This window comes from Alligator mississippiensis, chromosome 5, assembly GCF_030867095.1.
Source record: "Alligator mississippiensis isolate rAllMis1 chromosome 5, rAllMis1, whole genome shotgun sequence".
NCBI classification, from domain to species: domain Eukaryota; kingdom Metazoa; phylum Chordata; order Crocodylia; family Alligatoridae; genus Alligator; species Alligator mississippiensis.
Window position 1 is genome coordinate 601,045 of NC_081828.1, and position 482,659 is coordinate 1,083,703.

At 54.7% G+C, this 482,659-nt stretch overlaps 2 protein-coding genes across 8 annotated transcripts; both read left to right on the forward strand.

Moving 5' to 3' along the window:
• Positions 1–28,755: 28,755 nt before the first annotated feature.
• PTPRF (protein tyrosine phosphatase receptor type F) lies at positions 28,756–438,368 on the forward strand. Of its 7 annotated transcripts, none has more exons than XM_059727694.1 (34): positions 28,756–28,911; positions 144,214–144,294; positions 194,359–194,517; positions 246,670–246,815; positions 250,046–250,187; positions 339,765–339,953; positions 355,966–356,076; positions 371,493–371,762; positions 373,735–374,316; positions 374,871–375,004; positions 376,622–376,766; positions 379,849–380,154; positions 382,625–382,818; positions 389,039–389,065; positions 391,428–391,545; positions 393,585–394,163; positions 394,713–394,810; positions 400,538–400,791; positions 401,417–401,507; positions 405,330–405,542; positions 408,568–408,722; positions 412,234–412,349; positions 417,279–417,376; positions 422,510–422,633; positions 424,341–424,516; positions 428,255–428,374; positions 428,952–429,106; positions 430,846–431,131; positions 433,499–433,677; positions 434,974–435,100; positions 435,302–435,427; positions 435,648–435,802; positions 436,227–436,362; positions 436,805–438,368. In XM_059727694.1, the coding sequence occupies exons 3-34, from the start codon at positions 194,385–194,387 to the stop codon at positions 436,871–436,873; spliced, it is 5,754 nt and encodes a 1,917-aa protein (XP_059583677.1). In that variant the 5' UTR covers positions 28,756–28,911; positions 144,214–144,294; positions 194,359–194,384; the 3' UTR covers positions 436,874–438,368. The 7 variants fall into 7 exon arrangements, with proteins under 7 accessions (XP_059583677.1, XP_059583682.1, XP_059583683.1 ...); XM_059727695.1 differs by lacking the exon at positions 28,756–28,911 and adding an exon at positions 95,061–95,280; XM_059727699.1 differs by lacking the exon at positions 389,039–389,065.
• A 9,728-nt stretch (positions 438,369–448,096) lies between these two features.
• Positions 448,097–479,536, forward strand: KDM4A (lysine demethylase 4A). The gene is made up of 21 exons (XM_006274286.4): positions 448,097–448,297; positions 449,196–449,371; positions 451,364–451,478; positions 452,451–452,644; positions 453,474–453,523; positions 454,470–454,573; positions 455,329–455,466; positions 457,274–457,524; positions 458,522–458,712; positions 459,641–460,026; positions 462,648–462,768; positions 463,506–463,684; positions 465,793–465,997; positions 466,278–466,354; positions 468,182–468,237; positions 469,251–469,359; positions 471,651–471,839; positions 472,598–472,768; positions 473,699–473,818; positions 474,989–475,081; positions 476,013–479,536. The coding sequence occupies exons 1-21, from the start codon at positions 448,145–448,147 to the stop codon at positions 476,151–476,153; spliced, it is 3,219 nt and encodes a 1,072-aa protein (XP_006274348.4). The 5' UTR covers positions 448,097–448,144; the 3' UTR covers positions 476,154–479,536.
• The last annotated feature ends 3,123 nt before the right edge of the window (positions 479,537–482,659 follow it).

Here is a 482,659-nt window from a genome sequence, read left to right on the forward strand (position 1 = left end):
TTGCCCCCCATGTAGCCTAACCCACAATCCTTCTACTTCCTCAGCCTCGGATTCTGTCTTGATGAGGGTTGATGTATATTGCTCCCTGACATAAAGTGCAACCCCCCCCCCCCCTTTCTTCCCCGACCTGTCCTTTCTGTACAATCTATAGCCCTCAATATGTACCACCCAGTCGTGGGATGAATCCCACCAGGTCTCTGTTAGCCCCACTAAGTCATAGGTGTTTAGTGCAAGCAGGAGCGCTAGTTCATCCTGCTTGTTCCCCATGCTCCTAGCATTAGTGTATAGGCACTTGAGTCCTGCAACTGGTGCCTTTGCTGTCCCCCCGCTCCCAGTCCCAAGGGGCTCCTTATTGCTTACCTTCTCATTGCTTACCTGTGCTGTGGTGCTGGCCGCCCACAGGTTCCCAATGCTCGCTTTCTTCAGGCTGGGCTGTCCTTGTGGGTGCCACATTTTGAAGTGTTGGATGCCTCCCTGCCCTTTCCCCAGTGCTCCTCCCGGTCTCAGGACCGAGCAGGACGAAGGGCAAGGTAGGGTTCGGGACGATTTCCCCTGTTCTTCTCTTCCCTCCCTTGTCCTTGTCCTTGCCCGACTTCCTCGACTCTGGAGACCCGGCAGGAGGAGGAAAGGAGCCTCAAACACGGGTGCTCTGGAAAGTCAGAGGAAAAAGTAAATGAGAACCAAAGGAAAGACTACCGGGCAATCACGATCTTCACCTCAGTCAGGGGCAAAATGAAAAAGGGGGAGAGGAAAAGGAAAACCTGACATTGGGAAAATGAAAAATTTAAAAATAATGGGAAACTTGGTCCCATTTCGACCTTTGCTAAATGAAATCTGGCGTGAAGCTTTCCATGAAACCACTTTTCCATTTTTTTCAATTGGCTCTTGTCTGAAGGGTAGAAGTGAGGAACGCCAGCAGACTTGTCCTGCGAGAGCATCCTGGGTCCAGGCGGCGTGCAAAGAGGCATCTCGCTTCGCTGGAAAAGTCCTACGGGCAGCCCCAGCGCCGGGCAGCTTCTGACCAGGGCTCGAGTGCCACGAGGGCAGCGGTGCGTTCCAGCACTGCACGGCAGCAAACCGGAGGGTCTGCCCCGGGCCTGGGGGCGACTCCACGCGACTAGCACAGGGAACGCGGAGACAGAAGGAAGGAGGGAGCGAGCAAACCTCTGCACCGGCGCTGAAAATGAGGAGAACGAGCAGGAAGAAGGAGAGGTTCTCATGCATGAAGACATTTGTGATTTAGCTGGCAATGCAGGGCCCGGGCAGGATGACACGTGACTGGACTGCCAACGGGGAAGTGCCTCAGCAGGGGAATAAAGGATGGAGCGCCAGGTATCACAGACATGCACAGCCGCCCTGAGGCACAGACGTGCCGGGGAGGTGGAAACAGAGGAACCCCGCAGACGACAATAAAGGGAGCCGAGACCGCGGTGCAGGGCGTTCAGTCCCTTTGAGTTGCCAGTAAGGGAGAGACCCTGCAAAGGAGAAGCTGTGGCGCAAGCATGGGAGGGACTGCCAGTGTGTGTGCTGAGCCCCTGCCCAGGCCCGACGCCCAGGGCCAGGGCCAGGGCCAGTGCCGGCAAGAAGCGCTAGGCTTTCTTTCCTTCCTGGCGTGACTCCTGAGCAGTCTCTACATTTCAGATGGGACCAGGAGCAATACTGATCCATAGCTGAAGATTAAACGTGATTGTGAAACTTTTTCATTGCTCCAGGGTGTGTGAAGAAAGCTGGGATGTAGAGCAGACACAGAGGCAGCAGTGACACCATGCCACGTCTGCGGGGTGGTGGCAAAGGTTGGGGTTCAAACCCTGCTAGGGGAATAATCAGCATTGCAGCGTTCGGTACTTGATGCAGATCGTGGGGATATATGAGAGATTCTCCAACTCCAGAAAAAGAAGTGTTATTTAGAAGAGAGGCTCATTTTTATTCATAATTAATGGCAACGCAAATCAGTTGATGCACGTGCGACTGACTTAAGTCTTAAGCTCAAACATAGGATTTTTGGAAACGAAGTGATTCAGTAATAACAGACAGGCTCTTATGCAGAATATAATTAAGCAAATGAGGCACAGAATGCTGTGAGAAAGTGACATAACCTGAGCCCGAGCCAGAGGCGTCTGGGGTGAAACGCAGCCCGCTCGCCGGGGCAGGCACCCCTCCAGTCCCTAGGAAGGGGGGTAGATCTGCCAGAGCACTACCCCGTCACCATGTGCTGAAAGCAGCTAGTGTGTATCGCATCCTCTCAAAGAGCAAAGTAAGAAGAGAAGGAAATATAAGTAGAATAAGACATTTTCCATGGTTGCTAGGTCTCACTGGGAACGCTAGCCAAGAAATTCCTCTGTATTTAGTCAATTCTGGGATAAATGCAAGGGAAGATTGTTTTCGATGGTGTGAGCCATAGCTGTCCCCTGGCGGGGGAACAGCGACAGAGGCATCTTTGCACGTGGAGGGAGAGACACGGCTTCAGCGGGCAAGCACGCCATCCATCGCTAAATACGACTAGCCGGGAGACTTCAAAGGTGCAAAGACGCGGTCTGCATGGAAGTCAACAGCGCTGCCAGCCCAGAGCACCGAGAAGCAGTGAGTCCCCTCCTCCACCCCAGTCATCTGATTTTATCAATAAAATGGGGGTTTTTGCATTCTGGCTTTTGCACTGGGGGTGGGCAGTGGATCACGTTTTGAAGCTGTTCTCTGAAATTCTGAGGGTTAAAAAATGCGCTCTATTTTTCCAAAAGTAAAATCAAAATTAATAGATGTTTTTGACAACATAGGTTTAAACTACATATTCTGAAGTGGAAGCCATAGCACAATGCAATATTACCATACACAAAGGAAAAGGTAGAAGAATACTGTAGGTGAGGACGCTATTCAGAAACCCAAAGTAAGACTATTTCATACTTAGGACATAAAAATCCCAGTACGATGACAAACAACTATCCAGATCTGTGTAAAACCAGACTCATGTAACAACAGTTCAAATAATAAATCCAGATGCACCGCCCGAATGAGGACTATAAAACTCTCCCGGCCGTGGAATTAAAAGCCCTGCTCCAGATCTACGAAACAGCGAAGTCTCTCTCCAGCCCGGCTGCGGTGGCAAATGCTTTATCTACATTAGCAACCTCAATGCCTATTTTTTCAGCACTCGTGGAGCTGCAAAGCAGGCGCAACATTTGCTGTCGTGGGCTCGGCTCGGCGAATTCTCAGATGTCTGATAAAGCAGAGGTTGTCTGGAAAGAGAATAGCACATTAAGATACACCAATCCGTTACTCCAGGGATGCATCCACAAAGGCAATTTCCATTAGCCTGAATGTATACAGTAAAAAGGTAACATAATATAGAAAATCTGGGAGTTACTGAAACAGTATAGGAACTTGAAAATGGAGTCAACGCTATACTCATTAGGCAGGAAAATAGTTGGATTGACATTATTTAAATAAAGCTATAAAATATGAACACTATCTTATGGAAACTTCTGAAGTGTCAGCTTAGCTTTCAGGGGAAAAAACCCCAAATTCAGTGTTAAATGAAAAATATCTATTGGGCAAGTAAGCTGCAATGAAACTTGCTCAAAGCTAGCTCCTACAATATCTGTAATATGTCATTTGGTTCTTATAAGTGTAAGCGAGCGCCCTTTGGTATTAGTCTTCCTCCCAAGGTATTTCAAACAGTAATTGAGCAGATCTCTGATGGTCAAGGAATTGAAGTTTTGATAGCTGTTATTTTAAATTGGGCGAAGGCGTTTAAAAAACCAATTGACAACTTAGGTAAGTTTTGCAGATAGCAAGAAAGACACTTCAGAATAAACTTTAAAAGATCAAAATTCGTTCTAGCTGAAATTATCTGTATTGTCTCTAAATTGAGCTAAGATGGCTTCAATACCAATTCAGATTTAAAAAAAAGCAGCAGCAAGGGCTGGAGCGCCTGGGCTATTGGATGAGGCAGACCTCCAGAGACGTACGGGGCTGATGAACTGCTTGGCAAAATCCACTCCAAACGTCAGTATTCCCACAGGAGAGAATTTCGGGAAACCAAAATTGCCTAGCAATAAGCAGATAGAAACCCACTGGAAGGGTTAAAGCCCTAATCGCTAGAGACCCTGTATCCATGCCGGCAGGATCCTTGGACCAAAGGCTGACAAATCCCTGCAGGACCGGGATGCACGCACGTTCTCACAAGCCTGGAGTGAGCTGTTAGCAGCTTTGTCCTGAGAAAACCCATCAGGCGCAGAGCACTGAGATAGATTACACCTGAGTAATTTGAGCCTTTCAGATACGCCGCAAAATCTATTGGCTAGCTTCAGGACGCATCGTGCTTTCTCAATGAGAAATCTTTTGCCCTTACCTTGGCCTCGCTGCAGTCAATGGGGCCAGCATTTCAGCCGTGGTGGTTTAACTAGGAACAGTGGCTGCGGCTGAGAACAGATTATTACGTCTGAACATCAATGTTTGTACAGGGCTTACCCAATTTAAGGGGCTCTGCATATTAACATCACCAGATAAGAAATAATAACAAGCTGTGGGTTACTTACTGAAGAGAATCCCCTGCGTTGTTTAAGATCGCTCACGCAGGTCAAAGCACCTGCTAACGTCCCCCGGAAGCACAGCACGAGAGAGCCAGACCCGTCTCCTCTCTTTCATACAGCCTGGTGAGGAAACGTGCTGGGGTAGCCTCCAGCTGCGATTTTCCGTGTCTCACTTTTGTGCCACCGAAGCACGCTGGACAAGCGTGTGATCGGCACGGCTCTCGTAACGGGCTCAGCCCTGCGAGTGGCCGATCCCGGCGTGTCGGCCGCGTGCTCCGCGTTCTCGACGCTTGCTAAACGTGAGAGCTTTGCTCCATCAGGGCTGGCTGCTTGGCACTTGGCAGAATCAACCCCACAATGATCCGTAGTAAGTAGCTAATAATGGTAAACGTCCACAGCGCCCTGAGACTCCACAGAAACCACCAGCTGGAGTGAATTACGGCAAGGATTTCTGGCCTCTCTTCGGCCTTCATTTTAGCCTGACTTTGCCTGCAGCAGCAGGAAGGCGGCAGTGCCACCAGGTAGTATTTGGAGGGTTCTCTGTGTACGCAGAAGCTTACCCAAGATGGAGATATTGCAGGCACCAACAGTGCTAGTGCAACGGAGCTGGGAAGCCAGTCTGCCCCTTCGAGCTCCCCAGGCAGGCTCCTCACACCGTGAGACGCGGCGTTACGCACGTAGTCCTAGGACGATGCTCTCGCCTACACGCCGTCGTATAAGCGGTGCGTTCCTTGGCGCGTGTCCAGAGCTTGCGAGCAGTTTCCGTAACAGAGGGGAATTTACAGTATCAGGAGGCTTTGATCAAGGCCAGCATGCAAGCCCTTTGGCTATTCAAGACATTTTTCTTGTACTGCTAATTGGCACAAGGCAGAGCTCCTATGTGAGGCGCTGCTCTGAGCTCACACGCCGGCCATGCGGTATCTCCGGTACGAAAGCACCTCTCATACTGCGCAGCGGTCAGGCCGGCACGGCTCGCAGGAGGGGCTGGCTCTTGGCAGTTTTTGCCATTATTTTGTGAACGGGAACACCGCCAGCGGACTTTAGCTGTAGGGCACCGCCACGCGAGTGCTCAGCCAGAGCCTTCCCCGGGCAGGTGTGCCCGCCCGTCTACTGGAGCGGTGCCACCTGCCTCCACCCCGCCGCCACGCCGGCCCGGGACAGCGAGTGGGTGCGAGGACTGCTGTCCAGTGTCCCTTCAGGGATGACTACCTGCGGGCCAGTTCTTTGTCGCTCGTCTCTAGCTGACTAAAGCCAATGTGTAACAGGACGGCTCTGCACCCCGGGCAGCAGTGACAGCAGCTGCCGTTCTTGCACTCCCTTTAAGCTGGTGCCTGGGGCTGGTGTCCTGGCTGCCCGCCCCGCGTTATGCTACTGCACTACGGAGACGGATAACGGGTCCCACCGTGCTGTACAGGGTGGCAGGGTTGCTAGCCGGCACAGTTTCCCTGCCCCACCGTGTAGGAAGGAAGACAAGAAATGCAGCCAAAAACACACAAAGAACCCCAAATGAAACGACCAGAATCACAGGACATAAGGAAATCGTCCATAAAGACAAGTAGAGCCGTGCCTTATTCATTAATGTGCCAAGAACGAAAGGGCGCACGCAGGATTCACACCGAGATCAGCAGGTGACAATCTAACGATGCCCTCGTGTAATACACAGTCGTGCCCATTACATGCTCCGATTGTGTTCTTTAAACAGTCCTCACTTGGACAGCTCTGCTCCTGCTGCAATGTTTATTTGTCTAACAAATTAAGATTTTGACTTAAAAGCAGGAGGAAAAGAGCTGGGGAAAGGATGAGCACGCTGCACAGAAGAGGGCTGAGCTGGGGAGGGCTCTGGAATGACGGCGGTTCGGAGAATTAGTTTTGCTCACTTTTCAGTGATGATAATGAGAAGATCAGGGAAGGCTGTACAGGAAGCACAGAATTTATTGGAGAGCAGCTGGAGAGGCCAAGAGCATAGGATAAACACAGAAATGGTAAAAGAGTATCTGACAAAACTAAGCCTATATATTGTAAATCTGCAGGTCCAGATGCAGCGTGCCTATGAATTTTAAAAGAAATCACTGAAGAGAAGCTGTGAAAAATAATCTTCCATTTATCATGAGCCTCAGGAGAGGCACCCAGGACCTGGGAAAGGCCAGATATGGCTCCAGGGCACCACAGGAGGCTAGTCGCTCCTCTGCACACCTCTTTGGCAAGCACACTCTTCAGCCACTCCTCTCTCTTTCTTGTCTCCTCTCTCCCTTCCCTCCTTGTTACTCCATTATTGATCCGGCAGGCATCTGCCCAGGGACTCACTAAACTGCAGCAATAAACATACACAGAGGTAAGCTAGCTCACTTGCCGAACTAATTCCCCACCTCCGCCCATATACATTCACCCGTGCCTTTGATTTAATCCTTTCAGTGCATCAGGAATGAAGCCTTTGTCCTTGCGTCAGGCCTCGTGTCCCGAAGTAGAGGGAGTTGCAAGGGGTGGTGGTGAGGAAGGGGGAAGGGGACCTCAGTACACATCGAGTGCTGGCCCAAGCGCGTGGGGAAACAACGGCCTCCTCCGGGTCACTGTGACCAGGACACCGAGATGTGGACCCTTCCTGCTCAGAGGAACATGCAGCAGGCCATGTAGTTGTAAAAACCCACCACCCTTGACCTGCCCCTTCCCTTCTTGATGGCAACAACTCTTCTCCCTGTTTTTTAAACGACTGTTCACTAAGCAACTGGCTTATTAGTCCGCTGTGCAGCTAGTCGTCAGTTGCTTTTTGTCACTGTGTCACATAATATATATATTTTTTAAATGGATAAGCCCTCTCTAGGTACAAATGTTTTCGCGTGGGCAAGAAATTGTTTGAAGTGTTGAAATCAGAGAGTAACCATTAATGGCAAGACCTCCAAATTGGAAAGAGCTTCAAATAGGTTACCGCAGGAGTAAGTATTGGCACATGTATTTAAAGTTTCATTAAGGAGAGAAAGAAGTAATATCACCCATGATCAATTTTACCCAGAGGGGCAGCAAATACACAGCAGGATGCATCCAAAGTGACCCGGCGACATTAGGGCAACAAGCTGCGTGCAACTAGATGAGATTCAGTGCTAATAAATATAAATCCATAACCCAAGGGAGAAGAAATAAATAGGTTGGATACTTGGAAACCAGTGAGTCTGGGACTGAGGCTAATAAGGATAGCAAAGTTAATACTGTACGATCCTGCAGTATGATACACTTATGAACAAGGGCAAGGCTAGTCTCATTGTATACCTGGTGGGGAATCACGTGGTAAAGTAACGGAGTAATACGTGCCCTTGTGTGACCCCCGTTGAGGGCCAGGTGTGCTTCTGGTTTATTGTATTTGGGGACTGGGCCTGGCCTCATCCTAGCGTCTGAGCACCTTCCCGTTGTGCGTTAAGCACCGTGACTAACCTCTGTCATGCGAGGCTTGTTCTTGCTCTTATCCTCTCTGCGGGGGGCAATTGCACAGACAGCGGACAGTTCTGCTTTGGCAGGCTTTTACCTTTCTTTTTTTTAACGTACATGCCACTGTGGTTATGTTAGGAAAGGTCCAAAAGTTTTGGAAAGTTACAAACAATGAAGAGAACAAAATAATACAAGGCTTAAAACATATGGTTGAGAGACTGAAGGAGCTAAAGTTTTAGAATTTAGCGAAGGGAAGAGTCGGGGGAACAGGATCTCTGTCTATAAATACCTTCAAGGTAACAATGTAAATGAAGGAAGGGAATTAATTCACAGTCTCAGAAGACAGTAGGACAAGGAACCGCAGCCTGAAGTTAACGAGGAAAGGATTAGGCTAGGGATGAGAACGAGCTCTGAGCAGCTCCAGGAGCTGGGCACCGAGCCGCGTTTTGCTGCAGGTGGGGAGAGCCCCCAGCCACCGAGACCTGGCATTGCCAAGACTCCCGCAAAGACGAGCGCTGCAGGTCGCTAACCAGGCGGGTGCCCGCAGCTCGCACCACGCGCTGCGGCAGCGGCAGGAGGCAGGGAGGAGACACCTGAAGTTCTGCCCTGCCAGCAAGCTGAGCGTGCAGAGCTGCGATCCCCGGCTCAGAAACGCTGTTGTGAGCTGAAGGATGTGTTTGCTGACTGCTACCGACTTTGCATCCCTCTTCTCCACCCCTCCAGAAGCAGCCCACCATGGGAAGCATCAGTAACACAGGCTTCCCCGTGCTGCCGCTAAGGACGAGAAAATCCAGTCTCTGGGGACATTTGCACTGCAGCCTCTTCACAGAAACTGCCAGGATAGCTGCTAATCTGTTCCAGCAGCAGTGGTGGCATCGTCTCTGGGGACAGCTGTGCTCTGGGAACAAGGCTAAATCTACCTAGGTAAATACTTTCATTCGTTGCCAAACACGGCTGGATTACAACGGTGCCCTGGAGGCCCTGGATCCCACTACCTGTCCCTTGAGCCATATGGCGCCCTGACAGTGCGTTCGGCCACTCGCCTGCCAGCGAGGACCGTTCCGGTATCCAGTGCTGCCACACAGTGGAGACGTGCTCCTGCAGAAGGCAGGATCTCTAAAGCCTCCTATTCTTACAACTTTGGTGGGAGCCCAGGACAGCAGAGGAGAGCTGAGCCCTGCGTGGACCCCACGGGGTGGCCGGCCACGGCGCTGGCAGGAACGAGGGGGCACGAACGCCCACTGAGCATGGACGAAGGAAACCTTGTGGACGAGCACGCTGACTCCCAGCCAGCGCATGGCTCTCTCTGCAGTATGCTCCACAACGCTGTCCCCAGCTGAGCTCCCACCGATCCCTTTGGGAGAGCAGTGCAGAGCTGAACAACTTCCACTAATGAGAAACCTTCCCTACTAATAGTCAGAATTGCCCTCCACTTCATTTCACGCTACTGCTGCTGATTGCATCTCCTTGGATCACCCCAAATTGACTCCCAGCTGGGGAGTCACACCCCTCAGACACTTGCAGGCAAATAGTGTATCCTACTCGGGGCCCATAATCCCACAAAATGGTGCTCCACCCGTGCAGGGTTTCACCCGTGTGCATCTGGCTGCAGTCTCAGAACCTTAAAGCTAGATTTTTGAAGGGACCGAAGGATGTAAAGGTGCCTTGGGGGATTTTAAAAGCCCCTATGTGCCCAACACCCTTAGGAGTCTGCACACTTCAAATACACATCCACTGCACGTGCTTGTGTGTCTTTACAACTACTGCTCCTCCCTGGAGAGTCCCACAGACCCTTTGGATGGCTCTGACCCTAACTCGATTCAGGTGCAACTAACTGTTTCTAAGCATTTGGAGGAGAAGAAGGTGATTAGGAACAGTCCACATGGGTTCACCAGGGGCAAGTCATGCCTGACCGACCTGATGCCTTCTGCGATGAGGTGACTGGATCTGTGGATCGGGGAAGATTAGTGGACGTGGTGTATCTTGAGTTTAGCAAGGCTTTTGATACGGGCTCCCACAGCATTCTCGCAGGCAAGCTAAGGAAGTACGGGCTGGATGAATGGACCCTAAGGTGGATAGAAACCTGGCTGGATTGTGGGGCTCGGAGGGTAGTAATCAATGGCTCAATGTCTAGTTGGCAGCTGGTATCAAGTGCAGTGCCCCAGGAGTCGGTCCTGGGATTAGTTTTGTTCAATGTCTTCATCATCGACCTGGAAGGTGGGGTGGAGCGCACCCTCAGCACGTCTGCAATGACACCCAGCTGGGGGGAGTAGTAGATACGCTGGAGGGTCGGGCTAGGATTCAGAGAGACCTTGATGAATTGGAGGACTGGATCAAGAGAAATCTCCTGAGGTTCAACAAGGACAAGTGCAAAGTCCTGCACCGAGGAGGGAGCGATCCCCTGCACCGGGGCAGGCTGGGGGTGACGGGCTGGGCAGCAGCTCTGCAGACAAGGACCTGGGGGGACAGGGGGCAAGAAGCTGGACAGGAGCCAGCAGTGTGCCCTTGGTGCCAGGAAGGCGACCGGCGTCCTGGGCTGCATTGGGAGGAGTGTTGCAGCAGATGGAGGGCAGTGATTCCTCGCCTCTGCTCAGCACTGGGGAGGTCACGGCTGGAGGCCTGTGTCCAGCTGTGGCCCCCACTGCAGGAAGGATGTGGACACGTTGGACAGAGTCCACTGGAGGGCAACAAAAATGGTTGTGGGGCTGGGGGACAGGACTGGTGAGGAGAGGCTGAGGGAAATGGGCTGATTGAGTCTGCAGAAGAGAAGACCGAGGGGGATTGAATAGCAGTCTTCACCTCCCTGCCGGGGGGCTGCAAAGAGGATGGAGCTGGGCTGGTCTCAGTGGGGCAGACGACAGGACAAGGAGCAATGGGCTCAAGCTGCAGCAAGGGAAGTTTAGCTTGGATATTAGGAAGAATTTTCTCATTAGGAGGGTGTAAAACATGGGATCAGGTTACTCAGAGGGGTTGGGTAACCTCTGTCCTTGTAAGTTTTTAAGGCCCGGTTCAACAAAGCCTTGTCTGGGATGATGCAGTTGGGGTGGTCCTGCTCTGAGCAGGGGCTGTGACTCCTGGTCTCCCTTCCACCCTCGTTTGTATGACTGTGACTCTAAGCGCTCTCAGCTGGCTGGGCAAAGCCTCCTCCCAGGAGTGCCGTGGGGACGTGTTGGGAAGGTCTCCATAGCAAGCACCTCGTTGTGGCTTGCGTGACCGCCCCGTGGTACGTGGACTGCACTTTGCCAGGCTGTGGCTCAGCTCAGCGTCTGATTTCCTGGGGAGACTCCTGCTGCATGGAGCCCTCTGACCAGGCTGATAATAGTCCGTGGCAGGTGTTTAATAAAGATGTTAGCTAATACTATGCCTAAGTGTTATCCCTGTAGTGCCCTGCTTTGGTATGCTGAAGTTTACCGTTCCCCATAGCTCAGCCAGCTTCCAGCCCATTCGCCTCTCATCCAAGTCAATTTGAGGTAAGCTTTCAGGTGACATTCATTATATTCCTTGTATCCACCAACTATGAAATTTGATTAAAGAAAAGTGATAAAATATATTCATAGATGTATAGATTATAAGGCTGAAAGGGACCACCGTGAGTATCAGTTCTGACTTCCCACGTAACACAGGCAATACGACTTCCATGGATTAATTTCTTGCTGACATAAAGCAAGTATTTTAGAAAACCATCTGATCCTTGTTTAAAAACTGCCCAGCACGAAGAATTCACCACGATGGTTTTCATCTTGTACCAAAGATTAAATGGCCTCGCAGTTAAAAACGCATCCCCTATCACGGGTCTGAATTTGTCCAGCCATGGGATAGCGTCACCCTTTGCATGCGGGAGGAAGAGCCTCTCTCATCAATTTTCTGCTTCCCTCGCAGACTGTGATCAAGTCAGTCCTTAAGCTTTTCTTTCTAGCTACACAGATTGAGCGCCCTGATTTTATCATGGTAAGGCATGATTCCCGTCCTCTGATCATTCTCATGGCTCTCTCCTATTTGCAATTGCATTTTGAGACCTGTCAGGTTTGAATCTATTTAATAGGTCCCGTGTTAATTTGTATTGTTCACGTTTCTGAGTCAAAATGTTGTGAGACACCATGTCAAATGCCTCACAGATAGCTAAGTAGATTACATCAATACCATTAATTACATCAACCAAATTTGTTATCTAACAGAGGAAGAAGGTATCATGTTAATTCGACAGGATCTGTTTTACATAAAGGGAGGTTGCCGCGCATTAATTACGTTGCCCTCCTTCAATTCTTTATTGAGTCCCAGATCAGTCATTTCATCATTTTACCTAGGTTTGCTGTCAGGGTGATAGGCCCATAGTTACTCAGATTGTTCTTTATATCCTTTTTCAATATTGGCATATATTTGTTTTCTTCCGGCCCCCTGCAACTTCTCCAGTAGTCCAAAACTGATTGAAAATCAACATTAACAGTTCAGAAGACTTCTTAGCCAGCTCTTTTAAAACTCTCTGATGCAACTGATCCAGACCTGCTGATTTTACAATGACTTTAATTACTGCTGAAAGGAAAATCATCTGGCCATCATCATTTGGTATCATTACTACAACATCTAGCCTTTTCCTAAATAAAAAACATGAATGGACTACTTCTGGTTTTTTATGTATCGCTACTGGCAGTGTCACCGTTCCCATCGAGTAACGAGCTAATATCATTAGTCAGTGAGAACTCCTTTTGTCCCGAATGTGCTTAGAAAAAGCCTTCCTTCCTACCCTGCTTAGCGCTGCTGTCCCACAGATTTGCCTTGCGTTCTGATTCAGTGCGTGGCTTGTTATCTATAACACACCCGTGATGTTTAGCGCTCGCAGCTTTGTCATGTTCTGTATCTGCCGTCCTCAGACTTATACAGACGGGAGCCTCCTTTCAGTAACACACATTACTTCATGATCACAGTGACATTTGATTATCTGAAATAAATACAAAGCTGGTGAATACTTCTGCCCCGCTGAATGAGTCTTGTCGCTTCAGTTGTGACACCGCGTCTGTGAAACACTGATCGAGCCGCACAGAGGTTTTTTGCACTAGAGGGGAAGCTGGAGATACCAGTCACTCATTACCAGCATCACTCCTCTGTCCAATTCTGAGGCCTGGCACTGAGCTTGCTTTGCTCCATTTTCCTCTGACCTCCTTCATCTATCTTGTTAAAAATAACAGCCTGTGATTTGGTAATATCATTAGCTAAGGGAATTAGTTTGGAGGAGGAGGTTAGACTCAAACAGGCCTTGTGGAAGGGATGGACTATATGTCTGTGGACGTTTTGCCCGGGAAGGCAGAAACCAAAGGTCTGTTATGGCTCGAGGCAGGTGAGTCTTCCTTTGCAGAGAACCAGAAGCCAGCCCAAGGGCGAGGACAAATAGACAAATAGTCTAGTGGCGGTGAGTGCAGGTAGAAGAAATACGTAGGGACCTGCAAGTCACCTACAAGACTGGGAAACAGCTGGCGGGCACGGGATTAGCTGGGACGAGGGATGCGGGTGGGACAAAAGGCTGCGGCCCGGGGCCTTGGGGAGCAGGGGCAGGCAGGTGCCCGAGGAAGTCACTAGTGCCATGCTGGCGGCTCTCCCTGTAGTGGGTCTTTTTCCTTACAGCGTTGGCTCTTGGAGACATTATTGTAAGAGAGTCGAAACGTGATTTTCGTCACACTCTTCCGCTTCCCGTTGCCCGTAACATTGTCAGACAGGTTTCTTAGCCCATCTTAGCCCAGATGTTATTTTTAAACATTTCAACAAATCCATTCTGCCATTTTGAATTCTGCTTTTCTGTACGAAATGTGACAAGCATGTCATATGACTTCCAATCATACATTTAGCATTCGAAACGGCTTCGTTCAAAATTGGACTTGGTTTTACATCTCAACGTGATCTATCGAACAAGGTACGTTTGAAGGGAATTCAGTACTTGGGGAAGTCAAAACAAGCCAATACTTATGCACCGAAGCCCACCAGAGCCTGAGCCTGGATATTTTTTGGCAGCACTGTGAGACCTGCTTTAGCAAACAAAGCCGGGCGGGGATAGCGTTCAGAGGGCTTTCTGTTTTCACTCGACTTGCTTCTTAAAGTTGTTTTGTTCTCCTATTTTTATAAGTTATGTTGTTCTCTTATTAGAAATCATTCTGAGCCTTTGTTGGGAAGGGCAGCGTAATTTGAGGATATCAGTTATATCAAGTACATACGAGTTGGAGATAATCAGTCTTAAGGTTGCGTTAATGGAAGCATTAATTTTCTTTTGCGTGAAGTTAGTATGTTAAATAACATTGATCTTCTCACTTCTCCAGAAAACTGATGAAATCATGGCTTCATCAAACTCCATGGGAACCATGCCATTACCTTCAAAAGGCCAGGGGTGTTAGCCACAGCAATTAGTGGGCTAATTCCCCTGTAGGACACGGCTCCCCGGAGCCCTGCAGAGCCGAGCATCGGTGCAGCGGATTGTGGAGCCGTGCTGGCAGGACGTGCAACGCAGAAAGGCAAGCATTCGGCCTTTTACTATTTTAATTTAAAATAGGATGTTTTTACGGTAAGGGAAGCACATTTCAATGAATAAATACTATTTATAAATATCTAAATTATTAATGACAAAATCCAGAACTTATTAAAGAAAATGGCAAGCTTAGGGGTTTATCTTTATAGTCATAATATTAGTTTCTTAAATCTATAGAGCTTCAATTAAAGCAAAACGGGGGGAAATAGAGCTAAGGCTGCCACCACCACCCATAAATCTTCCCAGACCGTCCCTTGTCTTTTTCCTAAAAGGAGACAGACTCCTGTGAGTTAAGGATGGAGTCAGTCTTAAATTTGAATGTGCTTTACTTGTGCCAGTATATTAGGGAACAGACATTATTTCAAGAGTTGTTGTCAAGGTCACAAAGCCCCAGATTTGCTGCACGTCCCTGCTGGCTGTTTGCGAAGTTTTTAGATTTCTTAATATTTGCTTTTTTTCCTCACAGACGCGTCAGCGCTTTTAGTTCTTAAATGAACTGAAACCAGTGTTTCTCCTCCGCTCCAGCAGTCGCCGGTACCCTGCCGTGGCACCCGGCCCGTGGGCGCTGCCCGCCTTCAGCAGTGATCTGGTACGCGCACCTCAAGGCACGCAACAGCGCCAAGCCACGGCGCCCGGGTGTCCTACCACGTGGCACAGACGAGCAGCCCCACCACCCAGGAATAGCCTCATCCTTGTGGGGATTTACAAACCTTTCTGAAGCACCAAACCAAGAGGTGCGTGCAGGCTGGGAGGTGGGGAGGACAGCTGGTCTATGCTGTTTGATAGGACATGATCAAGGCCTGCCTTTTCATTTTTAAGGTGAAACAAGCGTTTCAAACATCTCACCAGGTGCATAAAAAGCAAGGTCTCTACCCTGAGGAGCTTGAACTAAACAACGTTTTCTACAAACTGTCATAACAAGGTGAAAGCAATTAAAAATCCTTTGATAATGTCCCTTAGAAGATCACGATGTGATATTCTTACTGGATTTGTTTGAATGGTCATAAAATGTGCACTTGGTTTAGGTCTTTTGGAAAATGCAAGAGCAGGCAGATTTGTGAAACGTGTGTGCGCGCCAAGGTGACTGTAATGGCTCCGTCTGTCAGGTAAACACATAATTAGGATGTTTCCAAATAAATATATTACGCACATGATTGAAGCCAATCCAGACTGCAGTATAAATATTATGCTTTTTAAAAAGTTGCATAATTATATCCCTACCCATGAAGCCTTTTCCCTGATAGGTATCTATTTATGCAACACCATACTGTGCAGTGTGCATGTGCTCTTCCACAGGTGCAGTGGCAGAGCCTTGCTGCATATGCAGTGTGGCTGATTTTTAAACTGAAATATCTTAGCTGCCTCTCAGAGTACCAACTCTGCTTCCACCTCTTTGCCTAATTGCTTCTTAGATTTATTGTTTAATTAAAAGTGTTCCTGGGTTATACCAGCAACAAATCCTATTAATGTTTGTTTGTTTGTTTTACATATGAATATGGGGGGCTGAATCTCTTGATTTTAAAATAATTGCTTGCTCCTGGGATGCTGTTTGCCAGATTTCATCTTGGGATAAATGCCGGAATTTGAAATGTATAATGGTAGCAATGACAAAGCTTCCTCCGCAGCGTTGCAAATAGCAGTACTAAACACCATTTTTAAAGACCAATGCAGGAGACATTTTAAACCAATGCTATTCAGCCTATTCTTTATTATACAGTGTCCTCCGTATGGAGTGATTCGGAAGGCTTCAGAAAGAATTCATCATGAGACAGAAAGAGAAAAAGTTTAGGATGGCACCTGGAGAGAGGGAGCGACTTGGTGAGACTTAGCTGGGGAGCACGGGATGCAGGTAGAGAGGAAAGACCCGCCTCACCTCAGAAAAGCCCCAAGCAGAGGACAGAAAGGAGCCGTCTGAGCGTGAAAGCCGAGAGATGGGCAGGGTGGAGCTATCGCTGGAGCCTGCAATACCGGTTAAACTGTCTGTCCATTGAAGCAGGCTTCTCTCCTTACCTCTCAGGCCAGCCGAGAGCCCTTGCAGGTTGGAGTCAGAGACATCTTCCAGAAGTGGGCCCCACACATGCTACACATGGCACCTAACCACCCTGAGCCTGCAGACTGTTTGGGTGAGGATCTTTGACTCCAGCTTCCTGGACCTGCTCGTGGTAAAAGTCTGGATTCCAGATCAGAAGGTTTTATTTGGGCTCTTTGCTAAGGAAACACCGGAAATCTGGGAAAAGGTGCAAAGAGCTGGAATTTTAGAGACCCCCAGGTTCAAGAGAATCTAGCTCTTGCCGTGACGCGAGACATCTTATGCCAGTGTCTAGTACTAAAAGGATCTTTGAACGAGCAGACGAAGGAATAACAACCCCCAGTGGATGAAAATCAAAACCAGATGAATTCAAACGGGAAGGGGGGCTAGCCATTAGGAATGGGGTGGGGGGATTCTCCATCACGTGTAGCCCTTAAATCGCTGTCAGCGGTCTTTCTCAGGTTATGTTCTAGCTCAGCCGCAAGCTACGGAATGGAATTACTGGGTGAAATTCTCTCATCTGTACACGCGAGAGGTCGCACTAGCTGGTCATAGTGGTCATTTTTGGGTTGAGAAGCCATAAATCTATTACATTAGCTGAAAATCAAACTGTTGAGTCTTGCTATTAAAATACACAAGGGTTTGCAGGACATTCAAAGCACAATTTACTTCAAATACACTTGTTCATAAACAGGGCACGCTCACGCTGTGAACCTGGTGGGCATTTGGTGGAGACAGGAAGGCGTGTGGGGGAAAGTGCCATTCCTTGGAGCGGATCTTCCTCTGCTCCCTTCCTCCAGCGTGACATACAAAAAGAAAAGAATGGACTAGTTAAAAATAGACCCTCCGGATTCACTCATGCACTTTGGCAGCTTTATGCCACAATGTAAAAGCAGCGCTAAATCCAGCTAAGATAAACTGGATTTACAGCTGCTTTGCATCCTCAAAGCCCCATAGACCAGGCAGTGTGTCTGTACCAACTCGTCTGGCCTGTACCGCGAACGTATCTGGGTTGAAAGGGTAAATGTGCTGTTTACTCTGGAAACCTCTGGATTCCAGGCGGTGCCCCTGCACGCGCACGCACGTCCCTCCCCGTCGCAGCCGGCGGGCTGCAGCGCCTGCCTCTGCGGTGGGGAGCTGCGTGGGGATGGGGAACCACCTCGTCCCCCTTCCCGCCACGGCACAGCGAGGCAGCCCGGCCCCGGCGTTGTGTCTCACTCTCGGCAGTTTCAGCTCGTATCGGTTCAGATTGTTCTAAATTGACTCTCAAGACTACGTGAGGACATGTGATGAGCTGTAGAAATGCCTTGCACTCAGAAGAGCATATTTGTATTATTTTTTAAAGATTACTTAGTATTTCATTAGAGTGAAATTTTGGGTGAAGGCTTGTTTCTCACCATCCAAGACAACCCGATTAATGCAGGCTTCTTTTCTCTGTTTTCTGAGTCCCCTCCCCCCATTCTTTTTTGTGTGTCTATGTCCTCATACCTCCTTTAAGAAACTTAATTGTGCCTTTTCTTTTCAACTGAGGACTAATGGGGAGGGGAAGGGGGAATCCACTGCTTAAAGTTTCAGAACCAATGTTGTCTCTGATAGTTGCCTTATTTTCCTTCAGTATCTTTTACATAGTAGCATTCTGAATGTAATTAAAAGCACAAAGCATAAATGAGAAGAGCCCCAAGAAGCTGTCTCTCTGAAAATAGCTAGTGTAATAAACTGTGGAAAGAAAAATAAAGAGAAAATGTAGGAGAGTATTTTTCTGCTTTTGTGAGGCTACGGGAAGAGACGGACCGGATCAGGAGCGGTGTCTAGCTAGTCCAGTGTCCTGTCTCCGACAGCGGTCACCATCATCAGATGCTGCAGCGGGAGACATTAGCCCCACATTTAGTCTGATCTTGAGTGAGACGGATTCGTACACACCCTGGACCAGGAAGCTCCATTTCCCCTCCCGAACGCTTGCCCCCAGACAGCTGCTAGGCACCACTCTCAACGCACGGCTGGAGGGCGCTCGGATGTCCTGGGCACGAGGAGGCCTGCACAAGAACCTACAAAGATCAGATTTGGCACTGCTGAAGAAGCAGCAAGAGGAGACTTGAAGGCCAGGAAGTGTGGGAAGGTTGAGGTGACTCCAAGATTTCTGGTTTTGAGCAGTCTGCAATAGATATGCTATACTGAAAGAACAACTGAGTCCCAGGTGGGTGACTTCAGTCCTCAAAGCACTTGGGGTTGGGGAGTGGGGGCGAGCTAGGCAGGTCAGAGAGCCCGTGAGCTGGGGCCCAGGATCCGCCCGGAAGAGGCAGCTACGGCTGAAAGAGACTCTCCAGCCTGAGAGCGCGGCTGATGTTGGAGCCGTTGCAGCTCTCCGTGGGGGAAGTGGCCAGGGGAGATAAAGGACTAAGGAGTGCTCAGCCAGCCGGATGATTTCATTTGTTGAACGTGCCCAGCCTTTCAGTGTTGGAGAGATGCCACCGCAAGTTGCTTATGTGAGCAGAGCCAAACATCACTCTCCCGGCACTGGTTGCAGAGCACTCATTGCTACGGCATGTGGGAGCCATCTCTCTCCACTTCAATCATACCTTCCAGCCTCTTACTCTCAAGTTTGACTAAAGTTTGCCTCTCAGTTATTGCCTATCCCCTGCCTCCTTTCTGGGTCTTATGTCTTTCATTTCATGGTGGGTAGCCTTCTAAGGCTCTGAAATACATTTTAAGTGGTTTCCATGATGATGTATAGCACCCTGAGTATCTTGGCAGTGGCGATATTTATAAATAACAAGATTATTGTCACCATTAGCAGCTGTTATTACATTCACAGGACCATACCACCCCACTTGAATTGAGATGGGAGGTTTGTTTAGACAAAATGGATTTTATGAAATTTTGTTTCACTTGATAGCTTTCATAGCAAACTTATAACCTCCCACGCACAGTCCTGACACTTATATAGAAGCATTTGTGCCCTTGCAGCTGATGTCTGAAGTGCTCTGAAGGCTGCACCTGTTATTCCAACAGAGGTGACCTCAGAAACAAGAACACTATTCTGTGTAAACACCGAGTGAAGTAACTTTCCCAGTGTCTCTTCAAATAATACCCAAATATCTTTCCTTGTCAAAACCATGCACTCATCCTGTAGCAAATACAGTAAATCATGACAACCGGTGACTTATTTGAAGGCTGGAGCCCAAAGCAAGAGGTGTGGGTGCTGAAAGGGCTCTAACCAGTCATCAGCCTCTAAAATATTAAGCCATGAAATATATATCTGCTATTACAAAAGCATTTTTAAAGACCTGTCAAGACAGCTGTTTCCTCTTGCTCAAGAGGGGTGAATTAAAGGCACGCACCTCAGTGGGGGATTGTTTCACCCTATTCCCAAGCACGCCGTTCCCATGGAGTGAAACGTACCCCATGCCAAAGGCCAGTAAAAGCCCTATGCCCCTCAGATGTCCCACTCAGATGCATAGCCATTCAGTCATCCCTAGTTCTGGCCCTGTCCTCGGCCAGGTGAGAGTCTCGTCCACTGAGCCTAGCATGAGTTATGTGCCAGACCAGAAGAGGAAAATTACCCGGTGTTGGATTAATATTAAGGCAGAGATACCAAGCTTAGGTTACATACCATAATGGTTTTCCACTGAAACAGTGACCTAGCCATGCTGCGCACCTGCATTAGCCACCACACCCAAGTCTTTGCAGACCACCTGGGTAAATGAGCTGCGCCTGGGGAAAACACAGTCGATCGCAGCGGGGTGCAGTTCTGCTACTCGCATGATTGGAACAAGGCATGCAGACATGCTGCAGTCTTGAGGCTACGGCAGCATTCACGGCCAACTGTGGCACCTATAACGTGGGTTGTGACCAGTGGAACCACAGCTCCGTGTCTCCTAGACAGAGCCCACCTCCTTCCTCGCAGGACTCATGGCAGATTGTGCCTCTCTCTCTAGATCTGTCCATGGTGTGCGGGGGGTTCCCGCACCTCCCGGGCCCAGACAGCGCTCCAACAACTCTTCTCCGCGCAGAAAAAATGCAATACACTTATACAGGCAACCCCCCGCTTAGCGCTCTTAATTGATTCCTGAAAAAATGAGCCTTAAGTGAAATGGAAAGTATTTGACGACCCAAGATGGCAACCGCGATTGTTTTTAATGACCCGAGATGGCGACCGCGAGCGTTATAACGAAACCTTCTGAGTGCTAAGTGAAATCAGGCATCAATTTAAAATGAGCGTTATAGCGAAATAGCGTCCAGCGGGGGATGCCTGTAGACGAGGTCTGCGGCTGGCTGCTGTGCAAACAATACATTACTTTCCTCACCTTCTCAGAACAAAGCATCCTGAACTCAGCATCACAATGAAGATACTTATTGTGCCTTAGAAATGTCAGGATCAAATTTACTCTGTTTAAAAATTAAAGAAAAGTGGCTGGTAAATAGCAGCCTTGAAAACTCCTTCTGGGGTCTTTTCTGTTTGTGTGTCATTCCCGTGGGCACAGCCAGGATTTCTTAAAGGGGGTTTGGGGGCAGCAACTTGTGCTGCAGGGGTGGCTATGCACCCACTCCCAGGATCCCCCTCCCTGGGGCAGGCAGACCACACTGCAGCAGCAGCAGCCAGGGACTTCTTAAACCCTCGATCAGGTAAGAATCTTGCCCCTGCCCTGCTCTTGGCACCCCTCCCTCCCCCCAATTCCTCCCTCTTGCCCTCTCCACTTACACCTGTCGGTGCAGGAAGAGGAGACCTGCCCCGCGTTGCCGCTGTCCCAGTCGCTCTTGCCCTGCTCCAGCTGGGGCTGCTTGAGGAGCTGAGGCCAGTGTGCGGCAGTGGCAGCAGTGGTGGGCAGGTTCCCACTCCCCCCGCCCCCGAGTCTGCTCCTGGGCTGGTGGGGAACACTTTGGGGGCGCTGCTACCACTGTCCCCAGCTGATCCCAGCACCCTACCCTACACAGCCCAACCCGAGCAGGGCGGGAGCAGCTCTGGGGTCCGCATCTTCACATCAGCTGGGGACAGCAGCAGGTGAGGAAGGAGAGATGGGAAGGGAGGGGACGTGGGGCTGAGAGCTGGGGAGCAGACTCTTACCTGCTTTGGGGTAAGACTTAACAACAAGTCCCCGAGCGCTGCTGCGAGGGGGGTGCAATGGTCCGCCCCGGGCATTCTCCGAAGGAGGAGGCTGTGGCGCACTTGCCTTTCCCAGTCACCTCTGTGCAATCCCCAGCCTTCAAATTATCTTTTGAGTTCTACCTCTGCTCTCAATAGGTCTGCATATGTGTAAGTGAGGACAAGACTTGGCTGTACAATCAGGACTTGGATGATGATGAACACAAAAAGAATGGAATTAGCTCTGCAATGCTAAAAGGGCTACAGCGCATAAAATGTGATGGAAGTGGAGAATGAGTAGCTGCTATTTTCACAGAATCATTTTTCATAGCAGAAGTACACTTCAAGATACTTTTCTTGAATTATTCTTTTTTATTATTGCTTCTGCTATATTGGACACAAGCTGAAAATCTGAGGCTTTTGAATGCAGGAAGAGGGTGCTGAGAGACTAAAAGTTTCAACCTCTGTAGCTGGGTCTACAAATCTGCTGCAAGGGTAAGGCGTGCCACTCCCTCTTCCATCTAAATGCTCATCAGGAGGAACACCTAATAAAAAAGCCACACCTGTACCTAATACTGTAGAACAGAGGATTCAAATAGTTCAAGTTTGCAGTTTTGTGGCACAATGTTTCTAAAGCATTTGAAAACAGAAAAGTCTGCATCCTTTCTATGACTGTTCAGGACCATTTTTAAAATGTTTTAAAATATCTTCTGGTAACTTAGAAAAAGCCAAGTCAGACTAATACGAGTTTCCAGGAAATATTGCTTGCATTCGTGTGAGTCCAAGCAGAACGATCTTTGAGCCCAAAAGACAATGTCTTTGACAAAGTTTAAATGAGTTGAAAATATGAGTGTTGGTGGAATAATGGAGAAAAACTTCTTCATACTGAGATATATTCACTGGTGGAAAAGGTACCTCGTCTTCAGAGGCAGGTATCAAAAGCCCCATTGCCTTCCCATCTTCTCCTGTCTGGCTCAGGTCAATGATGCCAGTTCCTCCTCCCTGGGTTGAGACGACCTGTAAGTGTGCAGTTTTCCCCTGCAAAGTGCTAGGGAAGTCACTGGGGATGAAGAAAGTTCAGCACCCCTCAGAAAATATTTAGAGAAGTGTCTGGTCACACAGTTCAGTCACTAGAGAAGCAGTTTGGCCCCTGGGTTCAGTCCTCTATTCTGCACAGCCTCCCTTGACCTCATGCTCCAATTAGCCTTTCTGCATCTCAGCTTCATAGCTTAAAAACATGCCTACTTCACACAAGTGTTGTGAAGCGTGCAGATGCTCTAGCGATGGGATCTTTATACATTCCTGAGATAGATAGCATCTCACTGACGGGAAGCCAAGTGCCCACTGGATTGTAAAGAGCCAGTACTGAAGGACTTGTAGATGGGCCAGTGTTGCGCTCATCCACAAGAAGGGCAGGAGGGAGGACCTGGGTAACGATAGGCCAGTCAGCCTTACTTCCATCCTAGGGAAAATCCTAGAAAAGTTCATCCAGGAGTCTATCTGCAATAAAGCTTGCAGAAGGTAAGATCCTGAATGACAGCCAGCATGGCTGCGTCACAGGCAGGTCTTGCCTTACCAACCTCATCTCCTTCTATGACCAGGTCGCTCGCCACCTGGACACGAGACAGCAGGTTGACATTGTATACCTAGACTTCCAAAAGGCCTTTGAGCTAGTATCCCACGATGTCCTCGCAAGAAAATTGGAGGATTGTGGGCTTAACTCTGAGACAATCAGGTGGGTGAGAAACTGGCTGCAGGACAGGACCCAGAGAGTCATAGCGAATGGGTCTGTGTCATCCTGGCAAGAAGTGGACAGCAGTGTCCCGCAGGGGTTGGTGCTTGGTCCAGTACTTTTCAACAATTTGGATGTGGGGGTGGAGAGATCACTGGCCACGTTCACGGACAACACCGAGTTGTGGGGGAGCGTGATCACGCTTAAAGACAGGCTATAATTACAGGTGGACCTAGACAGGCTAGCAAATTGAGCGGATCAGAATCTGATGAAGTTCAGCGTTGAGAAATGTAAAGTGGTCCACCTCGGGACCAGCAACCCCCAACGCCCCTACAGGCTTGGCGGCACCAAACTGACCGGCACCACGAATGGAAGGGACCTGGGGGTAATAAGACACCACAGTGTGAACATGAGTCAACAGCGCGATGCTGTATCCAGTAGGACAAACAACACCCTGGCGTGCATCAATCAGTGCATCTCCAGCAAAGCCAAGGAGGGGATTCTTCTGCTCTACTCCGCGCTGGTGAGACCGCAGCTGGAGCACCGCGTCCGGTTCTGGGCACCGCACTTCACCAAGGACGTGAATAAGCTTGAGAGTGTCCAAAGAAGAGCCACCCATATGATCACAGTTTTGCTAGGGGAGTACATCAAGGGCTCGGTGAGCAACTGTTCACCAGGGTACCCGAGGGGAAAACCAGGAGCAATGGTCACAAACTCCTGAGACCGATTCAGGGTGTCCAGACTGTGGAATAAGCTCCCTCCATGGGTGGTGCAATCACCTACCCTGGAAATCTTCAAAAGGAGACTAGACAGTCACCTCGTTGGGGTCAGCTGACCCCGTTACGTTTCCTGCTTGGTGCAGGGGGCTGGACCCGGTGATCTTCCGAGGTCCCTTCCGGCCCCTTGCCATCTGACTCCAAAAGAAATACCAGATAGCTCTTTTTGGCTGTGAATAGAGGGCATGATGAAGAAAGCAGGAACAATGCAGAGATCTTCAAAGAGCCAACAGAAAATGTGAAGGTACACTGGGAAGTAACTGAATGTCTGCAGGCCACGCGGAGCAAGGAGAGACCCCGTAACTAATATGATTTGTAGAAGGCCAGCTTGCTGGGTTTTGTAAGAGGTTTTTCTTAAATCACCATGGGGGTCAAGCCCTTTTCTGATTTATATTGCTCTTTGAATTTATTTTTGGTGGGTGAAAGGCAATGGATTCACTGTACTGTGGCCTGGTGGCCTCATTTGTCCACAGAACAGCTGCAGCACAGGCAGTGACAAGAAATAATTACTCACCTGTATTTCTGCTTTTCTGAAGAGAGCACCTGACTGCATTCCCACTTTGGGGCGGCAGCTGTCTAGCACGAGGCAGGCCAGCACTCCCATAGCTCTCGGATTTTGGACCTTTGAAGAAGTGCCAGCTCCACCTGCTGCCAATACCAGCTGTCCGTGCTCCAGCGCCCCTCTTTACCACATCCTGTTGCAGCAGGAAGCAGAGCGCTCGTACCCATTAACAGATGCCCACGGGATATTTACATGCCAGGAAGAGACTATCAGGGAAAAATGTTTCCAACCGTACCCCATCCTAGCTTCGTGCCAGGTGAGTGGGAGTTCATAGCTAGGCTTACTATTTATTTTTCTGATTGTGTCTTCAGGCATAAATCAAGATCATAGACCCATTGTGCTTGGTGCTGCCCAAAAACATAGAAAAAGAGAGTCCCTGTTCCACAAAATGTACTAGCTAAACAGATGAGACAGACAAAAGGTGGTGGGGAAAAGGAGGATTTCTTGTGCCTATTTTACAGAGGGAGCCGAGGGGTTGAGAGATTAACCGAGTTGGCTAAGGTCACAAAGAGAGTCTGTGGCTGAGCGAGGTGTCCCAAGTTTCACACTCGTACTGTGATCATCAATTTTCCTTTCTCCAGTCAAGCAATATCTTCAGAGAAGCAGACTCATGGGTGAGTAATTATCCCTTGTCACAGATAACACAGGCTGGACTCCTACTCTTGGAGACTAAAATGCTTCAGGGACCTCTCTCCAAATCCATAGCTCCTCCAGTCACAAAAAAACCTTTGCAAGTTTATTTTTATACGCAGGAGTATTACAGAGACTTCCCATAACACTGTCTACAACAGGAAGTGAGTGTTGGGGGAAATATTAAAAAGATGGTGAGCAGTCAGAGTCAAGATCACATCTTCAAGGTGTGCTGCAAGGGAGATCTACAGATGGAAAATATTTCTTTGCAGTTGCTCACAGTCAAGCATCAGACCAGATATTACCGGACATCATAAGCAGTGGCAGGAAACAGTAGTTTGCAAGAAGACCCTCCTCATGAAAAATCATTTCTGGAAAGGAAGTGCCTCGGATGGATAATGTCCGTTAAACACATAGTGCAATCTCCCAGACTTCAGTAGGTCAGTCCCATAGAAACAACTTAGTGACCTATGTGGTATTAAAAAGCTAGTGACCTGATCCCTTGACATTACAGTATTCCAATATATTAACTGTAAACAAGACTCGTTCACAAATACATATACACCAGCCACTCCTCACCCTCCAGACAAAACAAGACAGGAATAAAGGAGGGCTTTATAGTAATCATTTTTAATAGCATCAAGCAGCTCAGCAGAGATCTGGCCCCAACTATGCCAGGTTTTGTACATCTGCACAGTCAGACGGACTGTCTCAGAAAACTTGCAATCTTAACAGACAGAGCAGACCAAGTGCATGGCAAACAAGGATGCAGAAAGGCAAGTGACCGGGCACTGTACGTAGGAGGCCAAGTGAAGAAAGACCCAAACCGACAGAATCCACCTGAGACTGTCCTATGTCTCTGCATGTGCAGCACCTAGCATGCTGCACCTCCACCCCAGGACAGAAATGTGCCTGAGGACCCTGTGTCCGTCCTGACCCTTCTGCTGACCCTGACGAACTCGGCTGTCGGTCTGCCTTGCATCGAAGGGCGCCCTGCACTGAGATGACATACACCTCAAGGATCTGAAGGGTTGACAAGCTGGCACGTCCTACACCATCGGATAATGATCTAGTCATGGAGCACCAAAGAACAATTCCTGGTTGACCCTACGTTCTTCAAATCCTCCAAGTACCGACCGCTCTGCTTCATGCAGCCAGATGCACCAAAACACCACATCTGGAGGCAGCTGTACTGTATACTGAGGCTTCTTGCTTCAGAAGGCAAAACCTTGCTGGGTTGCTTCCATGGGACAGCTGTGTGCCTGGAACCGATGTATAGGGTCTGTAGCATGACTTAGTAGAGGCTTAGGGCACCAGAAGTTTATGCGCCAGGTACGATGAACCACAGTCACTGAAGGCCAGAATTTTAAGATATTTAAACACCTACAGGTCTCTTCAAATAGCTGGCCCACAGCAAAATTTCAGCGTCTCAACCAGCAAGCTTCCAAAACAGAGGAACATTTGGAAGTGGACTGATGTCATCATCTTTAACTCAGCAGTATTGACACCATCTTCGCTGAGGTCGAGTCCAACACGTGGATCACGTATTACTGTGAATTTCTGGGACGCAGGGAAGTCCTGATAACCTGCCTCCCGCTTTGCAGTTTTGCAGCAGTATGCGGACCGCCAGTTTGGGGAAAAAGATCTCAAACCTCAAGGCCTTTCTGAATCAAAGTCTCTCTCTCCAGGAGGCAGAAATACAAGACTAGGTCAGGTGCTTGTTGCAAGGTAGAGGCCAGACTGAACATGGATCAAATTATTCTCAGCTGGAAATTTGAGACGTTATTCCTTCAAAAACTTGGGGCAACGACTCTGGGATGGAGAAAATGCTACGCCTCCCCTAAAGACTCTTCACCTTCTAATATCACTTTGGTTCAATCCGGAAAAGAACGAGAAAAAGACAGCACCTCTGTGCATCAGACAGATGTACTGGCACCCGAAACTCTGACGGGAAGCTCGATGCCGCAGGAGGCGCTGAGATGTCCAGGCCGTGCACAGGACGCCAGCTCTGCTCACGCCTCGCGCACCAAAGCAGTATCCACACCTGAGGCACGTGAAGCAATAACCCACCGAGCACAAAAATAATTAATGCACTTAATCTACAGCAGCCAAGAAATTCTGCTCATCTCAAAGGCATGCAGATAACTTAGACAACTTCAGCCATGCAGATTAAAGCATCAAAAGAGCTACCAGCGATGCAAGAAACTGCTTCTTGGTCCAGGGACTAGAGGGGAACCAGAACAAAGAGATAAGAGGATACGGAAAGGGCACAGATCTGAAGGCTGGAATAAGCCTTGACAGACACAGGCCCGTAGTCGATCACGGTTGAAATGGGCCTGAAACAGCAGCTGATCTGCTCGTCCGAGAGCGCCTCAAAGGGCCCAACGTACAGCGTGCCGGGCCCTCTGGCCTGCGTGTGGAGAGCGGGGAGACCCAGGGACGGAAGTGGTCCGATCGCTGCCGTACTTTTACAGGACGTACACTTGCTACGGCCACGTGCCTCGAGCTCGGCCCGCGGGAGCTAGTCCTCGCAGCCGGCTCCGCTACGACGGTCAGGTCCAGTCGCGAGATGGACGTTCCCCCGCGACGCGCTCGACGAACCCGCCAACTCGTTTCTCGCGGCCTGCGCGTGGCAGGCTGCCCGCCCTGCGGGATCGCCCCGGGTCACGCGTCCCTCATCCACCCCCGCGAGACGCGGGCCGCCCAGCAGATAAATGACAGGGCATTCGTCGCGTCGAGTCTGATTTACACGGTAGTCGCGTGGGCTTTTAACAGGTAACAGTCACGAGCGTTCTCCTTCCTGACGTCGCACCTGCGCTTCGCGGCGTGCAACCGGTGCAGGCGAGCACGCCCGCACGCGTGCCAGGAGCTGCCCCGGTCCGTCGGCGAACGGCGGCCGCGGTCGCTGCGCCCGGCCGGGTTCGAGCCGCTCCTCGGAGCCACGCCGCCTCCGTGACCGGTGTCCCCACAGCCAGGCCAGCACCCGGCACGCCCCGGCGCTACGTTGCAGCGCCTCCAGGACACGCGTGGGATTGACATGTTTGGTAACACGCGGACAAATCGTGCGGCTCCACGCGGCCAGGCCGACCTCGAGGGGCCGCGAGCCACGGGACAGCGCTCCCCCCGGCCGGCCGGCCCTCGCGCGTGGGGGGGGGATCTTCTCTGTGGGCCCCCGCCGCCCTGCGGACCCGGCCCGCCCCCCCCGGGGTCCCGCGGCAGCGCCCCACGCGGCTGCTTCGGCGGGGACCCGCGGGGCGGGGCAGGGCAGGGCACGACCCGAGTGGGGCCGCGGGGGAGCTCGGCACCGGCATGGCGGGCAGAGGGGCCTGGCCCTGCCCGGCCCGGGCCCGCGCGGGGGAGCGGCGCAGCCGGGAGGGGTCGGGGTGTGAGGGGCGAGGCCGGGGCCGCGGGAGCCGGTGAGGCGGGGCGGGCGGGTGCGGGTGCGCGGGCGCGCGCGGCCCCGGCAGGGGCGGTCCGGCGGGCGGGCGCGCGCAGTGCGCGGCCCCGCGGCGGCGGCAGGAGGAGCGGCGCGGCGCGGCTCGGCTCGGACCGGAGCGGAGCGGAGAGAAGCGAAGCAGACAGAAGCGGCTCGGCTCGGCTCGGCGCCCGGAGCCTGGAGGCAGCATGCGGCCCCCCGCCCGCCCCGCCGCGGTGAGTGAGTGAGTGCCCGCCCGCCCGGCCGGCCGGCCGGGAGCGCTCCGCCGCCGCCGCCTGTTGAGCCGGGGGAGCCCGTGGCCGGGGCGGCAGGTGCCCTCCCGTCCTCGCGGGGCCGTGCGCGGCGTGTGGCGGGCGGGCGGGCCGTGTCGGTGTCGGTGTCGGGGCGGGCGGGGGGCCTCACCTGGGCGCGGCGCGGCGCGGCGCGGCGCGGGAGGCGCCATGGCCGCGGGCCGGGGGCGCCGCTCCCCCCGGCCGGCCCGGCGCAGCCCCCGCGGGTGCGGTGCGGGGCGGTGCGGGGCGATGCGGCGGGCAGTCGGGGCGTCCCCTCCACCTGTTGGCGGCGGGGCCGAGCCCCCGGCGGAGTTTGCAGCGGGCCGCGTGTCGGTGCGGGGCTGGTGGAGCCGGGCGCGGCGGCGGCGGCGCTGGAGGAGCCGAGCCGAGCCGAGCCGCGACCCGAGTTGTGCTGAGCACTTGCTGTTTGGAAATGTCGGGAGGCGGCTCCCGGGAGCAGGACGACGAGAACGCGGCCTCTCCGTAACCTAACCACCTTTGTTCGTTTCTCAAAGTACGCGTTAGCGAGGTGACCAACTTAATCCGGATTACCCGGCGCCTGGCCTGTGGGCGACGCGTCGCTGGGGCAGGCGGGCGAAGGCTGCCGACGCGGGTTTCTAAGTGAAGTGTGCGGCCCTCCCTACGGTCGCGTGGAAAACGCCTGGCTCACGAGAGCGGTTTGACGGTGGGAGGCCGTGTAGTTTAATCCAGGTTTTATTACTTCTGCCGTGGCGCTTGGCTGCGGGTCTGAGACCTCGCCGTGATTTATCCCCGTGCGCTCGGCAAGCTGAACTCGGTACGCCAGAAGTACGCGCTGTGTTACGCCGGCCGGACCCGTCGTGCGAGGTGTGGGAGGGAGGGAGGGAGGTGGTCGGTCGCCTCGCCTCGCCTCGCGCTGCGCTTCTGGTCGGGTGCCTTTCGCTCGCCGACTCGACTGGACTCGACCGGGCTCCGGGGAGCCGTGTTCGGGCATGCAGCCCGAGGCTGGAGTGTGATGCACCATGAACATACATGCAGGGGGTTAAAACCACGTATGTGTGAAGAGTCCGCGCACCACTTATGCTCGGCAGGCTTTTATAATTCAGCTGAGTTACCAATATTGCCATCTGCCCTTCCCTCTACGCGCCTGGCCGTAAATGTGTCTTGGAAAGACGTGGCTCTGAGCAAAGTAGTAGAAACCATGGCTGTGTTGTCTTATTCTCGTGCTTGCTGCGAGTGAAAATGTCAGTTGTTAGGGAATCAAAGGAGAAACCTTCCTGTGCCGGTCTCGTTGTGCGACTGGCTTGAGAGGCGTACAGGTATTTTTAATTTCTTTCTTGCTCATCACACTGCTTTTGGGAAAATGTGAGTAGCTCCTGTGCTGCTGCCAATGACGGTTATCTGAGCTGGTGATTAGAAAGGAGAAGGATCTAAGCTTGTGGGTAACGGAGAAGAAATGTTTTCCTCTTTGAGTCCACATAATGCAGGGCTGTGGGAAGAGATGCTTAATGAGGATGATTATTGCTGTGGCTGTGGCTTTCTATAAATCCACTTGTAATGGAGGCTTTGTACAGTTGCGTCTGAATCTGTACATTTAAAAACTGCAAATAGCGATAATGGAGTTGGCTAATAGCAGACTGTCAAGTAAGTGCAATCCTTGTGATAACGTTCAGCCATAGATCTCAATTTAAGTATTACTTCTACCACAAAACGTTTCTTATAGAAGTCACTGTATAAATAGTCTAAAAAAATGCTGCTGCCTGTTTGTTCCTTATGCTCTTGAATCCTAAGTGAGGAACTTCCTAATTAAGGGTGGGTTCCCCACTCGGATCAGGGGGCTGTAGAGCCCCTCCGACTGGTGCGTAGCTGGTTCAGAAGACCTCGGTTCTGTAGAGACGTTATTTGATGGTTAGAGACTACAGGCAGCTGATAGGAAGAAGCATAGTAACCGGCTTAAACAAAAGCATTATTGTTTATCAAATTGCCAAACCTGGCCTGGCATGCATGAGAACAAAAAAAGTTTAGACTTGTGTCTTATAATAGGATTGTAAACTTACAAACCCATGAAGCTTTCTTTTTTCGCTTTCTTTTTCTTTTGGATCAGCTAAATGCCACCAGGCAGCAGTTTTTATCCGGCCTTGCTAGTACGTTATTAAGGACAAACCTCTGCATTACAATTTCACAGTGGTTTGGTTTTTTTTTTTTAAGTGCCTTTTAGAATCCAGGGCTAAGAGTTAAACTACTTATTTCCATTATGCAACTTAAAAAGGCTGGTTCAAAGATGGTAAGGGAAATGCTGATATGTAGCATGTAGCAGACTAAAATTACTCATCTACTTGGCCTAAAACACGGTCATTACATCCCTCCGCATTCAGTAATTTGTGTGGTAGTTTATACATTACAATATGCTTTACACACAGCTTCAGGAGGTACCGTATAGTTAGCTCATTCTTGACGATCTGGGGACATTTCCCTGCGAGAACTTAGCTGTGATACTGTTCAGTCCATTACTTTATGTACACCTTTAATGTGGTCTGTGGGGACTTCTTAAACACATTGCATTTTGCTCAGATTAGCCAGTTTTGCCTATGGAAGCACATTTCACATCCACAAACTTTTGTGTTCAATTCCAGACTATACACTTACTTTCCAGTAGAAACTTGTAATTTTGTGGGAAGGTAGCTAACTAGGATTTCCTCTCTTGGAAAGAACTGCAGCATTTTTGTGAGAAAAGTGTCAGGAAGCACACACACCGCAAGGCCTAAAACTTAAGGATCAACCGTTACATCAAAATTGAGCTATACACATGCTTTAAATTGCATATTTTCTTTGTCAGTAGACGTGTTTTCTGTGGCATCGAAATGTATCTCTGTAAATCTTTTTCTTTTTTATTTGGCGTACTAACCAAGATAATAAGCTCAGGCATCTACAGTCTTTGTGACTCGAGTCGTCACCAAAATGAATGTCTGATGCCGTGCAACAGGAGAAGGCTGTAATAACTGTGGATGAAAGGAGAGAGAACTCTTCTCCATTGGAGGAGGTTTTATTCTCCTAGTTCCCGTTGATTTATTTCTAGTGCTCATCCTGTTTTAATGGCAGTTCTGCTGACATATAGTGGAATTAACCCCAAAACAGTGAGAAGAGGAGGAATCGGTTATATGTGTATATTTTTTCTAAAAATAGGCTCAGAAAAAAGACCTAGCAGTGGTGCTTGGAGGGAGGGCAGCTTGGATGAGAGGTTGCCGTGCAGTGTGGAAGACTGACTTCAGGCTACGGGTGGAGAGGCAGCGAGTGTTGCATTTGTAAGGTGGTGGGTGGCCCTCCCCCATACATAGCTCTGCTGAGATCACACGTAAATGTGCAAACCTTATACGCCTGCAGTAGGTTCTAGCCAGAAACCGGATTACCGGCCCTGAGGCCAGAAGGAAAGACTGATGGCAAGCAGTAGCGTCCCTCTGAGAATCCCAGGCAGGCTGCGTGTGCCTGTGCTTCTCAGCAGCGCTTCCATTAGAGCCGTTGGGAGGTCTGGCCAAATGGGCGGACATTAGCAAGCTCCGAGCTCCCCCTTCTCTTCCACGCTGTCCTGGGACATCCCACCCTCCTTCCCATCCTTTCTTCACTCCATTGCCATCTTCTCAGCCCCGTTCTGGGGCGTGTAGAAGGCATTGGCACCAGTCCCTGCCTCCCACTGCAGCGTGGCCAATTCCAGCAAATTCTGCTGTGTTCTCGGAGCGACTGGAGATTGTTTTCCTGTGACTTCTTGAAGCCTGGGGAGTGGAGGAGTGTTTGCCTCTGCGTAACGTTTGTGTACAGCCCCTGGATGCACACCCGGCTTTAGAGAGAGAACGAAGGCAGTCTGCGCCCACTGACACAGCTTGCAGCCTAGGGACTTTCTCTTCGGTAGAGGAGAGAGTTGAATTGTGGAGATGTTGGGTTATGGGCTGTGAAACTGTCATCTTTGCTGTCATTATCCACTCAAAAACAATGAACAGAGGCATTGAAACCCTGGTTGAGGGCAGAACTGGTGAAGTAGTACAAGCAGGAACTAGTACTACCTGATTTCTCCACTTAGGAGAACTTTTACAGTCTTTGCATTCCCCTGTCCCTGAAGAAGGGCATGTGTGCCCGAAAGCTTGCAAATAAAGACCTTTTTTTTGGAGATACCTAGTTGGTCTAACAAAAGATATCGCCTCTACCACGAGTTCTGATTCCTGCTAGCAGGAGCAGCCTTCTTCTGGTATTTTTGTTCAGGGCAGCTCTTCATGCAGCAGAAGCATGGATGGAGAGAGCCTCTGGGAGGGGACAGGGTGGTCTTGTTCTGGCTCTTGGTCTCCAAAAAACAGCCATATAAACCTCTCGAGTATGATCTGTCAGAAAGATCTCTTGGCTAAAACCTCTGAGTTGCAGCTGGTAAGTCAGCAAGCCTTACTAAGGAGGAGAGGAATTCTTTTGTCTGGTGTAGGGGCCATAGTTTGGAGGAGTTGGATTAAACTGAGCAGAGGAAAAAGCGTACGGTTGGAGATGTGGCGGGCGGCATTTTTGCATCACTTGTTTATGGCTAATTTAATCAAAACACAGAAGTACTCGCTGAAAGGAAGAACCTTGTCCTCATGCAACAGTCCTCTTTCCATCCCCTGCCTTGTAAGAGGAGGGTTCAGCGCTGAGCTGCTTGGGTTTCCTTACGTGCACGTCCAAGGGATAAAATTCAGCTCCATCTCTGCTTTGTAGGACCGAGCTAGTGCAGCTGCTTGTGTCTTGTCTCACTACTCCCTCAGTAGTGCCTCAGCTGGGATCACTGAGCTCGCACCTCTGTGGCAGGAAGTTATTGATGGAGGACACTTGATTTTTGAGTGCGCTTTCCTCCCGTTTGGCCTGTGCGAGCCAACGTTACGTTTAGGAGCATTCTGTCCATTAACACAGGAGTTTGTGGGGTTAAGGTGGGAAGTGTCTTGTTATGTGAGAAAGTTTGAAGGGGCTTTTGTGTGTGGGAGGGGGTGGGGGTGAGGGGCTGACTCTGGGATTTGTCAGTTTTGTCAGATGTAGTATTTTTTTAAGTTTTGGATGAGCCTGGAGAAAGTTTGTAGATTTATTGTAATCTGACAGTAAGTAGACCTGGGAGGTATTCAGTGAAAGGATAACCTAGTGCCTGTCTCTTATGATGTATGCTTTAATACGTAGTGGGTAGAGAGCTCTGGGGCCTTTTTGTGCTGAAGACAGACAAAGAGCGGTGGTGGTTGTACGACCCGGTCGGTGTTAAACCTTTCTGGTGAAATGCGATGCAAAGATGCGTTTGTCAAGTGGTTGGGGTTTGTGTGTTTATTTTGTGTTCCTCTTGCACTCGTTAAGACCTGGGTTATTGCCATAGGGGGAACTGGATTTTGGTCTACTGAGAACATTTCTTTCCTTGGCACAATGCCTATAACTTCAATTGTGAAATAGTTGCATTTTCTCAGTTTTTTTCCCAGTAGGTTCGATGTGGCACAAAGGGTACATTTTTCAGAATCCAAAAACAACGTAAGTGTTCTTTATTTTAAAAAAAAGCAAAGGGAAAGTTTTTAAAATCTAAATACATTTACATTGTAGTGTTTGTAATGGATAAAGGCAGGAACAGATATGCAGAGTGGCATTGACCAGAGGCTGGTGGGGAACAGACCTGAACTGGGGGAGGCTATTTGTGTTATCTAAGCTGAGTTTAATGCAAAAGGTAAAAAAGAATGAAAGGCAAAAAATAGATCCTTAACACTGCAAGCATGTAGAGAGGGAAATAATGTAATGCGTATAGATGGTCCCCTTGGGTGTATTGGGGCTACTCAAGATGTCCAGATGCTTCCAGGTCAGTAAATTAAATTACATTTTTAAAAAATATATTGCCAGTATAAGGTGACCCATTGTTTAATTTCTTTTTAAGTCAAGATTGAAGCAATGCATTTTTGAACACCTGTTTAGATTCAGAAGGTGACTTCGTTAAATATTGGTGGTTGACTTGAGACATGTATCTTCCTGTAAAGCATGTTCATTTTTCTCCCTCTGTGGAGAATTTGATTGCTGAGCTTCGGTTCCCTTGCTCTAATCTCGTTCATGGATAGCTTTCAATTACTGCAGGTTAGATACAAAGAATTAAACCCAAGGAAACAAGCATTTCCAGAGATTGTACGGGTATGGATTTAGATTTCCTATATCTCTTGTGTAAGGGTATGGATTTAGATTTCCTATATCTCTTGCTGTTAAGATAAAAGCTGTAAACTTTTGGAAAAAACCCGACTGTCCCTTCCCTAGGCCTGTTCAGGAGACTGAATTCTGCTTCTAAAATGGTTGCTCTTCTGACCTGTTTTTATTCATTGGCTGTGATGCTTGCTCTATTACCTTTGAGGCAAACTCTTCCTGGTGTGAAGGCTGATAACCCAAACGCAGGGATCAGTCCAGGCTATTAATTTAAAGCAATCTAGCAGATTTAAGATACGGTGTTACAGAGTGGAGGTAGCTGCTTCCTGCTTACAGCTGAAGCCAGAGCAGGCCGTCCAGGCAGACATGCAGCTATGGCGGTGTGTCCATGGGGGCCTGTGGTGTATGGATCAGGTATCGGAGCAGGGGTGAAAAGCATCGTCTTTCTGTCCCGACCGCCGGCTGAAGCAAACTTGAACTTTCTGTTGCAGCAGGTATTTTGGACCACGCTGAAGCAAGCCTTGGTCCTGACTTCCTTCGTGTGGGCGAGAGCTGGAGTCATGCTCTGCATGGAGATGTAGACATCCTGCCCGGTTGATATCCTCGTTGTTTCTGCTTCTCTTGTCTCCGGCTCACTCATCTTTGTCGCCAAGGGCTACCGCTAGGCCACGCTTGTGGAGCGTTTTTCACCTTTGTCCAATCCATATACATGAGGGCACGACACATGCTTTGGTGATAACGTTATTAAATCGTTATCGGTACAAAGTGTTATTCTTAGTAGTTCGGTTGGGCTGTTGCTACCCTGTGCAGTTCAAGCTTTTAGTTTGTTACGTTTGGCTTCCATAGTGTTTATAACCTTGCCTAATACTGCTGCAGCCATTAGGGAGTGAGGTTAAGTTTGGATGGCTGCAATAAGAGCAAGCTCCAGTGTAATGTGGTAATAAGCACCGGTCTGCCGGAGTTGCCTGTTGATGTTCTGATGTTTGGTGCCTTTCTAAAGCCATAGGGTTTTTTCCTAAACACTGTTTATTGTGTTCCACAGCTGCTATGAAGAACCTAGACGGACTGTTTAAAAATAGCCTGGTCCTGGGCATGGAGACCAGTGCTTTGCTAACAGGGAGGATGAATGTGAGAGCTTTCAGATACCTGGCAAAGACGCTGTTCTTCCTGCTTGCTCGTGTCACAAGCTGTTCAGGGCAGGTGGAAGTACAGGTCATCGGTGCTGTACGCGGGACTGAGCACGTGCCAGGGTGCTGGAAAGTAACAGACAACTTGTGCCAGCGGTCAAAGTAGGGGCAATGTTTGTAACTACCGATCTGAATGGTAGGTGGGTTTTCTCATCGAATGGGTTCTTGTCACTGATATATGCATGCTTCCTGTAGCGAGCAGGTCGGAGCTATGCCGCTCTGCCCTGCGTTTTTCTTCTTCATATTTCTCTGCATCACTGAAGAGTCTCGTGTCTTGTGCAGAGGCGATCGGAAATGCACACTTCTCGGCTGGGCTGCTTGTCACGACCCCTTGATGCTAGCGCTGGCCAGCAGAAGTGTAACGGTGGAGGGGCGACCGTTCTGGTTGGCGCTTGTTGTTGTGAAATTATTGGTTTTCTGTGCGATCGCCCGTTGGATTCTAATTGCACAGTGTAATTAAAATAAACACTATAATGCTAATCACTGATGTATTTTGCCTTTGGCTGGAGTTTTAAATTAGAAGCAGCTATACTTTTGGTGGAAGTGTTTTGTATTATTATTATAATGCATGTTTCCAGTCCGGCAATATTTCTGTAAGAGTGGATAAAATATTGCTAGACAGTCTCGTTTTTGTTTTTCATTACCTAATTGTATATTCCGGTAATAATGTAATTATTGCTTTTAACAAAAACTGCCTGACTTGAGTGTTTAATTCCATCAGACTCAAGCAGTCATTGATGAGGTGATAAATGACAGGTTATGCATAGAAGTGAATTTGCAATTATTTGCTTCTTCGGGAGAAAAATAATGATGTTTTGTTTCTGTCCAATGACTAATGTTGAAAATCAAAGCAGCCTACCAGATGTTTTTCCTAATGACTGCAGTTCAAGGTCTTTTTCTGTGTGGAGGAGGGCTTGAATGGAGTTCAGCTCCTGTCTTTGTAGTTTCTCTTGCTTGTTAGGGCAGCACTTCTCTAACTCTTCTCTTCTGCGACCGCTTCATGAGAGAGTTGTGTGGACTGACTCCTCTGCCGGTTCCCTGCTGCTTCTGAAAGTGCCTGGCTCTGTGGGCTGCTGGGGAGGGCTCCCTTGACTGCGGAGGGGTCATGGCTCAGAGCTGGAGAGCTGCTGCTAAGTGTTATATTTATTTCGTCGGATTGAACTGCGTACGGGTTGTCATAAACTGTTGGGCGATATTGATGTCCGAGTCGGAACTCGCGGAAGTGCCTGAACAGCTAGAGCTGCTAAAGCTTTGCTCCGTTCCTGACCGCTGGGAGCCTTGCTGTCCGTCTTCGCCTTGTCCCGAGAGAAAACCCTGGCTGCTCTGGCTCAAATACAGCAGTGTTCAAGCATCCTAGCACATCGTTCCTGAAAGGTGCAGGTAAGCATTTTTTTAATAGCACAGTTGGAAAAGTCCGTTTTCCAGGAAAAAATGCTATAGGGCTGAGATGTTGGTAGCCTGCCATGTTTCCAGGTCTAAGGCTGAGTGTTACTGGCAGTCACTGTAACATGAGCAAACTAGTCTGACACCTCAAAACAAATCTAATTTATACCACAATCAGGTTCTGAATTCAGGTGTGAAGAGCTAAGTATGTTAGCCCACTCCACCATCTACCCTTCAGCAGCTAGAATGGGAGCAGTGAGGCCGACTAGTTTTGATGTACAGCCGATTTGTCCGTGTCTCGCATTAGCTCCAGGCTCTTTGTTCTTGTGGGTGCAGACAGAAGTTGCATTTTTTGTGTGATTGGGCCCCTGAAAGTGCCCTACAGCCATGCCATGACACATGTGCACAGCTGCAGAGCACTTTTAAAATGGCTGGTTGTGCAAAAATTTAACCCTCCTTACCTGAGGTATTAGATGAAGGTGCTTTGTCTTGGAGCGCCTTAGGGAACTTGTGTTCCCTAGTGTTAATTCTTCGCAGGATCGGGGCTGGGCTGATACAGCCCAGCCCCTGGGACTGCCGTCATCAGGCAGGGAAGGGGGAGGAGGGAGGGGCAAGACGACAGCAGTGAGTTGCTCCTTTCGTGAGCTGCTGACTTGTCTGGCCTGAAAGGGGGTGCTGGATCAGAGCTCCCTCAGCTCCCCAGCTGGAGTACTGGGTGGGGGCGGGGCTCCGATCCACCCCCCAGTTCAAGCCGGCAGCTCGTGAAAGGAGCAGCTAGCTGCTGCTGGCTTGGCCATCCCTCCTCCCCCCCTCCCACCCTGCTGACAGCCCCAGAGATGGAGGGGGGTGCAGGGCTGGGGCAGGGGCAGCTCCTCGGCTCACGAGGCAGCTTCATTTTTCCCCTGCCCCCCAACAGGCAAACATCTGTTGGTTTGGGGGAGTGCCCTAACTCATGGCGCTTTACGTAAAGCACCACGAGTTGGAGTGGGAGCCTGAACATCTATACGTTTTCTGCGACATTTTTAAGCAATTGAGAAAATCTTTGTGTTTATAGGAGTTCACATTTCACCTGATTTTCTGGCCCCCAAAAAGTTTTGTGAACATAACTGCTCTTCTTTTTTGTGCTGCTTACAAAAAGGACTCCCTTTTCTGTTGAATCAGATTGTCATTCTAAGGTCTCCAAGTGATATAAAAAGGTAAAATAAGCTCCCTTCAGGAATCTATTAAAAATTACCTGGTTCAGTGAACATTCAGTGCAAGTTCATTCTTGGAATCCATTGCATGCCTTTAGAAAAAGATTTTAAAAAGCCCAACAACCTTGGTCAGAGTTTTGTCTGTTTGGCGTTTGGGCATGAGGGAATTTCATAGTTTTATTTTTAAAACAAAATTGTGCAGAATTAATATTGATTTATGATAGCAGCTCACAAGCAGCACTCTAACTAAGGGTCACTTGTCAGTTCTGCCATTATCATAGTGCTTCTGCATACCCCTTCAGTAAGATGTGCTGTCGCAGGTATGGGGAGTAATGGGGATGTGTATTATTTTTAAAAATGAATTTTTGAAGGCTTTATTACCGGACTTAAGTTCTTATCAGGCTGAAACTCAGCACATACATTCTTGGGGAATAGACACAAACAATATTAGAAATGGGTTAAATTAAGCTCTGTTTTAATCCTAGATTTATGTTCATTTCCATTTTCACACACTTTTTAAAAACCAATTTCTACAGACATGTAGTTGTAGTGTAGACTGGTATGTTTTTATTCAAGTAATTTTAAATGATTAGCTTTCTTAAGTGCAAATACCAGCTATTGTCCATTTGCATTTCCTTTATCATGCGCATTTAGGTCCCACAGCAAGGATTCTATGGAAAGTTCCATGACTTCAGTTACATTTCCCAGGGTTTGGTGTAAATATTGTTGATACTCAATAGTATCTCAGTGTGTAGTATTTTATTTCATGCTGGAAATGGTTCGTTCATATCAGTATAAAGCAAAATGATGATTTTTTTTCCCCTAACACTGCTGGTTAAAAGTATGGATGTGAGGCATGATCACATTTTTGTTGGTTTGTATGTGAATAATCACATTTCCTCAAACTTGAATCAATTCAAATACTGATCCATGGAAAAAGGGTAAATAAGGAACAGTCCCTTGGAGATGTGGCAGTTAACCTGATTGTTCACAAGTGCTGCAGTTCAGGTGGGTAAATGCAGTATTTGGACAATCACCCTTGCAATGCAGTGAGCCATGCTTGATTTGGCAGGAGGGCTTAGTTTTGAACGGTTTTTTGCCAAATGCTACTGTGATCATGAGCTCTTGTCTTGTTTTGAACACCCAGACTGGAACTGCGCGTTGCGCTATCGGAGCAAAATCACAGATATCGCTGGGAGATGACCGAAGGAGTATTACTATTCATTCCATCCAGGGAGAGCACACACCAACTGCAGAGACTTCCTCAGCCTGACTAAGGGGTTTTGAACCTGAAAGCTTGCTAAGAATTTTTCCCCAACTATTTAAGTTGGTCTAATAAAAGATATCAGATTCACCCAAAGAACCTTGTCTGCCTTGGGTTATTACCATCACCTTTTCAGTTATTATAGTCAGCAAAGTAAAAGCCGAGCCATTAGACTTTGTGCCTAGGCTGACAAATTGTCTTAAATTTGCAAAACTGGTCTGAGATATTTTAAAAAGCCAGTGCGGGCAAACAGATTATTCAACCATAATGGTACAAACTAGTGATTCCCAATCAAAGTGCCATGGCACCCTGGGGTGCCCTGAGATCTTTTCAAGGGTGCTGCAGGGTGCCACACAATGTTAATACTGTTAGGCATACAAATATGTTTCACAGGATGAACCCAGAGATTTCAAATTAGAAAACTGTAGTTTTAAAAGCATTCTGACCTGTTTTGGTCTTTCTGAGTTTTTTTCCCATGGAAGAATTGTCCAATTGTTTTTCTGCAGTCAAAAAAACTAGTAAAAACTAAGAGTTTGGCGTTTTCTGAAGAGTGCCTTGAGTCGAAAATGGTTGAGAACCATTGATAGAAACTAAGTGAGGTTCTAACTTGTCACTTTTAGCAATTGCAAAGAAGGCTTTTTCATTGAATCAAACTGAATGACTATTCTGAAGCTACATAATCCCATGGCCAACATGTCTTACTGAATGGCCATTCTTGTTGCCAGCACGTTAATGTTTTAAAAAGTCTGTTTGGTTTTATTGGCCACCAGACTGCTGAAATCTTTAGCAGACCTGCCCTTCTTCTTTAAGCTGCGTTTTGTAACGGGCAGTGGAATGAGCTGGAAAGTTGTTGGCCACCTTTAGCACTCAACTTGTGGCCCAATCGCAGTATCAGCTGTAAGAAGGCAGAAGTCCATGCTTCATACGATCCCGTTTTAGTTCTGAGAGATCACTCTTCAGAAACCATCAGTATTTTGATACAAATGCTGATAATATGTGTTTCAGTAAAAGAAATTGTGTGGCCGTACCATGACAAATTCATGTTTTCTCCCCTCACAAGCCATAACCCTGAAACATCCTGAAATCTCATTGCTGCATGTTCCTAAGCACTGTCAAACCCAGAGTTTGCCTATATCTCTGTTGTTGGCAGTGCAGTGCTATGTACCTGCCAAATATTGTTACTGTGGTCTCTCGTGGCATTCGTTATTTGTCAACTACCAACAGGAAACTGTACAGTGAGTTAAAAGGGGTGTTTGTGCAGCATCAAGGTTTTCAAGCATCAATTATTCTCTTACCCCTTCTTTTGAATTATTGCAATAACTTGTCATATCATGCCTACATAATGATGCTGCACTCTGTTAATGACACAGTTTAAAGGAGGGCGTGTAGCAGTTTTCAACTATCTGAAAGGCTGCCATCAAGCAAAAAGGAGAACAACTTTTCTCCCTAGCTGCAGATGGCAAGGCAAAGAAGACATGACTTCAGGAAGAAGCAAAATCGATTTAGGTCTCAGGAAGATCTTCCTTACTGTTTGATCAGTGAGGCGGTGGCACCGAGTGCCTAGGGACGTGGTGGAATCAACTTTATTGAAGGTTTTCAAGAACAGGTTAGATCAACACTGGCCAGGTGATCCTCGCGGCCCTTTCCAACCCTACGATTCTGAGACTCGAGGGGCATGCCTACACATCCCAAATACTGCTAAAGTTGAGTCGTTTTACAAACTTCTTTTGAGCTGGGGGCGGAGGGGGTACAGAAGATGATAATTTTATAACTAAGTTCCAGAACTACATTTTATCCGATGTTTGTTTCCAGATTGCGCGCTAGATTTTTTTTCCATCCTGTCCTCCTCCCTTAAATTTCATGTGGTTGCTGCCACCATTTGAAAATACTTTTGTAGATGAGCTAGGGACAGAAATTACACAAAACCGGTATAAGCGATTGGAAACCAGTGCAAATTTGTAAGGCAACAGAAGTTTAGTGCACATAAACCACTTTTGAAATGACCGAAACCAGTTTAAGATAAACCTGGGTCAGACTGAACTGATTTGGGTAGAGATGCACCTATGTATTGGTTGCATATCGGATTGGCACTGATAAAAGGAAAATATACATTATGGGCTATTGGTGTTTTTTGGCCAGTGTAGCCAATAATGTCACCAATGAATATAATGTGGCTTCTGAACAGGGCCTCTGGACTCCGTGTGCATGCGCAATGCGGCACGCATGCATGTGGTCAGGAACGCAGCTGGGCAACATGGAGAGCAGTGCCCTGCAGGTAAGTATGTGCAGGGGAAGAGGCATGGGGGGGTCGGGGGTCGGTCCAGATCGAGGTACCCACGGTGAGGGCAAGGGTTAGGGGCGCTGCCCAGCCAGGGCAGTGAGTGGGACTCTGGGTCCAGGGCCGGCTCATCCAGGGGATCAGTGTCCTGGCACTTAAGAATGGCAGCCAGGCTGCTTGAACTAAAACTCGTCAAATGAGCTTCATTTCAAGTGTCGCACCACCATTTTTAAGCGTGGGGACACTTTTTAGGAGTGGAACTGAGCAGGGCAAGGGCAGAGGCTCTCCGCCCTGCTGCCTTTGCCCTGGGAGTTGTGTGCTGGCCCCACGTCCCCTGCCCGCCCGTGAGAGTGGGGGCAGCAAGTTGTGCCTCCCGCTGCTGAGCGGGCAGGGGTGTGCAGCCAGTGTGCGGCTCCCAGGGCAAAGGCAGCAGGGCGGAAAGACTCGAACCCACGGTGGGCAGTCCGCCTCCACCCTTGCTCCGCTCAGTTCTGTTCCTAAAAGGGTCCCCGTGCTTAAAAATGGTGGTGGTGGCACTTTGAACTAAAGCTCATTTGATGAGTTTTAGTTTAAGCACCCCAGAAGCGAGCCTGGCAGCTGCACCCCTCCAACCCTGCTGCGTACCCAGGAGCGTCTGACCTGTGGGTCATATTTTCCCACCCCTGTTCTAGACTTGCGTGTAGTATTCTGGAAGTACACCGTTGTAGAGGTGTCTGTTGGAGAGACTGTAGCCAGCATTTCAGCGTCTTGGAATCCACATATATGCTGGAACGTCGACTGAGCACAAGTGGCACTTGGCGTGGCACGCTCTGCTCATCTCACCGAGGTGAAATGGTGTGCGTGCGTGTTTGGGACGGGCGCGGAGTAGACAGCTGTGGGGCAGATATGGAGAACTTGCTCAAACCGGATTTTGCAGTCTCTTGCTCATGTTTAACACTAATTACTCTTCTGAGTAATTCCACTGGATTAGTTGGATTATAGAGTAGGGATAGCATAAGCACATTCTCGGCATTAACGTAAGCAAATTATTGCCTGCTTCAAGGACTGAGCCAGAAAGTAAGTTAAAGACCATGCTATTTGGTTGCAAGCTTGTGTGATATAGTTGAGCTTTTATGCCAATAAAATCAGGAAATTCAAAGCAGTTATTCTCACAGCAATCATGACTTGACAATGAGGGCCATATGAGTACTTAGAGAGAGCAATGCACGTTTTATGGCGCACTTGAGGGTAGAAAAGTCATGCGATGTGTGCAGTGTGGGTAGTACAATATGTGACTGTTGTGTCCACTGGAGGAGGGAGTCACTGCCTGGAGGAACAACTGTCCTCTTGCAAACAACTGCACACAGTCCAGAAGAGAAACTTGGAGGGGTTTTCTGTGCATGTCACCTTGATTTACAGTAGGCAGCACTTCAAAAGTGGGTTTTAAAAGGGACTTAAATATAGATGAGTAGGGACTTGCATTAGGTTTCACTTACATTAATGTCGTTTTCATTTAGCTTTCTTTAATAGCTGGGAAATGATCAAACATAGGAGTAAATGTATAATATTCATTTATATGAACATGTATAAATATGCTTTGGCAAGCATTTATTTTTACTATAAAACTATTTTCAGCTAATGATTTCTTTGAACATTTTATTTGTAGATAGCTTAACTTTGACTTCAGTGAAGAAATGGTGCTTTTAATTTATGATACAAAAAAGCTGAAAAGCTATTGAAGAAATAATCTTAAAAAAATCCATTTCCTGGTGACTCAAGAGGTTGACATAAATTACCAGCAATGAGAAATATATTATAACAGCACGTATACCACACTTCTGAATGAGACTTGAATCGGCATAATATCAGGTAAAAGTGTCTCTAAAGTCTTCTAACTTTAGGATGGCAGTGCAGTGGGAGCCTTGCGTCTACAGGATGGCCATCTCGAATTAAAAGACCTCTGAACCATAGCGTCCATGCTGTAATGCTTGTAATGGAGTTTGCTGCAAAACTTGTTTTCTGTCTGTGTTTAAAATTTGAGGAAAAATTGCAGTTTTCTTTGCCTTGTCTTTTCACCTAGCCACTTTGCACAATTCTGTATAATCTTGTTAATTAAATTAAACTGGTTCTGCATGATTGCTAAGGCATCTCTGAATGGGTAATAAATGTTTTTTATGGGCCAGCAGATTTAGGTGATTCACTGCCTGAAATACAAGCCTCTAAAATGGAGAAGCTGACAATTACAGATGAAGCGTTTGAGCACAATATGCATGCCATGGTGTCTGTAAATGTTGATTCAGTGAGAGGAGGACAGCCATGTGTTGCTGTGCGCTGATTTGGAGAGAACGGATTATCTTGGGAATTAGAAAGGGAAATAAAAATAGTTGTGACTGGTTGAAATAGGCAACATTTTAGTTGCTTTGTCTAATGTATTGGTACATGAGAGAGAGTGCGTTTTTCCTGGATTGTAACGCGTGGTTTTTGACACAGCACTGAGCTAATGTTTACGTGTCTGACATGGTGGTTGGGTTTGAACGGGGAAACGGCTGTCCTCGTTAGCCGAGGAGCTGAGACTGGCTTTGCTTGGGTCCGAATCGGTCATTGCCGCAGGCAAGACCCTCTCGACTCTTCGGCCACTTGTCATATCTCTTGCAGATTCTGTGGTTCCCAGGCTTTTGCAAAAGGGTTGTCTCACTTCAGCCAACCTGCAGCTAACCGGGAAGGAAGACATTCCTGGGAGGGGTGCTGTAAAAGCAGGCGTCCCCATGGAAGTAGCTGCAGGAAGCCAGCCCAGCCTGGTGGCTCTGGGCTCCGGTTTCAGAGCTGCTCATGTGACCTTGGCCGGCCGTGCCCAGGAGAGCCAGGTGCGGGGCCAGGGGTGCGTGCCTGGCCCTGGGCGCTTGCAGCCAGCCCCGCTGCGGGTGATGGGGGGCTTTGCAGGGGGAGGCGCTGGGTTCCAGCTACCGCGTTTTTCAGATTCTTTATTTGAAAGTGTTTTAAACAAGGGACATCAGAGGCTCAGATACAAAGGAACCTTTTGAAGTTGAAAGTGGGTCTGCATGAAAATGAACTGCTTGTCTGTAAAAAGAGTCAAGTGTGAAAGAACAGGATAGTTTCACTAAATGAATTTGATAGTCTGAATAACACGCTGGAGCAAGGCAGAGAGGAGAATTTGTAAAGGTCAGAACTGATCACATGATCTCAGGCGAGGCAGGGAAAGACATGAAAGGAACTGAGTGGAAAAGCTTCAGTTTACATTTTTCGCTTGGAAGTGATTTATATTTTTGGGTCATAAAGAGAGAATTTTAGAAATTCACTGAAAGAGGCAGGGAATCCGATTCCTCTGGGATCTTGTCTCTTTCTTATTCATTTTTTTGGTGGTTTCAAATCTTTGAGAGATGAGAGACCAGAACTGCTTCTTATTACATGCACTCTCCCATTAGAAAGACTTATTCCACCTTACGTGTTTGGTTCAGTTTTATTCACTATTGCCTTTTTGTGATCAACATAATTTGCAGGTTCTCACGTCATAAACATTTAAAACAAAATGAAATAATTTGCGATTGCAAAATACCTTCTGAATACTTGACGCTGCATAAAGCGGTACCTACGGGGTAGGGCTGTGGTACAGAAGTGACGGTTTCGTTGTCTTGTCACAAGCCGCTGCAATCGATTGCTGACGGCTTTGCAGAGTCCTCAAGGAGGTCGGGCTGGAGCCGGGCAGGACCTCCGTGGTGGCGAATCCTCAGCTGGAGAGCGGCTTTGTGCGTGCAGGCAGCAGCTCACCGGCGCTGAATGCAGGTGAGAGGCGCAATAATGGTGGGCAGAGGAAAGGTTGTGACCAAGCGTACGTTGTTACAGTTGTGTGAGGACGTCCGCTTTGCAGTGACTGGCAAGGTTTTCTGAACTCTTTGGCGCTCCTGGACACGGAGGTGGCTCTAGTTACGAGCCATGCCCCCTGGGCTGGCTGAAGAGTGCCTCCCTGTTGAGCGTCGGTGGGAGCTAGTTATTGCAGTGTTTGCCACGTCAGGTGTTCTGCGCCTGCTGCTGCAAGCGAACGCTGCGAAGGCGCTGTAGATGGTGTGACTCGCAGTACGGCGTCCTTCGAATTTCAGGTCTGTGTCTTGAGCGTCAAGGTAGCGGGTGGACTAGATCGTAGCTTCTCTGAACGACAGCTTTTTTCATGCCTCTGACTTGTCTGCCTTGTTACACTTCTCCGGGACGGGTTGTGGGGTGGGTAGCGTGTCTTGTGCGTGAGCACAGCGCTCCTTTCCACAAGCGGGGGCTCCTCGCGCGCTACCTAAGCGTGGAAGCAGCGTCGTTAACTGCAGTGGTACTCGGCGTGGGCTGAAGTGGTCTCCTGATCGGGGCCAAGTATGGAAGTAGCAATTAAGTGGTGTATTTGGGGGGCTGTCTGCATCCTGGGGAGTTCTCAGCAGTGCCTGCCTGGTTCACCGTTATTGCCTGCAACGACTTGTATAACCTGTGACTTCCTTTTCCCTCCCCTGCCCCACAGAAGCCATTTCCTGTTCAAAGACAAAAATCCCAAACAAACCTGCTGCCCATCTCTCCATTTTCTGAGCACGCGCACGTTTTGTGACAGACGCAGTAGGGGGAATGTATCCCAAAAGGCCGCCCTTTGGGAAAGTTCAGGTGGAGTGGCATTTGTAGCTGGAATTAAACTTCCCTTTCGGTTGCGGTGTAGGTGGGCGAGTGGAAGGATGGTGACCCCAGCTACGGGTGGGCAATCTGGAAGTCTTTTGTTTGTGTTTGGGAGGGCTAGCTGTCAGTAGCTTGTTAAAAGAAAGGTTTTTATGTACGAAATGAGCTGCTTGAGATTCTGAACCATTAACCATGTGTGAATCTGTCCAAAATCTGCAAATAAGCATATTTGCATTTGAAATAGTGCTGCAAAGCCAAATCATTTTCTCTTTTATGTACTTTCCAGGCTCTTGACTTTGTGGCTCTTGTTTCTCCTGACAGCAGACCCTTCATACGCTCTGAGTGGCAGCGGCCTACCATTTATTTGGTAAGCACGAGCAAATTCCACAGTGGAAGGTGAGAGAGGGGATATGTCCTTAGCCCCGAGAAGCTTGCTTTGTAAATGCTGAATGCATATCTGAGATGCCTGCCTGGAGGACCTGGGAGTGGTCTTTCTCAAGTGTTCAGCTCTTGTAGAAGAAACCTCACACTTGGATCTTGGCAGAAAAAATACTTTTCTATTTACCCGTAAAGGGTATTAGAATATTAAGGCTGTCACAATATTTTGTTAATCAAATAAGATGTGACAGTTTTCTTGCCTTATATGTTTTAAAATGCGCTTTGGTTCACCCTTAAGATTTAATACTCCAAATGAGCCTGGCAAAACTCTGCCTGCCTGCTAGTCTGCAACCAGTCACTTTTTGGACAGACTGGTAAAAAGTAAAATGTCATTTAGATTTTTCACCATCATCTCGGGAAGGGCAGGTGAATAGATCTTGCTTCAGGGTTGGTAAATTTTCGTGATTTTTCAGGGCTGTGTTAATGATATTTTTATTTTTATGGGCATTTATATGGCCTAATTTTGAACTGTTATATAGTGTTTGGACTCTTACAAATTTAGCTTTTATTTTTCAGAGAGCTTTGAAATTCTTCTTTAAAGTGTAGTTAAATCAATTTGTCTTACTAGCTACAGAACATTTTAACAGCTTATGTTCAACTAAGTTTATGAAGTAAGGTTTGATTTCATTGCAACTGAATGGAAAGCAGAGAGACTACAAGAACAGTCTAGAAACGTTTATTCCTCAGCAATGCTATGAGCTACCTAACTTTTCTCCAGTTTTCTGCCTCGTAGCCTAGTCTGACTTCACCTTCAGTGAACAACATTATTTGAATTCCAAGTCTTACTTGTTTAGAATTTTTCCTTGGACGTACTCCATTATTATGTCATTTATAGGGAAAAAAATGACTATTGAGTAGAACATATACAATTTGTGATTTTTATTTTTTTTTTTAGGAAAATGGTGAATTTTAAAGCAGCAGTGAGGACATCAGGTGCTATAACACTTGTCAGGACAATGTTTGGTTACATTAAAATGTCTGTATTTCATAGATTTCTAGAGTCGGAAGGGACCTGGTAGGTCATCGGGTCCGACCCCTGCTCCAGGCAGGAAAGAGCGCTGGGGTTAGGTAACCCCAGCCAGATGCCTGTCTAATCTCCTCTTGAATACCTCCAGCGTAGGGGAGAGCACCACCTCCCTTGGAAGCCCATTCTGTATTTTGGCAACCCTCATCGTAAAGAATTTCTTCCTTATGTCCAATCTAAATCTGTTCACCTTCAGTTTGTGGCCATTATTTCTGGTAACCCTGAGGGGCGCCCTGGTAAGCAGTGTCCCCTATTCCTTGTTGGCCCCCCCTTGATGAGTTTGTAGGCAGCCTGCTCTTGTGGAGCCTGCTCTTGGGGAGGCTGCAGAGACCTGAGATTCAGGTCCCTCAGTCTGTCTTCATAGGATCTTACCTGCAGGCCCTCAGTCATATCAGTAACCCTCCTGTGAACCCTTTCCAGGTTATCCACGTCCCTCTTGAAGTGCGGACCCCAAAACTGGACGCAGTACTGCAGCTGCGGCCTCACCGATGCTGCATAGAGGGGAAGTATCATTTCCCTAGACTTGCTCCTGATGCTCCCGCTGCTGCAAGAGAGAGTGCGGTTAGCCGTGCTTATTACCTTGTCGCACTGCACCTCTTGTTCATTTTTGCATCTGCCAGGTCTCCGAGATCTCTTTCCACTGCCGTGGTACTCGGAGTGGTGCCCCCAGTCTATAGGTGTGTTGGAGAGTCTTTCTCCCCAGGTGCAGCACCTTGCATGTATCCTTGTTGAATTGCATCCTATTTTGATCTGCCCACTTCCCCAGTCTGTCCAAAATGCCTGAATTCGCTCCCTGCCCTCCAGTGTCTTCACTGTGCCCCACAGTTTAGTGTCATCAGTGAATTTGGACAAGGTGCTTTCAACACCTTCATGCAAACCACTGCTGAAGATATTAAGCAGCACCGGTCCAAGGACAGAGCCTTGGGGGACCCCACTGCCCACATCCCTCCAGGGAGAAACCGCCCCATCCATCACCACTCTGGGTGTGTCCCACAAGCCAGTTTTTCACCCACCTTACTATGAAAAAATCCACATCGCAGCTACTCAGTTTGCTCGTAAGAATTGGGTGCGACACTGTGTCAAAAGCCTTTTTAAAATCCAGGTAAATAATATCTACTTCTTCCCCTGCATCTAAGCACTTTGTGACCTGGTCATAAAACGAGACCAGGTTAGTCGGGCAGGATCTGCCTGCTATAAACCCATGCTGGTTGCCCCTTACTATACGTTTTGGCTAGATCCCAATGCCTGTGTTGCAGGGCCGGATTCTGAAATCAGGGCACCGATTGGTGCACTAGACCACTGGCATTTTTGACTTTGAGATGAAGCGAGTCATGAAGGAAGTGTTTGTAAAACCAGGTTCGGTAGTGGAAGGCAAGAACTATCACCAGGATTTTTTTGAAACAATGCTGATCAGCAAAATCCTCCCAACCTTAAAGCGGGATTGCCTGGATTCATTCCACTTGATACAAGGAGAGGAAGGACCGGATCATAACTTTGTTTAATAATGATTAAGGGGCATCCTTTTTAGGGCAAAACTGTAAGAAGGAGAAAAGTACTCTTTAAGAAGTCAACAGAGTTCCCTTTCTGGAGCAGGTCACTTCTTCGGCAGCAGGCTGCCACGTCTGCCTCGCTCATCCTGCAGAGGAGAGGGCGGGAGGACTGGAAGGAAGATTACGGCGCTCTAAGCAGCATTCGTTTTGGGCTGGACTTCAGGTGGGTTTCTAAAGGACCGCGTTACAGAATGGCTGCTCGTCGTCTCTGGGTAGTCATGCTCAAACCCAGGGAGTTCCAGCTCCTGCGTTCCCAGCGCAGGGCACCAGTGCCCCATTATTGTCACTGTTCGCTGCCCCCGAAAGGTTGTTTGCATCTCTTAACAGCTAGTCACAAAGACTGTTCCAAGAAGAGAAACTTTGCTCGGTTGCATAGTTCTTCATTTTCCCACAAAAACAGCATTTGGCTAAGCACGTTCACAGCATGATGCAAACAGTGCATAGCTTCTTCAAATGCCTCTACACTGTGCATTGCAACCAAGGGTATAAGCAAAGTCTTTCTCTGCTATGATTATGCATTTAAACTATTCAAGCGAGTTTTGCTTATTTACATTTGCTCTCTGGGTAACTTTTGGATGTTATCAGCGTGGAAGAATTTGCACATAACTGGTAGCTCAATGAATAATTTGTGACTAATTCTTAAAGTAACAAAATAATTTATTCCATTTAATCAGTTTTCAGGTTGTGTCAAAATAGCTCAATTTATAAAAATAAATAAATAAAAAAGAGGATTTATTTTTTAAGATTAAAAATATGCTGCTGATGAAGTGATATAGCCAATGAAAAGAATTTAGAAGAGGGGTCAGAAAAGGGCAACAAATGATTTGGAGCCTAAAAAAATACATGCTTAAAGAGTGATAAAGAACATAAATATTGCTCTTTTTTTATAAAAAGAGGTGAGTACTGATCAGACATAAGTGTCTAAAATAATAAATTGTCAAGAAAAGCTAGATCAGGAGCAAGGACCTCAAGCGAACAAAAGTAACGCATTCAAAACTGGTGGAAAGGGGATGCTTTGCATAATATGTAGTTATAGCCCGCGGACCTGGTTTGCACAGGAAGTTGTTGAGGCCGAGAGACTCAGCAGGATTCAAAGAGTGGGTGGTATTTTCCTGGTTATCGGGTGCTGCAGTTGTTACTAACAGTCGTTGTGGAAGACCTAGAGCTCCGTGCTTGAGGTTGTAGTCATTCCACTGTAGAGGTTGGAATGATCCACTGGACGTTTATCTTGCTGGGATCCTGTGACCCCAGCTGCCTTCCTGCCCCGGGGCCAGGGGCTGGACTCGATGATCCTCCGAGGTCCCTTCCAGCCCCAGTGTCTATGAAATCTAAGGGCAGATCATTCCTCCAACACCAGCTGGGCAGTTCTTGCATTTGACTTGGCAACACCTGGCGCTGCCTCCTTTGGAGACTCGGTGATTTTGGCATTGGCAGCTGGGCCTCACTTCCGCTCCCAGCTCCCTATTCAGATTTTCATGTCTAAGTTTGGGCAGTTTGTGCCTCTCTGCATAGAGGAGAGTGTGTTTCAGTGTCTGCCAGGTAAATGGGAATACTAGAAAAATAGGACGAAAACCTCAAGAAGTCATCTGGTCCCAGTGCCTAGCCAAGGCAGGACCATCCTTGTCTAAACTGTCCCATAGTAGAGCTGGAGTGTTGATGGTCCGGGAAGTATGCGAGAAGCAAGGGTTTCTTTGGTAATATCTTGTATTGGACCAGCTGTATAGCTGGGAGTGATTTTAAAAATCAGCTTTTGGTCACCAATCTTTCCTCAAGTTCTTTTGTGCCTGAAATCTGACAAAGCATCTCCCAACTATACAGCTAATAAAAGATATCAGCAAGGAAACCCTTGTTTCTAAACCATTCCAGACAAAGGCTAGTCCATCTTACATTAGAAAAAAGCTGCTAACTGAGATTTCACCATCTCCGTGTGCTCTGTTCCAGTGCTTTGTCATTGTGAGAGCTGGAGAGTTCCTCAATATCTAAGCTAAATCTCCCTTGCTGCAATTTAAGCCCATTACTACTTCTGCTGTCCCCTGTGGACATGGAGAACAATTGATCACCACATTCTTTATTAACAATGTTTTTTTGTATGTGAAGACTGCTATGAAATACCTACCCCTGGTCATCTTGTTGCTAGACTCAATAATCCCAGTGCTTCCAACCTTTCCTCATAAGTCTTACTTTCTAGATCTCTAATAATTTTTTTTGCTGTCTTCTGGACTCTTTCCAATTTATCAATATCTTTCATGAAGTGCAGTTCCCAAAACTGGATACAGTACTTTGGATAAAGTCTTTGCAGTGCTGAGTAGAATATTCAACGAGGAATTGCTTCCTGTGATGTGCATACAGCCCTCCTAATGTATCACAGTCCACTGTTAGGGTTTGGGGTTTGGTTTGGTTTTTTTGCAACGGTGTAGTAGGACAATTTAGCACTTGCCGGGGTGCTTTCCAAACTGACAAACTGTGTCTAGCCTTGGTGGTCCAGGAATTATGCGGGAAGCAAGGGTTTCTTTCTGTTGCTGCAACAACTACATCGTTGGGACGGAGTTAGACAAGCTTTTGAATGCAAGACATTCCGATGAAGTTGGTCCAATATAAGATATCACCCTAAGAAATGCTTACTTCCGGTTTATTTGATAGATGTTTTACCTTCTGTAGAAATCATAACATTTGAATACTTTGCTTCTGTCCCTGATCCAGCATCCATTGGCTCGATGGATGAATTTGTTAACTTCAGTGAGTATTGGGTCAAGTCCCTGAAGATACGTTCCAGTATCCTGTGTCTTATTCTACATGTTAAGATCTGATCTCCCTTTGCTTGGCAATGCAATACTGCTCAAGGAAAACATTTTAATTGATTTGTAAGCAAGAATGTTCTGTTCTGTTAATCTGGGAGGAATTACCCAATTAACATGTTCCCAGAGGCCTACCCCAAAGTATTGCCCCACCAGCAATATTTCTAGCAATCTTTCTTTTTAAAACATGCCATCTAACTGATTTTCCTCTGCAATTTACCTGTAAAATGTACTTGGCATATTCATTAAGGCAACTTCGTTTAAACCTCTCAAAATCCTGGAGGCAGTTACTGGAGTGCACCAGAGAGAGGAAGAAAACTGCCTTTAAACTTTGAAGCTCAGTCCTAGGTATATAGCAAGTTGAGCTCGAAGTGCTAGCCAGAGCCAAGGGCATGCTGGTCCTTACAAAACCGTCGGACTCTGACGTGAGCCGCATCTAGGTCTGAGCCAGGATTCGAACACCTGAGTTTCTGTCTGCGGATCTGTGACTGAATTAAAACAGCGCTTCCGTCCCTACAAGTCTTTGCTCTAGACCAGGGGTCGGCAGTGTTTTTGGGCACAGTGCCGAAAAACACCCACAACCTCGCATTATAAGACGTAGGTGTGCTAGGGGCAGGTGGCGGTGGAGCTGCAAGGGGTCGGATCCTGGTGGCAGCGCAGCCCTGGCCACTTACCTGCCATCCACCCACCCTGGGGCACGCACGCCTGCTGAACAAAATGCCTTAGCGTGCCACACTGGCACACGTGCCGGGGGTTGCCTCCCCCTGCTCTGTACCTTGCCAGGGTGAGCACGACTTTGGCACCCAGCACGGTGCTTTTAGAGCTAATATGCTGCAGCGTTTTTCTGTGGAAAGCGGAGATCCTCTCCCACCCTGCCCTCTAAGAGAAGCAAGCAGGAAATAATTTGCATTTGAGAAGTTTTCTAGCAAAAGCTCATTAGGATTTTGTACAGCCTATGCCAAAACTAATACCGTTTAACAAATTGATTATTTAAAAGTGCCGGTGTTAATATTTATCATTGTGGTGTTCTGACATTGTACTTTTCTTGATGTGCTTGAAACAACATGTTCTCTGAATAATGCATGCTAGTAAAAATGATCATTGCAGAGAGACAAGCAAGTTGTGCATAGGCTGGCTAGTCAAGTGCTGCAGAAAGGGAATGGCAGGGAAGAAGCTGACAGATAGCTGAAGCAATTTGGGATTCACTTGACTTATTTTTTGTTTAAGTGCCTTTGGTACAAGGGGCAAAGGAAAACATAATCCGTGTCCTTTAGAAACTTCGGTCTAAGCGGGCAGTGCATTGGACACATGATGCTGATAATTCAGATTGTGTGTAGTGTTGCCGTGAGGTCTGTGTGCTTGCTCAAGTCAGGTGCCACAGAAAGGCTTCGCAGATTAGAATAGGTTTTAGGGCAAGGTTTTGATTGAGGAATATGGGATCTCAACACTCGAATATGAAGGAGGTTCTGGGGCTCCTCGTCTTCCAGTCCGCTCTTCACCATGAGATGTCAGCTTCAAAGCTGGGCTGGAACGACCTAAATGCTGGGTAATGCAGAGACTTGTTTCTTGCTTGCTTTCATAAAGACCAGGAAAGAGAAGACGAGAGCTGTTAAAGCAGCATTCAGACAAATCAGGTAAAATGACAGACAGTCCAGGAAGGGGGAAGATAATCCCCACAGCAACATGCATGTAGTCACATAGCACACACGTAGGACTTCCCTTTCCTTGTTCGCTGGTTAAATATTTGTAAAGCATGAATAGGCTTCCTCTGTTGCTACTTGTTGCATTTCTGTTATGGAAATGGCTGTTTGTTCCTCGGAAAGGGTAGGTAAGCTGTATTTCATCACTGAGAACTTAATTGCTCTCTGCCAACTCCGGAATTACACCAGCCCAGTCTCTTGGCCCTCGCACGGGATCGTATCGTGTTGTGCATGTCTCTGTCTCTCGTCCCGTCCGGTTAAGGACCGGCCTATTTGGTGGGGGTGCTGGCGTTTTTTCCATTGGGAGACTCTTCCCCACCTTCAGTCTCGAGTCGGCCGTCTGTGGGGCGTGGGCCTCTGTGGTCGCTGAAACCTGGCCGCATGGCGGGTCAGGCTGTAGGGTTGTGGGTGGAGAGATCAAGGGAGGAGATGTTTTAAATATTCATCTTAAATTGTCTGCTACATCATTTCATCCATTTACTTACCGCTATATAGCACTTCGAATCGCTCGTCTCCTCTCTTTGTTGTTTACATCCTGAAAATCGTGTGATAGCAGGCTGCCGTGACCCGGGGCGTCCCTTAGCCAAGCTGGTGTTCAGCTCTGAGTTTCCTCTTGCTTGTTGCCCTGGCCTCTGCGTACGCAGCCAAGATTTCATCCGCCTTTCTCGCCGGGTGGCAAGCAGCTTTCTGTGTGCACCCCTGCTTCCTGGGCTTGCTCCTCCCATAATGGTGTGAGACCATTTTCCCCAGGCGTCTGAGCTGCACTTTTCCAAGGAGAGTCTCATTTCCAATACCCCATTTCTCACCTCTGTGTCCTCACTGGAGCATCATTTGCAAATGTCCGGAGTATGCATTTTACTATTTGTTCCGGATCATAAATAAAAAACGTTAAGAGCAAGTTTCCTGCAGCACCCAGTAGACATCTCCACCGTCATACTCGCTGTTCCTCTTCTTTTTCTTACTGTCCTTTGTCCAGTATTCAGCACATATCCAAGCCAGTTGGAATTAATTTTGATAGGATGTCATATGACAGTAGCAAATGATTTACTAAAATCCAAGTATATTACCTCTACTGTTTCTGTTATCCACTAATTACAGTTCTCAAAAAAAGCAATCAGCTTCATCAGGCATAGTGTAATCTTTATAAACCCATGTTCCTTATTGCTTTTGGTTAGAGAAAGATGATGATCTTCCAGAAGTCAGGGTTTTATTTATTTATTTTTTCATTTCCTTCTTGCAGTACTCGTTCTTTTAGTAGGAGTAGACGTTGCTTCCAGCCCAAAGGGACCGACCGCCCTGCCTAGCATGATGCGGGATGGCCAGGGTGAGGGCGTATTTATACCCAGCATCGGTGTCCAGCCTCTCAAGGTGATCCTTTACAAGGCCTACATCTTCAAGTTGGCTGGCCCTCACAGATTACACCCTAGAGTACTCAAGGAGCTGGCAGGTGTCATAGCCCAGCCACTGGCAAAGATTTTCGAAAATTTGTGGTGCTTGGGTGAAGTACCTGAAGTCTAGAAGAAGGCCGATGTGGTACCCATCTTCAAGAAACGGTGGGAAGTAGATCCTGGGAATTACAGGCCAATCAACCTGACCTCAATCCCCGGTAAGATCCTGGGGAAAATTATCAAAGAGACCCTTCTGGATAAGCTGGCTGAGGGCAACATCCTGAGGGACAGCCAGCATGGGTAGGTCTTGTCTGACCAATCTCATCTCCTTCTATGACCAGGTGACACATCATCTGGACAAGGGAGCAGAGGTTGACATCATATATCTGGACTTCAAAAAAGCCTGATCTGTGTCCCATGATCTCCTCATGGAAAAACTGGCCAACTGCGGCCTCGACTACACCACAGTCCGATGGCTGGGAATTGGCTCCGAGGTCGGACCCGGAGAGCAGTGGTCTATGGTAGTGAATCATCATGGTGCTCCGTGACCAGTGGTGTCCCCCAAGGCTCTGTCCTTGGGCCGGTTCTCTTCAACAGCTTTATCAACGATGTGGACATTGGTGTCTGAAGCGCACTGGCCAAGTTCACCATTGACACTAAACTTCGGAGCATTGCGTCCACACCTGCGGACAGGCTAGTGGTCCAGGCTGACTTGGATAAGTTTAGTAAGTGGACGGATACAAACCTGATGGCATTTAATACCAAAAAATGCAAGGTACTCCACCTCGGGGGGAGGGGGACCCGCAGCACGCTTATAGGCTCGGCAGTGCTACACTGGCTAGCACCACGGCTGAAAGAGACTTGGGGGTCAGGATTGACCACAAGATGAACGTGAGCCACCAATGCGATCTTGCAGCTGGTAAAGCGAACAAAACGCTGGCTTGCACCCACAGATGCTTCTCAAGAAAATCTCAGGACGTCATCCTCCCACTGTACTCGGCCTTGGTGAAGTTGCAGCTGGAGTACTGCGTCGTTTTGGGCTCCACAATTCAGGAAGGATGTGGAGAAGCTTGAGCGAGTCCAGAGAAGAGCTACGCGCATGATCAGAGGGCAGGAGAACAGGCCTTACGACGAGCCACGGGACTCTTCAGCCTGGAGAAGCGCAGGCTCGGGCGGGACCTGGTGGCCGCCTATAAGTTCATCAGGGATGTGCACCAGGGTCTGGGGGAACGTCTGTTCACCAGACACCCCAAGGGATGACAAGGGCTAACAGTCATAAACTCCTCCATGACCGTTTCAGGCTGGACATAAGGAAAAATTTCTTCACTGTCCGAGCCCCCAAGGCCTGGAGTAGACTCCCCCAGAAGTGGTGCAGGCACCTGCTGTGGACCCATTCAGGAAACATTTGGATGCTTATCTTGCTGGGATCCTGTGACCCCAGCTGACTTCCTGCCCCTGGGGCGGGGGGCTGGACTCGATGATTTTCTGAGGTCCCTTCCAGCCCGAATGTCTATGAAATCTATGAAATTGCCAAGGTTTTTCTCCCTTCCCTTCTCGGAAATTTGAGTGTAAATATATATTTAATCTGTGGGTACTTCCACAGTTTTCCATGACATTACAAAAATAACTGTCAGTAGTAAACTACTTTTGTTTGCAAATGTTTTTAATTGCTTAGCTCCATCGGATGAATTATGAGCTGGGCCTGATACTTTGTATATCTTTAGCCTTTTTAAGTATTTTAGCTGGATTTATTTAATACTCATTTATAAGAGCTATCAGTACTTGCCCTGGACATGCAATGAAAAAGAAAAATCATGAGACTGCAACTGAATGGATAATACTCCCTGAAAAGCGCTTCCTGCCGTAGCGTTGGTATCTCTCTGAGATGGCATACTGCTGCTTCTGTAGCCCTTGCTAGTTTTATTCTGCGCAGCACCATGCATGTCTGTGCTGAGGTGTAAATAATAATTTTATAAGGTCTTAATTACACACTAATTGTCCAGCATTTTCTGTATTTTTCTGGTAAGATTTTAAAAGGAGGTCAGTATGGCAGCCTGTGCGAGTCTTTAACTTCTCCCCTTCATCATTTATTAATGGTCCAGCGTTCTTTTGTAATGGCCCCGCGGCATTCACTCATCCGGCTTTTATGTTATGCTTATCTTTCCCTGCAAGCTGTAAGCGACTGTGTAATTCTTGTTGGTTGCTCTCCCCTTTTCCACTTCTAGTACAGGTTTATTAAGCGTCCGGTCTTTGGGCAGTCAGTCTCTCTGGGATCCGCGCTGGCCGCTGTTTTGTTCCTCGCGTTCTCTCTTTTCAGAACGACTGTAGTTGGTTGTACTTTAATGAGATTTCACCAACTTGTTCCACTGGTGGATTTTAATACTTCGTGCCATCTGATGTTATTAGACTTTTAATTCTACAAAATTTTTGTTCCTGCAATGAAATGCCCTGTTCCACTGCATCCTGCAAACACTGTCTCCCAGGTCCCAAATGTGCTGAATGCAAATAGAAAAGCTTTCTGCCAGTAACCATTAGCAGTGCTCATCTCCTCCATCATTTGTTCTTACTCGTCGAAAGTAGATCCAGGATGACTTCTCCCCTCTCTGGAGTCTCTCCTCGGGACTATAAAGTTGTCTTCCGTATATCTCGGATGCCATTTTGGCTGTGTTTGTTACCCTGCGGGGAACTGGCTAATTAAACCTCCCCATGAGTACAGTGTCCTGTGGTTCCCAGTAGTCTGGGATTTGGGCCAGGACTGTTTTGTTCTCTTTGTCCCTCAGCCTGTTGGGTCTGTGAGAGAGATCCCACGGTTAGTTCTCTGTGTTTTCATTCCTTGATCTGTTAACAAAAGAACGTCCCCCGCCTTACCTTCCCTTCCCTTGTTAAAAGTCAGTGATTACTTTGGCATTTTTTTTCCTTTTTCTTGTAGCTCTGATTTCTCCTCATAGTCAAAAAGTATTTTGGCTGCTTTTCCTCCTAATATATTGCGTTGCAGGTTCTTATCCTCCCTAGATCTCTTGGCGTTGGTGCTTTCTAGGTTATTTCCTCCCATTGAATATCTGTTTTGGATTATTTTTCTCTTGCTTGCATTTTTCTAGGTTGAATCTCATTTATTCCCTGTCTTAGTATCTAATCTCTTGGTCCCTGGTTGGTGGTTTTCTGTTTGCAACGTCTTCCAGTTTAGTATCTGAAAATGTAATTGTGGTGTTTATTCCCTTCTTTATATTAATGAACCTATTTAACGTGGCCAGGCAACATTCTGATCCCTGTGGCAATTTACTGGGCATATTCCCCAGTAAGCTACGTTGCTTATCTGTTTTATTAGTCCTTCAGCCGTTGTCCAACCCATGTAATGAGGCTTGTTGATCTGTTCAAACCTGTATGAAATTAATTTTTCAGGAATAGTTTTTCTCCTGCATGTTTGTGCCTATTTCAAAAGAAATAACATTTGTTTTTTTTCCTGATGCTGTAGCAGATGTCTGAAGCTGAATGTTATCTGGCGCGCACGGTTTAGTGTGGAATTTCATTAATGCGTAGCTTTTAACTAGTAGTTGCAAATGTAGTGCAGGAGCTGTGCTAGCCAGGTGGTCTGAGGTGCAGTATTGTCTTCACGTGTAGCCAGATGGGCCGGCTCACCCACTCTGCATGCTGAAAGCAAACACGAGCTTTGAGTTGATTAAAACAATGCCCCTTGGTCAGTAATTTGTTTGGTTAAACAAAATGCCTTGTCCTTTTATGCAGAGAAAGAAAAGTAGCAAATAGTGGAACAAAAATTGTTCAATAAAACATCACGTGGGTTGCCAGAAAACGGTTTAGTTTCTAAAATAGCTACAAATTGTAAACAGAAGTACAAAGATTTAAAAAGTAGAGTACAACTGCGTACGTGATAGGGCTGCTATGAGAAGTTTCTTCCTTACAGACTAAATAAAACAGAGCAAGTTTTTTTATTAAAAAAATTGAATGTTTTTGCCTAAAATTAAATTGAAAAGTAAGTATTTAAACTCATTCTTTATGTTAAAATTATCATCTATAAAAATAAAATCCATGTATTATATTTGTACTGCCAGTGCTCTAAAGGATGGCAACCCACTGAGCTAGTAGACGTTATCGACTAAGTAACTAGCACTAGTTTGAAGGGTTGAACGGACTTTTACAAGGAAGAGCTGCTTTTGCAAGTGCGGATGAGCTGTTACCCTCAGTAGGGTAATAGTTTAGTAGTTGATTCAAGTCGTTTGGTTCAGCGACTTGTCCGTTCATAATTTAGAAACAGATCAGAAATTAAACAAAAAAAGGAAAAAGCCAGAAAGCTCGCTTTGTCTTTTTTCATTATCTGTGAATACAAAGTAGGTGTGAAAGGATGAGATCCCCTACTTCTGCAGTCTTCAACACCGTGCCTAGAAGCAAATTAGTTCAGTTAACTAAGCACAGATGCTTGCTTTGCTTACGCATAACTTTTGTTTTTGATAAAGGACATATTTTTAAAATGTTTAACTTGGTTATATTTAAGATAAAACTAAAATGCTATGGTTATGGCTTTCTAATTGAATTCCAATTCACATTTAAAATTTATCCAATACAATGTCTATTTAATGCTTAAAAAGTAAAAATAAATAGACTCTAAATAGTATGTTAATCTATGTAATTGTTTAAAAGGTTTCTAGTATAGTATATTCTCCTAGTTGGTAAAAGAGAGTCGAACTTAGCGTAAAGGCTAGATGCAGTTGAAATCAAGATGTCTTAATGAATGCTAACCAAGGAGAAACAACCTTTCTTCAGGAAAATAACTAAAAAGAACAAAAGCAAAACATGATTAAAATTGATTATTTAAATCAAGGTTTCTTGCTTGCTTACTTAAATCATAATTAAACTTGGTGATGTAAATCAATTCACCCTGTTGTTTTCTCTTTAGTTCTATCAAAACCAATAATTAACTTTGACAGGGGACAGGGTAGCAGCATCATTTAGGTATTGATAATTTTTTTTTAATGGCCATCTCCATAAAATTTGTTTAAAATAAAAGATCTTGGATGTATCTGGTGAAATACGGTTTTAAAAGTTTTAGCCAGAATTCCTCATAACTGAAAATGTGTGCCCGGGATGCTGCTGTTTCGTAGAACGACGTGACTTTTTGCGACGTTGCAGGGATTTGGGTCGGTTTGCACGGGCAGTTAAGTTGCAGAGCTCCGTAAAGCTAAGCTAATCTAATCTAATCTGGTATCAATTCTGATTGGGCGGCGTAAATTTGGCACGGAAAGAAACGCACGTTGCCTCTCAGCGTTGGTGCGCGGGCTGAACGTGGAAGAAGTGCAGAGCTGTAGGCCCCGTGGTTCAGAGGTGACACCTTGCATTAGACCGGCTAAGAAATCACAAGAGAATGAGCCTTCTGCTTTGAGCTGAACAGAGGTAGTCCAGTGCATCTCCGAGACCACGTCCAGGTGCTAGAGATGAGCAGTCGGTGTTATCCAAATGAATCCCAACTTCCACTTCTTTCCTATTTCATCACGTTTAAAGTGCGACGTCTTCCTGGTCGTCGCTGTAGGAGCAGTCCGTGTCGTTGTTTCCGGGCGGAGGTGGTGGGTGTCCCTCCGCAGTGCGCAGCTCGGAGCGGGCGGCGTGGGTGTTGCTGCCCCTGCCCCTGCTCAGCTCCGTCCTGGTGCTGGGTAGCCCGAGCTCCCCTGAATCGCTGACCGCAGCCACGCGCATCGTGGGGTTGGAAGCATCTCTAGGCCGTGCCTTGTGCTGCTTCCCTGCCGAGCCCGGGACCGCTGCTGAAGAAAGGAGCCCCTGTTCCCAGCACCGAGAGCCTGAGAGTGGTGGGGGCTGGCCGAGGTAGAGGACGCCGTTCCCTTCTGAGGTGTGCAGGGCCGGTCCCGAGCCCTCGATCCTGTCTAAGCGCCAGGTTTTGGCGCCCCCGAGCTGGGGCGAGTGGGGCACCCGTCCTGAGCCGTGGCCTCGGGCCCAGCGGGAAAGTCCGATTCCCAGGCTTTCCTTGGTACCTCAGCCATGACTGGACTTCTGTCCTGTCCGGTTCTTTACAAATCGGCGTGCGACCTTGAAGCGGGTCCAGAGCTGGCTGGGAGCCGTCGCAGCGCCTGGCCCGTGGCCCGTGGCGCGAGCTGGCTGCTGCAGCGAGTTCACCGTGCGCGCGGCTGCGTCTGCCCGCTGCTGCGGGAGGTGGAAAGCTGCGGGTTGCGCTCGAGTCTGCCGAAGGAACGAAGGAACGAACGACTCTGGCAAGAGGAGGCTTGCTCCAAGTGCGCCTGACGTTTCCCATCTAAATACTCGATCCAGTTTACCGTTTCAGTGGTGTTTGGTAATGTAAGGAAACGCTGGGGAGAGCCATGTCCTCTCCTTTATTCCTTAGCTCGAAAATGGAGTATTTTGTTGTTGGCTATTTTCCCAATCCGGCAATTAAGGGGGATGGGATTGGCACTCTGATACATAAATGAAACAGCCAAGCAAATGTTATCCAAGTATTTCCTTACCAGCCTTCAAAACAAATCCTGGACTTAGATCTCCTAGGATCCTAGTAACATTGTTCCAGAACAAAACTTGGCAAAGTGATAAATCTCTGAAAACAGAAGTTCATAATGGAAACGCTGATGCTAGCATAACGATTGCCCTGAAAATGTGGTGCTCTGAGAACAGCTTTGCATATTGCCCATGAATAGCTCAGAGGGAAAAGGATTAGCACTTGTTAATACTATATTGAGTCTGCTAAATGTGTTGGTGCTGGTCTCGACACGTCCTGCCGTGTGCGCGGGCTTCGTGTTGTCCCGTCTCGGCCCGCTCCGCTCCAGCCGCGTGGCCTTGCTGCTGCGCGGAGGAGCCTTTGGTGTCACTTCGACTTGCCCGCCTCACCTCTCTGCATTTCTCTGCAGAAAGAAATTAGCACCAGAAACGACATCCTGAGCTCAGTTTGTAGTATTTCATTTGCCGCATGCAAGCATTTTTGCACATTTTCTATGGGGGGGAGCAGGGCAGGGAAGGGGACTAGTTCTGTCTAAAAGCAGTGAGCTCCCATTGCCGGGCGAGACCGTCCTACACGAGGGAGAGCCGCAGATTTGTCCTTCTTCCAGAATCACCGAGGAGTTGGGCTGGACGGGAGCCCGAGGCAGGACCGTCCCTGCGCATCCCTCTCCTGTACGAGCCGCGGCCTAAACGATACAAGGTGATGGATGCGGCGAACGAAACGCCTGCCGAGCCGGTGGGGAAGGGCTGAACGTACTAGCCGTATTGTGACATCTCCGATTGCAGGCTCGTGGGTTTCTTTGTTGGCTAAAAAACGACGTTCTGGGGTTAGTGCACATTTGTGTAGGCAACATACAATATTGATGAATCTCTCGGCTTCTCTTTTGAAATGTTTTCACTATGTAGGAATTGCTGCCCCCACTTCAGCCTCTCTCTGGAAAAGCTTATCTGTTTCCCGAAGAATGACAACAAATGAAGAAAATCCTGAGTATCTGTTTAAGCAGCCCGGCGTCATTCTCTCTCCTTCCCTTTCCCCACCGCCGTTGCCATAGTCACCCTGTGGCTGGGCTTCTACTGTCAACTTTGCAGGGAGGTGTCAGCAAAACATGATGTATTTTAAATATAACCTGAAACACCATCCAGCAGCAAATCAGCTCTTGATTAAAAACCCCTTTTCTCCACCAAGTCTTGACTTCATTTCATTTGCTTCCTGCACAAAAGAGAACAAACTTTCATTACTTTAATGTTTAAACAAATATTTTTATAACATGGGTGTTATGTGTGATTCAAGCCAAAATACAAGGGCTGTGCTGGTGACCATTTGCAATAGGACTGGCTTTGAGATAGTAAGAGTAAGGAGCAATCGTTAATCCGCTTGACAAGTAATAGCAATAGAAATCGTGTTGGCAAGAAGAGAGGGAGAGGTCTTGTATGAACAAGGCATTGGGTTTTTTTCTTTGATTTTTCTTTCTTTCTTTCTATGAATTTCTTTATGCAGTAAGGTAAGTATATAGAGCGAAGTAATTTAAATTATAACCCACCCCCCCAAAGTAAAGTGAGTCATAAGTAGTATTGCTTTAATTTGCCCTCTCGCTATATACCTAGCTGTTTCAGTGTACAGTGTGGGTCATTTATTATTCAAGGATGTGGGAAATCTTGGTTCTAATATAACGTGTGTGTGCTGTGCTGCAGTAGGTGTGTGATGCAGTGTATGTATGTATGTATGTGTATATATATATGTGTGTGTGTGTGTGTGTGTGTGTGTGCTGTGTGTATATATATATATATATATATATATATATATATATATATACACACACACACACACTTTGTGGTTGTCTCTAATTTGTGTGGTGCTTAAAAACGGCTAAATAAACGAAGAAAGAAATAAGTCTGGCAAAAATATACAGCGGTCTGGAAGGGTCTCGAGGAGGGCTGGAGCTCGTCAGTGCTGTCATTTTTTAGCGTGTTGTCGTTATTTTTCTATAGCTTGTTGGACTTCGCTGCTTTTACCTGGAGATCTGCGCGCGCTGTGCAGATCGGTTGAGACTTGCATTGCCTCTGTGGAGAGCTGGGCAGACGTCACCCAGAAAGACACGGACGGCCAGGGAGATTAGTGGCTTGCCCTGAAGTCAGTAAGTTAGAGCTTGTTCAGACCTGAGGAATAATGCAGGTTAAGGTAGGGGGTGGATTCAAAGGGCAGTAGGTGTTTTTGATAATTCTGTGTATGGCTGCTCTAATTTTGGAGCAAAGATGTCTAGTTCTTACTTGGCAAAACCCACTTAGTTATTCAGGAAGCAGTGGGTACCTGGGTTACAGTTAGGGTTATCAACCCTGCGTGTAGGTGAGCCCCTCTTCGCTGAGGCTACAGCAACGAGATTATCCTGGTTCCTGGTCCACTCTTCCACCTGCTAGATCCGTTGTAACCCTCGCTTACACAGACCTTCAAGCAGTGTGGGGAGAAGTAATTGGCTGTGATGGAAATGGCGCATGCCAATTAAAATAATACTTCATCAAAATAGTATTGCACTTGCTAATTCAGAGCCCCTGGTATCTCTCCAGCTCCCCTCATGCGAGAGTATTCCCTGTTCGTGGCAACTGGCTCCTTCGCCAGTTTGACGCTGCTTCCTGGGCCTGCTTTTTGGGTTGTAGCATGCTTTCCAACAACAGCAGCAAAAATTGCAGAAAGGAAATTGCAGCCGTTTTCCAAGGGATGGGAGGAAAAGGAAAGAGTTCTTCAACTCCTGACTTTTTGCAAGAAAGTTGACTTCGACTTTTGCGATTAATAAATTCATTTGGGACGCTTCTGCTTTTCCAGATCTGAATCCTGCTTCAGTGAAACCACGCTAATTTGCGCTAATCACTCACTACTGTTGATCACCTGCATTTTTGCAGGTTGGCTGGTACAAGAACAAATACAGTTTAGAAAAACTGAGGGACTGTGATTTACTTTGATTTTGAAGCTTGATAGTAGTCAACATCCTATCAGTATAAAATAGCCATAGTAATGAGACCTCATTATGGCTCTCAGCTATAACCTCTGCTGAAAAGTAGGGAGTATTTGCTACTGCTTTGACTCGTTCTTCCTTGCAGATTATAGAGGAGCGTGTACTAGTGAGGTTCTGCGCTCGCAGCTTGAAAGGTAGCTTAAGTCCTAGGGCATGATTTATTTTGCTTGTTTTTCTGACTGGTTGAGCTTAAAGAAAATTCTGACTTGGCTATGGAGGTTTTTCTGTTTGCCTCCACATGGAGTTACACGGTGCTGAAGCAGACCTCACTAATCTCAGTGGAAGACGTGCCATCGTTTTAAGCAGCGCTTTCATCTGCAGGTGTCTGAGGCCTTGCCTACACGCAATTCAAGCAACACATTAACTTGCCTATTTATCCAGGTGCTTGTAATAGCCCTTATCGCTGAAGTATTTAGGCGACTCACAATTATTAATGGATTTTTATCCTTGCAAGATCCCTCTGAGGCAGGGAAGTAGGATCTCTACTTTGCAGATGAGGAACTGGGGCACTGGGTGGATTAGGTAACTTGTTTCAGGGTCACGCAGGAAGCCTGGGACTGAGCTGGGAATTGCACCCCAGGGTCTTAAGCCTGGGTCCCAATGTCTAGTTTCCAAGGATGTCCTTCCTGCTGTTGTAGAAACTGCCTGGGTTATCTAATTAATTGGATGTATATGCTGCTCTTCTCCCAAAGTGCTCAGGGTGGCTTACAATAAAAACAAGATAAATTATGAAAACAGTTCCAATATTAAAATAAAATAATGAGTAACAGAACGAACACCTCTCGAAACAGTGCCACAGACGGTACCGGATTGGCCTCTCCTGCTGCGTGCCTGCCCAGCGAGGAAAGTCTCGCAGCACTTCTGGAAGATGTCCAGGCTCAGGCTCTGGCGAGCCTCAAGGAGGGAGCTCCAAAACGCCGAGGAGCGACAGCGGAGAACGCAGTCGATGCATCTTTTTCAGTGGTTCGTGTTCGTGTTGCAGTAGTGGATAGGGAATCAAGTCGGCACAACTGAAATTGGACATGCTTGACCTGAAGGGGGGTGCCCACCTCGGAGAACTGCCGTGATTTCGCTTACGGTCCTTAGTGTGACTTCAGCTGGTGAATGAAAGAGCACATTACCTGCTACCTGGGTTGGCATATCCCCCCCCACCGCTGTGCCCCAAACCCACCCCCAAAAACAGCATCAGCTTGCTACCACCGGCTCCAGCAGCCTTCTGTGACAAACCAAAAATACTGCAAAAATAACAGCAGGAGATAAACACACCTTTCCTTCAGTGTGGTGTTTTTTCTTGGAAGGCCTGAAGCAGCAGTAGCAGAAAGCGTATTGAAAAGAATCCCATAGGGAAAGAAAGAGCAATGGAGTATTTGTGATTGTCGTTAGACAGTAGGAAAATACATTTAAACTTCTTATTGATGTTTTAGTTGCATTAACTGCCGTAGCATTCGAGAAACATGGCCTTATCTTTACCTCCATTTAACCATCTATGTAACGGGCAGAATAATAATTATTTGTAATAAATTTGAAGTCCTCAGGGAAAGGGTTCTGTAAGTCAAAGTACTTCCTCTTCACATAGCCGATGAAACCCCCTGCTCCTTTCTTCTAAAATGAGTGCTGTGTTCACTCCCAAGATTTGCTTGCTTTGCAGGCTTCAGTACTTGGTATCACTTAAGCAGGTCTTGAGAGCACTTTATAATTCCAGAAACGTGCAGGTTGAAAAGCCCTTATAAATGTATATGGTAAAACATTATGACTCAAAGTTACTACATATAGCTACTGGCTCCATTTAAAATATTTTTGCAGAGTTTTTTAAAGTGGCTGTTCAGCATGATTGGTGACTTTCTATGCAAGCATTCCCTAACATGCGGTAACTTATTTCTTTGCTTAAGGCTTATTTGGAGCATTAATGTGTGCCCTGGGCTGCGTTTGGTGGGATGCTGGTGTTGCTTGCAGAAATGCACGCATTTCACCGCTTTATGCACAATAGCATTTGAGCCCTGTTCTCACAAAAGCGATATCCGTGTACTAGGCGGTGTTCCTCAAAGAAGCATATTTGGGGACCTACAGGTGATCTGTTGATCACTGGGAAAGTGTTAGCTGTTTTTATTAAGCAAAGAGCTGACAAGTAATGCATCTTCTCTGTGGAAATTTGGGGCATTAAGGGCACCTGCACACATGCCCAGCACCTGCTCTGATGTGTGCTAATTGGCACGCTCCAGCAGCCCTGGCCTCATATGTATTTAGGGTCCCCACACTTCAGAATGGCGGCGGGGCGTTGAAACTGGAGCTCGTGGAACAAGCTTTGGTGAAAACACCCCCGCGGCCGGTTTGAAGTGCAGGAGGCTGAATACAGGAGATGCTCCGAGCGCTTTAATTAGAGCGGCCCCTGAGAGCCCCTCTAATGAAATCACCACTCCCACCCTGTCCGGATGACCATACGCCTGTCTGGATGACCTTATATTCCACTGGGATTCACGGTGCAACTCAATTCCACTCTACTTGGGCATACAGTCGCTTTATTATGGTATCATTCTTCACTTAGCTTTGAACCCATCGTAATTATTCCAGAACAGCGTGGCCAAAAAGGCCTCTTGGTTTCCTCACACAAAGAAGCCCTTACTTTAAGAAGAGATCTTACAAGGTGTTGAACTCCAGTTCTTTGCTCACAATCATTTTTGCTAGAGTCTTCTGTTTTAATTGCAAGCTCTGTTCAGTATAGGAGAGCCTGAATGGCATTTGTGTTACTCGTATGCTTTTAGCATATTTCAGAGAAAAAGTTTTCAAGGGAATCCCTGTTGTAATGTTCATTTTGTGGAGCCCGTACTCAAAATGTAATGAGGGAGACTTCAGGTAGTGAGCACAACTCTTCAACTTGTCATTCTGCTGGCTCTGAGGGGCCGGAGGAAGGTAATGGAAGTGTTATGAAGTTGAGGTATACTCGATGGCCGGGGAAGCACAGAGAGGGACTGGAATGTTTTAAATCCTGCCTCACGTATTCCAGTTAACTTGAACAGCTCTGTATTTAACTGGGTATTGTGTAGGCATTGGTGCAGAAGGAAGTGTGGTCAGGGTTAACTAGTATGAACTCTGAAGCCTGGTTTTGTCTCCCCTCCCTCCAGTGATGGCAAACACCATTGGGGTGTGGACCATTATGGTAAAAGGGTCAGGGCTTTCCTGCACAGGCACTGCTCTGGGGTAATTCCCTGTGTGCACGCTTTTGTCTCATGAAACCACGCTAGCTTACACCTCTTTGGGGCCTAAGCCACCACAGTTTAGCTTCCACGCACTAGAAGGTAGGAGGATTCATAGATTCATAGATTCATAGATGTTAGGGTCGGAAGGGACCTCAATAGATCATCGAGTCCAACCCCCTGCATAAGCAGGAAAGAGTGCTGGGTCTAGATGACCCCAGCTAGATACTCATCTAACCTCCTCTTGAAGACCCCCAGGGTAGGGGAGAGCACCACCTCCCTTGGGAGCCCGTTCCAGACCTTGGCCACTCGAACTGTGAAGAAGTTCTTCCTAATGTCCAGTCTAAATCTGCTCTCTGCTAGCTTGTGGCCATTATTTCTTGTAACCCCCGGGGGCGCCTTGGTGAATAAATCCTCACCAATTCCCTTCTGTGCTCCCGTGATGAACTTATAGGCAGCCACAAGGTCGCCTCTCAACCTTCTCTTGCGGAGGCTGAAAAGGTCCAGGTTCTCTAGTCTCTCCTCGTAGGGCTTGGTCTGCAGGCCCTTGACCATACGAGTTGCCCTTCTCTAGACCCTCTCCAGGTTATCCGCATCCTTCTTGAAGTGCGGCGCCCAGAATTGCACGCAGTACTCCAACTGCGGTCTGACCAGCGCCCGATAGAGGGGAAGTATCACCTCCCTGGACCTATTTGTCATGCATCTGCTGATGCACGATAAAGTGCCATTGGCTTTTCTGATGGCTTCGTCACACTGCCGGCTCATGTTCATCTTGGAGTCCACTAGGACTCCAAGATCCCTTTCCACCTCCGTGCCACCCAGCAGGTCATTCCCTAGGCTGTAGGTGTGCTGGACATTTTTCCTCCCTAGGTGCAGCACTTTGCATTTCTCCTTGTTGAACTGCATCCTGTTGTTTTCTGCCCACTTGTCCAGCCTATCCAGGTCTGCTTGCAGCTGTTCCCTGCCCTCTGGCGTGTCCACTTCTCCCCATAGCTTTGTGTCATCTGCAAACTTGGACAGAGTACATTTCACTCCCACGTCCAAGTCGCTGATGAAGACATTAAAGAGTATCGGTCCAAGGACCGAGTCCTGCAGGACCCCACTGCCCACACCCTTCCAGGTCAAAACCAACCCATCCACCACGACTCTCTGGGTGCGACCCTCCAGCCAATTCGCCACCCACCGGACTGTGCAGTCATCCACGTCACAGCCTCTTAACTTGTTCACCAGTATGGGGTGGGATACCGTATCGAAGGCCTTCCTGAAGTCTAAGTATACGACATCCACCCCTCCTCCTGTGTCCAGGCGTTTCGTAACCTGGTCATAGAAAGAGACTAGATTGGTTAGGCACGATCTGCCCGCCACGAACCCGTGCTGGTTTCCCCTCAGCATAATTTGTCCTGCCGGGCTCTCACAAATGTGAGCCTTGATAATTTTTTCAAAGACTTTACCAAGGATGGAGGTGAGACTGACTGGCCTATAGTTGCCCGGGTCCTCCTTCCTCCCCTTTTTGAAAATGGGGACCACGTTAGCCCTTTTCCAGTCCTCCGGGACTTGGCCCGTGCACCACGAGCGTTCGAATATTCCCGCCAGTGGCTCTGCAATGACATCGGCCAGTGCCTTCAGCACCCTCGGATGGAGCCCATCCGGGCCTGCCGACTTAAAGGCATCCAGTTCTTCCAAGTGACTCTGCACCATCTCAGGGTCTACGCATGGCAGTCTGGCGCCTTGCTGCTGCCTCTCTACAACCCCAGTGAGAGCCTTGTCGTGCCCCTCACTTAGGAGCACTGAGGCAAAGAACTCGTTGAGGAGTTCAGCCTTGTCCCCCCTGTCCGTCACCAATTGCTTCTGCCCATTTAGCAGCGGTCCTATTCCTCCCTGGGCCTTCCTTTTACTCCCAATATATCTAAAAAACAATTTCTTGTTGTCCTTTACTTGGGTTGCCATCCTCAGCTCCATGGTAGCTTTGGCCCGTCTAACTGCCTCCCTACAAGCACGAGCAGAGGAGGTATATTCATCTTTAGTGATCTCACCCTGTTTCCACTTTTTATGTGCTCCCCTTTTGGCCCTTAGGCTGCCCTGGATTTCTCTGGTCAGCCAGGGAAGCCTCTTGGCCCCTTTCCCTCTTTTGCCTCGCTCGGGGATCATCTTGCTTTGTGCCCAAAGGATCGTTTCCTTAAGGCACAGCCACCCTTCTTGGGCTCCCATCCCTTCAAAACTCCTACTCTGCAGTGCTTCCTTGACTAATCGCCTGAGTGCATTGAGATCAGCTTTCCTAAAGTCTAGCACTTTCACCCTACTAGTTACCTTACCCACTCGCCGTCTTATGTTGAATTCTATCATAAGGTGATCACTGTCTCCCAGATAGCTACCGATCTGGAGGTCCCCTATCATGTCATCTCCCGTTGCCAATAGCAGATCCAGTATGGCATTCCCCCTAGTGGGACCATGCACCTCCTGTGTCAGGTGGAGGTCCTGTACACAAGTTAGAAACCTGCGTGAGCGATGGGACCTTGAGGATGAACGCAAGCAGTTACTATTGAACAACTGATCTGAAATAAGAAAGCTTTGGCCCCTGTTTTCCTATAGCTGGTTTTTCACCCGTTCATTTAATTACTCATCAGCCCCCACATCCTCTTCTGAGCGGGGGGTTTCAGACGGGAGATACTACGTGGACACAGCAGGTGGTTTGCTGGGCAGGGCATCTCTGGGTTGGGAGCGCGGGTGCGTAGCTGCCAAGGCGAGCCTAGCCAGGACAGGGGCACGGGTAAAAGTGCAGGGCAGCAGCTGAAGGACTTCCGGGCTAGCTCGCACTTCCACTGCTTACACTTTCACGTCACAAAAGTTGTACTTGACTGCATTGCTGTACTCTGCCCCTCCTTGGTGTGCGAGCCGTTTGTGGTGAGAGCCAGCCCTGCTTTGTGCCTGTGTAAAGCCCTAATACGTGTGCGCTTCCTCAGCTAGCCTGGAGAAAGGGTTGTCTGTGGCCCTCCGTGGCGTTTCTCCAGCGGTGTGGTTTCCCTCCGGCCCTAGTCTTTCTCTTCAGCTGCAGCTTGTGATGGCACCGGTCCCCCGCAGGTTAGCTGCTCAATGGTGAAGCGGGCCCAAGGGACGTACTTGTGTGTCTGCTGCGCTCTTCTCTTCTGCTCGCTCCGCTCCATGCTGCCTCGGAGTCCAGGTTCTCGCGTGCTCGATTCCCTGCGTGGACCATCACGAGCTGCGTGGCTGGCGGAAAGCTGCGGGGCTTGAGAAGCTCTGTGTTGTCTTAATGGCTGTGAACTGCACGGCTTTCACGCCTGGCACTCGGGCATCGTGAGGGGCAGCAGCCCTGTTGCACAAACTCGTTTGCACCAGTCCCGGGCGCGGGGAGGTGCGTGGCTTCCTCCAGCCCTGACCCGAACTGCCCTGTTTGCCTGTGCGGAGGTTGTAAGTGCTTCCAGCACCGCGGAGGCTTCGCATTGCTTAGAGAGAATTTCACTCCTCTGGAAAGGGCTCCACTGTGCTAATCCTCTTGCATTGTAGCACTTGTCACCTACCAGATAGGTGTTAAATACTGCATTCAAAGGGGATTAGCACCATCTCCTCTGCTCTGGCTGCCGACTGGGAGAGGGAAGAGACATTTCTGCTGTTTTGTGCGGGAGGAGTAAAGGGGAATCCACCAACGTGACTGCAAAGGTCGCAGAGCATTTTGGCATCCTTTGAGATGAAATAAGATGCTTTACAAATGTAGGGATTAATAATATATATTTGAGATGGCGTTTAGTTTAAAAGCCGTACGCAGGAGGGGCACAGTTCAGTGCTGTATCACTTGAATCAATGCCGGTTGTCCATCACCGCTGTCTAACACCTGCGCGTTGACACATGACAGCATTATTACATCAACATACGGCTTGCTCAGTCAGGCTTCGCACCTTGTGCGCGGTTTCCTTAGTAGATGGTAGCGGAAGGACCGCTGCTGCACGGCGTAATTGCAAGTCGGCTCTGACACGCTTCTGGTTTGACGGCTGTCTTGTCTTTTTTTCTTCCTTTTTGCAATAATTTGATGCGTTTAACTTTTTCAGATTCTCTGTGATGTTGCTGATCTTGGGAAGTGTAATAAATTATTTTAAAAATCCAGGTTGCTTAAGAACAGTAGCATGGAGGGCTGTGCACGTGTGCGTGCGAACATTGGAGAGGGTAGCCAGAATCAGGCTTGACACAGATTTGCTGCTGTTACTCTCTATTTCAAAGGTAAGTTTGAAAAAGAAATGACAACAAACAACAGGGAACATGGATCCCTATCATGTTGCAAAGGATCCTTTAAGTAGATATATTCATCCGAGAAAATTCTCAAGCAGGCTTTGCTTGATCTTTGCAGGCTGTTAGCAGGCTACAGACTGATCAGTTCTTTACTATATCCTCTCTTGAAATACATATGGTACAAATTAAAACTTATTTTCAAAGTGATTTCTACATTCAGCTTAGCTGGTGACTTAATGAAGAGCAGATAGAGGTGTACGGGGGGTTAGCTTCTTGCCTGGGGCGATTTCTACCCAACCCTATGGCCTGTGTTTATCCCCGAGAGCAGTGCTGGCTTCTGAAGTGCTGTATTAGTAGACATGTATTGCCAACGCAGCGATGAGGAAAACAAGGGTAATGTATGCTGCAGGGTGTTTCTTATGCATCTGCCCAGTTTTATTTTTACATGGTGTATATTTATACACATGTGCTACCTCCCCAGCTTAGCTTTAAAGTCTCTAACTCTGGGTGTTCAGCTTTTGAAAAGGCAAAATTGATATCCAGGAAGGAACAGGGATTCGTAAGCTGCATAGCATGCAAGACATCAGCAAACCTTCCAACGTTTTGCTTCTCTAAATGAATTAGCGCACCCTTTAAAACCGGTCCTGCTGTTAGGTAGAAAATAGAACTTTTGGCTCGTTGATTGTAGCAAAATACGAGGAGACTCAAGCTGTCTGATTGTAGGCTTTAAATACTTGGAATGATTCATCCTGCTTGCTTGTTGTCTAACCCCCTAGTTAAAAATTACCATATACTTTAAGTAAATTGAAGAAGGGTTATCACAGAAATGTGAGAATAAATGTGAATGACAAAGCGTTGAATTCCCTCTTCAGCAGACTGCTCCTGGGTTCAGAGAAGCATCATTAGTGACCTGCAATGCTGTCGGCGAGCTCGGTGCTTTCAGCAGGGCTGGCACGCGCGGTGTAGCGGCTACGCGTACAAGAAGAGTGGGCACCGGCAGCAGGTTGTGAGACCTGGCAGCCTGTGTGAGAGACTACATGCACAGATTGCTGGTAACGTAGGATGCAAGCATTGTTTTAATGGGGGCTTTCGGGAGCTTGAGCATTGGTTCTTCCCAACCAGTGCTTGGAGTTGGGTCAAAAGTATAATCTCGGCCACCGAAAACTAAGACTGTAGCCGTCCTTCAGACTTTGCCTGCTTGCTGGAGATGGAGAATGGGTGGAGGGACGCCGTGCAGGCTGGCCGAGCCCGGGAGATGGGAGGAGCGAGCAGGCTGTGTGCGGCTGCGTCGCGGCTGCTCTCCGCATGTTGAAAGCCTGTGGGGCTCGGTCCCCCGCGCAGCAGCCACCTTCGCCGGCGTCTAGCGTAGCTGACTGAAGGGACTACACGCCTAGCCCGAGGGAGAAGGGGCTGCCCAGCGCCCAGCCCTGGCACAGCTGAGCACGGCGAAGCTCTGTGCCTGGGAGGTGTGGAGGGGGTTGGACACGCAAGTCTCGGTCCCCCTCCGCAGCAGATTGATAAAGCAAGAAGCCCAGAAGAAGGGAGGAGCACCGGGCCCCTAGCGTGCCTCCACGACTCCCAGGTGCGAATCTTCCCGGAGCCGAGAAGAGGGAGAGCAGCTGGGGGCTCAGCTGTGGGCCCATCTCCAGGTTGCAGCTGTGTCCCCAGGAGGGGACCAGGCAGGCCCCTTTACCCCAGGAGTGGTGCCAGGCAGGGGGGTAGCAGCCCCGGGACTCTCACGCTCCTCGAAGCACATCGTGGACCTGCATACCTCTCGCTGTGACTCTAGCCCCACGTTTAGAAGCCCCCTTCCCCAGCCCCGTTCCCCTAAGTGGCTGTAGCAATATATCCAACGGCCTTCATTAACCATGATTATTCCTCGGGGCAGGCGAAGACTAGGGTGCCCTGCTTAGAGGGCACCGACACAGTGGCCTGTAAGGCTACAGCCCATGTCCTCCCTAGCATAGTACCGTTCATTGGGCCTGTTCCACGTCCCCTTTCCTCCTCCCTTCTCAATGCAGCTGTTGCGCTCTTCCCCCGGGTGTGCACATCTCTGCGCCTGTAATCCTTTTCTCACCTGGCTGTAGACCACCCCCTCCTATTTGTGGTCTCACCTGTGTGTTAAGGGGGCTGGAACGGAGGACTTTTTAGAAGTCAGATTATACCGTTTATAAAGCAGTATTGCTGTTCTTTCTGCACAGTAGTCTCTGAGCAGATGTCTAGGTAGCCATTCTGACCTTGCTTCTGGGTGGGTCAGTAATAGGCATGGAGAAGAAATACATTTTCCTTCTGTTGCCAGGGGGTTGGGGGAATTCAGAGCGTTCAGCCGGTTTCTGGGATGTCTAGCAGCAAGGGGGCAAACAGAAGAAAAAGTGTTGAAGGAGGAAAAAATGAGAAACTAGGAGTGTTCCTTGGGGGAGGTTTCAGGTCAGTACAAAGAGGCCCAAGACAGCTTTTTTTAATTCAGAGAGACTGCTTGTTTACCATCTGATCGCTGTACTGTAGGCTATGTGGACGAGCGACGGAGTCCGCTTCCTGCGCAGACGGGAGTTCGTGTGTAACAAAGCACAGCGGCACAACCGGGGCCGGCTTGCTGCCTCCCCTTTGCGTTGGCAGATCCGGCAGAAAAGCAGATTAAATAGGCCTGGAAGAGCAAGCTGCATTGTCGCCCGTGAAGTAGGCTTGCTCTCAGTCAGCGGTGGGACGGGGGAGGAATAATCTGGCTGCTGCGTGGGCTGTGTCCTGAGGATGTCTGTTTTCTGGACTTCCTGTCCAGGGTGAGCAGTGTTGAATACTAAGAAAACCCAAACAAACCCCTTTTAACCTTAAAGAACGAAGACATCCCATAGGCACAGGACGAGGAAAACGCAGGAATCTCGGTTTTGTTGCTTCGACGGTCAGGAGGGATTTACAAACAAAACACTTTTTGCTCTACGGTAGACGTGAGGGTGTGGAGTGGTTACTTTCTGATCCCGTGTTGAGCCGGGTGTCCCATCGGGACGGAGTCTGGCTGCCGTGCCGCAGCGCCCAGTACTTTCCTGTCTTTCGGGGCAGCCTGTCCTTTGCCGTGGCTCGCAGCGTGTACCCCGATCTACCCACTCCTGTTGGGCACGTGCCAGACGGCTTTTGTTTTGAGTCCTTTTGTAGCGTCAGAAATGTGGCGTCCGGCTCTCAGTCTTGCCCAGGATGCTCTTAGTCTAGACAAAGATTTGCTAACATCACTCGCATTGTATATCGTCAAAGTACGGCTTTCGTGGACACGAGGTGGAAGAGATTCCTGGGTTCATCAAGTGGATGTTTTCTACAGCAGCACCTCTGGCATTTTGTCTGGCTCAGGTGTTGGTTTAGTCTTGTGGTGGTGCCACCACGTTTTCCCCCAGCAGCCTGCTCTGCGGCGCGCAGAAGTACAAGCTTTCTAAAGTAACCCTTTTCCCTCTAACGTGTGCACCTGGCGCACTGACCTCCTCTTTACTGCTAGGCCAAGTAATGACTCTTCCCTTTGTCCTGCTTTGTAGCGTGGCCCCTCTAATCCGTTACTCACTTTTATGCCCTTCTCTTAGATTAATTGCATATTTTAGTCCTTGCAGCACCTCCCAAGACCTGCAAATAAAGCTGATTTTCTGTTTATCATCTCTTACAGATAGCTAATGAAAATGTCTAACAGAAACAGGCCAAAGACCAACTGTTGAGACCCACCCGCCCCACTCTAGCTTTGATACAGCGTTATTTCTGGTTTGCCAGGTTTTTCTTGAAAATCAATATATTTTTCTGCTATGCTCTTTATTGTGTTTCATTTCCAAGTAGCTTTAACCTGTGCTCGTCGTTACCAAGATTTTTAATCTGCCTTGGTGCTTATATGACCCCTATCACTCTGGTATTGGACTACCTCCTGTAACTCAAGCTCCTAGTGTATATCCAGGGCGGCTTCCCCTCCGGCCAGATTACATTTTCTGGACTATAAATTTGTCTGCTTGCAATTTGGGATCATCTTTCATCCTTGCTCAGCTATGTTCATGCCTATCTTGGTACTTGACATGGGTGATGAGTACAATCTTAATCTTTCCTGCTTAGCTTGGAAATCTCCCAGGGTGTAGATTTACCTTTATGAAGACCCCCACATACTTTGTAGGACTGCCACCAGATCACAGCACGATAGAGAAGCAGGGCTGGAAGAGGCCTCACAGGTCGTCCTGTGTAAACTTCTGCGTGAGGCAGGATCATCCCTCTCCAAACCACGCTATACAAATCCATTGTCCAACCTCTTATCCAGTCAACCCTGACACACCACAAGGCCTCGCACCCTAATCTGCCACGGGTGAAGCAGGGGGACCATGGCAGCTAGCGTCCCGTTTCTATCGGAGGTTGTTAATATATGCGCCAGAGCTCCTGGGTAGAGGGCCGTGCCCCCTGCTACGGAGGAAGGCAAAAAAGACCGTAATCTGTACCAAACTCAGCATGGGGTAACATTCCTTCCTGACCCCAGATGTGGCAGTCGCTCTGACCCTGAGTGGAGGGGCGAGACCCCCTAGCCAGGAACCTCTAGTTTTTAAGTCCCAGCAGGTGCGTTGGCACAGCCCAGCCAAAATCCCCAGCCTGGGCTGCAGCAGCACCCCGCGCCTCTGAGGAAGGCTTAAAAACAGACTGAGACGTGTAGTAGAAATGGGAGGGGGCATCCTGCACAGTCGACAGCTACGGTATTGATAGCAACGAATACCCATATAAATGCTGAGAGGTACTTTGTACATCTTGCCCTACTTCCAGGGTCTCTCATCATTCACTCGTTTTGAAACATGGGGTATTGGTGAACAACCGAGCTTCTCTGCTCTGCTTCGAATCTGCCAAACAGCGTTGATTCTCCTGATTTCGGCAGTCCCTCGGACTCGAGGATGGTTGTCTTTCCATGATTGTCTTGTCTTTGGGTCTGAAGCTGGCTGCCGAGGCCGATCCAGGATCGACAGGTCCTCTTGCAGCTCGGGCACGTGTTGCTGTGCGGGGTGGGTGACCACAACGTGCTGTTTTTGAGTCTCCTGCTTTTCTGTCTCCTGTTGTTGTCATGCGATTTCAAAGTACTGAGATCCTTACAGCAGATCTTCCTTCACTTGGGGTGGTCCCGGGCGGTAGTCTTCCACAAGCTGATGTCTGTGTTGCATATTTTCAAGTTGGCCTTGAACACCCTTGAAGTGCCCTCCTTTTGAGCCTGTGCCTTGTCTGAGCCGGGACAATAAAACTCGCAATGGGAGTCTGGAGTCGAACGTCCGGATGGCGTGGCCAGTCCAGTGCAGTTGATGTTGGATGAGCATCGCCTCGATGCTGGTGGTGTTTGCTTGTGAGAGGACGCTAATGTTGGTGCATCTCTTCCCACTGGATCCGAAGGATCTTGTGGAGGCAGCGCTGATGGCACTTCTCCAGTGAAGTACTGTCGCGGTACTTCACCACTGCAATGAGGCTGCCCAGCCCCCAGCCGCGGATCTACAAGTCCTCAGCCGCGAGCGGGCAGAAGAAGTCAACCTCCTCGGCTGCAAAGGCAGACGAGGCTGCGGCGGAACGAGGTCTCGGGTCGTCCTGGCCCTTGGAGCGCGGTTGTGTCCTGTCCAGCGCCGCGTGGAAGCTGACGTGCAGCAACTTCTCCACGATCAAAGAAGTCAGGCGCAGGCGTCTTCCACGGATTCTCACGTACTGTGGTAAAGGCTTTGTACGGGGACCGTTCTGAGAAACTCACGGAGAGAAAATGATCAGAGGGAAGAACCATCATGCAAGTGTTAAATAGTTGTATTAAAGTTAGTTTAGTTTCTTCAGGCTGGGTTGGTGGAATGACCTATGCCGCCTGGAGCGGTTGATCCTTTGCAATGGAACGGGCTCTGCAGGCTGCAGTCAGAATTTGTAAATGTTTCTGACGTGAATCGCAATAAAGAAAATGCTCCGCCGCCGCTAGAAAGTAACTTATCAGCTGTGCATTTATCTTAGGATTTTAGGCTGCCGTTTGATGCGTTTCTCTCTGTGTTCTTTGCACCACCTCTGCCTCTCCTTCACAAAGGTCTGGTATAAAAGGAGGTTAACAGTGGTAATTTTTATCATCGGTTAAAAATGGGCTTCTTTAACACAAGTTGAAGGCCACATTGTGTATTCCTGTGTTTTAATGTAAAGCATTTGGCATCCATCAGTGTAACATCATGCCATTATCACCTCATTGAATTTGGAAGAGGAATGCTGGAAGTAATTTGCACAGCATCGTTTAATCTTCTTTGTCAAATAATGAATTTATTATTGATTTGAAGCTGCTGGTTAGCTTTGGAGGATTGTGTTGTAACTTGCTTCACAGTTGTTTTCCTAGAGAAGCTAGCGCTAGCGCTGCATATTGTTATGTAAAACAATGATGTTAAAGAATATTAAGGTTGCAAATTCCAGTACTCGCAAGTTTGGAAATGGGTACGATCCATTGCTCCTCCTGAATGAGGCCAGGGTCGTGTGGGAGAAATCATGTGTTTATCAAATATAAGATTGCTACACCCTGACTGTAAGATGGTCCCTCCATAATTAGATTCTATACATGGAAAATGTATACATTTGTTATAATTTTCTAGGTATAGATTCTAATTATTTGAGGTTTGCCTTGATTTTATCTTCTTCCCATTGCTGTAGCAGGGATAATAATTCTGGGAGGTCAGGTACCCCCTTGTCTTCCCCTGCGCAGCCCCTCCGCCCCTCCTTGCTGTCGGCCCTGCTCTCTCCCCGAGCACGTGGAAGTGAAGGGCAAATTTGAAAACACTGGTCTTCAAACAAACATACCTGTAGTAATTTTCCGTAAAGGCACACAGACTTAGTTCATCCAGAATTGATGCGTTACCTGTTTTGAAACTGCTGCAAATTGTAGCGCACGTTCCATAAACACACTTTTCAGCAGCGTTTTTGTGTGCCTACTTGTACGTGGGACACACTATGCACGGTCTTTGTCCGAAGCCGAAAGGCTTGTGATTGACCAGATAGTTCATTGGGTGAGGCCCGGCAGCGTCCACCCTTCCCACCGCTCAGCACTGCTCAGTGTGTGTGTGTGTGTGTGTACTCCAGGTAACCCCCCCACCCACAGAGGGGCCAGGTGTGTGTGTGTGTGTGTGTGTGTGTGTGTACTCCAGGTAACCCCCCCACCCACAGAGGAGCCGTGTGCGTGTGTGTGTGTGTGTGTGTGTACTCCAGGTAACCCCCCCACCCACAGAGGAGCCGTGTGTGTGTGTACTCCAGGTAACCCCCCACCCACAGAGGAGCCAGGTGTGTGTGTGTGTGTGTGTGTGTGTGTGTGTGTGTGTACTCCAGGTAACCCCCCCACCCACAGAGGAGCCAGGTGTGTGTGTGTGTGTGTGTGTGTGTGTGTACTCCAGGTAACCCCCCCACCCACAGAGGAGCCAGGTGTGTGTGTGTGTGTGTGTGTGTGTGTGTGTGTGTACTCCAGGTAACCCCCCCACCCACAGAGGAGCCGTGTGTGTGTGTACTCCAGGTAACCCCCCACCCACAGAGGAGCCGTGTGTGTGTGTGTGTGTGTGTGTACTCCAGGTAACCCCCCACCCACAGAGGAGCCAGGTGTGTGTGTGTGTGTGTGTGTGTGTACTCCAGGTAACCCCCCACCCACAGAGGAGCCAGGGGTGGTGTGTGTGTGTGTGTGTGTGTGTGTGTGTGTGTGTGTGTACTCCAGGTAACCCCCCACCCACAGAGGAGCCGTGTGTGTGTGTGTGTGTGTGTGTGTGTGTGTGTGTGTGTGTACTCCAGGTAACCCCCCACCCACAGAGGAGCCAGGTGTGTGTGTGTGTGTGTACTCTAGGTAACCCCCACCCACAGAGGAGCCGTGTGTGTGTGTGTGTACTCTAGGTAACCCCCACCCACAGAGGAGCCGTGTGTGTGTGTGTGTACTCCAAGTAACCCCCCACCCACAGAGGAGCCGTGTGTGTGTGTGTGTGTGTGTGTGTACTCCAGGTAACCCCCCACCCACAGAGGAGCCAGGGGTGGTGTGTGTGTGTGTGTGTGTGTGTACTCCAGGTAACCCCCCACCCACAGAGGAGCCGTGTGTGTGTGTGTGTGTGTGTGTACTCCAGGTAACCCCCCACCCACAGAGGAGCCGTGTGTGTGTGTGTGTGTACTCTAGGTAACCCCCACCCACAGAGGAGCCGTGTGTGTGTGTGTGTGTGTACTCCAGGTAACCCCCCACCCACAGAGGAGCCGTGTGTGTGTGTGTGTGTGTACTCCAGGTAACCCCCCACCCACAGAGGAGCCAGGGGTGTGTGTGTGTGTGTGTGTGTGTACTCCAGGCAACCCCCCACCCACAGAGGAGCCAGGTGCTAATTAGCCCACCGCTCATGACTGGACCTGGTGTTTTTGTCACGAGTCCTGCAATCTTCTAAAAAATTGCGTTCAGATTAGGTGCGGGGCGACCTGGTTAAACTCCACGTCTTGGAGCGCACGGCCACGTCAATCTTATGAGACAGACTGAATGAGGAGGTATTCTGGGTGAACTGTTTGGGGCTCCGTTTGGTAATGTTTGCCAGAGCAGGAGTCATTGGAAATAGGAAAGAGAGGCTCAGCTGATCTGTGGGAGTGAAGAAGTCTAAACGCATGCCATGCGGTGGCTCCCCATGCCTTGAAAAAGAGTGGGCGCTGAGGGGGACTGCGTGCAACGGGCACTACTGTACATCTGATTCAAAGGGCCGGCACTATCGTATCCGTCTGGTAGGTTCCCATCAGGATGTTTGCCCAACACGGACCGTGTGTTTTATAGTCGTGCTCAGTACTGGCCGGATTTAACTGGCTTTCCCTACTCGGCACATGCAGCCTTTGGCAGCAGTTTCCTGATCCACAGTGCATTCAATGAGATTTCCTTGTATGTGGATGTAGGACAAGGAGGGGCTTTCCCCCCGTGCTGATTGTGGAGGGGCCTCATTTGGTGTCTGAGTAAGTGTGGCACCGTGCAATCGGGCGTTCTGTTGTTCCTTGGCTTGCGAGCGCTTGATTTCACAATCCAGCCGTTTTTATTTCTTTCGGGGTTCGTCCTAGGGCATGATGCTCGGCGGTTTTTGGCATTTAAGAAAGCAGGAAAGTGGCAAAGACGTTTCACCGGCGCGGGTTATCGGCAGGCTGGGATCTTTAGAAGTGTAGCACGGACCGTCGTTAGATCGTGCAGTGGAGTCGCGGGAAGCGAGTTAGAGTTCAGCTACAGGAGAGACCGTTAGATCATCTAGCCTCATCTCCTCCATATTGCAGGCCGTTACGTTTCACCTGCTCACCCTCGGCATCGAGCAAAGACCCATCGCTTCCTGAAATGCATGTGAAAGCGTAAGAGATGAGAATCCACAACGTCCCTTGTTAGCTAGCGTGTGCCAGTTGTCAGTCACCCTTGCCACTGGATTTGTGTCCCGTATTTCTGATTTGAATATGACTGGCTTCCATTTCCAGCCCCGGTTCTTGTTATGCCTTGTTCTGCTATTTGAAAAGCCCTTTAGTACCTGTGAAGATACTTGTACCCTGTAATCAAATCACCTCTGTTGTCCTTTTGATAAGCTAACAGATTGAGCTCTTTCAATCTCACTATAAGGTATTTTCCCAGTCCTTAAATCATTTCTGTGGCTTTTTCAGTTCTCTGAATTTTCATCGTCTTTTGTTCAGATGCCTGGTGCTGGATGCAGTGTTGCAGTACTGGCCGCACCGCTACCACATCCAGAGCTAAAACACCCTCCCTCCTCCTGTTTCAACACGTCTAGGAGCCCCGCTCGATTCGGAGTTAGTGTTGAGCTTCCTGTCCCCCGTGGTCCCGGTACTCTAGGGTCCCGTTCTGGAGGCTTGGCTTGCATTTTTATCCCTATGTCTGTAACACTGTGTGTGTTAAAATCTGTTGTTCAGCTGTGTCCATCTTAGCGCGCAGGCAGCTTTGCTCTGCAGCCTTGCCCTTGCTGTCTGTGTATTCACCACCCACCCATCCTCACTTCATCAGCAGTGGTTTTACTTCCAGATCGCTGATGGAAACGTTAAGCAGTGCCAGGCCCAGTACTGCTTCCTCGGCATTTAATTGATTCCTCGCTGACAGCAGCTTTTCGAGATCCGTCTGCCAGTTCGTAAGGTAGCACGTTCGCGTGTGCTCTGTTGACACTGCCGAGGGCTCCTGTGTTATTTAGTGCCGCGTGGTACCGAGTCGGATGCCTGGAGGTGAATCAGTCGCTTGAAGGGGAGGAGATGCACGGTTTTGCTGGTGGGGCTCATAGTTGGTTGCTAGATGGCAGGGAAATGTTGGGACCCCGCAGTCATGGCTGCATTTCCAGGCTTTGGGTCATACCTGCTGTAGTCATAACAGGCTCCTGTGGTCTTGTGCACCGATCCCCCCCACCTCCCGCATCAGCTCCTGCCCTCCTCTCTCCGTTCTTCCCTGGACCCTCCTTATTGCAGTCAGATTTGGTTGTTTCCTCCTCTGCCATGTTCCTGGATGGCCGTGGAGGGTAGGGAGTGGTGGAGAGAGAAGGGAGAACGGAGATGAACGTAGGAGAAGCAGTCCCAGTTTGTGGGACCACGGCAGCCAAGCCATGCTTAGGCTACATGCAAGCCGTCTGAGCATGATTTACGCAGTTGTCAGTGCACGCAACTTGGGAGCGGGGGGTGCTGGCTGGAGCATGCTCAATGAAGAGGGAATCGTTGATGGTAATGCCCCCACCTCTCATTACACCCACCCTTGGCCGTGCTCAGGCTGCAGCTGACCTTTTGCTTTGGGGCTGCCCAGGCCGTAGCAGCTTCGTTCTGCTAGCAAGCGTTGGGGAGGCGGTCCAGAGTTAGCACGATGCAGGGAAGGAGTGCCTTCAACTCGCTGCCGTGTCGATGCGCGTCTCGGTGCAGTGGTTGTAACCAGAGAGGCTGAAACACCTGCATCAACAGGCACACCTTGCCAATAATTGACCTTACTGAGGTGCTCAAGCTTGGCTGTGATTTCTGAAGTGCAACTTGCTCTTCAGCCTGGAGCCCCAGCCGGACTCTCTGAAACGGGACCCGGAAAGGCAGCAACGTCCAGGGTTAGTTTTGACCCAAGGATTAAAAACTCAGCTCTGCCACCCCATTCCCCAGCTCCGTGGACTCAGAATTGTGAGAAGCTGCTTTTATGCTTTTATCTCTCTTTAACAGGCATATTACTTTAATTAATGTGCAGTTTAGCCAGCCTGCATCGAATCAATAACTTTTACAAGTGGCAGATTATTTTTCCTCCTGCAGGAAAGAAAAGGATATCTCTGCAGATTTAGATTGTCCTTATGCTGAACTGTAAAATCACCGCTGCTAAGAATTTTACTCCATTTATAGACCAAATTATATGCTCAGCTTCCAGAGGAAGGATTTAATATTTGGGGTTTTCTGCAGATAATCTAAGAGATTTATACAGCTTGTTCCACAGTCTCTCTTCAGTGATTTATACCTCGAGCTTTTATTACAATGGGAAGACAAGAACTCAGTTGTTTGTTTGGAAGCCTAAGCCCCCTAAAGGTATGTATTCCTCTCTAAATCCTGTCTAGTCGGTGCCTGCAACACCGGGAGCAGCGGGAGAATCGACAGACGCTCGTGTTTCCTCCTCGTTGTGGAACCACCGAAAACCATGTGTTGGTTTCTGTAAACAGGGCCGTTTGCGGGGGAGACGGAGGGTCTTAACCTCCATCACAAAAGGAATCCGAAAACTCCGCATGAAAAAGGTATGCGAGATTAGCTCGCTTGTGGATAGCTTGCTTTACAGCTTCCAGAAGGCAGCAGCCAGAGAGACCTATGGAGAATGACAAGTATGCCGTGCCGTCTCGGTGTCTGCCGGAGGGGAGTGTTGCCCTTGAATAAATAAGTGTCTACAGATCATAAATCGGCATTTTATCGTCAGCCAGCGATCAGTGCATGATCACTCCCTGATTTCTGTTGGAGGCTGGAGCTGCCATCATCTTGTACTAGTGTTTTGTAGGAGGCAAACGTGACCTTTTTTAAATGTTTTAACTGCTTGATTAGGAGTGTCTAATTAGTTGAGTTTCTGTAGGCTTCGGGGCATTTAGACCCAAGTCCGGGTCTGAAACCAGAGGATGAGACCTAGGGATAAGGACAACTTGGGAGGGCCTCGGCATGACCGGAGCCATTCAGTTCATCTTTTCAGTGCCTGACGCCAAGGGTATCCGGCGGGGAGACTGGCTTTCTGCGCCATAGCGGTGGTGGACTTTGTTAACGCTAATCGTGCCCCTGGACCGGAGGTGGCACCGGCCAGGAAAGGTGTCGCTGGATCTTCCTACAGCGCTGTGTTTCCAAACACGGGAGCTGCTGGAAGATGCTGCGTGTTGGGCCTGCCCTGCTGCCCGGGCTCCGTGGCGTTGGGCTGGTCCCAGCACCTGCATAAACCGTGACTCCAGCCATGCACGCGCGCGTGCGGGGACGTGCTGCCAGGCGCGGAGCGTGCCGCCAACAGCAAGGAAAGCCATGCACGCGGTGACATTAGCAGACTCAACAGGAAGTGACTTTACATTCATATGTGCAGATTTAACATTCGCATCTCTCACACTGAGCATCTGGCACGCTTCCTTTTGTCTCCAAAAAGCGGTGGGAGAATGGCAAGGAAAGGCAGCTCAGCTCCCCTTTCTGCTCTATCCACAGCAACGTGTGTCGCTGGATCATGAAGCGGAGTTAAAACAGCTACAGTGAATGCAGAGGCCCTTAATAATGTATTGCTGGCGCTCAGGCTGCATCCATTGTTCCTGAGGTAAATGCTGCTAGATGTATTTATGTGGAGCATTGAAAAAGAAAATTGCACAATTCAAAATAGGCCAGTGTTTGTGTAAAATCTTTAACTAAATAGTTTCCTAGTAGCTGGGGTCAGGAGGGACCTGAACAGATCACCTCGCCTGACCCCCTGCCACAGGCAGGAATGAACCCTGGGTTCACAAGACCCCAGACAGGTGATCGTCCAACCTCCTCTTGAAGCTGCCCAAGGCAGGGGTGAGGACCACTTCCCTGGGAAGTTGGTTCCAGATTTTGGCCACCCGAACTGTAAAATATTGCCTTCTGCTCTCCAACCTAAACCTATTCTCCATCAGCTTATGCCCATTGCTCCTCGTCACCCCAGGTGGTGCTGGGGAGAAAAGGGCTCTGCCTTTTTGTTCTTGATCTCCCCTGATGAGCTTGTAGGCAGCCACCAGGTCCCCCCTCGGCCTCCTCTTGCTGAGGCTGTACGGGTTCAGGTCCCTCCACCTCTCCTCGTAGGGCCGGTCCTGCTGCCCCCTGATCATGTGGGTGGCCTCCTCTGGACCCTCTCCAGGCTGGCCACATCCCTCCTGAAGTGCGGCGCCCAGAACTGGACGCAGTACTCCAGCTGCGGCCTGACCAATGTCATGTAGACGGGGAGGATCACCTCTCTGGACCGGCTTGAGATGCACCTTTGGATGCGTGACAAGGTCTGGCTGGCCTTGCTGGCTGCGGTCTGGCATTGGCGGCTCATGTTCATCTTGGAGTCAATAATGACTCCGAGATCCCTTTCTGCCCCTGTGCTTTCAAGAAGGGACCTCCCCAGCCTGTATGTGTGCTGTGGATCCCTTCTCCCCAGGTGCAGCACCCTGCACTTGTCTGCGTTGAACCCCATCCTATTCTCCTCTGCCCACTTCTGTAGTCTGTCTAGATCTAGCTGCAGCCTCTGTTAGTGGCTCTGAATGTTAGTGGCTGAAATGTTACTAATTGAATCTAGCTAGATTTTAAAACTATCCAGAAAACACCGTGGGTGTAATTCCAGAAGCGCACCAACAACGTGCTCTGCGCGTGCTGTCGTGTGACCTGACGGGGGATTGTCTGGAGACCAGAATCATCGAGTCCACGAGGGAGATGCTCCCAAGAGGCTCAGAGCCTGCGCCCGTCTCTCTGTTTTGTGTAATCAGAGAAAATGCCTTGGGAGGCTTGAGCTCATTGCTTCTGCATTTGTGGAAGATGGGACAGGGCTTTCAGCGCATCCCTGAGCTTGGCTGCCCTGCTCGCTAGGCTTGGTGCTGCTGTCTTGAAATTAAGGGGTGCTTTTTATTTGGAAAAGTGCCTCCAGAGCAGACCTAGCCATGTCTCATCAATGAAATGAATACATCTGAGTGAAGCAGATGAGTAAGTGTGCGTTTAAAAGAGAATCGTAAGTTGAGGAGCTACAAAAAGAGTTGCGATGTGGAGGGATGGGCGGGCGAGGAGGAGATGCTGTTATGGGCAGAACCGGTGTGATTGTCCTCCTGCGGTTTGGGGAAAAGCTTTTCTGTTGGGAGAACTGGGATTGACGAGGCCAACTGGTAGAAGCATGTTTAAATACACCTTGGATATTTAACAATGCCTGGCACCGGGAGGCCTATACCTTTCATTACAGTACAAACCCTCAGCGTGATTCCAGCAAGAAGAATTCGTTATTATGACTGGCTAATCACCATGAAGGTTGCATTCGTATCCTCCAGTGGTTGCTCAAACGAGACAGTCTTTTTGGCACAAATTAGTGAGGATAATTTCTAATCTGCAGTGCTGACTCTCCTCTCGTGTAATCCTTACATTCAGAAGTCCTTCGAGAGACTAGTTGGCAACCTTAACCGTAAGCAGTGTGGACTGATTAGAGCATTTGGCAGAGTGATATTAGCTGTGCACGGTGGACAGGGGAAGGGACACAGATAACGCAGTTCAAGTCGGTGGTCCTAACGAGGAGATGCAGAAGCTGCTCTGGGTACGTGTAGACGGTTCCCTCGCACGGGGCACTTGGTGCGGGAAGGCGCTGCGTTGTTCCCTGGGTAAATTGTGGTAGCGGGGCAGCGGGAAGGTGCTAAATGCGGTATCGGGGTGAAAAGGATCGGTCATGTGAAGGACCCACTCACTTGACTGTCCTCTTCTCCGGGCATTTCTCAGTCCCCCCCAGTGTGCTAAGGGTTAGGATTTTTGTGTGTTGGTTTGCAGTTGGTAAACTGTGCACTCGCCACCCCATTGCTCGGAAACTCTCAGATTTGGGCTTGTTTAATATCGGGGGGGAAAAAACTCTCTTTTTCAAAAAAAAATTGCCTTTGGACAGAAGACCATTATGGAAAACTTCAGCCCAAATGGCAAGCCCTCTGGAAACTGAGCATTTTAAATGGGGTTAGACTGGAAACTGCTTTGGGTTTATTAATCCTGGTAGTGGCGGGCTTGACCGCCATGACGTGTAGCGAGCGGATAACTCTTGTAACGTGGCCGTCTCCTGTGTGCTTGGGATGAGATTTTTCAAAGGGGCAAATGGAAGTTCAGCACCTAATTCCTGCTTGTACCCTTGAAAGCTTTCCATTTTAATGAGCTTATGGTACATTTGGGGTAAAAAAAACAGAGGGCCCCAAAGCTGCTTCTTGATTTCTGAGCAGTGAATACATTTTGCCAGTGTCTGTAGTAATGAAGACGTGAGAGGAACTCTGCTCCTCCGTGGTGGAAAACGAGGACCGAACCCCTGGGGTGCCCGCAGTTGTGCCGCGGGGCTCCCCATCCGACGCGCTGTGATTGCAGTGCACCGGAGCACGCTCGATTAATTGAGTGTGCTGCAGCGTGGTAATGCCCGTGCTCCACGCAGCCTCTGCATCTCGTGTGTTGGCGTCCCCGCGCTTCAAAATGCTGGTGGAGGCGTTTGAACTAAAACTTGTTGAATGAGACTTGGTTCAAGCGCTCCTGCCGCCATTTTCAAGCGTAGGGACGCTGATACATTAGACCCTGCCGTGCTTTAATTGGAGCGGCTCTTGGACCTGCTCTAATTAAAGCCATGTGAAAGTGCCCTTAAATACTACCTTCTTCACCCAGCTACAGCAGAAGGCTTTGACTTGTATTCTTCCAAACCTTGCACACGCTCCATCCAACGCCGTGCACAAGGCAGTCAGCCTTTAAATAGATTCATAGATTCATAGATGTTAGGGTCGGAAGGGACCTCAATAGATCATCAAGTCCGACCCCCTGCATAGGCAGGAAAGAGTGCTGGGTCTAGATGACCCCAGCTAGATACTCATCTAACCTCCTCTTGAAGACCCCCAGGGTAGGGGAGAGCACCACCTCCCTTGGGAGCCCGTTCCAGACCTTGGCCACTCGAACTGTGAAGAAGTTCTTCCTAATGTCCAGTCTAAATCTGCTCTCTGCTAGCTTGTGGCCATTGTTTCTTGTAACCCCCGGGGGCACCTTGGTGAATAAATACTCACCAATTCCCTTCTGTGCCCCCGTGATGAACTTATAGGCAGCCACAAGGTCGCCTCTCAACCTTCTCTTGCGGAGGCTGAAAAGGTCCAGTTTCTCTAGTCCCTCCTCGTAGGGCTTGGTCTGCAGGCCCTTGACCATACGAGTGGCCCTTCGCTGTACCCTCTCCAGGTTATCCGCATCCCTCTTGAAGTGTGGCGCCCAGAATTGCACGCAGTACTCCAACTGCGGTCTGACCAGCGCCCGATAGAGGGGAAGTATCACCTCCCTGGACCTATTTGTCATGCATCTGCTGATGCACGATAAAGTGCCATTGGCTTTTCTGATGGCTTCATCACACTGCCGGCTCATGTTCATGTTGGAGTCCACTAGGACTCCAAGATCCCTTTCCACCTCTGTGCCACCCAGCAGGTCATTCCCTAGGCTGTAGGTGTGCTGGACATTTCTCCTCCCTAGGTGCAGCACTTTGCATTTCTCCTTGTTGAACTGCATCCTGTTGTTTTCTGCCCACTTGTCCAACCTGTCCAGGTCTGCCTGCAGCTGTTCCCTGCCCTCCGGCGTGTCCACTTCTCCCCATAGCTTTGTGTCATCTGCAAACTTGGACAGAGTACATTTGACTCCCTCGTCCAAGTCGCTGATGAAGACATTAAAGAGTATCGGTCCAAGGACCGAGCCCTGCGGGACCCCACTGCCCACACCCTTCCAGGTCGAAACCGACCCATCCACCACGACTCTCTGGGTGCGACCCTCCAGCCAATTCGCCACCCACCGGACTGTGTAGTCATCCACATCACAGCCTCTTAACTTGTTCACCAGTATGGGGTGGGATACCGTATCGAAGGCCTTCCTGAAGTCTAAGTATACGACATCCACCCCTCCTCCTGTGTCCAGGCGTTTCGTAACCTGGTCATAAAAAGAGACTAGATTGGTCAGGCACGATCTGCCCGCCACGAACCCGTGATGGTTTCCCCTCAGCATAATCTGCCCTGCCGGGCTCTCACAAATGTGAGCCTTGATAATTTTTTCAAAGACTTTGCCAAGGATGGAGGTGAGACTGACAACCCAAATGGTTGGGTTCTCGTTTATGGTCACACTTGAGCAGGCGAAGCAATCAGCAGATCTGCAGTTTTTGGAGCAGACGTCTCGGCTTCCTCAGGGCTCCTATTAGCTTCCCCAGGTCTGCTTCCATTCTGCCTTGCACGGAGGGAGCAGCGTGAATAATTAGCTCTGTGTCTCGTTACGAAACTGTCCTTGGGCTAGGTGTCTTCCTGCAGGCTAGCCGGCCTCCCACCTTGTCAGGGAAAGCAGATGGGTGCATCTGCAGGAGCAAAATGAGACCCTGCAGCCTGCTTTGTCCAACTTGAGGGCTTCCCTCCTGGGGCAGGCCTCTTGCCCGGTGTCTGCAGCAGCCTGGCAGGAGCTGTTCTTGGTTCTCCTCGGTCTCAGCGGGAGCCGTTGAAGAGCATCCTTCAGCAACCAGACAGCCACAGATGTGCGCACCAAGAAGGGACGAGCTGTTGGGAGACTTAATTTAGTACTTCTCCTTCCTCCTCCTAACAGATTTCTCTGACTAGTATTCTTTGGGGGAGGCAGGCTGCAGGACTTGTCCTCTGCTCCTGTCAGAAACCATGTTGCTTGTTCTAACATCTCTTCTCATTACATAGTGGGAACCTGGCACTCATCTCCTCCAGCTGGGGACTGGCCTTGTCTGCCTAAGTAGGAAATTTTCCTTGCCTATAAGCAAGTGGCTTTTCTTTGACAGCAAGGTCAGTCATTAATGCCTCACCCTTGGCTTGCGCGGTGTTTCAGTGCTAGTTACTTCACTAATGTTCTGTTTCTTTGTCCTGCAGTTTTGAAATGCATGTCTACTGGGGAGCAGCCTCCATTAGCGGCTTGTCATTTAAAGTAACTTTAGGAAAGTTGCCTGCTTTCAGTTTGGGAGTAAAGACCTGCTCGTTTCCACAGCCCGTTTCATTCCAGCCAGGTATCTCGCTGCTCGGTGCATAATTACGTTTATTTGGTAGTAGAAGAGCTGTGGGATTTGCAGCTGTACCAGTGAACAGACGGTGCGCTAGAACTTGGACAGTCTCCGCTTTCAGAGCGTGGTTATACGGATGGGAAAGCTCTGCGGGAAGAATAATGTTTATGGGCAAGAGAGCGCTCCTGTCAAATGCATTCACCAACATGTAGCTCACGTGGCGGGGAGCTTTGTCTTGGAGAGCAAGACTGAAAAGGACTTGGTGGTGGATAACCAGCTACCTGTTGGCTTCTCTGGTGGCTGTAATAAAGCCACGGGGTCGGGAGGGGCCTCGAGAGCTGAGCCGTGGCATCGGGGTCTCCCACCAAGCACTGCCCCGGCCCAGGACTGGCGCGTTCGGTCTAACATGGCTGCGGGCGGACGATCAGAGTTGCAGGTTGGACGAGACCTCAAGGGTCATCTGCTTCCAAGCCCCCTGCATGAATCCTCCTACCCAAAACCTCCAACAAAAGATATTCTTGAACTTCCTTGGGGAGTCTGATCCGCTGCCCTGGGAAGAGCGCTGTCTTGATTTTCGATTATAAACAGAGCAACTGTGTAAAAATGCTGAGATCATTGTCTTTTAAATGCAGTGTTGGTGAGAGCACGCCACTGGAATAGGGTCCAGTTTGCTATGCGCTGTTCAAAAAGATGATGCGTTTTTGCTTTTTGCTTGTTTAAAAGAAGGTTTCAGAAAAGAGCTGCAAGAACAATTCAAGGTTTGGAAAGCCTGCCTTCAAGTGAAAAGACTAAAGAAGCTCAGTCTTTATAGATTATTCCTGAGAAGGTTAAGAGGCAACTTTTAATCACCTGAAGTTTGTAAGTGCCTACATGTGGAGAAAAATTGCGATGATAGATTGCTCTTAAACTTAGCAGACAAAGAAATAACAAGGTCTTGTGGCTGGCAGTTGAAGCTAGAAAAATCAAACTGGAAGCAGACATTTTTTACAGCAAAGGAAATTTGTCACTGGAACAGTTTAGCGAATTCAGTCACTTGAAGTCTTTGATCCCAGCCTGGGTAGCTGTCTCCGATTGGGTCGCTTGTGCCCAAGGTATGGGTTGCTGCCTGGGGGAGGGCGGTTCACCGACCTGCTTCTCGCAGGAGGTCTGTCCGGCTGTTCTCTCCTGGGTTTAAAGTCCATGATTCGGGGCGTGTTGAAAGAAAAGTAAGTTTTAGTTTCTCTCGTTACCCGTTTCCAACTTCATACTTTGCTGACAGCCTTTTCTTACCTCTGACCTAAAGTAGGCAGAAATGTGCCACCACTGCCATTAGTATTGCGATGGGAACGCCACTTATTTCTGATGGCTGTTTTCAGCGGCCTTTTGGTCCTCTCTTCCACTGCGAGAGCAGGCATGAAAGCGCATGCTAGGGAGGTGGATAGGTGCCGGGCTTGTCTCTCCTTTACAGCTTCCAGCATCAGAGGCCTAGGAAGTCGTCATTTGTAGGGTGCACCTCTAGACACAATGCCTCGTGCCCACTGATGGACCGCTCTGGCATGGATTTGTGCAGTGCCCTTTTGAACCTGGTTAAACCTGGTCTCCCCGCCCTGATGAGCCTGTTGCAAGAGCTGCTGTATCTGGAGAAGGCCAGATCTCAAGTGCTCGTTAAAGGCAAATCCTCTTTAACTTATGCAGGAAGTTCTGTTGACTTTGCTGGGAGCAGCTATGCGAGCGGGACTCTGGCCCCGAGGGTTTTTATTAGCACTTTTTTGGAACGTGTGCATTTTATTCCCTCTTTAAGCTACGTGCGTTTCATTTGCAAGGTAATGAGAAGAGTGCGGAAGCCCATTGTGTCTGCCGTTTTGGTTTCATCCATGGCAAAGACTCGGTGCAAATGACATAGCTTATCGGTGAATCGTCTTGGAGAAAGATGGCTAATGTTGAAGCCATGCTATGAGTTACGGTGAACCCTTAAATCTAGTGATGCAATGCATCTTAGAGTTTAGCTATTTGGATTTTGTTGTAAACCTCTTAGATATGATACAGTGGAATCCTCTTAAACACAAATTCCATGTAGCAAGTGACAGAACATAATGAAAGCATAAACTGTTACACAAATAAAACTGTCAGATGCATAACACTCCTGCTATAAACAGCTGTGGGTTTCAGTGTGTTCCGCTGAATTTAGCAAGCTGGGTTAGGATGCTCATTTGGGGGTCAATTTTGACTGGCGTGGAAGAGCTCGAAGCAGTATCAGCACTTGCTGAAATAACACTTCCTTGCATCTGAGGGAAACCTGGGCTGCCAGTATCTTAAAATATCCATAATGCTGGTAAATTAATATAGAACCTACATAATGCATTACTTGCTCACGGCACCATGCAAGCATTTGTTTGTGAAATTGTTAGGAGATGCCGTGTATTTTCCCTGTGATGCAAGTGAATTCCTGAAATTGTGCCTGGAATAGTGCTGCCGAGGAATGCCGCGCCGACGGTTTACTTGTTCACGCGCTCCAATTGCCTCTGCGAGACTCGGCGCGTGCGGATCAGCAGGTGCCCGGCGTACTGAAAGGTGACGGAGGGACCTCTATGCCCATGTTACAGCAGAGGCCAATAACTTGCTTAAGGCTGTGTCGGGAGCCAGCGAAGAGGACGCTCGACTCGCGTCCTGGTCCTCAGTCCCGTAGACTTAGGCTCCCATTGCAATGCAGCGAGCGCGCGCGCGCGGGTTTTCTTGCTGGTGTTCTCCGCTGGAGTAATGGTGCGGAGGTAGCGGCGGGCAGGAATAGGTGTCACAGTGGCTTTTCCTAGATTCATAGATGTTAGGGTCGGAAGGGACCTCAATAGATCATCGAGTCCGACCCCCTGCATAGGCAGGAAAGAGTGCTGGGTCTAGATGACCCCAGCTAGATACTCGTCTAACCTCCTCTTGAAGACCCCCAGGGTAGGGGAGAGCACCACCTCCCTTGGGAGCCCGTTCCAGACCTTGGCCACTCGAACTGTGAAGAAGTTCTTCCTAATGTCCAGTCTAAATCTGCTCTCTGCTAGCTTGTGGCTATTATTTCTTGTAACCCCCGGGGGTGCCTTGGTGAATAAAACCTCACCAATTCCCTTCTGTGCCCCCGTGATGAACTTATAGGCAGCCACAAGGTCGCCTCTCAACCTTCTCTTGCGGAGGCTGAAAAGGTCCAGTTTCTCTAGTCTCTCCTCGTAGGGCTTGGTCTGCAAGCCCTTGACCATACGAGTGGCCCTTCTCTGGACCCTCTCCAGGTTATCCGCAGAGTTTAAAACAGAGTTTCTTGCTTCTGCCTGAAGGGAAGGTGGGCGTGGGAGGAGTACAGGCAGGCTCCGGCACACTGGCTAGGCACGGCCAGCAGCGAGGCAGGGAAGTGTCACAGCCCTGGCAGCACGGGTACGTTCCTACAGGTATCGTTGGGGGCGGGCAGGCGGGCGGGCATGCAGTATGGAGCGGCTGTGGGGAGCTGGAAGTGTTTGACCTTCATGTTGTTGGCCTTACCGTGGGCTTTCTCCATCGCCGTGTAGCTGCACTGGTAGCGGTGCTGGTGTGCTCAGGACCTGGATGCGCTCACCTGAAAAGAGTATCCAGGTTTCTGTGATGCAGTTATAAACAGCCTCGTCTCTCTGTGTGCTGGCGGTCGCACTGCAGCCAGGAACCAGGCGCAGCGTTATCCTGGCCCAGTGATTTCATCCTGGCTCATCTTGTCAAGGAACGTGAGCATTGTGCATCCCACGTGTCCTGCCGTTACAGGCGTGCTGCTGCTCCCCGGTACGTGTTCAGCACATTACAATGGACTACTTGGTCCCTGCTCCGAACCAGGCCAGGGATTGCTACAGGCTGGAGATCTGCGAACACGTGTTAAATCGAGGAATCTGATCCATTTTGTATAGCATCTAAAAACGCTGAATGACTTTTGGCAGGCTGCATAATTTAAACAAGATGATTTTTTTCACCCTGGTGAGGTTACTCTGGTGTGAAAGTTAAATAATTGGGCTGACTGGTGAATGCGTGCAGTTCATATTTTGCATAATGCTGTGTTTTCAGGTGACCTGCTCTGTGACCCAGTATCCACTTTCCCTGGCACATTTGTAAATGTTCGAAGCGTGAGTTTGCTATGCGAGGCAGCTCTCCCCTTCCGCCGCCACCGAAAGACTCTTCACTGCGGTCCAGGGGAGACTTCAGTCGGCGTCGTTACATCGTTACTGACAGCGCGATTTCATTTGTGCTTGTACGTTCTGACAAATAGCCTGCTGAACGCTTGGTGGTAAGAGACTCTAAAATGTTTAGGTTCAATCAAAGAAGCCAAAGCAGAAAGGGTGAGGGGAGGGGGCTCTGCATCGTGGCAGCGAATCCTGGCGGCTGGCTTAGATCAGTAAAGCCATTGATTCGCAGGCTCAGGAACCGTGATCCTAAAAAGAAGCTTCCTACAAATCTCCGGGCGTACCACAAAGGGAGAAATAATGGCTAGTGCTGCATGGGCAGCCCTTTCTGGGGGAAAGCTGCGTTTCTAGGATTCACAGATGTTCCCTTTCGGTATAAATTACGGAGGTAGCTTGCGCTATATAGTCTCTGCCTCCACTTGACAGAGGGGAGCAAATCTTTGTGCAGACCTCTAGGAATGGAGGAGCGACATTTGTGCAATTATAAAAATCAATCACTGGAATCTTTTTTTAAACCAATCACTTTATTTCCAAAGTTTATAAAAGTTATGGTTAACAGTTATAAAGGAAGATTTGTTTTTTGTAGAGCATATTAAGTGTAACATTGATTTTGACTTGAAAGTGTCCAAAAAGAGAATTTAAGGCAAATAAAACAGGCATGAAGGGACGTGTTTTGCCTGCATTCATAAAGATGGTACTTCAGGGATTTCTATGAAATAGAAAACCTTCCGCAAGCTGCATGAAAAGTAATAAATTGTGCCTGAAAACACCCCCAGCTTGACTATAAAGGTCTTATCTCACCCGTGTAAAATATTTATGCGTAAATGCATATTTTATATTTTGCCTTTACCATCCTGGGGTTGCTTTATACTTCATAAATGGCATCTGTGGTGTTTCCTTATAGTGGAGACAGCAAAAATGTGCTCTTTGGAGGATGTTATTAGTCTGAGTTTTTCTTTTAGCTGATTCTGGGTGCAAACATGGATTAAAAGGCTGATTAGAGCCCAGAGCATGAGGATGATGCAAGCAAAAGTGAAGAGCAGGGGATTTCTTTGTGGAGCTGTTTAAGTTGCAGTTGACTTGAACCGATCACTCGCGGTGGTTTGACGTTTTGCACGTTAGCTGCGCGTGTTGGTGTTTCCAGCCTCGTGCCAGCGTGACCTCCAGTTTCAGCTGTAGCCGTTTTCAGTGTGCAGCACGACTCGATGTTACTGCTCGATATATTCACCGCATTTTAAACGTATTGTTGTACTATGGTTAAAAGGCCTAGCAAGACCCCAGGCCTGCTAATCAGGAAGGTGTTGGGAGGGAGTAGGAAGGTGACCTTTCTTTAGTGGGTGGTGCTAATGCAATCACTTATCGGCCTAGAACGACTCCAGTTCTGCACGCGGGCTTGCAACTCAGTCGAAATGCATCGCACAAAAGATGGAGGGGACTCGGTCCCGCTTTGAGTACCTAAACAGGGGGGAGGTACCTGGTACTAAAGGATGCTTCAGTCTGGACGAGGAGGAATGGCACGCAATACCTACACCAGTGTCAGCCGTTGCCTTATGGAAGCTAGGAGAATTCCTGCTAGGAGCAGGGAGAAGATTTTTAACCGCAAGGATGGTTTGCCGTCGGTATAGCCCAGCATGGGGTGCGGCGCAGCCTCCCGTGCTTGGAGGATTAGATGGGTTTTATGAAAAGGTCTGGCCTAGCTCCAGGACAGCCCGTGGGGCCGACCAGAGGAATGCCTGGGCGAGCTCCTGGAACGGGCCTGGCATGGTGGGCCGGGCTGGAGGATCAGGAGTCCTCCTCACCTTCATCAGGCATGGCTGAATTCTTTTCAAACAGGGTTTTGAGCCTTTTGAACAGAAATTCAGAAAGTTTGGACCTTTTTGTTATGCCCACCCCCATCCCCCACCTCCTTTTCTGTATTCTTATCCGGGTCTGTCCCCAAGGCACCTGCTGCTGAACAGCTGTTTAGCTGTTCTCAGGTGTGGACAGCCTGTCTTCTTCCCCATCTTGCTAGACCTCCGAATCTCCTGCCCGGTGATCGAAAGCAGGGGAATAGACTGCTAAAACCCCACAGAGACCTGCATTTGCAGAAGAGACCCAACACCTTCTTGGAGACCTGGGAATACGTTGGGGGATTAGCGGCAGAGTAACTCCTGCGTTGGGCTGGTGACGTCCTGGTTGGCTGGAGCACGTTTTTAGGTTTGCGAGAGGGCAGCGGGGTCCTCCTCTCAGCACGTCTGCTAAGAACGGTGATCTGAGATGGATGAATGTGCTGGGTTTTCACAGCTTTTGGAGAGTAAGGCAGTTGAGTTGCAGTTCTCTTTTGGGGAAGAAGGCTCCCACACACGGTGGCATGTCGAGTATGCAGGACTCGTCCTGTGCTGCGCGCTTTCCGTGACCTTTTTGGAAGCAAGGCGTTGGTGGAGGAGGGGGCTTTGCTTCTTGTTGAAGTTTGCTGCTTGTTGAAGCCTCTCGGAAGTTTATGGCTTTCCTGTCTTTTTTCTGGGGTTTGTGGTATCCTGCGGTCTTCCCTCCTTGGTTTGCTGGCCTGGTGCTAGACAACAGCAATTATTCCAGCCCCTCCCAAGCAGGGAGCCTTCTTTTGTGATGGAGACAAAAAGTGCTTGCACCATGAGAAGAATAGGTTTTACTTGGAGAATTTTATATAAAGGAGCTGTGGAGTCCTGGGGCTTTCTGCTTAAGCCACCATTTTGCTACCTGACACGCTGACACTTCCCAAGTAGCAGTTGCTGAAGGAAGACATTGTCTGGCGTTACGATTGTCTTCCAGGCGAAGAGCAGGCGAGACTGCCGAGGAATGCAGCTCTTCTGGCTTCCTTCCATCTTAAAGCTTCCTACATTCCCCCGACTTGCTAAATATTGAAAGCGATTCGCTCTCGAATATAACGTGGTGCTTTCTCACGGATTTTTAGTAGTTGGGCTTAGAGTATAAAATATTAAATTTCTTCCCATTAGTTTTAGCCTCTCCAAATAAGTGGTATAATAGCAGATTGGGACTGGCTGTGCGAGCTATGATAACAGGGCTACTGGAAAGGAAGGAGTAATTCCTACTTGGCTGCAATGAATATGAGCATCACAGGAAATAAAATAATTAAAGTCTAGCTCTTGTGATGGCAAAGTAAAGCCTGTGTGAATTTCCATTAAGCAGGAATCTAACCCGTTCAATCCTAGACCTATATATTGGCACACCAGGTTTTTTTGCTGAGATGCCTATTGAAGTTTGGCTGTGGTAAGGAAAGGAAATAGCGTGCCTACAGCTAAAGTTAACGTGGATTAGCAGCACCGCTAGAAACCAGCAGAAGAGGCCCTTGCATCGTGTCCCATCAGAAGGGAATGCCTCCTTGTTTTTTCCAGTAGTGATTTGCTGCTGTATCAGCTTCTGGAGCGAGCCCGGCGCCGGAACCGCAGGATACGTTCGGTGTCCAGGGCGTGGTTGCGCTCTTGCGGGCGCGTGCTGATGCAGTGGTTTGAACACGTGGTGGCGGATTTATTCATTCACGTGCCAGAGTTTGAACCCTGAAATTAGGAGAGATTTTTATTTGCAACCGTACAAATATTAAGAAACGTTTGCGCAGAAAAGGGCAACCCAAATTTTTGATGGAGGAGAAAGGTAACTTATGCAAGGGATGTTTTCATAAAAGGGGAATCTTCATTACTTTTTGAGTGTATGGAAGCCCCGGGCGTTTTCCTGTGATGTTACGGTAACTGAATTACACTAAATCTATTTTAGCTGCTCTTGAAGCAATTTTAAGAGTGCCCACTGAAAGGGATTGCACAAATTTAACTAAATCATTTTCTAAATTGATTTTGTTAAATTGGTGTGATTTTTAAGGCATGGGTTCATGTACCTGCTGCAGGAGCTATAAGAAAGGTGCAAGATGCATGAGCTTGGGCTCTGTTTGACCCTAAGCCTGTTGCACATGGACGCTGGTGAGCGAGCCCTCAGAGGCTGGCGCGAATTTTCTAGACCAGTGAACCTCAACGAGGATGACATGGCACCCTGGGGTGCCTTAAGATGCTTTCAAGGGTGCTGCACAATGTTATTACTGTTCGGTGTGCAAGTATGATTCACAAGATAAGCCCAAAGTTTTCATGCAGGGAACCATAGTGGTAAAACCATGCTGACCTGTTGTGGCTTCCTGGGTTCTTTGCAACAGAAGGCTTGCTCTGGTATTCTTCTCCTGTCAAAAAGAGTGAAAGCTAAGAGCTGGCACTTTCCAAGGGGTGCCTCGCGTCTAAGGTCGAGGACCACCGCTCTAGACGGCGCACGCTAGAGTTTAACTTCACGCCAGTGGCTGCTGCCAGGAGCAGCAACGTGCTAACTGCTAAGATACAGCAGATCTTTAAATCAATCTGATGCATCTGGAGTAGTTACTGGAAAAGGATAAAAGCCTATTCAAATAACTGTAGCCCCGGAGTTTAATGCTAATGTTTTCATAGGGCACACAGAAGTCATTATATATTTCATCAGAAGACGCAAATCATTAGGGTTTGCGAGCACAGCTGGAGAAGGATTGTCAGAAACGCCAATTATAAACCTAGGCTTTGGAAATGGGTAGTGATGTAATGCATAATCCACAAGTTATGAGAGTATTTGTGGCTAAGAATCAAGACATGGCTAATTCCCTGCAATTAGGATATTATTTTCTGGTTAAGACCAAGATGCAGTATCATAAATAACGGCGAGGGGTTTTCCAGTCGCACAGGATTAATGCTGCCTCGTGAAAAGTCGATTGTGAGTATCAGGGGCAGGTTAATGAGAATGCCCCGTTGAAAACTCTCCTTGATCTGGGCGCTAGGTTTAGCCATTTAATTAGTTCATGTTACAATTTGATTTGCAAGCAGGTGAAGGGATGATGGTTTCTTGTGATCTGGAGATTTTGAACAATATACTGCTGTTTGTATTTCTTTAATTTACGTACCCCATGCTGAAAGGGCTGACTAGCAGGCTGACAGTATTTCTTCCCACAATGCAGCTTTCGAAACATTATTTTTCCAAGTCTAAGCTAGCTCAGAATTGCCAGACAGCAGCACAGAACGAGGAAAGGAGATTTATTGTAAAATCCCACTCTGCTTGGGGGAAAAAATAAATTCTAGGCAATGCCTAATTCGGCGAATTTTTCTCTATGCTTCAGAGGCAGCGTAGTTTGTATATATTACATACAGAGGATTCATTCAGATGCAGGGTTGGAGGTTTTTTACCGTCTCATCAGCACTATCTACATTTCTTACGTGCGTGTGTTTTATAAAAAAAGTAAAAGGCAGGTTAAGAAAAACATTCCTGGAGGACTGTTTCTTGTGCGTGGAGACAAAGCGTGTGCTGTTAATGCAGCTTGGCACAATTTAGATCCCACCAGCTAAACCGAAAGTTGAAATTCTGAAGTGCGGCTTGTTCTTGTAAATAATGCACGCTCTAAGTCAACACTTTGTATCATTATCTTGAGCAATGGTTTAACCTTGATGTATTTCAGAACAAATACATTAGGCAAACGTGTTGTATACTCGTTGGGCTTATTTGTGAACATAAACCTTTTCTGATTATATATTAATGTGAAATCATATCAGGATGTTTGGTGAAGATTTATCTCGCTTGTTCTCCCTTCTAATCAAGATACGGTGTTTAATACCAGGCACGAGGAACGAGACGGAGACTAGAATTCGTCAACTTACAATTCACGTGAAAATTGCACTCCGTTTTTGACTTCAAGCTCTCTTCCTTCAAAAGGGTGTATTCTACTTTAAATACAGTTTAGGCAGAGATTATTTCCATAGAAAGCAATTTAACAAGGTTTGATTACATTAACATGAAAGGAACATGCCAAATTTAATTTAATGAGGAGACCTGTAAAACAAGTTGGCCTTGAGAGCAGTAAAGTGACTTGAGTGGAGTGAATTATCTGATGGAAAGGAATGCGTGTTTGAAATTGCCTGATTTAGGGGCAGCATCTGTTTGTGCAGTCATTTAGAGAGAATGAGGTTGCTGTGGAGTCTGGAGAATGCGCTTTCTGTCCGCCGCCTCGGCACAAAGACGGGATTTCTTATCAGGGTAGGGTTGGGGCCACACATCTGCCCTCCCTCGTTGTGATGGCCCCGTGTGAGTTTTTTCTCCCCCCTCCTCTGTAGGGGAGGGTCGGGTCACGTCCTGGCAAAGGAGCGTCCCAGGGAAATGCCCCTCGCAGTCCGTCCCCACCCTGTTGCCTGACAAACCCCTTTAAATACAAGCCAGGTGTTTAACAGAGTCGCTGATGGTCAAGCCTGTGACTTTTTGACCAAGTCAAAGCATGCTGGCACGTTGGTCCGGTGCTGCTACATTAAGGAGGAATTTGTATTCTTTTAAGGAAAACTACATGACTGCTTAATTACAGAACCTCTCTTGTTTAACAGGGCGCTAGAAAGTAGGTAATTTATGTATTTATTTTTTAAAGTGAAACTGTGCGCGCCTTGTTGATGCGCTCCCTGTGTGGTTTTAACACTGGCCTGCTGAAGAAATACACCTGCAGTGTGCTAATGTTACTGGTATCTCACCCTGTCCTCTGTGGTCGGAGACTTTTCATAGCCCCAGTCAAGGAGCTGCTCAGTTCTCCTCGTGGCCTTTTATATTTGCACTCCAAGCCCTGAAAATCCTCAATGATCTTGTCAATCATTATGCAAGAAAATCCTCCTTTGTGATGTTGCATGGATTTATCTGTCAGCAATTTCCAGACAGCTGCTTTTGGAAAGAGCACTCGGCCGTAAGGTCACGTCTGAATCCTTTTGCCTCCTTTGCCACGGGGGAGGGAGTCTCGCTCGTGTTTGGGGTCCTGTTAGGGCCTTGCCCACACAGTTGGGAGTCCAGCTGCCTGAAATTAAAATACTCGTGCTGCCCTGGGTTTGATCTGCCCTCCTATCTTGTGTCACTCGTGTGTGTCTCGTCGTCTATCGTGAATCCACGTCTGGGACGGATGGGGGGAGCCAGGGTCACTTGCACTAATGTGTCCGAATTGGCTAATGCTGCTCCGTTACTCGAGTCCATTCCTAGCACCCGACAAAGTCGGCTGTTGCCTGTGCAAGCTCGTGCCGCCGAGCCTGCCCTGCCTTTGCCTGATTGCAGATGAACATGGCTAGCCGCCCTCGAGCACCAAGAAGTGACAGGCTGGCAAACGGTAAGAGGAAGTGTTTGCTTTTTGTGTCCGGTCTGTTGTCAGTACAGAAATCTGCCTTGAGAACAAGCACTCTTAGCAAACTCGCATACGGTGGGTGGTGAGCTGATGGAGGTAGTAGCGTGCCCAGGTCTCCCGTGTCAGTGGGGACCGAGGCGTTTAACCAGGGTATGTGGTGCCTGTAATCTTGGACTCGGTGTTTACAGAAGAGTCCACGTGAAACGAAGTCAAACCTAGTTGCAAAACTGTTGGCTCCTAAAATGCAAGTGATGATCGATGGCAAGTGTCTCGCTTGTTAGTCTGGGATCAGGATTTAATTGTGGTTTTGGGTGCTGCGTGCCATCTGCCCACCATGGGGCTAGCGCTCTAAACCAGGCTTCTCTTCTCTGTGTGTGTATTTTTCATCGGTTTGTAGGTGTGAATTGGTACTAATGAGTGAAGCTAGCTAGTGGTTAGGTCAAAAAGGCTTATTTATAAGCTCTTAATGAGCAGCCAAGGGGAGTCCTCTGGCACAGAGCGGAGGAATAGTTTTGTGCAGCTCGGTGACAATTACGGCTGTAGATCACTGCAGATAGTGGGAGCAGAGCTCTCAAGTGCTCCCTCGACTAAAGGGCACACGAACGTTTCTGTTGATGCTCTGCTTGGTCTAGAACGGGGGTCGGCAATGTTTTTGGGCCGAGTGCCGAAAACAACCGCAACTTCAACTTGCAAGATGTTGGCGTGCCAGGGGTGGACAGCAGGGGATCCGCGAGGGCCCTGATCTTCGTTGTGGCAGTGCGGCCCCGGCCCCTTCGCCGTCTGCCCGAGGCACGGGCGCACCCACCGCCAGCCACTAGCCGGGCCGGGGCTCTGCAGACGCTGGTGCAGGTGCTCACGGCCTTTGGCTGCCTGCGCCAGCCGGCCCAGGCTCTGCGCAGGCTCCTGCCGCGCACGGTGCAGCCTGGGCTGCTCGCGGCAGGCGGTGGGGAAGCTGCAAGCCGCTGCGCGGGGGTCCGTCTTGCAGACGGCAGAGAGGGGCTGGGGCTACACTGCCACAACAAGGATCAGGCCCCTTGCGGCTCCCCTGCCATCTACCCCAAGGTGCACGTGCCAGGCAAAATGACTTCGTATGCCACACTCCGGCACACGTGCCAGGGGTTGCCTGCCCCGGTCTAGAATGACCCTCGTTAGAAATTTCAATTTATGCTGTTTTTCCCCTCGGGATGTTTCAGGTGTAGAAACACTGCGAGAGTGCTTCTCGAACAGTAGCGTTTCCAGGTTGTCCCTGCGCCGCCCAGTGAACTCCTGGTAGTGTGTTGTCACCTGTGTAGTGAGGAAGACGTGTTAGACCCCAGCCTCGCTGCAGTATAGCTCTGGTATCGGGAGGTTTTCGCTCGAGTTGCTGCGCGCACCAACCTTAGCACGTCAGGTGCAGTTCACACGGTTTGAATGGACATTGGCCCTCTAGCAGGCACTTTTAAGAACGTTACTCAGAACAATTCAATGCGAAGTTGAGATGGCAAAGAAGATACCTTCCAGTTTGCTTGTTGAGCAGGTGTGTGTGACGTAGATGAGTGAGTGGAGCTGATGGCGTATGGCTTCTGGTTCTGGGGGATGGTTAGTAACTTCGTAGACCTGGTGCAGATTTTCTTTGTCTGGTTTCTCAGCTAATCGAGTATCCGTGCAATGTCTAGCTTTAACCATGGCCTATGCCTCCATGGAGAGAGACGGCTGCTCTTGTCTCTGCAGCTGTGCTGCCAGATGTGTGTGTTTGAAATACAAAAAATGGGGCACTCATGCGCCTTTTTAAAGGTGGTAACTTGGGTAGAGACGTGGCCTATCAAAGCGTTATTTCTCTTTGGCTCTCGTGGAGTGGACCCAGCAGCCTGCGATTAATTCAGTCTTTGCTGTAACGTTAAACTTTGGAGACATCGGTATGCCAAGCCTTACACTTCAGTTTTGCTATCAGCCTTACAAATTAAATCAATAATTCAAAGAGCTGTATGGAACTCCTTATCCAGAGCAAAATCCTGTGATGGGGTCTGACATCAGTCACAGGGCAGAGAGAAGAGCAGCCCTGGCTAGTCGTTTGCGTGCAGGCTGCCTCCTGATGCTGCTTCTGCTGGGCTCGGAGATCAGCGCAGCCAAGCGTTTGGAAGAAAAGCCGCGCCTGGGCACGAGGAGGGAGAGGAGACGGGAGAAAGCACGGTCTGAGGAACTGGCTGCACACGATGCAGAGGAGTCTTCCTCGTCTGGAAGAGGGAGATGTCAGCGGCGCGGTGCGTTTTCTCGCGTTGGGGACGCGCTCCCCGCCTGCGGTCTGAGGTTGCAGGAAGCTGTTCCTTGTTACGGTGCAGTGCAAGGCCCATCCGTTGAGGCTGGGATTTGGGGAGGGCCGAGGCTAACTGAGGCGTGGATTTCTGTGCAGGGGATTAGGTGGTTGTGATGCTGACCGATTTATGCTTCCAGTCTGCTCGCCAGTGGCAAGCACGGCGTTTTGTACTTGGCCTGCCCGGCGGGGCTCTGAACGCGGGGGCCAAGAGAAGCGTGCTTGGTGCGAGTTGGTTGCCCAGCGCATCCGATACTGCAAGTTGTTTTTGATACAAAACCGGCCGCTCCTGGCTGTCCCGAGGAGGGGTGGCTTACCAGCACGTGGGTAGCGGCCTTCAGCACGGAGCGCTTGCCCCGAGCTCTGGTCTCGACCACGGCTGGTCCGTGGGTGGCCCGCGGAGCGCCGTTCTGGGGGCCGCAGGCCCGCTGCTCTCACCACGGCTCGCTCTCCATCAACCCTCAAATGTAACGTTTGCCGCCAGTTGTAGACTCTTCCGTTTCTCAGGATTTCTGGTGCGGGGGGAGGGAGGGCGAGCGCTCCCAGTACAAGGACGTGCCTGTGACGTCGTTCGTGCCAGCGTGTTCTGGTGCAAATTTAATTGTGATCGGATGAAACCAAACGTTGACGGGCAGCGAATAGTGGGAGGACCAGAGCGGTGTCCTGAGGCCGCAAGGGAGAACTGCTAATGAATGTGAAAGCCAACAGGTTAATCAAAGTAGGGCAATGAAAGGGAGGCTGCAGCTACCTAAATGCACCAATTGCCTTTAAAACAAATTAGTTTCCAGCGGGTCATACCGCATTGTTGCTTTTCCAAGCACATTAGTTGCTGCAAGGGTTTTGTCGGAGCGCTGCAAGTGCCCCGAGAGAGTCTCTTGCAAATAGTGGTCTAGATACAAAAAAGTTTACGGACCACAGTCTTAGAGGATTTCTCCATAAAGTAAATTATTAAAGCTCTCAAGCATGTCCGAGAGAGTTAATGTTAGCAGGCATCTGCTTTTGCATGCGGTATTTATGGGAGCAGAGGAGAAAGCTAACTTTACAACAGAGTCTATTCTTTGTTCCCCCAGAAAGATAAAAACCAGAGGTGCTGTGAGAGTAATAACCTATCTTCTTTGCTTAGCATGGAGCTCAAGATCCGCTCCACGGCACGAGGCAAAACGCTGGAGAGCTCGGTAAGAGATCTGGTGCGGGCAGGTTTGCCAACGGCAGAAGGGCGAGGATGGTTTCCCATTCGAGGTGGAAGGTCAAAGATTATGGTCACTAGATGCAGCAAAGGCTTTCTACCAGAGGAAGGGGAACTTTTTATGTTGCGACCTTGGGGCATTTGGAGTTGGACCTACTTTGGTTTAAATGGATTGTGCCTTTTTAAACTAGTGACATCTGAAACGTGTAATTTCCACACATACCCAGCTTTCATGCTGTTCAGAGACCTTAGACAAGGCTGTCCACTATTTCCTTGTATTTTAAAGCCTCTGGCAATAGCCATTAGGAAAAATGCATCACTAAAAGGCTTAACTGTGGGGAATGGATTATACAAAGCATTTTATTATGCTGGCAATCTGCTGTCACTCCAGAGAACTGCTGTGGATCCAGAGAACTGGAGCATTCGCTGGCGCTAGCAGATGTGCCTGAATTCGGCGCCTCTTCAGTGAGCTGGTCCAGGAGAGGAGACGCTGTTGTGTTGTGCTGGCATTTCAGGAAGATGCTGGAGGAGAGGTCCACGGGACTGGACAGATACTGGGACTGTGGATGATATTCTGGGGGACGCCGTCACCTCACTTTGAGAAGTCACGCGGGGCAGGGGCAGCTGAGCGGAGCTGACGATGTGCTGGTTGCAGCACCGTTCAGCGAATGGCCTGTGCAGTCGTTTGTTTTTGCAGTTGGCGGTTACAGAAAAAATACAGATCGCTTATTTGGGGCCAGAAAAATCACTGGGTAAAACAGAGTCCTCTGGCCCTGGTAGCTGGTGGGTGAGTCCCGCCAGTGACGGAGCAGACAGTGAATCGAGAGCATTGTTCGGCTGCCTGCATTGTGCTTAGCAAGCTCCGCAAGCAAAGCAAGGCCACATTCTTGTCAACTTTGCTCAACTACTTGGAAACAGCGGAGCGCAGCAGATGCAGGCATGTCTGTTGTACTCATCCCAACACAGTGGTGTGCAAAGGGCAAGGCAGAGAAGCTTCCTCCTCCTCCTGGCAGTGGGAGGCCGTTCCCGGGAGGGAGGATGGGGAGAGCGAGCACTATCGCCACAGGAAACGAAAGCAAAGAGCAGCTCCTGCCTGGCAAGCGGGCTCCATTAGGCTTGGGGCTGAAAATGCTCCACATCATGCCTTGGCACACTCGGTGACCGACTGCCGGCAATCTGGACACCCGCTTTCCTTTGCTTTTTGCTCAGTCCGTGGTGTCTTCTCCAAAGGGCCCTGCTTTGATTTTTCTGGGATCCCCTCACCTTGGCTGCAAGTGTTAGGGACCATGCTGTGGTCACAGCTTTTCTAAAAGCCCTGCCTTTTTCTGCCAGCTCACGGGTTATTTCAAGTAGTTAAGGGAGTGAGGTGAATGAGGCGTCTAAACTGTCAAAGCCGTGGAGCGCTGGGCTTTCCTAATGACTACCCAGGGTCCAGATCTTGTGCAGAGCGGAGCGGAGCAGGCGTGAGTTGTGCAAATCGAGGCTTGCTGATGGCGTGGAAGAGATGGGGCCAGCACCGCGCACGTGCCATTGCTCTGCCCTTAAATGCAGCAGTACGGAGTAAGAGCAATAAATATTAGTGACAGGCTCTTGCAGTGCAAACTCCCCCTGAAACTTTATTATTTACTTGATGTTCATCATTCTCTGCCATTTTGGGGGCTGAGCTGGATGGCCCTCGGTGTAGGAACTGTTATGTGGCATCATTTCTCAACCTGCCTTTCCTGTGCGGGTAGAAGGGGATGCCTACGAGTTTTATTGATGCAGACCAAGCTCTTACTTCTTTTTTCGTCTGTAGTGTGAGTGGTGTAGCACCATAATAGTTAAATTCTCTCTGCATAGTCCTCGTTGCGAAACTGTTGATGGTAGATGTAATAGTATTTTCTAACGTTCGGCATTTAAATCGGGTAAATTGAGGATTCATTCTGAAGCAAGTTTACAGCATTCTGCTAAATCTCTGCATTCATTAATTTGCATTTATTTTGTATGTTCTTTGTCATTGTGTGCATTTTTATAGCCTTATGCCATATTATTATCTGAAGACAAGGTAAACTAGATAAACTAAACAGTAAAACAACCATGGCAGTGTTCATCTCATGCGTTCACTAATCAATGCTCACACCTTGCATGAAGCGGAAATAAATGGTTTGTCCTTCTTGGCCATCTCCGCTGTTCATTTTGCAAAGTGTGCTTGTTGTAAGCTGGCACCTTTTGCTGGTTTAGCCGGCGTTGTTCTTAAGTGAAATTCTGAGCCTGACGTGACTCTGCTCCTTCATCTTCCGTTGCGTTTATTTAGCCTTCTCGTGACGGGTTGCTCGAGATTTATTTGCAGTGTTGTTACCCACTGAACTAATATAAGTCACAACCGTGACAAATGGCGAAGCCACTTGGAAAGGTTGGTGTTTAGAGGTGGTCCCCGCACATCTGCCAGTCTTCACAGCTGCTCACTTGGTTGCGTGGAGGAGGGTTTGAAAGAGACTGCCCCCCTCCAATGCAGCACGAAGAACGAATGCAGACACTTTGCTCGTTTAATAACGATTGTAATCTAGTTGCTCTTACAGGATTCGTCAGCAGCCCCAGGGTTCGAGAGATGCTGCTGCCATGTTTGGTTGACCGTCTGGTTGCCATGCGTGTGGAAAATGCTGTTTTGAGGCTAAACGGTTTTAATCACCGCTCTTGCACCCACAGTGTATGTATTTATTTAGAAAAAGGCAGAGAGTGGCGGCTCGTAGTCCGGACATGATCCTTGCTCCCTCTGCTGGCCCGCCCTCGGCAGCGGTTCGCTCCCCGCCGGGGCGCGAGTGCGACGCACGTGCACCGTTAAAATCACAAGAGGAAAATTCTCAGATTGTCAGACTCACCAGGACAAAATGGGTTGGGGAACCCAGTTAATTTTTCAGGGGTCTGGTAAGGTTTTACTAACAGCGGTGAAGTACTACACAATAGCCGATCAATAAAAGGTTGATGTCCTTTAAAGGTAGCTTGTAAAAGATGACAGTAAATGATGCCCCAGAGAAGCAGCCATTTTTGTAGTGGGCTGGGGATGCTGGAGTCGGGGTTAGGTGAATTCAGGCTCCTTGCATGCATTTTGGAGAACAGAGCGAATTAAATTGGTTTTAGGTATAATGTGATCCCTACATTTTTTTTTTTCTTAGAAACCAGTGAATGTGTGTTAAATTTATCTTGGCATATGAAAAAGATGTAATGACTTCTGCTTACAAGATAAAGGAGAAGGCAGCATTTAATTTCCTAGGTAATACACAAAATAAAAATGATTTGCATGCCTTCAAATGATTATGCACAACCTTGTTAAATGCAGTACAATACAAACGAAGAACAAATGAGTTACCCAGATAGGATGCATTTTTGTAACTCAAGACAGCTGCCTACAGAATTCCAATAGAGGGGCAAATCAAGCACTCTTATTCTCCAGTGGCTCTCAAGTTTTGATAATCATTGTTGGCAAGACAATGCGTTGAGGAACACAATGAAGCCAAGAATTTAAAGCTGCAATGAAATGTCTGTATGGCGCTTTGGTGAGAGATGGGCTCGTTACCAGAATCTAAATTGGCTCGGTTAGACTTCGTTCTTCTCCTGAAGACACATTTCCTCCCTTCTTGCCAGCGACTACGTGACTTATTGATCCCACTTATAACTGTGGTTTGATTCTGCAGAGTTCCCCCATAATTTGAGAGTTTCTGCTTTGTAATATTTAATATGGTAACTTTAAATGGAAAAAGAAATCGTTGAGCCAATTGCAGTTAGTCTCTCTGCAGCCTGGTTTAATGAATGATGGGGCTAGGAGCTGTAGCCCGCCAGCGTACAGCGCGCGGACTAGCGTAGCGCTGCCTCGTGCTCAGCTCTGTCTGTTAGGATTGTCAGTCACTGCTGCATCATGGCCGAAGGAGGTTATTGGGTACGACTGCCAAATCTTGCACAGGTGCCAGATTAATTTTGCTGTATTGTGCTTGGAGCAATGGGTCTGGACAGTTACTTTTGCAGGATCTCCACTGGAAAGCGATCAGTGGAAAACCCTTAAACAATTGGGCTAACATTGCTGTGGCAGTGTAAATAATTTTCTGAAATATTCTACAATGTCTTGAATGGGAAATGAATACTAGCGAATGGTGCTGTGTTGCTCATGGAAAGCTTGCCTGCTCCCCGTCCTCGGCGTGCTGATGTCACAGGCAGCGATCGTGCTCCCGGGTTTAAAAGGTGTCCCCCCCTTGCTCCCAGATAAAAAGCACCGCCAGCAGTTTGCACTTGTGCAGAGGACCGTATTCATGAGATGCAGGCTTATATTACTCCATTGGGAAAACAGAGCATCTCCAAAGGTTGAAACGTGGTGCAGTGAGATGGTGCCGTTGGTATCTATGGAGACGGTCATGTTCGGCTGGCTCACTGCTTCAGCAAATTTGGTGCGGTTTGGAAAGAGTTCTTAAAATATTTTGGTAACTAAATTATTACTCCTTGCACACTTCTCTCTTCATCTGATTTCCCTCCCTCTTCCCTCCCTCCTTTATTTTTCTGTTACTGTTTGTGACAGACGTGCGCGTAGTTCAGGTTGATGTATATAGTTGATAGACTGTGCATCGTTCTGGTTTTTGTGTTGCTTTTAAATCGATAAAAAATAAAGCAAAAAAGCACCATCACCTCCAAGGGAGTACTGTGATGTGATGTGCTGTGCTGTGCTGTGCTGCTTCGGTGCTGGTCTCTGGGTTGAGGCTTCTTACCAGGGGGTGATCCACAGCCTTTCTGCTTTCTTGCTCGCTGCCATCTCGTCCCCCCCACCGGCCGCTCCCCTTTTGCTCTGGACCGCGCGTCAAGGCCAGCTCCTCTCGTGTCACGTGCAAGGGATGTTCGTTCACAGCGGTGCCGAGGTCGGGGCAAGACCAGGGGCGTTTTACAGCTGGGAAGGGGATCCGTGGGGCCTGGTGCCATCTCGCTGTGCTCTGCAGAGGTCATTGGTTGTAGCGGCGTGAAACTTTCCCGCAGGCAGGGCTGTATTTGGGGCAAGTTAAGGAACGTGGCGACGAATTAGAGTTGAGCACAGATGAGCCAGTTGGTGGTGGGCCTGGCAGCTTGGGTTTAAAGCAGAAGACTGAATCTCAGGAGTGGCACTGACTCCTAACCCCCGGTAAGGAGGGCCCAGAGGAACAGCTCGCAGCCCCCGTGAAGTCGGTTTTATCGGTTCCCAGCTGGATCGGTGCAGGAGTCAGTTCGAGGGCAGTGGTTCCCAGCTGTTTTAACAAAACTTCCAGGGTGTGATCCTCTCCTGTTGTGTATCCTTGTGATCCTGTGCGGTGAGTAGTAAGGTTCATGTCTTTCCCTCTGCGTTGTACCCACATTAACACCCTGAGATAGAGGATAGTTCTTCCTCTTTTTCTTCCTTCATTTTTCCTCTTTCCCATGCCTTCCTCGTGCCTACCCTCTTGAAGTGCCCTGCGTGCCCAGCGTGAGAAACGTGGTGCTGGGCTTCCTGTGGGCTGGTTCCTCCCGTGGCAGTGCTGCCGCCTGCCTTGTGCTCTGGCCACTTTCTCTCTAATTTACTGAAATAGAGACACTTTTGCAACCACCACCTAGATTCTCTCAGTGAGATCCTGGTTTCTTGCAAGAGCCCGCTTCTTGCTTGTTTTCAAAGTACCGCTTTGCGAAGGGACGTAAACTCATTCAAAACCTATTAGTATTTGGTAATTCACTTGGCTCCTTCTTGTACTCCGCTTGCTGGGGATGGCTTCTGGGCATCACCGCGCTCCTTAATAATTCAGATTTTTAGTGTTTCTGGAATCTTGATGCTCGTGTTTCACCTGAGCAATTGAAAGGAAATCCTACTTTGGACTTCCAGCCGTGCCGGGAAACCTTTTTTTAGACCCAGGTTCGAAAATGGTTTCTACTAACAATCTGGCTTTACGTCAGTTCCACTGAGCAGGCAAATCACGTTAATAGTTACTACTTGCTATCCCGGCTCCTTTCTAAGCTGTTTACACTATAGTCTTGAACAGACTTTATATTTTATCCCACAGTTACCAAGTTTCCTTAATAAAGTAGCCTCTTGTTGATTTAATCAACCCTTTTTTTGAAAGTCCCAAGTGATTTTCTGATTGCATTGTTACCCTCTTTGTTTAAAACTTGCACAGATTTCTGAGATGAGAGCAGCACTGTTCACGCTCGCAGACATCGGGCCAATTGGGTCTGGAGATTAGTCGGTTATTTATTTTATTTCGTCTCTGCTCGGCCTGAAACTTGAGTTACGAGAAACAGCTCTGGACAGAGTATTGGGAAACGGCTCCGGGAGAGCGTGGTGAAGGGTGACCAGGTTCATCTCGGGAGTTTCTGCTCTCCCTAATCTGTGGTTTCTACGTGGGTCAGTCAGTAGTGGTGCAGCACGGACGAGCTTTGGCCACTGGATTTGTGTGGACGATAGAGCCACGCGCATGATCAGAGCTCAGGGAAGCAGACCCTACGATGACAGGCTGAGAGCCCTGGGGCTCTTTAGCCTGGAAAAGCGCAGGCTCAGGGGTGATCTGATGGCCACCTACAAGTTTATCAGGGGTGACCACCAGTATCTGGGGGAACGTCTGTTCACCAGAGCGCCCCAAGGGATGATGACGAGGTCGAATGGTCACAAACTACTACAAGATCGTTTCAGGCTGGACATAAGGAAGAATTTCTTTACTGTCCGAGCCCCCAAGGTCTGGAACAGCCTACCACCGGAGGTTGTTCAAGCGCCTACATTGAACACCTTCAAGAGCAAACTGGATGCTCATCTTGCTGGGATCCTATGACCCCAGCTGACGTCCTGCCCTTTGGGCGGGGGGCTGGACTCGATGATCTTCCGAGGTCCCTTCCAGCCCGAATGTCTGTCTCTATGTCTGTACGCGGGGGAAACAGCTCCTTGACATCTTGTCTCTAGTCAATCATTTCTTCTAGTATTTTCAGGAAAACTCAGTCAAACCACACATGGAAAAGTAGGGAGGTATTTTTTGTTGTTTTGAGATGCTAAGGTTTCAGTTGTAATTACTGTATTTTTTCCTGGCTTGCTTGTTGGCAAAACACGAGAAGTTCACGGAGTCGTTGTTCTCGTTTTCATAGAGTGCGTTTGAGCGAATGGGTTTGGGAGGCGTCCGCGTTGCCGGTCAAGTTTCCCAGCCCAGAGCTCGTCGAGGCAGGGAGCCGTTCCAGGCGGCGCGGCCCGTCCCGTCCGTGCGCGTCGCCCCGCTCTGACCTCGCTTGGAGGTTGTTGGTGTTGCTGCAGTGCAAATAATCTCGTCAGAGTGGTTGAGCAGCCTTCCTTCCTTACGTCTCCCGTCTGCATGCGCTCCTGCAACTTGTCCTCATCGAGCCAAAGGTTGTTGCAGAAGTTAATCAGTGTAAAGCTTGGAATGTAAATATTGAAATTGAAGATAACCACGTAATAATTTTTAAAGGCCATTTATATCTTGAGACAATGCAAAGGGGTGAAAAGTGGATTTTCCTAGTGCTTCCTGAGGCCTGAAAATGGTAATATCTGATCTCTGCCAATTCAGCAGCTGAATTTTTCTGTCTCGGGGCACCTTGGAGTCCTTGGCCAGGCCTGGTGGTAGTTGGCGTCTGCAGCAGGTAACACATCTCTCATTTTTTTCTGACAAATAGATTTATTGTTTAATCTGGTTTTTGATCTTTTAAACTTGGGAACATCTAAATTGATACAACAGTATTAGGTGAAGGAAGAAGCAAGGGAGGGAAGAACATAGCTTTCCCGATGTGTATGGTTTTCCAACTGCAGGTTTTACAGCATGGGATCTTCTTTGAGTAGAAATATGTAAAATGAAGAACAGAAGCCTTTTAGCATATGTGAGTCTTGTGCGATATGACAAGATAATGAACATTCAGCTTGTTCGTGGTATTCTTTGTTTCTGCCGCCTTCAGCATGTTGAAACTAAAATGTTCAATGGCTGGAAAATGGAGAGAAACTGAGCTAGCGATTGGGATTCAAAACCTAGATTTTTCAAGACTGCTTATTTTCTTTAAGTGGTGAAAGAAAAGCCGTGTCTGAGCTCTTTGCCCAAACCTCTTTTGACATTCGGGTGATATCTGTCTGAAATGCAGCACTAACTAGACATCAGATGTCCTGGCTCCGCTCCCTCTCCCTCCCCATCTGTGGCTTTTGCTTTTGTTAACCATTGTGTTAAGATTATACACCATGTGTTTGCTCTTCACATATTTAGCAGGGGTGTGTGCATATTGTTGGGCCTATTGGTCTAAGGAGGGGGACTGAAATACCGAAGTGTTTCTTGGCTTTTATTGCCATTCAGCAGCTCTTTCATTGGAGGCTTGTGATGGAATTTGCTGGTTCCTACAGGACCGTTCTCATTTCGCATTTCTGGCAGCATGTATTTGCTTTTGTTACAGGAAAAACTCCAGAAAGGCAGGAGAATGTTTACAAAATGAAAAGCTTTTATCACGGTGTCTGCAGTTCATAGGAGGCTTTGGGGAAATGAATGTGTGTAAGCCTGTACGTGAAGCAGCCTCTCCTTGCACAGTACAATTGAAACCTCCTTTTTTCCCCAGTTCCTGCCTCCTATCTCCACCTACACTCCTCCTCCTAGAAACAGCTCGAGTTCTCAGAAGGCCGCTGGATTAAAAAATGTTCGTTCATCTTTTGAGAAAATCCTTCCTGTTTAACTTGTCTTTACTTTTGCCCTCAACACAATAGGAATGAATACAAAATGTCCCTTCTGTGATCCTATTTAGGACAGAGACGGAAAATGCAGTTCTGGTCCAAGACTTGTATTGGAAACACCTCGCTCACGGGTGCAGGATACCTGGAATTGTTTCACGTTCGTCCCAAATAGTTGAGGTAATCCTTCAACAAGTTGGAGGTGTTGAAGCCCCGGGTAGACAAAGCCCTGGCTGGGATGATGTAGTCGGGGCTGGTCCTGCTTGGAGCAGGGGTTGGACTAGGTGTGACCCCTGAGCCCCCTTCCAGCCCTCGCTCTCTGTGATTGTAAGTTGGTTTTGATCCCTTGCGTTACAAAAAGCTGCTTGCTTAATCATGAGGTTAAAATTTAAACTCAGGAAGAGTAGAGTTACTTACTCTAGAAAAGAGAAGAGTTTGTCCTGCTCCAAAGGAGAAGTAAGTGCCTGGTGAGAAATGATCGGTATCTCCTTGTTTCTAGCATATTTTGACACAACGCTATAATATTTAGCCAGTGATTATTCAGCTGCTGGAGTTCCCTGCCGGGGTGGTGTTTACAAGCCCCACGTTTTTCCAAAGCATGCACCATTTAATGCCTGGTGACATGAGTAGCCGGGCAAGCCGACCTAGTGACTGGGACCAGCTCCCTTACTTCAGGGCAGAGAGGTGATGAGCTGTCCCGACTGGGAGGGAGTTTTCAAACCCTTGCGGTGACACGGTCCCTGAAGCACGAGGCGCAGCACTGACTGTCACGGGAGGCAGACTCTAGTCTAGATGGTCTTGGTTACAAACAACAGCAAACTAAGGTCCTGGGTAATTCAGTCCTCCCATCCCCGCAGAGCCTTGTAAGCTATGGCTACTGCGTTGTAATTCTGTCTCCCCGCTGTGGGGCTCAGGATTATTTCATTTTGCTAATTTGTTTACAAATCAAACTTGAAAACAAAACTCAAACCTAACGAGAAAGTAGGTAGTGTTGTCATGGCCATCAGGATGCAGGGTACGTTGTCTGAGCTGCCAAGAATGATTCCCTTCTGGTTTCTATTCAGTGAGCAAAATATTCAGCTGTGTTGTTAATTAGGAATCATTACCAATCTGAGTGAACAGATGTGATTTTAGCTGTTAGTTCTCAAATCAGTTTATCCGCATTAAGGTTAGTCTAAGAGGCTACTCTGCTGGCCTTGCGTTTTGCTGATGCATTAAATTTTATTTATTTTTATGCATTGGACTTAGACACAGAATGAGATGAGTCATCCGTCTGGCCCCGGTCCCCACGCACCTGTTTGAAAGGTCAGTCCGAAAGATCTCGGGGAGAGTGGCTGCAGAGACGAGCTTTTAATTGAGGAAGTGCTTACTTGGGAAGATGTTCAGTAGTGCGTTAAGAAAGTTAGGGTTGTTTCAAGCTTGCTGGTTGACTTTTAATGGCACCAGATGAAGATTAGATCTTCAGTTGATTTAGGGGGAGGGAAATCTGTTGTTGTGAAGAGCCTTGAGAATGTACCTGTGGCAGTGTGGGAACTCGCTGACCAGCCACAGTGCTAGTCTCCCACCTGCCTCTCTTGCCTGCCGCGCCTTGTTGTTAGATAATTATGTTCTTAATTAGGTGGGAGGCTGCTCTTTGAATGCCCTGTTCTCCTGGGCCTATGCATGCAGCTCCAACCACCCCTGTACTACATCTCAAGCCTCGCAGATGTTCCTAACAGCTGTGCTCGGCTCCAGCCCGAGGCTGGGCCCAACTCATCACAGTGTTAGGCCTCTTGCTTTCGGCCCTATTCAGGGCCACATTCGTGCCACCTCCCTCTCACTGAGACCTCTCTCTCTGCACCGCCTTTCACGTGGTCTCTCTCTTACCTCCCCTTTGCGGGGCCACATTCATGCCGCCCCTCCTTTCGCCTGGGCCATACTCTCCCTGCCCTTACCCAGAGGGTCCTGGGGCCTGCTTCCCTGCACTCCCCGGCCAGAAGCACGCGGCCTCTCGGGCATCTCCTGCTGCCTCATCCGAGCGAGCGCTGGGCGGTTTGCAAAATGCTGGTTTGACTCTGGCTCTGGTCTCTCGGCGGGTCCCTCGCCCAGCTCTTGACTTGCCCCACTGCTTGTCTGTGGCACTTCCTCAGCCACCCCACTCCATCGGGCTCTGGCTCACCTGTCGCCTCAGGCGCCCGATGGCTTACCTGGACCTAACTCGGCCCCCACGTTAGCAGGACCTACTCTCAAGCCCTCTGCTCACTGGGGCCCACTTCACACCCCTCATCTCAGGCCCCCTCGTTCGCAGGGCCTCAATGCTCCCACTCTCTGCTCGCCCCTCTCCCCCAGGCCTCTCAGCTGCCCCTCTGGTGCAGGCCGTTAGGTGCCCCTCTGCACCTCTGCCTTTGCTGAGGCCCGTACTCCATCCCCTACGCTGGGGGCTGGGGTCGAAGACCTCCCCAGGCTCAGACCCGCCCATCTCACTCCCCGGGGTCTTGCACCCCACAGGGCTTCAGTGGCTGCCGCTGTGCCTGGCCCTGTACCGGTGCTCCGCCACATCCCTCCCCCCTTGGAAACGACCCGCGGGGTGTTTTCCGGCTGCCTTCCCTGCTAGCTCTTCCCTAGCCAGCTGCAGTCCACGTCTCGTGGCGAGCACCCCAGCTGTGCTCCGCCACAGGGACCAGTAGCCGGAGATGCCTCCGGCTCCCTCCACTAGCTGTCTTTCCCGATACTCTCGTCCTTACCTACCGACAGCAGAGTCCTACTTACTTACCTGCTCTGGGATTTCCTCCTGTCCCCAACCCCGTGCCCACCAAAGAGGGAAAGGACCTTGTTCTTCAGTAGCTAAGAAGTGAGCCCTATTTGATATCCTGATACAGGCTTGTGTGTGTGTGTGCACCCCTCCAAAACGAAAAACCCTTTCCCGTCCAAAGTACAGATCAGGTCTGGTCTCGTTGAGCTGAGTAGAGCTACTTGCCCCTTATGTCTGTGCTGGTTTGCTGAAGTAGGATTTTCTTAATTGCTATGGAGCGTGGTTGCGTCGAGGGTTGTATTCAAGTTTATAGTCTGCAGATGTGAAGTCCAAAAAGAAAAAGAAAAAAGATCCTGCCGACTGACACGAAACTGGGGCAGGCACGTCCCGCGTGCTCGAGCCCGGGGCCCCCGTTCTCGCAGGCAAGTACACTTCTGTACCGAGTCCCTTTCATGAGCATCATGATCAAGCTCTGGATAATTCACTTCTTTGCCTCCCACTGCTCCTGCTGGGAGGTTTTTCAAAATCCTCGTTCCTGTGGTGGTTAGCAACCTTCTTCTAATATCTAGCCTACATTTATTCACAACTGGTTTTGTACTAATTTGTTTTTGTGCTAAAATTGTCCATTAGCTTAAGTAGCTCTTCTTTCTCTCTGGGGCTTACTCCTGACAGAAGTATACAGAGCTTAGTCATTTGTCCCTCTCATCCTTTATTTTGCCAGGCTCTTAGTTCCTCTTGTGAAAGGCTCTTCACTCTCCTGATCATCTCGGTAGCTCTTCCCTGCACTGTCCTGTTTGAATGAGCGTGTCTTGAACAGAAGTGACCCGAGTTATTCACAGTACTCCAGTGCATCATGCAATGGTTTTCTTCCCTGTCTCCACTAAGAGTGCTTTGCCTGATGCTTCCTAAGATTGCATTTTCCCTTTTCATGGCCCCACGTCACCCTGGCAGCTGGTAGTCCACCTGTAATCAGCTAATGCACCCAGTCTTTCTCCTCTCCTATCACTTCCTTCCTTTCATCAGCACCCGTCTTATAGAAGAAGTGCTTGTTTTTATGCCCTCAGTGCATGGCCTTCGCCATTGTACTATTGAACTTCATTCCCTTTTATGACCCTGCTCCTCGGTCAGACAGCCGTTCCTTTGCATTGGATGATATCTCCTAACTTTGTGGAATCAGCAAATTTCATTAGTGCCCTTCCACTTTGTGGACTAAGGTTATTAGTAAGAATATTAAATGAAATCCATCCCAAACCTGATCTCCGTTTCACTGATAACCTCCTTCCAGTCCCATAATGCTTCTTTTAGCATGACCTGTTTTTGTCTCTGTCTGTTCTTGATCTGCCTTACAGTTCTTGTACGAATCCTTATCTTCTCCATTTTAGCTAATAATTTGCCAAGTGGCACCTTATCAATGCTTTACTGAGGTCCAAATAGATCTGCTATATATCCCTTGTCCATAAAATCAGTTAATTTATCAAAAGCAAGCATTGGGTTAGTTTGGCAGGAGTTACTGTGGGTAAGAACAAGTACGTTTTATCTCATTTTCCATGTACTATTGCGGCTTTAATTATTCTTCCCTTCAAAATGTGTTCTAGGACCTGGCTTGCTGTTGAAGTCAGGCTGGGTGTCCTGTTGTGCCTGGGTCCCTTTTTCCACTTCATTTCAATAGAGGCACTGCATGTGCCATGTATGGGACTGTTCACAACTTGATATGTTTTTTAAGTACTTTTTCTTGGAGCTGTGAGTTCGTGGCCCAGTTCTTCCGGAGCTCTGGGGTGGGAACAGTTTCGCCCCAACTTGATCGCACCTCGCTCTCTTGAATATCGCCTCCCGCCCCGTCGCAGTAATTTCCATTCCAGACCTTCATTCCCCTGTTGGGCGAGTTTTACCAGACTGCTTCCTTTCCTTGCAGTGGCAGGACATCAGCAGTGGCCTTGTCCCTCTCCTTTAACCCTGGTAACTCAGAGGGTGTTTTTCATAGATTCATAGATTCATAGATGTTAGGGTCGGAAGGGACCTCAATAGATCATCGAGTCCGACCCCCTGCATAAGCAGGAAAGAGTGCTGGGTCTAGATGACCCCAGCTAGATACTCATCTAACCTCCTCTTGAAGACCCCCAGGGTAGGGGAGAGCACCACCTCCCTTGGGAGCCCGTTCCAGACCTTGGCCACTCGAACTGTGAAGAAGTTCTTCCTAATGTCCAGTCTAAATCTGCTCTCCGCTAGCTTGTGGCCATTATTTCTTGTAACCCCCGGGGGCGCCTGGGTGAATAAATCCTCACCAATTCCCTTCTGTGCCCCCGTGATGAACTTATAGGCAGCCACAAGGTCGCCTCTCAACCTTCTCTTGCGGAGGCTGAAAAGGTCCAGTTTCTCTAGTCTCTCCTCGTAGGGCTTGGTCTGCAGGCCCTTGACCATACGAGTGGCCCTTCTCTGGACCCTCTCCAGGTTATCCGCATCCCTCTTGAAGTGCGGCGCCCAGAATTGCATGCAGTACTCCAACTGCGGTCTGACCAGCGCCCGATAGAGGGGAAGTATCACCTCCCTGGACCTATTCGTCATGCATCTGCTGATGCACGATAAAGTGCCATTGGCTTTTCTGATGGCTTCGTCACACCGACGACTCATGTTCATCTTGGAGTCCACTAGGACTCCAAGATCCCTTTCCACTTCCGTGCCACCCAGCAGGTCATTCCCTAGGCAGTAGGTGTGCTGGACGTTTTTCCTCCCTAGGTGCAGCACTTTGCATTTCTCCTTGTTGAACTGCATCCTGTTGTTTTCTGCCCACTTGTCCAACCTGCCCAGGTCTGCCTGCAGCTGTTCCCTGCCCTCCGGCGTGTCCACTTCTCCCCATAGCTTTGTGTCATCTGCAAACTTGGACAGAGTACACTTCATCCCTCGTCCAAGTCGCTGATGAAGACATTAAAGAGTATCGGTCCAAGGACCGAACCCTGCGGGACCCCACTGCCCACACCCTTCCAGGTCGAGACCGACCCATCTACCACGACTCTCTGGGTGCGACCCTCCAGCCAATTCGCCACCCACCGGACTGTGCAGTCATCCACGTCACAGCCTCTTAACTTGCTCACCAGTATGGGGTGGGATACTGTATCGAAGGCCTTCCTGAAGTCTAAGTATACGACATCCACCCCTCCTCCTGTGTCCAGGCGTTTCGTAACCTGGTCATAGAAAGAGACTAGATTGGTCAGGCACGATCTGCCCGCCACGAACCCGTGCTGGTTTCCCCTCAGCATAATCTGCCCTGCCGGGCTCTCACAAATGTGAGCCTTGATAATTTTTTCAAAGACTTTACCAAGGATGGAGGTGAGACTGACTGGCCTATAGTTGCCCGGGTCCTCCTTCTTCCCCTTCTTGAAAATGGGGACCACGTTGGCCCTTTTCCAGTCCTCCGGGACTTGGCCCGTGCGCCATGAGCGTTCGAATATTCCTGCCAGTGGCTCTGCAGTGATGTCAGCCAGTGCCTTCGGCACCCTCGGATGGAGCTCATCCGGGCCTGCCGACTTAAAGGCATCCAGTTCTTCCAAGTGACTCTGCACCGTCTCAGGATCTACGCATGGCAGTCTGGCGCCTTGCTGCTGTCTCTCTACCACCCCAGTGAGAGACTTGTCGTGCCCCTCGCTTAGGAACACTGAGGCAAAGAACTCGTTGAGGAGTTCAGCCTTGTCCCCCCTGTCCGTCACCAATTGCTTCTGCCCATTTAGCAGGGGTCCTATTCCTCCCTGGGCCTTCCTTTTACTCCCTATATATCTAAAAAACAATTTCTTGTTGTCCTTTACTTGGGATGCCATCCTCAGCTCCATGGTAGCCTTGGCCCGCCTAACTGCCTCCCTACAAGCACGAGCAGAGGAGGTATATTCATCTTTAGTGATCTCTCCCTGTTTCCACTTTTTATGTGCTCCCCTTTTGGCCCTTAGGCTGCCCTGGATTTCTCTGGTCAGCCATGGAAGCCTCCTGGCCCCTTTCCCTCTTTTGCCTCGCTCGGGGATCGTCTTGCTTTGTGCCCAAAGGATCGTTTCCTTTAGGCACAGCCACCCTTCTTGGGCTCCCATCCCTTCAAAACTCCTACTCTGCAGTGCGTCCTTGACTAATCGCCTGAGTGCACTGAGATCAGCTTTCCTAAAGTCTAGCACTTTCACCCTACTAGTTACCTTACCCACTCGCCGTCTTGTGTTGAATTCTATCATAAGGTGATCACTGTCCCCCAGATAGCTACTGATTTGGAGGTCCCCTATCATGTCATCCCCTGTTGCCAATACCAGATCCAGTATGGCATTCCCCCTAGTGGGACCGTGCACCTCCTGTGTCAGGTGGAGGTCCTGTACACAGGTTAGAAACCTGCGTGAGCGATGGGTCCTTGCTGTCTGCGTCTCCCAGCAGATGTCCGGGTAGTTTAGGTCCCCCATGACTACCGCCTCTTTAGCTGTTATGGTCTCCGAGAGTTGCCTCAGGAGCCCCGCATCTATTTCTTCCCCTTGGTGTGGGGGTCTGTAACAGACCCCTACCACCAAATCCCTTTCTCCTTGCCCCCCATGTAGCCTAACCCACAATCCTTCTACTTCCTCAGCCTCGGATTCTGTCTTGATGAGGGTTGATGTATATTGCTCCCTGACATAAAGTGCAACCCCCCCACCTTTCTTCCCCGACCTGTCCTTTCTATACAATCTATAGCCCTCAATATGTACCGCCCAGTCATGGGATGAATCCCACCAGGTCTCTGTTAGCCCCACTAAGTCATAGGTGTTTAGTGCAAGCAGGAGCGCTAGTTCATCCTGCTTGTTCCCCATGCTCCTAGCATTAGTATATAGGCACTTGAGCCCTGCGACTGGTGCCTTTGCTGCCCCCCCGCACCGAGTCCCATGGGGCCCATTGTTTCTTACCTTCTTGTTTCTTACCTGTTCTGTAGTGCTGGTCTCCCCATGGCTTTCAGGTTTCCAGTGTCCTCCTTCTTCGGACTGGGCTGTCCTTGTGGGTGCCACATGGTTTGGTGGTCCACAGCTTTCCCCCGCCCTCGTGCTCCCCTCCCCCCGACGAGCCTAGTTTAAAGCCCGCCGGAGGAGATCCGCCAACCTAGTAGAAAACACACGCTTACCTTTGGGGGACAGGTGAAGCCCATCCCAGCTGAGCATGTCCCTCGTCGTGATGTGCGGGTCATTGTCCAGGAAGCCGAAGCCTGCCTCGAGACACCACTGCCGAAGCCGCCAGTTGGTCTCTCGGATGCAGTTCTCCTGCCGTCTTCCGCGTCCGGTCACTGGTAGGATGGAAGAGAAAACCACCTGTGCACCGAACTCCTTCAGCACGCCGCCCAGAGCACAGTAGTCCGCCATCAAGTGATCGGGGGTTCTCCTGGCCGCATCATTAGTACCCATCATTAGTACGCATCATTTGCTGTTTCAGACATCATGCCCGGCATCCAGTGGTTTAGAGGCTAAAACTTAAAATCTTTTAATCCAGTTGAGGACTTGAGAGAGCGAGAACAGAATAAAATAACACCACGGAGGGCGTCTGTGGTGCAGGTGACAGGTGTTGTTGAGCGTCCAACAAGTACGCCCCGTGCTTGCAGACAGGAGAGCGGCCAGCAGAGAGAGGTTTTCCCAGGGGTGGGTGCGTGCTGTAGGGTTATTCCGCTGGAGTCGTGAAGTATGTGACCACGGATGTCCTAGGCATGCCTCTTGTATGTGCAGTGTACCGCATACAGGGGCTTTGAAGCCTGGACTTCACAGCCAATGGAAGTGCGTGTTTAATAGCTGGTAGCGCTCTGGTTAATGAGTTGTCTAAGCAGCCTAATGGCTTAACTTCAAAACCTAAAAATTCTTTAATATATTCTTGCTAGCCCTATGCAAATATATTGATATGCTGATTAAGATTAAGATATAAACCTGCCTTATTATTCAAATATTGATAGTTGCATCTTTTTTGTATGTTATCTTTTCCTCTATTTTTATATTCTTTTATATTCCTATCCCTATTCGTATTCATGCCAACTCGGTAGGGAATAAAGGACCTCAGGAAGTTCTGTTTTTCTCCTGATTGTGGAAATAAATATTCAGAAATAAAAATTCCAGATGAGTGAAAGATAACGGGCTATTTTATTTTTCATTAAAAATTAAGGGCCCATAATTGAGGAGTATTTTGTAGAAGTGTATATCAAGGTTTTGGACTCGGTGATCTGAGTATTAGTATCCAGGTGTATGCCAAATTATTCATATTTTGCATAACTGCTTTGGTTTAATATATTACAAATTATATTTTTGGAGAGGAGGTTAGCATTCATTAATATTAATCATCATAATAGAACAAAGATAGCAATCAGCTTTCATTCTTACCACGGAGACTAGTTGCTGTAGTCTAATAACTTGCACTTTCCTCTCTCTACCTTCTGCAATGTCTTGGTGTCAAGGTTTGTTGTCACTCTTGGTCATTTTCTTTAGTGTTGACCTTATCCATCCTGTAGACAAAGGTTTTAAACTGCAGAACAAGCCCTTGAACAAGCTTTCATCTTGGATTTATGGTTCTTTTCTGCCATGACATGGCAAATGGCATTACTAGCCTTTAAACAGACTCCTTTTTACACAGGAGGGACAGATCAGTCAGGATGAAGCATGGCTTTGAGGGAAATGTAGTCCTAAAAAAACAACTTGGACTCGAGTTTCCTAGGACCGATCGGTTTGTAGTGCCAAGTGCTCGGTTCACAACGGGCACCTGAAGCCCGGTGTTTACTGTTTGTACAAGTAGGTCCACACCGGGTGTGCGCGCGCGCATGTGTGTGTGTGTGGGGGGGGGGGGTCCTCCTTTGCACTCGGTGCTTTATGCAAGAGGCCGTCTCTAGGTGATTTTTTTTTTTACTTCTCAAACAAATCTCAAGAATTTAAACTTATTTCTGTGATACTTAAGAGCTGAAGCGTAGGTCTGTTCCTTGGCTTTATATCCTCTGCCATGGTAGGGTTTGATTTTGCCGTGTGCCTGGAGAGAATATTTGCTGCTTGGGACGTACCTAAAGTACATCTTAAAATTGATAATTTCCCACGCCTTCTCTTCCCCGACTGCAGCAAGGTGATATCACCAGCATTTTATCTCGGTTAAATGGTGACCTTTCAAGGGCAGGTGCTATTTTGTATACCTGCCAATTCACTGGAGCAGTGATCCTGAATGGGGGTCTCCCATATGTACTGTAGCACACATGATAATTTATCATTCTCAAACAATTTTGCTTACTATATAGCCTCTCAATGTTTCCGGTCCTACAGCTTAGATGCTATGCTGCCTTAGTGATGTGGCGTCCAGCTTGACTATTTGGAGGCTGCAAACCAAAAGTTTTAACACCTGCTCTCTGTGCATTATCTGTTCATACATTTATCAGAAAGCCACTACATGAATGCAACAATTAGTTGCACAAAAGCCAGCTCATTCCATTAATTTGCCCAGCTTTTTTTGCATTGCAATACAGTCCTTCATTGCACGATCACACAACATGCAGACACGCAGGGATACGTGTCGTGCGTCTCCTGCGAGGTAGGCAGTGTGCAGCACCTGCCCTGGACTGCCGAGACGCGTTCGGATGGGGGCTTGGGTGCCGCGTAGGCAGACGGCTCTTAATGATGGAATTTAATTTCTTTGCTCCAAGGCCTGGAAATAACTAGTTAACTCTACCTCCTTTTGTGCCCGTGTTGAAATATAGTCCTGAATTACACTATTGCTCGCTCCTTCTCAGATCATGAGAGAACGTGAATTTGTCTACTAGTGTACTACCGCTTCATGTATGACATTCAGATGCTCATCTCTGTGAAACAGCGAACAATAAAATGTGCCTGCACAACATATGACAGATTGTTTAGCATCATAATGCATTGTAGCAGTGAACATTTACTGCCATATGTAACGGATGTATATTTGCAGCCAAGTTATCGTTATAACAACGACCTCATCCACTGAATTGCTTCAAGGAAGGTTGCAGTCTACATACATATGTGTGCGCTTAAATCAGCCTCCTAATGTATTGCTTTACCCCAGGCAGACGAGGTTCTTTGGGTAGAAGTGATATCTTTTATTAGACCAACTAAATAGTTGGGAAAAGCGTTCTCTGCGAGCTTTCGGGTACAAACACCCGTCTTCAGGCACGGGGAGAGTCTGCTGCTGCGGTGCGTGCTCGTGGGTGGAATAGGGGCTCGCTTCACCCACGGGGGTTTGCCCCTCTGCCGGCGGTGCTGATTGCCGCCGGCGGTGTGCGCTAGACTGCAGGGATCGGAGAGGTGGCTCCATCACATTCAACGCCTGTGAGGTGTCCTGGCACTCCCAGCACACTTCTTCACGCTGTTAGACTTGACACACTTACGTCAGCACGTGTCTCCTTTGAGGAATGATCCCTCCTGTGATCCGGGATCCGAGGCTTTTTCTTCCCTTCTGCTGCCTGGTTTTGTGCTAGAAGTGTATCCCATCAGGCAGTGCCTTGGCTATGGGAAGAGCTTCATTCTTCTGATATTTAATGCTTTTGTGTTTGGCGGCGATATCTCGGCAGCATCTGTGTAGCTATGGCAGCTCTCGTCTCCTCTCCTTGATCTCTCTTTGTTGGGAATGCTCCGCAAAGCCAGCTAGTCTGTGGCTGTGCAACCAAGGCACGGGAGACTCTTCTTTTTGTACCTGTTCATTCATTTCTGTGTCCTCTGATACCACAGCGATGAGTACAGTGAAAACAAGAAGCCAACTAGAATTGAATAGATTTGCTAGTGCTTGCCCTTAGTTAGTCAAAAGTCCCTCTTCTGTTAGTTGAAAGATTGCCTTGTCAGGAAGTAGATTTTTCAGCTCTGGAAGTTGTCTGGTTGGAAAGGAGAGAAGAAATGGAGGTTGAGGTTAACTGCAAAAACATGTAAAAACTAGAGGGCTATTGGCTGTTTTGCTGCGTATGCCTACTCGAGGAGGCAGCGCCTGTTAACTCGTACTGCAAGGATTGGGATCGGAGGTGGTGAGAGATGCAACGTTCTCATATTTGAAAAATGTGAAACATGGCAGAGGTATGTGCAAGCTCAGAAATACAAGATTATGGGATAATTAAATGGGAATTTCTGGATTTTACGTGGATTCTGCATTGCGTTAATGTGCGTGTGTGAAACGGACAATGCCACTTAAATGTCATTTGTTCTTGTAACGCCTAGTGCAGCTTTAGAGCAAGCGTAATTAGCTTGGAAAGGAATGACTAAGTTTTAATTTGGGAGGAGAATGCAGAGTCGTTAGCCTGCAAATGCCTTAGTGGCAGCGTACAACAGTAATTGTTATTAATCTTGTTTATTGTGTCGCAGCGAAGAATGAGCCCCGTTGTGCAAGGCGCTGTTCAAACACAAGAGACCTCGAGGGCATGCTTCTTGCAGCAGGGGCCATTTGAATAGGCCAGAGAGAGAGGGTGAGGCAGAGGACACGAGCGCACACGCAGAGCAAATCCAGATCGTGGGATGGCAGCGAACAGCAGGTTAACTCCAAGGGTTTTGATGGGACTAGTTAGGGAGGCATCAGCTGCAAATGGGAAAGGTTAGGGTTAGGGCTGGTTGCAGATCGAAGAGGAGGTGCAGAGACTGGAAGGACAGCTCGAGCCAGCACCTGAAGAGAGAAGCAGCCCGGTCAGACCTGCTGAAAGGTCTGGGAACGGCCAAGAGCCTGGCTTTGGCGTCGTCTGCTGCTGCTCCGCCTGGCCCCTTCCTGCGATTCCTCTGCCCTCCGAGGTGGCGGGACCTGGAGAGAGAAGGACCATGGGTGCCTTGCTGCCCCACGTTGGGGCGGGGGGAGCTTCCTGGTACACATCTAGCCCCAGCAATTGCCCTCGGGGGGGGCAGGGCCCCATTTTAGTGCCTCTTCCCCATGCCACTTACTGGTGACTTGTGTGAATTGACCATAACTGTTTACAATCGCTGCAAACCTTTAAATCAAGATGGGATGTTCCCTTAAAAACGTGCTTTAATTCAGTCGGGAAATGACTTCAGGGGACTGTGTCCTGTGTTCTCGCAGGGAAGAAACCAGTCACCGGTAGCTTTAAGCGGGAACCGAGAAGGAGCGAGGACGTGCTCGGAGCAGGGCTGAGCCGTGGCACGAGCTTCCGAATGGCTGCACGATGCAGCTGGCTCCGCGTGTGCGCGTGCGGGGCATCGTGCGAGACGGCTCTTGTGGCACCAGGTCCCCTCGAGCCCCGTGTGCTGACGACTGCCAGCGTTCAGGGCCGGACGCACGGGGCTGCCTTGTACCGTGCAGGTGGCTTGGGAAGCCCTCCGTCAAGGCTGATGGGAGCATTCAGGTCGTGCGGAGCGGTGAGGCTTTCTGGTTGTAGGACGCTCCTCTGGGAAGCCGTGCTGTCCTCTTCACACGCTTGTTCGCTTGTTCTTACCTCCTCTCCCTGGCTTACAGTGTCAAGCCAGTGTGTGAAAGCTGCCTTTCAATTTTCTCTCTAAAGGAAAGTAATATATTTAATAAATAACTGCTAGGACTGTCACTCTGTACATGCAGTTCTCTAAAGTGATTCGCATAGAACAGCTTTGAAGGCAGCTCCATATACATGTCGCCGGCTAGACGGCTGCACAGTTGAACTTGAAATGCTGCATCAACACAATCAAAGTTAATTTAATTTTAGCAATCTATGGAACTAAAAGTTAAAAACACAAACCAAAACAGAACAGAAAATGCCCCAAGGCAGCCGCAGCTTTTTCTGGGAGGCGGTGGGCTCTCACTTTTGCTGGCCATGAATTCCAGCCTCCTGGACACAGGACTTCCAGACGGCCACGTGCAGAGGAGTGCACGGCGGGCCGGCGCGTGGGCCGGGAGGCCTCGCAGGAAAGAGGCGATACCTCTGGCCTGGCTCCTTGGCTAGTTGTGGGGTCTCTTACTGGAGTACTCTTCCAGTTCTTGGAGTCGATCCCTGGGAAATATTCAGTCAGATTTGTGCAAGCCAGTAGTCTAAGGCAGAAAACGAACATCCCCTGAGCCTGGTTCGTACTGAAGCTGAATCCACCGAATGGGTCCTTGTGAGCACGGGAGTAGTGCTGCTAGCAGAAACCTGGCTTCCAAGCTAAACATGTCATTGTGCGCCAGGCGTCTCCTCGACGTGCTGTATTGATAAGGGAGGATCCTTTTGACGTACCAGCGAAGGAGGCTGAGCCCGTAACGCACCTGCTGCCTCAGTGCTGGGTGCCTTCCCTCCCACCCTCACTGGGCTGCAGACAGGGTCTGGCAAGCCAGTGGCAGCAGGCAGATGGGAGCAAGTAGCAGACGTCCTGAAAACTGAGCTTAAACCCTGCTTGCTGTTAGCTGGGCATCGTTAGCAAGAGCCCTTTGCAAGCAGGGGTGGGGACAACTGCGCGGGCGTAGCAGAACGGCGCTGTGCAGGGAGCCCTACTCTACTGAGACCCTGTTACCTCCGTGGCTCTGTCTTGGGCTGCCAGGTGGACTGGGTTGCAGCTATTGGGTTCATCTCTTATTGGAATGTAAAGGATTCGTGTTTAGAGGTTTTGCTCCATTTGGTCCTTTTTACTTATCCTTGAATGGATGTGAATGCTTGTGGGAGCTGGCAAAGGGCAAGCACCTGAGGAGGCAGCTGCTTAACATGCGGATGGGGTTTGTGAGCTCCTGGGGCAGTGGGCAGTGGCATTTAACAGCACTGGGAGAGGTGCCCTGCCCTGGGGTCTTGAGTCCTCGTGCCTCGGCTGCTCCTTTGGAGGAGAGCCCGTTGGAAATTGCTCAGGTCCAGGGCTGCGCACAGGCATTCGGCAGTGACGTCCCGAGCGCAGCGTGCCTTCCGGTTACTGCACAGACTTACAGGCAAGGTCGTCCGTGGGAAACTCTTTATCCAGTGCTGCAGTCATTAAACTTCATTACAGTGGACCTAATTGTATTTGTAAAGGCAAGAACCCCAGAAAGACATTCTGTTGCCCCAAGAAGTTTTTTATTGAAACATTAAAGTTCCCCTAAAAAAATAAGTTAACCTTGGTCAAGGATGAAGACCAATGGGCCGCGATCTTCTTATCCCATAGAATTCATTATGGAGTGGAAAACTGTTCTGAAGCACTAGCAAACTTTTGGGATCCGTATGGAGAGAGGTGTAGTCCCCGGGGCTTGAAGACAGGTAATTTTAAACTGTCAGTTCCCAAATGTATTACTTTTCCCTTACTTAAATGCTGTTGTATTCTCCATATGTAGCTCCCCAGCATTTATGCAGGCCTTTGAGAAATTTGTTGTCTGCCATCTGAAAGGTTTTTGAAGGCCATTGTCTTAATGCAGCATTAGAGCTTCACATCAGTGTCCTCACCTCAAGAGCACAACTCGTCTAAATAAATAGGTGTATTCAAAAAGAGACAATAGAAGTGTGGAAGGCTGATACGTGTCTCGTAGATATGGGAGAGAGAGCTTTTTATATCTTTATCTTCACCTTTTCACAGTTTGAATGGCACTATCTACTTCCTGCTGTACAGAACTGAGACTGATGTAAAAAAAACGGAGAGAAAATATGGACATGTAGAAGCTCTTGTGCTTAAAAAAAAGCCTCCCAGTGTGGAGACCCCCTCTCGGACAAGACTAGAGATGGTGCCTGTTAAATGTGTGTTAAATTAGTGTGACCATAGAGTTGATTGTTAGCTTCTCGTGAGTCAGCCTGTGTGTGCCTGAGCGTGCATGTGTCACCAACACAATGAGGCCTTGAGTCTGATCAGAGATGCTTTGTACAAACACAATACAAATGTTAAATAATAATATTCTGTTAAATATTTTCTTTCACAATGCAGATAAATTGCCATTGGCTCAACTGTTGTCTTTGACTTAATTACTCTAGGGAGGTATCCTACAGATCTCAATTATATTGAAAGAAATTCTAAGTGGTCTCCTCTTTGAAACAGTGCAAAGGGTTTTCATTTTGTTTCATTGTGTTTAATTAATATAAATACACCCAGAGGCTTAGGCAATTGGTGTATATTTTAAAAATAGAAATATGAAGATTAAATAGAATAGAAAAAGAGGATTATAATGCACAAACTCTTTCTACTAAATATAAAAAACTTACATTAATAGTATGCTAAAGACGCTAACGACACAGTTTGAAGTGCTCAAAATCAGATTTTTTGAGTACTTAAGAGCTGTAAGTACTCCAGCATCACAAACTAGAAAAAAATCTGACTTTTGAGTACTTAAAAATGTCTTGGTAGCATTCCATTAACATGTATATGTATACAGTAGTATAAAAGTTTGTGCTTTACAATCCTTTATTCTGTTCTGTTTAATCTTCATATTTCCGCTTCCAGATGTATTCATTGCACACATGGGGCCCAGTTTTGTCTGAGGTTGAGCTTGCATCTCCCTTTGATGTTGTGATTGTGTACAGGGACAGTATTGGTATACATTAAAGTTTTTATTTAACAAATTAATTAGGGACCCATAATATCCTGCTTGCAGCACAGAGGGCCGTTGTTGCTGACTAGTCAGTAGAGCCCCCAAAGATGCAGTCACCCGTCTGAAGAGCTAATTACAGCCATTTGTACACAAAGGCAACGGGAAGGGAAAACGCGACGCTGTGGTGTGACCCTGTTGGGTTTTGAGAGGTGAGGTAATACCTTTACTGGACAGCCTGGCGTAGTTGCCGGAAAGGGCAGGTAAGCCCTCAAGCGTCAAGTACTCTTCGTCGGGTCTGCAGCCGAGGGCTTTGTTTGCTCCTCGTGGCGTCTGGCAGTTTGCTCTGCTTACGAGTACAAAAGGTATTTTCCATATCTGAGCTGTAGCCCTACAGCAGTCGTGGGGCTGGAGTCTTTCTGGCTCTGTGTTTCTACCAGTAACAGAGATCCTCTAGGTCTTTTAATGAGTCACCCCGAACAGGCTGCAGTGGTTGGTCTGTTTGAAGAACCCCGAATAGCATTAGCTCAGGCAGCCGTGTTTCTGCAGTCAGTAGGGCTAAGTACAGATGGTCAAAAAGCCCGAGGCTGAATCGATTCGGTCTTTGCAGGTTAGTCTAAGCTGCAGAGATTAGACTGAGAAACAACTGGACACACACTTCCTTTAATTCAGGAAATGCAGACACACGCCTGCAGTGCCTCGGGCCAGAAGCTGGCGGGGGCGGGGGGGAGCACGGCTCTCTGGCACGCAACCAGCACGGACTGTGTGTTTGCTGCTGCTTCCTGATGCCCCCGAGGGATTTGCAGGCCACTGTCACAGCAGCAGGACTCTGCACGGGTTACTCATCACTTCCTCTTCCTGCTTCCAGGTGCCTCTGGGACTTGTAGTCCACATTTGCAGCCAGCAGTAAGTTTAGCAGGGCAGGGCAGCTCCATACTGGGGGGAAGGAGGGGTTTAACCAGAGGAAGGGCGGTTTAACCCCGCTTCCTGGCCCCAGACCCTAGCTGGGGTGTGCTGGGCTTGGGGAAACAGTCCTTTCCTTCTCTGCCCCCACCCCTTCTTTGCTGGAGCAGACAGCCCAGCCCAAGGCTGGAAAGCATGCTGGGATGCTGGGGGACTCTGATTTAACTTAAGCCAGGAAGGGGTCTGGGACAGAAGTGTCATAAACCACTTTGATCCAAATCAGTTAAGTCTGATACTACATTCAGCTAGGATTATCTTAAACCATTTTCAGCCATTTTGAAACTGGTTTATGTGCACTGAACTTCTGTTACAGGTTTAAATCCGTTTGTGATGAGTTAAACCGGTTGATGTGTAACTTCTGTGCGAGTAAAACGAGTGGGGAACGCCACCACCGTAACGATCACATCGCCCCACGTGCTGCGTTATGGTATATCTGTAAAATCGCTTTCGTCTGAGTCGGTGCCAATGCAGACCACGCGCTACAGGACAGCGAAGGCATAGCCTCCTTTTATTTCAAAACGAGACTGGCAAATGTTTTGCGAACTAGTTTTGTGAGGGAAGACCAGTTGAAGGTGTGATCCGGAGCAAAGGTTATCAGCGGGTACCAGAACATTCGCCTGCTGGTGCCGGATGGCCGCGTGCTCTAACGTCTAAATGGCCTATCCACATATTTCAACAAAATATGTTGCCTCTGCTGTTTCCAGATTCGCTTTTTTATTTCAGTGGCAGATAAATTGCTTTCTGTGTCCATTCCTCTCACATTTTGCCAGAAGGTTCCTTTGCAGAAAGTAAATTTATAGTCGCTACCTGGTAAAGGTCTTTCTGGAAAGGTCTTGCAGAAATGTTCCCAGTCATCTTTCCTGTTCTTTTGTCATTGCTCAGCTGTCTGTCGTGGCGGCCTACTGGAAGCGTTTTCTGCTGCTTGTTCTTCTGGTAGTTTTCCAGCCCAAGTTGAGGAGACACTGATTATTGTAAATCTGGAGAATTCCTGAATTAACTCGCTCAGCACCGCTCAGCTGCTTCCAACCAAGCACATTGCTCCACCAAAATGACTTGTGCAGGTAGGAGCTGTAAGGTTTGTTTGATCACAGAAGCAGGACCCCAGGCACGCCTTTGTGCATATTTAGTTAAATACAAATTTGCATTTAAACAAGCAGCAAATTATTTTGTGTCCAGAAGGTGCTGAATGGCTCAACGGAAATGAGTGTCTGAACGGCCCGGTCTCACAGTGCTGTTCTGCAGTTGGCCACGGCACGGCACGGTATACAGAAGTCATCGTGCGTTTTGACGACGTTACGTTTACATTTTGCAGAGCCAGAATCAATTCTGTGAATGCAAACTATTCAAACTATATAATAGTTCCCTACATCTGCCATCTCACACGCCGCATTGTTGTGGACAGAGGTAGGCAAATGATAAATTGCTTGGCAATCAGAAATTGTTCATCTTCTAGAAAGGCTTGGGGGCGGAAGGGGAGGTGCGAACATGCATTTTAGAAGCATCATAGTCTTTGGCATGGTAAAAGGCAGCATTTTCCCCCACATTCAGTTACATTGAAAAAACTGGAAATAATGAAAATTCGGACTGTGTTTGTCTTCAGCGTAGTAGCATTCTGGACAGGATTGAAAATCTAACCAAATTACTAGGCCGTCACATTTCAACTGTTGATATTTTGCAAGAGCAGAATATTGTCAAACATTAAAGCCAGAGGTTTGTCGATGTGCTTATTGCGTTAGTGTAGCTGGAGACAGTGCTTTTTAGGTCTTCTTGAAGCTTATCCAGTAGCAAGATGGATTGAGATGACTTGCATATCTAAACAGTAAATTTTTCATCTCGTTAATAAGGGGGAAATGTAAAGAATATTATCAGAATATTCTGTCTGACATGCAGAAAATGTTAAACTTTTATCGCATTGCAACAAAAATAAACTCATTTACTGCTGCACAGAAATGATTATGCCTTGTGTTTGCCTGCTATAAATTTGATTTATTCCTATAGTAATTACAGTGGTTGATTTGGTGAAAGTTGAAAACATTTTTTCCCTGAGCATAACAAGACTCCTGTGTTCCCGTTGCTGCTGCATTGCAACACTTTGAACTTGCTCAGCAGACATGACAAAAGGGTTTAATTAAAATACTAGCAAGATAAAAAAATACATTTGTCTGCATTAACTCTGTACATTTCTCATCATCCTTTAATTCTGGTAATAAAGAAAAAATACCATGACTTGAGATAAGAGGTGGCCCACTCTGCTTACCCCGTCCACAGGTAAGGAAGGATTGTGGCAGAGCTGCAGGGTGTTGTGCTAACGCTACTCCCGGCCCCGAAAACTATTTGAATGTTACTTGTTAGTAAGTAAACCCATGAATAGAAAGGACCTGGGTCTTTGTTCGCCAGCTAGTCGCAAATGTGTTTAAAGTGACCTTGAGCAGCTGAGCCTTTTCTGTTCCCTAAGAAGTTACAAATAACTTAGCTCCTCTTAAATTTTAAAAGAAGCTTTATCTTTGTATTAAATTGTGTGTCTTGAGCCTTCCAAAATACAACTGTGCAAACACAAGGTTCTGGTGCTTGCTTTTTTTTAAACATTCAATCAAGTATGAGCAAATCAACTTCTGTGATCACTGAAGGAGTAAATCCAATGTATAACAGGCAGATGGCTGCAATCATTTTGGTGAAATGCTAAATAAGAGCTTTCTTTGTGCAGTGTAATATCAGTAGGTTAATATTTTTCTCCTCTCTCACTTACTGCCGTAATATTTTAATCACGTTATATGAGATGGCGGCAGCCATGCTATCGCGAAGGTTTCAGCTGAGTTTTAATTAAAAGCCTTATGTTGTCCTCCCCTTTGCATTCTGAAATCAAACCGGGCCACTCATAAAATTGGTGGGGTAGATAAGCTGCTAAAGTAAAATTTTCCTGTCTAATTTGTAGTGATTTGGGCAAGAAGCTGCTCAATGGACACCCCTAAAAAACAGCTGCTTACCAGAGTTTGAGAGGTCTCACATTTTTTCTACTTTGTACTAAATCTCCCGTACCTCTCAACGGGGCCAGTTTGACTGGGCAGAGGGATGGAATAGCAGCAACAGCAATGATAATAGAGGTGCGTCGATAAAGATTTTTTTTGGCCGATACTGATGACTGACTACTAACGAGCCATATCGGCCGATGCCGATCCGATTGTCGATGTGCAGCCTGGCAGCTTGGAGAGCAGTGTTGGGCTGGTAAGTCTGTTGGGCAGGAGGGGGCTGCACTGGGAGGACCCCAACATTCACCAGAGCCCCTCCCTCCCAGCACTGCCACTGCCTGCCCTGACTGCAGCCTCAGCTGGGAAGAGCCCGGCACTGCCCCTGGTCCCGAGCGGGCAGCCCGCCCTTGCCCCACACACAGACTGGGGGGGCACGTGCCCCCATATCTCCCCCAGGGGGGTGCAAAGTGGCGGGAGCCACCACCCCCCACACCATGCCCCAGCTGGGCAGCACCTGCTCCTGCTCCTACTCCTGCCCCTGCCCCACTCCCTCCTGCACCCCCCCCACGTCCCTTCCCCCGCACAGACTTACTGGCCAGACACTGCTCTCCAAGCTGCTGGGCTGCTTTCCTGGCCGCACGCACGCACACAGCCTTTATTAGTGACGTTATCAGCCAAAAAAAGCCAATTGCCAAAAATGTCAATTTTCCTTTTATCAGTACTGACAGGATATGGACCAATTGTATATAATACCTCTAAATAATAATAATAATAGTTTTCTCCTCCTTACTTATGTATTTTATTTAGTGAATGCAAATCTGCAAAGCCAAGCAATGGCCTCCTCGTTAACTGAGTTTAAAGTTATTAATCCACCTCTTAGTTTGTAGAGAGGTGATGTGCAGCATCGTTTGCATCTCTCCACGAGTGCACGACGAGCTAGCTCTGGCCCCAGCGGCGAAGCCTGGCTGCGCAGGGGCCTTGCCCTGTCCTGAACCTGTTTTTCCTCCTAAAGGGAGGCTTATTCCTATTGATTAGTAACTGCGAAGGCATACTCATTTGCTACCAGACGTAGCCTTTTACACTAAGTGTAGCTGGTTTTTTTACTATAATAAGTAGAATTTTATTTTTTATATTTTTATGGTAGCAAATGATTCATTTCATTTTAATAGATAAATACTTTTTATGATTATGATTGTGTTGACTGCTGTATGGATGAAAAATGGAATTCAATTGAAAACCCCCAAAACAACACGATTCTTTTCATTAGATAAATAAAACCATCTTAAATATGGTGGGCCCATAAGGAGAAGTCAGCAAATTTATTAAAGCATGTTTTGCATTTAAACTTGTTTTATGATAAACAAAACATGTAATTTCTGTAGCTAGTGAATTAAGCCAGTGTTTCTGCTGTCTCTGTCCTTAATTTTAAAACTGGTAGGTCCCTTCATCTCACTTCTAGGTTTTTATTCATAGACTGGGAGAAGAAAGCAAGATTATTCTGCTGGTTTGGTTCCTGGTGGTTTTCGTAACTCTGCCTGCACTAGTCATTGGATTGAATTAGCTGAATAAACTGAAATGAAGAAGATATTCCCCTGCACCTGCAGAAGAGACTACTACTGCTCTCGAAAGCTGGCTTAGCATTTCAGCATGCTCTGGTTCCAGGTGCTTAGTCAGTGACTGCAACCAGCATCACTGTTTTAAAACGCTGGCAACAAATACTGCTGTTTGAATATTATTTAATTTAAATAATATAAATAGGTTATAATAAGTTTAGGTCTTAAAATAGATTGTCATCTTTTTTAGCTTAATTTTAAATAGGTCAATCTTTAAAGAGAAGGCTATGTTTCATTTAATTTTTAAAAATAATTTAAATAGCTTTTCCACCCTGTCTTCCCCATCAAAAACCAAACAAACCCACAACAAACACCAATGGGAAAGGGAAAAAAAATCAGACTTTTGGGGGTTAGTCAATGCTAACTATGTAAATGTGGTACAAGGGTTAAAGCAGATAAAGATTTTTATACCTGTATTGTTGGCGGTTGTGCGTGGAGTTCACTGTTCTGTACTTTTTAATTTATCCCTTAAGATGCATATAAAACATGGCCATTACTTTTATTTTCTGATGCTAACATTCGTAGGTTTAATGTTGCCTTCAATTTTGTGGTGCGTTTTAAGAGGGAGCGCGTGCAGCTGTGGAATGACGGGGTGCAATAAATGCAGTACATGCTTCACTATTTATTTCACTCTTCTTATAACCATGTGCACAGTTGGTCGTCATCGTAGCTGAGCGTGTCGCTGTCAGAGTAAGTGCGTCTCTGTGGTCCAGATGAGAAGGTTGATGTGGCTCACTAAAGTGTGGCGCATGTGCCGCACAACTTGCAAGCGCTCTCTGTCGTATCGTTTTTGTTAGCGGAGCTCTCTGGGGATTGCATCCACAACAAATACACAGTCGTTTAAAGATGTTTCAGTTGTTCTAAACAAATATTTTTATGCAAAACATCTGTCTCAAGATGCATTTTATTTATCGTGCTCTCAACTCAGGCATGTGTGTGAGGCCTTGTTCTTCCCCCAGCCCCGCTCCAGGTGAACTGCAGCTGTCGGAGAAAAGATCAGACGTTCTCGCCTGAAAGGTGCCTAAAGCGCAGGTCTGCTTCGCTTCGCTGTAGAGCAGCGGCCGTCTTGGCTCGAGCTGCAGCGACGCCGCAACTCACGGTCACAAAGTCAGTTTGAGCTTCGCAACGTGTGTCGTTCTAACTGTGTTTCTATCACAGTCTCCCCAGTTGGCAAGTTGCTGTACTTGGGGGGCGGCAGTCGGACCATCCATCGCCCCCCCTCCAGGATCGGAGCTCGGGTCTCTCGGCAGCGGCAACGTTGACAGAAGCATCGTGAGCTTGAGATGAGGAAGTTCTCGAGCGGCAACCTGGTTTCTGTTTGTACGTTCTCCAGATCGTACCGCCGGCGCGCCGGGCATCCTCCGCGGCCGTCTCTGCTGCACGACGCTTCCCGCCGCGGTCAGTGAGGGGCAGTTGTGACGTGTGTGCACCGCCGCGCCGCGCCGCGCCGCGTGTTAGACCTGCCGCGCAGCTCATCCTGCCTCCTGTTTCTGCCTTCTGTGTCTCGGAAAATAGCCACACGTGCCTCCTTTACTCGGAGGAACACTTTCTAAAATGTTCTCACAAACTTTCCCGTTCCTGTCTTGGAGCGTACTGGCGCTGGGAGCTCGAGTGCAGCGCTGGTGAAATGCAGTGTCCCTTCCAGGTGCTCGGGCTCATGGTGTCGGTACCTTCATAGTCATCCCTCAGCCCTGAAGGTCTCCATGGGCCAGTTCCCTCGTCGTTTGCTCCGCAGAGACGGGGTGTTTCTGTCCAAAGCCGTATTGATTGTCACCCCCGGCCACTGACATCAGTTCCTGCCTTGCGTACTACTTCCCCGGCCCGGGGCGCTCGTACTAAGAGGCCTGTGAGCCGCCCCGCAGCAGGACCCAGGTTTTCCATCGCAGGACGGCATGCCACCTGCTTCATTTGTAGCTGGTTGTTGAATTAAGAACGAGCTGTTAATCCCATTGCTGCGCACGCCACTCCCAAGGGCACCACTTCTCTGAGCAGCTGCAGCACCTCGGTCCTGCCCCCTGTCTGCTATCTCGGAGGCTACAAATATCCTCCCTGCAAGTTGTCAGCAGTCCCTGGTCGTTGCTGGTGGCCAGGGCCCTAAATCACGTGCATTAGGATCCTGCTGTATTTCAGTGGGACTGAACTGCCCAGAAGGTCCGAGGGGCTGTTTGTGACCTTTTGCAGCGGTTCCCGGGCAGGCTGCCTGGGCTTGCAGCTGTGTAAGCCAGCGGTTCCCGCGCGGCCCAGGAGCTGCCGCTGGGCTCCTGGCTCGGGCTGCGGGCACCTCCGCGCTAGTCTGCCTTCACCCCCTCGCTGGCGTTTGTACTCCGGCTCTGCGGAGAGGAGGGCTCCAAGCAAGCGAGCAATACTTGTGCAAGCCGGCTCTTGCCCGTGCAGGCCCAGGCCCCTGGCTAATTATTATTTCTCGCTTGTGTGCTGAGCATCCAAACCGCGTGCCGAGTGCCACACGCACAAGAGTGGAGCGGGGTGCCGCGATCCCCAAAGATGCCACCAAGGCTTTTTCTTGAGCGCCTGCTCTTACAAGTCTGCTATTCGAGGGCAAGGCTGCGGGGGGGCCTCTGGGGAAAGCCGGCGCGAGGGCAAGGGTCGCCAGCAGTGGGTCGGGGCAGGGGTTAGACCATGTGTTGAGGGCGCCGGTGAAATCCAGACATTTTGGGAGCAGGGGAACAGGGGGGAGGGAGGGAACAAGGGTGCTGGCATGGATTGGCCCAGGCAGGAAACGCGTGTTGAGAGAGGGGGGGAGCGGTGTGGGACTCGAAGGGTTACACTTCTCTGGAAAGCGAGCTCATTATTTCCAACTATTTGAGTTGTCTAATAAAAGATCCCGGATTTACCCAAAGAGCCTCGTCTGCCCGTGTCCTTGGACCAACGCGGCTGCAACCTGCGCCCCGGAGCCTCGCCGTGATTTCTGCACCCCGAGGTGATTTATCGGCTTGTCCTGTCCAGCTCTCTCCTCTCCCTGGGCGGTGGCCAGGGTCTCTTCCCGGGGTGAGGAAGGGAGCACGTTTGCGGATGCTGCGGTGGGAGACCAAGCCCGTCTACCTGGAGCAGGCCCCTGCACCCGCGTGCTTTTGTTGGAGCTAATCCCTGGAGGGATTAGTACCGAAATCTGCAGGAAATGTCTTGCGTTAGAACAGCTTTCCTCTTTGCAGGCTTAGATTATGTATATCGGTGCTTACAATGTCACAGGGATGCAGCGGAGGATCCCAGGCGCAGCGGCCCCGGGCGTGAGTGCGCTGGGAGAGGGGCTCCCGTCTCGAACGCGGCTGCAGGCCTGACGTCCTCGCCGCCTTCCCGCGGAGGACGGCTCCCTTCAGAGTCCATTAGTGCTGCTCCTCTAATGCTCCGGAGGGGCTGGTGCCGAGTGACAGAAGTCAGTAATTATTCCCTGCCTCTCCTCCCCGTGGCTGAGCGAGCTGCGACTCGGGTTGTCATCACGCTCCCAGCCCGGGAAGCGAGAGCTGCTCGTGGCACGCGGATTTGTTGGGGAAGGGAGAACCGAGTAACAGGTGGTATTTAGAAACTAATTAATATTTGTGAATAACAATGTGTTACTGGTAAGAAAACAAATCAATCTGTGTGTGAATATTTATGATGATGATTTTTAGGGCTGCTTGGATCACACGATCCTGTTCCAGCTGCCATGTCTCCTCTCGTGTCACACCGTCTCGTGCGAAGGTGGAAGCCCCGGCACCGCGCGGAGGGCTGTGCCTTTGGGAGCCGGCCAGCTCCGCGGATTAGCAGAGCCTAATTGTTGAGAAGAATATTCTTGATAGTTGGGTATGAGCGGGCCAGTAGGTCCCACACATCTTAAATATGCTTTGCTGGTACAATAAGCCATGCAATTTCGCTGGAGATTTCATCCCATTAAGAGCCAGGCCATGCACAGATGATGCTATGTTTGAAGTGAAAGCAGGTGTTAAAGGTTGTTTTCTCTCTCAACGCTACGTGCGAGTGTTTTACAGTAGATCAAACTTGCCTAACGTAATCTTCATAATACTTTCATTTAAAATGCTCCCTGTGGCTTGTGTTTGCAGAATCAAAAGAAGGAAAGTCAGCTTTGTTTCGGGATGGGGCGGGGTTCTCTCCCGGGCATTTTCCAGGTTGCCATTTGAAAGGGATAATCGGTTTTAACCTCTGGGAGTCAGGTTGCCGTATTGACAGGGCTCTGCACCGCCCGCTAACGCCGCGCGACAGGTTTTTCCACGTTCTCCCGTCCTTGCTCCGGTCGGTCCCGCTCCCTCGGTGGCCGGGAGGGCAGGAGGTGGCCGGCCTGCTGCGATGTCCGAGCCGTGGGTCGGGATCGTTCCCAGGAGGTGAGGAATGCTGTGCCGGGCGGCAGCTCTTTATGGAACAAAAAGCTCGTGGATGGTGGCGATGAATACTCTTTTGTTCAGAAACATGTTGAAAGAAATACAGAGATTAATGAACTCGTGTGCGGGTGGTGCCTGTCTCCACCCAGTCCTTGGCGGAGGTGGGCCTGGTGCAGCCCTCGGCCACGGCGACCTTTACCTGCGTCTGTTGAGCTCTAAAGGTTTCTCGGGTCACTTCGGGGTGCCCCGTGCTTATTAGTTTTGGAGCTCGCAGTGCGGGTCTCCCTGGTAAATCTGTGGGACTTGCACAGTTCTGAAAACAAGGCTAGCTTTTATTCTGAGTTCATGCAACTCTTTAATATTGGGGGCTTGGGGAATATTATCTCAAGCACACAAGGGAGCAGGGTGTTCTCGCCTCCGTCGCCGCGGTCTGCTCCGAGCCAGCACGAGCGGTGCCGGGAACTCGCCACCGCCACGCTTCTCACCGCTGATTGCACTTCCTGTTAAAGCTTAATCCCAAATCGTAAATGTGCAGTGTTTTGCATGCCCGCTCTGTAAGAGAAAACACCTGCTCCCTGCAAACCTGGATACAGCATCCATCAGAACTGCATCAGTCTAACACTTGCAGCCCACAGAATTACATAATACTAGGTTTGTGACTCAAACCAACAAAAGCCAGAAAATTCAAAACTGACGTGTGTGATTCAACCCTAAAAGGTCTTGTTGCACTCGGGTGTTTGTCGGGGGGGTCTGAGACTGGGTGCTACAAAATCTAGGCGTGAGAAGGAGCAGGCACCGACCACGACCCTAGCTCTGAATTCCTTGTTCCTTCTCTCTGTTTCTTTATTTTACTGTTTCTAAAATGGAACAGGTTTTAGGAGCATGCTTTCTTTATCTTTTGTGTTAGGCTGGGTAAGAAATGCCCGTGGCATGTGGGAGAGTAGCTGCCTTGAGCTGCCCTTGTTGCATAAATAAAGTAGCTACTTAAGCTTTACAAAAATCTCTTTATTGAAGTAAGTGCAGGTATATAATAAGAGATTGCAATTACATATCTTAGCCCTACAGAAAATTCCATAGGGTGTCCAGAACATAAATACAAAAGAAATGCATAAAAAGCGGTATCAGAGTTAACAGCAGAGATTGATACTAGTAAGAGAGGAAATTAATATAAATTGCCGGCTTACATAAATTTCAGGCATTTTCTACAGATTTAATAAAGGGTTGCCATATCGAAGTATAAACAGCTAAAGTATCCTTCCCCACAGATAGCACATCCCAGGGTTTAACAAACCACTCGGTGACTGAAATGTCGTCGGAGGGATCCCATGCTGGTTTGACTGCCACTTTCACAAGTCGTGTTGGCAACAGGGCCAGCGCTGCCTCATTTATCATTTGCATTCGAGTCCAGGACCCTCGGGCCCAGACCGGGACCACGCTGCGCTAGGTGCTGTATAAACACCGAACCAAAAGACGGGTCCTGTCCCCGGGAGCTTCCAGGCTCGGGACAGGGGATGGCGGGTGGACGCGGACAGGCTGGGCACTGCAAGGAGGCGTCGTGGGAGGTGGCCTCGGCACAGCAGCTGCCCACTTGTTGCTGGGCTCCTTGGAGGCAAAACAGAGCTGAAGGACTGATTTGGAGGAGCGTATTGCGGCAGGGCTGCAGAGCTGCTCCTTCCTCCGAAAGGGCAGCACAGCGTGGGAGAAAGCACAGTCGTGTTTGAACAACTGGCTTGGGAGGGAAGTGGGAGGTTGGCACCCTGGGGCAACTAGACGTAGGAGTCGGCCTCTTGCCACTGAATGGGAGGTACGCGGAGCGGGGTTTAGCCTCCAAGGTAAAGAGCGCGTTTGAAGTTTGCGGTTTGTAGGGGGAGCCTTGCAGGGATGCGCAGAGAAGGGCGGCGTGGTGCAAGCCGTGGGCCAGGAGGACAATCTCCTGCAGCACCCTTCTGCACGGGCCAGAGCCAGAGCCAGAGAGAAAGCTTGCAGCTGTTGAGATGCAAGACGAGAGCGTGAGCAAGAGGTGTAGCATCTATGTGGTAACAGTGAGCCGCGGCTTGCGTGGCACCGAGCCTTCGAAATACCAGTCAGGATGGCTTGGAACAGGTTCTGCACTGTGACGGCAGCGAGCACACTTGCGCGCGCATCGCATTTAACAGGAGTAACAATGAATATCTATCCCAGTTTAAGGACATGACCGAGCAGTCTTCAAAGCTGTTCGAATTTTTTTCCAGAAATATCTTAGAGCTTTATTGAGCCTTAATCATTAAGAGATTGCATGTTTGTTTATTTTTAAACAATTTCCCCTTGTCAAGAGCTGTTCTCAACTCGCTTATTTTAGCAAACAGCTAGCAATAACTTCACGCTCAGAGCGGCCTCAAATAGCTGAACCGTGGATGCCTGTAGAGCAGTGATTCTCAGCCAGGGAGCCGCGGCACCCTGGGGTGCCACAAGGTCCTTCGAAGGGTGCTGTGGGGTGCCGGTGCCACGCAATGCTAGAACTGGCGGGCGTGCAAACACTTGCACATGATGCAGCAGACTACCCAGCGGTTTCAAATAGGAATCCATAGTGTCACAAGCGTCCTGACGTGCTGTGGGCTGTCTGAGGTCTTTGCGACAGAAGAAGTGCTCTATTATTTTTTTCCTCTCAAGCGATGACCGAAAGCTAAGAGTTTGCATTTTCCAAGAGCTGCTTTGGGTCTAATGGGGCGCACTTGGAGTCTAAAGCGGCGGAGAGCCACTGCCCTAGAGGGGGCAGGTCGGGAAAGTCCCTCGAGCAGGAGCCCGACACCCCTGGGGCACAAAGTAGGAGGCTGCTAGTCAAGGTGTCGATGACGAAGTCTAGGGGCATCGTCGCTACAGAGGAGGCTCGGGACACGCGGCTCACAGCAGGAAGGGCAGGTTCTGCCCTTGGAGAGGATCAAGAAGCTGAGCTCTCGAGTGGGCATCGATGTCCACAGCTGATCCTGGTGCTGGTTGTGGCACGCGGGGAGGGAGCTGGTGTGAGCTGCGGGCGGGTTTTGGGCTGTGCTCAGTCGAGGTATTTCCAGTAGAGAGAGCGACGGAGAGAAGTGGGAACACCACTGTGCGGCGTCTTGGTGAAATCTCTGTTGTACCGCGTATAACTCTGGTCACCTGCGTTCAAGGAAGACTTGCTCAGACCGGGACAGGTGCAGGGAAGGGCTGCTCGGGGGATCCGGGGAATGGAAAGCCTCTGGTTAGAGAAGAAACTCAAAGGGCTCGGCTCGATTAGCATAGCAAAACGAAGGCAGGGGGCACGGGATTGCTCTCTCTAAATACCCTGCAGTTGTGGGGGGAGCAGGGTTAAGCAGCAGGGAGGGAGAAGAGCTGTTTAAGCTCAAGGACAGTGCTGGCACGGGAACAAATGGGGATAAATTAGTCATGAATGAATGTAGGCTGGGAGCTAGGGAGAGGTTCCCAAGCCTTGGGGAGGAGGGAGGCTCTCGCAGCCCTCGGAGCGGAGCAGCTTCGGTCTGCCATGCCGTTGCGTGCAGGCGGGCGGTCCCTCCCTTTCCCGTGTCCCTGCGTTGTAGGGCAAAGCCGTGCCAACTTGCAGCCTGGCTGGCGGATCCGCGGCGGTCACCCCCGCCTCGCTGAGCGTGCAATGCCTGGCTGGGGACCTGCGCCAAGCCTGGCTTCGGTGGGGGATTTCTGTCACGCTCTGAGGTTTTGGCCTCTTCTTTTTCGCTGCGAGTTCACTTGCATTCAGGAGATTTACTTTTCTCTCTCTTCTTTCCCCAGGTATTTTTATGGCCTGTGTCACCGTAGTCTCTGAGCGTTTCCTGGGCATGTATGGATTTATTCTCAGAACATTCCTGTGAGGTAGGAAAGCATGCTTGCCTCCATTTTACAGACGGGGAACCGAGGCAGGTCTCACGCCTGAAATCTGTAGGGCAGCCAGCCCCCGAAGCTTGACTGCCAGCGTTGAGCCTGCCGTCTCAGTCACCAAGGCCCTTTCCTGCTGGTGGGCTTTCCAGAGCCTGCGTAGGAAAGACCTCGTGCAAATAGTCGGGGTTGTTGATGACCTCTTTTAATATTGCTGCAGACGAGTTGAAGAGTCTTTCTGGAAATACCAACAAGCCTGCTTTTATGGTATAAAATCCTTAAAATGTCTAGGTCTTCTCAGGAGTGTTTGTAGTTTTCCTGTAGTCGGTTCTTCCTGCACGAACCTGCCTAGACTTGTGCGTGGTGCTGGGTTTACCTTGCGTCTGCTGATGCCATCTCAATCACTTCAAGCAGCGCAGAGATTTGCTACCTGTTGTGCTGGCTTGGGTGTTTTCATCATGGGTGCAAAGCTGCGTTCGTGTCTGGGCAGGTGCAAAGTTTCTTGGTCATGTTTCTGTCTAAATGCAGTTTAACTGGTGTTAGTTTTCAAAGGTCATTCCAGGCCATCTGCAATGCCTGGCTTTGCACTCTCGAATTCTCCCAGAAGTGGGATCTCGTGTCTGATTAGTGACGCTGATACTTTTCAAACAGTTTTGCCCGGTTCCAGCAGACTGTGCACACTCAGCTGTGATCGACATCCTAAAATCAACTATCATGGGTAGCAGCCTGAGAAACTCCTTTTCTTTTCAAGTGAGGAAGTTTAGTGTAGGTTTCCCTTGAGCTTTTCCTTGACTTCAACAAGTTGGTATTTAATGCGTGACTTTTACAGCCTTCAGAAATTTCTTTGGGACCTGTCAGCCTTACGAATGTCTATTCATAATGTATCGGCAAAATCTCACAATTTAATATCATATTTGTCTATTAAAACAAGCAGTGGTATTAAGGATGATAACACTAAAAAGGGAACCTTTCAGACCATTTTTCTAATTTAACATTCTGTAAAATATACACATTGCTTCATAGTTTTCTGTTCATTAACATATATTAAGTTGTTTCCTGTCTGTAAGAATAAAAATTCTTCTGACTCACAAACTATCTCAAGCTGTATTAAAGAAGATTAAAGAGTTGGCCAGTGACCTTAGCAGTCAATTAGGCTCCATACACTGCTCAGCTCAGTATTTGTAGAGTGTAGTTGGGAAGCTAAAGCTCATTAAATAGGTTGGAAAAAGAAATAGGAGTCTGTAAAACCCAAAGTTGGTCAAGCTGCCCAAGTGAAATGTGGAGTGCTTATGGGAGGAGGGTCTTGATAGTGTGCGCGTGTTTGAGAGCATTTCTCGAGTGCTGCTGGCGCTGTCTTGGGGAAGGTGAGAAGAGTCTGGTATGTTAACAGCAAAGCTAGAAGAGAGTCGAAACTTTCAAGATACGAGCATTTGAGCGCAGATTCTGCCAGGAACAGATGGTGTACAAGCAGACAACTGGCAAAGGATGTAGGAGAGAGTGCTGGGAAGCTGGTGTGCGCAGTTCTGGTCAGAAAAGTGTAATCTAAAGATGGTATGAATGGGACGGTGGGTGCCAAAAAACCTTGTGCTTCAAAGAACAAATGGGACCGAGGGGAGCGTATTGGCAAGGAGCCCTGGAAGCTTGGCGCTTGTTGTGGGTTTTTTAGATGAGCCCAAGTTTGACAGGTTGGTGTCTAATAAGCGTAGGAAGTCTTGGTAGAGAGGAGCAACGCTTGGTATGTGCGCACGGAGTCAAAACATGGCTGGTGCCGCCGCCCGTCCGCCTTTCCAGCGGGTCGGTGAGCGCAGCGCTGGGGGCCGTGGGTGCTCCGTGGTCCAGCCCCGTCCTGGCCACCGTGTGCGGCACCCACGGGTCTTTCATTGGCCTCGTGATCGGTCTGCATGGCTGTAGCCTGAAGCACAGCAGCAGAGAGCTTTGCACCTCTCTGATTCAGAGGGGAACGGTGCTGCCTGCCTTTGGGATCGTGTGCGGTGAGGAGCCAGGCGCTGGCGCAGGCCCCTAAAGCACGGCGGGGAGGGAGACCAGACCCCCGCGTTGTTTCACTAATCATCCACGGCTGGTTTTATACGTGGGGAGCTTGCACCCCTGGCCGACTTCGAAGATGACTGTCGGCGCTCTTGAGAAAGGGTGATCCATGAGAGAGCCTACAAGCACCGTCTGAATCGGCATCCCGCGGTGACTGTCCTTTGTCATCCTCTTCTCCAGCGAAGTGTCTGCTAGTTTGGTGGTGCGTCTCTGCCACGTGTGTAACCTGCCAGGCCGGACGTGCTTGCGAGTCTGGAGGAGTTGTCATTCCCTGGATCTTAAAGTGAATCTAGGTTTTCTGCAAATCTAAGAAAAATGGTGGGTAAAGTAGACAGATCTTGCAGCTGCAGCGTGTGGCTGGAAGCATGGCTTGAGTTGCCGTAAAAGTCACCTTTTAAATTGTGCAGGCTCTGGCTGATCTAGGTCATAGTTGAACTGTGGGTATTTTTGTCTTTAAAACTGTTCCCTTTATAAAACCAGTGTGAATTGAGTGGGAGAATCCCCAATTTCTCCTCCCCCTGCTGTTCAGATAAGTGGGAATAGGAAAAAGAAAGGGGCATTTTCAGAGTTTTTCCTCTTGATCATCTTGGGCTGATGCCAAGGCAGAAGAGTGGTTTTACAGAAGAGCCCCTGAAGATGAACTGTAACCTAGAGCGGCACAATTCACGGGGGTTTGTAAGGCCTGGTGACTCGTTGCACCCCGAAGCCTTCTCTCCGCATTGTTTAAATCAGCGCATTGTTGCCCTTCCAGCAGCGCCACGACACCAAACTTTGCTTCTGCAGCTTGTGGTGCTGAAGTGAGTAACGAAGTGACGTGACGATCTGGAAATGGAAACGCCGTTTGACAATACATTGTAGAAGGGTTTCCTTCAGAAATGTGTGTCCTTGGGCAGCGTTTGTGCGCTGGCGGTGTTCGGAGTTCGGGAGTTTCAGCAAGTTTGGGATGTGTATTTTAAATGGGGCATCCCTTCGTGGCCCATGTCCCCGGCTCTGATTCCAGATTGCAAAACAGTGATGTTCATTGTCCCCTCTTAATTCTGCGAGGGATCTTTCTTTTGGGGCAGACGTGGATTTTGGAGTGTGTTTGGATAACAAGTTTCAAGCCCCAAAAGGCTTGTGTTTGGTCGTGTATTTGTATACTTGGATCTCGCTGTACCCAACATAATCAATTTAGAGTGACTCAATTATATACCAGTAACATGCTTTATTGGCTGGAGCATATTAATACTTAATGTAAAACAATAAAGTGCTGGTTACTTTTGACTGTTATATGATGAACAGTACCTTCTGGCCAGCCATCAAATGAAAATATCACAGAATATTAGCTGAACCCATGGGCATATCCCGGCATCCTTTGCACGGCTGTTGAAGATCCTTTGGGTTTAGAAAGCAGGTATTGACAGCGAGACCTTATAGCTCTTTCTGCTTGCCAGCGGGTTTGGTGCGTCAGTATGTTGGTGCCCAAAGGCGGGGGAGCTGTTGGAGTCATCCCTGGTTTCACGTGGTGTGTGATGGAAGGGAGTAGCTGGCGTTCTGGTTTTTAACAAAAAGGTGAAGATGCAAATTCGAAGCGGAGTTCCCTGATGGAGGAGTTCGTCTCTGCTCTGGCGCTGTGCGATTAGCTCTTTGACATTGGGACTGTGTTTTGAAACCCGAACATTTTGGATGCCTGTTAATATTGTTTTCTGAAGAGGGTGCAAGATTTAACCACGTTTACAACATTTTACACAAGTGCTAACCTTTTGCTCTTTTCCGCTTCTTTTGTTTCATCAATACATTTGTTGGTGATGCTTGTTTTGTCGTATTACCTAATAACTGAATGAATTTTGCTACCTGAAGGTTATACAACAAAGGTGAGTGTAGAATCATCATAATTGGCAATTTAACTGTGTCATATCACACAGTCAGCATTTGCTAGCACTCTGGAGCGGTGGGGTTGAATAGCTGCCACGCTCTGTGTGTGTTAAACCCAAGACAAATGCTGATCTCATGAGAAATACAAGATGCACAAGTCTGTGCACAGAAGGCGTTTTGGTGCCGAGGTCTCCTCTGGGGATACAGGCTGGGTATTTGGTTATCTAATACCAGACGGACGAGCTCGAGCTTGGCTTTAGAGCGTTGTTGGATGGGGTTACAGACCGAGGGAGGAGTGCGGTGGCAAAGCCACGCAGGACAGTTGCTAAGACGCAGAGGAAAGGGCCATGAATTGCCACCGCTTGTTCTCTAGTCGTACTGCGACAGCAGCTGGGAACGGTTGCGCAGCCAGCGGTGCCCAGCTGTGGGCTCTCCATGTGCAGAGCTCTGCACAGACGGACGTGCCTCACATGCTGTCCGCAAGACCGTGGATCCCTAAAGCTTCCTGAAATAAGTGGGGTTTGCCATGCTGCTGTTGAACAGTTACGCCGTTCCCAGGCTCAGCTAGAATAGCGTTTGAAATTTTACAGTGGCAAAGGGGAACAACAAGAGTAGAAAATTACAGCATCTCAGTGGATGTGCCTTTTTTCTGTTCCTTCTTTATGTCTTCACCCATTATAGCACAAAGATAATTTTCAAGGACTCTTCTAATTACGGACAGTTTTTCAGCAGACAGGCTGCGTGAAAAGGCTGACGGATGGTAATACCTGCATTAGGCGCACACAAAGATGTGCCTGGGTTGGGGTAAAAAACTCTTTGGTATGCCGAGGTGGGAAACCAGGCTTTGTTTTTAATGCCTTGTAAAAACCCACAGCTTTTGATAGACTGTGCTGAGAGCAGGTTTCAGTATGTTGTGAGGAAAGGACGTGGCTGTTACTAGCTCTTCTAGGAATAAGTGTGCGCACACATCCATGTTCCAGAGCCGGCTGTGGTAGTGTTGTCCTGTGCGCCTGGAGCCGCGTGCAGACCCGCTGTGCTGTGCTGTGCTGCGAACACGGATGCGACACCAAAAGTCCCTTTTGGTCTTGTTGAGGATACGGTTGGGTTTCTACGGGAGGAGCGTTCTCCGTGGAGCGCGGAGGCCAAGGTGGGATGGGACCAGGCTTTTTTAAACGATTGCTAATTTTCCCAAGTGCTCAGGATAGCTTTGAAAACTGGTCCCCTTAACATACTTTCAAATTGGGCTTATTAGACATTGAGGCACTTGGATCACTAACTGTGCTTGAAAATCTTTGCCAAAGTCTCTTGTGGGGCTGCACCTCCAGCTGTTGGGAGCAAAGAGAAGTGGGGCTTGCCTGGCTGCACCAGACCAGCGCTCTGGCTGGGCTGATACCCTATTTCCAGCAGAGGCTAGAGCCAGACACTTGAGAGGAAGATGCCAGAAACCTTGTCGTAGGCACTTGCAAATATCCTATATACAGGGGAAGTTTCCTGGTTTGTCACTCATTGGTTTTATGCCCTGAAACATGAGACTGTTTATATTGCTTCCAAAACTGTCTTTAAAAAAATCGCATGGGACATGGTCATCATGGGTGACTCCAATTGCCCAGACATCTCCTGGGAGGAACGCTTGGCTAAGTCGGATCGGTTCTGCTCCTTCCCGACCTGCACTGAAGAGCTCTGCCTGGCTCCGGAGGTGCACGGGCCGACCGGAGGTACCGCTCTCCTAGACTTGGTCTTGGCCAAAGGAGGCGATCTGGTGAGTGACTTGAATGTAGAGGGTAGTCTGGGCGACAGCGACCACGAAACGATCATGTTCGTGATCTGTTGCAAGGCAGGCAAATCATTTAGCAGGGCTGAAGCTTTGGATTTCAAAAAAGTGAATTTCAGCAGGCTCAGGGCGATAGTAAGGGAAGTGCTGCGGGACCAGGGACCGAAGGTGAAAGGAGTGCATGAAGAGTGGTCGTTCCTCAAGGACGCGATCCTCGAAGCCCGAAAGATGTCCATCCCCTTGTGGAGGAAAGGTCCCAGAAGGGCTGGTAAACTCTCTTGGCTTAATAGGGATATCATGGTCCTCTTGAAGAAGAAGAAAGAGGCGTACGGACGATGGAAGCCTGGGACAGGCCCCAAGGAGGACTATACAACAACAGCCTGCACTTGTAGGGAGCAGATTACGGCGACACCTGAATTTAAACTAGCAACGGAAATCAAGGTCAATAAGAAGTCCTTCTTTAGATGCATAGGGAACAGGAGGAAAACAAATGGAAGCGTGGGGCCATTGCTTAACGATTCGGGACAGCTGGTTACCGACATGCAGGAGAAAACTGAACTCCAGAGTGACTATTTCATTTCGGTATTTCACCGGACTAAGGGGAAAATCATATTAGATGAGGTTCAGAATGGGCGTGGTGGGAATGACCACCATCCTGCTGTTGACGTTGAGCTGAGGCGTGATCAGTTAGAAAAGTTAGACATTTATAAGTCAGCGGGGCCAGATGACCTTCATCCAAGAGTGCTGAAGGAGCTGGCCAAAGTCATCTTGGGACCTCTGATGAAACTCTTCCAAAACTCGTGGTGCTCGGGAGAGGTCCCTAAAGACTGGAAGAGGGCTGGTATTGTGCCCACCTGCAAGAAGGGGAGGAGAGAGGACCTAGGCAACTATAGGCCAATTAACCTAACTTCTATCCCAGGGAAAATCCTGGAAAAATTAATCAAGGAGTCTGTGTGCAATACGCACGCGGAAAGTAGGGTTCTGAACGGCAGCCAGCACGGCTTCGTCGCGGGCAGGTCTGGTCTTACCGGCCTCCTCTCCTTCTACGACCAGGGAACTCGTCACCTGGGTGAGAGAGGAGGTCGACATTATATACCTTGACTTCCAAAAGGCCTTTGATCTGGTTTCCCATGATGTTCTCATAGGAAAATTAGAGGATTGCAGGCTCAACTGTTCGACAGTCGGGGGGTTGGAAGCTGGCTGTGGGGCCGGACCCAGAGAGTTCAAATGAACGCATCTGTGTCAGCCTGGCGAGAAGTGGCCAGTGGTGTCCCTCGGGCCTGTGCTTGGTCCAGTGCTTTTCAACATCTTTATCAATGACTTGGATGTGAGCGTGAAGAGCTCGCTGGCCAGATCCGTGGACGACACCAAGTTATGGGGAAGCGCGGTCATGTTTGAAGATAGGCTGCAGATACCGGCGGACCTGGACAGACTGGCAAGTTGGGCGGATCAGGAAATGATGAAGTTCAGTGTTGAGAAATGTGAAGTGCTCCACCTCGGGACCAGCAGCCCCCAACACCTACAGGCTTGGCGGCACCAAACCGACAAGCACCACGAATGGAAGGGACCTGGGGGCAATAGCAATAACACACCACAGTGTGAACATGAGCCGGCAGCGCGATGCTGTAGCCATCAGGGCAAACAATACCCTGGCGTGCATCAATCGATGCATCTCCAGCAAAGCCAAGGAGGGGATTCTTCCGCTCTACTCCGCGCTGGTGAGACCGCAGCTGGAGCACCGCGTCCGGTTCTGGGCACCGCCAGGACGTGGACAAGCTTGAGAGAGTCCAGAGAAGAGCCACCCGCACGATCAGAGTCATACACGGCAAGCCACAGGGGGAAATGCTGAGGGATTTGGGCCTCTTCAGCCTAAGAAGGAGAAGGCCGAGAGGGGACTGGGTAGCAGCTGACCGCTACATCAGAGGCGTACATCAAGGACTCGGCGAACAACGCCTGGAAGACCGCTTCAGGCTTAACACTAGGAAAAACTTCTTGCTGGTCGGGGTGTCCAGACTGGAATAATCTCCCTCCAGCAGCGGTGCAGTCGCCTACCCTGGACATCTTCAAGCGGAGACCTCACCCCAGTTGTCTTTCCTGCCTAGTGCGGGGGGGCTAAACCTGACGATCTTGCGAGGTCCCTCTCAGCCCCTTCCAGTCTGTGAATCTCCAAGTGAAGTGATCTTCTTTTGATGTCTGGGAGTCCGACAGGGCTGCGCCGTGAGCGCTTCTGCTGCGGCCTCCAGCGTGCAACCTCTGGGCTGTCGGCCACGTGCCGCAGCGCCTGCGCCACCCCCGCCTCCAGCGCAGGGGTAAGAAGCAGTCGGTCGCTGTCTGTCGAGAACAGATCGCACGATTTCCTTTTGTAACGTGGCACTTGGCTTCGCGGAGGAGGAGGAAGCGGTAAGCGTCACCTCTGCTGACTTTAGGAAGGATTGTGACAACCTCGCACGACAGTCTCGTGAACCAACAAGGGACGTGGTTGCAATGACATTGCTGCAACATCGGCGCACAACTGGTTGAGAAACCACGCTCAGAGTAATTACGTTTTACCGTCACACTGGAGGACACTTCAAGTGAGGATCCTGTTCCTGGCCTGATTCTCTTCGTTATCTTTGTTAATTATGTGACGGACTAGAGCAGTGGTGCTCCACCTTTTGGCTCCAGGGGGCCAAATGAGTAGTGTGGGGCTTGGCCTTGGCTGGATTGGGCCCGCACACCTCGATCCAGACTGCATGGAGCCCACATGCCAGGGTAGGAGCTCTGGCACCCTGCTTGGCCCCACATGCTAGGATCAGGGCCCCTGGACCCCATACTGCCCCTTCCCAGCCCCACGCCCTGCTCTGGGATTGGGGCCAGCTCTGTGGACTGGGGTTGGGTGCCGTGCCACACTGGGCATTGGGGGCTCTGCCCGGCCCTGTGCGTGGGGATCAGGTTCAGGCGGTCCCGCGCTGCCCCGCACCAGGACCGGTGCCCCGGGACCACGTGCTGCCCCACGTGCCACGTAGCACACAGGGCCACGGCCGGTGGGGTCCAGATGCAGCCCAGGAGCCCTGCACTAGAGAACGCGCTTACAAAAGTTGTGGATGACCCCACACCGAGAGGGGTTGACTCTGAGAGTCAGGGTCAGAATAAAAAGTGATCTTGAGAAATGGTCTGAAACCCACACGATGCAGCCGAGGAAGGAGAAGTGCAAAGGTCTGCATTTGGGGACGAGAATGAAATGCCAGCACAAACGGAGAGCAGGTGGCTGGGCGGGAGGACTGCAGGGAATGAGGCTCGTGTAGGTTGTCCGGCCGAGGGGCAGGGTGAGCCTTTCGCTGCGAAGAAGGGTGTTTGTTGTAAGGGAGACGGTGACCCGGCGTCCCCCCAGCCACTGGGACGCAAGATCAGCTCAATCTGGAGTACAGGTGACTCGGGATGGATAGGGAAAACTTTCTGACCGGTTAGTGTGGTGAAGCGCTGGACAGGCTGCTCGAGGGGGCCGCGGTGTCTCTTTTTACTGGAAGTTTTAAAGAGCGAGATAAATGCTTTCCGGGCCAGTCTCGATATACTTCACCCTACCCCTATGCAGGCATTTGGACTAAATCCTTTTCTGAGGTCTCTTCCAGCCCTTCGTTTCCGGGGTTGTGGCTGACCGTGGGGGTGAACATGGTTAACACAAAGCAAATTGATTTCATAGACATTCGGGCTGGAAGGGACCTGGAAGATCATCGGGTCCAGCCCCCTGCCCAGGGGCAGGAAGTCAGCTGGGGTCAGCAAGATGCACATCCAGATGTCTCTTGAAGGTGTTCAATGTAGGCGCTTGAATGGCACCTACACTGGCAGGCTGTTCCAGACCTTGGGGGCTCGGACAGTAAAGGAGTTCTTCCTTATGTCCAGCCTGAAACGGTCCTGGAGGAGTTTATAATTATTTGACCTCATCAAATAGGAGCGAGTGAAACTGCCAGGACAAGGGGAGGTTTTGTCCCGGCTTGGGGGCACTTGTGGTCCTTTCTTCTGTTGTTAGTAGGAAACCAAAGTATACCATACTTGTTTCTGCATCATATCCAGGCTGGCTTTTTCCACGAAAATTCACCGGTTCTTGTCAGAAAGTCAGTTTGAAGGTTAATTTACGATCATCAATAAAGTCTGTCTCCTTGTCTGTACAAGCTGACCAGAGTCCTGAGCGGTGCCTGCGATCCGTCCCCGTGCTCCCGGGCCACAGGCCGGGACTCACCTGCTGCGCAGCAGCTGCAGACTCCCCAGGGTAAGAGACAGAGAGGTGTGGGATTTTCGTTGTAGGATTGTCTCCTTTGGGATATTGCCCGTATTTAACACAATGACATTGATTTTCTGCACCAGGCTTGAAGAGGGAATAGATGTTTACTCACCTTTTTTTAAATCCCTGGACTCAGCGTGTTGCTTAATTGAAAGTACCAGTGTGTATGTTTAATGTACTTGCTCCTTTGGACACAAGTAGTTGGGACATTTCTAACTTCGTAGCTCTCCAGAAATCTTCTTTTCTTCTTCTTTTTTTAAAGCACTATTCCTGGTATTTTCTGTTGCTGCGGCGGAGCGGTCTCCCAGCAAAGTTGAAGCAGATAAAGTCCGTTTCCGACCTGGCCAGTACCAGCACAGTATTAGTGGCTTCCCATTGTTTGGGCATCTGTTATGGATGGCCGGTTGCATCAGAGCACGATGCTTCTTGCATATTTTTTTGTCCTGAGATAAATCTTTATTCCAGCAGGAAGTTTGCTTTGGCCTTCCCATTTTGTATTTGTAGATAGCACCGTGAGCTTAGTGCATGCAAAGTTCGTTTGTACAGAGCTGATGTGGATTCAGAGATCCAGTTAGCTAGTAAGCCTCTGTCAAAGGAGACTATCATCCAGTGACGAAAAAAATAGGGGCAAGTGAACAAAAATCTTGGAAGGAAGAGTTCCCTTTGCGCTACCTGAATGTTGTCTGTGAAGACGGTCATCTGCCCACTGTTTTCTAGGAGGCCATGTCTGTGCAGAGCACGGGGCCCCTGGGGCCACCCCTGGGAACGATGTTGGAGTGACCTCAGGTGCGTGGTGTCGGGAAGTGCCGCGGTGTGTCCTTGCGTGCACGCGTCTGGGCCTTCGGCATTTCGCTGCACGTTCCCCTGCTCGGTGCCCGGCCTGAGCAGCAAGCTGGCGTGCCACGGCGCTCGTGGAGGGGCACCGCACCAGCCGGCAGCTCCTGCTCCCTCCTCGGAGGCAGAGCGGCATTCGTGCCACCTGTGCCTCGCCTCCCCAGGAGGCAGCTCCTACGTGTCCCTAGCAGCACATCCTCCGACCGTGTCCCTCCTAGCCCGCCTTGCCCGGCCACGCCGACCGTGGTGATGTGGAGCGCAGCTCCTACGCACGCATCCGTGTTGCGGTCTGATCTGCCGCGGGTTTGGCTCGCTGCGACTCCGAAGGGCTCAGTCCCCTTGAGCACGGCTTACCCACTGAAGGGTGGTGGTGCCTGTGTTCAACAAGATGTTTGAGCCCTAAGTGCTGCACGGCATCTCCTGTTATATTCCTGCGTTTGGTTTGCTGGCTTTCCCCCACCCCTAGTAAATCGACACGCGTGCTGTTTGGACGCGGTCGCTCAGTCTCGGTGTCGAGCTTACATTTGCACGTATACCAGAGAAGTGCTGTGATGTTTTTGTGCGATGAACCCGCACAAGTCTGCAGTATCTTGTGCCGAGTGCTTGGTGGAGATCCTGCTGCGCAGAGCGGGTGCGACGTGTACCTGCCCAGAGGTAGCTCATCTCGCTTTGCCATAAGCCACGACAGCCCGAGACTGCAGCCCGCGATGCCCAATCCCTCATAACAGCCCGATAGCCACGAGCTTCCAGTGGCCCCAGTGACGCCCAATCCACGCTGCACAACTGTTACCGATTAATATTCATAAACTGCTTAAAGATCAAGAATGAATCTGTGGAAGGAAACCTTTGAAACTTGATTGTAGGCTCAGTGCAATGTCGTGAGGAGGCTCCTGGAAGTGGTAAGTTCTGCCTTATGAAAGGCACTCTCTGTTTCATGAACTTTTATCAACAATTAAATGGAATTGCTTTTCTTGAAAGGGTTTTGCTGATTTAGATTATTGAGGAATTGAGACTAAAGTCTTTCAGGGTCTGAATTAATCACTTAAAAACGTAGCTGTGCTCTCGACAGAGGACCAGATTGTACACTCTCAAAGACTAATTGTCTGTCTTGTTCATCTATCCCCATTTTCTTAATCATACAGATGCCCTTTTTTAACCAGTTCCATTAAATTAATGAGGCTGCCTCGGTTGGAGGTGTGGCTGAGTCGAGATTACCTTCCCTGATAGCCGGGACTGTCTTTGGGGACTAATTCCTCCTGCTCGCGAGCGCGGCGCAGGCCCTGCCCGTCCATTGGAAGAGCGCTTCCTGGCGCTTCTGCTGCGGTTTAGAGACTCGAGAACCATCTGTGTGGCCTGGGTTAATGGTTTTATATAATGTATTCCTTTTCCCTTCAGAACGAAAGCCCCGTAATGAAGAGCGTGGGAGTCTGAATCTCCTCTTGGAGGTGTCTGGCTGAATTCTAAATGAATCTTGTTCCTACCCGTGGTCCAGGGTTTTTCCAAGCGTTTTCTTCCAGTGGGTCTGCTCCACCATTCGCTGCACAGAGGCAAGGAGCAGAGGTGTCTGTTGAGTTTTGCTTGATGATAGCTCTTGCCAGATGTTGAACGCTGTTTTCAGCGGTTTCGGGGAGCGTGCCGCTTGTGCGGTACGGGAAGGAACTTTGGAGGGTTGTTTTGGGGCGGTTTGACTTGGTTGTTCGCCCCGGAGGTGCCGCCCATCGACCTGCCGGGATTGACGGAGCCCAACCGATGAAGCAGGAAGCGCCGGGAGAGCGAGTCCATAAACCGTAAGGTCGAGATACTATGACAAGTGCGTCATATTTTCCACCGGATAGCGAGTGACTGATTGGCTGTAGACGGTCCTGACACCGTCTGACAGAAAGAGTTATATTATCTGAAAACAGTACAGTTACAGATGAGAGAGATCCTGAAGAGCATCACTCATCTTTACTAGTGACATCCATCACTTCCTAATTATGGCTGCTTCCAGTAAAGAAACGAGTTCTCTGCGTTGCCCCGTTGCAGACTTCCTTGTCATTGCAGCACCCGGACAGGGGTAAAGCAGGTTGCTCGTTGGCTGTGTGCCCACCTGCGTGTCCCACGCCGGGCGTGCGTGGGTGCCGTCCCTGCGTCTTAGTGTGCATGTGCTGTTAGCCCTCACACTTGGAGACGTCTTGCTCAAGCAGCCGTGTGCTCCCCGTTCTCCTGGTGCTTTGCACGGGCCCTCGGCCTGCACCTGGGGTAGGACGGCACCGCTCAGCTCAGGCCGCTTGACCGACAGCCTCCTGAGAGGTCTACCCGTATCTCTTCTGTGCCCACCAGAGTTTCGCTTTTACCTTTTCTTTAGGGGGCTTTGTAGTTTTGCCTCTTTCCTTTCTTCTCTGGGATGGCACCGCTGGGCTGCCGCGTTGCGCGAGGCTCCATTTCCGCCCTCGCGTCGCTCTGGGCTCTTTGTCAGTTTTACACTTTGTACCGACCGCCGCGGCGATTCTCAACCGGGGTGCCACGAGAGCCTCCTGAGCGTGCTGCTCAACTTTACCGCTGTTAGGTGTGCAAACGTGTACCTATTCTTCACGGATCAACCCAGAGCTTTCCAACAGGAATCAGTAGTGTGAAAAACGCCCTGACCTGTTGGGGTCTTTCCGAGGTTTTGCAACAGAAGAATTGCTCTAGGATTTTTCTTAGTGAAAGACTGAGGGGAAATGAAGAGCCAGCCTTGTCTGAGGGTGCCGTGAGTCTTTGGAGAGGTCGAGAACCGCTGGACTGCGGTGCTGGCGCCTAGCAGACGGCACGTGCGCCTGAAGTGCTCCTTGGCACAACCTCCGTCACCTGCTCCCGGCAGGCTGTTGCTCTGGCTCCGGACCACAGACCCTCGCCCCTAGTGCGTCGGTGAGCATCGGGGGTGTCGGTCTACGAATTACATTTCTTGTCCCGGCGTGGTCTGGATCCATTGGGGATGCTTTGGGCTGTAGGAGGTTTGCTTCTGGCGATGAGGTTGGGGAGGTTCGGTGCTTGTTTAAATGCTAGGATGGGTGGTTCTGGGAAAATCTCCTTAACAATTGGGTCGTCTTCTAGTCCGGGTTGTAATTGTTTGAGGACTTCCTGTACAGGCTCCAGGGAAGGCTGGCATGTCGTCATAACTAATGCGTGCGCTTCGTGGGGTGCAGCGAGCATCACACCCCTGCCTTCCCCGTCTCACCCCGCCGTTCCCGCATCCCGCGAGGCGCCAGGCTGCTCTGCAGCGCGGGACTCGGCAGCTCCGAGCTGGAGTCTCCTCGTCTCTTCTTCCCTCCACGGATCATCAGACCCGCCGCCCTGCTTGGAGCCCCGTCCCTGCCTTCGGTCCACGGGCTCCGACAGCAGAGGCCGCTTCTTTGGTTTCTCAGCTCCGAAAACAGCTGCAGGGGCATTTACGTGTCTGGGCCCGTCTTGCAGGGAGCCGCTGGCCTCCTGGCCGCTCTCCCCTGCCAGCCCCCTGGCTGCAAAGAGCTTTCCCCGCCTTCTGGACATGGCTCCTCGTCCACGCGTAGAAGATGGGATCGTCCCGGTTTCCTTTCTTCAGCCGGCTCTTCGTGGGTTTCCCCTGCGCCGCCGGGGTGCGTTGCAGCGTCTGTTCCCAGCAAGGCGCCGCTCGCTCCCCGTAGACGAGGCCGTTAGGGGCCAGCAGGCTCGTTTGGCAGGTCCCTGACACGCGGCCAGTGGACAGATGGTCCCTGTTCCCTCCCGGGAAGCAGTCGTACCAGCTCCCCCCATGCCGTCCTCTCCTTGCGGCTGCTGAGAAAGCAAAGCAGCGCTGCGGCTCCCTGAGCCCGGGCGTGCTGGGGAGGAAGCCGAAGTCCTGGTAGCTCGCCGTGTGGAGCGACCCTTTGCCAGGGCTGTTGGCACAGCGTGACGCCTGCACTTACAGCCAGCAACCCAGCATCTCACGCTGGCCTCTCGAGATGCACAGACTTCCCACCTTAGTAGGGAGGAACAAATCAGCTAGCAAAGAACAACTTTTCCGACAATTTAGTCGGTCTAATAAAAGAGCTGTGTCCATCGTAGCGATGGCAGACCAGGCTTCGTGTGCCGTGGCCGTGAGACTCCTCGCGGATGCGCGGGGTGGAGCAGAGGGCTGTCCCTTCGAGGGCCGAGTGCTTTACCGGTCGAGAGGATGCGTTACCTCGGGGTCCGCGCGCTTTCCCGGAGATCTGCCGTTGTCTGGGTGGAGACTCGCAGCCCTCTTCTAGTCCTCCTCGCGTCTCGGCCCTCCGCAGCAGCCCCCGAGGAAGCGATAGTGATGTGCAAGTCCTCTTCTGCTCGCCGTCCTCCACTAAGCCTGCGAAAGGCTCGTTGAGCCTCCTCCTCTCGCGATGCCCCGTCCCGGGAACCGCTGCCGCGCGAAGCAGCCTGGAGACGCGGCATAGGATTGTCCGTTGTTTTGCCTTGAGTCATTGCTGCGGAGCGCCGCTCTCACGAGCGCTCGGCGTGGGCTTGGCGTCGCTGCCGCGAAGCCATCGGTAAAGCTCCCTGCGCGAGGCCGTGCCGAGCGCTTCTGATGCCCACGTTTCAGATCTCCGGCGCGAGCTCTGCCCGCGGTGCCAGGGCTGGTTCCCGAGCCGGCTCCGCTTCCTGGCACGGGAGCAGACAGCAGCAGCTGCGACCATTATCTGATGGACTGATTGCTTTGAAAGCTTCGTCTCTTCTGGAGCCCTTTGGATAGTCGAGGATCTTAACATGGGAATTACGGTTTGCTCAGGCCCGAATGGCACGTGTGGCTGCGCGCTGCTTCTGGGCTCGGGAGAAAGTCTTCCTTGCAGGTGGCGCGTCTGTGCGATAAACAGTTGGCTCGGGTTAGTTTTAAAGCGAAAGCAGTATGTTAGATTTACTTTTTGGGCGTGCTGCTGTTTACAGATCAGACGCAGCCAACTGTCAGTTGGAGCGGCGTTTGCTTTTACGCCAGTGTGCGCCGTGTATCCTATCTGCGAGGGATCCTATCCTGCCGGCGCAGATTTCTTCTGGTTTCTTTCTTCGTGCCGTACGTGCATTAGGCCTCTCCTGCCGCACACGCTTGGGCACCGGGGTAGCCTGGGCAGTGTCAGTGCCCGTACACGCGTGTTGGGCAAGGAAGACTAAATGGCTCTTTCTGGGGTCGTTGCTTAGATGAGATGACTTTGCAGATGGTGAAGTATTTACAGTTGTAGAAACACCCTCCATTGCCGTGATGCCTTGCCTGCGAAGAGCGAGTGCCTTGCAGCCGTTCCCTGATTGCTGGTAATAGCAGTAATTAAACACACCTGGTAATGACATTCCCACACTGATACACGCCGTGCCACAGAGGACACTGCCTTCCTGAGATTGAGAACTCCCATTACAGTCGCATGCTGGCCTTCAATTTAAATTCAGGCCCAAGGGTAAATCCACAGTCCATAAATGATGTCAGCGTAGATGTCTCTTCTCTAAGTACATCCCTGACTTCCTCGTGGCGAGTGGGGATCGGGCGGCTGATATCCTGCTGGAGCGAGACAATGGCTATATTGTTGTTTCTCTCTTTTATGTAGTGCTGCCGGTTTGCCAGGAAGGGAAGGGCATGCTCTGGTACTTGCGCTGAATAACCAGGCTGTGCTCGGAGGGGCCGCGTGCTGCCAAGGCCAAGACGCAGCCTTCTGCGCTTGGCCGCGGTGCTCGCAGGGCTGGGGCTTGGGCATCTGTTGCTCTCCCGTGTCCCGGTGTCAGGAGTACCTGGAGGCTCTGGTAAGCCTGGCCCAGACCTGAAGCATCTCCGCTCTAATACATTTGAATAGTTTGCAGCCTAAATTTGCAGTCAGGATTTTTTCCCCCCGTGTACGGGCACGTACCTGTTGCTGCTCCGTGGTGGTTGTTCGCGCGCAGCGATGTATCCTGCTACGGAAAGAAGGTTTAATTTCGTTCCCCTCCGTTTCAAACGAGCTTTTTAATAACAGAGCACATCAGCGAGAGGACCGACCTATTTGCATATGCCAACTACTCATCATCTGCTTTTTCCTCTTTATCTGACCTGCATGTTGGTATCAAAGCCTGTTTTGTTGCTTTTCTTGATTGAGTGGCCCCAAAAGGTACCCACCGCAGGCGTTTCTCAAGAGTCCCTGAGCCACGCCGCTTGCCAGCGTAACGGCGGGTAAAGAGGGGACGGCAAGTGAAAAGCGGCTGCTTCAAGACACGCGCGTGCCTTGAAAACGGGCAGAAGTAAAACGTGTCCAACTGGGACACAGGGTGGCTAATTGTGACTCCTTGCCCCGTCCGTGCGTTTTCATTTCCAGTGGTGGAGCCAGGCTCGCAGGAAGGAGCACCGTAGCTCTCTGGAGTACTTAACGGTATACGTGGCCTGGAGGGTCCAGAGCAACTCTTATTGATTTCATTGGTCGTTAGGGGTGCTTCGAAGCTCTGAAAATCCTGCTCCAGAGTTGGAACAGATTGCTTAGAAACACAGCCAGCCTAAACCCCACAATTGTTGTCGTTCCGGAGACAGGAATTAATTGTGCTGCTGGCTTGTGAGGCAATGTGTTGTCTTCAGGAAATACTATTTAGAGCATACTTTTTCCTTAAATACCAAATTCTTGATGGTTTAAAAGCCTGAAGTGGATAGTTATCCATCTACTCCCCAAAGACTAATTTGTGGGGATGGTGGTGCCAAAGCGAAGTCTTTTGCAGGGAGAGTGGGAGAGGCCATCTGTCAATATTGCTCTGTGTTGCTTTTCCAATGCTGTTAGAAACGGATAGTCTGGGAGTTGTCTCTGCTGCAGGTAAAGCCTGTTTCGAGCCCTTGTGCACTGAGATTTTAGTGAAGTGAGACACGAGCGCCCCAGGGAAAACGGCATTGAGAGACAAAGCACTCCCATACGTGCATATCGCTTAAATGCCCTCTGGGGAAAAGACAAAGCAGATGTTAATTGTAAAGCTGGATTCCACTTATATTTGTTCTTATTAAGGAATTCAGTCTATTTCTGTGTATCTGTACACATGCAACCGCTATGTTTATCCACCAGAAAAATGTTTCTTTGAAATAGTCCTGTGATTATGCAAATACACCGGCTTAGCAGAAGGGAGGCTAGATTTTGAAGCCTCTGATTAGAAAGTGGTTTCTTTCTACCGAGTCTAAGGGCAGCAGTTGATTTCATCATTTGTTTTGAAGGAGAGAATTGCAAGTCCACGTTTTCCTCGACCATTAGATAAGCAGTTTGACTCAAATAGCAGTTTTAATCAGTTTTAATGATGTTTTCCCTATGTGAAAGGGGCCATGAGATGTTTAAGTCTAAAGGTCTATTGGTAATTGAGTGAGTTATTATGAGAACTGTTTACAGATCATACGATGTCTCTATTGCTTTCCTTTGCTAAGTATGTACGCCTGACCTTTATTCTTGGTTTAAAGTGTAATTAAGGAATACACGCCACAGTGTATTTAAAAAACAATAAAACCATCCCACACACTGATTGCAATGCAGTTAGCGATGGCAGATACAAATGAAGCATGTGTGAAGGCTAGGGTTAACCGGTATACCTTTTCTTAGGCAGATACCACAGCCGTGCCGTGCCGTGGTTTGCTGCGGCTCTCCTTGCTGCGGTTCAGTGACCGTAGGCGGATGCCAAAGAAACGGGAGTCGTGCCGGCGCGCCGGGGCTGCCTCCTTTCTCCTGCCGGCTGAGACGGCCTTCGGCTCGCGGCTCTTTCCGGTTCGCCACTCGGTCCATTCCTACAACATGCCTAACTTCACAGACTCCCTTTTCGAAACCTCGGGAAGACGTTTCGTATTCCCGTGCGGTAGAGCCGAGCTCCACCTGCGCGCGCCCCAGAGGGATGGAGACCGGGCACTGCGTTTCTGAGGCCGTCTAGCAGAGCGTCTCGCCGCTGGCTGCCGGGATTTGGAGGGACCCGTGCCTCGGGTGCAGGCAGGACGTGTCCGCTGCGGGCAGCCTCCCTGGCGAACCGTAAAGCTAATCTCTCTTAGGCTTGCGGGGTAGAAATACTGGACCTCATCCTCGTTACTGGCCGAAGATTGAGCGCTGTCTGTCTTCTGCCTCCAAGCAGCGCATTTGTTTTGCAGGGGATTTTACACCGGAGGGAAACGAGGGGACATTTTCTGGCCTCGGTGCAGTAGCGATTATTTTCTTGCAAGCGGCTGCTGGGGGCGGCTGGCAGGTTGTGGATGTTAGATGCGCTTCCGGGAGGGGAGAGGCGTTTCAAGCTCGTGGCCCACGGGTCGCTTTTACCCGCGTGCCCTTGCGCAGCGCTGCGCCGCCGGCCACGTCCCTGCGGTATTTCCCAGCGAGCGAGCGGCCCGGTCAGAAATGAAGTGCTGATGGGAAGCCGGGTCCTGCCCGCGGCCCCAGGGTGCTGCTCTCCTGCATGCACTTGCTGACGACGGCGTCGCGATGCCAGCTCGGCACCTTCCCCTTGGCTCCCCGGCGTAGTGGCCGTGCGTGGCCAAGCACCGGCGATCAGTGCAGTGTTAACATCCAGGTCTCCCGGCACCTGCCGAGGCAGGGGAATTGGTGGCAGACGAGCATTACTGCGTGGCCAGCGGCTGTGTACAGCACCGTGCCAGCCCGCGCGGGCATGCGGCAGAGCACGAGCTGCGACGACCGCGGGTCTGGTGTACGGGTGATTTTTTCAGGTGAAAAGTTCTGCTACCAGCTAAAGCATTTGTTCACCGTGGCCAAATTTCTATAAACACATTATTCTAACACCACAGGCTTTTTTCCCCACCGGTTCGCAGCGTTTGAACCATGAACTACCAGTAGAGCAGTGCAGCGCTTTCTAACGAGAGGAGGCAGCAAGAAAAGCGATCTCTAAACCGAACAAAAGTGCCATTGAGGAGGCAGCGGGTAGAGCGCTGAAACTTGATCAACTGCCTGTCCCGCTGCACCGGCATTGCCCAACGCGCTTGTGCGCGCGCACGCTCGCACGCTCGCTCGCTCACGTACGCTTCCCGCTCCCAGCAGAATGCAGGGGTGACTGGAGAGAGCCCGGGTCTTTTCTCTGCAAGAGGCTGGGTTCAAACTTGAGCCATGGTTTGGAGGGAAAATACTGCCTCGTGTGACCGCTATCGGCTGCCTTTGGATCCCCCAGCCCTTACCGGTTACTGAACGGATCCCCTTATTGTGGGGGGAGGCTCCCCGGCTTGCCCCGAGGAAATACCGACTCGGTGCGAGGAAGCAGGAGCGGAGCCCAGACCTTCGTCAGCTGGCTTTGAGCAGGCCACCAACCTGCCCTAACGGGGCTGTTTTTTGACGCTCGACAGCTGCGTAATATTGATCTCGTCAAAGGGACGTGGCTTTTACGAGGAGTGTCCTAACCTGCTTGAAGAAAGATCAGACTCCAGCCAGGCATCTGTCCCGGGACGTGCTTGTTGCTGCCCACGAGGTTTTTCTAAGCTGTTAGTACAGTGCATGGAACAAAAGTTGCACAAAAACCAAAGTCTCGTTTCACTAATGCTTTCTCTTGCTTTCCCGATTATTCGGTTAAGATTTGGTGCATGAACGAACTGTTGTTCGATCTGTCTGACTGAGCGGTGGGATCAGGATTACAACGGAGGCGTCGTGATCGCCTTTCTTTTCCTGCTACCTGTGCAACAAAGTCCAAATCCTGCTTTTGGTGCCCAAGCTGTTTCTTTGCTGCCATGATTTCAGGAGTACACTTTCCCACTATTCAGTATAATCACAATGCGTAAGGCCCAGCAATTTGAAACCCAACTCCCTTTGCAAACTTTCAAGACAATTGAGAATAGGAGTGTTTACCTATTAAAATAAAAAGGTGCATCAGCCCGTGCTATGGAGTCAAATGTCCGTGCCTACGAGCAGGAACTGCTTTAACTATGGCTCGTCTAATAATCAGAACGCCGCCTCCTTTCCCTGGGCAATATAATGCAGTCTTTAATGCTTGAGAGCGTACTGTTTCTCAAATGTGAGATATGGTAGCCACTTTCTGCAGGTGTTTAATTTTAGAAATAATGCATTTAAATCATTTGAAGCCCTTTTTCATCTTGGTCCTACACTGTATACGTCGGTGTGCTTTGTATGTGATTAGGGGCTTCGATTCCTAACTCTGACAATGCTGAAATGCTCCCTCTGCATCCAAGAGACGCACCGACCACGTGCCCTCTGTGGAGGAGATCTGTGAAGGCAAGCTGTGCACACTTTGCAGCAACTCTTGCAAGGGCAGGAAAGGAAAATTTGCCAATTTGGAGGTGCTGCAAAGGCAGAGAACAAGCACGGCTGCATAGGGAAGGAAGCGTCAGTGAGGCTCGACACAGCGGCGTCTCTCCTGTGACATTTTCCTGCCCGCTCTTGAGCGTCTCATCACTTCCTGCTGGCCCCCGATATCTGCTGATCCGTGGGCTCCGAGCGTTCAACCTGCACTCGATAAATAAGTGACATCAGCTCTTAGGATTGCAGGTGAAAGTGCCTCTTATCTAGCGTGCTGATGTAACAGGTGGATAACGCTCTTGAACTATCAAGGGTGCCCAGCCCCGGGCTGGGATGCAATGCTTCGGCTTCCCTGGAGAGCAGGTCCGTGCTGTCTCGGTAAATGTAGATGCGCTCAAAACACGGCTGCAAGTGGAAATGCAGAGGGAGCTGGCGGGCGCTGCGTTATTCTCAGCAGCACCTGATACCTACTACGCAGGATACTTTCAGTCCCACAGGTAGCTGTCGAGAGTACTTGCTCATCGCTGGAGTCGGGGAGAATATCATTCCCTTCTATTGAACTCCTTGTCAGCTCTCGCTGTATTTATGGCCGTAACGGAGGCTCCAGGAGCTAACGGCAGGCAGCGCGGGGTGTACATACATCCGTATCTCAATATTTTACTCTGTCCTTTGTACCTGGTGTCGGGATGTATGAAATATTGCAGTCACGTCTTTATTAGTTACAAAAGAGCCATCTAATATCATCATAAAATATTCCTGTCCTGCAGGTCGATTTTCTGTGCTAAATTTGGACTGTTTTTTAGACGTGTTTTGTTGCTTTGAGTGAGAAGTATTCTCTTGGGCGAGATGGCATCTGCCACTGAAGTAGTACCTTGGGCAAAATTACCAGATCAGCTATTTCAGTATGTGCGTTTCCAAAACCTGGGATGTGCAGAATAGATCTTGAGACAAGTTACCTTTCCCTGGGGATACGGTGAAAGCTAATAATTAGGGGAGTTGGGGGAGGAAAGCCACGTCCCAGGAGTACTAGCTTCTCACATGCTAAAATACACCTAGCCCTTACTTCTCTACACTTGCATCTGCATGCACAACGGCGGTCAAAATCTGGCTCTCTGACAGACGAGCACATCTGTTTTCTGATAATATTAGACAAGCTTTCAAATGCAAAGCATCCTTCCTCAGGTCCAATAAGAGAGATCACCCCCCAAATCCTTGCCTCTCGCAGAGCTCCTGCGCCTTCGTGGCAGCATCCCTCCAGTCCTTCAGATAATATGGAACTTAGGCAGGAAGAGTAAATTAATAAAGATGGATACTTTCATATCAATTATTCGAGTTACTTTAGATAGAATTGTTTTAGGAGTTGCACAAGGCGTTTTCCCTCTTTGAACACCTCCTAAATAAGCTGCGCCGATTCGGAGGCAGCTGTAAGGTATTGGGAAATGCTCTGCGTGGGAAGGTCTGTACAGTCTTCCCAACGTGCCTCCAGCCCATCCTGGCCTCGGAGGTGTGTGACAGCTAGCATCGCCCCCAAGCCCCTACCAGGGCTTTATAGTCGAAGAGCGGAGCTCGTTGGCCATTGTGGGACTGCCGGGCAATCCCGTGTCGCTGGGTAGACGCTCTCCACATTTTGGCTGCCAGGGGCCCAGCGCAGGCGACTCGGACCGCGGGCGGATGTCTGCCGGACCGAAGCGAGGGCGTGCGCGGCAGCTCGGAGAAGGCAGCTCGCTGCCCGAGTGCTGTTTCTGCTTTGCTGCCCATTAAACCTCTCCTCCAACTGTTGCGAAATTCTGCTGTTTTCCTTGCTGCAATCAACTGTGATTCCTGGATCAGCTAATGAGACAAGGGCGCACGCAGTCTGCGGCGCGGCTCAGGAAAGAGATGAATCCCTGATGGTATGTTTCCAAAGAGGGGCTGTCCTCATTAATAGATTCTTATCCAGATGTAGTTGTGCTGCTTGAAGGAACTCGGTCTAGGGGAGCCGTAAATCTTCAACTCTTCAGTTTCCTATTCACAAAATCTGTCATAAAAGGCGATGAGGCATGTGGCAGTTACTTTGACTCAGAATTTGGTTGGACAACTTGCAAGTGCGCTGCCAAAACCCTGCGCTTCCTGCAAGGGCCCGCTTGGAAGGGCTTTTCTCTTCGGCTAGCTCTGGAGGGCAGCCCGCCCGTTTCGGCACACCTGTCCCCAGGCCTTTTCTCGGCGTCTGTTGCCGGAGACTTTAAACTGCTGCAAGTCCTTCGCAAGCGTTGAAATAAGCACACCGGTCCCTCGGAAAAAGCCTCCGCTTTGTAATATCAGAGAGAGAGAGAGTTAATAAAAATACTCCCCTAGATTCATCTTTTGGAGAATAGTAAGGACTTTTGCATGCATCTGATATTCAGTTTTTGTCATGAGACCTATTGGATATTAAATTGCACGACTAAAAAGCATGGTGCCCTGGCTGCTACTGGCTTCTATTGATATGCAAGCCTTTCTTCCTCCTTTAAGGGAGCGTGTTCAAAGGATCTGAGGAAATTAAAAGCTCTCTTCCACAAAGCTGTGATTACCCTGTTAAAAGATTAATGCTAGTATTGCCTTATTTTATTTAGCAGCCTCACAATTCTGAATCTGGGATTAATACAGATGAGGATGCTCGTTTTACCTTCCTTTTGTAGGTACTGGACTGGCAAGTCATTTTTTGTTAATGTTGTGAAACCCGTTTTGATGGCCTTCGGTTGTCTTTTCTGCTGATTGCTTGTGATGTTGTCAGTTGTAAATCTTTAGGGGTAAAACTTGGTCAGAGGATTGTTCTCCCATGTTTAACAGTTATCAGCTCTTTGGAAGCCAAATTGGATTAAGCATGAATGATTAAATAGTATAAATGAGATTCTCCTTTTCAGCCGGGGCTGATGAGTGTACCTCTTTTTCCGGGAGGTAGGCTCCGAAATCTAGACGCCGCGTACCCTGATAAGAGGACGGTGGCTGTCCGAGAAGCACGGCTGTCACCTGACACTGATGAAAGGTTAGCGGCGAGGAATCCACTCTTTCGTTGACTCCTTTAATGGACGGGATGGCTTCTTTCCAGAGAGCAGGAGAATACATAGCGGAGAACAAGTGGATACTTCCATTATTCAAGTTACTTTATAGTTGGCAGCGTATCTTGTATTGCATTTTTTCATCATTGAAAACCTACAGTAAGTAAGAAACATCAAATCCTCTTGGCTGGCTGCATCGTGTTACAGCTGGTTGTCTCGTTCCTGTTCCCGGAAGAGGCACGCTTCCTGCTTTTTCCAGTTTCCTTAAGAAGGGAAGAGATGCGTTCAAAGCGTTGCCAGGTATCAGATAACTGAACTTGTACATCACCCACAGGTGCTCGATCGCAGAAACGCTGACACCGTTTGTTGCTGCAGTGCTCCTGGTCAGAGCAAGCCTTTTCTCGTGGCCTGGGCTTATTACAAAGCGAGCAAAAACAATTAATGCAAACCTTAATAACCCCTGGAGGCCTGCATGCCCTCAGTGCAGTGATGCTGTTCAACATGTCTAAAGGTTGAACGACCTACTGTGTATAGCAAAGGTGGCGCGCTGCAGCCCGTACAGCGGTGGTATTACTGAGGATCTCCCCGCAGCAGATCCCGAGGGAACGAGGCTGGACTCCCCCTGGCCCTGCACGGGACCTGCGCTTTGTCAGCAGCTCTCCCGCTCGCAGACGTGGAAGCCGAAGAGCTCCGAATTGCAGCGACTTGCCCAACAGAGCCAAAAGCCACGCGGCTGCGATCAAACTAACACGTTACTCTGAGTCAAAGAGGGGAGGGGAGCAAATCTAATAAATACACTGCTCTGCAATAGCTATTTTGTGTGCTTGCACTATTCTGTGGTAAGTGGAAGTCAAACTGTAGTAATGCAGTAGTTAGGCAGAAGACAGGGCAGAAATGCATATTTATCTCTCTTTAATCTAGCAGCTCTTTCATGCAGCAGTAAATTGCCCCTGTAGAGTATCCCCTTATGGTGGGATAGGAGCAGAGATGCAAATCTGGTCCTGTGGAGGAGCTGCTTGTGGTACGTCCACACCTCTCCCCTTTTAACTCGGTATAATTTGTTATCAACACATGGACAGATCTCAGTTTAAAAAATGTGTGCGCATTTGTGTGTGCACGTGCATGAGCTTGCTCATTCATGGCTGGAAGGTGGTCATTGATACGGCGTTTGCCCTATCCTTGGGAAGAGCCAGTTTCTATGGGATTAAGGCCTCTGCGGACTAGAGACAGTTCCCAGCCTCCCCCCATCGCTGCCACCTGACCAGAATCTCACTGCTCCCCCACCCCAGGAAAAAATCAACGGGAGATTGGACTCAAGTCATTAGTAAGACTGGTGGTGAACTGGTTTCCATTCGTGAGAAGCAGGGGAAGACTCTGGCTTGGGCATGTTGGACCTAAATTACTGAGGGGTTGGTAGAACATCAGTGTGCATCCATCATGAGTGATGTGCTTGATGCAGGAATCAGTGGGTTAAATGTTGTGGTTGGTATTTTGCACGAGGTCAGACTAGATCGGGGTGGCCAAAATATGGCTCGCGGGCCAGTTTCAGCCCATCAGCTGTTTGGATCCGGCCCGCAGTGGCCCCCATGGTGCGCTGTACATGGGGCTGAGCCCCACCTGCTGCCAGCGGGGCAGCCCAGGCTGCACTCCCACCCACCCCAGCCCTGGCTAGCATGCAGCTTCTGGCAGGGCTGTTCCCAGCGCAGCTGCAGCTGCGGCCGGCCAGATGCTCCCCTGCTCCCCCCTGCTCCATCCACCCGCGGGGGCTGCTCATCGCGCCGAGCGGGTAGAAGGTGGCCAGGAGCTAGAGCTGGAGCTCCACGCACTGCGCGGGAGCCGCCCGGCTGAAGTTCCCCACCCGCCCCCCCCAGAGCAGCGCAGCGCAGCGGGGCAGGGGCGAGGGCAGGAGTCGGAGCAGCAGGCGCTGGAGGCGAAGAAAGACAACCTGGTCTTGTCAGCCCTGGCCAGCGTGCGTGCGACCATCCAGGTGCTGCTCTGCTCCCCTTGTCTTCCAGGGGCGGTGCGAGCCCGGCCTGCTGCAGTCACGCTGGGACCGGCCCTACTGGCAGCTGTGCGCTGGCTGGAGCCTGGGCCAGGGCCAGGGCCGGGGCTGGCAGGTGTGGGTTGGGGCACAGCACGGGCTGCCCCAGGCGGGTCTCGGCCCCACGTCCAGCTGCCGACGGGGCAAGCTCAGGAGCAGGATCACGCCTGTCCCGCTCCTGAACGCTGCCCCGCACCACCCAGCGCCTCGTCGGGAGGTTTGGTGAGCTGTTGGGGTGGTGACCTGGCCCACGACAGCTCATCCAAACTCCCAATGTGGCCCTTGGACCCAAATAATTGCCCACCCCTGCACTAGGTGACCGTGTAATGACGCTCTCTTCTCGCCTTCAGGTTTATAGACCAGCGGCAGCCCGGGCAGATTGTGGAGGGTAGCTGGCTCTGCATTTGTTCCCCCCAGATGTTGGTGCAACAGGAGTAGTTGCACTTTCCCAGCTCCCCGGGTGGCAATGGTTAACTAATAAATGCTATTCACTACACTGAGCAGGGCTGATATAATTCAAACTGCAGATTGTGTGGTGTGATAAAGTGCTTTGCAAGTTTTTTGTTAAACAAAAGAGCCTGGAACAGTTTCTGTTTCATTTGAAACATGGGCCAGGAAGGGGGTGGAAATCAATATTTGCTAAATGACGAGGGATAAAATCTTTGGGGAGAAAGGTAGCTATTGTCAAGTTTTGGAGAAGGTATAGCTGACATTGGACAGTAAATAAAAGGGGAAAAACCCTATCAGTGATTTGTTGCTGCATCCTTTTAAATCTGAGGTTAATTCATCCAGACCAAGGTGTGAGCAAGTACTCGCTAAGTGTCTTGGGCCCCATTTGGACCACTGGGTACTGCCCCCCACCCCTTCCTCGCATCTGGCAGGCATTTTGCGAGGCCCTTGCTCAGCGAGGCGTGCAGCATCTGCAGCAGCTTAGCGCTGTGTGCGCTGAGGAGATCAATGGGCAGGACTGCACTGGCAAACGAGGATTTTTTCCTGCTCTTTCAGCCCTAAACAAAAACAGCGAGCTTTCTCCGGGAGGTGAACCCAGGCCCCGGCAGCGCGCAGGCTCGGATCCGCGTGGGGCTAGGCTGGTCTCGGTCCCGCGAGCCGGGAAGTCGGAGTAGAGCGCGCTGGCGGCATCCACTTTGCAGACGGGTGTGGGGCTGCAAAATCAACCACCAGGCTAATTCCAGTAGTCGGGGGCCGGGCACGCTGTCGAGTGGGAGTAGAACAAAACCCGCGTCATGGGTGGTTGTTTTTGTGTGTCTCCAGAGGAGCTGCTGGAAGTCTAAATTATAGTTTTTCTGATGGCTATTTGAGCAAGGGCGACTAGAAGTGCGTGGGCGGGGGTGTTACTGGGAAAGCATTTGTCAGAGCTCAGAGGACTGTTAAAAATTTTTTCCCATTAGCTGATGAAGCAGCACAAGTGGGAGGTCTGCGAAGTCTGATCCACATTGCATGGGGAAGCAGCACGCTTGCAGAGGGGAGGAAACACCGGGGACTAAAGGGCTGGCTAATGCAGTGGAGAAAGGCAGGCGTAATGAGAGCCCAGGAGTGGCGGCTGACGTCGGAGGAGGGAAGGAGGTGCAGGTTGTTTGAGTGTTGAGGCAGACAGCCGTGGCGGGCTCGTGGTCTCTGGACGTGGTCTCTCGGGCCCCGGGTGTCGCGGGAGACCTGCCCCGAGATGAGCAGCAGGTCGGACCGAACGGCCCAGTGGCTTCTCCTCTGTGAATCCAAGCCCGAGACCTACTTGCGCCACGTGGGTGGTTGGGACGGCGCTGGTCCCAGCCTTCCTCCTCGTGCAACCCCCAGGATCGCACGTTTCCATCGGAGGCGTGCGGGTCGCGGCCGTGCTGGTCCGCAGGCAAAAGGAACCGGGGCTGGCGGCAGGGGCGAGACCTTCTCTCGACTGTGTTTGGCTCGGCGATTACCTAGGAGAGTTGGCTGTATTTGGCATTAGCTGGTTGTTAGAAGCATTGTCTGATATTTCTGGAGAGGACAGTAATATTGGTAATGAAAATCTCGCTGGTCTGCAGTTCAGCGTGCAATTTGTTTCTCTCCGAGGTATCCTTGTGTCTGTTTAGTATGCCGCGTACCATACTGAGACCTGGGTCTTGTTTAATCAGTTTGGTTCTGATTGCTTCCTTGTATCCATGGGTCGCATCTTGAATTCAGTGTTTTGCATTACAAATCCGCTCTCCGGAGATGGGCAGAATATATAGCTCCATCTGCCACATCGAGTTTTCGCCTTTTTTCAATGAGTTCTGTTAACAGGTGAAACGCGCATCCCAGCGAGCCCCCGGTACCGCGTCTGCGTGCAATTACAGACCGGCGCTGGCCGGATCCTGTGCTGCAACCTGGCGAAACCGTGGCAAGGCGCAACAGAGAGGAAGTGTGAACTTGGCGCGGGTCACGTGTTTGCACCGTCAGGGGCTTGCGTGTGTCTGACTAGCGCGATGCATCCTGCAGGCAAGACGCCTCTGCTCATGCGCCGCGTTGCTGATGCCAGCGAAGGTACAAAGAAGGTAGATTACTCGCAGGAACGTCATTTGAGCTCTTCTGATCTTTGGGATTTGGCTGGGAGTATTTCTGAAACGATTATTTCTCATTATTACTGTTACAGTGAGGGGTTTATTCTGAAAGCACTGCGAAAATGATGATAATGACTCCGGCACGGTGATCAGGATTAGGGAGATGACCATTATGTTACATTTCAATATTTTACCCCTCAGCACTTTTTTCTGCTAGGGTTGTGGGGGCATGTTTAAAGCTGGTTTATTTATTCCAAGTTTTTCAGCTGAAAATCAGTTGATCTGCTTTCTCCCCCTGCTTTGCTGAATTCACCTTTAGGCTGTGATCCAACCTGGAAATTTTCATCCTTAAGTACGAACATTTGGGGCGGGTGTTAAGGAGTGAAAGCAAGTTAGACTTGAAGACGCTTGGAAATGTCAGAAATGTTTCTGTAAGAGCGCTTCTAGGTCTCCAGTAAGTCCTGTTACCCCACGCACCCTCTTTCTTCTGGGAAGCAGTAGCAATACGTGCCAGTTTTATAGCGTTTTTTTCCATGTCCAAAGCATTTTAATTGATTTCTTGTGAAAGCTCTCCCAGGTAGGTAGGTCAGTATTGTCCCTGCGTTGCAGATGGGGAGCGTCAGGCTGCGAACGGAGGGACTTGCCAAGGTCGCAGCCGAGCGGTCGGCCCCGGAGCTGGGGCTGGACGCCGTGCTCGCGCGCGGTGCCGCCCGTCGACGCTTCGTGCACAGAAGTGCCGCGCGGCCGTCGCAGGATCGATGCCTTCTCCCTCCTGGGCAGCAAGGTGCAGACGCGTGGCCTCCGGAGCGGGTGCAGGGTGCTTGGGAGGACAGTTCAGCTGAGGCTGCGGCGTTGTAGGCGGGGGTCTTTCCCCATCGCTTGCTTGAACCTCGAAACAAAACCCCAGAGGTGTACACTGAAGTCAGACAGCCGGGAGCCGTCTTGCGAGGGCTGCGATCCCGCGGGCGGTCCTGGCGAGCTGCAGCGCAGGAGAAGGCGCCGAAGGGAGCTGACAGCAGGATGCGGTGGTGCAGGCTGCCTCGTGGTGCGTTTGCTGATGCTCGGATAGCCGTCTCGGAGAGCAGGCGTTAGGTCTGAAGCGGTGTCACGCCACGCCACGCCACGCCATGCCACGGGTGCCGAACCGCATTGCAAACGTATCGGTGATTTATTCCATCTGCTGTGAACATGCGTTTTCTTCGGGAGGTGCACCAACTTGAACTGCTCAGACTAAAAGCTTCTCCTGCAACAACATAGTGAGAGATGAGAATTAGGAGCACGCTGCGAGAGCCGATTCAGAAACGTGCATTTAGCTGAGCGCCTTCCTCACCCACCCAGCCTGCGTTGCACGCTGACATGGCAGCAGCATCGCGCTCCGGGGTCAGAGACGTCTCGTCCTGTGTGCAGAGTAGGAAATCACCGGTTAACAAACAGTTCGGTGCGTTTTGCCTGGTGACCGCCGCGTCGGGTGGAAGATGCGTATTATGTCAGACTTCAGAATGATGCACTGAGCAGAACGATGCAGGTTGCTAATCAAATGCATATCTTAAGTGTTATTTATCTTCGTTACTTTGAAGTCAGAGTCTATTAGGAGCTAGAAAGCAAAGTGCATTGAGTGTGAGGATGGGCAGGGGTGAAGGATCCCGCGGATGCTGGGGCCTGCCCGGAAGAGCAGCCGCCGCCACGGCTGCTTCTCTCTGCCCAGGGGAAGAAGGTGGAGCATCTGTGAAAGAGATGTAGGTGAGAGGAAGCAAAACGTTTAAATTTTTAGTCTAATTTTTAGCCTAGCAATATTTCCCAGAAACAGTAATGCTCATTGGGTAGTTTATTAGAAAGGTTATTGCCTGTACGGGGTATAACATCGCAGGCAGTTGGAGGATATTTATTACGCGTACAGCTGGCATTCCCTTCACCCGATGTTGAAGGCAATAGGCCTTCCTTGACCCAGCGCTGCTAGTAACCTTAAACTGTTTATAACATTTCCAGTAAAAATATGAATCTTTCATGAAATTGGGTATAGATTTTTATATGGATGCCTGATGTTAAAATAGACGGGATGAATTTTGTTAGCATTCGTATTCATAAAAGTACATTTCAAAGACTGTAAAAGATGAGATGCGAACTGTTACGGGTTTATAGTATTATGTGAAAAAAGTCTCTCTCTCTCCATTTCTAGAAAATCTAAACGCTAAAAGCTTGTGGTTCCTGAATTATTGCCAACACTACTCTGCCCTCCCCCATTTCCAAGGTGATGTTTTCTGTGTTTTTAATAAATGTTTTTATTTTGGCTCCTTCTCATTTCACAGGTTTAGCTGTAAGTGGCCGCTCTGAATAAAGCAAATCTGTTCTGGTTACATCAGCAAGCCATTTAGCATCCGCATAGCCGGTAATGTCTTCGACTTGTGTAATTAGTGCGGAGCTCGGGTCACCAGCGGGAGGAGTATGACGAGTCCAGAGTCGGTGCACTGGTGATCCCTTCCTGGTGCTTGCGGCCTGCTTGCTTTTGCAGCGGGTCCAGTTTATTTCTGAAGTGTGGAGGTGTTTGCCTCTCCCTAATTAAATATCTGTTCTCTCTGTGCTCTCCGCCAGGGCAACGGACTAAAATCCATTGTCTGGACAGGGAGATGCCCGGTACTTCCACTGTTAGACCTCAGGAAGGAAGCGGAGAGGAAAGCACCGCAGTCGTGTGATTTTGGGCACGATGGATCCTCCGAGTGCGAGGTCCGGTCTCGCTGGTTGAGGGCTAAGACTGAATGCTGTTCCTAGCTTGGACCAGCACACGATTATCCTTGCTGCCGTCGTTGTCTCTGAGGACGAATGCTCTGTCTGCCTGCTAGTTGCCACCGTCCCTTTGACCGTCCCCGGGGTCTGGAGCCTCGGTCAGCACCGACGGTCTGGTGTGAGCGGTCTGCTCGGCAGACACAAAGTGCACGGTCCGACCGCCGGGGCCCGCTTGGCTTGGCTTGACAGATACGGATAGCTGGTGCAGCATTAGTTGAATGAATGGCATGTCATTTTATTCCTAACTTTTTAAATGATAGGTGGAAAGCTTCAGCTAATGCCCCTTTAATAATTAATTGATGTGTACAGGCACATCTTAGAGCCATTTTCATTTTATATGGTATGATAGAACTTTGATTAATTACTACGGCTCGTAGAGTTGTAATAGATTAGTGCATTACTTAATGGGAGGAAAGCCTGTACTTTTCTTGTCAGTGACCAAATAATAATGGATCAGTTGAGAGGCAGTCAGCTATAGTTGATGCTTTCTTATTTAAAAAAAAATCCATTTATAACTTCTAGCGTATAAAACGTGTGCCTGTTGGGACTGCACCCCGTTTCCTCACCTTCCTTACGTTGCTTATATTCTTATACAAATAGAAATTGGGGGGCTGTTGCTGGGCGGAGGAAGACTTGGGGGTTATCAAGGACCCTAAGCTGAACAGTGGCTGGATGGTGTAGACAGACTGGGAAGAGCCCAGAGCAGGACAGCAGAAACGAGCAGTGGGCTAGGAAACATGCCTGGCCAGGAGAGGTGTGTGGAAGGGGGGTTATCGTTTGGAGAAGAGAAGGCTAAGAGGGGATTCGATAAGTCTTCCCCCCCGCCCCCCCTCAAAGTGGTGTTAGGAGCAGCATGGTGATGGATCACCCTCCGTGTCCACGGGGACCGGACAAGAAGTTATGCTGTTGAATTTCAGGAAGGGAAACGTCGGTGGAAGAATTTCCTAGCTCTGGGCCCGGTTCAGCACCGGAACAGATGACTTCGGTTGTGGCGTCCCATCGCTGGAAGCTTTTAAGAGCAGGTTAGACCAACATTTGACCGGGATGGTTTATATAGACATGATCCTGGCTTGGTCATCTGACAGCCCAAGTTGTTCCTTCCAGCCCTCTGTTTCTGTGATTAGGCTGGACAGGCCGTTGTGGGCACGGCACTGCTGAAATACCAGCACTTTGCCGCAGAGGTGCACTGAAGTAAGTCGCGCCATTTAGGCCTTCTTCTTCCTCCAGTGTTGAGTCTGGATCCAGATTGCAAGCAGCCAGCACAAAGGGAGACTTCCCAGGGGGCTTCTTGTGGAGGAGGGAGGGGAGCGCAAACCCAGTGCTTGGCCTGGGGAAGTCTGGAGCAGGGCCTTCTGCAATTAAACTTCATGTCTAAGCCGTATTGCCTGGATCAGGTTGCGGGGGGGCACACGCAACCATTAGTGCGTGGCGTGTTCCACCCTGACTTGTGAAGCTAGGCCCCTGGACTCTGCAGCAGCTTAATTTAAATAACAAATAGATATTTTTATTGGATTTAATATGAAAATGAATAATAGTACAGTAGCCTGTGGGGGGTTCATTTTGATATTAATTTTTACATATAGAAACCGCTTCTCTGTTTAATGTGAGCAGCACGAGCCTGTGGCACTTCTTAAAGTAATGTAGAGCCTGAATTGCCTGCATTTTCGTTTCCTCACCCCACCTTCTGCTTCCCGAGGTTATGTACCTTCTAAAAGAGTTCGGTACGGCTTAGCACACCGTCTATAATCGGCAATATTTGTACAGGCTGTCCCGAAATGCATGTGTTTCACTGAAAATATGATAGAGAGAGACAGAGGAGAAAGCTCAAAAGTGCATTTTAAATCAGTACCTTGAGTGTCTTGTGAATGGTGCGTGTGTCCCGCAGTTAATGCAAGGAAGCCTGTGATATATTTTACTACATTAGCGATCGCTGGGACAGGTATTAACACGGAGCCGTTCGGTGGCTTTGTGCAGAGTCACTGTAATATGGAAGACGGTAATGGTATGCAGTACCTATTCCATCTATTAAGAGTTCCTGGGGGGAAAGCAATAAAGTAATGCAGTAAAAAACGTCCCAATTGTCCCTGCTATAAAATGCTGCTGGGCCTTCTGGCTGAATGTAGTGAGCGAAGAATGGGGCTGCCCAGCTGTCAGCAGTCATTTAGTAATGAAATACCACGTACCCATTCAGTAATTCTCTCTCTCTTTCCTCAATACTTTGCTGCTAACTCACTGACGAGCAGATTCCATGAAATCAATTAGCAGATCTACCCGTCTCACGCTGGGTGGAATTAGTTGCAGGGAGAAATCTCACTCTCTCCCTATTAGGTGAACTGTGAGACCAATTAGTCACCTTAAACTTTCAAAAAAGGGTTCTTAAAAATAGCACAGTTCATTTGGCATGCGGACTTCAGTAAGTGCCAGCGCTCTCTACCTGGCCTGGCTGTTGGCTTTAGCCCCGTGACGCGTGTGCCACCCAGCTTTGCACAGGGCGCTGTTTATCCTTTAATTGTTGGAGGCACTCTGTGCCCGGCGATGCTTGGAGGAAGTGTCTTCATGCCCTGCCGCTGGGAAACGCGCGCTCTCGCTAGCCCTGGACTCGGGCGGAGGTGGCGCGCTCCTAGCCTGCACGTTTTCTTTAGACGTACAGATTTAAAGGACATTTTTGTCCCCCCCGTATGCGCAGAACGGTTCACAGTATGGTCTCGTCTAGCTCAAACTTCAAAGCCACGTGCATAAACTTGGGGCTTCAATAAACAAAAGACTAAAGAGTTGGTTTGCTGTTTTTGCCAACGCGGCAGCCTCGGGCTTTACGCTGTCCAGAAAAATGACAAACTACTGCAAACAGGAGCAGTTATTGGTGGCCAGACTTTCTTTTCTTTTTTTTTGCTAATGTTTCATTACAAAAAAAATTCCAACCAACTTTTATTTTTGCTGCTTCCGATACACTCTGTATTGGCAATTAATAGCTTAAGTGAGTCCTGTTTAAAAAAAGGTTTAAAAAAACAACCTTTGGTATGAATCATAAATTTACAAAGTCCCAGGAGGTAGAAATCTTTCTATATTAGCACTAACTGGAAATGTTTTAAGGTAATGGTTTAATAAATATTTTAGCACTGTCTGTCTTAGTAAAATTTTGACCTTCTCAGTGCTCCACCAGGCCTGGGATGTTAACACGGAAATTGCCAACGACATACGCAGAACATACAAGCTAATTTACTGAATTTTGCAGGTCCTTTCTTGCAGACAAAAATATTTAAAGCTTGGACTTCTGTAATTTGAGCTTCTGTGCAAGCTGTAGTAGTTAGATACCGTACGGCTTAACCCTTAGCTCACTGACATCTGCCAGATGTTTGAATGCTTCTTAGGAGGACGTGGATAGAAACGTTTCCAGTCTCCGCAGGGTTAAAAAGCTTGTAGTTAATCCAAAACATAAAAAATGCTGCAGCAGCAGAATTGCTTCAAGCTCTTTTAAAAGTCCTTTCAAGTTAAGATGACATTGCTTTTGGTTTTAATGTAATGAATTCAATAAAGCGAGAAGGCACTAGCTCTTCCTAGTCGTTCTCACTCTCTGGTGAGGAGAGGAGGGTTTATGGATCCTTATCCAGCGAGATAAGGACCTGCTCGCCTGTAGCCTGGTAAATTTAAAGTGGAGCATTTTTAGTAACAGTGGAGAAAGCGTGTTGTTTCCAGCCTCCAGGACGAAGACCTCCGGAGCGCGTTTCCAACGGAGCAGGCCACCCAGGGACATCAGCCCATTTTCACAAGGATGGGTCAATAGAAGCCGGCTCAAATTGTCCTTCAGCCAGGAAACGTTGCATCGTCTCTCTCCTTCATTTCGGCGGTGGGTGCCCCGTGCGAGCTCGTCTCAGGACCTGCGGTGGGCTTTCTGCACCTGCGTTTCAGAGGGAACGTGTGCAACGAGCAATCGCTTCTCTGCCAAGCCCATGTAGATGGAAGAAAAGACTTCTCCTAACTGCTCTTAGATGCTGGGTGCTGAGCAGCTGGAAGTGCAATAACTGAGATTATAGGGGTGGGGTTTCCTCGTGCGGTGGTGGTACCCGATAGTTCCCTACCCCGTCCCCTGCTCCCACCCAAAGCCCAGTCATTTTACCACTAGGAAATGTGTTCTTCATCCAGTAAGAAACTCATCTGCCTGTCCCTCCGATACGTGCAACATGGTGAATCTTTTTGAAATGGAGCACTCCCCTGTCAGCACGTCTCCCCGCAGAGAGCAGGCGTGATAACAAATGCTTGCCAGGTATTTCATAGAGTTCATAGACATTCGGGCTGGAAGGGACCTCGGAAGATCATCGAGTCCAGCCCCCCGCCCCAGGGGCAGGAAGTCAGCTGGGGTCATAGGATCCCAGCAAGATAAGCATCCAGTTTACTCTTGAAGGTGTTCAATGTAGGTGCTTGAACCACCTCCGATGGCAGGCTGTTCCAGACCTTGGGGGCTCGGACAGTAAAGAAACGTATTAGACAGTAAAGACAGTGTTAGTCACGGTGGGCACCGCGCTCTGCCGTGGTCACGTGCTCTTCGCCTTCCCTCTCGGGTCTAGCACGTCCGCCGTGTCTGTTGACATAGTTGGGTTGCTCGGAGGATCCCTTGTAGGCGCTGGGGACCTGGGGCTGGACAAACGCAGCTTGGCCGCGTTGAAATGCTCCTTGTCCAGAGCTGTTCTTCTGTCGGAGGTTTGTCTCCCGTGGTCCACGTTGCAGCTGCGGTGTAGGGTCGATGAGCTGCGTGTGCTATGAGCGGAGGGGTCCCAGCATCACCTGTGCTCCCTCGTGGAGGGCAAGTAGCTGATAAGCTGGTGTGACGGGCACAGGGAATGTGTGTGTGTGTGGGGGGGGGGGGGATTGTGTGGCACTTGAGTGTGAACAGCCTGTCATTGTACTGGTCTTGCTTCTGTACACTGGTGTCTGCCCAACCAAGTGGGTCCTCGGAGACAGATAAGTCACTTAATTATAGCAGAAGGGTAGGGAGGCCAGTGGATTATGCTTCAGACTGGGAGACCTACGTTGAAGGCCAAGCCCAGGCACGTGCACCTGCCCGAGCAGAGCTCGGTGCTGCCCACAAGAGCCGTGAAGACGAGCTCCGTAACCGGTGTGCTGGGAGGCGTTTGCATAGGTCCTGAAATGACCTTGGCAACTCCATGCGACCTTGGTGGTGTTTCTGCCAGGTGTGGTAGGGGCTGGATGAAGGCACTGCTGGGTTGGTGCATCCCGAGGATGCTTTTATCGGAGATGCGCCCCTGAAGGTGTTGCGTGGAGTTTGTCTCGGGGTGGATCCTACAGCAGTCGGGGTTGGGCGCGCAATGTTAACGCCAGCGGGCTCTCGTAGAAGAGCTACGAACAACTTCACATGAATCACCTGGTCTGTGCACAACGTGTTGTCGAGTGCCAGCGTCCTCCAACCAGAACTGGATCACTAATCTCGCTCTGGCAGTTCCTTGGGACTCTGTTCTTCCACTTAATGAGCTGATCATTGATGCTTTTCCAAGTGTTTTCATGTCTTTTAATGCTAGTTCAAACGTCTGAGGTATTGTGAAAGCAGGCAGAGAAGATACCAGCTGCATCGGGGGTGCTCCCAACGTGCGCGTTCTCCGCTCCCTGTAACGGAGAGAATTGCCTGCCGTCCCACAGCTGCATTTTGCCTCTCCCCTCCAGAATTGAAATTCACTTTCAGCAAAAGGCAGAGAGAGGAGAGAGAGGAAGACAGATACGTGCAGCTAACATGCAGCCTTTCTCCTTGGAACCGCCTCCTTCTCCGCCTCCACGTCCCTCACCCCCACGCACACCCAGGAAAGGATGGGTTTTGTGTTGCACAACCGGGCGGGGGTGTATAGTTATGTGTAAGCATGTGTTATACGCTGGAGGACAGGGCTAGGCTTCAGAGTGACCTAGACAAATGGGAGGACTGGGCCAAAAGAAATCTCATGGGGTTCAACAAGGACAAGTGCAAAGTCCTGCACTGAGGAGGGAGTGATCCCCTGCACCGGTGCAGGCTGGGGGTGGCGGGCTGGGCAGCAGCTCTGCAGACAAGGACCTGGGGGGGGACAGGGGACAAGGAGCTGGACAGGAGCCAGCAGTGTGCCCTTGTGCCAAGAAGGGTACTGGCATCCTGGGCTGCATTGGCAGGAGCGGTGCCAGCAGATGGAGGGCAGCGATCCTTCCCCTCTGTTCAGCACTGGGGAGGCCACATCTGGAGTCTTGTGTCCAGCTGTGGGCCCCACTACAGAAAGGGTGTGGACACATTGGAGAAAGTCTAACGAAGGGGAATGAAAACGTTTGGGAGCTGGGCGACAGGACTGGTGAGGAGAGGCAAGGTACCTGGGCTGATTGAGTCTGGAGAAGAGAAGACCGAGGGGGATTGAATAGCAGCCTTCACCTCCCTGCCGGGGGGCTGCAAAGAGGATGGAGCTGGGCTGGTCTCGGTGGGGGCAGATGACAGGACAAGGAGCAATGGGCTCCAGCTGCAGCAAGGGAAGCTGAGGTTGGACATTAGGAAGAATTTTCTCACAAGGAGGGTGGTGAAGCAGTGGAAAAGTTTACCCAGAGAGGCGGTGCAGTCTCCATCCCTGGAGGTGTTAAAGACCCGGGTAGACAAAGCCTTGTCTGGAGTGTTGTAGTTGGGGCTGGTCCTGCTTGGAGCAGGGGTTGGACTAGATGCGACTCCCGAGGTCCCTTCAACCCTCGTTCTCTACGATTTGATGATTCTGTGAAAAGGTAGGAGCCGGTGCGGTCGTGCCGATACCGTGCACTTTGGAGCCGTGAGAAAAGGATGGCGCAGTCCAACGCCACGCGGGACCCTTGGGGCTCTGCCCCTGGGCTGTTCTCCTCCGCAAAACTCTTTGACAGCCTGGGCGTGGAGCAGGGCTTGAGGAACATGTGTTATGACTAGTAGACAAAGGACTGAACTGCCAGCTCAAGGCAGATATGGAGCGAAAGGAGGGGAGCTCCGGCAGCGACGACACCCGTGGCAGACGTTCCTTGCTGCTGGAAGAGTTGCTGACTTCCTCGCGGGCTGCGTCTCTCGTATCAGCCTCGTGCTGGTACACGCGCGATACGCTGGAAGTGCTGCCCCTCTCGGACGATCCGCCGTCACAGCCCTTGGCCCTTCCCTGCACCTCTTTATTTTGCTAAGACTAGGAGGCGAGGGCTCCTTACGGCGTTGTCCCACCTGCAGCCTCCGTTCTGGGGTCTTCCTTTCCTGGTCAGCGATGCCCTTGCCCGGTGCTGCTGCTCATCTCCTCCCCACCACGCGCGCCGTTCGTGTCAGACGAGCGCTCCCACCGAATCGGTCAGCATTCGGCTAGCGGCGCCCCACGCTCAGCGCATCCGACTGCCCCGGACGGTCGACGTGCGATGCTCGGGCCCAGCAGGGCGATGGCCGCGGGGGCTCCTGCAGCGGGAGCTCCTCTCCCTCCCGCAGAGCTGCGCTGACCTTGTTTACTCCGTGCGTACGCATCATCAGATGGTTTTGTTAATTGCCGCTCATTTAGAAATACAATCAGGCATTACCAGACAAGTGCTCTGATATTACAGTTAAAACGTAATAAAATGTTTGTGGTTTTTAACACTCGGAATTAATTTTTTTATCCATTCTATGAAACGTGCTGATTGCAAGCTCCTGGTTGCATGTGTGGAGTTGTTAAAAACCACAGAGATTACAGCAGAGCGAGGAGAGAGCTCAGGAAAAATGCATCAGTAAAAGGCTCTGTCCCGAATGGGTTTAGTCCTTGATCGTGCCTCAAGGTCGGAGAGACTCTGTCTCTGCACCCCTCCAAGGCTTGAGCTCCAGGGCTGGTTCCTCGCACGGCTGCCAGGGAGAGCCCCGGGGCACGTCTGTCCTGCAGCGGGAGCGTGGTTGTGAGCGTGGCCCGCCGAGTCCAAGGCACACCACACCACACCTCTGTGGGTTCGCTCGGCTCGTCTGAAATAAGAGCTTGGTAGGTGCTGGTCTGCTGACCCTGCGGAGGCGGTGGCGTGTTGCCTACCCACAGGTGAGAGGGGCTCCGCCGCCCGGCCGTAACCACCCGCGTCCGGGAGCATCGCCTGCCCGCCGGGCACATTCCTTGCATGCTCTTCAGGGGCCCGGGTGGAAGAGCAGGGCTTCGCGCTCCTCCTCTCGGATGTGCTTGTGTCTGATGAGCTACATCTGCTGTCAGCAGGCCAGCTCTAGCACTAGCTGCCTTTAAGGAGTTCCTTCCTTCCTTCCTTCCTTCCTTCCTTCCTTCCTTCCTTCCAAGTTTTACCTGCTGAATGCAGCGTGAGGGTTTCCTTCATTTTTCCTTGATTTGAAAACAGGCTAACATTTTTCCCATTACGATTTCCTTTGTGTTTTTCTACATAAAGCTTCTGCCTCTAGGAATTTAAGTTCTGGCAACTAACAAAATTAAAATGGCTTTCCTCCTAAGTACTGTAAAGTGTGTGTGTGTGTTGAATCGGATCCTAACGACTGTGAGTGTGCATTTCAGCACATTAATGCACGAATGGATTGAAAAACCAACTAGCTGTAATTTCTTTCCTTGTAAAATTTTACTGAACGGTATCCCAGGAGGCTGTACATTATATATCCCCTTTATATGGTACACAAGGTCACCTAAAGGCTGTCGCCTGGAAGGAAAGAGTGAATAACTTCAAAAGCAAAGCGGTGAAGTTCTTACAGATAGCAGAGGGATCGCACCTTTTTTTCAAAGGTCTTTCCATTTGCTATCAGCAAAAATCTTCATTACAAAAGGGCACGTTCTTTGTGAGGTGCATCACTCTTTCAGGTGGATCTTTTATTAGGCTCCACGTTTATCTTGAATTGCCGTATTAGTACGGGACAATTCCCTTGGTAAATCAGATACATAAAAGTTGTGAGGCATAATTGAGATATAAAGAAAACATCCTTGTAATTTGTGATAGTGGGAACTTTTAGAATTGGTTTTAAAAAAAAGCTACCCTCGAGCCTTTCCTTCTGTGAAAAAGACTCCCTTTCCCTTGCCCTGTGTGTTAGAGGAGCTAAAAATATCGGCGTTTTTAAGATCGTGTTCAGAGTTATAACAAACAGTGGCGATTATCACAGATACGGACGGCGTACGTCTTGTTGAGCGCAAGACCTGATTACTGCTATCGTCTCCCCTGTGAACAGGAGCCAAAGCCACCGTAAATTGAGGTGACCACGGCGTAGTCACACTCCTGACTGCTGTCACGTGGCCGTGGTGGTGGCCAGTGCTGCCTGGGAGCCTCGAGGGGATAGCGGCGGCGGTTTGGAGAGGGTCTGCGGATGTAAAGACCCTACCAGGAGCGGTGGCAGCCCCGGCGCCGGGGACGGTGAGGGATCTGGAGAGGTGAGGAGGTGCCCTTCCAGTATGAGAGAGCTGCAGGTAATTATTTCTGAACTTTATCGCAACAGCCTCCGGACGTCACTCGTGGGTCGCAAGGGGCGATTGTACAGGCTGATGCAATTAAGATGTATAGCGTGCGCTTTGCCCTCTCCCTTCTCTGCCTTTCTCCGTCTGAAATGGATGAGGTTGCACTTTCGGGAAGACTGGCAGCCGTGCAGCGGCTCCGCGCGCCCGGTCGTCTGCGAGCCCGTGGCATGGCTGGAGGCAGGGGCTGCCGCCCGCTCCTCCCGTCGCCCCGCGGTCCTGCGTGTGAGCAGAGCGCGGTGCCGTCTCCTGGGCAGGGGCCTCGCGTCACGAGAAGAGCAGGCCTGTTGGAAGACGACCCGACCCGGGTGTCCAGAGGCATTGCGTTTTCTGCAGGCCTGGGGCAGCGGTCTGCCGGCTCCTGCGCAGCCCCCGCGTTAATGAGCCGGTCGAAGGGAAGTTGCAAGAAGTATTGATTGACTTGTCTTCCAGCATGTTGTTCTGAGCACACGGAGGTAGACTTGAACCCAACTAACCCCGAAGACTTGGCAACTCCTGTAGCATCTGTAACTTCCTGTGCAGAGCGTTGAATAAGAGATTCAAGCTTATTTTGCTGTTTATGTACCGTGAGAGAGAGCGGCGTTAGGACAGAGCCACAAAGGCAGAGCTGAGGCTGAGATTTCAACGCTAACTCTGGATTTCTAGCCCTAAAAGTGCATCATTTCTTGATCTGAAAGGTGCTTTGAGGTCCTGTTACATTGGCGCTATGGTAAATTGCATTTCTCCTTGCCAGCGCAAGATAAAGAGGCCTTGGTGAAAATGAGAACTGGACTGCTAGCATTTTCAAAGCAATTAATATTTTATGGTCAGCCTGCCGTGTCTCCGTCCTTCCACAAGGTATGGAGAACACTTTCCCTTCCCCTTTGGTTCAGGCTCAGCAGTGCTGCTGCATGACGACTTTCGACTGTCCCTGGTGGTGAATACAAATATAGTCCACGGGACCCTCCTCGTTAGAGCATCCGGCTGCCTCCAGATCCCCGAGCCGAGCGTGCGCCTTGCCGGGGGACTTCAGCGGGGAGCTAAATTGAACGAAGCGGCCCGGATGGAAGCCCGTCGCTACCTGCATGTAAAGCGAGCAGGTATCCTGCGAGGGCAGAGGCTAGGGAAGCAATTTCTGAACTCTTTAAATGAGGGCTGCTTGGAAAATCTCATTCTAGAGTACACAAGAGAAGAAGCTAATCTCAGCTTAGCCCTCAGTAATGCACGGTAATGTGACAGTAATGGGGTTCAAGAAGTAACTATAGTTGAACAGCTAATAGCAACAACTGTATAATTTAGTCAAACATCCTTCGGGAAACATTTTTTTACCCAAACCAAGCACGGAGAACGGTCACCATTACCTTAGGTGAGATTCAAAAAGCACAATCTGCATAAGCCCCCCAGCAGGACACAAGTCTTGCAGCAGGCGAGGAGCTGGAAAGGAGCGTCCCCTTCGGGCGGACTGCTCAATACTTGCCCTTTGGGGATTTCTTGGATTTTCTTTTCAAGCGTCTGATGCAGGCAAGAAGCTGGGCTAGTGCAACCCCAGTCTTCTCCGATGCAGTAGGTCGCACAAGGTCCCGGACGCAGGGGAGAGGAGGCGGAAAGCGCGTGTTTGGGAACCTCTCGCTTCACGGGAGACGGCGGTGCAGGAGGCGGGAGAAGCTGCAAGCCCTGTCCTGCTGTTGCAGCTTGGGCCTCAACGAGGAGGTGCCGGTAGCTGACCGGCCCAACAATCGTGACGGCACCCGAGGGGCTGTCTGCACGCTTGTCACTGCTGTGACCGCAGCTCAAGCGGACACCCCCAAGCAGCCGCCTCGGGGGCCGTGAGCGGCGAAGGTGCGGGGAGCGCGCAGCACAGTGTGACCCAGGTTCAGGGCTGGTGCAGCTCGTGCTCAGCCCCGCGTGGCTGTGGCCACGCTGCTAGCCGTACCTCCGCGACGGCGGGTTTGAGGCTATCTCAGGCCGGCCTGCGCGAGCCACGCTGCAGACGTAGCCATGATTATATCCCGTGGCCTGTGCAGGTCCCAAAACATGACAGCAGCAGGAGCGGGTGCCAGGGAAAGGGGAAGCCTAGTCAAAAAGGCCCTGAAATGAAATGTAAAGGAGAGAACGCACTTAGTGGTGTCACAACAGCAATTCAAAGTGCGTATGCTGCTGGACAAGACGTGAACCAGGAACGCAAGGGGTCAGCTGTTAGGGCCGAGTGGCGGGTTGGAGAGAGTCTGACCCCGAACGAGACGGGGAACGAGCAGAGCCTGTGGCAGGCAAGGACGGAGACTGGAAGGGCAACCTGGGTTTTGCAGAAATAGTGTATAAAGGTGTGCAAACAAACAACAAGCAATTGTTTTGAGCACACCGGGAGCATAGTCCTTCAGAGACTCTAGTGGATCACTAGATATGAAGGGGAGTGATTAAGGAAGTTGCTGGGAGGCTAAATGACTTCACTCGAGCAGTCTGCGCCGTCAAGGCTGCTGTGAAGATACCACGGCTCTCGTGGTGGGCAAGGTGAGCTGGTCTCAGAGACGTTGTTGGGGGCAGAGGTTCTGGAGCAAACTTGTAACGTCTAAAAGAAAGCGGCCCGGCGTGGGCAGTGTAGACCCAGGAGTCCCGACGGAGCCTCGGCGCGGTGCTGCCCAGCTGGACGCGGGAGCAGCCGCTGCTCCAGCGGACTGCAGAGCAGGGAGTGCCGGGTCTCCGTCTGAAACGGCTTATACGCAGTGATCCAGTGAATTGGAGAGCTGTAAGTCTTGCATCTGTACCTTTGCAAATTGGCTGAAACAGTAATTAAACACAGTAACGCAACACCTGGAAGATCTTGGTCTGATACCGTCTTATCAGCGCAGGTTCTGCCAAGGAAAACTGTCACTAATTGCTCGGTATTCTCAGAACTTGTCAGTGAATTAGTGAATGGCAGAGCAGCAGCCGGCTAGTCCAGGAGCAAGAGGCAGCCTGTGTGGGGCAAACACCGGTCCGGATTCGGAAAGCAAAGATGAAGATTAAATAGTCCGTGTTCGTCGTGGCAAAAACTTAACGTAACGGGGTCTCAAAGTGTATTGGCGCTGCGCTCAGTTGTTACGGATCTTAATAATCTGGAAAGAGATGGCGAGGCAGCACATTTTTCAGAAGACGCAAAGTTATTTCGGCTGGTCGGGGTCAGAGAGTGTGGAACAAGTCGGGTGAGCAGGTAATGCGGTGGTGGGCAGGGCCCAGCGCGGAGAAATGCAGTGTGGCATTGGAGGGGGAAAGGGGAGAGCTACTCTTGCGCTGCCCAGGGCTCTGAGTTACGTGCCTTAACCCAAGAAGGGTCAAAGAAAGCACAAGTGCTGCTTCGGTGGCATCAGGAGTGGACGGTGCAGGACTGCAGTGCCTGCTGCGTGTGCTCGGTGCTGCAGCCTCGTCCCCCCCCCCGCGCGCCAGGACTGGGCTCCCGTCTAAAAGGCACCATTGACCTTGAGGATAACAAGGGTGATTAAGGGCTTGGAAACGGCCCTTGTGCCAGGAGATTGAAGATGTGGATGATACCTCAGCATGGAGACAAGGACACGTTGTGTGGGCTGAGACCCAGTCTGGGGCCAGCTATCCACCCCTGCTGCTTCTCAGGCCCCCCCGCCCCGTGTCTCTCTCTGCAGCTTTGGTGCGTCGTGATCAGAGGCAGGACGCTGGGCTAGGCAGACCTCCGGTTTGCCCATGCCTGTGTGCCCTGCCTCCCTGGGAGAAGGGAAGCCCAGTGGTTCAAGATCAGTGGACTCGATGGTAGCACCTCCACCGCCACGTGGCATGCGTCGAACCCCAGGGGCCTGGTTCTTTCAACCTTCCCTTCCTCCTGGGCCACGGGGTTTCGGTTCGTTCTCCTCCGGACGTGTCCTGCCTCTGCTTGCAGCCTGGGGCTGGGGGCCGTGGGAGGTGGTGGCTGCCGCCACGTCCCTCGTGTGCTGGTGAAGCGCACCTTGTTCCGGCCTGGGGGCCAGCGCATCGCTTGCAGCCCGAGGGGCTCTCGTTGTCTGTGCAGCAGAGCGGGGCACGGTCTAGCCCCCGGGAGATGGGGACCAGCCCCCTTCCACCACTGCAGTGCAAACGGGCTGCGGCACAGGGGTGACGGGGCAGCGCGCCGTGCGTCCGGACTGGCTTATTCCTGGCAGCACAAGGCCCGTTGCAGCAAAAGGGATGCTTTGAAAGCCACGGATCCCTCCTCTTCCAACGAGGCCTGTTGCAGCGGGCGTTAACAGCCTCGGACCCGTGCTCAGTGAGTAGAGATTAGGGGTGTGTGAAGTGGGCCCTATTCGATTCAGATTTGGCCCGAATCGGGGATAGTGATTCGATTCGTTGATTCGGATCACTGTCCCTGACTTGACCGGGCAGATCCGAATCTGAAAATGTGATGGTGATTCAGACACAGTTTTAAATGGTTTTTTGCCTACATCGAGGTACCAGGCAGCTTGTGAGCGCTGCGATGCTGGGGTGCGTGGAGCATCCCACAGGACATGGGGGGGTCTCCCCGTGCTTCCAGTCCACTTCTGGGTCCGCCGGGTCCCCTGTACCTCCCCCCAGCTCAGTGATCAGCCGCGGGGGGACCCGGGTGCCCCCCAGACCCAGGAGGCATCAGTCACCGGGGGCGGGCAGGCGGGCGTACTCCCCGGCAGACCTGGACGTGGACTGGAAGTGCTTCTGCTCCACGTCTGGGTCTGCTGCCGAGCGTGCTGGGGGCCCTCCCGCGCCCCGGCACCGCAGCGATCACCAGCCCCGGTGCCCTGAGGTATGTAGAGAAAACATTGAAAGCTGTGTCTACGACCGAATCGCTGAATCTTTCCGATTCGATTCGGAGAGGTTAAAAGGGTCCTCTGATTTGATTCGGCTTCAGAGATTCGGCCACCGAATTGGGCCGCATCTCCACCGAATCGGACCAGGGACCGAAGCTTCGCACAGCCCTGGTGAAGATGCCGTCAGCCGTCAGCGCGCAGTGCCGATTGATGGCCGGCAGGCTGTAGCGCGGCTGATCAATATTTTTGCTAAACTGTGTAACTTATCACTCCCGGTGCTTAGCAGGACCCTCCGTAATTCTTGCTCCAGTGAAAAATCCTTCCCTTTATCTAGGACAGACTCTCTTTGCTGCACTGCAGTAACTCCTATAGAAAGAAGTTTGTCTCTGCAGGGATAAATGTGGTCTTTGAGGAGGACCTCGGCATTCAAGCTGTTCTTGCCGCCTGCTTAAATGGTCCCTGTCTTCACCTCTGCTCCTCCCCGTGGACTGGCTGCTTTTCGTGCAGGAGCACGAGCGCCTGCAATTAGGTTCCTGCAGCCGCAGCCCTGCTTTGAACCCCGTCCGGCAGGATTGCGTGCTGGGGTGTTTCTGGGGGACCCGTTTTCTTGTCTGATGGTGGCTGCCCTGTCAAACGCCTGCTCTTCCCCCTCATCTCATTTCAGCTGACTCAAGCGACGGGACGACTTTCTGTGGGAAACTCTTCCTTGGCGTGGTCTCGTTTCATCGCACATGGTCGCACGTCTGCGGCTCATTACAGGCCACGTTCCCCATTCTTGCTGCGTGTGCTTTTCTTCTGCTGACAGATGGCTTCAGCTCCCCTTTGCTCCAGGGGTTATTTGGGCCACTTGTCTGACGCTCTTCGGTTTGCGTCCGTCCCTCCAGCCTCACGGTCGTCGTGTCCAGCTCCCTCCAGATTGACTCTTCGTGTTCGAGGTCTCAGGACGGATGTCCAAGGCAAGGTCTCAGCTCGGTCCGTGAGGTGACGACTTTGCACGTGCAGCGCATTGGCGTTGGCCACTGCCTTGTGGTGCAGGTCCATGCCCGTCGTATTGTATCCCTGACCGCTGCCCCTGTGCTCAGAAACGTCCCCGCGGCAGCGTGAACACGGTCGGAAGTCGGGACGTAACCGCACATCTCTGCTTCTCGTACGTCGGCATCGCCACCCTCTTTAATTACATGGCTCCATGCAGGCTTCCCCTTCCTCGTTCATTCAGCGCACAGATCAGATGCTGCGCGCTGAATGAAGCAGCTGAGCTATACCATTTATTATTGTTACTGTTAATAAAGTAAGTGCCTGCTTCATTTACTGCTCACGATCCACCCTGGATGCCAGCCTTGCCCAGGCGGTTTCTAATTAGTGGTGTTTTCTGCTGGATACCCTACAGTTTTTGGATGCTGCTTTGCACAGTAGGGAGCCAGCTCCTCCTGAACGCCACGTGTCCTCCTGGCTGGTGCATAGGGAGCAGCCCGCCGAGGTGCCGTCCACGTAGTAAGCGCGTGTCCCGATGTGCTGCGCGTGCCGGGGCCAGAGCGGGGACGCCTCGGGTCTGTCCTCCCGAGACGGGAGCACGGCACCGCGGGCGCCTGCACACGTGCTGGGCGGTTAATTAGCGCGGTTCCTGGGGAGGACCGCCCCTCAACAAAGATGGCATCGGCTTTATCACGCGATCGCAAACGCAGCGAGGTCCTGCCGGAGTTCGGATGAGTCTAATGTTCGTTGTCCTCCCTAGGTTTTCAACTTGTTCAAGCATCTGTCTCTAAGTAGCTTCATTTTAATAAGTGCTTCTTGTTCTCTCTGCCCTTCCCCCCAGCCTTTTTTCTTTTCTTTGGTGACTTCTCATCCATCTCTTTAATGTGCTGCCGTGGCCGATGACCCCTGGCATCGGCTGCAGCTCAGTTTTTTTATTCCGAGGGGTCCGTGGAGGCCAGAAGCCATTCAGCGCTTGTCGTGATTTCTCTCAACCTTTTAGAGTTAATCACTCCTCTGAACCCAGATGCTGCCACCTCCGGTGGGGCCTGTTCGCAGCCGTGATTTCCCAGCTCTGCAGGAACCGCTGGTACTCCTGGCTTCGTTTTAAACAAGTCTCGCTTTTCCTGCTGGCCTTCTGCCTCACTTGTATTTTCCCATCAACGTTTTGATTTCTTTGACTGACATTTGGTAATCCTGGCGTTAAACGTAGGGGTTTTTGGGTGCTCAACTCAGCATTGTGACCGGCGTCCTCCCAGGTATTTAGCCCCGCACCGTGCTCGAGCGTTTTGAGTTAGCTCATCTTATCCTCTCGCCGTCCGATGCTGAAGTGGCAGCGAGAGCGTGCAAGCATTTGTGCTCGCTGCCCCGTGGTATCTGCACTCGCAGGTGCCAGCTAAGTGGTGGGAGGCTAACCAGAGAGGTGAGATTAGAGGGGTTCGAAGGTCATTTCACGTGCAGGATGCGTTCGGTTGCAAGGGATCAGCAGCCCGGAGAAAGGCACGGGGCGGTGAGCAGGAGGAGACGGGCGGACTAGCAACGGGAGCGGAGTCAGCACGTCTCGACGGTCGGTTCGCTTGCGTCTCCGCTGCCCTCTTTTATACCCAGTCTGCGCGTTCTTGCTCAGCTCGTTCTTGAACGGCGTCTCTCTCGGTTTGTGGGCGATTTCCTCCTCGCGCAGCCCCTCTACCCGAGGAGAAAGCTGCTGTAGCCTCGGGTCCAGATAGGCACTCCTCAGCGGGGGAACCAGCCTGCGAGGGGTTAATGCGCGGTCCCCGTGCCCCAGGTGTGGCGTGCGCGGGCCGGGGCCGAGCAGCGCGCCTCGCCATGGGCGAGAGCCCTTTCCCTGTTTTCAATTTCAAACCAGAATGACGGGTACTTCGGTTTATGAAAATTTAAAGCTTTCCAATTTGGAGAGTTGTAAATATTGTATGGAGACAGCTTTTTCCCACAGATGCAGCCACAATGGAAAGAGGAGGAGAAGAGGATTCATCCTGCCAAGGGACAAAGGGGCTGCTGCGCCGGGGGAGATGGGCAGCAACGCCGCCTAAGGCGGCACCTGGCTTTTCTGCCCCGGTGCCGGACCATGGAGGCAGGCTCGGGGGAACCCGGTGTAAAAATATCCAGGCTGTAAAAGAGCTCGTGGGATGCCCGTGCGTCTGGGTACAAGCGACAGCCAGGGCACGGCTGGGCAGTGCAGTGGGAAGACTGCCAAACCCAAGGGGAGGGGATGCCGGGATGAGCTTGCTTAAGGGGGACGCGGCACGGGGCAGACCCGGTCCCCCTCGGCGGGCGTTGCAGACGGGCCAGGCGCGCAGCGCGGCATGCAAGAGGGCTCGGCCCATTGGGGTGATAAGCTAGCGTGGCATGCGGGTGGAGGCGCAGCATCCGTGGTCTGTCCAGGCCCTTGTTCTCATTCCCTGGCACTGGAGTATTTCGAGAGCTGGCCAGCAAAGGGCAGACCATGCGGGCGAGTCATTTCCTTTGGGTTACAGCTATCTGTACCCGTCTTTGCAGAGCAGTGCGTCTTCATGGCACTTTTAGGAACTCTTTGGGGGGAGACAAATGAGGATTTGTGGGGGGAGCCCCATGGAAAGGAAGCTGGATGTCGGGCTCTTCTGAAGGGCCTGTTTTAGCGTGCAGGGCTGGCGTTGCCGTTTGCATGGAGGCGGTGGAGCAGGAGGGGACTATCCGAAGGCCCAGGATGAAGAGTCTGGGTGGCAGGATACTTGCCGGTGGTAGTGCCATACAGGCTCGAACGAGTGAGCTCTGCTCACTGGATAGACGTTGGGACTGATTTGGCCCCAGACACGACATTTCAAAAGAAAAAGGGGAAAAAAGGGATAATCAGTATTCTGTTCTCTCTGCACGGAGGAGAGAACTAGGTTATTTTGTAAAGTACTCCCAGATGTCTCGGCTGTAGAAGGCGCTACGTAAATAAGGATTTTGCATTGTGTGATGATCTAACATACGCAGAGATTTACTGTGTAGATACAGTAAGAGAGGGAAGCAGCAGCCGCATCTACTCTTTGGTAGTACGGCATGATGTCAATATTTGCCTTGGTGGGCTCTCCGGAGATTTCCCACAGGTTTCCCTGAGCACCGTCACTGCTGGCATTCGCCGAACGCTTTTTGCTTCTGCCAGAAGTTGGCTTGCCCCCGAAATGCAGCAGTAACCGGCACCAAGACGTGTCGGTATTGGTAGTTCGTAGGAAAGTGCCAGAAAGTCCCCAAACCCCAGAAGGCAGGATGCCCTCGTACCCGTGTTGTCAGGGCTTGAGCCCTCCTCCAAAATGCCTGGGAGCGCCGTGCGTTATCCCAGCTCAAATGGGATAATGTATCCGATGCGCACGCTTTGCTTTGCAAGGGTCGTTAGACCTCGCAGGCCACGCTGTAATATGGGCCGGAGCAGGCCGGCAGGGTCCGTAGCCCTGGATGCATTTGTTGCTTCGCTGTAGCTCCATCAACGTAGTGCCGCCAAATTGGAAAATGGTTCTGCCTTCTTCAAAACCTCTGGGCGGGAGGGTGGTGGGTGGTGGGGTTGAGCTGGACTGTGGGGCGGGATGCAGGGAGGAGGCCCTTGTTTGACCTTCTTGCTTGGCACAATATTTGATGTTTCCTTCTTTCTTGGCTTGCAGGAGTAAGTCTGCATCTGTAACCCTGGATGTACCGACCCCCTGTCCCAGACTGGAGAGGACTTGCTCTGCGTTGGAATATGGTGCCTAACTTCTGCGTCCCAGTATTCATCGTGCCAGCAGTCGTTCTGTGCTGCTTGATGCCTTCGGCTGGGGCAGACAGTAAGTAACCTCCAAACTCTTTCCAAGACCTCAGAAATATTAAGAACTTGCTTTCATCTAACATTGAATGCCCTTGGCCTACCGCACGTGCAGCGAGGGAACAGCCGGGGAAAAGGAGCCTCGTGATCTCGTGCTGCCAGGCATTTCGTGCAGATAAACAGGGCGTGCCGGGGCTGAGGAAGCTGGGGGCAGGATGAAAAAGCTGTGGTCCTGCTCCATGCTTTTGAAACACAAACTGCTTACGAGAGCGATGCCCTCCAAGGGGAACATGATGTTTCATGGCTACAAGATTGAAACCGTGGCCTTGACTCCATTAGCAAGACTTGGCTACACTGCATTTTTTGCTGGGGAGGGCGCTGGGATTCTTCATGGTTGTAATTTCCCTATTCTTTCGCTCTGCACCGAGCCTCCGTCTCCTCATTACTGAAGCTGCACCTCTGAGGTCAGCTGGCTTCACGAGAGCTGCCAGAGGACAGCGTAAGCCCCCCTTCCCTGTCATACGTTGCGTTTCCAGGCTCACGTGTCAGCCGGACAGGACGAGAACATTTCAGTGCCGCGGTGCCTTGTTCTGAGCCCGCGTCCGCCTGTGCTGTGCTGACACTCGTGTGCAGCTGCCACGTCCAGCCGTGATCAGCCCAGCGCAGGGAAGGGAACAAGCAGTGAATGGAAAGCCCTCATGCAGCGGGGAGGAGGGCAGACGTGGCTAACAGTGGGCTACTGGAAATGCTTTAAAGCAGGAGCTCTCTAGCAAATGAATTATGCATCATGCAGAAAACCTCACAGGCTCATTATTCAGCCTTGCTTTTCATAACTCGGCCGTCCACGTTTGCTGGGGCTAGTCCAAGGTATCTGTGGGGCTGTATCTGAAGCACGGCAGCTCTCTCTCTTCTGGTGACAGGTGCCCTCCTTCCTCATCTCCTTCTATCCAGGGCATATCCCAAGTCACCTGCTGCCTGCCTGCTTGCGTTTTTGAACTGGGATGACCTTCCCTTCCTCGTACCTTTGCTGTGAAGGCATAAAGCTGCTGGTAATCCCCCCGCGAAGCTGGAGCGCAGGTTTTTGAGCGTGGCAGGCACAGGTCATTAAGGAGTTCGGTCCCTGCTGTTCCCTGGAAGCAGCATTGGTCAGGGCAGGCGCTGGAGAGGAGGAGAGGTGCTCGAGCTGACGGATGGACGTACGTGTGTGCCGCGGGGCCCTTTTATGTGCCTGCGCAGCTCAGGCCGCCACTGATGGCTGCCGGGGGCTCTGTGCACAGATCCATCTCCTGGCGAAGGCGCCGGGAGCTGCAGGTGCCCAGAGCCTGTGAGCGTCGGGGCCTGCTGACATTGTCTGCTTCCCGTTGCCATCCTCAGCCGCTTTCCTGCTTCTCTCCCAGGGTTCAGGTTGTCACTTTATCGTGCATCAGCAGATGCATGACGAATAGGTCCAGGGAGGTGATACTTCCCCTCTATCGGGCGCTGGTCAGACCGCAGTTGGAGTACTGCGTGCAATTCTGGGCGCCACACTTCAAGAGAGATGTGGATAACCTGGAGAGGGTACAGCGAAGGGCAACTCGTATGGTCAAGGGCCTGCAGACCAAGCCCTACGAGGAGGGACTAGAGATACTGGACCTTTTCAGCCTCCGCAAGAGAAGGTTGAGAGGCGACCTAGTGGCTGCCTATAAGTTCATCACGGGGGCACAGAAGGGAATTGGTGAGGATTTATTCACCAAGGCGCCCCCGGGGGTTACAAGAAACAATGGCCACAAGCTAGCAGAGAGCAGATTTAGACTGGACATTAGGAAGAACTTCTTCACAGTTCGAGTGGCCAAGGTCTGGAACGGGCTCCCAAGGGAGGTGGTGCTCTCCCCTACCCTGGGGGTCTTCAAGAGGAGGTTAGATGAGTATCTAGCTGGGGTCATCTAGACCCAGCACTCTTTCCTGCCTATGCAGGGGGTCGGACTCGATGATCTATTGAGGTCCCCTCCGACCCTAGCATCTATGAATCTGTGAACCAGGCTTGTAGCAAAGCTTCAGGTTTACAAACGTCACCGGGACACACGATGGAGCCTGGGGGGGGGGCATTGCACCTTTTTGTGCCAGATGGAGATCCGGACTGGGTCGTACGTGATGGAGATCAGCTGAGGGAGGGTGGAAGGGAGCAGGAGGGGAGACGAGAGTCCTTTCAGTCGGCCGTCACACTTCTGCAGGGGCTGGAGGAACGGGTGTTGATGGCGGGGTCTCTCTGCCCGGGCCAGGGCTGCAGCTGGGTGGGAGCGTCGTGCTGCAGCTGCGGCCGCCCTCGGCTCTGGTCCTGTCTCCTGGGCACCGCTGGCTGGAGACCATTTGCTCGGCTCGCTCTGTCTGAGGGCATCTGAGCCTGTTTTGGAGCCAGGCAATACAGGGGTGCAGGCTTCATCCTCTAAGCCAGGGGTGCTCAACCGCCAGCCTGCCGAGCCTTGGGTCCGGCCCCTCACGGGTTTGGAAATCTGGCAGCAGGAGAGCAGTGGCAGTACTGCCACCCTTCCCTGCCCTTCCCTTCCCTTCCCTTCCCTGCTGCCAAAATCCCAAGCCCACAGGGCAGGTCTGAGCTGGACAACAACCCCCCCAGCACGGCCAGGCTAGTGGCCATCCTCAGCCCCTTGCTTCTGTGGGGCCTGACCACCTCCCCTTGCTTGCACAGCTGGTGTAGCCCTGGCTAGGTTGGGGCTACACCATACCCCCTTCCTCCCGTGGGCCAAGTCACCCACTGCCCCAGGCCCCGAATTGGGGGCCAGGTCACAGATCCGCCCTCCTCGCGGGGCCTGGATGGGACCGGGCCGTGGGGCCCCGCCAGATCCGGTCGCTGCGCTAAGCCTTTGAGCCTGAGTTCCCAGAGGATTATCAGCCCTGCCCTGCCGGAAAGGACAAAGAGCATTGCTCTCTGGGGTCCAAAATGTGTGGGGGTCTCGGGCCGTTTGCAGGGCCAGGGCCACGGCACTCCTGCAGGGCTAAATGGACCTGGGCGGGCATTGCTTTGCAGCCCCGGTGCTAGACCCGGGCTAGCGCCCAGGCATGCAGCACGATCTCTTTGGAGAGGCAGAGCCGTCCCGCAGGCCTCCCCTTTTCTCAGGCCCAAAACCACGGGGTTAGCTCTGGGTTCGGCAGGTGGGTCGATAGCGCCGTGACCTTGAAGCCCCCACAGCCAGCACTTGTTTAACCGAGAGCTGGCTCCGACGGGGAGTTGGCCACTGCAGGTTGCTCCTGCCCATTGCTGCTTGCTCGGGCCCCGGGAACGTCCCGGTGTGGATTGCCCTCGTTGTGGGCCAGTGGGAAGAAACGCCCCAAGTGACGGGGGAGCGTGCACAGCGTCGGTGGCTCCCTCGCTGCGTTGTGCCCGGCTGGCCTGGGCCGTCGGAGCAGTGACGGTCCCAGCGAGGGGTGCCTGCCCTGGACGTGGAGATTGTGGCCTTTGTGTCGGGGTTGGAGCCGCACAGAACAGGGTGGCCTGTGCCGTGGTGGTGGGTTTGAAGCTGGGCCGGGCCGTGGTGTCCTCTCCTCTCCCCATGCAGCGGTGCCAGGCTCCGGGCTGCTGAGAGCTCCCTTCTCCTCTGATGCAAGGTGACGGAGCAGGGAAAATAGGTTTATCGCGGTGTCTAGATGCCTCTCCTCAGTGTGTGCGATCAGCAGCAAGCCATGGCGGGCAGAGGGCCGTGGCCGCGTCTCCGACAGCCGGCTCTCGCACGGTTTGGAGGTCGCTCCGGAGCGCTCGGATCCGGGGCTTCCCTGTCGTACGTGTCTTTGTTCCAGCGCCGTTGTCATCCCAGATTTCAGCGCTGCCACCGTAGCGTCTTGACAGTTAGGCAGCTGGCACATAGCTAGACATTAGCAGGCAAGGCGAAGCAGATTGCATGTGTGATGCACGGTGGCATTCGCGCGGGGAGTTCGCGGCGGGCGTGCTGAGGCTGGGGGGCGTGCAGAGGTTAAGCACGAGGCATTGTTTCGGAAGAGAGGTTTCATTCGGACTCCCTCGCTAGGAAAGGAATAGGGTCAGCATTAACACAGAGCTGTCTGCCGAGACGGTACCAGGTACAGGTGAGCAAAAAAGGGACACGTGAGCATTATATATAGAAGTGCTAATTTGGCAGAAAGTACTTTCCAAACCTCTATTGCTTTTGCCGACTGCGGTGAAGAAATTATTAAATTTTCTCTGTGATGTGCCTGTGTTTCTGTCAGGGTGACCCTAATTCCATTAGAGCAGCTTGGAGCTGATTCAGGATGATTGTTTTACACTTTTTCCCTCAGCTTGCTCATGTTTTTCCTTTATGCACTCTCCCTGCTTCCCCTTCTGTCAGCTTTTGATTGTACAGAGGAAAAATGGCTTTGCAGATTTCATTTAATGTTCAGTTCAATTGTCAAGGAAAAGATTCTCTTTTCAGGCCTTTGCAATGCGTTGCTTACTTTAATAAAAAAAAAAAAAGGGGAAAGAGAGAGAGAAAACCTCTTTTCAATGAAAATGCGGGGCGACCAGGAAGAAAATCAATACTTTCAACAGAGGTCATCAGCAATCCTTTTTTTCAAAATCCAGCTTTGTATTTGATGTTCTGGGCATGGCTTCCATTAGCTGAGGGGTGGACTTGATGACCCACCAGAAATATTTTCTAACCCAAAAGCATCTTGGTTTATCTGCAGCAGGATTTCAAAGGGCTCGCGGAAGAAAACTAATTCCGAAGCGACCTTGCAGGATGGAAGAGCTGCGGTGGAGCCGAGGTCAGCTGCAGGGCGTGCCGTGATTCACCGCTCGCGAGTTTTCTGCAGATTTCTGAAGATTTGGGATGAACTTCATTTTTGCTTATCGAAGAAATGGGAGAGGGGCTAGAGCAAACCAGCGGCAGCAATGGCAGTCCTGTCTGGCACCGGGCAGGGAGATTATCTTGGTGTGGATGGAGGAAAGAAGTGCTGACAAGCCTCTCTGTCCTGGCAGCGCTGGATGGTCACACATGCGAGGTGTGGACCTCTGCCACAAGCCTTGGTTTTTAGATACTAATTTGGGTCAAGAGCAGGAGGTCAAAACTTCTTGGAAGATGTTGGAGGATTGTTGGTGTTTCGAAAAACTGAGAAATGTGATGGCCCCGAGCGAGTTGTGTTCTGCCAGGGACCTTTGAGGTTGGGATGTAACGTGGTGTCTGCAGGCTTTGCGGCGGGGAAGCACCGCGGAGTTTGTTACCGTATTCCCTTCCACTCCTGCTTTACCTTTGCCTGTTTGCTCTCGTTGTCCTCTGTACCTGGGGCCTGGCCCTGAACCTGCCCGCTCCCCGCTCCCCGCTGGGTGATTCAGCCGTGCCCTGTCTGCTTTGCAGCCTGCATGACCGGTGGTGACTCACCAGCGATCAGCCCCAGAGACTGCACGTACCGGCCGCGGCTTTGCTATCGCTCTGTCCGCTAGGAGAGGAAGGTACTCGCGGTCTGCGTCTGCGTCTAGGCCTGAGACTCCTCTGCTGCCAAAACCAGTTATCTTCTCCTGTTTTCTGCTGCTGTGTTGGTCCACGAGTCCCCAAAACGATGCACAGAACTGCGTAAGGTACAATCCGGATACTCGTGTATGTGCATCGCAGGTGTTTAAATAGCAGTCTGAGCAGTTCTTTCAGCTCCGACCTGTGATGTGTTTGGGTAGCCTGACGACTTTCATCAGCGCAGGTTTGAGGGAAGCGTGTAAAGCATCCTTGACATAAGTGAGCCGCGTGTTAAGTCAGCGCAGCGCGGAGCGGAGCGGAGCGTCCGAGGCCGGGTTGGAGCGCTTGCCCTCCTGTCCCCGTTCAGCTGTGCTTTTTGGTGGCTGGTTCCCGTCCATAGCCGTCGTGTGCATGTTCAGAAAATCCTCCCAGATGGATTCCTTAACATTTCCAGCCTAGTCGCTGAATTCCCGTGACCTGTGGAAATCTTGCAGGCTCCCTGGGGAGGAAGGTGAGCACCAACTTCCAACCAGACAAGGGACCTTTGTCTTCTGCGCTGAAAAGCCATGCCCTGTTCTGCTTCGGCCGCGTGCTCCGTCTCCTGTGACGCCAGGTTCAGAGTAGCCCCCGCCTCTCCCGTGGCAGCCTGCAGCAGTTCGAACCTGGCGCGGACCTCGTTTTGTGGCGAGCCCTCCCACCCCCCTTCCAACACCCAGGTTTTTCCTAGGAGCGGACTTTGCTAGCGGTGCTCACGGGGAAGCCAAAGCAAACACTGCGGGGAAAAGTCCCCCAACAAGTGATAAGCGGTTCTCTTCCCAGGTTCCCGTGGCCCCGGCCCCGGCTTTGTGGCGGGGATGCTCTGCTCCGAGCTTTTCAGGCAGAGAAGGTGCGCGCTGCGCTCTGCCTCGTGCCGTGCCAATCTCCTCCGCAGCCGTCAGACGAGGGGGAGAGCGACTTCAGTGATAATGGCAGCGTGAGAGCTGACTCTCGCCTGTATTTGCGCAGACCCAGCGGCACGGAGCTAAAGCCCCTATTAACCCCCTCCATTGTTGCCTAAATGCACCCGTGTTCCTGCAGTAGGATGTGCTCGTTTTCTGTCAGTGTCAATTTATGATGACAGGAAAAATGGGGACTAACGTTCGTGGCTGGAATTGCCTTCTGCCTTCACGAGAAAGTTGCTGTACTCAAGCCTTGGTATTGATTGCCCGGTGCACGGAGAGATGCTGGGAGGGGGACAGATCCATAGATTCATAGATGCCAGGGTCAGAAGGGACCTCAGTAGATCATCGAGTCCGACCCCCTGCATAGGCAGGAAAGAGTGCTGGGTCTAGATGACCCCAGCTAGATACTCGTCTAACCTCCTCTTGAAGACCCCAGGGTAGGGGAGAGCACCACCTCCCTTGGGAGCCCGTTCCAGACCTTGGCCACTCGAACTGCGAAGAAGTTCTTCCTAATGTCCAGTCTAAATCTGCTCTCTGCTAGCTTGTGGCCATTATTTCTTGTAACCCCCGGGGGCGCCTTGGTGAATAAATCCTCACCAATTCCCTTCTGTGCCCCCGTGATGAACTTATAGGCAGCCACAAGGTCGCCTCTCAACCTTCTCTTGCGGAGGCTGAAAAGGTCCAGTTTCTCTAGTCTGTCCTTGTAGGGCTTGGTCTGCAGGCCCTTGACCATACGAGTTGCCCTTCGCTGTACCCTCTCCAGGTTATCCACATCCCTCTTGAAGTGTGGTGCCCAGAATTGCACGCAGTACTCCAACTGCGGTCTGACCAGCGCCCGATAGAGGGGAAGTATCACCTCCCTGGACCTGTTTGTCGTGCATCTGCTGATGCACGATAAAGTGCCATTGGCTTTTCTGATGGCTTCGTCACACTGCCGGCTCATGTTCATCTTGGAGTCCACTAGGACTCCAAGATCCCTTTCCACCTCTGTGCCACCCAGCAGGTCATTCCCTAGGCTGTAGGTGTGCTGGACATTTTTCCTCCCTAGGTGCAGCACTTTGCATTTCTCCTTGTTGAACTGCATCCTGTTGTTTTCTGCCCACTTGTCCAACCTGAGGAGTTCAGCCTTGTCCCCCCTGTCCGTCACCAATTGTTTCTGCCCACTTAGCAGGGGTCCTATTCCTCCCTGGGCCTTCCTTTTACTCCCTATATCTCTAAAAAACAATTTCTTGTTGTCCTTTACTTGGGATGCCATCCTCAGCTCCATGGTAGCTTTGGCCCGTCTAACTGCCTCCCTACAAGCGCGAGCAGAGGAGGTATACCCCTCTTTGGTGATCTCTCCCTGTTTCCACTTTTTATGTGCTCCCCTTTTGGCCCTTAGGCTGCCCTGGATTTCTCTGGTCAGCCATGGAAGCCTCCTGGCCCCTTTCCCTCTTTTGCCTCGCTCGGGGATCGTCTTGCTTTGTGCCCAAAGGATCGTTTCCTTTAGGCACAGCCACCCTTCTTGGGCTCCCATCACTTCAAATCTCCTACTCTGCAGTGTGTCCTTGACTAATCGCCTGAGTGCAATGAGATCAGCTTTCCTAAAGTCTAGCACTTTCACCCTACTAGTTACCTTACCCACTCGCCGTCTTGTGTTGAATTCTTTTATAAGGTGATCGCTGTCTCCCAAATGGCTACCGATCTGGAGGTCCCCGATCATGTCATCTCCCGTTGCCAATACCAGATCCAGTATGGCATTCCCCCTGGTGGGACCATGCACCTCCTGTGTCAGGTGGAGGTCCTGTACACAGGTTAGAAACCTGCGTGAGCGATGGGACCTTGCTGTCTGCGTCTCCCAGCAGATGTCCGGGTAGTTTAGGTCCCCCATGACTACCGCCTCCTTAGCTGTTATGGTCTCCGAGAGTTGCCTCAGGAGCCCCGCATCTATTTCTTCCCCTTGGTGTGGGGGTCTGTAGCAGACCCCTACCACCAAAACCCTTTCTCCTTGCCCCCCATGTAGCCTAACCCACAATCCTTCTACTTCCTCAGCCTCGGATTCTGTCTTGATGAGGGTTGATGTATATTGCTCACTGACATAAAGCGCAACCCCCCCCCCCCCTTTCTTCCCCGACCTGTCCTTTCTGTACAATCTATAGCCCTCAATATGTACCGCCCAGTCATGGGATGAATCCCACCAGGTCTCCGTTAGCCCCACTAAGTCATAGGTGTTTAGTGCAAGCAGGAGCGCTAGTTCATCCTGCTTGTTCCCCATGCTCCTAGCATTAGTATATAGGCACTTGAGCCCTGCGACTGGTGCCTTTGCTGCCCCCCCGCTCCAAGTCCCATGGGGCCCATTGTTTCTTACCTTCTTGTTTCTTACCTGTTCTGTAGTGCTGGCCTCCCCATGGCTTTCAGGTTTCCAGTGTCCTCCTTCTTCAGGCTGGGCTGTCCTTGTGGGTGCCACATGGTTTGGTGGTCCACAGCTTCCCCTGCCCTCGTACTCTCCTCCCCCCGACGAGCCTAGTTTAAAGCCTGCCGGAGGAGATCCGCCAACCTAGTAGAAAACACACGCTTACCTTTGGGGGACAGGTGAAGCCCATCCCAGCTGAGCATGTCCCTCGTCGTGATGTGCAGGTCGTTGTCCAGGAAGCTGAAGCCTGCCTCGAGACACCACTGCCGAAGCCGCCAGTTGGTCTCTCGGATGCAGTTCTCCTGCCGTCTTCCTCGTCCGCTCGCTGGTAGGATGGAAGACCTGTCTCTTGCGTGTCTGTAGCCCTCTCCTTGGCTGGGCTGGCATGGAAAGAGAGATCAGAAAACTGCCCTCCAAAAACGTTGTCTTCTGCATAGATCTGTAGGTTTCAAGGGCAGAAGAGCATCTATTACAGTCGTCTTCTTCGACTTCACATGCGGCAGAGGCCATCGAACTTCAACCAGCAATTCCTGTGCTTGGCTTCACAGCCGGGGCTGAGCGGGAGCAGGCCCGGGAAAGCTGTCCATCCTTCTTGGGGCGGAGGGCTAGGGAACGTACCGCGTCTTTCGCAGCGACGCTTTGTCCTTCCTGTAAAATGTTCCTCCTGTTTCCGTTTGATCTTTGGTGAGAGGACGCTGGAATGGGATCTTGTGACTCCGTTGTCAGCTGATGACAGAGACTTCTCACAGTCAATGCGTCCTCTTTGCAGAGGGATTTAGAGACCACGGAGAAGTCATCCCTTGAACCCTTCTTTTTATAAACCCAGTGGACAGAGCTCCTTGCAGGCGGTTTGGCTTGTAAGGCTTGTTCTTGCAATACATCTTCCAAAGGAGCAGTTCCAGCGGTTGTCTCACAGCTGGAGCGCACCACGTTTCTGCCCCCTTCGCTGCTCCGTTAGCACGTCTGGGCACGAGGGTAGCCCTCTGCCGCAACGCTGCTCGGGGGCAGCAGGTTATCCGCAACGACCCTCGAGTCGTTGGTTTGCAGGACGCCCGTTCCCAAAGACCCGTGGCCTTTGCCCCTGCAGCCACGGCTTGGCATTTGGCCACGTTAAAGTGCACCTTGCTTGCGCCCAGCTCGCCGAACGGTCCCAAGCGCCTGGTTGGAGCTCTGCCCTTGTGATTTTCGAGCCCGCCGATCTTTACATCATCTGCTGGCTTTCTCAGCAATAGCCCCGCTGCTCCTTTCCAGACCTAGCTGTAGGCCACGTGCAACCCAGCGACAAGCGCGGGGTGCGAGCGCGCCCGGCCGGGCTGGCGAGGAGTTTCTGAGACGGACGGGCTGCGAGTGCCGCGGTCCGGGGGACTGGCAGCTCTTGCGCAGGAAGCTGGGGCTCTGTGTTAATGACTTATGACTTGCCGTCACCAGCCCGCTGAAATAGAGCGCCGGAGAAATAAAACCTGTCTGTGAATAATGATGGAGCGGGGTGGCCTGCTGCGCTTACTGCTTCATTGTATGGATTCGGGATGTACAAGTATTACGGGGCCTCTCGTGTCCGGCAGAGCTGTGGCAGGAAGCCGTAAAGACATCGCGTGGACGCTCCTGTTTGGGTCTCTGATTACGCAGCTGCTCGTTACGATGGTGCTTCAGGACTCTTCTTACTTTTAGGTGATCACGCGTGTTTATATGAAGGACCTAGAATGTGAAATGCTTGCTCAAAATCTTAGTGGAATAGGTTTTGATGGCGTGCAAGTTCGTAGCAAAAAACTCCATCTGTTCATGGACAGTCTGTCACCAATAAAAAGGGTATCTTTTTATGTCAAGAACTCAGCGCTGTATTGGTAACAAAATCCTGCATAAATCACAGCCCCTTTGCGAACCAAATGCTTGTCTGGGTCGGACAAGACCTCATTTATTTTGCAGTGGTAAAATGTTGTAGGTACATACAGAAGTTCTCAATCCTTAGAAAGACATCCTTCCCATGCATGCGTTGTTGGCACCTGGTGGTTAGATTAAACCAAAACAATACATTTTACAACGGGCAATCACTTTGGCATCTGGAAATGAAATGTAGGCAGCATCAGCAGGTTTTGCCTCGAATCTCAATTAATTTTGGGCTTCCTCTGAAGCACTGAAACTTGATACCTTTCAATCAGGGGAGCGACCAGGTGGCCTCAGACGGGATCAGTAACAAAGCATCTCTCGATTCGTGTTGCGCGGCTGCAGTTGCACCGGTCCGTGAGCGTGTTATCCTAGATGTCTAGCCCCGTGGGGCTTAGCAATACGCCGCTTCCACGAACGTGTCCCACGCAATCGCGGATGAGAGGTGCTGTCGGGTCGAAATGCAGAGAGAAGGACGGGTCTGGAGAAGACGGCCCCGGGGCAGATTGCACCTTCTGCCTGGGATAGCGACGGGGGACCTGGCGCTGCTTTGGGGAAAACCTCAACTGCTTTAAGCCTCTCCATGGCCGCTGTTCCCCCCACGTCGCAGCCGTGCCTGGTCCCGGGGCCGGCGCCGCGGGCGTTAGAGGAAGGGAGCTGGGAGCGGACGGTCCTCTCGGAGGTCTCCTGCTGCTTCCCTTCGTTTTTCCCTCGTGAGCTCGGTCTGCGCGGAGAGCCTGCCGGTTCACCTCCGCCGCTAGTCATAAAAGCCCTTACAAGTTAATTGCCATGTGGGAAGGAGGAGACGATGACTCTTGAGCCCGTGTAGTTGTGTATCAGAGTGCGAGGCACCTACGTGCTTGGCTTGCATCTATTTTTAGAGAAGTCGCACTGAAATAAGCTGCATGTGTGGCTGTTGTTGTTGCTGCTGAAGTCTGCGTTAATGGCTACGTTTCCAAAAGCCCGGGAAAGAGAGAACTGGTTTGCTCGCGCGGCTTTTTTCTGCCCCTGAAGCTGCTTGTACGATAACCGCTCGTGAGCCTTGACTCTGGAAAAAATGGGCTTGGCAGCTCGGTCCATTTTCCGCTCTAGATGAAACCCGTGCATCGCCTCCCACGATGTTAGCGAGGTGCGTCGCGAAGCTGTTGCCTCCGTTGCGGTGCCGTGCCTGCGCCGCTGTTCGCAGCGCCACCTTCCCCTGCGGTCGTGGCGGGCTGGATGGGCCGGGCCAGGCCTCGCGGCTGCACGGCACGGTACGTGGGGAGGCTGTGGAGAAACAAAAACCAAGCAGAAGCAAAGACTCCGCTCCTCTGGCTTGGCTGCTTTGAGCCCCTCGAGCGCGGGGAGCGCGTTCATCTGGCAGGGAGTTTTTCAGCTGCTTTTGTTTTGCTTGGAGAAGGAAACAGCCGAGAGAGAGGGAGGGAGGGAGGGTTGGCACGAGCTTGGCTTTCAGCGAGGAGCTCTGTTTCGGCGTGTGCCGAAGACTTCGCCTGGCCGGGAACTCGCCTCTGACCTGAAGAAGGATGGGGGGAAGCTCAGCCGGAGAAGGGGAAAGTCAGATGCTGCCAAAGAGTTTGAGTCTGACCGCAGGGCATTTAACCCAAACGCCTCTCGACTCGAGCAGCTGGCGCGTGGGCTGCAGCCTCGGGTGTCTCGCACCACGGAGCAGCGTGCCTTTTGGCACTGCCAGGGGAGCGGGAAGAGCTTTGCTCCTAGAAGGTTGTCAAGTTTTGGGGCAGCGGCGCTCAAAAAGCAAGAAAGACTTTTGAATTCAGGAGGCGTAGGCTAGGAAGAGCACGAGCATGGCGGCACGTGCAGAGCGGGGTGCCCGCACCCGGATTCAGCTGGGGTCACGCCGTGCGTCTTGCAGAAGGGGAAGGCTTGGGAGCGGGTGGGAAGAAAGAGCCGCGGTCCGGCTCGCGTGCCTTGTGCGTGTGCCACGGGGAGAGCGCGCCGGACGCCGGTCAGGGGAGCGCCGCGAGCGTTGTAGCGGGAGCGGCTGCTTGAGAGCCCCCAGCATAACCCACGGCTTTCGGTGTCTGGTCGTTTTCCCGGCTTCGCACCTTTCGGCCCAACGTTTCCCAGCTCGGCCTCTGGTCGACACTAACATCCTTGTAGTTTTGCTTTTTGAAAGTTTAGGCAGAAATGGTTTCGACTGTCCCCATTTTTGAGAATGAAGCAAGAATAAAAAAATACGTTGCCTGACTTCAATACATGAATAAATACCTTGTCGTGTTAAAGACGCACTAGTGCTGAAATAGCTGAGGATAGAAATTTGATGCTTGACATGGAAATTAGCCCTTGCTGGAAGTACATTTCCATGATTTAGTCTGAATGGGTTTTAATGTGAGCAAGGGACGACCCCTTGAGAAATATACTGTGAAGGTGCTGTACATTTAGCTAGTAAATCATCAAACGTGCCCGGCTGAAGGACTCTTTCAGCTCGCATGCGATTGATTTAGCCATATACTTGAATGTTTAGCTATAGCGTTCACTGAACAAAGCGAGCGTCTCTAATAAAAGTTGCAAAGATCTTCGGTTGTACCGAGCGGGGACACGGTGCTCCAGACCTTTCATTGTGCATCCTGGAAAGCAGTCGGACCTGCGTACCCAAATGGCTCCTTGGTATGACATGTTTTTCGTCCTGCTTCTTTCTTACGGCGCTTTTATATATGCGTCATGTTCTGTGTTAAAGCAGCATTATATGTGCAGTATAGCGCCTCTGTTGAGGTTGCCTGTTTAGCCTTAACTCTGCCCTTTGGCACCAGAAGCATTAAAAGACCGTGTAATTTTAATTACAGGAGGACATCATTTCAGCAGTGCTTTATAAGAGCATACATTGTTCTTAGTGAGCGAGATGGTGGTATTTATTATAAGGTTTTCCTTCTTTGCGCTTTCACTGTTCTCGGGGTTCAGAAAATGTCTGTTGACTACATTTTTATGAGCGAGAACCTAAGAGCTATACTTTATTTTATTTAGTCGGCAGCCGTGTGTTATTGAATTTCTTTTCAACCCGAAACACAGTCTTCTGTCAGGGGCGAAGCAATTTACTGTGAAGTTAATTTAGTTGAAATTTGTGGTGTAATACTTGCTCGGCAGTGTGTTATGTAGAAAGTTTACTGTGTCTTTTTGAAGAGCTCGGGAAGTCCCCGTCCCTGGTGTGCAGCGCTGTCGCAGGGATGAAAACGTCCGGTTACGTTGGAGTCTGCTCCTGAGACTTGCCAGACTGGTGCGAGCCCTCGCCTGCCGTCCTTCGGGCCAGGTATCATTTCTTTCAGAAATTTCCCACATTTTAACTTCTCTCTGTGTCTGCTTGTTTTGTCCGAGCCCCCGTCTTCCTTCCTGGGACCGCTCGTTATGCGTCGTGACACGGCCCCTCTCCTGCGCCCTCTTTCCAGAGAAACAATCTCTGAACTTGCCCAGGCTCCTGGCTGTTTTCATCGCCCTTCTCCGAAATCCCTCCTCCAGCAGCAGCGGTTTTGCAATGGGGAGACGAGTGCTGCAAACAGTCCGGATGAGGCAGCCCTCCCAATTTTGCAGAAAAGCCCGTCTGCGTTCATTGTTTGGTCGCTGTCCTTGTCTTTGATGCGTTCTACTTCTCCGTTTGCTTTTCCTGACCTCAGCCGCGCGCTGAGCAGCCGTCTTCATTCAGCTGTCTGCGATGACGCCAAGGTCTCTCTTCTCTGATGCTGTATGAGTTGTTCAGCGCATTATTTGCTTGCGTGTGTGTGGCCGCGCTCTTAGCGCTCGCATGGCAACACGTATGCAAGTCAGGGCTAGCGACACAGGCATTCCTGGCCGAAGAATCGTGGATTTTAAGGTGGAGCGGATGATTGTAGTCATCGCATCTGACCTGCCTGTCGCTGGACAGAGCATCGCAGCCACGCGCTCCTGCGCCGAGCCCAGGAGCCGGCGGGGATTGCAAAGGGCAGGGAACGGCTAACCGCTGAGCCCAGAGCGCACCGCGCCTGGCGCCTGGGCCGGGGTCCAAGCAGAGCGGTTAGCGAAGCCCCCTCCACGTTCGCAACGTGGCCGCAGCACGGAAACCAGGGCTGTCGGGCAGAACGCCTAATTCGCTCTTTGTCCTGGTTGGCAAGGTCTGTCCGGCACGTCACGGCCGCGCGTTTCCTGCTCTTTAGCACCAGCGCCAGCTCTTGGGTGTTGAGTTGAAACGCTCGTCCCGTGTACGGGACCCGATTCGCCCCACGCCGCTGCACTGTGAGGCTGAAGACGCTCGAGCGGAGCGAGCGGCGCGATGCTGCCGGGAACCTGGAGCAAGCCGGTGGCGAGTCGGCCCCTCCGTCTGGCGGCTGCCTGCGGTGGAGGCCTCGCCGCCTCGTCGGTCAGTCTGGTGTCCCGCACGGCAGTCGCTCAATAAACCATCTCGCTTGGAGCTGCCGCAGCCTGGGCTCCAGCTCGCTGCTGGCCTGGGCTCCAGCCCTGCGACGGCGCCAGGGGCTGCTCGTCGGAGATCGTCCGGAGGAAGCTGGCGTCCTGGACGAGCGCAGGTGAAGGCACCCCGTCCCACCCTCCCTCCGGGGCGCAGGGGGAAGAGGTGGCCGGCGTGGAGATGTCTTGGTGCCTAAAACGGATGAAGGTCACAAGAGGAGTGTTTCGTGTACTTGCTTTGCTTCCTGCCTTCGCCCAGCCGGCGAGCGTGCTGCGCCTGTGGAGCACCGTTCTTCGTGGTAGGGCTCGTCTGTGGACGGTCGGAGCTGCCTTGCGGCTGTGACATTAAAAAGGCCCGATTAACTAACTGCACAAAGCTTTACCTGCTGCGGGGGAATAGTGCTGGACCCGCCGTCCTGTTTCAGCTCTTGGGCTCTTCCTCGGAGATGGCTTCTTGCAAAGGAAAAGCCATTTCCAGGTTCCCTCTGACCGTGGCGTTCAGGGCCACGCGGGCTTCCTGCCTTGTGCGTGGCCTCCGGGGAGCTGCCCGGATTTGCTGTTTAAAGCCTCCTGCAGGGACATGCATCTCTGAAAGCTTTCTCAGGCCAGCCAGTGCCGACGACCGCGTGCTTGGCTCCTCGCCTGGGGAAGAAGCAAATCGAGCTGCAGCGCCCTGAAAACCTGGCCCTTGTCAGGATGCTTTCTGCAGCTATTCGTTGGCTTTAAACCGCTATTTTTTTCTGCAAGAGCAAGAACGAAGTCTGTAGCCTGTTATGAATAATAGGATATGGTAATATTACTGCTGCATATACACAATCTCCAGACTGACAGCACAGCTGCTAAGTGTTAGGTTTTTAAAATATGAACAGTCCTTTGTCAAGAGAATTAAAAGCAGGAGCATTACATGGTTTGTTTCTGCAGGAGGGTGTTTTGTAAAGAAATTTAATGACAAACTGTTCTGCATTTTGACCTTTTAAAATTTCTGAGCTTTTGCATCTTCCCGTGAATTGGGGAGGCTCTCAAATTAAGACATGCAGAATCGTAATGGCGACTCTGACATTTTCTAGGCCTGGCTGGATACCTGGGCTTGATTAGTTTTCTAATGTGCTTGCTCTGCCAAGCCTGAGACACTCGCGTCCTGTGCAGCTTAGTTTTCTTTAAAGTGATTGCACTGTAAACCTCTTTCCAATTAAAAGGTGATGCTGTTCTGGTAATGGAAAGTTGTTTTATTGTACCTATCCCCTGATACTCATGCAAGCAGAAAGGCTGTAGGAAGGTGTTATCACGGCCTTTTTTTTTTTTTTTTTAAGCTCTCTGTTTTCTACTGTAGATCTCTACATATAGACAAGGAAAGCTGCCCAGCTGCCTGACAATGTATGTGGATCAGAGAGACTCTTTCAGAGGCGATTGTGAGGTTACAGGAGGTGCTTTCCTACCGCTAGCCACTTTGCAAGCCTGCCTGATGCATTAAGCCTCCGACCGCGGATAAAACAGGTTGGGTGTAACGAAGACCCGGGGATAACGCCAGCTCGGATCCTGAGAGGGAGCCTCGTTCACACCCTCGGGCAAGCCGGAGGTCTCCACGGGCCCCTGTTCTCCTGCCGGGAGAGCACGGAGGCCGGAAGGGAAGCTCCGCGAAAGGGGCAGAGCCGGGCCGTCTGGAAGAAACAAACTTCAAACCCCATCACGTAATCGGACTGGTCTTCCTCAGAGTGAGAAACGCCGGCGTTGGCTTAAGACTCCTGCCCTGCGGCGCTGGGAGAAGACGGCAGAGCTCGCGCGGGATGCCAGGGCTGGGATGCTGTACCGGGCTGCGGGGTGCCGCTTTCTGGTTCCCTCTGACCTGCGCAGAGAAACACGAGCATTAGCAGTTCACCGATTGTCTCTCTCTGCCGGCAGTGGGTCTCAGGGCTGATTTATAGCACTTGTTCAGCTTTCAGCAAGCAGCAAATGCATTGCTTAATTATTCATGGCAGATGTATTATTGCAGGAAATTAAGACATCAAGGAAACAAGTAAAAACTGTTACCGAATAGAGCTATAAACAAGGCGAGGCGGAAGGAGATGCAGGGTGATGTTCCCGAGCTGTCAACTTGCTCCTACTCGGGAATGTTTCATGCTTTCAGAAAGTAATTGGTTAAAATTCCCAAGTCTTCGAGCACGTAACTCATTGCACATAATTAAGTGTTCTATTAGCTAACAAGTTGCATTTAATTTGTTAAATTTGTCAGTTAAATTATCACATTTGTGAATGTGAGAATTCTTTCTACTGTCACCTTCAGCAGATAAATTTTATATACAGAAACTTCCTTCCGGCCGCTTAGTTATACCCGTGGCCATTTCTGAATCATCCGGGACTTAGCTGGAGGGATTAGACTGGGCCGGTCTGGAGACAAATGCACCAAAACCCATCAGCTCTTTCCCCAGGACATCTGCCACATGCAGGGGTAGACTAGAAAGTTGAAAGGAGCTGTTACCCAGAGCCGTCGCACCAGCTGTTGATGTACGCGGGGCCGTGTTCCCTGTTCGGGGCCAGGAGAGGGGTCTCTGCCCATAAACAACCCATTAGTAACCGCTCGTGGATGTGGCATCAGGCAGCCGCGAGTTCCCGACACCCCCGTTGCCCTTGCACGCTTCCAGGAGATCAGCCTGGCGCGTGACGCCGTGCCCATCGTTTGTGTCCGGTGAGGTTGCTCCGTCACTTCGAGGCTCTCTTTGCCTCCATCCCCGGCGGTTTGACGCGCATTTCCAATGCGCTCTGTGCTTCTGAATAGGTGTAACGGGGAGGAGGTGGCTTCCTGAAGAGACGTCGTGCCCTTCTCGCAGGGGGATTGTTTTATTCCTTCTAACAGAGGTTGTGAAGGGACGTGGCCACCCGGCTCATAACCTCTGGCCCATAGGACTTGCTGCTGGCACGCGTGTGCATGAGTGCCCGTTCTGACGTTCGAGCTGTGCTTCGCAACCTCACTACCGTTCTTTCAAGCGTGATTTCGTTCTTAGCCTTATTTCGGGAGACCCGCAGCCATGTTAAGGCGCCATATGACTCGACTCTGTGCCGCAGACACCGAGTCTGGAGCAAATATTAGGGGCTGGAACATGTCTCCTGCATGGTGCAGGTGCTTAAACTGGCAAAAGTTCAAGAAATCGTATTACTTGCAATTTTCCAATTTCAGCGACAAAATGGCCTCATTTAATTCCATCTCCATGATGAGAGGTACGGAAATTATCCATTTGAAATTTATACTACCTGATGATTTTCCTTTATGTCGGAGAGATTGTAGAATATTCTTCTTAATTTCGCATCTTGGCCATTTTCCACAGTTCCTGCAGGTACGGCGTCTTCTAACGTACGACGGGACCTGCACACCGAGTGATCTTGCGGTGGAAGTAGGCGCTAAGCTATAAAGCGTCCGGGAGCAAACTGGCTTTGTTAAAATCTGCCACTCAACCACCAGCTCGTCTTGGTGTCACCCAGACGTAGCCACTCTCCCAGAACTTCATCAGCTGGTTTTCAAGCCATTTAGCTTTTTAATTACTCTTGTCAAAATGAAGATTATGTGAAAGGGCCTTGCCTGTACAATTCGCAAGCAAACGTTTTCTGTGACTGCAGCCGCGCGGGAGGCAAAGCGAGAACCCCAAATGGCCGCAGGCACAACCAGGGAAGAAACCCGCTCCGTGACGAAAGAGACTCCGGCACCCAGCCCGCTCGAGGCATTCCCCCGATTTTCAACAGCAGATATGGAAGTAGGATCAGAAGATGCCGACCAAATTACTAACGACCAGTCGCACGCCACGTGCACGCTCATTCTCCAGACAGCGACACCCCTCCTGGTTTGAGGGTCCTGCGCTTTGCAAGGGTGACGAAAACCCTCCGTCTTCAGAGCTGAGTGCTTCACGAGAAAAGCTGGCTATTTGTCTTCACGCGAACAGGGGGCCTGTCACCAAAGTTTGGAAAACAAGTGCCTTGTCTTTGGCCCGCAGCAAAGGGAAAGGATGCCGCAAGTCTCTCCTGTGGGCCGGGTGGCCGCCCGCTTGGTCTTCCTTCAGCAGTAGATCAGCTTCTGGGGCAAACGATATTTCTCAGCCGCGTCGCACTAAACTAACCGAGGCATTTAAAGAATAAATAAATGAGGCCGTGTTTGTAAGGAGCTCCCTCCCATCTCGTGAAGTGGAGCGGTTGGACTCTGATTAATGAATCACATTTAACTGCCTGCTCATACGCTCGCCACTCCCCTCAAGGAAGCTTCATCATCCAGGAGGGTCGTTGTCAAACTGTCGCACCAGCTCTGCTGGCTCATAAAGTCCAGTTAAGCTTGCAGTCGACCGAGGGCCGGGCAGCCGCGGGCGGCAGGGGGTGTAGCTGGGTAGGAAGCTCGCCGTTTCCTCCAGAGGTAGCTGGGTTCGGGGCACCTGCCCGATGTCCGCCCGTCTGCTTCGTGACCTGGGCAATGCTCTCGGTTCTGGTCCTTCCAGATCGGGGCGTTGACGCGGCCGGCAGGCGTAGCATCGGGGCCAGGGCTGTAGCCGGCCGGGAAAAGGGAAGCGTCCCCTTCCTCGGACGTTAGCGCAGGTCCACGTGGATCCGAGCTTGCCCCGCGGTGCGTGCGGTCACGGCTCTGCTCGGCGGCGCGGGCCTTCAGGGCTTCGCCTGCATCGCGTTTGCGTGGGAATTGAAAAGTGATATTTGTACGGCGTCAGAGCAACGGGTTGACGGGAACCTGCTCTGCCGTCCGCTGGTCCCGAGACATCTCTCGTCCAAAGAACAACGCCGGCGTTTTCGACTAACTGCTCAACAAATTTTGCTACTCTGTTCTGCTGGATTTGGAAAGGTCTAAAGCGGAGATCCTAGGGCTCATAATTTCAGTGCAATTGTTCCTTGTAACAATAAGGATTTTTAGAGTCACTTAAATCCTGATTAAGCGCAGAAGCCAGTTTTTAAAGCTGAATATAACAAGATACTTGATGATTGACTGCTGATCTATATTAGTCTGTGTTTCAGGAGGTTGGTTGTACAGATACCCCCAAGACTATTTCTTTAGTTTCCTCTTAGCACCCAGTGCATCAAATTGGATGACTGGAAAAAGAAATCACTCCGTTAGGACAGGTAAAATGACAAGTAAAAATTGTCTTAAGATAAAATGTCTTTTCAAGGGCTCAGTCCGCAGCCCGTATATGGAGAAGTTTTTTTTTCCCTCGATAAAAAATTGGTGCCAGTCTCAACAGCACCAAGACCTCCCTTCTCCAGAGAGGTATTTTAGAGGAGTTGAAAGCACTGAGAAGACGGGGAGGTCTTTTTTTCGAATAGCTGTGAAAGAGTCGGCACGCGGACGCCTGCCTTCGGGAGTTATGGATGGGGACAGCCAAGCGCGCCGTGCGAGTAGAGATCTATTTCTGATCGCGCGGAGCGTGCGGCCTGAATGCAGACGCACCCCCTTCCAGGCCACACGGTTCAGTCGGAGAAGAGACTCGGATTAACACTTGCTCCATGAGCGGGTGCGCGCTCGGGTGGCCCTTCGTTACGGGACCAGGTGCCAGTTCTTGCACAGGCCCCCGCCTTGCCGGGCGTCCAGGAAGGATGCTCTTGGGGACTCGGTCAGCATCGTGTCCAAGGACCTCGGCAGGCGCGCGGCCGGGGCGGGAGCAGATTGCAGGTGGCGGTGGACTGTCATGCAGGAGAAGTGGGTTGCACACGTCGTGGAGGTACCCGCGATATTTGGGAACTAACGTTGGGAGAATTGTTGCAGTGGACCGTGTTCAGCGTCCTAAATATAGACATCCCTGCCACTCCTCCTCGCACGGCGTGACAAAACCGACCACGCGGCCAAAAATACACGGGTTCTCCGCTTACCGGCAGGCTCCAGTCATTTCCTGCAAGTAACATTTTGGCACCGTTCGTGTTCAGGCTTCGTTCACAGCGCCCCGGTGAGAGCAGCGAGCCGACGACTCGTTTCCTGCGCGAGACTTGGTGAAAATGCCTGGAGGTCTTGGTTGAACTCTGGGCGTGAAATCATCACACTCTGAAATCCTGAACAGGAGAAAATAGACACGTTTGCCCCGGGAGACTTCAAATTCCTTTTCTCAAAACATGTGCAGATGGATCCTGCTTCAGGGACGCGGGGAAACATTTCTTTAAAGCGTCACGTGGTGCTTCCGATTTCATAGACTTCATAGACATTCGGGCTGGAAGGGACCTGGAAGATCATCGAGTCCAGCCCCCTGCCCAAAGGAAGGGCAGGAAGTCAGCTGGGGTCACAGGATCCCAGCAAGATGAGCATCCAGTTTCACCTTGAAGGTGTTCAATGATGCATTGGGCCTCTTGGTCTCTCCGTCTCCTGACGCCTTCCCACGCGCCCCGTCCTCCCTGCGCGTGCTCGCGTTTTGATTCAGCATCGTCCGATTCTCGAGGCCGTGATGCTCTTGGTCTCCGACCCCTTTTTGAAATGCAGGGTCTGAATGGGCAGCTCTTCACAAGACTGGGGCTGTCATGCTCTGTCTTGTCCTCCTAGTAAAGGCTTTGGAGAGATCCCGAATTGGAAATGTCTTCATTGCCGGTGACGGGACATTTCTGTTGTCATTGCTGGTCTTTGAAGCATCTACAAGGCGCTGGCTGTGACGCCAGACACGCCGCTCCCTCCCCCAAATCTCTTCCAGAAGTCAGGATGTTTTCGTGTGGATCCTCTGAACAAGTTCAGCTGGCCCCCTCCGTCATGGCAGCCGTCCTGCGATGCGCTGTGGGGGCCGATATCTAATTTTTGTAGCTCGTTCCGTTATTTTTTTAAATGGGGATTCCTGATGCTGGATCAAAGAGGAAGCTGAAATAAAATGAATATTCCAGTTGTTTTGTCTTGCGCAGGAGCACATCCAGCCGCCAGCGAAGCTCGTTAACACCTTCAGAGCTACGGGCAGTACGTCAGAGCCGTGACCGGGCAGGTGTGAACACCGGGCTCCGCTTTAACAAGTGGCTAAAAGAGCTGCCCGGCGCCGGTGGACAGCTGGAAGCGAGTCTAAATGACCCGTCGCTGATTGTTTGGAGGAAGAGGGGAAAAGTTGGCGTTGAAGTACTTGCACCATCTGCGCCGAAGTAATGGTGGATTGGTACCTCTGTTGATCAGGCATAGCAGGGCCTTTTACAGCAAAACGTGATCCGTATAAAAACAACGCAAATGCAACCCGTTTTCGGGGGGGCTGCCTGCCTAAACCCCTGCTGTTGGGACACGGCGCCGGTGCTCGCTGCGGAAGGAGCTCAGCGACTGCGGTCTGGCAGGTGGCTGCGCGGGGAACGGCACAAACGGGGCGCTCCTGTCAGACCCGCGCTGCTGCGTGAATCAGATTTAACTATCGGAGCGAAATATTTCAAAATACACGTTTAAAAGTTCAGACTGAGACTCCCCGGGTACTGCGGCAGTAGGTGACCTGTAGGGTCGATCTTCTCCTTTCCAGTCAGACAAAGGGAAAGGCGTCTGTGCCGCAGTATGTGTCTGGGGCGCGAGCGTGGTTGCGTGGGTGATGTGCGACCTCCGAGCTCGCAGAGATGAAAGGGTGAAAGATCCAGCTCTGTCTGGTTTGGCCCCGTCCCTCCAGGCAGCTGCTGCAGAGCGAGGAGCGCTGGACGCTGTGAATCATCCGAACAAACGATCCCCCGGTTTCAGCAGAGCAGCTTTTGCCGCACAAGGCGCTCTCCATCACTCTGGGGGTGGCAGGACGGGCTCCGAAAGGTTAGAGGGGCCATCAATCTGCAGGCGGCTGCTCAGGTGGAAGGATGGAGGGGGAGAGGAACGATTCAGGGAGCCGTAAGCAGAAATGCTCGGGAGAGAGGACTTAAGCTAAGGAGGACGCGGGTAAATTGCCGAGTTACCGTCGTGTCGGGGATTTAGAACCAGACTTGAAATCCGAGACGTCGCAGCGAGAGCCCTGCACACCCGACGTGCCATAGCCCCCTGGACGCCCACAAGCATGCCTGCCGAGTCCAGGACCACGCCGGGAAAGGATCCCACCCGTGCACTGCAACCTGGGCCGTGCCCAAGCACAAATGGTCTAGGGCAGTGGTCCTCAGCCTTTCCGGTGCTCAAGCTACTCGACTGGGGCACAGCTGGTCTGCCGGCTGGGCCCACGCGTGGCTCCAGGGCCGTGCACGGGGTGTCGCCACGGAGCGTGCCTGTGCATCAGCCTAGTCCTAGTCCAGCACGTGGGGTGTGTCACCTGGCCTGCAGGGCTCCCGTCGGCCCAGAGATGTAGTGGTGGGCAGCACTGAATTTGCCACGGGACCCCCAGAGCTGCAGCAATTGGCACGGCCGCTGCTCCCACCCTGCCAGGCACCAGGCCCGTGGGGGGCGTCACGGGCCAGAGGACGTGGCTCCGCAGGCCGTCCTTTGAGCACCGCTGGCCTCGGGGCTCTGAGTGCGTGCCCAGGGGCTGCATGTGGACTCTCTTGCTGTCGGAGCGTGCCCTCAGGACCCCGAGAAGGGGCTTCTTGCAGCTGCACGGGCCCATTTCGGCCTGCGGGCTCTTGCCCGTGGCTGCCAGACCCTCCTCGGCGGTGGCGTTAGTCCACAGAGCTGCCCCATCCTCTGACGCAGTGATGCAGGGGCAGGCTGCGGTGTGCGGCTTGCGGAGATGAGTTGCAAAGCCCAGGCTGCAGATACCTGGCAATAAGCAACCTGTGCGGCTGAGAGCAGGGCTGAGCGGCTGCAAGAGGGCCGCTCGCAGAGCGGAGAGCAAGGCGGCGGATTGGGTCCTAGAAACCCGCGTGCCTGGCCCGGAGGAGCAGGACTCGATGAGTCTGCAGGCTGGGCTCTAGGGCTAGACAGTCGCTGGAGGCCTGGTCTTGCTAGTGCAGTGCTGCTCAACCTCCGTAGGGCCCAGCCACCCTTTGTTAGACCTAAAGCACCATGTCTTAGCTTTCACCTGGTTTTTCACTGCAGAAAAACACAGAGCAATTGGTCTGTTGCAAAGATCTCGGACACCCCAGCGGCCGTGGGCTCCTGGCGGAGCATCGCTGTGCCGGGGGAGGAACTCGATCTGCGGAGAGAGGAGGTGCCCGGGCGGCTGGGGGAGCCAGCTTGTAGGGGCAGGGGAGGGTCTGCCCACGGGGGTTACTGCTTTAGCCGAGGGGTTTACCTGCGAGGCGTGGGGGTGGCCGTGGAGCGGTGCCTGAGAGAGGTCACCGCTGTAGCGGCCCGATAGAGCCGTGCCGGGCGCCAGCGGCTCAGCTGAGCCAGCGGCCCTGGGGACCGTTGCTGTGCTGGTCTCGGGTCGTGCAGCTTGCGGAAAGCCCCTGGTCTGGATTTGACAGCGAGGCCAGATGTGTTTAATACCCTTGTCCAAAGCCACTCTGGGTTTGAGCTGATCAGGAAAATTCACAGGAACGTTCCCACTTACTGATTTTCAAACATTTGCAGCATCAAAATGACTGGCTTGGATTTCTTCCAAATCGGCTTGCTTTTTTTTAAAGATCACATTGACATTTTAAAGCCAAATGAACACTGCTGTACTTAATTTTCTGTAGGGAAAGGTGTAAGGGAAATTCTGGCATGCTTTATATTGTGTATCTTGCATTAGCTGACAAATAATTTACAGCGCAAAGAGAGCCCCGATTTCACAGCCAGAGCACAAGGGAGCAGGGATTTAGCTTGAGCTTTAGACCTCTCCCCTCATTGCCTGATTTCTGAATGCTTGATTTCTCACCCTTGGCTCCGCATTCGTGCTAGTTTACGCGTGAGCTCTATTTGAATATCTTCTGTGATTCAAACTGCATTTTCTTACTACATTGCCACAGTCCTAATATAGGCAAACTTGATTTTGGCTACTCGTGGGACCTCATATTTTGCCTCTTACCTGCTTAACCTAAAGCGCAGACAGGCAGGGAGCCCCATCTCCCCTTTTAACACAGATTAAAGAACAATAAAAGCTCGTTTGCCCGTGCATCAGGCCGAGGGCCGTGTGTAGCAGCGTGCTAGTGGCAGGCCCCAGGTACTTGCGAGAGCGGCGCCAGATCAAGGCTCTGGATCCATATTCCCAGCGTAGCGACGACGTCCGTCTCCACCTGGCTTCCCGGCCCGTTGCTGAGCTCCGGATTCCCACCTTGATTCGCGGCGGTCTCCCTTACGCTGCAGAAAGAAACGTAGGTCCACACGCTTCCTTGGGAACGTTTTGCGTGGATGACTGTGACGGGGCGAGGTCTCTCTTCTGCACAAGAACTGTAGCACCAATGCTTTATACCGGCGGGGAACGACCTTTCTGGCACGCGTGCTGTAAACTAAGCTGCTTTCTCTCCCGAGTGACATTCGAGTCCCCTTGCCCTGGCCTGTCTGCTGCTCTGCCTTCTGCTCCCAGCCTGGTCTGCTGCTCTGCTTTCTGCTCCCGGCCCAATCGACCGCCGTGCTGCTTCCCCTCCCCTGCCTGCGGCGTGCTACGTGGCACGTGGGCCAGATGTTGGCAACCCCTGCTTTGTCTTGTCTGAAACACATGAAATGGGTGGCTGCCGGGCAAACTGATTTCTCCTTGCGGAAGGGGAGGAGAAAGCTGGCGCGGGAATTCGGATGCCTCCAGCTCCGACCCAGCAGCGTTCTCGCTAGTACTGACGTGGGACTACAAGGACAGAGCTAGTCACTGATTCACCGTCCCGTGAATGGAGCGCGGTTTCGGCGTCTCTTTTCGGTGGACCTGGCCAAATGACTTAATTTCTCCGAGCCTTTGTTTGCCCATCTGTACAATGGGCGTTACAGTACGTTGGCATCTCTGGTTGGGTATCTGCTGCATAAGAATAATTAATAAAAATAAACACTTTCTGTCTGATCCTTCTAAGTCCTCTCAAGTACTTACTAAGTTTGATTAATTGTTTCTGCCTCATGCTAATGAATTTAGAAAATGCTTTGCTTTTAATAATGGAAATTACCACAAGGATTTTTTTTTTGGTGAATTTTGAGGGTACTCCAAGGCAATATTTTACTTGCAGTTTGCTTCCTGCTTAAAAAATGCACATGATAAATGCAGACACAACGTTCAGTAAGGGATAAAAATGAACCAGTCTCACAGACTGGTTCCAGGTGCTGTTAAAACGCAGCACGGTGATGCTCCCCCCTTCTCTCCTCGCTCCCCACCTCCTGGGCAAGGCACTAAAAGAGACTTCACGCTCTTCTCTCAGCTCGGTGTAATTTCACAAACTATGTTATAACAAATGTAACTGAGCTGTGAGCGAGGGAAAAAGGTCTTCATTTTCAATGTAAATGGGATAAGTCTGACTGCACAAAGAGGCTGTGTGGGAGGGTGCAGTCGCTGTAAAGATTTTACATGAATATATTAATTTTTTTCAAATTACAAAACTTGTTTCCGAATGCAGCAGTTGCATCCGAGAATTTGGCAACGATGCTGTGGTAGAAGCTGTCACGATTTGGACCGTTGTTCGTTGGCTGAAGAGCCGCTCGGAAGTGAGAGGGTTTGAGGAGAGCCTCGTTTTCTTGGTCATCTCCCCGCCGCGGCGTCCGCGCTCGGGACCGTGCCGCATAGGGGTACCGGGCAGAGGAGGGGAGCCGTTCTGGAAACATGCGGTTGAGGGATGCAAGCAGTCTGGGAAGTGCAGAGCCGATGAATTTGACTCTGTTTATCTCCCTCGAAGATGGCTGTCTTAAATCTTCCCCGTTTTAGTTTTCCTGTCTCCCTGTCTTTGCTTTCTTTTCCCTCTCTGTTTCCACTTCTTTCTCGTTTTCTTGGTTTTGAGACGGTGGTAGGCCTGGCCCGTGAGCTTATTTCCTGGAGTCAGAAAGCTGTTATAAAGGAGAGCTGGTCTCACCTATCTGGGCGTCGCATTATTTATAGACGAGCCTGTTTGTAATTATACTGGCTCATTAGCGACTGGCAGGAGTTTCCAAAAAAAGAGCGAGTGCAGATTTAAACAAGTGAACTCTTCTGACGTACCTGGTTTGTTGTGTCCTTGGCAGGTGCTCCTGTCTCTAGACCTTTTGGGGGCTTTGCGTGGGCCGGGCATTCGGCGGAGATGGGGTCAGAGTCGTATCTGGCCGCCACCTCGTGAGCTCCCGGCGAGACTGCTGCGGCGCGGGCTGCGTGGGGGTGTCTGGCGGCTGCAACCCCTCGAGCAGGGCTGGGTCACCGGCAGCACGCAGCTCCATTGCGCTGGCTCCCAGCAGCCTTCTGGGTCCAATTCGGGGGGTGCCAGCTTTGACAGAAAAGGCCCCAAGTCCCCTGGTCCCTACACAGCCTCCTTCTCCCTTCTGGCCCGGCGCGGTTCCCAAGGCTGGCGAGACCAGCCTCTCGCAAGTGCCATCAATGCACCCGGCTTGCTCTGCAAAAACCAGAGGTCATTTTCGGCAGCTCTGGACTCTCCCCCTCCTTGATGCCTGACAGCCCGAGCCGGGACATCCTCTGGAAGCACTGCAAGACCCACCTGTCTGGGCAGGCATCTAGCAAGCCAGGCCTAGTTGGGATATCATTAGGGACTCTGTTTTTTGTCTCATTTTAATGCTTTACCTGCTTTTAAGAGTTATTTTTCCTCCTCTTCTAGGTCACCCTGAGCCTGTTGGAAAGGGGGGCTTGTAAATCTGATAAAGTGGCACTAGAAAATCCCAAGGGGTGTTTTTTTAATCATTTATTTTGGGACGTATTTGCCAGGCACTTGCTCGGGAGAGAGGGTGCTACTGGACAGGGTGGTCATGTTTGCGTGTTAGGAGGGTGAGGCTGATCTCGTGTTCTGGAGCTGGCTGCCTGCCTTAAGCGTGGAAGTGCCCAGGTGGGCTTCAAGGCAGGCCGCGTGCTGGCTGCTGCAGGCAGGCACTGTTTGCAGGAATTCGACGGGAGGGGGGTAGTTCGGTCACGTCTTTGCGATCGGTGGCAGGGTGGGAGGAACCTTGGGCCGATGCCCTGTTTTATTTTTGTAAAAATGCTAAATGCGGAAAGGAAATACGGTGCTGTTGCTTGCATCTTACTGCGACTCCTCTCTGCTGCCGTTGGATTCGGGCAGAGAACAGCCCGTTTCTGATTCCCGGGCCTTTGTTCTGGCACATAGGAGCACTCTCCGATTGCATCTGCTCACTTGCAGCATCAGGCCTCTTGGCTTTGATTTTTTTTAACTCCCTGCCTTTTCTCCCCCTTCAAATAACCCCAAGACAAAATGTGCTCCCGGTGCCGAGAGCAGCGAGCTGCGGCTGCGGCTGAGTCTCCGTGGCGGCAGCGGCTGCACCGGCCGCTGAGGTGCAGAAGCCGATTATGGTTTTGGGGGCAGGAGAGCATCAGCATTACCCCTCGTTATACATGTGTTTGTTTAATCTCTTACTGTTTCCCGTTTGATGTGTGCCGCGGTACCAGGGAACGCTCTCTTCCGCTAGCCGTGCTTGCCTGCCGGGGCGTCTTGGCTGTACTTTTCTGCATCAATCCTCTCTAACTCAGATTGAGGTAAATCCATTTAAAGTAAACAGATTAACACATTTTCCCATGTCTAACGTGAGAACGGAGAGCCTGTCATTTCCCTAAAAGCATTGCATGCGACAGGTCCCAGATGCTGAGCTTCTCCGGGCAGCTGTGTTATTTACTTGACTGGATTGGTTTTGCAGCTGGTGTCCGGCTGTTGCTCGTCTCTCGGCAGTCTCCGGGGCTAAGCAGATTAGAAGACAGCGTTATCTTGCTAAAGATCCGATTCCCCTCTGGGCCCGGGGCGTGGGGGGCGCGCATTGCTGCTCTCTCTCGTTTCTAAACGGGCTGTGCTTTGGGCCTTCGGGGAGATGGGCAGCCGCGTCCCTGCGGTCGCCTGAGTCCCGTGCTGGCCTTGCCGTTCCTTGCAGCCTTCTACTGCGGTTGCTGCGGTTCCTCCGGGAATGAGTGCAGACCCATTTGAGAGGGTGGTGTCCAGTCGATCACCAGGAATTGGAGTTCGGGTGATGGGCCCTGTTCCCCGTGCCAAAGGAGTCCTCTTGTGCTTGCAACTCCTTTGAGTTTGGACACTTCCCCCGCAGCAAAACCTAGGACAGGTGGTGTGGCGCTGGGCCATGGAGGGGCACTCTGCAAGGCGGGGGGCGGACACCTGGTCCCAAATGAGTAGCCCCATGAAGGATGTTGGGGCGGGGGTCCGTCTCGGGGGCTCTGCCTCTTTTTGTTACTGACCCACGATCCATGCACGGCCCCTGCGAGGACCATGCACTTCTGCACTAGCACCGGTGGCTTTTAATAGTCTTATAATAAAGGTTTACACAGTCCAAGTCTCTCTCCCCCTCTCTGTAACAGTCGATGGTGGTTCCTTCCCCCAGGCACCCCTGTGCAGTTGTGCAGGCTGGGCAGGGGGTAGTGATGCCACCTTTGTCAAAGAGAGACCGTGGCAGGGCCTGTTCCTGCAGATCCACTTAATTACGTGGGATCAAAGGTGCGCGCTGTCCTTCACAGAGCACCCTGTCCCGACGCGCACGTGGCCGGGGGTCATGCAGTGCGGCACCCGCCGGTCGTTGGTCTTGGAGACGACTAAAAATGGGTGCGAAGGAGAGGAGGAAGCGTGGCTGGGGCCCAGCATGTTTAAGGAGTAGTTTGATTCCTCCTCCTCCTCCTGCATAAGCCTGGCTTTGCAGGGCATTTAGGACAGCCTGTCAAAATGTTCTCCGTGCTGAGACCGGGCATAAAATACCCCAGCTCCGAGAAGAATTACTGAATAAGTACAAAAATCATCAGGCTGGCAGGCTTTTTAACCTGAAAACGACTCCAGAGCGCTGCAGGATTAATGGTGCTGAATGCACCTTCCAAGCTCTTTTGCTGCGAGAGCTGTGGATTTTGTAAGTGGAGATGGTTCATGCTGTTCATTTTAATGGAGGCTGGGGCCTGGCCCATCCGCAAGTTTTGCAGCGAAACTCTGGTTCAGGCTTGCAGAATCGCTGCACATCCAGCCAGGTCTCCGAGTGTGTGTGTGTGTGTGTGTTGGGGGGGGTAGTGGAGGTTTGACTGAAAAACAAAACCCTGCAGCTTCCAGCTGCTCGTGGTTTGCTGCTGCCGGAGCCACGTCGCAGGCACTAAAGGTGCGGGATTCAGGCAGTCGTCGTCTTGCTCAGTCTCTGCAGGCAGTGGCGTGGCCGCCGTCTAAGACTCGCCGCATTTGGATGCCGTGGAGGTGTCCTGGCAGAAGCCACGGCGGTTTGTGCTGCCAGAGCAAGCGAGGCATCCCGCCGCTTCGTACCCCGCACGCCCCGAGTGCTGTCCTCTTCGAGCGAAACCTGCTAAACGAGGGAGAGCTCGTGTGCTTGTTGGGTGTCACGGTGACAGCGTGGCCGCCGTGCACGTGTGGAGGAAAGCGCTGGATCCAGGGAAGCGGGTTGTGCACACCGTCAGCTTTTATTTATAAGCCTGCAGTATTTTCCTCCTCTAGGCTCTGGAAACGAGCCTCAGCCATGTTCACGTGCCGCTAACACTGCCTGTTCGAGGGCTGATTATGGCGTCCCTTCATTTTAATGGCACCTTTGAGTTCTTCCGTCTTGTTCAACGTGTGTATGGAGAGTTGGGTCGAGGATTGACTTTCCTACGTGATTCGGGGCACGAGGGGAATAGCCGTTTCCAGGAGAGCTTCGGTTTATAGCATTGCTGCATTACTTGAACGACGTGGCCTGTCTGGGGCTGAGCGAGCGTGCCCCACGGCAGCCTCGGGGCTGCACGGTCTCGCTGGGCTTTACAGCGCCCCGTTCAGGGGCAGCGTGGACGAGGGGCCACGTCCTTGCTGAGAAGATGCCCGTGTCCGTGCCTGCGTCTACAACGATACGGACAGCTCGGAGAGGGTTCAGCAGAGGGAACCAAAGTTTATGAGGGACGGTGGGAACGTCTGTCGAGGAACGATTGGAAGTGCTGGGCTGGCTTAGTCTGGAAAAGAGAAGACGGAGCGGGGATTTGGTAACAGCCTTTACGTGCCTGAAGACCGGTTATAAAGAGGTGGGCGGTAGATTATCCTTTGCGGCCTCGAGGGACGGAGCAAGAAGTAACGGTTTTCACTTACAACAGGGGAGATTTAGGGCGGATATTAGGACGATCTGTCTCACTCTGTGGGTGGTGTAGCGGCAGCATGCACTCCAGCATCTCTGGCCTTGGAGGGTTTTGGGAGCAAGGCGGACAGACGCTTGTCCGGGGTGGCTCGGCAGAGCTGACCCCGCCTGCCCCGGGCGTTGGGCTAGCTGTGACCGTGGGAGAGCCCGGCCAGCTCTCTTCCTATGGTGGAGGCCGGGCTACGTTAGGTGCAGGACTGGGATTCAGAGGCTCGCCTTGCTCTCAAACGTTTAACATTTCTCAATGATGAAAACAGCAATTCCAGGGAGAGATCCCGGCCCTGGCTGAGCCCCGGAGCAAGGGTGCACTCGCTCTCCCCGCGCCACCTGGGCTTTCCGCGGGGTGCTGTCTGTGGCTTTCCACCGGCCCCCACAGCGTGGCCTGCGCAGTCGGTGCCTATTTGGCTACTGCAGTGATTCCCATTTTCGGCTGCCGGCAGAACGCCGAAGTCCTGCTTTACACGTGTTGCATTACCGCTTGCGTCAGCTCTTCGCAGGACTGCGCCTTCCTTCCTGGCTGCCCCTCTTGGACCCGAGTCTCTGAGCGTCAGCCTGAACGATGCATTTCTGGACTTCGTGCATCTGGGTCACGGCGTTTCTTTCTTCAGGTGTTTGTCAGGCAGTTTTCAGTGGTGATGAGATATTCTTGTGTTGGCAGCTTGCAGCAGCCAGTCCCGTGCTCTGCCCCGCTTGGTGCCCCCTGATAAACGGCGCTCAGTGTTGTCGAGGTTGCCACTTCTCGGGCCCGTCCGATCGTTCCCGGCGGCTGCTGTATTTATCCGTGCTGGAGTTTAGCTTTTTCATTCTCAACATCATTGCCTAGGGAAACAGGTGCTTGCTGGACAGAAATACTGTAGCCCACTTAGTTGCACAAACTAGCTGTGAAATATTTTCACTGGGCTCGAGCTCTGTTTCAGATGGAGATGCTCTTTGTTTCGGGGAAGAGCAGTTGAGCCGATAAGTTGGGCTCGAGATGGAAGCTAGCTTTTAAAACGCCGTGCCATTTTCCTTTTGACATTTACCTGTCGTCTCCATCGTTAATATGGGAGGACGAGTATTTCACTGCTGTGGCTATGAGCTGCATGGCATATGGAAATGTTACTATTTTTGCTCTTGATTAATATGGGGGAAAGCTGCAGATTTCCCAGTGGGCCGTCCCGGCGCCTGCTTCTCTCGGCTGCCGCGCCTGCGAGGAAAGGTGCAGGTGCAGAGAGATTGTGCTCTCTCGCCTCCGGCATCAGCAAGTTCTCCGTGGACCGAGACGCCGGGATTTCTCCTGCGCGGAGGTCTGGGCACGAAGCCCGCCGGGGCAGGGATCACCTCTCTGTAGGGCTCCTCCCGTTGTGCTAATAGAGGGAGGTGAGAGAGGGTTTCATGCCTGGGTCCTGGTTTCGCGCGGGTCCTCTGAGACCGAGTCGCGTGCCTGCATCGAGTCCTGCTCAAGTCTGGGCCTTGCCTGCCCACAAGCCCGCGGTGGAGGACGAGCAGCCCCTGTCCCTAGGCAAGGCAGGCGCGCAAGACCTGCTGTCACCATGGCAGCAGAGAGTACGTGCCTGCGTGCACGGGTAAGAGGTGAGGGCTGCACAGAAACGGCTTCATTAAACCTCTCGTCAGGATGCGTGACAGCAGACCGCGGTTTCCTCGTGGACGCGGCCGTGCCGCGTGCGCACAGCGCTGAGCTCGCAGGGAGGCGGGCTGGACGCAATGCTGTGCCCTGCGCCGGGGAAGCGTCGGGGTTTGCTCGGTGCGGCGGTGCCTGGTGGACTAGTGGGCGTTCGGTCTTGACCGGGGTGCAGGGCTGGGGTTGGGACGTGGCACTTCCAGGCCTGGGCCACCCCAGCGGCAGGTGCACGACGCGCTGGTTCCCAGGTTTAGCTCCTGGCTAGCTTCAGACCAGGGCTTTGAGATGGCCGGATGGGAAGTCTAGAGAAGGGCGAAGTCGAGGACAAGGCACTGGACGGGACGGATGCGTTCTCTGACTCGGTAACACTGAAAGTCTTTTCCAGTTGGTTCTGCGTTGAGCTCCGAGGTCCCCGGCAGGCGTTAGTTAATCAGGTCGTAAGTCGTTGCCCGGCCACGCGTTTGCAATGAGTGGTGTGATAAAACAGGGACTAAGTCACAGTTATTGCACCAAATACGGGTGATCATTTTGTGGCTGGCTGCCATCGAGCTTCCACGTTGAATGTGCGGTAGTAAGTTCCTGGCGCGGGGGCTGCGCCGAGCCTTGGGAGCCCGTCGGCCGACCCCGGGCGCTCCCGTCGGGCTCGGGTGCGCTGCCGTGGCTGGGGCGCCGAGCAGCCGGGGGCGCGCTGGCACCCGACTTCCCACGTGCCGGTGCAGGGGGAGCCCGGGGTCACAGTCGCCATCCCGGGTTCCCCCCGCGCCGGCAATAGGAGGCAGTTGGGATCCGGTCCCCTATCCCGCAGTTGTGCCTCCTGCCATGCAAGTGTCAGCTCCCCTCCTGTTTTTTAATTGCACATCTGTCAGCAGCCCTAGTCTTTGTTGCTAGCTCTTGTGTCATCCTTTGATCATGCCAAGGTAACATTCGCACTGCATCTGTCTGCGGCCTGTGTTACGCTGTACAAGTATTGCCACAGGGAGCGTATATGATCGTGGAGAAAAGCGCCTAACGAGGCCCGCAGTCTGGGGTAACAGGTGGGTTCCCACGCCCTGTTTTTAGTAGGAGAGCTCACTCCTTGATCTTGTGGTCCCTTCTGGCCCTAAAACCTTTGAGTGTATGTGTGCATGGCTAATATAAATGTGGAGGATGGTGAGGCCTTGGGGGCTTCCCTGAGGACCCTAGGACGTGGTTTGGTAATGGAATAAGCCAGGCTAATGGTTGCTCCTCCGTGGGGCACCCTGACCTCCGGCTAATGAATGGTAGCTCGTAAGTCTCTGTCACGGCGTTTCCTGTCCGTTGCTTTTCTGCCTTCGGCCTTTACGCTGGCCTCCTACCCCGCCTCGGGCTGCTGCCTGCCCCCGTGCTGCAGGGCGGGAGGGGGACCAGCATGGCATGCCGCAGCGCACTGCCAACAGCACAACGAGGTGTTTCCTGCATCCGCTGCCTCCTGCTCCGGATACGTCCTCATTTTCATTCACTCCTTGACCAGGGCCATGCACTGCGTGGGTGTTTCCGCTGAGCTGCTCCGGGTAATGTCCAGTCTCTTCCCTCCGTGGTCACAGTTAATTTAGAAGCCAGCAGAGTGTATGATTAGCTCCAGCGATTCTTTCCAGAACGCATTACCTTGCATTAGCCGGCACTGAGCGCTCCCTGCCATCATGCCGGCCGCTCGGGCAGCGCCGCAGCTTCCTTTGCAGAAACCCTCGGCTTCGTGTTTCCGTCGCGTCCCGGACCGCTCGCAGAATCGGCCACCCCCACGGCTCGCCTGCTTTTCCGGATGATAGAGTAAATCCCAGTCCCAGGCCAGGGCTCCAGGGCAAGCTGCTGCTGATCTTTTCCCAGGCTAACGACTGACTGCTAATGTCAGGAGCCTTCCCTAATCCCGAGAAGAGCCGGAGTCAGCCGGGTAGAAAAGTCCTGATGGACAGCAGGGGAAAAGGGCTGGCAGATGCTGCTCGGCCCCGTGCTGGAGCTACACGCAGCCTTGGTGCAAGGGAGGGAAGGCAGTGCTTTCTTGCATCCGTGCTGACCTTCCCTTTCTCCCCGCGCACTGCCTCAGCAGCGATGGCAGAGGCCGGCAGCATCTCGCGTCACGCGGCAGCCCGAGGCGGGGGGCTGGCTCCGTGGGGGTTTCACGTGCAGGCGACAGGAAGGGGTTTAAGACTCGGCGCCCATCTGGTCTGAAACACCTACAGACACTCCAGTAACTTCCGGTGACTTCTGAGCGGGCAGTCAACCACTGAACAAGCAGGAAGAGCCTCGAATACCTGCACAAATGAAGTGTATCCTCAGCATGTGCAACGTGCATCCGATATGCATTTCATAGGCCTGCCCGTGGCTCTGGGCTTCTCAGAAGTGCGGACCACGTCCTTTCCTGCTAGTCCTCCGCAAAAATGAGCGTTTGCAAATATGGGCGGTAATCTTGCGGACAGCCCACGCTCCAGGTCTGAAGGGGTTAAGCTAAGGCTGTTTGAAGCCAGGGCGACGAATACTTTGGAATTCGGATCCTGTCGTAGGTAAAGAACTGAGCTAGCCCTAAACATTTTCAAATGTGGGCTTTAAGCTACAACCTGATTTCTTGCATTGAAGATTAATTCTTTTCCTTTGGCAAAATAATCTCTTCTGCTATTCAGAATTTTACTTTCCGTTGCGTACCGTTTGCAGCGGGGCGATGCCGCATTCACGAGCTGCTCCTAGAGGCTTGTTGTGCAAATCCGAGGTGGTTTAGGCCTCTAATCAGTTTAGCTCCTTCAACGTGCAGCACCGTGGCCGTGCCGAGAGGTGGATTCGGTTTGGGGGGGTCCGGTCCCCGCTTTCTGCCATGTTCAGTGAAGCTGGGGCTTTGCCGACTGGTGGCTTGCAGCGATGCAGCCGTTGCCCTCGCGGGCTGCGTGCCGTTCCCCTCCGCCAGCTTTCCGGGCAGGCGGGATGTTTATGCATTACAAGAGCATTTCAGCAGAAAGCACTTCCGAGCAAGCGTGGCCGGGCGTGCAGGGCCTCCTGGGGAGCACGGACGGCAGCACGCCTCGCGCTCTTGTCGTCTGCCGTGTGTCGGAGGCACGGCCGGGGCAAAAGGCTCGATGTCGGGGCTCTTCCCGTGAGCAAACCCCCAGCTCTGGCTGCAGCGTGGGGCGTGCGGGGCAGCTCTGGCTCCTGCCACGTGTCCCGGGCTGGATGTGCAGCTGCCCCTCGTGCTCTGCTATGTGCGCTGTGCTGATGGAGACCAGGCTCCCGGGATCTGAGCTGTGATGAAGCCCAGCTGCTGCAGCCAGGGCACGGGCACGGGCACGGGCACGGCACGGTCCATCTTGGCTGCAGACTTTCAGGGGAACAGCAGGTCCGGGGCTCCTGGACTGCGATGCGGGGAAGGGGCTTGGCGACGGTCCCTGGTGGCTTCTGGGGCGTGTTTATGGGGTTTGGGTTTTGTTTTTGCCCCAGAGAGAAAGTGTCACTGAGTTGCTCCAGTGGAGATGTCATGCTCGGGACCAAAATGCAGCTGATTAATATGAAATTACTGGTTATTAATGTTATCCTCAGGGACGTCTGCTGAGGCAGCTTAGCTTAGCTCATAAATTGACTGCTGGAGACATAAACTCCCACTTAAAAATACTGGAAGTCTCCAGACGGCTCCTTTGATGCGGTGGAGCTCGCAGCGTCTCGCAAGAGCCCGGGAAGCCCGGCCAGGGCAGGGTCAGGAGCCCCCCTTGCTGTGCCCGGGGGCCAGGCCTGGACCCTCCACGTCCCTGGGTCCCCGCCTCCGGTGCCGTAGAGAAGACGGCGGGGAGCTTGTGACCGTCACCTGTGGCCTGGTCTTGTTTTCACCCGAGCCGTGCGGGTTTGGCGAGGACTCCCGTGACCCCGTCCTCCGGACGCGGGTTCCCCTTCCTGACCCCCGACGGGCGGCTCAGCCCCGCTGGAGCCGGGAGACTGCAGCCAGGCGGCTTTGCAGACCGAGCGGCAGAGACCCGAGCGCGTCGGATAGAGAGCGCGAGGCGCCGGAGGCTGCGTCTCCGCTCGGGTCGTGGGAGCAAGCGCGTCCGTGGGAGACCGGGCCTGCATGCACGTGGGTTGGAGCCAAGAGCGTCTTTAGGAGCTGCGCGCCACGGGGACAGCCCGTCGGATGCTGAAGGGAAGGAAAGGGCCGCTCGGCTGAGCCTCTTCTTCCCCTGGTGCCCTGGTCTGTGGCGGTGGGCTCCTGGGTCACGCGTGGCCGTGCCGTGCCGTGCCGTGCCCCTCTGGGGACCACAGCCCAGGCACCTGCCCCTGCTTTCTCCCTTGCACAGCTGCATCGCTGTCCGCAGGGCGAAAGCAGTCGGGAAGGAGATGGAAAGCTCTGTGACCACGAAGAGATAACGAGAGCACAGATTCTGTCAAGAGATGGTGGTCTTTTCCCTTCATTTTGCCGTGTCAGAGCTGATGGCATGTGATGATTGCTGTCGTTTGATAAACGGATGCAGCCGCCTTCTGAGCATTTTACATCTCAATGTGTCAAGGCTGTCTCTTCCTGCAGAGGAAAGGGCAACGGCAGAGCGTCGGAAGAGCCAGATAAAGCAAAATCCTTTGTGTGTGGCTTTGCATGTTCAGTGGCTTTGTTTAGCTGGAGTTGGGATCTCTTTGTGGTAGGTAGACTTGTGGAATAAATGGGCTTAACTGGAGACAGCTCATTGAAAGGAGAGTTGGAAATCTCTTGCACCGTTTTGATGTTAGCGGTGGATCCGAGTCTGGCACTTTTCTAAATACGCCCCAGGGCTCTGGCATAACGATGCGTCCTGGCTTCCCCGCGGGAACGCTGGCCTGGCACAAGGGTTGTTTGGGGGTTTCTGTTCCTCCTCAACGTGCGGTGGATGTGTCAAGAAGATGCTCTTGGCAGGGGAGGGCCTGGCACTGCTGCGGCAGGTCGTCAACACCAAGTGCTGTGAATTGTGGCATCCAGGCCCGGCCGCCACCCCGCACGTGCGTGGCCAGGGGTGAAATAATCGGGACAGGGCGAGGTTAGGTTGGGAGTGGCGCGGCTGCTAGCGGAGCCGGGGATGCGTGTTTGCAGGATGATGCCTTGCACGGTGCACGCAACCCCGGGAATGTGCAAGGACTCAGCTGTTGCTGGGAGCGCTGATACTCGGCGCTTGCAGCTTTACAGACGTGGCACCTCGTCAGCTGGGAGGTAGGGACGGGAGACGGCTGAAATGCCATCACTCCCACGGCGGATCGCACGCAGCAGCTGTTTACCAGGGCACAGCGATGCACTCCGGCAGCTCCTGTGCGCAGGGGAAACTGCGGAGTCGAATGCAATGTCACGTGCTAGCATGCGCCCAGGGCTCGGGACCAGCGTCCCTACTCTCACGGGGGCCGTGGCTGGCATTTATATCGGGTGAAGGTCAGCTTGCGGAGGCCTGGACACGGGGGAGATGCGGTTTCGGTTCCTGCCGTCTTGCAGGCTTCCTGGGCAAGTGGGTCTGCCCGTAGGATGCCGCCAGGCGGAGAGCCCTGCTCCCCAGGGGTGCGAGAGGGCGAGCGCTCGTGTGGCTGGGGTCGTGCGGAGAGAGGGTCCTCGTCGGTGCACAAGCCATTGCGAGAGCCCGGGCCCAAATGCTCTGGGGGCTGCGCCCGTGCCCTGATGAATTTGTGCCCGTGAAGGACAAAAGGAAAGGGCGGGGGAAAGGGGCGCAGTCTGAATACGCCCGGGCAGCCTGCGTGCGTGAACTGTTGATCCCTTGTCTTAAAGCAGAAATGTCGATTATGTTTGACTGTAGGCAGCCGTGTCCTAGCATTTTGTTCATAAACCTATCAGTGCAACGCTAGGCCAGATCCCGAAAATACCAGGGATGTTTAGTTAGCAGGCGCGCGTGCGCAGACAGGCGTGCATGGCCTTGCCCCGCTCCGTAACCCGTGCCGTCACAGCAGATGCCGGCCTGTGCGAGGGAGGGACTGGAGGGCGAGGTGCAGAAAGCAGCACTGCAGCTCGGCACTCGGGAGTCCTCGGAGTTGAAAGGAAGGATGTTTTCCTCGGTCTCGCGCGAGGAGGAAGGTACCTTGTCGCAGGAGCAGTGCCAGCCCCGCGATGACGCTGCTGTCGCGCCGGCGCACAGCTCTGCAGGCATCTCCGGGTTCTGCGTTTGCACGGTGCTGTAGTCGGACGTCATCCGAACCTCCTCCTTCCCTCGCGCCCCCGGGCAGGCGTGCGTGAGAGCTGTAGTGTGGAAGGAGGGGTGGGCAGAGATCGATCAGACCCGTTGCTGTGAGTGTTGCACTTTTCAGTGCGGCCTGTGGCACTCGGATCTCCGGTGCGGCGAGCTGTGCGTGGTATGGAGAGCCCGCGCCTGGCAGGCAAAGCCACCTTGTCCTTGGAGCAGCGGCATCTTCACTTGCGCTTTCGGGGCAGGCCGCTCTGTTGGATGGAGGTGGCTTGCTCAAGTTATCGCTACCTAGCAGGCGGCCGTAGAGCCACAGTCAGCTCACGCTTGCGCACAGAGCTGCAGGCTCTCCCTCTGCCTGAAGAAGGGTGTTTGTCCCCGAAAGCTTGCAGAGACCAATTTTTCCAGCTGTTTCCTTGGTCTAATAAAAGATATCACATCTGCCCAAAGGACCTTGTCTGCCTTCTTGGGTACAGGGAACTGGGTTTCCTCCTCCTGAATTGCTAGAGGATATTGAGAGGTGGAGGCCTCCAAGAGCCAGGCACAAGTGTGCAAACAGCCCTTACCTATACTAATGCTTGCTGAGGAGTTAATAATATGCTTTTCTCTGATTTTGCATTTAAGGTTAATAAGAGGCGGGAGAAATGGGTTCTAGGGAGTGAATGTAGCTATTACTTCTTTACTAAAGCTTCCTGCAGATAATGGCCCTTTTAAAACTCCATAATGCAGTGTTTTCCTTCTTCCCTTGGTAAATAGGTTTCTTGACGTCAAAAATTAGGGACTTACACAAGTCGATGTCAGCACTATTGCCAGGGGAACTTGGGCTCCGTCTCTTTGAAATCCGCCACGGTGGGTCTGGGTTGTAAATGAACCGCAAAGATCTCGTACGTATATAAAAAATCACCAAGGATGCCTGCGTACATCATGACCACCCACCCCTCATTTCAGCAATGAAATGATGAGCAGGGGATGTGCAGAATAAAATATGTAGCATGAAAAACTAGTTCCTCTGCTTCACTGCCAGCTCCTGCGCTCGGGCGTCTGCTTTCCCTGCCGCCGCAATGAGCTCGCTCCCAGCTCCCGCACGGCGGGCGAAGCCTTTCCTGCGCTCCCGGCTCTATTTATGGCGTTTGACATGGTGACCTGTTTAAGGGAACCAAAGTGTCCTGAACTCAAGGTAAGTAAGGTGGTATTTTAGTAACTGAGTTTTTCAACTGGCCTGTTCAAGAACGGTGACCCTTAACTACACAAGAAAGACACGAGATAATCAAAAGCGTGGCTGCTGCTCTGGAGCTCCTGGGTCTGCGCTGGAGAAGAGCAGTCGTCCTCTCCCCACTGTCGCGGGGAGCCCGGGAGAAGTCCATTAACGCGCGCTCGGTTGGAAGGCAGCCCAGCCCAGCCCATCAATGCCTAATGGAGGTGCGTGCACTGTGGATATACTTGGAAACCACAGTGGGCGAATTACAGACGTGCTTGCCTGTTAACACAGTCTGAACAATACCGACATGGCTGTATATAATTTATGTCGTGAAGTCACTTACACAGAGGTGAAGCACCAAATTAGCAAAGCAGAAGTGGCCGGTAATATTATTAATAGCAATGGCATTGGCCTGAAAGATAAATCCCTGTCTGCTGCCACCGTGTCACTGCTGAATTTATAATACCTGGAATTTTAAACGCTGTCCCCTGGAAATGGTCTGATGCAGCTTGGGGAAAACACAAATAGCTTTAAAGCCTCCGTAACTCATGGCAAAGGGCTGTCTTTCCTTGCTTTAGGGAGCTCTGTGCTTTTCAATCCTCCAGTGAATAATGGCGCGATGGTCTCACAAAAGGCCATGCATAATGCAAGAAGAGGAGGGTTGAAAGTTTGAAATAATGTGGGATTGATTTCAGTAATGTCATATTTTCTCTGAGCTCCGACACAGGCGTCGGCCTTTGTCATCGAGAATGAATAGTGGGGAAATGCTTGGTGCAAGTCCAGCTGGGGCTGGACTGATGGTGGGGGACTTGGGGGGCTGCCAGAGCATCGCAAATCACTCCCGTGGCTCCCGGCACCCAGGCCTGCAAAGTGGCTTCTTGGCTGGCAGCAAGGTCGGCTCCCCCCGGTCGAACCCTGTGCTTTAGTACTACCTTCGGGGTCTTTTAACGAAGCTATGGGAATGCATGGCGATGCCAGCTCGTGGGCGCGTGTTTGTATGCGAGCAGCACCGTGTCCTAACGTGGCTGCACGGTACGCGTCCTCCTTGAAGACCTCTGGCTGGTAGAAAAGCTCTGCGGGCGCAGCCCGGAGACTCGTACGTGCACGTGGCTTGACAAGGCGCAAGAGCAGGTTTCTAACACCTGCGAGAGCAGATGGGCTCGTTGCTGAGCCATCCGGAGGCGATGCTGCTCCCCGCTGCGGGGCTGGTAAGTCGTGAGGCTATTCTAGGAAGCCGGTCGTAGAAAACAACCTTGGGGTAAGTGATCACTAGTTGATTCAGTTTAAATTTTAATGGAAGGCTAAAGAGAGAGGCTGATTAATTATTGAAGCAGCTTCTCGAAAGATGTGCGAGGTTCTCCACCACTCGCGGGATTTAAATCGGGACCAGCTAGCTTTCCAAAAGAGCAGCCCTCGCTCAGGCAGAAGGCGTAGGGTGGGGGAAGACGTTCTTGGGGAAAACCCTTCTGCCGTGCGGGAAGTCAGACGGGATCACTGTGTTTCCATCTGGCCCCAAACCGATGAGTCCACAGAACATATGGCTGAGAAAAGGGCCAGGCTCCAGTTTCTCGAGGCGCTCGGGAGGATCTCCGCCTCGGAGATTTCCCGTCGGAGCGGGAGGCAGGTCCTGGAACCGGGGAACGGCCGCTCTGCAAATTGCATTTCTGGGGTTGAAGGGCCTGGGCCGGGTCCAAGAGCCTCCCTCGGGCGCGGAGCGCGTTTTGGTTAGGTGCCGAGTCGCATGCTGGAACTTCACACCCGGGTAACCATTTAAATGTGCGAGTGATTTTTGTTTGTCTGCAGACAGCCTATTGTGGACTCTGACTGCTGAAGTAGTTCATACAAACAGGGAGAAATGGCTTGCATAATGGGAATGCCAGAGCGCGCTCATTATCTGGAGGCAGGAAGCTCTCGCCCGCACCAGGTAGATGAGGCAGGGATCCAATTCTCTGCTAGGGAAGGACAGAACAATGTACAGTATCATTAAAATGAAATGCGGTCTCCTCTGCAAAGGCCTTCTCGGGAGCCAAGGAACTTGTTCATTATAGTAGAGGGTATTCTGAAGAGATTGCTTACAATGGATTTTAATAGAGTTGGGAGCCAGAGTAATAGAGTGCCCTGTATTTACAAAATAAGGCTGCACTCACTTTTTAATTCTTAAAAGCAGAGGAAAAACCTGAGCCTGGCAAGGCCTTTTGAACTGCTGAATCAAGAACTAGCTGCTTGCAAAGAGGGATTAAAACCTTTTAATCCTTTTGTGCAAATGAATATGGTGTTTAATGTGGCAGGCATGCTGGCAAAATTAATTTTCATGTTTTTTCAAGCACAAGATTCCAGCCCTGCTTGTACCAGCTCTGCCTTTGTTTCCTGGATCTGCATATGTTACGGGCTCTTGCGCTGTGCAGTGCACTTTAATAACTTTGAAGTTTTGAAGAAAGTTCAAATAATAACTTGCAGATTTGCGGGGGTAAGACTGCGAGTGACGGGAAGCAGCCGTGGCAATGCAGGCTGCCCGAGGCAGCGCTGTAATGACTTCGCTCCGCGGCCAGCAACCGGCTCTGCTCGTCTGCGATGCCCGTCGGATGCGATCCTCCTGACAGACGACACTGAATTCAGGCGCGGATGTAAACACTTGCTAATGCTCGGTATGGGTGCATTGGAAAACACTTGCATGAGTCTTGTGGAAGTGATAAATTGGAGCAAACGCCTTGTGATCCTTCCCCCAGCTGAGTGAAGGCCATGGCCAAAGGCCAAATGTCTGATTATTAAATGCAGAAGCCGAATGATTTTTTAGTCTGGGTTATGTGCGAGTAGACGCAAGAACAATTTGCTGTCAGATAATGGGGATCTGGACGGTGCCACATTAGCTGCTCGGTGATAAGTGCCGGTGTGCACGAACAAGTGCTAGTTTCCCTCTATCCCGCTGAGCTCCGTGGTGTCATTTCCACGTCCCACGGGGCCGGAGCGCGCGCACAGTTAGCGGTGAGCACCGAGGAGCGGGCGCCGCGGTACGTGTGCGGTCTCCCAGGAATGACTGCACAGCTGCTCTGAGCAGGTTTGTGGTTCAAGGCGCCGGGTCCCCGGGCTGGAAGGGACCTCGGGGCCATCTCGCCCGGGCCTGGCAGGACGCACAGGCCAGCCCGGCCTCTTCTTGGAGGCCTGCAGTGAGGGCGATCCCGCTCCTCCAAGGTCCGGGGCTCTCCCAGAGCATCCGGCAAGGTGGGCGTGAATGTTGGAGCTGTCCTGGGGCCACAGCCGTGCTGGTCTGTGGGAAGGTAGCTGCAACGGTCACAAGGGAAGAGGAGAAGGAAGGCACTTCCATGCCTAGAGCAATGCAAGTCTGTCATCTTATCACGGTCCCATTCAGCAGTTTGGCCGCCACATTTTCCTGCTTTCTGATGTGGTTTTCCTTCCCATTCAGCCACGTGTTGCAGCTCTTCCATCGGCACCGCTGGGAGGGGAGGAGCCGCGGTGAGGGCTGGCAAGGCTGGAAGGGGGGATAGGCATCGTTCCTGGCAAGCAGTTTGGAAAAATCCGGGTACGGGGGAGCCCGTCCGGGCAGCGGGATTAGAGCAGCCCCCATCCCCTTTGCATTCGCACCAGAGTTAGAGGCACGCCCGCAGAGCTGTCGCGCAGCTCACAGTGATTGCAAGGAGTCGTGTAAGAGATGCTAGCGGCCGCACCAGCCTCGCCCAGTCGTGAGGACGGCTTACCGGCACGCGCGCCCTTGCCACAAGGAGGAGCGTCTGCCTGCAGCTCCCGTGCGGTCAGCTTGCCCGGCCAGGGCCGTTGCGCCAGGGAGCGAGCGGGCAGGCAAGCAGATCTTTGCAAGATTACTGACTGCGCAGCGCCCTGACGTGCTGCTTGGCCGAGGCAGCTGTGATCCAGTGCGATGCCACTAATTTTAGGCATTTAACCTCTTTTCAGCAGTTTCCATGATTTATAAAGAGGCGAAGAGACCAGATTAAAAATCTGCTGAGTGCTAAAGTACGATGGCAGGCCGCTCCTGTAGTTCACTAGTACCCGGCAGTCGTGGCCTTAACACTTCAGGGGGCTAAGTGCATTCAGCTGACACTTCTTGGAGCAAAAGGGAGTTTTTCCCATTATTATCATGTAACACTAGACAGTTTGATTATTTATTCACCGTACAGTGTTGCACAAGGCCAGATCGCTGATCAGAAATGGATTTATAGCAGCTGTATCACTGGGGCTCTAGGATGAGGGATAAATAATGAAGGAATTGTAAAAGAGAGAATGGTGGTCTCATTTAAAAAAAAAAGTCTACTAGATTTTGTATGTTGACTATTTTTCCTGCCGCTGTTTGGGGAGAGCAGCAGTCTTACTAAATGGGTGATTTTTGCTATTTTTCATTAAACATAACGTTGGTTTATTAATAGAGAGAGACCGTTGCTTATGCCGTAGGCTTCTGAAAGTTTGCAAAATCATTGGCTGTGTTTGTTTAAAATCTCGAATACCTGAAGCATCGCAGGGTTTGAATCGGGGCAGGCCGTCGTGTCCCCTACTTCTTAATAGGGTCAAACAGGTCTTAAAGGCCGTAAGAAAGATCGGGGAAAGCGGTGAAGGAAGTGGTGTTTGCTGAAGCTGTGATCATTTGGGGCGGGCGTACGGGAGAAACGCTGCAGCGCTTTGAGGAGTGAACCCCGCTCAGCCGTTCGGTTGGGATGGATGGGAAGATTGGAGAAGCGATAACTACATTACAGGTGGCCAGGAGACTTAGAGAAGCAATAAAGGCACAGAAATGCTCTTAAAGAATCAAGTCCCCAGCTTACAGGGCTTATTACATCCCAGTTGCTTTGTATGGTTACGAGATGCGGGTTGTGAGAGCCGAATTTCAGCCAGTTACAAGCTGCAAAATGAATTTTCTCAGGCCAGTGTGAGAAGTTGAGCAGAGAGTGAATGATTGCCTAAGAAGCACGGTAAATTAAGAGAGTTGGAAGACAGAGACGGATGCGATGTGGGCACGTGAAAAGACTGCACGAAGACGGACGGGATCTTGCCCCGACAGCCGCGGCTGCGCGAGGAGGGCAAGAGGCCGCGGGAAGCGGGGACGGATGCCATCGGGAGCGGTGGTTCCCGGGTGGAGGCAGTTGCAGGGGAAGGATGGCCGGGCCGGGCCGGGCGAGGGGCTGGGACCTGGCTGCCGGTGGCGAGGGCGCAGGGCAGCCGACCAAAGTGAGCCATTGATAAATACGTGGGCTGGTAAAATCCCGGCGCCTGGCACTTTAAGGGAAGATCGTAGGAAGCGGCAGGCAAGAAATGCAGCTTGTTTTGAGACGGTGATTGTGGATTTGATTACCGTGGACAAATGCACTTCACACTGGAAAAACACCGCTGCCGAAATTGGATTGAAATGGAAGAACTGCTTGCACTAGCTGTTGGGCATGTTGTAGACATTAAACCTAAGTAACAATAAAAGTACAAATGGGGCGCTGTAATACAAAAGTAGCTTTAGGTAACCTCTTAAACGTAAGCTGAGGAATGTGTTGCACTTGGGTGCCATGCCATGCTCGGCGTGTAAATGGGACGGGGATTCGCTGCCAGAGGAGGAGCTGCGACTGGCAGGTATGGAGGAAGCGGAGTGCGTTTGTGTGCACGCATACACAAGCACACGCTTTTCTTTAACAAACACTTGCTGGTAGGTCTCAGCAAGGCTAAAATTCGGACACGCGAGTGTCATCCGCAGAGCCGCATGAACTTGAGACAGAGAAGAAGTGCGTGGAAAATGGACTAGGAGAGCCATCACCAATGCCAACTGATGCCAATAGCCCCGTCTCATAAACAGTTGCAAGCCATTATTAAATCAACTGATATTAAAAAGATGAAGCAGGATCTTTTGTACTTTTAAATTACAAATTAATCAAAACTGCAACCTTTGAATAAAATCCTTTCAGCCCAACAGTATGCTGAGGACAGCGGATCAAAATATCGGGCTTATGCTAATACTCACAAAGGTGGATAATATATTAATTGAGGAGTCGCAGCATGTTTAAACAGTGCAATAAATTGGAGGGCGGAGGAAAGAAACACAATCCCCTCATACATATTCTTCCTCCAAGGTCACGAGAGAGAGCACAACAGTGATCTCTCTCCTCTGTATGCAACACAACCAGCCCCGTCTCCTCGGCCCGGTTGTTGCTGTTTGAGGACTCGGGATGCACGCGAGCAAGCCTGGCCTTTGTCTGTCCGTCCTGGGCTCGTCTCCCGTTTCTCGCGGAGCCCGAGCGCCGGACCCTGACGCGCCTTCGCAGCCTCTCTGCGCCTGGCAAGAGCAGGGCGCGGGGGGGCCGGAGGCAGGGGCACCCCCAGGTCAGCCGTGTCCGGTGCCGGAGCAGGGAGCTGGGTCGTGGGAGCCCGACTCGCACGGCCCTCCGCTCTGCTGCCAGACGCCCCTTCGGCTTCGCTCGGGCAGTTTGCATTCCTGACGCCGTCCGCGTGCAGACAGGCAAGGCTTGTTTGGATCCTCTCATCCATACAGATTACTTTTTCTTCAAAGAAGAATGGGAATTGCCGTCCAAATCCAGTGAACAAAAGTGCTGAATAGAGCGGGCCTCTGGACGGACCCGGCAAGACGCGCTTCAGGTCTGGTACCGGCGCCTTATGTGCACGCAGCTGACGGCGGGCACCGCTCCGCCACGCTTCCCGTGCCACGCGGGGCCGCACCGCGAGGCAGGTCTCCTCTCCTCTCCCCCGTACTCTTACCTTCTCCGGCAGCTTTGACACGACTTGTTTTGGGGAAACGCATTTTAGCTGCTGAGCGCCGTTCTCTTCGTGAGCCTTATCAGCTGGTTGTCCCATGCTTTGTCCTAGTACCTTCCTGGGTGGCTTGGTCTGCAATTCCCTGGCTCCCCTTTTTCTCTTCGGAGAAAGGTGGGAGCCGTGTCAGCCTTTCTCGCGTCCCCCGCGGGCGCTAGAAGAGACTCCAGCGATTCAGAGGTTGCTTTGGCCGATTCCTTCAACGCTGCGGGTGAAGTCCATCGGGCCTGGCTGACTCGATCAAATCTGCCCTAGCCAAATATTCTTCGGCCTGTTTTTTCCTCTTCTAGCCCGTACGGCTACTTCCTTGTTGGAATCGGTTTTCACCTCTTCTTTGGAGCGCGTGTGAAGACTGAAGCACGGGGGTACGTCGCTACGTCATCGGTTGCTTGCTTTCCTTTCTCGGCTAGCGCCGCGTGCATTTCCCGCTGGTTTCCTCCTCTTCCGTCAGGGTCGTTCCCCAAGAGACCCGATGGCAGGAGCGCCTTGACTTGGTTGCCGTCTGCTCCCCCTATTCGGAGGCTCTCACGCCTTCCTGTCCACGGGATAGCAAACTCTGTTGTTTCACGATTGCTTTCACCCCAACCTCCTCCCACATCTGGAGTCTCACTCCCTACCTGTTTGGCCAAGCCAGATCTCCACTTGCTGCTGCTGCTTCATGCAGTCCTTCCCTTTCAAAAGTGCCTCATCCCCCTCCCATAGCATCCCCTGCCTCTGTCCTTGTCCCCTCGTACCCTCGCTGCAGTCGTAGGATTGTGGGGGTGCTGGTTGGCACAGCTCCTCGTGCAAGATCCAGCGCGGGGTAACAGGGAGATGTAGTTGTAGTCTTGCCTTCGTATCCCTTCCAAAATCTGCAGGAGAGTGCCGGGGACGAAGGCGCTTCCCGGCGTGCCCATCCGCCCCCAGCCGACTTTCTCCCCGCTTTGATATAAGTGACCGCGTGGGTTGCTTCGACCTGCCCGCCCGGCCTCGGCCTCGGACGCTCGGCGCATCCCCGCTGCTCGCTTCCAGCACTAGAGTAAGTCACCTGCAAGGAAAGATGCAGCCCGGACGGGCAGTTTGGGCCGAAGAAGTGAAAGTCGTTGCACAAGGCGATGAGTTCATTGAATTGTGCGGTGACAGGCGCTGCGCCCCCGGCCTGCGGGGAGCCCGTTGCTGGAGGAGCAGAAGAGGAGTTTCATTTCGGGCACGCACCCGGCATGTCCCCGGGGTCTGGCGCTTCGAGTAATCATCCCGCTGGGAAGACGGATAGCAATCGAGAGATGGGCTCGCTCTGAAGTGGGCCCGGGCCCGGTCGGGAGGTGACGGCAGCCAGCCATCCTCATCCTCTGCCCTGCCTTCGGTCACTCCGCGCTTTCCAGGAGCTTGTCTCTTGGGCGCAGGTTTCCCAGGCTCGCGCTTATTCCAGAGGTAAATCTTTCTGAGAAACTCTGAATTAAATTGGTTCAATTATTCCTGGGCCCGGAGCCTCGGAGAGAGTATGTGAGCAAATGTTTTAATAGAGCCAGAAAAAAATGATTTGCAGTTTTCTCAAATAATAAATGATTTGGTTGTAAACACTTCAGACTTGGCAGGTACATAATCCTTCACAGGGACCACGGCCACTTGAATTTGAAGGAAAAAAGGGAATCTTTCGGTTCACAAATTGTATGCAAAGTATTTGCAGGACATATCTTTTTCCTGCTGTTTCTTGCTCCCCTAAGGGTTGCGTGTTCAAAGCGGGTTGAAATGTGCTGCTTGGACCTTTGCCTGGCTCTTCGCTGCTGGTTTTTGCCTCCCCCCGAGACTCGCCTAAATCTCCTCCCTGCAGAAGCGGATCCAGTGGGTCCATTGACACAGTGCGGGTAATTCGCGTTGTGTTCGTACAGACCCACTGCTTAATAGCTCGGTTTGGCGCGCGCACAAGTGCGTTTCCGTCGGCTGTCGTTGCTGTACGTTTTGGGAGTCGTTGTACTGCTCATCTATCGGTCTGTAATCATAACTGACATCCTCGCAGCCGGGACACGGGGGCCGGGGTTGGTTTGTACAGTCCTAACTGATGGTTTCCTGGCTTTCAAAACTTTACTTTTCTTTATTGACAAATCTACAGTTCTGTTTGAGCACAATGTGCAGTCACATTCCCAAAACCGAGTCTCCGGGAATGTCTTTTATATAAAGAAATGCATCTGGGACCCTTCCCTGTGGATGTGGAGGGTTGCCAGAGATCGGTGTTGCTCGGTGAAATGGGTAGGGGGAAAGATTCATTACAACATTGTAAATGCAAGCTGATCGAGGCAGTGGGTTTTCCAGGTTTTACTACCTGAGAGAGCCCAATTTCCTTCTGTTCTTTCTTTAAAAGTATTGATTTTTTTTTAAACATACAAAAATAAAATAAGTCCTCGGTGCATGCTGGCTGGGGAGGAGGCGTACAAGGCAGTACATAATTGCACTGTACTCTTCAAGGAGAGAAGTTTTGGACTCTGCTGTATTTGCCGTTTAATAAATTTACACTAGTTTACTTGCATCACAAAGTAAATAACAGAAAATCAAAAAGAACAAATCAACTGCAGAAATCCAATACAGACAAATCAACTCAGCTCACTGCATTGCAAAACAGTCAATCACGCCGCAATCACCACCGGCACGAGCAGTAAATCAAAGTGTCGCTGGGAGAGATGAGCGGGCTGAATAAATACAGATATATGTAAATATAAACTAACCGGTAATAGATGTGATTAGAGATATTTCAGTATGTGAAATCAATGCAAGCTAAGCAGCCACAACTGATAATTACTCGGTGTTAAGGTCAGGACAGCGTCTCTGCCACCAACTCTGCGCGTCGGCCATGGTCAAGTTCTCAGGGATGGGGTTTGCCGAGCGGGCCCTCGGAGACCCGTTCAGCACGTCCACGTAAGCACTGCCGTAGGATGGCACGCGGGGCCCGCACGGCGTGGGCTTTCTGGGGCAGAGCGCATCCTGTTTCTCGGAGAGCCACGGTGGCCACGTGATGCGTGCATGGAAACTGGTGGTGCTTGGATCTTCTCTTCTTCCTCGACTCCGCTTTCCACGGCCAGGCTTGGCCTGCTTCTTTCCGCCGAGAGCTTGTGGAGGGAGGGGGCTGTAGGGACCTGCTTGTCTGAACAGCGCGGGCTCCCGGGGACGCCTTTTGGACACGACGGCCACGCAGAAAAGGACGACAGTGGCAGGCCACACTTGCTCTGTCGATTGTGAGTCTCGTGGAGCCGTGCGCGTCCCGGTCAGAGGGTTGTGGCCACCCGTGCAATCTGGCCGTCCGTGCCGGGTGGGGACCACCAGCGCGTCGGGCGGGCTTGCAGATGGCCGTGCCTCTCCTGATGCCGCGCACGGGCTGGTGCGAGTGCCTCGGGGCAGCGCAGGGAAGCCGCAGCCGAGCGGCAGATGTTCCTCTTTGCTGCTCTCCGTGTTACGGACTGCCAGCGAAGGAGCCCGGGTCCTGCGTTTCGCCGGGCTTGATGCTGGCAAGCAGGTGTTTGTCGGGTGCCGCGGTTCCTGCCTGGGGAGCGGTGCATACAAAAGATTAAGGCGGGCAGTGGGTTGGCCTCGTTGCACGGCGCTTGCCCTCCTGACTCCCCGCTTCGGGCCTCGCTGGCTTTCCCGGTGCAAAGACTTGAAGGGCAGCGTTGGATCGGGGAACGCTGCTCGATGCAGCCAGCCTCCCCTCGCCATTCCCCGCGTGCATGACAAGCTGGCAGAGCAAACGCTTGGGGCGGGAGGAGAGTTCAAACTGATCCTGGACGGACCGAGGGGAGGTTGTCTGAGGAAGGGACGGGGTCTCACGGCTCTCGGCGCGGCCCGTGGGAAGCTGCCTTCAGCTGCTGGATGTCCTTCCCCTTGCGGGCAGAGCGGTTTGGGCCTGATGCTCGGCTCGGTCTGGGGTGTCCGCACAGACGTGCTGCCGGGCTCTCCCTGGCCCCGCACGGCCCCCGGCAGGTCGCTCCGCGGGGCACGGCACCTGCGGTACCGGGAGAGCCCGCGGCTTGGCTGTGGGAAGGAGGCGGCAGGGGAGCGTGCTTTGCAACGTGCCGGAGGAAGCCTTCCCCGGCTCTGCCGCAGAGCCGTTCCTGCCCCTCCGCCGTCGCTGGGCCTCGGGCGCCGCGTGGGAAGGGGCCGGCGGGGTCGGACTCCGGGCCCTCGCCGTCCTCTCGCTCATGATCGAAGCGCCGTCTCTCCCCCTCCGCTGCTGTCGTCGCGGAGCCGTTCCTGGCTCCCGAACCTCATCCCTCCGTTACCTAGAAACTTGCCATTTCCAGCCTCAATTTATTCATGGCTAGTTTGTGCTGGTCTGTTTTTGTGCCGGCATTCGCCCTGGCGTGCTCGCGGAGAGCCCTTGCGTCCCCTTTGGCGAGGCCGCGCTCCGGGGCCAGGCTCTCCGCTCCCCGGCGCTCCCCTGCACCTGCTCCCGTGTCTGTCCCGAACACGGACTACCCCAGACCTGGGTTTCGGCCCAGATCTCGCCCGTGCCTCATACTTGGAGTGAGGATCACGGGCGTGCGCACGTGTACGTAAAGTTGTAATGTTTTGAGAAATAAGAGCACGTGTGCCCCAAGCTGTCCCAGCCAAGCAAAGCAGCATGCGTCTTGCACAAATCCCTACACAGCAAAGTGCTGCAATATCCTGGAAGACAGTATCTGTCTAAAAAAAAAATGAACATTATGTTCAAACCAGATAACTAATTATATCGACCTGCAGCTTAGTCATATGGGTCCAGAAAACAAAGCCATATTTCATGAAACTTCCTGTATCGATCACCCGGCCGGTACATTATTTTTCCATTTTTGCTGAGTCACTCAGGCCTGAATGTCACTTTGGTTTCTGCGCCGACTTCCAATTTTAGCTCCTGGTCTCTTCCCAAACGCACGCCAGGCCGCGCGAGGAGATGTGCGGAGCGTCGTGCAGACCAAGCCCGACGTGAAACGCGCTCGTAACTGTGCGTTAACAAGACCTCCCGTTAATCTGCCGGTTAGAGTCCAAAGGTTCCCGGCCTGGCAGTTCGTGCCGCTGTGCTCTCCCGTTTGTAGGCGTGGTTTTCTGCGCTGCTCTGTAGCATGCAATGATATGAACACAGGGTAAACTTGGAAACGTTTCACTTACACAATAATGCAACTTAGAGAACAAAAATCATTTAAATTGACCTCAAGTGTAAAAATCGGTTCCACTTTGTGGCCCGTGCGAGTTGGTGCGGGGCAGGACGGCCTGCCTTGCCCTCCCAAACAGCCCGGTGGGGAAGAGGAAAGCCCGCGTGTTCGGGGTGCATTTGACTGAACTCGTTAAAGCCGGTTGTAATAGAAACGGTGTCGATCTGTGCGTTGAGCGAGCTCGGCGCGCCGTGCTCTTGCAGACCCTGTCCAGAGTGCCTCACCTTGCGCTGTGGTTGTCTTTCAGGCAAGCCAACCTTTATGAAAGCTCCCGAAGATCAGATTGGGATTTCTGGAGGCGTAGCCTCGTTTGTGTGCCAGGCAACCGGAGAGCCCAAACCTCGCATCACATGGATGAAGAAAGGGAAGAAGGTCAGCTCCCAGCGCTTCGAGGTAATGCAGCGATCGGGACCCCGCTCTGCAGCCGGCCGGGCTTGGCCGCACGGTGACGAGCGTTACGGTCTAGGGTGTCTTCAGTCACCGCGTGGGAGGGCAAGGGAAAGGGTTTCCTTCCTTCAGCAGCTCCAGCCTTGCAGCAAACATGGCCCTGGGTAAGCCCATTTTTTGGCCAGGTGCACCGAGTTCCTGCCTTGGGTGGGAGCGCAGTTCAGCCCTGCACCCCGGAGCACGTGGGGCGTAACGACTGGCCCCGGTGCAGGTGGGCGGAGGTCTGCTCTGCTCCTGCCCCAGCTGAGCCCGGTGCCCTGCCACGGGATGCCCCCGCTAGCCCGGGCTCTCAGGAGCTAGCAGTCGGATGGAGGCGGCGTGCGGGGAGAATCGGGTTTCCCTGGAGAGCTCAACTCGGCGAGGGAGGCGAGCAGGGTTGCCAGCTCTGAAACGCTTGGGGGAAGGGACCGTGGTTTGGGCGGGGGGCGGTTACGACGTGCCCCGTTTGGTTAACGTTTGGCACGCGACCGGGGTTTGAGCGCTGCCCCGGCTCCTGCCGTGGACCGCCGCCCTGCCCCTCCGTCCCCGGGAACCTGACCCTTTTTATCCCAACCCCTTTCCTCTTTTGACGCTTTTGCTCTTCTTGCTGGATCTGGGGTGACTTCCCTGACCAGGGACCATTGATTTAATCCCCGATTTTAATCATGATTTAAATCAGCCAGCAGGAAACGGTGATTTAAATAATCAATGTCGATCTTGTTTTGCATTCCTAACCAGAGGCTGATTTGCAGCTAAAGCCACATCTGCACCGAAGCTTACTGGGTCCAGCCCGGGAGCCCACACACACACATTGCGCTGTCCAGGACAGGCTGTCTCCTAAGCCGGAAGCAAGGCAGGCACATCTGGATGGCACTGTGACCAGGCCAGCCAGCGCTGGGACGTGCTAATCAGCCATGTCACACAATCCGTCTAATCAGCCTGCCCAAAGAGCGGCACAGATGGGACTGCCCTGCATCTTGTTTAGGGCAGAGCCTCTCGAGCACTTGGAGCCGGAGGGCAGCGCTGTCGGGCACAGTCTGCTTCCCGCACAGATGTGTCCCGACTCTGGCCTTTACACTAAACATGTCGCTGCTTTTGCTAACGAGGAGGGACAGGCTAGCTCTGTGTGCCTGTTGCTTTAAGGAGCCGCATAGGGCAATAGACACTTATTCAGTCTTAATTTTTCATGTTGATTAGATTAGAATATGGTGGATAAAGCATTTTTTTGCTGCATGATTGATCGTTAATTTCTTTTTTTCCTCATGATTTGTGTCAAGTTGGGAATTAAAATGTAATTAAAATGCACAAAAACATTTAAAAATAATAGCTAAATAAAACCACCTTATGTGCCACGTACGTAAGAAAAGATGTTTATCAAAACACGTTTTGTGTTGAAAATCGATTTATTACACGGAGGAAATACTGTCCGTAGTTAGCAAATCGAAGGGATGGTTCCTGTTTCCCACGTCGCGCCGGGTTTTGGAGCTGGTACAACTCATCCTCTCGCACCTAGCTTTTATTCCTGGCCCGGATGAGAAGCTTTCATGTTGTTTGTCATCGCCAAGAACGTCAAACTCATTGCCACTTTCTTAACTATTCATTAGCTAATACTCGACCTGAATTAACTGTGAATGGACTCCAATGAGGGGCATGTACTCGGGAGAGCGGCCGCTGCAGTCACAAGCTGATGCAGACGGGAGCGAGCTCCGGTCTCGCTCGTGACTGCCACCCCTGCAGCGGGTCAGCCTTGTTTAAAACTTTGACGCCAAAGAGTATATGCCTTAACCTTTTAATTACATGAGTTCTGTAGATTAAAGTTAGGCCTTAGTATAGGTTGTTATCATTTCAAATTTAATTTTAAAAGGGTTTTATTTTTAAAAAGAAAAAATATTTCATTCAGATTCATAGTCGGCAGGGATCTCAACAGATCATCGAGTCCGACCCCCTGCCCCGGGCAGGAAAGCGGTGGGGTCGCGCGACCCCAGCCAGATGACCCTGATTTTTTTTATTTATTTTTTTTTAAAGAACATTTTAAATCAATTTTTATTCCCTTTTCCCCATCTCATCTGCTGCTTTCTGGCACCTGAATTAGCTTTTCTGGGTTGTTCACTTTGGACATGAGAGCTTTCTTGTGACGCTATTTATCTTTCAGACTTGCCCTTTTGTCTTTCCTATTGACCCCCCCCTTCTGCCTCCGGGGGTTTCCGCGAGGGCGGGTGGCGGTCGTTCCCCCTCCCCGGTGGGTTTCCTTCCTCCCCGGGTGTGCCTCGCACAACACAGCATGCAGTGCCGCGCGCAGGAGTGAGGGGAGGTCGCTCACCGCCCGGACTTGAATGGGCTTTTTGAGACCCCCAAATAACGGAGCTGCTTTCCCGCGTCTCCCAACGAGGCCACACAGCGCGAGGAAGCGAGGGCCGTGCCCAGTGCCCAGTCCTGCTGCCCGCCTTGCCGTAGCAGTTCCAGCTCTTGCTTTGCTCGGACATGGAGCGGGATGCAGCGGGTATTGATTCTGGCCGTTCGCACGTCTGCCATGAAGCTCCCTTACAGCGTGCCAGTGGTGAACTAGCAAGGTCCCCTTTCCTCCACGGGAAAGAGTTAGATGAGTGCTGCCTCCGCCTTAGCAGGATGGGAAGCCGGCGATTTGCTGCAGGACTTGGTGCATGATGCTGGGCGGCGCGGCGCTGCGCTGCGCTGGTGTCACTGCTGGTAGCACAGCCGTTCTGGAGGACCCGGGGCTGAAAGGTGCTAAGCACCCTCGGCGTCTGTTCTCGTTAGCAACAGCAGACAGGGCTCTTAATTAGTTAATGGCTCCGTTGTAATCCACAGGCGCTTAGAGCCCTGCTCTTAAATTTGATCAAGGTGAAAGTTGGCACTAAATTGCCATCAGTGCGATTAGTAAAGCCATTAGAGCAAATATGGCTTAAGTCGGAAGATCCACATCTTTATTAGCAGGCTGATACTTCATCAAGGTTTATTGATTCATAAAGAACATCATTGGGTCTCCATTTGTTCTGGGGCTCTTCAGAGGGCAAATCCGTTCCTACGTCTGGTTTTCCTTGTTTCTCTGCACGTGAAACACCTGTTCTGTTCTGTTCTGGCAGGTGGGGTTTCGCCGCCCGGACCCTTCAGGTGGGTTTGACTTTCCGTCTCCCTTACAGCGAGTGTCAATGAAGAACTGTTTTCTTTTCCACACCAAGGTTATCGAATTTGATGATGGATCGGGATCGGTTCTCCGGATTCAGCCGCTGCGTGTTCACCGAGATGAAGCCATCTACGAGTGCACGGCGACCAACAGTGTTGGGGAGATCAACACGAGTGCCAAATTAACAGTGTTGGAAGGTAGGTGGAATCGGTCTCGTGTCTGCAGAGTATGCCAGCACCGAGGGTCCCGGATCAGCCCTGCAAGGCCGCGCTGCCTCGGTACCCTTTGCCACCATTTCTTGCAGTGACAAAAGTCGTTCTCCCTCCGGCGGTTTGCGAGGAGGAAGGAGGCGCTTTAGATTCTGAGCCTCGCTTTGAAATGCATGTTCTGCCTCGCGTGATCAAGGTGTCACGCTAACAGCTTCAAGAGTCCAGCTAAAGAGACACCTGGGTGCCCCCTTCCTTATCTTTCTCTGATTTTATGCAGTGCACATTTCCTGGGTTATCTCGAAACTGTATCTGACAGATCAAGGAGCCTTAATCTCTGTTTCTTTCTCTGCTGGATTAAATTGCCACAGTTCACACATGGGTTTGCAGGTCACACTCCAGCTTTTGCAGTCGGTATTGGAATTCAGCTGCTTTGACTTTCATTGTCGTCGCAACTTCCCAGCCTCTTTCTCCTGCTTTAGGAGGACTTTGCTGGCTAGTGAAGAGCAGCGTTGGTGTTTAATCCCTGCCTGCTGTATAATGTGGCAGTATCCCGGTGCCGTGCTCGTCAGCTTTTAAAAAGTTTTTGCATGTATGCCACGTAAGGACTGTGTCTTAAACATGGTCCGCTGCTGTCTACTTAATTATTGATTATGACAGTCTAATAATTCATCGCCCACTTTGGTCAAAGTTAGCTGTATATGTGAGTGTGTAAATATATTAGTGGTTGCTTACGTACAGTCTCCAAGTGCTTGGAGGAGCTCAGAGGCAGGGCACTCACCGACGGGAATTTTCTTTGCATTTGTCTGTGATAAAAAAGGAAAATCTGTTTTCAAACAAAGGCTTAAGCAGATTGCTTGGTTTGTGTAAACTGGGGGCTCAGGCACTGAATAATGAAAACCCGGAGCGAGGAGGGGACGGCGGCAGTGAAAGCTAGATCGCAGAATTCATCCGGAGCGCTTGCCTCGTACGTCGTCAGCAGGCTCGGCGGGAGAGGAAGGGGTGCCCAGTGGTGGGAGCAGCAGCCGGGTACGGGGAGATGGGCAGAACCTGTGCAAGCCGGGTGGTCTCCTGGCCGCGGTGCCCCCCCCCCCCCCCCCCCCCCCCCTTTGTAACGTAGGGGTGGCAGCACGTCCCCGTCTTTCAAGAGCGAGAGGGAAAATCCCCAAACAACGATGCTGGCGCCCTGGAACGCCCAGGGCCGGCTCCCTCCTCGGTGGGACGGGTGTGCTTTTCCTGGGGAAGGAGCTGGCAGGAGGGGCATCTGGCCTTTTCAGCACAGCGAGGTGGAAAATAGTTCACGGTAAATACCCTGCCTGCTCCTCCACATGAGCCCGGGATACGTAGAGCCCAGGAGTCTTTTCTCCACCCTTTGGGAGATCTGCATTTAAACTGCACAACTGGGTTTTTGCTGCTACCACTTCGTAGGGGTTGTGACTAGGGAGTGGAAGACTTGGGCAGAGCGCTCCAGCTGCGTTTGTCTGCAGTTGCCTTCAGAGAGAGACGCTCGTGGAGCTAGTGATACGGTTATTGTTCGAGGCCTCGATCCCGTTCAGCGCCGGGCGCTGCAGCGTCCTGCCCACGGAGCTCGCGGTGCAGGGTCAGGAGGAGACGGAGCTAGTGAAATGCCAGATGAATGGGGAGTGATGGGCAAAGGGTAACGCCCGCGAGCAGAGACGGGCGGTTGGCCGTGTTCATCTATAGAAGGCAGAAGGCAGCGTAGATTTGCACCTTATAGACTAAATAAAACAGAGAGAGATATTGTCTGTCTATGTATTGTGTGTGTGTTTGGAGGTGTGTGTGTGTGTATAGGTATATAAGCCTATATGTATACATATATGCACACATGCATATACATGTATACACACACAGTATATGTATTATATATATAATTTTACTCCTATATAAGTAAAAGTTGCTAGGCATATATATAAAATATAGGTTTTGGGTAATAAGTAAAAGTTGCAAGGCCTACACACACATATGTTTGTGTGTGTGTATATGTGTGTGTGGGGGGGTGCGTGTATGTATAGATCTATAGGCCCAGCAGCTTTTACTTATTACTCAAGACCCACAGACGTGGCAGCCTGACGCTGTGTCGTCTCTGGCGTTGGCACCATCCTGGCGGGCGTTTCTGGCTCCGTCCCGTTCCCACGTGCCACCGGAGCTGCCAGCGACTTGACGACACCGCACGGTTCGGAAAGGACCTGGGCCTCGTTGACAAGTTTGCAGCGAACACCGTGTGCACTACCCGGGGTCACGTCTCTGTGCGCCGGCACCCCGAGGATGGACTGCGAGAGCACAACCCTTGAGGAGGGCACTGCTGCTGTCCCCGTTGCGCTCCCCCGCTTTGTCTGCACATGCAGCTCTTGCAGACGAATGGCACCGTCATGGGCACGCGTATGGCCCCCCAGTATGCTAATGCATTTATGATGGACCTTAAAGTCCGTTTGCTCTGCAGCTTCCCTCTCGTCCCCCGATATACCTAAGGTACAGTCCCAGCTTGAACACCTTTGGCACATTGTGGATGACCTTGGGTCCCACAAAACCAGGCTTTTCCTTCTTGAGCTGCTATAAGGGGCCATTCATACTGAACTCTGTCACACAGCTCATGTGGCTGTCTGCAGCCTGGGCACGCACCGCGTCTTCTCCTCCGTTGCACATGAGAATCACGGAGCCCGTAGGAGGCTCTTCTACAAAACACAAATAATGACTGTTTGCTCTTAGCTGAGAGAAGCAGGGAAATTGCATCCCGGAAGGCAAATGTGCAGCAAGTTCTGCGAGGAGGACGGTTTGGCATGGAGCGGCTCTCCTGGCCCTGTCTGCGCGCATGCGTGCACGTGTGTGGGCACTTGTGTGCTCGCCGGCAAAGTTAGGAGCTTGCCAGGCCTGGCGGAGGAGGCCGGGGGCCTGCCCTTTGCATTGCCTGGGCCCAGGGGAGCAGGCAGGCTCTGTTCCTTGACAGCCAGTGCACAGCTCGTGGTGCCTGGGGCAAAGACTGACAGCTCTTCCCCCCCCCGAGACTTCTCTACGTCCCCATTTTCCAGCCGTGTCCTTGCCCTTCTGCCCTCGGTGCCCCTCCGTTTTAGACGCCTTCCCCCACCGCGCCGAGCGTGCGTTGCAGGAGCTGCGTCTGCCTGCGGGAGCCGACCTTTCCACGGGACCCGCTCCTCTCTGCTCGGGGGGCGTCGAGATGGATGCTGCGGGCTGAGGTCGCATTGCCCAGCCGCCCCGAGAGCGCTGCAAGGCCCAGACTCTTCCTCTGCGTCCTCTGCCACTTCTTCCCCAACCAGCGCTCCACCAAGCTGCTAGGAAGCGGCTTGTTTTCATGAAACCCTGTTTTTTCAGGGCTATCAGTGGAGTTTAGTGTTTGTGCCTGATGGCAGGGGTTAAAGTAACTTATAATTGGTGTCAGGTGGAAGTGCTTAGTGGTGCAGGCCTACCGCCTTCCCTTTCAAGGACTTGACTAATGCAAAGATCCCTGGTGCAAGCAGAGCTCTGTCTATCATAGATGCTCTCATGGTCACATGCTGCTAAATACACAGCACTTATTGATTTTACATTAAAATCCTTTGTAACAATAACTTTCAGTGCTTCTTTACAATCTGATCTTTCGAACCCGAGCCTTAGCGTGGAAGCCAGAAGTTCACAAACGCGCCGTCAGGGTTTTAGCTGGCTGCTATGATGTCCGTGTAGCAGATTAATCCGGAGCTTTGTTTGATTTATTTAGGTTTCTGCTGCGTGTTGTGGCTCAGTGGCACGTTGCTCCTGATTGCTAACTTACTCCGCTCTGCCAGAGCCTCGTCTCTGCCCGTCGGAACCAGGACTCTCTCGGGAGGCGCGTTCGGCAGCCGATTGCTTCCTGCCGCATCCTTCGTTCCCTCCTTCCATATCTCTGCTTTTCTCCTCCGAACGCGCAAGTCCTGTTTGTGAGCAGAGCTGCATGCACTTCGTGTAATTGAAAATTATTTCTCCTGTTGATAGGGGAAGAGGTAGACATGTGAACACCTCTCCGTCTCTTTTCTCCTGGGCAGCTGATAAGCTGAATTATGTATGAGTCATATTGAACATTTCTGTCTTTTTCAATTATGACCCGAAGCAGCGCAGAAGTACTCTCTCGCCGGCCTGGCAGAAGGGTGAGAGCAGAGCGAGCGGGGCGGGTTGCAATCAATACGCTGACACGCGTTCCCAGGAAGGCTTTGGGGACCATCAGTGGGCGCTCTGCGTCACAAATTAATAAATATATTATTGGGTTGTAATGCTCAGCATTACATCAAGCATTACAGGCCTTCCTAAGCAGGTGATTATGTGAAATGTAAGTAGGGAGGATGTGCCTGTGGGAAGAGTTTGGCAGCCTTTCCCGGGCAGAAGCAAACCGTGTGCTGGAGTCTCCGTGCAAACGCTCTCCAGCAAAGCCCTCGTGTGCACAGCGGCGTGGCGCGGAGGTCATCGCGTCCTCCTTCCGTCTCGTGTACCCGGCAGCCTGCATCCTGGCAGCAGTCACTTACCGATTGCATCCCACAGCGGTAGGGGGAAAGTAAAGCAGGGTCCTTCATCAGCTAGCCATTGGTCCCAACGGGGACATGAGGTGGAGCTACCATCTGTCTGCCCTTTCTCCCAAGAATTTGGGACCAGGACAGTCCATTGCAATTTGGATTCACGGCCTTGATTAGGGTGGCAAGCCCTCGCCGGCCCCTGATCGCGCTGCAGCGCAGGGCGTGCTGTGCCGTATCAAGACAGCGCTGGATGCGTGTGCTTGGGGCTCGTCTTTGTGGGAAATGGCTGAAATGGAAGCCACGATCCGTTTCCAGCATATGTTCACACACGTCTCTCATGCTCTTCATCCCAGACTAATCAGCGAGCCTGTTCTGAACCGATGGACCTCCTTGCGCACCGCGTGGCAGGGCGCTGCTACGCTGCCGCCACCCGAAAGCGGGTCCCGCTAAAGAGGAGAAGCAAGACGGTTGTGGAGGGACTCCTCACTCCATTGCATTTAGTTCCCAGCTAACCCAGCGGGATCATTTTGCTTGATGGGATTTTGCTGCCAGGCATCCAGGAAGCTGTGGCTGTAACGGAGCCCTTGCTCCTTGCTCCCCACTCCTCGCAGCACCGCGAGGCCGGCGGCGTTAGGGTGGGAAGCAGCTCCGTCTCCCTGCGCCTCGCTGATTAGCGAACCATGTCATGAGTTTAATTTCTCTCGCCATCTGCCAGCTCCAGCCCAGTTCCTGGAGTTACCCTGTTTGAAGCGCTATAAATGATAAACATTTGACTGTTACAAATGATTTCTGCAGAGAGCTGGATCTCCAAAGGCCTGAAACAATATGTCCTCGTTGTAAACACTCATCTAACAGTGGTTTTGCCATTGCAATGGTAAACAAAAGTTAGCTGTGTTTAATCCTTATTTATGCTCGGGTAGTTACAAAAGGATCAGTAGGAACATTGTAGTTTGGCTCCTGCTTGTCTCGTTTGCCTTTCCATTTTCTTGCCAAGAAAAATGTCTCGGTAACTGTTATGAAATCAGAGTAATTAGGGGAGAGAAGTTGGTTCCATTTAAAAACATCTCTCGCTGTATACGTGGCTGAATATAGCAGCCCTGATGTGCGTGCTGTAACTCATTTTAAATGCAAGGAAAGTGCTTTGCTTTGATAGAAGTTCGAATTAGAAATGCTTTGCTCGTCTACCTGGCCCATGCAGCATTGCCGCCTCCTGGATGAGATCCAGGCTCGTTACCTGGCCTAGTTGTATTTGGCCCCCTCTCGTGGGAGACCACGCCGTGGTCTCGTAGACTCTGCTCTTGTTCCTCACTCGAGTTCATCGTGTTGCGCTCAAGATTGATGTGGTCCTTTGACTCGTTATGAGATGCTGGGCTAAGGGCCCTCTAATCACTGCACCGCTGAGTCTGGCGGCGCGGTGAGCTGCTCAACTCCATCGCTTGGGGAAGCACGCGAAGGTGACCGTGATGGGGTTAGAAACGGAGCCCCCCGGAAGCCTGGTCCTGCTGCGCGGGTGACAGTGAACCGCACGTTTGTAATAAAAAGGCAAATTGAGAGAATTGGCAGCGGAGGGTCCAGTTCTGAGGCCGGGAGGCTTAGTTCAGCGCTGAGACTTGAGGCTTGTGCTGGCGAGGCGCATGCTTCGCTCCCAAGCAGACAGCCTTGTGCTGCTCAGCAGTCGACTGCCTCGCGGCGCTCTGGCAGGTGGAGATAGGAGCCGCGCTGACGGCTGAGTTTCTCTGGCTGCTCATCTGCTAAAATGTCGACTGCAAGGAGGGGTCTCGAAGACGGGGGAGCGCCGGTGTCGTGATGTTGTGATCGCTGCGAATCGCACGAGCGTGGGAGGGGGGCACTGAGACCTGGCTCTCAGTAGGCAGGGCCAATCCGCGCTTCGCGTTTAAGCCGTTTTGTATTGCGTGGGTAAAAGGAGTGTGTTGTATCCCGTGTGCCGCTGGACAGCCGGCCACTCCAGGCTCTCCGGGAGGACCGCGTTTCGGCGATCCAGGTCTGGTATCTGCAAAGCACAGCTATCTCAGTTTGGCACCTGGACTCCGAGCTCCCCATCCCTCCGTCAGATTAAATGAGAAGTATGGCGTTACTTTAATAGTGTTTTTAATGATGATGGTTTTCCTGGCTGCAAACAAGAGACAATCTAGCAGTAATTTTCTCAGCTGAAGGAAGTTTAGTGTTGTCAATCTCCCCTCCAAACAGGAGAGTCAGCAGATCTGTAGCATTACGAGACCCAAACACCATCACTTCCCTCTCCTGATCTCTGTTTAAATGATTAACTAATGGCACATGACTGTATAATGGATCTGCAATGGCCGGTTCCAGCAGAAGACTGCCATGTACTGAGGTTATCAGCCAGGTTCATTCCACTAAGTTTATGAGGCAAGAAACACAGCCTTCGAAAAGTATGAAATGCAATCTCGCATAATTAATACCTGCTGAAGCCTTGGGGAATTTTGCCTTGCTATGCAGATCGTGAGGCCGAGAAGACGTCGACCTCTTTACTTTTAAGAACTCTTCTTTTCGGTCCTGAGCGTCTGCTCCCCGGCCAGCGCTCTCCTCGCTTGCCCCAGAAGTGGGATCAACCACGGGGCAGATAGGTTTGCACGTGCAGCTACCTGCGGAAAAGTGACTGTTCGAGTTCGCTCTCTTGCTTTCAGCAATTCCCTTGTGTGAATCCTGAGCCCTATAAGCACTGACTTCAATGACAAAAAACCACTTTCAGCTTCTTTTTCTCCTTTTTTGAACTTCCGTTATCTCTGCAGAGCCAATACAACCCTCTTCTTTGTGACCTGGATTATATTCTGCCTTCAGCCCAATTGCTTGCTAAATCCCGTACAGTTACAGCTGGGAGCGTGCAAATCGCCATCCCCAGTCGGACGTGAATCGCACAAGGGATCTTTGGTGGTGCGACTGCGCCGCCTTGCCATCTACATAAATGACAATACTTTTCAGTCTTCCTAAACTCTCGGTGTCAGACTCATCTTGTGCTGAATTCCAAGGGCAAATTCCATATTATGCAGGGATAAAAATTAAATCCTTTTATTAGTTTTACATATTCTGCCTTCCAGTTTCAGGGGATATCCCCTCGTTCCTGTGCTACAGGAAAGACGAATGAGATGGTTAAAGGCACCTTCTTTGTACTATTCATTATTTTTACATACTTTTATCGCGCATCCATCCTCTCTTAGGTTCAATAGCTCTGTCTGCTCAGTATCTCTCTTCCTACGGTAGCTTTTCCTTTGACTCTTGCCATTCTCATTGGCACCTTTGATCGTCCCTTATTTATGCAAAATCCTCTTTTGGGATATTGCAACCAAGACTGAACGCATTATCCCAGGTAAGTGGCACTGTGTATTTATATAGCAGCAGCAGCGTGCTATTTTCAGGTTTTCTCCTTCTCATTATGCACGGTAACTTCCTTTGCTTTTTTCACCTTCTGTGGCTGCTGCACAGAGGTCTTCACTGAACTGTCTGCAGTCATGCCAGAGCTATTTTCCTGAGGGTTACAGTTAATTTGGAGCTCAGTAAGTTGCATCAGTCGCTCAGATGATTCCTCCCAGCGCACGCTACCTCGCACTTGTCAGCGTGGAATTTCGTCTGCCGTCGTGTCGCGCGTTCAGCTAGCTTTGTCACCCCTTTGAAGTTCCTCACGCTCCTCTCTAGCCTTGACACTAAGCCAAATAATTTCGTGTCATTTGTGAATGTTGCTTTCTCACTACTTGCCCTCTTTTCCATATCGTTAATAAAGATGCGAAACAGCCCTGAGCCTCGGGCAGAACCTTCTGGCAACTGCTGTTAATGTTTTTGTGGCTGTGAAAGTTATCCCTTTGCTCGCTTCGCATCTTTTCTCCGGTTCCTGAGCCGTGACAGTCGCTCGCTTCTGCCCCGTGATGATTGACATCTCGTTAGAGGTGGGAGGGGGCCGGCGCCAGCCCCGTCTCCTGCGGCCCCAGTCGAGGAAGGCTCCCGGCGGGTGAGGCGCAGTGTCTCTTACCACAAACCAGGACCGTTGGATCCTGGCACATTACGATGTCTTCTGTGGCATCGATGCCAATTCGTCTGTAGGACGCAGACCTGGGCCGTGGGCACGGCTGAGTCCGGCCCCTGCTGCTGCGGGAACAAACGGCCTTGATCTCGTTCATTAAAGTCTCCAGCGCCACCTTGGAGCTCGTGAGGCTGCTTCCTTCGCAGAAGGATGTCGGGTCCAGCCCACCCGGCTGACCTGTCCCAGCCGTCCCCTCGTCCCTTCTGGTGCAGGGATAGTCCTTCAGCCTCAAAAGCTCTTCTCCCTCTCCCGTATGTGTGGAAATATTGCATTACCCCTTCCTCGGCCGTCATTTTCCTCTCCTAAGTAAGGACACTTCTCGTCTCTCTGGATCATCCTGGCTGCCTTCTCTGCTTGCACTTAGTTTGGGTCTGCTTTGAAGGCGGGTTTCGTGTGTTGTTCCAGACGAGGTCTCGGTAGCACCTTGTACAATGGTGCGAGTGGCTCCCTATCTCTGCTCCTCGTGGATCACGTTAGAGGCTCGTGGTCGTTCTGTGGCTGTCAGATACACTCGGCCCGCACCCTCCTCCGTCGCTTCCAGCCGACGAGTCCCTAGCTGACGGCAGAAATGCTTACGGTTCCTCGAGTGCCTGAACTAGCCGAACCTTGCACGCGGCTCAGTTTCTCCCTGTTTCTATTAGCCTAGTCCTCCGTCGGTCGGCTCGCCCGCGCGGTACCTCGACTGCACCTCCCAACGTCGTCGTTTTGGGAGCACGCTCTGCCTCTTCATGCCCAGGTCCTTCGCTAAAGTGTCTTACAACACGGCGCGTCTTGTGACTGACCTCCGAGGAGCTCCTGGAGGAGGGGAGCCGAGGGGCAAAGTGGCGGGAGCATCGTGGCGCCGTTAGCAGGTGCCAGCATGCGCCCGGGGCCCAGCTCGGCGCTCGGGTCGTCCCCACTGGGAAAGAAACGCTGCTGCTCGCGCCCGTTGTTCTGGAAGTCATCCCGAGAAACGGGCATTGCCGCCTGCCCGGCCGACTCGCAGTCACCCGTTTAACAGCTGAATGGAGATTTAAAAAAAAAAATGTAATTCTACTTAAAAGTAGCCATCTAATTAATTCCTAACTTCGGGAGACCTGAGTAATTGCATCCGTAACCCCTATTCAAATGGAAACGCAGCGTAATCCCATCAGATTTAAAGCCTACCGGTGTCCATCAGAAGCCGAAGAATAATAACTTGTTATTTCTCGTCGTGTGTTTCAAACTCAAAGACCTTTATTACTGCCTGGCTCTCTTTCAAGACGTCCCGTTCTGAGAGCGTCTGCGGAGAAGCGTAGCAACCTCTTATTGACCGATGCGCTTTCTGTAGCTCGTACGTCAGTCTTGCTGCTATCTCCCGCTGGCTGATAAAGTGAGTAGTTATTATATGTTTGTAGAGCTTTTGAAGTCTGCCAGGCTGTGGAATAGTCTCCCAAGTCAGAAGCTCATCACTCAGATCATCGGGAACTAATTGGGACAAAACCCTTGAAAATGCCCCAGGTTTCATGTCTGTGTTATCCCTGGGGAAGAAGGGACGAGGCACGGAGAAGGTGAACTCGAAGGTCTTTCCCACTGACCAAGTTCCCTTGCACTTCAGCCCGGAGTACCGTCCATCTTCTTGTGCTTAATGTTAAAGAGGCATTTGTCACGCGCTAGTTGGCTGTGGGGTGGTTTACATGGGCACGTGTACGGAAATGCAGACATTTAGCGCGGCAACGATTTTTAGCCACCCGGTACGGTGACGTGTGGGCCGCCCCGTGCCCCGTGAATGGAAGTGAGCATAAAGTTTACCCTGGGACCCGAGTGCGGAGAAAACCACGCGTGGCAGACCAAGCCACAGTGCCAGTAGCTACAAAAGCACCGGTAAACTCTGCTTATGTCCACTTCTTCATCCTGCCCTCTCGGGTCTGAGCCCCATCGTCTCTCCTCTCCCGGGAAGTTCACGTCCGCCGACGAACCGTTTCCAGAGTGCCAGGTGGAGGCTCACCGCGCCAAGGACTTGGGGAGCTGTAGCGACCGCAGCTGTTCAAAGGCCAGAGCTCTGCGTCTCTCCTTCCTGCGGTCTCTACCGGACGCGTGGAGAAGACCGTGTCCACCAGCCCTCTGTTTTCACCGTCTCCCTTCAAGGAAGGGTAGGATGCGACCGTTCTTGCTGGCCGGTCACGTCTCGGGCTCAGCTTAGCACATTGGCCGTACAGAATAAATGGAGCTTGCACGAAAGACTTGCCCGTAGCGACTGTTGTAGGGCCTCGTTTCAGCGCATCGAGCGCGGTTGCTAGCCTGAGCGCCCGGTCTTGTTGTTTCTGCCCCTTTTGTCTTTGTTTTGAATGCTGTCAGGACTGGGAAGATCCTTACAGAAACGCAGCATCCAGACGCTGAGCAGGCACAGTCGTTGAGCCCATGCCGAGGAAGCTGGTGCCAGTCCAGAGAGCTGTGGATAAATAGCGGCACGCCAAGGAATTGTGGCCCAGCTGTTGTGTTTGCATTGCTGTAGGTGTGCTCACATCCGTTACTTGTGCTCTGGTAGTGCCCAAAATGTGCAAGGCACAAAAATGTTTTAAAATACCTGCACTCTGCAGGCTCTTTTAGAAACCCCACCTGAATGTTAATCAATACATTAATCTTATATTACTAAGACAGCTTCCTCCCTGTCGTGTTTGCAAACTGCTGATTATTCTCTAGGAAATTTCAAAGCGTGGATAATAGAGCAGTTGATTTGTATTGGCACCTCTCACCTGCTCGGTTTCTTCCTGCCTGGAGCTCCAGAATAGCTATTTAAAACTCCTTTGTCACAAGGAAAACCAGTGAGCATGAGGTATTATAAGAACCCTCTTTTCAAGATCTTCTAGCTCCTTGATGAGCCAGGTGGAATGATGCCATGGGAAAACACTGCAGTGCATTCATCTGTCATGCTAATCCTTGGCTCTGTTGCTTCAATCCCTTTATCACATGGGTCCAGCTTGGATGAAATCTCTCTCCAAGTTCTTGGTTTCCGAGTTCAGTGGAGAAATCCAAACGCCGCTTTCGAGTGACCTCGTCGCGTCGCAGTCCTGCGAGCGCCCCGCATTGTGGAGCGGGGCCGGGGCCGTCTCCTGGGCTCTCAGCTGGGTATGCAGCGTGGCTCGAGTGACAAAAGCTGCGCTAAGCCTTTCGCACGGGGAAGCTGGTGTAATGATCTTGCAGCCACTTCTGCGGCCAGTGGGGTTGTGCAGGACGCATTGCCCCTGTTGCATACTTCTTCCAGGCCCCGCTTTTTGCTTTGCTGGGCCTCTTCCTTTCAGACCAGGCAGAGTCGGTGTTAACCTGTCTCTGGCCCTTTGGTTTCACCGGTACCTTTATCACTCCCAACAGAGGAGATTCCTTGGAGAGGGAAGATGGTTGGCCAGGGTGTCGATGGCCAGCTGAGCAAATGCTGTCTGCTGGCCGTATTAAGCACCGTGTTACGGGAAAGGGGACGTGCTAGGGGCATGTGTGGGCCAGGAGCGTGGAATAACCAGTGTCAAGAACAAAGGCAGAGGAAACCTGCCAGGAAAAGATAGTGAATCCACGAAAGCTGGAGAAAAATCATGTACCACGTCTCCCACGCTTTGTGATTCACACCTTGTCATGAACTGGGAATGCAGAGCACGCCAGGCTGCGCCGGGACCACCTCCGTCACGCGGGAGATGCCTCCCAGATGGAGCGCCAGGCTCGCTGCTGGAAACGGTCCAAGCAAGGCAGAGGGATGATACCGTCTCTCCCAGGAGCACAGAAAGAGTCTGTCTGTGATCCCAGCTCTCTGGCAAGTCTCGCAGCTCGTGAGAAGTTCTCACGTTGGCAACCAGCTGCTCCCCCTTGGACGGCGAGCAAGTGCCGGAGGATCCCTCGGTGACGTGGAGCCGCGGTCTCGGAGGCAGTGGCCTGGTCCTCGCTCTCCTGGGGCTCGGCGGATGCAGCCCAGCACGAGGCAGAATCTGCTGCGGGCACGTTTCCAATCGCTGGCCCGAGGGGCAGGTTCAAGCTCATCCAGTGCTAATGAGGAAATAGCCACTTTGCTCGCGTGGGCGAAGGCTGCGGGGATGATCCCAAGCGGATGCATCTGCAACCTGCTCTTCCCAGCAAAGTGACTTGGGGTCCTGAATTTGATGTGGCAAAGCCGTGTAACGCTGGTGCCGCAGGGGGTCCAGCCCTTACCTGCAGCAGCAGTCTTGTCCCATGGGAAAATGAAGATGGCTGTCTTTGCCGGCAGGGCAGAGAGCGTTCACCTGATCGGCACGGAGCACGCTTGCTGCCGTCGCTGCCTCTGTCCTTCACGTGCTCGTTGTGCTAACGAAGACGTTGTCGCTGATCAGATGGCTCGCATCAAGGCTCGCGTTCGGTAAAAGTGAACAAGTTCCCCTTTCCTTTACACTGCAGCTCTCTGGAGGAAGAGAAAGGAGAAGGACGCAGAAGGATTCGTGTTTTTACTAATTAGACATTAAAAGTGATGGAAGTGTTAAAAAAAACTGTAGCTGTTGCCCCAGGCATGAATTTACTAACTTTAGTTTGTTGTTCAGTTCGGTTCATTGATCTTGTCACAATTGATGTTTCATTAAGTTGTGACTGCTGTAGAAATTACAATGCACAGATGTATCTGAACTGCACATCTGGGTGCTCCCAAAGTGTTAATTATTAAAGGAAACTGCTCGGTATCCGGCCATCCTCTGTGCGCCAAGTGCCAGCTGACAGCTCCTATTAGAGGGTATGTCCCCACGGCAGGCTGGTGTCCGAGCAAGCTCTCGTAATGGGGTCAGGACGGCCCGGAGGAGCGGGATGTGTTACCCTGGGGAGAGCCTGGCACTAATGAGGCCGTGCCGCTTCCAGTAGCCAAGGTCCCCTTCCCTCCGCGTGGCACGGCATTGCCGTGTAGACGTACCCATAGGGTTACGTGGCTAGGAGCGAAGGGGTCTTGCACCCAGTCACAGCGACTGTGTACCGGGGGACGTTAGCTTAGGGCCGCGGTTCTCAACCTCTTTGGACGGGAGGTGCCCCATCACTTTTGTGATTGAGCAGCACCCAACTGCTGTCGCTATCGCGATGCTTTCCTGCCTGCCAAGGGGCAAGGGATCGGCCACGCTGGGACGAGCCCGAGCCTGCGCTTATCTGCGTGTCTGCTCGCACCGCGAGTCACCCTTCGGAGGATCTGGCAGCGCCCCGGGTGCCGTGGCCTCCTGATCGAGGGCTTGCAACTGCTCCTAGGCTGCTCCATCTGCATCTCTCCCCGCGTGACCTTTGTCCGCAAGGAGAGACCGGGTTATCTCCTCGCTCAGGCGTGCGAAGTGAGTCAGGGTCACAAGGGCTGCCTGAACCTTGGGCGCTCGGGTTTATGATTTAAGTCGGTGCTGCTGCTCGAGTTAATAGCTTCGTGATAAGGACTGGCATAGGGAGGGCAGCACCTTTTATCTCGGCGGGGTCCGGAGCCACCAGAGCAGCTACCTTTGGGCTGAAAAGCAGCAGCGCCGCTCACCGCTGCTAGTGTCAAGCAGTCGCTCGACCCACCCCCCTGCCTACTCCACATTATTTTGGGGGCTAGTCTTCGCAGGATAATCCCACAGCCTTGATGAGACGTGAACCTGTCCTTGGCCGTGTTGGCTGACAAACATCACGTTATCTCCAGCGTGGCGGGGCCAAGCTGGCACGGCTGCAGTCGTGGTCGGCGGGGTTAGTTAGCACCGTGCCCCGTGTTTTCCAGGACAGATGCCCTCTCTCCCCCGGCCCGCGGGCACTCAAAGCGGGGTGCACAATGTCACCTTTTCAGTGGGCATCCCCGGTTTGTCCTTCAATGCCGTAGATCCAGAAACTCGGCCGGCAGACGGAGGGGTCGCGCTTTTGTCGTCTGACCTCGTGCGTGCCGAGTCTATGCCATTCTTTCCCCAGAAGCGGGATTAAAACGCATCTCTCTGAAAGAGATGCAATGTCATCGTGAGGACTCCCAGCGACGGCGCGGTCACTGCTGCTCCTGCGAGGCTGCTGCAGTGTTTAATTACCCTCACAGCCAGGAACTTGCATCTTATTTCGAGTTTGAATTTGCCTAATTTCAGCTTCCAACTATTGGATCCAGTTATCTTGCTGCTGTCTGAGAGAACGAAGAGCTGCCGCTCGGTGGGAACTCTCTTCCACACGTGACCAAGTCATCTTTTCAACTCTCTCCTCAGTAAGCCAAATTGATTTCACATTGCCTGGCTTGTGTCCTGGCCCCTGGATTGTTTTTGTGGCCCTCTCTTGAATTCTTCTTAGTACTTGGATGCTCCTCTAGCGCTTCCCAAACTTCCCGCCAGAGTCTGGCACGATTCTGCTGTTGTGGCGTGCCGTGGACGTGGGCAAGAGCATCCCCCCGCTTCGCCTGGATGGTCCCCTTGTCGTGCCAAGGATGGCGTGAGCTCAGCTTTGCACGAGGGCTCGCGCTGCAGCCGGTTCAGAGTCGCTGCTTTCCCTTCTCCCTCTCTTCGCTCCCACTGCCTGGTAACTGCCGGAGGAGCGAAGTCGTGACGCACGCTCCTCCAAGGAGTGCCTGCTTTTCAGGGGGGCCTTGGTCCATGTACGCACGGGACCACATGATGTGGGCGTACTCGGAGCAGGGGACCAGGACAGCGTTCCTCTTGTCTCACTTTTGGCTGTATTCAACTGCAGCCCATTGTGCTGTCGCCCCTCGATGGCACGGTTCGGTTCCCTCTGGGACCGCAGCCCGTGCTCGTCCCTCACCGCCTCTCCCGTCTGCCAGGATCCTCGGGCAGGGACTGCAGCTCCTCGTCTCATGCTACACCAGCTATGGGGAGTGTTGCAGTGACCCGCGTTGAAACGGACCCAAGATGTTTGAATTCCCTCCCTCTAAGGACAGCTCGCTGGGTCGTTAGGGCTCGCCTTGTCTAATGTCTGGCAGAAGCACTCGTGGAAGCACGGACGGCAGCCAGGGCTGCGTCCCATGGCTTGCGACGTTTCCTACGTGCTGAAAGAGAGCGGGGATCGCATGGGGCCGTGCCTCTCGGTGGCTGCCGGCGGCCCCTTTGAGGAGGGGAGCCTGCAGCCGCCGACAAGCGAAGGTCCAAGCTAGGTGCAAGCTGAACCTCCAGCCTCCCTGTGCCGAGCCGAGCCGAGCGCCGGAGACGTCAGCAGTAACAGGGCTCCGAGCCAGCCGCGGGCACCTCTGCATCCTGCTTGCCGTGGCTTCTAGGCAGGGCGCTGCGTGGATGGGCCGCCTCGCGTCCGTGGTCACCCAGCTGGACTTCTCCGTGGCCCTTGACACAGCTGACCAGCAAGGGCCAAATTCTAGAACAGGAGGTTTGTGCCTTGTCCACTGAGATGGTCAACTCCTTGGGTTAAGGACAGTTTCGTACGTGTCCGCACTACCCGTAGCCCAGCGGGACTGTCCTTCCTCTTGAGCCCCTTCGACGATAACTGCAGCACAAGTATTAAACGGCGGTGACCCGTGCCCTCTCTCCAGGCCTCAGCAGGGCCACCCAGAAATGCCTGGAAACGGTTCAGGTCCTGTCTGGATGCCGCTCACCTGTACCCCGTTGTACAGACGGCGCCCAGCTCTGCCCGACCTTTACATCAAACATTTAGCGCCGTCCCGGAGCCGGGTTGGTTGAAGCTCGAACGGGATGGATCCAGTTGGATCGCGTGCCGCCTCTCGTATCTCTCTCTGCCGGGGGCATCTGCTTTCCGCCTGCGAAGTCGGACTCCGGCCACTTCTGCTGGAGGCCGCGTTAGCCGCAGTGGCAGAAAGCGCTTCCTTTCATCGCCGCTGCACCCTGTCCCACCAGGTTGGTCTCAGCGGGGCACGCATTAGTGTTAGCAACCTCCGGGCTTGGTTCTTGCTGTTTTTTGGAGCTGAAATCAGGCTGCAGACCGGGAAAGCATGCGGCTAATGCACAGCACAACAGCCGTCTTCTTGGCACCTCGGCTGGAGCCCTGGAGCCAACCCGTTGCCTCTGGTGCTCCGCTCTCTGCATGGCTGCCCATCACATTTCAGCACCCAAGCAAATGCACCTGGCCTAACCTGCCAGCCCCCGTGGGGCTGTTTGGAGCTACCCGAGATTTCTGTCCCTTGCTCTCTCCCAGTTCAGATCCATTCCCCATCGCTTCTTGGAGCGGCTCGTTCTGGACCGCGCGGGAGACGCGCCTCTGGCGTTACCCCCGGGTACAGCTGGAGCTGGTTCAAGAAGTGACTGAAGCTGAGCCCATGTGCATCATGCACGCTACCTCTTTCACCCATCCCTAATTAACCCTTTTCAGAAGCCCTCTTTGTGCGTGCAGCCAGCTATTTAGTGACTAAAAAGTGGGGCGTTAAAAAGAAAAGCAGTAAGTGTTTAACAAAACTGTCTGGAGCATAAGTTAAGTCACAAAACTTGACAGCTCATCTTCTCCAGCTTCCTAACAACGGTGTCACTAATATTCATCCAAGCATAGAAGTGAAATGCCTTCTCTTATCACTTAACCTTTTCTTTTATGGTGCACGCTTAAAAAAAAATGGCAAGCAGCCGCGTGCGTTAGCTCAGCGCTGCTATTCTGAGGCTGACAAGCGTTGTTTTTCTGGAGGTGAAGAATGAATCTGCACAACGTGCGCATCACCTAGCAATTAGGCGTCTCGTGCACGTTTCAGTGTAGCCAGACGTGACGTGCCAGATTCGTGGGAACCGGACCTCCGTGCCAAAAGATGAAGGATGAACTTGTCCTCGTTGTCACGTTAATTGCTGATCTTCCAGCTATCGCGGAGGAGTAGGTAGCCCGGCCCAGCCAAGGACCTGTCTCTGCCTGACCCGCCGGCAGGAGTTATCCCATGCTCTGTAGCTGCGCGGGCTGGAGGGTTTCCGTTGAGCAACCGGCCCATGTGACGCTTTCAGCATTTTAAAGGTTATTTTGACATTTATTGTAGTAGACCATTTTATCTTCAAGACACTGGTGACAGATGTGTCTGAAAAACCCTGATCTCTGGAGCTGAGGATGCGTGGTTAACTGCCGGCGTCCCTCCTGTTACGGCTGAACTAAACACAACAAAGTTTGGAGGTTTTAACCTGGGGGTTGGTTCTTAACCCGACACGGGAAGGTGATGAGAGTAGCGGTAACGAGCACTGCTTCCAGAGCCAGCTGCTGCTGGCTTTCCACTGCGTACCATTTTAACGTGCAGGCCTGCAGACAACGTAGTGTTCGTCCAAAATCAAGCACCAACCTCTGTCTGGTTGACAGGTTTTCTCTTCAGTCCACTGGCCGGCTGTCAGAGCTGACTTCCCCTGCGCTAACGGAGCAGCAGCGGTGTACGAACCGCTGGCGGGTTGGATGGTTACAGAGCCACGCTGGGTATTAACGGGGAGCTGTCCACGGGGCTTGATGCTGCTGCTTTTCGGGGAGGAAGGGCGGTGCCGTGTCTGCGACAGCTTCCGTCGTTTGGGTGCGTTTAGTCGTGTCGGGCGGTCGCACAAGAGCCTGCCTTTTTCAGCAGGGCCGTTTGTGTGCACCAGCTTTTCGAGCGTCTTTGGACTCGTGGAGCAGCGAGAAAGCGCCCGCCAGCAGTACCCGTGCCCCCCGGGTTTGACAACGCTTGCATCGCAGAAGCCCCTTTCGTGTGAACACGACGGAGATCTGAGTTTGCTGGTGCTCAGGATCCATCTGCCAGTCACCTGATACACTCATCACCGTAGTAGTGAGGTGCCATGCACATAATGAAGAATTGCATTGTATCTGTCCCGAAGATTGATGCTCCTCCTTTCCCTAATCCTCCTTTCCACATGGGACTCACTCAGCAGCTGTCTTGCAGCAGAACGTGCTGGACCGCCGGCTGCCGCAGCGGGCGGGGAAGGCCTGCCTACCGAGCCAGGCTTGTGCTGTCTGAGGAGTGGCGGGATGGCGGCTCCGTCTCGCGGGCAGCGGCAGGACCGAGGGACCTGGACTCCTCGCAGCTGGTCTGCGTGTGTCAGGCACTCGCGTTGCACTAGTTAACAAATGCCCCCGGGCTGGAGTCTGCTCCATGCCCTGCCGGCACTGCAGACGTGCACGCGCTGCAGACCCGCGGCTCCCGCTCACGAGCCCGGCGTGAGACCAGAGCATTGGCGGAGGCAGACGGATGCAGGCAAGGAGCATGAGGTCATGTCGAGACCAACACGCTCCGGGGAAATCAGGGGCTGCAGGCCGATTTCTGCCCGGTGCTTGCAGCAGAGCGGAGATGTTCATTTGTTTGCTTTCAGGGAGAGAGTTGGACAGAGGAGAGCACGGCCGTGCGGACGCTGCTCCCGACTCGAGGGGAAGCGAGCACGAAGGCACGAAGCATCCGCGGGAGAGCAGAGAGGAGTCGGTCTCCTCGTTGCCTGCCAGGGATGGTAGGGTAGGGGTAGAGAGGTGGTTCACCTGTTAGCCTGAAGACAGGCAGAGTAGATCTGCACGGTTATAGACTACCTGAACAAGATCGGAGAGAGAGAAAGGGCATGCACATGCTTTTGTGAAGCCAGGTTCACTTCCTCAGGCGAGGGACAGGCCTGGAAGACCTTGCAAAGAGAAGATGCACAGTCTGTGTTTGGGGAACTGGTGAAGAGATGCAGAGAGGGGGCAGATTTGCGGGGCTATGCTTGGTCCAGCGAAGAGCCCGTCGGGGCTGCAGAGGCAGTTAGTTGGCTGCAGTGATAGAGGAGGTGCCGAGGGCCTGGAGCAGAGGGGTCACCGGTCTGTAAAGAGGGCCGGGACAAGTCTTAAACGCTGCCTGGATCCGAGGATCTAGAGAGAGGGAGAAATGGAGGTTGAGGCTCAGGCCCCCGTCTGTGCAGCACCGAGCCGGTCTCGTCGGGAAGGAAGGCTGCCGGGTGCTTTGCACAGAAAGCGAGCGAGCGAGCGAGCGTCTTTCCCATCCGCTCCCGCGGGTCGGGTCGCTGCTTGGCTCGGTGCTCGGTGCTAGCGCGTTGTAGCTGAACACGGGCTGAAAAGGGATCGAGCGGCCCTGTCTTCTGGTGGCACCGAGTGCTGGACACCTGCAGGACGTGGTCAGCCGGCACCATGCCCTCCCGCAGGCTCCTCGAATGGAGGTACCCCCTGCCAGACGTGGGGCAGCAGCCCGGTGCTGTTCTGGGGCCAGACGGGTCCAGCGGCCGGGGGATAAAGCCCCCTTGCCCAGCTCCTGCAGGTCTCCCTGTGCCGTGCACGCCCCGTCCCGTGCCCTCACCGGTCTACCCCCTCTTGAAGTCCGCGGTGCCCTGCAGCGAGCTCTGCCCACGTGATCGGGGTGCCGTGGCCGAACGCTGCCGCAATGGGAGCCACCGCCCGGGCACACCTTCGTTTCTGTGCATCATTGCGGCCGAAAGAGTATTTCCACGGGGCTGCTTAGCCTCGTCCCTGGTTGCTGCCGCGCTGAAGGAGTTAAACACCAGGGAAAACTTTGGAGGCGCCGGCAACTCGCAGTGACGGGGACATGAGCACGGATGACAACAGCCACCCGGAAAAATGTGACGGCTCTAAATTCTTGGGCAGTAATTGAGCGCGGATTAGCACAGATCTCCTGCAATGCTGTGGAGTGAATCACTGGTGACTGGCTTTACAGTTGGTGTAATCTGACATTTACTTTCCATTGTAAATACAGAAACCGGTGCTGAAATGTGAAAAATGGGATGTGTCATAAAAGTTACAGCCTCCTCATCACATTTATTGCATGTTTCGGAGATACCAGCAAGCCAAATGAAACCGGGGCTCGGTTGCCTCTTGGTATAGTTAAGACATTTGCAAATAAGAGGCTGAAATATAAAGCGGTCCTGTTGTCTGTCGATTTGCGATGGTCAAACATCAGCATAATTATCAAGCGGGCCCGTTCTGCTCGAGTGCCCGCTGCCTGCAATCGGCTCCGCATCTGTTGGCTGCGCGCGGCGGGTTTCCACGGAAACTGCATGTACCACTACCTGGGAATAATTGAGAGTGACAGCTGTAATGAGGGAATTTGGGGCAAATTGGGTAAATATTCGTAACCAGATTACACTGATAAAATATTTTCACAGCAGATAAAGACATAACTTCCCGGCTTAAGGAGCTCAAGCTGAAGAGGAGCAAGGGGAGGCTCCAGTGGGGTGAAATCCGGGGACGAGGATGTTAAAGCCTGTAACGAATCCCTGGTGTTTCGGAGCCGCGTGCGAGAAAGTTGGATTGTGCGCGCCGCCTCCGGGGCCCGGTATCCTTCGCCGTTGCGCTCCCGGGGGCAGGCGATTGAAATGCATGAGCGCCGAACCTGCAACCGCCGTGCAGGCCGGGAAGGAGCACCAAGGACGCTGCTGCATGAAACGCAGATGCCTCTTCCTCGCCGCGCTGGGGGACTGGTCCTCACACGCACGCGCTGCGGGGCCCAGAATTGAACAGCTGTATTATAACCCCCAAATCCCTCCTCTTTACACCTGAGGAAAAAGTTTGAGGCAGCAGCTTAATATTCAGAGCACTGCCATGCTCCGCAGCATCTTCTGCATTAGCTGAAGCAGAGCCTGTACCAGTTTCCCCTTCCTGGCGGAGAACAATTTGTGCGTGATGGAGAGGCAAAGCCAGCTGGTTGTAACGGGATTCGCTGCGATGGCCGCTCGCAGGCTGTAGGCTCGGATTTGCGTCGGGTTGAAGTGACCTGAAGAATGCCCGTTGCCCGTCCCCGAGTGGGCTGTCTCTTGCACTGAGCTCGCGGAAGAAACGTGTGCAGTCATGTCAGCAGGAGATATTTGTGCTCTGTGTTAGCCTAAGGGAAAAACCCGCGGTGGCTGCAGCTTCTGGAAAGGCTTGTGCTGAGACATCGTTAGCCCTGTGCAAAATTAACTTTCCTCTGAAAGCCCCTTTGCTTTTTCCTGGCAGCCCCTGTTCTCCCGGTCAGCATGCCCTGCAGAGGCCGGGGCTGGAGCGACCTGGAGGAAGGGAAGGGGATGGGGCTGGCGGCCTGCACGGGTCGCGCCGGGCTTTGTGCTCCCGATCGTCTCCAAGCAGCAGCAGGAAGCCGGGTCTGTGGCTGCATCTGCGGTTCGGAGAGGGGATGCTAATTAATGAAGCTGAGTTTTCTCCCTCGAAAACAGTGAACTTTAAAAACTCCCAAATCTCGTGTGTTGGTAGGTTAATTGGATGGATAAATTTAGCAGCGGCTTGTCTCTGCCTCTCTGAACGGGGCAATGCCACCGGCCGTTACTTACAGGTCTCTTGTGACACAAGGCGGGAGGTCAGGGTGGGCTCCTGCGCTCGCCGGGGAAGCAGTCGTCGCTCCGCCTGGAGAGCGGGGAGCCGACGCGGGGCAAACAGCTGCCGGCAGCGTCCGCTCCGCCAGCCGACACGCGGCGCGAGAGGGCAGGGGCGTGCGGCCATGTCCCAACCATGCGCTCAGCAATTCGGCACTCGTCGCCCTTGATTAAGAAGCCAGGCCGCTCCGAGGGCGTTGAGCTGGGTGTGCAGAGCAGCGCCCCTTTGCACTTTGCAGGCCTCGGTTTTCCATTTTCTTTTCTTCCCGCAGAGCGTGCTTTGCTGCTAACTGACATGGAGTTGTCAAACTTGATAATAAAGGAGGTTTTAAATGGGAAGAAATATGCTTGCTCAAGTCCCACTCTGTTCAGGATGCCAGCGCCTTGTCAGAGTGAAATATGTAAGAGAGGCTGAATGGCTGAGCGCCTTCCATCTGCTCCCGAATCTCCCAACGATAATCAAGAACGATGAAAATTGTTTCTTCATTTTTGACCCCTAACCAACCTGTTAGCCTCGTGTCTGTAGAAGGAGGGAAGTCTCCGACTGGACATAAATTGTAATGCCACTTGGGATCACAACTCTTCTATCAATATTCGAAGTGGAAAGGGCTTGTGTCGTCACAGCTGATGTCTCTGGGGTTCATAAGGAGGAACCCGTAGCCGTAAGACTTGCTAGGCAGAGCCTTTCTAGCATCCTGCAGATCTTACCCTGCCTTTTCTGGTAGCGAGGGACACCCTTTGGGGAGCGTCCCCCGAGAGCGCAGCGGCAGCAGAGAAGTGCTCGTTCCCAGGCGTCTGGGCCGTCTCTGCGGGCCAGCCGGGCGGCCCCGGTAGGTCCTGCTGGCGTCGCAGCCACTCGGCCGCGTGGCCTCGTCCGCAGCGCGAAGGCTGTGTTAGGGTCCGGCGCCCGCCCCGTTGCTCGTCGCCTCCCTGTTGCTCCTTGGTCCCCTCCACACCCCTTTGGGCTTGTTTCGTGCTGTTCCCTGTGCTGCCCGTGTGCCCTCCTTCCACGTGCCCAGCTTTCTCCTGCCCTCGCACGTATCGCCCACCCACGTCTCGCCCACCTCCAGGCCCTGTGCTCCTCAGTCGTCCTGCACCAACGCTTGCACTTGGCTGGCCGCACATGGCCCACTCGTACTCATTGCAGCCCTCCTGTCCCTGTTCCTGCTCTTCGGGACTGTAAACTCGCCGGGGAGGGACATGCACGCGGTGTTTTTGATCCATGCAAGCCCCAGTGTAACGTTTCAGAGGTGGGCAATGTCTCACCTACGTGGAGGAAAAGTCTGACTACAAGTGAGGGGTGGCGGTCACCCATGCTTTCCTCTCCTCCTCTCCGCTGCAAGGAGGAATGCCCTGGGCAGCGTTGGACCCAGCTGCATCCCCCCGCCGTCCTGTTGAGGGCACAGTGGGCTCTCGTTGTGCAGACGTACAACCCCGTGGACCTGCCGGGCCTTTCGGTGCGGCTCAGCGGTCGTTCCCGTGGCCGCCGTTTGTCTGCCCGATTCCCCGCACGCCGGGAAGTCGCTGCAGTAACTCTGCGTGGCAGAGCTCTGCCGCAGTGAATATCGGAGGCAATAAAGAGAGGAGGGTCATGGGAGCCTGAAGCTTATCCCTGCTGGGAAGAAGTCAGAAATTAGCAACCTGCTGAGGGAGGCCGTTTGCTTGGGACAGATTTACAGGACTCTAAATAGTCGGAGCGGGATTAGTCGGTGGGGGGAGCCATCAAATACTGGCTGGCGTGAGCTGAACGTTTCTCGTGGCAGCGTCGCTCCTGTGCACTGATGCAGCAGCGAGCGGGCATCGGTCGTCCCCGTGGTCCTGCGCGAGAGCTGCTCGCCTGGCCAGCGCCAGCGCCGGGGCGCTGCGCGGCACAGCGGGGTCCTCTGCCCTTCTGGGAGACGACGCACGACGTCTAGCTGCTGGACAGCCCGTGCCAAGTTTTGCTGGAGGTGGGGAGGCTAATATGAAGCTAGTGATTGACTCGAGGGGCCTCGTTCACCAAGGTGACCTGTGTGCGGTAATTAGTGATCGGTGATGACAGCCCGGCCTGCGTTGGCGTGTGCATTGCAAGGGCTGGACTGCAAGCGGTAGTGCCCTGGCCTCGTAGCGGGGCCTGGCGTTTGCACAGTGAAACCCCGTTTACAATCCTTGCCATCTCTGGGCAGCGCCGTCTCCTCGCCGGCGTGCTGCGTGCTTTTGGGGCTCGCCCGGATGGGTCCTGTCCGAGAGCCGGGCAGACGTGGGGCAGCAGGGGAGAGGCTATCAGTTTGCTCCCCACGGGGGCACGTTTCACAGCCGCCGCGGCTACCTCTGCCTCTGCAAAGCGGAGCGGAGCCTGGACGGCTCTCGCTGTGCGCTAAAGCACCGGACATCCCCGCGCGGCGCCTGTTATCGAGGTGTCGCTGGCAGCGCGGACAGGACCTGCGAGTTCCCGGTGCCGTGGCACGGTGCATTCCTCGTCGCGGTGCTGTCGCGGTTGCAGGCAGGCTGTGAAGCATTTCCCGTCTCAGTCCCCATATGTGATCTAGCGGAGGCCCCGGGAGCGCGTGCTCTTTGATCTACTGCATCGCATCTGCCTAACAAGATAAGCAGAAGACTCCCACCTCGCCAACTGCTGGTTGTCATATACTGACACCTGTACTTTGGCAGTCGCGAGCTAAACCCGTGCGCTTAAAGCATTACACCAGCCTTGCTCGACACGGAGAGAGCTGTAGGCTGAGCCCTGCTTTAATTAGACTTGGTAAAACTCCTCGACGCTCCCGCTGTGCACTGTTGTGAACACTGCCTGTGTGTGCCGCGCCATGGCCGGGAAGGGCTTCGCGGGGCGGGTGCTCCTTGCCCGCCAGCCGATCGAGCTGGATGGAGATGGTTGAAAAAGTGACGGGTGTTTTCGGAGCAAGCGGGCAGCTGGGCTGCTGCTCCTCCGGCCGGGAGCGCGGGAGCGGCAGGCAGACAGGCAGCGCTGGGGTCCCAGGCCGGCTTCCTCCAGGGAAACATTTGACGCCCGCTGCGTCCCGTCTAGTTTTAAATGTCCTGGGTGCCGGGGCTCGGTGCCGGGGGCTGACCACCCTCAGCTTGCTCCGTGAACAACTTTAGCTGTGACACGAGCGTTAAAGCTGCCCGGTGGCACTTATTTACCCCTTAGATGCAGGATCCCTGGGACACGTGTGTGTAAAACCCTGTTCATGTCTGTGCAAACCAGCCCGCAGCCCGGCGCTGCCCCCGCACGGCCTGCTGCCAGCCAGAACTCGGTCGCCTCGTTTCTTGCCTCGCTGCTATTTCCATTTCTACTATTGCTCCTTTTAACCCCGCCGGGCCCCTCTCCCCCCCTGTTTTCGGGCTCCTTGGGCCTCGGGCTCTTGCTTGCTCCTCCGTTCTTTTTTCCGAAGGCGCCATCGGCCGCTGCACCGCTGTATTGCAGCGCTCTGCAGCCTCCTGTAATGGTTTTGACTGGTATTGCATCCTCTTGTTACGTTCCAGGGACTGGGGCCTTCTGGCCTGGCTCGTGCAAGCATCCCTGTGCTGTTTGCGGGCGCGGGGGTGCGCACGTGAATCCCCCGCAGGCGCGCTCCTGTGCTGCCGCACCCATGAATTCATTGCTTAGAAGGTGAAAGGGGGGGCCCTTGTGCCCATCTCAGCTGGTCTCCATCTCTAACCCAGGACAGAGGACTTCCCTGCATTAATCCCTGTTTGAAATAGTGCAGATGTTTTAGGAAAGCATCCTGTCTTGATGTCTACGTGGCCAGTGATGGATAGTCCCCCTGCCCCTGGTTAGCCGTTCCACTGGGTAATTATTAGCAGTGCTAACCCTGTGCAGCTTGCTTGCAGTCAGAATCTGTCTGGCGTTGGACTCGACCCAGCAGGTCTCACCGTGCACTTGCAAGCAAGACCCCGGAGGCTTTTCTCAGCACTGTGATTGCCATCCCTTGGCCCTCCGTGTCCAGCGCGCAGACTCAGCTCCTTGGCAGTCACCGTGAGGTGGGTTTTCTGATCCCGGGCTGTTCTCCTGCCTGGGCTTTGAACCCTCTCCAGGTGATTGCCAGCCTTGAGTTGTGGGCACCGCAGCCGGGCACGCGTCTCTCGGAGCAGTGGCACCAGGAGCAGTGGATCGTCCCCGATCCTCCGTGCCGTCCCCCCGCGAGCAGGACTGCGTTAGCCCTTTGGCCACAGCATCTCTCGGGGAGCTTGCGTTGAGCTGGTTATTCACGGTCACGTCCGCGTTTCTTTTCACAGCTGCTGCTTCCCGGGATCTAGTCTCGTCTCCTCCCAGCACGGCCTCCCGTCTGTGCCCCTCGGTAGGTGACTTCGCGTGCTGTTTTCTGGTCTCCAGCGTAGCACGTGACCCCAGTCGCGGTGCACGCGGGTCCCCACCTTTTGGCACATTATCCCTCGGTTGGTTTTTCATTACTTGCTGCGCCTGTGATCTGCTTGCTTTGTACATTTTACAGAGGGGCTCGACTCGGTGTCCTCAGAAGCCCCTCCTATGGTCCCCTGAATACGGGATGTTTTGCCGTGACCCCTCTTCATGGTTTCATGAAGGCCTTTGCAGACCTGCCCAAGAGAGAGCAGGCTGCAAAAACCACTTTGGAGGCACCAATGATGCCAGCCAGCTCCTGCAGTAATGGGCTGCTTGGCAGGCAGGTCAGAGCCCGGACGCCCTCCCAGGCTGCGCTCTTGCCTTGTGCCGGCGCTGACACGAGCTCCTGAAATCCCGGGAGGCTGCTTATGTATTTACGGGGACGCAAAGGAAAGCCCTTCATCGCATCCACGCCCTTTGGGTGCAGGCAAGGCATGCCTTCGCGCTTTCCTTTTGGGAACGTCCGTATTGGTTTTTCAAATGGCTAGCAGAAAAGGAAAACGCAGATCACAGAAAAAGTAGATTTGGTTTAGGAAAAACAACTGGCTGCGTCGAAAATGTGCCCGGCTCTCGCGTTTTCCAGCGCTGTTGCAGGGTGTCGAGCACTCGTGTGCCGTGGGGAAAGGGCGACGAGCCCGGTTGGTTCCCAGCAGCTCTTGTTGCAGGGGCGAACAAGCTGAGACGTCTCGAATTAGGATGCTGGCGTGTTGCTTCGGTGCTTGAATAGCTGGGATCACGTGGGGGCGTTCGCAGAAGAGGACAAGAGAGCTCTCCTCCACTTTCTGGCAAATGATCACCGCGCATCTGAAGTGTCACATGGGCTTATTCAAATCGGAAAACAAAAACGGGGGATTCGGTAATGAGGGTTTTGCTCTGTGTCTGGAAGAAAGCCTGTGGAAATATTTCATATCGCATACTTCACAGGCCACAGTGATTGGCAATTCCTGATTTTAACCTCTCCGCAGAACTGCAAATGCCACGCCGTGCAGCAGGCACAGTGGTCAGCAGGTCACTGATTGCCTGTGGAGAGCTGCCTCTGCAGCCCTCTTTGCGATGCCCTGAAAATCGAAATCGGGATGCTTCACACTTGAATCAGTGTTGATTTTTCCCCTGATGCTGATAAGTGTGCAGATATTAAAGTGAAAACATCCGTGACTCCTCTGTCTAATGGGTGAGAGATGGAGCGGATGGAGTACTTTACCAGAGGCCAGGCCAGGACAGGCTTTTCCCGGCAGCTGGGGATGTGAAAGGGTCTCTGCTGGCACTTTTTTCTCTTGGCGGCTTCTGTTTTCCCTCGGTGCTGGGAGGAGGCGGAGGGTGCGCTCGTGGATCTCGCGCCGCAGGAGGCCAGGGACCGGCCGCTGGGTGCTCCTTGCTCGGGTGCCCTCTTCGGTCTGCCCCACCGGCCACCTCTCGGCTCCTCGGTCCCTGCCTCTCTCGCGTGGAGGTCTGCCCACGAGCTCCCCCGGGAGCCGACGCTTGGCACGCCTGTTCAATAACCAGGTCTGTTAAAGTAGCATCGAGGTATGGCCTGGGATCGCAAGGCCTCCCGCAGCATCCCGTTCTGCAGAGCTGAGGTCTCTGCTAATTAGGGAGGGAAGGGAAAAGACACGTACCCAGGCAGCCGTAACTCTTCCCTCCCCGTCCCCGCGATGGGAGAGCTGTTAGCAGGCACGGCCAGCTGCGCCGGGGTGGGGGGCGATCTCCTCTCTGCTGCGGGGATGCATCCCTGTGCCTACCAGCCAGCCGTGTGCGGGACCACGGGAAGGCAGTGCGTGTGCGCCCGGAGAGGTCACGTACACATCGCGCAGCGCGGCTCTGTGCTGGTCGTGTCCGTCGTGGGCTGCAGGAGTCCTCTTGCCATGAGGGTTATCCTCCGCGAGGCGGGCTGAATGCAACAGCGGGGTTTCGCGGTGCAAGTGCGGTGGTAGGTAGTCGGGGGTGTCTGTAAGGCCAAGCCCGGAGGGTGTGTGCACGTTATGGGTGCGTTGGGGCATCGCCCCGAGGGCAGCAGGAATTGAGCGTCGGGGGCATCTACTTAACTCCTTGTTTCCTGGTTTTCAAGACTTCCCTTAAATCTGGCTGAACTAGATGCTCTGAAACAGCACTGGAAACCCGCTGGGCAGCCTAGCTTAAGGCTGCATTAACAAAGGCTGTTTTATTCACTGACTGTCCTAGTTTTTAGTATTATTTTTTAACAGAAAGAGAAGTGTTGCTTTGAGGACTTGATTGCTCATTCAGGCAGCTGTCGTGGGCAATTGCGAGGGTGCCGTGGCGAGGTGCACAACCGCCCTCGCCCTGCCCTGGGTGCATCGTTACGGTGGAACGGGGATGGCGGCTCTGCGTGCCAGTGCTGGAGCCGCGTGGCTGTTGACGAGGCTGGCGAGGGATCCCCGACGGTCTGTCCCAGAAGCTCGAGGGTTTGATTACGTGGTGGTTACGGTCGTGTTAATCCTGGGGGAGAACATGGGCGCGTCTTTCCTCGTCCCCTGCTCCCTGCCAGGGTGCCCACGTCTCCGTCCCCTTCTCGTCTTGCTGAACCGTTGTGTTCGAGGAGCCGTTGGCACGTGGCGGCGGCTGCCGGCGCGTCTGCAGCACGAAGGCTTTGCAAAACTTCGGCCACGTAGCCCGTGCTACAAACCGATCCCTCCCTCCCTCCCAGACCAGCTCGACCGTCGCAATTGCTTTTGGCCTGTCCTTTCTCGAGGCGTCCAACCCGTGCCAGGCCCCTTCCCCGCCGCCTCTAGCCACTCACTCCGCTGCACGCAGGGCGACGTTTGCCTTCATTTTGCATTTCCGGGGTTTCTCAGGTTTCAATTTGGGTCACCTTCCTGAGCCCCGTCTTGCCCTGCCTGGGGGCGGCGGGGGTCGACCAACACGAGCGAGCTGGAGAAGGACCAGAGACTTCCTCCGCGTGCTTCGTGCCGGCGCGGCTCCGTCGATGCAGAAGCCCCGCGGTGACCCCGCCACTGTGTGGCTCCACACAGAGATTAATCTGGAGAGCGGCAGGCAACAGAAGAGGAGCTGCTGCTTTGTTTGTTGTGTGAGCAGCAAGGATGTTAAGGGTTTTAAGTGAGGAAATAAGCTTACTAATGTTTCTGGGAGTGTTTATCTGGAGGAATTCATTTAAAACCTCATTACAGTGGTACAGAGGTCTAAAAAACCTGCTTCCTTTTTTCGGTCAAGGACCAAGCTATCAACTGGCAACATCAACTCCTGGCACCGGTGAAACAGAGCCTCTTACCGGTCCGTACCGTGTAGTGCGGTACGGGGTTTCAGCACTGGGTTTGCTGGTAAAGCCCCTTTTAGGGGAGGCAGGAGTCTGGCCCTGTCGTCCCTTGGTTTTTCAGCCTGTAAAATGGGTGATAAGGTAACGTTTGCTTCTCTTTCCAAAGTGCTTCCAGGGTCTGGCTGGAAGCAGGACTGTGAAGCCCAAGAGTTGCTGTCAGTGGGCAGTGAGCAATAACCCTGGGGAAACCAAATCCAAGAGCAAACTGGATGCTTATCTTGCTGGGATCCTGTGACCCCAGCTGACTTCCTGCCCCTGGGCAGGGGGCTGGACTCGATGATCTTCTGAGGTCCCTTCCAGCCCAAATGTCTATGAAATCTATGAAACGTAGGCAACTTTACGTCCGTGCACAGGCGCGGCTGGAAGCAAGCCACTGGCACGTGCACAGGGCCGAGGACGTCTGGAGAGCCGTGCAGGTTGCGCACGCAAAACGAAACCTGAGTTTTCGGCCCGGTACGGACAGTCGGGGTATGTGCATATGTGTATTTGTGCACGGGTGCAGACCTGCCGTGGAAGGTATCGGATAGTCCTGTGGTCCCGTGGCTAGGCGGCCGTTGTCTGAACCACGTGGCACAGTCCCCGGCATTTCAAACCTATCCGCGTCTCGTTCCTCAGGGAGGACTTGCCCTCTTGTACAAACGGCTGTGCTCAAGAGTCCTCGAATGACCTGCTGGCCCAAGAGTCACAACTCTGGGTTATACACATCTCCTCTAATGGAGTTGCATGCTAAGGGGCTGCAAAAGCATCATGTGAACCCCGCGGGCTGCCCCTTCGCAGGAGCGACGGCTGTGAGAACGCAGGGGCCCGTGTCGGGAGATCAGCAGAACATCGTCTCGATCAGCCGTGTTTGGAGGCAGAGGCGGTGGGAGAAGGGGATCTTTCCACAGCAGTTGTCGAGTGGAGACCATTAGCCCGGGCATGGCGAGAGTGTTTGCCCAGCCCGCAGGGGAGCGTTGCAAGTGCTGGCGTTTACCCGGAGGCGGTGTAGCCCCGGGGTCAGCTTCCGTGTGTGCATTATCTCGGAGGCAGCCGTGCCGACAGCTGGCTCCCTGGCTGGCTATCGCAGCGACGTTGCAGGCACCGTGCCTGGAGCTGCAGCTGCAAGCAGACGAGGCCTCCGCTGGCTTCGGTGTCTGGAGTTGGGATACCAGTCCCCCTCTTGGCACAGGTGTCGTCGGCACTGGAGGAGTGCCCGTACCAAATGCCTGCAGGATGCTTGGCCACACGCTGACGCAGAGATGGGCAAGGTTACTTGCGGTCCACGCAGATGAGAGGCACCAGCTCAGGCTCCCAAAGCCGGGCGTGAGGAAGGTGGACTCATCCCAGGCAGAGCAGCTGCTTCGGTTGGACCAGATCCAAGCCTGCTACGAACGAGATGGACTCTCATCCCGCCCAGGCCACGCAAGGGGAATCGAAACCTCTGCTGCTCTCTTGGCCCCGTCCCTTCGATCCCGGTGTCACGAGAGGTGCAGCTGGTCCCTTCTTCGGTCTGTGGTCCGTTGCGAACTCTAGTACCGGCCAGCCCGCCGCACTGCGCCACGCCGCGGTGTCCCCCGTGTCCTGCGCGCCGCGGTTCGCTGCAGCCAGGAGAGGATGGAGAGGAGGCAATCGAGACTGTGCGTCTGGCACTGGCAGTCCCCGTCTGCCTGTCTCTCTGGCTCGAGAAGATGGCTTCCTGTCTGATTAGGAGGGCTGCGGCATTTCTGCTGTTCTGCTCTCCAGAATAATTAAGCGAGGCAGGCACTTGGCACGGCTGCCTCTCCCCTTCCTGGTCATTCGATCGGCCTCTCTCCTCCAAGCGCGTCGTGCTCCGCGGCAGACGTGGAGGCAGGAGCTGCTCCCCTCGGCAGCGCTTCCTCCTGGCATCTTCCAGACCGCGGCCGAGCTGCGCCAGGCGCGTATTGTGATGCAGAGGCACCAGCGCTTCGCTTGGCACATGCTTTCTCCTGCAAGCAGGCTGGGCCTGGCACGCACCAGCCCAACGTGCAGTCGCTCCCGGACGGGGAACGAAGCCGGCCAGAAAAGAACCGGGCCTGATGCCGTCAGACGGACAGAGACGGCGTGCAGTGGGAGGCTGTGTCGTTCTGGCCGGACGCCGGAGATGCAGTAGTACCGTTCACTGGGTCGCCCCGTGCCCAGTCCTGTTGTCCGTGGCTCTTCCCTCGCATGAGTCCAAGCGTCACGTTACACTCGGGGCAGCTGCGGGGCAGGCGAGGCCTGGCGGATGGGAAGCGGTTTGGGAACAGAGCGACCGAGGAAGTGACACGTCCATCCTCCGTTCGGGGCTGCGTGGTGCCTTTCCCTGCCGCGCGGGAAGCAGGCACGTGTCTGTAGGGCACGGCTCCTAGGGCGTATTTGTAGCACACTTACAATCTGTGGTGCACTTCATACAGCTCTCACGTGACAAAATGCAGCATTTCTTTTGTGCGGAGGGAGGCGAGGGGTGGATGGGGAGTGGGGCTTCGGGACCCAATATCTCAGTTACCATAAAAATTACGCTGTACGTGTTCCCAGTCACGCTGCCCAGCCGTACTGCAATTAAGAGAGGATTCTTCTGCACGCGACTCCCCCGTTAGCCCCGAGGTGCTGGCATCTCATGCCCGCCTTGGTCCTGGTGGCACGAGACAGTGGAGACGGAGGGGGCGCGTGGAGTTTGTCTGCAACGCCCTGCCTGAACCGACAGCGACGGCGGACGTGCTAGCGCAGACCGCTGCAAGAGCGGAGGAGCAAGGGCTCGGGACGAGAGGCTGCATTGGACCGCTTGCCCCAAGTGCAACGCCCAGAGCACCTGGGAGCGGAGACGTCCAGGAGGATTCAGCTTTCCTCGCGGCTCCCTCGGGGGAGGCACTGTTGGAAGTGGCATCAGCGACCGCTTGAGCACGCTGCGAGCGCCGGCACGTGGCCCCTGCACGCGGCAGGTTCACACTCGAGCCCCCCGTGCACTCGCGTCCTTGTGCGGGTGAGCCGTAGGAACGGGTCCTCCAGCAGTGTAAGGGCGCTGGGCTTGGCAGCCCTGACCTGACACTTCCAAGGTAAAAAATAATGGGATCCTCTTTTAGCCCACACAGCAGCAGCAGTCAGACGGCAGCCCCGACGCCAGCTCCCTTCTGCCGGCCACCTTTCCAACGAGACGGGCAGAACGTGGGCAGCGCGAGCCGCGCGGTGGCGGTTCCACCCGGTGATTAGCAGGCCGGGGCGTTTACCCCGCGAGGATATTTCTGGCCCGCCCGTTGCTGTGGTGCCTGACGCACTAGGTGTGCACACCGGTAGCGATTGTTCCTTGAAATCATGTTCCTGAGCCTCCTGCTCCGAGGAAATTGCGGCGAGACCAACTCTAATTCTGGAGAATAATGAGAAGCCAGTTCACCCCGCGGGTTAGTTAGGAAAGGTATTGTTTGTGCCTGCGTCATCTTGGCCAATTAGCGAAAGGAGCCTGGCCTTTGAGACAAAGGAGTTCAGCAACCAGGTGAAAGGAAAGGGCTGATGATTCACCCCGAAACACCTTGTGCCTGAATAAACACACCGGCATGCTTCCGACCGTTCTGCCTGCGTGCAGGGCGCGGGGAGCGTGCGGGGGCAGCTTCTTCTCCCCTACTCGAGCTGGCGGGGAACCGCGCTCACCCGAGCCCCGGCAAGCCTCCTCCGTGGACTTGGCTGGAGGAAGCGCTCGCCAGGGGAGGCCATCAGGCCGGACACGTTACATCCGAATACACTTATTTACCACCTCGTTCAGGGAGCTTTACTTGGTTTCAGAGTTGACACCAGCAGGGTTGAAGGTAAGACGCAACGTGGGCAAGCTGGCGCTAGCGCCAGTCACCAGCGCGCTTGACTTCACGCCTGGTCACCAGCCCCTTGACTTCACGCCTGCCCCTCCCAGGCAGGCAGCCGCGAGCGTGCAACAGCGGGACTGTGCACACGTGCGTGGCACCGTGGGCAGGTCTGTGGTAGCGGCCAGGGAAGGAGGGTCCCTAGACAAATGTTCGGTGCGCTGCTGCATCAGCGCGAGCGCGCTCGACTAAATCGGGAGCAGCGCATCTCCTGATTGGGTTTGTTTCTTGGGGATTGCTTGGTTCATAATGGAAGGAAAACGTTGCTTCCTGCTGAGATTTGGGGGGGAGGGTCAGGAGACTAATTTTATTTCCTCCTTTTACTGCTGGAAAAACCATGAAGGCTGCAAATTTTGTAATGAGCAGAGAATGGTTGCACTCTGACAATTCATTTAAATTCTCCCGGAGTTGAGGGGGCGAGGGCTTGCACGCGCACGGCAGGGGATGATACTGGATTGATTTACATTTGAAACTTGGCCTTAACCCCTTTCCCGCTCTGCGGTACCAGGGGTGTCGTGAAACCTTTTAGCTCCAGCAAATAAATCGGCGCATCTCCACTGCCTGTTTCATAAATAAAATATGCACATTGTTAACTCTGCATTAGTAGGGAGTAGCTGCCCTTCAATATTTATGAAACTGTCATCTGCCGTTTTGTGTTGGCCTTGTCTCCGCTGCTCTCCCGGTGTTTGTGTGTAATGTACACTCGCAGCTCCCATTGTCTCTGGAGGTGCTCAGTGGGCTTTGTGCGCGCGCGAGAGAGCGCGTGCTAATACTTTCAGATTCACTGTGCTGAAGAGATAAATGGAATTGCTAGAGGGTTACTAATACCCTTTAAAAGAAGAAATATTCTCTCTCCCTAAAGGATGTGAAAAAAATTAGAGCAATTACATTTGTATCATGAACCTCTGTACCAAGGGGAGCGGGCGAGGAGCGAACAGAGCAGGGCAGAGTTCCCGCTCGGCGTTCGGGGCCGTCGGCTGGACACGGAGCCGGGCCGGGGCAGGCCGTCATCCCCTCGAGCGCGGGCGCTGACGGGGCGAGGAGCGGCCACGTTTCCTTGCCTGTGCCGCCGCGCCGCGGAGGGCAGGAGCAGGCACCGGGTCCGCCAGAGCCGCTCGGAGCAGAGCCTCCTCGCCGGGAGCACCGGGGCTGGTGCCGCACGTCCGACAGCACGTCAGGAAGCGCGAGAGAAAGTAAAGGTGGCTTTTTTCTGCTAATGTCGATTGATTTTTTTCTTATTAAACCGAGCTCTCTGCTGCGGCCTCTGCCACTCGGTAACGGGAGATGCCCTGCTTGTTGATGCCTGTGAAGTCAGTCTATTTTCCATCTGTAAGTAATGTTTTAGTGTTTAATGCAATTTATCTTCGCTGATATTGCAGAAGATGTCAACGCTAAAACATTTGCTACAGACATAATAAAGTCGAGGCATTGGCAGGCGTAACCGAGACGAGCAGAAGCTGCAGCAGACAATAAGTATTTTTAAATCATCCGGGATCGCAGCTGCTATTGGATCCAAGATCGATGAGAAGGGATAGAGAAAAGGCCACCCCTGGTCGTTAGATGACCTCTGGGCAGCGCGGGGAGAAGCCGGCGCTGCACATGAAAGCCCTTGAAATGGCGTCTCCTCTCCAGGCTCCCGCGCCTCGTGCGCCGGACTTCAGGACCTAATAGGCTTATCCAGTAACGTTTAGATCCAGCCCTGATAAACCGGGGCTCCGGGGCTTTTCGTGCCATACGCTGCGTGCTTGTCTCTCGAGCGTTGTGGGAGGTGGCCCCAGGATTTGTGGCTGCAGCGGAGAGATGTCTCTGCTTCGTTCGCTCGGGGAACCCGGGCCTTTCCCCTCGTCGGAGGGAGGGCCAGGCTGTTGGGATGACGCTCTCGCCGCGGCTGGGCTTGGCACTGCTGCTTTCGGCTGCCCTGAGCTGCCAGAGGGTGTGGGAAGGGGCCACGGGGTGTGCGAGGGGTGTCTACCCCAGGCAGAGACTTCCCTCGTGTTCTGCCCTATTCCGAGTGTCCCTGGCCGGTGGGCGTGCGAGGGGACTGGTGGGCTCGCCCGGATTAATGCAGACACCTTGTGAACAAACTTAACTGGGGCGCTCGCAACCTCTGCTTCGCGTGAGAGAAGTCGCACACGGGTGATAGCTGGGAGAGTCGTCTGCTCCCGAACGAGCCGTTAAGACTGTGTTTGCGTTAGGTGGAAATGAAGAGGTTCAGTACAGATTAGCCGCCGAAGTCCCGCCGTCCCCGCTCTCCAGGCGTGCGCGCAGTCGCTGCAGAAGGATAGCTGCAGCTTCCGGACGGCGAGGCTCCTCGGAGAGACCCGGGCAGGATCCGTGTTCCCAGCGGAAAGGGAGGATCACTTGATCATACGGTACGTCCTCCAGCGAAGAGGGGCACGGTGCCCAGGAGTCCTTGAGATCACATATTGGGCATGTTTAAACAAGACTTCTCCCAGCACCTGTTATCTTTAGAGACGGACAAATGAATGACTAGACGGGAGTCTGCTTTCCTCCTGGGCGTCTGTGCGCATTTGCCCACCTGCACTCGTTGGTTCGTGAGTCCACTTCCTGGGCAGGCGTGTCCGGGCCGTGAATCCTGCCCCTTGCACCGTGCACGCAGTAACGGAGGAAGCTCTTGCAGCCGGCACTGCAGTCGTTGGCAGTCGGCGCTCCCCGGTCTCGTTCCAGAGCCACCTCTGTGCTTGGGCCACGGTCCAGCCAGGGTGGACTCGTGTTGTACTTGTGAGCTTTACACTCCTCACGGCGCACCCTGGACCTGGCTGCCAAGCTGGGTGCAGCTCAAAATGGATGTGTGCACTCCTGTCGCCCGTTTTAAAATCGGTCGAGGGCTGGGAAGATGGTGTCTGGTGGCACGTCTACACGTTCGTTGATGTGCTTTAGATACTGTGCGTTTAGTTTAGTAGTTGCTTAATAAAGTACTAACTCAATGTGCAGTAGCTAGAGTTTCTGCCCAGTAACGCTGGCGCACGGATATTTTGTGACACTTACTGCATGTTATCCTAATAACACTGCAGTCGGCTATTAGCACGGTTTTTAACCGCCCCGCTATTGCGCAGCGTTATTAGGCTAATGTGCGGTAAGCATCTCATGTAGACAGGCCCTGAAAGGGTAGACTGATGGAGTGTGTTCCTCAGTGACGCAGGTGTTAAAAAGCAAGGAAAGCATAAATTAAAGCAGCGATTGCGTCTGACCCAGTATCCATCTCTAAGTGCTAGCTAGCACTTTTGGACACAGCAACACCTTAATGCTTTCTCTCGTACTCTCATTTTCAATTCAGGCACATCTCAAAAATGAATTTAACACTGCAATACACAGCCTTACCTCCAGCCTTCCAGTGCTGTATTGTTTAATAATTTAAGGACAATTATAACCTTAGAATTGCAGTCTTAGCATCTTCACGTAGCATGCAGCAAGAGAATACAGCATTTATTACATACTCAAAAATGTCTGACCTTATCCAGACATAGACCTGTATGTACTTAACATTATACCTTTCAAAAGAGCAGGTCAGTTATAAAGTACACATCATGAACAAAACCATATGCAGATTGCAGCGAGATGTACAAGGATGCCCGATGCCGTAGGTGGTGTCAAAAATGTCCTGAGTGGATGGCAGGAAAGGAAGGCGGGACAGGACCTCATCCAGCCCAGCCCTGTCCCATCAAGGCAGGGTCACGCCTGACGAAACCTTCCAGCCAGGTGTCTGTTTGGTACGCTTCCAGGGATGGAGATCCCACGCCTTCCCAGATGGCCTCTGTGGCATGCGAGTAGGGGGCGCTCCTGCCTTGAGCCGCCCACCCACCGTCCAGGCTCCGAGTGCCTCCCTGGGGTGCGTCCCGCCCGGCCGACCCCTTCCCTGGAGCACCCCCGCTAGCCTGGGGTCCCGCTGCCACCATCCCAGGCTCTGGACTCACTTCTGGCTCTGCACACCTTGGAGAACACAGGCCTGATCGTCCAATGGGTCCTAGACCCAATACCAGCACTTGGGGCACTTCCCCAAGTCAGGGGCTATTTAGGAAAGTCTCCCTTAGTCCACAGACCTAAGGGGCCTCCTCGGCATAATTTAGACCCACCCCTCAATAAGTCTCCCACACCGGTCACAAAGGAGAACTGTATTGATTACAGGGGTAGGGCGGAAACAGGGTAAAAGGTAGAGCACTATCATAGAAATCTTACAGGAATATCAGAGGAATCCCATAGAGCAAACCAGGGTGGCTGAGGTAGCCGTTTAAACACGCATCTGAGTTACTGAAACTAAATATCTAATCGGATCTCGAGCAGCTTACTCACACGCATCGTCCAGAGGTGGTTGGAGTTTCCTCTGGAGGCAGGGCACTCTTGCAGCATGTGGTGATGAGGAGAGAGCCCGGTTCAGATTCACCTGGATGACCGCATGGCTAATGGCTAATGGCTGACCGCCCCTTCTTCTTGGACCGAGCCCTTAAATAACCTCTCTGACCTCAGCAGCCCGGTCCAATTGAAGCCGCCAATACTGGCCACAAGCCAGCCAATCTCCCCAGCATCCCTGGCTACCTGGGTCCGCGCAGGGCCAGGCTTTTCCCCCCTGCCCAGGTGACCAGAGCATCCGCCTCCCAGGCCCCAGGCTTGTGTCATGCAGACCAGGTGGGAGATCCCCACCCTGAGGAATGAAACACCAGCCTCCCAGGCTGGCAGAGACAGATCTCTGGAGAGGGGCACCCACGGTGGCATTTCTGCCACAGCCACGTCCACTCTTTGACCACCCTCGGAGTCAGAAAGTTCCTCCTCGTGTCCAGTCTAAATGTCCCTTGATGAAGGTTGAGGCCATCACTCCTAGTCCTGTCCCCTGCGGCCACAGAGTAAAGCCCGTCTCCATCGTCCCTGTCATTGCCTTTGAGATATTTGAAAGCTGTTATCAAATCCCCCTTCGGTCTTCTCTTCTCCAGACTAAATACCCATAGTTCTTTTAGCCTTTTCTCATAGATCATGCTTTCCAAGCCCCCAGTTGTCTTGTCGTTCTGCACCGGACTCCCTCCGAACTCTCCTCATCGTTCTTGAAGTGGAGGGCCCAAAACTGGACATAGTGCCCCAGGGGAGGCCTCGCCAGTGGGTGATGAATAGAGCAGAAGAATGACCTCTCTGGATTGACGGATGGCGTGCCCTTGATACAGCCCAGGCGGCTGTTGGCTTTTTTTGCAACAAGAGCACGCTCTTGGCTCATTCATGATCCGTGGTAACCCCCAGGTCTTCCTTTGCAGTCCTGCAGCCCAGCTGGTCATGCCCCAGTCTGGATTCGCACCTGCAGTTACTCCGTCCCTAGTCCAGACGGTGCCCTTGTCCTCGCTGGATCTCATCTAACTGACCACAAACCATTCTCTGCTCCGTCGGGTCATTCTGGATCCTAGCCTCACCCTCCAGGGTGTCTGCGACTCCACCCAACTCCGTGTTGTCTGCAAATTCGATAAGCATGTGTTCAATCCCCTGGTTTAAATCAGTAATGAAGATATTAAACAATGCTGACCCAGGACAGGTTCCTGGGGATCCCCACTTGCTACCTCCTCCCAACTAGGCATCGAGCCATTGATATCTGCTCATCGAGTGTCATGATCCAGCTAGTTACATATCCACCTTACAGTATTTGCATCTAGTCTGTATTTCCTTCCTTAGCTTTGTCAAAAGCCTTGTTAAAGTCAAGGTGTATCGCATCCACTGCTTTCTCCCATCACTTTATCATAGAAGGAAATCAGGTTGGTCAGAATAACTTGCTCCTGGTGAACCCAGGCTGGCTGTTCTTGATCAGCTTGTTCTCTTCTAGGTGCTTCACGGTAGATCCCTTGATCGCCTGCGGCCTGGTCTTTGCAGACATCAAGGCCAGACTGACTGGTCTGTAGTTCCCTGGATCCTTCTTCTTCCCTCTTGTAAAGATGGGCACTAGATTTGCCATTTTCCAATAATTTAGGACCATACCTGACTTCCACGAGTGCTCAAAGAGGCTAGACAATGGCTCTGAAATTACCTCGGCCAATTCCTCCGGGAGCCTCGAGTGCATCCCATCCAGCCTTGCCTCCCGAACCCGTTCCGCCATTACTCCGGGCTGTCTCCTTCCCTGTCTCTGCTGCCAGCTACACACGTCATTTGGTAGCTGCCCCTTCTCGGTATCACCCGTAACGAGATTGCCTTCCACGTTCTGTAAGGGACCTATGGTTTCTCCGGTCTTCCTCTGACTTCTGACATACTTGTACAATCCCTTTTTATTGCCTTTTGTGGCCTTTGCCAGCTTCATCTGAAGTTGTGCCTTGGCCTTCCTAATTTTCTCCCTGCACGCCTCTCCACCGATCGTCTGCTCTTCCCTAGTAGTATGGCTAAGGGAAGTATCATTTTTTTGTAGGATTTCAGTTAATTAAAGAGATTGCTTTCTCGCCCTGCTTGTCTCCTGCACTTCCCACTTCTCTGTTGCGTTGAGAGAGTGCGTTCCTGCATCCGTACGGCGCAGCCAGCAATCCTGGACCCCCTCCTTCCCTCAGACTTGGGATCCTGCCTTTGTAAAGTTGGCTTTTCTGAAATCCAGAGTCCTTACTCTGCTGCTCTGCTTCCTTCCTCCCTTGACGACCTTCAACGCTGTCAGTTTGTGGTCACCATCACCCAAGTTACCGTCCACCTTCGCTTTCTCAACCAATTCCTCCCTGTCTGTGAGTGGCCAGTTGAGAAGACCTTCTCCCCTTGTTGCCCTCTACCATCTGTGTCAGAAGTTACCCCCGACACGCTCCAGGATTTGCTGCACTGCTTGTGCACTACTGTGTTTCCCTCCCAGCAGATGTCGCAGTAATTAAGGTGCACACATGCACACGCATGCACACACGCTCTTGCTCTCCTCCTTTTTCCCACACAAACTGCCCCGCCACGTCTCCCTTAGCCCAATTGCATCATAATTTTGTGCTTGCACTAGACCTTCCAGTTCTTCCTGCTTGTTCCCCACGCTTCTCTCATTAGTATATGAACGTTTCAGGTATCCGCATGTCCTGTCCTGTCCTGTCCTGTCCTGCGGCGTAATAGGTTAATGGGTCAGAGCTGAGATTTGCAAATGATTCTTCTGTCTGTAGTAGGAGACCCCGCGGCTTGTTTCTGAAGCTAGTTTTGCAGGCCCTGTTCTGGACGACGGGGTTTTGTCCTGCAAGTCTTTGGGAGCAAACTGTGGAAGCTGTCCTCATTTCTCTGGTTTAGAGCTATTGAAATCCATGCTTTCCTGTTACTAGGGGATAACTCACCGGATAAGTAAGATTTGGGGAGACTTAAGAGACTAACTGGTTCAGAGCGCCAAGAGTTTTTGTAGGCCATGACTGACTTCATTAATTTAGACTTAAGGTTACTTCTCTTATTTGCATAGCATGCAAACTGGTAGAGGGCCCCGAGGTCAGGGGAATTTCTCTGTAGCAGGACGGCTCCCAAGACTGGGAGACAGGAAAGCGAGGGATAAATTATCCCTAAAGTTATTGTTTTTCTTCATCTTCTTGAGATTTCTCCTAGGTGCTTTGCCATGAAACAGTGCGAGAAAATGCATGGAAATGCGTCTATGTGTGTGTGTGCAGCCGTTGCGTGGCCACACTAATGACTGCATCAGAGCAAGAAAATAGTTTTGGGATTTAATAAAATCTGTTGAGAGAACCGATTTCTTGAGGAGATGACGGGGCTCCTGTGCGTGCGGCGGGGAGCGTTGTGGGGAGGGCAGATGACAGAGCAATGCTGGCATTCTCGCTGGTAGCTTATCACTGCCTTTTCCTGCAGAAGCTGCGGCTCGAGCGCGACGAGGCTCTCAAGCTAGCTGTCACCCTGCAACCTCCAGCTCGGCAGGAGCCACCCACGTGGGTCTCCAGGACTTTCTCAGAGCATCTCAGGTTTTCTCGATCGTAGCGTTTCTGTCCGACACCTCGTGCCCCCCCCCAACAAGGGGGGCTGTGCAGCCGGCTGCCCGTGCTCCACGACGATGCCCCCTTTGCGCAGCAGCGGATTAGCCGCTAACGCGGGAGCTCGGTGCAGCCTGGAGCTGCCGGCTTTGAACAGGCCTGGTTTTGTTTTTGAGTAAGGATTCAATCGCTGCGCTCTCCCCGTTGGCTGCGGCTGGCTGCTGGGACGAGCATCCTTCCTTCAAACAGGGTGGCGGGACAGCACCGCAGGCACACGAAGCGTCAGAGCCCTCGTTCACTGAGTTGCCATGGTATTCAGAAGTGGTATAACGTCCTTCGCCCTAGGCAAGCTCACGCCGGTCCCGTGGCATCAGTCAGGTGGCCTGAGCTGCAGATCAGCGACACGTCCCTGTAGCGGCGAGGCGTGGCGTACGTGTCTCTATAGGTGCCAGGAGCAGCGCTCCTTGCTCAGTTGGGTACAGGACAGGATTGCGTAGACACGTGGAGCAAATACTTTGGGGAAGCCTGCAGTCCTGAAGTGCTCATGTCACGGGTCGAGTGACTTCCTGGGGTGACACATGATTAAATGTTACCAGCCACTATCCTGGCAAGGACACAATTAATTTGTTATGCGTCTCAAATGCTTGCGCTGGGTTTTGCATGCAGAGCCAGCAGACCGTTAAGAAAGTTTCCTTTTAGGTCTCAATCTGCCTCATCTGTTTTGCAATGATTCTGACGGGACCTGACAGGGTCCCTTTATGTGAAACGGAGCTGCTGGTTGAAGTCAGATGCACTCTGCTATGTGCTCACTTTCCCTGGAGGCATTTCAAGTGATGGTCTCGTTGGAGGGCTCCAAACCCTGCTGTATCAGCCTGCTAATCAGCTCCCGGAGCCTCGTGGGTGCACGAGCACGGCCCAGGCGCGGCAGCCGAGAGCAGAGTTGCTAGCTTCAGGGGACTCTAATTAAAGGGCAGTAATGTCCCTTGCTAATGGAAAGGAGATCACAGTTCAGCCATCCAGTTCAAATCCTTCTCAGGTGTTTCTAGGGCACCAGTTTCTGTAACACTGAAGTGCCTAGCACAGTCATTAAGATTTGCATACCATTGTCCGTGGTGGAAGTGTTTGCTGATTTTTTCATTAATTCATAATAAGGAAACAGTAACACACAGAGTAACAGGTTTTTAATTACCGTTCTTCCTACCCCCCTCTGTGTCTTCTGTTTCCTCTCCTTGTTGGGCTGGCGAATGTCAGGTTTCTGTTGCTGTCAGAACAGCAAACTTCGTAATAATTGAGCAGTGAAACAATGAGCTCTTTGTATGGGAACTTATTCATATATGGAGAGGAGAAACTCCTTAGAAAGAGAGCGGCGGGGAGGGGGGGACACCAACTTAAATGCAGCCATTAAACCATATTACTGGGACCCTGGGTTTGTTCATAATAGAGGAAAATTAGCAATGCAAATATTTCTAGTCACCAATTATCCTTGATATAAATAGAAGAAGGTTGGAAATTTGCACTGTTGACACCAGCCGTGTTGAAACCTTTTCTCGGCAGTTCATCAGCAAAGAGATTTCATGTTTTTCCAGCCTGCGTTCGTGTGGTTTGTGAGGGGCCTGGAGCGGAGAATGGGGCGGTGGAAAAGCAGGTTTAATAGGCTGCACGGAGTAAAATGCTCTTCTTCTCGTGCGACTGTAAACAAAATGATTGGCCGAAGCTCCGCTTGGTTTAAAGGGGGAGAAAAGGTAATAGCCGCTGCTCTCCTGCACCATTGCTTCTCTTCAGTTCTATTTATTTCCCTGCTTCACGGGTTTTCACCTCAAATATGGGCAAATAAGAAGAAGCACCTGAATGCAGCGTGTGCTCTTGGAAATGATCGGCCGCGCTGAGCCCTGCTGTGGAAAGCAGAGACGCGGTCGGTGCCGGGGCTGCTTTGAGCGACGGCGGCCACGTGTACCGAGTTCAGGGAGCCGTAGCCACGCGCAGCTAGATGTGAACAAGATGGGTCCATGGGCCGGACCCCGGTGCTTCTCCACTTCTCTCTCCGCCTCCTGCGGTTCAGGCATTTTGACTGAATGCCGCGAGAGCGGAGCTGCCGAGCCCACTCCAGGCTCTTTGTTCCTCCGTCGTTCGATTGCCGGGTGCAGAAGATGGGCCGTCCAGCTCTGCCGGGTGGAAGACGGACTCCTCTGTGCCCACGTTCAGGGGTCGTCAGCAGTCACCTCACATTTCTTTTTAGCTTACAATCTCTTTATTTTCAAGCCAGTCTGATGATCTGAGGAACGGGGAATGATTTCTGAACGGTTGGTGTCAGCGATGCCGCGAACTCCCCCTTCTTGTGGCCACAGCTGCCACCGACGTCCCAGCTCAGCGGGACGGAGCGGGGAAGCTGCTTGTAGTGGCTCCGTTGCCGTCCGTGGTCACAAGGACTGCACTGGCCCTGCAGCCCCAGCTTGGTCAGCATGCCTCCGCCAGGCCACGGGGGCTGGGGCATTCGTCACAGAGCCCAGGGGCGGCTCTTAGTGGCCGCAGGGAAGTTGGGGACTTACCAGGTGTCAGAGCTGAACTCCTGGCCCCCGCCAGAAAAGGCCTGGACCACCCTTGTGAATGCAACCAGTTAAGTCCCATTCGCCAAGGAATTACGACGACAGAGATTTCAAAGGGCAGGTCTCCCCGAATGTGCCGCACGTCTGCCCTGAATCCCGAGCAGGACGCAGGAGACGCCGTTCTTCCCAGGGCGGTAACGACAGGCGCGCACAGGGCCACGAGAGAAGAGCTCTGGCAGCGTGGCCGGGCCTGTGGCAATGGCAGGGGAGCTGCAGAGCCAGCCAACGCGGGGGGGAGCGGGCACAGCACCTGCACCCCAGTGTCGAGGCAGCGAGGAGTCTGCCCGGTGGCAAAACCCCGTCCCTTGATGGGCTGACCGGCGCCCCCAGGGCATTGAGGAGGGGAGACGGACCGAGCCCCCCAGGTGACAGGGGAGAGAGCAGCCCCTCTGACTCCCAGTCCCGTGCTGGTTTCCTGCTACGTGGATTCCCCCAGAGAGGAAGAAGATCCCCGTTGCCCAGGTCACGGCTCACAGGCCCTCGGTAGACTCGCAGCCGTCGGCTGGTCTAGCACGGGCTGGTTTAAATCCGTGCTGGGTGGAGAAACCAGGGCGCACGTGGCGAGCGGCGTCCAGGAGCTCTGCTCGCGTGGCTCTGATGGCATTCCTCGAAACGCCGAGGCAGTGAAACGCTGCGTGTCTGCGATGGGGGAGGTCTGACAACGAAGCGCTCGTGGGGGCGGCGGTTCTCACAGAGCTCTGCCCCAAGGGTGTCGCGTGCCAGCCGTGGGCTCCGGTGTTACCTTGCGCTCGGTGCATTGCCCCGGCAGCACGCTTTGCCCCCCGGGAAGGGCAGAAATATGGGAAGAGGAAGGACGTGCCAGAGGGAAGAGCACAGGATGCGTGGATTAGGAGAGAGCCCGTGCGTTAGATCAGGCACGGTAGATTAATAAGATCATCCTCTCCCAGCACACCGAGCTACCTGTCGCCCTGCCGCTGTCCTTGAATCTCTTCCCTTCCTTGCCCTTCTCCTGGAGGCCGTTCAAAGCTTTCATGCCTGTATCTCAGCTCTCCTGCCTGCCTGGCCATGCCTACTCTGCTGTCCTTAACGCTGCTTTCGGTGCCATCTTCCACCCGTGCCTCTACCTTCTTGTACTGCTCGCTGGATGGCAGGCCTGGCCTATGAAGCACAGAAATACCAGCGGCAGGATAGGTCTGAAATACCAGAAACAGGGAAGCTGCTGATAGCGGTGGAGAAGCAGCTGAAGGGTTTGATGAACTTCTCTGCCCTGCGTTTGGAGAGAAGCAGCCGCTGCGCCCGGCTCGCGGGGGAGAGCCTCCCGGTCCGGTAGCAAGCGAAGAGGATGTCGAGCAAAATCTGCATTAGACAAATGTTTTTAAACCTGCAGGCCTGCGTAACTTGCACCCCAGAGCCCTAAAAGTGTCGCCTGGCGAGCTCTTGGGCCCACTGACGATGATTTCTAATAAATCCTGGAATATTTGAAAAATTTCAGAAGATGAGTAGATTCGGGATATTAGCACCAAGTCAGCAAAGAGCAAGCGGGTCGGACCAGGTAATTATGAGCTGTTAGTTTGACAGGAGTCCTGGGTGCAATAATGGAAGAGTTGATATGGGATTGCAATATAAAGAGCTCAGTCTATTTAGCTTATCAGAGGGAAGATTGAGAGGTGACTTGATTGCAGCGTACGATATCCTCACAGAGGGAAAATACCAGGTGCTAAAGGGCACGCTCTTTAATTTAGCGGTGAAAGATATAACAAGAACTCATGGCTGGAAGTTAAAACCAGGTGTCAAATTGGAAACACGGCACTATTTGCTCACAGCGAGGGTCGTCGGCTGCTGGACCAGCTACCGGAAGAAGCAGTAGGCTCTCGGTCGGATCCGGCCATGGTGCCTTTTTTGGGCAATACATCAATTGAACGCAATTACCAGCCTCAGCATGGGAGTGACTGCGTGAAATCCCACGGCTGGAGACGGGCGGAGGCTGGACGAAGGATCTGGTGGCCCCTTCCAGCCGTCCCATTTCTGAGGCTGTGCTGTCGGGCACGTCCCTTGATCTGGGCACTTTCCCTTCCTCCTTCGTCTTGCACTCGGCCGCTGGGCGGGAGCGCTCGCCCGAGCAGGGAGCCGTGCGTCCGGCATTGCCGTTGCATGCGAGGGACCCGCTGGGGCCAGAAGATGCGGGCTGGGGCGACCTGGTGCAGAGGCCTGCAGCGACAGCAAGGGTCTTATGTCCGCGGGGCAGGGACGTGGGAGCGGGCCGGGGGTGCTGGGGAACCATGTGGATGGAAGGGGCTTATTTTAACTGAATGGGGAGACGGGAACGGGCTTTGTGCCAACTGGGAGGTGCGGGAAGGAGGATCGCGGGTGACGAGACGGTCGCGATGTCAGCGAGCAGGGAGCGCGGGGGGGAAGAGGAGAGCGGGGGCCCTGGCCATGTCGAGACGGTGACAGCAGGGCCCCCGGGCTGAAACCTCAGAAATACAAGCCTGGAAGGGACCCCGGCCGGGGAGCGTGGGCTCTGGTGGAGAGGGAAGCGTGCAAGACCTTTGCACGCCCGCGCCCAGCCTTTGCTGTGTTTGCGGCTGTCCCCGAGGGGTCCCTGGGGGGCTGCTGCCCTAGATAAACGGGATGGTGAAACGATACAGTATAATCCACCTAATTGTGGCTGTCCATCAGCAGGGATCTCACGCCAGCCTTATGTGTTTACACCACCGCCATCAGAAGCTAAATGGCCAGGGATGAAAATGCCGTGCCAGTAATCTTGGCCGTCACTTCAGCTGAATGACAGACGGAGATAAATCCTGAGCCCGAAAGGGAAAGGAGAGCTAGACAAAGACCAATAATCTGTCTGTAGATTCATTTCACAGCTAATCAAAGTTGGATATAACAAGCTCGTCGCATCTGGCAGTCCATAAACTGCACGACGAAACCTCTCACACTTGGTGACAGTGCTGCAGCCATTTATGCAGCAGCATCCGAGCTGGGGGCGAGGGGACGGGGGGCGATGCCTTGAACCGCCCCAACAGGGACAGGGTTGGGACAGGGTTGTCTCCGGCTGCCCACGCGCAGCACCGAGCAGGGCAGAGTCCTTGTCCTCGTCCTCGTCCGGGCTGGTCGTCTGCCACGGTGCAAATGATGCGAGCCCCACGCCTGAGCTGAAAGGTGGCGTAACGGGAGTGCGGGGAACCGTGCCGCCTCCATAGTTTCAATGCAACAAGTAAAAATCTCTTTGGAGCACGCTGTAAAACCTGCAGCTGCTGGCGGGCGCCCGCGTAAGGCAACTGCTGTTCCAGGGGCCCGGGCTTTGAACAGGGCCCACGATCTCCGGTGCACAGCACTGTCGGCACCCCCCGTCAGCCTGAAATGCAGAGCTTCAGAGGGGCGCGTTGTGCTTGCGCGTGTACCCCGTCCAGTCCAATCCTAACGCTCCTCGGCTGCCCGGCAGGACCGGCCCGCACTCGTTCCGGTTGTCTGCAGAGTACGCCGACCGCTGGGTGAAACGCATCCTTTGCCCTCGTACTGGGGCTGGTTTACGGCAGGCCTGGCTCAGGAATACGGGAGGAGCGTCGTGGCCGAGCACGCGGAGAGACAGAGTTAATAACCATGTATTTTTTAGCCATACTTCATACAATTGTTGTCTAATGGAGTTTCAGCCTTTGATCTGAAGCTAGCGAGTCTATTCATTACTTACTGTATAATGCAATTGACTGCAGGCTCTTAAAAGTAGGCGACAGTGTTATAAATCAGCAAAAGCTGATCAAAATTGAGGCTGAAATAGCAGTGTAAATATGGGCTGTGTAATCAGTTATTGGAAATAGTTTTAGCAGCAATCCTGTGTCGGTTTCCTCCAAAACAAGGCACATAATCTGGTGATAATAATGATAAGCAGCCTCAGGGACCGTATGGATCAAGCTCACCGCCAGCTCTCGGAAATGTCCGCTATGAGCCTTTGCAGTCTGCCGCGCGGGCCTGGTGCACTGCGGTCGTGCACCGCTGCTTGTGTCCTGGTTCTGCTTCGAATCTTTCCAGGACCTTCTCTTTGTACGTGCTTTTTGGGAGGACATAACTTCTTCCCTGAGCAAGTTAAGGGTCTGTGAGTCGAGATCTTCAATCTTGGCGTTTCTGCAGGGGGTTGACGAAACATCGAGCATGCAGGGCACTAAAATGATTGAATAAATGTTCATTAATCGTGATTGAATAAACATGTGAGGGGCTGGAGAGCTGGCAGCGCATCCTCGAGCTCTGCAGACTTCCCGTTCTTCACGCTCCGCGGTGCCGTTCCTGGCAGGGAGGGGAGCTCCTCGGCTGGCAGAGGTGCTGCGCGGCCCGTGGGGACCGGTGCATGCGCCAGTCCTAGCACAATACATGGCAGTGATCAACCATCGATGAATGTCAGGTTGAGTAATCCCAGCTAACAGTGGCTTTTGCAATAGAGTGATTGATTCGGATGCTGCCGAGAAGACGCCCCGTTCCTGGCCTCTGTTAAAAATGGAAGATGGAGTGGATGTCATCTCGTTTGGCTGGAGGCTGGAAATCCACTCCTCCCTCCATTGCAGCCGGCTTTGAACTTCCTTCCAGTAGGAACAAAGCAGTCCTGAAGTCTCGGCAACGATACCTTGAGCCGGCTGGAGCGGAGCCAGGCCAGGGCACTTGATTTCAAGGAGATTTGATGTAAAGTTGCTCCCCAGTAGAATGTGAACTCGGTGCCAAAGGCCGTGATTAAGACGGCTTTCAAGCCTGTGGGACGTTGTTAGATGCCTTTCCTTGTGATTTAATTAGGTCTCCAAGGGAGGGTTAGTGCTGGCTGCACAAATAAATAGGGGGAGGCATTCCCAGCTCTGCCAGCCCTACCTGGAAGGTGTCGTGAGAGTCCAGCTTTCGCAGTATCGGGCTCAGATGTTCAACGCAGGTCTCCAAACTCGTGGAATAACCGTGGTGGAAGTAGCCCTCGCCTGGCTGCCGGGAGCCGCCACCGTTAATTAGCGCAGCGCTTACTGGGAGCCACGGAGCCCGCATCGGCGCTGAACGGAGAGCTGACCGACGGGCCCGGGAGAAATGAATCGGGAGAGGCAGCTCCCCCCACCCAGCTGTGGGTCTGCGCTTGAATGCAGGAGCCGCGCGTTCACGGGGGTAAAGGTGGTCTTCACCCCTTCTCTCATCTCCGTCGTACCCAGTAGCACCCAGCGGGGTTGTACAATGCTGCAGCCTCTCTTCCGTGGCTGGGTTGCGTTAAAAGCACAAACTTAAAATCCAAAGACCCCACGGTCCGAGCCGGTTCCCTGCAAAAGCCTGCCCTTCTCCTGCCCGGCGGCCTCGTTGCGTAGCCCCCGGGACACGGGAGACTTGTCAGGCTTTTCCTGCGCGCAGCCAGGGCTGGGCTGTGACCTGGCAGGTGACGGTGACACGTGTCGGGGGAGCGCGGAGGTGTCCTGCCTGCTTCCACCGCGTCGAGGGCAGCGGCGTGGCAGGTGTGCTTGCGGGGGAGAGGGCTGCTGAAGCATCCCAGCCTTTTGCACGACGGTGCCACCTTGTCCGGCTGCTTTCTGACTCTCCCGGTGCTGGCGGGTGGATGTGAGACGTGCGCCTTCCAGCTGGGCAGACTATTTTACACGAACGCCGGCAAACGAGCTCCCGGACCCGCGCTGTTGGCAGTCTTTAAAGGTGACAGGGTGACCTCGTGCCCAAAGGCTGGTCGAAGATGTCTCCCGATGATACAGTTGGCCCAATGCACCGTATCGCTTCCCTAGCACAGCCTCTGCTGAACCCACCACCCGAGGGATTCCCCGTCTTGCTGGGTGATACCCCCGTTGTTGAGTTTGTAAGCCCCCGGGGTAGCTGTCAGGCGGTGGTGGTGTGTTGTGCACGGCACCTGGCGTGCTGTAGCCGGAGCCATAATAGGGCCCTGCTGCGTACCGGAGGATAACGTGGGTGGGCTGAAGTCGCAGCCCTTCTCCCCGGCTCCGGTGCTGCAGGGGATTTTCCCAAGCACCTCCTCTCCCTGCGCGACTGCAGAGCAGCTCCTAGAGCAAGCAGCAAGATTTGGGAATCGCTCTTGGAGTAATCCTTTTCAAATCCAAAACAGCCTTTTTGCATCTGAGCCGTGCCAGACCTCCTACACGAAGGGGGCTGAAGTCTTATAGCATCACCTTGCAAGCATCATTGGGTGTGCAGTTATTTGTCATTTAAAATGTGCTGGTTTCAAGGGTGACAGCCCGGCTTTGAGCAAGCAGTATGTAGGCTCTGTCGGTGCCCGTGTGCGTGTGCACACGTGCATGTATATGCATTCAAAAAAAAATCTGTCGTGGGTCATGACACGCTATGTATAATACTGTAAGTGCTTTACGCTTTATGGGCACATCGGTGTAGAGCGGTGCTTAGTATTAAATCAAACGCTAGCCCGTATGTCAAGCTTCATCCTGTTCAAATTAAACTGTGTAAAACCTCTGGAAAAATGGTTATTCTAATAGAAAGAGCAGCTGTAATTGTGAGTGCTGCAAAATTACATTTTTAATGATGGATTTCGGAGCTTGCATTAGAATTGGGGAGTGTCTGAATGACGACCGCCTCTCTCCGCGCGGCTCTGCCCCTTGTTTAGCTACGTCTCATCTCGCCCGCGACGGAGAAATTCCTCCGGGCAGTTTTGCTTGTGATATAAACGTGTAATTAGACGTGCGCTAAATCGGTGTGCGGGCCCGTGTCGTCGTGGGATGGGGGTCAGCAAGCACTGCCCCCGCGTGTCAGCCCACACATGGATGCTGGAGTTATGTCATTCGTTGTTTATGCAGATATGCCCCGTGCTGCTTAACCTCCTCGTTGGGCTTTATTGTCTTTCTCCCTTACAGCTGGCGTGTAGAGTAACAGCTGACTGCCCGATTCCTGCAGAATTCTGCAGGATTACATCTCCGGGTTGCAGGAATCACCTCTGCGTCTCCTTGCTGCTTCTCAGTACAGCCCGCAGAAATGCTACCCGGCATTAAACCTTCTGAAGCTGAGGTCACGGGTGAAAACAAACACACAATCTGCATGCAATGGGAGCTGTTTTCTTTGCTGATGAATACGCTGTGACTCTGTGATATACTTACGATTCACTCAATTAAAAGGTTGTTGGCAGATCAAAACGAGAGCTAAATACCTTGACAAAACCGCCTGCCGACCATGGCTCGGTGTTTGACTTGGCCTGCGAGCTCTGCTGTAGGAAGGCATTTTAGTGATGGCCAGTGATGTTGCTGCTGTGAGACAGCATCCATTTTCCGGGCTGCAGAAATGAGCTCTCTGCTCCAGTCTCCTGCAGAAGGTAAGACCCTGGCCTGTCTTCGCGGTGTAAAACAAGGCAGCGCAGACATTTGGTGGATTGTTCTGATGCTATTTTTATACAGCTGCATCTCACAAACAATTGTGTTGTAAAACAAGAGTGGTGTGCGGTCCGCGCAATCGCTGCTTCTGGTGTCTGTAAATAAAATATTTTGACACAGTTGTGATACGGGATGCTGAAAGCTGTCTGTTTCCTGCGTGCACTGTGTAATTACCCATCCTAATCGCAATTATGTAATCTAGTATGCTGTTGCAAAATTAGGGGATCCGTTTAGGTAGTGAAATTCCTGAACGCTCAAAGCACCGAAAATTACTGAGGGGAGAAGACGCGAATGCAAACGTTTGAAGACTACGTTTCGAAGAGGTCACCGGGGCGAGAGGACGCGCTGCCAAAATCAAGGATATTCACAATCAAGCTACAACAGCACGCCTAGGCACAGCAAGTGCCTGTTGTGCCAGTGCTGTTACTGGGAGGTGCGCGGGGGCGGTGGGGGGGAGGAGGCAGGCTGGCCGCGGCACATCCGTCTCCGCTCGCCGGCGGCACGCACGCCTTCTGGTAGGGATGGAAAGCGAGTCGTCCTGCGCCGAGGATGCTTCCATCAGCCGGTTTCGTTGGTGCCAGGAGCAGTCGAAGCGGCAGTGTAGACGGCGCTCAGGTGCTCTTCTGACCGTGCGCTCTCGCGCTCTCTTAATTAGACGACCCGGTGCCCGCGGTGCCTGAGCCTTGCCTGCACCATCGCTGCCGTTGCCGGAGCCGCCCCAGGCGCGATGTTGAGGTTCGGCGTTTGCGGGTGCTTCTCTCATTCTTTCCTAGGCAAGCTGCCCGAGCCCTGCCAGGCGTTGGTGCATTTTCCAATTGAAGCTGGTTGTGAAAGGCTCGAGTGCGAGTGCCGTACTTCTGCGACAGCTTGTCAGCTGGAAGCACAGCGAACTATTCTTTTCCTTCTTCCATTGCTCTCTAGAAATGAATGGGTTACTGGGGTGCGGGAGACTATGGACTTTTGCTCAGAAGAAGAGGGATCAGTGTGAAACTTAGACTAACACATTGTGCGTCTCGCCGTTTCACTGGGAGCCAGAGAGAAATATTGAGAGATTTCGGCAAGGAAGAATGGTTTGTGCTTCAGGGAGAAGTCTCTCTAACAGGCAGGGGGGAGAAAAAAGAAAAACTTAGCGCTTTCAACTGAAAAGGTCTCGGCAGAACAGAGCTCCTCGACTCAAGGCTTTCCGCTACAAACTCGGCTTTGAAAGCGAGACCAACTTTCCGACCTAACTTAAACGGCGTCTCCAGGAAAGAGACCCTGGCAGGAGCGGTGAATGCAGAGAGGAGACGGTGAAGCGGGACGAGCCCTAGCAGAGGGATGTTGGTTGAGGCCGCGTGCGGGGGGAGCACGCTGGCTCAGGAGGTTGGCAGTGGGATTTACGTGGCCTTTCTATCTAGGTCTCGGGCTCCCATTTGTCTTAATTCACTGGTGATGGAGAGTTACCAGCGGACGGCTGTGCGGTTGAGCTGCTCGAAATGAATGTCACCTCTGTGTCATTTCCAGTGGACGGATGCTTGCAGCAAAAGAGCCGCTGTCGCAGTTCTCCTGCTCGTTAGTCCCGGCAGCCAGATGAAGGATGGAAAGACTTAACCCGCCCCTCATCCAGGGTGGCCCATGTTCGGGAGGTACTCCTTGTTCTCAGCCTCTGCCACGGACTTACTGGGAGACTTGGACAAATCACTTTCCCTCTCTGCCTCACTTCCCTACCTGTGAAATGGGGATACGATTTTGCAAGCTACTGCTGCATCGTGCTACCAGTAGAGACGAGAGCGGTATTATTGAGAGTCTTAAGATGCAAGGCTGGGAGGCGTTTGGGGGCAGTTTGGCCCGCCCCGCTGTACGAATGCAGGGTTCGTTGCTCCTAACCCCTCCAGACAGATGTCACGGCTCCGACACTAGAGCATCCTTCCGCAGCCTACGCCGGGGGACGTGGCGCAAGCCCCTGCGCCTTCTCCACCTGCTTCGCGGTAGAGCCACCAAGGTAGGATAAAACTGCTCCCACGAGGCGGCTCCTAGTGAAAACTTGAGGAAAAGGAAGAAGCGTCTTCATCTGTAGCCAGGAGGAGCTCAACTGGGAACGTGGACCTGAGGGTGGGGAGTCGAGATAGGCAGGGAAGAGAGGAGCGTTGCCTAAAACGAGGTCCTGTGGTCTTGCCACTCACAGGTGGGCCCTTACCGATGAAATATTCCACTTTTCAAACCAATTGAAGTCTTCAGTGGCACCAGCCAACATTTGCTGTGAGGTTTTTTAGATGAGATTATTCTGCTGAGACAAATACACAGCCGGGCCCATCCATCTCCTGTCATTGCATTGCCTAGAATAGAGATCTTTCAAAAGCAGACGCCGAGCGTCCCTCCTGCCTCCTTTCCTTCTGCGTAAGTCTGTACCTTCGCGTTATAACACCGCCCTTTTGCACCGGCGAGGGCCAACCTCTTGCCCGGCATGCCGCAAATTAGCCCCGCACCCTACACAAGTGCCACTCCCACCCCTTCCCTGTCTGGTCTCCTGCTCCGCTTTCTGCTTCCTGCCCTATCTGCCGCTGTGCTGCTTATCCCCTCCTCGAGTTGCCGCGGGCCTCGTGCGCCGGCACGGCATCCGTTCCCCAGGTCGGGCACCTTTACCTTACGCCACGGCTCGTCTGGTTTGCCGAGCCGAGCGGTTCTTGCGCTGGGCGAGTCTCGTTGGGGTATCACGACGTCGGATCGCAAGGGCTGCGTGGCATCGGCGAGCTCGAGCAGCTGCTGCGTTTCAGCCCGGAGGTGGCTGTGCCGCGGCCGGGAGCAAAGCCGCTCCCGTGTTGAGCTGCTCAAGATTTGGGGAATCGGTTGAGGTGAGAGACGCGCAGCGAGAGTGAGATAACTGGGCTTGGCTTTGCCGTTCGCAGCCGGCTTCGGTCGTGCGGCTGGGCGTCCGCGCTGCGCTCCGCGCCAGCCCTCCCGCCGCCCGGGCCATTCGTCTGTTAATTGGACCCGCAGAAATGCCTGCGCTCGTTTGCTGCCTCCCCGGCGTGCCCGTCGGCGCTCACACCTGGGCGTCCCAGCGCAGGGATTCCCGGGACCGCCCTTCTTGCCTTTCCTGCGGTAGGTTCACCTGCTTCTCCGGGCCTCTCCTGGCCTGGCTCTCCGCTGCCTCGTAGAAATAATTGCTATCGGCTTAGCATATTTGTTAACTAATTCCCCTAACGCCCTGGGATTAAACTACCCAGCCCTACTTTTCTCCTTATTTTTCTTTGTAAAAATGCTCATCCGTTCAGGCACTTCAGATCCTGAATTTCATCCCCTCTCTTCCTTATTAGCAGACCTACTTTTCCCTGATTTAGTTCTAAACTCTCCTCTTATTTCCTATAACCCCAATGGCAGCATTAACTCGTTCGGCTTTTCCGCCGCTTTTATCTCTCCTCTGCAGCCTCCGTCGGCGCTGCCCTCCGCCCCCTCCCCGCGCACATGCACGCTGCCTTTCTCCCTTTCTACATTTCCAGGCTGGATTTTTTCTTTTTTTACCCGGTAGCTGCTTTAGAAGCTGCACTCGCCTCCCCTTGTTCCTTGTAATCTTCCTTTCCAGCAGAGCTGACCTATTGCATCTTCACCCAAAAGGCAAGTTATTTGTCCTTAGGTCTCTCCAGCAGAAGAGCGAGCCAAGGAAACTCGACTGCTCTCTCCCTCGCGTCCCTCCCCGTCTCCCCCTGCCTTCCCCCGTGCCAGCAGCCCTGCCGCTCTTCGCTAGCTGGAACGAAGGCCTTCCTGCTTCTCCCCTTCTCTGATCCTCCTCTGCTATTATTGGGAGCGGGCATCCTTTCTGGGCAGCGAGACTCCGGCTCCGCGTCCCTGTCCAGCCTGCCTCCTGCAGCTCTGGTCTGTGCAGAGGACAGGACCCTCTGGGTAAAGGGGAAGAGCCGGAGTCCATCCACACGCGGGCCTCTCCCAGCAGCGCTGAGCACCCGGTCCATGGGTCGGGGCTGCTTGGGGGGTCGGTGACACCAGGACATTCCTCGGCCTGCTCCCTTACGGCTCTGCTTGCTGGGATGCGTGGAAACCCTTTGCCCTTTTTCTTCCGCAGCCCCAGGCTCGTGGCCGTGCTCCTTTAAACTAGCTCGCGGCCGCTGCCATCGCACTTCGCGCTGACTTGGGTTTCCAGTGAAAGGCGTGCGGGCCTGGAGACCGGGTAGCGCTGAGGCTGCGGGGTGGAGGCAGGACCCTCGCTAGTGGAGGGAGGCACCGCTTGCAAGACGTGCGTGCTGGTGTTGGGCGCTCCAGCGCGTCTGGAGTTGAAACGCAGCAGGGCTGTGAACGCGCCTCTCCCTTGCGCTCCCGGAGATCGCCGATCATCTTCCACCGGGTCCGGGGAAGATTGCGGCAACGTTAGCTCGCCCGGGGATGCAGGCCTTGTGCATTTGGATTCACCCTTTGTAGCACATGCCGGGCGGATCAGATTTGCGATAGCCAAGGCATGAACCCCGGGGAATGGGAATCGAAGGAGTTCTGGCATCACCTGAACAAAGGTAATCAAGACCCTGTCCTGACATTGATAAGTAAAGCAACCGAGCAGCTGACAGGAGTCAACTGGAAAGAAAGCACGAGGATTAGCTAGTGACATTCTGATCTGTGCAATTAGGAGGATGCTATTTACATTTAAGAAGTTTAAAAATCATCTCCCAGAAATGCAAAATTGTGTGCTTGAACTGTGAAAATGCTGTCACTCTACCTGACTCAGTGATAATTGCCTAATAAGTGCTAAATATAGTGAAAATGCAGCAGAGCCCTGAAATGCAGGCTCGAAACCAGTGATGGGAATGAAAGCAACATTCATCTTGAAACAAATTCAAAACAGCACTCGGATTAAAAAACACAAAACAAGCTTTTAAAATGCCAAGTTTGATGAAACCGAAGTAGAGAGTAAGTGGTGGTGGTTTGCAGCTGAAGAAATCAAGGATAAAAGCTTCAGTGTTAGAGTAACCCTCTCCGTCTCCTCCTTTCTCGCACGCATGGGTGTAATGCGTGCACACGCCCGGTCCATCTCCGCCGGCGCCTCTTCCAGGGTTTTCTCCCGGCGCCGTCGAGCCCCCCTTCGCCCAGAGCGGCTCCCCGACCCTGCACGGCACCGGGCGCTCTCGCAGGGAGGCGATGCCGTCACACCTCCGTCTGCGGACGCCGGTTGCCTCGTTGTGGAGACGGAGCAGTCCCGTGGCCCGCTTTGCACGGAGGAAACGGGGCCGTGCAAGAGATGCTGACTGCTCCGGATAACCCGAAGGCAGGTGGCTGCAGGGTCCAGGTCCGTTAGTTCGGTTCACAGCAGCACTCTCCACTTAGGCAAGTAAGCAGGGCGTCGCGAGCGCGCTCGGTCGTAGCTGGCTTCCTCCGGAGCCGTGCATCTCCGCGCGTCCACATCCGCGTGCGGCAGGGTCAGCTACTACAGCAGGGCCTCGTGGAGAACCGTGTGGAAGGCAACATACGTTTGCTTCCAGTAAATCATGTCTGGATCCGTACGGCGCTGCCCTTTAACGCCCGCCGGGACGTGGGCGCTTGGAGGACACTGTTTCAAAGAAACCGTCTTGTCCGTCCCGCTCACAGGAGGGCATCCGGGGCCTCGGATTTATCTTCCGAATTCCTCTGGAGGCCCTTTGCGGGCGTTGTTTAAAGCTGTGCCTTGAGGACGTCGTTGGGGAGTTGGAAATAGAGGCTTTTTTACTAAGACAGGCACCGCGTTTGGTGCATGCTCGTCGTCCCCGGCCCTCGCCGGTTCCAGATGAGAAGAAGGTAGTTGAACACCGAAAGGAGAAGCTCTGCCGCCTCCTGCCATTTCCACCACGAATCTGAGTAATGCACTCCAAGGAGGAGACGGCAGAGGCCTCTTGGGTGTTAATTCAGCAATATAGTGATTCAGAACTTTCCTTGCGATCCCATTAATGATACATGAGCCGAAAGAGGCTCCAGCTCGCGCTCTGCGAGAGCTGCTTTATTTTGAGAAGCAACAAGATAAAGATGCAGTTAGCATTACTCCCGTTAGTCCAATGGGCAGACGTGACGGGTGGCACACAGGGAGTAGGCCTGTTAAGTAAAAATATACCATTTTTATGCAACCGAGTTGAGGTTTTTTCACTCATAGTCGCATTTTAACCACACAAAGGATAAATTGTAGGTCGCTAAGAAATGTTAAATGCATTCATTGAATATTCTGTTAGCATTCAGAGAGCAGAAAACAAAAGATACAGACGTAAGAATTCTTTCTCATCAGGATATCAACGGGAAATAATGTTAAAAAATCTCCCATGTTTGCAGGTTTGAATGAGAGGCTTGCTCAGGAGGGAGGAAAGACAATTTGAGAGGAAGCAGAAGTATTTTCGGCTGCTACGGAAAGTGATGGGGATGTGTTGCTCTCTGCAGGCTGCGAAGCAGAGGCAGCGCATCGGGAGCAACAAGGAGGGAAAATTAAAGGAAAGCAGCCTGGGTGAGCAAGAGAAATCGGTGGGTCGATCTGCAGCGGAGCTGGGTTGGGTTCGGGCCGTCCGGACTTCCCCGCGGTCCCGCCCGGACAGGACAGCCCATGACCCCGGTCAGTACGTATGGGATAGCAAACTGCGCCGGCCGCTTCACCAAAAGGTTTGCTAGCAGTTAGTGTTGGAGCAGCTCGGGGGCAGTGCCCGAGATTGGTTGTAGGATCTCCTGACGCACACATCTGAATTAATTTTCTTCCCAATCAGTTTTAAAGGTGGGTAATCAAGCGAAACGTGGACCGTTGACAGCACAATGTTAATTCTTGCCGGTCACTCAACAGGCGGTTGGCGCAGCAAGAGCCAGCGCCGGGTCCCGCGATCCCCTCCTTCCAGTAGATTCGCTGCTGTTGCCGTTTCATTAGTTGTCTCGCCTCTACTTCCAGTATTGAAATGAGATCGGCCTCTTGCTCGCTCATTTGCATTCTTGCCACGCTCGTGTGCCGCTGCAGAGGAGGGCTGGTTCGGGGTGCGTTGTGCACGACGCGGGGCAGCGCAGCAGTCTCGCGGGAGCCCTGAGCGAGAAGCAGTCCAGCCATGGTGGCAGGAAGCTCCAGGCCAGCTAATTGATCCCACTTCCCATTAATCTGGGTACGTGCTGGTTCGCTGGAGCTGTGCCCCAGGTCTGTGAGCTCCTCGGGCCAGGGGCTTAGCCGGATGCAGAACGGGACGTCTCTGGGTGCGAGCCAGGGGGGTGCTGCCATCCTTCCTGCCGGCAGCAAGGGCACCGTGACATTTCCATCAGGCGAGTAAGTCTGGGGATTTTTCCCACTTAATGGGCGGTGCAGGCTCAAGGTGCTGTTGTAACTAAAGGGCTCCCATGCTGCTCCGCTGAGCTGTCAGACCGCACGCCGAGATTTTCAGGTTTTTTCCAGGCGGCGCGCTCCCCGTGTTTGCCATCACTCCTTTGCCTACAGTTCTGAGTCTTGACGGCACCGTGACCTTACCGGCGTGTCCGCTCCCCGGAGGATTGTCTTGTACCTGTCAACATTTAGCATGAAGCACCTAGCCGCAGAGAGGAAGTGTCGCTAGTGAACCCGTTCAGAAGTGTTACTAGCAGGGGAAGCGAAAGGACTGCCCATCATTTTAAAGCACCGGCTGGCGGCTGTGGTTGTTGAAAGGCTGTTGGCATTGCTTGCGGGGGGTGGAGGTAACTCCAGTGAACGTGGATCCCCTCGCTGTGCCGCCTGCGCCTACGTGAAGAGCGAGTGAGAGATGCGTTAGGCAGGTGGAGCTGATCTCGGTGAATCTTCTCTTGAAATACGCTGATCGTCAGGATTGTAAGAGGGCTCAATTAGAAGTTCAAATGTATTACACCACGCGGCTAATAACAGCCACGGTGTGAAATACAATAGCACTCTGGTGACACCGTTATGGCATCTTGGCTAATGACCAAAATATTAAAGAATTTATTGAAGTTCAATCATCAATCAAGGTAAATTGATTCTTGTGGCAAAGAATGCAAATGTGTTCCTTTGATACTGCCTGCATACAAACTACCCGAGCTCGCTCGCACTTGTTTCTATGGTTATCAATTTGTGAACAGCTGGGTGAGGCGTGGGGTGGGGGAAGCAGCGATAATTAACTTTCCATTTACTAATTACTGCCTGAAATTATCATGATAATCCTGATTGCTGGATTACATCTCAGATTGTTCTTCCTTCCCCTCGCATGTTGCAGCACCTCTCGTGCTGCCCGTGTTGCAGCTGTAATAGGGGCGTCCCTCCATACCCCTGGGTTCCTCGCAGTACAGCAAGGTGTTGGCCATGCCTATTTTCCCCCTAGTCTCCCTGCAATCAAAGCTTCCCTGAACACGTGTGAGAGGGTCTCGGTGAGTCGCAGCAAAGTTTTTATTGTGAAGAAATCGGCAGTGCCGCCCTGCTGTGTCGGCGGTCCATCCAGCCCGTATCCAGCCGACGGTGGAAGTAGCAGATGCTTTAGAGGAGAACACGTGAATGAGGTACGCCCTTTCGGACACCCCCCGTCACTGGCTTCGAGGATGCATCCCTGACTGTGCTAGCTGATCGCTCTCGATGGCTCTCTATGAACCTGGTTAATAGTTTTCATCTTGAAGTTGGTTATGCACCGATCAGGATATGGTTGGAGCAGAATCTCGCCCACCTCCCATTTGGACCAGATCGGCGCCCTCCGGATACCTCTCCCAGCTCTCTTGCTGTCCACGTCCCGTTCGGGCTGTGCATCCCCCCTGGCCAGGACCTCTGCTCTCGTCTCCTTCTTCATCCTGCAGCTCTTCCGGTGAAGCCGGCCTCGGCCCTGCCTTTGTCCTGTTGTGCTCAGGGAGGGTGTAGCCGGCAGGGCGCGGCGCCGTGCAGAGATGCTTGCGCTAGTGCTGAACCAGCAGCCAAACGGGGTCTCGACAGGAGTGGACGTGGGGGTGGGGGGCTGCGGGTCGGGAGTGAGGGGCCATGCTGAGGAAGAGGGGTCACGCCGACGACAAGTTTGGGAAGTGCTCCCATGCTCCCAGCACCGGAGCAAAGGGAATCATCACCTGATGTCACGCTGGGAGGCTGCAGTTGGTTTCTGGTCACGTAACACGGCGCGGGGTTCGGACCGAGAGTTCGCTGGAGCTCCCCTCGAACAATGCTGCGAGTAGCAGGGCGGATCTCCGCGGCGGGCGAGGGCCTGCAGCTCGGACAGCGTTGTCTCCCCGTCCTCCCCTCCGCCAGGGCGACCTTTGCAGAACTTGGCCGCTCGTCTCGTTCCACTCGGGACCGCGCCGTCGCGCTCGTCGTTCTTCCAGCACGCGCAGCGTCGCCGTGCCTGGGGCCGGGCAGGCTCTTCCCTCACCTGCGTCGTCTTGCTCTGCCCTAGGAGTGATCCTGCCTGCGCGCGGGAGCAGTGGAGGCCTAATGGGCACTAATGATAAACACTGATCTCTTCTCACGCTGCTTATACAAATGTCACATTATGCTCTTATAATGAAAAGCGAGAATGAGCTATTTCTTACCTCAAGGACAAAAACCTGGCACCACGACTGTAGCTAGCTACTCCTGAAACCTTGCCAGCACTGATAATACACATATTAAAACTGCTGTAGTACGAATTACATTTGTTACATTTCGTAAAACTATCCTCATTAAACATTTTCTTTAAAAGACTAAACTGTCAGAAATAGACACTCAAATTCATAATTGATTTTCCTGTCACATGCTGCTCCCTCCATCCGAGTGCTCAGTCTAGCTGGATGCCTACAGAGTACGAGCGTCTTCCCATAGATGGGAACAGGAGGGGACGTCGCTCCTCCGGCCGGGCCACGTGCCGGATAGCTGCGTGGGTGCTGGACAGAAGACGGATCGGCCTGGACATGGACGTGACCGCTGAACGGGAGCTGCAGAGGCCGGGTGCGGGTCCCGCGCTTGCAGGTGAAGAGCGAGCGGTGCACTGGGCGTGTCCCGGGGCGGCTGAGCCGGCCAGGTGTGTGTGGTCTGTGCCCCAGAGGAGCACTGGGCTTGAACCCGTGGGTTGCAACGCAGTGTGCAAACCCTCTGGGTGACGGTCTGTGCCGTGCCAGGCAGCTCCACCCAGTTGCCCGAGCCAGAAGCGGGTGGCCGTGTTTCCGATTCAGGGGTCTGCGTGCATGGAGTTGGCTCGGCGTCTCCGCATAACGCGGTCGTGTGCTGTCTACCCCGCTCTGTCTGCAAGGGGAAGGGGCTTAAGCTGGATCTTCCCCGACGAGGCTGCAGCGACTGAGCATCGTACCTGAGCCAGCTCTACACGAGCGAGCTGGGACACGCTGGCAGCAGCTCGGCACAAGCTAGCTGCCCGAGCGTTTGGTGCTCGGCTGTCAGTCCGGCTTCCCAAGCAGTTTTTGCAGTTGAGCCCAGGCTCCGTGCTGAGAGGTACGCTGCTAGCAATGCCCAGCTCGCTCCCGCCTCGCTCGCGTGCGTACGAGCAGTGGTTGCGGCAGCGCCTCCGCCCAGTGTCCTGCGCTGGGCAGACGCCGGCAGGGGACCGGTGCAGCTGGCAGCAGTCTGAGGAGAGAGCGGCTCCTTCGATTTGGGTTTGGCTTCTTGCCGGGTAGGGATGGTGAGGGAGGCGGCACTATGGCTTCCGTAGGTGAGCTGTTTGGCCAAGCCGGAGATTTCCGGTGCGTGAAGTGGGGCCCGGTGGACACTAGAGGAGAAAACAAGCATTTTGGGGACGCCGGTGTCAACGCTGCAGCACGTCCACGGACATGAAGACTTCTCCGGATGGCTGCATTTGGAGTTCGTGGCCCCAAAGGAGAAAGGTCCAAGATTCGGGAGCTGCAAGGAAGGAACCACCAAGAAAGCAGAAGGGCAGCGTACAGAGAGAAACACGGGTGAGGGAAGCAGAAGGCATTCGCCCCAGAGAGGAGCCTGCGTGCGTGGCAAACCCCCTCTGAGGAGTGTGAATCTGGAGGAAAGCTAGAGAGCGACCCGGGGGTGCGCTGGGTGGAGACTCCTGCAGGGAGCAGATGGAGAGAGCTCCGTCAGCCCCCAAAGAAGGCCGGCGTGGTTGCAGGTAACGCCGTGCTGAGAAGAAGAGGCAGAGCTCAAGGTCGACGGGACGGGGTGCTGCTTCCCTGGAGCAAACGCACAACTTGTAATGGGGCGGCGGGCTGGGACGTCGCAGTGGGCGATGGACGTGGTGTGGGACCTTGGAGGAGCACAGACGGGGTGAGCCCGTACGAGCTCTCAGGTGATCCTTCAGGTCCCAGGAGGTTGGTGAGGAGGAAAGCTGAGAACGCCGCAGGTCAGCATGACGGGCGAGGCCCGTGCCGTGGGAGAAGGAGCTGAATGCACGGTGCCGATCCTCCGCGGCGGAGGGGCTGATCCTGCCCGCGCCCACGCGAGGAGCGGTGCTGGGCCGGCGAGTGCAGACGGGCCCGGAGGACCGAGAACCAATTGAACCGAAGCGGCGAAGAGCGCAGCAGGGAAGGATTACTTTTTCAGCTGCTGGCGCACCGATGCTGAGCGTCGATCAGCCTAACAAGCATGAAGATTGGGAAATTCTCATTGATGAGAAGAAATTTGAAATAATTGGCGTGTCTGAAACCCGGTAGGACAGTTCCTGCGATTGGTGCGTGAAAATTGCTGGTGGTGACCTGCTTAGGAAGATCAGGGTGGATAAAAGGGGTGGCAGCGGTTTGACGCTGCCAAAGACACCTCTCTGCTTGAGACTGATTATGACGCCGGCGGGCAGGATCTCGGATGCACGCGGACCCGAGCGCTCTCTAATGATGGCAGAAGCGGTGGGGTCTTTTACCGGCCCACCTAACAGACGAGGAACCAGACCGAGTTGAGCGCCTGCTGGAAATGCGGAGAGAAGAGACGGTGCTGCTCTGCGGGACGCGGGACGCGGTCCCGGGAGGGACGCCCGGGAAGACCTCGACACGGTGAAACACAATTACTTGGTGAGCATCGGGTAGATGATGCCTTGCTCACACAAAAGGTGTTGCACTCACCTTGGCTGTTCCTCCTGCTGGATAAAGCTGAATTAATTACTGACTTGGACGCTAGCGATTCAGTGATTCAGAAAGTTGATGGTTGTGTTCATTCAATTCAATTCGGTTCAGATCAGTTCATTCATTCATAATGGGCAAACAGAGGAAGGTTCCAGCCACAAACACTTGCATTTGGTATTTCAAAAGGGCTAATTTCCCTGAGCCCAGGAGATAAAAATAGAAAGAAGAATGTGAATGAAAATTAAGAGATATTAAGACTAATTCATTTGATGAAAAGCCAGGTTTCCAGGATCAAGAAACAGGTCAGCTCTGGCTAAAAACCCAGGCTGGCCCCATAGAGGAAGTAGCTGGTGAGAAATGAAAGAGCAGTATATAACCAATGAGGAAAAAGGGGAAATCGCTGACAATCGCTGTAAATTAAAAGTTGTGAAATGTTATAAAAATGGGTAAGTGGAGCTAAAAATATCAGGGAGAAAACCCATGGGTGGTGCAGAGCTAAGGAAAATTAAGTTTCCTAAATGTACATCAGGAATGAAAGAAATTCCCAACCACTGGTGAGGGATACTTTTGTAGAGAGGATAACATTGTTCATAAAGGCCCAGAGAAGGTAAAAGTGTTTAATAAATATTTCTGCTGCGTGTTCAGAAAGAGGCGAGCCGATGTGCTGCGACTTACCTGCGGATAAAGTATTCGGCGGTCTTCCAGCGAGCAAAGATGATGCCCAACAACGTCGATTAGAATATAAGCCTATTTAGAAAAAGCAGGCTTGCAATAGGACTTCTTAAAAAAAAGCTGGTCCGCGGTGATCTCTGACCTGCTAATGTATTAAAATTCATATCTTGGAATAGTGGGAAAATACCAGGAGATAAATTGAGTGCTGACTTTGTGCTGTTGTTCAAACAGGCCTAGTGAGATGACCTGAGTAATTATATGTTGATTAGCCTGGCATTAAACTTGGACAAGCTAAGAAAACATTTGATATAGGATTCAGTTAATAAAGGGTGGGAATATAATTCATTCCAGTCACCATGGAGAATAGGTCTTGTCCAACAAGCTTGATTTCACACTTTGAGAATATTACACACTTCAGTCCCAGAATCGCAGACAACGAGGGCTGAAGGGATCTCGGGATCACATCCCATCCAACCCTTGCTCCCAGCAGGACCAGCCCCAACTACATCGCCCAGACACGGCTTTGTCTACTGGGGTCTGAAACCCCTCCAAGGATGGAGAGTCCACCACTGCTCTGGGGAGCCTGCTCCAGTGCTTCACCACCCTCCTAGTAAAACAGATTTTCCTAATATCTAACCTAAACCTCCCTGAAATTCGTTTGATTAAGCTAGATGCAGAGGGTTTAATAGGCTTTTCCAAGGTGCTTGGGTTTTTGCAGATTCAATGAAAGCTCCCATTTACTGGATTAGGAACGGACTGACTGCTCGATCTCGTAGTTGCTGGTGCCGGGTAATGGGCTCACCATTGAATGGGCTGCACGTGGGTTAGTCCTGGGCCCAGCGCTATTCAACCATGTCATCAGCCATTCGGAAGTAAATGTACCATCACTACACCGTTGTGGTTAGAAAGTGGGGGACAGCGAAGCCCTGTTTAATCTGAGGGACGTGAGGGCTCCCAAAGGAAGGGGTAGGTCTCCCTCTCTGTCATCTCATCAGGACCGGGCTCCTTTGTGGCAGACGTGTTTGAACGCAGCGCGAGTTATTCCTCATCTCAGCCTCGCCGAGCAAACCACTTGCATCGCTGAGTTCGCTGGATCCTAGGCTGGTCTTTGCGCCTGCGTAACAGGATGGCGGATGGGAACATGCAGGGCTCTCCTCGTCGGTTCCAGGAAGGCTCGGGGAGCGTTGCGTTGCGATTCGGGGTGGCTTCTGGCCGGTGGCGTGGTTAGCCCGAGCGGGGCACGCGTGTCTCTCCCTGCAGCAAAGGAGGCTGGATGCAGCCAAGCCGGGAGAAGACGGGCGGAGGAGCCAGACGGGTTTCTGCGGTGGGCTGCTCGGAAACAACCCGCAGGGCCAAGGCGCACGGACGGGGGAGTCGCGGTGAGACTGTGCTCTCTCTCGGTGACGTAGCGCTGACGCAAACACCGTGGCTGAGCCCAGTGGCACAGGGCAGAAGCGAAGCCGGATGGGGAAGGATGCAGGTGTCGCACGCAGATGGGGCTGGCCTGTCATCGCTTTCCCAAAATATCCCGGTTCCTCCAAGTGGCCAGAGAGAAATTGGCAGGCTCGACCAGCAAAGGACGGGCTGAAACCCAGCCGGTGACAAGGTGCTGTCATATTTCCACAGGCATCGGGTAGGAGGAGACGCAAATCCACACGAAACTGCCAGCACATCTGGCACGACACCGAAGGTAAGCAGCTGTCCTCCAGCTTGCCTACGAACGCACCAGCCAGGCACGAGCTCCATGGAGCTGCTGACAGGGAACAGCTGGTGCAAGCACGCGGCGTGGTGATGCCCGTCGGACCCCGTCTGCGGCAGCGCCTCCCGCTCACCTGCACGCAACGCCGCGTGGATCGGGCTGTGGGCGCCTCTCCCGGGGCTGCTCTCGCGGCACTGGACGCTGCAGCAATGGGCCTGGGAGCATCCGACTGGAGCGCTTCCCCGTCTCTGCCGTGCGGTGCCGTCACCCCGGGGGTTACAAACCAGCGCAGGCTGTCCTGTCGGATTGCTGCCCCGAGATGCTTTGGCGCAGTGCGATGCACAACGCCTACAACTAGCGCGCGGCCCCCGCGGAGCGGACGCTGATGGGGCGGCAGGCCGCGCGGTGCGGGTCCCCGGTGCCCGGGGCAGGCTGTGCCCCAGGGACGAGCCGTGTCTGCTGTGGTGGCAGGGGGGGCGCACAGATATTCGTCCTCTTTCACCGCCGTCTGCCTCTCTCCCATCGAGGCGTGCGGCACATCCATCACTCCTGTCTGATGCCAGCGCGTCCAGGGGGGTCTTTGGATGCAGTTGCCCAAAGTCTTTGCTGCTGCTGCTGCCATCCCACTCATCTTTGCCTCCTCGTCGCCCTCTGACCATCTATCCTGGGGAAGGACCTGACGCCTTTTACTTCCTTCCTCCATTTCTCTGTCTCCCGACGGATTTTAGGCTTCCCTGTGCTCTCGCTCACAGTGCATAATTGTTCGTCTCCAACTTCGGTATTGAAACCTCTTCTCCAGGTCCCTCCACGGCCGTGCTCGTGCCCATGGCACCGTGGTCCCATCTCAGTCTCGTGCCTCATCGGTCTCTTCCTCTCCGGAGAGCTGCTTTTAAGACGTGCCCAGCCGGCGCAGTCGTTGCCTTCCCGTCCGCCCCGATCCGCTTATAAAAGGCTCCTCGGAGCAAGTTGATGGCTTTGTCTGTCATCTCCTCTCCACGATGAAGTGCATCTTCAAGACTCCTTGCAGGCTTTCTGGTTCTGGGCTGCCCGGGCTTGTAGCGTGCGAGACCCTCCCGGGCTTCGCTCGGCCGCTTGCCCGCTGAGGTCCAAAATGAGACCGCGCGTTCAGCGAGTTTGTTTTCCGCTCTGCCCAGCTCCCGCTTGGCTGGATTGAGTGTTGAAACTATTACAAGCCTGCAGACACCGGGAAACTGAGCAGAGCGATGTCGAGAGAGCCATCGGCGGCTCCTGGGAAAACCGTTTGCAGGGAATGTCGCCCACTTCACAAGCGAGAAGCCCCTCGTAGCCCACGGAAATACTGTATTGCACAAGGAAATAGGCATGTTCTGCTTGTAGAAAAGCTACTTAAGAGGGACATGATAGCAGTCTTCAGACACCTGAAGGGCTGCTGGAAAGGAGAGGGAAAGCGCCTCTTCTCTTGCTGCGGAGAGCAGGACGCCGACCAAAGGCGTGAAGCTGCTGCAGAGTCGGTTTAGGCTGGATCTCAGGAAACACTTTGGTGCTGGGGCGGGGAGGCCGAGGAGCAGACGCCCGGGGAGAGCCATCGCTGGAGGTGTCCGAGGAGAGTTGCTGCTCCTGGCCCGGCAGAGATCAGTAAGATGCGGGACTGCCCTGCTCCCGTGGCGCTCTGCTCCTCGTGCGGTTTCTTTCCCCTGCGTGTCGGGGGCCCGGCAGAATATCTGTAAACCCCGCTGGCCTCGTGATGAGTTTGGTGGCTGGAAAATGGAGCGACTAGTCCGAGCACTCGAGACGTGACGATCCAGGAAAGTTAGAAGGGTTTAAAAGCGGTCTTTCAAATCGCTGAGCGCCCTCTCCCGCACACCAGGTTCAGGTAGCTACAGACTCCCCCCGGCCCCCGATTTCTCCTTTACAAGGGATCTGCACGTGAAACGTCCTCCGCTAGAAACCGGGGAGCTAATTGCAGTCGCGTCTGCAGTCGCGGCCGAGGCGCTTGTATGGCTAGGTGCGTAGCAGAGCCTGTGCGTGCTTCCTGTTTCTTCAGGCCGTTGCGAGCATCCGGATAATCGCCCTCCAAAGGATTATGCAGGAGCCGCTCGCATTGCCGTGTGCGTCCCCGTGGCATCTAGGGCTGGCAGAGACGTGCACCTTGGAACGCGATCAGACGTTCGCTAATGAGCGCTCGCTGTCCTAACGCACGCGAGACTCGTGGCCGGAGGGCTGCTGCCGCACGCCATTTTTCCTCGGCTGCGTCGCTCTGCAGAAGGACTCGCGGCAGCGCGGCGTAACGTGTACGTGGAACTTGTAGTGCAGTTGTTAAAAACTCCTATTTAAAAAGACTTTGGCTGATTACAAAGCAAATTGGACTACTTTCCTGCTAGTGCGCAAAGTGCCTCTATAGTGCCATAAATGGAACCGAGCGAGCGGCGAAGCCTTCGGATGATGGTTTTGTATAAAGAGGCATAGCATGCCTTCCTCTGCATTATGTATTCCCCCCTTGAGTGCGTCCCTGTAGCAGGGTTTCGGGATAGAAAAGATGTGCAGTTACATTAGCAGAGATCATTGCCTGCAATCAGGTATCATTCCACGGAGCTAAGTCTTCATAATTAGAAAAGGGAGCGGAGCACTGGCTGGTTTACTGTAATAGAAAGCCGGTATTAAAAGCAGTCAAAATGAAGCGGCGCTGCCTGCTTTTCAGTGTGTACATCGGGGATGATTGCAGCTAGCATCTTAGTCAGACACGGCTGTCATAACCGACTCGTTTCACTTCACCAGCGGCCAGGCTCGTGCTCCTGCGGCGCCGCTTTCTCGGGCTGTGCGATTTGTGCTGGCGATGGCTTCTCCCCGCTGCAGTCCCTGCATGGAGGGCAGCCAGAGCATTAGCGTTGCATCCTCGCAGCGCCTGCCGTTGCACCTCTGGAGCGCGGGCGAGGTCCAGCTTTCGCCGGCCCGAGCTGAGCCGGGCTCTGCCTCCGTCTCTGACCAGGCACGTGGCGCCTCCGGCTCCCGCTGTGCTGCCGGGCTGTTGTTTTGAAGATACTAACTTTTGATCAAAGGCCCGCATCAGCCCCCGGGGGAGCTGGGCAGAGGAGTTTGGTTAAATGCAATCTCTGTCAAAGGCATGTTCCAGTTGACACGTCCCCCCCATTGTGAGAGTGCCTCTCTTCCTCCTTCCAGGACGGTTTAATTCAGAGATGGCTTCCTGCGGGGAGTGCATCATCCGAGCAAAATAGCAGATGACTGTCGGGATCTCCATCTTCACGAATCCCAACGATGACACCATACAGGGGCCGCGGGCTGGAGGTCGGGGCCGGCTGCCACCTCTGCCCAGCGGCCACCGCAGCTGCGCCGCCAGGGCTCTGGGCACGCGACTGCCCTGAAGGCATCGTGCGTCTTTGTGACCGAGGCTGAGGGATCTGCCCCTCCTGCCGGTCACGGCTTTCGGGAGCGTGGGGTTACGTGGGGCTAACGCAGCTCAGACAAGAGCAGCTGGGACCGGCCGCGCGCGGGCACGGTCCCTCCCTGCTGACCCCTGCTAGCACTGCCTACAGCCGGGCGCAAGGGTTTTTGCCTTTGTGCAAAGCTGCAGGTGCCACGAGTCCACGGAGGGCATGGAGGAGGTGGGGGTGAATGCAAGGACTCGGTAGCTGCAGATTGCCGTCTGATTTTAATGGGCAGCAGAATACATGCTGGAAGCACCCATCTTTCCTCGCATACCGTCCTGCTTCCCCTCCCCTCCTCTGTTGCATTGCGCTTGCTTACTCAGCAAGCCCCTGTTTTATTTCTGGATTAAGGACGTGAAATTTCCTTCACTTTAGGATCTCTCTGAGATCCCGGTCGCTAAAGAGCTGCAGTACAGAGACCGAGTCCTCCGGAAAGTGCGGTATTTAAAGCTAATCTTGACGGAGTTTGTAAACTGCCTATTATCTGCGGTGCTTAGGACTGGAATTGCTTCTGCTGGCCAGGACGCCTGCAGCTCCGGGGAGGAAGAGGAGCGTGAAAGGTGCAGTTGAGTTTAACTAACATGCTCGTTTTGAAATGTTTCCTGTGGCAATGGGAATTTTTCTCCCTCAGACAAGTGTTTGGGTTCAGGCTGGTTGGAGACGCAGACTCGCGTAAGAAGAGGGCTGCCGAGCCATCCTTTCTGTTACCTGGAAGTCATCCTGTATATAATTTAGATGGGTCTTAACGAGGCATAAAGTCACTTCCAGGAAACTGATGACTCTTTGCTGGCTTCTCTGTGAAATGAAGGCCTGGAGCCTCCCTTGTTCCTCCTGCGGCGCCGGCAGATCTGGCTGCACGAGCCCGAGGCGGGCCCCACGGTTGCACCGCTCCGGCCTTGTCCCCACCATCGATCCTGCTTGTGCAACACGTCGTCGCGCTCGGCGCGTTCCCACCGGCCAGCGCGAGCCCCTTTGGGGCATGAACCCTTGTTTTGCAGCGGGGCTCTGCAGGCTTTTCCACGTGGAGGTGAGGAGACCACAGGCGCACCGTTTCCACCAGCGTCGGCTGACGTTTGTTGCTGGTGGGTCAGGAAACCGGCAGACCGGGGTCCTGATCCCTGACCTGGGCCTTGGATCCGCCTCCGCTGCTGCGGGCTTTCGCTTGTCTCGGCACAGACGCTCCCGCGCTCACCTGCGAAGACGTGCGTGATGCGCTGGAGAGCATCCCTTTTTCCCCTTACCCCCGGTCTCCGGCACACTCGGGTTGCCCCCGTGAGCAGGCTGCTGGGTTTGGACGGGGAGGGGGAGCAGGCATGGATGCCCCTGCAGCGCAGGTGTGCCCTGCTTGCCTCGGTTTCCCTAGCCCCAAGGTCCGGGCAGTGGCCTGCGGGCAAAGGGCTTTGCAGCGACTGGGGAGAGATGCTCCGCCAGCGCCCACGGCAGGAGCGTTCTCTGTCGGCGCCGAGGGCCCGTGGCGGACCCGAGAGAGGGGCTGGCGGAGGGGCGTTGTGCGTTGCTCTCCTGCTGTTGTCTGCGTGGCAGGCGAGCGGCAGCTTGCTGACTTGCACCGCGCGGCAGCGGGGAAGGTCAGGAGCCTCGTAGCCAAGGTGAGCAGAGGACTGGGGAACGCGGAGCAGCCGTCCGGGCGGCTGACTCTCTCTGCCATTAGAGCGCTAATGAATGCTCTGTCATGGTCCTGTGAATATTTCAGGAAGCCTTCACTCCTCTCCTGCCGCCGCCGCCGCCGCGGCGGAGTTACCAAGGTTACCTGACGTGACTTTGCTGCGAGCAGTGGCGGCAGGTCGGCGGTGCCAGGAGCGTGCCGCCCGCGCTGGCTTCACCTTCCTCTGCCTCGTCCAGCTGCTCCCTCCCCGCGGCGGCTGGAGGTGTCATTGATTTCTTTTTATTCCGTCTTTTTGGAGGAAGGATCGTATTAATTTTGTTTTGCTTGCGTAACCCGGACTGTTATCATCTGACTAATTACTCACACATTTTCCTTCAGACAGCAAATGGGAGAGATAAAGCTGCAGCAGGTTTATGTGATTTCTGCTTATCAAATTACTGTAATTATTTGAAGAATGGTTTAAAATTGTATGGAGTAATGAATTTAATTATGAGTTTGCAGTCAAGCCTTGTGCTGCACGCGGCTTGCAAATGGGCAAGTTTACCGGAGGCTCTTTGCAGACTGACGGCAGGCGGGGATGAAGGCAAGCTCCCGGACGGCGCCGGAGCAATGCAGGGGACGCGGGCGTGCTCGGCGGGGGGCTGGACGAGCCCTCCTCGCTGTCCAACCCGCCTGTTCACTCAGATGAGTTGAGGATGGGCGCAGAGGGAGGAAAAGGCATCCTTCAGGTCTTCCTCACGTGCTGCCGGCTGCAGGGAGCGGGCTTTCCTTGGGTGTCCTGACGCTGCCTGGCCCCCATGCCCATAGGGGAGCAGCCTCCTTGCCCAGACGTCGGTGGCTTCCTCTCCCATCCAGCTATTGCAAAATAAAGCTCTTATGGGGGGTCGTCCTGGGAGGAGCCGCCTGCCCAAACCAGCCCAGCTCCGAGGGTGCCCTGCCCCTGGGGATGGGCTCAGGGACCCTTGTGCAACATTGCCGCGGGCTGGGGGCACGAGCTACCGCAGGGAGACGAGATTTGAGGAATCGAGATGTGGCCCTGCGGTCACGTGGCACCTCCTCGCCCTCCCTTCGCGGGCGTCGGGGTCGCTGCAAGCTGGCCTGGCACCTGAGCGAGGCAGCCCAGGAACGCGGGTCACGCGGTGACCCTCCGCCCCGTTGCGTGGCTCTGGAGGGGGCTCGCACCTCTGAAGCGGCCCCGTTGCAGCCGGGGCAGCTGCGTGTGGCTTTCCCGCGGAGCGACAGTGACGTTTAAAAGGAATCCAATCCTGTCATTCGGCTGACTGGGATCTATGTTTTAACGAGATTCAAATAGGCAGCTAATTTCAGGGATATTGAGTTGCAAAAACAGATGGCTGGCACTGGCCGGCATTTTTCTGACACTGCAGACTGCTGCTATCTTTCACGGTGGCAGCGACGTCGATGCACGAGGCAGTGTGAAAGCAGGGACGTGTGCCCGGAGCGAAGGCCTGGGCAGGGACGGCGCCGGGTGGAGGCTGCACCAAGCACGAGGGTCTTCGGCAGAGGGTGCCCGCTGGCGAGCGCTGGAGGAGGAGCCATACTGGGGACGGTCCCGGCAAGGCCCGGGGGGTGCGGGTCGGGGTGGGACGGCGCGGAGCAGCAGGGCTGCAAGATGGAGCTGCGACTTGCAGCCCGAGGAGCACGGGGAAGCTGTCGAGAGCTTCAGACCTCCTTTGCCGTGACGCTTTCAGGCCGCGGTGGTGTCTAAGGCCAGGCAGCACCCTCCCCTGCGCTCCCGTACGTCGCAGACCATTAAGCTGCCCTTAGTTACCCCTGCGCTGTGCCCAGCGACTCGGGTTAGATAACAGCGTTTTAGTCCTAGCTGATTTATCATGTGCAGAACAGGCAGAGAGAAGCAGAGGCCAAGTGCCCCGGGCTCCTGCCGCAGCAGGGAGTTGATTAAGGGAGACGTGCCCGGAGGAGCCCAGCAGGCGCCGTGCACCCCGCGCTGCAGAGGAAGGTGGGAAATCCCCAGGTCTCTGCCCGGTGGAGCTGGGGTGATTCCTTCTGGACCCCGGATCTGACCGTTTGGTTCTTCCCTGTGTGCAAAACAGAGCAACTTAGAGAGGCTGATGCGTTCCCCTCCGCGTGCCGGCCTGCCCTGTGCAGAGGCCCGTCGGCAGCCACGGCCAATCCCTAACGTTTCAGAGGAAAGTTAAAAAATAGGTGATGTGTAACATGCCTGCCCGAGCCAGAGGAAGCAAAGTCCCTTCCTGACCCCTGCACGTGACTGCCCGAAGCCCTGGCTTTCATCTGGGTCTCATCACGGTCCTAATGCAGCGCGTCCGGTGCTACAAGCCCGTCGAGGCCAGTGCAGAGCTGCGGCCTCCAGTTTGGTTTTTTACACTGCCGTCGCGCGCTTCTCCCGTTCCAGGACAATCCCAGGCCATGCCTGCGACTTTGCGGGACAGGCTGAGCAGAGGATTCATGATCAATCCCCAATTCAATATTCAAATGTTTTGATGTTTAAACATTACAAGCCCTTGTTGCAAAGGTGGCCAATGGCATCCAGGTCTGCATTGGGAGGAGCGTTGCCGGCAGGTCGAGGGCAGCGATTCTTCCCTCTATTCAGCCCCGGGGAGGCCACATCTGGAGTCCTGTGTCCAGCTGTGGGCCCCACGACAGAAAGGATGTGGACACACTGGAGAGAGTCCAGCGGAGGGCAATGAAAATGGTTGTGGGGCTGGGGGACAGGACTGGTGAGGAGAGGAGGAGGGAACTGGGCTGATTGAGTCTGCAGAAGAGAAGCCCGAGGGGGATTGAATAGCAGCCTTCACCTCCCTGCCGGGGGGCTGCAAAGAGGATGGAGCTGGGCTGGTCTCGGTGGGGGCAGATGGCAGGACAAGGAGCAATGGGCTCAAGCTGCAGCAAGGGAAGTTGAGGTTGGATATTAGGAAGAACTTCCTCACCAGGAGGGTGGTGAAGCGCTGGAAAAGGTTACCCAGAGAGGTGGTGCAGTCTCCATCCTTGGAGGTATTGAAGCCCCGGGTACACACAGGCTTGTCTGGGAGGATGCAGTTGAGGCTTGTCTGGGAGGATGCAGTTGGGGCTGGTCCTGCTTGGAGCAGGGGGTTGGACTGGAGGTGACCTCCTGACGTCCCTTCTAGCCCTTGTTGTCTACAGGCACCTATAGACACGATGGACCTCTGCTCCGACGCATGCTAATCAGCACACAGAGCAGACTCAATTAACTGAGTCTGCTGGAGCATGCTAATAAGCGTGCTCCAGCAGCCTCTGCATCATATGCATCAGCGTCCCCGCCTTTCAAAATGGTAGCGGGGCGCTTTCACTACAGCTCGTCAGATGACGAGCGGGACGTTGAATGCACGTGATGCTGCGGGCCGCTCTCAGAGCCGCTCTCATTAAAGCGCCTCCCACCTCCGCCCCGGAGCACGTGTAAAGACGCCCTGTGGTTATGATTGTGGCTGGAGTAAGTGCCCAGCGGCCAGACCGGTCGGTCTGTGCCCCCCTCTGACTTCTGGCGTAAAGGAGGCCTGGTCTGATGCAGACACAGGGATGCCGCCAAAGCAGGCAAGCCCGTTGTTGTGCCCGGGGCAGACAGCAGGAGCGAGCCAGGGGACTTGTTTGCATGATGGAGTCATTTCTGCTTAAGTGAAAGGTCAAAAAAGATCACAGATGGCGCAGACTCCTGGAGGAGCTGGCCGCGACGCCGGCACGGCTTCTGCGCAATTCCCACTGCGCTCTGTAATGGAGGAGCAGCACCGTCGTGTACGAGCACAGCGGGAGGCAGCGAACCTTGAAACGATAAGATAGCCGGGATGAGAGGCAATCATTTCCCGAGCCCGGCTGCTCCGCCTGGCCGGTTTGCGGGGGTTCACGTGCAGATGGAGGTCAGGAGCAGCACCGCGTAAGCAGGACAGGACTTGTGAGACGTGGGTGCGGGCTCCCTGAGACTGCCCGGACCACCCTTAAACGACATCAAATCGTCCCATCCTTTTACGTCCCGCCGCAGTCTTTGTCCCCAGTCTGCGAGGGTCTGAAGGAAGAAGCAAAGGCCGTCTCTGGACAGGGGTGGACAACAAAGTGCTCGTACATTTTTAAATTCCTCTGAAAACGGGGAATAACTGAGTGATGCTGTTTTGAGCGTGGCACTGCCTGTGGGGGAGAGCTGTACGGGAGGAAATAACAGTAGCATGTGGCTTCCTCTTTCCATCATTTCTAAAGGTCACTTCGTGATCAAAACGCGCTTGCTAATTTAATTTCTGCCCTCCATGTAAATTCAAGATGATGCTGTTTATTCTGCGCGTAGCTGACTCGCCGGCGACTTGGCCTCGCACGCCTTTCCCCGGAGTGAGCGTGACAAGGGCTGAGCCTGGAGCCGCGAGCGGGGGCGGCCCAGCCATCGGCGCGTCCATCGCAGCAGCCTCCGGGTGCCTCGCGGTCATTAAGGGGGTTTTCTCTCTTCACGCCCCGTGCTGTCTTTTTCAGAGTGGGGTCTAGGGCACGGGGCTGGCATCGCCGGCTTGCCCAGGGTCGCGCAGGGAGGCTGCGGCAAAGCCGCCGGGCCAGGACCCCTGCTCTCTAATCCGCTCATCCCTCATCCCCAGGACTTCCCTTCCCCGAAGCTTGTCCGTGCACCCACACCCTCCGCCTCTTGCGTGAGCACCGCACCCCACTGCTGCGAGTGAAGCGATGCCCTTGGCAAAGGCGCGGGAGATGGGGAGGCAGAGAGGGCACCCAGCGCCCTGTATTGGAGACACTTTGAGGGCAGCCAGCTGGGCAGTCTCTTGCTCTCCGCATGGGAAACGTTCAGGATTTGCCTGCCCAGCCCTGTCGTTCACGTCTGAAGGAAGGGTGGTCACTGCACCGTGTCCTGGATGTGCCAGGCGGGAGGTCCCTCCGTGCCAGCGGGTGCATTGCACTTGCAAACCCATGTGCTCTATGGCCCCGTGGCATGCTGCAAATCCTTAAGCACCGGGCTGGTGGATTGAGTGGGTTTATTGCTAACGAAGCTCTTTCCAGCCATCTCCCTGCTTTCTAAAGACCTCGGCCTTGCTGCTGGGATGCTGGCGGTCATCCCGGGGTTCGCCTGTTGTCCGGAGACGGCACGGCTCTGCCTGGCCTGGAGGCTTGGGAGCCACTTCCTGAGACACGTGCTCTGTCGCCTGAGACTGCTGTGGTTTCACTGGCAGTGTCGTGCCTTCCTTCTGCAAGGAGACGCCCCAAGGATGAATGGCACGTCACGTGTCTAGCAGTCGTGCTCTGTTTGAGGCCACGGTGGTGAGTTGGAGTATCGGAGACCCGTTGCGCAGTTTTTTCTCCCCGGCACGCGTGTCCATCGCTACAGTGCGTGGCTCGGGGAGTTAGCCGCACGTCTCCGACTGATTTCTGTGGGAGGTGCGTGGCTGAATCCCCTCGTCACCGGGGACAGGGATGGCCCGTGTCCTGGGCTTCGGCGCAGGGTGGAGCCCGATTTCACGGGTGAGATGCTGCGGAGCTGCCTGTAGTAGCTCAGTCGGCCCCACTTCTCCTGTTGGAGCGCACCGACAAAGACGGCGTTAGCTGCCATTATCTCTCAAGCTTAAGCCAGAGCATGCGTGTTTCCTTTGGTTGACTTGGACCCCACATTTAACGGGGCTGGGGACCTAAAAATGTGCGGGGGTTTCAGCTGCCAGAGGTAGATGTCTCCTCCGCTTTCCAGAAATAGACTTTAATCAGCATCTGCTTAGTAGAAATGTCTCTCTCCTGCTGATCGTTACAGCTGGGAGAGCCTTCCCCAGTGCCTGGTTCCTAATTACATCAGGGATGTATCCTGGGAGTAGGTTAAATAGTCTTTTGTATATCAAATAAAGCCAGTGAACTTCGCTCAAATCACTTAATGAAAACAATCCTGATGATATCTGTATGTACGGCCATACTGTATATTAAAAGAGCATCTTAAAGGGAAGCGTGGAATTGTTCTATCGTCTCTAAAGCCCGCGAGCAGGAGCTCTGCGGCAAACGCCTCCTAATCTCAGATCTGAAGTAGACCTGGAAGCCAATTGCTTTCCCGTGTTGTAAAACGCGAGAGGTTTTGATATGGCGACTCCGGTTTGATTCAGAACTTTCCTATTAACTGTTCTTCATGCACATCAAATTTTAGAGACTGAGCTAAAGAGCTGCGCGCACGAAGGATGAGACTGACTCAAGGACAGAGCTATTAAGGTGTGTAATAATCGAGAGAGGAAAATTAATTGTCTTTAATTTGGCATAAATCCCAAGGACCATAACTTTGGTTATTAGGAATTCAGGGCCTATTTCTAATTAGCTCTGGCCAAGGATGCTCACATCCCCAGCTCCAGAAGCTCTTTGCTGGGACCGGTGTTAGTGTAGCTGATTGGCGCCGTGCTAATAAAGGGCAGCGTTGCCTGACCTCCCGTTGAACGGTCGCTGCCAAGCGGCCGCGGAGCCGATGGTAAATCACATCACAACATCACTTCTGCTCGTTGCCGCTGACATCCCGTAGCAGGCAGCTCTGCACGCCGCGACCTGCGTGGACAGGCCGCGAAAGCTAGCTCGTCTGCATCACGTTGGGGCTGGCCCGGTCAGGCGGAGGTGACTGCCATGGCCTTTACATGCTGTTCAGCTGCAAGGGCCTCCGCTGATACCATCTGCTGTTGAAAGCAGAAGCCCTTCATGCCGGTTGTCCGCGGCCGTGCAGAGTGCGAGTGTCGCAGCTCTGCAGCGGGGCTGGGGTGGGATGCTTTGCAGCCCTTCTGGCTATCCCCCACACGTGCAGGGCAACGGGCTGTCGTTTCTTGCTCAACAGCGCTGCAGACCCATTAATAAGCACGAGAAGATGGAAAAGAGATGGGAGTCTTTTGAAGCTGGCAGCGTAACCACTTGCATCTTCCAGGGGTAAAGAGAGCTTTGTGGACTTCCCCGGCTTTGTTCCTTACTTTAGGGAAATTTGCTGCTCTCATCCTGCTCTGTGGTCTTTGCTAAGTATAAAAAGAAAAGCCTTTGAAACACTGCTGTTGCAAGTGCAACATCCCGTGGCCACGTACTAATGCCTCAGCTGTTAGTATCAGAGAAAATCCGAGAAAATTAGGGTAGGAAGGGACCTCGGGAGTCGCATCGAGTCCAGCCCCCTGCTCTCCAAGCAGGACCAGCCCCAACTACATCACCCCAGCCAGGGCTTTTCCCGCCCGGGTCTTAAACACCTCCAAGGGTGGAGACTGCACCACCTCTCTAGGTACCCTGCTCCAGTGCTGCACCACCCTCCTGCTGAGAGAGTTTTTCCTAATATCCAACCTCACCTTCCCTTGCTGCAGCTTGAGCCCATTGCTCCTTGTCCTGCCATCTGCCCCCACTGAGAGCAGCCCAGCTCCATCCTCTTTGCAGCCCCCCTGCAGGGAGGTGAAGGCTGCTATTCAATCCCCCTCCGACTTCTCTTCTCCAGACTCAATCAGCCCAGTTCCCTCCTCCTCTCCTCACCAGTCCTGTCCCCCAGCCCCACAACCATTTTCACTGCCCTCCGCTGGACTCTCTCCAATGTGTCCACACCCTTTCTGCAGTGGGGGCCACAGCTGGACACCGGACTCCAGATGTGACCTCCCCAGTGCCAAACAGAGGGGAGGAATCACTGCCCTCCATCTGCTGGCAGCGCTCCTGCCGATGCAGCCCAGGATGCCAGTCGCCTTCTTGGCACCGCGGGCACACTGCTGGCTCCTGTCCGGCTCCTTGTCCCCTGTCCCCCCAGGTCCTTGTCTGCAGAGCTGCTGCCCAGCCCGTGGGTCCCCCGCCTGCACTGGTGCATGGGACTGCTCCCTCCTCAGTGCAGGACTTTGCACTTGTCCTTGTTGAACCCCATGAGATTTCTTTTGGCCCAGTCCTCCAATGTGCTGAGGTCTCTCTGGATCCTAGCCCGACCCCCTGGTGTATCTACGACTCCCCCAGCTCGGTGTCATCTGCAGACTTGTGACCAGATCCAGTCCGTACAGAGACCGTCTTCGTGCCACCTGGAGCTGAGCTGCGGTGGCAAAGTAGGAAACTGTTAAATTTCTGGGGTTGAACACTATCTCTTCTAGGGAAAGAGATCATCTTAAGCCTCCCGCTGGAGTGAAACGCTGCGCCCGGCGAGTCCAAAGCCCGCACGCCGCACGCTCGTGCTTACGAACGAGTTCAAGGAGCCGTTCCTTGCTCTCGCCCCTATCCGGTGCATGTAAGCGAGGGAAGGAGTGGGGAAGGTGGAGGTCGTGGGCGCCGAGTCCTGCCTGTGCCGCTCCACGCAGCCCGCCTTCCCCGCCCAGAGCGGCAGGCGAGGGCCAGGAGCCAGATCGCTTTCCCTGCCCAGCGTTTCAGAAAGGGAGACGGAGGAGCGTGCAAATGAGCAGTAACGTCAGGAAATAAATTCCCCCGAGGGACAAAGAGGATTTTATTTGATCAGTTTTGAAATGAACTCAGAAGAGGGAGAGCGGTGCCCTTTGTTTTTCCATATGGCCGTGGTCTGCTTCTACTGCCAACTTGCCATTTATCTGTAATGCACTCTTTAATTCATGAGGGCGCACACGGGGGATTCGTGCAGAGCCGGGGCTGAAATCGTCAGCCCCTCCTGTTCCTGTACATCTTCCTGAAGAGATGGGTGTTGCTGCAGAGCAGTAAATAGAGGATTGAGCTTCTGCAGCCCTCGCTGTCTGTATAAAAAATGTGATGTCCTCCCATTAAACCCCAATCAATTGCATCAGCCCGGCATTAAAAAGCATCACTTGTCAAAAGACAATGTTTTATTTATGCCCGCATCCAGATCATTGACTTGCTGCTGGCCTCGCGCGGTGGGCCGCTCTGCGTCCACCTCGTACGGTCTCTGAAAGACGGCTCATGTAACCCGATTCCTGCGTCCAAATGGCTCCGGGAGCCAGCGCAATTAGCGGTTCCTCTACGGAGCGCGGTCTAATGGGTGCGGCGCGGGACGGGCCAGAAGGAGACGCGTTTCCATCGTGCGCTCTGCCGGAGGCTCGCCTCTCCGTAAGGAGGCCCTTCCCCACGGCAAACGGGGCGCCCGAGGCGCCCGCGGGTCTGGCGAGGCTTCGTGTTAATGTTGGGAAACTGTTCCAGCGCTCCCGGGTGGAAGCACGGGGGGTGAAGGTGCGGGTCTCCCCAGGGCCAGCAGACGCATGCCTCATTTTGAGCATGGTTTTGGCTTGCGCAGCCCCCTACCACGTATGCCCCCCTCTGCCCTAATTAAACCAACCCACGGGAAACGCCGCGTCTGTCTCACGCCGGGGTCGAGTTCCTCTGCAACAGGGGAGAGAAACTCGGGGCTGGATGAGCAGCCCCGAGCCGGTCTGCAGGCCAGGCCAGGGCTAACCCCACGCAGAGGACCCGTGGCGCCGGGGGCATGCTCCACGCGGGGCCCTGCGTGCCGGCTGTGGCTCTGGCGAGCTTCACCTGGAGCACGTGCCAGCCTGAGGCTCGCGGGGCACGTGCCGTCCACGGCGCGTGGGCTGCATCTGGCGCTACGCGCAGCACGGGGGCCGTGGTACAGGCTTCGTGCAGCGCCCCGCTCCAGGTGCAGCCCACGCCGCTTCCAGCACGTGGGGCCAGGGCTGGTCCAGCGACCCCCGGGCTGGATGCGACCCCTGGGCTGTGTGTTTGACTCCCTGCTCTGAGAGACGGAGGGGGAAGTACAGGGGTCGTAGAAGTACCCGGTCTCGCTGCCACGGGTTTGTTATCGGTTCTTTATTTTGTTTGCCGCTCGTCGTGAACCCGAAGGAGCGCCGCCCGGGACTCCCGCACTTGTTGCAGTCTGTTGGCTCAACGGGTGCCCTAGACCTGTCCCGAGTGGCAACCTGGGGTGGGTACTGAGACCCCGAGAGCCGCCTGGCTCCCTGGTGCTGCGGGTGCGGGTGGCGACTGTCAGGGGAACGGCGGCCCTGGGCATCTGGAGGAGACCCCGTCGGGCTCAGGGAAGGGGGCGCAGCGCAGGGACGCGGGTCTGGCGCTGGGAGCAGGAGCCGTCGGGGAGGCGAGGAGGAGAAGCAGGTGATCCCTTCCCACCGTGTCCCCTGCAGAGGAGCTCCGCTCCCCTCCCCTCCCCTCCCCAGCCATCCTGGGCTTTGCTGATGGCTCGGGGGCAAAACCCTTCATTTAAGCTTGAGCGCAGGGGCAGTTCGCCGGCCTGTTTCCCCTCGGGTCCAAAGCCCATTTCTAAGGGGTGGATTTTGGACCTCTGGATTAGTTGGAGCTGGCTTCTGGTCCCACTTGTGAAGTGCCGCTGTAGCGTGTAGCTCGAGGCTTTCAGGCACCGGCGTCTTTGGAGCCGGTTTGCAATGCTCTCAGGGGGAATTGGTGGAGGGAGGCTTTTCTTCCTCCCTTTTACAGAGCCGGTGCAGCGGAGCCATTAAAAAGTCAGCCTTTCCCAGTCCCGGGCACACCCGCGGCGTCCGCAATGCTGCCGTTGTTAGCTAGCTTCACAGCCAGGAGAGGCGGTGAGATCAGGCAGGTGCTGCGATGCTGCTTCCCATCTCAGCAGGCCCTCCTGGCCCAGCTCTGCCGTCCCGGGTCACGTGGCTATTGCCTGCGATGGGCATAGCTTTTTCCCAGAGGAAAAGCCGTGGGTTGGGTTGCAGGAGCAGTAAAGAAACCGGATCTTAGTAGGATCTGGCGCTCGCAGCAGGGAGCCCGTTCCCGAAGCTCTCGCAGCCTGGGCCGCGAAGTGGAAGCGAGCAGACCTCGGCGTATTCCAGCTGAGCCGTAGCAGGGATGCCTCGCGTTAATCTGAGGCTGAACGTTAGGAAGCGTGGGAGATGTTCGCTGTCACATTAACTCCGTTCTTGTGCATTTTTTCCTGCATTGAACTGCAACCAGACTCAGATGGATCAAAAGTCAAATGCTCCATTAATTTTAACAGCAGGTTACATTTAATGATATATGGAAATGTTTTATTGATTGTGTAGCTAAAAAATGAAAATCTCGGTGCTAATAGCACATCGCATCAATGCAGGTGAAGAAGCAGGGGGAAACGGAATAGATTAATAGACGGTCTGAAACTGGAGGAAGACCCAGCTATGCGCTTTCCTTTGAAAAGCGTGACGTATTTGACCCTTTTGTAGGAGCGCGTGCTATGTACTCGGTCACGTTCTGACGCTCCGACTAACATGAAATACGCTCGCATTGTTGTGCTCTGTGTTTTTTAACCGGCGGATCACGGGTAACTCCAGGGACAGCCTCGTTCGGCGGCTGACACCGGCAAATGGCACAGCTTGCACCGCTTCGACTGTTCGTTCACGGTCGAGTCTAACCGCCAGCAGCAGCCGCCGTCCAAGTACAGCTATCTTTGTATTGCACTTAAAAGGGATGAAAAGAAGGGGGGGAAAAAATGCAAACTCCCAGCGGTTACATTCCTTCTCTAAGCAATATTCGGTGAAATAGCCTAGCTTTATTTATCACCTGCTGGATACGACCGGCAAAAACTGTATCTTCACCTTCCTGATAATGAGCTGTAAAATTCTTGGAAAATGTCAGCAGGGGAAAAAAAATCTCCCTTCTCTGGCTGCTTCCCCCCGAATTAGAGATAAGAAGACAAGGCCCGTCTCAATCAGGGAATCGCACACGAGTATCTGGTTTGCTTGCCTTTAAGCTCCTCCTCATCTACGCTCAGCAATTCCCTCTGTACTTATTCCTGCGCTGCCCTCTCCACCGCCCGCCCGAGCCCTTGCAGCGCGGCCGCGGCGCGGTGACGCCCTCGGGCGTGCGCTTTTGTGCTGTCCCCGTCGCATCCCCCCCCAGGGAGGGAGGGAGGGCGCGTGCAGCGCCGGCGTTGCCGGTGGGGCTCTGCCTTCAAGGTGCACGCTGCTCCGTGCTCCTGCTAGACAAGGGGGGCTGCGGAGACCCGACCCGACCCGACCCAACCCGGGATTCGGCTAGGGGCCGAGCGCGCAGGGCCAGGCAAACGTTCGTGCAATGGTCTGTGCTGCTGGGGCCAGATCCGCCTCCTGCAGGAGGGGAAGGAGTCCCTCGCCAGCCAGGGCGGGGGGAAGGCATTGCTGGTGGACGCAGCCGCGAAGAAGCCAAGAGCGCCGCTCGCCGCATGGCCCGTGGAGGTGTGAACCTTCCTCCTGAGGACAGCGGCTCCGGGTGCTGGGCTCCTCTCCGGCGCTCGGGCTGGCAGAGCAGTTGTCCCCCCGTCTGGCTCCTGGCGGTGGGGTGGGGTTGCTGATGGGGAAGGTCCCTTGGCCTGTTGCAGAGCCGCACGGGCGGCGTTTCAGCCTTTTCTTCTGCCATCAGCGCCTGCGTTTCTGCTCTCCCCCCACCCTTTCCATGTGACGCGGGATGTTAGAAAGCAAAGGACGCCTTTGCGGGCAGGGGAAGGAAGGGGCCGGGGTCAGTAATAGAGGTCAGCGTGCTCTTGTGCTTATGGGAAGTGCCCCGGTGCTGTGCTTTGCAGCGCTCGGGCAGCATTGTGCCTTTGCAGAGAGCTGCACACACACGCTCACCACAGCAGCCTGTCGGAGAACTAGGGTAGGGAAACCGAGGCGCGGAGCAGTGCCGTGACCTGCTGGCGCATTGCAGGCGGGCATGCAGCCTGCTGAGCCCGGCGGCTGCTCTGGCAGGACGCCCGGTTGTGCTGCGGGGAAGGGGTCCGTGGCCTGTAAGTTTAGAGTCGCCGTCCCGGGCTGAAGGGGCAAGGTAACAGCTGCCTCCTGGCACTTCCAGGGGAGCTCCCTTCCCCGCACCGGCTCCTGCAAGGAGCACCCGGGTGTGAACCTGCACTGCCGCAGGAGTGGGACACGCTTCGTTGCATTTACCACCGGGTACGAGCAGCCCCGGCCGGCTGCCACGTTGCAGGGTCACGCCCTGGTGCAGTGCCCGTGCCCACGGTCATCACCTCCGGCCCCGTGCACTCCCCCCAGGCAGCCCCATGGCAGGTCCTCCCGACGCCGTCGCCCCACGTTGCGTTCCCCTTGAACGTCTTTGTTTGCTTCGCACCGACTCAGCCCCGCGCGCCGTGCCTTGCTGCAGCGTGGCGTTTGCTCAGAGATGCCCCGGGCTCTGTTTACCCTCGGGGATCGCGCAGCGATTTCTCTGGCGACGGAGGCTCTCGGGAGCGCCCCTCCTGCACTCCCCTGGCGAAGAGAAGAGGTTTGAAACCGGAGCCTCAGCTTGCCGTTCGGAGGAGGCCTCGTCGCCCGCAGACGCAGACCGGCACGTGCGTTGCTCTCGGGAGCCCGCTGGCCCAGCGGTTTCCACCCCGCTGCCTGCAAATCAAGCCGGGTTCCTTGCCCCGCTCTCCCCGCGGGCCATTACCCGGGTGGCGCCGGCGCTGTCGGGCATCCCCTGTGCCATGGGGGCTCGGCTGCAGCGATGAACCTACGCGGGGGTCTGGCTCCTTGCAGCCGCTCCCCGCGGTCTCTCAAATTCGAGGCATCGGGAGAACTTGGCTTTACCAGGCGCTTTTCTGCTGAGCGGTGAGAGCAGCGTCTGCAAAAATAGAGACCCAATAAAGAAAAGAGTCGGCCCTCCAAGCTGCTGGCGTAAAGCTCTTTGGGCGCCTCTTTGGGTAAGCCTGAGCCGAGCTGCCTCAGCACAGCCTTTTGTCACGTAAAACGATGCTGTTCTTCTGGGCCTCGAAATTGCTCTGCTGCTTTTGATTGTCTTGCATTAATTGAGCAGCAGCGCGGTGTAACCTGCACTGAAGGAGGAATGAGAGCTGTTTATTCAGCCAGCAGATGTGCTGGATTGCGTGGTGCGGCGCAGCCTTATTAGCCTGCATCTTCCATTAGTTGATATTGCCTGCTACTCACGATTTTATAAATGCCTGTCTTACTATCGCTGATATTTTTCATTTGCTAATGCATTTTAATGTCTCTGAGGGAGTTTTGGAAGCTGGGGAAACTTGTAAAGGAATCCTGTTCAGCCGTCAAACCCGAAGTCCATCAAGGCTCGTGCTGGCTCCCGCGCCCCTCCCCTCCCCATGCACCGGGGATGCGCAGGGAGAGCAGAGCAAGGCTGTTGCCGCAGCTGCTGCGGCGCAGAATCGCTGTAGCCTTAAATAGCTTGAACTTACCGAAGCCGTGAAATAGCTTCACCGGTGACCCCGATCTCGCCTAGCCAGGGGCCTTGACCACAGACCTCACGAGGTTTCTTAACTCCACGCCGCCGAGCTGCTGCAACCGGCTGCTGGATTTGAGCCGCAAAGAGTGGCCCAAACCGGGGCTCTCGCTGAGCCCCTGGAGCCTGCGCTGGTCTGAGACGCGAGGGTGATGGGCACCGGTGAAAGTCTGCAGACGGCGGGTCTTTCTAGCCCCGCGGCAGCGTCGGGCCAGCGCCTCGGTAGCAGCGAGCAGAGGGCCCCTCTCTCGGGGTCGAAGGCTTTTGAAAGATGATGAGATATTTAACCTCTCCATTACAGTGCAACGCTCACAAAAGCCACTTTCTGTTATTTCCAGGCTGTATTGGGAATCGTTTTTCCCCTCTCCCTCTGCAGCCAGAGCAATTGGACTCCTGGTAGTAGCAGGCCTGGCTCTACAGGCTGAGGAATATGACAAACAGCGCCCATAAAAATGTTCACGGTTTTCACTGTTGTTTCTGAAAGGGCCTTTCCCAGAAATATGTCGACAGAGACAGAAGCCGGGCCGAGGTGGGGTAGCGGCCATACAGGCATTGGCAGCACGGGGCCTTGTGGGCACGCTGCCCGGGGCCGGCCTCAGCCTGTGACGGCTGGACACGGCCCCAGCGCATCCGTCTGCCCCACGCTGGCACCAGCACAGCTACGATCACCATTTCCCTGCCGCATCGCTCGGTCTCGGGCACGGACGTCTCGCTGGGCACTGCGGGAATGGCTGCAAAGTACGCAAGCTGACCCGGCGGGGACCCTGGGCTTGACCGCTCCTGGGGATCCTTCCCCTGCTAGCTGTGTTCGCCGTGGGCTCTTCTGCACGGGCCGCAGGCTCGCATGCATTCACCCGTGCATGCTGGAGCTGCTCCGCGCTGTCCCGTCCCGCTGCAGGGCGGGCTTGGCTCGCCCTCGCTGCGGCTGGTGTCGGGAGCGATGCAGGACGGGAGGATGCGCGGGCGGCTTACAGCCTGCGCCAGGGTCCTCGGGGGAGGCGGCGGGTGTCTGAGCTGGTGAATCGCAGCTGCAGCAAGGAAGGACTTGGGCCCTGCCAGGGAAGAGGGGAAGGCTTTCCTGGCTGAGACGTTCCCATTGAAACGGGGGCGCGTGGGCAAAGATGCTCAGTGCTGAAGCAGCTTCTCGGCCTGCCCTTCCAGCTTGCATTTGGAAAACCACCTGGCTGTGGTTCCCCTTGCCCTCCGTCCTTTCTGGACTTACTCTTCTGCTTGGCGGGTGCTACGGCCACAGCAGCGCCTGGGTCCCGCTCGCTGCAGCCCCTTGCCCCGAGTCCCAGCCCCCTGCCCAAGGCCACGTCTTCACAGCCAACTTACCAGCCCGGCTGTGGCACCCCAGCCCTCCGGCACGGCTCTGCACAGGCTCCCTGCAAAACTTGGAGCCAGGTAGACAGGTCCATGCAGCACTTGGACAGTGCCAATTAATCTGCCTTGTGCTAATTGGCCTCCCCGTTGTGGTCGCTGGCTGGATGCAGAGCGATGTGGCATGTGGTGCACCACTCAGACCTCGCCTACATCCCAAGGACGAGAGGAGCTCAAGTGGGCATGCCGCGGGAGACGAGGGCGCTTGCACTTTTTCCCTGTCTGGATAAAAACACAAGGCTGCTCTGGCCGAGCCCCGTGCTCGGGGCGCGGGGGGCATTTGTAGGTAGCCCCATGTGCAGGCAAGTCCGTGCAGCTGGTGAGAGCTCAGAGGAGCACAGCCCCAGCTCAGCTCCTGAATTAAAGCCAGATTAGACCCTTGCCGGAGGGAGGTGACTGCTAGTGAGCGGGGAGATGCTGCCGTCTCCTGTCCCCTCACCTCTCGTGTCCCTGCCACGTTTGGGGCTTCTCTCCATCATACCGCAAGCCCAGGACAGGCTCGGCAATCTGGTGATCGCGGCAAACAACAAAGCTGACCTCGTTAACAAATCCATTGCCTCCATATTCCTGAACGGGGACCGGGACATCCCCCCCACTAGGATTATGGACGGACCCAGGGGAGGCACCGCCGTGCGTAGGGTCTGGGATGACTGAGTTAGGGAACTCGTGGAGGGGTGGACGTGTTTAAATCAGCAGGTCCAGATGCTCTTCACCCCAGGGTGCGGAGGGAATTGGTGTGGGTCATCGCGGGGCCCGAGGCACGGCTCTATGAGTGCTCATGGGACTCTGGCCAGGTCCCAGAGGACTGGAAAAGGGCCAGTGTGGTCCCCACTTACAAGAAGGGGAGAAAGGAGGACCTATAGGCCAGTAAGTCTTACCTCGGTCCTTGGGAAGACCTTTGAGAAAATCACCCAGGAGCACATCTGCACGGGCCCTGCACGGGAGGTAATGCTCGGGGGCAACCAGCACGGGTTCACTGCGGGAGGTCCTGTCCGACCAACCTGGTTTCTTTTCATGGTCAGGTCACAAAGTCCCTGGACGAGGGTGTCGGGGTGGATGCCGCCTTCCTGGGCTCCAAGAAGGCCATTGACATGGTTTCCCACCATATCCTCTTAAAAAAACTAGGCGACTGCGGCATTGATGCCTACGCAGTCAGATGGGCGGCAAATTGGCTCGATGGTCGCACCCAGCGAGTGGTGGTGGACGGGTCCTATTCGACCTGGAGGGCTGTGGGCAGTGGGGTCCCCCAGGGCTCGGTCCTCGGGCCCGCAATGTTCAACATCTTCGTCAGCGATCTGGATGTGGGGGTGGAAAGCACGCTGTCCAAATTCGCTGAGGACACCAAGTTGTGGGGCGAGGTGGGCACGCTGGAGGGGAGGGACAGGATCCAGCTAGATGTAGACAGGTTCCAGGGGTGGGCGGATGAGAACAGGATGGAGTTCAACGCAGACAAGTGCAAGGTGCTGCACTGGGGAGAAGGACTCAGCAACACACCTATGGGCTGGGGACTCCCTTCTTGTCAACACGGCGGCAGAAAGGGATCTTGAAGTCACTGTTGACTCCGGGATGAACGCGAGCCGCCAGTGTGGGGATGCGGTCAGGAAGGCCAGCTGCACCTTGTCGTGCTTCGTTGCAGCCCTTTCTCAGCCTTTGGTCCAGTCATTTAGCACAGATACTCCAGGCCAGCGCCCCAGGTCACTCAGATCAGCATCAGACCTATGCGGACACTTCCTTTGGTCCCTGTGGGTGGGGATCCGTGCAGAAAGCAAGGATGTTTTGGGCTTGCTGAGCTTAAACCTCAGTGCATAGGTTGGATCATGTTAATTAGGTGAGACTTTGCTCCGCGTGTCCTGTGCAAACTCCTGCACAAGCCAGCAAAGAGTGCAGATATTCAGCAGGGTCGTTAAATCGGATGGCTCGGGGCTTCGGCCTCCCCGGATGGAGCATCTGCTTTGCTATCGCAGGTAGCACGGGGCTGCACTTTACTCGCACGTGGCCTTGTTCCAAGAGAATTTAATTGTTTACCACCACTTATGTGTGTCTTCCTTTGCAGCCCAGTCTTGACGGCGCTATGCTGCCGTGTATCGCCTGCTTTTGTTTCCTTTTGAACCACGTAGGAGGATGTGTTGTGGCTGTGTCGATGCTGCTGTTGCTTGTTATTGAATGCTGGCTCTGGTGTCTTTCCAGTTAAGCTCTGTACGCCTTTTGTCTTTGAAAATCAATGGAGAGCAAATAAAAAGAACTAGTTTTCAGTGGTACCTTTCACAGAAAAAGCGCTTTATGTTTGCCGGAGAAGAGGAGGTTTCTCAGGAGGCCAGAGTGGGAGACAAAATGTGGCTTATGCTCTTAATAAGCTTCAGTAGCGTGCTTTTTTTGCTTTCAAAAACCTTGGATGCCCTGTAGCTGCTCGCGTCCAAACGCAGAAGCAATATTGCAGCGTGTTGTGCTGTTTACAGCAGATGTTGCCTTGTGCTGTCGAACTTCATGTGCAAACGAGCCGAGGGGCTTGGGAGTCTCCCAAGATCTGAGCAGAGGATGTTGAAGATTAGTCACCAAATGGCCGGAGTTTGTGGTGCAGGTGCGCGGCGCTAGCACGAGATTCCCAAACGTCCTCGTGGCTGGAGCGCGCTCGCCGGCAGCGTCGGGGGGAAAGAAAGCGGCAGCGAGCTCCCGATCGGGTGGGGGGAGCAAGTGGAAGGCCTTGTCGAGTGGATTCGCTAGCCAGGGGAGGTTTTCTTTAGGTCTCTTAAACAAGAAAAGGGGGAAAAGCCAAGAACATGCTGCAAATAATTGAATTTCCAGGGCCGTGAAAGCTCCTTGATGGTGCTTGGGCACTCTCCTCCCGTGGAAGCGCGTCCATCTGATTGCAGCTCGGGCCTCGCAGAGCGCAGCCCATCTTCGCAGCGAGCTCTCTTCTGCGGTCCCCAGCCGGACGACCGCCCCGGCACCGTCCTCTGCTGCTCGGCTTCGGCCGAGACAACCCGCGGACGCGGGGCGGCGGTGGGCCGCGTTAACCTCCCTCGCTGCCTGCTGGGTCCGGGTGTTAATGGCCCGTCGTGGCCGTTAGCCGTGCTGGGGCGCACAGCGGTTGTCCGCCACGTGCCCGCTGCAGCATGCGGGAGCGCTCCTGGGTGAGGAGAGTGGGCTTCGTTAATGTTGCACTCGTTTATTTTTACCCGTCACCTCGCCGTCGGGTTTCCCAGCGTGTCCTTCCTCCGCGGGAAACCCCGAGGGGGGAAAAAGAAAGCAGGCTGGTCGCTCTTTATTGGTTTCAGGACTTTTATGCAATGCTTGTTTCAGCAGTATGTATTATGAAGGCTGTGTATTAACACTGATTTGGGACTGCATCGATCCAGTTTGGGGGGTTTTCAGTGCACACCAGACTCTCTGCCCCCACGTCTGGGGCTGTGCGTTTGGCCGCGTCCAGGACCCCCCAGCCCCCTGCAGAAAACCGAGTGCCCTCATTCACCGGGTTTATTAACGGCAGTACCTGGAGCCTGTGTATCGGGGAGAATTATGGACGTTCCCCAAGGCAATTGATTTTAAGCAGAGTTAAATTTAGCCGAGGCCCTGTTGGTATAATGAGTGCTCATTACTGAGTCTGATGTGCTGAAAGGCCTTCAAAAGTTTCTCAGTGGGGGGGTTGGGCTGCTGTTCTCCGGCACGGACACAGACACGGGCACAGCTGCTGTCACGTGGCGCTGGTGTCGCGGGGCCGTGTTCCTCTCCAACCTCACGCGTGTCGTTTCCCGTTGCAGAGGATCACCTCCCCGCTGGCTTCCCCACCATCGACATGGGCCCGCAGCTGAAGGTGGTGGAGAAGGCCCGCACGGCCACGATGCTCTGCGCCGCCAGCGGCAACCCGGACCCCGAGATTTCCTGGTTCAAGGACTTCCTCCCGGTGGATACCGCCGTGAGCAACGGGCGCATCAAACAGCTCCGCTCAGGTAAGGCAGCCAAGCGGGTGTCCCGGCTCTCCAGCCCTCTCCGGTCCCACTGCTCGGGGGGGGCAGCCCTGTAGTGCGATGCTGAGCCCAGACATTTCACGTGATCTGACTTGGTTTCCATTATGATACAGATGAGGCTTGGGGGGAGCCCGTCCCCTCTGGCAGGATATCCCGGGAGAGACTGACACGGGGGAGGCAGGGGGGAGAACATGCCCTGGGAACGCCGCCGACTCCTCCGGCGGTACCGTCAGCAGGGGAGGTGGGAGCGGAGGCCTAAAGACGGTGCCCAAATTCAGGGCAGAGCCAGACCTGCTCTCCGGGCCTCGGTTCCCGGGGTGAGGAGCGCGGCGCAAGAGCCTCAATGAAAGCAGAGCACCTGAGATGCTAAGGCAGGCGTCGTGTTCCCCTCTGAGCCCGGGCCGGCCCTGCTTTGCATTATGTCCTCGCCAGTTCGACGGAGCAGGAACAAAGACGAGCCAAGAAGCGCAGTAGCAAATAACGGACTGGTGTGTAGAGTTCAAGGACAGACGGACACAGTTTACACAAGCACAGCCCCTGGCCGGTGGCTGGAAAGGCGGGCCGCTCTCTCGATAATGATCTCTCCCGCTCCCCGGGTGCTTTTCCATCACGATCCCTGGAGAAGTCAGCGGTGTGAAGGGTCCCTGGTGGGAAGCAGTCGAGCCTGGGACTCTCCCCCGGCACGGCAGGAAGCAGGACTGCCCCGTGTCCGTGCTTCCCAGCCAGGTGTGTCGATCCAAGCCCCGTGCCACACCTACCGGGGGAGCAGCACGCGTGCAGCTCCCTGTCGCTGTGACTAGTGTCCAGGGCCGCTCGCACAGGTTTAGCTGGTTGCCACATGGGGCTGGGAGGGAATTTGTTCCTCACCTCCTACATGTCCAGTTTTGTTTCATTTTTTTTGAGCCTCCCCTGCCCCGAGGCGCTGGTGCTGCTGCATCCCGGGACGGGGACGGGGACGGGGACTGGGCTGAGCCAGCGTTCCTGCCGGCACTCGAACCGCCTGGTTCCTGGCTGGAGGGTCTCGCCCCTCCGCCCAGGGGCGGACCACTTGCCACATTTGGGGTCAGGAAGGAATTTTACCCTTGCTCGGATTAGTACAGACGATGCGGGCGGGTTGCCTTCCTCTGTCGCCGAGGCAGGGCCCTCGTCCTTGGCTCTCACGTGTATTTTAACAACCCCGGCAGCAGCAGGACGCTGGCGGCCGCGACCCCCCTGCTTTCCCGGGGGCAGAGGCAGGGGCGATGCCCGGGGCTGCGTCAGGGTGACTGTCGTGTTGCTCAGAGGTCGGACACGGGGTTTGTCTGGGCTGGTTTGGACGGGGCTGATCCTGCCTCCGGTGGGGGTCGGACTAGATGCGACCTCCGCAGCTCCCTGCCAGCTCTGTGATCCCATCGTTTTAGGTCCCGCTGCTTTTGCCCCTTCCCAGGAAGGCGCCAGGCTCTGTGCAAGTCGCGGAGAAACGAGAAGAGCGGTGGCCCTCCCACCTCCGCCCGCTAGCCAAGGAGTTCGGTTCTTGCCCAGACCCCAGCTCCGCGCTCCTCGGCGGAAGAGGATGTGAGCCTCCATCGTCCACTTCCCGCAAAGTGCCCGAGCCCCTCGGCGCTCCCCTCAGCCCCCCTGTTGAACCAGCCAGGAAGGAAGATCTGCGCGGCCAACAGCTGATCTCTGCGACACAGGGGGCTTGTCTCCCTGCTCCCTTGTTGGATAAATCAGGTGGGCAGCAGAGGCCAGAGCCCTGGACCCCTTCCCTTCCGGGCAGCGTCCCTCCCACCGAGCTGGAGCGAGGCACCAGGTGCACCGGGATCGATCGGAGGCAGGAGCAGGGTTTTGAGCGTGCTCCGAAGGGCGAGGCACGTGGCCTGGGGCAGAGCAGGATCCGCGGCGTGCGAGGCACTCCCCTGCTTGCAGCGTTGGGCTCGGGCCCGTCTGGTGCTGGAAGCAGCGATGCAGCCGGTCCTGCCAGGCCGTAGAAGCCATCAGCCCTGCAACGGCAGCGCCGCGGGGGTCCGTTCGGGGTCCTCGCGGAGGGAGCCTCTGCGGTGCCCTGGCTCCTGTGTCGGCAGAGCCGCCCGCAGTGGGGAGCGCGAGCAATTAGCCATCCCTGACACCTACATCAAAGCTCAGCCCGGCGCTCTTGATTCCACCTAGATACACCAACGAGCACTAATTACATTAATGCATTTACAGCATATGAAATTTCCCAGTGACCTTTAGCTTATCTCTCCCACAAACACGGCTTAATCTCGATGTGTGTGTGCTGGAAGAAAATATCACTCTCGTTAATTATTCTGAGAGGCGTTGGGAGGCAGCAATAGGCAAGTGCGTGTGGATGCGTTGCTCTTTCTGACTGGCTCCATCGACGTCAGCGGCTGGAGCCCTAAACGAGCAAGGCAGGGCCGCTGCGCTGGCTCCGCGCTGCCCAGCCCGTTGGCCGTCGCCCGGCTGCTGCGCCGGTTCGGCGAGAGCGAGCAGGGGTTCAAAACAGGACATTAAACCCCTACCGGTGTCCCCAGATTTGGTTTGCTTTTTCCTGTTCCCCAGCTGAATTTCACCTGGGATTCAAACTCCAGAACTGGCTGCTGCTTGCAGACACAGTTATTACCCAGGGAGGTGTCAGGGGAGCCTTTTAGAAGAAGCAGCACGCGTCCTCAGACACGCGAGAGACGGAGAGATTAAGCTCTAACGTAGTAAGCGTGACGTCTCGGCTCCGGAGGAAAACCTTCATTTTTCAGGTAGAGAAAAAAGGATGCAAAGCCAAGGGGGAAATGAGGATTTTCCTTCGTCCCCGCAATCCCAAGTCATATCCAGCACGGACTGAGCTCTCACGTCCCCTGGGCCGCTGCCCGCACACGCGGTCATTCCTGTAGTGCGAGCTGTCGCTGGACCTGGGGTGCAGACCCCAGTTTGCGGGCGGGCGTCCACCCTGTTAGAGCGGCGCAGCGAGCCAGGCGCTGTCGGGCCCGGTCCCGCAGGCGCCACTGGATGATCCGGCAGAACCGGATAGTGAGGAAAAGTTGCATTTTAGAGGCATGTCGACTGAAATAAGCCTTTCCTGATGAAGTGCGAAACCTCCCCGTGGAAGGATCACCCTGTTCCACGAAGAACAAACTTATCTGATATGACGGTATCTCGCAGTCAGCTCGGCATATCTGCATAAGTGTCGGCCCGGACTGTCTCGGTCTGAGCACAAACTCATTTAATTTAATTTAATTAAAAACTAATAAGACCCAGACAGATGTAATGTGGTTAAAGTAGTTGTAACATAAACGGTGAAGTCCAGACGGTGCTGATAGATGGTGCCTACTCAAAAATCTTCACCCAGCTTTTTAATTTGCCATCTATAATGTTCCAAAAAGGCCAGAGTTCAAGCTCAGATATATTGAATGTAAGCCTAAAAATGCCACACGGGCTTGGAAATCTAAAGTAGCTTTTAAAAGAGACAGGTTTTTTCCCGTTTTATTTCTCCAGGCTCCTGGCACAGTATAAATAGCTAGATATAAATAATCAGTCAGATGCTTGGGAAAGGTGGTGTCCTCCGACACTCCCAGTTGTACGGGCTGGCAGCGCTCGGGGGCGTCAGCTGTGACCCGTCCGGCCGACATCTCCCACCTCCCGTAGCAGGGAAACTTTACCACCCCCTCGTCACTCCAAAGGACTCCGAATATTCCCACCTCGGACGTACGGCGTCAGCGCCCGGGAATCGTGCGCGCAGGGTCTCGGGTCTTGTTTGCACTGGGGAAATCGCCCCAAAATGCTCGCCCGTTTTAAAACCTGCTGAGCTGAGCTGATAGTAAGTGGGCTGGAGATGGAGGTTTGGGTCACCGAGAGCCTTGTCTCTGTTTCTGCTCCATCTGGTTTTGAAACGTGCGTGTGACCTGGGAGAGATTTCAACGTGCAGGCCGGGCCCGGGAGTTTGTAGCGATGCTTTGGAGCAGACAGCCTGCGCTCGGGAGAGGTCCACGAGGACTCGGGTACAGCGTCAGCGTTGTTCACACTTCCAGCCTCGCGTGTGGGCTCAGGATTCGTGTCCCTGGGCTCGTTTCCACTCAGCGCGTCAGAAAACGGGCCAATAACAGGCCAAGGGGAACAAAGAAACCGGAGGGTTGGAATCGGGGCCCCGCTTGGGAGCGATGACGTGCAACAGAGAGGAGTCGTCCGCCCTCCCTCCGCGGGGGAACGACCGATGGTGTCGGAAGTGCAAGGAGCACCAGCTACGTTGTCGTCTGCACCCACAGGATGACCCGTCGCCCTCCTCGTTATAACAGACATTTAATTCGAGGCGTGTCTGCACCGAAGGCCACGTGCAAGCCGCTGATCTGCTAGCTCAGACATCACAGGGCACCCCGCTGCCTCTCCCTGCCGGTCGGCGCTGCCGAGCCACCGTCTAGCACACGCGTGCCCTCTGGACGGTCAGCCCGTGGGTTCCTGCAGCGAGACCCCCCCTACGTGTGTGTGCTGCAGGGGTCGGGAGGCTGACCAGGACAGTTCCCGCCGCAGCAGGCAGACGGGCCCCGCGGGGCGACGGAGCGACCCGGAGCATGGGACTCTGTCGGGCTGCCGCGTGCACCAGCGGTGGGATGCGCACGCCCTGAGCCTCTCGATCGCCGCTGCTCGGGGCGGCCACGATCCGCTGTCTCGCGTTTTGCTAACGTTAACTTCCTTCATCGAAGCCTTTGTCCGAAACGAGCTGGTCCAGCAGAGCCGGACGCTGTGGGACGGAGACGTCGCTAACCCCAGCCCCTGCTGGCAGTCGGCGTGGGAAGAGGCCAAGGGCGCGGGTTGCAAGCTCCGCTGCCCGTCTGCCGAGGGGGCGTCTGCATCAGACATGCGTTCGCCCCCGTGTCCCGCTGTCAGCTGTGAGCGCGGCAGCCAGAGCGCCCTCAGCCCCGGGGCAGAGAAGGCGTACGTGCAGGCAGGGGCAGGGCAGGTGCCCTCCATCCTGCTTAGGCCACCCTGCCTTGCCCACGGGGCCGTGTCCGCTCGGCCCCTGTCGTCTCAGCCGCGGCTGGCAGCGAGGGGCTGACCTCAGGCCAGCCGTCACGGAGGAGAGAAGCTCTCAGCTCTGAATGCTGCAGACCGTCCACGTGCCGCGGGGACCAGGCTGGACGCGGCGTAGCGGGATGCCCTTGGTTCAGAAGATCGCCTGGTGGTCATCCGGCTCTCTGGGAGATGCCCACGCAGCGCGGGACAGACCGGCCGGCATGCTGGCCAGGTGCAGCCTTCATGACTCTGCCGTGACGGCTGCCCCATGGGGCGTGCGGGATCCCGGGGGCAAGGGGTCCTTGTCCCGTGATTCAGGGGGCTTGGCGATCCCGTGGGGAAGGGTCTCCTGAGCTCCCCTTGGCCCACGTTTCCCATGCACGTCCCCATGCCTGGTGTCCGACGGGTGAGCCCCGGTGGCGTGCGTGCTCTGAGGCCGGCCGGGGTTTAATGCAGGTAGAAAACGAGTGGGTCGCGCTTCCATCGGGGGGACCCAGGGGCTCGGTGCAAACGACCTGCCCCCAGGGGAAGGATACGGCGGCTGCGGCACGCAGGTCGCAAGCCTTGCTGCAGATTTCCCCCGCGCCGGTGCAGCCCCAGGCCGCCGGGCAGTAGGGAAGGCACTCCTGTGTGGCCCGCTCCCAGGGCCGGTTCTCCAGCTCGTTTCCACCTGCGCGGTGGGAGTGAAATCTGTGTCCTTGCTTGTAGTGAAGAAGGAAGGGAGGGGACCTCCGGCTGGGCAGAGAGAGACAGAAACCACCTGGGAAAACTGGGCACTCAGCAAACTTGCCAGCCTGGCGGAGAGAGAGAAATCACCCTGTTCTCCCCGTCTATGCCAGGCAGCATCTGGGGATGTAGCTGTGCTGTCAAGGGTAGCAGTCATTACCAGGATAGATAAATGAGCAGCAGATTTATTATGGCAAGGCAGAGATTACCCACAACTTCAGAGACTGCGGGATCATTCCTGATGCTTCGCTCGTCTGTGGACAAAAACATCAGCAGCTATCACCAGCCGTAAAGTTAAAATGGGGTAATGTCATCTTGGCAGAGGAGAGCGGTAGAGCGAGCAGCTGGAATGGCTGCTCGTGATTAAAGCAAGGCCTCTGCCTGGAGGAGCAGTAGTTAAGAGAGAGATAATAAGTGTAAATATTTTAATGACTTCTTTAAGAGGCAAGTTAAACACGCTTAAAATCTGCCTTCTTTGTATTTACAGAAACTCTTTGTGTCTGTCTTTGTTTCCCATGGGGTGCTCAGTGTTGTGGATAATGCAGTGGGGAGCGGTAAATCGGGGCTACACCGCACTCGTGTTTGATTCTGGTATTTATTAATCGATACGCTGAACATGATTTGACACTCTGTGTCCTGTTTAACCCTGTTTTTCTGTCTGTTTAAACTCCTCAGTTTTCTTTGGTAAGTGCTTGGTGTTCAGATCTTACCAATCTGCATAAAACCAACACATACCATGAACTGCCTACGGGTTAGATGTGCATGACTCTCTCCCCCGTACTAACAGCCTCCATGCGTGCACAGCCAGACCAAGGGGACAAAACTGGGGATTAGAAGGAGTCGCGGCCCCTCCGCCTGGTGGGGCCTCCTCTCGGGCGATCTCCCCGGCCTTCATGGACACGTACCGCAGCTCGGGGCCGTTGCCGTTCGGCGCTACGCCCCGTAATCCAGCTGCCCCTTGTATGAAGGTCCCTGCGAACTTGCCTCCAGGCAGTCGGACCTCGTTACCAAAAGCTTTCTGCATACGAGGCTGCTCCCTGTAGCAGGTCGACGGGTCTTCGACTCCCTCCCGAAGGGGAGAGGGGCTCCTTGCTCGGGGTCACGCCTGAATTGGGCAGACGGGCAGGGGCCGCTGGTTGATACCCGAGAGCAGCAGATTCTCTTCCCACGTCACGTTCGCGCCACGCGACGCCAGGCCTCCTTGGCCGCTGCGGGACGAGGGCGCAGGCGTGGGCTTTCCCCGCGCTCCCCCGAATTCCCGTTCTGTCAATCAGCAGCTTTTGTCCCCCTGGTCGTTCTAACCTCGACGCAGGAATGCACCCACACCAGCACGCCCGCAGCCATGTGCTTGGCACCTCCCTCGCCCCCTCGCACGCACGCACGCACGCCCCGTGCGGGGTGGCCGGGCGCCGCACCATCGCCAGCGTCTCTTCCATCTCAACCGCTTGCACCGGAGCGTTGACGACGAGCGCGAGCGGGCTCGGCCCGCGCCCCGCCGCGGGGCAGGCTAGCTCGCCGGGCCACGCCGGGCTGGGGCCGCGCTCCTGGAAGCACCGAGCTTTACTAACCTCCGGAGAGCGTCACTCCGACCTTTACTGCCCATCAGTCTCCTTTTTATTTATTCCTGTCGCGCTAATACAAATTCTAGCTTTTAAAAAACTTTCTGCTTTTGAGTTATGACTTTCTTCCTTTCCTCTTTGTACTAATGCTTCTCTCTAATCTTATTTGCATTCAAATTACCTCACCAGGTGGTACACCAATCAGAGGTAAGAATGCTGAGCCGTGCCTCCGGTTTTCACATCACTCCATCTCCGTCTGCCCGCTCCCTCCTCCAGTGTCTCTCATCTCCAGCTTTCCTCTCCGCTCTATCTAACTCTGCCGACGCTGTCACCCATCCGCACTCTCCCACCGGTGTCTTTTATTTTGGTTTGGTTTGGTTTGGTCTCCGCGTGACTCTGTAGCACCATCCATTACGATGTCCACACTGTCACAGGGGGGTTATTCAACGGGGCGTGCCGGCCCCGGGGCCGCGATGCCCCTGCAGCCCTAGGATCACCGAGCTGCCCCGGCAGCGACCGCCCTGCCCGCGGCGCGGGTCTCTGCACGGGGAGCGCGAGGGGCACGCCGTTGGCGCGAGCCGGGGAGCGTAACGTTTTCACAAGAGAACGGCCAAACCCGACGGGCAGATGCAAACTCTGCGCCGAGGCAGGTGCATCCTGAAGCTCGGGCCAGCCGGGCCCCGGGATGCACCACGCGTTTGCCTTTCGAGCGCGCCGAGGGGGGACAGGCCCGCCGACGGAGCCCGTCTCACCTCCGGCTCCAGCCCGACAAGCTGGCATCGCCTCGCAGCGCAGAGGTTGGTTTGGAGCCGACGAAGCGGAAGCACATCTGGCTGCTTCCCGCCGTCATTAGTTAAACCCACCTGCAGCGCGACAGCCCAGCAGGCACAGTCTCTGGCTCGTTCTTCACAGCCTGCGCGCGCCCGTAATGACTTTCTGATTGGAGCGGTGTTTCTCTAGCCTAAACACTCAAAGTTGTCCCTTTAAATTAACTTTGGTGTGATAACCCGGGCCGTATGCTGAGACCCTCCGAGTTCTCTTGTGATTGTCGTTACCACTGGTGACTGACCCCTGCATTTCTTGATAAACTGACTGCCACCTCCAAACTGACACAGCCTCATTTGTTCAGTGCTCCCCTTTCCCCTCCTCCCCTCTCCACTGAATCACCGCTGGAAGTTAATAATCTGACTCTTTGGAACTGGTTCTGTTGCTGGGGGTTAATGTTTTCAGCTCCCGTTAAGTGATTTCAGAGCAAATGTGAATTGCTGTTTTGTGTGTATTTGCATTAAGTTGCTTGCGTAGCAAATCTGGGTCAGGGAAAAAAGACTGCAAACCTTATTTTGATATGAATGGGCTTATATATATATATATATATATATATATATATATATATATATATATATATATATATATATATATATATATATAATCTGTCATTCCTCCCGTTGGAGCGCTCCGGGATTGACAGCTGTGATGTTACAAGCTCCTTAAACTATTTCTTCATCTTCTCTCTCTATTGCCAATCCTAAATCGAAATGACAGATGGAATACTAACCAGCCGAGCGCGCCCGCTCCCAGCGTCCCGCACGCAACGCGCTGCCCGGCGCGGCCGTCACGTGTGGCTCTCGCTGTCTGATGACATTAGTGACTCAGCACCAGAACCGCGCGGATGTGCACACATCCTGCTTGGGACCCGAGCGTGTCTCTGTAATAAGAGCCATCCATCTCATAACACATAAGCTCTCCCCCCGTTTGAGTCCTGACGAGGTATTTTGAGAACGTTCCTGACATGATTTCAAATGTGTGTGTCCTGTTTGAATGTCAAAGTCGACGTTTCGGTGAGAGCAAACCGAGACCGGGTGCCCCCTCCCCGGCTTCTCGCGGAAGATTTCTGTCAGCCTCACGCCTCTTATGTAAAACGGAGGTCGTTGCATTTCTAACGATACCGGCAGATTAGATGAGAGAGAGCTCTTTGGTAATGGAGAGGTCACGTCCGCGCAGACGTGACTTGTGCCCTGTTCTGTGCCCGGCTGCGCTCTCGTTCCTCATTAAGGTAAGTTTGCTGCTTCTCTGGCATCCATTCGTGTGGTCTGAAAGGAAGGGCGAACTAATGGCACTGTTTGAGCAATCCGTTTTGGGGCCCATTGATCTTTTTTAACTGTTGGTATAATTCTCTGCCGCGCGGCATTGGTGTGTGACGCAGTCCGGGCGCTTTGAGCATTAGTCTGGTGCTTCCTGGGGGACAAGCCAAGCCCAGTGAAAACCTCATTTGCAGGAATCGATGCATGATCAACAGGAGGTTAAGCTAAGAAATTCCTTCTGCGCAGCCCTTATTGACCGAGGCAAGATTTATTTCTATGATTAGCCCGCGCTCTGGACCTGCTGCCGCAGTCTGTTCGGTCCACAGCGCCTCTGCAGCAGGGAGGCTTTGTTCCCCTTCTCCCGGTCCCGGCTGCTGACGCCGTCCCTTTCCCCATCCGGGGAAGCCCAGGCTGCTCGGTTCGCCCCAGAGGTTGGTGGCACTGCGAGGTGTGACCTGGAGCCAGCAGGCGACTGCCACGTTAGTCAGACAGCAGCTGCTCTCCGGCCTCTTCCCTTGATTGCAGAGCAGGAAATGCAGCATTAGTGTCCTGTGTTTCTCGACAGCTGAGCGAGGTCGGTGTCCAGGAAACCCTCCCCGGCTCCTGCCTGCCACGCCTTATGTGGTGGTGTGGCATGACGTGGCGTGATGCAGGGTGGGATCCCTGTAGGTGTCTGGGCCGGTCTGAAGACCAATCAGGGCACCGACAACTGGACGTCCCCCTTCTCCTGTCCGGCTAGCTTGGGTGGTAGCGGTGCTCGGGCATCCCCGAGACGCCTGCCTGGGGGACAGAGACACGCGGTTTTTCCGTGGGTGCGCGTGCATTTGACTGCGCTTTGTGCACCGTTGGCTGGGCTGTGCCCCTGGCGCACCTCTGGGCTTTCCTGCTCTCAAATGGAAAGAGGCATTGTTACGAGGAGGGAAATGCGATCGCAGAGCGAGCTGTTAGCGGGAGCGGGGAGTTGGAGGGCGGGAGTCATACGGGGAACTGCCTGCAATGCCTTGCTTTGATGTGTGGCTGGGTTTCACGTGGGCTGTGTCCCTGCGGAGCCGCACAAATAGGCATCCTGGCTGCGTGACGGCATCGGAGCTGGCTTCTGGCCTCGAATCCCCTGGGATCCCTGGACTCCTTTCCGCTCCCTGGTCACGGGAGAGCAGCACATTTGAGACCCCGCAGCGTAGCAGAGAGCTGCGGCTTGACTTCTCGTCCTGCCTTTGCCCAGGTCCAGCTCGATCCCGGAGGACCGGCGCCATCACCAGCCGTCTCGGGTGGTACCAGAGAGTCCTCAGCTGCGCTGGCATCCAAACAAGTGCCTGACATGCCAATCATCCGGCACGGGGACGTAATGAACATAACGAGCACTAACAATGAAAATATTTTTGCAGTGATCTCGTTTGCATAATTGGCACTGCTGATGGCTAGTGTGGGCTGGGTGCATTGCTCCGTAGCAGCTGGGAGTTGCCTTTATTACACAGTACAAAACTCCACAGCGTGGAACAAGCCAAGGACCGTGGGAAGCTCTGATTGGAGTTATTAGCAATTTCTACGAGCATTTGGATGCAAGTCGTTTGCTGCAGCCCCAGGGGTCTTTCGGCCCTGCTCGGTCCGTCTCCGCCCGCCCCCCTTCGCTCTTTTGATGCTTCCACGTTGCACGCCCCGTAAAAAAGCACCAGGACGCCACAAAGTGTGGGGCGTTCCCTGATAGCCAAAGCGACTTCACCGTGGGACCTCGGCCCTGCTGAGCTGGCGGACTTGTGTGCGGGGAGACCCTCCTCTCCCCCCAACGCCCACCCTCTCCCCGTCGGGGAAACGCAGCCACTCCAGCATCGATTCCTCTGGCTCCCAGCACTGGCTTGAGGACCCTGCATCGTGCCCGTTGTCCTAGCCCACGTGGGGCGAGTCTCCTCTCCCCTCCTGCACCTTGGTGGCCCAGGCTGCGAGCGCACCTGGTAGGAAAGGCCCAAGTCCAGCGCGTGCAGAGACGAGACCCAGCGAGACATCACCCCTCCCTCCGTGGGGTACCGCAGGGGCCCTGTGGTCGCCCCCCTGCCTGCCTCCGGGCTCGGGTCCCAATGGGTGAAATCTCTGCTGGAGCTGGAGAGGTTGTACGTGATTATCATCTGGAGTGGAGCGACAAAGCCCAGGCACGGCAGAGCCCAGCGGCGTACCTGCCAGGCTGATGCCCTTATCAAGATCTGCCTTCCCCATGTTCTGCACAAATGCGCTTTTTAAATGCCTCTTTTAAACACTATCATTGCAGCTAATGATTCTGCCCGAGCGGTGCAATTGTATTTGAATAGATAAGCATCTCGGAGAGGAGCCACCGGGCTGTCGGCTGAGGAGCGAGGGGAGGCTGGGAAGGGGAGCGGCGGGGCGGAGGCACGGGCCTCTGCAGGCAGGACCCGACCAGGCGTGCCTGCCTCTTCCCTCCGCCGTGCTGCCGCCCGCGGCTGGCGTGCCCGAACACCTTCCAGGAGACAGGCCGGAGCCACGGCGGAGATCGGTGCGTCATCACAGCCAGCGCCTCTTGCTGCCTGCGGTGGGGACCAGGCCTGGCCCCTCCTGCCGATGCAGCCTTCCCGGGGGGGCGCCACTCGGCACGCCCGAGAGACTCCCCGTGGGGGGCCGGCAGGACGAGGCTCTGCTTTGGCATCCACGTATCGCTGTCTAGCTTGACGTGCCCGGTTTTGGCATCAGCAGCTGCTGCGCGCATCCGCCCATGGACGAGGCAGCGGACGGCGCAGGCTGCTCTCCCCAGGCCTCCAGCACCGAGGTGGGAGCTGGGGCAGCGCTAATCCTGCGAACTCTTCCCGCCCGTTGGAGCACTCGCTGCCTGCAGCGGGCAGACCCGCATGTGCCCCTGCTTCGCCCGCGCCGAGCAGCGATGCAGGATCTGGGGCGCTGACACTTTCAAGGCAGTTTCACAATCATGTCGCAGCTGCTCATGTGACTGCCCGCTGGCCGGGCGCAGCGGAGCGGTGTGCCCGGCAGCGGTGCCACGGCTCCTGAGCTCATCCTGCTGTGCAGGCAAGTGAGGGTGCAGCCAGGCACCTGCCCGCTGCTGCGCAGGGGCTCCCTGGGCATGCGCTGGCGGAGGGCTGGCTCCCTGGAGCCTCTCGGAGCATGCAGCAAGCTTGTGCACGCAGGGAGTCCATGTGCAGCAGGTGGCACGCTGCCGGCTTACGCCCCAGCTAACGCGCGGGCGCTTCCTGCGCAGACAGACCCGACGGTAGCTGGGTTTATGGGCTGGATCGCAGAGCAAGCTCCGAAGGCAAGTCAGCCTCATTAGCCCGTTGTGCACAAGCCGCGCGCGGGTCGTGCTGCCGGGGAGCGGCAGAGCTGTGCACAACCGGGGTCTGCAGGTTCCCTGCCCAGTGCCTCTCGTCAGCATGGCGAAGGACGGAGGAGAAGAGAACGAACCCGTTTTCCAGGCACCAAGCAGGCAGATGGGCAGCTGATGAGCGCTTGTTGGACAACTGTGCAGTGAATCCACCCAGTTGGGAAGAGCCGGCTGGGCTTTCCACCGCTCTGACGCTGTGGAGACGGGAGCTTTCAGTGCCCTTTTTGCCCTCTCCTGGGGCAGGTCGGCCCATCCTCCGTTGCGTGCTCCTGTCTTGTCCGAGCCAGGCTTTGCTTTCCCAAACGGGGAGTCTCCCAGCCCTGCCCCAGCGAGATGCTGTCACCGCCAGGGAGCTTCCCCGCATCCTCCGCCTCTGCTCTCCTTTCCTTATCTCCCGTCTGATGATGGCAGCCCAGCCCTGAGCTCCTTGTTTCACACAGATAATTCCTCCAGGTTATCTGCGCTCGCCAGATAGCTGTAAGAAAGTGCATCTCCCAGGATCTGTCACTTCGCTTAGCTTCCCCGCAAGGAAAGCTCCCTCCAGCCCTGCTGTTTGCTGCCGGCGCCGCGATGGGACAGCTTCCTGCTCGTTCTCGTTATGCCGAAGGCTCGTCTAGCGACGGTTCCTTTTGGTAGCCGTGGGAATCTCTGCTATGGCATGGGTGGGAGGCTTCCTCCAGCTTTCTGCACCCCGCGGGTCACCGCGGACGTGGGTACTTCCACGCTGAGCCCATGGGCAGCACGGCAGCAGTGCCCGTAACCCTGCTGGGCATCGCTGCGTGCCCCAGCGCAGCGTGTAGACCTGGTGCAGAAGCACGACGTGTGCTGATGGAGCAGCTCGGGAGCCCAGCCCCGGCCACACAGCTAGGAGCTGCTGGCAACGATGGCTTCATCTGCAGCAGTCCTTATTGCAGGTGCCTGCCAGTGCCATTGGCCCTCGTTGCCTCGTCCCTCTGCCTCCTCCTAACTTTGGCCTTTTGGCCCTCGAGCTACAGCTGCACCCGTCGCTCGTCCAAGCAGCAGTTAGGAGCGTAAGCAGGACGGGTGCGAACCCCCGAGCGCAGGAAGCAGGCCTAGCACGGGTGCCCCTGCTGCGCAGAGCTCACCAGGCTCTGATGCGACCCCGTCCCACCTGCAGTCAGTGGTGCTTTTAGCCTGGCTTAGCTGGCTCAGGGCTCGTGCTGGGGTGATAATGCACCCAGGCTCCTCCACGTTCACCGGGAAAGACCTCGAGCAGCGAAAGTGTCATGGACCGCATCGGAGGAGGCCCCGCGACGCAGGGCGGCGAGACCCTGCCGTGCCCACCGAGTCATGGACGGAGCTGACGAGGGGCGTGGGCGAGGCCAACTATTGCGGAAATCACCCTGCCTGCCCGTGCTGCCGGGCTGTGGCTCAGATCCCCCGGGGAGGCGGCAAGAGACCCGTCATGCCGCACGCGTGGATGGGATGGGACAGGACACGTGTTGGCTTGCAGCAGGGAGCAGGCCCGCGCCGGCCCCTGGGGATGCACTCGATAACCTAATGGGTCTTTCCCATCGCTCGGCTCTCTCGTTCTTTCCAGCTCGTCAGCTCCGAGAAGCTTCCTGCCGCTCCGCTGCCTGTCATGTCGCTGTCTGCTGGAAGATGTTTTTCACTGCAAGCCTGTGGAAATTTGACCTTCCTCCTGAATTAAGCAGTAATGCACTGCAGAGTGCCGGGCTGCGGCTGCCCAGAGATCAGCGCGGCTCGGGAAGCGCGCAGCGCCGCCGGTTAGCGCGGTGAGAGATTGCTGCGAGCAGATCGTCTCTGCCTGGCCGGCGCCTCGTTCTGAGCCCCGGCGCAACAACGCGGAGGGCTCTGTACATCATTTTTATTATACAGCACAACTCGGCGAAGTTCATTTTTCCCCCATGACATATAGACTTATGTTACCGTCTCCATTTATCCTTCTAAATAATGTAGGTGGCGGCGGGTGCTTCTCATTAGTTTTTCTTCTGTTCTGATGATGTGAAAAACGGAGTTTGACCTCCGCGGCTTGAACCGGGGAGCAGGGAGAAAGCAATTTCCTCAGCTCTTCAGAGCGCTGCTCTCGCCCGTTGTTTTGAACCGTGGCGAATGGAAATGAGTTCAAATCCTGACAAGCAAAGGGGTTAACGTTTCCTTTGTGCTCAGGTCTGCGGGCTGCGAGCAGAGCTCCCCTCTGACAAACAGCCCTCGCCAGAAGCAGCGGAGAACTCGGTAGGGTTTTAAAAGGATTTCCTCCTTGCCACGGGAAAGTAGGCCAGACCGTAGCAAGAGCCGTGCCTGGACATCTGCCCTGAGCGCCGGCTGCTTGCTCGTTATTCTTGTCACCGCCTGGATCCTGCTTTTCTTGCCTTGCTTCACCTCTTTCCTTTCAGGCTCCATCTGCAGCCCACCCAGCAGAGCTTGGCTTCAGCCAGGGTTAGGTCCCATCCGTGCTAGGCAGGGAGCGGGGTTCATGCCAGGGGCCGGCCCGTGACAAAACACAGCTGCCCAGCCCGGCGTACGTGCGGGCTTGCTCCCTTGTGCGTAGCACGGCTCTCGCTGGATGCTGGGGTCGCGGTTTGGGGTCGCACCGCCAGGGCCGAGGGAAGACAACACCTCTGCCCTGGGAGCTCGCAGCCTGCCCGAGACAGAGCCCTGGTCCAGGAGCGGGGTGAAGGAGGGCAAAAGGAGATGGGCTCGGGCAAAGGGGCCGGGGTGCGAGGGTGCACGCGCGGTGCAGCACGACGGTCTTTGTGCGGCAGACTCTCTGTTTTTGCTGCTTCGTGTCGTAGTGTATATAATCCAGCACGAGGGGACAGAGATGTGGCTCCCGGGGCGCGGGGCAGGGAGAGGGGAAGTGAAGCGGTGGAGCAGGGGGAGGACGAGGCGACCGACGCACGTCCCTTACCCTGCCTACGAAGCGAGCAGCTGCAGGCCGGCTACGTTTCGCTCGGCCGCTTGGACTGGGACAAAGGCGGTGGTGGAAGACGGGTAGAGGCGCGTCCTCGGGCAGGGCCCTCTTCCAGGCAGTGGGAGGGTATGTTCTTCCCTTGCTGCTGCAGTGCGTTTCCGTGCCCGTGTCCGTCGGAAATGCATGGAGAGCTGGTTGTCCTGTGTAGGTGGGCACACAAGCAGCCCTGCCGCCCGCGGGTGCCCTGTGGTTGCATGTAGGTACCGCCAAGGGGCCCGGGAGCAACATTTCACCATGCACCTATCTGGGAAAGCTGCTGGAAAGGTGGGGTGTGCTCTCCCTTCTCGCCCAGAGAAGCCGTCGGGGTTCACGTGCTATAACCTGAGCTGTCTGTCGTCTTGTTTGTGTCCAGGGGCTCTGCAGATCGAGAACAGCGAGGAGTCGGACCAAGGCAAATACGAATGCGTCGCGACCAACAGCGCAGGAACCCGCTACTCTGCCCCAGCTAACCTTTACGTCCGAGGTAAGAGCCCCTTCTCCCTGCGGGTCGCTCTCCCTCCCGGTCTGGAGCTGCGTGGCTTTGCAGAGAGAGAGTGCGTGGCCCCATCTTCGTGCCCTGCTCATGCGTTGTGAACCGTGTGACTCCAGTGGTGGTTTGCTCGAGGTTGAATCCAGACACACCTTTGAATAACTCTGGGTTTGGCTCCAGTGTGCAACGTCTCAGATCCCATCCTTGCCAGCCTGGCAGGGCGCTGCTGTTCTCGCAGAGCTGAATTAAGAGGAGAACGCTCTTCCCCTTGCTTTCAAAGTTGAGTTTCTTAGCTGTGTGCTCCAGTGGTTTAATTGAGGGGGGTGGTTTCATTTCTTTTCTGCATGGAGAAGGATGGAATAAGTGGCATTCTCCTCCTGAGCTAGAGCGGCTCAGTTGCACGGGAGCGGGTATTTAGACATCTGCTTTGGAGTGGGTGTCCTTAAAGATAAAGAACAGGGCAGCTTGAAGGACTTGTCTTGGTCAATCATGTGTCTGCTGCAAGGAGAGTTTCTATGGGCATGAAAGATTCCCGCTAAGAACCTGCTACAAATTAGCCGCTATTCTTGTGAAGAAAAGACTTCCTAATGGCTCCCGTTTTGTCTCTGAGAAGCTATTATTTCCAGAATACAGAAAATGGCCAGGTTTTATGGCAGATTTTTGTCTCTTGCCAAATTCCTTTGTTCTAAATGCAGTAGTTTGGATCCTGGGTCTGGAGGGAGGCAGGGGAGGGCTCGGCAGCAGGTGAACAGTCTGTTCAGTTCCCACGGGGGGGACGCGTGTGACCAGAGCAATTGGGGCTGGGACCCCTCCAGACCACGGCGGGGGTTTGCCAGAGGGAGGAGAGATGGGATGCTGGGGCGATGCCCCCCGAGGCTCGGGCAGCTGTGTGCAGCAAACCTCATTTCTGCGTGGTGACTCGAACCTGCCAGCTGTCTGCAGATGAAATCTCATCTGCATTCCTCTCTCTCCTCCAAGGAAAGCCCCAGCCAGTGCTGGGGGTGCGAGCGCATCGGGTGGCGTGAACGCAGGACACGAGAACAGTAAACTTCAGTGCGGTGCGTTTGCTCCTAGGTGCAGCTTCTGGCGTGGTGCTCTGTTCTGTGCTTGTTTGGGGGGATGCTCTTTCATTTTGCAGCATAATTAGGAGTATCAGCATCCGGGGAAGGCTGAAGTATCAAATTAAACGTGTGCAGAAGATGAAGCCGTAGCTGTGCAGCGGAATCGCTCATCTCACTCTCACAATGTAATTATGGATGATTTTAAACTCCCGGCATTCTTGTGAATTCATTTTTCAGGCGAGCTCTAGTCAAACCCATCCCCAGGTTGTCACTTCACACCCTGAGGGAGAGGATGTTCATTTGAATTTATCACTTTGGATGCTGTTGCAAAAACTTTTGTGGCTACTTAGCCTTCCTGTCACAATATTGTGAGTGATTTTCTTTCCCAGCATGAACGCGGGTCCATCCTCGAGACAGACCATGTGTTTTGTACAAATACAACGGCAAGTACAGCTTGCAGGCTACTTTTTTCCTGAACCCAGCCGCTTCCAGGGATGGAGAAACGTCAGCCGAAATCTCCCTGGTTTCCTATGCGTGGATGTTCCTTCTCAGTTTAGCAAGAAGAATCCCTTAGGCCGTGAGCGGCGCCCGGAGCTGCGATGTGAGGCTTGCCGCGCTCAAGGGGCTCCCGGATCTGTTTGCACCGGGCATGAGCATGGCTCATAGACGTGGGTGAGGGGATCCTGAGGCCTGGCAGGGGCACGCGTTCCTGGGGCAGCGCGTTGTTCAGTTCCTATTAACCATCACTTTCCCTTACGCATGCATGTTGAACAAGCCTCTCTCCATTGCACGTAGTCTTCCCAGTGTCACTCGCCAGCCTGCGTGACCCTGATGCCGCCCTGCAGCGCGCAAAAGACAGGGTACTGCGTAAATTGTCACCAGGAGAAATCCCCCGTGCAGGGTGGGTCCTCAGCCCCCTTTACAGCTGTGGCATCTGATACCTGGTGCTTTACAAAACCAAGTACTGGATCTTTAATAGGTCAGTTAATGACTCCAGGAGCCACCTGGACCCCGGTCCGTAGTCTATATCTGTATCAAACCAGGGATACCGTCTCCTTGTGTCTCGGGTGAGGATGCAGAGCAAAAACAATCCTCTTTGCTGGCCGCGCGATTAGCGCGCAGCGTTGTCGGTAGCGAGAAGGATCAGTTACTTTCCGTGGGGTCCTTGGAAATGCCTGTGTCTTTGCTGGAGAAGACATTAATTAATGCTAAATTACAGTGGAATTAAACGTCCCATATACACCACCACCGCATGATGGTTTCATAATGATTGACCTTATTACAGCGAATACCCAAGGAATTAGCCACTTACTGGGAAGTGTGGCTGAGCATTGCTCCTGTTGTAGCTTTATGAGCAGCGGTATTAATTTCCATCCAGCCCGGCTCTCGGGAGCGCCGGTGCCTGCTCTCGTGGAGAGCCTATTGTTTCTGTAATAGTTCAAATGTTTGTTTGTCGCCTGACTTCTGGGGCTTGTGTTTTTGATCGTTTCCTCCCCTTCCCGGCCCCCCAGGTAATCCTGTGCGCAAAGGCAGTGTGACAAAGCCCCGGCTCATTAGCATCTTTATCACACGCGGGCACCAACAAAGGGGGACCCTGGGCGCAGGGAGCGAGGATCCGAGCGCTGCTCAGCCCTTCCCTATCAGTGCGAGAGCAGAGCGGGCTACTCCGCCGTGCCTTGTCTCTGCCTGCCCTCCGGAGCCAGCCCTGCCGCACAGATGGACTTCATTAAAAGTTAAAGCGTTCCCGCACAGGGGATTTGTAAAGGAAATGGATGCCTTTTCCTTCAAGCGACGATTTTCAGCGTGCTAAGCGTGCTGAAAAGCAGCCCTCAAAAGCGTTCTGCTTCTCAGCGACGGGCCTATCCGCCCACGAACAAAGAGCGCTTCGCTGCGGGGGTGGCGGGGCTTCGTCCCAGCCGGGCTGGCGGGAGGCTCTGGAGAAGGACGAGACAAGCTGGGGGCAGCGGGACGGAGGGAGGGAGCGCTGGGCCTTGGGGACCGGCTGGTGCAGCCCTTTCCAGCTCAGCTAATTCCTCTGCCAGGGCCCATCCTAATGCTCGCTGCCCAAGCCCTGGTTTGCTCCGTGGAAGGCCCAGCCGTCCCGTGACTGGGACTCGTGAGGTGGAGCGGAGCTGCCGACCAAAGCTCTGCAGAAATGCAGGAAGACCCGTTTCCTGCCTCGGAGCAGCGTGGGTTGCAGAGCCAGGAGCAAACGTGGCCGTGGGGCATGCACGGGGTAATAGCTCCAGGTCTCACAGGGCTTTCGCTGCCCTCTGCCTTGCACAAAGGCTGGTGCCTCCTTCATGGGGCTTCGCACCCTCGTGCCCACGGAGGCAGGGTGCTGTACGTGTCCTCAGGGGAACGCCACAGCTGCCTCCAGAGCGCGTAACTCGGTACTGCCGCCTGCTCGAGGGCGTGCTGTGATGGAGCAGCTCGCTGGGTGATGTCCAGCCGTGTCCTTCGTGACACATGCTGCTGCTCGGACCCCCGCAGCAAGGGGGGTGCAGGAGCTCAGGGCCTGGGTGGGCAAGGCCGGCACCGTTCCCCTCCTGCCCCCCCAGGGTGCCGGTCGCTGGGTTTTCTGCCGTAACCCGCATGCAACTTTTTAAAAAAGAGACAACTTCAGAGGGAGGCGTCCCCGCAAAATTAGAAGCCAGTAAATATGAGCAGTGTCATTACAATAGATGCATATTTTCATTTTCTGCCTTTTAAAAGGCCAGGCTGGTATTTAACTTGGCAGGAGAAGAGTCGTCCTGTGGGACTGAGACGTCCTCTGCCAAATTGCACCCGAGAGCCAAGGCAAACCCAAACAAAATGAGGGATGTGAGTTGCTCCGGTCCCAACGGCAGAGGCTTTGGCAGGAGCGGGGCTGGCACCCCCGGGTGTTTGGCCAGGGGCTCCGGGGCCAGCTGGACGGCGGCCTGGCAGAGGAAGCCGTTTGTGCCTGGAAGGGCTGAGCACGCTGTGGGTCCCGTACAACACATGCTCACAAACCCAAATGCAGCAGCAGCAGCTGGTTTCAAGGCATTTCAAAGGCCCCTCTCCATTTATCTCCCATTACAACTGCTGAAAGACCATCAGCGATCAAAGGGGAGGGTGCTTGCAAGGCGAGGGGCAATAGGGAAACGGCTCTGGTAGAAAACGATGCTGCGCCCACACCCGAAGCTGGAGCTGCGTGGACCCGGAGGCCCCGGAGCGGGTGAAGGTCTGGCACAAGTCAGGCGCAGGCCGGGGCTCGACGGTTTGTGAATTGCCCCAAGGGATCGGGGCGTGGGTGCATCTAGCTCGGTGTCGCACACGGCAGCAAGGAGACCTGGCGGAGCAGCTGTGGAGCAGCCAGAAACGAGGCGTGGATAAGAGGAGCCGGAGCCCTGCAGCAGGCGCGGGTCGCACCTCTGAGCATGGCCCCGAACGGACCAAAGGCTAGAAGCGGTCCGCAGCCCGCCCGGTGAGACGGCGCAGACGGCTTGCTGCATAAGCATAAATGCAGTCATCACTATTCAAGAGGGAGCAGCGCTCTGCCTTTCCCCTGCTGCCCTCCACCCCGAGACCTCTCAGTCCTCCGGAGAAGCCGGCTCAGTCAGCCTCACCATTTATTATTCTCTGCAAAGCCCTTTGAACATGAGAAGTGCAGGATGGGGCCAAGGCTGGTTATTTATAAAGCGGGCTTTATGAAGACCTTGGACTCTGACTGGCGGCTGGCCAGATGTGCGCTGCAGCAGCACAGAGCAGGGCTGGCTCGCTCTTCTCCGGCCTCGTGCCCTATCCAGCACGAGACCCCGCATCCCTGTGGGACTGCAGGGCGGTCGGTGCCAGCGTGAGAGTCCTGGTTGTCGCTGCCCACGTGTCCGTCGCTGGCATCCGGACAGCCTCTGGGTGTGTTGCGGAGGGGAGAAGGGCTGTGCTCGCTGTTCACCCAAGGCAAAGATTTCCCCTGCCCCTGAGAAATGCAGAGCTGCAGTGGAAGTCTGTGGGGCCGGTGTAACCCTGGCCTCTCCCTGTCTTGTGCAACGGGGGGTCCGCTGCCAGCGCTCGGCAGCCAAATTGCAGGCGCTGACTTGCCTTGTAGGGAAGTGTTTGCTGCCCAGCGGTGCCAGGGCCGCACGAGCCTGATCCTTCGAGCCCCTGGACGGCGCGCTCAGCCCGGCGCGGCCCCTCTGCATGAGAGCACGGGCTCGCACAGGCCCCACATCATCCTGTCGGCAGCGAGCCGCTGCGGTCAGAATATCGCTGCTGCTGCATTAATTGAGGCTTTGCGTGGAAGGGTAAAAGCCGGACTGAATCAGCATGGGAGTTTGTGTTCAGAGCGCTGGAGCCATCTGACAGTCGGTGCTGGCGGGTGCAGCTCTGACACGGCCTTCATCCTCACGCTGCGGCGGTGCAACCCCCCAGCTGCTCCCAGTGCGGCCGGACTGACCGGAGCGGGAAGGCAGACAAGCCGGTGTCCCTGGGTCCTGGCACGAGAGGGGTTAGTCGGGCTGTATCAGGCCCTGGCCCCCTGGGACCGCTCTTGCTGTCACGACCCCCATCCCGCTGTCGAGTTGGAAAAACACAGAGAAAATCTCGTGGGCAAGACGCGGTTCTTCAGTACCGGAGCGACAGGGCTCGAGAACGGGAGATAAGGGGGCTGCCAGCGAGACCTGGAAGGGAGCAGACTTTCCATTCGGTGCTATCAGCCTTTGCAGAGATAAAGCAGCAGCAGCAGCAATTTAAATATTAGCTGAAGGAAGGAGGAGAGGGAGGTTTCTGTCCAGGGGCTTCCTCTCCTGCTCGCCACTGGAAAACAGCCTGCCGCTGGTGTTTATTTCCTATAATCCATTAATGTAACGAGAAAATAAGAGATAATCCAGCAATTAGCGACAAATAGCAGGGCCCAAACTTGGGCTCGTCGGAGAGACGAGGCAGTAATCTGTTTGAATTAGCGTGTTTCACATGTGTCCCTTCACCTCTCCAGCTGTAATCTGAAGTGCAAACACGTCTGGGGAAGCCGCTGCCAGCCCAGCCTGCCTCCCAGGCGTGCTGACGGCGTCCGCGGCGCGTCCAGCTGCACGTGGGCGGGCGGGCGGGCGCGCGGCGCGGGGACAGCCCCGGTTCCCTCCCGGCTGCTTGTCGGGGGCTGCAGACGCCCTGGCGATGGGGGCAGAGACCAGCCCCGACTCGAGGGGGATGAGGGGCGATTGCACAGCTGCACGGAGGCGCACCTCGCGGAGGGCTCCCTGTCGCCATTCACTTTGCACCGTGGCCCCTGCCCAGGCACGTGGCTCGTGAGGCCGGCTTGTTGCTTTGTGTCCCTGTCCATAAGAGCTCCCCGAGGGCCTGACTCAGTCACCGCCCGCTACCCAAGGTGGGACCGTTTCCCCGTCCTCCCCAGGACCAGCCTCGTGTCCCAGCAATGTGGCCGTGCCCCTGCGTCCCAGGAAAGTGCAGCCGCTCGGCTGAGAGGAGCCGGGCCGGTTTGACCCCTCGCCTCCTGCTGAGGCCTCCAGCCTCGCGCCTGGGGCAGGGCAGCAAAGGCACCGCCCAGCCCAAAACAGGCCGAAGGGAGCGTGGGTCTTGAATTTGGCCCGTGTGGCCTGGCTGGACCCGGTCCTCCAAAGCTGGGTGCATGAAAGCGATGGCTGCGTTGTTCCCCCTCTCTGGCCTCTGCACCGCCCCGTGTCCGGGCTGGTCGACACCCTGCCCTCTCGCCGCCGGCCCGGGCGGACCGTCCTGAACGCCGACACATGCCGCGTGCCGTTCTTCCATTCGCAGCATCTCGGCAAGACCCCCGCCCCGCGCTGCCCTTCCCTCGCCAGCAAAAGGCGAGGCGTCAGCAGTCTCTAACCGTGCCAGCCGCTTTGTTGTAGCCCCTCGGCGAGAGTTCGATTACCGCCGCGATGCCGCAGCTCGCTAGCGGGAGTGAGGTCACCGCTTCTCCAGAAACACGATCTCCCTCCTCCCCGGGGAGCGCGCGACTAACCCTTTCCTGTCTCTCCTGCAGGAGCCACGCCTGGGGCCGCCAGGCTCACCCCTTTTTCCGTCGGCAATACTTCTGCTCCACCTTTCCCTTGCAGCGCGGGGCGCCGGCACGGCTCCGGCGGCCTCGAGTGTCTGGCCATCGTGTCTGTCCATTGTCTAATCTCTCTCCTACATTTAGCAGTTTGTTGGAAGAGGGGGAGCCTGACCGTTCCCAGCGGGGACATTTCCTTCAAGCTCTCAAGTGCTAATCTGTGTGTCCGCGCTCTCCCCCACGTGTGGTCAGTGGGTTTACGGTGCCTTTGCCCCCGTGCCGATGGTCGGAGCGGGAGCGCGCTGGGCAAGGCCCCGCCGTGCCGTGAGGTCCTGTGCTCTGTGTGTTGTCCGTGTGCACGTGTCTGTGCTGCTGCCCCGTGCCCTGCCGTGCAGGGCTGCCTCCAAAGCGCCCTCCATGGCTCTGTGTGCGAGGTGCGTGCCCCCTGCCCTGTCTCCCCGAGTCTGGATGGGCTGGAGAGGCCAGAGCAGGGCGCGGTGGCGGGCGTGCGCTTGCCTGGTGTGCGGTGGCTTGTGTGCACTGTGGGGAGTCCTGACTGACCTCTCTAGTCTTGTCTTGTTGTTGCAGTGGTGTGCGGACAGATGAAGCCTGGCCTGTTTTTACTCTCTGTGTTTTTCCTTGTCTTTTTTTATTCCCTCCTCATCTTCATCGCACTCTGCCATCAAACAAACCAAACTTTCATCTCTCAGATCAGCGAGAAGGTTGGTCCTTTTCACTTCTTATCCATCTACAGTACGCCACGTCAGATGGGACTTTTCCAGTAGGGAGAGGGGAGCCAGCCCCGGAAGGGGCAGAGGCCCTGCAGACCCTGGCTCCCTGCCGGGCACGGCCTTGGCGTGCCTGATGAAACCTGCTTCCTGTTTGCTGTGATTCTGGTGATGGCATTGATACACTGCTTGCATGCCTTTGTTGCTTGAGATAAAATGCACAGACTGCACCTGCATGCAGAACGCCACCCAGGGATCCCTCTCCTTTGTTCCAGCGGGTGCCGTGGGGGGACGTGCATGCTCCTGGGTGCGGGGTCCTGCCTTTACCTGCTGCACTAGGCTCGAAGCTGATCACTCCGACGGCAGGAGATCAAGGCACCGGTGGGGGCCTTGATCCCAACAGTCTCCCTCTGTCGCTCGGGGAGCTATGGGGCGAGAGCCGTACTCCCTCCTTTCACTTGGGCTTTTCACAAGGGGAAACTTACTGTCGGGCGCAGCTGCAAATAGAGACTTGAAACAAGGGTGAGCAGGGGCAGGGGCTGTCCTGGGGCTCGGGTACCTCGGTGGCAGAGGCAGCTCTCTTGCCCTTCGCCATGCTCGCTCGCTCGCTCGTTCTCCAGGACTCAGAAACCTCTTTGCCCGGCCAGGGAAACAGGGTTCGCCTTTGCCTCCTTCCCCAGGGAAGCCTAAAGCCACCTCAGTTTACCTGAGTGTGAAGGTTACTGAGATGGCTCAGATAGTGCAGGACAAATAAGGGCCTTGTTCACGGTAATTTGGGGTGACTCCTAGAGCTCTTAACCCCTGGACTGTCTGCACATTAACACCTTTAAGTGGCTTAAAGCACTCGTTATGCAGCTTAAAGTTACGCCACTTCAGAGCAGGATTATCTCTGATCTGCACTGCCCAGCTCCTCTTCCTTTAACGTGTGGCCACTCCCCACCGATGTTGGGTCCTCCACTATCCCAGGATGCAGTGGCCCCTGTCTCACTCCCCTGTTGGGTGAGCTTCCCCCCCCCCACAGGTGCTGAGTGGAGCGGCCAAGGGACCGGAGCCACAGCTTTTCTATTTCTCCAGCCTCCACCCCCCCAGCGCTGAGCCTGGCACTGCTAGGCCCCCTGCCCCGTCCTCCCGCCAAGCTCTGGGGAGCAGAAGACAGCGTGGCCAGGTCCCAGGTCTGGCCGGGCTCCAGCAAGCCCCAAGCTCCAGCCCCACGGCTCCAGCAGCAGCCTGCTCCTTGCACCCGATCCGCACACAGCGTGGCGAGAGCTGGCGGCCGCTGCTGGGGGGGCAAATGTGGGTGGACGTGGTCTGCAGGCAAGGGGCTCTGCCGCTGTCTGTATGGACGCAGGAGGACTCCGCTCCCAGCTGCAGAACGAAGTCGTGCTGCCTCTGCGGTGTGTCCTCCTCCTCTCTCCTCCCTCCGACCTGGAGCGGACAGTGCAGCCACCGGCCAGAGAGCTACAGACCGGGTCTGGCTCTGGGTCCTGGAGACACACACCCCCAAGGGTAGCTTGTCCTTCCAGGCCTGGGACCACGGCCCACCAATGCAGCCGGTGCCAAGGTTCAGCCCCATGGAAATAGCTCCAGGCACCAGCTGCTAATTTGCAAAATCCTAGAAAACGAGGGCAGGAAGGGAGCTCAGGAGTCTCATCCAGTCCAACCCCTGCTCCAAGCAGGACCAGCCCCAACTTCTTCATCCCAGGCTTTGTCTACTGGGGTCTTAAACACCTCCAAGGATGGAGACTCCAGCACCTGTCTGGGGAGCCTGTCCCAGTGCTTCACCACCCTCCTCGGGAGGAAGTTTTTCCTAATATCCAACCTCAACTTGCCTTGCTGCAGTTTGAGCCCATTGCTCCATCCGCTGCCAGCCACCCTGCAGCGAGCGCAGCTTCGGCCTGCTCTGCCAGCCTGGGGAGTTAGGCGCTTGCCATCCCGGCCTCGGCCCCGGGAGCACGGAGAGTCGGGCTGGGGGACCGCCCTGCTCTCCAGGCCTCCAGCGGTGAGTCCCAGCTGTGCAGGTGCGGACAGGCGGGAGGTTTCTCGACTGCGGGGGTGATGCTCCGGACTCCAAGCCGGCACTAAGCCGGTCGGTGTTTGCACTGCCCAGGGCACGTGTAACAAGGCCCGAGGACTCGGCCTCGCACACGCGGGAGCGCCGCGGAGCTGGCTGGGGCCGAGCGAGTCGAGACTGGAGCCCAGCCGGGAGGAGCAGAGGATTTCTCGTTCTCTGCTGCCCCCTCCCCCTGCCCCACCAAAGATACCCACACGCACAAATATTTAATGTGAAGGCAGAAATTAGTTTCTAAATATTCCAATGGGATTTGCGGTGCTTATAATTTGTTTGGCGCTGATAATTACATCTTACATTTTCCCAGCTTTACTTAAAACTGTGTACTGCTCACCCATGCATTTAATTATTGCTCTGCGCCCGCGATGAGGTTATTTATTAAAGAGTTATTTTATCTTGATACAGTGGATCTTTTCTCTTATTCCCCTCCTTAATGTTGTGTTATTTTCATCAGAGAAATTTCAGAGAGTGAATGCAAATTGCAGAGCTCCACAGCCTGCCTCGCCCTTACTTTGCTATTAGTATGTCACTATGCTGAATGCTGATGCGTCTCCAGTGCTGCACCACTGTAATGATATATCCTCTTTTATATGTGGTTGTCAGCGCAAATAATTAGACCTAAAAGTTATAGCTGAAATATAATCCAAAAATGGCAAGGCCCTGTTTTGGAAATTGTCTATAAAATGTCAGCACTCAAGGATGCATTGGGAGCATAAATAGTACAGCATTGTTTGAGCACAAGATTAGACTGTAAATGCATTTTTTCTCGTTCCCATTTTTCCTCTCCTGCTGTTGATTCTGTCAATAGATTGCGAGGCTCCAGTAAGTACCTTTCCATTTGGAGACCTCGCGTAAAATGATAGCACAGGGAGAGATGAAAGGTGCCATGGCTGAGCAAACGGGCAGCCCGGCGATTGTGTTTCTAGGAGCGTTGCTCTCAAATTCCTGACCCCGCCGCGCGGCCGGCGAGGAGGAGAGCAGTCGTGGGCGCGGGCAGGAGGCAGGGCGAGGGGGAAGCCTCGTTCCTCGGGGCTGTCCTGTTCTCACATTAGGAGTCTGGACACCCACGTTGCCCCACAGTTGTCCCCCTGGGCCGTGCTTTGCTCAGGTTGTGCAAACGAGCCTTGATTCGGCCCCGAGCGCCGGTGCCCAGAGCCCTTGGCATCGGGCAGGCGGCAGAGAGGAGGGTAGGCACGGCGAGGCCACGCTCGCGTGGAACCGGAGACTTCGAGCAGCCGCTGTCGCCCCAGCGGTGAACGGAGCCGGGCGGCCGGGGAATGCGCACGTCGATGCATGCTGAATTATTAACGCTCCTCCAGCTCTCCTTCCTTGGCTGTGGTGTTGCCTGCTCCCTGGACGTGGGTCTCTCTCCCTCTCCTGTGGGAACCGAGGCCGTGGCTCGTGTTGCACTGTATTACTTACCACTTTGGGGTCTCACATTACTTCCCTTGCCCAGCAGTGCTCTCCAAGGGGATGCTGGCAGCGTGGCTCAGCCTTGCACATCCCTCATGTTGCTTGGCTGGGGATGAATGACAACGAATCCCATTTCTGATGGTCTGCTGGTTTGAATAAACCTCCAAGTTATACCATTGTCCGCTGAAATCATTTTAATATGTGCAGCAATTTTCCCCATGCTGTTCTTGCAGAACCTCCCAACCACCTTCTTTGATCTTTATCCACAAAGAAGATTAGGGAGGGGAAAATGGCAAGTTCTCGTCGAGGAGATGGTGCTAAGCGCGGGGAGGGTGCGCTACTGCGAGGAACGACGAGCAGCCCATGTTTGCGCAGAGCTGAGGTGGCACCGTCGGCCGTGCGAGCCTCCCGCGATTTGACTTGTAAATGGGACGAGGCTTCGGAAGATTGCCGCCGCTGGAAGGAGCTTCGCCCGTCTGCTTGATTAGTGGGCGCTGCTGCTAGGCCTGAGCCAGAGCCACTGGGGCCGGCGGGGCCCGCGAGATCTCCGCCAGCTACTGCTAATGCTGACTGACAGCCTCTTGCCTTGTCCCGCTGGACCAGCCGCGGAGAGAAGCTGCCAATTATCCCAGACTGATGTGCTGGGTTGTGCCGGAGCCCACCTCATTTCTTCCCTTGCATACGCCCAGGGTGGGTTATAATCCCGGCCAGATGTGTCATCGGAGGCAGCGCCAAGCCTCCCTGGTTGAGAGGCAAGGCCCTGCCTGCGTGCTGCACCTCTGGCAGCCGAGGAGCCGTAACCGGAGGGGCATGCCCCTCTCCACGCTGCACCGGGGCCTGTCTGCGCCCACCTCCCTGTCCCGCACAGCGCTCGAGCAAGAGCGAGCCAGCTCGTGGCCGTCCTGCAGCGACGTCGGGGAGACCAGGGTGGTCCGTCAGAGCCAGCGGTGCAGGCAGCCGCGACCTCTCCGTGGCCGGGGGTTGCAGCACCGGCTCCCCGAGCCTGCGAAGCCTCACGGCTGACCCTGGCACTGGCTGGGCCCAGACGCTTGCAATCCCAGGGCGGGTGCAGTCTATGTGCCCAGGGCAGGCAGAGAAGGGAGGCCCTTGTTTTCCTGGCGCTTCTGCAGAGCTCTGCTTTGGGCAACGCCAGGCCGTGCTGTAGGGCAGTGGTTTGCACCTTTCTTTCATTTGCAGACTCCCTAAAAATGGCAAATGGAAGTACAGACCCCTCTGGATTGTAAGTGTGAATATTCACATCTGATTGATCGGTCTTCTCTTGCAAACCTCTTAGACACAGTCTGTGGACCCCACGGGGTCTGCAGACCATGGGTTGCAAACCACAGCTGTAGGGCATTCCCCTCGCAGGCCCAGATGTGCCCATTTCCGGGGAGCTCTGTCAGCGCCCGCTGTGCCACACTCAGAAGGCGGTTGCCGTGCTTGGACGGGGTCGTGGTGGCCGTCTGGGCCCACTTTACTGCTGTCCATTGTGGTGAGATGGGCCACGAAACTCAGCCCCTTCGAGCAGCGCTGGCGAGAAGGCGGCGGGCGGCTCTGTCCATCACGTGCCGGTGTGAGTCGGACCCCGTCTCGCTCCCCGCGAACCTGCCGGGAGCGGCTGGCAATGGCAAGCATCGGGATGTCGGCGGCCAGACCAGACAGGGGCTGTCCGGCCGCGGGCTCTGGAGCCGCAAGAAGCTGTCCCCCCGAGAAGGGAAGACACCGGCGTGAGAGCGGGGAGCCGTCCCCAAGAAGGCTTCGGCCCAGCAGACGAGCGGCTGTGCGGAGAGCTGCCTCGACACCTCCGCGGGGATTTCCTGGCCCCGGGGGCTCCTGCGACTGCCGCCCTGGAAGAAGTTTGCCCGGGAGCCTTGTCCCTTGTTGCCATTTGCATTTTCTTTGTCATTCATCCCTTTGCTAGGCACACAGGCGCCCTCCTCGCTATCCCGAGCCGCGGCCCTTTCTCCCCCTGCTGCAACCAGCAGCTGAGAAGCTGGAGGCGCTCTCGACAACGCTTCACGGGGGGAACGGAGGCGCGTATCGCCACCTCCGTGCAAGCCCAGGCCTGACAGACTTCCTTGCACCGCAAAGAAAGCAGCGGAGGATGCCGGTGGTGGGCTGTGGGTGGGGAGGGCCGGGGGGCCGGCGATAGCCCTGCTCTCACAGGACCGGGGGGTGACCGCTGCTTCTGCATGCCGGCTTGTGCCTGCCCCTCCTGCATGGCGGCCGGTCACCCCTCTTCTTGCTCTCCCGTCTCGTGTCCGTGCACCTGCCTTGCTCTCCTCCTTCCCTCCCTCCTGTGTCCGTGGTCCCCGGCGGCCTGTCCTGCCTGCCGCATGCTGCTCCGCGCCGCCGCGACGTGTCGCTGTCCGCGCGTCCTTCCTCCGGGCACCGCGGGGAGACGGGCGGGGGGCGCGGGGGACGGGTCGGTCCCTGGACGGCTCCTGCCTGGAACGATTCGACGCCATGTTCATGGGACAGGGCCACCTGCCTCTTGATGAGCGCCATCACGTTAACACCATTGCCATGTCCATTGAGTTACCTCGGTTCTTCTCATGATGTGTAGACGCGAGTGCACTTTCAGTTCTGTCTTGTTCGGGGAGCGCTCCCCCGCCAGCCAGGTAACGCCTCGCTGGCAATCACGCGCCAAGCTATTGATTTGAGATTTAATAATTGATTAAAAGAAACAACCGGCAAGACTTTGGATTTAGACATTAATACAAACCCAAAAAAGGCAAGTTCTCCTTCCCCCCTGGCAGGGAAGGAGCTAATGAGGCCTGTTTTGTCACCAAGACGATGTGTAATACACACACGATGTTGACAGGATTGTCTAATTTATCACCCAGGCCCAGCTCTGTTGTACACGCTAGCATGGGGGCTTCTGCGCGCAGTCTGCTCCTGCAAGCCCGGTGGTTTGGGAAGAAGCATCAAAGAGCGATCCGGCTCGGGGGAGAGGCGGCTTGGCAGGTGTCGCTGCCGTGGCTGATGCACGGGCGCTGGAGAGGCGCCGTGGCGTGGGGGCAGCCAGGCCACGGGCCCCGCAGCGAGCGCTGACCCTTGCGCGAGGACCGCATGACCGCCCGGTGCCGCCCGGGCTCCCAGGCGCCCTCCCCGCAGGGCTCGGCACCGCTCTTCGCTGCTCTGCCCGCCTTGCTCGCACGGACCGGACAGGGCCAGGCGGTCGGCGGAGAGGGTCCGCGGGAGCGTGCCCATCGCCTCTCCTGCGGAGGGGACCGGGACAGAGCGAGGCTTTAGGGCGAGATACGTTCCCACAGTTTCCCTTTTTTTTAACTACCGAGTAAAACGAGCATGCCCGGAGATGCACGGAGCCTGGTCGTTTCTTCGCCCCTGCTTAAATAGGCCCATAACGCTCGCCCCGAAGAGCGGGCCTCATCCCTCAGTGTCATTTCCTGGCAGCTTCAGAGCATTATTGGAGCTGAGAGCTGCTTACAAATAAGTCTTGAATGAAATACCCAGCGAGGGATGAGAGGGAGAGAGGCCGTGCAGGGAAATCAGGAGAAATGCATCTCCCAAAGTGCCGGCACCGAGGTGGGGAGGGCTCTGCCGCCCCGCGCTCTCCTGTCACAACGGATATGATCGCACATCTGTCAGCATTAGCTCTCCCCTGCCCGGCAAGGTGATCTGATCAGGCGCTGACAGTGTCAGGCGCATCTGGCTGGTTCGGGTTTTATTCCCCCTGAGCCGACAGCCCAGCTTCCTTCTTGGGGAAATGCCGCTTTCTCCGGCGGGAACGTGCGGGCTAATTGAGCAGCGCGCCCCCGCCCTGCAGCCCCCCCAGGCCTAGGGACCGGGGCCCTGGGCAGCGAGGCGATGGAGGGAGCAGGTCGTGCTCCCGGCGCAGTTTTCCCGGGGACCGGTCCGCGTGCGGGGCATGGTTGACAAGGTCTCCGCGCGGAGGGACCGTCCCCGTCCCCAGTCGCTCAGCAGGACGCGGCGGGTGAGAGCGTAGCAGAGCGCGTGCGGTTTGGCAGAGCAGCGAACGGCACTCACGCTCCGCCGTATCTATCCCTGCGGATAGATGCGCGGGCCGTCGGTAGGGATGCCGAGCCCCTCGCCCGCCCGCCCGCTCCGTGCAGCCCCACGCCACCCCGCCGGTTCCCCACCCTGCTAGCCGTCTCCTCTTGTTTCAGTGCGGCGTGTGGCCCCTCGCTTCTCCATCCCTCCGAGCAGCCACGAGGTGATGCCTGGGGGGAGCGTGAACCTCACGTGCGTGGCGGTGGGAGCCCCGATGCCCTACGTGAAGTGGATGGCCGGCGTGGAGGAGCTGACCAAGGAGGACGAGATGCCCGTCGGCCGCAACGTCCTGGAGCTGAACAACATCGTGCAGTCCGCCAACTACACCTGCGTGGCCATCTCCTCTCTGGGCATGATCGAAGCCACGGCCCAGATCACCGTCAAAGGTAGCACCCCGCATCCTGTCCCCGCTCCCTGAGCAAAGCTCTGAGACGTCCCACGGGGGTCTGTCCCCAGCGCAATGGCACCCTGCAGCGGTCCCACAGCCCGGCCCCCTTCCCAATGAAGCCCCAGTCCAATTTCCACCTATTTTTCCTGCCATGATTTTGCAATTTGCTCCAAAGGCCACTCTCCTCCCCATGCGGGGGCAAGGGGAGAGCTGTGGCAGGCAGGCCAGTTAGCCCCAGGCCGAGTCCCGGGAGTGGGGCGGGGGGGACGTGCCCCGTGGCACTGCAGTCCAGGCCGGGGTTGCAGTGCACCGCAGGGCAGGGCTTGGGGCAGCACTGCCGCCTCGTTTCCAGGACCGCGGCACGCGGGTGAGCACTGCGAGACCGAGCTCTCCGCTGCCACATTGCAGGCCAGCCCTCTCTGCTTCACGACTGTCCTGGCTGCACTCCCCGCGGCCCTGTGGGCAGCCGGTTTCCTGTCCTCTGACCCTACAGCGGCTTCCTGGAGAGGTCCCAGCCGAGTCCTGGCAGCACGGCTGCGGCCTCGGCCACGTCTCCTGCCGGCGCCCGGAGAGCCGGGAGTGTCGCTTTCCTCCGCCCGCAGGCAGACGTCCCGCAGATTCCCGCAGACAGGTTATTCTTTGGCCCTGTCTGTTCCCACCAGTCCCGTCCTGCATCACTGTCACCTTGCAGCGCCGCGTCCCTGCTCACACAAAACCGCAGAATTGAGACGGGGCCCTTTGACCCGGAGATTAACAGCCAATTCGCCTTCCCCAGATGCTGCCCGGAGCCGCCTGCCGTCAGCTTTGCTCTGCTCTGCTCCGCGTGCCCGGCTCTTCCCTTCCTGCAGGACGGGGGCTCGCAGGGGCTGTGTGAAGGGAGGAGCAGACCCCGTGCCTGGCCCTAGGACACCGTGAAGGGCTCTTGCATGCTCCCAAGACCCGTGGGGCGCTGGGGACGGCCCGTCCCTGCCACCCCCAGCCCCTTCCCTCTTGTTTCGGCTCACAGACGCCACAGCCCCTTTTGCTCAGTTGCCCCAGACGGGCCCAGCCCCGAAGAGCCCGTGCTCTTTGGCTGCAGGCTCACGGCGCTCAGCCGTGCTGCAAGAGCCGATCGCATCCAGGCATCTGTCCCAGCCCCCGATTGCTTTTCACAGAGGTTAAGCGCTCGGGCCTCCTGCTTTGGGCCCGGGGGCCGTTCCCGTTGGGCTCGTGCCTGGCATTTCCGCAGCACGAGCAAGTAGCCGGCCCCTTGCCCAGGCCGGCCCGTGGGAGACTCAGATGACCGTGCGCTCGCGGTCTGGACGTCCACGGGTGCGCCGCAGATCTCTCCCTGCCCCGGCACAGCGGGCGCGTGGCAGCTGCTCCGTGCGGTGACAGCAGCTCTTGTTAACACGTTCGGAGTCCAGCATCCGAGTTCCCGCGTAACGCTGTATTGTCTGGTTACAGCTTGACACTCCACCCTGTGACATAGCGGCTGTAGCAGTCGGTAATTTCTCTAGCTGCATCCCTTCTGCATGCCCCGTAACACCGACCAGGCTTTCCCACCAGACCATCTAACAGCACCTTCCATGAGTTCCCCCGACCCAGAAGCAGCTCAGGCTGCTTTCCCTCAACCCTTCCCGAATCGGCTGTGAGCCAGGCTTGCGGGGACGGGGGGATGGCCCAGATTGTCGCCAGATGTGTCCCCGCGCCCGAGAGCATCCCTGCATCCCTGTTAAACCACCTTTCTTTAGCCTGCTGCTGGCAAGTGCCTCGAGCACGTCTAATAACATGATTGCTCTGTTTATCCTTCCATTAAGAACCACTTCAAGCAATACATGGTAATCTAAAAACGCATGTTCCCAAGTACCGAGCGATTTCTGCTGTTTAGAGGAGAGCGCTCCTAGGTGGCGGCAGCGCCCGGGGTCTCCCCGCTGGGGCCTGGGCCGGCCTCGCCGTTCACCGTGTCCCTCTCTGCCTCCCCGTTCCAGCGCTGCCCAAGCCGCCTTCGGACCTGCTCGTCACGGAGACGACGGCCACCAGCGTGACCCTCACCTGGGACTCGGGCAACTCGGAGCCCATCTCGTACTACGTCATCCAGTACAAGCCCCGGTCCTGGGAGGGCCCGTTCCAGGAGGTGGACGGCGTGGCGACCACTCGCTACAGCATCGGCGGCCTCAGCCCCTTCTCGGAGTACGAGTTCCGCGTCCTGGCCGTGAACAACATCGGCCGGGGCCCCCCCAGCGAGCTGGTGGAGGCGCGGACGGGTGAGCAGGCTCCCTCCAGCCCGCCCCTGAAGGTGCAGGCCCGGATGCTGAGCGCCAGCACCATGCTGGTGCAGTGGGAGCCGCCGGAGGAGCCCAACGGGCTGATCCGCGGGTACCGCGTGTACTACACCACCGACCCCCACCTGTCCCTGAGCATGTGGCAGAAGCACAACACGGACGACAGCCACCTCACCACGGTGGGCAGCCTCATCACCGGGACCACCTACAGCATCCGCGTCCTGGCCTTCACGTCCGTGGGGGACGGGCCCCCCTCAGACAGCATCCAGGTCAAAACCCAGCAGGGGGGTACGTATGACGCCCTCTCCCCATAGCGCTGCTGCTCGCGGGGCATGGCATGCGCCTCGCCCTCTGCCCGCAGCCGTCCAGGGGCATCTCGTGCATGCGCGGCTCCGGCACCGCGCCTGGCGCTGGAACAGCTGCGTGTCAGAGTGACATCTTGGCACCAGAGACAGCAGCTGCAAACACTGTGTGCGCATCAGGGGGAATCCGTGTTGGCTTCAGCAGAAATAACCACGTTAGCAGCCCTGTCTGGGTTGAGACAAGGGCGCGCGTAGTGTGAGCTCCAACGAGGCCGCCCCGCAGAGAGAGCCCTGTGCCGCTCTGCCGGGCACGCCGTGAGCTGAGGATGGTTGCGTGCACGAGCTAGGTGAGGCTGCCAGCCCAGGGAGCGGCCAGGAACGAGCCCGGCCTCCCCGAGTCAGTCGCCCCTTGACTTGTCACCCCTGCCTGACCAGGGGGAGGGAGGGAGGGCGGTGAAACGGGGCCAGGAGGACTCACACAAGGTCCCGGTGCCCTTCGTGCCACCTCCCCCCGTCTTACTCTGTTCTGCTGGTCCCCAGTTCCAGCCCAGCCGGCTGATTTCCAGGCAGAGGCCGAGTCGGACACCCGGATCCTGCTGACCTGGCTCCCGGCCTCGCAGGAGCGCATCACCAAGTACGAGCTGCTGTACTGGGAAGGAGAGGACGGCGTCCAGGTGAGGGCCTGGCCCGTGGGGTCGGGGCTTCGGGACCGCGCGGCGCGGCAGAGGCAGCTGTCGGCACCCGGGCTGTCTGTCACAGGGCGGTCACTGGGCTGTGGGCTGCCCTGCGTGCAGGCGTGATGCTGGGTCCCCGACCTCCAGCACCGGGCAATTCCCAGCGAGTTAGTAAAGCAGCTGTGGCCCGAGGCTGCGGTGCTGGCAGCAGTGGCTGCAGGACAGGCGTGAGGGCAGGGGAGTGCAGCTTTCCAGCAGGCTGCAAAAATGTCTTGAAACGCGGCCTGACGGTGCTGGGACCAGACCCACCGCAGCCACGGAGCTGGACATCGAGGAGGGCTCCACAGCTTGGGGGAAGCTTGACGTGGGGGGAGGACCCTGCTGGGGCCCTGCGGCTGTCAAGCCCTCCGCAAAGCACCTCTGTTTCGATCTGGGGCCCAGGGCAGCTTCCTAAGAGATGTGCAAGCCCCCCAGGCCCAGCATCCTGCCGTCGTGCCGGCTTTGGCCCTTTCCCGGTGTTTCCGCTGGTCGTGGACACTGCCAGCAGCGGAGCTGTGCCCTGGAGCTCCCGGCATCCCACCGAGCCCTTTGCTGGGGCCTGTCGCGTGGGCATTTCCAACCCCGAACACTGGCCAGTCCCCAACGTGGGACGTGATCCCCATCCACGGTTGAGAGCTGGGGCAAGGCTGCCGCAGAGCAGGGCCTCAGGCTGGAGTTGAGCGGCCCGGCTTCTCCGCCTGCTCCCAGCCCTGGAGCAGGGAGCGAGTGCCGGCAGCCCGGTTCAGGGCCCGGGCGGGAGCCCTGAGGTCGAGTGACTTGGTGACATCTTTGCCCTTGAATTCAAGCAGCTCAGGGACCCGGAGAGCTGCGGGGAAGGCACGGCTCGCGCATGGCCGGGTCAGCGTGGTTTGTGGGCATGGCTTGAAGCTGCAGCAAAGTCGGTTTAGTTTGGACGTCAGCAAAAACTTCTTTGCTGTCCGAGCAGGGAGGCAGAGGAGCAGAGACCAGGCAGGGGCTGGACGCTCCATCCCTGGAGGTGTTCAAGGACAGTCTGGACAGCTGCTGGTCAGGGATGATCTAGGTGTAGCCATGCCACGACGGAGATTTCCGGGCTTCTGGGCTTTGGTGGGGCTGGGGGGGAATCCTGCCTCTCTGCTACGTGATGCAGGGGGTTTGAAGTCTCCCCCAGCGGCACTGGTGTGGCTGCAGCCCGGGATGGAGATGGGGCTGGGCCGGGTCAATGCTCCTGCTGGCACCAACCCGCAGGGTCTCACCGCCACTCTCAGGGTCAGACTGACATCGTATTTGGGGTCAGGAAGGGATTTAACCCCACGGTCAGATTGCTACAGACTGTGGGTTTTGCTAGTAGGGGGATCTCTGGAGCGTGTATTAACAGCCCTTTACAGAAGCAGGATACCGGCTGTTGCGGCCGCCCTGCTTTCCCTGCGGCGGGTTTGGGTGTGATGTCTTGTGTGAGGGTGACCTCCCTGCCAGCCCCCCCCCACGGCTCTGGGTTTTGTGGTGTCGGGCGATTTGGGGAGTGGGTTTCCTAGCTCCCCCTGGCCCGGAGCGCCGGGCACCGATTACGGTAACACGCGTCTCCTGCCTGTTTTCCAGCACAAGGTGGAGTTCGACCCCAGCTCCTCGTACGCGGTGGAAGGCCTCAAGCCCGACACGCTGTACCACTTCCAGCTGGGCGCCCGCTCGGAGCTGGGCCTGGGCGTGTACACCCCGACCATCGAGGCCAGGACTGCCCAATCCAGTAAGTGTCCGCAGGGCTGCAAGAGGGAGACGGGCCGGGCTGGCACCCCGCAAGGGTGGGGTGCCCGCCCCCAGCCGGTCCGACAGCGGTGTCCCCGCGGAGAAGGGGGCACGTGGGGAGCGCCAGCCGGGGCTCTGCGTCTCGGGCCGTTGGGGAGGAGGTGGCCCACGGTAAGTCCTTTCTTTGTGTCCATTCAGCCATGCTCCCCAGCGGGCAGACTCGCAGAGACGCCGGGCCGGTGGGCCGGGGGCGGCTGGGTGGGCCCGTGCGTCTCTGCGAGGTTGCTTGCACCTGGCCGAGCCATTCAGATGAGGCAGGCTCCGGCTCGGACACCGGCAGCGCGGGGAGCCTCTCCTGCCTCTGAATGCGCCGGCCTGCCAAGCCGCGGGACACCGTCACCCCTTGCCATCCCCTTCCCCACCACCCCCAACAGCTTCGGCTGCCCCTCTGCTGCGGGACTGCTTGCAACGCGGGGGCTGGCGGGGGTCCCGGGCAGCGGGGCGCCCCTGCGCTTGCTGGGTGGCAGATGTGCGAGTGGTGCCGTGTGCCAGTGCCCGGCTGCAGCTCTGGGGACGCAGCCGTGGAGCGAATGGAGAGGCCAGATAACGAGGTGACCCCGGCGGCATCGCTGTTGTCCTCTCCCTGCCCCATGTGATCGCGGAGCCGCGGTTCTCGGGGCTGCGATTGGCAGCTCAGAGTGCTGCGCGTAAGCAGATTAGGGCTATCAAAGGGCTCGGCGATAAGCTCGTTTTCACTAACGATTTCTGGGCTCGCTGTTATGCAAAGAGCATTAAAAAGAGGGAAAAGAGACTTTCCACTGGGGCCGTCTGTCCGGGATTTTGTGCCCGTGCGGGGTGGGGAAAGGGCAGAGCGCAGCAACTCCTAAGCAGGATGACCTTCTCTTCCAGGGAAGTGCGGGCACCCTGTTTCCCCTCCCTCCATTCGCATAGTGAATGCCAGGGCCCCTAAGGCCCCTCTCCCCAAAATGTCTCCTCCACTGCCCCAGTTGAACTGCGCCTCCCTCGCCCGGCTGCCCAGGGTCCCCTAGCGCAAGGAGCGGTGACCGGGACACGCAGCCGTCCCGTGGCCCCGTGCAGACCAGAGCAGCGCGAGCAGGCCCGTCGCTGCGGCGCGGTGATGCCGGGGCTGCAGCCGGGGCCCGCGGGCGAGCGAGTAGCCTGCAGCGAGCCGAGCCTCGTGGTGTGTGCCTGCGGGGGTGTGTGCATGTGTGCCTGGCCTGCCCGGAGCACGGGGGGGGACATTTCCATGCCGTGCCCATTTTCAGTTGATCCTGCTCACGTGACTGAGGTCTGTGTTGTTTCCTTTAAGCTTGTTTTGCATGCTGCCCGCGGGACTCTTACCCAGCCAGCCGCCGGGGTGGAAGGGGCCCCGAGACGCCCGCAGGCAGCCCCTGGACCAAGCGCCGAGCAGCTCGGGTGTCTGGCCGAAGCAGGCTGTCCTGCCAGGCCTCCCCGCAGCCAGCCACCGAGGGCAGGGCTGCCCCCAGCCCTATGGCGCCCCTCTGCACGCTGCCCTCTCCCCCTTCCCTTCGCCCTCTCCTGCGGCCACTCTTCTCCTCCTGCCCCCGGGCCGAACTGGGGAAGACCTAGGTGCTCTGTCAGACCCAGGCTGCTCCTTCTCTGCCTCTGCCCCGCTGGCTTCCTCGCTCTCCTTCGTCTCTGATGGGCCCCGCGCCTGCAGCCCCACTGCCAAAATCTTCTTCCAGCCGTGCCGCCCCTTGCCTTGGCTCTGGCAGCCACGGTGGAGGCCGTGCCCCAGCTGAGATCCTTGGAGCCTCTGCCAGTGGGTGCAACGGGGACGGCTCGACTCGGGCTGCCCTGCGTCCACTTCCCAGCCTCCAGCATTGCCCGGCGTCTGGGAACTGGCCTCTGCCCTGCCTAGCCCGCATCGTTCCCTCGCCGCGCGGTCGCGGGCTCTGCCCCGTCTTCCTTGCTAGCAGCAGCTTGGCTCTGCAGGCGAAGGGGCTGGCGCAGCCCGGGATCCCAGGCGAGGAGAGGCCAGAAGCAGGCCCGTACGTACACAGGGCAGACGGGATCGGGTGATCTCTGCTCCTGCGCCTTCCCAGCCCCTCGGTCACTGCCGTCCACCCTGCCTCGGCCCCTGCCTGGCACTGCCCGGTTGCTGGACACCTTGCTGCTCTGGGACCACGAGGTCCGTCTGCACAGAGCCAGGCCCCCTGCTCCTGAGACCCCGGCCAGTGAGGGAGGGGGCTGTCAGGCCACACTCCCCCCTGCACCCAGTCAGTGTCTTCAGCCAGGAAAGTGCCTCCCCCCCGAGACCCCCCACCAGCAACCCGTCCAGAGCAAGGCCACATGTCCCGTGCCGCGGGCCTCGGAGCTGGCTGCATCTCCCCGCAGAGACGTTACCAGGGGGGCTGCCCCTGCACCCACTGTCCCCCCTCGCAGGGCCCGTGCCTTGCTCCAGCCCAGCAGCGCCGGGGTAGCAGGCAGGGGACAGTCCGAGACCGGCGTGGTTCTCCCCCTCCGCTCGGGTCAGCCCCTGCCCGGGGTCGGGACCGCCTGACGCTAGGTGCACGCTGTGGCGGCTCAGGCTCATGGCAGCAGATTTTCACCGAGGAGGAGAAGAGGCCTTGCCTGCCCCGTTTCACTGCTCGGTGCTGGCAAACAGGAGTCTGTCCTGACTCCCTGCAAGCCGCCTGGCGCCACGCTCCTCCCCGTCCCATCCTGCGGCGGGCACGAATCTCCCCTCTGTCCCTCCTGCCTTCTGCTCCCATCTTTTCTCACAGTCAGCTGGAAGCATCTTCCTTGCTCTTGCCCCGTCTCTCTCTTCCCCCTTTCTCCCCGCGCTGCTGTTTGCTACCAGCGGGACGGCATCCAGCGCCATGCACAGGCCGGGAAACGCAGCGGGCCGGTGCTGCCCGTCGGGTGCTCGGAGGCGATCGGTCCCCGCGCTGGGTTAGGAGGGCAAGGGCTGTTCAGGCTGCATTTCGTGGCAGAGACCACGTGCTCAGCTGGCTGGGTAAGAGTGCCCCATCCATTTTGGTTTCTCCTTCCACTCATTTCCCTTCATCTCCCCATCCCCTTCATTTATTTGTCCCCAGCCCCCTCCGCCCCGCCCCAAGAGGTCGAGTGTGTAAGCACCAGCTCCACCACCATCCGGGTAAGTTGGGTGCCGCCGCCGGCCCAGAGCCGCAATGGGGTGATCACGCAGTACTCCATCGCGTACCAGGCGGTGGAAGGAGAGGACGGCGCCAAGCACGTGGTGGAAGGCATTGGACGGGAGCGCTCCAGCTGGGAGATCACGGACCTGGAGAAATGGACCGAGTACAAGGTGTGGGTGCGGGCTCACACCGATGTGGGCCCCGGCCCGGAGAGCCTCCCCGTGCACGTGCGCACTGACGAGGACGGTAGGTGATGCTAGCTGTACCAGGACCCTCTTGGCAGGAGGACGCCCCGGCCCGGTGGCATTTCTCGCGGACCCACGCGTAGTGCAGGGCCAGCTGCTGGAGGGTGGGGGAAGCATCCCGTTTCGGACGAGGCGCTGCGCTGCTTGCCCTGGCCCGGCGCGGCCGCTTGCCTGGGCCCCGGCAGCGCCGGTCGCCTGCGCCTGCCTTGCCGTCTCTGCAGGAGACGTGCCTGCCAACGGCAGATGCCGCGCGGCACTCCCCTGCATTGCGGGACCGGGATTTAAACTCGACTCGCTGACCTGAAACACGGCAGATCAGAGAGAGGAAATTAAGTCCCTCGGAGGCGTGCAAGCACTGCTGGAAGCTGCTTCCCGCCCCGGCTCCCAGGCAGGCCGCAGCTTATATAAATCTGTTCGGCTCAAGAGTCAGCATATCGCACGGGCGGGATGCTTCGCCGGCCGGGGCAGCCGGAGAAAAATTGCTTTGTATTAGTGAGACTGTCAGTCATGTCACTGGGACTTAAGCCCCTTCCCTTTGAACGTGCCGCTGCTCGGCGTGACGGCCAGGACCGCCGCGGCTTCGCGCTGACCGCGGAGCTGCAGATTTTGGTGGGGAGCGAGGTGGAGAAGTGGCGGGCCCAGAGAGCACCCTCTCCGCGCGCCCAGCCAGGCTGGCAGATCAGGCCCGGGCAGTTTGCACTCATCCCTCGTGCCGCCTCGGCGCTGGGAAGCACTGGCCGGCGGTTTCCCCGGCGTGCGAACACATCCGTGTGTCCTGCTGCCTGTACCGTTTGCTTCAAATCATTCAGCAGAGCCGTCACCCCGGGGGAGCTGCTACCCCAGAAATGTCGTGGCCAGCTCTCCTATTTAGATGTAGGGCACCGCGGTTGGACATCCCGGTCGAGCTGTCAGGAGTGATTTGGATGGCTCCGGCAGGCTGCGCGCGGCAGAGCCCCGTAAGGGAGGAAAGTGCAATGCAGAGCTCTGAGTGAGAGGCAAACAAATTGAACTTTCCCTCCTCCGCCTCTCGCTCACATCCGCGGCGCGTACGGCGCAGGCGTTCATCGTGGGGGTCGCCTTCCCGGCTCCAGCGGGCTGGGATTCCTAGAGAGCCCGGTGGGACGAGGCTTTCCGAGAGCTTTGGCACCTTTTAACATCGCCTGCGAGCTCGTGCCTCTCCCGTAGCCCCCGGCCAGCGCTGATGCTACCTGCGAGCACTTGCACGGTTGGTAGCTTTCCGAGCTGCTCGGGGAGGACCACGCTTCATGCGGAGGCTCCCGGCTGGCCGAGCGGGAAGGAAGGGGGCTGGCTCGCTCAGACAGGGAAGCCCCTTGACTCACCCGAGGTCACGGAGATGAGCGGTTTGGATGACAACGCAGCGTGTCACGGTGGGAGCCTTCAGCACGCAAACCCCTCCAGCCTCGCACCTCGAGCCGGCCAAGCAGTGCCGAGACGCCCCATCCCTCCTTTCTCCATTTTATTTAATTATCCACAATTAAGAAAGACATCTGGGGAAAATAATGAATTGCCCCGAGGCTTAAAGACCGTGCTTGCCTGCCGGGAAGCTGTTTCTTCCCATCGAGTTGGTTGCAATAACAGCGTTCATCCCGCCTGCCTGTCAGCGATCTGTCCCTAATTACCTAATTGCTATGCTGTCCTGCTGCGCTGAGAATTGGGGTGCGCGGGGCTTTCGGAGCCCCTGGTATTCCCGGGGAGCGGGGCTGGGACCTCTGGGCCGTGGCAGGCGTGTGCATCGCGGCCGTGCCCACCGAAGGGCTCCCGGCCGGTTCAATCAGAAGACGCTTCCCAAGAGCCACGGAAAGCACTAATGTCTCAGCATTGACATTTGTGTCCCCGTCAATGCAGAAGCAGAAAAGTAATAAGGATGTAATTTTTCCAAATGGTAAATAGGGTATAAATACGTTTTTAAGCGTGGCTCACCTCGCCAGGGAATTGATATTTCCAGGGCAGCATCATTTTTCATTTTATTATCAAAAAGTGTTCAGCTAGCCGTGCATGAAATACAGTCCACCCAGAGCTGTCACCATCCCCACAGGCCCTGTTATCTGGCAGTGCTCAGCGACCGTGCTCTTGGAGCTCGGGGTTATTGTCTTCCTCCCCGTTAGCCTTCGCTGGCCGCCGTGGCCATGCGGGCCCGTGATCGGGGTGGTGGTGGGGTGCAGCTCCAGGCCCCGCGTGCCACCCTTGCCGAAAGCAGCTGCCCCACGCAGGAGGCAAACGCTCTGCACAAGACGTTGCACTGGGTATCGCAACGGGAGCTCGTGGGCACCGGGGAGATCCAGCTGGGGAAGGGCGATGGCAGCCCCGGGACGTCCCAGGCCGGAGCAGGGAGGTACCGCGGGCGGACGGATGGGAGCCGGCCCCGCGGGTTGGGGAGGAGGCGGTGGGTAGCAGCACGGGAGATGCAGGGGCAGGCGCTGTTCACACGGTCTGTGCCTCGTGTGTCCTAGTGCCCAGCGCCCCGCCGCGGAAGGTGGAGGTGGAGTCCGTGAATTCGACGGCCGTGCGGGTCAGCTGGAAACTGCCCCTCTCCAACAAGCAGCACGGGCAGATCCGGGGCTACCAGGTGACGTACGTGAAGCTGGAAAACAACGAGCCGCGAGGGCAGCCGGTCATCAGGGACGTCATGTTATCGGAGGCGCAGGTACCGCCGGGGGGGCGTTCGGGGCGGGGGTTGATTTCTGGAGGAGCCTCCTGGCATCCTGCCTTTGCAGCAGGGGCTGGAAGCGGGGGTCCTGGGGAGGATTGCCTCGGCCGCAGACGTGGGGGCTCTCTGGAAGCTCCCGCCCACCCCACGCCATGGGGAGGAGAGGCCCAGGCAAGCGCGAGTTTGTGCCCTTGTTGGACTCCTCGCAGGCTGGCCCCTGCCTGGCAGGGCGATGTGCAGAGCTGCCGCGTGCTGCCTGCATCTCGATGCACGCCCTGCCAGGCTGTCGGACGGCGCGCCAGGGGTTGCAAGCCTCCCCCGCGGGCGCTGGGGGCTGCCGCAGCCCAGGCTGGGGTTGGGAACTGGCACCGACCCGCAGGGTCCCGGCTGGAGGGTCTTGCCCCCCTGCTCAGGCTCAGCCCCACGCTGCACTGGGGGCAGGAAGGGATTTCCCCCCACTCAGACTGGTGCGCACTGGGGAGGGGGTTTGCCTTCCTCTGCCTGGGGTCTCTGGAGCGTGTACGAGCCTGCATTGCAGCAGCGGGACGTTGGCGGCCGCGGCCCCCCTGCTTTCGCGGGGGCAGGGCGGGGGTGACGCCAGGGGCTGTCGGGGGTGACTGTGTCGTGTCGCTCAGAGCTCAGACATGGGGTTGGTCTGCACTGGTTTGGACAGGCCTGATCCTGCCTCAGGGGGGTTGGACTGGATGTGACCCCACAGCTCCCTGCCAGCCCCACGGCTCTGGGACTGTGCCCCCTGTCCTCTGCGCCCGCAGCGCTGGGCAAGGGGTGATGCTGAGGAAAGGTGCAGCCAGGCCGGCGTGGTGCAGGGTGCCCCCCGAGCCCTGAAAGCCATGCGTCTCCCGGTGCTGGGCGCGATGGTGCCAGGCCGTGCCTGTGGGCTGCCACGCTCCCCCTTGGGTGGTGACGCTTCCCCGGGGCTCGCAGCCCTGCAACCCAGCAGAGAACAAGCAGACGCGCAGCCCTGGCTGCCTGGGGGTGTCTGCGGGGCCCGTCCCCCGTTTGCGGTCGGCTCCACGGCTTCTAGCCGAGCGGGTGCGGGGGCACCGTCCCCCCACCACATCCCGCGCCTCGGGTCTGCTTTGGGTCAGCCTGGGTGAGGAGGAGCAGTCTCCCGCGCCCTGTTTGCCCCGGGACCAGGGAAGCTCTGAGACCCTCTTGGAGCGGGGCTCCCTCGTCTGACGCAGCACGAGCCCCCGGGTGATCACGTCAATGCAGAACGCGCTCGGCCGCCGTCGGGATCGATGCCAGGCTGGCCGGGGGGCGTGCTGGAGCACGGCGGCGATTAATTGATCCTTCTCCTGGATGTGTGGATCCTTTATGCAAGGCTCCGGGTCGTTAGGAGAGAACTTCGTCTCGCCACAGCGAGGAGGCAGGCGCTCGTGACCCTGCTCGCGAGGACGCGCTCGTGCCTGCAGCCGACGAGCTCCGAGGGCCCGGGAGTCTGCAAGGCGCCGGCGGCCTCGTCACGCCCGGGGTTTTCTGTAAGCAGCGTGGGAAAGGTTCCCCGGAGAGCGCCTGTCGCGAAGGCCAGGGTGCAGAGGCATCCGGGACACGGGCACGCCAGCCCTGCTCAGCACCAGCGCAGGACACGTCTCCACCCACGGGGCAGGATTAACCCATATGAAGGTTGGGGGTCAGAGGGAATTGTCCACGGCGCACCGGCAGGGCGAGGACCCCTCCGCAGGTGCTGGCCCCAAGCATCGGCTGGCTGTGAGGAGGCTCGTCCCACATAATCTATTGCCTGCAGATGGTATAAAGACACCGGCAGGAGAGCTGACTCACGGCTTTTCGCTGTTTGAAGATGAGAACTAGACGGGAGTAAATGAAGATGAAAGGAAACGTAAAGAGCAGCGGAGATGTTAGCAGTTCAGATAACCTGGCTGCCTCGTTATCAGACCCGTCGGAGCGGGGTGCCCGGGCTGCGGGGCCGGAGGGACCGCGGGGTCTTGCCCGGCCTCCTGCCGAGGGAGGATAATGGACTGGGAGGAAGGTCCTGCGGCGAGTCGAGGCCTCTGTCTCCCGCCGGAGCGGTGCCTGTGACTGATTGCCCCTGCCAGCTCTCTCCAGACTGAAGTCCATTTCCAGCCCGCACCCTCACCTCCCCCTGACACGGACGGACAGGCTGCGCCGGCGTCTGTGCCCCGTGAAGACCCGGCACAGTGACAGGCGCGGGGCCCGTGCGCAGCCGGCTGCGGCGTTGTCACCCGCAGAGCCGCGCAGGCCCGAGGCCAGGCGTGGGTGGGGGCGGCCGAGCACCCGGCTGCAGGCACGGCTCTCCTCCTCTTTGCTGTGCATCGTGGCACAGCCCCGCGTCTGTCCGGGGCAGCCGGGAGGTGCCGGCCGTGAGAACCAATGCAGGGATTCATAGATTCATAGATGTTAGGGTCGGAAGGGACCTCAATAGATCATCGAGTCCGACCCCCTGCATAGGCAGGAAAGAGTGCTGGGTCTAGATGACCCCAGCTAGATGCCTATCTAACCTCCTCTTGAAGACCCCCAGGGTAGGGGAGAGCACCACCTCCCTTGGGAGCCCGTCCCAGATAGATGGAGGAGACAGGGAAGCAGAAGAGTGGTTTCTCAGCTCGATGTCCGAGCGCCCCGGGCTCCTCCGACGAGCGCGAGAGCCTCTGAGGGTGGGACAGACAGCGGGCGGTGGTGCCGACGGGACAGGCTGGTCGGCAGGAGATGGGGAGCTCTGCCCTGCACCGCCGGGCCCGGGCTCTGTCTCCTCCGGGCACGCTGTGGGGGGCCGTGCCCAGGGAGAGGAGCAGGTCGGTGACCCCGCCGGGAACACGTTACCCTGCTAATCCCGCAGCCGGCAGCCGCGGGAAGGAGGGAATCCCACCCAGGAGGTGCCGCAGCTGTTCCAGCTTCTCCTTTGAGTCTCTGCCCGCACGTGTCCGCCTCGGGGGCCAGCGCGGGGAGGAGGCAGGGAGTCGCTGTCGGCCCTTGTGCTCGACATGCCTGTGCCGGTTAAGCGCCCGTCTGTCTTGGGGCACCTGGCGGGAAGGAAGCACGCAGCTTGCCCTGAGTCGGGCGCTCGGGCCCAGCCCAGACGTGGTTTAATGGGACAGGCTGGTTCAGGGGGAGCGGGACCCTTTCCCAGCTGCTTCCCGTGGGATCCGTGCTCGGTCCTGGGGGTGACCCTGCGTCCTCTCACCCAGAGAAGAGGTGGGAGGCCTGCAGAGGACTTGTTGCACAGCCAGTCTGTTGCCTTTGGCACGCTCTGCCAAGCCCTGGGCAATGGCCCGGCCATCTCTCCGTGTCGCCGAGCAGCTTCCAGTCTTGCCTCCGCGGTGCACTGCCACAGCATCCCTGCCAGCCTGGCTCGTGCCGGGCCTCCCCGAGCCGGCTGGCGCTCCAGGAGCGGAGGTCTGCGCGGTGCTTCCTCGGCCCCTTTCCAGACTTAGCCGAAGGAGCCAGCCGGCACCAGGAGCGCGTGCCCTCCCCAGAGAGGTCTTCAGGGGCGGCGAGGCCCTGAGCAGGTCTCACATCTGGCTGGTCCGTGTGCAGTGCTCATCGACCACCTCTGCGCACACCCTGCCCGGCCTCTCGAAATGGCAGAGGGAGGTAACAGCAAGCAGCTGGGCCGGTAGCGAGCTGGGAAGCCTGGGAGGGAGCTGGGGCACGAGAAAGGACCCTGGGCCCACCCCAGCGTCAGGAGGGCTTGGAGGAAGGCTCCCTCTTGGACCCGTTGAGTGGCTTGCAGAAGTTTCTTGCGATGCTTCCCAGAAAGCCCCTGAGCTCCTGGCTTGGCTCGCCGGTCCGGAGGCGAGGTGACACTCCAGAGCGCTGAGGCCGCTCCTCTGCTCCGGTCCTGGGCAGGAGACGGGCATCCAAGAGAGCCCCAAATCCAGCTTCCCCGGCTGGGGCTGGGGCTGGCTCCAAAGGGCCTGGGCCGGTGCCGCCGGCAGAGCCGCCGCGCTCAGGGAAGGCTGCCGTCCCCTTTGCAAGACGTGGCCACGCCGCGCCGCGCCGCGCCACGTGGGAGCGCAGAATGAAGTGTCGTGACGGCACCGCCGTGGACATAAATACACGCCGTTAGCCTCGGCGCCTGCCTGCACCGCCTCGCCTGGCGCTCAGCACCAGCTGAATCCTTTTCATTACGGCGACTGGGTCCCGAGATCAATTTGTCTTGCTCAGCAACCTTAAGCACTTAGGAAGCAATTGAGCTGGTTTAGGAGGGAAATGTTTTTTATCTGCCGGTGATATTTCCGTAATGGATATAAATTCAGTTTGAAGGGTTGAGCCAGGCCTGGCTCCTCAGACCTGTTTCTGCGCTGAGATGGAAAGGTTCCCGTGCCCCTCGGATCCAAAGGGGAGGACGTTGCGCTGATGAGGGCAGCGCGCGCGGCGCCTCCGGGGCCGAACTCTGCTCCGAGCCTGACAGAGGTGGGGAGGGGGCAGGCTGCGGGGCCGCGGGGGCTCTCCCGAATGCGCTGCTTTGTTCTGCAGCCAGGCGTGGAGGCGGGGGTCCCCGCGGGCACCGCCACCGCAGCTCCTCTTCGTGGTCCGGCTGATTGCCCACGTCGCGGGTAGGACGGGGCTACGTGCTTTCCCAGCCCAGCTGCAGCACCACGGTTCTCCTAAAAGAAAAGGCTGCCGGTCCCGTTGTCCTCTTCCAGCCAGCCCGATGGAGCAGGACGCGAAGCCAAGCGGTTCGGCGCGGCTGGGCGCTGGCAGGACTGAGCATGGAGAGGGCGTCTCGGTCTGCGCTGGAAGAGGCTCTGATGCCGACCGTCCTCGGTCAGGACTGCTTTTGCAGAGCTCTCCGGGGGTGACCTGGCTTCTCCGTCATGGTTTATGGGGACGGTTGCAGCGGTAGGTCAGTGCCGTTCGGTGGGGGACCTAGAAGAGGAGTCCAGGAGGCACCGTCCCACCAGTGGCCGCTTTCCCTGGATGCGTAGACTAAAACAGCATAAACACTGATTTTATTTGAACGCTGAGGAAGTGCCTGGAGGGGTCCGGCCGGCAGGAACCCCCTCGGCGAGGAGTCTACGAGAGGCACCTTGTGGCTTTTAATATCGCTGACCCCGTCTGGGGCATCTGCCATCTCCAGGTCCCCGGCCCTCTGCAAAGGTTAGCTCAGCTCAGCAGCGCCCAGCCCCGTCGGACGGCTCCCACCGTGAGTCTGTAATGGGGCTGGGGCTGGGACCGCGCACCCGTGCTCGGGGGGAAGGGACTGACCGCCCTGGCCGAAAAATCTGGGTTCGGCCAGTGCCCTCCGTCAGCGGTCGGCAGAAAGCCTCGTGCCAGTAGCAGACTCTCCCTGGCTGACGCTCCCATGCCCCGTGCGCTCTCAGCAGCCGAATCCAATCCCAGGGGCGATTGGAAACCCGCGCGCCTCCCGGGAGCCTCCTTAGCGCATCGTTGGAAGCGGGGGCACGGACGGCGTGCATGCGCCGCTCGCTGCACCGAGAAGTCCTCCCCGGTGCTTGCTCCCATGCAGCACGAGGCGCTTGAGAGCAGCAGCTCCTGCCCTGGCTTCCCGCGAGCACGCGGCCTCTGGTCCGGAGCTCAGATTGGGTACCACTCGCAGCTGCTCGGGTGGCTGCGGGTGCTGAAGTCCCCCCGGGCAGGTGATGGGGAAGGAGAAGCCCCTTGTACCAGAGCCGCGTTTCAGTTGACACCAGCTCCTCCATCTCCTCGTCTGCTGCCATCTTCGGTTTGCAGCGAGACGGGGCTGGGGCGTTTCTGGAGCAGACCCCTCTCTGTTGCTGCCGCTCCGTTTCCAGGGCGGGCACAACCAGGAGGGCCCTCGCGAGGGCTGGTCCCTCGGCAGCCCCGGGCGCAGAGCGGGGCTGAGCGGCCCAGTGCCTAGGATGCTGGTAACCGTGTCTGCATTGCCACTGCCCTCCCCGCTGCCGCAGCAATGCCTGGCATCAGCAAAGCTGGAGGCGGGGAGCCTGGAGAGCCCGTGAGAAGAGGTAGCAGGTGTTGCGGGTGTGTGTGCGTGCGTGTACGTGCGTGCAGCTCCTGCCCTTCTGCACAGGCTGGCTGCATGCAGGCGGTTGTGCTGCGTCCTCGGCTCGGCCTGGCCCGGCCCGGGCAGAGGGATCCCTCGTGTGTCCTTGTGATAACCCCACGCCCGGCCCTGCTAACCCGCGCTCTTGTCGTCGTCAGCCCCTTCCTAGAAGCGGTCCCTTAAAACTCTTGTGTCTCCATTTTTCTCTCCTCTCCCCTTTCTCCCCATCAGTGGAGGGCTGAGGACTCCGTGGACCACGTAAGTACCACGCGTGTGTGTTCCCGTTTGGATCAGAGGGGTTTGGTAAATCGATTTGTGAATTTTGTAGACATAGTGCTGTCAAAACATCCCTTTCTCTCCTCTAATGAGGCCGGAGAGTTACATCGTGGAGCCTTCCACAAGCGGCAAATCCAGAGAAAATTGGCATTTAGATTGCTGCTAAATGCAGAAAAGCAATTGACATTTTCTATAATCTGTATTTCCAGCTTGTTGCAATGCAATTTTAGGCAGACTCAAGTGATCGACTCGGGAGGTGCAGCCTGCTTTCTGCAGGCGTTGGCCCAGCTAGTTATGTGGTACAATTAGATCTATAATCTCTAAACCTCATTGATCCTGCTCATGAAAAATAACCCGCACTCTCAACCGTGATCTTTGGCTGAAACAAAGGTTGTAATAAGAAAACAATCTCATTTAAACAGTTAAATCCAATTTTTCCCACGTAATTTTGAAATATAAATTTGGAGGAACAAACTCGAAAATGACCTTTTTGGAGTCAGCGATTCAATTACACGCCCCGCCGCCGGCCTCCGGGCCCGGGCGGCTTCTCGCTCCGCGCCAAGAGGCGGCGTTCGGCCGGGCAGGCGCGGCGCGGCGCCGCGATGACAGCCCTCTGTTTACCTGGTGCAATCATCCCTCCTTCCACCCCTCGCTGTCTTCCCCTCCTCCCTGCTCGCTGCCTGGGCTCCTGGTGCATGCCCTTGCGTGTGACTGCGTCTGCATGGACCGGGCAGGAGCTGGGTCCTCCCAGGATGCTCGCAGCCTGCCGGTCTTGTGTGAGTGTCCCCCCACGCCCCGCCGCCGGCCTCGGCACCCGTCCGCCTGCTCCTGCCCTCACTCCCCCTCCCGGCGTGCCGCCCGCCGGGGGAGCGGGAGTCAGGCTCGCCCTGTGATTTGGGTGTCGTTCTCGCTGGGGCTTGTTGATTTGTTTCGGGGCTGCTGGTTGCGCCCGGGCGGCAGGGTGGTAGCTTTGGGGTGAAGCGAGGGCACGGTGGGCTCCCTGGTGCCAAGGGCATTCAGGAGGGCGGTGATGCCCAGGCCCCCCTCGCCCCTTCCTGGCTCCAAGGACCCCCCTGTCCCAGGAGGCGGCCGTCACACAGCTCTCCCGTGGGCCCTCCCCATGGCACCCAGACCCTCCTCATCCCATGCCCGGTCGGCCACGGCTCCTTCCACAGTCCGTTTCCACCCAGGGAGGATGCCTCCGCGCGGCCCGGTGCCCGGGGCTGAGCAGCGCTTGGTGCAGCCAGGCCTCCGGCCCGCCCAAGCTGGGTCCGTGCCGGGGCAGCTCTCCGGCTGGGGCTGGGTTTCTGGGGATGGCCCCTGAGCTCTGTTCCTCGCAGCCACACCACCCACAGGCAGCTTTACGGGGCGAGGCAGGGCCCCTTGCTGTGGCGGGAGAGGAGCAGGCGGCCGTCCCGCTCAGTGTCTTGCCGTGCAGTCGGAGGTGAGATCGCACCCTCCTGTCGCCCGGGGCTCAGCAGCCGGGCAGGCCGGGGCGCGTGCCCTCTGCTCTGGGCAGCCGAGCATGCCCTCCAGGGCGCACCGCCAGCACGGCAGGTACCAGGTGCCCAGCTTGGCGCCCCGGGGGCTACACAGCCCGGACGCTGAGCCGAGACGAAACCACCCCGCGCTGCTCTCCCTTCCCCTGAGAGCCGCCTCGCCTCGCCTCGCCTCTGCGCCCATGGCCGTCCCTCGCAGCAATGCTGCAGCAGAGCCGACGCGTGCGGGGCACCGGTCGCCATCCACCCGCTCCCCCTTATCTCAGAGTCCAGCGGCTCCCCGCCCCTGCGTGAGCTCCCGCGCCCGGCGGCAGCACTCAGCTTGGCTTCAGGCCGAGTTTTAATCATGCCAGAACGAGTCCCCCGGTGCTTTCCCGACCTGGCCGTTTGCTCCGGCTTGTCGTGATCCTCTTGTCCTCGCGTGGCCTGCTCGGAGGCGGGCTGCCCCCGAGGCCTGTGCAGCGTTACACAGAAACCGCTTCCCAACCTGAGCTGCTGTAAGCGGCAGAGCGGTGGAGGAAGGAGGCGAGGAGCGGAGGGGAGGTGGTGGGTGCCGGGGTCGTCTCCCTGCCCGCCACCCTCTTCCCTGGAGGTCAGCCCTGCCAGCAGGCTGCTGAGGATTTCGGGTACGTGCACCGGGTCTCCGGGCTCCGAGGTGCAGTATCAGAGAGTGAATAAGCTCCTTGACGAGAGCTGTCCCCTCCTGCTAGCTCTGCACAGGTTGAGTTGCCTGCCCGCCTGGGTGCGATGTGTGGCAGCCCGTGCGTTCCCTGCTGCATCCCGCGTGGTAACGACACGTGTTTCTTGTTGCTTCCCTTCCACTTGCTGCATGGACGGACCCGCAGGAAACCATCATCAGCGGCCTGCTGCCCGAGACCACCTACTCCATCACGGTGGCAGCCTACACCACCAAGGGGGACGGCGCACGCAGCAAGCCCAAAGTCATCACGACCACGGGGGCAGGTGAGCACGTGGCGCGCAGGGGCGGGGGGAGCGCAGCAGGGACAGCCCCGCTGAGCAGCAGCTGATGGGGTTGAAGGTGTTGAGGAGGATCTGTGCTGCTGTGGAGGGGGAAGGATGCACATGATCCACAGGCCTGAACCCCAGGCTCTTAGGGGCTGGAACGTATGGATCGTGCGGCACGGGGCGGGGGTGCCGGTGAAGTGCCCTGAGCCCTATGGCCTGAGCTCCCCCAGGGAGCAGGGAGCCAGCCACACGGCCAAGCTCACTTCATCCCACCGTGCAATGCAGTCCTTTCCCCGCGCAGTTTTCTGATGCGCTGGGCGCTGGGGCGGGGTGTGGGCGGGCGCGTGTCCTGCCGCCTGCTCTGTGCTGAGAAGGAGGTTTATTGCGGGGACCCAGCCAATGTGCCATGCCCCTGCCTGCGTCTCAGTAAGCAAGGAGGCTGCCCCTGCGGCCCCAGGAGACCTGCAGCACTGCCCGTGCCCAGGCTACAGACCCCGCTGTCCGGCCTCTGGATCCCGACGAGCCCAGCCAGGGAACTCCCCCTGCAAGCGGACGAGCCTGCCCACGAGAGCTGGGGGCAGGGACGCCTCGGACTTTGGATGCGCTTTGTGAGTTTGCTGGAGGCAAGCCACCTCGGCCCTCAGAGCTAGTGCCAATTAGGCGGTGGCGTCTCGTCAGCATTGCACTCGCCGGTTCCAGGCTACAGGTGGTTGCTTTGCGGCTTTTCAGACCAGCTGCGGGAATAGCAGGTGTCACTCCTAATTGCAGGAGGGCGTTTGGTGCGAGCTAGAAATCCTGGCTCCCAGCACGCTGACCCCAGACGCCCTTTGCTGTCTCCTCTAGCTGCCTGTGATGCCAGGGTAGCTCCAGAGGTACCCTCTGCGGTCAGCCTCGCTGCGGCCGCATCCCTCTGGCCTCACCGTGGCCCGTGCTGCCCATCGGAGCCTGGTAGCTGTGCCGTAAACAGGAGAAGCTTCCAAAATGTCCGTGGCACAGCACAGCTGCCTGCTGCAAACCTCCCCACGACACGATGCGCGGCAGGTCGCCATGCTGACTTTGAGCGACCCCCCCACGGCGGGGAGACGACAGCCAGGCTTGCCTTGCTTCTATCGACTCCCGCGGGGAGCGGCGCTGTCAGCTGGCGAGGGCAGGATTGGGCCCAAAGGCTGTCAAGTCTGTTCTTGTTTTCCACGTGCCAGCAGGTCTCAGCATTTAAATGCCACGTGAAGATAGGGATCCAGGCTGCGCTGCTGCCCAGCGCCTTCCCTGTTTTTCCTCCTCAATCACCACGCCGCGCCATTGTTTCTAAATGTCTTCCCTGTCGGCTGATCTGTGTGCAAACCTGAGCTGATTGGAGGCGATGACACGTCCCCGCTCTAAGTGGAAGGGGGCTCGTGTTATTAAAGCATCAATTCTAAGCCGCCGGTCTTTAACCTGGGATGGCAGCAGCCCCTAGCGCGTGCGGCACAAACACAATTGCCCGGGAGCGGCTCGCCAATCACGCCGGCATTCGCTTGGTGAACGAGCTCATCAGCGACAGCAAAATACGCTCTGATTGCAAGCAGCCCACCCGGCTCCACGGGCTGCCTGCGTAGATGGCGAAATCGCAGTTCAGGGATGCGATGCATCTGCTTCCTGAGGGAGCGGCGAGCCGCGGGGGGGGCTTGCACACGTCTGCCGCAAAACAGGTCGTCGTGGTTCGGAGGTGGTGGCTGCCTGTATCCGCGTGGCGGGCGCTGACCGGAGAGGGGCAGAGGCATCCCTGGGACTGGTGTGGCACCTGCAGGGGTCCTGGAGCCGGTGCTGCCCAGGACGTAGATGTGCGCGGTGCTGCTGACCACTTAGTTGGTCACCTGCTTAGACAGTAGGATTTGGGGGAGGGGGTTGAAAATGGACCGGGTCCAGTTTCCATCCGCACCCGGGTTTGGGCCCCTACATGAGCCAGGCGCCCCCGAGTTAGGCCCGTTCTCCTGCACCCAGTCTTCTCCTGCCTCCCGCTTCTGCGCGTGGGAAGTCACCGTGTATTTCTGTTTCAGTCCCCGGCAAGCCCTCCATGATGATCAGCACGACGGCCATGAACACGGCGCTCATGCAGTGGCACCCGCCCAAGGAGATGGTGGGGGAGCTGCTGGGCTACCGGCTGCAGTACAAGCGGGTGGACGAGGAGAAGATGAACACGATCGACTTCGGCAGGAACGACCATCACTACACCGTGACCAACCTGCACAAGGGAGCCACCTACATCTTCAAACTGTCGGCCAAGAACCGGGCAGGCCTCGGGGAGGAGTTCGAGAAGGAGATCACGACCACGGAGGACGTGCCCAGCGGCTTCCCACAGAACCTGCGCGTGGTGGGGCTCACCACCTCCACCACCGAGGTGGCCTGGGACCCCCCCGTGCTGGCCGAGAGGAACGGGCGCATCGTCAGCTACACGGTATTGTACAGAGACATCAACAGCCAGCAGGACCTGACCAACGTCACCAGGAACACCAACATCACCCTCACCAACCTGAAGCCCGACACCACCTACGACATCAAAGTGAGGGCCCGCACCAACAAGGGGCCCGGACCCCTCAGCCCCAGCATCCAGTCCCGGACCATGCCCGTCGATCAAGGTAAGGGCTCGCTAGCACACCCTGACCCCAGGAAGGCGCCCTCCCTCTGGCTGCCTATCCCGGGGTTTCGCTCAGCGCAGGGAGCTTCCCTGACATCACCGGTGACAAGGTGGGGAGTCCTCAGCAGCAACGTAATTGCCTTTGTCACTTCACACGCTGGCTCCCCTGTTTCATCTGCACATGAAAGGCGCTTTGCTGGCTCCAGTGCCGACCTGCAAGGTAGCGTCGTCGGCACAGCCCACACCTGAGAGCTGCGGCTCTTTGATCACAGCACAGGGCCGAGAGAGAGAGAGCACGGAGGGGGAAAGAGGAGGGTGGCAGTTCAGTCGGCACCTGCTGCTCTCAGATGCTGGAGAGTGCAGTCGGAAGGAAACTCGATGGGAGGCTCCATAAAGACGCTGCCGGGCTGTCCTCTCCTCGCCTCCCCCTCTCTCCCACTGCAGCCGAGCTCTCTGACCCAGGCTGCCGTGTCGGGACAGACAGCCTGCGGCCACGCAGCGCCCTCCCTGCACGCGTGCGGGGGCTCACCGGTGCCGTTTCTTGTTTCAGTGTTTGCAAAGAACTTCCGCGTCAACGCGGTGATGAAAACCTCCGTGCTGCTGAGCTGGGAGGTGCCGGACTCCTATAAGTCTTCAGTGCCTTTCAAGGTAAGGCCCGCAAGCCCGGGGCGTGGAGATGCTCCCGTGGTGCGGGGAGCAGCCCTCCGCAGCGCAGCGTCTCCAGCACCTGCAGCCCAGGGGCTGCTCCGGGCGGTCGGATGCAGGCGAGCTGAGCATGGTCATGCCGGTGCCCATCTGGGGACCCTTTCAGTGGCAGAGGTCTCCATGTGTACAGCCCTGGCGCAGCGCAGAGGCCCCTGCCACCTCTCACCCTCCTTCCCTCGCGCCGAGTTGTAGGCCAGGGCCAGCTGCAAGCAGTATCAGTACAAATGGTAATAATGATGACTTCTGTGCCAGCAGGAAGCGATGGGAAACGTGCTGTGCTGTGCTGTGCCGAGCCGGGCATGGCTGGCTAGGAGGCGGGCCCTGGGTTGGCATGGGGCAGACTGGGAAGGGAAGGGGTGCGCCAGGCTGCAGTACATGCAGCCTTCTGCCTCGAGGTAGCTGGCGAGCCGTGCAGGGCCCCTAGCAGCATGCCTTGGCAGCTGGTGCTGAGGAGCCTCCGTGTCCAGGGTCAGGCATGGCCGGAGGAGCGCGTGCTCCGTGTGTTAACCCCCCACTGCCAGCCCACCCCTGGCGCCTGCTGGTTTCTTCCAGCCAAGCCTGGTCCTGAGCATCCCCTGCTCCAGCACATCCTGTCCGGGGCAGGGGGACTCGTGCATCCACCCAAGGCTCTTAGTGATGCCTGTTCCCTGGCCGGCTGCAGCCGATGCACAGACGGGCCGAGGTGCCCGCTCTCCCCACCGGTGTCTGGAGTCTGGTCCTCCCTGGCATCACCTTTAGGCGCTTCCCGTGACTGCCTGGCGGCGACAAGGCGTTCCCTTCGCCGGGGCCTCGGGGTCTGTTCTCACCCCCTGGCACGGTAGAGAGCCATTCCCAGGTTCTCTGCACCAGTGGAGACGGGTCAGGGTGGGAGAGTGCCCCCCTGCAGCTGCAGGAGAAGGGGCACAGGCCACAGACCACCCTGGAAGAGTCAGAGCGGCAACCTCAGCGCTGGACTTGGACGGGCAAGACCGTACAAAAGGCAACCAGTCCCTCGACCCTGCCCACAGCAGGGCACCACGTCCGTGGCAGGGTGCAGCACACTGTTTACACCGCACAGGACGAAACCCCTCTCCCTCGGTCTCCCTGGGGACGCTCCGTTTGAACGGCTGCAGCTCATCTCTCCCTGGTCTCAGGCACCAGGCCCTGGGTGGCCTGTTTGCACGCTGATAGGAAGCAGGAGCCGAGCCCTGGCCCTCTCTGCCGGGACGCAGGTGCGGGGAGCAGACCAGGCTGCGGGATGGGAATCCCTGTGAGGTGGGTGCAGGCCCATGCAGACAAGCACCATGTCTCTGCTCCAGCCATTGTGACTGCACCGGTCTCTGAGCGGCCTGTTTGCAACCTATGCTGCGGCCCCCAGGATAAGGCCGGTCCACGCTATCGCTGGAAGTCCAAAACAGATGCAGCGGAAGCATCCTGTCCCTGTGCACCTCCCGGGCATCGATGAGCTTGTCCTCGCAGCACCCCGAGAGGAAAGGAACACCACCCCACCGCACTGCTGGGAAAGGAGGCAGAGCAAGCCTGTGGTCTGCCGGAGCCAGGCATGTCGCCCCGCAGCATCTCCCCCAGAGCCACGCTTGTAGATGGTCCCTCTCCCAGCAGCAGGGAGGCCAGGATGACCAGACTTCCCCTGCCGCGCTTGTTCTGCGCTGGGCTGCGTGCTCACGTGCCAGGCCGCAGGGCTGGGGAGGCCTGCGCTCCTCCTGCCCGTGCACAGAGCTGCAGGGGCTGCAGGCCAGGGAGCCTGTGCACCGGGATGAGGAGCACACGGGGTCCCCCACTCTGGATCCAAGCGTTAAACCAGAAGGAGGTTCCTGCCCCTGTCCCTGCTTGTTCATCCTCAGCGGCGAAGGGCCGGTCCAGGGCAGGGACCTCCCTATCCTGGGGACCGCAGCACGGGGCTCCTGCAGCACCGGGAAGGGACGGGAACGCTGCTTAAAAGGCAGGGGCTGCTGGGGTGGCCGGCGCTTGCCGATGCCTCGTCCCTGCCTTGCAGCCGCCAGGGCCTGCACGAGCAGTGATTCATGGTCTGCTCCTGCTGAGGGTTAACCCCGACGCGACTCCGGAGCAGATGGCGTCGGTGACTCAGTAGCTGAAGAGCAGTCATGCAAACAAGAGTGTTATTAAGGCCATTTCTCAGAGCCCGTCTCCCATCTATTAATATTCCCAGACACGCAGGTGCGTGCGAGCTGGGCCCGGGAGCTAAGAGGGTCAGCTCCCGGGCTGCGGCTGTGCTGCCTGTTAGAAATCCTTAACCTTCAGGAGTTCCTGCTTTATAAACAAGATTCACCTCCCCGCTATCTGCCTGGCTCAGGCACAGGGGTGCGGAGGCCAGATCTGAAAGCTGCAGCTAGCATAGCAGATAAATCTCCATGGGAACAATTAGTATTATCTACACTTGATAAACAGTCTCACACCAAATCTACATCCCAAAGGGTGTCATATTCCACTGTAACAGATTTAATTAAAGGAGATATTGTCCTGGTGGCAAGCGCTGCGTGCGGGCAGGCCGGGTGTTGCTTTACTGGGGCTGCGCGGAGACCCTGGGAATTTGGGTCGTTAACAAATCGATAGCGAGGGCTTCGGTTCTCTCCAGGGAGCTTTCGTGGCTTCATCTGGTCCAGGAGATTAAACTCCCCGTGAAGGGCTGCCGGGCGCGGGGCAGAGCTGCTCTGTCTGAGCGCCCGGCGCCGTCCCCCTTCCCACAAGCTGGCTCTTACTTGCAGCACGTGGCCCCGCGGGATGTCACTCGCGGGCGCGGGTCCAGCCTTCTGTCCAGGGCCCTCTGTCTTTCAGCTCATCTCGAGGGATTTCCTACGCAGACTCGTAAAGGGTGCTCAGTCTCAGCTGCAGTGTAGCCAGACTTTTAGCAATGACATTTGGGACCCCTCGCACCGGGCCCCGGCTTTGCCAGCCTGCTCCGGAGAGCTCGAGCAGCACCAGCCGGCGCCTCGCAGCAGGTTGGCCCGGCGCTCGCAGGTGGGGGCCTCTGATGAACTTGCTGCTGGCGCAGGCCCGCGGCAGCGGGCCATGCCACGGCTGCTGAATGCATTTTCGCTTCGGGCCCCTGGCATCCCTAAGCCCTCCCGGCAATAGCAAGCGGCTCCCTGCGCCCATGCATTATGGTGAGGTTCGCGGAGAGGCTCTCCCTGGCAGGACACAATGTTGAAGGAAGTAATGCAGCATGGCTGCGAAGGTGCAGGACCTGCAGCGACGGTGAGGCTCCAGAGACCAGCCCCACAAAGGCCCGCCTGGCTCTTCAAAAGGCAGTGGAGATCACCACGGGATGTCAGAGCAGAGCCACATGGACCTTTCGATCCGTCGCGAGCTACCGGGGGGTTCAGGCCTGGAGGCGGCGCAAGCCCACGGGTTGCTTCAGCGACTGCTCTCCAAGACGGACGTCGTGGCACGCGCAGTTCAGGGAAGCAGAAGCATGTAGCTGCAGCTTGCAATGAAGCAGGAGCCCCGCTGGACGGGGAGCAGCCCCAGGGCTGGGCTCGGCCTCGGTCCCACAGAGTCCTCTGCGTACACGTGCGAGCCCGTCAGCAGGTTTGCTAACGCGGGGCAGGAAGATGCTGCACACTGGCCCCCGGAAGAGGCAGCGCAGCCCTGCCTGTGATGGGGATGCAGCGACCCGATGTGCTGCACCGTGCGCGGCGCAGGGACAGGCTGCCAGGCTGGCCCCGTGGCCCCGTCTGCCTCTCCCGACTTGGCTGCATCTCGTCACGCAGCGGAGCAGGATGGGACCTCCCAGCCCGGCGCCTGAGGTGCTGGCGGCATTCAGAGGTGCTCCTGCGGCTCGCTTTGGCGCCTGGCTGATGCGAGTCTCCGAGGAGAAGGGGGCGAACGTCTGGCAAGCTGCAGCAGCGAGCTGCCCCTCCTCTCGTCAGGCTGTCGGCAGGGGTCTTCTCCCCACAAATACCTGTGTTGCTTTAGCCGTGCGCCTGGATTGTACGCTGCAGCCCTGGAGACCGATGCGCATCCATAAGGAAGCTGCTGGTGCCGGTCCAGCGATTGCTGACTCCCTCCCGCCACCGTGGCAGGTGCCTGGCTCCCGCAGCCTCGCGGGCCAGCAGCAGAGGTTTGCCTTGAGTGGGATGAGTCCCTGTCCTGGCCTCGGCAGGTTGGCGGTCCAGAGTGGTCTGGGGACTGGGCTGCTTTGGTCACGTGCAAGCAGTGCTGGACCCCCGCATCCTAGCGCCTCGCAGGGCTCTCCAGGCCTGCCTCCCACGTGGCCCTCGAGCCGTCCCGCTGCCGGGTGGAGGCACGGCTCGCTGCAGGGCCGGGCTGGGTTGGCAGAAGTGTTGCACCTCCTTCCCGCACCAGGCTGAGCTGCATACGCGACTGGCAGGAGAAACGATTTAGTTGCAGGTTGTTTTTGCTGCTGAGCTGCTTCCCTCCTGCAGACCCCACGGCCTGCTGATCGTGTCGGCCCCTCCGGAGCAGGGGGCAGTCGCCTGAGCTCGGCAGGCTTCAGCTCACCGCTGCCCAGCTCGTGACCCAGCACGTCGCGCCTCCCAAGGGTTCGACCCTTGTCAGAGCAGGGCATGCCCCTGACCATGCTGGGGACCCCCAGCAGCAAGCACGTGCAGCTTTGCTGCGTCTGGAGCATGACTTCAAACCACGCAGCCCCCTCGTCCTGGAAGGTGTCTCTCCGCGGGGGATCGGTGTGAATTCCTGCCTGTCCCTCCGGCTTTCCCCAGGCAGCGCTGCCAGCGTGCAGCGTGGTCCAGGCGAAGCCGGGCTCCGAGTGCAAATCCAGGTTTCCTGCCTGCAAGCAAGACGGCCGTGAAGGTGCAGCTCTGCTCAGGCCTCTCCGGCTGCTGCAGCCGGGTCACAACTCGCGCCGTAGCCGCCCCCTGCGCTCGGGGAGCCTCTGTCGGGATGCCGGGAGAAGGGCTTGCCGCAGAGGGTGGGCTCTGGTATCCTGCCGATGCCGCGCTGCGCTGCTGACGGGACAGGCTCGGCCGGGGCTAACGGCACTGCCCTGCCGCCACTTGCCTGCTGCTAATGTCCCTGTGGCAGCTCACAGCAAAAGACGCAAGGCCTTGATGCACAAACCCTGTACAGGCGGTGGGTGGGCGGTGTTTCCCCTGTGGGGCCGTGCTTCAGGGGCACGTGGTAATGACCTTGCCGACCACGTCTTGAAAGGAGCCACCCCCTCACTTTCCCCGCTGCGAATGGGAGCCGAGCCGCTGTGCGAACCACTGGGTCTCTCGCGAGCAGTCAGGTTGGGGGGTGGCCATTTCACACCCAGAGCATCGCGTGTGTTGTACCGCCCTGAGACGGGGAAGGAGGAGCCGTTAATCCGCGGTCGCGGGTAAAGCGCAGCCGTGCGCTCCCCGTCGCTGTGCCCTGGAAGGCGGCTCTCGGGCAGCCGGGCCAGGCAGGAGCCGACAGAGGCTCTGGATGCAGCAGGCTTCAACCACCCAGTTTTTGCAAGACGGCCCGCCCGCCCCTCGGCACCTGTCACGGCGAGCTGCGCCGCTCAGCTGTCTGCCGTGCTGGCTTTTCCTTAGCTCAAGATTTATGGGTGTTTATGCAATGCAGATAATCAGTGCCACCTGAGGGCGGGCCCGGAGCCAGAGGATGCTCTCTGATGCTGCCGGCTGGGTTGAGCGCGTGGCGCGCCAGCATCCGGCCCGCCCCACCGTGCGTCTTCTCCCGTTCCAGATCCTGTACAACAGCCAGAGCGTGGAGGTGGACGGCCACTCCATGAAGAAGCTCATCAGCGACCTCCAGCCGGACACGGAGTACTCCTTCGTGCTGATGAACCGCGGCAGCAGCGCGGGCGGGCTCCAGCACCTCGTCTCCATCCGCACGGCGCCCGACGTCCTGCAGAGCAAACCCGTCGCCACCAACAAGTACATACAGGATGGAAAGTTCACCCTCACCCTTCCCAAAGTCCAGACCTCGGAGCCAGTCAGGTAGGTGCTGCCCATGGGCGGACTGGTGCGAGCCAGCCCTCTGCACGACCCTGCTAATTTGATGACTCCCTGGTATAAGGCAGGATAAATTGCGGGGCTGCCTGTGCAGCTTGTGTCTTGTGAGCTGGGAGGCTCGTGAGAGAGGGCAGGAGCTGTTCCCTCTCCTGAGCTGGAATTGAAACCATCCCAGTAAACCCAATTGAGAATCAGGCAGCACTTTCTCTGGCACTGCACAATATCCTTTAAATAAATAATGTCTGGAGGCCTTGAGGAGATTAAAGAAGCCGGTTTCTGGAAGCCTCATCTGTTACCGTGCTCTCCTCCTGCCGAAGCACGATCCCCAAGGGTCCCTGCTACGGCATGATGGTAGGAATGTCCTTCCCGCAGTTCCTGCCACTGCCCTCCTGAGTGTGGTCTGTATATCTTCATTAACCTAACGAGCACGAGCAGGGACTGTTCCCTTCCTCCCCGCGGCTGGCAAACTGGCCTCTGTCTTGGCGAGGCTCTTCCGCTCCTTGCAGAAGGGGCTGGGGCCGCGGGGAGGTTTGTGGGGCTGGTCCCTTTGCTGGAGAAGGCTGTCTGTCTGGGTGTCAGCTGCGTGCCCTGACCTCTCTCTCCTCCCCAGGTGGTACTACATTGTCGTGGTGCCAACAGACCAAGCCACCGGCAGCCTCAGCACCCGCTGGCGGAGCCCCGATGAGATGGAGCTGGACCAGGTAGGAGTCTGGGAACCGCCCGGGGCCCTGGGCGCGGGACTGGCCCGAGGATGGAGACAGCCTGGGAGGTGCAGCCTGGGCACATCTGGCCAGCGGTGGCTGAGGGGAAAGGATTCTAGGTGGTAGAAGGCCTCGCCTTTTCCCCTTCGTCCACACGGCACTTCCCCGGCCTGCCCGCTAACAACCCTCCCAACCACTTGATGGGTGATACCGTCCCTCGTCTCCCCGGTCCGCAAGCGCTGCGGACGCTGGTGACCCGAGACACCCGTCTGCCTACGCAGAGGCGGAGCAGTGTTGTGTCCCCTTTGTTGACCAGCGGGATGCCCAGAGCTAAACCCTTGCCCCTGGCATCATGCTGTGGTCATTTCCAGGACGCCTCCTGCCCTGCCTGCTTCCTCCCTGCACGGACCCTTCCTCTTCTCCGTGCGGTCTCCAGTCATAATCACTGCAGCTGTCCTGTGAGATGAAAGACAAGCACATGCCTCCGTGTCCTTTCCTCACTTCTCCTCACTCCTGGTGCTGCACCGGCAGCCCTGCCTTCCCTTACGAGGATCGGGCCTGTCCGCTTCAGGGCCCGGCCTTCAGTGCCCTTCCCCTGCCGGCGGTCGGCTTCAGCTGCAGGATTCCTGCTAAAACCAAGAGCAAAGAGAAGAGGAAAACACACGGCCATAAAATTACATCCTTACCCTCCCTTCATTGAGAGGCTCCGGCAGCTCCAGGGACTGATGCAGGGCTTGGAGTTGGGCCGCGATGCCGGGCAGGTCGAGCCTCTGCCCCGTGCTGCGCCCCTGGAGGTCTCGGCTCTCGTGCCTGGTTAGAACGGGGCAGTGCCGAGCCCCGGAGAGCGGCCTGCTCCTGCCGCTCCCGTCTCCCGTCTGCGCTGGACGCGGGTCCTGGAGCAGCTGCACACCAGGCTGCACAGGCTTGACCTGCGGCCGTTCCTCCTGGTCCCTGGGGACCGAGCCGGGGCGGCCCTGGTGCCCGCGCCCGGGAGGAGGCTGCGTGCAGAGGTGCGGGGTGGTGCGGGCAGGTTGGGGGGAAGGAACGACGTGCAGGCATGGGATGGGGGAGACAGGCGAGCTCCTCCCCTGCGGAGCCTGGAGCAGAGCCCAGGCGTCCGGCGTCTCGTCACGTCCCTGCTGCAGAACGGCACCGTGAAGCCCCGGCAGTCGGTGCCTCGGGCTCCTGTTAGTGGCTGCCCAGCAGAGCAGATGACAACCTACTACTGTGCCCAGCTACTGGTGCCGCAGGCTGGCGCTTCTGTTCTTCTCCCGCTTGTTTGTTTTTTAAAAAGCACACGTGGTGTCAATCCCTCGCAAAGCGGGCTGTGCAAAGGCTTTCAAGGGCGCAGGCACAGGCTCGCAACACGCAGGAAGTGCCAGCGCCGTGGTTAGTCCCTCCCTGTGTGTACCTTTATGGTACGGGCGTCAAGGCCACACCAGTACTCGGGGTTTTATTATTCCCAGCCCTGCTCAGTCTGCATCGGGGACGCGGTGGCGGGCCTACGGAGATGGCTGTCGTGGGCTTCCTGCAAATGGGAGGGAGCAGGGGGCTGCAGGAAGAAAAAGCACGGGCTTGTAGTTGAGGCAGGTGTGTGCTCCTGCGGACACCCGGAGTCGTTCTGGATTCTCCCTCCATCGCGGCCTACGCGGCGCTGGGCCAGTCGCTCGCACCAAGCGGTTCACGCGAGCCCGCAAACCACAGGCCTTTCTCCTGGGCGTTGTAGTGTGCAGAAAAGCTGAGCCCTCCCGCCTGCCCCTGAAGCTGGTGCTCGCTTGGCTCTGAAACATCAGGCACTATGACAGTGCAGCTCTCTGAAAAACCGGGCCCGCGACTCCCAAAATTAGTGGCCATTTTTCACGTGAACGTCCCTGTGCCTTGGGCGTCTGTCTGTAGCCCGGGGCAGCGCGGGCCGGCTCACCTGGCTGGGCGTCTGGGAGCCGCTCAAAGGCTCTAGTTGTACGTGGCCCAGAAAAGTCCCTGAGGACATCGGCGAGGCTGAGCTAAAATAGCGCTGGTGTAAATCCAGGCTGGAGCCGTACCCTGGCCGGGGAGAAAACAACCTGCAACTGCGCACGCTCCCCTGCACCTTGAACGAAGCAGGGGGCCTGCGGGGCGGCACCGGCAAGCTCGCCATCCCGCTACCCGTAACACAGGTGCACGAGCGGGCATTCGCCCGCCTCAGGGACCGGTGCTGCCCCTTGCATAGGTCGGACGCACAGGTGACGGGTGCACCCGCAGGCCTCCAGCTGACGGGGAGGGAGGACGGGGTGCAGTCTCGTGCGCTGATGTGCCCCTCTGCTGATGCAACCAGCAGCCTTTTGCTGCCGGGATTTTCAGGGGTGTTTTATCATCCATGAATTGATGCGTGTTTCCTCCGACGAGAGCTAGGCGCAGCGAGGGGCTGGTGGCGGTGCGGCCTTGCCCCAGAGCTGACGGCCAGGTGAGCCCTGCAGGGAGAAGGCAGCCTGGGCTCGCTGGGACTGCAGCACGGGGGCTCACCCGGCGGTCCCTTGCAGCCGGTAGCAGTCCCCCGGGAGTGGCTGGGACGTGCTGCCTGCTCTTCCCCATGCATCCTGCCTTCCCCCCTTGCAACAAGGGCGAGCATCGCAGCCCGTCACCGCTCTCCCAGCACCTCCCACGTTCCCACAGCATGGTGTGCCTGCAAGGACCAGGCTTCCCAGCTCCTTCCTTGGCCAGTGTCGCAGCTCCTGCAGCAAACGGTGCCTTCCCAAGTCACTCCGGGCAGGTGCCTCGATCCGGCCGGGAGAGGAGGAGGAGCGCCGTGGGTTTTAAAGGACGTCTCCAGCTCGGATGGGGCTGGCTCGCGAGGGCAGCCGCGTGCGGGTATCGCGGCTCCCAGCCCCGTGGTGGCTCTGAAGTTGCCCGTCCGCTCTGACAATGCCGCGCTGATACATTTTTGTGTGAAATGTATTTCATGCCTCCTTCTTCGTTTTAAATTAGAATTTCTGTTCCGAGCCTGACATTCATTTTTATTCATTAGAAAAACATCTTTAAACATCTGAGAGTCTTTCTTAGCAGCGTAATTGAATTTTTGTGTGTTTATATCCTTTTTCATGAATTTGTGGCTGACTATGAAATTTGCCATTTTTGCTCTGAACATCCCATGAAATCTGTTATCGCTCTGTGTGATTTACACAAAGCTCTGCCTGCAACCCAGCAGCAGGTGAAATATCGGAGCACCAACAGAAGGGAGAGACATAGCAAATGTCACTTTTCCCCCCTACCTCAGCTCTTGCTGTAATTCATGCCCGGCGTCTGTGGAGCGTGTGAGCTGCTGTCCATACCAATGCAGACGGCGGGACGTGGCCTGGTTCCCCGTGCAGGCGGCGGGGTGCATTAACCCCTGGGCCGTCCCTGCACCCCACTACCCAGGCCTCTCCCGCCAGCGCCAGCCCCGGGGCTGCTGGTAGGGCCCAGGCGGCCAAAGCCTCAAGGAAAGCTACCTCCCTTAAGCCCATTGCTTCCAAATCAAGCCAGGCACTTATTCCTCCCCTGCCTTCAGCTCAGCGCGGTCTTGCGGTGAAGTCATAGATCACTGCCTGCCTTTGACATCAGCCCGTTGCCATGGAAATGAGCATGATGTCATAGGCTCAGCGTTCTGCCTCAAGTGCAGGGTCCACGGGGGCAGGGGGGCCGTAGCCTGGCTGCAGCACGCGAGCAGGCAGCGACGTGCCGCGGCTCACGCGCCGGCCCCCGCCGCTCGGTCCCGGGTCCAGGCTCTGTGCCGCCGGGCAATGCACGGCACGCGCCGCGAAGGCAGCATGGGACGATGCGGTGACCCAGCCTCTTTCTCCCCAGTTACTCGAGGCCATCAACCAGGGGAGCCAGGGCAGGCGCCAGCGCCGCCAGGCCGAGCGCTTGAAGCCGTATATCGCTGCTCAAATGGACCTCCTGCCAGAGACCTTCACTTTGGGGGACGAGAAGAACTACAAAGGCTTCTACAACAAGCCCCTCTCGGAAGACCTCAGCTACCGCTGCTTCGTGCTGGCCTCGCTGGAGGACGGAGATACGGTAAGGGCCGCGTGCCGTGCTGGGGATCAGGGCTTGGCTCAGGGAGCGGGGCTGGGAGCCTGGGAAGTGGCGCTCGCTGCAGAGAGCCATGAAGCTGAGGGGCTGGTGTCAGCGAGACGAGGCAGCCATTGGAACCGACTTGATGGATGGTGTTTTCGGAGGGGAACGGCATGTGTATCTGCCATAACGGATGAGCGCAGGGGGTGGCATTAGGCAGAGCCAAGCTTTGCAGCCGCTTGCTGGGCGATTCCCACCAGCAGCGCCGAGACGTGGCGCTGATGGATGCAAATTCCTCAAACGTGTGTCTGCCAGGAGACGTGAGCCTTGCCCACGCCGAGCCCGTCCTGCATGCTCAGCACAGTCGGGGCCTGGGAGCAGCCTGCACGGGCTCACGAGCCGCCCCAGCACCGACCTGGTGCACTGGGCCACGGGTCCAGCTGCGAGCTGGCACCTTGCACCTCCGCATGCAAAGAAAACCACTAGGCTCACAGCCTGAGCGCAGCCAAAGCAGAGAGGGGTCTAAAGGAGCCTGGGAGCTGCCCAGGCGGTGCTGGTTTAACATTGCCGTGGTTAACACTGTTGTCCGGCGCACGAGGAAGCAGGGGGCAGGCCACGGAGCAGCAGGCCATAGCGTGGCCACTTGCATGGGCAGTATCTGCGCCCAGCCACCCCGCTGGCGGTATCGTGCCAGCCCCACCTGCTGCATGCAGGGCACATGGGAGTGCAGCAGTGCCGACGCCTCCCCGGGCCCTGCGCAGCAGGCTTGCACGCTTGCGTGCTGCACCACGGTGGCAGAGACAAGTCCCACGGGCTGCCCCGTCCCCAGGGCTCTGGGCAGGTCGGGTGTCAGAGGGGAGCTCGTGCGGGCGCTGAAAGAGCTCTGCTTGAACGAGGCACGCAAGGACCTCTGTGCAGCCTGTGCCCACAGCAGTAGCCCCCCCACCGTGTCCCCTTCGTGGGACCCCCGCACCCAGCACCTCTCTGCACTAGGCCAGACAAGGCCGCGCACCCGGAGGGTTGCATCTGGGGCCAGCAGACGGGTGCGTGGGGAAGGGCTGGCTGGTGCAGGGAGCAGGCAGCGAGACCCCGCGGCGCGGCGCGGTGCAGGGGAGGGCGGGAGAGACGTATTGTGTAAATAACAGGAAATAATAGAGCTGCTCCGGCCCCTCTGCCCGGCTCCCAGGCTGGGGCTCCCTTCCTCGGCCTCATTTCCTTGTCACGGCTCATTAGCCCTGGTCAAACTCTTCATTAATCATCCAGCCCCGGCGGTCCAGCAAGGTGCAGGCCGCAGCAACCGGGGGGGCGGTGAATTCCCACCAGGCCCAGCAGAGCCACGATCCCCCTGCTCGGCCGGGCCCTGCCTGCGTGCCCCAGGGACACTGCCCACGGCCGCCCCCCGCCCCGGGGACGGGCTGGACCCCTCGCTGTGCCGGGTCGCAGGCCTCCCGAGGGGCAACCAGCCAGCAGTTACTGCTCTCGGGCCCCTGGCTGCATCACCCCGTGCATGGGGCCCGTTTTCGGCTGAAGCACGAGGCAGCCTGTCCCGTGGTGGGGCTGCCCGGCCCCCCACGCTCCTCCAAAATCACTCGCTGGTGGCACAGCATCCGGTGCCGGGGGCCTCGCAGCCAGGTGGGACCATGACCCAGTGGTCTCCCCGTAAATGAGCGACGTCCCAGCTGCCGGGTGTGAAGAGCAGCAGGGAGCCTGCCCCGCAGCTGCCTTCCCCCCGGCCCACGCCAGGGCCCGGGAGAGCACAGGTCATCCGTGTCCCCTCTGCATTGCTGGCTCCAGAGGCCCTGCGGTCTCGTCAGCTCCCCAGGTGCCCTCATGCCAACAGGAGGAGAGGAAAAGGGACCTGCAGGACCCCATGGCCTGTCCAGGCTCACACCCACCCCAACACGGGCCCATAGCAGCACTCCCAAAGAAGCCAGACCCATCCACAGGGGCCTCGCGGGCCGTCACGCCCTCGGATGCAGCCAGCAGCGCGCGTCACCCTTGCCCACAGCTGGGCAGATGTCACGGATGAGAGCCCTCTGTGTACTCGCCGCATGTCTGAAGCCATGCGGGGGGGATCAAGGGCACCCAGGAGAGGAGATCAAGCCATGCGCTGGTGCGACTTGCACACGCTCGCTGTTGCAGTCCTCCCCTCGCCTGCACGGCGACGTGGAGCGTGTGCTTAAGCTGGGACCTGAAGGCAGGCTCCTAGCAGATCCGCCGGCCCCTCTGCAGCGACCGGAAACTTTCTCTCTGCTGCAAGAACAGAGCATCGCCAGCTCCATAGCACAGGGCAGCAGGTGCCGCTCCAGGAGCCAGCAGCACTGAGCTCTACCGCTTTGCGCTCCCTAATAGGTGGAAAGGATTTCTTTTCGCAGTATTTAACCCTTCTGACCCAGCAAGGCTGAGCTGCAAAGGGAGAACGCGGAGCCATAAGCCTTAGCAACAGCGGTGTGACGAGCCGGGTGCAGCAGCTCTTTCTGCAGCTGTGCTAATCGTGCCGTGCTGCTTGCATCCCCGCGCCAGCGGCTCCCTGGATTCTCCCGCCAGGGCCGGCTCGCAGAGACCCACGGTCTCCAGAGCCCTTTGCCGAGGCACTTTCCACCAGGGCGGGCAACCCGAGAGGGAAGGCATCCTCCACGGTTTCCACTCCTTAATGAGCTCGCCTAGCAGGGGAGCTCCCCGGCTGCAGCGCTGGGTTCATACCGGCGTGGTAGGTACTGTGAGCCACGCAGCACCCCCCGCCAGCCCTGCAGCGGGCTGAGAGGCCTGGTGCCGGCGAGGCTGTCCCAGCCGGCGGCTCCGTCCGGGTGCTGCGGGCGCTGGCTCTGCTGGAGGGCGAGCGGCTCTGAATCGGCCTGCTCCGTTTCGTGGGGAGAGGCGGCGGGTTGGGCCTGTGCCCGGCTGTGCCCGGGTGCTGCTCGCGAGGCGAGGGGCAGGGTGCAGAAGGGATGCTCCGGGACCTGGCGGCTTCCTCTCACCCGACGAGTGTTTGCTTTTCTCTGCCCCCCCCCCACCTCCCCACCTACAGAAGAGGTACGCCGCCAGCCCCTACTCGGACGAGATCGTGATGGAAGTGTCCTCGGCAAAGCACCAGGATGAGCCTGAGATGCTGTGGGTGATGGGACCGGTCCTGGCCGTCATCCTCATCATCATCATCGTCATCGCCATCCTGCTCTTCAAAAGGTGAGTTCCTGCCCGGGCCTGGGCAGCCCCGCGGTCGGCTCTAGGCCCCCAGGGACCAGGGGGCAACTCCAGTGCCAGGTCCCCCCCGGGCTCTCCACGCGGCAGGCCCAGGCCCAGCGTGGGTGGGCAGCAGAGCAGCTGAAAGGGCTGGTTTGTCACGGCAGGGGAGGGGTGGGGGCCTGCGGCAGCTAGCGCAGCTCGCCCAGGGCAGAGCCGCTCTGTTACAGGGCCGAGGAGAAGCCATGTCTGCCCTGGCGCCCCTTTAGGAGTCGGTCGGCGCTCAGGCCTGGCAGCTTGGGTCCGAATCCCCAGGGCAGCGTCCAGCACCCAGGTTTCCCGGGCAGCCTGGCCTGTCCCCGCATGGGGGCAGCCAGCACCGGGAGCCAGGCAGGGGCGTGCAGGGCCATAACAGCACAGACGTTCCTTGCCACCTCCTCGTGCCCCTCGCAGCTCTGGCCACCAACTTGGTGCTGCGGGCACCCTGCTGCGTGCAAGGGAGCAGCCCACTAGTGCCAGGCGTGGGCCACGAGCTCCGTGGCATGGTGCTGCATCGCCACGCCGCACGGCCCCACTCCCCTGGGGCTCGGTTGGTCTGGGGGCTGTTGCCCAGAGATGGGGGCAGGGCTGTGCGCGGGGCGGGGGTCCTTTTCCATGTCACTGATCACCTCCTTTCTTCTGTTTCTGCTCTGCTCTGGACCTAGCAAACAAGAAAGGTAGGAATCAATTTTATCCTGCTGCTTGGCTGAGGGCTCAGACCGGCTCCCCTCCTTAAACCCCGGCAGCTGGAGGGAGGCAGCAACACCCCGGCCCCACGGCTCTCCCAGAGGCACTGGCACCGGCACCTCTACCCCTCCGGCAGCCAGCTGCCCCTCGGGAGCCCTCCCCGCCTCACTTGGCCAGAAACGCATGCATCCCCGGGGATTCATACATTCATAGATGCTAGGGTCAGAAGGGACCTCAGCAGATCATCGAGCCCGACCCCCTGCCTGGGCAGGAGCGAGCGCTGGAGTCGGACGACCCCAGCCAGGTGCGCGTCCAGCCTCCTCTTAAAGACCCCCGAGGTCAGGGAGAGCACCACCTGCCTTGGGAGCCCGTTCCAGATTCAAACGAGCATCTCTGGCCTCCCGGTCCCCCAGAATCTGGGCCTCGTGGCTGAGGACCCAAGGCCATTAGTGTGCGACATGGACCGGGGCTTCCCGTGGCCGGTGCTGTTTGCTCCCAGCTTCCCCGGGCTGCTGTGAGGCCTGGGGCCACGGTGCTGACTCCAAACGATGCTGTCTGCGAAGGTGCCTCCTGTCCTCAGGCTCCGCAGGGCAAACCTTGGGTCTGGCTGGGCGCGAGGGGCCCTGCTTGCTGCAACACCCCTGGGTTTGCTGGCAAGCGCACAGACGCAGAGCCTGCACCCACCTGTCCCACCCAGTCCCTCTGCACAAGGACCCCTGGGTTATGGGCCTGGCCTGGCCCCGTTTCATCTCGGTGCCTGTGGCCTGCTCAGCGCTGCAGGGAGGTGGACTCCATCCCGGCTGCCCCGTGCTCAGCACTGGGGGCCCGCTGTCCTGGCCTGAGGGGACGGCACTCTCCGAGGGTGTCCCAGCGACCCCCATGCCGAGGCCATATCCAAAGGCTCCTCTTCGGAGGGGTTCCCTCCCCTGCGTGTTTGTGTTGCGAATGAAACCACGGATGAAAACACAGTATCTGGCTGGCAGTAAAAGTCAGGCCTGGGGAGAGCCTGGGCCGCGGGTGCCGCAGAGGCCCTGGTTGCAACCTGGGAGCAAACACCTTTCCGCTCCCGTCTGCAGCAGGATCCAGGCCACGCTGCCCACGGACCTGTGCAGCTGCCCGCGGCTCACCTCGCTGTCGTGTCTGGGAGCCCAGAGAGGCAGTGCTTGGCCCGCACTCTCCATTAATGCTCCAAGCCTTTGAGCTTTCTCCTCTGGTCTCAGGGCGGCAGAGGCCCTGTGAGATGTGTGGGTGACGCAGGGCAGGGCAGGGAAGGGATTACGTGCTGCTGGGCACTTCCAGCATCTTTCAGTCCCGTTGTGCAGAGCAGCTGCCCACAGCCAGGGCTCTGCACGTGGGCCGGGACCCCCAGCGCGAGTACAAGTTTCACTCGCTCCAGAAAATTGAGTAACCTGCTAATGGTTCGTGGCATTTGTCTGTCGTGTGCACGGCTTTGCACCAAAGCACTCGTACCTCTGCTTGGCCGAGCCCCCGCTTGACCCAGGCCTCCAGCACTCTGCCAGCGGGCAGGACATGGCTGCCGTGAACGATGCCCATCTGGGAAAGCAAAGCGTATCCGATCCCGCTGCCAGGCAGTGAATTTAGGCAGAGGCAAGTGAGCCTTTGCCCAGAGAGCCAGGGACAGCCTCCTCTGATGCAGGCAGCACCCGGGCTCCGGACAGATTCTCCACCAGGCTGCACCCCGTAGCACTGCACCCTGTATCGGGGTCCGTCCCGACTCAGAGGAGCTGCCCCTGCTGCTCCCCGTGGCACGGCTGGGCAGTGGTGTCAGCCCAGGCAGCAAGAGGAGACCACCTCCCGCAAGTGCCCTGCATCCCAGCACCGACTGGGGAAGCGGCCCCCTCTCCCTATAGCACAGCACCCCCGGTGCCACGCCGGACGGTTCTGGGCTGTGGTAAGCCAGGTGGGAGATGTCCTTAGCAAGGCCCCGTGACTTGCCGGTCCAGGCCCCGCGTCCTGTAGCAGCCTCCCAGGCAGTTACCAAAGAGCCTGCCCTGCCCGGCTGGTGACTTCTGCCAGGACCGGAGCCGGAGGAGGTGGCATAGCTGTAGGCATAAATATAGCATTAAGAGACAACAGTGTGTTTTATTGTTCCATTAATACACGCCTGGGGTGCCTTCAGCCATTCAAGACGTGTATTAATGGCTCAATAAAACACACCCTGAAGAGCCTTTACGCCATTATATTACAGCGCTCGACATTTAAATATTTTTTTAATACTTAGGCAAAATTTGAGTAGATCCTTCCACGACAGGAAATAGTTCCTAGAGAGCGGGTAGAGAGCAGCGAGGTTTTGCTTCTGTCTTGCTTTCCTCTCGCAGCGAGGGTGCGGACTGACACCTCCTTGCACCCCGGGGCGTTTCTGGGCGGGGGCGCGGGGAGAACCGGGGACCCTGCAGCATGGTTGTATAAGTGCCTTGCCCAGGGCCCCACAGAGAGGCAGTGGCAGAGCTGGGAACAGCATTTGGGAGTCTGGCTCCGTCAGTCCACACGTGGGCATTGGAGTCTCGTCTGCGTGGGGCCTCCAGCATGGCCCTCGCCTGCTGCCCCAGTGCCACACGAGCACCCAGGCTCCTGGGGGCTGACGTCCACTGGTGAGGGCAGAGGGGAAGCCAGGCCACGTCGCAGCCTCCCTGCATGCCCTGTCCGTAGGTGGAGACATCCATGTGTACGTGCAGCCCTGGTGCCGGCCGCGCTGCTGTGTCTGCCCCATGGCCTGGGCCGGCTGCAGCCCCTGGGCTGCCTCTTACCCTGCGTTTTCCTTCCCCAGGAAAAGGGCTCACTCCCCCTCCTCCAAGGACGAGCACTCGATCGGCCTCAAGGACTCCCTGCTGGCCCACTCCTCCGACCCGGTGGAGATGAGACGCCTCAATTACCAGACCCCAGGTAGGACGCTGCCTTCAGCGCCCCTGCCCCTTGCCTGGGCGCCTCCTGCGCCCTCTCCGAGCCAGTGCACCGCGGAGGGGACGTGGACCTCGTCTCCTCCTGCCGGCTCTGCACCGTCCCAGCCACGGGCACAAAACCCGGGGGCTGGCTCCAGGCTTCCTGGAGTCCCTGCCCTCCCTGGAGTTCCTGGGGCCTCTCCAGTCCCTGCTGCCTGATCTGAACACACGTCTCACCCAGCTCCGTTACCACTGGCACGTGGTGCCCGGAGAGGCCCAAAGCATGGGCTCCCAGCGCGTTGCGCGTGTCAGGCCTCTCCCCTTCCAGCTGGTAAGACTTGTCCCCCACCTGACGTGTCTGCAGACATCGCAGGTCAGGAAGAGGGTCCGTCCAGGGAGGGGGTTGCACGGGGAGAGCAAACCAGCTGGACGCTGGCCCCATGCTAGGAGTCTTGGGGCAGGGGAGGATGCTTCTGCCTGCTCTCAGGCCCGGCTGTGCAGGGGAAGGGGCAGCCGGATGAGACCCCAGACCCTCCAGCCAGGCTGCTGCACAGGGCAGGTGCTGGTGGAGGCCGTGCATGCACGCGGTGGTCTTCACCAGCTGCTGAGTGCTGCCCGCGACGCCTTGCTGTAGCGCGTCCCTGCGCTGCCCTGTGCAGATGCGGCCTCAGCCAGCCGAGGCCCCGGCTCTGTCCATTGCAGAGCAGTCTCGTGCCGTGGCTTTGTGGGGCGGCGTCTCTGCTGGCGCTGAGCGTGCCACAGCTGCTGGTAGGGTGCTTGGAGACCGCCTTGCCCAGGTCGGGTCCTTTCTGGATAGCCTCAGCCCGGGGGGCTCCGGCGGTCTCGGTGGCAGGGCAGCGAGCTCTCGCAGAGGGCACGCGTGGCTCTCTCCTGCCTGGTGACGTCCCCTCATCTGTAACCTACTTTCCTCTTCCCCTGCTGCTCCTGGTAGAAGCTTTTGTCTCAGCACAGGCTTTTGAAGGCAGCGGTTCCTGCTGGAGCCTGCTGTGCCTGGGAGGGAAGTCTCCAGCAGCCACAGCTTGTCACCCCGCTCCCTGGCCTCTCCAGCCCCGGGCGCTGCACAGGGTCGGGAGGAGGGGTGCGTCTAGGGGGGTCGGGCCAGGCCCGGGGGAGCTCCGAGAGGGGTCTGACCACAGGTGTGTGCTGCAGGACACAGCAGCCGCTCTGCAGTCGGTCACGGGCGGTGGCTTCCCCAGGACAGGCGACGAGGCAGATAGTTTGCAGCAGCCTTAAGCGGCTCTCTTCCCTCTCAGCGAGCCCTTGGCTTGGGGGAGACGAGAGCCTGCAGCCAGGGCCGTGCCAGGCACCGGGGTGCCGTGCTGGCCGGAGGTAGCAGGAGGAGCAGCAGCAGGCCAGGCAGCTCCGGGGCGGCGGGGATGACTAAATGCAGGTGTCTGTGGGCTGCCTGTGCCCCGGGCTCCTGCTTTCCAACCCCTGTGCCCACCCTGCCCCTGCCCCCTCCACATGCACACAGCAGCCCTGGCCGCCGGGTCCACGTAGCTCGTCTAGCCCAGGGCAGCCAGGCAGGCTCCCGGCCCCGCAGCCGCTCTCCCTGTAGGCCCCCAGCACGCGGGTGCCCGAATGCACGCGGAGGTGGGAGCAGTGCAGGCTGCAGTCAGCAATGACCGGGCCAGTTCCTCTCGCTCGTGGTGCTGCTAATGAGGCTCGACAGCTCAGATGGGAAGCCCCAGGGCTAGACAAGAGCGTTTGCCTGGCCAGCGAGCCTGCACGGATGGATGAAGGGGCGCGGAAGCCCCCAGGCCCAGCGAGCCGGGGGTACCCAGTGCCTTAGCTCCGGTCACAGCCCTGCCATGCCAGGCCAGCACGGTGCCGAGATGGCTGGGCATCACGCACCAGAGATGCTGGCAGCCAAGTTTGCATGGTCCAGGAGCTGATAGCGCCCGCCGGAGAGCAGAGAGGCAGGGAGAACCTTGTTTAATGCATAATTAATTGAACTACCATTATTAAATATTAAGCCACATCGCTTTAATGGTTCCTACTTCAGATGCAGGTGGTTTCGCAGATTGTCGGCCTCTCTGTACCCATGTCCCGTGTTGCTGAGCTGTGGAGAATCAGTGGCAGAGCAGTGTCTCGGGCGGCGTTAGGCTACGGGAGGGCAATGCCCCCGGCACCGAGCCCTGCCAGCTGCTGGGACCCGACCAGGCAGGAGCCGCAAGGCATGGGCCTGCCAGGGCAGCTGCGAGCGTGTGCCACCTTCCCTAGGCCGAGGGAGAGGTGTTTCTGTCCCAGCACGTCCCCTCCCTGCCCCCGGGGCCGCAGAGCCGGGGATCAGGGGTCTCTTTGGAGGTTGGGGCTGTGGGCAGACGGTCCATCCGGCCCCAGCTTGTAGCAGCGTCTCCGTTTCTGCGCCAGCCGGAGCAGCCGTGTCTCAGGCTCGGGCCAGGCTGAGCCTGGCGCAGAAGGGGCTGGACCCCCTCCCTGCCCTGCGGCAGACCCCGCTCTTTCCCCTGCGTCCTCATCTCTCTGTCTCTCCATCTCTGAACCTCTGCAATGATGTCTAACAGCTAATGGGTTTCTGTTCTTGCCCCGTTTTTTTTTTTCTTTGCAGGTTCCAGTGTCCCCAGTTGCCCGAATATCTCAAGTTAGTTTCCGCTCCTCCTGTATTTATCTCAACACCTTTTGCTTTTCTCTCTGTCCCCCTCCCCGTCCCCTCGTCTCAGTCCATTCCGTCTCGATGTCATGAAGGTCACCTTCACGTGCGGCAGGCGCGGGGGCCGCTCTCTCGCGCCGGTCATGGGCCCTGCGCGGCCCTCGTTCTGGGGCGGCTTGCACGGCACTACAGCACGTCGGCGCGGGGGGACCCTGCCGGGCGTCCGGCTCGCTCCCGACCTGACGGCACTTCCCTTCGCCGCTGCACGCAGGGAGGCCCTGCCCTCGGCCGCCGGGCCCGGCCGAGCCAGGCGCGTTGGTGCCGCGGCGAAGCTCATCTCGGGCGCGGGGCGGGACAGCCCCAGAGGAGCCCGAGGAGACGCGCGGGAGGGCGCACCGGGGCCCAGGGGTTGAACACACTCTCCTTTCAGCCCGCGAGCTGCAAAGGGACTTTGTCTGGCTATCGGGTCAAGAGCCCGGGCGCAGGGCAGTGCAGGAGGGTGCTCTGGCACAGCTGGGAGCAGGGGGTGTGCCCAGGGACGAGCGCGCTCCGGTCCGTGCCTCTCTTGCAGCGTGGTCGGCAGTCTCTGCCATAGACGCTGAGTGAGGAGACCCTCAACGGTGCCCGGGTGAGGGGGCAGAGCCCCCCGCCCCTCCACGCGCGAGCCGGTCCTGCCCTGGAGCTCAGCAGAGGGAGCAGTGTGACGTGCGAGCGCGCCAGGCTCTGCGCAGCCCCCGGCTCCCTTGGGTGCCGGCGCTGGGAGCACTGCCCTGCCTCCGGTAGCAGTAGCGCACGGGGACGCTCCCGCGTCATCGCCCAGGGACTTGTCACCGCCGCACAGAGCGCCCGGGCCCGGAGTGGCAGCAGCTCTGCCGCCTGGGCCGCCCGTCAGCGCCATCTGTGCCGCGCACGGCGGCTCCTGGCCCGGCTCCAGCCTGCCTCCCTGGTGTGAATCAGCAGCACGGGCCTATTAATAACCGCGATTGCCCACGCGGGGTTTCTGGGAGAGCCACGCGGCTGGGAGCCTGCGTGGGCTGCGGTTCAGACGAGCCACTTTGCAGCCACTCTCCAGCTGGTTCCCCGTCCCCGCTCCCGCCACGGGGCGAAGGGACCGCTGGGGCCTGGGCCGTGCGCCCCAGAGGCTGCAGCGGGGCTCCCTCTGCTCTCGCTGCTGCCCGTGAGCGCCTCACCGTCTGTCCTGGGGGGTCTTGTGCAGGGGGCTGCTCCCCCGGCTCTTCCCCGGGACCGGGCACATGCCAGGCATGTACAAACCTCCCAGCAGGCTCCAGGCCACTTGCTCTGGTGCTGTAGGGAGTGGTGGGGGTTTCTCTCCGTGGGATGCCTGGCTGCACCCCGACTCACCCCTGCCTGAGCAGTGAGCTCAGCGGTGACGCCCCAGGTGTGGGTGGCGGGGCAAGAGGCCCCAGCCCTTGCCACGTGCGCAGGCTCCCTCCTCCGCCCAGGTGCTGGGCCCCGGGCTCGCAGCTCTGCAGGGCCCGGCACCGTGCTTGGTTTGCTCTTGCAGCCTCCTGCGGTAAAGGGCCCAGGACTTTACCCCAAAAAGGACGCTTCCTCGGGGTCTGGGAATCCTTAGAGCAGTGGTTCTCAACCTCCTCAGGCTCCAGGCTCTTAGTTTTCACGTGTCTTTTGCCTACAGAAAAATAGTAAAGCTGTTTTTTCTGTTGCAAAGACCTCGGGAAGACCATGGCTGTGGGTTTCTGTTGAAATCTCTGGGTTCCTCTTGCCCACCTAGCCACGCAACATGGTGCGGCACCCCGACGGGATCTCGAAGCCTGGCAGGGTGCTGTAGCACCCGGGCTGAGAAGCACCGCCTTAGGAGGTAGCAACGGGCCGGGGAGAGCCCCTGGAAGCCAGTGTGTTCAACTCCAGCCTGGGCAGGAGCCCCTGGGAGAGCGCGGAGGTTTGCTCGGCCTGTCGGCACGACGGGGCTCCCCCTCTCTCAGGGCCTCGAGGCCCCGTGCCAGCCACGCGAGTGCATAGGCCCTGCCCCACGTGCCCGGTTGCTGTAATGCCCGGCATGCTCACCCGGCCATGAACATTTCTGCACATCACTTTTCTTTTCTGTCCACTGCCCCGTGTGCTCAGAGTGCGTGCCGCATGCCGTGTGAGCTCGCCGACCTCCCATCCATCCCGCCCGGCGCTTCACATCGTCACGCGTGTCCACGTACCGTCCTCCGCGCCCGCGTCTCTGGTTTGCTGTGCACATGCTGCTGTTGAGCGTGGCTCTCCCCGTGTGCCGGGCGGTAACCGTGTCCCCTCCCGCTCTGTTCCACCCGGCAGGCATGCGCGACCACCCGCCCATCCCCGTGACCGACCTGGCCGACAACATTGACCGGCTCAAGGCCAACGACGGACTGAAGTTCTCGCAGGAGTACGAGGTGAGCCCGGGAACGAGCCGCCCAGAAAGCGGGGGGACTAGCCAGTGTCGGCACTGTGCCAGGCAGAACCCGTGGGGGGACAGACTGGAGGGCCTAGTGGTGCCTCATCTGCTAGACGCGCTCCCAGTGCCCCCGGGGAGGCCATGCGGGGCCTGCCAGCTCTCCAGATGGGTCTCTCAGTCCCAGGACCTGCCCTGGCACGGTGGAAGCAGTGCATAGCGGGAAGGAGCCTGCTTGCTAGCCCTACCATACCGCGGCCATCCCATGGTGACATACACGAGCCATGCGTGCTCAGGGAGCGGGCTGGCACCACGCGTTGCACTGTGGAGCAGTCACTGATGGCCAGGCTGACTCGGACGTCCTGGGGTGCCCCACGTGCACGCTTTCCCCACACTGCCCCTGGGTCCTGACCCACAGGCCCTCCTGTCCTAGCCAGGGTTCCCATACAAAGGGCATTGCCAGCACCCCCAGCCCTGGCCTGAAGACTGCCGTCCGCTCTCAAGGCCCTGCACCCCTTTTCCCACAAACCCTGTTAGGTTATTTCAGTCCTGCCCACTCCCGAGCACAGATCATGGCCGATGTCCCCCATCCTGCATGCACGCAGCATTGCCCGATGCCTCCTGCCCCTGCCCGGAGCGCCAGCCCCACCCCGTTCCAGGGAGGAGAGCTTGCCAAACCGGGGGTGTACGAGCATCAGGTTCTGGCTGTGTCCGTCCCCGCCGTGTTGTGTGCTCCTCTTTCCAAGCTGGATGATGGGTTTGAGGGATGGCGCTGCTGGGGGACGTTCCCGCACAGCCGTTAGAGCTGCCGTGCCAGGATAAATGTTTGTCTGCGCTGCCAAGCAGCCCCTCCAGGACCCACTCCAGCTGCATGGGCCTTAAATCATGAATAAAGCCCCTGCAAGCATTGAGAGGGAATAAACTGGGGAAGCATCCTCTGCGTGCATCGGCACCGCCACGTCTATTGTTACCTGTTTGTGCCGATGGGCTCCCTTTGCTGCAGCAGAGCTCCCTGGATTTATGGGGTGTGACCGGGACATCTACCTGCAAGGTGAGACTGTACATGCTGGGAAAGAGGGAGCCGTCTTGCTGGAGGCGAGGGCCACGCTCCAGCCAGCCGGGAAGGTGCAGCATGGGTGGAGGACGCAGGACGGGATAACTGAGTGGGTGGGTTAGCTGTCGTTGGGCACATGGGGTGTTCCCTCTGGGCACACTGTGAGCTTGCACGTGTGTGAGGGGTAGTCCCCGTGCAGTGGGGGTGCACACCCGCCTGCAGCATTGGTGCCCGTGCTCACACCTTCCGGCCTGATGCCCCTTGGTTGAAACCAAGCCCTGCCTCAAGCCGGCTCGGTCGTGGCTGAAGGCTGTCCGGGGGCTGCTGCTGTTCCATGCAGCCTCCCTTGCGCAAAGCCTGCAGCTCAGCACTGGGCCTCTGCCCCATCTCGGGAGGTGGCACGAAGTGCGTTGCACGGGGCACTCTCCTCGCTTCCCCCTCCGGAGAGCATCCAGGCTGGCGGAGCAAGCTGGCCGGTGACGCTGCCCATCTGAGCTGCCGGTGGTGGTGTCGTTCTTTCCCTGCCGCCCACCGTGCTTGGCTCCGGATCTGGGTGAATCACTGAACACAAGCGGGACGGAGCGTGGGGGCTGGAAAGCAGAAAGTCACGTCGTCGTCAGCGGCAAGGGGACAGGGGCTCGGTGCAGCTGTCTTCCAGCCCGGGAGGCCTCAGCTCAGAAAACCCTGGGCAAGACCTGCGCCAGGTGCCCTTGGTCTCGTCCCGTTCGGTTCGTGCCCGCACCAGAGCTTGGCTCCACTAGCTGTCCCCTCGGTGTGGGGGGCAGGACGGGGAAGCCTTGCTGGTTTGAATCAGGCGCGTGGGGACGTTCTGCAGAGATGAGGAAGGCAGGCAGCACGGTGCAGCCCCCTGAGAGATGGCTGCACAGCTCGGGGCATGCACTGCAGTAGCCCCTGTCCTGGCTTCTCCACTCCACCAACCGCCCCAGGCCTGCGCGACCGAGGACGGTGCTGGCAGAGCCGAGCCCCTCCTGTCTAGCTGCAGGAGGGCAGCGCACGAGGGGGTCCACAGCAAGACGCACGTGGGTTGTAGACCGCCCCGAGCCCATGTACTGTCTGGTTAACTTCAGCAAGAGCCGCATGCCAAGTGTTTTCACGGCCTAAAGCCTCTCCATGGGCTGCGGGGGCCATTTCGTACATGGCGTGCCATCTGGGGGTGCCACAGCAGGACGCAGTGCAGATATTTAACAGCTCTTTAGCCACGGCAGCCGACTCCCTGGAGTCATCAGGCTGGCTCTTGCACTGGTCACGTTAGCGCGGTAATGGATGCACAGCTCCTGGCCGGCCTCGGCTCCAGGGCAAGGCAGGGACCCGCAGGGATGAGCGCTACAGGGCGCAACCTGTGGGCTGGCCGCGCTCGGGGCAGAGAGCAGCTCTGAGCCCTGTGCCAGGCTGCTGCTCTCTCCCCAAGCCCCTGCACCCTGGGGGCTGGCTGCCCCGGGGCATCAGGCGCTGGTCCCCATGTCCCTTCACTGCAGCAGACAGGCAGGTGGGGACGAGGTGGCCATGTTGCAGGAGTGTTTCTCCCTTAGCCTACAGTGAGATTCAAAGTGCATTTACAGCCCAGGTTTGATGGAATTCAATCCGCTCGGCCTGGCAGTGATTTATCCGCTGCCTCTCGCCTGCTGCGGCTGTGTTTGAGCTCCCTCCCTCGGCTCCTCCCGGCACTGCAGGGAAGAGCAGTGCCCAGCCCTCCGGCGAGGGGCCACTGGCTGCACCTCTCTCCTGCCCACGCGTGCTGGGGTCAGGCCCTCCCAATTAGCTGGAGCCAGAGGCCTGGGGGTCGGGTGCAGCTGCCCTCGTTAGCACATGTCCACAAGCCAAACACCGTTCTCAGTGGGATTGGCAGACTCAGGCTCCGGGCTGTCGCCTACCCGGATTACAGGCCCAGCCGTGCAGGGATGGGGGTGCAGGATGGAGAGCTGCCGCGGGCCACCCTGGGGTCCCTTTGACCTGCAGGGCAGGCTCAGGTGCCCCGCGGCAGGGATAGAGCCAGTCCCCGCTGTTCTGGAGCGTTGCACCGGGGGTGCACGAATCTGGGGGGATGGTGGCGCGCGCGTGTCTGGGGCACTCGGCTGTGCACAGACGTGTCCAGTCTGGGCTGGCCAAAGCCGGCAGGCTGGGTGCCGCAGCAGAGCCCTGCCGCCTGCTCTGCCCTGGCCTGGGCCTTGCTGCTACCGTGTGATGGACCCTGCGCGGGTCCTGCCCGGTGCACCGATGGCCTCGCAGGGAGGGCAGCCGTGTGATGAGAGCAGGCGGTGATCGATCCCAGAGCACATTATCTCCCAGCCTGAGACGCCGGCTGGATTAACAGCGCTCAATGGCCGTGCTAATGTGGGTGATTCCCAGGGGCTGGAAAGCCTTGACGTGCCCGAGGAGCTGCTCAGGCCTGTGTCGAGCAAGCAGTGGATCAGACCAGACCCTGCCGGGCTCCGCTGGCCCAGCAAAGGGCCGGGCAGAAGAGTGAGCCGGGTCCTCCCACGCTGCCAGGTGCATGGCACAGCCCCAGCCCCTCCGCTGTCCCCTCACTTTGCCCGTGGTCCGTGCACGGCGCTGGCACGTGAAGCGGCTCCGTGACAGAGAGGGATCTGCACCTCTCCAGGCAGCCGTGACTGGGCAGGAGCATGGCGTTACCCCGTGTCGGTCCCCTCGATGGCCTGGGCTGGGGCATCCCCCCGACCGTGTGCCGCGCAGCGCGCTGGGTGGGCTTCAGCTCCTGCTGGCTCGGTCCCTGCGAGCGCTGCGTGCTCCACCAGCTCCGTCTGCCAAGCTGCCCTCGGCCTCACGTTTATTTACTCATTTGCTTGCCTTAAAGGGGGGAACAGGTGCGCATTAATTCATCACCGCTGCTCCAATTAAATCATTTTACTTCTAAATGAGCTGCTAATTTGCAGGAGGATTTAATTAGAGCTTCTTCACACCCAGGTGCTCCTTTACTCCTGCCTTTCTCACCTGTTTGCCCTCCTCTGGGGTGCTGGTGATTAGCCCCTGCCTGCGCGGCCTCGCTGCACGTCACGGCAGTTACCTGGACGCAGCGGCGCCGGAGCTGGGTCTTGGCCTCCCCGGCGCTGCCTGGAGGTTTCCTTTCCTGCGTCCCGGTCAGGCTCCCCCAACCATGGGCCCACTGCGCGGCGCGATGGGTTGAGGGTCGCCGTCCGACAGGGACGCCGGCCTTGCTGCCCCACGGTCGTAGCCGGCAGGGTCTGTCCAGCTGCAGCCGCCCAGGCCACAGGCAGCAAAACTACCCCAGAAACGGGGCCCGCAGCCACATGAGCTCGGGGAGGGCTCTGTGCTGCCGTGTCGATGCACCCGTAGCAGGGCCGGCAGTGCTGCCCAGGTAAACCCCTGTTGCCTTCCCTGTGCATGCATCCCTGCAGCCCTTCCTCGCAGCCCACGGCTTTGTCATCACATCCCTCCGGCCTGCGCCCCTGCCCCAAGACAGCGCGAGGGGAGCGGGGCAGAGGGCCGTGCTGGGAGAGGAGCAGCCCCGCTGCAAAGCCAGCCCGGAGCCTTAGGTCTCCGTCTGCCCCTGCTCCAGGCCGCCGTGCGCTCCCGCTGCTGCTTGTTACGCTGATAATAGAAGATTACAGGGTTCCCGTCGGAAACATCTATTTACACTCGGCTCCCCAAACCGCCCATTAGCCTCGCTGTGAGGTCGCCACCTCCCCGTGAAATCCCACCAGCCCGGGCCTCTGGGCCCGCCAGCGCCTCGCGCCCCCGGGGCGTGCGGGGTAGGAGCGCTGCGTGCCGCGTGCACGGCGAGGGTTGGAGGGCGCCGGGGCAGCGCGAGGAGCAGCTCCGCAAGCCAGCTGCGCACGGGCTGAGCAAGAAGCAAAGCCAGGCGCCCTGCTCCTGCCCTGGCAGTGGCTGGTGGGTCTCGCTGCCAGGCTCTGGCATCCCGTCCTTGCAGGAGCCTGGGTGTCCTCGCTGCCCTGGGCCCCTGCGAGCCCGAGCAGAGCATGTCTGGGCCGGGCGGGGGTGCTGGGAAGGGCCACTAAAGCTCATCTCGTCCTGGCGCCGTGCCGCGGGGTGCAGTAACCGCTCTCCTCCCTCTCTCCGCAGTCCATCGACCCCGGGCAGCAGTTCACCTGGGAGAACTCCAACCTGGAAGTGAACAAGCCCAAAAACCGCTATGCCAACGTGATCGCCTACGACCACTCGCGCGTCATCCTGACCTCCATCGACGGTAAGAGAGGGCGCCAGGGCGGTGCCTCCCCCATGCCCATCCCTGCAGGTGCTTCGACGGGGAGCCTCCAGCTGCGATGCCCCGGGCGGGAGCGGGAGGGATCCAAAAATGAGGCCCCCGGGCGCGCTGCTCCCTGCCCTCCCCTGCTGTGCAGCCTCGCTGGCTTCCAGCCCTCGCCATGAGCAAGTTGGCAGCTCCCAGGCACGTCCCTCCCGGCCCTGTGGGTCCTTCCTTGGCCTTTGCACCCCACGCGGCGCAGCGGGATGCGAGGGGCAGCAGCTCGCGGGCGCCCCCAGCCACAGCCACCGAGGCGTTGGGCCCTGGGCTGCCCTGTTTGCAGCGTGCAGCGCCGTGCGCAGGCAGCTGCAATCTGTTCAGTCTGTGCTGGCGTCTGCCTGCTGGTCCCTGGCATATGGCGTGGGCTGTTGCTCCAGCACCAGCATCCGAGTCTCGTGCAGACGCCCACCCACGCCAGTCTGGGGCACGCGTAGAAGTGCCGCCCGCTCCCGGGACGCAGGGCACGTTGCAGCTGATGACGGGCGGCCCCGTTGGACAGGGAGGCCAGCGCTACGCTGGGATGGAGCCGCCTGTCTGAGACAAACGGGCCGCTCGGCCCCCAGAGGCACGGCCAGGCTGGCAGGGGAAGGCATGGGAACCACGTGAAGGCATCTCCTGCCTCTCTTCTCCCCAACTCCACCTGCAGCTGGATGCTGATTTCAGCACCTCCCGCGCTACAGCGCTCGCAGTGACTCGGTTTCCGTACCTGGCAGCAGGGTCCCCAAAGTGCCTGCCAGATCCCTCCGCCCGCCATGGCGCGAGCCTCCCTGGAGCGGAGCCTTGTTCTCTGCCGGGAAGCCGGCTCCAGCTGATCGGCCTCCAGGCTCGGGGCCGTGTCACGGCCAGGGTGCCACCCCCCCACCGCTGCCCAGGCTTCGCTTCCTCGGGCTGCGGGAAACCTGCTGAGACGCGGGACGGGGAAGAGATCTGTGAGCTTTGGGGGTCCCGATCCTGCTCCCTGGGGGCACAGGCAGGGCCACAGCCGCCTCTGCTGAGCAGTGCTGTGAACCCAGCCCCGGTCGGATCCTTCCTGCCTTGGCTGCCCTGATGCAGAGCTGCGTGTGTCTGCATCTCACGGGCTCTTCCCTGGGGGGACGCACAGGTGGGGTTGCAGGCAGGGGCTGCAGGCACCGGGGTGCGTGGAGGGGTTGAAAGGGGGCCGGTGTGCAAGGACAGCGCTTTTCACAGCACGGGAGTGCAAGAGGTTGCCTCCGTCGGGAACGGGCCGGGGGATGCAGACGGGGTGCCCCCAAGCCAGCACAAAGCTAATGAAGCCATTGCAGACGCTCGAGCTGCGCCGAGGCCAGAGCTAATAGCCGTTGCATTTAAGACAATTATTGCAAGCTGTTGCTTGGGGCAATGCGAGCTCCTTCGTATTCCTGCCTGGGAACCCCTCTGTGTGTGCACGGCAGCAGCTGTGCGGGGCTTTCGTGCTGCCCGATTGTCACGGCAGCCTGTCGGTTACCAGAGACCCCTTCCCGTTTGCGCGTGGTCCCCGACCTTCCCTGGGCTCCTGGGATGGGTTGGGCGGCATCTCACGGGCTCCAGGAGAGGCAGGGGGTGTCAGGAGCACCTCGATCACGCCAACCCCCTGCCCCCCAAGCCCTGCAGCCCGGCCCGGCCTGACACCTCGGCCCTTTGTGTGCACAGGGGTGCCCGGCAGCGACTACATCAACGCCAACTACATCGACGGGTACCGGAAGCAGAACGCCTACATCGCCACGCAGGGGCCCCTGCCGGAGACCCTCAGCGACTTCTGGCGGATGGTGTGGGAGCAGAGGACGGCGACCATAGTCATGATGACCAGGCTGGAGGAGAAGTCCAGGGTACGGGGAGCCGCTCTCTGCTGGGGATGGCGCGCGGGGCAGGACAGGGCCACGGGCACAGCTTGGGGCATGAGCAACCTTCTCCTCGACCCTGGAAATGGATGTCCCCAGTGCTGGCCCTGGGACGCCGGGCAGCGGGCAGAATATCCCTGTGGCCCCGGGGAGGCTGGCGGCGTGATGGGGAGACGCCGTGCGGCAGGGGTTGGGGGTCTGCAGAGCCGCTGGAGCACACCTGGCTTTGCTGCCTCCATCCCCCACGTACGCACATGCATGTCACCCGCCCCGGCCCTGCGTGCCCACGTGCACAGGGGCACGTCAGCCCACACTGCCCGAGGGGACGCCAGAAGCCGTGCCGTCCTGTGCCGTGCGGTGCAGAAGCCCCAGTAAATAGCACAGCTGCCATTGCCCCGCTGCTGCCTGCAGCGTCCCCAGCCAGGTACGTGGGGGCGGTCTCCTTGCCGTCACCGCTGGCTTGTCCCCCATCCAATAACACGGAGCTGCTGAGATCAGACGCGCTGCAGGTATCGACGCAGTGCCCCCGGCCCACCCCGGGGCCAAGAGCAGGAGCTGGGGGCAGGGTTGCGCTGTGGTCCCTTCCGGCAGAGGTTCCCACTTGCCCCCCGCGAGGCGCGAGCGCACGCTGAGCGCCGACCGGGCCCACGGGCTCCACGCCGGGAGGCGCCGGCCATCTCGGTTTGCTCCTGCTGAAGTCGTGCAGCAGCGAGCGCGGGGCCGGCAGAATAGTTTCCCGTTGCCATGCCGACGGCAGGGAGCAGGGGCGCATGTGCTCACGCTGCAAAGCACTTGTTATTTTTAGGCGAACGGGCTCGCCACAGAGGAGCAGCGCACGCCGGCTCGGGGGCGTGCGCACGGGGGTCTCCCTCTGTTTGAAGTGCAGATGCAGGGGTTGGGAGCCTCGTACCCCGCGCCAAAGGGCCTGCGCTGAGAGCTGGGCACGAGGAAGGGGAGAATTGATCCACGGCTTCCCCGGGGGCACGTCCACACACAGCTCCCGTGCACGCTGCCCGTGGCGCTGAGCCGGCATCCTCCAGGCTGGCACGGGAGCAGAGCAGGGAAACGGCCAGCGCCGGGCACCTCTCTGTGCCCAGAGCAGGGCGCGGGCTCCTTCCGGCCACAGGCCGCCAAGGAAAGCGTGTGGAAAGCCTCGAGGGGCCCTGGAAGTCTTCAGGCTTTGAGGTTGGAGAAGCCCGTTCTGGACGTAGATGCCTCAGCCCCGGGCTCACGTCCCCGTCCGACCGTTTGTTATCAGAAAACTCCCCAGGCGCGTGCCCTTCTGGGACAGCGGGGCTCTCTAGGCCCTGCCGGTGCTCGTCCTTGCCTCGTGCATCATGGCTACGGCTGCGTCAGCCCTTAGCCACCTCCTGTGATACCGGTCAGTCCTGGGCCTGGCGCACAGTGCAATCCCGGGGCCCGGCTCTTGGTGACAAGCCAAGGGAGATGAGCCACTTCCGTGGCCATGTGCACCCCCCCACTGCTCCCGGGGCATGGGCGGGCTGGCTGTGGGAAGGAGCTGTCTCTTCCCCCCTTGGTGCCTTTGCTCCTTCCTTCGCCATCCTCTGCCTGTCTCGCTCCGTGCCAAAACCCCGGTGTGGACGGTGGCGCTGGGGCCGAGTCCAGTTCCATGTGCTGGGAACTGCAGCGTCCCAAAACCTCAGCCAGCCCCCGGCCGGCGGGGTCGTGCCCACCTGGCACCTGTGCTGCGGGGGAGCATCCTTGCTTCAGACGCTGAGTGCCCTGGGGGGCACGCAGCCCCCCACAGCTGTGCTCTGGGGAGATGAGCCCCTGGGTCGGCGGCTGCTGGGCTTCCCTGGGAGGCAGCGGTGCTTTCAAGGGCTCCTGGGCCCTGTGACGAGGGAAATCAGCTGCAAGGGGAAAAGCGTCTTCAAAGAGCATCATCCTTCCCGGCCGGCAGTTCCAGCCGGCTCAGCGCCCGCCTCGGCCTCCCCTTTCAAGTCTGCAGGCGCGTGCAGGGGGAAATGGCCGATCCTGGCCACTTAGCAGCCTTCAAAGCCTTTGAAGCTTGTGGCGGCAGCTCCGATGTGCACCGGGTGGAGATTGGTGTTTCCCGGTGCCGCACGGGGGCACAGCCCACCCAGGGCAGACCCGGCAGCACCCGGGAGGCCTCCTTCGAGCAGGGTCTCTGCCCGTCCCGAGATCCCCTCCTGCTCCCGGGTGCAGAAAGCTCTTAGGGCGGCTGCAGCTCATCGTGCAGGAGACAGTCCTGCGAATCCAGCGGGCATCGCGGCTTGCCCTGCCGCAGACCTCGGGCGCTGGAGCGGAGGCAGGGACGTACCTGGCCCAGGACCTCGCAAGCAAAGCAGGCGGGGGAAGCTTGCTGCACAGCCGTGCAGAAAGCGCGGAGCGGGGCTGGGCGCCCTTGGCGGGGGCACCGGAGGGACGTGCCAGCGGGGCCGGAGCACGTTCCTGACGGTCATGAGAAGCGCGCGGTGCCAGAAGACACCGTCCCTCATCTGCTTTAGTGCCACCGCGCGTCGGCTGCCACGTAAAATTTACAGAGCTTGAAAAAGGGGCATAAACGTTATGGGTAAATTTGGCAGAAAATGTGAATGACTCTTATCTGGTCATGAATAAATAATTTTCAATTACCAGCCCGGGCGCCGCTCCTCTCCCACGCAGGGAGCGCTCCCGAGCTCGGGTCCTCGCTTGTGCAAACCACACGCCTCAGGGGCAGGGAGCTGGCCTCCCGCGGCCGCTGTGCAAACAACCCCACCACCTGCGCCAGGCTTCGGCCCCTTCAGCGGTGGCGCTGTCTATCCGCGTCCAGCGAGATGGCAGGCCGGCCGGGAGGAGACCCACAGACGGAGAATCTGGCCCCTTCCGCACCAGGTGTGCTTTCCCTGAGCAGGAGGGACGCGGGGCTCGGTGGCTGGCGAAGGTCCCGACTGCGGCTGCCGCTCGCCGGTGAGGACAGGTCTGCGGTGACAGCAGGTCTGTGACCGCGACAGCCCTGTCTGCCACCGGCTGTCCGAGCCCCGGGAGCGGCCCTTGCTGCTGGCGGCACGTGGAGCCTCGCACGCGCGCTGTGGGCACATGCTGCGCTGGGGTCGTGCGTGTGCAGGCGCTCCCAGCTCCACCCCTGCAGGCGCTCAGATCTCGGGGGTCGGATCCTGACCACGGCAGACGACCCCCCCAGCATGAGCAGAAGGAGGCAGGCTGCAGATGCCCTGCGCTGCTTGCTCCAGTGAAGCCTCCTGCCCCTCCCCCCTGGCAAATGGCTTCAATTAAAAGGCTGAACTCCATTGATTTCTAATTACGCCTGTTGTCTCACTTCCCACGCGCCCCCCTGTAAACACATGCAGCTGATAATTAAGTTTACTATTTCATGACAAGCGCCAACGATCTCCCATTCATCCGCTCCCCCGGGGCGGGCGCCCTCCCCCGTGCGGCTCGCGCGGCTGGGGACGCAGTCTCGCTGCTGCCAGCACGGCGGAGGCGCCGGGCCCACGCTGCACGGGGCGTCCTGGGCTGGAGACAGCAACGAGCGGGACCCGGCTGGTAAAGGACCTGAGTCTGGGGACGGGGGAGCTGGTGCTGCAGCCTGCCCGAGGCACGCACCCCGGTGAGGCCTGCCAATTGCTGGCCCCTGCACGTGGTGCCCGTTAGACCGGGCAGGGCCAGGCAGCCCCCCGTGGCACAGCCCCGCTGTCCCAGCCAAAAGGGCCAGACCCTGACCCTGCCGTCTCTCCTGCCCCGCAGGTGAAGTGCGACCAGTACTGGCCAAGCCGTGGCACCGAAACCTACGGGATGATCCAGGTGACGCTGCTGGACACGGTCGAGCTGGCGACCTACACGGTCCGGACCTTTGCCCTGTACAAGGTAAGGAACAGCTCCGGCTGCTCTCGCCCTGGCCCGTGCCTTGCAGAGGACCCTGCTGTCCTCTCCCTGCACCAGCCGCTGTCTGAGCGGTCCAGGCCGGCACGGCGCCCAGGACCAGGAGCCCTTGCCCGGCACAGGCAGGCGTCGAGCCCTGCAGCCCCTTTCCATATCCTCCGGTAGCAGCGGGTCCTGCGCGAGGGTCACAACCACGGATGCTGGCGGGAACGCTGGCAGGTATTCACACCCCAGGGGCCTGCAGGCACTCCTGGGCATTTCAACCAGTATACACACATCAGTCATCCTCTTGGCCATGCCACGATCCAGGGTTCGTAGCGCATTACTCGCTCCTGCGGATGGGTTCAAGCCGCTGTCCTCCTGGCTGTGCCCGGTGCTCCTGGGACGTGGAGGGTGCGACCGTGGGGCAGAGGGCTTACACCCTGGCTGCAGGGGCAGATGCCCCGGGGAGCACGTGTGCAGTTCCACACCCGGCCCGGCCCGGCCCGGCCCTCCCCTGCAAGCTGCTGCGGGGAGATGGGCCCCGTGCTGAGCGGTGCGTGCCTGTGGGTTTCCTTGGCAGAACGGCTCCAGCGAGAAGCGAGAATTGCGGCAGTTCCAGTTCATGGCCTGGCCTGACCACGGGGTGCCGGAGTACCCCACGCCCATCCTGGCCTTCCTGCGGCGGGTGAAGGCCTGTAACCCACCCGACGCCGGGCCCATGGTCGTGCACTGCAGGTGAGAGCCTCGCGGGAGGAGCGGGCCCCTTCTGCCAGGCTGCGAAGGGGCGGGCTCGGTCGAGTGTCCAGCGCCCTGGGCTGCCCTGCTCACGGGGATGTTTTAGCAGCAACACACCGCTTCCGCCTGCTGAGCTCTGTGCCTGCGGCCTTGTCTCCAGCCCGGCCTGGGCTGGGAACGGACCGGGGCCTGCGGCTGCCACGGGGCACAGTTTGTGTAGTCATATCATCGGATCAGACAGCGAGGGCTGGAAGGGACCTCAGGGGGTCACATCTAGTCCAACCCCTGCTCCAAGCAGGACCAGCCCCAACTACAGCATCCCAGACAAGGCTTTGTCTAGCCGGGTCTTCAACACCTCCAAGGATGGAGACCCCACCACCTCTCTGGGGAGCCTGGTCCAGTGCTTTATTAACCTCCTCTTGAGAAAGGATCTCCTAATATCCAACCTCAACTCCCCTTGCTGCAGCCTCAGCCCATTGCTCCTTATCCTGCCATCTGCCCCCACTGAGACCAGCCCAGCTCCATCCTCTTTGCAGCCCCCCTGCAGGGAGGTGAAGGCTGCTATTCAATCCCCCTCGCTCTTCTCTTCTCCGGACTGAATCAGCCCAGGTCCCTCCTCGTCTCCTCACCAGTCATGTCCCCCAGCCCCCCAACCATTTTCATTGCCCTCTGCTGGACTCTCTCCAATGTGTCCACATCCTTTCTGTAGTGGGGGCCACAGCTGGACACAGGACTCCACATGTGGCCTCCCCAGTGCTGAACGGAGGGGAAGGATCGCTGCCCTCCATCCACTGGCAATGCTGCTAGTAATGCTGGTATGGCTCATCGCTGTTCAGGGCAGAGGGGCTGAGGATTCACCGCTGCCCCTGAAACGCGGCATGCCCGGTGTAAACGCAGAGCGCGGCTGCCCTGCAGCTGGGCTCCCCACGCGGACGCACCTGTGCAGACACGGCCTGGGCGCGCCCCAGCGCAGCAGTGTCCTCACACGCTTCAGAGCTGGAAATAGGAGCCTGCACCCGTCCCACCGCACACCCAAGCTGCAGCGTCCATCGTATGTGGGCCGGCAGAGCAGGACCACTACTGAGCCAGCCGCTCACCAGCCGCCCTCGCTGCTGCTGCTGCCGCCTCGTGCAACGTTTAGCGTTCGCTGGCCATGCCCCGTTTCTAATACCAAACGAGCCATGGCAAGGTTGTGTTAACGGCTTTCCTGGGTCAGAGCCCCGCCAAGGCCGTGCCTGCTGACAGCTGGGGACAGGCCAGCGGGTAGGGAGAGCCGCCGTCCATGGCTGCCACAAGTTGCAGGGACCGCTCTGGGCTGAGAGCTCCCAGAAGCCACGACCCCACGTGGTGGCACACTCAGGGTGAAGCGTGAGCTGCCAGGTGCCCTCCCTGCCCTCCCGCCCGGCATGTCCTCGCCGAGGGGGACACAGCAAGTCCAATTCGAGAGCAGACTCCAGGTCTCTCGACCATCTCCCCCGACTCCCTGTCCTTGCTTACAAGTCCATCCTTCCCCCTCCCTCTCCTCTCTCCTGGCCACTTCTCGGGGTGGTGGCGGGCCAGCCAGGGTCCCTCCCGCTGGGTGGGTGAGACCCACGAGGGCTGCGAGGTGGCTTTGCGCTCCCCCGTCCTGTCTGCCGTGGGGTGGGGAGGGACCACCTGTCTCTTCCCGCTTAACGCAGCCAGGTGGTAGGGAGGTCTCGGGGCCGGGGCTAGCTCAGCTCTGTGCTGTACTCCGGCAGTGCTGGCGTGGGCAGGACAGGGTGCTTCATCGTCATCGACGCCATGCTGGAGCGGATGAAGCACGAAAAGACAGTCGACATCTACGGCCACGTGACGTGCATGCGCTCGCAGCGCAACTACATGGTGCAGACCGAGGACCAGTACATCTTCATCCACGAGGCCTTGCTGGAGGCAGCCACCTGCGGCAACACCGAGGTGCCCGCCCGCAACCTCTTCGCTCACATCCAGAAGCTGACCCAGGTCCCGCCGGGCGAGAGCGTCACCGCGATGGAGCTGGAATTCAAGGTGAGCCAGAGCGTGCTGCCACCCCGCGCGGACCCGCGGCACTGGGCTCCTCTGCATCCCCCCGGGGCCACGAGCAGCCAGCTGCAGGGCTCTCAGCAGCGCTGCAGGGCATGGCACGTCTCATTATCCTTTGACAGCTTTCTAAACTCCCCCCGCTTCTGCTCCACGTGTCAGGGGGGTTTAAGCCTCCCCCAAAGGCGCTGGGTGCTGCAGCCCCGGCTGGGGATGGGGCTGGGCTTCTGCTGGCACCAGCCCCGCAGGGTCCTCACTGGAGGGTCTTGCCCCCGCGCTCGGGCTCAGACCAAGGCCATATTTGGGGTCAGGAAGGGATTTTGCCCCATGTTCAGACCGATACAGGCTGGGGGGTTGTCTTCGTCTGCAGCGGGGCAGGGCCTCTGCCTGGCATCGCTCGAGCATAGATTGGCATCCTTTTACACAAGCAGGACGTCGGCTGCCACGGTCCCCCCGCTTTCCCTGGCCGGTTCGGGTGTTAGATCTGTGCGGGGTCAGGGTTTGTAGCTGCCGTACGAAGCGCTTGGATGAGGGACTGTTGGTTTGCACAGGGCTGATCCTGCCTCAGGCAGGGGCTTCACTAGATGTGACCTCCGCAGGTCTCTGTCAGCCCAGCTTCTCTGGGATTTCTGCGATTGCCCACGGAGGAGGCAGTTGCTCCGTACAATTCAGATGTATTGTATTGTATTGTGTGTTGGCTGTGTGCCCTCCCCGGCTTGGCAGCTTCTGGGAAGGCTGCAAAAGGCAGATGGAGGCGCGGGTCTCAGCAGCGACCTCTGCCTCCGCTCCAGGTTCGCTGCGCGGCTGCGTCTGGACCCAGATGCAGATCGTGCATTAGCAGTGACGGACGTGAGTGCGAGCACTGTGTCTGGGAGCGGCTTCGGTGCGTGCATCCACAATACTTACAGCCCCCTCTCCCCGCTGAGGAGCGCCGGGACGACTTACCCTCCTCCAGCCCGGCGCGTCCGGGCTGGGCGGCCGCTGCGCTCAGGCCTGCTGGAGCAGGGTCTTGCACAACAGACCCAGTGCCGAGCACCGCTGTTCACTACAGCCTCGGCGATGGGAGCTGGCATTAGTGCCGCCCACACGTGTGCAAGGGGGTGCAGCTTCTGCGGGGAGGCAGCCGAGCAAGCCCGCTGCAGCCTCACCCCGGGAATTTCCTCCCGGTGAAAAAGGATCTGCAGAGGCAAAATACTGACTTTCCGCTCAAATGGGGAAAGGTGGAAATGGGTCTGCTCTGCTGCCGCGGCCTCGGGCCCAGGCATTGGGGCAGGCCCTGCGGAGCCGGGGGGCTGTTGCTCTCCAGGGGACCTGCCAGGAGAGGCCTGTCCTGGGACCTGTGGAAACGGATCCCACAAGGGAGGCAGCCGGGGGGGACCCTGTAGGAGAGCCTCTCGGGGCCTGCAGTGGCCTAATGCTGTTGGTCTCCGTGGCAGTGTCCACGCACCTGCCCCAGGAGAGCTGGGGTGCAGTGAGGGGTCCGGTCGTGCCGCGGGGAGAGGACATGTGCCTGCGGCTGGCAGAGATCCCGAGGCTGCCCCAGGGTTGGACCCGCGGCTTAGAGGCAGGCAGGGCATTCGCCGAGGGCGGTGACTGAAGGCAATGCCTCATGGCTGAATGCGCGCATGCGCCGCACCTCGCTGGGCTGCAGCAGTCCCGGCCTGCTGTCACAGGCCACGTCCGTGCCTGACATGAGCTTGTGACCCAGGCCAGGCCGTGGCGTTGTCCGGTGGGGCGGCCAGTGGGCATTGCCAAGGGCTTCTTCTGGGGTCCGTGTTTCTCGGTGTTGCGGGAGTCACCCCAGGCTGGCCAGGGGGCCTCTGACGGTGCTCCGGGCATCGAGCTTGTAGATCCAGCACGGTGCAATGCCAGATCCCACCACGGAAACTTCTCCCTTCTCCCGGGGAGGGGGAGAAAGACCCCGGACCCTCCGCTCCTGGGCCAGTGGTTCGTGGTGCGGGGGCAGTCGCAGAGGGAGGGCGGCAGGTGGGCACAGGCGATGCTGGGGCAGCTGGCATGCGGGCATGGGCAGCAGATGCTCATCACCAGCATTGTGCTCACAGATGCACCGTTTCACAGCAGAGGCCCACGAAGGGCCTGGCCTCGCAGGCCTGGGAAGGTGCAGCCCGCTGCTGCTTGCCTCTGCAAGAGGGGGGACAGGCTGCAGCACATGCAGCTCCTCCTGCTCCCCGTGGCCTGGGGCAGTGGGCGCCGTGGGCTGCTGCGCCACGCGACGGGTGCGAGCGGTGTCCGTGCACAGCCCCACGGGGCCTGCCACCCGCCCCTGCAACAGCACGTCCGGCCTCGCCGCGTGTGGTCCGACACGTGCCCCTAACCCGCTCGCTCTCCTTGCAGCTGCTGGCCAACTCTAAAGCACATACCTCACGTTTCATCAGTGCCAACCTCCCCTGCAACAAGTTCAAGAACCGCCTCGTGAACATCATGCCGTACGAGCTGACGAGAGTCTGCCTGCAGCCCATCCGGGGCGTCGAGGGCTCCGACTACGTCAACGCCAGCTTCATCGACGGCTACAGGTGATGCCCGAGGGGGATGCTGGGGCAGCTCGGGCCACTGAGCCCACGCCAGCCTGCCCTTGCCCCGGGCGGCAGGGACACCCGGTCGGGGTAGGAGTGAGGGAGCCAGCAGCGCCGCCGGCCTGCTCTTGGCTTCCCACGGCCTGAGCCGCCTCCAGCCGGGTCTCCGCTCCGATTCAGAGCAACGCTGCGCCAGCCCAGGGCAGCAGGTGTCCCTGGGCCGTGTCCCGCACCCCTCCAGGGCCATCCCTTCCTGTCCGCTGCGCCCAGCGCTCCTCCACGTCATCCGAGGAGATCGACGGGCGCCTTTTTATTAGCTCTGTTGTTTCCTCCTGCGCTGCCCCCTCCCGCCCCGCGGCGCCTGGCTTTGTATGAGGCCTCCTAAATCCACCCAGGCACCACTGTGCCCCCGGGCCTGCACATTACAGCCGTCCTGCGAGGTGTTCATTAATTTTTAGCACCGCTGGAGCGATTAAGCAATAGAGGGGTGCAGCAGGAGACACCCCAGGCCTCGGCACGAGTTCTGCCCTGCCCCTTCCCTTCACTGAGCCCCGCTCGGGACGGCTGCCCGGAGGTGATGCTGCGTCCACGTGCCGTGGGGAGGGCCCCCGTGGGCACAGCTCGGAGACGCTGCCGGGGCTCGTGCCGGGCCGTGGGAGCCGTGTCTGAGGGGCGAGGGCAGAGGCTGGGCCCGGCCCCGCTCTCTCTTTCCCTGGTGGGGTTATTTTACAAAGGCGGGTGCAGAAAAGCGGCCAGCCAAGGTAGAGCGCGGGAAGCATTGGCAGCGTCCAGGGGACCCGGCACCTCCCTGCATGGACGGGGGCCTCGTCCGCAGCCTGTCGAGCAGCGGGGCCCAGGTCCTGCACCGATCCTGTGGGACTGGCAGCCCCTCCTCTCGGCCCCCCAGGCACTGGCTGGACTGGGGCCTGTCCCCAGGGTGTGGGCAGTGGTGTTGAGGACAGGGTCTCCATCACCTCCCCAGGACCCCAGACAGGCCAGTGAAGACAGGGCTTGCAGGCCTTAGCAGAGGAGCCCGTTCTGGTGCAATGCCTCCACCCCCGGGGTTGCTCGTGGGTTCCCACAACCCCTGTCCCCCTATGCCGTCCCTTGGGGACTGGGTCACCCACCGCGACTCACCTCTTCTCCCTGAGTCTATTTGCCAATCCTGGCTGCCATGGAGCCACGGGCCCTTGCCCACGTGCCCGGAAGCTCAGGGCGCTGGGAGTCCCGCCAGGCACCACAGGCTGCCCGGGGAGCTTTCTGCCACGCGGCTGAGCATCGTCCGATGTGTTGCAGGCAGCAGAAAGCCTACATCGCCACGCAGGGGCCGCTGGCGGAGACCACGGAGGACTTCTGGCGGATGCTCTGGGAGCACAACTCCACCATCGTGGTGATGCTGACGAAGCTGCGTGAGATGGGAAGGGTAAGGGCTGGCGATGCACAGTGCGTGGGCCGGGCCCGCCCCGCTGGCTGCCTCCCCTCGGGGTCCCACGACTGCTTTCATGCTGTCCTGCACGCATCTCCCGGTGCCCGGCCCCGCTCCCTGGTGGGCCTCGGTGCCCGGGATCCTGGGGAAGGGGCAGTGGTGCTCGGCTGCCTCACCCGCGGTCTCTCTGGCCCGCAGGAAAAGTGCCATCAGTACTGGCCGGCAGAGCGCTCAGCCCGGTACCAGTACTTCGTGGTGGACCCCATGGCAGAGTACAACATGCCCCAGTACATCCTGCGCGAGTTCAAGGTCACCGATGCCAGGGTAAGTGCAGGGATGGCGGGGGTCCCTCGTGGCTCGCCCTCCCTTGCCCACGTGTGCCCTGGCCCGGGGCGCTGGGACGGCAACCCAGCACGAGGCATTGCGGGGGGAGGCAGAAGGCAGCTGTGCACTGCCCGGCTCGCACAAGGCCCCTCGCAGCCCAGCACCACGCTCGCGGTGCGTGAGCAGAGGGTGGACATGGCCTTCCCTCCCGTGCCCGCAGGACGGCCAGTCGCGGACCATCCGCCAGTTCCAGTTCACGGACTGGCCTGAGCAGGGAGTGCCAAAGACAGGGGAGGGCTTCATCGACTTCATCGGCCAAGTGCACAAGACCAAGGAGCAGTTCGGCCAGGACGGGCCCATCACGGTGCACTGCAGGTGAGCACCGAGAGCCCGCGGGGCCGGGCCCAGCCCCTTCCCCCCGCAGGCACCTCCCCTGCTCTCCACTCACCCCGTTGCTCCGCTCGCGGGGAGTCGGGGGAGCGGGGAAAGCGCCGCGTGGGGCCGCTCCGGGAAGCTGCAGAGGGAGGTATGAGACGGCTGTGCCAGCTCCGTGCCACGTTGGAGGAGTATGCACTGGGGGGGCTCCTGCCTCTCCCCTCTGCCCCTGGCAAACCCCTCCTGGCCCCCTCGAGCAGGCACCCCCGCCCCTCGGCTGCGATGTACCTGGCTGGCTCGGGCCCCATGGGGCTGGAGCAGAGCAGGTGGCTCCCAGGAGCGCTGTCGTCGCGGGGGCCTTGCAGGGGCGCTGGGGGGATGCAGCGCAGCTCGGCTAACGGCCCGTCTGCCCCGCTCTGCGCAGCGCCGGGGTCGGCCGCACCGGGGTGTTCATCACGCTGAGCATCGTGCTGGAGCGGATGCGCTACGAGGGCGTGGTGGACATGTTCCAGACCGTGAAGACCCTGCGAACGCAGCGGCCCGCCATGGTGCAGACAGAGGTATGTCCCACGCACGGGGCCCTGCAGCCGCAGCTCCCCGTGGCAGGCCCCCCCCCCAGCCATGTCCCCTGTACCGCACATGGCTCAACCCCCCATGTTCTCCACGGGTCTCCAGCCAGCACCGTCCACTCAGCTCATCCGTGCCCCCCGTCTGCGATGGCTCTGCACCCCTGGGCAGGGCTGCTTCCCCATGGTTTGGAGCACAAGAGCGTGGCCGGGGGCGTTGTGCCCAGCTCTCCCACCGTCGCTCCAACCACCAGGCCATCCTTCCCCTCCTCAGTCTCCTCCACCCATCGCGCTGCTGCAAAAGGAGGTCACAGAGCTGGGGGTGAGGGGAGCTGCGCCCCTGCGCTGCGGGGGGGACCTCGGTGCCAACGCTGAGACCCCCGCCTTGCACGCGCCCGGCGCCCCGCTTCACCCCTCTCTCCGTCCCGCCCCGCAGGACCAGTACCAACTGTGCTACCGAGCGGCGCTGGAGTACCTGGGCAGCTTCGACCACTATGCAACGTAACCGGGGCTTTCCTCCAGCCGCAGCGGGAGCGTCACGGCGCGGAGACGGGTCTTTCTGAGCCACAGCCACCATCCTTCAGCCCTCCTGCACAGACCGCGCTGCCGCGGGGCCGCACCCCACGACCGACCCATTCTGACCACTGCATTTAGGACCATTGCCCCAGCGCGGAAGGAGGAGCCCTGGCTCTGACAGCGTCTCCAGGCTCCGGATGAATTCCCGTCCGCGCGCGTCTCGTCCCCTCTCACGCGGTTGCATTTCACAGCGAGGCTTTGGGTGGATGAAACGGGATCGTTTTTTATATGTACGATAGTTACTAGTGTTTTTATAATCCTTTCTCGCCGCCTTCCTTTTTTCTCTTGTTCTTTTTCTTTCTTATTTTGCAAGTCTTAATGTTTTGCCCCGGCCGAATGGGAGCCGTGGGGCTGTCGGGCTTTTAATTTACTCCTGCTTTCCCGTCTGTACCTCCCCGGGGTGCGATGGCGCCGCCTCTTCGTGTCCAGCTTCCTCAGCTCACAGCTCTGGACCTTCATTCCCCAGCAGCTGCGTCTCGATCCTCTGTAGGACGTGAGGATCCAGAGAACCGGAGCTGAGCTACCCATCACGTTTTAGCCTCGTTTCCCCCGCCTCCCGCCCGTGTTCCCCGTGCAAGTCGGGTAGGGACCGGGAGCCGCGGGAGGCGCTGCCGTCGCAAGCCGGGAGCTGTTCGCTCCTAGTAAAGTGCGTGTGAAACCAACCCGGCAGTGACCGCGCGTGTCGGCAGATCCCGATGGGACACGAGTGGTCGTCGCTGTGTTTGTCAGCCCCGGGCTCCGCGCCGGGCAGCCTCCGTCGTCGCGGCTCGCCGGGGAGGGGGTTGGAGGGCGAGCGGTGGCCCCGCAGCCGGACGGAGACGCGTCCCTTTCCACGGGCGGGCGTGCAGGCGCCGCTGTGCTGCCGAGGCAGCTCTCACCTATGAAGCAAATCGAGGCATCTTGCAAAGGGAAGGAGCGCGACGGGGCGGCTCCGGGGACCGGGGAGCTGGCGTGCTTCCGAGGCGGGGTGTATCTATCATTTCTGCTATCCTGCAAATGTTTAAAAGTCATTAGGATCTTGTACTTTCCGCTACTTCAGGACGTTCTAATGAACCAATGTGGCAAGACTACTGGACTTAATTTAATGGTACTATATATTAATCCTCCTTATTATATCACGCTTGCACTACAGACGGGGAGAGGGCAGCCCTCTCCCGGGTGCGTAGAGCTACGAGGCCAGGTGGTGGAGGGGTATCTACTTGTATTATCCGATGTATTCCGAATGTAACGAATCCGAGCTCCGCGGGGTCCGCGATCCAGGGTGGTGGTGTTGGAGGCACATTCATTTTTACCTTGTGGATGCATAGTGCTGTAGGGGTCACTGTTGTATACAGTCTGTTTTCTATTTGTTAATAAAAAAAAAATCTACAGCATCATTGCATAATTCTTGATGTTAATAAATTTGAATAATCGGGTTTCATACACGCTGGCGTCACTGTCTCGTTTCTTCAGCAGCGAACCAAAGCCGGACCCGGGCGTTCGGCAGGGCAGCGGGGATGGGCGCTTGTGCCACGCACGGTGTTTTGGCTGCCCTGCCTCGTGCCCCCCGCCGCAGCCTGGGCAAGGTCTGGGAGCCCCGGGGTGCCTGTCCGTGCCAGGGCTGCCTCCGGGCTTCCACGGCCCAGGGGAAGGGGAGCGTGAGGGCAAGGTGTCGACCCGCGGGATGGAGATGTGACTGGCATGTCTGTCTCCGACACTTCTGCCGGGTGCTTCTGAGAAAGCCGTAGACAGTGTGCACACGTGAACACATGCATGCACACACAGGTAACCTGCCCGGGGGAGATCCCTCGTCTGTTTGCGCTGGTGCCCGGCTCTGCAGCGGCAATAGCGACAACCAGATTCAGGCGGCACCCGGGCTCCTCCACATCACGGCCGGGGACCCTGGGGCTGAGCCGGCGCAGGACGGAGCCGGCGCTACCCAGCTGCAGCCACCCGAGGGCGGCACAAAGCTGAAGGCTGCCGGTGCCCTTTGTTCCCGCTCCCCAAGGGTGTTAGGGCAGGGGCTGCAGCTCCTGCCCCCATTTCCTTCCACCCTCCAGCAGCTCTGTGGGGCCCACAGGGCCGTGCCCCCGGGAGCCTGCGAGCAGAGACCCAGGGGACATGTACGGTAGCAGCTGCACTTCGCGTGGCTGGTCCCTTCCTCGCCACAACCCCAACACGCCGGTGGGATGGAGGATTCCAGCTTCCCCCTGGGCAGGGGAAATGGAGATAGGCAGCTGGGGTGACATGACCAAGGCTGCACAGGACATCAGTGGCAGAGCTGGGATCCACACGATGAGGGCACCAAAGCCTTTCCAAGGGGACATCAGAGCTGACTCCCAAGCCCAGAGTGGTCTGAGCAAGAGCGTCGGAGAGGCACCGTGAGCCTGCAAACGGCCCACGGACCCCTGCCCTGAACCGGTGGCTGAGGCAGCCCGGGCGGGCAGGAGCCGGGGCCCAGCCGTGTCCCCGCGGCAGACAGGCCCGGTCTTGTCGGGTGCCAGGCCCCACATGCCGACCCGGCTGGGCTGTGTTAATGCCCACAGCTCCAGTGCCTGGACGCCCGGCCCTGCCTTGGTGAGTCCAGCACCCAGCAAGAGCCCGCCAGGCTGATGCCCGGCCTCCCAGGGACCCCCATGGCCCTGTCCTGGCTCAGGTGCCCGGGCCTGGTCGGTTGAGAAAGGAGACGCTGGAGGGGGGACGGGAGCGGAGAAGGGCTTACAAAACACCGAATGGGGAAGAGAAAGTCCGGAGGGCGTTAGAGCCGACGGGCACGAGGGATCGCGGCAGGAAACCAGCCGGCGTGAGCTCAACAACAGGAAGTTCTCTTTCCCCCGGCGCGTCGTTACACGTCGTTACAGCGGGGGCTCGTTGCCACCAGCCGGGGTGGGAGCTGATGGTTTGGCCAGATTCACCCAGGGCCTGGACACGTGCTGGGGGGGAAGGGGCATCGGTCGCTATTGAGCACGGGCTGTGAACCAGGACGCCCCAGACCTTGCGTGCTAGGGGCTGCACGCGAGAGAGGAACAGGTTCCCTAGAGAGCTGGTGGGATCTCCGTCTTCGCAGGTCTTTAAGCCCCGGGGAAACAAAGCCCTGGCTGGGATGATGGAGTTGGGGCTGGTAGGGGGTTGGACTAGATGTGACCTGAGCTCCCTTCCAGCCTAAATTTCTATGATTTAGGGGAAACCCCCGCTCAGACCCAGTCCCTCTCACTTACAGCCTCCGCTTTCTGCCCCCATAGGACACAAGAGATGGGGCAGGACCGTGGCGCAGGGCTCAGCTCCCATGGGCAAGGCACGACCTGCAGGAGCTGGGCCAGGCGGTGGGTCCCGGGCCCGACCTGGGCAGGACCAGGGAACCACCGCCTGCCACGGCGCGCAGCCCTCCCCGCCCCGGCACTGCCCCCGGTCGGAGCCACGGGCCTCGGTTGCTCCGTCTTTGCTGCCAATCACCGGCGCAACCTCCAGGCCGGGGGAATGCTGCGTGCGAAAATGAAGCCCATGGGCGGCATCCCGGATGCGGGGAGCTGCTTCTGGTAGGAATCGCCCTGGTCTGGATGGGGAGGCCGGCGCTGAGCCAGCCGCGCTGGGGCCAATTTGCAGCTTACAGAGCAAGGCTACATAGGGCTGCTTCTTGCCACGGCTTTGCCTGCACCCTCTCGCAGAGCCAACTGCAGCATAGGGTGATTTGCATATATGCAAATGAAGCGCACAGCAAAAGGGACTGAAACCCCCACAGCAGAGGAAGCGCGTGAGCGGGAACGGTGAGCGCGGGCGCTGGGAGTTTGGGCCGAGTGGCAAGAACGGCACCGGTGGACGCTCTTCTCCGGCACGCACAGCCCTGGGGGCGGCAGGTGTCGACGGTGCCAGAGGACGGGACACGGGGCACCCTGGACCTCCACAGCTGGACAGGGCACAGGCCCACGGGACGGGGCAGCTTGCTGGCAGGTGACCGGGGTTAAACCCGTGTTCATGCGCCGTCTCCGGCGAGCATCGAGAAACCCGGTAAGGGATCTTCCCTTGCTGTACAGACTGCAGCTGCTTATCCCCTGGCTGGTGGCATCCCAGCACAGCACGGCTGCCGGCTCCGCGGGAGCCACGAGACTTTACCCAAGGAAGGGACCACGGTGCTGTGGTGCCAATGTGGAGCAGTGAGCCCGGGAGCTGGAGCAGCACTAGAGGCCCCTGGAGGCCCTGGCAATGCAGAGGGGAGGAAGAAACCTTCCTCATGGCACAGGACTGGTGAGGAGAGGTGAGGGAAATGGGCTGATTGAGGCTGCAGAAGGGAAGACCGAGGGGGATTGAATAGCAGCCTTCACCTCCCTGCCGGAGGGCTGCAAAGAGGATGGAGCTGGGCTGGTCTCAGTGGGGGCAGACAGCAGGACAAGGAGCAATGGGCTCAACCGGCCAGGCAATTCACACGTGGGCATCCTGCACCCCTTACTCCCGCATCCCACATCCGTGAGGTCACACGTGTAACACTCCCGCAGCTTCATGCCGTCCCTGCAGCCACTGGGAGAGCCTGCTCCAGTCACAAGGAGGGCAATGCACCATCCCCTGGTCGCACGCTCGTGATGTTCCTGCCCGCCGGCTCTTTCAAACCCTGTTATTGATGGAGCTGTGCAGTTGGCGGCGGCACAGCCTGGATTGATGTGCAACGGTACCATTAAGTACAACTGCACCCGAGCCCCTTCCCTGCACTTCTTCACATGAATGTGATCTATAGCTGCTTGTCGCTGTGCAGAGAGGTGGCTGGGAATATAAAGCTGGAGCTTTGCATATTTAACTACATTGACTGCCCTCAAAACGTAGCTACTGCAGAGCTGCAGTCCTCTGGTCGTGCCTCATTCCCTTCCAGAACGTGGCGTCCGTGCAGACAAATCTCTGGAAACCAGCAACTGCACACTGAAGGCATGCTTCAGCTGTGCCCTGCATCCTGACGGCTGCCACGAGTCCGTGGGGACAGGCCAGGCTTGTTCCACCCAGGCTAAGTGATGACTCATAAATGCACTGGTTGGTCTAGCGCGCTGGGTCCCACACACCAGCATCCTCGCGTGCCCGCCCTTCACTGCCTCAGGGATGCTGGGGTTGGCTGGGTCAGGTCACCCCAGCTCACCCGTGGCCCCCTTGTCCTCATTGCGGAGCTGGTGGGACCAGCAGAGACCCTCCAAGGCCTGCTCCTGCCTGGATGCATACCCTGCTGGTAGCAGACACAGCAGGGCACCGTGTCTTGGAGCAACTCCTGAGGACCTGGGTCAAACAGTGGTAGCACCTGGCACCTCTGGGGTGGGCTGTGCAGAGCCGGTGCTGTGGTCATCTGCAGGAGTCCCCAGTGCTCCTGTCCCCTGATTTTTGGAGCAAACGGGGTTGCCTGGACATGAGGCACCCACAACACGGGTGCATCGCGTTTGCCTCGCACCCGGGTATAATCTATGGGGAAGGGGCTCCCAGGAGGGGCAGCTGCCTGCAGGGAGATGAAGGCCGATGCCCAGCTGCAGGTAGTCAGCAGCGAGGAGGCTGCTTGGCCGGACGCCCGGGACCAGCTGCACCTGCAGACGAGTAAATGAGGGTGAAGCCACAGAGAGAGTCAAGCGCTTTAGAGGCCGAGAGCAAGGGGGAGCAGAGAGGAGGTCGGTGTGATGTGGGAGAAGCACAGAGCCTGGGTTGCTCCTCTCTAGGCCTGAAGAGAGACCACGGGGCTGGGTTGTGTGCACTTTTGCTGATTTTGTTGTTTGCTACGGGACCAAAGGTGCCCCGGGTGCAATAAAAGGACTGGGAACCTGCGCTCGGAGTGGACTGGCCTTGGTGAGGAAGCTGTGAGGCTTTCTCCTCTTGCCAAAGGGGACGGTTGCAAACGGGCAGCAGTGTTAAGCAGAGACAATCCGAGAATGATCCAGCTGCAGCCAAGCCAGGCCAGCCCTCGCCCCGGGTGAGGCAGGTTGCTGGAGCGGCTCTGCTGTTTGTGCGTCCGTGTCCCCGGCTCGCCCATACCTGACACTTCCATGTGATGGCTGCTGCCCTTTTGAAACTACTCCAAATATCCACGTGCCCATACCCAGGGATGTCCTCAGAGGAAAGAGACCGGATGGGGAGGCATGGACCTGGGAACCAGAGCCCAGAGATGTCTGCATGCTCCAGTCGTCCCCCTTTCCCACTGCCCAGGAGGGGTAGCACTTAACCATATGCCTACTGTTGGCACGGTGCATCCCCTGCTCCCCTCACCCTACTGTGGCCGCAGCCACGTCGGTATAAAGGCGCTTACCCCTTGGGAACGTGTTCCCGTGAGGGAGGGGGGATAAGGCACCTAAATAAGGAGCCTAAATTGAGTCAACCTTTGCAGGTTAGTCTACCTTGCCTGGGTTGAACCAGCTTGTACCAGTACAGACATTCCCACTGGGCTGGGGCAATGTGGGCGCGTGCCTGCAGTTGCTCAGGGCAGGAGCCGGGAGACGCTAGAACAACCCTTGGCTGCAGGGAAGTTGTGCTGGGGCAGCTGGTCAGTCTGGGATGAACTGGCCAGAGATGGGGTTAATGCCCCCCTCCCTGTTCCTTGGGCAGGGGCCGGAGCCGGGTCTGCTGGGCGCTCCACCATGGCCCCTGAGGCAGAGAAAGCAGGGAGGATGGTTATTCTCCCCTCTACCCCCACTGCCCCTGGGGGACCACAGCCAGGCCTGCCCACCCCGACCGCCACTCGCTGTGTGCCTGGGGCAAGCAGTGCAATAAGCCCCCTCCTGCCCCCTCCTTCTGGCGTCCGGCAGAGGAGGCTTATTCTGCTGCTTCCCCAGGCACAGAGCAAGCAGTGGTCAGGGTGGGCAAAATAAACCCCCACCTCGGGGGCAGTGGGGAGAATAAGAATTTTCTTATGTCCAGCCTAAATTTTCCCTCGATTAGCTTGTGCCTACTGGTCCTTGTCCGCCCTTGGGGTGCCGTCCTGAAGAGTTGCTCCCCTAGCCCTTGATGCTCACCGCGGTGTACTTGTAGGCAGCTAGCAAGTCACCTCTGTCTTCCCTTACTCAGACTGAACAGGCCCAGTTCCCGGAGTCGCTCCTCATGGGGCCTATCCTCCTGATCTGTCGAGGTCATCCTCGAGCTTCACCCTCTCCTCTGATGTGCCCGCGTTTCCCCACAGCTTGGTGTCATCCACAAACTTAATCATTGAGCTTTCCACCCCCTCATCCAAGTCATTGATAAAGTTGTTAAAGAGCACGGGCCCAAGCCCTGATCCCTGGGGGACACCACTGGAGATGGCCCTCCAGGATGAGGCCATCCCATCGATTACAGCTCTCTGGGATCGGCCTCTCAGCCAGTCATCCGCCCACCTCACTGTAGACTGGTCCAGCCCAGCACCCTCCAGTTCGGTCGAGAGGATCTCGTGGGAAACAGAATCAAGGCTTTACTGACGTCCAAGCAAATGATGTCAACCTCGTGTCCCTCGTCCAGTTGGCTAGTTACCTGGCTGTAGAAGGACACCGGGTTTGTCAGGCATGATCGACCCTTGCCAAAGCCGTGCTGGTTACTTCTTAATACCCCACCAGTTACCAGCTTGTAATTGATTGCCTCCATAACACAGTTTTCAAAATGTTTCCCAGGACCAAAGTCAGACTGACCGGTGCATGGTTTGCAAGGTTGTCCCTGCCCCCTTCCTTGAAGATGGGTACCCCGTTGTCCCTCTTCCAGTCGTCCGGGACCACTCCCGACTCCCACGACTCTTCGAACAGCTTTGCCAGTGGCCCTGCGATGAGCTCCGCCAGTTCTTTCATGGCCACTGCAGCAGCGAGGGGGAGCGTGCGGCAGACCCAGCTCAGGTCCCTGCCAGTGGGACAGGGAGGAGGGAATTAAACCCCTCTCTGGCCAGACCCTCGCCCCTGCCTGTCCCTGCTGCAGCTGGGGAGCAGAGGGGTTGGGGCTGGAGGAGAGAGCCCAGCCCAGCGAGCATGCTGGGATGCTGGGGGACTCTGGTTTAAGTGAAACCAGGAAGGTTAGAGTAACGAACTTTCCTGAAAGCGCCCCCACAACGTTCGTTCCAAAGGAGCTCGGCTGCAGCCCCAGGCAGCCAGCACTGGCGAGTTGTGCATGGCACTCAAATTGCCCGAGGAAGAGATTAAATCACAGCCCTTTGATTAAAAGAGCAAGATTTATTCCCCTAAATGTCACTGCGGCACCTTGCTCTGTGTCTGTCTCAAAAGGGAGTTCCTGAAGAAACAAAAACTTGCAGAAGCAGAAATTTGTTAAAGTTGCTGAAGTTACTATGCCTTTTCCAACAGTTTAATGATTTCTGCATGGGGCCAGGGCATTGGCACAAGCGTAGAGGGGGCCAAAGCCTTATTTCTGTACCTACTTCTTCCCCCCAGCATTTGATGAGCAGCAAACTGCAGCAGGAGGGAGAGGTGGGGGATGAATTTCAAGGACCATTCAGTCAAACAATGCCCCAATCCAGACCGCTTGCTCCTAAGTGCTGAGGAAGTTCAGCAAACAGAGCAGGTAAGAAAATCAGCTGCTAATCGGGTGGTAAAGCTTCCCCACAGGGTGCTTCTGCTTGGTCCTCCCTTACTCCCTGCTGGTCCTCTTTGCAAACTCCCACGGTGCCACCCCACAGCCCGGCCGAAGCTGTTGCAACGAGACAGGACTTCGTTATTTGCATTCCCCTGATAGCTGGGAGAAGAGGGCCCCACTCACTTCCACGGGTTGGTAATTCCACATCCTGCTGCAGATTTAAACCTCGCTAAATCTGGTATTGTAAGAGGAACCTGCAGCTTGTTCCTGGAGGGGGCTGGTTCATTCTCGTGCCGTCAGCAGCACAGCTGTGCCCAGGAGCCCCTGGGAACGGGCCCTGCAGCTTGCTCCCCAGGGACCAGCCCCATCTACGTCTAACTTCCAAGCAGGGAGGTATGGGGGTCCTTCCTCTGACGTCGAGAGTGCAGGAAACATGGACTTGGTAAGTCTGGAAAACTGAGGGTTATTTAGTGTGGAGAAGGGAGGAAAGGACAGAGGGGTCTGATAACGGTTGCAAATAAGGACGGGTGGTTTGACTGTGGGTGGTGACAGGCCATTTGGTGCAGCCACGGGGGGCAGGACAGGAGGTCACTTAACGGCCTGAAATTGCAAACAAGGGGACTTTAGGAAGAGCTTGCGCACTACGCAGGTAGTCGCGCACTGGAGCAGATTACCTGGAGAGGACGCGGAGCCTTCATCCGCGGACGCTTTGAAGTGCTGGTTGGACAAACGCTGTCTGGGATGGTCGTGCAGGGCTGGTCCTGCCCGGAGCTGGGACTCGTGAGCATCCTACAGCTCACGCTCAAGCAGGTTTTCCTGTTAAAAAAATTAAAAAATAAATAAAAATGTCCTTCTTAATTTCACCCCGGCACTTCTCGCTTGTGGCCCGCGCTGGCTCGGAAGCAGAGGAAGGGTCTGGGGAAGGGCGGTGGTGGAGGCAACGAGAAGGCTGGCAGCCACCGAGCGGGAGTTGCCCGCAGAGAAGGCGTCGCTAAGGAGGACTCTTCCTTTTTACCTCATTTCATGCTCCAGCGAGAGGTGGCTTGTTTTAGACTGGAGCCTGTTTCTCTGTTTCTAAGTAGCATCCCTTGAATAGGCACGTCTCTCCCGCGAGCAGACACCACGCGTGCAACGTTTAGCAAGCCGTGTCCTGACCTGCTCCGCGCCTTCCCATCCCGATCCCGGTTTTCCCTGCGCTCAGCCGCCCGTACAGTTTTCATTTGTAAAACTTCCCAGCGGTGGCAAATTCTTTTTGCCAGTTCTGACCCGGCACATGTCGGACAGCCAGAAAAACTCTGGTCCCCCCGCCCCGTTAAATGAGTCTGCTGCCCTCTTGCTCGTTTTCATAAGCAATCTCCCTTCACGTACCAGCCGCGGTGACAGCAAACGTGTCGCTGAATTTCCCTGCCTCCACATTTCTGCTCGTGGCGACTCTGTCCCATTTATCATCATAAAATATGGCTCGTGTCAGCCCGAGTGATATGGAGACGTTGGTTTCGGTGCCCAGGAGTGAGCAGCGCGCGGCTGCCAGACCTACAGCAAGCCGGGCCGAGCCACGGCCCCCTCGGAGCCGAGGTTTCCAGAGACCCACCGCTTCCAGGCTGCATCTGCCGCTTCAGTGACCCGCGCTGCCTCCCGGCCCGGGCCCTACCCAGCCCTCTGCGGCCGGGGTCCGCACGAGCAGTGTTGAGCGGGGTCCGAGCCGCACCTGGCCACGCCCGGCTCCGAAACGTGGGGCGGCCGTGGGCAGGCGGAGGGACCGAGCATCTCGGCCGGCTCCTTGAACTGTGACGTGTGTAACCTGGCGTGTGATGTGTCACACATGTGAGCTGCCATGTGATGTGCGTGATCCGGTGTGTGATTTTTGGGGTGTGACATCTCATATGATGTATGATGTGTGTGATCTGATGTGTGATATGCATGATCTGGCATGTGACGTGTGATCTGCTGTGTGATGTCTGTGATCTGGCTTGTGATATGTCACATAATGTGTGATGTGTGTGAGCTGGTGTGCAACATGCGTGCTCTGGCTTGCGATGTGTCATATGGTGTGTGACGTGTGAGATCTGCTGTATGATGTCCATGACCAGGCCTGTGACGTGTGATCTGGTGTGACGTGTGCCATATGATGTGTGACGTGCGTGACACGTGCGCCGGGCCCGACGGCTGGGAGCGCATGCGGCCCCGGCCCTGCCCCGCGGGAGGCGCGGCCACACGTGAGATGCCTCGGTCCAGCCCGGCGTGTCAGCCTCAACCCTAACCTGCCTAGCAACAACCACCGCTTCTCCGCCCTGATTGGCTGGCTCCCTTCCCGAGTCGAATTCCTATTGGTCAGAACCCGAGGGGGCGCTGCGATTGGCCTACAGCCTGGGGGCGCCAGTGTGGGGAGGGGAGAGCGAAGGCCGAGGCAGCGCGGGGACTCTTTGGCGCCTAGAGCGGAGTCGCACCGGAATCTCTCTATTCTCAACACTCCAACGTATTAGTATCCCTCCGCGCCGGGACTGCTTTCGGGGGCGGCGGACGCCATTCGCTGGCGAAAGGCCCAGCGCGTGATGGGCGGCAGCGCTTAGCCAATGAGAAGGCGGAACTGGCGCGGACCCCACAGCCATTGGTCCGTAGCGGCGCCGGCGCGCCAATGGCTGCGGGGGGCGGGCCGGGGCGGGGTGTTGGCTGCGGGGCCTGTCAGAGGCCCGAGCCCGGGGCCGGAGGCGGCGGCGGCACCACCAACATGGCGGTGGCGGCGGCCGAGCCCGAGAGCCTGCACCTCAACCCCGCGGCGCGCATCATGACCTTCCGGCCCAGCGCCGCCGAGTTCCGCGACTTCGCGCGATACGTCGCCTACATCGAGTCGCAGGGCGCGCACCGCGCCGGCCTCGCCAAGGTGGGCGGGGGGAGGGGGCGGCTTCCGGTACGGCACGGCCCTCGGGGCGACCCCCGCCTGGGCCTGGGGCCCTCCAGGACACTGCCCTGCCCCTCCCCCCGCCATGGACTGCTCTCCTGCGGGCTTGGGGCACCTGCGGGCCGCGCGCAGCCCCCTGGGGGCACTGCCCCCTCCAGGCGGGGACTGGGCCCGGCGCCCCTGCTCCCGGATGGACGCCCCCTGCGGACACTGGGGGCGTTTTCTTCTCCTCCACAAACTCGGGACCCACCCCCGGCACCCCCTCCTCATGGTCGACTTGGGGCTCCCCTCCCCCGCATGGCCTGGCAGCGCTCCCTGGGGGGGCAGGGAGCGCCCCCTCCCCCCCCCCCTGCACTGGGGTCACCCCTTTGGGTCCGGATTCCGGCGCCCTACACGGGGCTCGGAGGCGTCCCCGGGTGTTGCGAAGCGCGGCTCTCGTAGCAGCGCTGCGAGCACCCCGACGAACTCCCTTCCCTCCCCTCCCCAGCGCGCTAGTTAATCTGTAACCTGCGGTCGCGTGGGGCCAGGTGTATCCTTGTTTTAGTCGATAGCGCTATTCTTCCGTGGGAAGTTAGTTGCTGCGAGGACCCTAACGTAGTCCCGCTCTGCAGCCTCGCCGTTACTGAAGATGAAGAGTGGTTGCGGACAGACGGGAGCGCAGGATAACGACCCTGGCTCTGCCATTGATTGATTTATTTATTTTTACAGGCCATAATCCAAAGTCTAGGCAGTCTAGTTGCTTCTGCCCAGTGCTTTTCTTGCAGCTGTGGACTGAGCAGTCATTGTTTGTCGTTGTTCTCCCCTCCTCCAAACCCAAAGCTGCTCCGGTGTTCGGTGGCCAAGCTTTCTGACGTTTGCCTTTGTCCCGTGACGCCCCCAGGTCGTTCCCCCAAAGGAGTGGAAGCCGCGGCAGTGCTACGACGACATCGACGAGCTGGTCATCCCAGCGCCCATCCAGCAGGTGGTCACCGGGCAGTCCGGCCTGTTCACTCAGTACAACATCCAGAAGAAGGCGATGACCGTCCGGGAGTTTCGCAGGACTGCAAACAGCGACAAGTAAGAGAGTTTGCGCTCGCTGCTTATCGCGTCGTCGTCGCTCGCGTGACGGGCTTTGTTTCAGGGCTTTGCCGAAGCGGGGTCTGTGCTGGGAAGTTTTGTCAGCAGGGACCAGTGGACAAGTGGATCTGTGTCTCTGCGAAGGAGTCTTCCCTTTCCACCTGTTGCGGCAAAGATTTGCAACACTGACACGCCCTTAGTGTGTAGTTGGATGCTTCTGAATAGAGGGAAAATGTGGGTGAAAATTTCTGTTGAAATGTTTATTTTCAACAGAAACAAAGTCTTTAGAATGACTCCTGAACTTTCCATAATGAACACATCTGTTGCCCTTATATGTTGCATCTACTCTCTTCAGTCACACATGTAAGACTGCTTTGCTGCTTTTGGTCCCGCAAAGGCTATACAATTGCATTCTGGTCCTCTAGCAGAATTATTTACTAAGGCTTATTAATTAATGTTGTCTAGTTAATTCCTATTAAACAGGTGTGAATGACCTTTCGGTCTAGAGAGCCTATATTACTGATCCTTTGCAAATGGGAGCATGCAGAGTCTATGCTAAACAATGAGAATCAGAAAGTGAAACTGTTTAACTAGTTTCTGTTGTTCAGGCTAGTAGAGAAATGCAGATTGTAGGTAAGCCAAACGAAAAGCAAAGAAGACTTAAACTAGCGTCAGTTTTCAAAGTAACTTGTTTTTTAAAACTGTAGTTCCTTCAACAAAATGAGTTTCAGGATGCCAAAAGGGTAGTGCATGTTGTTTAACCTAATAACGTAAGTCAAATTATATACTTCTTGAAAATCTTAACTTTTTCTTGGAGGTACCCTGGGTCTTGATTTTTCAGCAGCATCCGGAGACCTCAGCTGAGATTAGTGTCTTGTCTGTTCAGGCTGCCTGGCACTGTACAAACAAGACAAAAACACAGGAGAGGAAACAAAGGCACAATATTGAAATGACCTGCCCAAAGTTATATGGGTATAGGACGTGGGTCTCTTGACAAGCAGAGTAATGTACATTGGGTGAAGTCCTAACTGCATACAAGTGATGGGTTCTGAATTAGGCATGACCCTCTTGGGAGAAGAGATTTTGGATCTCATTGTAATAGTTCTGGAAACATCGTCTCTATGTGCAGGAACAGTGATTAAAAGGATATTATGAATAATTAGGAAGGGAATTTAAAAGGAAGCAACATTATTATGCTTTAATACTGATTTATGGTGTGCCCACCTCTTCAGTGTCATGTGCAGTTCTGCTCATTCCATAGCAAAAAGATTGTATGTTAAAGTGAGAATAGGCACACAGAGATGATCAGGAGTATGGAACAGTTTCCACGTGAGAGACTAAAAAGACTAGAACTTTTCAGTTTGCAAAAGAGGGGCTTAAGGGGATGTGCCAGAAGTCTAGAGAGTCATGAATGGTGTAGAAAAAATGAACAGAAAACTGTTATTAACTAGGTTTTATAACATAAGTAATAGTGAAGAAATTATGAGGCAGCATGTTTGAAACAAACCAGGAAGTATTCTTTCACAGTTCATGACTTGTGGAAATCATTGCCACAGAATGTAGTGGGGGTAAATAACACAACTAAGTTAAAGAAGGGATGAGATAAATGTTATGGAGGCTAGGTCCATTGAGGCTGTTCAGTATGACAGTCAGGGACATCCCTAAACCTATGACTGCTGACACCTGGGAAGGTATGGCAGGTGTGAATCACTTTACATATGCTGTGTTTCTTCTACTTTTCCCTAGAAGCATCTGCTCCATGCTGCTGTCAGAAACAGGATACTGGGCTAAATTGACTCTTGGTCTGGCCTGCTATGGCAGTTTTTGTCTCTTGATCTCTGTTCCAGTGCCCTAGCCATTAACTAGTATGATAGGCTGTTCTTGAGAGAGCCTTCCATCCTCCTTGTCTTAATGCTGGAAGACATTGTCATGCATTCTGTTGTACTGTGGCAGAGTTGTTCACTGATGAAGTGACACTTGATTACGTTTTAGATACTGCACGCCTCGCTATACTGACTTTGAGGACCTTGAGCGGAAATACTGGAAAAACCTCACGTTCAATGCCCCTATCTATGGTGCTGATGTTAATGGCACACTCTACGAGAAGGTAAAGAGAAACATTTTCAGTTTTCTGGTAACATAAATTTGTGAGTCTTGCAGTAGGTCTTGTCCCTGGCAGTCAGCTGTCTCTCTTGGAGAGGTTTTAATGAAGTTTGTAGCAAACTGCTAGTTTCCAACATCTACTACATGGGAATTCAATAACCTATATTTCCATAACTCATTTATCGTTTAACCTAGATAGCCAAAGCAGGCTAAAAAAGGCTCATCGCTCTAGGGCATCTCTGGTTACCCAGATTTTAAAACATTATTATGATATAGTTAAACTCCAGGAGCAAAATTCTGTAATGTATAGTTAAAGCATGGAGTTGACTTAATGGTGTTATGTACTGGGGGACACAGGTGAGCCTGAAATATCGGCTTATATGAATACGTACTGTGTTTATATCCACTGGGGTGTACAGTTCTGTGGGACTCCTTTATAGCTGGATAACCTGTCATTGAGGTGTGTCACTATCAGGCAATGGCCTGCTGATGGATAAGCATCAGAACTGAGTGCATAATAATGCAGTTACACTTTGCTTGTTGAACTGTTAAAATATTGCAGTACTTTAAAAGAGGCTTGGGAGGAAACACGTGACAGTTTTGAATGACAGAAGTCCTCTGCCTGTTGAAACGGTATAGTCAAGGGTAGTACAAGCTTTGCTCACCTGCCCTCATTGGCTCATATTTAGTGGGTAGAGGATTTCAGTTTTACGATGCACTGGCTTATCTCCTGTTCAGTGAGGGGGTGAATTAGTAGTTTAATGCCATGTTAGACTTGAACTTAAAAAAAAACAAACAAACCAAGAAAGAAAGAAGCAACCAGAAAGTTGAAGATTTTGGACTGGGCAGCAGAAATGAGAGATTGTTCTGTCCCAGAGTGCGGTGTAGCACTAGGCCAGTATATTATAGCTGATATCATATTTATATGGTTCTGTCCTTGCTGGTTCTTGTGTAAAATGAGCTCCATGTTTTACAGCATGTAGATGAATGGAATATTGGCAGGTTGAACACAATCCTGGATGTAGTGGAGAATGAAAGTGGCATAACCATCGAGGGAGTGAATACCCCTTACCTCTACTTTGGGATGTGGAAAACCTCCTTCGCCTGGCATACTGAGGACATGGACCTCTACAGCATTAATTACCTGCACTTTGGGGAGCCCAAGTCATGGTAAGGTTTCCTAGAACAGCTCCAGAATCTCACTGGAGGGAGTGCCATCAACTATTGGAATCTCTGGCTGGAGATGTGGGGGGAAGAAAAAATGGTGCTGATTAGGAAAGTGCTAGGTATTTTTCTCCCTGGCCACTGCTGTTACTTACTGCATGGAGCAAGAGGAGGATTGCACATGGAGTTTTGAATCTGAGTGTACATAGTGGACTTGGTTCATTGGTTTGTGTGTGTTCTAGAAAGTCAAGTACTGCTCTGGGGTATAAAGGAAGTACTGCAGCGCTAGGTTGTTAGGGTGAGTAGGACCAAAACACAGAAACCCTACAAGTCCTCTCTCAGAACTGAACACTACATCTGCAGGCAACATGGCAGGCCCAGTAGTTTGTCATGGAGAGTAATGGCTTTTATTCAACCAGTGCAGAGTAGCCATGCTTTCTATTAAGACTGACAGGCAGGTGGATCTGGTATGTTGCTGGTTGTACCTGCATGACTTTTTAGGGCCCAGAGTGTGTAGGTAGGGCAGAGATTCTCAAACTCTGTCACAGTATGGATTATATCTTCATAGAGAATCATTCCCTCCTACACACTTTTTCTCTGGCATCTTTCAACAATCGGTTGTATGAATGTAATGTTAGAAACTACTATTTATAGCTGTGTTCTAATGCAACTTGGCAGCTGGAATTTCTTCACTTCACCTGTGTAATAGTCAAACCTGGGGGGTGGTCTTGCTGGCTTTCTCATGCCTGAAGTTTAAGTGGATTTGTTTGTTTCTGTTTAACCTCCAAACTCTTCCTTGCCCCCACCTTTAATTGACTTGCTCTCATGCCTGCAGGTACTCCATCCCTCCAGAACATGGGAAACGGCTGGAGCGACTTGCCAAAGGTAATCTCTGCTTCCCCCTACTCTGGGCCTATGTCCTGCCTCTACCAGACAGCAATATGCTCAAAGCTTTCTTGAGGGAACAGTCTGGCACTCATAAATAACACTGCAAATGATAATGTGGGTTGTCTTTCGGTAGTTGATTCCTAGGGGAGGAGCAAGACAGATGTCATTTAACATGCATCTTTTATGTTTATCAATTATGTAATTAAGCGTAAGACTATAAAACTGCACTTAGGCTGTGACCCAAAGACCAATATTTGTTCTGATTTGTATGTCCGTAGAACAGTGGGGTCCTGATCTCTGTTTAGGGCTAGGAGGTACTGCCGTAATACAAATATCTTTTCATGCCATGGAGTGATGATTCTATGATGATGCCTATGATTATGAGTTAGGGTCATTGCTCTTGCTTTCTGACTGAGGCAGTAACAATACTCTTGATTTTGGGTTCCCAGCAATACAAAGTGATCATTAAATCTCTGTCATCTGATCCTCTTTGAAATTACTAAGATGTTGACACACGTTCTTTTTTTGCTGAGTTCTGTAAAATGTCTTCAAAGGTGTTTTGGATGCATCTACTTGGCTGTACCTTTTCTCCACATATGTAGACATTATTTGTAAACTTGTTTAATTCTCTAAAATATCAAGTTATCCATTCATTGCTCTTACTTGAATTTTGTTGAAAGGCAAGGAAAGAATATCCAAGTAGCCACACCCTTTTTAGGAGGGTAACTGCACCCTACCAGTATTGTACAGAGGCTTGTGGCTATTCTGCTGCTTTTTTTCCTGACTGCCTCTTCCTCATAGTTTGGAATGGGCTGGCACTCAAACAGGCCAGGGACTGAACACTTTGTATGGGCAGTAACTTTACTGCTAACAAACTGAGGAACTAACTTCCTAGATTTCAATAGAACACTCTAACACTCTCCATATGCTTCTTTTTAAATAGGATTTTTCCCAGGAAGTGCCCAGAGCTGTGAAGCTTTTCTCCGCCACAAGATGACCCTGATCTCTCCATCAATACTGAAGAAATATGGCATCCCCTTTGATAAGGTGAGGGAAGAAGGGCTATGATACTCCAATGTAACCAATTCAAACACCTGGTTCTCAAGCTCCATAGGGATTTTTAAGGAGGGCTGTGGGAAGGTTGACAGGGAGTTAAAGGGGGTGCCTCCTAAATCAAACTGTAAGATATACTAAAAAATACTCCTTTCATTAACTGTCATGGTTCAAGGATATGAGAGAAGCAAGGTTTATGAGGTGAAGTAACTATTTCTTTATTGAGCCAATCTGTATAGTTGGGGCAGAAAAAGACGAGACAGGCTGTTCAGACATCAAGCCCCCTTCATTAAAAAGAAACAAAAATGAATGGGTACGATACATGTGTAGGTAGGATTTCTCTTGCCAAAAAAGTGCTCTTCCTTCCATTGTTGGTCTGTGGAAGTGAGTGCAGATAAGTAAGTGAAGAATGTGTTTCGGAAACTGTTTGTTGGGTGTAAGTAATAATGTCCTATCTCAACACTTGACCCTAGTGTTTTTGACCGTAGTGTTCTTGGCCAAAATATGAATTGAAGAATATGAAGCCATTTGCTTGAAAGTGGTGTTCTTTGTCTCCTGATATTTTCCAGCTGCTGCTGGGTCTGTCCAGTATAGTCAGAAAAAAATGTGAACCCCTAAAACTAGCTGGAGGGAGAACTTCAGGCTTTTTTGCCTAAGACAAACACAAAGGTGGTTTGTACATCAAATATAGGGGAATGTGAAGTGCCCTGTTGCAAAGCACTGACCCATCCATGTGGGCTCTCTTCCAGGTAACACAGGAGGCTGGAGAATTTATGATAACATTCCCATATGGTTATCATGCTGGCTTTAATCATGGGTTTAACTGTGCGGAATCTACCAACTTTGCTACTCTTCGGTGGATCGAGTATGGGAAGCAGTCTGTATTAGTAAGTGGTCTTCTGCTCTTCTCTGTTGCATATGGAAAAACAGTCCATTTGACTGACTTTCATATATTTTTGGCACCTTGATACTTCAGCTGCTTTAGAACAAACCGTGGTTCTTACCTAATGTGGGTCTGTACCTTCATACAGTAGCAGCATCAAATGGGCCTAGTGATGTACTGCCCAATTGGTGTACAGGCATCATCTAGGATCTAGGTTAAGAATTTAGAGGTTGATTGCATGCCTTCTGTTATAAGACAGGAGAGATGCTGTTAGACTGTTGCTGCTTGGCCCAATGGGCATCTTAGAGCTCGTCTAAACAGCTTTTATACTGGTTTGCTGAGAGATTGCATTGTCTTACTGAAACAGTCAGATTGGCACAGCCCTCAGTGCAGATGCAACTGTATTGCCAAGAAGGTGCTGCATATCAGTGTAGCTTCCTGCATGTCCTGTACGGGGCTAAGATGTGTGAATATGAACATTTTTATGCTAGCATAATTGCATTCATGTCATGGGAAAGGGTTGTGGCTTTGGCCATAACAGAAAGGTTAAAGTTGGGTAACTTTTGTGTTCTAGATGAGCTTTTAAGCAGACTGTCGGAAAACTCTTGCTTAAAAATGGCTGCTTTGTAGGCTTGGCTGAATCCAATTTTTATTTTTTAATAATTTTGACAGATAATGTCAGTATTATTTTTTAAGCATTTGTTTTGATTTTTTTTATCGATTTTTAAAATAAATTAACATAAAGAACTTCCACCCCATGAAAAAGCCAAGAAAACACCAAAACTTGTATCCTTTCTAATTGGAGACTTTCTCTCCATGTACCAGTCTCATGAGTAGGCTGCTTTGCCTCCTTTTTACAGTCTGTCCCCTGTTCTCTGCAGCTGAGTTGTCCCACTGTGGTGTCAGGAATTCCTCACTGCTACTTTGTCTTCCTCTCCCCACTCCTGTAGGGGTTTTAAGTAGCCTGTTATCTCCTCCTCTGAAGGACCAACTAATTGCTTAATTGACAAGTCATTAGGCCACAACTATTTTCCTCTTTAGCGAGACTTCTCTACTCAGGCCTTTAATTCCCTTCTGTTCTTCCCCTCTTCGATTATTAATGATGGAGATATTTTTTCATTAGTCTGTGAGTGTGAATTGAAATCGACCTTTACTAATAAAAATTGAATCCTGCCAAGCCTATTTATTGGGGAAGCACCAGAGCCACTGGGACTAAGTGAACACCCCCTCTTGCAGTACAGTGCTCAAAAATGCAACCCATCCTTAGTTTTCTAGCCTGGGATTTGCTCACTGCTGGAAGCTAGCTAGCCCTGGATGTAATGCTGAGCCAGTTGTTGCCAGTGAGCAGAAGCTTAAAGCCGGTCTCTGTCCTAGTTGTGTCATCCTACAAGCTGCAGAAATTCTCACCTCTGCAGTATTAAGACCAGAGGCCCTACAGCAGAAATCCTCCTAATGGGGAATCATTCCGACAAACTGCCAAGCTAGGGGGTTTCACCTTAGATAAGTGGACCCCTGCGTGAATAAGCCAATAGATGTAGATGTTCTGTTCTTGACTAGCAACCTCTTTCTCTTTCCACAATGAAGATGTGTTTTTGTATTTCATGACTGTGGGCAAGTTGCTTCATCTTTGTGCATAATGATTCTCACATGGGGACAGTGCTTGACCTGTGGGCTGTGAGACTCAAAGCTTTCAAGTCTTTGGAAGATCTTTTGCTTCAGTTGAGTTAGAGCGGTTGATGACAGTAAAGTAGCACTGGATTGAAAAGTAGTATTCTTGGGTAAGTGGGCTCACATATTCTGTGCGACTGCAGTGTTCATGTCGGAAGGACATGGTGAAGATCTCTATGGATGTTTTTGTGAGGAAGTACCAACCAGATCGCTACAAGCTCTGGAAAGCTGGGAAAGATATGACTGTCATTGACCACACTCTTCCAACGCCGGAGGCAGCCGAGTTCTTCAAGGGGGATCTTGTCCAGAAAATCGAGACTGAAAAGCAGTGTTCTGATGAAATGGAAACTGGGGAGCCATGCAACGAAGATGAAGATATGGAGGAGAGGAAGAGGTAATCTTAAACATGGTACTGAACGCTTTCCTGTTCACTGATTAGCTTGGGCAGCCTCCTGTGCTCTCATACTTGTTGGTCCAGTTCGGCTTGGTGCACATCTTAGGGAGAGGGTTCACTCTTGGTAGGAAAGTAGGGCTGGAAGGGACCTCAGGAGGTAGTCTAGCCCCTGCTCAGTACAGGATCATCACCCAACTAAACCATCTCAGCCAAGTCCAAGTCTGTCCAACCTGTTCTTGAACACTTCCAGAGGTGGAGATTCTACATCTCTCTAGATAGCCTGTTCCCACCCTCAGAGTCAAAGTTCTTCCTAATGTTCAGCCTAAATTTTCCTCTGCTACAGCTTGAGGCTTCTGCTTAATGAAAATATTAAACAGTACCAGCCTCAAGACAGACCACTGGGGAACCGCAGTGGATACCTTCTCCCAAATAAATATTGAGTCATTCAGCTTATTTTGGAGTGTTTGGATCCAGGTGGATGTGGTGCTGTGCCCTGCCTGTCGTACAGCACTGGCTTGGATAGTCGTGGCTTGCACGCTAGGGATATTGCCAAAGCCCGAGATCGGGCAGGTGTGCTGTATGTTGGAAGCCAGGACAAATAGCCACTGTATTGGACCTGTGGGAATCCATGGCTAGTGCTGGATGTGATATGCATTTCCTATTCATTGCTGCTTAAGAAATCATTTACTCCCCAGAAAGATGGGATGCAAACACTAGTGTCCCTGGATTTGATTTAAGGGAAGAGGATGTCTTTGGACTTTGCCTTCTGTTAATCATGTATTGTGAGGCTTGGGAAACCCCACTGGCAGTGACTCATTTAGTCTCTGAAAATAGAAATTGTTGTTTTGGAATAGCCAGGATCCTGTGTAACTTGCAGCTTCTGGTTTCTAAAATTCAAGGTATGGGGGTATAAACCTAGCCAGCCCTATTTCAGGTATCAGTTTGATGCCTCATTCAAGTATTTGTGACCAATAACTTCTGGGTTTGTCTCCTGCAGTTTGCCCAAGCACCGCATAGGAACCAAGAGGCACAGGGTCTGTCTGGAGGTACCCCAGGAGGTGAGTGAGAGCGAGGCTTTCCCCAAGGAGGAGCTGAGCTCTGTGCAGTACGAGATGGAAGTCACAGAGCCTGCTGTGGGACCCAGTAGTCAGCTTGTGCAGCAGGATGAACATGGACTCGCACTTCCAGGTAACTTCCTCTCAAGTTTTTTCCCGGTATGATGGCAGATTATGTTAAAGTTAGGGAGGTTAAAGTCACTGGTATTCAATCCAGGTTATTTCCCTCTTTAAATAAGAGGCCATTTGTTGGCCTTTTGACAGAGACAAGGACTAGTTTATTTGCGCCTTGACTAGCAAGTGGGAACAGTGAGAAATGTCACTGTTGTGTGCCCTGGGGTTTTCTTGTTTCAGGAAAGAAGGTCCCTTTTGTAAAAAGCTCAAGTTGCTGCCCTGGGCTGCTTGGTGTCACTCCTGCCTCTACAGGTGGGGTATGTGGAGACCACTGCTTGTCTTAACGGTTGAGTTTAGCCCCTTAGTGTCCGTGACATTTTATTTGAGACAAAAGTGCCAGGATTAGAGATGGGGAAAGAGCCTGGGTACGGTCCTGCTGTGTCTGTCCAGATGGTTAATGCTGTGTCATGAGAGCTGCTTATTTATTAGGTGCCTTTTAAAGGGAACAAGAAGTATTTAACCAAGTAGTTCTTTAAGAAGGCTGGTCCTTCTACTTTTCCAGCCTTTCCACTTCCTCTTCCTCTCCCTAGAAACACACTGGAAGCCTCAGCAGTCATCACTGTGTAGCTTCTCACTGATGTTAGACACAAATGGCAGAGAGGGGGGGAAAGGGCCAGGGTTATGGTTGCCAGTAACACATGTACATATCTTCTTGTAGGATTCTCCCAGCTTTGCAGCAGGCTTCTAAGCCATGTGTGGACCACCAGGCAAGCTGTCTGAATAATTCAGCTCCTTTCTTACTGGTTTTGCCTTCTGCATCCCTTCTGCGCTGGCAAGGGACCTCCTGCCTGCGCATCTTCTCCTTCCTTATGTTGCCTCACATTGACAGGCATAGGGCATTCTCCCAGCTGCTCTGATCTCATGAACACTCTGCACTTTTGTTCCAGATTGTGAGGACTCCTCTGTCAGATTTGAAGAACTGAAAAATGTAAAGCTGGATGAAGAAGAGGATGAGGAAGAAGAGGACGAGGAAGAAGAGGAGGAGGCAGCTGCACTGGATCTTTCCATTCCTCACTCTGCAAGTTCCACCTTAGTTCTGTCTGCTGCTAAGCCAAATTCAGCTTTGTACCTTCAGTCCAGCTCCCCAGCGTATTCTGCTTCTTCTGGCTCTGAATCAATCAATCTGCTGTCAAGACAGACTGTTCTTGGTCCAGCCAGAGTACTTACTGTTCACAGCTATGCTAAAGGGGATGCCAACGAGGCTGACAGGGAACAGGCTTCAGGAAAAAAAGCCAGCGCTACAGCCAGTATGAGTGAGCAGGAACTGGCAGAGGTATGAATGGGAGACGGTAACAGCTGAATTATGGTGGATGAGATCAAACTGCAAGCATCCTAGTTCTTATAGTTTAAGCTTTGAATTCCTGTGATGTCAGTATGAAATGTCTCCTTGCTTGAAAATTGCTCCATTATGTGATCTATCTCACTAGAGCAAACTGTAACTTTAAATTTGGATATCATCCGATACCATCAGTGTTACAGTACTGTCTCCTTGCAGACTGAATTGAGACTTTTAGTTCCCTTTTGGGATGTATAGTGTTACAAAGGGGCATAGATAGAAGAACACAATGAATTTGTCAGACTTTAAATCTCAAACTGAATATTTGAAAAGATTTGTCATGTTGATAAAAAAGGTGTCTTAGCCCAACAGGGGATGAAGGAGTTAATAAACCCTCATCATTTTTGCAATTTCATTGCTGGCTTACACCCTGTATACCAATGGCCATTCCATCTTTTAGAGCTTTTACTGAATGCAGACAGAAGGAAAAGTTAGTGTTTGCAGAAGGGAATTAGCCTTGTTGCCTGTTCATTTAGGAGCCTTGCCTAAAAGTTTTTTCAGGTATTTTACTTGTTTCTTGTGAGGAAGAAAAGAAAGCCAGCTCAGGCCATTTGGTGGGGATGGCGTGTGTGCTGATCCTAGTTCATCTAAAGTAAAGAAATCTGTCAGTCCCTCCCAAAAGTGATCACAACTTGATTACTTTGGTGTGCAAACAAAATAAAATCTAGACACCGTATATACTTGATGCTTTTAAAAGCCTGGTTTCACAATGCTGGAAAACGGTTTCAAATTGGGAACACATTAAATTCTCCTAGCCAGTGATTCACATCGTTCTGTTTAAGACAGTTTTACTGGATGCCCAGAAAACCACAACTGAGAGAGGCTACACTAGTTAAAATCCATCTTGGCTTACTGGGGAAGCAAAAATTACCCCTTTTCTCCCAAATTGGGAAGGGGGATCGCAAATAATGAATGTGAACTAGAGGCTGGGGACTAGGAAATGGATAAGGAAACTGACAGGAAACACGGAGGAAACTCGCCACCAAAGGTAGGCAAAAACGAGAAGTTTCTAGCATGTAGGCTAGAAGGTTTGTCCGTTTTTGGATAAAAAAGCTATTTTTTTTAATGTAAAAAGGCAGAAGTGTTTAACGGGGGTTGGACTAGGCAACTTATTGAGGTCCCTTCCAGCTCCATAACTGATTTCTATTAATATTTGTTTGTATAAAGCAAGGGGCAAGTTGTATTCCTGTCATAGGATAATTATTGCTAGCTATGGTTCCTAGAAATGGTACGTATGCTTTTGTTCAAACAGGATTTAATTCTAAGAAGTTTCATAATGTCATAGTTGGTCGGGTCAGAAGGGACCGAAGGGTCAAACAACCCCGGCAAAGTGTTCATCCAGCCTCCTCTTAAAGACCCCCAGGGTAGGAGCCAGCACCACTTCCCTGGGAAGTTGGTTCTAGATCCTGGCTGCCCTGACAGTGAAGTAGCGCCTCCTGATGTCTAGCTTGAATCTACCCTCTGCCAGCTTGTGACCGTTATTTCTAGTCACTCCTGGTAGCGCTCAGGGGAACAGGGACTCTCCCAGTGCCTGCTGGTCCCCCCCTGACTAGTTTGTAAATGGCCACTAGATCCCCCTCAGCCTTCTCTTGTGGAGGCTGAATGGGTTCAGGTCCCGTAGCCTGTCCTCATAGGGCCTGTCCTGCTGCCCCCTGACCATGCGAGTGGCCTCCTCTGAACCCTCTCAATGCTGTCCACATCCCTTCTGAAGTGCGGTGCCCAGAACTGGACGCAGTACTCCAACAGTTTCATTTTTTGGCAGTGCCCCAAAGTAATATTGCAGAAAGTGGAGTTTAGACAAATTAAGCCAAATACCTGTTAGAAGGAGAAAGGGGAGAAAAAGAGTAGAAAATGACATGGCAGAGATGTAGCAGGATCCTTGGGTTCCTGTTCCACAGGGCTTCAAGATTTTGTTTTGGTCAGGACATCCTGACAGTGCAGTAAGACAGGTCCAAAGATCTTGGGATCACATTAGATAGTGAGGGTTGCTAAATAATCAGTGCCTTTCTCAGATAAGTAATCCTCCAGAGAGGGAGGGTGGTGGAAGACGGTGTCACCCCTGTAAAATTATCCAGGTGACTTTAGCTGAAAATGGTCTTTCTGATTTTTGACGTCTTTCTGCTTGTCATAGTGACCCAAAACAATAGCATATACTTGAAGGAACTTGAAATAGTTCCTTAGATTTAAACAGTCCAGTTTGTGCCAGTCTCTGTCTCCAGTTCTTGCGTAGCAGGTTAATCAGGGCCTTGAACAGCAGAATACACACATTCATTCAGCAGACCTAACTTCACTGTTAAATAGTGACTGGTTAAACTGTGTGTTTTGCTGAATTTGAATAAGGAAAACAGATAAGTGTGTTTTGACATCTTTCTCCTGTAGCAATATAGTGCTGCAGTGTTTGGGTTTCAACCATGTAGGGAAGCTTGAATTCAAAGTTTGATTTCTTGGAAATGTTTCTGTTTTTAAATGTCTTCTAAAAATTACTTCTCTCAGTATTGTTTTGGGCCTAAATTGATCTCTCCAATATGGCTGCTGATTTGGCTTTTTGCCTTGTCCAGATGGCAAAAGAATACCTGAGATCAATGAAAGAGAGTAAAAAGTCAAAGGGTCGTCGCCAGCCCTTGAGCAAACTCCCACGTCATCACCCACTCGTGGTAAAAGACTGCATCAGCGATGATGGTAAGTTCTGTGCTCATCATGTACAGGGGGTGGCAATGGGTTGTCTGGCAAAAACCCTGGACAGGGGAGGGCTTCTGAGACCAATGGAGAACTTTCCCCGTGGTACCTGAAAATGTGGGATGTATCCAACCGTGCGCCAGCCGGGTGGCCTAGCCCAGGTTCTTGCTTCGTTCTCTTGCTCATCCCCTGTGCAGTGGAATTGGTTCACCTGCACTTTTTTGTCAGGGGATGCAGGGGGGAGGAGAGTGTGTGTGTGTGTGTGTGATTACATAAATCTAGGGGGCTGAAAACCTCTGCCATCCAGTAAAACTTTAAAAGCCTCTGGTAGAATTTTCATAACTAAGATTTCCTTGGAGCAGTTCCAATAATTGACTTAATATTTGTACTTTAAAATGGATCATTGGCTAACACCCAACTCATGGGGAACTGATTGGAAGGAAGATAGGCTTCTGGGGACAGTAGTGCCATAGTCACCATTGGTGCTCAGTTAATCGGTTTTGTTACAAACCATTTTTCCAATAATAAGTGGATAACTTTTAGCAGAGGGAACTGTAATGTGTGGGCTAGGGTTTATAAACCGTTCCTTACCCTCCTAGTGCCTGCTTATTTTTGGTGTTTCCAGCTGTCTGTTCCTTCCCCACCCCTTGCCTTATTGGTTCTTGTATGCTGTCCTCATAGAATAGTGGCTGCAACAGGATATGTGGCTAACACTGACGTGAAATAACTTCTTATTGCAGAGTCATCAGAGCAACTAACTCCTGAAGAAGAGTCTGAGGAGACAGAGCCTTGGGCCAAGCCCCTTAGCCAGCTGTGGCAGAATCGACCTCCCAACTTTGAAGCAGAAAAAGAATATAATCGGACCATGGCTCAGCAGTCCCCTTACTGTGCGGTCTGCATGCTTTTCCAGACATACCAGGTAAGCTGCCCAGAGCCACTTTTTACATGAAAGAAGCTAAGCAAAGATAGCTACCATGGTCCTGAGGTTTTTAAGCTACTTCCTGTCGTTAGACTTGCAGTGTTTCCGTCTGTTGTTAAATAATCAGTCTGCAGGCCTGTGTGTCTGGTAAACAGCGCCCGTGTTCAAGCTATGTCAGTTGCCTGTAGTTAGAAGGTTGCTTCCCTCCAGTTCTGGCAGAGCTTAGACCTGTTCCTGTTTTGTACACATGGCTGCATTTGGAGCCAAGTGTAAAGCTGCACTCCTCCAGCTCCATGGCAAGGGAGTACTCTTGCTTTCAGATTCCTTCTCTTAACTAAAACTTGGAAACCCACCCAAAGTCTGCTCCTGGGTGACAGGAAAGGGAAGAGCTTCCTTCTTTTTTGGGTAGGGGAAGATGATCCACTACAACTGCACTGAAAACCAACTTAAGTACCTGCGTATGCAGAAGTTGTCTTTTCTTAGAGTAGGACCCTGCTGCAGTAATTGTGCATGTGTAGACTTGCATGAGTTAGCCTTTAAGTTAACTAGTTTGGGTGCTACTAGTAGTGTTGCTGTGGCAGCCTAGAGCTCAGCACAGGTTGCAAACCCAGCGTGTCTGGCAGGCTGAGTGCTAGGGCCAGTGAGCTGTATGCTGCCATCAGTACGTAAGCAACTAGTGTAAAGGTTGGAGTAAAGGAGTGTGTAGAGCTGTGTATACTAGGCAATAAATGGGGAGACTGTGTTGGAGATGGGGACTTGATGTGCACATTCTGGTCACTCTGATTTTGGCGAGTAGCAGATTGAGTAAGGGACATACTGAACTTGAAAAGTTGCTCATCAAGATGGGTATGAAATTCCGAAGTAATGTGGGTGGGGGAAGATCTCCTATTCCTGGATAATTAGGAGGAAATGTTTTCAGTTGACTCTGACATCAGTTGATGTCCAGTTTCTTGCTGAATACTCTTGAACATCAGGGAAGCAGAATTTTCAAATAGTTTTGAAGGGGAAACAGGGAGAATAAGAAAACTAAGAATTTTGAAAACTTTTCAGTTTTAAAATTCCCATTGAGTAACCCCCGTGCACCTCTCCTTCCTGCTGTAACAGGGACAGTACCAGGGGGCAGCGCTGGCTCGTTTCTTTGAAATGGCCTGCTTCCTGTTTGTGAGGTCTGTTAAAGACTAAGCGAATGTTGGAGACTTGCCCTCACCCTTTTGTATAAAGGAGGCCTGAAAGCTTTTAAGAACATGAAGTCAGGCTTTGCTGTTCTCTTTGGGTTTTGGAAACCTAAATAACTGGAGGGGGGAAATGCATTATGTATACGTTTAAATGTAAGTGGTGGTTAATTTGCCATTAGGTTAATTGAATGAACCGAGTTATAAGAAAGTGTAATTCTGAAAGTCTTCTCTTCAGTGGGAAGCTACGTTTCAAGAATCTGTCTGCTGCCCAGCAGCAAGTATCAATTTCTGAGGTGCATTAGCTTTTGTTCGTGGTTAGTTATCAGGAAGCAATAGAGTGGGTATTTTTAAAGAAATGTTTGCATGTTAGTATTTTGCCTAGATACTGGAGGTTGTAGCTGACAGTGCTCCATGAGGTAATGCTGCAGTCCTTTGCAGCTGTCTGTCGGAGTTGAGGAAATGCAGAGGTTTCTCACAGAAACACCTTTAGGGTAAGGAGTGGGCCTACTGATCCCAGAGGTGCCAGATAAAACCCCTCCCGCTTGTGGCCTGTCACAGGAGGATGTGATTCAGACCTCTTTGATCTCCCTCTAACTGGTCAGTAGGGTGGAAAAATATGTTGCATTGAAGTTGCTGTGACTGAGAACTTGATGGGATGTTTGGTGAGCAGGTTGTCTCCTAACCCAAGTGACCTGAATCCCTGACACCCCAGGGATTTCATCCTTCTGTACTTTTTTTTTTGCAAGTTGAGACCTTGGTTTGGATGATGCAAGGACTTAAGTTGGTCTGGTTGTTGGCTTGCTGATGTGCAGCAGTTACCTTCATCTGGGGTTTGCTTCTAATGAAGCAGGTGATGAGAGTAAGTGAAAGGGAGACATGAGACCTCCACTACCTCCTGTAAAACAGCCCCGTGTACCCTTCTGCCCCTCGCAGGCAGAATGTGGAGGCCACAGTCAGAACTCTGGAGCGACTCCAAGTACCGCTGATGGGAAAATCCGAACCAAGCCCCTGATACCCGAGATGTGCTTTACCACAACTGGCTGCAGCACGGACGTCAATCTTTCAACCCCTTACCTGGAGGAAGATGGAACCAGTCTCCTGATCACCTGCAGAAATTGCTGTGTCTGTGTTCATGCCAGTGAGTAGAGCCAAGTCTCACCCATCAGTACTGACTTTGCCTCTCATCTGCTTCTGTATGTGGGACCCGTTCCCTTGTGGTCATTGTTAGTCTGTGTGGCAAGCTGCGTCCACTCCTCCAGGGGAATCATGGGTGTCCATAGCACAGATCTTGTATGACTAGAGGACTGGCAACCTGAGATGCATAAAGTACCTTCTCTGGGCCAGGGAGCGCACCTAAAACATTTCAGCTCTTGATGAGTATGCCAGTGCTGCTTCCCTGAGTAGTTTTTCTGTTCTAGGTTGTTATGGTGTATCACCTAACAAGGCCACTGAAGACTGGGTGTGCTCCAGATGTGCAGCCAATGCCTTAGAAGAGGTAAGAACATTGCACAAGCTCCCCTTTGCATGGCAGCCTTTTTTGCGGGGGTTAAGGGAGATCCTGCATGGTAGGTATTTTTGCTGCTTAGGTGCAGACTTAGTTTACCTTAAATCACCTTAGAGAGCGGAGGAATGTGGTCCAGAGTAAAGGCGTTCTTTTGGAAAAAGAATGATGGACAAGTCTGATGGACAAAAGGGAAGCAGGTTGATATCATATATTTGGACTTTAAAAAAGCCTGTGACCTGGTGTCCTCATGGAAAAATTGGGTAACTCTGATCTCGACTGCTCCACAGTCTGATGGCTGGGAAACTGGTTCCAAGGTCAGATCCAGAGAGCGGTAGTTGGAAGAACTGAATCAACACGGCACTTGGTGACTAGTGGTGTCCTCCAAGCCTCCGTTCTCAGACCTGTACTCTTTTTAATGTCTTCATAAACGATCTGGTCACTGGTGTCAGAAGCAGACTGACTAAGTTCGCTGATGACACCAAACTTTGGGGAAAAGTATCCATACTTGAGGGTAGGCTGGTGGTCCAGGCTGACCTTGATAGGTTGCAAGGTGGGCGAATTAAAACCTGATGGCATTCAATACAGAGAAATGCAAGGTGCTCCACCTCGGTGGGGGAGGGGGGGAAACCCGCATCACATTTATAGGCTTGACAGTGCTACACTCGCTAGCACCATAGCCAAAAGAGACTTGGGGGTCATGCTTGACCACAAGATGAACATGAGCCACCAGTGCGATACCACAGCTGGCAAAGTGAACAGACTCTGGCTTGCATCTATCGATTCATCTTGAGCAAGACCCAGGATGTCATCCTCCCACTGTACTCGGCCTTGGTGAGGCTGCAGCTGGAGTACTGTGTCCAGTTCTGGGCTCCACAATTTAGGAAGGATGTGGAGAAGCTTGAAAGAGTCTAGAGGAGAGCCACGTGCGTAATCAGAGGGCAGGAGAACAGGCCTTATGAAGAGGGGCTGCGAGCTCTTCAGCCTGGAGAAGCGCAGGCTCAGGGGTGATTTGGTGGCAGCCTGTAAGTACATAAGGGGTGTGCATCAGGATCTGGGGGAAACACCTGTTCACCAGAGCACTCCAAGGGATGACCATGTCCAACAGTCACAGAGTCCTGCAGGACTGTTTTGGGCTGGACATGAGGAAAAACTTGTTTACTGTCCGAGCCCCCAGGGCCTGGAACAGACTCCTCCCGCAGGTGGTGCAAGCACCTACTCTGGACACTTTCAAGAAACACTTGAACACTTATCTTGCTGGGATCCTTTGACCCTAGCTGGCTTCCTACCCTTGGGGCAGGGAGCTGGACCCAATGATCTTACAACATCCCTTCCAGCCCTGATGTCTATGAAATCTATGTAAGTGTCACAGGCTCTGGACAGACAGGAGGGCTGGATGCATTCCCTTCCGGAGGCCAGCAGTTTTTAAAATCGTATTCACAGTAGGGGAGTTGTTCCCAGTTCCCTTCACCTGTCCCTAACTGGGATAGGAACTTGCTTCTCTGGTATGAAAGCACAGTGCACTCGCCATCAGTCTCCCACAAATGTTTGTAGATCTGCCTCACTTTTTGGACAATAGCGAGTAACTAGAGTCAAGGTTTTCTCAGAAGCGGTGGCATTGACAGCCCTTAGGCTGTTGTCTTCCTCACATTAATAGTCCTGTCATTGTTAAAATGATGCCTTTCCTCTCAATGTGTATCCCAGGGAGAGAGCTTTGAAGCCAGCACAGTAATGACTGGTCTGAAGCATGTCCACTTTTAATGACTGTAGACTTAACTATCTGTCAGATAACAAGCTTCTTCATCTTCTTCCTTGTGGCAGGATTGCTGTTTATGTTCTTTACGAGGTGGTGCCCTACAGAGAGCCAACGATGACAAGTGAGTGTTCCAGCTGAACATGTGTACTTGCCATAATATTGCTAAAGCAGATTCATTAGATTTTAGAGGGCTCTGCAGAGGTAACATAGCAGCCAGTGATGTACTCTAGATTTACGGGGTTAGTGGGATGGTGTGCAAGCTAAGGATGTGAGCACGCTGAGCGAATGCTCTAGGGCTGTGTGCAGTTGTATACAGTACTCTGTATCTGTGTTGCCAGTCCCTATCTTCCCAGGAGATGCCCCCTTCTAAGTGGTGGTAGGTGCTATTAAGTGCTTGCACTTAATATACATGTATACTTAATACACTTAATATACTTTCATGCACTTAATATACATGTATATTTGGAGCCATTTCAAAAGGCAAACTTTTTCAAAAGAGCAGTGGCTGTTATGTTCTGATGGTTAGGTGGGGCTGAGCTGGGAGAGAGATGAACACGGCAAAACTGCTCCGATGTTAACTTCATGCAGCTCAGCTTGTGTGTTTGGGTCCATACTTTCCTGGAGCTGTACAAGGTGCTACGAGCTCTGATATATAGAGAGGGAGAGAGCCCCATAGAACAGCCAAAGGCTCCTGATATCCTTAGAGCGCCACAAACCCCACCACTGCCAATAGACTAGTTTGAGGTTTAGTGAAGGCTTCTGCATTGCAAAACTGGCACCAAGCTCACTCTCATCTTTTCCAAGAGATGAGGCAGGATCTTATGTTAGTGTAGCATCTTTTGCCTCTAGTTTGAATTAGAACAAACCTGCCTGGGGATTCGGGAGCAGATCAGCTTGGTGGAGCGTCTGAAGCTCTTTGAATTGTCTGTGCCTCTCATGTGCCTCCCTAGCTGGGAATGGGAAGGGAGCTCACACTGCTTGGCCCAAGTTGGCTCTGTGTGCCAGTGGAAGACTTCAGTCTGTTTGCTGATCTGGCATGCTTTATCAGTACTATACTAAATGTACATCAACTCCCAGCAGTCTCTTCCTGACTCATATGAGGGCTGATGCCTTTTTACTGCTGCTTTTTGGCAGGTGGGTGCATGTGATGTGCGCTGTAGCTGTATTGGAGGCAAAATTTGTGAATATCGCAGAGCGCAGTCCAGTGGATGTTGGCAAAATCCCTCTGCAGCGCTTCAGACTGGTAAGGAGGGCCTGGGCATCACTGTTCCCGCTGCTGGGGCTCCCTGAAGTCCTGTCTGCAGGGTTTCCTATGCTTGTCCGAGGGGGGAAAGTACTTTCCTGATGAGCAGAAATGAGAGGAACAGAAGGAAATCTGCTGGTGGGAATCTGGGTTGCTAAATCAATCCTGTTACTAGTATCCCCTGTTCTTGGGCATTAACAGTAATTCCAGTTTAGCCATTGGACACAGGTGGTGATACGGTTTAGCTAGTTTTTTGGAGTAGCAGAGAACACTGATATGCAGGAGCCCCTTGGTACCTGAATTAAAAGGTTGTTCTCTAAGGACCTACAGAACTTTATCTTGTGCCATTCCCTTCCAACTAACAGCACAAGCCTCACCAAATTCAGCCATGCTCTACATGGATGGCTGTACTTGCATATCATGCCTTATAATTACCAGTCCAAGTAATAGGGTGTGAGATTTAAAGATGTTACTGCTCTGAAAAAGCATTTCTCATAAAACTTACTAAGAAGTTGCCTTTTATCAAATTTGCTTTGGCCATAGTCCAGGCCACTGACTACCAAACTGCAAAAAGCCAAGCTGTTTGCAGAATTCAGGCCTCTTTGGGAAGGGAGCTAGGACTCCTTTCCCAAAAAGAACTGCTGTTAAGATGTGAACTACATTTTAATGCAGGGAAAACTCATTGTGTGAAGAAGCACATCAGCTAACACTCCTCTGAGACTACCGTCCTTTGTCAGTGCGAAAAGCAAAATTATTTTAACATTAGGCTAGCCATAGTGTGGTGACTAAGCATTTTCCCATGCAAGGTTAGGTTGAGTTGATCAAAATAAATAGACTGGGAGATGTGATGGTGCTGCAGGTACCCTACCCCAAGAGATGGGTGGCGTATAGTCGCTGGCAAAGCGGCATAATGGAGAAGAGACCATTGCAAAGAGCAGTCAAGTAGAGCCTGAGGTGAAGTTGATGCGGTTGACAGAATGTGCACTTGCGTGTCTAGCCTGTCTGGGGGAGGTTGGTCCCAGCTACTTAGTCTGGCTTGCTTGGCTTCCTCATTAGGAGTGTGCTCAGTGCAACCACACAAGCCTGAGATTGGCAAATCATCTCATGGGCAAATTAACTGGAGTTCACTGTACAAAGGTTTGGATGTATTTGCATCTCAGAGTGTTAACTTGCTCGATCTGCTTTTAAGGTTCTTATCCAGGGAGTGACAGTTAATAGCCCAGTTGACACAAACTGAATCTCCCAAATCTCGCCTTCTGCTTGTAACAAATGGTCACTGAATTTGCATCTGTAGATTCAGTTGTTTCCCTCAGTTTAACTCTGTTTCTCTGAAAAATCTTAGGTTATAATGATGCTCCTAACCAGCCTGTTTATCCTCCCAATGAAACATGACAGTCTGTTACAGTTGCCATAGCCTTTTTAATTGCTGAAATAAGGAAGAATAATTTGTCACTTTTCTGGTTACCATCCATTTTAGTTTGTGTTTTATTGTTAAGTGTCCCTTTTATTAGACACTTGGAAACAGGCAAGCAGATCCTTGCCTGAGATCCCTGCCATGTCCTAAAGCAAAGCTGTTGCCAATAGGTTTCTTTTTGGCAGAGACCCCCAAGGATTGTCATGGCTCATCATCTGATTTGGTATCAAGTGAACGTGTAATAGTGCTTGGGGGTTACTATTAAAGATTCCTCCCTGTCACACAACCTGGCAGGTGGCTCCTTTAGACGTTACAGCAGCAAACGTCGGTGGCATCAGCCTCAGGTCTGCTGCTGGGGGTGTGAGATGTTTGTTTCTGGCTTTCCTGCTGATCAAGCAGAAATTCTACAACTGCCCCTGTCTCCTTAGAGTAACAGCATGGACACAGCTGTTCCTTTGCTTGTCCATTACCTTAGTAACTTCTCATCCCAAATTGTCCAATCCTCAAGTTCCTTACCTCATCTTTTTAGATAAGGTACTCCAATCCTATTCAGGTTTTGGTTTCGTTTCCTTTTAGGGAAACTGTACCTGGTTCACCCACCATACTAGTTACAGCACTCACTTTTTCCATTGCCTTATAAGACACTCTCGACAATTTTATTGCTTAGTTCCGGGAAGGCCTAGACTATGGCTAAGAGCCTTAGCATAACTCGGTTCACCCGCTACAAGATCAAATGCCTGTCTGTCCTGGATCAAGGTGAATCTTTGAAATTTGAGGGTACCTAGTCCCAAAGAAGGTAGATTACACTCTTGCCAACAGGCCTTTGCTGGGGGAAAGCCCTTGCCATCCCTAGTAATCCCTAGTTTCCTGTCTGCAGAAATGCATCTTCTGTAAGAAGCGGAGGAAGAGAATTGCTGGCTGCTGTGTGCAGTGCTCCCATGGTCGGTGTCCTACGTCCTTTCACGTTAGCTGTGCTCAAGCAGCCGGAGTTATGATGCAGCCTGACGACTGGCCATTTGTTGTCTTCATTACTTGCTTTCGGCATAAGATTCCATCCCAGGCAGAGGTGAGATATATGGGGGGGGGCAGAGAGCGGGGTGGGGGGGCAACGAGATATTGTCTCAGAGCAGGCCAGTATCTCAGGGGGCCCTGAGAAGCTTTGGCTTGTGCGATTTCCATTGCAGACTTGTCACCTGATTCCTGGTCCATGTGTCCAACATACCGTAAACATTGTGGCTCCTTGTCTCCTGACAGGAACTCATGAGTTATGACCTCTGCCATGCTACCAACTCCGCATGGCTTCAGGCAGGCCGCCTCTCTCCTGCGTCAGTGTTACATGACGCCTTCCTTCCAGTGGTGCTGTGAAAAGGCATAGCTAATGTTGTGTTTGGGTAGCGTGTGATATTTGTACAGAGCTGGTACCGGGATCCCAGCAGACTTTGCAAGGGCTTAAATATCAGCTTTTGATGATCACTGTAATGCTTTCGTGCAACCTTCCTGACAGACGAAGCTGCCACATTCCATAAGGGGAGGCAACTCTCAGGTCCCCAAACTGTGAGGAATTTGCTCTGAAGAGCGAGCGCTTGTTAAAAGTTACATTCCAAACTCTTGCGGCGGTTGCAGAAAATGGGTTAGTTGTAAATATTTAAAATGCTGGAGGGAAACTTTCAAACAGGCGCATGAAATGCTTTCAAATTGTGAATGGGCATAAGCAGTCGCATAACAGCAACATAATTCAGTGGCTTCCCTGGGAAGGCCTGAGTTCTGTGCCCCAAAGCCCTGTCCTTCACATCAGCTGTATAACAAGAACTTTCCTCTTCCCAGCGAGCAAAGGCAGCTCTGCAGGATCTCTCGCCTGGGCAGATAGTCATCAGCAAGCACAAGAACGGCCGCTTCTATCAGTGTGAAGTGGTCAGCCTAACAAAGGAAACCTTCTATGAAGTCAACTTTGATGACGGCTCGTTCAGCGACAACCTCTATCCAGAGGACATTGTGGTATGTTGTACAGTGAGAAGGTGCTCCGCCAGAGGGCGCGTGGTGCAGCAGAACGGTCTGTACATTTCCACTGTAGGAACAAACGTGTTCAGAGCCGTACGGGACTCGATGGCACCTGGAGTAGGAAGTGCTCCCCTCTGAGAGGAGGAATGGAGATTTAGGCCACTGGTTCTCAACCTCTTTTGTACCAGGACCTGTTTGTAACCATCAGGCCACTCCTGACTCGCTGGCCCCTGCCCCCAGCCCCCCACCATGTGGGGGAGGGGGGACCCCAGGCAGCCCCGTGCAGGCTGGAACTCTGCCACATTTTTCTTTAAAGGTGAATCCATTTTTAAACTTTGTTCACGACCCTCTCATGTATTCTTGCAACCCACTTTTGGGTCATGACCCACAGGTTGAGACATGCTGCTTTAGACTGCTCCTCATTTAGACCTGCCCCACACTGCCTAACATAATATTTTGGTTTCAAGGTGCTTTTTTTTTTCTTCTTTCTGACTTAGGAGCTCTTTTTTCCTCTTGCTAGCCCTTGTTTAGCTGCTGTCTTTAATGTCAGTGCTATACCAGGCTGCAGGGGTTCCCTATATATACAGAGCCAGGAAGATGTAGCTGCTCCTATGACCTATAAGCTATATCTTACTGGTCATTTGTTCGTTGTAGCTAAAGCTTCAGCAGTAAAATGAACAGTGATCTTGGGCTTCTCACAAGACCAGTTTGCATCCCCTGTGCCTTGGGTGCTCTGGAAAGGTGCCTCTGCACCACAATATTGTGGTGGTTGCACAGGGCTGGGAGTAGGGGTAACTAAAGGCATGGTAGAAGGTGGTGCAACTGAAGGTGCAGCTTGGACCTAAGGAAGGCAAGAAGCCACCTTCAAAACAGGCTGCTCACATCTGACTTCTCCCTTCCTCCAAACTTCCCCCTTGTGCTGTCAAGAGTCGGAACTGTCTGCAGCTGGGCCCTCCTGCTGAAGGCGAAGTTGTGCAAGTGAGATGGACAGATGGACAAGTCTATGGGGCCAAGTTTGTTGCATCACATGCCATCCAGATGTACCAGGTATGGGTTCCTCTCCCCTCTGAGTTTATCCCCAGCTCCCTGTCATGGTAGAACCCTGCCCCTGCTGCGTTTTAGATGTTCTTTGCAAGACTTGGACTTTTGGCAGGCCTTGGAGCCTCTGGTGTTCTATCATCTAATACACTCTGGGTGTGGAGGGAAGTGGAAACAGCATTGTTTCTTGCAGATTTGAGAGAGAGCTGTGGGGAGAAGAGATCTGTATTTTCTGGGGCGTAAGAATGAAGCTCTTCTGCCTGAATGGAGCACAAATGCTCCATGGGTTGGTGCGGAGGACCCTGCCTGGTTTGTTGCTGGCTGGTCAGAGAATGGATTTTTTTTTTTATAACCAGGCAGAAATGGTGAGATTCTTCATCCCCAGCCCCCTGCTGGGTGAATTCAAAGCTATAGGCTAGCCCAGTTAGAGATGCGATGTGGCAGTGCTGCATGCAGCCAGCTAAGCCCTTCTTTCAGCACCCTCACCAGCAAGCCCTCCCATGTAGCTGTTTCCAGATGCTACAATACATAGGGCTGTGCGCACCAGCATGGGCAGGTACAACCATCCGGACTTGGATGCACAAGTGAGAGGACTTATGTCTTTTCTGAGGCGCTGAGCACCAGTAGTGCTGAGCAAAATCTACAGCAGCATGGATGCTCTCAGCTCTGTAAACCAGGCTGTTATTATCCAGCTGCCTCCTTGCAGGCACTTCTCTTTTGAAAAGAGGCCCCGAGGTTGAAGCTCCAGGTGCTGAAACAGATCACTTCAAAACTTGCCGTTATAATTGTACATCCTGCCCCTGCCCTCTGCTTCCACTCGACTCTAGAGGTAACATGGGAAGCGCTGAAATACCCAGTCCAGCCAGCGAAGACGCAGGAAAGAGTTGGGTTTGAGAATGTTCCTGCCATTGCCAGTTAGCCCCAGACATGTGGTGGGTGACTCCCTTTCCTGCTTCTTGAGGGCTAGTGATATTGTTTGGTGAAAGTCTGTTCCTACTAGAAGCTAGCTGGTTTGCTCTCGTATGCGCAACCGCCAGTGTGTGTAAATGAAAAGCCCGCAGGCTGGAGGGTCACTTAGTAAACTCTTTGTTCAGAGGAGGAAGTGAAACGCAGGGCAGCATGGGAGCCATAGGGTCTATCTCATGTCTCTAAGCAAGACCGTGTCTGTTTGTGCCTTAGGTGGAATTTGAAGATGGATCCCAGCTGATGGTGAAGAGGGACGACGTGTACACTCTTGATGAGGAACTTCCCAAGAGAGTCAAATCCAGGCTGGTGAGTAGCAGAAGAACACACACAGGCTAAATGGATCTGCTCCGTAGCAGCAGGGCTCATGCGGCTTCTGGAAATAGCCGGCCCTTGATGGCACAAACCTACTGAAGTGTGCTGCAAGCTGGGCTTGCACCAGGAAGCATCTGCCTTCACGAAAGCATGATGCTTGGTGTTTTGCTCTCTCCCTGTAGCTATGCTATCCTAGCATGCCTGCAGATGTGTGCCTATAGCCTTTCCTTCGTTGCTGCTGTTTGGGCCAGGACATCCTTGTGTTGTCCTTGCATTGCTCCTGCCAGCAGCGCTCACTGTGCGGCTCTTCAGATCTCTCCTCTGAAATCATGATATGCCAGCTTGCTTCCCTGTGTCCTTGGTCCTTGTCACTTCAGAAGGACACCTGCGGGTCTGGACAGTGTGGCCACTTTCCATGCAGCGTGAGTGCTGTTGATGTTGGCATCAGGCTCTGGGTGCCTGTCTCTCCCTCCAAGCTCCAGGGCAACGCCTGTTAGTAAGCAGGCAGGTGCTGGGTGCTGTGAGGGCATTGGTACAGCACTGTTCCAGCTCCATAGGTGCTAAAGGCTGCCTGCCTCTGAGGCCAGAAGTGCTCCAGACCCTCGGGAGGTTCCTATGGGTCGTTGCACTGACCCCCTGCAGGACAGCCGCTCAGCCCTCTCCACAGTAGTCACCAAGCTAAGTTTGAAGCCACTGTGACTTTGTTGGGCCTCTCAGTGCTCTGTTAGCGTGGCTGCAGGTTTAGGATGCTTCTCTCCCCGTGCTGTAGCAGTCTTTTTTGCACACCACTCTGTTGTCCCTTGCTCTGGAGGGGAGGTGCGGACGCACCTGCTCCGTTCCACGCTGCGGCAGAGCTTGCGGGCAGGTACGGCAGAGTTAATCTGAGCACTTCTGTGGGTGACTAATCCCCGCTTCTCCCTTGCAGTCGGTAGCTTCCGACATGCGCTTCATGGAGATCTTCGCAGAGAAGGAGGTCAAGCAAGAGAGGAAGAGACAGAGAGTGATCAACTCGCGCTATCGGGAGGATTACATTGAGCCCGCCCTCTACCGGGCCATCATGGAGTAAGCAGTGCCTGGGGCAGGAAGAGGAGAGGTGCTCACCTCCCCATGGATTTGAACACTCCAGGACAGTGGAGGCCAAACTCAGACACTTCACAGCCAGGGTTTTTAAAAGGTAGAGTACTCTGCAGTAGCCGGATGGAGGATCCAGTTCACGTTGCCTCTGCAAAGGCCTGTGGGCTCCTGGTCTGCAGTCGGGTCCCACTGAGCACGTATCCTACAAGCCAGCTGGGGAGTGCTGCCTCCACAGCGCATCTCCTCAAGCAGTTTCTCATGTTTCTTCTCGCCTGAGACAAACCCGACAGGTAGCAGACTCTTCTGGGAGACGGTCAGGAATTCTGGCAGCTGCAGGATGATAACAAATGTACAGTTTTTGTTGAACAATGTTACTGATTCCAGGAGCCTCCGCATGGCCATGCCTGCCCTGCACAGGCAGTATTACTGGTGCTTCAGACTGAACCTCTTTTTATATTTATATCCATGTTTCCGTCTAGGGCAGCTCCAGTCTCCCGTTTTATCTGCTCCTCTCTGAGGGCAGAGCCTCGGGCTGCGCAAAGCCAAGCAGATGGGAGGCGTTTTTGTGGACAGGTGGAACATGAGGATGAATTCCAGCTGGGCATGCTCTTGTTTGAACTCTCTCTCTCTCTCGTTCTTGTGTTGCTTTTGGTTTCCGCTTCCCCTCTCCTGTGGCTAACCGTGATGACGCGTGCCTCTATGCAGAGCCTCGATCTGCACAGCCCTCGACGGGAATGTCTGTTCAGCCCCCAGAGAGAGGCCGTGAGCTGGCAGCTCACCAAGGCAGTAAAGACCAAAGGGATCCCAGGTCCCTGGCACTCCTTGTGGAGATCCAGGCACCACAGTATTGGAGTGAGACAGGGCTGCAGCATCCACACAGCCCAGCCCAGCACTAGTTGTGTAGCAGTGCTGCCTTGCAGGGAGCCGCAGGCCCTTGCCTGCAGTCACTCGATTAGTCCGTTACGAGATGCACAGCGTGCGTGGCACGCGGTGATGGGTGGCTGTGTTGGGCTGCTCTGAATCGCATGTGTTGCCACGTTGGGCCACGCTGTGGCGACTGGTTAAAAGCCCTGTGTAGAGTATTCCTGGGGCGCGCGCCTGGAATGGTGTTGGAGACTGCTGAGTTCAGGAGCCAGGCATCGTGTGTGCCCTGAGAACATGCTAGCGCATTTCTAGTAGCTAAAGCATTAACAGGTTGAGCAGGCTTTCCCATCCCGTGAGAGGGGCTTCGGGCGGGGGGGACGGCTGAGTGCTGTCGCACAGAATGGGGCAGGTTTCCCTCTGCAGGAAAACAGGCATTCGTTTACCCCAGACGCAGTGACATGTGCCTGGTGTCCCTCAGCCTGGTGCGTGGGAGACCCCGATCCATAACCGTTTCTTTGTTACATGAGAACGCTAGAAACCAAATTACTCTGGAACATGGTGCATCAGCGTGTGATCAGCAATAAAGCATAGTGCTGTGCGGTGGTTTGACTCTGGATCTGAGAAGTTGTAAGCAAGAAGCTGTTTGTGGAAACTGCATCTGTATTCATCGACCAAAAGTCTTTTAGGCCAGGTGCGGTGCGCGTAGCTCCTGTGGATCTGTGGGCCTGCCTGTGCCTTCCACAGGTGGGAGGAGCGCTCCCTCTTAGTCAGTATTGAAAGCTTGAGTAGTAGATCCTCGGATGGGACGGGGGCTTCAGCTTGTACATTTTCCCAGTGACTGAAGTCCTGATCCATGTACGATGTTAACGATCCCTTTTCTGCTGAGTGTAGGAATAGTTTACTGCGTTCCGGTTTTTTAGGCAAAGTTAGATTCGTAGTGTTGGCAAGCGTGCAGGGCTGGGAGGTGTCGCAGGGACTGCAGTTTGAGAGGAGACGGGCGGGAAGGCAGCTCCCGGGTGCCATTCCTTTAGCCGGAGCAAAGCGGGGAACGCTGCCCTGTCTATCGCTGAAGAGCGTGTTCTCTACATCTGCCCCACACCCAAAATTCAAAATTAAGCGTCTGGACTGGCTTCCTGGCCGGGTTGTCACTGCCTGTGTAGACAGTGTCCTGTGAGGTGGCAACGCCACGTGCCTGTTAAATGCGTCTCTGAAGACCGCTGTGCCATGAAGTGACGAGAGCACGCGAGGTGGAGCTTCTGCTCTCAAGCTGCATCATGCTGCCACCTGCCTTTCCGGGATCTCGCCCCCAGGTCAGCTCTGGGAAAGGGCCTGTGGTCCGACGTGTCTGGGAACAGGCTCCGCGTTGCTGCCCGTGCCAGGAGGTGGCTGCCCTGTCTTGGAAGCCAATTGCCACCCTTGCTGGGGGTCTCCTGCCTCCTGCAGTACCAGACGGAGGGCTTCCCGTTTCTCTTCTCGCCTGCGCTTGGCTGTGTGGCATAATAGCTGTGTGTAGTGTGACCCTCCCTTCCAGTCCGTTTGCAGTTTAAAATCCCCTGTGCAGAGACCGGCCTGCGCTCCAGCCATAGCCACTGCAGAAACATCTGTGACCGATGGGGCCCCGACCACACCTGGACGCTTGGGAGCCTTTGTGACTTCTGACTCGGACTGAAACGTTGCGGGCACATGCCTTAAAGCGTGCTTGAAACATGGCAGCTGCACGGTGTTTCCTGGCGTGGGGACATCGCACCCCTTGCACTCCCACTTGGTAACACTGGCTCCTTCCCATGGTACTTTCTTAGGAACATTTCACCTCCCTCCTCTGCAGTCACTGCTGGCTCGGGCAGGTGCCGTTAGGGTGTCGCTCCATCAGGGATTTTTTAAATATATCGAATGGGAAGCTATTTTTTAAAAGCACTGGCAGCTGTGGTGTTCCTGCTAAACCACCCCGGCGGGAGGTGTGGTGGGAGCTCTTTGCCCCCCTGTTGCTTTGCCTCCCCCTCTCCTCAATTTCTGGCTTGGGCTGGTTCAAGTTGGACTCCTCGCAGGTTTTTTCATATGCAGCTGTTGACACTTCCCCCAGGCGAGGCTGGCAGGTCAGCTTTTCCTTCTCCCGAGGCAAGTCTCCTGTTGCGCTGATGCTTGTTGTAGAGGCCTGAGACTTCCTGGAAAACTCCTGCCCCATTAGCAGACTCTTCTGGCAGGCGGGGACACCCGTTTTCCTAGCCCCTGCTCTCGGGATGGTGCAGGGCTCTGAACCAGAGTGAAATCAGTTCTGCGCTTGTGCAGAGCCATGCCCAGGCTGGAGGGCAGGGTGCTCGTGCCTGTCCCCCCGTGCCGAGGTGGCCCACGTGTTCCCACCATCCCCAGGCCCCTCCTGGGCTCCTGTTCTCTGCGTCGGTCCTTGTGCTTGGGGTTTTTTTTAATGCAAACAGAAGGTGGAAACAAGACTCTGGCAGCCTATGTATTGTTTTCAGTTTGATCTAGTAATAAACATAATGAATTTCGGAACGACCTCCCAGCTGGTTTCAAATCCAAAGCCTTTGCTCTTGGGAGCCGTTGCTGTGCTTCTCATTACTGGCCTGGCCTCTCCTGTCTACCCTCCCCTGCCCCTGCATGGTGCCTGCCCCCCGGCTGGGGTGCGCTGTCAGGAACAACGGGTGATGCTTGCTCTCCGGGGATTTGTAATTAAAGATGTCAGAGGCACTCGAGCACCGTGCACTGCCTGGAGGGCAGCCTGTGGACAGGTGTCTTCTGCTTCCGGCTGCTCCAGCAGGCTGCGTGCAGGTGAGCAGCTTGGGAGTAAGCTGCTCTCCCCTGAGGCTGCCTCCATCCTGGCCCAGCCCTTCCATGGCTCAGTGAAAGGGAAGTAATTACTCAGCCCGAGCAGTCCCACGGCACTCGCCCGCAGGCGCACGGTGCCTTGGCGCAGCAGAGCTGTGGGTGCTGAACCAAGCAGACTTGGCAGCATTTCCCGTTACACGGTGCGGGCAGGGACCCGCTGTGCTTGCCACAGGGATGGAGCACAGGTCACCTCTGCGCTGTTCTGGGCCAGCTCAGGCACCGTGCTGAGCCACGTGGAGAACCTGCCAGTGCCCCCGTCATCCCGACCCTTGCCAGGCTCATCCCTCTGCAAAGCCTCGTTCAGGGTAAGTGCCGAGTGGTGCAGAGCCAGGTGTGGGGGAGCCCTGTCCCGCAGGTAAGCAGCTGCAGGGACTCGGGAGCGGAGACCAAAGTGTCCCCCATTGATCTCTTGTGGCAGAGCAGCTGCTGCCTTCAGTTTGAGGAGGGGTCGTGGAGGGAGTGTGGATGCCTGGAGCAAGCGGGTTCCCAGAGCCGGCCCTGCAAGGGGCGCGTGGCTACAGGCGTTCTCCGCCCTGGCACGGGTGGGAAACGGAGCTGCCGGGGAAGCTGGAGCATGGGGTGAGCATGTTCTTGTTCCCGGCTCCTGGGGGCTGGGGAACGGAGCTAGCGTGGCTCGTGGCTGCCGCAGCTGTCAGGGTGGGCAAAGCTCTTCAACACCCGGCTTGCCGTATTGGTTGTCGAGAGAGGCTGAGCATGGCAATGCCGCGCCAAGGCCGGGCTCTGCCCTCACCCCCTCTGCATTGCGTCTCCCTTGCCCTGAGACCCTACTTTTGCCCACCCACCCTTTGCGAGGTCCCCTCCTCCGCACCCCGTGAGAAGAGCAGCAGCCTGACGCCTGGAGGGCTTTAATACCTGGTCAGGCCTGTGCCCGCAAGGCACCACTTCAGTATGAAACTGTCCAGCCCTGGGTCTGGTTTAAAATGCCCCCAGCCCCTGCGGCAGGAAAGCAGGTCTGGCACAGGCTGCCCTGGCCGTACATAACCCCGGCTGGTGCACGTGGGCAGCGTCTGCCTCGTGGGCTTTGCATTTGGGGTCTCCCCAGGCCCGCGGGTCTTGCGCTCGCTGTTTCCCTTCCAAACCGCTGACTGGGACCAGCACGCACGAACCATCAGCACCGCCCGAGGCACTTGGCTGCTGTCCTGGTGCTGCCCAGGTGCTGATGGGAAGGAGGCCGCGGGCACCCCTACCACAGGCGTCATTAGCTTCCCTGCAGCACATCTCTGCTTAGCTCGGGGAAATCGGAGCCGCAGGCAGCACTGCGGCTGGAGACCGGAGCAGCCCCAAGGACACGGAGAAGGACCTTGCTCAGCACCTCTCTGCCCGCAGCAAAACCAAGTGAGCTGGCTTGGGCCGGAGCCGTGCATCTCGCACAGCGAGTGGTGCCAGCCGGCGCTGCTGGGCTGGGCAGAGGCAGGGCCAGCTGCTGCCTGCCCCGGCCCCGCGGGCACAAGCTGTTTGCAGCCAGGAGAGCAGGTGGGGAAAGCCCCAGCCCTGGTGCGGGCTGGAGAGGAACCGTTCTGCAGCCGGAGGCAGCTCCTGTGCCAGGGGGAGGGGAGCAGAGGTAGTTTCTGCTCTTCTTCAATGCCTCCAGCTGCATCTGGCAGGGCGAGGAGCAGCTGGTGCCCAGGGGAACCACGGGCAGGCAACGGCTCGCTGCCCCCTTCTCCGGCTGCGCACCAGCTCCTGCTCGCCCCCGCCCTGGCCTGGCAGCCGGAGGTGCTGCCAAAGCCCCTGCGCAGGGAGAAGAAAGAGCACATTCATGGGGCTCTGCGCGGCTCTGGGCCAGCTGCTGGGCGGTGGCCAGGCACGTCCCGGCTTGCATGGCCAGGGACAACCCGAGCTGGGAGCACGCGGGGCAAAGCCCTATCGCTCTGACCCCAACAGCACCGCCGTCCTGGGAGCTCCTCGCAGCCCCCAGGCCCCTCAGTCTGCCCCAGCCGCCCCCTCTCTTGCCCTGCGACCTGCTCGTGCCTTGGCTTCAGTCCCTTGCTCCCCGTCCTGCCAAGTCCTGGCCCTTGCTGTGGCTGTGGGCACCAGCGCCTGCCTCTGCCCTCTGCACCGGGCACCTTCGCTCCTCGTCTCTCCTGCAGCTCTCTGCTCCTGCCCTGCGGAGTGGCTCCCACCGGGCAGGGACTGCTTGGGGACAACCGCACCTCGTTGCGGGGGGGGGGTGTTTCTGTGCCCCCTCCAAAGCTGGAGGTCTCTGGAGTGTGCCCGGAGCAGCCCCTGCCCCGCCGGGGAGCCTGGCCAGGCCGCTGTCCGCAGCGAGTGGAGGGCAGAGCTGGGTTGTGTGGGGCAGGGACGCCTGCTGCCCTGTCCCTTCCCCACCCGGCAGCAGGGGCAGGAGGGCAGACGCCAAAGCCCTGGCAGCAGCGGCCTCGTAGCCCCTAACCCCATCTTACATTCCTGCGCTGGGGGGTGCTTCCCCCCCTCCCAATTTTCGCTGGCCTCAATGCCCCATGCGGTGCTGGGGTGGCCGTGCTGTCGGGTGAGGGCGAAGGGGCTTGGGGCAAGCGCAGGGGCAGCTCCTGGCTGGGCTGGAGGGGCTGAGTCCCCTGCCCCAGCCGGCTAGGGCCCGTGCTCTGCCCCTGCTGCTGCCGCGCCCGACCCTGCCCTGGCCTGCCCCACGCTTGCCCGCTGCGACTGAGGCCCTTGCTAAGGCAGGGCCCTGGGGTCCATCCTCCCCCCGCCTGATGCCCCAGCAGGGAGGGACGGGCGCCCCTAGCACCCAGGTTCACCCTGGCTGGCCTCGTGCTCCAGGTCCCAGGCCTT

Coding starts and splice junctions, on each gene's coding strand:
- PTPRF (XM_059727694.1), top strand. CDS start 194,385: ATGTACCGACCCCCTGTCCCAGACTGGAGAGGACTTGCTCTGCGTTGG. Junction 339,954..355,965: donor CATCAAACAGCTCCGCTCAG/GTAAGGCAGCCA, acceptor GTTTGTGTCCAG/GGGCTCTGCAGATCGAGAAC. Junction 433,678..434,973: donor AGCTTCATCGACGGCTACAG/GTGATGCCCGAG, acceptor GATGTGTTGCAG/GCAGCAGAAAGCCTACATCG.
- KDM4A (XM_006274286.4), top strand. CDS start 448,145: ATGGCGGTGGCGGCGGCCGAGCCCGAGAGCCTGCACCTCAACCCCGCG. Junction 454,574..455,328: donor ATGGCATCCCCTTTGATAAG/GTGAGGGAAGAA, acceptor GCTCTCTTCCAG/GTAACACAGGAGGCTGGAGA. Junction 475,082..476,012: donor AGAGAGTCAAATCCAGGCTG/GTGAGTAGCAGA, acceptor TCTCCCTTGCAG/TCGGTAGCTTCCGACATGCG.